This window comes from Eptesicus fuscus, chromosome 1 (genome assembly GCF_027574615.1).
Source record: "Eptesicus fuscus isolate TK198812 chromosome 1, DD_ASM_mEF_20220401, whole genome shotgun sequence".
Classification (NCBI taxonomy): Eukaryota; Metazoa; Chordata; class Mammalia; order Chiroptera; family Vespertilionidae; genus Eptesicus; species Eptesicus fuscus.
The window spans coordinates 56,989,198-57,451,580 of NC_072473.1; the positions used below are offsets into that span (position 1 = coordinate 56,989,198).

Here is a 462,383-nt window from a genome sequence, read left to right on the forward strand (position 1 = left end):
AATGTTGTTTGTCCATGTGGGGAAGTCCCATAAGTAAAGCGGAATGCCTATTAGAGAAAGGTTCTTGATCACTGCACAAAACCCTAGAACTAGAACAAGTGCTCATGAAACCAGTCTTTAAACCACTAGAAATCATTGAAAAGTAGCATGAAACTGTTAAAAACAAATTGGCAGATAAGTGTATATAGCTTCTCAACTTCAGAGAAGAGTGTAGAAGAGTTTCTACTAGGCAGGTACGTCTAGTAGCTACAAAAGAAAGCCAATTGTAGGAAATTGCCAGAAAGACTAGGAACTAAGTGCAAAATAGCAGTTCATTGAACAGAATAGTGAGAGAGCAAGAGGGAAAGAGTTCATAATGCTAGGATGCAGTAATGAAAGCATTTCGTACGAAGCGGGTAATCCTAGAAATACAGCAGAGACCACATTTAAGCAGCCTTAGAAACCAATAGGAACTAAGGGAAAAATAGCAGTACATTGAACAGAATAGTGAGAGAGCTAGGGGAAAAGAGATCACAATGCTAGGATGCAGTAATGAAAGCATTTCGTACCAAGCGGGTAATCCTAGACATAAAGCAGAGACAACATTTAAGCAGCGTTAGAAACCACTAGAATTCATTGCACTGTAGCATTAAACTGTACAACAGTTGAGAGACAAGGGTATTGAGCTTCTCCAGTTCAGAGGACAGGGTACAATGTTGTTTGTACATGTGGGGAAGTCCCTTAGTAAAGCGGAATGCCTATTAGAGAAAGGTTCTTGAACACTGCAGAAAACCCTAGAACTAGAACAAGTGCACATGAAACCAGTCTTAAAACCACTAGAAATCATTGAAAAGTAGCATGAAACTGTAAAACAAATTGGCAGACGAGTGTATATAGCTTCTCAACTTCAGAGAAGAGTGTAGAAGAGTTTCTACCAGGCAAGTAAGTCTGGTAGCTACAGCAGAAAGCCAATTGTAGGAAATTGCAAGAAAGACTAGGAACTAAGTGCAAAATAGCAGTACATTGAACAGAATAGTGAGAGAGCAAGTGGGAAAGAGTTCATAATGCTAGGATGCAGTAATGAAAGCATTTCGTACGAAGCGGGTAATCCTAGAAATACAGCAGAGACCACATTTAAGCAGCCTTAGAAACCAATAGGAACTAAGGGAAAAATAGCAGTACATTGAACAGAATAGTGAGAGAGCTAGGGGAAAAGAGATCACAATGCTAGGATGCAGTAATGAAAGCATTTCGTACGAAGCGGGTAATCCGAGACATAAAGCAGAGACAACATTTAAGCAGCGATAGATACCATTAGAATTCACTGCAATGTAGCATTAAACTGTACAACAGTTGAGAGGCAAGTGTATTGAGCTTCTCCAGTTCCGAGAAGAGGGTACAATGTTGTTTGTACATGTGGTGAATTCCCATAAGTAAAGCAGAATGCCTATTAGAGAAAGGTTCTAGAACACTGCAGAAAATCCTTGCACTAGAGAAAGTGCACATGAAACCAGTCTTGAAACCACTAGAAATCATTGAAAAGTAGCCTGAAACTGTAAAACAAATTGGCAGACAAGTGTATATGTCCTCTCAACTTCAGAGAAGAGTGTAGAAGAGTTTCTACCAGGCAGGTAATTCTGGTAGCTACAGCAGAAAGCCAATTGTAGGAAATTGCAAGAAAGACTAGGAACTAAGTGCAAAATAGCAGTACATTGAACAGAATAGTGAGAGAGCAAGTGGGAAAGAGTTCATAATTTTAGGATGCAGTAATGAAAGCATTTCGTACCAAGCGGGTAATCCAAGATATACAGCAGAGACCACATTTAAGCAGCGTTAGAAACCACTAGAATTCATTGCAGTGTAGCATTAAACTGTACAACAGTTGAGAGGCAAGGGTATTGAGCTTCTCCAGTTCAGAGAAGAGGGTACAATGTTGTTTGTCCATGTGGGGAAGTCCCATAAGTAAAGCGGAATGCCTATTAGAGAAAGGTTCTTGATCACTGCACAAAACCCTAGAACTAGAACAAGTGCTCATGAAACCAGTCTTTAAACCACTAGAAATCATTGAAAAGTAGCATGAAACTGTTAAAAACAAATTGGCAGATAAGTGTATATAGCTTCTCAACTTCAGAGAAGAGTGTAGAAGAGTTTCTACTAGGCAGGTACGTCTAGTAGCTACAAAAGAAAGCCAATTGTAGGAAATTGCAAGAAAGACTAGGAACTAAGTGCAAAATAGCAGTTCATTGAACAGAATAGTGAGAGAGCAAGAGGGAAAGAGTTCATAATGCTAGGATGCAGTAATGAAAGCATTTCGTACGAAGCGGGTATCCTAGAAATACAGCAGAGACCACATTTAAGCAGCCTTAGAAACCAATAGGAACTAAGGGAAAAATAGCAGTACATTCAACAGAATAGTGAGAGAGCAAGTGAGAAAGAGTTCATAATTCTAGGATGCAGGAATGAAAGCATTTCGTACCAAGCGGGTAATCCAAGATATACAGCAGAGACCACATTTAAGCAGCGTTAGAAACCACTAGAATTCATTGCACTGTAGCACTAAACTGTACAACAGTTGAGAGACAAGGGTATTGAGCTTCTCCAGTTCAGAGAAGAGGGTACAATGTTGTTTGTCCATGTGGGGAAGTCCCATAAGTAAAGCAGAATGCCTATTAGAGAAAGGTTCTTGAACACTGCAGAAAATCCTTGCACTAGAGAAAGTGCACATGAAACCAGTCTTGAAACCACTAGAAATCATTGAAAAGTAGCTTGAAACTGTAAAACAAATTGGCAGACAAGTGTATATGTCTTCTCAACTTCAGAGAAGAGTGTAGAAGAGTTTCTACCAGGCAGGTAAGTCTGGTAGCTACAGCAGAAAGCCAATTGTAGGAAATTGCAAGAAAGACTAGGAACTAAGTGCAAAATAGCAGTACATTGAACAGAATAGTGAGAGAGCAAGTGGGAAAGAGTTCATAATTCTAGCATGCAGTAATGAAAGCATTTCGTACCAAGCGGGTAATCCAAGATATACAGCAGAGACCACATTTAAGCAGCGTTAGAAACCACTAGAATTCATTGCAATGTAGCATTAAACTGTACAACAGTTGAGAGGCAAGGGTATTGAGCTTCTCCAGTTCAGAGAAGAGGGTACAATGTTGTTTGTCCATGGGGGGAAGTCCCATAAGTAAAGCGGAATGCCTATTAGAGAAAGGTTCTTGATCACTGCACAAAACCCTAGAACTAGAACAAGTGCACATGAAACCAGTCTTTAAACCACTAGAAATCATTGAAAAGTAGCATGAAACTGTTAAAAACAAATTGGCAGATAAGTGTATATAGCTTCTCAACTTCAGAGAAGAGTGTAGAAGAGTTTCTACTAGGCAGGTACGTCTAGTAGCTACAAAAGAAAGCCAATTGTAGGAAATTGCAAGAAAGACTAGGAACTAAGTGCAAAATAGCAGTTCATTGAACAGAATTGTGAGAGAGCAAGAGGGAAAGAGTTCATAATGCTAGGATGCAGTAATGAAAGCATTTCGTACGAAGCGGGTAATCCTAGAAATACAGCAGAGACCACATTTAAGCAGCCTTAGAAACCAATAGGAACTAAGTGAAAAATAGCAGTACATTGAACAGAATAGTGAGAGAGCTAGGGGAAAAGAGATCACAATGCCAGGATGCAGTAATGAAAGCATTTCGTACCAAGCGGGTAATCCTAGACATAAAGCAGAGACAACATTTAAGCAGCGTTAGAAACCACTAGAATTCATTGCACTGTAGCATTAAACTGTACAACAGTTGAGAGACAAGGGTATTGAGCTTCTCCAGTTCAGAGAAGAGGGTACAATGTTGTTTGTACATGTGGGGAAGTCCCTTAGTAAAGCGGAATGCCTATTAGAGAAAGGTTCTTGAACACTGCAGAAAACCCTAGAACTAGAACAAGTGCACATGAAACCAGTCTTAAAACCACTAGAAATCATTGAAAAGTAGCATGAAACTGTAAAACAAATTGGCAGACGAGTGTATATAGCTTCTCAACTTCAGAGAAGAGTGTAGAAGAGTTTCTACCAGGCAAGTAAGTCTGGTAGCTACAGCAGAAAGCCAATTGTAGGAAATTGCAAGAAAGACTAGGAACTAAGTGCAAAATAGCAGTACATTGAACAGAATAGTGAGAGAGCAAGTGGGAAAGAGTTCATAATGCTAGGATGCAGTAATGAAAGCATTTCGTACGAAGCGGGTAATCCTAGAAATACAGCAGAGACCACATTTAAGCAGCCTTAGAAACCAATAGGAACTAAGGGAAAAATAGCAGTACATTGAACAGAATAGTGAGAGAGCTAGGGGAAAAGAGATCACAATGCTAGGATGCAGTAATGAAAGCATTTCGTACGAAGCGGGTAATCCGAGACATAAAGCAGAGACAACATTTAAGCAGCGATAGATACCATTAGAATTCACTGCAATGTAGCATTAAACTGTACAACAGTTGAGAGGCAAGTGTATTGAGCTTCTCCAGTTCCGAGAAGAGGGTACAATGTTGTTTGTACATGTGGTGAATTCCCATAAGTAAAGCAGAATGCCTATTAGAGAAAGGTTCTAGAACACTGCAGAAAATCCTTGCACTAGAGAAAGTGCACATGAAACCAGTCTTGAAACCACTAGAAATCATTGAAAAGTAGCCTGAAACTGTAAAACAAATTGGCAGACAAGTGTATATGTCCTCTCAACTTCAGAGAAGAGTGTAGAAGAGTTTCTACCAGGCAGGTAATTCTGGTAGCTACAGCAGAAAGCCAATTGTAGGAAATTGCAAGAAAGACTAGGAACTAAGTGCAAAATAGCAGTACATTGAACAGAATAGTGAGAGAGCAAGTGGGAAAGAGTTCATAATTTTAGGATGCAGTAATGAAAGCATTTCGTACCAAGCGGGTAATCCAAGATATACAGCAGAGACCACATTTAAGCAGCGTTAGAAACCACTAGAATTCATTGCAGTGTAGCATTAAACTGTACAACAGTTGAGAGGCAAGGGTATTGAGCTTCTCCAGTTCAGAGAAGAGGGTACAATGTTGTTTGTCCATGTGGGGAAGTCCCATAAGTAAAGCGGAATGCCTATTAGAGAAAGGTTCTTGATCACTGCACAAAACCCTAGAACTAGAACAAGTGCACATGAAACCAGTCTTAAAACCACTAGAAATCATTGAAAAGTAGCATGAAACTGTTAAAAACAAATTGGCAGATAAGTGTATATAGCTTCTCAACTTCAGAGAAGAGTGTAGAAGAGTTTCTACTAGGCAGGTACGTCTAGTAGCTACAAAAGAAAGCCAATTGTAGGAAATTGCAAGAAAGACTAGGAACTAAGTGCAAAATAGCAGTTCATTGAACAGAATAGTGAGAGAGCAAGAGGGAAAGAGTTCATAATGCTAGGATGCAGTAATGAAAGCATTTCGTACGAAGCGGGTAATCCTAGAAATACAGCAGAGACCACATTTAAGCAGCCTTAGAAACCAATAGGAACTAAGGGAAAAATAGCAGTACATTGAACAGAATAGTGAGAGAGCTAGGGGAAAAGAGATCACAATGCTAGGATGCAGTAATGAAAGCATTTCGTACCAAGCGGGTAATCCTAGACATAAAGCAGAGACAACATTTAAGCAGCGTTAGAAACCACTAGAATTCATTGCACTGTAGCATTAAACTGTACAACAGTTGAGAGACAAGGGTATTGAGCTTCTCCAGTTCAGAGGACAGGGTACAATGTTGTTTGTACATGTGGGGAAGTCCCTTAGTAAAGCGGAATGCCTATTAGAGAAAGGTTCTTGAACACTGCAGAAAACCCTAGAACTAGAACAAGTGCACATGAAACCAGTCTTAAAACCACTAGAAATCATTGAAAAGTAGCATGAAACTGTAAAACAAATTGGCAGACGAGTGTATATAGCTTCTCAACTTCAGAGAAGAGTGTAGAAGAGTTTCTACCAGGCAAGTAAGTCTGGTAGCTACAGCAGAAAGCCAATTGTAGGAAATTGCAAGAAAGACTAGGAACTAAGTGGAAAATAGCAGTACATTGAACAGAATAGTGTGAGAGCAAGTGGGAAAGAGTTCATAATGCTAGGATGCAGTAATGAAAGCATTTCGTACGAAGCGGGTAATCCTAGAAATACAGCAGAGACCACATTTAAGCAGCCTTAGAAACCAATAGGAACTAAGGGAAAAATAGCAGTACATTGAACAGAATAGTGAGAGAGCTAGGGGAAAAGAGATCACAATGCTAGGATGCAGTAATGAAAGCATTTCGTACGAAGCGGGTAATCCGAGACATAAAGCAGAGACAACATTTAAGCAGCGATAGATACCATTAGAATTCACTGCAATGTAGCATTAAACTGTACAACAGTTGAGAGGCAAGTGTATTGAGCTTCTCCAGTTCCGAGAAGAGGGTACAATGTTGTTTGTACATGTGGTGAATTCCCATAAGTAAAAAAAACTATACTACACTGAAAAAACAGATAGAGGAAGACATAAACAGATGGAAGAACATACCATGTTCATGGATTGGTAGAATCAACATCATCAAAATGTCCATACTACCCAAAGCAATATGTAATTTCAATGCACTTCCCATTAAAATACCAATGGCATACTTCACAGACCTAGAACGAACTTTCCAAAAATTCATCTGGAATAAAAAAAGACCCCGAATAGCTACAGCAATCCTGAGAAAGAAGAACAAAGTAGGAGGGATCTCAATACCAGATTTCAAGCTGTATTACAAAGCCACTGTTCTCAAAACTGTCTGGTATTGGCGCAAGAACAGACATATAGATCAATGGAATAGAATAGAGAACACAGAAATCGATCCAAATCGCTATGCTCAATTAATATTTGATAAAGGAGGCATGAACATACAATGGATTCAAAACAGTCTCTTCAATAAATGGTGTTGGGAAAATTGGACAGATACATGCAAAAAAATGAAACTAGACCACCAACTTACACCATACACAAAAATAAACTCAAAATGGATCAAGGACTTAAACATAAGACAGGAAACCATAAAAATACTAGAGGAATGTACAGGCAGAAAAATCTCTGACATATGCCAAAAGAACTTCTTCACTGATACTGCTCCTAGGGCAATGGAAGCTAAAGAGAAAATAAACAAATGGGATTACATCAAAATAAAAAGCTTTTGCACAGCAACAAAAACCATCAATAAAACAACAAGAAAGCCCACTGCATGGGAGAACATATTTGCCAATGATGTCAACGATAAGGGTTTCATCTCCAACATTTACAGGGAACTCATTCAGCTTAACAAAAAGAAGATAAACAACCCAATCTAAAAATGGGCAACTGATCTAAATAGACACTTTTTGAAAGAAGACAGAAGGAATGCCAAGAGACATATGAAAACCTGCTCTAAATTACTAATCATCAGAGAGATTCAAATAAAAACAACAATGCGGTACCATCTCACACCTGTCAGAATGGCCATTATCAACAAGTCAATAAATGACAAGTGCTGGAGAGGATGTGGAGAAAAAGGAACCCTCGTGCACTGCTGGTGAGAATGCAGACTGGTGCAGCCACTGTGGAGAACAGTATGGAGTTTCCTTAAAAAACTGAAAATAGAACTCCCATTTGACCCAGTGATCCCTCTTCTAGGAATATATCCTAAGAAACTGGAAACATCAATCAGAAAGGATATATGCACCCCTATGTTCATAGCAGCACAATTCACCATAGCTAAGATTTGGAAACAGCCTAAGTGCCCATCAGCAGATGAGTGGATTACAAAACTGTGGTACATCTACACAATGGAATGCTATGCTGGGGTAAAAAAGAAGGAGCTCTTACCATTTGCAACAATATGGATGGAGATGGAGAACATTATGCTTAGTGAAATAAGCCAGGCAGAGAAAGATAAATATCACATGATCTCACTCATTTGTGGAATATAATGAACAACATAAACTGATGGGTGGAAAAATAGATCCAGAAACAGAGAAACATCAATCAGAACGTCAAACCTCAGGGAAGAAGTTGTGAGGTAACCAGAAACCCAAGAATGCACGAGAACGCCTTTCTAGCCACGCTAGCAATCATCAGATGTAAGGTAATTTTACCTGGGACAAGAGGGTAAGTATTTTGGACTTATGCTCCTGACTCTTCATGGGTAAGACCACTCATGTGGGCTGATCCCCCGACTAATGTAGTTACCAATAATACCAAACACCTTGTTCATCCAGGAGGTCCATGGGTGGGGCAAGAAAGTATAAATACACAGGGGTCTCAACCCAGCTTCCCTTTTGTATGACACAAAATCAAAACAATGCCCCTTTGTGTGTAAAATTAAAGAGAGGTTTCTGGCTTGTGTGGACACCAAAGAAAGGGTGTCACTACTATCACTACTTGGCTGCGGTAGAAGTGCAGAAAATGTAACTAAGACCTTGTCTATACAAAAAGAAATAGACAGCCAGTTTGAAAGGGTATTGCCATGGACTAGAACAAAGAATATCCTTACATGATATTATTCTACACTGTCATTAAAATTTTTTCCCAGATTTGGATCACCCCCATTACTTATAATAGTTCCTCACGCCCATGGAGGGGAGGGAATCATCTGTTTGGTGCTTGGAGACAAACATAACACATCTCTAGATATTTTAGAATTACAACAGCATATTATATAATTACCCCAAACTTACAAACTAATTATTTGAATGTCTGGCAGCAATTTAAAAAGGACATGAAAGGGTTTAATCCCTTCCACTGTGTACAAGGCCCCCTGGGAAGGCACCTGAGCATTCTAAATTGGCCCCTCTTGCCTTTTTGGCCAAGAGGGACCTGCTTCTCACAATCCAATTGTCCACAGCTATTGCCTGAGCTTCTGTTCATGCCAAGGTTGAAACCTCGTGATGGCTGGTACCATGGATCTGTCTCTCGCCTAGTGCGGTGAGCTGGGCCTCCTTGCAGAAGAAACCTGGGTTCCACAAGATATGTGATCAGTGCTGGGACCCTGCCAGCAGGCGAGGGGATCCCAAGGCAGGTGCTAGGCATGAAGGCCATGGGGGCATAGGCGACCAAGGAGACAGAACTAAACCTCACATCACCCTGCTTGGCTCTGGAGGATGGATGGTTAGCCAGAGATGGGTAAGATTCCTCAGGGAACGAACAACCTAAGACAGGCACAGTCGCATAGGGGCCATCAGGAGAGAACTTGGGGGTCAACAGAGGTGGGGCACAGACCTTCACCCCCCCAATTTGCAGGGGCCTGAACCCTCACCCCTGCTGAAGGAGATCTCCTGCCCCCATGGCTGCTCAGCTTCACATGCCCAGCTTAAATCGGGACCCAGGTAACAAAGACTTGGCCGACAGCAGATGCCCTCTCACTGCAACAAGAGTTGATGGAGATGTCTTGCACCCATGATCCGGGGAACTGGGGTCTAGGATATCTAAATCCAGCCTAGCACCAGGAATGCTCAGGGCCTACTCAAGAAGGCAAATAATCCTCTCCACTAATAATTACAGGGTAAAACAAGATGGTTGTTAGAGTATGATATTTGACAGTAAAATAGTAGTCAAGTTTTCAGACTAATTTAAATTGGCCAATCAAAATAAGCAAATACTCTAGAAAAATCAATTATACTGGACAAAAAAGCTGTTACTAAAGTGTTAACTAAAATTTTTATTGGTAGTTCATCTCATGGTAAAATTGCATAACATATAATGAACGTAAAGCAGTCACATTTTAGTGCAAAAAAGTAAAATTTAAAACCTATCAAGATTACAGCATAAAATTTCCAAAAGCCTCCTAATATTTAAACCCAAAAGGGGGGATAGTAGAAGAATATCATGTAAGGAAAAATATCCTGCAAATAAATTACATCTAGAAAATTTTTACTTTAGAAAAGTAACTTTCATTTGTAATGCTAACAGCAAGTCACCCAGGTAAAACATACATGGTGTCAAAACAAGCCAAAGGAAAATCATTTGGGCAAAAATTGAAAAAGGATCGCAAGTCAAATTTATAGAAAATATTCCTTTATTAACTTTTGGTCGAGAATATGTTTGTATATTTTCAGAAAACAACTCTGAGACATGTGGATTCCTGCAACAGAGAGGAATTGACAGGAGTGCTCCAGCCATGAAGTCAGAAGAGAAACAGTCCAGAGATGGAAGACGCTGTCCATGCCTTGCCATACTAGCAGTCAGCAGATGTGCGTCACTGCAGATTGCCCAGGACCAAACCAGAGAGGGTCGGACCTGCAATACCACCATTTGTCCACCATCCAGAATTGAAATATCATTGCTGTTATGAACACATAAACAACTGTTGGACATAGAAACCGGGACTCAAAAGAACTGTTGGCCCAGAAAGAAACTCACTATAGACTGATTCATTTGCCTCTCAGCATAACTATTATTACTTGTCTCATTTTTGGTTCCTATAAGTGTATTCCTAGTATCACATGAGCTCACTTATCTAGGGGAAAAGATGAACAACATAGACTGAAAAACAAGAACAGCATTGATCAGACTGTCACACCTCAGAGGGAAGGTAGGGGAGGGTGCGGACAAGGGAGATAGATCAACCAAAGGACTTGTGTGCTTGCATATGAGCCTAACCAGTGATCACAGACAACAGGGGGAGGGTAGCATGCGTGTGGGGGGGTTTGGGAAGGGAACAGGGGGAGAGGGTTGATGACAAATATGTGATACCTTAATCAATAAAGTAATTTAAAAAAATAAATAAATAAAAATAAATAAATAACTTGCTCTCTTAATAACCATCATGCATTGGGTTCTATTTGCTTTAGGACTATGGAGAGATTAGGAAGAAAAGAGAGAGTCCATGGAGCTCCTTTGATCCCCATTTATACAGAGATTCCATTGGGATTCCAGGAGGAGTACCAAATGAGTTTACTAGTAAGGTTAGAATTCAGATTGCAGAAGGATTTGAATTTTTCCTGTTCTGGTGGTACACTGTAAACAAGAATATGGATTGGATTAATTCTATTTAATACTAAAGGACTGGTGCATGACATTCATGCACTGGTGGATGCCGAGACTTTAGCGGCAGGGGTCAGGATCTGAAGGAGGGGTCAACGCACCAATGAAAATGCTATACAAGAAATATGAATTTAGAAGGCATGGGGGTCCAGGTGGAGACCTTCGTTCTTGATGAGGCACACCAAAACCTGACCTAATGCATCTTTTAGTCAGTTTTTTTAATTGTCTAAAGTTTTACATATAGTCTCCCTTTTCCCCAATTGACCCCCACAGCCATTCCCACCCCAGGCAAGCCCCCACTGCCCCAGTGTCTGTGTCCATTGGCTATGCTAATATGCATGCATACAAGTCCGTTGGTTGATCTCTAAACCTCCTCCCCTGCCATTTGTATGTGGATCTATTCTTGTTCATCAAATTATGTTGATCATTATATCCCACATATGAGTGAGATCATGTGATATTTATCTTTCTCTGACTGGCTTATTTCACTTAGCATAATGCTCTTCAGTCCCATCCATGATGTTGCAAATGGTAAAAGTTCCTTCATTTTTTATAATGGCATAGTATTTCATTGTGTAGATGTACTACAGTTTTTTAATCCACTCATCTGTTGATGGGCACTTAGGCTGTTTCCAAATCTTAGTTATTGTAAATTGTGCTGCTATGAACATAGAGGTGCATATATCCTTTCTGACTGGTGTTTCTGGTTTCTTGGGATATAGTTTTAGAAGTGGGATTACTGGGTCAAATGGGAGTTCCATTTTTAACTTTTTGAGGAAACTCCATACTGTCTTCCACAGTGGCTGCACCAGTCTGCATTCCCACCAGCAGGGCATAAGAGTTCCTTTTTCTCCACATCCTCACCAACAATTGTCATTTGTTGATTTGTTGATGATAGCCATTCTGACAGGTGTGATATGGTATCTCATTGTTTGATTCACATCTCTCACATGATTAGTGACTTTGAACATGTTTTCATATGTCTCCTGGCTTTCTGTATCTCCTCTTTTGAAAAGTGTCTATTTAGATCCTTTGCCCAGTTTTTGATTGGATTGTTTATCTTCCTTTTGTTAAGTTGTATGAGTACTCTGTAAATTTTGGAGATTAAACCCTTATCTGAAATATCATTGGCAAACATGTTCTCCCATGCAGTGGGCTTTCTTGTTGTTTTGTTGATGGTTTCTTTTGCTGTGCAGAAGACTTTCTTTTTGATGTAGTCCCATTTGTTTATTTTCTCCTTAGTCTCATTGGCCTAGGAGCTGTTTCTGTAAAGTTATTTCTAAGACATATGTCTGCTATTTGCTGCCTATGGAGTCTTGTATGATTTTAATGGTTTCCCATCTTACATTCAAGTCCTTTAGCCATTTTGAGTTTGTTTTGGTGTATGGTGTAAGTTGGTGATCTAGTTTCATTTTGCTGCATGTATCGGACCAATTTTCACAGCACTATTTATTGAAGAGACTGTCTTGACTCCATTGTATGATCTTGTTTCCATTGTCAAATATTAATTGAGCATAATAGCTTAGGTCAATTTCTGGGTTCTCTGTTCTGTTCCATTGGTCTATATGTCTGTTCTTGTGCCAGTACCATGCAGTGTTGAGAACAGTGGCTTTGTAATATAGCTTGATATCTGGTATTGTGATCCCGACAACTTTGTTCTTCTTTCTCAGGATTGCTTTGGCTATTTGGGATCTTTTTTATTTCAGATGAATTTTTGGAGAGTTTGTACTAGATCTTTGGTATTTTAATGGGGATTTCATTGAATCTGTAGATTGCTTTGAGTAGTATGGACATTTTAATGATGGTGATTCTGCCAATCCATGAACATGCTATGTTCTTCCATTTGTTTATGTCTTCCTCTACCTCTTTTTTCAATGTCCTGTAGTTTTCTGAGTACAGGTCTTTCACAACCTTAGTTAAGTTTATTCCTAGGTGTCTTAAATTTTTTGGTGCAATGGTAAATGGGATTGTTTTTTTGTTTCTCTTTCTGTGAGTTCATTATTGCTGTATAAAAAGGCCATAGATTTCGGGGTGTTGATTTTGTATCCTGCTACATTGCCAAATTCATTTATTAAGTCTAATAATTTTTTGAAGGAGTCTTTAGGGTTTTCTATGTATAGTATCATGTCATCTGTGAATAAGTACAGTTTTACTTCTTCTTTCCCAATGTGGATGCCTTTAATTTCTTCTTCATGTCTGATCGCTGTGCCTAGCACTTCCATTACTATGTCAAACAGGAGTGGTTAAAGTGGGCCTCCCTGTCTTGTTCCTTAGGGGAAATGAGTTTAATTTTTGCCCTTTGAGTTTGATGTTGGCTGTAGGTTTGTCATATAAGGCTTTTATTATGTTGAGGTATGATCCCTCTATTCCCACTTTGCTGAGTTTTTATCAAGAAAGGATGTTGGATTTTGTCAAATGCTTTTTCTGCATCGATTGATATGATTATGTGATTTTTTTCCTCTCAGTTTGTTTATGTGCTGCCATACTTTGTGTTGGTACATATCCTTTTGCAAGAGTAAAGATATTTGCCTTGTGGCCTGGAAGGGCAGAGGATGCCTGGAGAATGGTAGGATCAAGGAACTGGCCTGGAAAGAGAGGCATGACCCCTTGTCTGAGATGGTCAGGAGGAAGCTGTATACTGCAGCAAAACCATGTCTCTTGGGGACAGGCATAATATCTGAATGTGGAAAGGAAGTCCCCAGAGCTGCTGCTGGCTGTGTAATCTAGATCTAAGTCCACAGCTGTGAGAGGATGGGCCCAGAATGGTGGCCTGAAGAGCTGCCTGACCCATGTGCTGCCAGGGGGAGAGAAATTTGCAGTCATGTGGTTGTTTTGAATTTGTTTTGTCTTTCCTTTTATTCACTAAACTCAGTTCATAGGACCTTTCAATTAATAACACTGACCTGGAGCTGTGGTGGAGGTAGAGGTGCAGATTTGTGGATTCTGGGAGAGGCTGTGGAGGAAAGCAGGACAGGGAGAGGTGACCAAGAATCTGGCACTGAGTTATTCATAACCCTTCAAAACTAAGTGGCCATTTTTCTTCTGAAGAGCCAGTGTTTCCCCGGAGCCTCAGGACACCTAATACTGCCACAGACTACACCTTGAACTTTGCAAAGGAAATGAAGAATCTGAATAGCCCCAAAGAGCCCTCAGGGACTGAGTTGAAGAGGGGCTGTTCAGTCCTGGAAAGCAATATAGCAACACCCTCACCTAAAGCCCTGTCACAAACAGATGCTTGAGTCATTAAGATTGACAGCAGGCAGACAGACAAAGCAGGCAGCTTGGTTCTGCCTGCTCACAGCCAAGGCCTATGGAGACAGACACAAACACAGGAGTTGTGGATCACTTGGAACTTCAACATGGTGCTCACTACCTAAGAGGAAACTGAGAAGTGGTAGACAGCACAAAAGAGTGAGGTCCTAAACCAGTCCCCATGGGGCATTAAAATTTGGCTGAAGCCAACGACACTACACTTTTTTATTTTTCATCTTTATTTATTTTTCTTTCATATTTTTAGTATTATTATTTCTTTATTTTAAAATTTTTATTATTTTATTTTACCTTATTTTTTTTCTTTTTTTCACCTTTTCTCCCTCACTTCTCACGTTTTCATCCCATTTTCTTTTCTCCTGTCCCTGCTTCAGTTTTTTTCTTTCCTTTCATTTTATCCCTTCTAAAATTTGATCTTCTATAACTGCTTTATTGATGTGTTATTATTATTGTAGTCTCTATGGCTAACTCATATATCTAATTTCCTCTCCCCTGCTCCAAGTTCATGCACGCTTCCCTTTTTTCTTTCTTCACTTGTCAATATTCTGCATACTTTTGTTTTTCCCCTCCTCTCTTTGTCTCTGCTTCTTCTAATAGTTTAATTAGTTTCCCTCACTAAACTCAAGCCTATCTGCTCTCTCTTCTATTCTCCTTTTCCAAAAATAAATAGATAAATAAATATTTTTCTTTTATCTTTTTATTTATTAATTTTTCTTTTATTCTTTTCCATTCATTCTATTTGTATCCCCTCTATACTGAATCTTGGTCCTTTCCCTATCCATCCAATTCATTAACCTTTCTTTCTGTATATAATCTCTGCCTCTATAGATTCTGTCCAATCCCTTTCTTCTGGGTATTTGTTATTTTCATCTTTTGGTTTATTTGTTTGTATGTGGGGTTTTCTCCCCATATATATATATTTGTTCTCTTACCTTTTTCACTTTCTCAATATCATTTTTGAACTCTATTATCTCTCCTAATTCTCTTTTCTCTGGTGGTCATGTTTGTTGGGGTTAACAGTGTCATAAGTACATTCATCTTTGTTACCTTTGTTTTGTGTCTTCTCAAGTTGTATTTTGTGCTGTTTGGTAAACCTGGTAAAGAGTGAGCCACATAACAAGACACCCTGAGAGGAGACTCCATCCATGAAAGGGACAATAGACCTCAAAACACAACTATACCAAGAGAACACAAATATCTCAAGTAGGGGGCATCCCTAGAATATTCAGTCAATAAGACCTGAGAGAATGCACCACTGGTTTCCACAAAATATCTACTATATAAGACAAACACAAAAAATATGGGTGGCATAGCAGTTTGAATTAATACACAGAAACCATGACAAAGAACAGCAAATAAGGGGAGACAAAGCAACAACCCCCATACAAAAGAAAAGGAAGAATCATCAGAAAAGAAAATAAATTTAATGGATGCAATTTGTCAGAGAAAGAATTCAGAGCAAAGGTTATAAGGATGCTGAAAAGAATTGAAGACAAATTCACCAGCATGTGTAAAAATCAAGAGGAAATGAAGAACGATATAGCTGCAATAAAGAAATCAATGGAAGTTTTCAACAGTAGACTAGAAGAAGCTGAGGACCACATCAGCAAGTTAGAAGACAAGGTAGGTAAAAAACACCCAAGCAGAGAAGCAACTAGAAAAAAATTCTTAAAAAGCAGGAGGAAAACCTAAGAGAGCTTTGGGACAACATAAAATGAAACAACTTCTGCATAATAGGGGTGCCAGAAGGAGAGGATGCTGAGCTAGGAATAGAAAACCTGTTTGAAGAAATAAATACAGAAAACCTCCTTGATTTTAGAAAGAAAAAGTCACACCAATCCAAAAAGAACAGATTCCCAAATAAGATGAACCAAAAAAGACAGACACCAAGACACATCATAATTAAATTGGCCAATACCACTGACCAATTAAGAATTTTAAAGGCTGCCAGATAGACACAGAAAGTTACCTAAAATGTATCTCCCATTAGACTATCAACTGATTTTTTCCACATAAACATATCAGGCCAGAAGAGAATGTAATAAAATCTAAAAAGTGAGACAAAGCAAAGGACTAAATCCAAGAATACTATACCCAGCAAGATTATCATTCAAAATTCAAGGTGAAATAATGAGCTTCAGAGACAAAAAAGGGTAAGGGAGTTTATTACCACCAAGCCAGCAATACAAGAAATGCTAAAGGGGCTGCTATAAAAATAAGAAATAGAAAGGGAAGAAGGAACACAGGCATAGAGAATAAAAGTGGCAGCAAATAAGTACCTATCAATAACAACCTTAAATGTAAATGGATTAAATGCTCCAATCAAAATATATAGGGTAGCTGAATGGATAAGAAAACAAGATCCGAGGATTGGAAGATGGCTGCCAACAGGAAGGCAGGCTGCAAGATAGTGTGTGAGTGAGAGAATGAAAGGAGAGTGTGTGGACATACGGGGAGTGTTCATTTGTGAATGAGGGACAGTTATATTCCAAGGGACTGTAGGGGACTGCTGGACCAGGCTCCCCTGACAGGGCAGCCTGCACTGCTAGTGAAATCTCTCCTGGAGTGACCAGCTCTGCTGCAGAGACCACACCATCTTGAGGGGGAGAGTGGCTGTGATTGGAAGCCTAGCCTTACCTTCAATCGGGAAGAATCGGATACCTCTCACGGGACCCTACAACCACAACACCCAGGGGCCAGAAGAGAACCCACAAACACCGGGTATCAAGGAGCACGAATACGCAGACTCAGATGAGCTCTGCACCTTCCCATGAAAAGGTCAAATTTCTCCCAGAGAAAGGTAAGGTCTGCAATCCAAGCTGAAGGGAGAAATGTGTGCAGTGGGTTCTACATGTTCAGAGAAAGTCTGAGCCCCACGAAATCCACGGACCTTTGGGGCCAGCGGAGTCTGCGAATATGGAAGGGGGTCCACAGGGCTGCTGACAGAAGGGAACTCTAGAAATCAACCCGTAGCTGGGCTGGGCACAAAAAGGCAGCCTGAAGCTTTACCAGTAAACCGGCTGCACTGTGCCAGGGGAAAAAGACAGGCACAGAGACCTGAGTAGAGTCCTGTGCAGTGCCGGGGCGAAAAAGTCGCGAGTTCACACACTTACTCTGGCTCTTTTTTCACTTTAAATCCTTGCTTTTGATTAGTAAGCCCAATACATAGGATCACCCAATTGGGGACACTCTTAAGAGACTGCAGGGGAATGTTTTGTTTTTTTTTGTGGAACCTTGGGATCAGAGTGGGGAGAAATGATCATAAAACCAGCTCTGGGGCAGTCCATACCCCAAACCAATATTAAGTGCAGCAGGGAAAACAAATTCTAAATACAAGGTAGAGAGGACTTATAGCCCCAGATGTAAATACAGAAACACTGCCACCCAGAGATTGAATCACAAACTGACTCTTGTGTAAATACAACCACAGGCAGGCTGAGTAACAAAGAAACACTGCCAGCTTGAAAATAAGATTGTGGCTTACAACACAGGGGAGCTGTGGAATGCAAAGAACTTCAATACTGCCCTGTCTACCTGACAGGAAACAGGCATGCTAAACAGAACAGTAGAGAAAGTGAATGACCTTCACTATTGCACATTTTTACTTTTTACCTTTTACTTAAAAAACTAAAATACCTAAGAATAAACTTAACTAAGAAGGTAAAAGACCGGCAGTCAGAAAACTATAGGACACTGAAAAAAGAGACAGAGGAAGACATAAACAAATAGAAGAACATACCATGTTCATAGATTGGTAGAATCAACATCATTAAAATGTCCATACTACTCAAAGCAATCTACAGATTCAATGCAATCCCCATTAAAATACCAATGGCATATTTCAAAGATCTAGAACAAGCTCTACAAAAATTCATCTGGAATAAAAAAATACCCCAAATAGCAACAGCTATCCTGAGAAAGAAGAACAAAGTTGGAGGGATCACAAAACCAGACATCAAGCTATATTACAAAGCCACTGTTCTCAAACTGCCTGGTACTGGCAAAAGAACAGACATATAGACCAATGGAACAGAATGGAGAACACAGAAATTGACCAAAGCCATTATACTCAATTAATATTTGATAAAGGAGGCAAGAGCATACAATGGAGTCAAAATAGTCTCTTTAATAAATGGTGGTGGGAAATTTGGTCAGATACATGCAAAAAAATGAAACTAGATCACCAACTTACACCATACACAAAAACAATCTCAAAATGGCTAAAGGACTTGCATGTAAGACAGGAAACCATAACAATCCTACAAGACTCCATAGGTAGAAAAATTGCAGACATATATCATAGCAATATCTTATAGACACAGATCCTTGGGCAGTGGTAGGCAAACTCATTAGTCAACAGAGCCAAATATCAACAGTACAACGATTGAAATTTATTTTGAGAGCCAATTTTTTAAAACTTAAACTTCTTCTAACACCACTTCTTCAAAATAGACTTGCCCAGGCCGTGGTATTTTGTGGAAGAGCCACACTCAAGGGGCCAAAGAGCAGCATGTGGCTTGCGAGCTGCAGTTTGCCAACCATGGTCCTAGGGCAAGAGAGACTAAGGAGAAAATAAACAAATGGGACTACATTGAAAATAAAGTTTTCTGCACAGCAAAAGAGACCATCAACAAAACAACAATAAAGCCCACTGCATGGGAGAACATATTTTCCAGTGTTATGTCTGATAATGGTTTATCTCCAATGTTTACAGGGAACTCATACAACTTAACAAAAGGAAGATAAACAACCCGATCAAAAAATGGGCAACAGACCTAAATAGACACTCTTTGAAAGAGGACATTCAGAAAGCCAAGAGACATATGAAAACTTGCTCAAAGTCACTAATCATCTGAGAGATGCAAATCAAAACAACAATGAGGTAGCATCTCATACCTGTCAGAATGGCTATTATTAACAAATCAACAAATGACTAGTGCTGGAGAGGATGTGGAGAAAAAGGAACCCTCTTTCACTGTTGGTGGGAATGCAGACTGGTGTAGCCATTGTGGAAAACAGTATGGTGTTTCCTCAAAAATTTAAAAAACGGGATTCCCATTTGACCCAGCGATCCCCCTACTAGGAATATATCCCAAGTAACTAGAAACACCAATCAGAAATATATGTGCACCCCTATGTTCATAGCAGCACATTTTACAATAGCTAAGATTTGGAAATAGCCTAAATGCCCACCAGTAGATGAGTGGATTAGAAAACTGTGGTACATCTACACAATGGAATACTATACTGCTATAAAAAAGAAGGAATTCTTACCATTTGCGACAGCATGGATGGAATTGCAGAGCATTATGGTAAGTGAAATAAGCCAGTCAGCGAAAGAAAAATACCACATAATCTCACTCATTTATGGATAATAAAGAACATTAAAACCTGATGAATAAAAAGATAGATACAGAGGCAGAGAAGCATTGAACCGACTGTCAAATTATAGCAGGAAGTCTGGGGAGGGTGGGGGGGTGGTAAAGCAATCAACTGAAGGACTTGTATGGATGCATATAAGCATAACCAATGGATGTAAGACACTGTGGAGGTCGGGTGAGGGCATGTGCTGGGAGGTAGGGGAGGCCAGGGGAAGAAAGTCAATGGGGGGGGGGGGGGGCGGAAAAAGAGACATATGTACTACTATTTAAACAATAAAAAATAAAAAAATAAATGTCCCAAAGATTTGATTAAATAAATTATTGTCTTAGTCAAAAACCAAAAGAAGAAGAAGAAGAAGAAGAAGAAGAAGAAGAAGAAGAAGAAGAAGAAGAAGGAAAAGAAAACAAGATCTATGTATATGCTGTCAACAAGAGACCAACCTCAGAACAAAAGACTCACAAAGACTCATAGTGAAGGGATGGAAGAATATTTTTCAGGCAAATGGAAATGAAAAAAAAAAAAAAAAAAAAACTTGGGGTAGCAATACTTATATCTGACAAAATAAACCTCAAAGTAAAGCCCATGACAAGATATAAGAAGGGCCACTTGATATTACTTAAGGGAGCAATTGAACAAGAGGATATTACTCTGGTGAACATACATGCACCCAATACAGGCACATGCAAATACATAAAAGAAATTCTTGAAGATATCAAGGGAGAGATCAATAGCAATATAATCATAGTAAGGGACTTTAATACCCCATTGACACCACGGCATAAATCCTGTAAACAAAAAATCAGTAAAAACACAGCAATCCTAAATGATTCACTAGATCAGATGGAAATAATTGACATATTCAGAACATTTCACCCAAAAGGTACAAAATATACATTCTTCTCAAGTGCACATGGACATTTTCAAAGATAGACCACATATTGAAACACAGACAAAGTCTCTTCAAATTAAAGAAGATTGAAATCATATCAAGCATCTTCTCAGATCTCAATGAATAAAGTTAGAAATTAACTACAATAAAAACAATAAAAATTTAAACAGTTTAAGGCTAAATATCATGTTATTAACAATGATTGGGTTACAAATGAGATCAAGGAAGAAATAAAAAACATCATGGAAAAAATGACAATAAAAACACAACAATCCAAAATCCATGGTACACAGTGAAAGCAGTCCTGAGAGTGAAGTTCATAGCACTACAGGCCTACCCCCCCCCCAACAAAACAAAACAAAAGAAAAACTGGTATTTAATTACCTAAACCTACAAGCTGCTATAAAAAAGAAGGAATTCTTACCATTTGCAGAAGCATGGATGGAACTGGAGAGCATTATGCTAAGTGAAATAAGCCAGTATCAACCAAAGGACTTGTATGCATGCATATAAGCATAACCAATGGACGCAAGACACTGCGGGGGTGGGGTGAGGGCATGTGCTGGAGGTAGCGGAGGCCGGGGGAAGGTCAATGGAGAAAAAAAGGAGACATATGTACTACTATTTGTAGTACTTTAAACAATAAAATAAAATTTGGAAAGAAAAAAGAATTAGAAATAGAACTATAAGAAAATCCCAGAGTAAGCAGAAGGAAGGAAATAATAAAGATCTGAGCGGAAATAAATGACATAGTGACCAAACAAACAATACAAAATATCAATAAAAACAAGAGCTGGTTCTCTGAGAGGATAAACAAGATTGATGAACATCTATCCAGGCTCACCAAGAGGGAAAGACAGAGGACCCAAATAAAGAAAATCAGAAATGAAAGAGGTGAAGTAACAACCAATGCCACATAAATATAAAGGATTTTAAAAAAATTCTTTGAACAACTCTATTCCAACAAAATGGACAACCTAGAGTAAATGGACATATTCCTAGAAAAATAAAATCTTCCAAAACTCAAACAGGAAGAATAAAAAAAATCTAAATAAACATAACTATGGCGGAAATTTAAGCAGTAATCAAAAAACTTCCAGCATACAAAAGCCCTGGTTGGATGGCTTCACATAGGGACTTTTACTAACATTCAAAGAAGAACTAAAACCTACCCCCCTCAGACTATTCCAGAAAAAATTCAAGAGGAAGGAACACTTCCAAGCTCTTTGTATGAAGCCAGCATTATCCTAATCCTGAAATGAGATAAAGTCACTACAAAGAAAGAGAATTACAGGCCAATATATCTGATGAAGATAGATGCTAAAATCCTCAACAAAATTCAAGCAAATCAGACCCAGCATTACATTAGAAATATCATAGACCATGACCAAGTGGGATTTATTTTGGGGATGCAAGGCTGGTAGAAAGTTCTGAAATCAATAAATTTGATACAGTACATACACAAAATGAGAGACAAAAATCGCATAATCATATAAATGGATGCAGAAAAAGCATTCAACAAAATCCAACACCCTTTCTTGATAAAAACTCTCAGCAAAGTGGGAATAGTGGGATCATACTCAACATAATAAAACACCTATAGGACAAAACCATTGCCACCATCATATTCAATGGGCAAAACTAAAAACATTTCCTCTGAGAACAGGAACAAGACAGGGATGCCCACTTTCACCACTCCTGTTCAACATAGTATTGGAAGTGCTAGCCATAGCGTTCAGGCAAGAAGAAGAAATAAAAGGTATCCAAATTGGAAAAGAAGTAAAACTGTCATTATTCACAGATGACATGATATTGTACATAGAAAATACTAAAGACTCCATAAAAAAACTACTAGATTTAATAAATGAATTGGGCAATGTAGCAGGATGCAAAATTAAGACACAGAAATCTATGGCTTTTTTATACACCAATAATGAACTCACAGAAAGAAAAACTAAAAACAAACAAACAAAAAACAAAACAAAACAAAAATGAAAAAAAAACAAAAACACAACTCCACTTACCATAGCAACAAAAAAGTAAGATAACTAGGAATAAACTTGTTTAAAGAGGTAAAAGACCTGTCCTTGGAAAACTACAGGATGGTGAAAAAAAAGATAGAGGAAGAAATAAACAAATCAAAGAATATAATTTGTTCATGTATTGGTAGAATCAACATCATTAAAATGTCCATACTACCCTAAACAACCTATAGCCTTAATGCAATCCCCATTAAAATACCAATAGCATATTTCACAAACCTAGAATTAACTCTCCAAAAATTCAAATGGAATAAAAAAAGACCAGGAATAGGTGCAGCAATACTGAGAAAGAAGAACAAAGCGGGAGGGATCACAATACCAGATATAAAACTATATTACAAAGCCACTGTTCTCAAAACTGCCTGGTACTGGCACAAGAACAGACATATAAACCAATGGAACAGAATAGACTCTATTCAATAGAGAACCCAGTAATCAACCCAAGCCATTATGCTCAATTAATATTTGACAAAGGAGGAAAGAACACACAAGGGAGTCAAGACAGTCTCTTCAATAAATGGTGGAAAAATTGAACACATTCATGCAAAAAAAAAAATGAAAGTAGACCACCAACTTATACCATGCACAAAAATAAACTCAGAATGGATAAAGAACTTAAACGTAGGAGGGGAAACCATAAAAATCTTAATAGAATCCATAGGCAGCAAAATAGCACACATACGTTGTAACAATATCTTTACTGATACAGCTCCTAGGACAATGGAAACTAAGGAGGAAATAAACAATTGGGACTACATCAAAATAAAAGTTTTTGCACAACAAAAGAAACCATCAACAAAACAAGATATCCCACTGCATGGGAGAACATATTTGCCAATGTTACATGTGATAAGGCTTTAAATTGCAAAATTTATAAGGAACTCATACAACTTAACTGAATGAAGATTAACCATCCAATAAAAAATGAGCTAAGGACCTAGACACTTTTTAAAACTTAACATACAGAAGTCCAAGAGACATATGAAAACATGCTCAAAGTCACTAATTATCCAAGAGATGCAAATCAAAACAACAATGCGGTACCATCTCACACCTGTCAGAATGGCTATCATCAACAAATCAGCAAAGGACACGTGCTGGCACAGATATGGAGAAAAAGGGACCCTTGTGAATTACTGGTGGGAATGCAGACTCATACAGCCACTGTGGAAAACAATATGGAGTTTCCTCAAAAAATTAAAAACGGAACTCCCATTTGACCCAGTAATCCCACTTCTAGGAATATGTCCCAAGAAATCAGAAACACCAATGAGAAAGAATATATGCACCCCTATGTTTATAGAAGCACAATACAATAGCTAAGATTTGGAAACAGCCTATGTGCCCATCAACAGATGTAAGGATTAAAAAACTGTGGTATGTCTACACCCAGCATATCAAACTAGAAGACTAACACAGTCCAAATAAATAAGGTTTAAGTTTATGTGGGCCGCAAAAAAACAAAAGCTTCAATTTTCATAGAAACATAGGTTTATTTCCATAGAGACATGCTGAATACAAAGGGATGAAATGAGTAATCATCAACATAACATAATAGTGAAAAGGAAAATGGGGGTGGGGGGTTGCAGCCTAGTTCAGCATTTGGTTATAACTGTAGTCTTACTTCCCAACTCTGACTGACTTGGGTGGAGCTGTGAAGCATGCCCACAAGGCCCCGCCAAGACTGACTTGGGCAGAGATAAGGAGACCCTCAGGGTCCCGCCACAGGAGGAGCTATATAGGTATCTTAATTTTGTTGGTGTGATGGTAAATGGGATTGCTTTTTTAGTCTCTCTTTCTGTAAGATCATTGCTGGTGTATAGAAATGCCATAGATTTCTTAGCATTTATTTTGTATCCTGCTACTCTGCCTAATTAATTTATTAAGTCTAATAATTTTTTGATGGAGTCTTTAGGGTTTTCTATGTACAGTATCATGTCATCTGCAAATAAGCACAGTTTTACTTGTTCTTTTCTAATTTGGATGCCTTTTATTTCTTCTTCTTGTCTGATTGCAATGGCTAGTATTTCCAACACTGTGTTGAACAGGAGTGGTGAGAGTGGGCATCCCTGTCTTATTCCTGTTCTTAGGGGAAATGGTTTTAGTTTTTGCCCATTGAGTATGATGTTGGCTGTGGGTTTGTCATATATGGCTTTTATTATGTTGAGGTATGATCCTTCTATTCCCACCTTGTTGAGAGTTTTTATCAAGAAAGGGTGTTGGATTTTGTCAAATGCTTTTTCTTCATCAATTGATATGACTATATGGTTTTTATCTCTCAATTTGTTTATGTGATGTATGATGTTTATTGATTTGCGAATATTGTACCATCCTTGCATCCCAGGGATAAATCCTAATTGGTTATGGTGTATGAGCTTTCTGATGTACTGCTGGAGCCAATTTGCTAGAATTTTGTTGAGGATTTTGGCATCTATGTTCATGAGAGATATTGGCCTGTAATTCTCTTTCATTGTGTTATCTTTATCTGGTTTTGGTATTAGGGTGATGCTGGCTTCATAGAATGAGCTTGGGAGTGTTCCTTCTTCTTGAATTTTCTGGAATAGTCTGAGGAGGATAGGTTTTAGCTCTTCTGTGAATGTTTTGTAAAACTCCCCTGTGAACCCGTCTGGCCCTGGACTTTTGTTTGCTGGAAGTTTTATGATGACTGCTTCAATTTCTTCCATAGTTATCAACCTATTGAGATTTTTAGTCTCTTCTTGAGTAAGTTTTGGAAGGTTGTGTTTTTCTAGGAATGTGTCCATTTCCTCCAGGTATTCTAGTTTGTTGGAATAAAGTTCTTCATAGTATTTTTTGACAATCCTTTGTATTTCTGTGGGGTCTGTTGGTATTTCACCTCTTTCATTTCTGATTTTGTTTATTTGGGTCCTCTCTCTTTGTTTCTTGGTGAGCCTGGCTAGAGGTTCATCAATCTTGTTTATCCTTTCAAAGAACCAGCTCTTGGTTTTGTTGATCTTGTGTTTTGTTTTTTTGGTCTCTATGTCATTCATTTCTGCTCTGATCTTTATTATTTCCTTTCTTCTGCTCACTGTGGGCTTTTCTTGTTGCTCCCTTTCTAATTCTTTGAGTTGTTGAGATAGATGATCTATTACCATTTTTTCTTGTTTTTTTGAGGTAGGCCTGTCGAGCTATGCATTTGCCTCTCAGGACTGCTTTCATTGTGTCCCATAGGATTTGCAATGTTGTGTTTTTATTGTCATTAGTCTCCAGGATGTTTTTAATTTCTTCTTTGATCTCATTGATAATCCAATCATTGTTTAGTAGCATGCTATTCAGTTTCCAAGTGTTTGAATTTTTTGGAATGTTTTTATTGCAGTTTATTTCTAATATTATGCCATTGTGGTCTGAGAAAATGCTTGATATGATTTCAATCTTTTTGAATTTGGGGAGACTTTGCTTGTTACCCAAAATGTGGTCTATTTTTGAGAATGTCCCATGTGCACTTGAAAAGAACGTATATTCCATGGCTTTGGGGTGAAATACTCTGAAGATGTCAATTAGGTCCATCTGATCTAGTGTGTCATTTAGAATTGCTGTTTCTTTGCTGATTTTTTGTCCAGAGGATTTATCCATTGATGTCAGTGGTGTATTAAAGTCCCCTACTATGATTGTATTGATGTTGATCTCTCCCTTGATGTCTTCCAGCAGATTTTTTATGTATTTGGGCGCTCCTGCGTTGGGTGCATATACGTTTACCAGAGTTATATCTTCTTGATGGATTGCTCCCTTTAGTATTATGTAGTGGCCTTCCTTATCTCTTATTAAAGCCTTTACTTTGAGGTCTATTTTATCTGATATAAGTATCGCAACTCCAGCTTTTTTCTCCTTTCCATTTGCCTGAAAAATGTTTTTCCATCCCTTCACTCTCAGTCTGTGTGAGTCTTTTGCTCTAAGGTGGGTCTCTTGTAGACAGCAAATATATGGGTCATGTTTTCTTATCCATTCAGCTACCCTATGTCTTTTGATTGGTGCATTTAACCCATTTACATTTAATGTTATTATTGATAAGTACCTGTTTGTTGACATATTTTTCCTTAGTGTTTGTGTTTCTTCTTGCCTTTCTCTATCTTCTTTTTACAGCAGCCCCATTAGCATTTCTTTCATTGCTGGCTTGGTAGTGATGAACTCTCTTAGCCCTTTTTTGTCTGTGAAGCTTCTGATTCCACCTTCAATTTTGAATGATAGCCTTGCTGGGTATAGTATTCTTGGATTCAGTCCCTTGTTTTGCATCACTTTGTATATTTCATTCCATTCCTTTCTGGCCTGGTGTGTTTCTCATGAGAAATCAGTTGATATTCTGATAGGAGATCCCTTGTAGGTAACTTTCTGTCTCTCTCTTGCAGCCTTTAAGATTCTTGCTTTGTCGTTGGTGTTCGTCAATTTAATTATGATGTGTCTTGATGTTGGTCTTTTGGGGTTCAACCTGTTTGGGACTCTGTATGCTAAAGGTTTTTCTTTTGGGTGGTACCTATGGCCTCAGGGAGTATTCAAATCCTATAGTGTTAATCAGAGTGGTATCCGGGTATGGCTATATTGGTTGCCTGGAGACTGGAGGGAGGGGTTATCTTTTAGGAGATAATGGCGACCTGGGATCCGATGTGACTCAGCCCCAGACACGCTTCCACCTCTGCCCACTCTCCCCAGGTTCCACCACTCCTCCCCTTCTCCTGCACCTCAGCCACGGGTAAGTGTCTGTATCCGAAAGGTCCTACGAGCTAGGTTCAGTGGAGAAAGACGCAGGCCCTGGGGCAAAGAGGGACCGCGTCTTTGCAATCTCCTCTCTTGTCGGCACTGCATGGTCGGGCAGTTAGCTCTTCAGGACTGCCTCTGAGCTCAGATCCCAAATCAGACTCCAAGGTCTAAAATCTACTACCTCCTGCAGTCCCGTGGACCCTTTTTCTCACGGTCAGACGCTTTGCCTGTCCTCAGGGATGTGGCTTGGCGCTGTGTAGTTTTCCCCTGACCTTCTGGGTTTAGAGATCCGGCAGATTCTATTGCCCATAACCTTGTTTTACCTTTTTCCAGGAGATCTCTGCCCTTCCCAGCTGCAAACTGTCTCACGAGACGCTTCTCCTTTGCCAATTTGGGCTGGATTCCTCTCGTTTCAGCTGCTCCCTCTATTTCCTCCTGCAGGTGCGGGGCTGCGCGGACCACTCACTCCCTTCCCGCCGCCATGTTTTTTCTGAGCAAGTTATTTATAACCAATGACTTAACTAGGTAAGCATGATCCGATTGTACACATTTCCCACCCACATTGTAAGCCCCTGCAATTTCCCAGAGCCCTAAAGCAAAGAGAACCCAGTACATGATGATTATTAAGACAACTCAAAGTTTTTAGTGTTTATTTCAAGGGCCTATGTCATGATATGGCTGTCCAAGTTGAGGTGTCTCCACCCGGAGAAGCTGATGGTCTCCCCTTAACCTGTGTGATGGGTCAACACTCATTCTGAAGTCCAAACAGAAGCCTCAGTGGTAAACAAGACAAGGTAGGTTCCTTCCCAGGAGGGTTCCAACTTGTTTCTCTTCCAAGTCTTGATTAGTACAAACATGGTCTCCTGGTCAATGGTGATGAACCAGAAGCTGAAGAGGAGGCTTTAGTTCAGGAGGCCTTCTAACCTGAGAGACATTAAAGTAGAAGAGATACCCAGTACATTGTTCTTAAAAAATTGGTCCCCATGGGTGTGGCAAGGAAGTATAATTACACAGGGGTCTCCATCCAGCTTCCCTTTGTATGACACCAAATCAAACCATTGCTCCTTAGTATGTAAAATTAAAGAGAGGTTTTTGGCTTGTGTGGATACCTGCGGGGGGCCTGAAGCGGCGGGGATCTCCCTTTTCCGCGTCCCGCACGGAAAGAGAGATGAACGAACCAGTCCTAAATGGAGGTGGCCAGGGATTGAGAAATAATAGAAATAAAGAAAACAAGACACAAAAATAGATTCATGAAGCTGGGGCTGGGTGGGACGCCATCTTTCCTCTCTGATGGAGAGGCTGCATGACGACGACGACGACGACGACGACGACCCTGAGCCACTCAGCAGGTTTATTTTATATCCCCAAAATCCAGGAAGTAACACCAAAACTTAGGATCAAAGGAGCTTATTTGCATTCTTAACTAGGCCCTAGCATTACTGGATTTACATATCTAGACCCGCCCCTGCTGACACCTGGGCTGCTATGAAGTCAGAACTGATTAACATGTCCAGCCTCATTGGGGAAGCATGTTCCCAGGGCGTGACTTGGCCTAAGCCAAGTTCAGCTGATGATAATTAAGGAAATGCCCAGGTGCCTCCCAGGCAGCCCTCTACAGATACCAAAGAAAGGGACTATTACTACTTGCCCCTGGGAGAGGTGCAGAAAATGTAGCTAAGACCTTGTCTATACAAAAAGAAACTGGCAGCCAGTTTGAAATGGAATTGCCATGGCCTAGAGCAAAGAATATCCTTACATGATATTATTCTACAATGTCATTATAATTTTCCCCAGATTTGTGTTACCCCCATTACCTATAATAGTACCTTGCACCCTTGGGGATCAATAAAAAAAACATCTTTTTGGTGCTTGGAGACAAAGGTAACACATCTCTAGATATTTCAGAATTACAACAGCATAATATGCAATTATCACAAAAAAACTTGCAAACTAATTCTTTGAATGTCTGGCAGATTTAAAAAGGACATGAAAGGGTTTAATCCATTCCACTGTGTACAAGGCCCCCTGGGAAGGCACCTGAGCATTCTAAATTGGACCCTCCTGCCCTTTTGGCCAAGAGGGACCCTCTTCTCACAATCCAGTTGTCCAGAGCTGTTGCCTGAGCTTCTGTTCAAGCCAAGGTTGAAGCCTCGTGATGGCTGGAACCATGGATCTGTCTCTCGCCTAGTGCGGTGAGCTGGGCCTCCTTGGAGAAGAAACCAAGGTTCCACAAGATGTGTGATCAGTGCTGGGACCCTGCCAGCAGGCAAGGGGATCCCAAGGCAGGTGCTGGGTCAGTAGGCCATGGGGACATATGTGACCAAGGAGACAGAACTAAACCTCACATCAACCTGCTTGGCCCCGGAGGATGGTTGGTTAGCCAGAGATGGGTAAGATTCCTCAGGGAAAGAACAACCCAAGACAGGCACAGTCAAAAAGTGGCCATCAGGAGAGAACTTGGGGGTCAACAGAGATGGGGCACAGACTTTCACCCTCCCCCCAAGTTTGCAGGGGACTGAACCCTCACCCCTGGTGAGGGCGGTCTCCTGCCCCCATGGCTACTTTGCTTCCCATGCCCAGCTCAAATCGGGACCCAAGTAACAGAGACTTGGCCGACAGCTGATGCCCTCTCACTGCAACAAGAGTTGATGGAGATGTCTTGCACCCATGATGTGGAGAACTGGGGTCTTTGATATCTAAATCCAGCCTAGCACCAGGAATGCTCAGGGCCTACTCAAGAAGGCAAAGAATCCTCTCCACTAATATTTACAGCAGTGATGGCGAACCTATGACACGCATGTCAGCACTGACACACGTAGCCATTTCTGATGACACGCGGCCACTGAGGCAGCCGCATGCCGAGGATGAAACATTTGCTGCTCCAGAGGATGAAACATTTGCGAAATAATGTTTTATCCTAAAAGTGACACACTACCCGAGTTATGCTCAGTTTTTTGGTGAAGTTTGACACACCAAGCTCAAAAGGTTGTCCATCACTGATTTACATGGTAAAATAAGATGGTTGTTAGAGTATTAAATTTGACAATAAAATAGTAGTCCAGTTTTCAGACTAATTTAAATTGGCCAATCAAAATAAGCAAATATTCCAGAAAAATCAATTGTACTAGACAAAAAAGCTGTTCCTAAAGTGTTAACTAAAATTTTTATTGGTAAAATTGGGTAACATATAATGAACCTAAAGCAGTCACATTTTAGTGCAAAAAAGTAAAATTTAAAACCTATCAAGATTACAGCATAAAATTTCCAAAAGCCTCCTAATATTTAAACCAAAAATGGGGGGATAGTGGAAGAATATCATGTAAGGAAAAATATCCTGTAAATAAATTACATCTAAAATTTTTTACTTTAGAAAATTAACTTTCATTTGTAATGCTAATAGCAAGATACCCAGGTAAAACATACATGTTGTCAAAACAAGCCAAATGAAATCGTTTGGGCAAAAAATGAAAAAGGATCGCAAGTCAAATTTATAGAAAAGATTCCTTTATTAACTTTTGGTCAAGAATATGTTTGTATATTTTCAGAAAACAACTTCAAGATCATGTGGACTCCTGCAACAGAGAGGAATTGACAGCAGTGCTCCAGCCATGAAGACAGAAGAGAAACAATCCAGAGATGGAAGATGCTGATGATGTCTTGCCATACTAGCCGTCAGCAGATGTGCGTCACTGCAGATTGCCCAGTAATGCAGTGAAGACAAATGCAAACCAAAGAGGGTCGGACCTGCATTACCACCATTTGTCCACCATCCAGAACTGAAACATCATTGCTGTTATGTACACATAAAGAACTGTTGGACATAGAAATTGGGACTCAAAAGAACTGTTTGCCCAGAAAGAAACTCACTATAGACTGATTCATTTGCCTCTCAGCATAACCATTATTGCTTGTCTCATTTTCGGTTCCTATAAGTGTATTCCTAGTATCACATGAGCTCACTCATCTAGGGGAAATGAGGAACAACATAGACTGAAGAACAAGAACAGCATTGATCAGACTTTCAGACCTCAGAGGGAAGGTAGGGGAGGGTGAGGATAAGGGAGAAAGATCAACCAAAGGACTTGTGTGCTTGCATATGAGCCTAACCAGTGATAACGGACAACAGGGGGGTGGGGGCATGCATGTGGAGGGGTTTGGGATGGGAATGGGGGGAGGGGGTTGAGGACAAATATGTGTTACCTTAATCAAGTAATAAAAAAAAATTAAAAAATTAAAAAAATAAAAAATAAAAGAAATTGGTCCTCCATTTGTCCTTGGGTGTGGCCAGAAAATGACACTAATTGGATTTATGCTATCTGTCTCCATGACTATGTTGATATAAGCTATTTGCCCTCATGTTAGGAAGACAAATGCAAACCATTTACACTTAAGTGATTTGGGTTTAGGGAAGATGGGATTTACTAGATAGCTCCAAATTGCTGTTTAACCATCTCAGTTTCCCTATTCTACTTATCCAATTAGTTAGAATCAATATTTCTCAGATTAGCAATATATTCACATTTTTTAAAAAATACAAGACTTATTCCTTAACAGATTCAAATCCATCTGCTAGATTCTCCATACCAGGCATACTCAGATTTATATTTCAGTATCCTATTATTTCAAAACTAGTGACCTGGTTCACAGATTCATGCACATTGAAGGGAAATTAATTAGAAGTGTGGGGGCCTGAAGCAGCAGGGGCCAAACATGGTGGGGATCTCCCTTTTCCATGTACCACGCAGAAAGAGAAATGAACAAACCGGTTCTAAATGGAGGCGGCCAGGGACTGAAAAATATCCTATCTAATAATGGACAAATATGCAAATTGACCATACCTCAGACACACCCACCAGCCACGCCCACCAGTCATGCCCACCATCCAATCAGAGTGAGTATGCAAATTAACCCAAACCAAGATGGCTACAGCCACAGAGAGCAAGATTTCCTAGGTAACAGAGGAAGCCAAGCTTTCAGCCTGCCCTTGCCAGGCCTAAGCCTCCACTCAAGCTACAAAGTTTCAATTATAGAAGGTAAACAAATTCAAACAAATAGCGGCAGAATGGAGCTTGAGAGAGCAGGCCAGGGTTGCCGCCGGCAACAGGGGAAGCAAAGCTTTCCGCACACCCTGGCTGGGCCCACCCGCTTAAGGCAACAAAGTTTCAATTATAACCCCAACACAAATGGCTGCCAGCCTCGGAGGGAGTGCCTGGCTTGTCTCCACTCCAGGCTACAAAGTTTCAATTGTAAAAGGAAAATAAATTCCAGATACCAGGGCCTCTGCTTGGGTTGCCAGGGGGCGTGGCCGGCCTGCAAACCACCACAGGCCACTCGCTCAGGCTGCCCTACACCCCAAGGGAACCCCCACGTGATCCAGGATGCCCTTCAGGGCAAACAAGCTGGCCCCCACCCCTGTACCAGGCCTCTATCCTATCTAATAAAAGAGTAATATGCAGATTGATCATCACTGCAACAAACAATATAGCTGCCCCCATGTGGGCACAAGATGGCCACCACAAGACGGCCAGCAGGAGAGGGCAGTTGGGAGGCACCCGGCCTGCAAGGGAGGGCAGTTGAGAGGGACCAAGCCTGCAAGGGAGGGCAGTTGGAGGTGATCAACCCTGCAGGAGAGGGCAGTTAGGGGTGACCAGGCAGGCAGAGGAGGGAAGTTGGGGGCAAACAGGCTGGAAGCAGAGTGGTTAGGGGGTGATCAGGCTGGCAGGCAGAGTGGTTAGGGGCAATCAGGAAGGCAAGCAGGCAAGCAGTTGGGAGCCAGCAGTCCTGGATTGTGAGAGGGATGTCCAACAGCCCGTTTAGGGACACGACTGCCCACTGGGATCAGGCCTAAATGGGCAGCCGGACATCCCTCGAGTGGTCCCATATTGGAGAGGGTACAGGCTGGGCTGAGGGACAACCCCCCTCCGTGCATGAATTTCGTGCACCAGGCCTCTAGTTAGAAATAAAGAAAACAAGATGCAGAAATAGATTCATAAAGCTGGGCGCTGGGTAGATCTTTCTGTGCCTTGCTGAGGCCACAGAACAGATCCAGACTGCAAAGCTGAGGCTTTTTTTATAATCAGGGACAAACAAGACAATTGACAATGTTCTTGTAATTTTCACTTGTTTTGGCAGCACTTGCTGCCCCTCCCACAGCCCACTAGCTACCCAGGAAAGATCTAGGGATCAGTTACAGGATCAAGCTTAATTATGCTTAGAGGACTGTGCCCTTCCAAGCTTGGGACTTGTTTGTGACTTTGCCAGCAGGTCAGTCCAAGGTTTAACCCTATAACCACTTCCTACATCTCACCCTTTCTTTTAAATTTAAGCTACTAATAATGGAAGTAAAATTTAAACATCAAGAACAAATTTCTGACTATTAAAACATTAACAAAGCAATGCCAATGCAAAATCCAGACATGGCTATTAATAAAACAATGCCAATGCAACACAACAATAAAGAAATCAAACTACAGTAACATTTTCCTACTAAATGGAAGTTTCTTTTGCTGATTTACTCAAGAGTCCTCAGATTTGGCTGTGCAAGAGTTCGCAGAAGACTGGTAGCTAGCCAATGCTAGCATGGCCAGAAACATGATTGAAGAAGTAGCTTCAACTTCTTGATTTTCCACAATCTGCTGTGCTTCAGTTGTTTTCTTCAGATGACTCCATGTTGGCACCTCAGTCCCCTGTGTAGCTTAGCTTTCAGTTTTCTTCTTCTTCCATTTTTCTGTCATCAAGGCAGCTCTCAGTCCTTTTGAGTGAAGGAACACAGGAGCTTCTCTGGGTCCATTGTGGTGATGGACGTAACGCTCTGGCACCCAAATTGGCTGCATTGCTCCTTCTGGAAAGATATAAAACACAACCTCTTCCCCACATTATTACTGAATCTGATAAAACTCTTGTCTGGTTTATGCTTCCTTCCACCTAGCTGACTCAGTGGAAGCTATTGTACAGGAGGCCTGATGCCTTTCACCTGCTGTATGATCCTTTGCATTATAATTCAAAATTTTTAAAGTATAAAAAGCATGACTGAGCCTCTTTGAGGTGACACATAACACCTGTTCCCCCCTTTTTGTTTTAATAAATGATTTTAAGAGTACAATTGGCTCTTTCCACTATTGAGTGACATCCATTTTGTCAGATTTGATTAGGTTTAAGTCCTTGGGGATTTACCCCTAAAGTTGGCACAGAAAGGTGGATAACAGACTGAGGACATTGTTTCCAATAAAACATGGAAATTGTCTTTCTTTAATAACATTTTAAAGGCTGAAAATTAAATGAAAAGTTCCTCTGAATTGTGTGCCCTATAGTAGCTGTATCAATAATTTTGGCCATACTTACCACATAAGCACTATTACTATAGGTTGAATGGGCTCCATAGCAAGATCTATTAAGGCATAAATAGGAGCTTGTATTTCTACTGAAATATAAGGGGTTTGAAGGACCTTTGCTCTCCTGCTGCAGTAAATCCAGCCTTTCCAGAACTGGATCCATCTGTAAAAATGAGCTTGGCATGGGAATCATGAAGCAGCCATGGGGCAGGAGACCTCCCTCAGAAGGGGTGAGTGTTTAAGCCCCTGTAATGTTGGGGAGGTGAGGATCTGTGCCCCACCTCTGTTGACCCCCAAATTCTCTCCTGATGGCCCCTCTGTGACTGTGCCTGTCTTAGGTTGTCCCTCCCATGAGGAATATTACCCGTCTTTGACTAACCAGCCATCCACCGGGGCCAAGCAGGGTGATGTGAGGTTCAGTTCTGTATCATTAATAGCCTATACCCCTATTGCCTCCATGCCCAGCACCTGCCTTGGGATCCCCTCCCCTGCTGGCGAGGCCCTGGCATTGATCACATATCTTGTGGAACCCGAGTTTCTTCTCCAGGGAGGGCCCAGCTCACACCATTGTGTGAGATAGATCCATGGTACCAGCCACCATGAGGTTTCAACCTCAGCATGAACAGAAAACTCAGGCAATAGCTGTGGGCAATAGGATTGTGAGAAGAGGGTCCCTCTTGGCAAAAAGGGCAAGAGGGACCAATGTAGAATGCTTAAGTGCCACCCCAGGGGGCCTTCCACACCATGTAAGGGGTTAAATCCTTTCATGTCCTTTTTAAATTGCTGCCAAATATTCAAAGAATTAATTTGTAAGTTTGTTTGGGATAAATGTACAATATTTTGTTGTAAAATATCAAAAATTATAATGAAATTCTAGACTAATATCATGTAAGAATATTCTTTTTTTAAAAATTTCTTTATTGATTAAGGTATCACATATTTGTCCTCGTTCCCCCATTCCCATCCCACCCCCCTCCCCACACATGCCCCCACCCCTCTGTTGTCCTTAACCACCGGTTAGGCTCATATGCCTGCACACAAGTCCTTTGGTTGATCTCCCCCTTTACACTCACCCTTCCCTACCCTCCCCCCGAGGCCCGACAGTCTGATCCATGCCTCCTTGTTTCTGGGTCTGTTCTTGTTCATCACTCTATGTTGTTCATTATTTCCCCTAGATGAGTGAGATCATGTGCTATTAGAAATACACATATAAGAACCGAAAATGAGACAAGCAATAATGATTATGGTGACAGACAAATGAATCAGTGTGTAGTGAGTTTCTTTCTGGGCCAACAGTTCTTTTGAGACCCAATTTCAATGTCCAACAGTTCCCTCTGTGTACGTGTCAGCACTGACATTTCAGTTCTGGATGATGGACAAATGGTGGTAATGCAGGTCCACCATCTGTCTGGTTTGGTCCTGGGCAATCTGCAGTGATGCACAGCTGCTAACTGCTAGTATGGAAAGGCCACATCAGCGTCTTCCATCTCTGGACTGCTTCTCTTCTGTCTTCATGGCTGGAGTAGTCCTGTTGATTCCTCTCTTGCTGGAATCCACATGGTCTCGGAGTTGTTTTCTGAAAATATACAAACATATTCTCGACCAAAAGTTAATAAAGGAATATTTTCTATAAATTTGACTGGGGATCCTTTTTCAATTTTTGCCCAAATGATTTTCCTCTGGCTTGTTTTGTCACCTTGTGTGTTTTTCATTGGTGTCTTGCTTTTAGCCTTACAATTAATTTTTTAAAGTATTAATTTTCTAGATGTAATTTACTTACAAGATATTTTTCCTTACATGATATTCCTCTACTATCCCCTCCTTTTTTGATTTAAATGTTAGGAGGCTTTTGAAAATTTTATAATGTAGTCTCGATGGCTTTTAAATTTTAATTTTTTGCAATATAATATTACTGTTTTAGGTTCATTATATGGTGCACAATTTTATCGTGAGATGAAGTACCAATAAATATTTTAGTTGACACTTTAGGAACACCTTTTTGTAGAGTACAATTAATTTTTCTAGAATATTCACTTGTTTCAACTAGCCAATTTAAATTTGCCTGAAAACTTGACTACTATTTTAAGGTCAAATTTATTACTCTAACAATAATCTTGTTTTACCCTGTAAATATGGGTGGAAGGGATTATTTGCCTTCTTGAGTAGGTCCTGAGCATTCCTGGTGGTAGGCTGTATTTAGATATTGTAAACCCACTTCCCCACACCATGGGTACAAGACAACTCAAACAATTCTTGTTGGAGTGAGAGGGCAGCTGCTGTCGGCCAAGTCTCTGTTGGTCACCTGGGTCCTGATCTGAGCTGGGCATGGGAAGCACAAAGCAGCCATGGGGGCAGGAGACCTCCCTCAGAAGGGACTAGGATTCATGCCCCTGCAATGTTGGGGGGGTGAGGGTCTGTGCCCCACCTCTATTGATCCCCAAATTCTCTCCTGATGGCCCCTCTGCGACTGTGCCTGTATTAGGTTGTTCCTTGCTTGAGGAATCTTACCCGTCTCTGGCTAACCAGCCGTCCTCCGGGGCCAACCAGGGTGACGTGAGGTTCAGTTTTGTCTCCTTGGTAGCCTATGCCCCCATGGCCTCCATGCCCAGCACCTGCCTTGGGATCCCCTCGCCTGCTGGCGGGGCCCCAGCACTGATCACATATCTTTTGGAACCCGGGTTTCTTCTCCAGGGAGGGCTCAGTTCGCCCCACTGGGTGAGAGACAGATCCATGGCACCAGTCATCACGAGACTTCAACCTCGACATGAATAGGTAGCTCATGCAACAGCTGTGAGCAATTGAATTGTGAGAAGAGGGTCTCTCTTGGCCTAAAGGGTAAGAGGGACCAATATAGAATGCTCAGGTGCCCTCCCAGGAGGCCCTCTACACAATGAAAAGGGTTCAATCCTTACATGTCCTTTTTAAATTGCTGCCAGACATTCAAAGAATTAGTTGGTACGTTTGCTTGGGATAATTGTATATTATGCTGTAGTAATTCTAAAGTATCAAGAGATGTGTTAAGTTTGTCTCCAAGCAACAAACAGATGACTTTTTTTTTTATCCCCAAGGGTGCGAGGAACTATTATAAGTAATGGGGGTGATCCAAATCTGGGAATAAATTTTAATGATAGTGTAGAATAATATCATGTAAGGATATTCTTTGCTCTAGTCCATTGGAATTCCCTTTCAAACTGGCTGTCCATTTCTTTTTATGTAGACAAGGTCTTAGTTACATTTTCTGCACCTCTACTGGGGGCACGTAGTGATAGTAGTGACACCCTTTCTTTGGTGTTCACACAAGCCAGAAACCTCTCTTTAATTGTACACACAAAGGGGCATTGTTTGATTTCGTGTCATACAAAAGGGAAGCTGGGTGGAGACCCCTGTGTATTTATACTTTCTTGCCCCACCCATGGACCTCCTAGATGTCCAGGGTGTTTGGTATTATTGGTAACTACATTAGTCAGGAGATCAGCCCACGTAAGGGGTCTTACCCAAGAAGGGTCAGGAGCATAAGATCAAAATACTTACCCTCTTGTCCCAGGTAAAATTACCCTACATCTGATGATTGCTAGCGTGGCTAGAAAGGCATTCTCAGGCATTCTTTGGTTTCTGGTTACCTCACAATTTCTTCCCTGAGGTTTGACGTTCTGATTGATGTTTCTCTGTTTCTGGATCTATTTTTCTCCCCATCAGTTTATGTTGTTCATTATACTTCACAAATGAGTGAGATCATGTGATATTTATCTTTCTCTGCCTGGCTTATTTCACTAAGCATAATGTTCTCCATCTCAATCCATATTGTTGCAAATGGTAAGAGCTCCTTCTTTTTTACCGCAGCGTAGTATTCCATTGTGTAGATGTACCACAGTTTTTTATCCACTCATCGGCTGATGGGCAATTAGGCTGTTTCCAAATCTTAGCTATGGTGAATTGTGCTGCTACGAACATAGGGGTGCATATATCCTTTCTGATTGATGTTTCCAGTTTCTTGGGATATATTCCTAGAAGTGGGATCACTGGGTCAAATGGGAGGTCTATTTTTAGTTTTTTAAGGAAACTCCACACTGTTCTCCACAGTGGCTGCACCAGTCTGCATTCCCACCAGCAGTGCACGAGGGTTCCTTTTTCTCCACATCCTCGCCAGCACTTGTCATTTATTGACTTGTTGATAATGGCCATTCTGACAGGTGTGAGATGGTACCGCATTGTTGTTTTGATTTGCATCTCTCTAATGATTAGTGATTTAGAGCAGGTTTTCATAAGTCTCTTGACCTTCCTTCTGTCTTCTTTCGAAAAGTGTCTATTCAGATCAGTTGCCCATTTTTTGATTGGGTTGTTTATCTTCTTTTTGTTAAGCTGCATGAGTTCCCTGTAAATGTTGGAGATTAAACCCTTATCGTTGACATCATTGGCAAATATGTTCTCCCATGTAGTGGGCTTTCTTGTTGTTTTATTGATGGTTTCCTTTGCTGTGCAAAAGCTTTTTATTTTGATGTAGACCCATTTGTTTATTTTCTCTTTAGCTTCCATTGCTCTAGGAGCAGTATCAGAGAAGAAGTTCTTTTGGCATATGTCAGAGATTTTTCTGCCTGTAGATTCCTCTCGTATTTTTATGGTTTCCTGTCTTATGTTTAAGTCCTTGATCCATTTTGAGTTTATTTTTGTGTATGGTGTAAGTTGGTGGTCTAGTTTCATTTTTTTGCATGTATCTGTCCAATTTTCCCAACACCATTTGTTGAAGAGACTGTCTTGACTCCATTGTATGTTCATGCCTCCTTTGTCAAATATTAATTGAGCATAGTGATTTGGATCTATTTCTGGGTTCTCTATTCTATTCCATTGATCTATATGTCTGTTCTTGTGCCAATACCAGGCAGTTTTGAGAATAGTGGCTTTGTAATACAGCTTGAAATCTGGTATGGAGATCCCACCTACTTTGTTCTTCTTTCTCAGGAATGCTGTAGCTATTCGGGGTCTTTTTTTATTCCAGATGAATTTTTGGAATGTTAGTTCTAGGTCTGTGAAGTATGCCATTGGTATTTTAATGTGGAGTGCATTGAAATTATAGATTGCTTTGGGTAGTATGGACATTTTGATGATGTTGATTCTACCAATCCATGAACATGGTATGTTCTTCCATCTGCTTATGTCTTCCTCTATCTCTTTTTTCAGTGTTGTGTAATTTTCCGCGTATAGGTCTTCTACCTCCTTAGTTAACTTTATTCCTAGGTATCTTAATTTTTTTGGTGTGATGGTAAATGGGATTGCTTTTTTAGTCTCTCTTTCTGTAAGTTCATTATTGGTGTATAGAAATGCCATAGATTTCTTAGCATTTATTTTGTATCCTGCTACTCTGCCGAATTCATTTTAAGTCTAGTAATTTATTGATGGAGTCTTTAGGGTTTTCTATGTACAGTATCATGTCATCAGCAAATAAGCACAGTTTTACTTGTTCTTTTCCAATTTGGATGCCTTTTATTTCTTCTTCTTGTCTGATTGCAATGGCTAGTATTTCCAACACTATGTTGAACAGGAGTGGTGAAAGTGGGTATCCCTGTCTTCTTCCTGTTCTTAGGGGAAATGGTTTTAGTTTTTGCCCATTGAGTATGATGTTGGCTGTGGGTTTGTCATATATGGCTTTTATTATGTTGAGGTATGATCCTTCTATTCCCAGCTTGCTGAGAGTTTTTATCAAGAAAGGGTGTTGGATTTTGTCAAATGCTTTTTCTGCATCAATTGATATGACTATATGGTTTTTATCTCTCAATTTGTTTATGTGTTGTATCACGTTTATTTATTTGCGAATATTGTACCATCCTTGCATCTCAGGGATAAATCCTACTATTCGTGGTGTATGATCTTTCTGATGTATTGCTGGATTCGATTTGCTAGAATTTTGTTGAGGATTTTGGTATCTACGTGCATGAGGGATATTGGCATGTAATTCTCTTTCATTGTGTTATCTTTACCTGGTTTTGATATTAGGGTGATGCTGGCTTCATAGAAGGAGCTTGGAAGTGTTCCTTCTTCTTGAATTTCTGGAATAGTCTGAGGAGGATAGGTTTTAGCTCTTCCTTGAATGTTTTATAAAACTCCCCTGTGAAGCCGTCTGGCCCCGGGCTTTTGTTTACTGGAAGCTTTTTGATAACTGCTTCAATTTCTTCCATAGTTGTCAGCCTATTGAGATTTTTAGTCTCTTCCTGAGTATGTTTTGGAAGGTTGTGTTTTTCTAGGAATGTGTCCATTTCTTCCAGGTTGTCTAGTTTGTTGGAGTAGAGTTGTTCATAGTATTTTTTGACAATCCTTTGTATTTCTGTGGGGTCTGTTGTTATTTAACCTCTTTCATTTCTGATTTTGTTTATTTTGGTCCTCTCTCTTTGTTTCTTGGTGAGCCTGGCTAGAGGTTCATCAATCTTGTTTATCCTTTCAAAGAACCAGCTCTTGATTTTGTTGATCTTGTGTATTGCTTTTTTGGTCTCTATGTCATTCATTTCTGCTCTGATCTTTATTATTTCCTTTCTTCTGCTCACTGTGGGCTTTTCTTGTTGCTCCCTTTCTAATTCTTTGAGTTGTTGAGATAGATGATCTATTACTATTTTTTCTTGTTTTTTGAGGTAGGCCTGTAGAGCTATACATTTGCCTCTCAGGACTGCTTTCATTGTGTCCCATAGGATTTGCAATGTTGTGTTTTTATTGTCATTAGTCTCCAGGATGTTTTTAATTTCTTCTTTGTTCTCATTGATAACCCAGTCATTGTTTAGTAGCATGCTATTCAGTTTCCAAGTGTTTGAATTTTTTGGAATGTTTTTATTGTAGTTTATTTCTAATATTATGCCATTGTGGTCTGAGAATATGCTTGATATGATTTCAATCTTTTTGAATTTGGGGAGACTTTGCTTGTTACCCAATATGTGGTCTATTTTTGAGAATGTCCCATGTGCACTTGAGAAGAATGTATATTTTCTGGCTTTGGGGTGAAATACTCTGAAGATGTCAATTAGGTCCATCTGATCTAGTGTGTCATTTAGAATTGCTGTTTCTTTGCTGATTTTTTGTCCAGAGGATTTATCCATTGATGTCAGTGGTGTATTAAAGTCCCCTACTATGATTGTATTGATGTTGATCTCTCCCTTGATGTCTTCCAGCAGATTTTTTATGTATTTGGGCGCTCCTGCGTTGGGTGCATATACGTTTACCAGAGTTATATCTTCTTGCTGGATTGCTCCCTTTAGTATTATGTAGTGGCCTTCCTTATCTCTTATTAAAGCCTTTACTTTGAGGTCTATTTTATCTGATATAAGTATCGCAACTCCAGCTTTTTTCTCCTTTTCATTTGCCTGAAAAATGTTTTTCCATCCCTTCACTCTCAGTCTGTGTGAGTCTTTTGCTCTAAGGTGGGTCTCTTGTAGACAGCAAATATATGGGTCATGTTTTCTTATCCATTCAGCTACCCTGTCTTTTGATTGGTGCATTTAATCCATTTATGTTTACTGTTATTATTGATAAGTACCTGTTTGTTGACATATTTTTCCTTAGTGTTTGTGTTTCTTCTTGCCTTTCTCTTTCTTCTTTTTACAGCAGCCCCTTTAGAATTTCTTGCATTGCTGGTTTGGTAGTGATGAACTCTCTTAGCCCTTTTTTGTCTGTGAAGCTTCTGATTCCACCTTCAATTTTGAATGACAGCCTTGCTGGGTATAGTATTCTTGGATTCAGTCCCTTGTTTTGCATCACTTTGTATATTTCATTCCATTCCCTTCTGGCCTGTAGTGTTTCTGTTGAGAAATCAGTTGATATTCTGATAGGAGATCTCTTGTAGGTAACTTTCTGTTTCTCTCTGGCAGCCTTTAAGATTCTTACTTTGTCGTTGGTGTTTGTCAATTTAATTATGATGTGTCTTGGTGTCAGTCTTTTGGGGTTCAACTTGTTTGAGACTCTGTGTACTTCTTGCACTTGGATAGTTTTTTTCTTGCCAATATCAGGGATGTTTTTTGTCATTATTTCTTCTAACAGGTTTTCTATTCCTTGATTCTCTTCCTCTCCTTATTTTATCCCTATTATTCGAAGGTTGTTTTATTTTGTGTTGTCCCGAAGCTCCCTTAGGCTCTCCTCTTGCTTTTTAAGTCTTCTTTCCAGTTGCTGCTGTGTTTGTGTGTTTTTTCCTACCTTGTCTTCTAATTCGCTGATGCGGTCCTCAGCCTCTTCTACTCTACTCTTTATGCCTTCCATTATGTTCTTTATTGCAGCTATGTCGTTCTTCATCTCCTCTTGGTTTCTTTTCATGTGGTGACATTTTCATTCAGCTCCTTATTGGTCTCATTGAGTTGTGTGTATTTGTCATCCATTTGTTTAAACATCCTTATAACGAATACTCTGAATTCTTTCTCTGTTAAGCTGCTAGCCTCAAGTTCATTTAACTCCCTTTCTGGTGATTCTTCCTGTTCCTTCCTTTGAGATTTTCCTTTCTGTCTCCCCATGTTTTCATGTAATGTTTTAATTGTAGTTCCAATTGCTTTGCTACCCAGGATCTTTTGGTGATGGTGCTACTGGTATAATCTCTCAGTTCTCCTGGGCTTGGTAATCTAGTGTAGCTCCCTACTTGAGCTACTTGGGTTCTCTCGATGTAGGCCTGCAAGCTTGAGAGGCACAACTCTGGTGTCTAAAAGTCAGCAGCTATGGAGTGGAGTGTCCCAGTTTTTGCTGTCTTGCACCCTTAGTTGAAATCGCGCGTGTCCACTGGCAACTCACAGTGGCACCCAGGAACCATCTGTTGGGAGAGCTCCCAGTGGCTCCCACTAGCACCCTGTGTGTAGATGGGCTCAGGGTGCCTGCCTGTTGTAAATTTCCTTCTGTGGAGGTGTGTTTGCAGGCGCACAGCTCTGATGCACTTTGAGGGACTCTGGCACTGAAGTTAAACAGCTAGGGTGTATGTGGGAAGTTATTCAGGAGAAAGGAGTTCAGATTTTCTGCTGTTGGGCAGTGCGCCCTTGCCTGTACAGAATCACAGCCAGCAGGGGCTCGAAGCAGCTTTTCAGAGGACCCTGTGGATATATGGGCTCAGGGCGCCTTCCCTTGCTGTGGCCGTGAGTTTGCCAGCCCTTGAGTGTGTGCGAACTGGTGGTGCACAGCTCTGAAGCCCCTTGGCACTGAAGTTGCACTGCAGGGGTGTCCATGGGCAGTTATTTAGGAAGAGGCAGTTCAGAGATTCTACTGTAGGGCCGTGCACCCTTAACTGTGCAGAATCACCCCCTCAGGGGCTCTCAGTGGCTCCCAAGCTCTGCCTGGGCAGTGGAGCGCCCGGGTGCCTATGGGCTGGGGATGCGGCTAGTCCTGAGCTCAGGTGCTGGGAAGGGGGAGGTTCCACTTACCGCTTTCAGGGGCGCACTTTTGCAGATGGAGGTCTCAGTGTTTGATCTTCTGCTGCTGGGGTGGCAGGTCTTCTACCAGTGTGGCTGTAGTGACCAGGTTTGCTTCCGAGACCAGACTAGGTGGTGGTAAGGTTAGGATTCTAGTCTCTAGCAGTTCCGTTCTTAAAGATGGCAGGGTCTCTATGCCACTGGTGTCCTCCGTGGAGTGTTTGCAGCGGACGCGGGGTTTTGCCAACCAGGACTGCCTGGATTGGATGCCCCCTGGAAGAACTGCTGGGTCTAACTGTCCCTATTTCATTCACACACACTCTAACACAGGTCCACACACACCTCTGACACTCCTTCACTCGATCACACGCTCACCCTCCCTACCTACCTGCCTGTCACCATCTTTGACTACTCTGTAAGGATATTCTTTGCTCTAGGCCATGGAAATTCAATTTCAAACTAGCTATCAATTTATTTTTGTATAGACCAGGTTTTAACCAGTTAATGTCCCCTAATAATTTCTGAAAGTCATTTAATCTTTTCTTATCTCCACCTTCGAAGGCTTAATGCATTGGTTATCAATTACAATCCTTATGATATTTGAAGGAAACCTCTCTTTATTTTCTTCCAAAATAATTTTTCAGGCTATAGAGAGTTTCATTTAAAAATCTTTGCCACATGAAACAATTTCTCTTAAGGTTATGGTGACCACTAGTATGGATTAGATTTAATAGTTTAATAACAATCCTCAGTTTATCCTGTAATACCAGTGAAAGAGATTTCAAAAATTTCAAATTTCTCCTTTTTATTAAGCAAGAAATTTATTTTTTAAGAGTATTCCCCCCCAAAAAACAAAAAACCAAGATGGCGGCATAGGTAAACACCTAAACTGCAGCCTCACATAACACTTTCAAAAATACAACTAAAAGACAAAATGGACATCATCCAGAACCACAGGAAAGCTGGCTGACTGGAATCCTACAACTAGAAGGAAAGAGAAAACCATAAGGAAAATCAGAGGATATGTAAAAGACTGAAGTACAGAGACACAGGCGTGCGCGTGTGGTGAGGACGTAGCTGGAGAGGATGGGCGGCTGAGTGCCTGGCTGGCATTGTCTAGCAGAAGGAGATAAAAGGTCAAGACTGTGCTGAACCCCAGCTCTGACTGCACTGAACCCCAGTTCTGGGCGAGAATCTGGGATTCCAGATTCATTGGGGGGAGAGACTAGACTGTTTGGCAGTGGACAAAACTCGAGGGCGCCTTTCTCTCAGAGGTGCTTGCAGCGAGTACCGAGGGACACTGAGACCCAGGAACCTCATAGGGTGGGGATTACGGGAAGCCAAGGCTGGAGGCTCCACCCTTAAACTCTGCCCCATCCAAGCTGAGCACAGAGACTTTTACAATTTTGCAAGTCTAGTCGAATAAGGCTGTTTCCCAGCATAGACACAGCTGACCCTAACAGCCAATTGGCCTGGAGGTCAACTTCTCCCACTGATACCAACAACAATCAAGACTTAACTACAACAAGGCTGTACAGACAGCCCACAAAGGGGTGCACTAAGAGTGTCCAACTCAGGTAACTGGGGAGGCCAAGCCACTGGCCCAAATAAGACAACTAACACACAAAGCTACCCTACCAACTCAGGGAAGCAGCGAAAATGGGGAGACAAAGAAACAGATCATAAACCAAAGAAACGGAGGGAAACAAACGACTGGACATAGAGTTCAAAACCACGGTTATAAGGCTTTTCAAGAATTTCCTAGAAAAGGCCGATACATTTAGTGAGACCCTCAAGGATATGCAAGAGACCTTCGAGAATATGGAAAAAGACCAGCTAGAAATTAAACATACACTGACTGAAATAAAAAATATTATAAAGACACCCAACAACAAACTAGAGGAACGCAAGAATCAAGTCAAAGAATTGAAATACAAAGAAGCAAAAATCACTCAACTGGAAAAGCTAAAAGATAATAGAATCCAAAAATTTGAAGATAGTGTAAGAAGTCTCTGAGACAACTTCAAGCATACCAACATCAGAATTATGGGGGTGCCAGAAGAAGAGAGAGAGCAAGATACTGAAAACCTATTTGAAGAAATAATGACTGAAAACTTTCCCCACCTGGTGAAAGAAATATACTTACAAGTCAAGAAGTGCACAGAATCCCAAACAAGAGGACTCCAAAGAGGACCACACCAAGACACAGCATAATTAAAATGCCAAGAGCAAAAGACAAAGAGAGAATATTAAAAGCAGCAAGAGAAAAACAGTTAATTATCTACAAGAGAGCACCCATATGATTGTCAGCTGATTTCTCAACAGAAACTATGCAGGCCAGACGGGAGTGGCAAGAAATAGTCAAAGTGATGAATAGCAAGAACCTACAACCAAGATTACTCTACCCAGCCAAGCTGACATTCAGAATTGAAGGGCAGCTAAAGAGCTTCACAGATAAGAAAAAGCTAAAGGAGTTTATCACCGCCAAACCAGTATTATATGAAATGCTGAAAGGTATTCTCTAAGAGGAAGAAGAAGAAAAAGGTAAAGATAAAAATTATGAACAACAAATACATATCTATCAACAAGTGAATCTAAAAACCAAGTGAATTAAAAATATGATGTACAGAATACACTGGTGAATATAATAGAATCAGGGGCATAGAAAGGGAGTGGACTGACAACTTTTGGGGGTAAAGGGATGTGAGGGGTGTGGGAAGAGACTGGACAAAAATCGTATACCTATGGATGAGGACAGTGGGAGGGAGGTAAGGGAAGAGGGTGGGATGGGAACCAGGTGGAGGGGAGCTATGGGGGGAAAAAAAGGAACAACTGTAATAATCTGAACAATAAAGATTTATTTAAAAAAAGGGTATTCCCATTAGCTAATTTGCATTTACAGAGGGATCATGGGAAGCCTTCAGTAACTTTCTTAGAAGACTTATTTAAATTGTTTACAAAGACATTGGCTTATTTAAAGGAAGGGTGTTGGCTTTTGTCATTTCAAGATGGCGGTCCCCAAGCCACGTGAGTGGTAAGACATGTGGCCATCATGGCGGCTGCTCAATCTGTTCTTTTAAAAGAAAGTAAAAAATCACATTTCAGACAATCACTAGCTATTTTTGGTCTTTATTAGAATTGTTTATAAAATTATTGGCTTTTCATTAAGATGAAAACCTTGATTATAATTTAATAAGCTAATTTATTTAAGTAATTAAAGTAGGTATCTTCATTTTAAAAATAAAGCAAAATTACCTCTGAATTCACAAGCCACAAACGTTGCCCCGCCTCTAGCTTAATGCAGGAGGCTACATAAAGTCAGGCAGTAAATGGTGGCTTCTAATCTGTTCTTAAATATTATTTGGATTCAATTACTTATAAAAGCATTGGCTTCTCATGTAACTTAATTTATATGAGACCTTGATTATATTTTAAAAAGCTAATTTATAAAGTAACTTAAGTAGGTATCTTTAATTTTAAAAAAAGGCAAAGAAACTTATTCAGTAAACTTATAGGTTTGATACTTTATTGGTCTGATCTAAAAGCATAAAAGTGTCCCACTTCCAGCTGATTCAAAAATGCAGGCTGCTTGAGGCTTTTGTCTTTCTTGAAATTCTACTGCTGTTGAAAATTTTGGCTACATTTAAGAAATATATTGTTTTTGCCCATCTTACAGGCAAAAACTTTCATAACATTTAATATATATGTACATAAGTAAAATATATTAATTAATTTTTATTTGATAAAGCTGTCCATGTGATTCCAGGTATCAATCGGTTTAATTAAAAAATATATATTTGTTTTAAGAGAGAACAGACTTTTAAAACATTTCTGGGCCCATGAAATGTCTAAAAGCTACTCTCAAAACCTTGAAATATACTTGGAAAGATCAAATATATATATTTATATATTTATATATGTGATTTAAAGATTATATACTTAAATTATCTCAAAGAATATCAATTACATTTAAACTGGATCATAGAATTAATCCTCTTTTTAAAATCAGACCAAGAAGTAACATATTTTGAATTCCTAATTATTTAATCTTTTGTACTCGGATGTCGAGTGTGACTCGACACAGTTAGCATTAGAATAAAGGAATCGAGAAAAAAGCAAGTGAGTGCAAAGGGTTGAGAGAAAACACATTTTATTTTCTCAAAAACACGTTTTTATATTTTAGGTATTATTACCACATATATATAATTTCTCCCAATTCAATTTGAACCTTAAACTTTCAGAGCTTGCAAGTCAAATATTAGCAGTTCTTAGATTAACAACACTTATATTCTTAAGAATAAATTTTAAAATCTAATAATTAACTTTAAACCAAGTTTTTTCTGCCCGGGGAAACTGAGAAGCAAACTTGTAGGTTAAAGGAGCCACTTTTGCAGGAAAAACCTTTTGGCCTAGAACTTGACCTTTTCTGGGAAGGTTGGCTAGCAAAAGGTGTAGCCATTTAAATGCAAATTTAAAAAGGGAGTAGCTTCAAAACCTCTTTATGGCAAGAAAAGAGACCTTAAATTTTCAGAGCTTTCAATTTTAGGTAGCAAAATTAAATACTTAGCATTTCTCAAATCAATAATACTCTTACATTTTTACAGATATATTTCAAATAAAATATAAGGCACCCTACGTAATAAAATAGTAATATGCAAATTGACCACACCTTCACCACGCCCAAAACCACGCCCATTATCCAAAGCCACGCCCACCAGCCAATCAGGGCGAGTATGCAAATTACCCAATAAAGATGGCGGTTAATTTGCATATGCGGAGTGAGGCAGGAGTGAAGACTGAAGACAACTTAGAAGGAAGACAAAGGAAAAGTGGAAATCAAGATGGCTGCCAGAGGGAAAGCCCGGGCGGGGCAGGGCGGAGTGGGGCGGAGCAGGGTGGGTGGCAGCAGCACACGGGTGCAGGCGCGGCAGCCGCAACAGCGGCGGCAGCAGCAGCGCATGCGGCCGCAGCGGCCGTTGCAGGATTTTTCCTGCAAATGGGCTACTAGTATTTAATTAATAGATTAACTTCTATCCTATAGACTTCATGCAATGCATACTGAGATCAACATTTCAGTATTTTAACAATGCAATACATTTAGATCATTTAAATTTATCATTTGATTTAGTAAACTTCCAAGTTCTTTTAAATTTCCAGCCGATAGGCCTGGCCCAGCCTCTAAATTTCAAAATGGTCACAATTTTCCTGCTGGGGAAGTCAAGAAGCAAACTCTCAGCCATTCATATATAAACTTGACTATTTTCTTCCTGCTATTTACTTGCCTCTGGCGGGAAATTTCAAGAGAGCTGCTTTAGATGCCTTGGGAAACTAGCCTGTATTTCTTTCTCCCGTTCATCTTCGCCATTTTTAAGGCCAAAACACTCTCGCGTTTTTATTCTGTACACAGCAAAGAGTCAAGTTCAGCTCAAAACTATGTGCACTCGTTTTTATTTTATTTATTTTATTTTTTTTCTTGACATTTTTATTGAGGTTTTATATGTGTACATATCTTACCATTACCCCCCCACCCCACACCCATACATGCCCTCACCCCCCAGAGTTTTGCATCCATTGTTTATGCTTACATGCATGCATACAAGTCCTTCGTTTGATTTCTTATCACCCCCACCTCTCCCTAACGTTCCCCCTGTAATTTGAAAGTCTGTTTGATGCTTTACTGTCTCTGTATCTATCTTTTTGTTCATCACTTTATAATGTTCTTTACTATCCATAAATGAGTGAGATCATGTGGTATTTTTCTTTCATTGACTGGCTTATTTCACTTAGCATAATGTTCTCCAATTCCATCCAGGTTGCTGCAAATGATGAGAATTCCTTCATTTTTATGGCAGCATAGTATTCCATTGTGTAGATGTACCACAGTTTTCCGATCCAGTCATCTGCTGATGGGCATCTAGGCTTTTTCCAAATCTTAGCTATTGTAAATTGTGCTGCTATGAACACAGGGGTGCATATATCCTTTCTGATTGGTGTTTCTAGTTTCTTCGGATATATTCCCAGGAGTGGGATTACTGGGTCAAATGGCAGTTCCATTTTCAGTTTTTGAGGAAACTCCATACTGTTCTTCACAGTGGCTGCACCAGTCTGAATTCCCACCAGCAGTGCACGAGGGTTCCTTTTTCTCCGCATCCTCGCCAACACTTGTCGTTTGTTGATTTGTTGATGATAGCCATTCTGACAGGTGTGATATGGTACCTCATTGTTGTTTTGATTTGCATCTCTCGGATAATAAGTGACTTTGAACATGTTTTCATGTGTCTCTTGGCCTTCCTTCTGTCTTCTTTTGAAAATATTCTGTTTAGGTCTGTTGCCCATTTTTTTTATTGGATCATTTATCTTCCTCTTATTAAGTTGCATAAGCTGCCTGTAGATGTTGGAGATTAAACCTTTATCAGTGATAGCATTTGCAAATATGTTCTCCCATGCAGTGGGCTTTCTTGTTGTTTGGTTGATTGTTTCTTTTGCTGTAAAAAAGCTTTTTATTTTGATGTAGTCCCATTTGTTAATTTTCTCTTTAGCTTCCATTGCCCTAGGGGCAGTGTCAGTGAAGAAGTTCTTTTGGCATATGTCTGAGATTTTGTTGCCTGTGGATTCCTGTAGTATTTTTATGGTTTCCCATCTTATGTTTAAGTCCTGTATCCATTTTGAGTTTATTTTTGTGTATGGTGTAAGTTGGTGATCTAGTTTCATTTTTTTTGCATGTATCTTTCCAATTTCCCCAACACCATTTATTGAAGAGACTGTCTTGACTCCATTGTATGTTCATGCCTCCTTTGTCAAATATTAATTGAGCATAGTGGTTTGGGTCGATATCTGGGATCTCTATTGTGTTCCATTGATCAATATGTCTGTTCTTGTGCCAGTACCAGGCTGTTTTGAGAACAGTGGCTTTGTAATACAGCTTGAAATCTGGTATTGAGATCCCACCTACTTTATTCTTCTTTCTCAGGATTGCTGTGGCTATTCGGAGTCTTTTTTTAATTCCAGATGAATTTTTGGAGAGTTCTTTCTAGGTCTGTGAACTATGCTGTTGGTATTTTGATGAGGAATGCATTGAATCTGTAGATTGCTTTGGGTAGTATGGACATTTTAATGATGTTGATTCTACCAATCCATGAACATGGTATGTTCTTCCATCTGTTTACGTCTTCCTCTATCTCTTTTTTCAGTGTCCTGTAGTTTTCTGCGTATAGGTCTTTTACCTCCTTAGTTAAGTTTATTCCTAGGTATCTTAATTTTTTTGGTGCGATGGTAAATGGGATTGCCTTTTTAGTCTCTCTTTCTGTAAGTTCATTATTGGTGTATAGAAAAGCCATAGATTTCTTGGCGTTAATTTTGTATCCTGCTACATTGCCGAATTCATTCATTAAGTCTATTAGTTTTTTGATGGAATCTTTTGGGTTTTTTATGTACAATATCATGACATCTGCAAATAAAGACAGCTTCACTTCTTCTTTTCCAATTTGGATGCCTCTTATTTCTTCTTCTTGCCTAATTGCGATAGCTAATACTTCCAGTACTATGTCAAACAGGAGTGGTGAGAGTGGGCATCCCTGTCTTGTTCCTGCTCTTAGGGGAAATGGTTTTAGTTTTTGCCCATTGAGTATGATGTTCGCTGTGGGTTTATCATATATAGCTTTTATTATGTTGAGGTATGATCCTTCTATTCCCACCTTGTTGAGAGTTTTTATCAAGAAAGGGTGTTGGATTTTGTCAAATGCTTTTTCTGCCTCTATTGATATGACTATGTGATTTTTATCTCTCAGTTTGTTTATGTGATGTATCACGTTTATTGATTTGCGGATATTGTACCATCCTTGCATTCCTGGGATAAATCCTACTTGGTCATGGTGTATGATCTTTCTGATGTACTGCTGGAGCCGATTTGCTAGAATTTTGTTGAGGATTTTGGCATCTATGTTCATGAGGGATATTGGCCTGTAATTCTCTTTCATTGAGTTGTCTTTATCTGGTTTTGGTATTAGGGTGATGCTGGCTTTATAGAAGGAGCCTGGAAGTGTTCCTTCCTCTTGAATTTTTCGGAATAGTCTGAGGAGGATAGGTTTTAGTTCTTCCTTGAAAGTTTGGTAAAACTCTCCTGTGAAGCCGTCTGGCCCCGGGCTTTTGTTTGCCGGAAGCTTTTTGATGACTGCTTCAATTTCTTCCATAGTTACTTGCCTATTGAGCTGTTTAGATTCTTCCTGATTGAGTTTTGGAAGTTTGTATTTTTCTAGGAATATGTCCATTTCTTCCAGGTTGTCCAGTTTGTTGGAATGGAGTTGTTCATAGTATTTTTTAACAATCCTTTGTATTTCGGTGGTGTCTGTTGTTATTTCACCTCTTTCATTTCTGATTTTGTTTATTTGGGTCCTCTCTCTTTGCTTCTTGGTGAGCCTGGCTAGAGGTTCATCAATCTTGTTTATCCTTTCAAAGAACCAGCTCTTTGTTTTGTTGATCTTTTGTATTGTTTCTTTGGTCTCTATGTCGTTTATCTCCGCTCTGATCTTTATTATTTCCTTCCTTCTGCTTACACTGGGCTTATCTTTTTTTTTAATATTTTTATTGAGGTATTATATGTGTACATATCTTACTATTACCCCCCACCCCACACCCACACATGCCCTCCCCCCCCCAGTGTTTTGTGTCCATTGTTTATGCTTATATGCATGCATACAAGTCCTTCATTTGATTTCAAAACTCCCCCACCTTTCCCAAACTTTCCCCTGTAATTTGAAAGTCTGTTTGATGCTTTACTGTCTCTGTGTCTATCTTTTTGTTCACCACTTTATAATGTTCTTTACTATCCCTAAATGAGTGAGATCATGTGGTATTGTTCTTTCATTGACTGGCTTATTTCACTTAGCATAATGTTCTCCAATTCCATCCAGGTTGCTGCAAATGATGAGAATTCCTTCTTTTTTATGGCAGCATAGTATTCCATTGTGTAGATGTCCCACAGTTTTCAGATCCAGTCATCTGCTGATGGGCACCTAGGCTGTTTCCAAATCTTAGCTATTGTAAATTGTGCTGCTATGAACATAGTGGTGCATATATCCTTTCTGATTGGTGTTTCTAGTTTCTTCGGATATATTCCCAGGAGTGGGATTACTGGGTCAAATGGGAGTTCCATTTTCAGTTTGTTGAGGAAACTCCATACTGTTCTCCACAGTGGCTGCACCAGTCTGCATTCCCACCAGCAGTGCACGAGGGTTCCTTTTTCTCCACATCCTCGCCAACACTTGTCGTTTGTTGATATGTTGATGATAGCCATTCTGACAGGTGTGATATGGTACCTCATTGTTGTTTTGATTTGCATCTCTCAGATAATAAGTGACTTTGAACATGTTTTCATGTGTCTCTTGGCCTTTCTTCTGTCTTCTTTTGAAAATATTCTGTTTAGGTCTGTTGCCCATTTTTTTATTGGATCATTTATCTTCCTCTTATTAAGTTGCATAAGCAGCCTGTAGATGTTGGAGATTAAACCTTTATCAGTGATAGCATTTGCAAATATGTTTTCCCATGCAGTGGGCTTTCTTGTTCTTTTGTTGATGGTTTCTTTTGCTGAAAAAAAGCTTTTTATTTTGATGTAGTCCCATTTGTTAATTTTCTCTTTAGCTTCCATTGCCCTAGGGGCAGTGTCAGTGAAGAAGTTCTTGTGGCATACGTCTGAGATTTTGTTGCCTGTGGATTCCTCTAGTATTTTTATGGTTTCCCGTCTTATGTTTAAGTCCTGTATCCATTTTGAGTTTATTTTTGTGTATGGTGTAAGTTGGTGATCTAGTTTCATTTTTTTGCATGTATCTGTCCAGTTTCCCCAACACCATTTATTGAAGAGACTGTCTTGACTCCATTGTATGTTCTTGCCTCCTTTGTCAAATATTAATTGAGCATAGTGGTTTGGGTCGATATATGGGTTCTCTATTGTGTTCCATTGATCAATATGTCTGTTCTTGTGCCAGTACCAGGCTGTTTTGAGAACAGTGGCTTTGTAATACAGCTTGAAATCTGGTATTGAGATCCCACCTACTTTATTCTTCTTTCTGAGGATTGCTGAGGCTAGTCGGGGTCTTTTTTTATTCCAGATGAATTTTTGGAGAGTTCTTTCTAGGTCTGTGAAATATGCTGTTGGTATTTTGATGGGGAGTGCATTGAATCTGTAGATTGCTTTGGGTAGTATGGACATTTTAATGATGTTGATTCTACCAATCCATGAACATGGTATGTTCTTCCATCTGTTTACGTCTTCCTCTATCTCTTTTTTCAGTGTCCTGTAGTTTCTGCGTATAGGTCTTTTACCTCCTTAGTTAAGTTTATTCCTAGGTATCTTAATTTTTTTGGTGTGATGGTAAATGGGATTGCTTTTTTAGTCTCTCTTTCTGTAAGTTCATTATTGGTGTATAGAAAAGCCATAGATTTCTTGGCGTTAATTTTGTATCCCGCTACATTGCCGAATTCATTTATTAAGTCTATTAGTTTTTTGATGGAATCTTTTGGGTTTTTTATGTACAATATCATGTCATCTGCAAATAAGGACAGCTTCACTTCTTCTTTTCCAATTTGGATGCCTCTTATTTCTTCTTCTTGCCTAATTGCGATAGCTAATACTTCCAGTACTATGTCAAACAGGAGTGGTGAGAGTGGGCATCCCTGTCTTGTTCCTGTTCTTAGGGGAAATGGTTTCAGTTTTTGCCCATTGAGTATGATGTTTGCTGTGGGTTTATCATAAATAGCTTTTATTATGTTGAGGTATGAGCCTTCTATTCCCACCTTGTTGAGAGTTTTTATCAAGAAAGGGTGTTGGATTTTGTCAAATGCTTTTTCTGCATCTATTGATATGACTATGTGATTTTTATCTCTCAATTTGTTTATGTGATGTATCACGTTTATTGATTTGCGGATATTGTACCATCCTTGCATTCCTGGGATAAATCCTACTTGGTCATGGTGTATGATCTTTCTGATGTACTGCTGGAGCAGATTTGCTAGAATTTTGTTGAGGATTTTGGCATCAATGTTCATGAGGGATATTGGCCTGTAATTCTCTTTCATTGAGTTGTCTTTATCTGGTTTTGGTATTAGGGTGATGCTGGCTTCATAGAAGGAGCCTGGAAGTGTTCCTTCCTCTTGAATTTTTTGGAGTAGTCTGAGGAGGATAGGTTTTAGTTCTTCCTTGAAAGTTTGATAAAACTCTCCTGTGAAGCCATCTGGCCCTGGGCTTTTGTTTGCCGGAAGCTTTTTGATGACTGCTTCAATTTCTTCCATAGTTACTGGAATGTTGAGCTGTTTAGAATCTTCCTGATTGAGTTTTGGAAGGTTGTATTTTTCTAGGAATATGTCGATTTCCTCTAGGTTGTCCAGTTTGTTGGAGTAGAGTTGTTCGTAGTATTTTGTAACATTCCTTTGTATTTCGGTGGTGTCTGTTGTTATTTCACCTCTTTCATTTCTGATTTTGTTTATTTGGGTCCTCTCTCTTTGCTTCTTGGTGAGCCTGGCTAGAGGTTCATCAATCTTGTTTATCCTTTCAAAGAACCAGCGCTTGGTTTTGTTGATCTTTTTTATTGTTTGTTTGTTTGTTTTTTGGTCTCTATGTCGTTTATCTCCGCTCTGATCTTTATTATTTCTTTCCTTCTGCTTACACTGGGCTTATCTTGTTGCTCTTTCTCTAACTCTTTGAGTTGTTGGGTTAGGTAATTTATTACCATTGTTTCTTTTTTTTGCAGTAGGCTTGTAGAGCTATGAACTTCCCTCTCAGGACTGCTTTCGCTGTGTCCCATACATTTTGGATTGTTGTGTTTTCATTGTCATTTGTTGCCATGATGTTTTTTATTTCTTCCTTGATGTCTTTGGTAACCCAGTCATGGTTTAATAGCATGCTGTTTAGTCTCCAAGTGTTTGATTTCTTTGGGTTGTTTTTATTGTAGTTGATTTCCAGTTTTATGCCACTGTGATCTTAGAAGATACTTGATATGATTTCTATCACCTTGAATTTGGAGAGACTTTGCCTATGTCCTAACATATGGTCTATCTTTGAAAATGACCCATGTGCACTTGAGAAGAATGTATATTCTGTGGCTTTGGGGTGAAATGTTCTGAAGATGTCGATTAATTCCATCTGTTCTAGTGAGTCATTTAGGTTTGATGTTTCTTTGCTGATTTTTTGTTTAGAGGATTTGTCCAATGGTGATAGTGGGGTATTGAAGTCTCCTACTATGATTGTATTACTGTCAATCTCTCCTTTGATATCTTCCAGGAGTTTTTTAATATATCTTGGTGCTCCTGTATTGGGTGCATATATGTTTACCAGAGTTATTTCTTCTTGTTGGATTTCTCCCTTTAGTATTATGAAGTGGCCTTCATTATCTCTTGTTATGTCCTTCACTTTGAGATCTAATTTGTCAGATATAAGTATTGCAACCCACGCTTTTTTTTTTATTTCCATTTGCCTGGAAAACCTTTTTCCATCACTTTACTCTCAGTCTGTATGCATCCTTTTTTTTGAGGTGGGTTTCCTGTAGACAGCAGATATCTGGGTTTTGTTTTCTTATCCAGTCTGTTACCCTGTGTCTTTTGATTGGGGCATTCAATCCATTTACATTTAAAGTTATTATTGATAGGTACTTATTTGACGCCATTTTTATTCTATACCCCTGTGTACCTTCTTTGCTTCCTATTTCTTTCTTTTTTTTTTTTTTACAGCAGACCCTTTAGCATTTCTTTCATCGGTGGTTTGGTGGTGATAAACTCCCTTAGTCCTTTTTTGTCTGTGAAGCTCCTGATTTCACCTTCAATTTTGATTGATAGCCTTGCTGGGTACAGTATTCTTGGATTTAGACCCTTCCTTTGCATGACTTGGTATATTTCATTCCATTCCCTTCTGGCATGATGAGTTTCTGTTGAGAAATCAGTTGCTAGTCTGATGGGGGTTCCTTTGTATGTAACTGTCTGTCTCTCTCTGGCCGCTTGTAAGATTCTTACTTTCTCGTTGGTGTTTGCCAACTTAACTATAATGTGCCTTGGCGTCGGTCTTTTGGGGTTCATTTTGCTTGGAACTCTGTGAGCTTCTTGGATTTGTGTGGGTTTTTTCTTCCCTATATCAGGGAAGTTTTCTGTTATTATTTCTTCAAACAGGTTTTCTATTCCTTGCTCAGTTTCCTTTCCTTCTGGCACCCCTATTATCCTGATGTTGTTTTGTTTTGTATTGTCCTGAAGTTCCCTTAGGCTCTACTCAATCTTTCTAATTTTTGTTTCTAGAAGCTGTTGTAATTGGGTATGTTTTTCCATCTTGTCTTCTAGCTCACTTATGCGGTCCTCTGCTTCATCTAGTCTACTCTTGATGCTTTCTATTGAGTTCTTTACAGCAGCGATGTCATTTTTCATTTCTTCTTGGTTCTTCTTCATTTCCTCTTGGTTCTTACTCATATTGTCGAATTTGTCTTCCATCCTTTTCAGCCACTTTATGACCATTTCTCTGAATTCTTTCTCTGATAGGTTGTTTGCCTCTAAATCGTTTACTTCCTTTTCTGGTGATTCCTGCTTCTCTTTCCTGTGGGGGCTGTTTCTTTGTCTCCTCATGGTCTCTCTTCTCCGGATGTCTGGTTATATAGATTTCTCTCTCTGGCGTTGATTTAAAGGTATAAAATACAACACAACCAGGCACAACAGACAAGGCACTGAACAGAATTGTATTCACGATATTAATAACCTCCAATAAAGGTAACCACCAGAGAAAGACAAATTAGGGAATAGGAGTGGAAGAGGGAGAGTAAAAAGAAAGAACAACAACGAAAAAAAAAAAAAAAAACAAAGAGTGTGAATCTGAACTTGGGAAAAGAGCAGAAATAAAGAAAAGAAAAAGAAATAACAGAAAAGAAAAAGAAAAAAAAAAGTAAGAGAGACAAGAATGATACTAAGAGAGAAAAGGGGAACAAACTATATATATGGGGAGTAAACTCCACTAGAACAACCACTATTCCCAGCAAATTCCAGCAACACAAGCCTGGAGATTAATACAAACTGCAACAGCAGCTAATATCAAGTGAGGCAAGGGAAAGCAAAAGTAAAAAACAAACAAAAACAAAGCAAACAAAAGAACCAACCAAACCAACAAAAAGAATAATCAAAACAATCTCATAAAAAAGCATAAAAAAGCAATCTAATCAACATTCAAGCAAACAACAACAAAAGGCCCGAGAGAAAAATAATTTTTTAAGGTAGCGTAGAGAGAGGTTTGTATGGATTTGGAGCAGGGGGTTGGGAATTAGATATATAAGTAGGGTGAAGTTTTAGCAGGGAGTAAACTGAAAAAGTAGGGAAAATCTAAAGCCAGAAAGGGTTAAGATAAACTGGGGACCAAGGGGGAAAGGTTAGGAGGAGAGTGATGGCATAATGTTAGCTTTGAGATAGGGTAAAGCGATTGTAAGGGAAAGATGCAAATCGAATGTAGGACACTAATCCAAAAATAAAAGAAAGAGAAAATCAAATGACATTAAAAAAAAGTAAAATAATAGTAATAATAGTGCTGATTGAAAATAAAAATGTAATAATTAAAAAGGTGAAAATCGAGTGAGGAAAAAGAAAAAAAATTAGTTTCTTAAGTAAAAGATGCAAAAAATGAAAATAAAAAATATGAGAATAAAAAATTTAAAAAATTTAAAAAAGAATTGAAAATTAAAAAATAGGAAGACTAAAATGTGCAGTAGCGGCTGTCATTCACTTCCTCTATTATTCTGTTTGGTACGCCTTTTTCCCAGTCTGGGCAGTATTTCAGTTCAGCTTCATTCCAGGGCTCCTCAGTGTTGGAATCCAGTCCTGCTTTTTAAGCCATCCATGTCTTAATTTCTCGTATTTATTTTTTATTACACTTGAGACAATTAGCGTTTCAGCCCCTGGGTGGTAGTGTTTCTGAATTGAATTCCGGGCCTCTCTAGCTCTTTTTTTTTTTTTTTCCCCTCTATGGCACTCATTACCGGTTTGTGGAGGTGAGCGCCTCAGAGCTGCCTCTCTGATGGTCACACGCAGCTCTGGTCCCCAGGTTCCGAAAAAACACCTTCCCCCTACAGTCTTTCAGGGCCTCCACCTGGGTTTACCTCTGTATTGGGCTTAGCAATCAGAGTCGGAAAGAGCCCAAGTGTGCGGACCGTGGGTCTGTGCACCAGGCCAAGGAGCCTGCACTCCTTTGAAAACTCTTAATCTGACCCTCCTCGTCAGATTAAAATGAGTTGCTTTCAAGAGGTCACTTCTGTTAGCAGCCCAGAAGACCCCCCTCCTCATTCACGGATCACGGCAGTTCCAACTGCAGCCGATTTTTCTAGGCACAGACCTCCTGGCTCCTGCAGGTCCTGCGGCTGCCGCGCTTCCCTCACCCAGCGCTTCCCTCACCCACCGCGGGGATTAGAAACCGCCCCTCATTTCAGGCGAAATCTGACCTTTCCGTGGTGCAGTGAAGAGTTTCTTTGAATCCGAATGTTTGCGCTGATAGGGGACCGGTGGTCTGGTGCTCCCAGCAGTTCAGTGTTTGCAGTTATCGCGGAAAGTCAGGTTTCCACTAAAATCCTCCTTTCCTTGCAAGATGGCGAGGCGCCCAGCGAGCCCGCAGCTCCAGGAGGGGACCCAGCCCCTGTGGGTGCTGCGCGGTCAGAGGAACACTGCACAGCACTCCCCCGCCTTCTCCTGGAGTTTAGCTGTCCCTTGGCTTGCCCACATACACTCCCTCTGCGAGCCTCTGCTGCTCCGACTCTCTGCCCCAGGAACAGACTCCAAACCCGACTCTATTCCGTCGCCATTTTTTTTCACACTGGGCTTATCTTGTTGCTCTCTCTCTAACTCTTTGAGTTGTTGGGTTAGGTAATTTATTACCATTGTTTCTTGTTTTTTGCAGTAGGCTTGTAGAGCTATGAACTTCCCTCTCAGGACTGCTTTCGCTGTGTCCCATACATTTTGGATTGTTGTGTTTTCATTGTCATTTGTTGCCATGATGTTTTTTATTTCTTCCTTGATGTCTTTGGTAACCCAGTCATGGTTTAATAGCATGCTGTTTAGTCTCCAAGTGTTTGATTTCTTTGGGTTGTTTTTATTGTAGTTGATTTCCAGTTTTATGCCACTGTGATCTGAGAAGATACTTGATATGATTTCTATCTTCTTGAATTTGGAGAGACTTTGCCTATGTCCTAACATATGGTCTATCTTTGAAAATGACCCATGTGCACTTGATAAGAATGTATATTCTGTGGCTTTGGGGTGAAATGTTCTGAAGATGTCGATTAATTCCATCTGTTCTAGTGAGTCATTTAGGATTGATGTTTCTTTGCTGATTTTTTGTTTAGAGGATTTGTCCAATGGTGATAGTGGTGTATTGAAGTCTCCTACTATGATTGTATTGCTGTCAATCTCTCCTTTGATATCTTCCAGGAGTTTTTTAATGTATCTTGGTGCTCCTGTATTGGGTGCATATATGTTTACCAGAGTTATTTTTTCTTGTTGGATTTCTCCCTTTAGTATTATGAAGTGGCCTTCATTATCTCTTGTTATGTCCATCACTTTGAGATCTAATTTGTCAGTTATATGTATTGCTACCCCAGCTTTTTTTTCATTTCCATTCGCTTGGAAAACCTTTTTCCATCCCTTTACTCTCAGTCTGTGTGCATTCTTTTTTTTGAGGTGGGTTTCCTGTAGACAGCAGATATCTGGGTTTTGTTTTCTTATCCAGTCTGTTACCCTGTGTCTTTTGATTGGGGCATTCAATCCATTTACATTTAATGTTATTATTGATAGGTACTTATTTGACGCCATTTTTATTCTATACCCCTGTGTTCCTTCTTTGCTTCCTATTTCTTTCTCTCTCTCTCTCTTTTTTTTTTTTTACAGCAGACCCTTTAACATTTCTTTCATTGGTGGTTTGGTGGTGATAAACTCCCTTAGTCCTTTTTTGTCTGTGAAGCTCCTGATTTCACCTTCAATTTTGATTGATAGCCTTGCTGGGTACAGTATTCTTGGATTTAGACCCTGCCTTTGCATGACTTTGTATATTTCATTCCATTCCCTTCTGGCATGATGAGTTTCTGTTGAGAAATCAGTTGCTAGTCTGATGGGGGTTCCTTTGTATGTAACTGTCTGTCTCTCTCTGGCCGCTTGTAAGATTCTTACTTTGTCGTTGGTGTTTGCCAACTTTATTATAATGTGCCTTGGCGTCGGTCTTTTGGGGTTCATTTTGCTTGGAACTCTGTGAGCTTCTTGGATTTGTGTGGGTTTTTTCTTCCCTATATCAGGGAAGTTTTCTGTTATTATTTCTTCAAACAGGTTTTCTATTCCTTGCTCAGTTTCCTTTCCTTCTGGCACCCCTATTATCCTGATGTTGTTTTGTTTTGTGTTGTCCCGAAGTTCCCTTAGGCTCTCCTCAATCTTTCTAATTTTTGTCTCTAGAAGCTGTTGTAATTGGGTATTTTTTTCCATCTTGTCTTCTAGCTCACTTATGCGGTCCTCTGCTTCGTCTAGTCTACTCTTGATGCTTTCTATTGAGTTCCTTACAGCAGCGATGTCATTTTTCATTTCTTCTTGGTTCTTCTTCATTTCCTCTTGGTTCTTACTCATATTGTCGAATTTGTCTTCCATCCTTTTCAGCCACTTTATGACCATTTCCCTGAATTCTTTCTCTGATAGGTTGTTTGCCTCTAAATCGTTTACTTCCTTTTCTGGTGATTCCTGCTTCTCTTTCCTGTGGGGGCTATTTCTTTGTCTCCTCATGGTCTCTCTTCTCCGGATGTCTGGTTATATAGATCTCTCTCTCTGGTGTTGATTTAAAGGTACAAAATACAACACAACCAGGCACAACAGACAAGGCACTGAACAGAATTGTATTCACGATATTAATAACCTCCAATAAAGGTAACCACCAGAGAAAGACAAATTAGGGAATAGGAGTGGAAGAGGGAGAGTAAAAAGAAAGAACAACAACAAAAAAAACAAAGAGTGTGAATCTGAACTTGGGAAAAGAGCAGAAAGAAGGAAAAGAAAAAAAAAGTAAAGAAAAAAAAGTAAGAGAGACAAGAACGATACTAAGAGAGAAAAGGGGAACAAACTATATATATGGGGAGTAAACTCCACTAGAACTACCACTATTCCCAACAAATTCCAGCAACACGAACCTGGAGATTAATACAAACTGCAACACCAGCTAATATCAAGTGAGGCAAGGGAAAACAAAAGTAAAAAACAAACAAAAACAAAGCAAACAAAAGAACCAACCAAACCAACAAAAAGAATAATCAAAACAATCTCATAAAAAAGCATAAAAATTCAATCTAATCAACATTCAAGCAAACAACCACAAAAGGCCAGAGAGAAAAATAATTTTTTTAAGGTAGCGTAGAGATAGGTTTGTATGGATTTGGAGCAGGGGTTTGGAATTAGATATATAAGTAGGGTGAACTTTTAGCAGAGGATAAACTGAAAAAGTAGGGAAAATCTAAAGCCAGTAAGGGTTAAGATAAACAGGAGACCAAAAGGGGAAAGGTTAGGAGGAGATTGATGGCATAATGTTAGCTTTGAGATCGGGTAAAATGATTGTAAGGGAAAGATGCAAATAGAATGTAGGACACTAATCCCAAAATAAAAGAAAGAGAAAATCAAATGACATTTAAAAAAAGTGAAATAATAGTAATAATAATGCTGATTGAAAATAAAAATGTAATAATTAAAAAGGTGAAAATCGAGTGAGGAAAAAGAAAAAAATTTAGTTTCTTAAGTAAAAGATGCAAAAAATGAAAATAAAAAAATGAGAATAAAAAATTTAAAAAATTGAAAAAGAATTTAAAATTAAGCAATAGGAAGACTAAAATGTGCAGTAGCGGCTGTCATTCACTTCCTCTATTATTCTGTTTGGTACGCCTTTTTCCCAGTCTGGGCGGTATTTCAGTTCAGCTTCATTCCAGGGCTCCTCAGTGTTGTAAGCCAGTCCTGCTTTTTAAGCCATCCATGTCTTAATTTCTCGTATTTATTTTTTATTACACCAGAGACAATTAGCGTTTCAGCCCCTGGGTGGCAGTGTTTCTGAATTGACTTCCGGGCCTCTCTAGCTTTTTTTTTTTTTCCCCCCTCTATGGCACTCACTACCGGTTTGTGGAGGTGTGCGCCTCAGAGCTTGTGGAGGTGTGCGCCTCAGAGCTGCCTCTCCGATGGTCACACCAAGCTCTGCTCCCCAGGTTCTGAAAATACAACTTCCCCCTGCAGTCTTTCAGGGTTTTTCCACCTGGGTTTTCCTATGTATTGTGCTTAGTAATCAGAGTCGGAAAGAGCCCAAATGTGCGGACAGTGGGTCTGTGCGCCAGACTAAGGATCCTGCACTCCTTTGAAAATTCTTAGTCTGACCCTCCTCATCAGATTAAAATGAGTTGCTTTTAAGAGGTCACTTCTGTTAGCAGCTCAGAGGACCCCCTTCCACATTCACGGATCACGGCAGTTCCAACTGCCGCTGATTTTTCTAGGCACAGACCTCCCGGTTCCTGCCGGTCCTGCGGCTGCTGCGCTTCCCTCACCCAGCGCTTCCCTCACCAACCGCGGGGATTAGAAACCACACCTTATTTCAGGTGAAATCTGACCTTTCCGTGGTGCAGTGAAGAGTTCCTTTGAATCCGAATATTTGCGCCGATAGGGGACCGGTGTTCTGGTGCTCGCAGCTGTTCAGTGTTTGCAGTTGTCGCAGAAAGTCAGGTGTCCAATAAAATCCTCCTTTCCTTGCAAGATGGCGAGGTGCCCGGTGAGCCCACAGCTCCGGGAGGGGACCCAGCCACTGTGGGTGCAGCCCGGTCAGAGGAACACTGCCCAGCACTCCCCCGCCTTCTCCTGGAGTTTAGCTGTCCCTTGGCTTGCCAACATACACTCCCCCTGCGAGCCTCTGCTGCTCCTTCTCTCCACCCCAGGATCAGACTCCAAATACGACTCTATTCAGTCACCATTTTTTCTCCTCCTGCAGTTGTTTTTAAACTGGCCTTTTTCCTTTACATGTGCACAGAAACCCCAGATGCATTTATGAATTTGTAAAATCTTTAAGTTATTAGCTGGAAAATAAATAAAGATGGTGAAGATGAGGCTTCTCAAAGTGGTTCTCTTGGGGAGTGGCGTCCATATTGAATCACCACGAGTCTCCTTTCCCCCACCTGCTTGTTTCTTCGGTGGAAGTTTCAGTAATGATCTGGCATCTACTGTTTTTATTTTTTTCCAATTTTATTTTTATTTTTTTATTTTTTAAGGAAAGAAAAAGATTTTTTAAGATAAAGAATTATTGGCAGTTGCTGAGAAGTTCCTTTTATTCTTTTCTACTTGGTTACAAGTGTTTACACGTGGAGGCAGAAGAGATGCAGATGGTATTCTTAGAGACTTGCACCCTTCCACTGCAGACTGTAAGGCCATGGCTGTACCCCACTTAGACATTCTTAAACTCTCCTGTGCTGAATCAAGGCCATCACCAATTAAAATAGGAATTTTCTCTGGACTTTTTCTGAGTATTGGTCACACAACTGCTTTCTAACCTTTTCCCAGGTTTCATCAACAAAACTTAAGAAAGAAATCAAGAATCTGACTATGCTTAACAGAGCATAGTTTAAAGCATTTTTGAAGATTACCCATGTTTTACATCAGGCTATTTCAATTCAGTTCAATACAATACTCTCCCCATTACCTTACATTTCTTAAATCTGTGGTGCGCGCAATTCTTGGGAGTGATCCCTTGACTCTTACCTCTTGTTGCCTTTTTCATGGCCAATGTTGGGCGCCAGAATGCAGGGGACTGAAGCTGATGGGGCCAAACATGGCAGGGATCTCCCTTTTCCACGTCCCGCACAGAAAGAGAGATGAACGAACTGGTTCTAAATGGAGGCGGCCAGGGATTGAGAAATATTAGAAATAAAGAAAACAGGATGCAGAAATAGATTCATAAAGCTGGGCGCTGGGTGGATCTTTCTGTGCCTTGCTGAGGCCACAGAACAGATCCAGACTGCAAAGCTGAGGCTTTATTTATAATCAGGGACAAATAAGGCAATTGACAATGTTCTTGTAATTTTCACTTGTTTTGGCAGCACTTGCTGCCCCTCCCACAGCCCACTAGCTACCCAGGAAAGATCTAGGGATCAGTTACAGGATCAAGCTTAATTATGCTTAGAGGACTGTGCCCTTCTGGGCTTGGGACTTGTTTGTGACTTTGCCAGCAGGTCAGTCCGAGGCTTAACCCAATAACTGCTTCCTACAAGAAGAAATATTTTAATGTTGCTATTCACCCTTTCTCTATAATAGAAGTGTCATCCAAATTCAAGATTGTCAATGACAGATCAAAATACAGGCCTGCAATTGGTGCTAGTGAGAGCTTTATATGTATCACGCATGCACCAGTCAATGTTTATTTTTAAATCACCAGAGCACGTTGGATGTACGGCTGGCCACTTAGCCTTTTATATATAGACTAGAGGCCCGGTGCACGAAATTCGTGCATGGGGGGGCGTGTCCCTCAGCCTAGCCTGCACCCTCTCCAATCTGGGATCCCTCTCACAATCCAGGACTGCTGGCTCTCAACTGCTTGCCAGCCTTCCTTCCTGATTGCTCCAACTGCTTCTACCTGATCACACCCTAACCACTCCCCAGCCAGCCTGATTGATGCTTAAATGCTCCCCTGCCAGCCTGTTTGCCTCTAACTGCCCTCCTCTGCTGGCCTGGTCACCCCTAACTGCCCTCCCCTGCAGGCCTAGTCACCCCTAACTGGCCTCCCCTGCAGGCCAGGTCTCCCCAACTGCTCTCCCCTGCAGGTATGGGTCCCCCTCAACTGCCCTTCCCTACAGGCATGGTCACCCCCAACTTCCCTCCTCTGCCGGCCTGGTCACCCCTAACTGCCCTCCCCTGCAGGCTTCATCGTCCCCAACTGCCCTCCCTTGCAGGCCTGGTCCCTCCCAACTGCCTTCCCCTGCTGACCTGATCGCCCACAACTGTCCTCCCTTGCAGGCCTGGTCCCTCTCAACTGCCCTCCCCTGCTGGCCATTTTGTGGTGGCCATCTTGTGTCCACATGGGGGAAGGATATTTGACCACATGGGGGTAGCTATCTTGTGTGTTGGAGTGATGGTCAATCTGCATATTACTCTTTTATTAGATAGGATAGAGGCCTGGTGCACGGGTGAGGGCCAGCTGGTTTGCCCTGAAGGGAGTCCCGGATCAGGGTGGGGGATCCCCTGGGTTGTGGGTTGGCCTGGGCGAAGGGCCTGTGGTGGTTTTCAGGCTAGCCATGCCCCCAGGCGACCCAAGCGGAGGCCCTGGTATCTGGGATTTATTTATCTTCTACAACTGAAACTTTATAGCCTGGAGTGAAGCCAAGCCTCCTGCTCACTCCGTGGCTGCTGCCATTTCTGTTCGAATTTATTTATCTTCTATAATAGAAACTTTGTAGTCTTGAGTGGAGGCCTGGGCCGGCCAGGGCTGCAGAAACTTTGCTTCCTCCATTGCTGGGGGCAACCCTAGCCTCCTGCTCTCTGCAGCTCCATGGGTGCCGCCATTTCTGTTGGAATTTGTCTTCTATAATTTAAACTTTGTACCCTTGAGTGGAGACCTGGGCCCTGCCAGGGTGTGTGGAAAGCTTGGCTTTCTCCATTGCTAGGGAAACCCAAGCCTCCCTCCTGCTTGCTTCATGGCTGCAGCCATCTTGGTTGGGGTTAATTTACATACTTGCTCTGATTGGCTGGTGGATGTGGCTGGTGGGCATGGCTGGTGGGTGTAGCAAGGTGATGGTTAATTTGCATATTACTCTTTTATTAGATAGGATAAATAGGTAGATGATAGATAGAGAGATAGATAGATAGATAGATAGATAGATAGAGATAGAGAGATGATAGATAGATAGGGGTTCTGGAGTGTGAAAGGGCACTCTGCAAATTGCTATTGTACAGGGTGTGAAACACAAATGCAAGTGTACAGTAAACCAGATTCAGGGCTAACAGTGCCCCAGCAGCAACATAACGCACAGTTGATGGTGGAATTGCACGACCCTACTAGGAATCGAGCTCCCTCTTCTCTGGTTCTGGGGTATGTCACCCGAGAACTGCCACTGCCAAGTCACTGCAGCTCAGCAGTAAACCAGATTTGGGGCCAACAGTGCCCCAGCAACAATACAACCCATGGCCAAAGTTGGAATTGTGTGGCCCCTCAAGGAATTGGGCTCCCTTCTCTCTGGTTCTGGGGTGCATCACCTGAGAACTGCCACTGCCATGTTGCCGGAAGCCAATTCCAGCATTTTATAATTGCAAGAGTTTCATCGAAAGGTTGATGGAACTTGGGGACTCAACAAGGGCTGAGTCACATATGTTATCGCCTGCTGGGAATGGCTAAAGGGATTTCCCCAAACCTGAAAAGGATGATTGCTTGCTGCCAGACAGCTCAGGGCATCTTAATCTACATGTTATTTCCTCCTGTTGGCCAAACACCTGAACAGCCGAAGGCAATTCCCCAATCTGACAATAGATTCTGTACAAAACCCTACACTTTGATGTGTATATCTCCACCTTGCCTTAGGACAAATTGTGTTAATAAAAAGCAAGGGGTCCTGAGATGAGGGGAACTTGGTTTCTTTAGCTAGGCTCCTCTGCCCCCAAAATGCCTTTCAAAATTATGTTTCATCTCTGGACTCCCCTTCTCCAGTTTTTCTGCACCCCCCTTGCAGATGCTGGATCAAGAACCACTGGTGTTAAATGGCACCCAATGTCTGGCATTACCAAGTCACCACAGCTTAGCAGTAAACTGGATTTGGGGCTGACAGTGCCCAGCAACAACGTTACCCACAGCTGAAGGTGGAATTGCATGGCCCCATGAAGAATCGTGCTCCCTTCTCTCTGGTTCTGGGGTGTGTCACTCAAGAATCACCACTATGGCAGCTCCTGCATTGAGCATCTTCCCCCTGGTGGTCAGTGTGCATCATATGTATTGGAAGTCAGACAGTCATATATATATATATATATATATATATATATATATATATATATATACCTAGACACTTTACCACTTAACCCAGGAAACTCAAAGTTTTTAAGTTACATGCCCCTGGGACATAGGAGTCAACTTTGGACCTGTGATTCAACCTTGTAATGTGATCCATTCTCACTCAAGAACCACCCATTATCATGGAAACATTAACCTTGTTGCCCAAACAATGGAGTCCCACTCCATCCCACATTGCTTACTTCCCCATGCCTGTAATAGCTACTTCCCCATGTAATATTTTACCCTAGCAAACTAAGTCCCCCAAAATATAGAAATCAGTAACCAAAATTACATTACAGACACACAGACAAAAAATCTAACTAGCTAAGAGTTTCTGGCAGCTGACACCCTGAGAGGGAAGGTAGAAGAGTCCCCAACATTAAAATTCTTGACAGCTGCTGACACATTACTGCCATCTCTGCCATGTGTTCAGCCTTGCCACAATAGCTGGGCTCCCCCAAGGTGGGACATGCCCCATCTTTAAACAAATTAAACCAAACAACAAAGAGACAAAACATCAATAGAAATACTCTTATATAGGTGCACATGACCCACAGACACCACAAAATGCCCTGCATAAAAACACCACCAAAGTAGAGCAACGTCTCCTGTTCCTTCCCCAGAAACTAAACATTCTCCCAATGGCCTATTTTGGGGATGTATTACCTAGGCCTAGACTCTTTGTTTCTCCACTGAGCCAAACCAGCTAGGGCTAGAGACTTTTTGTTTCTCATCCCCAGAAAGTCCTTTGTGACTATGTGCTCAACCCCGCCCCCTCCCCCCCCGCCCCCCGCCGCCCTGGCCCATAATGGAGATATCTTGCGTTGTGCTTAATTCCCCATATTGAAGATTTCTTGCATTCTCCAAGATCCGCTTTGTCCCTTTCTGTCCACTTCCCTCATGGGAGAGTGGAAGTGCAGATCAGAACTCCACACTTGCTTTATGTCCAAGATGCACCCCAGTCACATATACCCAACCCCCAAGGATACCCTTTCACCAAAGTAGTACTCACTCCAATTCTCACCTTGGCTCATTCATGAGGTTACCTGATTGCCATAGTTCTTGCTTGCTTGGGCCCATCCCGTGTTGCTGGCTGATTCTTGATCCCAAGCTTGTAGTCGGTCCAGGGAGTAACGGCTGTTCCTCCTGACTGAGGCCACCACAACTTGGCAGTGGGACGCACCTCCTCAGGAGAGGGTTGCAATGGCCCTCCGTAGCGACCAACAGAATCCCAGATGAGCTCCCAACTTGTTAGAAATAAGGCAAGCCCCCCAAATCTGGTTTCCTGGTAGAACACAAAGCATACTTGGGAGCCAGACAGCAAGGCAAATATCTTTACCCCTGCAGAAGGGTACATACCAACAGAGTCTGGCAGCATGTACCCTGATTGGGCAGTCCACTCGGACTTTTATTCATGATGCAGATGATCTGTCCCTCATTCCTGATTGGAGGTTAGGCTCACAGTCTTATGTCATTGGCTAATTTAAAAGAAGGGGTTGACCTTTGCTATTTTAAAATGGTGGCCCGCAGGGGAGCTGCAAGTCACATTAGTCAAAATGGTGGTTGCCTAAACTCCCTTCTTTGACAGAAAAGATTACTTGTTTGTTCTCACATTTTGGTCTTAGTTCTGAATTCTTTTCTAGCCAGAACCCAAGTACCGAGGTTGCTGAACCCAGGTTTTGTCTGAACCCTTGTCAGACACCTGGTGCCATTCCTGCTGCCTACAACAGAACTAGTAACCTGAAAAGGAAAAGCCACAGGAAAGGACCTTGTGGGATTTTATAGTGTTTCTGGATGCATGGACATTGTTTTGAAATCAGTGGGGTGCCTATTGCAAACATCCTGTCACATGCTTCTTCTAGTTTCGAGCACCTTAAAGGTTTTTATTTTTATTTATTTTTTATTTTTTAAATTTCTTTATTGATTAAGGTGTCACATATTTGTCCTCATCCCCCAATTCCCATCCCCCACCCCTCCCCATGGATGACCCCACCCCCCTGTTGTCCTTAACCATTGGTTAGGCTTGTATGCATGCAAACAAGTCCTTTGGTTGATCTCGCCCCCATACCCCCACCCTCCCCTACCCTCCCTCTGAGGCCCGACAGTCCGATCGATGCCTCCTTGTTTCTGGGTCTGTTATTGTTCATCAGTCTATGTTGTTCATCATTTCCCCTAGATGAGTGAGATCATGTGTTACTAGAAATATACTTATAAGAACTGAATGTGAGATGAGCAATAATAGTTATGCTGACAGGCAAATGTATCAGTCTGTAGTAAGTTTCTTTCTGGACCAACAGTTCTTTTGAGACCCAATTTCAATGTCCACCAGTTCCTTATGTGCACATGTCGGCACTGACTTTTCAGCTCTGGATGTTGGACAAATGGTGGTAATGCAGGTCCGACTCCTTCTGGTTTGGTCTCGCCCGGACCCAGGGGCACGGCTTCACCCGGACTCAGGAGCGTGTGGCCTCACCTGGACACAGGGGCATGGCCTCACCCGGACCCAGGACCCAGCCCCACCTGGATCCAGGGGCGCACGGCCTCACCCGGACCCGGGATCCAGCTTCACCCGGACCCGGGACCCAGCCTCATCCGGATGCAGGGGAACATGGCCTCACCCGGACCCGGGACCCAGCCTCACCCGGATCCAGGGTCACATGGCCTCACCCGGACCCAGGTGTGCACGGCCTCACCCAGTCCCGGGATCCAGCCTCACCCGGACCCAGAGGCGCATGGCCTCACCTGGACCCAGGGGCGTGTGGCCTCTCCTGGACCCAGGGACACGGCCTTACCCAGACCCGGGACCCAGCCTCACCCGGATCCAGGGGCACACAGCCTCTCCCAGAACCGGGATCCAGCTTGACCCAGACCCAGGGGCGTGCGTCCTCGCCCGGACCCGGGGGCGCGTGGCCTCACCCGGACCCAGGACCCTGCCTCACCTGGATCCAGGGGTGCGCGGCCTCACCCAGACCCAGGATTCAGCTACACCCAGACCCAGGGGTGCATGGCCTCACCCGGACCGAGGGGCGCGGCCTCACCAGGACCCGGGACCCAGCCTCACCCGGATCCAGGGGCGCACGGCCTCACCCAAACCCGGGATCCAGCCTCACCCAAACCCAGGGGCGTGTGGCCTCACCCGGACCCTGGGGCACATGGCCTCTCCCAGACCCAGGGGTGCACAGCCTTGCCTAGACCCAATAGTGCGCGGCCTCACCCGGACCCGGGACCCAGCCTCACCTGGACCCCGGGGCGCATGGCCTCTCCCGGATCCAGGGGCACACGGCCTCACCCGTACCCGGGATCCAGCTACACCCGAACCCAAGGACGTGTGGCCTCACCCGGACCCAGGGGCATGTAGCCTCTCCTGGACCCCGGGGTGCGGCCTCACCCAGACCCGTGACCCAGCCTCACCTGGATCCAGGGGCGCACGGCCTCACCTGGACCCGGGATCCAGCTTCACCTGGACCCAGGGGCGCGTGGCCTCTCTCGGACCCACGGGCGCAAAGCCTTGCCTGGACCCGGGGGCGCACAGCCTCACCTGGACCCAGGACCCAGCCTCACCCGGACCCAGGGTCCAGCTACACCCAGACCCAGGGGTGCGTGGGCTCACCCAGACCCAGGGGCGCGTGGCCTCGCCCGGACCCAGGGCCGCGGCCTCGCCCGGACCCGGGACCCAGCGGGGTTTTGTCTTCTTGAACCCAATTCCTGTCGGTCAATTCCCTCTCAGCAATTTCTTCAGCCATTTTCTCAAAGCTCCGGGGTGGCTGCCGCAGAACTTGCTGGGCGGCGGGCTCGGCGAAGCTCCTGTGCACCCGGTGCGTGGCAGTGGGCTGGTTCGAGGTTGCTGTGGCGGCACTCGGGTATGCAGCGGCGACCAGTAGCCGTGTGAGCGCACCTGGATCTGGGACCCAGCGGGGCCTCGTCTTCCCGATCCCAACTCCCATTGGTCAATTCGTTCTCAGCCATTCCTCCGGCCTTTGTTCTGGATGGTGTCTGCTCTGTTTTCCAGTTGTAGTTTCAAAATTGTTGTGGTAGGCAACAATCAGGCGTCTGCCCTATGCTGCCATCTTGGTCCTCCAGAAGATTCTTAAGTAACCTTATAAATGTGGTTCTGAACACTGTGTCGTCCATTAGTTTACTTTCCTTCATCCCCTCTATTCGTGACCTGCTTCGATGTCTTCACCTTTTGGCTGCCTCCCTCTAGCTCAGCTTCCCCAATCTCCCTAGGTGGTCGCTCTTGATACCCCCCTTTGTGGGCTGAGTGCAAAGTCTTGGTGTTGTTAAGCCTTGATTGCTGTTGGTACACTGGGAGGATTTGACCTCCAGTCCAATTGGCTGTGGGGATCAGCTGTGTCTATGCCGGGAGACAGCCTTATTCAACTAGACTTGCAAAATTGTAAAAGCCTCTGTGCTCAGCTTGGGTGGGGCAGAGTTTCAGGGTGGAGCCTACAGCCTTGGCTTCCCGACAGCCCCGCCCTATGAGGTTCCTGTGTCTCAGTGTCCCTCTGTACTCCCTGCAAACACCTCTGAGAGAAAAGTGCCCTGGCATTTCGCCTGCTGCCAAACAGTCTAGTCTCTCCCCCAATGAATCTGGATTCCCAGATTCTCGCCCGGAACTGGGTTTCAGTGTCGTCGGAACTGGGGCTCAGCACAGTCTGGCGCTTTTGTCTCCTTCCCACCAGGGCAATTCAGCGGCACAGTTAACAGACCATCCTCTGCACACATTCCCGTGCGCGCCTCCGGTGCTCTGCCTTTCGCCGCTTCTCTGCATTTCTGCCTTACAGCCCAGATTTCCCCAGTATGAGCCTGGCTTCCCAGGGTCTTGCCTGGTACTGGGGTTCAGTGCAGTCGGAACTGGGGTTCAGCACTGTCCGGAGCCTCTGTCTCCTCCCCGCCAGGGCAATTCATCGGCACAGGCAACAGTCCGTCCTCTGCACGCATTCACGTGCGCGCCTCCAGAGTTCTGCCTTTCGCCGCTCCTCTGTGTTTCTGCCCCACAGCCCAGATTCCCCCAGCATGAGCCTGGCTTCCTAGGGTTTCGCCCAGAACTGGGGTTCAGTGCAGTCGGAGCTGGGGTTCAGCGCAATCTGGAGCTTTTATCTCCTTCCTGCTAGAATACGCCGGCCAGGCCGTCAGCCGCACCTTCCTCTCTGGCTCCGTCCTCTCTGCACACGTGTGTGCTCGTGTCTCTGCCCGTGTCTCCATACCTCAGGCTTTTACGGCTCCTCTGATTTTCCTTGTGGTTTTCTCTTTCCTTCTAGTTGTGGGCATTTCAGTCAGCAAGCTTTCCTGTGGTTCTGGATGATGTCCATTTTGACTTTTAGTTGTATTTTTGAAATTGTTGTGCCAGGCTGTAGGTTAGGTGTTTAACCTATGCCGCCATCTTGGTTTCTGACCTTGAAGGCTTTTAAATGTTGGACCTGTGCCCACACAGTGTGGCAATCCTCAGAAAGAGATAGAGAGAAAACTCCATAGCCCAAGGAAAACATTCAGGGAGGAAAGAGAACACAGTTATACCTTCAAGCCAAGGTGGTGAGGACTGGCTTACCAGTGATGAAACAATCTGAGTCACAGTAAGAATAATCTGAGTCATAGCACCATATATGTTGTAGGCAGTGGGAATGGCACAGGTGTAAGACCAATCCTGGGTTCAGCAATCTTGGTACTTGATTTCTGGATAGGAAAGAATTCAGAGTGAAGACCCAAACTTTAAGAAAACATTTATTGGATAAATTACAGAGTAAGAAATGGGCTTAGTAAACAAGTTATGGAGGTAAAGGAACGGCCCTTGGACTTTGGGAGTGAGGAAGCTAATGATAAAGATCCTGGGGTAGGGAGTGGGAAGGGAAAGGCATACCAGCATACTCCCTGAAGAGAGAGCTCACTGGGTCCTCTGTCCCCATGTAACTGGACAATTAATGGGTCCATGCTGTCTGTCACTACTTGAGCCAATTAAGCAGAGACAAGGTTGAATATATGAGTGTTTATTCCAATACTTCCAGCAGTATGGGAGAGCAGCAGGTCATCCACAAAAATCTGCTCTGCAGCTCCCCATAAGCCAGCTGCTTATATAGGGTAGGACAAAGATTACATGGGGAAGTAGGGATTACAGGTATGGGAAAGTAGGGATTACAGGCATGGGGAAGTAGGCAATGCAGGCTGGGATGGGACTCCATTGTTTGGGTAACAAGGTTATTAATCTTTCCATGATAATAAGCCATTCTTGAATGAGAATGGACCACATTACAAGGTTGAGTCCCAGGTCCAAGGTTGACTCTCAGGTCCTGGGGGCATGCAACTCCTAGCCAGGTTAGAATGTCTTATTTCTTTTTTTAAAAAAATTAAATATACTAGAGGCCCAGTGCATGAAATTCATGCAGAGGGGGTTCTCAGCCTGGCCTGCACCCTCTACAATCTGGGCCCTTTGGGTAGGGACCCTAGGCCTGGCCAGAGATCAGGGCCTATTGGGGCTTTCCTTCCCCGCGCCCCCCCTCCCCCGGCTGCTGGTAGCTTGCCCTGCCCCCGCCACTGCAACTGTTTGCTATCTGTGCAGCACTGTCCCCCTGCCCTGCCCCTGGTCACCTCCCTCTGCAGGCAAAAGGCATGGGGTGTGATTGCTTGGCTAGCCTGGGCCTCCCTCTGCAGGGCAATCGCTGGCTGACCCTGCACACCTGCCACAGCATCGCTGGCCAGTGGCCTGGGCCTCCCTCTGTGGGACGATCGTGGGGCAATGGCGGGGCTCCCCAACCAATTGCATCACACCCACTTGGCTGGCCTGGCACCAGTGCATGTAATAGCGTGGTTGTCCAGATGGTCGTTCTGCTGTTCAGTCATTTGGTCGATTTGCATATTATGCTTTTATTATTATAGATTTTTATTGATTTCAGAGAAGAGGGGAAAGGGAGAGAGAGAGAGAGAAACATCAATGATGAGAGAGAATCATTGATCAGCTACCTCCTGCATGCCCTTACTGGGGACTGAGCCCACAATCCAGGCATGTGCCTTTGATTAGAATTGAACCTGTGACCCTTCAATCCACAGGCTGATGCTCTATTCACTGAGCAAAACTGACTAGGGAAAGAATGTCTTTTTTTTAACCAACCCAAGGCAATCATGGTTAATAGAGCATGATTAATATTTACCATAATCATAGCTAGTACTTAATATTCTATTTCTGTCCCTAACACTAAGAGTTTCAAGGGTGGAGATTTTAGGGGAGGTCTCAGAGGAAGGGTTCAATAGAATATTAAGCAATTTTCCAGGTGTGTGCTAGGGGAGAAAAAGTCAACCTGGGGTGAGGTCCCACCCTCTAATTGGTTGTCTGTTGCCAGGCACATGGCCCATCACCCTTGCTCTGCTCATGTCTGTCTAACTGCCTACAACAGGGATAATAATGCCACCCCGTCCCAATGTCCATGTGCTAATGCCTAGAACCTATGGAAATATTATGCTACATGGCAAAGGGTAATTAAAATTATAGATGGAATTAGGGTCTCTAATCAGCTTACCTTAAAATAAGAAAATTATTTTGTATTATTTAAATGGGCCCAATGTAATCTCAAGGGTCCTGACATGTGGAGGAGCCCGACAGAATTATCAGTATCACAGTTCTTTAATTACTGGCTTTGAAGATGGAAGGGTACAATGAACCAAGGAAAGTGGGTGGCCTATAGAATGTGGACCAGCCAAGAGAAAGGATTCTGGCAAGAACCAAATGGTTGTGTAAATAAATGCTTCTACTCACTGCCTCCCACAACCACATCAAAATAACATATAAAATATAGAACAACCACCATTCAGCACCACCTGAAATATGGTTGAATGGAAGTATTACAACTAGAGAAGTAAAGAAGAAAGCACATTAAGACTGGTAAGAGGGGCAGAGGTGCAGAAACGGACTGGTCCTACACCCATGTGTGACTTTTTTTTTAATTGGGAGTGAGATTGTCTCTTTGTAGGCCACCTGTGAGGAGAAAGGTGTCCCAGCCCCACACCAAACCCTCATCCCAGGGTTCCAGAGCTGGGAAGAGAAGTCCCTGCAACAACTGGGCTGTAAAAATCCAGCAGGGACTGTGGCTGAGTGACATAGAGGCTACTGGATACCCAGATGTTCCATTTAAATGGCTGGCATACAGCCCGGCCTGCGTGACTCTGTGGTTGAGCATCAACCTATGAACCAAGAGGTCACAGTTCAATTCCCCATCAGGGCATATGCCCAGGTTGCAGGCTTGATTCCAAGTGTGGCACATGCAGGAGGCAGCCAATCAATGATTCTCCCACATTGTTGATATTTCTCCCTCTCTTCCTCTCCCTTCCTCTCTGAAATCAATAAAAATATATTTAAAAAAATAAATAAAAGGCTGGCACACAAACTTACTCAGACTCCCAGTACCAGGTGGCTTTGGGACACCTATACACATATGGGGAGGAACTGGGTTGTCTGGCATCAGGGCAGGACTCAGGTGTGGCTTTCTCCCAGATGGGGGTGCTTGCAGGGGTCATTGTTCCTTTGCTGTGACCTCTCCTGTTGCATCGCTGACTGGCAGCCATATCTGCATCTCCATCAGCCTGGAGCACACTGCTTGCTCCACCCTGAGGATTCCCTGAGACCCAGCCCCATCCAATTTTCAGGCCCACCCAAGCTGTTTGCAGCAGCTTTTCCATATGAATGGTCTGTACTGGCTCAGGCTTCAGACTTTGCTAAAATCTCTCAAACAAGCTGCAGATGTTGACAATGTGCCACAAACCTATCAATAAAAGGCCCAAGACCCAGTTCAGGTGACTGGAGAGGCTGAGCCACAGGGCTCTACAGGACACCTACTACACAAGACCACTCTACCAATTCCAGGAAATATGGCAGCTCTATCTAAAACATTGAAACATACACGGGGCAGCAGCCAAAATGCAGAGACAAAGAAACTTGTCACAAATGAAAGAGATGGAACCAAGCAAACTATCGAATATGGAGTTCAAACCATGGTTATAATGTTACTCAAGGATCTTCATGAGACTTTTAAGGATCTTCATGAGCATGTCAAAGACATGAAAAAGGACCAGTCATAAATTAAGCATACTAACTGAAATAAAGAATAATTTACAGGGATTCAACAGTAGAGTAGAGGATTCAGAGAATCAAATCCATGATTTGGAATATGAGGAAGAAAAAAACCCAAGCAGAAGAACAACAACAACAAAAAGAAGATAGTTTAAGAACACTGTGGGACAATTTCAAGCATACCCACATGTACATTATGGGGGTTCCAGAAAGAGATGAGAAAGAGAGCAAGATATTGAGAACCTATTTGAAGAAATAATGACAAAAAATTTCCCCTACCTGGTGAAAGAAATAGACTTACAAGCCCAGGAAGTGCAGAGAGTTCCAAATAAGAGAAATCCAAAGAGGCAAACACCAAGACACATCATAATTAAAATGCCAAGGGTTAAAGAGACAAAGAGAGAATTTTCAAAGCAGCAAGAGAAAAGCAGTTAGTTACCTACAAGGGAGGGCCCATACTACTGTTAGCTGATATCTTGAGAGCTTGTTTGGAGGTTCTAGCAGGGGAGCGCAGCTACTCGTATACCCTTGACCGAAGACTGGTCCTCTCCTCTGGGGGGAAGGTCGTCCTCTTCGACCGAGCGTGCAGCTTCGGGAGGGACGCACATGGATCGGTGAGGGAGGAGGGGGACACCCGCCTAGCCAGCCAGATCAGCCGAATCAACCCTGGCGATCAATGGGGTGACAGATGTCACAGCCAGATCGCCCACACATCCTGTTAGCTGATATCTTAACAGAAACTTTTCTGGCCAGAAAAGAGTGGCAAGAAATATTCAACATGATTAATAGCAAGGACTTGCAATCATGATTACTCTCCCGAGCAAAGTTATCCTTTAGAATTGAAGGTCAGATAAAGAGCTTCACAGACAAGGAAAAGCTAAGTGAGTTCATCACCAACCAACCAGTATTACATGAAATGTTGAAGGATATTCTTTAAGAGGAGGAGGAGGAAGAGGAGGAAGAGGAGGAAGAGGGGGAGGAATGGATAAAAAAATATGAACAATAAAATGACAACAAATACATACCTATCAACAATTGAATCTAAAAATGAAAATAAACTAACAAGAAATGTAATGAAAAAATAAACTGGTGAATAAAATAGAACCAGAGGCATGGAAGTATGGAACAGTCTGACAAATCACAGAGACAAAGGGGGATGGGGGGCAGGAAGATATTAACCAAAGATTTTACCTATGGCCTGGGGTGGGGTGGGAACCAGGTGAAGGGGGGCAATGGGGAGAAAAAGGGGTACATCTGTAATACTCTGAACAATAAAGATTTTTTTAAAAAGAGGATTCTCTTTTAGAGCATCCGTAAAGGAACTCAACTCTGCTGATACCTTGATTTTAGCTCAGTATGACCCTTTTTAGACTTCTGACCTCTAGAGCTATGATAAATTTGTGTTGTATTAAGCCGCTAAGTTTCTGGCAAATCTTTTTATAGCAGCCACAGAAAACCAATACAGAGACATTATTAAGAAGGCTGGTTAATACTTGAATACAAGAGAGATAAAAGGCAATTCCAATGCTATATTCCTTAAACAGAGGTGTTCCATAGTGAACATTGTGTGTGTGTGTGTGTGTGTGTGTGTGTGTGTGTGTCCAGCACTTTTCTCTTCTTCTGAAAGAGCATCTCCCCTACAACTTGTTTTCATTTAGGAATTTTCTCTCCACCATATTTTTCTCCAACTATGGAGTTCCACTAGTGGTATCATTCTTATGTCACACATGCACTTTTTTCTCGAAAAATGGTTGTTACATAGTCTCACCCAATCTTGCTCTTTATATGGTGGTATAGAAATTGGAACTGAGGGAAGAGATGCACTTTATATCTGTTTACAACTTGGTGTGAGCCCTTTATTTGTTAGAGGTTATGGTTCTAAGCCTGCAGAACATGACATTCAGAGGTTCTGAAAGAATGACCCCACTGGGAAAAGCCAGGTTGAAAGTCTAACCTGGAATTTTAAGCATTCCAGTTACTAGTTCAGTTTATTCCTAAGGCCAATCATAGACTTGTCCTTTTGAAACTTTGGGTTACACAATAACTTTCTCTTTTTGCCTAAGGCACTTCATTTTACTTTTGGTCACTTCAAACAAAATATCCTGATAAACTCAGACGTAAAATAAAAAAATAAACCCAGTAATCACACTTATTAAGAATGCAAAAATTGCCCGTCCGGTGTGGCTCAATGGTTGAGTATTGACTTATGAACCAGGAGGTCATGGTTTGATTCCTAGTCAGGGCACATGCCTGAGTTGTGGGCTTGATCCCCAGTAGGGGGCATGCAAGAAGCATTTGGTCAATGATTCTTTCATTGATATTTCTGTTTTTCTCCCTCTCCCTCTCAGTAATCAATAAAAAATATATATTTTAAAATGAATGCAAAAATTATCTATTAACCCAATGTTTTTTATAGCACTTTCTGTATGCAAAACATTTTATTAGTGAAATGAATAGGACAAGGCCCCACTCCTGACACAGATTGATTTCTTCATCACCCTCCAGAGTCTGTATCTACATTTACCAATATACATTCCTTTTTGCAATCTGTCCTCACTGCAATCCCTTATGATTACTTGACATAATAGAGGCCCAGTGCATAAAATTCATGCATGGGGGGGGGTCCCTCAGCCCAGCCTGCACCCTCTCCAATCCGGCACCCCTTGAGGAATGTCCGACTGCTGGTTTAGGCCCAATCCCGGGAATCGGGCCTAAACTGGCAGTCGGACATCCCTCTCAATCCTGGAACCCTGGCTCCTAATCGCTCATCTGCCTGCCTATCTGGTTGCCCCTAACTGCCTCCTGCTGCTGACCAGGTCACCCAACTGCCCCCTCCCTGCTGGCCTGATTGCTCCTAAATGCCCCCCCCTGCCGGCCTGGTCACCCCTTACTGCCCCCCCCCCCGCTTGCCAGGTCGCCCCACGCAGCCGTCTATTCAGTCGTTTGGTTGTCCCTCACTAACCCCCTGCCGGCTTGGTCGTAGGCAGCCATCTTGTGAGGGCATGAGGGTCAATTTGCATATCACCTCTTTATTATATAGGATGGGAAACAAAAATGAGCTCAAGAAAGTCTGGTTCAGCCCTGGCCAGGTGGCTCAGTTGGTTGGAGTGTCAAGGTCTCCATACACCAAAAGGTTGTAGGTTCAATTCCCAGTGAAGGCATATTCCTAGGTTGCAGATTTGATTCCCCTGTCTGGGCTCATGTGAGAGGCAGCCAATCAATTTCTCTCTCTCTCTCTCTCTCTCTCTCTCTCTCTCTCTCTCTCTCTCTCTCTCTCTCTCTCTCCCAGCAGTGGAAATATCCTTGAGTGAAGATTTGAAAAAAGCCTGGTTCATAAAATATAGAAATGCAAGGACCACAAATGTTTAATGGGAAGAATTTCAAGATATTCACATATTTAATGGTAATTACCAGGATCTTCCCCCCCCACCCCCAAATGCTCCCATCACAGCCAAAATACTTGCTTGGAAGGACTATTGGTGGCAATTCCTTTATTCTTAATAAGCCAAATGTTTCTCAATTTCATCATAACTAAAGTAAAAAGAAGGGAAAATAATTTGGAAGAAATCACTTCAGGCCCACAGGCCAATTCACTTTGGATTCACTCAGGTGTATTTCTTTTAATAGCTGTTCTGAAGGCATGTGAGATCCCACAGCTAACCAGATTCTGAGCATGAAATTATAGAACTTAAAAACTAAGCACACATGCAGCATGGAATAATAATCAAGTTAGACTTCCTAAAATGCTAAATGCCAGAAAACCTGTAACCATTAGGGCAAAGTCCAAACAACAACACAGGCGAAGTATTCTGTTTCTCAGAGGGGCTTTTAGAAGGCTCAAATTCTAAGGTGGCTAACTAAAATACATGGTCAAAGATAGATCTTATTTGACAACCCATGTTCTTCTTCCCAAGATATTCAGATATGTTCAAAACTCTTTTTAAGAGAAAAGCAGATCACTGTCACCACAAGTCCAAAAAGAGCAGCAATATAATTTGTTTTCAGGGTAAGCGCTGAGTTATAACTCTGGGTTGTGGTTGTATGGTCACCAACCAAGTTCTGGGCTCTCATACAGCGAAGACATGTTAACTAGGATGCACTGCACAGGCGATCTGTGGGTGAAAAGTCTCCATGCCCCTCACCTCTGGATGGCTGAGGACTGCCAAAGATAAGGAGAATGCCCTGGGATGGGGTGGATAAGGTGTGGGGAAATAGGCATGCAAAAGAGTGGAAGGCTAGGGAGGATCCAAGGTGGCTCCAGGTGTCTCAACTAAGCCAAGCTTTCTAGACACTCAGTGTGGAGGGAACCTCTTTGACTTCTCTGCCAGTGTTATAAACAGACCTCAAGCCTGACTCTTAGAACCCTTAGTCTTCCACACCAAGACAGCGGAGGCCCCGCCCCTCCGTTTCCCACCCAGTCAGGCCCAGCCCCCCCTCCTAACCCCGCCCTGGCCCCCCCTCCGCCCAGCCCATCAGCTCCCGGCTCTGGACTGCAACTGGGCTGGGAGGCATTGGGAGCGCGCAGGCGCAGCTGGTGATTCGCAGAGCTGGGAGTAGCGGCGCGGGACGCCCTGGTGAGTGAGGTGGCCTTGGGGGCTCGCAGCTGAGGAACAAGGTTCAGGCTGAGCTTCCCGAGAGGGTTTGGGGTGTGTGCGGGTGACTGTTTCGGGAAGCTTGGGTCCTGTAAGGAGAAATCGGCCAGACAGGAGGCAGCAGGGTTGGCTGCGCTGCCTGGGAGTGTCCAGGGGACGGGCCTCTTGGGAAGCGGAGTGCCTGGTGGCGGGAGCGGGTGGTGGTAAGTGTGAGGAGAAAAATTAAAGGAAAGGGCTCCACAGGCTGGAATTGTGTACTCAGGTTTGGCAGGACCTCGAGGCTTGTTAAGGGGGCTGCAGAGTGTCCTAGCTTCAAGTTCAGTACCCCTGCTTGGTGCCCCTGAGCGGTGTCCTGGGCCATCCCTTCCCCCGCTCTGTCGTCTCAGAGTGCAGAGTTACCAGGAACGTTCTTCATCGCTGGGGAGAGGATTTAGGGGACATGGGCTGTCTCTCCAGGCTAGTGCCAAGGAGAGCACAGCGTTCTTGTGACTTTCCTTCTCCCGGTCCCAGAGAATGTGCCCGTATTCTGGTACATTGTGGTAATGGACATTTTAACAAAGGCGATGACTGTTTTCTAAGCTGTGGCGGGTGACAACGGAGGCGGGTCGGTGGATGGGGTTAGAATGAGGTCCTTCTTTGGCCCTGGCCTTTGGGGAGCAGGGGAGCAGGCATGGGGGAAGTGGAAGGAAGGGAAAGACCTTGCCTCAGTCCCCCCCTCCCCCTTCCTGGTCCGCTGAAGTTGATCAGTGGTAGGAACAGTCTTGAGAGGGAGATAGGATTGGGAATTTGTATTCAGACTCAGGCTGCAGCCTCTGGTTTTGTCATTGGGCTGTTGAGGTAGTCTTTAAATGTCCCTTCAGGAGAAAAGCGAAACTAATAGCATTTAAGAGGAAATAATTGAAGGAAAGGGTGAAGAGGTGGTGTTACAACTTAGAGCTAAATTAATGCCTTGTGATAGCCATAATATAAATAAAGCTAGACTTTGAAGGCTATGAAGGTGCTCCAGTCAGGATAAGTGAAAAGTTGATTAGGGTGCTGTTGATTGTTTCAATCAAGAGTGGATTATTTTGTGTGTGTGTGTGTGTGTGTGTGTGTGTGTGTGTGTGTGTGTGTGTAGGTACTGCCAAGTTCTTGGGCAGACTCACTTTTGAACCCTTAAAATGATTTTGGGAATACAAAACACTAGGGCAAATGTTGTAGGTTCTATGGCTTTCATTTTAGGCTTAGCATCGTTATGAAAAATAATATATGTGCTCTCAAGCATGGATGTTGATTTTTTACTCATTTGTTTAACTTAATACAACAAAAATTGAACTTCCTCCTCCTCCACCCCTTTCCCTTGATTGTGAATTCTGTTTTATAAATATATACTTTCAGATCTGAAATGTATTTAAAGGCGCAATTCCCTCCAACCCAAGCGTTAAGTGAACAGGTTTCTGTGCCTGAAAAGCAGAAAACCTATCCTGGCTGTTAGTAACTTCTATTCCCGACCCCCCTCACTTAATTTATCCCTTCTCTACCTAAATGTAAAAGCACTTTTTCTTCATGGAACTTTTTTTTTTTTTAAGTTCTACATTTTCTGTGGTCTTTAGACTCACTGAAAAAAATCCAAACCACTGTGATTATAGTTTACTTCTTAAAACTTTCCTCACCTAGACTTCCTACCCATATTTCTGGGTTTTCCTCAATTCTTTGACTAGTCAACCTCAGTCATTTCTACTGAGTCTTATTCTTAGGGTTCTGTCCAATACTTAATTTCCCACTTTATGCAAGAGACAATAATATGGTGGTCAAGGGCATGGAATTTGAAGGCAACATATTAAACTTCCTTTTCTAAGTGTCAGTTTCTTCATCTATAAAATGTAATTATAATACCTGATAACAGATATCAGGTATATTAACATCTTATCATAATATCAAAGTGTGGCATCATAATACCTAAACAAGTTGCTATTTTTATTTGCTGTTTCTTATAAGAAACAATTTCAGTAGCCATTAACTTCAAAATGTGGATGTATTAACATCTCCCATCCTGTTCAAGTTCCAGTCCTATATTTGTATATTCCTCCCATATATCTTCAACAAGTGATTTAGTACAGTGGTTTTCAAATATCAGTGTGCACAATAATCATAAGAACGTGCAGATCTCTGGGCCACACGCCCAGAGTTTCTGTTGTATGGGATGCTGCCTGAGACTTTTCATTACTAACAAGTTTCCAAATGATAGCTGCTGGCCCCCAGGTCACACTGAGTGTTGCTGATCAAATGACATTCAGACAAGTTGACAGTGAAGAAGGGAGAGGAGACCAAAAGATCAAAAAGTTATCGAAGTTAAGAGAGGAGTGTGCTTAAACCTGATTGTATCAGATATCATGTAAAGCTTGGAAAGGATAGCTCTAAGAGAACACAGCTGGATTTGGTGACCAGGAGCCTTTTTGTTTGTTTTTGGTATGTGTCGGATACAGAGGGTTGATTTAATTATACAATCCAATTGGTGGAACATTGTCATTATTATGACTAGAAAAACATACCTGACAGGTATTTGAGATAATGGTTCTTATTGGGGTGACATTGCTCAACATTAACGTATAGGTTTCAGGTGTGGTCTTCTGTGTTACAAGATCTGTATATTGCACCATGTGCTCATCACCCAAAGTCAAATCTTCTCCTGTCACCATATATTAGGACTCCTCCTACCCCCCCTACACACACCTCCTTCCATCTGACAATCACCACACTGCTGTTTGTGTTCACAAGTTTCAGTTTTATATTCCACATATTAGTGAAATCATATAGTTCTTAGCTTTTTCTGACTGACATTTCACTTGGCATAATATTTTCAAGGTCAATTCATGTTGTTGCAAATGGCCCTATTTTATACTTTCTTATGGCTAAGTACTATTCCATTGTGTATATGTACCACAGCTTCTTTGTCCAGTCCTCTATCATGGAACACTTCGGTTGTTTCCATGTCTTGGCCACTGTGAATAATGCTGCAATGAACATAGGGGCACATATATCTTTGTGAATACATGATTTTGAGTATATACCCAGGAGAGGGATTGCTGGGTTGTGTGGTAGTTCTTTTCTTAATTTTTTGAGGAATTTCCAGACTGCTTTCCATAGTTGCTATACCAGTCTAAATTCCCACCAGCAGTGAATGAGGGTTCCCTTTTTTCCCACAACCTCACCAACACTTGTAATTGCTTGTCTTGTTGATAATGGCCACTCTAACAGGTGTGAGGTGGTATATCATTGTAGTTTTGATTTTCATTTCCCTAATTGCCAGTGAGGCTGAACATCTTTTCATATATCTATTGGCTGTTTATATGTCTTCCTGGGAGAGGTGTATTTTCAGGTCCTCTGCCCACTTATTGGATTATTTGTTTGTTTGGTGTTGAGTTTTATGAGTTCTTTATATATTTTGGAAATTAAACCTTTTTTGGAGCTACTGTTTGCAAATACCTTCTTCCATATGGTTGGTTGCCTCTTTGTTTTGTAGTCAGTTTCTTTTGCTGAGCAAAAGCTTTTTAGTTTGACATAGTACCATTCATTTATTTTGTGTTTTTTTTCAATTTTTAATTTTATTAAATTTATTGGGTTGACATTGGTCAACATGTGTGTTCTTACTTAGATATGTATGGGAGTAACAGACAAGATATAAAGCTTTTTTAAGGGATTTTGACAGGAAATACTAAGTGCAGTGTTTGGTTATCCTGAAAACCTTGGGGACCATAGAAATAATATTGTCAGTGCAGTTGACTTTTTCAAGGAAATGGCTTTATACAATACATGTCAAACTTTAACTCAGCATTTACTGAACGCCTTTGCTGTGTAAAGGGTGTGTATACTAGCTTTACCCTTTTAAAAGTAAAAACATAAATGTTATTGAGCCCAATGAGTTGAGAGTTAAAGTGCCACAAGGCAGGGATAATCAAAGCTCTTAAAAATGCTCAATGGGCCCGGCGGGTGTGGCTCAGTGGTTGAGCATTGATCCATAACCAAGAGTCCCCTGGTTTGATTTCTGGTCAGGGGACACACCCGGGGTGGCAGGCTTGATCCCTAGTAGAGGAAGTCCTTCTCTCTAAAAACCATTTAAAAAAACATATTAAAAATGTTCAATCTACTTTCTCCATTATTGAGTGGTAGTAACTGATATACTTATTTTCTTTTCTTTTTTTTTTTTAATTTTATTTTATTTTATTTTTTTAATTTCTTTATTGATTAAGGTGTCACATATTTGTCCTCATCCCCCCCTTCCCATCCCACCCCGCTCCCCATGCATGCCCCAATCCCCTGTTGAACTTAACCGTTGGATAGGCTTATATGCATGCATACAGGTCCTTTGGTTGAACTCTCCCCCTCCCCCCACCCTCCCCCTACCCTCCCCTATCCTCCCTCTGAGGCCCGATAGTCCGATCGATGCCTCCTTGATTCTGGTTCTGTTCTTGTTCCTCAGTCTATGTTGTTCATCATTTCCTCTAGATGAATGAGATCAAATGTCACTAGATATATACTAATAAGAACTGAATGTGAGACGAGCAATAATATTTATGCTGACAGGCAAATGAATCAATCTGTAGCGAGCTTCCCCCTGGACCAACAGTTCTTTTGAGACCCAATTTCGATGTCCAGTAGTTCCTTATGTGTACATGTCAGCACTGACCCCTCAGCTCTGGATGGTGGACAAATGGTGGTAATGGAGGTCCGACTCCCTCTGGTTTGGTCTCGGCCGAACCCAGGGGCACGGCGTCACCCGGACTAAGGGGCACGTGGCCTCACCCATACCCAAGGGGCGCGTGGTCTCACCCGGGCCTGGGACCCAGCCTCACCCGGATGGATCCAGGGGCGCACGGCCTCACCCGGACCCAGGATCTGGCTTCACCCGTACCCAGGGACGCTTGGCCTCTCCCAGACCCAGGGGCACGTGGCCTCACCCGGGCTTAGTTGCACAAGGCCTCACCCGGATCCAGGGACACATGGTCTCACCCAGACCCAGGAACGTTTGGCCACTCCCAGACCCAGGGCCACTTGGGCTCACCCGGGCCTAGGTGCACGAGGCCTCACCCGGATCCAGGGACACATGGTCTCACCCGGACCCAGGGACGCTTGGCCTCTCCCCGACCCAGGGCCACTTGGGCTCACCCGGGCCTAGGTGCGCGAGGCCTCACCCGGATCCAGGGACACATGGTCTCACCCGGACCCAGGGACGCTTGGCCTCTCCCCGACCCAGGGCCACTTGGGCTCACCCGGGCCTAGGTGCACGAGGCCTCACCCGGATCCAGGGACACATGGTCTCACCCGGACCCAGGGACGCTTGGCCTCTCCCCGACCCAGGGCCATTTGGGCTCACCCGGGCCTAGGTGCACGAGGCCTCACCCGGATCCAGGGACACATGGTCTCACCCGGACCCAGGGATGCTTGGTCTCTCCCAGACCCAGGGCCACTTGGGCTCACCCGGGCCTAGGTGCACGAGGCCTCACCCGGATCCAGGGACACATGGTCTCACCCGGACCCAGGGACGCTTGGCCTCTCCCAGACCCAGGGCCACTTGGGCTCACCCGGGCCTAGGTGCACGAGGCCTCACCCGGATCCAGGGACGCTTGGCCTCTCCCAGACCCAGGGCCACTTGGGCTCACCCGGGCCTAGGTGCACGAGGCCTCACCCGGATCCAGGGACACATGGTCTCACCCGGACCCAGGGACGCTTGGCCTCTCCCAGACCCAGGGCCACTTGGGCTCACCCGGGCCTAGGTGCACGAGGCCTCACCCGGATCCAGGGACACATGGTCTCACCCTGACCCAGGGATGCTTGGCCTCTCCCAGACCCAGGGCCACTTGGGCTCACCCGGGCCTAGGTGCACGAGGCCTCACCCAGATCCTGGGACACATGGTCTCACCCGGACCCAGGGATGCTTGGCCTCTCCCAGACCCAGGGCCACTTGGGCTCACCCGGGCCTAGGTGCACGAGGCCTCACCCGGATCCTGGGACACATGGTCTCACCCGGACCCAGGGATGCTTGGCCTCTCCCAGACCCAGGGCCACTTGGGCTCACCCGGGCCTAGGTGCACGAGGCCTCACCCGGATCCAGGGACACATGGTCTCACCCGGACCCAGGGACGCTTGGCCTCTCCCCGACCCAGGGCCACTTGGGCTCACCTGGGCCTAGGTGCACGAGGCCTCACCCAGATCGTGGGACACATGGTCTCACCCGGACCCAGGGACGCTTGGCCTCTCCCAGACCCAGGGCCACTTGGGCTCACCCGGGCCTAGGTGCACGAGGCCTCATCCGGATCCAGGGACGCATGGTCTCACCCGGACCCAGGGACGCTTGGCCTCTCCCAGACCCAGGGCCACTTGGGCTCACCCGGACCTAGATGCACGAGGCCTCACCCGAATCCAGGGACACATGGTATCACCCGGACCCAGGGACGCTTGGCCTCTCCCAGACCCAGGGCCACTTGGGCTCACCCGGGCCTAGGTGCCCAAGGCCTCACCCGGATCCAGGTACACATGGTCTCATCCGGACCCAGGGACGCTTGGCCTCTCCCAGACCCAGGGCCACTTGGGCTCACCCGGGCCTAGGTGCACGCGGCCTCATCCGGATCCAGGGACGCATGGTCTCGCCCGGACCCAGGGACGCTTGGCCTCTCCCAGACCCAGGGCCACTTGGGCTCACCCGGGCCTAGGTGCACGCGGCCTCACCCGGATTCAGGGACACATGGTCTCCCCTGGACCCAGGGGTGTGTGGGCTCTCCCACACCCAGGGGCGCTTGGCCTCACCCGGGCACGGGATCCAGCGTCATCCGGGTCCAGGGGCACTTGGCCTCACCCGGACCCGGAGTCCGGCCTCACCTGGACCCAGGGGCATGTGGCCTCACCTAGATCCAGGGACGTGAGGCCTCACTTATACCCAGAGGCGTGTGACCACACCCGAGCCCAGAGGCGCGCAACCCCGCCCGCACCCGGGTCTCAGCGGCGCCCCGTCTTCCCGATCCCAATTCCTGCCGGTCAATCCCCCCTCAGCAATTCCCCTGGCCATCCTTCCGGAGCTCCAGTATGGCTGCTGCAGAACTCGTCGGGCGGCGGCTCGGCGAAGCTCCGGTGCACCCGGTGCATGGCGGTGGGCCAGTCTGGCGTCGCTGTGTAGGCCCTTGGGTCTGCATCGGTGGCCGGTCGCCGAGCATGCGCACCTGGCCGCTTCCAGGGCGTTGAGATTCTTGACGGACTCAGAGGTCAGCAAGCGCGGAGTCTCCCACCCCATGTCTCATAGGGGCTCGTCTGTCTGTGCTTGGCTGCCAGTGGAGCCGTCCCCTCAGCCGGAGACCGCCGGGGGAACTGCGCCGAGCACGTTCCAGGCCGCTGTTGTATCGCCTGAGCCATAGTTCTTTTGTGTCGCCTGAGCTGTAGTTCTTAAAGTGTGGTCTTTGGGTCACCGGCATCAGCATCATCCCACATCCCCCTCTTTTATTCTAGTTGTAGAGCATCTACTCAGCCAGCCCTATGGTGGTCTTGGATGGTGTCTGCTCTGCTCTCTTGTCGTAGTCTCAAAGTTGTTGTGGTAGGCAACAATCAGGCTTCCGCCCTATGCCTCCATCTTGGTCCTCCTTTGTATAGTTAAGTCTTGATTGTTGTTGGTGTCACTGGGGGGGCTCTCTTTGTCTATAAAGGAAGAGTTGCTGTGCAGGAGACACGTTTATGGGCCGGGTCTTGGTGCAGCAAAGCTTTGGCGCTCACTGAATATTCCCGTTGAATGTGTCCCTTATGCACGTGGTTGAAATCTGGTGTCATCTCCCACAGACCACTAGATGCCCTCGTTTCTGGGTCTCCAATGGGGTGTAGATCAGCTACTGCCTTAGGCACTCAGCAAGGATTACAGCAAAAACTGTAGTTTCTTCCTCCTGTCTGAGTGGCCCTGGAGCAGTCCGACTAGAACAGCAGATCATCTGGTCCGCTGCCAGAGGGCAGTCCACCCACATGCATAAGCCGTTGCTTGGGGCGCAGGTGTGCCTGCAAGACTTGCGGGGCAGGTCTTCAAGACGTGCGGGGCGGGTCCCAGGGCGGGGCGGGGTCTCAGGGCGCCAACAGGCCATGGTGCTGCGAGCCTCGATGGCTGTGAGTCTGGTCCTTCTGCCTTCCATGTATCTAAGTCCCCTCGTTCCGCACTCCAGCGCAGCAAACACTGATTGCTGGGCGCACCTCTGCAAGAGTCCCGCCTCTCCCCGCAGGCATCTGGGTTTCCCGGGGTTCGCCAGAAGATGGGTTTCAGGGTGATGGAGAGCTAATCTCCCTTAGGTTTGGAACAAAAGCCCCTTTCCCCCGCCACCAGCCAGACCCACGCACCTCCACACCTCATCCCCTCCGATTTCGCTGGGTGCGAGGCAACAGAACAGCCTTTAACCTCCGCCGCCATCTTTTTCAAACTTCTCAATTTGTACTTCTTAATCCCTTCATTTCAGTCAACTTTACTGAAGTCTAGCGCCGCCGGGAGGTGCACGGAAAGGGCGCCCGGGCCTCCGTCCGGTGCGCGGTGCGCGCGTCCCGCGAAACCTGGCGCGCGAGGGCCGCGCGGCTGGGATGGGCGCTGGGCGGCCGCCGAGCTCCAGGCACTGCCATCGCCGTGTTCCGGACGTCGCCGCCGCGGCGTCCCCCCAATTTATACTTCTTAATCCCTTGAATTCAGTCAACTCTACTGAAATCTAGCGCCGCCGGGAGGTGCACGGAGAGGGCGCCCGGGCCTCCGTCCGGTGTGCGGGGCGCGCGGCCCGCGGCACCAGGCGCGCGGGGGCTGCGCGGCGGGGACGGGTGCTGGGAGGCCGCCGGGCTCCGGGCGCCGCCGCTGCGGCGGCGTCCCCAGCGTCCCGGGCCGGGCAGCCTGCGGGGGCGGCGGAGTTGCGAAAGTGAGTGAGTTTCCCAGGGTTTCGCCCGGAATGGGGTTCAGTGCAATCGGAGCCGGTGCTCAGCGCACTCCGGAGCCTTTATCTCCTTCCTGCCAGTGAACTTCGGCCAGGTCATCAGCCGCCCCCTCCTCTCAGGTTCCATCCTCCCCGCAGGCGCGTGTGCTCGTGTCTCCGCCCGTTTCTCCATACCTCAGGCTTTTACGGCTTCCCCGACTGTCCCCGTGGCCTTCTCCTTCCCTCCAGCTGTGGGCATTTCAGTCCGCCAGCTCTCCTGTGGTTCTGGACGATGTCCGTTCTGACCTCTAGTTGTATTTTTGAAATTGTTGTGCCCGGCTGCAGGTTAGGTGTTTAACCTATGCCGCCATCTTGGTTTCTCTCTGATATACTTATTTTCAAGCTCATTCACATACTGATGAAGAATTTGAAAGGTTTGGCAATTAAGTCGGCCAGAATTTAAATAAAGATTTGAACTTCTTAGGTACATTTTTTTTCAGTGCCTTGAAATTTAGAACTTAGGATTTCTTTAGGAAAATCTGTTGTATTTTACATCCCTGACTTGAACTAACTTCCTTGTGTTCTATTTTTCCCCTTCTTTTAAAACTGTGTTTTTAGAAGATATGTGTTATTTTCTAGAGTGCTAGGTAACCAAACTCTTCCATTTGAATGACAAAGTCCTGTTATTCAGAGCACTGTATGTTCTGCTCCAGTCTGTCTCCAATATGTCTGTTCTTTGTGGTTTGGTTTCTAATGTTATGCATTCTAATTATGTAAAAAGAAAATCTATATGACTAACTAGCCACATTAATCTTCTCTGACATGTTTGCTTCAGGGAGAAAGCTTGCAAAGTTAAAAACATATGACTAGTTTTAAAATTTGCTGTAACTGGAAAAAAAAGTTAATGTAATATATTCCTAGTCTTTTACTCTGCGTTAGTATTACTCATGGGACCAGAATAATGATTTTTGCAAGGATATATTTACTTTCCTATGTAATTTTATCATACTTCAGTATCTTATTCATTTTTCCCTAGGATTTATCACAAAAATATTACTACATATAGAAGTAAGAGATTTTTTTCTTAGGTTCATAAGCAGCTAGTCTGAAAATACAAATGTTTTTGTGATAATAATATGAGCTATACTGCAAAAATCAATATGTTCTTTGAATTTTAAAGTTCTTTAAAATGAAAATGTAGGTGTTAATATTTATTATTAACATTTACTTTGTTTCTTTCCCTAAACTATGAATGTTCATCCAGTTTATAGAATTGACCTTTGCAAAGTTTTGAATAGTCAATTCTCACTGCTATTGTCCGAGTTCAAGATTTATTATTTCTTTCTTCACACTATAACCATGTCCTTTTTAATGGTCTCTTCAGTCATTTATTTCTAGTCCTTAGCTCAAATGTGCCCATCCACAGATACTGAAAGCCTCCAACTTGCAGGTACTGCCCTTTACAGTGCTTCTAGAAAGCCCCATCCGCCTCTATAGACCTAACCACTTTCTCAAAGGTTGTTTATGCCTAATCTTTCTAAGTTGGCTTCCACTTTTTCTGTTTGTGTTCCTCATTTGCATTTCAGTTCTTAACCATTTAATTGGGGCTAGTTCTCTGCCGGATTCGCAGCATCATTAGCCAGGAGTCAGAGCATCTATATTATCTTTATCTACTTGGTTTCTGCCTGATTCCCAGCACCAGGAATCAGGATGCTGAATATTCTTGAACTCCTTGCCATTGCAGTGGGTTGACTTTAGCCTACTTCATCAGGACTGATAAGAGGAAGAAGATAGCAGGGCCCTCAGAAGACCAGGAAGGGGACTGTGGAAAATCCTATGTACTTTTGCTTTTTTTCTGAAATCCAAATCCACTCTTGGAAGCTATATTCTTCATAGGAGTATAGTGAATTCCTTATTCAGAAGATTGCCCAAATTATTTTTTCTTCTCATCTATCAAGAAACTATAACACATGGATTATCTATAATAATAATCTATAATAATAAAAGCATAATATGCAAATTGACTGAACGGCCGAACAGCAGAACGACCATCCAAACGACCTTCTGGATGAAGCCGAGGCTGCGAAGGACTACTCTTGCATGAATTTCGTACATCGGGCCTCTAGTAGTAATAATAACAACAACAGCAATGACAATAACCCTGCTAAAATGTACCAGATATTTAACTTTCATTATTTTTATTACCTTGTACAGTACATGACATTTATCCCTATTATATAGGTTGGACACTGTAGATAAGAGAGGTTAAGTGATCCAGTTCACTCTGAGGTATGTGGTGGAGTTGGAATTCTAATCTACATCTATCTGACACTAAATCTTGGAGCTTTTTTCAGGAGACCCCATTGCATGAAGCATGCTTTGGGCTGCCTCTTCCCATTGTCCGTTTTACACAGTAAACACACAGTGAAACTGTGTTTAAGAAGAGAAACACTATGTGTGCATTTCCAGCATCAAACATGGTCTAGCGAGCATTAAGTGCTTAATGAATGTTGAATGAATGAGAGGATACCATGTAAATTAGTTAGAAAGGGTAGTTGCCCTTAGTTTAACACAGTGGTAAGCATATGGTAAATGCTCAAAATATTTGTTGAATTCATGAGCTTATTCATTCAAATGTCATTGAATTAATTAGATTATCAATTGTACTCTTATTAATACAAATGATGGTGAATATAGGTATTTGAGTCATAGATCTAGTCTTTTTGTGAAGAAAAGATGGATTTAAATGGATTCTTTTTCCTTTGCATTCCTCTAAAGAATAATTCATATCATATGATCAACTCTACTTTTAGAAGAAGGCTTCCTTTATGCACTTCATCTTACTAGACCTCTTATTCATTCACTTCCTAAAAATTTTTTTTTTGGCTTCTACCCTTTCCCTATATAGTGCCATCCATTTCCATGACTTTAGTTTCATTCTGTACACTGAATGTTTTAGAACCATAACATTTGACCTGACCTTACTCTATTTGACCAGAAGCAGCAGCATTAATTCCAGGGAGTATTACCAGACCCTTTTCAAGGATCAAAGGTTAGGGAATTCATATAGCTGGTACAGTACTTCCTTCATTGTGCACTACACATACTTCCCACAGATTGGCCTCCTGTATTTGGAGTGGTTAATTCCATTATTCTGTATGGGTAGAAGACAGAGGATTATTCTGTTAAAAACTTCACACTTACCTCACTACACAATCGCTTTCTTTTCATTAATTCAGGGCCCAGCTGAAATACTCAGTGTCACTTATTACTAAGTGCTTCAGAAATTTTGGCATTGAATATCATTCCAGTAATTCTGGTTTGTGGAGAAGCAAGTAAGTTCATTATATTGTAGAAAAACTTCTCTGTGTGGCACCCTGGCAATCTTGCTCATCTTCATTCAGGCCATCCGGCAATGTTTGACTGTAGTCTGACTCAAGTCAAGGCAAACTGCCCTGTAATTCCTCTTAGAGCAAGGGGAGATAAGCAGCCTAGTGAGGAGCTGACATGAAGCAGTTTCTTATAACAGACCTTGTGGGAAACTGCAATAAGGCCATTTCTCATTCATTTCCTATTTTCAGTTGAGTGCAAGACTTTCTACCTTATACTCTGTGGGGTACAACTTCAGGTATCTATAAGTCTATAAAACTCCTTGGGTTTAGTTTAGAGGTGGATCATCAACAGCAGCATGCCACATCCCTTGGGCCATCTGTTATCTGGTCTCTCCTATTGATGTCATCATGTGGGACTAGAGACTTGGTTTACTGACATCATGCTGATTTTGCTTTTGCTGTCTATATAAGTAATAAATTGTCTGAATCCATTTGAGCTCATTATCACCTTACCAACTGAAACTATGGAAGTGTGGAAAGACAATCTAACAGTAAAGCAGTAATACTTGTGGCCCCATTAGCCACTGTGCTGCTGCTTTGGGAATGTTTGTCTCTGTGACACAGAGGGGCTTTCACTGGCCAAACAATCAGCTGCTACTTGTACCATGACATGCTCTTTGAATCTTCTACTTGTCTCTGGGCAGAATGGAGCAAGCCCCCAATTTTCAGGTGAACAGAAGCCAGTGCTTTCTATTAGAATTATCCTTTTCTCACATTGCAAGGTCAGGGAAAATACCAAACCCTGCACATTGGAAAATCTTATTTATACAATTAGGAAGACCACACAAATTCTGAAGCTTCCCTATACACACACCTAAGTGTGATAGGAAACAAAGCCTAATCACAGTGTTTGGGCCTACTCAGAATGATATACTTTATTTATTTAATCCTCACACGAGGATATTTTTCCATTGATTTTTAGAGAGAGTGGAAGAGAGAGGGAAAGACAGAGAGAAATATCGATCGGTTGCCTCCTACAGGAGCCCGACCAGCATGGGGAAGAAACGTGCAACCGAGGTACGTGCTCTTGACCAGAATCAAACCCAGGACCCTTCAGTCTGCAGGCTGATGCTCTATACACTGAGGCAAACCTCCTAGGGCAGAAGGGTGCATTCCTACTCAGGAGGTGGTTTCCTCCTGCTCATAGATAGATACTGTGGTCTCTTCTGTCTGTGGAATTTTGGTTTCCAAAGAAAACAAATGTTTCCCCATACAAGCATCTACAAAACATTCTTATTTTGTTATTAGATCTGGGAAGAATAGAAAACAACATAGTAGGAAAATATATATTACCTTCCATGTTGTTTTCTATTCTTCCCAGATCTAATTATATATATAATAAATTATATAAGTAATAAATTGTCTTATATAAATTACTTATTTAATTACTTATATAAATATATATATAATAACAAAATACACACACACACACTGAGTGGCCATATTATTATGATCTCTGAATGCATAATAATCTGGCCACTCAGTGTATATCCTATATAATAAAAGGCTAATATGCAAATTGTCCCCTCGACCAGGAGTTCAACCAGCAGGCATGCCGGCCAACCGCCCATGTCCCTTCCCCCTGGCCAGGCTGGCCGGACCCCACCCATGCACGAATTCGTGCACCAGGCCTCTAAATATATATATATATTTATATACATATATATATACGCACACACACACACACACACACACACACACATATCTATCTATCTATCTATCTATCTATCTATCTATCTATCTATCTATACTGAGTGGCCAGATTATTATGCGTTCAGAGATCATAATAATCTGGCCACTCAGTGTGTGTGTGTGTGTGTGTGTGTGTGTGTACGTGTATATATATATATATACATATATATATTCATTTCAGAGAGGAAGGGAGAGGGAGAGAGATATAGAAACATCATTGATGAGAGAGAATCATCAATTGGCTGCCTCCTGCATACCCCCTACTGGGGATCAAGCCTGCAATACAGGCGTGTGCCCTTGACCAGAATCGAACCTAGGACCCTTCAGTCTGCAGGCCAACGCTCTATCCACTGAGCCAAACAGCTAGGGCTATTTATATATTTTTTGAAAAATTTTCTATAGTATTTGTTGATTTTATATTATGATCTTTTTAAATTTAGACATTTAAGGTTATACATTTTCTTCTAAGCACTACTTTAACTGCATTTCACAGATTTTAATATTGTGTTTTTATTATCATTTCATTCAAAATATTGTCTAACTTATTTTGTAGTTTATTATTTGATCCAGTGGTTAATATTTATAGTTTTATTGTTTATTTTATAAATATATATGGTTTTCCTGGTTTCCATATTGGTACTAATGGGAAAAATGTTAACCTAGCAGGTGTGGTTGCTTATTCCTTTATTGTCTCTAAGGGAACCTAGAAACACGATTGACTCTTGCTTAACTTCTTGGAATGTAGCCCTCTGAATGCTTTTTTGTTCATGGTTGATTTTAGTTTTGTACACCAGGAGTAATAGACCATGCTGTGCATGTTTGTCAGAATTACTTTGTACAAACATCCAGATTGATGATGTGTACTTGGTTTCATTGCTGTGGTCCTGAGCTTTTAGTTAGTGTAGCTGGTTGCATAGCAGGATATGCCAAGCCCTGGAGCCTTCATGGCTGAGATACAAATGCCCTTTTTGCTCTAATTTGAGATATTTTGTACATGTCCCTGTATTTTTCTACTAGAGAGAAAGCATGTATAAGAAGCCTGTGTCTGACCTGTCTGAACTCCACCCAATGCATATCATTTTCCTGCTGCTTTTACTCTCTACCTTTGCTGTGATAAATGAAACTTAGTCCTGAGAATAATTACCATTGAGTTCTTCTGGTGAACCAGAAAATTGAGGGTTATCCTATGTGTCCTAAAACTGTATTATAATTTAATTCTATTGTGGTCATAGAACATACACTATGATTTCAGTATTTTTTTAAAAAAAGTATTGAGACTTGTTTTACAACCTACAATGTGGTCTCTCCTGCTAAGTGTACCAGGTAAATCTGAAAGGAATGTATATTCTGCTATTATTGGGTATATCCTATCTAATGAAAGAGTAATATGCAAATTAACCATCACTCTGGTACACCCACAAGCCATGCCCACCAGCCAATCAGGAGTGAGCCTGCAAATTAACCCAACCAAGAAGGCTGTGGCCATGGAGTGAGCAGGAGGTTTGGATTTCCCCAGCAATGGAGGAAGCCAAGCTTTCCACACACCCTGGCCAGCCCAGGACTCAACTCAAGGCTACAAAATTTCAATTATAGAAGATACATCCCAACAAAAATGGCAGCATCCATGGAGCTGGAGAGAGCAGGAGGCTTGGGTTGCCCCTGGTGATGGAGGAAGCCAAGCTCCCGCAGCCCTGGATTGCCTTGGCCTCCACCCAAGGCTACAAAGATTCAATTATAGAATATAAATAAATCCCAGATACCAGGGTCTCTGATTGGGTTGCCAGGGGGCGTGGCCGGCCTGCAAACCACCACAGGCCCCTCGCCCAGGCCACCCTATGCACCAAGGGAACCCCCACCCTGATGTGGGACACCCTTCAGGGCAAACCAGCTGGCCCCCACCTGTGCACCAGGCCTCTAGCCTATCTAATAAAAGAGTAATATGCAAATTGACCATCACTCCAACACACAAGATGGCTGCCCCATGTGGTCAAAGATGGCTGCCCCCATATGAACACAAGATGACCACCACAAGATGGCCAGCAGGGGAGGGCAGTTGGGAGGGACCAGGCCTGCAAGGGAGGGCAGTTGTGGATGATCAAGCCTGCAGGGGAGGGCAGTTAAGGGTGACCAGGATGGCAGAGGAGGGAAGTTGGGGGCGACCGGCCCTGCAGGGAAGGGCAGTTGGGGGGGACCCAGGCCTTCAGGGCAGAGCAGTTGGAGGGGACCAGGCCTGCAGGGGAGGGCAGTTAGGGGTGACCAGGGCTGCAGGGGAGGGCAGTTAGGGTGACCAGGCCTGCAGGGGAGGGAAGTTAGGAGTGACCAGGATGGCAGAGGAGGGAAGTTGGGGGCAAATGGGCCTGCAGGGAAGGGCAGTTAGGGGCAAACAGGCTGGCAGGGGAGCAGTTAGGGATCAATCAGGATGGCAGTGGTGTGGTTAGGGGGTGATCAGGCTGGCAGGCAGAAGTGGTTAGGGGCAATCAGGAAGGCAGGCAGGCGAGCATTTGGGAGCCAGCAGTCCTGGATTGTGATAGGGATGTCCGACTGCCCGTTTAGGCCCGATCCTACCAGGATCCCGGTAGGATTGGGCCTAAATGGGCAGTTGGACATCCCTCAAGGGGTCCCAGATTGGAGAGGATGCAGACTGGGCTGAGGGTCCCCCCCCCCCCGTGCATGAATTTCGTGCACCAGGCCTCTAGTTTTTCTATAAATATCAATTATGTAAAGTGGCTGATAATGCTGTTCAGATCTTCTATGTTTCTGCAGATTATTTCCCCTAGTTTAGTCCATTGCTGAGACAGGAGTGTTAAAGTCCCGACCTGTGATTGGGGAATTCTTTTTTTTTCCATTCAATTTTGTCAATTCCTGTTTCATATATTTTAAAACTCTATTGTGGGATACATACACATTTGGGATAATGTCTTCCTCTTGAATTGACCCTTTTATGATTATGAAGAGCCATGCTTTTATCTCTGGTAATGCATTTAGGTTTCAAATTTGTCTTGTGATATTAATGGCCATACCAGTCTTTTGATCACTCTTTTCAAGGTATATATTTTTCATCTGTTCACTTGTAATCTGTCTGTGTACTTCTATTTAAAATGAGTGTCTTTTAAACAGTGTATCCTTGTGTGTGTGTTTGTTTTATTTTTGCCTTCTGACAATCTCTGCTTCTTAATGGGGATATTTTTAGTCCAATAATCTTTAATGTATTAACTGACATGATTGAGCTTAGGCCTATTATTATTTTAGCTGTATGTGTGTTTTACCATTTTAATAGTGGCTGAACTAGGCATAACAATATACAAACATAAGTTTTCACAATCCACTTAATTAGTTAATAATGTACTACTTAGTACATTAGTTAATTGTGTACTACTTCAACTAAAACATGGAAAACTTACAAACTTATCGGCCCACAGGTCTATCCTTTTTTTATTTTTTATTTTTTTTATATTTTTTTATTGAGGTATTATATGTGTACATATCTTACCATTACCCCCCCACCCCACACCCATACATGCCCTCACCCCCCAGAGTTTTGCGTCCATTGTTTATGCTTATATGCATGCATACAAGTCCTTCGTTTGATTTCATAACTCCCCCACCTCTCCCTAACTTTCCCCCTGTAATTTGAAAGTCTGTTTGATGCTTTACTGTCTCTGTATCTATCTTTTTGTTCACCACTTTATAATGTTCTTTACTATCCCTAAATGAGTGAGATCATGTGGTATTTTTCTTTCATTTACTGGCTTATTTCACTTAGCATAATGTTCTCCAATTCCATCCAGGTTGCTGCAAATGATGAGAATTCTTTTTTTTTTATGGCAGCATAGTATTCCATTGTGTAGATGTCCCACAGTTTTCCGATCCAGTCATCTGCTGATGGGCACCTAGGCTGTTTCCAAATCTTAGCTATTGTAAATTGTGCTGCTATGAACATAGTGGTGCATATATCCTTTCTGATTGGTGTTTCTAGTTTCTTCGGATATATTCCCAGGAGTGGGATTACTGGGTCAAATGGCAGTTCCATTTTCAGTTTTTTGAGGAAACTCCATACTGTTCTCCACAGTGGCTGCACCAGTCTGCATTCCCACCAGCAGTGCACGAGGGTTCCTTTTTCTCCGCATCCTCGCCAACACTTGTTGTTTGTTGATTTGTTGATGATAGCCATTCTGACAGGTGTGAGATGGTACCTCATTGTTGTTTTGATTTGCATCTCTCGGATAATAAGTGACTTTGAACATGTTTTCATGTGTCTCTTGGCCTTCCTTCTGTCTTCTTTTGAAAATATTCTGTTTAGGTCTGTTGCCCATTTTTTTTATTGGATCATTTATCTTCCTCTTATTAAGTTGCATAAGCTGCCTAGAGATGTTGGAGATTAAACCTTTATCAGTGATAGCATTTGCAAATATGTTCTCCCATGCAGTGGGCTTTCTTGTAGTTTTGTTGATTGTTTCTTTTGCTGTAAAAAAGCTTTTTATTTTGATGTAGTCCCATTTGTTAATTTTCTCTTTAGCTTCCATTGCCCTAGGGGCAGTGTCAGTGAAGAAGTTCTTTTGGCATATGTCTGAGATTTTGTTGCCTGTGGAGTCCTCTAGTATTTTTATGGTTTCCCGTCTTATGTTTAAGTCCTGTATCCATTTTGAGTTTATTTTTGTGTATGGTGTAAGTTGGTGATCTAGTTTCTTTTTTTTGCATGTATCTGTCCAATTTCCCCAACACCATTTATTGAAGAGACTGTCTTGACTCCATTGTATGTTCATGCCTCCTTTGTCAAATATTAATTGAGCATAGTGGTTTGGGTCGATATCTGGGTTCTCTATTCTGTTCCATTGATTTATATGTCTGTTCTTGTGCCAGTACCAGGCTGTTTTGAGAACAGTGGCTTTGTAATACAGCTTGAAATCTGGTATTGAGATCCCACCTACTTTATTCTTCTTTCTCAGGATTGCTGTGGCTATTCGGAGTCTTTTTTTTATTCCAGATAAATTTTTGGAGAGTTCTTTCTAGGTCTGTGAAATATGCCATTGGTATTTTAATAGGGAGTGCATTGAATCTGTAGATTGCTTTGGGTAGTATGGACATTTTAATGATGTTGATTCTACCAATCCATGAACATGGTATGTTCTTCCATCTGTTTACGTCTTCCTCTATCTCTTTTTTCAGTGTCCTGTAGTTTTCTGCATATAGGTCTTTTACCTCCTTAGTTAAGTTTATTCTTAGGTATCTTAATTTTTTTGGTGCGATGGTAAATGGGATTGCTTTTTTAGTCTCTCTTTCTGTAAGTTCATTATTGGTGTATAGAAAAGCCATAGATTTCTTGGCGTTAATTTTGTATCCTGCTACATTGCCGAATTCATTCATTAAGTCTATTAGTTTTTTTATGGAATCTTTTGGGTTTTTTATGTACAATATCATGACATCTGCAAATAAAGACAGCTTCACTTCTTCTTTTCCAATTTGGATGCCTCTTATTTCTTCTTCTTGCCTAATTGCGATAGCTAATACTTCCAGTACTATGTCAAACAGGAGTGGTGAGAGTGGGCATCCCTGTTTTGTTCCTGTTCTTAGGGGAAAAGGTTTTAGTTTTTGCCCATTGAGTATGATGTTCGCTGTGGGTTTATCATATTTAACTTTTATTATGTTGAGGTATGATCCTTCTATTCCCACCTTGTTGAGAGTTTTTATCAAGAAAGGGTGTTGGATTTTGTCAAATGCTTTTTCTTCATCTATTGATATGACTATGTGATTTTTATCTCTCAGTTTGTTTATGTGATGTATCACGTTTATTGATTTGCGGATATTGTACCATCCTTGCATTCCTGGGATAAATCCTACTTGGTCATGGTGTATGATCTTTCTGATGTACTGCTGGAGCCGATTTGCTAGAATTTTGTTGAGGATTTTGGCATCTATGTTCATGAGGGATATTGGCCTGTAATTCTCTTTCATTGTGTTGTCTTTATCTGGTTATGGTATTAGGGTGATGGGTGGCTTCATAGATGGAGCTTGGAAGTGTTCCTTCCTCTTGAATTTTTTGGAATAGTCTGAGGAGGATAGGTTTTAGTTCTTCCTTGAATGTTTGGTAAAACTCTCCTGTGAAGCCATCTGGCCCCGGGCTTTTGTTTGCCGGAAGCTTTTTGATGACTGCTTCAATTTCGTCCATAGTTACTGTCCTGTGGAGCTGTTTAGATTATTCCTGATTGAGTTTTGGAAGGTTGTATTTTTCCAGGAATATGTCCATTTCCTCCAGGTTGTCCAGTTTGTTGGAATAGAGTTGTTCATAGTATTTTTTAACAATCCTTTGTATTTCGTTGGGGTCTGTTGTTATTTCACCTCTTTCATTTCTGATTTTGTTTATTCAGGTCCTCTCTCTTTGCTTCTTGGTGAGCCTGGCTAGAGGTTCATCAATCTTGTTTATATTTTCAATGAACCAGCTCTTGGGTTTGTTGATCTTTTGTATTGTTTCTTTGGTCTCTATGTCGTTTATCTCCACTCTGATCTTTATTATTTCCTTCCTTCTGTTTACACTGTGCTTTTCTTGTTGCTCTTTTTCTAACTCTTTGAGTTGTAGGATTAGGTAATTTATTACCATTGTTTCTTGTTTTTTTTGCAGTAGTCTTGTAGAGCTATGAACTTCCCTCTCAAGACTGCTTTCGCTGTGTCCCATAGATTTTGGATTGTTGTGTTTTCATTGTCATTTGTTGCCATGATATTTTTTATTTCTTCCTTGATCTCTCTGGTATCCCAGTCATTGTTTAATAACATGCTGTTTAGTCTCCAAGTGTTTGATTTCTTTGGATTGTTTTTATTGTAGTTGATTTCCAGTTTTATGCCACTGTGATCTGAGAAGATGCTTGATATGATTTCTATCTTCTTGAATTTGAAGAGACTTTGCCTGTGACCCATTATAAGGTCTATCTTTAAAAATGACCCATGTGCAGTTGAGAAGAATATATATTCTGTGGCTTTGGGGTGAAATGTTCTGGAGATGTCAATTACTTCCATGTGGTCTAGTGAGTCATTTAGGATTGATGTTTCTTTGCTGATTTTTTGTTTAGAGGATTTGTCCAATGGTGGTAGTGGGGTATTAAATTTTCCTACTATGATTTTATTGTTTTCAATCAATCCCTTGATATTCTCTAGGAGTTTTTTTTAATGTATTTGAGTGCTCCTGTATTGGGTGCCTATATGTTTATCAGGGTTATTTCTTCTTGCTGGACTGCTCCCTTTAGTATTATGAAGTGGCCTTACTTATCTCTTTTTATATCCTTCACTTTGAGATCTAATTTATCAGATATAAGTATTGCTACCCCAGATTTTTTTCCATTTCCATTTGCCTGGAAAACCTTTTCCCATCCCTTCACCCTCAGATTGTGTGCGTCTTTTTTTCTGAGGTGGCTTTCTTGTAGACAGCAGATATATGGGTCATGTTTTCTTATCCAATCCATTACTCTATGTATTTTGATTGGGGCATTTAATTCTCTTATATGTAAAGTTATTATTGTTAGGTAATTCTTTGTCGCCATTTTTATTCTTTACCCCTGTGTTCCTTCTTCACTTCTTATTTATTTATTTATTTATTTATTTATTTATTTATTTTTTTTTTACAGCAGACCCTTTAGCATTTCTTGCATCCTGGTTTGGTGGTAATAAACTCCCTTAGTCTTTTTTTGTATGTGAAGCTCCTGATTTCAAACTCAATTTTGATTGATACCCTTGCTGTGTACAGTATTCTTGTATTCAGACCCTTCCTTTGCATGACTTTGTATATTTCATTCCATTCCCTTTTGGCCCGATGTGTTTCTGTTGAGAAATCAGTCGGTAGTCTGTTGGGGGATCCTTTGTAGGTAATTTTGTCTCTCTCTCTTGTCCCCTTTTAAGATTCTTACTTTGTCATTGGTGTTTTCCAATTTAATTATAATTTGCCTTGGTGTCGGTCTTTCTGGTTCATTTTGCTTGGGAGTCTGTGAGCTTCTTGGATTTGTGTCATTCCCCCCCCTCCCCCATATCAGGGAAGTTTTCTGTCATTATTTCTTCGAATAGGTTTTCTGTTCCTTGCTCAGTTTCCTCTCCTTCTGGATCCCCTATTATGCGGATGTTGTTTTGTTTCCTGTTGTCCCAAATTTCCCTGCTTTTTAATTTTTTTTCTAGAAACTGCTCTACTTTGGTATTTTTTCCTACCTTTTCTTCTAGCTCACTGATGCCGTCCTCAGCTTCTTCTAGTCTACTCTTGATGCTTTATATTGAGTTCTTTACAGCAGCAATATCATTTTTTCATTTCTTCTTTTTTCTTCTTCATTTCCTCTTGGTTCTTACACATATTGTTGAATTTGTCTTCCATTCTTTTCAGCCACCTCATGACCATTTCTCTGAATTCTTTCTCTGATAGGTTGCTTCCCTCCATTTCGTTTACTTCCTTTCTTGGTGATGCCTGCTTTTCTTTCATATACAGGCTCTTTCTTTGTCTCCCCATGATCTCTCTTCTCCGGGTGTCTGGTTATGTGGTTCTCTCTCTCCTGCATTGATTTAAAGCCATAAAATACAACACAACAAGGTACAATGCACAAGGCACTGAACACAAATGTATTAATGATATTAATAACCCCAAATAATGGTGACCACAAGAGAAAGGCAAATTAGAATATAGGAGATAAAGAAGAAGAGAAAAAAAAAAGGAGTTCAAAAATGAAATTGGGAAAAGGGAAAAAAAGTAAGAAAAGAAAGAGAATAAGAAAGAAGAGGGGGGAAAAACTATATATATGGGGAGAAAACTCAAATAGAACAGTTACTATTCCTAACAATGAGAGAACAATTACCTGGAGATGAATCCAAACTGCATACAACAATTAATATCAAGCTAGGTGAGGGAAAACAGAAGCAAAAAACAAACAAAAACAAAACAAAAAAACATAAAGAAAAAACAATCTCACAAACAAGCATAGGAAAATCGATATATTCAACGATCAAGCAAACAACAACAAAAGGACAGAGAAAAAAAATTTGGATAATGAAGAAAGAGAAGACAGAGATATGTATGGACTTGGAGCAGGGGATTGGAATTTAGATATATAAGTAGGGTGAAATTTTAACATGGGGTAAAAAGAAGGAATAGGGAAAATCTAAAACAGGAATAGGGTAAGAGAAACAGGAGAACAACATGGGGAATGTGAAGAAGAGAATGTTGGCATAAAGGTAAAGGTGAGATAGAGTAAAATGATGCTAAAGGAAAGATGAAAATAGAATGTAGAACGCTAATCCCAAAGTAACATAAAGAGAAAATAAAATGATATATTTTTTAAAAAAATAAGGTAAAATAGTAGTAGTAATAATACCGATTGAAAATAAAAATGTAATAATTAAAAAGGTAAAATCAAGTGAGGACAAAAGAAAAAATTAGTTTCTCAAGTAAAAGATGAAAAAATAAAAATAAAAATGTGCATTAGTGAAGGTCATTCACTTCCTTTACTGTTCTGTTTGGCACGCCTGTTTCCTAGTCAGGACAGTATTGAAGTTCCCTGCATTCCACTCTTCCTCAGTGTTGTAAGGCAGTCCTGATTTTTAAGCAGGCAGTGTGTCTTAATTTCTTGTATTCCTTTATTTGTGTTTACACAAGAGTCAATTTGTGATTCAACCCCTGGCTGGCAGTGTTTCTGGACTGACCTCCGGGTCTATAGGTCCTCTCTAGGTAGTGTTTAGATTTGTTTTCTCTGTGGCACTCAATATTGGTTTGGGGTGTTGGTTGCCCCAGAGCTGGTTTTCTGATGGTTATTCCCCACTCTGATCCCCAGGTTCCAGAAAAACAACTTTTCCCTGCAGTCTCTTAGAGTGTCCCCAATTGGGTGACCCTATGTATTGGGCTTAGTAATCAGAAGCAAGGATTTAAAGAGGGAAAAAAAAGAGACAGAGTAAGTTTGCAAACTCCAGGGATGCGTGCAAGTCTGTGCAGTCTTTTTTCCCCTTGGATCTAAGCAGCTGGGACACTTAAAATTTTTAGGCTCTCCTTTTGCGCCCAGATCAAAATGGGTTGCTTTTTAGAGTTCCCTTCTGTTAGCATTTCTGCAGACCCTCTCTTCATTCATGGATCATGCTAGCCCCGGATTTTTCTAGGTGCAGACTTCCCCAGGTCCCCCAGCTCCCACCGTGTGCGTGTCTCTCTCCTCTTAGGACCACAGACCTCACCTTATCCCAGGCAAAATCTGACCTTTCTGTGAGGGAGTGTAGAGCTCCTCTGAATCTGCGTGCTTGGGCCACTTGGGGACTGGTGTTCTTGGGTTCGCAGCTGTTTGGTGGGTGCCATAGTTGTAGATTCTCTGGGCTTTTCAGGCTTCCTATAACATCCACTTTCCCCTTCAAATGGCGTGGTCTCCATGTCCGAGCCGGTCACTCTGATATGGAAACCAGCAGCAGTGGGGGCTGCCTGGTCAGGGGAGCCCTGTCCAGCAGTCCCTCACCGTCTCCTGGAGTATAGCTGTCCCTCAACTCACCAACAAACACTACCCGTGCGACCCCACACTCTCCCTTTGATTTCTCACTCACACACTATCTTGCAGTCTGCCTTCCTGTCATCAGCCATCTTCGTCATGTCCCCTATCCTTTTTGTTATAGCTGTTATAAGTACACACACCACAAGACATTGTTATTATTTTAGTTTTAACCCTTTGCACTAGCTTGCTTTTTTCTCGATTCCTTTATTCTACTTGGGATTTAATTTTTTAAGTATCCCAGATTTTACAAAGCGTGGCAGTAGAATAAAAAACTGGAGTTTCTTTTCATACAAACTTATTTATTTGGATTTTTTTATATTTCAAATTATTGATACATTCAATAACCGTCACACTCGACATCCGAGTGCAAAAGGTTAAACAATTATTGGTTTATAAAGAAATTTAGATGAACAAAGCAAAATATAGTCTTTTGCATTTATTTAGCCATTTACCATTTCTGATGCTCTTTATTTATTTATTAGAGGCCCGGTGCACGAATTCATACTCCAGTGGGGGTCCCTTGGCCTGGCCTGCGAAATCTGGCTGAAACCGGCTCTCTGACATCTCCCAAAAGGTCCTGGATTTTAAGAGAGCAATGGCCAGGCCTAGGGACCCCACAAGCCAGGGAGGGATGCAGGAGTTTGGCCAGCCAGGGAAGTACTGCAGGAAGGCTCCAGGGAGCATCTTCCCCCTGGTGGTCAATACAAGTCATAGCGACTGGTCGACCGGTTGACTGTCTGTCCCCTGGTGGTCAGTGCACATCATAGCGAGTGGTTGAATGGTCTTAGCATATCATTAGCATATTATGCTTTGATTGGTTGAACAGAAGACTGGACACTTAGCATATTAGGCTTTTATTATATAGGATGAGTATACCAATTCCATCTGGTATAATTTCTCTTCCATCTAAATAACTTCTAGCATTTCTTATAGTGCAAGTATGCTGCCAACAAATGCACTTATGTGCAGGTCTGTTAGTGACTAATGCTTTTAGTTTTATTTTATCTGAAAATATCTTTATATTGTTTTCACTCTTCAGTTATATTTTTGCTGACTTTATTTTTTTTATTTTATTTTATTTTTTTGTATTTTATTTTATTTATTTATTTATTTTTTTTTTAATTTCTTTATTGATTAAGGTGTCACATATTTGTCCTCATCCCCCCATTCCCATCCCACCCCTCTCCCCACGCATGCCCCAATCCCCTGTTGAACTTAACCGTTGGATAGGCTTATATGCATGCATACAGGTCCTTTGGTTGAACTCTCCCCCTCCCCCCACCCTCCCCCTACCCTCCCCTATCCTCCCTCTGAGGCCCGATAGTCCGATCGATGCCTCCTTGCTTCTGGTTCTGTTCTTGTTACTCAGTCTATGTTGTTCATCATTTCCCCTAGATGAGCGAGATCATATGTCACTAGATATATACTAATAAGAACTGAATGTGAGACGAGCAATAATAGTTATGCTGACAGGCAAATGAATCAATCTGTAGCGAGCTTCCCCCTGGACCAACAGTTCTTTTGAGACCCAATTTCAATGTCCAGTAGTTCCTTATGTGTACATGTCAGCACTGACCCCTCAGCTCTGGATGGTGGACAAATGGTGGTAATGGAGGTCCGACTCCCTCTGGTTTGGTCTCGGCCGAACCCAGGGGCACGGCGTCACCCGGACTAAGGGGCACGTGGCCTCACCCATACCCAAGGGGCGCGTGGTCTCACCCGGGCCTGGGACCCAGCCTCACCCGGATGGATCCAGGGGCGCACGGCCTCACCCGGACCCAGGATCTGGCTTCACCCGTACCCAGGGACGCTTGGCCTCTCCCAGACCCAGGGCCACTTGGGCTCACCCGGGCCTAGGTGTACGAGGCCTCACCCGGATCCAGGGACACATGGTCTCACCCGGACCCAGGGACGCTTGGCCTCTCCCAGACCCAGGGCCACTTGGGCTCACCCGGGCCTAGGTGCACGCGGCCTCACCCGGATCCAGGGACACATGGTCTCACCCGGACCCAGGGACGTTTGGCCTCTCCCAGACCCAGGGCCACTTGGGCTCACCCGGGCCTAGGTGTACGAGGCCTCACCCGGATCCAGGGACACATGGTCTCACCCGGACCGAGGGACGCTTGGCCTCTCCCAGACCCAGGGCCACTTGGGCTCACCCGGGCCTAGGTGCACGAGGCCTCATCCGGATCCAGGGACACATGGTCGCACCCGGACCCAGGGACGCTTGGCCTCTCCCAGACCCAGGGCCACTTGGGCTCACCCGGGCCTAGGTGCACGAGGCCTCACCCGGATCCAGGGACACATGGTCTCACCCGGACCCAGGGACGCTTGGCCTCTCCCAGACCCAGGGCCACTTGGGCTCACCCGGACCTAGGTGCATGAGGCCTCACCCGGATCCAGGGACACATGGTCTCACCCGGACCGAGGGACGCTTGGCCTCTCCCAGACCCAGGGCCACTTGGGCTCACCCGGGCCTAGGTGCACGAGGCCTCACCCGGATCCAGGGACACATGGTCTCACCCGGACCGAGGGACGCTTGGCCTCTCCCAGACCCAGGGCCACTTGGGCTCACCCGGGCCTAGGTGCACGAGGCCTCACCCGGATCCAGGGACACATGGTCTCACCCGGATCCTGGGACGCTTGGCCTCTCCCAGACCCAGGGCCACTTGGGCTCACCCGGGCCTAGGTGCACGAGGCCTCACCCGGATCCTGGGACACATGGTCTCACCCGGATCCTGGGACGCTTGGCCTCTCCCAGACCCAGGGCCACTTGGGCTCACCCGGGCCTAGGTGCACGAGGCCTCACCCGGATCCTGGGACACATGGTCTCACCCGGACCCAGGGACGCTTGGCCTCTCCCAGACCCAGGGCCACTTGGGCTCACCCGGGCCTAGGTGCACGAGGCCTCACCCGGATCCAGGGACACATGGTCTCACCCGGACCTAGTGACGCTTGGCCTCTTCCAGACCCAGGGCCACTTGGGCTCACCTGGGCCTAGGTGCACGAGGCCTCACCCGGATCCAGGGACACATGGTCTCACCCGGACCCAGGGACGCTTGGCCTCTCCCAGACCCAGGGGCACGTGGCCTCACCCGGGCCTAGGTGCACGAGGCCTCACCCGGCTCCAGGGACACATGGTCGCACCCGGACCCAGGGACGCTTGGCCTCTCCCAGACCCAGGGCCACTTGGGCTCACCCGGGTCTAGGTGCACGCGGCCTCACCCGGATCCAGGGACACATGGTCTCACCCGGACCCAGGGACGCTTGGCCTCTCAGACCCCGGGGCACGTGACCTCACCCATGCCTAGGTGCACGAGGTCTCACCCGGATCCAGGGACACACGGTCTCACCCGGACCCAGGGACGCCTGGCCTCCCCCAGACCCAGGGGCACGTGGCCTCACCCGGGCCTAGGTGCACGAGGCCTCACCCGGATCCAGGGACACACGGTCTCACCCGGACCCAGGGACGCCTGGCCTCCCCCAGACCCAGGGGCACGCGGCCCCACCCGGATCCAGGGACACATGGTCTCGCCCGGACCTAGGGGTGTGTGGCCTCTCTCAGACCCAGGGGCACGTGGCCTCACCTGGACCTAGGTGCACGAAGCCACCCGGACCCAGGGGCGCGTTACCTCTCTCAGACCCCTGGTCGCGTGGTCTCACCCGGATCCAGGGGCTCACGGCCTCACCCGTACTCGGGACCCAGCCTTACCCGGATCCAGGGGCCCACGGCCTCACCCGGACCCAGGGTTCAGATTCGCCCAGACCCAGGGGCACATGGCCTCACCCGAACCCGGAATCCAGCTTCACCTGGACCCAGGGGCGTGTGGCCTCACCCAAACCCAGGGGCGTGAGGCCTCACCTAGACCCAGAGGCGTGTGACCACATCTGAGCCCAGAGGCTCGCAGGCTCGCCTGGACTCGGGTCTCAGCGGGGTTTCGTCTTCTTGATCCCAATTCCTGTTGGTCAATTCCCTCTCAGCAATTCCTTCGGTCATTTTCTCAGAGCTCCAGGGCGGCTGCCGCAGAACTCGTTGGGCGGCGGGCTCGGCAAGGCTCCGGTGTGCCCGGTGCCCGGTGGTGGGCTGGTCTGGTGTCGCTGCGTCGGCCCTTGGGTCTGCAACGGTGGCCAGTCGCTGAGCGTGCGCACCTGGCCACTTCGGGTCATTGAGATTCTTGAAGGACTCGGAGGTCAGCAAGCACGGAGTCTCCCACCCCATGTCTCCCAGGGGCTCGTCTGTCCGTGCTCGGCAGCGAGTGGAGCCGTCCCCTCAGCTGGAGACCGCCGGGGGAACTGCGCCGAGCACGTTCCAGGCCACCATTGTGTCGCCTGAGCCATAGTTCTTAAAGTGTGGACTTTGGGTCACCGGCATCAGCATCATCCTGCGTACCCCTCTCTTTTATTCTAGTTGTAGAGCATCTGCTCAGCCAGCCCCCCGGTCTTTCTGGCTGGTGTCTGCTCTGCTCTCCCGGCGTAGTCTCAATATTGTTGTGGTAGGCAACGATCAGGCTGCCGCCCTATGTCTCCATCTTGGTCCTCCTTTGTACAGTTAAGTCTTGATTGTTGTTGGTGTCACTGGGAGGAATTGTCCTCCAGGCCAATTGGCCGTGAGGACCCTCTTTGTCCATATAGGAAGAGTTGCTGTGCAGGAGACATGTTTGTGGGCCGGGTCTTGATGCAGCAATGCCTTGGCGCTCACTGAGTCTGCCTCTAGAATGCCTCCCTTATGCAAGTGATTGAAATCTGGTGTCATCTTCCACCAACCACTAGATGCCCTCGTTTCTGGGTCTCCAATGCAGTGTGGGTCAGCCACTACCTGAGGCACTCAGCAGGAAAAAGCTTCTGCTCAGCTTGGCTGGGGCGGAGCTACAGGGTGGAGCCTAGAACCTTGGCTTCCTGTCAGCCCCGCCCTATGAGGCTCCTGTGTCTGTGTCCCTCTGTATTCCTTGCAAACACCTCTGAGAGAAACGCGCCCTGGAATTTCGCCCACTGCCAAACAGTCCAGTCCCTCCCCTAATGAATCTGGACTCCCAGATTCTCGCCTGGAACTGGGTTTCAGTGCAGTTGGAACTGGGTCTCAGCGCAGTCTGGCGTCCCTGTCTCCTTCCTAGCAGGGCCACCCAGTGGCGCAGGCAAAAGTCCGTCCTCTGCGCACCTTCCAGTGCACGCGTCTGGAACCGCCGCTTCTCTGTGCCTCTGCCACCACAGCCCAAATTCATTCCCCCAGCGTGCGCCTGGCTTCCCAGGGTTTCTCCCGGAACTGGGGTTCAGTGCAGTCGGAACTGGGGTTCAGCACGGTCCTGAGCTTATGTCTCCCTCCCGCTAGGGACAGTTCAGTGGTGCAGGCAACAGTCCGTCCTTTGCGCCCCTTCCGGTGCGCGCCTCTGGAGCTCTGCCTTCCACCGCTCCTCTGTGCCTGCGCCCCACAGCCCAGATTCATTCCCCCAGCCTGCGCCTGGCTTCCCAGGGTTTCGCCCGGAACTGGCTCAGTGCAGTCGGAGCCGGCGCTTAGCGCACTCCGGAGCCTTTATCTCCTTCCTGCCAGTGAACGCCGGCCAGGCCGTCAGCCTCCCCCTCCTCTCCGGCTCCATCCTCCCCGCAGGCGCGCGCGCTGGTGTCTCCGCCAGTTTCTCCATACCTCAGGCTTTTACGGCTCCCCCGATTGTCCCCGTGGCCCTCTCCTTCCCCCCAGCTGTGGGCATTTCAGTCCGACAGCTCTCCTGTGGTTCTGGACGATGTCCGTTCTGACCTCTAGTTGTGCCTTTGAAATTGTTGTGCCCGGCTGCAGGTTAGGTGTTTCACCTATGCCGCCATCTTGGTTTCCTTTTTTGCTGACTTTAGAATTCTGTTGTTCCAGTCTTTCTGTCCTCCATGGTTTCTGATGAGAAGTTAACCAATTCTCTTGATTGTGATACCTCAAGGTTTGATCTTTATCTTTGTCTTGCAATGGTTTACTATGTCCTTTATCTGGGCTTCTCTGTGTTTATTCTGCTTTGTATTAATTTAGTATTTTGTATCTGTGAATTTCTGTCTTTCATCAATTTTGGGAAATTTTCATCCATTATTTTTTAAAATATTTTCTCTCTCTCCTCTGCATCTGATATTATAATTACACTTATTTATGACTGTTTAATATCACCTAACAGGTCTTTGAGCTTCTGTTCATTTTGTTTCAACTTTTCTATTCTTCACCTTTTTCAATTTCCATTGATTTGTCTTTAAGTTCATTTACTCATTCCTTTGTCATGTCCATTTGGCTGTTAATGAAATCTAGTTTATTTTGTGTGTGTGTGTTTGCCAGAAATTGTAAATTTTATTCTAAAATTTCATTTTTTTTACTAGAGGCCCAATGCACAAAATTGTGCAAGGGGCTCAGCCCTCACAGCTGCATGGCTTGCCTCAGCTCTCACAGCCCGGCTTCATCCAGAAGGTCGACTGGAAGGTTGTTCCATTGTCCCATCTAATTAGTATATTACACTTTTATTATTATAGACTAGAGGCCCAGTGCACAAAATTCGTGCATGGGAGGGAGGTGCCCCCCACCCCGGCCTGCACCCTCTCCAATCTGGGACCCACAGGGATTGGGCTTAAACCAGCAGTTGGACATCCCTCTCACAATCCGGGACTGCTGGCTCCTAACCACCTGCCTGCCTGCCTGATTGCCCCTAACTGCTTCTGCCTGCCAGCCTGATTGCCTCCAACTGCCCTCCCCTGCTGGCCTGATGGCCCCCAACTGCCCTCCCCTGCCAACTGCCCTCCCCCACTGGCCCAATTGCCCCCAACTGCCTTCCCCTGCTGACCTGGTCACCCCCAAGTGCCTTCCTCTGCTGGCCTGGCCACCTCCAACTGCCCTCCCCTGCTGGCCTGATGGCCCCCAACTGCCCTCCCCTGCCAGCCCAATTGCCCCCAACTGCCCTCCCCTGCTGGCCCAATTGCCCCCAGCTGCCCTCCTCTGCTGACCTGGTCACCACCAACTGCCCTCCCCTGCCACCCTGTTCAGCCCAACTGCCCTCCCCTGCAGCCAGATTGCCCCCAACTGCCCTCCCCTGCCAGCCTGATTGCTCACAACTGCCCTCCCCTGCCGGCAATCTTGTGGTGGCCATCTTGTGTTGGCCATCTTGTGACGATGTGAGGGCAGCCATCTTGTGGTGGCCATCTTGTGATGACATGAGGGTATCGTGCGAAAGCGCAAGAACCACCTAAGCTTTTATTAGTATAGATTGTTCCTATTTCTCTGTTGAGATTTTCATGAGTTGTTCATTGTGATATCTCTGCCATAATTGAGTCTGGTTCTGATGCCCATCTGATCACTGTTTCATGAGGGGTCATTTTTATGCTTTGATATTTTTGTTGAAGGCTGGAGATTATGTACTGGATAAAGGGAATTGTGATAAATCAGTCTTTACTGTGAGGTTAGATGTTTATATGGCTAGAGGTTAGGCTGTTTTAATTTTTGCTATAGCTGTAGGTGTCAGAGGATAAAATTTCCTCTGGTGTCTTTATTTGTTAAAAAATATTTTTTTATTTATTTCAGAGAGAAAGGGAGAGGGTGGGAGAGATAGAAACATGAGTGATGAGATAAGATCATTTATTGGCTATTTCCATCATGCCCCCTACTGGGTATCAAGCCCACAACATGGTCATGTGCCCTGACTGGAAATCAAACTGTGACCTCCTGGTTCATAGGTCAACACTCAACCACTGAGCCACACCCTCTGGGCCTGGTATCTTTGTTTTTTACTCTCCTGTTGTTTTTGGGTTTTCCTAGGGCAGTGATGGCGAACCTATGACACGCGTGTCAGCACTGACACGCGTAGCCATTTCTGATGACTTGCAGCCGCTGAGGCGGCCGCATGCCGAGGATGAAACATTTGCTGCTCCTGAGGATGAAACATTTGCGACTAGAGTCTTGGAGTTCTAACTCCCCTATTAGACACTCTGTGCCGGAGGTGTGTAGGCCAAAACAACAGAAGTCCGGCACAGAGCGTCTAGTTCTGGGACTTCCGGTTAAGTGAGGATCTTTGCCCTCACTTCCACGGCAGAGCAGGGAACAGCATAGCACAGCAGGGGACGCATCTCTGGGGGCCCTGCCATTACCAGTAACCAAATAACAGTTAACCACAGCAACCATTATCTACTGTTCTGGGTTGTCATGGATTTCTAATCCATCATTACTGAGATAAGTGAGGGGGAGGCTGGGAGAGGCGAGAGTTTGTGGCATGCTATGGGTGCCGTTTCCCACCATTAGAAATAGCGGCAGCCATTTTAATTCACATAAGGAACACCATCTTGCTCCATAGTGCAAACTCCATTTCACCACTATTACTGTTGTGCATCCTTATTAACCCCTATTTCTGCTTATTAACCCTTCCCTTTCCTAAAAGACAGTTGTATGCACCATTTTGTGGTTAGTTAGGCTAGTTAACCCCTAATTGCCTGCAGGCCTAACAAGCTATCTATAATTCTGTCTTCTGTCACTGCCCTCCTGATGGAGAACCCAAAAAATAAAAACTAAGGTTAAGTAAAGGAAGTGGTAGTAGCAGTGGCCGACCCTTTCAAGAGTCATGGACTGAGATGCATGGCTTTATAGAAAAAAATGGCAGATCATTTTGCGTTCTATGTACTGAAATGGTAGTAAGCAGAATGTGGAATATAAATAGACATTTTGAAACTAATCATTCCCAACTCTTGGAAAAAAGTGAAGATGAAAGGAAGGAATACATTTCCAGGCAGCTACACCTTTATAAGAGCCAATCTAATTCCATCCTTAAATTTATGAAGGGCTCTACAAATTTAACATCTGCAAGTTTGAGCATTGCTCACTCTATAGCTCAGCATGGAAAAGCGCTCAGTGAAGGAGAATTTATTAAAGAAACTCTCCTAAGATGTACACCAGTTCTATTTCATGATATGCAGAATAAAGATGCAATTATTAAGAGAATATCTGAGTTACCACTCAGTAGAAATATCATAAAAGACCGAATAATGAGACTGAACACAAACGTACAACATCAATTAAAGAGAGACATAAGCAAGTGTAAATATTTTTCGATCTCTCTTGATGAAACTACTGATGTCACATCACATGCTCAGTTGGCCATTATTGGTCGATATTCTGATGGTCTCACAATGAGAGAAGAGTTGATAAAGTTAGTATCAGTGTCAACAAGTAAATCAGGAAGTGAAATACGTAAGGTTGTTATACAAACATTTCGTGACCTAAGCATTGATATCTCTAAAGTTGTGTCAGTGACGACAGATGGGGCACGAAATATGGTGGGGAAAAAAGTCAGATTACTCAAATTGTTTACAGAAGCTATTGGACATCCAATTGTGCCTTTTCATTGTATTATCCATCAGGAGACTTTATGTGCCAAGGCAGGATTCACCGACTTAAATGACTTAATGTTAGTTGTTACAAAAATAGTTAATTTAATAGCTGCTCGCCCCCTTCACAAGTGAGAATTTTCGGCACTTATACTGGAGGTTGATTCCACCTACAGTGGACTGCTGATGTACAATAATGTAAGATGGCTGAGCCGAGGCAAAGTTCTTGAGCGCTTTGTGGAGTGTTTTGAAAAAATTAAGGTATTTCTTGACGATAAGGATCTGGGAAACTTTCCTCAGCTTAATGATGATAAGTGGGTCAACACCCTGATGTTTTTTACAGATCTCTTGGTTCATATTAATGAACTGAACTTAAAGTTACAAGGTTTTGGCAAAAGTATTGACGTTATGTTGGGATACATAAAAGCTTTTGAAAGTATAGTTAAAATTTTCAAGCGAGATGTAGAAACTAAAACTTATAAGTATTTTCCTCGAGTAACAAAGTATTTTGAGAAGGCCAGTGCAGCTGTACAAAATGAAATGGAACTCTTGCATATGAAGTACCAGCATGTTTTAGTCTTGTTACTTGACCAGTCTAGTGATAGATTTAGTCAATTTAGAAGTCTAGAACAGACCATGAAAATAATTAAGTACCCTGATGTAGTAGTCTACAGTAGTTTGGAATTAAATGGTTTCCAATGGATGCAAATTGATGATTTGGAGATGCAACTTGCAGAATTTCAAGACAGTATCTGGGCTCAGGTATTTGTCGACTTGAGGTCAAAGCCCGAGAATCTGGAAAGGTGCCGCTTGGAGAATCAAGAGGAGTGCCACTAGGAACAGGAAATTTGGAGTGCCTGGAACTGACTACCAGACACTATTAGCACCCTGAAAAATATAGCAATGGCTTTACTCACAATTTTTCCCTCTACATACTTTTGTGAGGCCTTATTCTCAGCGTTAAATAATATCAAAACCAACAAAAGAAACAGATTGACAGATGAAGTTAGTAGCACTTGCTTGGGCCTGAAGTGTACAAAATACCAACCTTCAATTGAAGATTTAGCCAATGAAATTCAGCAACAAAAAAGTCACTAATAGGCAGGTTAGTTAAAGAATTCCCCCTCCCCCTCACTTATCTTAGTTCACGGCACCCCACACAAGCTAAATAATATCAAGACCAACAAAAGAAACCTACTGACGGATGAACAAAGAAGTCACTAAGCAGGTAAGTTAAATATTTAGTTTTTGGTTTATTAAATACAATTATATATAACAATTATACATTTATGTTATTTAAACTATAAATATCGTGAAATAATGTTTTTTCCTCAAAGTGATACACTACCAGAGTTATGCTCAGTCTTTTGGCGAAGTTTGACACACCAAGCTCAAAAGGTTGCCCATCACTGTCCTAGGGATTTGTTCTTAGGTGATGTCTTAGATTTGCAGTTCTTTCAGTTGTTTTCTCCTATTACTACACAGGAGTCCTATGTGGTAAGGTGAGGGGAGAGAGGAAATGTTCTATAATTCTGTGATTACGTCTCAGTGAGCCTGTGCTTCTGGGCATTGACCTTCACAAGTACTTCTCAGTCTCCTCCCACACTTACATGATGCAAGGAGGCTACATGGGGGCTGGATTTGGGTATTTACCCCATGGGGAAGGCTAGAGGAGAGCTAGAGGAGGGTTAGAACTAACTGGATATTTGGAGATTTTAAGGCAGTTTGGGTATTTCACTTCCCCAAGGTTGGTTAGGCTCTGGTAAGTAGTTTCTCTTGAGGTCAGGCCTTGTGAAGGAGAGAATATTCTGGGCATATTATAAAATGGCTACTTTTTCCCTCCCCCTGCTGAAAGTCTGAGGGAATTTTTCTTTGATCTTCACTGTAGGAACCTGATAGAGTTCATACAGGTAAAACTCCCCAAAGTGTGAAGGTCCCTCTAAGATTGGACTTCCCTGGAGTTTTTAACTCTTAAACTTGTCAACACTGAACCTCCAGCAATCAATGACAGTTTAGGTTTCCCTACTCTGGTATTGATTCTGGAGTTTTCTGTTCCTGGGCTTCTGCTTTGGTAATTTGGATTTTCTGTGACTACCTGTTGTCTACAGGTTTGGGGGCAGTGGTTTGTCCTGTGAGCTTAATCCTCTGCTGAATCGTGGAAGAATTATTGATTTTCAGTTTGTTCACCTTTTTTCTTATTGTAAGAATGGGAATGATGACTTCCAAGGTCCTTGTATGAGAGACCAGAAACCAGAAGTCAGGTTTATATAAATTTAAAACATACCTCCTTGTGTTTCATTGAGGATAGCCTCTTATCTGTTACTTCCAATATCTGGTTCACCTTAGAGTTGGATTAGAAGTACTTCCTTTTCTTCTGATAATGTGCTATATGTTCTTGATTCTTTGTATGTTGGGATCTGTTGTATTATATGTTGGATATTATGAATGTTAAATTGAGAAGATTATGAACTATATTATTTTTACTTAATAAATATTATTTCTTATTTATTTATTTATTATTATTTATTTATTTATTTTTTTAAACTTTATTGTTGAAAGTATTACATATGTTCCCCTTTTCCCCCCAATGACCCTTTATGGCCTGTCTATGCCCCACTCCCCAGGCCTTCACCACACTATTGTCTAAGTCCATGGGTTATGCATATGTGCATACAAGTTCTTTAGTTGATCTCTTCCCACCCACCCACACATCCTCACCTTCCCTGTGAGATTCGACAGTCTGTTCTATGCTTCTATGTCTCTGGATCTATTTTGTTCATTAGATTTCACATGAGTGAGATCATATGATACTTGTCTTTCACTGACTGACTGGCTTATTTCACTTAGCATAATACTCTCCAGGTCCCTCCATGCTGTCTAAAAGGGAAAGAGATCCTTTGCTTTTACTGCTGCATAATATTCCATGGTGTAAAGGTACCACATCATTTTTATCCATTCATGTACTGATGGGCACTTGGGCTGTTTCCACATCTTAGCTGTTGTAAATTATGCTGCTACGAACATAGGGGTGCATACATTCTTTAAGATTGGTGTTTTGGGTTTCTTAGGATATATTCCTAGAAGTGGGATCACTGGGTCACATGGAAGTTCCATATTTAATTTTTTGAGGAAACTCCATACTGTTTTCCATAATGGCTTCACCAGTCTGTATAACCACCAGCAGTGTGCTAGGGTTCCCTTTTCTCGACATCCTCCACAGCACTTGCCATTTGTTGATTTGTTGATGGTAGCCATTATGACAGTTGTGAGGTGATACCTCTTTGTCATTTTAACTTGCATCTCTCTGATGATCAGTGATTTTTGGCATTTTTTCATATGTCTCTTGGCCATCTAAATGTACACTTTGGAGGAGTGTTTATTTAGATCCTTTGTCCATTTTTTAATTGGATTGTTTTCTTTTTGTTAAGTTGTATGAGTTCCTTATATATTTTGGATATTAACCTTTTATCAGATGTGTCATTTCCAAACATAGAGTGGGTTCCCTTTTCATTTTGTTGATGATTTCTTCTGCTTCACAGAAACATTTTATTTTTATGTAGTCCCATTTGTTTATTTTTTGTTAGTTTCCTTTGCCCTAGGAGATGTTTCCGCAAACATATTGCTATGAGAGATGTCTGAGATTTTGCTGCCTATGGTTTCTTCTAGAATTTTTATGTTATTTCTTTCTGGCCTGAAAAAAAAATCAGCTGACAGCCTTATGGAAGGTCCTTTGTAGATAACAAATTCCTTTATTCTTGCTGCTTTTAATTTTTGGCATCTTAATTATGATTTGTCTGGGCTTGGGCCTGTTTGGGTTCTTCTTGCTTGGGCCTCTCTGTGCTTCCTGAACTTGTGTGATGTTTTCCCTCACCAGGTTAAGGAAGTTTTCTGTTATTATTTCTTCAAACATGCTCTCTATCCTTTGTTTCCTTTCTTCCCCTTCTGGAATACCTACTATGTGAATATTGTTATGTTTCATGTTGTCCCACAGCTCCCTTTAGCTGTCCTTCTGTTTTTTAATTTTTTTTTCTTTTTGGTTCTCTGATTGAGTGATTATTTCTACCCTGTCTTCTAATTCACTGATCTGATCCTTTGTTTCCCCTAATCTTCTGTGTATTCCTTCCACTGTGTTCTTTCTTAGTGCTATGTCATGCTTTATAGTTACTATATCTTTTCCCATGCTGTTGAGCATCTTTGCCATAATTATTCTGAGCTATATGTCTGATAAATTTCTTGTCTCCATTTCACTTAGCTCTTCTTCAGGATAATTCTCTTGTTCTTTTGTTTGGAGCTTTTTTTTTTTTTTTGTCTCTCCATTTTGGCTGCCTTTTTGTGTTTGTGTATTAGGTAGATCTGCTACACCTCCCAATCTCTAGTTCAGGTTAATGTCATACGCTATTTCTGACTTGCCTTGAGTACCCTATTTGGAGCTATTTGCAATCCACAGGTGTGGCTCCCTCTGCTGGGGTTGGGTGCCTCTGGAAAGGACCAAGATGTGTACTAAGGTCTACTTTTCCTAGTCCTGGGCCCAAAATTAGATCAGGCAAAGACTCAACTCTTCCAGAGACCTGCCTCTGCCTGAAGTCTGATTGTATTGAGTCTTGATTAGCCTCAGGCTATCAGCATGGGGCAAGAGGTTGTCCAACAGGTTGGAGCAATTTATTCTGCCTATAGGCTGATTGTTATTCTGTCACTTAATGGGCCTCAGAAACTCCACAGGGTGGGGCAAGGCATTTTCCAATAGGGTGGGGCAACTGCCTCCCCATCCCCGACTAAAACTTACTGCATAGCAAAGGTCCACTGGAAAAAGATGTTCTCCACAGTGTGAGGGAATGACTCAGCATAGGAAACCAGTATCTACTTTTTGAGCTCTAACCCCAGAACCCTCAGCCCTGGCTTCTGCTCACATAGCTCTAGTCCATTCTGCCCTCCCTCTGCCAGAGCACAAAATGAGTGGCTGCACATGAAATTAGAGGGTGCCTGCATTTCCAGCTGTCTCTCCCTGGCAGACAGAAACCCTACTGCTTTTCCCAACTAGATGTTATGTGGCACCTTGCTCAGATCTGGTGCTCTGGGCCGGAGAGCCCAGCCTGGGTTTTAGACTCCAGAGTTCTCAGTGGGAATCCCCCATAGCTGAGGATATCCTTCCAGGACTTCAGCTGCTTTGGGAGCCTGTCCATCCCTTTTCACATCTCTGTACTTCCTACCAATCTCTGTGCACTCTCCATTTTCTGTCCTTGGTTATCAGGAGTTTCTCCAGCTAGTCTTAAGTTGATTATTCAGGCTGGTTTTTCTGTATTTAGTTTTAATTCCAGTTTGGTCCTGGGAGCATGTCAGTGTATTTCCTCTTACTCCATTTTCATTTTGGAATCCTTTCTTCCTTTGTTTTAACAGCTAATTTTCTTGGTTGGGCTTGGTCAGCTAACTCTTTCTTGTGTATTAGCTCTTGTCTTTGTTCAGATCTGTTGTTTTTGGATGGGCTGCTAAGAGTCTTATCTGTGCAATCATTGTTCAGAGTTTAGTCAGAGGTGTGGGTAATCAGGGCTTATGCTTGTGCTTTTTGGCTCTTTCTCTTAAATTCTCATAATTTCCTGGATTCTTTGTATCTGATTTTCCAGGCCTGGTTTTCCACATGTGCTGACGTTGCTGTGAGCACTTTGACTGGCACATAGTTCCATATTAAAAGGCACACCATCTCTAAGGTGACTAGACATCCCACTTTTGGCGGGACAGTCCCGATTTTTAACAATTTGTCCCACGTCCCGTGGCGTTTTAAAAAAGTCCCAATTTTTGGAAAGAATGCACAACAAGCTAGGGAATGGTGGGAGAACAGAAAGGGAATATACGGTTTTCGGCAGCCATGTGGCTATTTAGCCAGGATATGAGTTTTATATTATTTTTGTTAATTTTATAATGTTAAACTTTAATAATAACAACAAATAATTGTTGAGAACTGATTATCGAGAACTGCTTATCAAAGTTCGCATTGTTGATCAGTTGTTAGAATTCGACCACCATTGTTTGGACTTAATGAACAATGGCATTTTTTGGGATTGGCAACGACGAAAACATTTTGTAACTGTCTCTCAGACGATACACATCGTACTGCGTGCTAATAAGCTAGTTAAACAAGTGATGTCATTACAAATCAGCTATTCAGATAATTTAGGTAAGTAATTTATTTATTTCATAAATACATAAATTTTCTTGAATTTAGCAGACAGTACTCATATTATTTATATTTTACAGTGGAGGCAAAAAGTCTAGCGCCGGCCTTGAAAGTGAAACTTACGACTTACGTTAACGGCAAATTCATGACCTTTTAAACAAAGACAGCAATCTACTAAAAAAAGTCACTCAAATGAGAAATATGCCAAAGAATAAAATAATACTATACATAATTTTTTTATTTATTATATTTGTAAATTGTACTTATGTTGAAATTTAAAAAAAAATATATTACAATACTATTTTTGCGTTCTATGAAAATTTTTGTTGCTCCATATAGACCAAATTTTTAATCAAGACCCCCCCCCCCCCCAGCTCCAGGTCAATGGTGTCCTGCTTTACCAATGTTAAAATCTGGTCACCTTAACCATCTCCCATATTCCAAGTGAGTGTATACTCTCTGACAATGTCTGTCTGCTTTTCTTTACTCACCAGCATCTTCTGAGGGACAGCTATAGTCTTAATTCAGAATTTGTTCTTTTGCTTTGCATTTGATCTACACCAGTATGGTTCAGGATTCAGTTAGAGATCTGAGTAGACAGTGATTGCGGATTCCCTCTCTAGTTCTCTTCCTTATGAGATTTTCCATCTTCCTTCAGCATTTTATAGCCCAGCCTTTATGGTTCCCTAGGTAATAATAGTGATGGGTGTTGTTGTTGTTGTTGTTGTTTCTGTCCCCTCCTCTCCTAGCTGCTGTTCACCACAAGTGCTGCACTTAGGCCTAGGGTAAAAGCCATGTTGATGAAAACCTATTTGCATAGGTCCCTATCTCTGTTTCTCCCAACAATTTTGAGTTTTAGAGTCTATATGCTATTGTTACCACCCAGTGCCTTAAGTTAATTTCCTTTCCTATTACATCCAGGCTTTGTAGTTGTTTTCTGTTTGTATTTGTATGTATATGGAGGAAGAAGACAGTCCTATAGATTCAGAGTTTATCATACCAGAAATGGAAAATTTTGAGGAATGTTTCCATGAAAACAACAAAAAACAATTTACTGAATAACCTATTAGAAACCAAAACCATATGTTCCTTTAGTGAATGTTGTTGGTAAGGTAGAAGTTTGTGATAGCCTAGCCTCTTGTTTTCCATATATAAGGGAATAGGGGAGACATTTAGTGATAAGCAGGATCTTTGGGGGCTATGAGCAACCTATGATCCCACATCACTAAGTTGTATTGAAAATAGAATAACCTTTCATAAAGCCTGATGATTTTTAAAAACTTATCTATTGCTGTTTTGAGCCAGATGCTAGATTCTACTTTGCTTAGTACAATGCCTGTCATAGTTATTCAGTAAATATTTGAATCCATTAACAATGTATTCACCATAAGAAATTCCTCACCATTAATAAATTAGATAAGAGTGAACATTTTTTAAAATTACTTTATTGATTAAGGTACCACATATTTGTCATCAACCCCCCCATTCCCTTCCCAAACCCCCCCTACAATGTCCCCTCCCCCTGTTGTCCGTGATCACTGGTTAGGCTCATATGCAAGCACACAAGTCCTTTGGTTGATCTATCTCCCTTGTCCGCACCCTCCCCTACCTTCCCTCTGAGGTGTGACAGTCTGATCAATGCTGTTCTTGTTCTTCAGTCTATGTTGTTCATCTTTTCCCCTAGATGAGTGAGCTCATGTGATACTAGGAATACACTTATAGGAACCGAAAATGAGACAAGCAATAATAGTTATGCTGAGAGGCAAATGAATCAGTCTATAGTGAGTTTCTTTCTGGGCCAACAGTTCTTTTGAGTCCCGGTTTCTATGTCCAACAGTTGTTTATGTGTTCATAACAGCAATGATATTTCAGTTCTGGATGGTGGACAAATGGTGGTATTGCAGGTCCGACCCTCTCTGGTTTGGTCCTGGGCAATCTGCAGTGACGCACATCTGCTGACTGCTAGTATGGCAAGGCATGGTCAGCGTCTTCCATCTCTGGACTGTTTCTCTTCTGACTTCATGGCTGGAGTACTCATGTCAATTCCTCTCTGTTGCAGAAATCCACATGGTCTCGGAGTTGTTTTCTGAAAATATACAAACATATTCTCGACCAAAAGTTAATAAAGGAATATTTTCTATAAATTTGACTTGCGATCCTTTTTCATTTTTTTGCCCAAACGATTTTCCTTTGGCTTGTTTTGACACCATGTATGTTTTACCTGGGTGTCTTGCTGTTAGCATTACAAATGAAAGTTACTTTTCTAAAGTAAAAATTTTCTAGATGTAATTTATTTGCAGGATATTTTTCTTTACATGATATTCTTCTACTATCCCCCCTTTTTTGGTTTAAATATTGGGAGGCTTTTGGAAATTTTATGCTGTAATCTTGATAGCTTTTAAATTTAACTTTTTTGCACTAAAATGTGACTGCTTTAGGTTCATTATATGTTATGCAATTTTACCATGAGATGAACTACCTAATAAAAATTTTAGTTAACACTTTAGGAACAGCTTTTTTGTCCAGTACAATTGATTTTTCTAGAGTATTTGCTTATTTTGATTGGCCAATTTAAATTAGTCTGAAAATTTGACTACTATTTTACTGTCAAATTTCATACTCTAACAACCATCTTGTTTTACCCTGTAATTATTAGTGGAGAGGATTATTTGCCTTTTTCAGTAGGCCCTGAGCATTCCTGGTGCTAGGCTGGATTTAGATATCCTAGACCCCAGTTCCCCAGATCATGGGTGCAAGACATCTCCATCAACTCTTGTTGCAGTGAGAGGGCATCTGTTGTCTGCCATGTCTCTGTTACAAGAGTGAACATTTTTAATATCTCAGAAATAAGATGTTTAAAGAAAATATTTGTATATTTTTCTTCTTGAACTCATGTAGATACATAGCTAATACCTTTCAAGCCATTTAAAAAAAGATTAATTTGTTCTTGATATACTTTGTTATATAGTGCTATATAAATGAATTGTTTGTGGGGAAGTTCCTGTAATGGTTATTTCTCTCTCTTTTTTTTTTGGAAAGGAAGAAATAAAACAAGGTAGATATTACAGATGACATGATCACATGTTGACATTACATAAATGACATTATATATATATATATATATATATATATATATATATATATATAATTCTAAAGAATCCACAGCAAAAATTCTAGAATAAATGGCCTCAGAAAGGTTTCAAGATACAAGGTCAATATACAAAAATCAGTTGTGTTTGTATATACTAGAAATGAACAATAAGGAAATGAAATTAACAAAATGCCATTCATAATAGCATCAAACGAATAATATACTTTGGGCTCTCCTGGGAGCAGGCCCATGTCTTTTCCTTTCCCTTTTCCTCCCTCCATGCACATTACCATTATCTTCCTCACTCCCAAGCTCCAAAGGCCCTTCCTTTACCTCTATAACTTGTTTCCTAAACCCATTTCTTCTAGGAATTACTTTTTCTATCACTGTAATTTACCCAATAATGTTCTATCACAAAAAGGAATAGTATACTTTGAGAAAAATTTAACCAAAGAAGTGCAAGGCTTATATATTGAAAACTACATAATACTTAAGAAAATTAAAGAAAATGTAAGTAAATGGAAAGACATCTCATGCTCATAGATTGGAAGATTTAATATTAAAATGGCAATCTCCCTAAATTGATCTATAAATTCAATGCAATCTCTATCAAAATTCTAAATGCCATCTTTGTAGAAATTAACAAGCTGAACCTAAAATTTATATGGAAATGCAAAGGCCCCAGAATAGCCAAAACAATCTTTTTTTTAAAATTTCTTTATTGATTAAGGTATCACATATTTGTCCTCATCCCCCCATTCCCAGCCCACACCCCTCCCCACACATGCCCCCACCCACCTGTTGTTAGCCAAAACAATCTTGAAAAAAAATCCAAGTTGTAAGACTCACACTTCCTGATTTTAAAACTTACTACAAAGCTATAGGAATTAAAACAGTTTGGTACCAGCCCTGGTCTGTAGTTCAGTTGGTTAGAATGTTATCCCCCATAAGTCAAGGTTTTCGGTTGGATCCTGACTCAGGGTACATACAAGAATCAGCCAATAAATGCATAAATAAGTGGAACAAATAGATCTTTCTCTCTCTTTCTCTGTTTTTCTCTCTAAAATCAATTAAATGTTTTAATAAAAACAAACAAACGAAAACAAACTCTGGTGGTGGAGCCCTGCAACAAAGTTTTAACAAACCCTCCAGATAATTCTAAGGCAGGCTAAACTTTGAGAACCAAGGGTCTTAGTGCAGAGATGATTTGCTTAAAAGCACAAGGTTTCCTAGAAGTGGTCATTCCTAAAACTTAGGCTTCCAACCCCCAGTCCAATGTACTTACACTTTACCCCACACTGCCTCTCATAGGCCCTAGTTCTTACTTCTGGGCAATAAAGCTTAAATTGAATTCCTATCCTACCTTATAATAGAGAAACATGCAAATTGACCACACCTCCGCTATGCCCATGATTGGGCCTGCGAGAGGCTGGGGGCGGGACTCCGGGTGGCCTATCCGGCAGTTGAGAAGACCAAGATGGCCGCGCAGAATCCTCTTAGTTCTGGGGGTCCCCGGGGCCGATCGCCACCGGGGGGGCGTGGCCGGGCCGAGCCGGGCGCTCCCCGGGGGTCCCCGGGGCCGATCGCCACCCGGGCGGGCGTGGCCGGGCCGAGCCGGGCACTTCCCGTGGGTCCCCAGGGCTGATCGCCACCCTGGCCTAAATGGCTGGTGCTGAGAGGGATCAATGGGGCCGGCGGAAGGAGCGGGTGGTAGTTGACCACCAAGGGCATCTGCAGCAGCCGGATGCAGAGCTCGGGTCCGAGTTCTCCAGGTTGGCCTCCGTGGGGTCCGCGTCGCACCCATAGTGGCCGAGTGGGGACGCTGGCATTGTAGCCCCAGCAGGAGGCCAGCTTCCCAAGCCAGGCTGCAGAGGGAGGGAGGGCCTCTGGGCTGGGAGCACTCCCCCACCCCAGTGGACAGGGCACAGAGAGCGAGCAGCAGAGAGCTACTAGGGGTGGTGGGTGTGGTGGCCTGGCTTCCAAGAGGCTAGCTTCAGCTGCTGTGGCCTGCGCTGAGGTGGCTGGTGGTGGGGGCAACTGCGTGGGCGCATCCGAGGCTGGGGCACTGGGAGACGTGGGACTGCAGTCCAGAAAGCGAGGCTCCGGAGGATCTGGTCACCGACCCCCGGCATTGAAGCCGCCTCCTACAAGATGTATCCTAGCCTAGGTGTGTGGGAAGCAGGTTCAGGAACCTCTCCCTTTACAGCGCCAGAGCCCAGGCCTGCCAGCGCCCCAGAGGAGACCTCCGCCAGGATCGGGGGCTTGACCAGTCTCGAAACCAGGGCGGCCATTAGCCCAGGCCTACCAGCACCCCAGAGGAGACCCCCACCAGGATCGGGGGCGTGACCGGCCTCCAAACCGCCCGCAGCCCTGGCCCAGGCCTGCCAGAACCCCAGAGGAGACCCCTGCCAGGATTGGGGTCATGGCCAGCCTTCAAACTGTGGCGGCCCCTAGCCCAAGGAGGCCTCCTGGCCGAGGACGCCTGAGTCTGTTCTTGACCTAGGGCCGGGCTCTCCCCGCAAGGGACTCAGAAGCCGCCAGAGTCTAACTGCCAGTCTCTGGGAGTGCATCCACTGTCCACCAAAAAGTAGGGCCATCAAACCATTCAGTCTCAGTGCAGGCACAGGTCCGTGGCTGACGGGGTGGAGGCCAGACCAAAACAAAACAGCAGAAACACCCTGCCCACCTGGGCGGGTACTGCTGTAGTCCACGTGGCCTGGGCAGTGTAGAAAGCGCTACCTTCTCCCAGGTCCTGTGCTGGCACCGCCGCCTCGCTCACCCTCAAGCTCCCCTGAGTCCTGACAGCAAAGTGTGTGGGGCATTCTGCAGGAGTTGTGCCCTTCTGGGTGCTTTTGCCCAAAGACACACTTTGGGATGAATTCAGAGCCACATCTCATTTCCCATGAGACTGGAAGAACCATGTAAAAGGATTTTGACAAAAGCTTTCCACATCTCTGTTTATTCTTTTGAATCCATAAAACGACATTAAAAAAAGCATTCGGGCCACCTAAGAAAGAATGCACTTTCTGGCCAGAGCACGCAGGATTCTTTTGCCCAACAGGTTAAAGGGAGCAGAGCTGGCACAGTGGGAATGGCCCTGGTGCCCTATGAGGAGACCGGGGGAATGGGGTTGCCGAAATTCCATAAGCCTCTTGCCACCTTCTCCTTTGCAAACCACACCATCCAGATCCACCAGGACTGGAGGCAACTGGGAATCACAGCCGTGATTTGGGACATGGTAAGCAAATCTTGAGGGGCCTCTGAAAACATCTGCAATTGATTATAAGACTGGTCTTTATTTAAAAAGAAATAAAAGAACAGCTTTGTTGAGATATAACCCATATACTGTACATGTCACCTAAAGTGTACAATGAACTGGTTTTTTAAAGTAAATTCAGAGTGGTACAACCATTGCCATGCTCAATTTTTAAATATCTTCATGACCCATCCCCTCCAAAAAAAACTTCTACCCACTGGAATCACTTTCATGATCATCTTCCCCGAAATGGATTGCACTTTAAAGGTGGGTAAAGGAAAGTTGAGGGAAGTTAAAACACTGCACAAAGGATATTGTAAGATGACAAAGCCCAAAGTGAAGATCATGTGTTTTCTTTAAAAAATATATATTTTTAAAATTTCAGAAAGGGAGAGGGAGAGAGAGATAGAAACATCAATGATAAGAATCACTGCCGAAACCGGTTTGGCTCAGTGGATAGAGCGTTGGCCTGCGGACTCAAGGGTCCCAGGTTCGATTCCGGTCAAGGGCATGTACCTTGGTTGCGGGCACATCCCCAGTAGGGGGTGTGCAGGAGGCAGCTGATGGATGTTTCTAACTCTCTATCCCTCTCCCTTCCTCTCTGTAAAAAATCAATAAAATATATTAAAAAAAAAAAAAAAAAAAAAAAAAGAATCACTGATCAGCCGAAACCGGTTTGGCTCAGTGGATAGAGCGTCAGTCTGCGGACTGGAAGGTCCCAGGTTCGATTCCGGTTAAGGGCATGTACATTGGTTGCTGGCACATACCCCGGTGGGGGGTGTGCAGGAAGCAGCTGGTCGATGTTTCTCTCTCATCGATGTTTCTAGCTCTCTATCCCTCTCCCTTCCTCTCTGTGAAAAATCAAAAAAATAAAATAAAATAAAATAAAAAAAAGAATCACTGATCAGCTGCCGCCCACAGGCCCCCTACTGGGGATTGAGCCCGAAACCCAGGCATGTGTGCCCCTGATCAGAATCAAACCTGGACTCTTCAGTCCACAGGCCGATGCTCTCTCCATTAAGCCAAACTGACCAGGGCCATGTGTTTTCTTCAAGTTCTGCGTGGTTGTAATGGTCCCCAAATCTATACTAATAAAAGGGTAATATGCTAATTAGAGTGGTTGTCTTCTGGACATCTTTCCAGACAAAGCCACAGTGGCTACAAAGGCCAAGGCTCAGGCAGCCATAACCAGCTGCAGTGGCAGCAGCATTGGGGTTATGGGGGTGTTGCCTCCAGAGGGAGGCCAGACTGGGGGCCAAGGCACAGGCAGTTTGGGGTGATCAGGCTGATAGGGGAGGGCAAGGTAGGGGCAATCAGGCTGGCAGGAGATCAAAGTAGGGGCGAGCAGGCAGGCAGGCAGTGGGGTTAGGGACAATCAGGCAGGCAGGCAGGTGAGTGGTTAGGAGCCAGCGGTTCCGGATTGTGAGAGGGATGTCCGACTGCTAGAAGTTGGACATCCCCTGAGGGGTCCCAGATTGAAGAGGGTGCAGATTGGGCTGAGGGGCACCCCCCCCCCCCCTCCCCCTAGTGCACGAATTTCGTGCACCGGGCCACTAGTCCTAATATATAAAAAGCCAGGGGCTGTCACGACTGAAACAACTGGACAGATTACTGAACACAGGCTGCATGGGGCGATAACGCCGGCAGGGGGGTTAGTGAGGAATGACCAAATGACTGAACAGCAGGCTGTGTGGGGCGACCAGGCCAGCATGGGGGACAGTTGGGGGTGACCAGGCTTGCAGGGGGCGACCAGGCTGGTGGGGGGGCAGTTAGGCGTGGATTCTGTCTTAGAAGATGTGGTGGCTTTCATCTTTGGAGATAAAAACTCTCTGAAAGTTTTATTTATTTCAGTCTTCTTATATTTCTTACATGCCACTTCATTGTTAGAATTCTTATGTAATAAGGATTTGGGGAGCTTAAGTTCATCTGGCTTATAGTCACTGAGTGAAAAGGTGACAAGACACACCTTAGCTGTTTTTTTCTAAAACCGGTCCCTGAGATACATAAGAGATGTTCTGGTTTTCTTTATATTCAATCACCTTTGATCCTGGTGATTTTCATGCTGCTGGTGCCAAGATCTCACTTTGAAAAACACCGGTGCTTTTGCTGAGGAAAAATTACCTTGCCTTGCAATGAGAACCTGGAAAGGATTCAGACTCATTTAGATGCTCTTAGGAATAGAGAAGAAATTGAAATCAACATTCAGCCTTTACTTCAGGCTTACTAGTTTCTTGTTACCCAACCACCAGAATAGTATGCCCTATGGCTGCCATACTATCTTCTTTGAACTTAGAAGGGAAGCATTTTTATTCCCCCACCCCCCCAAAAAAATACTGATAACTTTTAGCTGGTTTAAATTTCACCAGGTCATCTGACCACTAGTTAACTAAGATACTAATGATGACCTTACAGAGCCTAAAGGTTGGGGAAAAGTGAATCAAATAACCTATATATCACAAAATAACATCAGATTTTAGTCCATGGTATTGCTTGTAGATAGACATTATTTTTTTCTTCAATTAGCAATAATTGTGTTTCCAATAAACCTTATTGGCTGTGATACTGCTACTGCACCAAGCTGGATACAGCCATATTTTTTTTTCCTGTTCTCTGGGTTACCATGAGCTAAAACAATTGCTTCCCCAACAAATTACTCCCTCTGAACAGCATAGTTTTGGAGCTGATAAATTCATATTATAAAATTAATTTTCTTTTCTTTCAGCCCAAAACTCTCCCTTGGTTGGTTACTTGGGTCCTCCACCCTTCTCACTGTAGACTTGCCCAATGTTATTTCCCAGCCAGCCCAACTATAAAACACAGGTGAAATAATCCTATTGACAGCACATGCAAGACCCTCCAGGATCTAGTACTTGCCGAACTTTTGTCACTACTTGACTCAAAAATTACTGGTAAAATCAAACTTTTCATAGTGTCCGATACTGTGGTATTTCTGGACTTCAGGATTTTGTTCATGCTGTCCCTGCTCTTTCTACCACAGCAGTTGTAAAATCCATTCTATGATGAAATGTGTTCTTACAATTAGCCAATGATTTTACACAACCCAGCTAGTGAATTGCAGTTGCTTCTGTTATGATTCCACTAGAGGCCCGATGCAGGAAATTCTACTAGATGCCCTTGCAGCCCTACTTCGTCTGGAAGGACATCCAGTCTAATTAGCATATTACGCTTTTATTATTATAGACTAGTAGCCCGTTTGCACGAAGATTCGTGCAATAGACCTTCATTCACCTGGCTGCCTGCACCAGTTTTCTGCCGGCACTAGGGACCCAGGCCTTGGCTGTGGCCACCGTCTTCTGCCTTCTTTCAGGGTTGGGGCTTGGCCCCGGGCGGTGGCCTTGGGCTGGGCCGCACCCAACATCCCTGCTAAGGATCGCAGGAGCCAACCCGCAGTGGTTTCCTGCGATCGGTGCAGGCTCCCCGCTGGTGCCCAAGGCCGGGAAAGCCCCCCGAGGCTTTGGGCTCGGCCGCACCCCAACGTCCCTGCAATGGTTTCCTGGTGGGCGTGGTTGGTGGGCGTGGCTTGGGCATAGCGAAGGTGCGGTCAATTTGCATATTTGTCTATTATAAGGTAAGATAAGCCCTTAAAGACTTCCTGAATAATATTCAAGCTGCTTTTTTTTCATTTTTCATATTTATATTTCTTCTTTATTTTAAAATTCAAGCTTCATGAGAACATGAGGCATTTAACATTCCATATTCCTTACAGATAGCTAAGCATGGTGAACACAGAAAATACTTTATACAAACACTTTACATCCAGGAATCTTTTAATAGGCAGTCTCCAAAAACTTGAATTGGAAAACCTAAAAGTAGAGTGCTCAGATTTCAGGCATCAGGTGATATCAGCAGGATTTCTATCCCAATTAAACTCTAATTCTGAGCTCTCAACAGTCTGGACCAGTGGTTGGCAAACTGTGGCTCATGAGCCACATGTGGCTCTTTGGACCCTTGAATGTGGCTCTTCCACAAAATACCACGGCCTGGGAGAGTCTATTTTGAAGAAGTGGTGTTAGAAGAAGTTTAAGTTTAAAAAAATTTGCTCTCAAAAGAAATTTCAATTGTTGTACTGTTGATATTTGGCTCTGTTGACTAATGAGTTTGCCGACCACTGGTCTGGACAAACTGCCCTTCACTATCTCCAAAGTTTCTTATATGTCACTAACCCATTTTTTTCTACTTCAAGCCAAGCTAACGAAACCTTTAATTCTGACTTTCCTCATCTCAAGGGAACAACAAAACTCAGTTGAAGCAATTTCCCTCCAGAAGTGACCTAATAGTTATTTCTTACTTCTAACTCCTTTTTTTGGTGGTGGTGGGGGGTGTGTTAATACTCACTTGAGGATATTTTTTCCAATGATTTATAGAGAGATTGGAAGGGAGGCAGGGGAGACAGAGAGAGAAACATCAATGTGAGAGAGACACATCAATTGGTTGCCTCCCACATGTACCCTGACCAGGTCCAGGGATTGAGCCTGCAATCCAGGTATGTGCCCTTGACTGGAATCGAATCCATAACCCTTCAATCGAGCTTATGCTCTAACCACTGGACAAAAAAACAACTAGGGCTCTAACTCCTTTGTTGAAGGATTATAGGGAATAGTGAGCAACCTAATTAAATAAAGTTTATTTTTACTTTCTATCTCATATGATAGCCAAAGTAAGTTAGATTATTAACTTAAACACCTTAAGAATGTAGTAATTAGATTTATAGACATCATCAAGGTATTTAGGCTATAGAATAGAAAATGATTAAAGTTTCTTTAATATTGGGGTTAAAGTGTTCTGGAGAGTATATCTACACACAAAGTGTAAAATTAATCAAAATACAATATGCAGCCCTGGCCAGTGTGCTAAGTGGTTAGAGCATCAGCCTTCAAATGTAAGAGTCCTGAGTTCAATTTCTTCCAGTCAAGGCCACATACCTGGGTTGCAGGTTCTTTGCCTCAGTTGGGGGTGTGTGGTGAAGGTAACTGATTGTGGCTCTTTCACATCAATGTTTCTCTTTCTTCTCCCCCTTCCCCTCCATTCCACTCTCTCTAAAATCAATGGAAGAAATATCCTACAGGGAGGATTAACAACAACCAAAAAAAAAAAAAATACACCATAAAAAATACAACGTGCAGCACTTTTGGCTCATTACTCTCTTGTTAATTCACATGTAAGAGGTCACATGGGGCCTTGATATCATTATGGTAAATCATGGGCTATACTATAGGTGCTACTCACTACTGAATGGGACTGAGATCAAAGCGGGCCATGTTTGACACTAACATTAGAGATTTGGCATTGACTCGTCAGTGTGATTCTTGTAAAATATATATGGTATGGAATTATTTCCTGAGATTAATATAAGTATTCAGCATCCTAACATAGAAACTCCTTTAGTTGTCTGTCCTAGGTCTCCATTTACTCATTGCTGCAGGCAGACTGGTGAACCCTGAGAAGGCTTAGGATTTATAAGCTGTGGTAGCTATTTGATGTTGGCTTTAGTGACCCATAACTATGAATACCCCTGTATTCCGCCTCTTTTTTAAGGTAACTTGCATTGAAATCCAGTACCCCAAAACTGCTTTAAGGTCTGAATTGCATCAGTGAGCACTAAAAAATGTGAAAACAATTGTAGACCAGAATAACAAGGGAAAGTAAGGCCAAAGAACGTTTTCATGGATATTCATGCACGTTGCTAGCAGGATTCAGTTTTTTCCCCCCAGATGATTCTGAAAGATACATTTATAATTAAACAAATTTCTATTTGAGTCTTCTGAGCACCCAGTTGCATTCCTGTTGGTTCTGTACCAGACCACATTAATTACTATCCTTTGTCCTACTCTCACATCTCTGAGGTAGATGAATACTTGAATGGGAGGTAAGGAACTGTATTTTCAAGATACCTGTATCATTTTTCACAGGTACTATAAAAAGGACAGAGAGAAAGTCTGTTTCAGAATAAACTGCACAAGGTATTAAAATCCTATAAGGCATATATGAAATTTGGGGAAATGCTTTTCCAAAGAGAATTTTCTCCTCAAATTAGCAACTAAATTGGTATATGGGAGGGGCCTTCCCTAAGACTGACTTTCTTGGTAGCTAAAGCTGCAGCTAGACATTTCAGAAACAGATTCTAAAGAGGTGAATAGATGGTGAGGTAATTTTCTTAAGTACTTGGATCTTGATTGTCTCTGGAGGCTTTGAAGCTATGTTACAAAATAGATTGTTTTGATCTCCTGGGACCTTTGCCAGGTTCATAATTGTGCTGAGATTTTTAATGACCACAAATGACAACATGATGTCCTTCCCTTTACACTAGGAGAGAGGCGATTCCTAGATGATACAGAGTAGGTTTTAGTTTGGAATGTCAGACTTCTTATAGGCCAAACACAGCAATATATCTAAGATACAGTTATGCATCCACTGAGCTGTGACTACTTGTTTTATTACGATAGCCTTGAAAATGTTTATTAGATTGTAAGCAACATGAGGGCAGGTTTTATGCCATTTTAGTAATCATTGAGTCCTGGTACTATGTTTGGTTGTGATAGATCCTTATACACTTTTTTTGGAAGAATGGGAATTATATTGTATTACTATGTCTTAGGTTTTTTTTACTTGTTTTAGAATAGAGGTAGCAGTTGTTGGACAGAAAGCAAGGCAGGATAGTCTTTCTCTTTTGCTCCTGGCAAACAAGTCTCTATATTTCAAATTCTCAATTGTTGCCTTGTCAGTGAAGCCTTCATATCTTTTCTGGGCACAATTTGCCTAAGCGCTTTTCCCTTAATGTATCCTTTACTTCTATTATAACATTATAGCATCTATGACATTTTTATTGCATTTTTATATGTTTCTTTTTCTGCCACAGAGGAGAGCTCAGTTTCTATTTGTCTGTCTATGCCTGACATCTTAGTAGGAATGAATTTGGCTGCAAGTAGCAGGTAATGCAATTCATAGAGGCTTAGACAAGGGTGTAGTTATCTAAATTTGGAGGTAGGTAATTTAGAATGGATGTCTCCAAGGACACATATCTTTCTGTTTGTTTGTTTCCCAATTCACCAAGCTAAGCATGTCATTCTCATGATAGAACAACATTTATATTCCACACCTTACATCTGTATTCCATTCAGGAAGAAAGAGGGAAAATGGCAAAAGGTTTTGCCAGAAGTATGTTCTTCATAAAGACACTTTACTCTTACATCACATTGGCTAGAATTGGATCACATGGCCACCCTTAGTTGCAAGGGAGTCAAAAAACTTTTCTAGCCCTTCTTCTATAGAAAGGCAGGGGGCAAAGGCATTGTGGATGCTATTTGTGTAGGTAATCTACAATGTCATGTTCATTATTGGGGTTTCCCTCAAAAATGTCCTGGTACATGTACAATTAATTAAATCACACATTGAACATATTTAAGCAGTAGGCTTACCATCTTAAGAACCGAGGACAAAATCTGTTTCTTTGTTATTTCTTCAGATTTGTTTTATCTATTTTATTTTAAATATATTTTTATTGATCTCAGAGAAGAAGGGAGAGGGAGAGAGAAATAAAAACATCAATGATGAGAGCGAATCATTGATTGGCTGCCTCCTACACGCCCCCCACTGGGGATGGAGCCTGCAAACTGAACATGTGCCCTTGACTGGAATTGAACCCAGGACCCTTCAGTCCACAGGCTGAGGCTCTATCAACTGAGCCAAACCAGCTAAGGCTCTTTGCATCTATATTAAAAGTGTGGTCTGGATCATGGTTTCAAATTAAACTTACTTTGGCCATTTTTAAGATGTAGGATATGGTCAGAAATGGAAATAAGCAGTTTTACAAGAGAATGTGGTTCTAGGAACTTAACCCCAACAGTATGGAAACCATTTAACTCTAAAGGGATGGACTTCACAAATCACCTGTCTTCTGGAAACCACTAGGATTCTCTAATCTTTACTGTAGCCCCCTACTCTTATAATCCATTGCTTTCTTAGGATTCACCTTCCTGTGATTTTTGAGTTTACGTGTGTCCCTTACAACATTGTTTTATAGTTGTGAATTTAGGGTCTTTTTCTTTATCTGAATACTGTGCATTTGTTTTCGGCCATGAATTCTCTTGTCTTTACTTATCACAACAACAGTAATACCCTACAGTTATATCTATTAGACAAATCCCTTTTCTGAAGGCCTCGCTATTTTTTAACTGCTTTTGGAAATTTATGTGCAATTTGGTAGTGTAGAAACTTTTTCCTTTGAGGGCCACATATATAATAAGAGAGCAAATTTGGACCGCATATGTAAAGATCTTACTTAGAGGATACTTCTTTTGGGTAGGAGTTTTATCTTTGAGAGAAAAATGTTCTTTAATTTTTGCTTCTAAAATTAAAAAAAAAGCAGTGTACGCACGGATAAGGAACAAAGAGCATGAAATTTTAACTGAAAGCTGTAGGTTCATAAAAGAAGAAATACAGCTAGCTCATATGTACATTACATATTATCTATTCAACGTGACATGTGATCAAGGAATTGTAAACTAAAGCAGTGAGATACCATTTTTAAATTATTGAATTCACAATTTGGAAAACAAAATGCTTTGCTTACTGATGAGTATGGGGAATAGACAAGCTTTAAAAGTTTGTTATTAAAGTATTATAACAGATGAAGCATACTGAAACATAGAGAGGCCAATATAATAAAAACTTCTATGCCCACCATTTTTTTCTCGTCTTTTTAAAAAGACATAACCCTATCCAGTTCCCTTCCTTCCCTTCTCTTTCCTTCACTGTTAATTCCCCTAAAGCCAACCTGAGGCAACTACACTCTGTAAACAAGTACTTCTGTACACTGGAAATGAAAATGAAATTGCTTCAAACTTTCTGGAGCACAAGTTAGCAACATGTATCAATTACCCTAGGAATTTAATATCAGAAAAAATGAGATGTGCATAAAAATTTAGTTAGTTATAATTATCAGTTTTATTTATAATAAATAAATGGAACCATCTTAATTGAACACCAAAAGAAGACTGGTAAATAAATGGTAAATATTTATATAATGGACTAGAGGCCCGGTGCACGAAATTCGTGCACGGGTGTGTGTGTGTCCCTCAGCTCAGCGTGCACCCTCTCCAATCTGGGATAGGGCCTAAACAGGCAGTTAGACATCCCTCTCTCAATCCAGGACTGCTTGCTCCCAACTGCTCACCTGCCTGCCTGCCTGACTGCCCCTAACCACTCTGCTGCCAGGCTGATCGACACCTAACTGCTCCCCTGCTGGCCCTATTGCCCCTAACTGCCCTCCACTGCTGGCCTGGTCACCTCTAACTGCCCTGCCCTGCTGGCCTTGTCGCCCCTAACTGTCCTCCCATGCAGGCCTGGTTGCCCCAAACTGCCCTCCCCTGCAGGCCTGGGTCCCCCCCAACTGTCCTCCCCTGCAGGCTTCATCACCCCAAACTGCCCTCCTCTGCCAGCCCAGTCACCCCTAACTTCCCTCCCCTGCTGGCCTGATCACCCCCAACTGCCCTCCCTTTCAGGCCTGGTCCCCCCCAACTACCCTCCTCTGCAGGCCTGATCACCCCTAACTGCCCTCCTCTGCAGACCTGGTCCCCACCAACTGCCCTCCCCTGCAGGCCTGGTCACCCCTAACTGCTCTCCCCTGCAGGCCTGGTTGCCCCCAACTGCCCTCCCCTGCCAACCCAGTCACCCCTAACTGCTCTCCCCTGCAGGCCTTGTCCCTCCCAACTTCCTTCCCCTGCAGGCCTGGTCCCCCCCCCCCCCCCCCCCGCCAACTGCAATCCCCTGCAAGCCTGGTCACCTCCAACTGTCCTCCCCTGCAGGCCTGATCACTCCCAACTGCCCTCCCCTGCAGGCCTGGGTCCCCCCCAACTGTCTTCCCCTGCAGGCCTCATCACCCTAAACTGCCCTCCTCTGCTGGCCCGGTCACCCCTAACTGCCCTCCCCTGCAGACCTGATCACCCCCAACTGTCCTCCCTTTCAGGCCTGGTCCCTCCCAACTGCCCTCCCCTGCTGGCCTGATCACCCACAACTGCCCTCCCCTGTTGGCCATATTGTGGTGGCCATCTTGTGTCCACATGGGGGTGGCCATCTTTGACCACATGGGGCAGCCATCTTTGACCACATGGGGGCAGCCATCTTGTGTGTTGGAGTGATGGGCAATTTGCATATTACCTCTTTATTATATAAGATTATGAAGCAACAATGATCATTTATGCATGCTTCAAGTTGTCTGCCTTAAGTATATATAAGTTCAGTGAAGAGAAAGTATTTCCCATATAAGAATCTGTAGTCAATCCAATGTTAAAACATACAATTTGGTTTTGTGTTATGGACAGTTAACATAGGAAAAGAAAGATAAAGGGGAAATGGGATATTAAAAGATTAGTTGAGTTTAATATCCCATTAAAAAAGAAAGACAGTAAGGTAGATAGCTAATTTTTTTTAATTGTTCAGGTGTCTTGGTGTTTTAGCCATCAGTTAGAGTGTTTTATCTGTGTCAGCTGGGTGCTGGATGCTATCATCAGTGCAGAAAGGCCAAGTGATGGATTCATCCCTCAAGCATTTTGTAATCTTGGGGAGATAATACACACATGGTTGAAAAATTGGTGAACAAACAAGAGAGAGTAATATTTGATAAATGAATGCTACACATTTGAATGTTATAGAAATCCAAAGGACAGAGAAATTATGTCCTGCAGGGCTGATAGAGATATATTTCTAAACAAATGGGGGACTATGCTGTCATTAACAATGGCATTAGGATTCAAAGACACCAAAAGTAAAGGACATCATATTTAAATTAAGGGGAATGGTGTGAGAAAATTCTTGGAAGTGGGAAAATATATAGCATTTGTAGAGAGCTAGCTTGATTTGATGTGTAAGATTCTTGTTGGAGTGCAAAAGCAAATAACGGACCAGAACACAGCCTAGAATGTCAACCTCTGATTCAGGTTTGGAAGCAGTTGTATTTATTGCTTTTAATCGCAAGCTGCAAAAATGGCCATTTTAGTATTAGAAAATCCACTCTAGGACAGGAAATTAAGCTGAGAGGTGAAAATTTTCCATTCTCGGTTTAGTACTGTAGTGGAGATAGTATTAAGAGTGAGACTCTGACCTGGAATATGCTAAGGTTCAACCAAGTAGCCACTCTATAACCAAATAAAAGCCTTGGTTTCCTTGTCTGTAAGACAATTATGATATTATTCACCTTACTGGACTCATGGGGTTTCTACATGAAGATCAAGTAAAGTGATGTAAAGATTCTTCTTGATGCAGTACTTAGGGTAACAAAAAACAATCTATACTAATAAGAGAGAAATATGGTAATTGACCATCACTCTATGACGCCCACAGCTAATCAGGAGGGAATATGCAAATTAGCAGGACAAAGATGGCACTGACCACAGAGCCAGCTGGAGCGGGCAGGAGGCTTGAGTTGCCCCTGGTGACAGAGGAAGCCAAGCTTCCTGCCTGCCTGGGCCAGCCGCCGAAGGAGGGGCCTGTGGGTGACAGCCAAGGAGCAGGCCAGAGGGACCCAAGCTTCCCGCCTGCCCTGGCCAGCCGCTGAAGGAGGGGCCTGTGGGCGGTGGCCACGGAGCCAGCCTGAGCATGCAGGAGGCTTGGGTTGCCTGGGCCGGCCACCGAGGGAGGGGCCTGCAAATGGCCCTCAGCCCCTCACCCAGGCTGGCCACATCCCATGGGGCGAGGGTCCCCACTGGGGGGCGTAGCCAGCCTGCAAACAGCCATCAGCCCCTCACCTAGGCTGGCTAGGCACCCCAGCAGGGACCCCCACCCTGAAGGGGGTGTGGCCAGCCTGAAAATGACCCTCAGCCCCTCATCCAGGCTGGTCAGGCCCCCTAGTGGTGTGTCCTACCCTGAAGGGGGTGTGGCCAGCCTGAAAACAGCCCTCAGCCCCTCATCCAGGCTGGCCAGGCCCCCATGGGGTGAGGGTCCCTGTGCGGGGGGTGGCCAGCCTGCAAACAGCCATTAGCCCCTCACCCAGGGTGGCCATGCCCCCCGAGCAGGGATCCTTACCCCATGGGGGCGTGGCTGGCCTGCAAACTGCCCCAGTCCCTCACCCAGGCTGGCACCATCCCCAGTGGGGAACCCCACCCCAATGGGGATGTAACTGGCCTGAAAACCACCACAGGCCCCTTACCCAGGCCACCCCACCCCACAAGGAAACCCCCACCCTGATCCAGGACACCCTTCAGGTCAAACCAGCCAACCCCCACCTGTGCACCAGGCCTCTATCCATACTAATAAAAGGGTAATATGCTAATTAGACTGGGAGACCTTCCAGGAAACCTTCTGGACATTCTTCTGGACAAAGCCATGGTGGCGGGGCCGAGGTAGAGGCAGTTAGGGGCCAAGAGCGGAGGGCAGTTGTGAGTGATCAGACCAGTGGTGGGAGGCCATTGGGGATGAGCAGGCTGGCAAGGGGGTCCAGTTGGGGGCGAGCAGGTCATCAGTGGGTGTGAGTTGGGGGCAATAAGACCAGCAGGGGGGGCAGTTGGGGGCAAGTAGGCCAGCGGGGAGGGCAGGTGGGAGTGAGCAGGCTGGCAGGGGGGCAGTTGTGGGCGAGCAGGCTGGCAGGGGGCAGTTGGGGGTGATCAGGCTGGTGCGGGGGCAATTGGAGGCAAGAGGCCGGCAAGCAGAGTGGTTAGGGGCAATCAGGGCAGGCACGCAGGTGAGCGGTTAGGAGCCATCAGTCCCAGATTGCGAGAGGGATGTCCCACATTGGAGAGGGTGCAGGCCAGGCTGAGGGACAACCCCACCCCCCATACACGAATTTCGTGCACTGGGCCGCTAGTCCTATATAATAAAAGGGTAACATGCAAATTGACCCTAATGGCAGAACGATCAGAACGACCACTGGACCAGTCACTATGAGGCGCACTGACCACCTCTTGGTCCCTTTCCCCAGCCGGCATGCTCCAATCTCCTGATGGCTACCTGCAATGGGGGTGGGGCCGGCGAGGGGGCGGGAACAGCTGTTTTCTCGGTCCCTTCCACTGGCTGTCAGGCACCGATCACCCAATGGTGAGCAGAGAACTGGGGGTGGGTGGTGGCGGGGGGCAGGGCTGGCTGTGGGAAGCTGGGGAAGATGGCCCTGATTGCAGGACAGGCCTAGGGATTGTACCCACGCATGAATTTCATGTGCCAGGCCTGTAGTCTTCAGATCAAACCCCCTCTGTACCGTCTCTTCTCTTCTACTCTGATGAAAAGGGAAAATAAAGGATTTACAGAGAAATATGAACCCACCTGAAAATTGAGTACTGAAGTGACAAGAGTCCAGAAACATTATCTAACAACCCCCCAGCACATACCAGAATCTTTAGTGCTTTGGGCCCAGACAGCTGGACTCCAGGATAATGTTTTGGGGTTACTTTTTAGCCATCACTATATCATAACAAGCATCCCTTTTGTTTTGGCTGATTGATACCAGGACTATACTGATTTGGTAAATCAACTTGGGAAGCTTTCCACAGTGTACTTCCAGGGAGTAGTAATTCTTAGGAACCTAAAGCTACCCTCTAAAGATAGTTCCTCATCTATAATTATTTAGAATGGAATGTTATTCTGAATTCTTTTGGCCCATGGGATTGCTTATCAGCATTTCTTTCAGGGCTGCTGTTCTTTTTTGGAGAAGGACCAGCAGAGTGAGTCAGATATTTTATATTTTGTTTATAGAGTGGCCATCAGGATATTTTTCTGGATCAACTAGGTGCAATGAATTTCCTTTGGCACAGGCATTCCACTGGGCCTGGTATCTTTTCAATTGTATCTGGGCAGATTTAGGAAGCCGTTTTGGTGAGTCAATTTCTAATTATATTATACAAATACAGGAAACATGGCTTCTGTGCTGTCTTGCCATTGGCCTACTTATAACAAAGAAACTATAAGAAATCCTATATAATAAAGAGCTAACATGCTAATTAGACTGGACAGCGGAACAAACTTCCAGAATAACCAGAGGGCAGGGGATGGAGCTGCGGGGCTGCGAGGTAGCCAAGGCAGCTGGGGCCACAAGGGCCTATCCTTGAGTGAATTTTGTGCATCGGGCCTCTAGTTGTGCTATAAAATGTCTTCTTGTATTTACTAAATGGATGTTAAAGATATTGTTCATTACATTTCTTGTTTTAAGGACACTAGGAATAATTATTTTTTGTATATGTACCACAGCTTTTTAATTTTTTTTTAAATTTCTTTATTGATTAAGGTATCACATATTTGTCCTCATCCCCCCATTCCCATCCCACACCCCTTCCCACGCATGCCCACACCCCCCTGTTGTCCTTGATCACTGGTTAGGCTCAGATGTATGCACACAAGTCCTTTGGTTGATTTCTCCCCTTTATCCCCACCTTCCCCTCCCCACCCTCTGAGGTCCGACAGTCTGATCCATGCCTCCTTGTCTCTGGGTCTGTTCTTGTTCATCAGTCTATGTTGTTCATCATTTCCCCTAGATGAGTGAGATAATGTCCTACTAGAAATACACTTATAAGAACAGAAAATGAGACAAGCAATAATGGTTATGCTGAAAGGCAAATGAAGTGAGTTTCTCACTACAAACTGTAGTGAGTTTCTTTCTGGGCCAACAATTCTTTTGAGACCCAATTTCAATGTCAAACAGTTCATTATGTGTACATGTCACCAATGATATTTCAGTTCTGGATGGTGGACAAATGGTGGTAATGCAGGTCCGACCCTCTCTGGTTTAGTCCTGGGCAACCTGCAGTGACACACAGCTGCTGACTGCTAGTATGGCAAGGCGTCGTCAGCGACTTCCATCTCTGGACTGCTTCATGGCTGGAGTAGTCCTGTCAACTCCTCTCTGTTGCAGGAATCCACATGGTCTCAGAGTTGTTTTCTGAAAATATACAATCATATTCTCGATCAAAAGTTAATAAAGGAATATTTTCTATAAATTTGACTTGGGATCCTATTTCATTTTTTGCCCAAATGATTTTCCTCTGGCTTGTTTTGACACCATGTGTGTTTTTCATGGGTGTCTTGCTGTTAGCATTACAATTGATTTTCTAAAGTACAAATTTTCTAGATGTAATTTACTTACAGGATATTTTTCTACTATCCCACTTTTTTTTATTTAAATATTAGGAGGCTTTTGAAAATTTTAAAATGTAGTCTTGATAGCTTTTAAATTTTTTTCAATATAATATGACTGCTTTAGGTTCATTTCATGTTACACAATTTTATCATGAGATGAACTACCAATAAAAATTTTAGTTATCACTTTAGGAACTGCTTTTTGTTCAGTACAATTAATTTTTTTAGAATATTTGCTTATTTCAATTAGCCAATTTGAATTAGCCTGAAAACTTGACTACTGTTTTACTGTCAAATTTATTACTCTAACAACAATCTTATTTTACCCTGTAAATATTAGTGGAAAGGATTATTTGCCTTCTTGAGTAGGCCCTGAGCATTCCTGGTGGTAGGCTGGATTTAGATATCAAAAACTCACTTCCCCACACCATGGGTACAAGACAACTCAAACAAGTCTTGTTGCAGTGAGAGGGCAGCTGTTGTCGACCAAGTCTCTGTCTGTTACCTGGGTCCCGATTTAAGCCGGGCATGGGAAGTCCCGATTTAAGCAGCCATGAGAGCAGGAGACCGCCCTCAGAAGGGGTGAGTGTTCAGGCCCCTGCAAAGTTGGGGGGTTAGGGTCTGTGCCCCACTTCTGTTGACCCCCAGGTTCTCTTCTGATGGCCCCTCTGTGACTGTGCCTGTCTTAGGTTGTTCCTTCCCTGAGGAATCTTACTGGTCTCTGGCTAACCAGCCATCCTCTGGGGCCAAGCAGGGTAATGTGAGGTTCAGTTCTGTCTCCTTGGTACCCTATGCCCCCATGGCCTCCATGCCTAGCACCTGCCTTGGGATCCCCTCTCCTGCTGGCAGGGCCCCAGCAGTGATCACATATCTTTGGGAACCCGGGTTTCTTCTCCAGGGAGGGCCCAGCTCGCCCCACTGGGCAAGAGAGAGATCCATGGTACCAGTTATCACGAGGCTTCAACCTCGACATGAACAGAAAGCTCAGGCAACAACTGTGAGCAATTGGATTGTGAGAAGAGGGCCCCTCTTGGCCTAAAGGGCTAGAGGGACCAATATAGAATGCTCAGGTGCCTTCCCAGGAGGCATTCTACACAATGGAATGGATTAAATCCTTTCATGTCCTTTTTAAGTTGCTGCCAGACATTCAAAGAATTGGTTTGTAAGTTTGCTTGGGATAATTGTATATTATGCTGTTTTAATTCTAAAATATCAAGAGATGTGTTACCTTTGTCTCCAAGCACATAAAAGATGATTTTTATTGATCCCCAAGGGTGCGAGGTACTATTATAAGTAATGGGGGTAACACAAATCTGGGAAAAGTTTTAATGACATTGTAGAATAATATCATGTAAGGATATTCTTTGCTCTAGGCCATGGCAATTCCATTTCAAACTGGCTGTTCATTTCTTTTTGTATAGACAAGGTCTTAGTTACATTTTCTACACCTCTCCCATGGGCTAGTAGTGATTGTATTGACACCCTTTCTTTGGTGTCCACACAAGCCAGAAATCTCTCTTTAATTTTACACACAAAGGGGCAGTGTTTAGATTTTGTGTCATACATAAGGGAAGGTGGGTGGAGACCCCTGTGTAATTATACTTTCCTCCTGGTTGACCAAGGTGTTTGGTATTATTGGTGACTACATTAGGCTGGGGATCAGCCCGCATAAGTGGTCTTACCCATGAAGGTTCAGGAGCATAAGTCCAAAATACTTCCCCATTTGCCCCAGTTAATATTACCGTACATCTGATGATTGCTAGCATGGCCAGAAAGGTGTTCTCAGGCATTCTTGGGTTTCTGATACTAGGGATAATTTTTATCTCTAGTCTGAAAATCATAAGTAATTGGGCTTCTGGGCAACTTTTTTATTTTTATCTTAGGGACACATGGATCATGTAACCCATGGTGTTTTTCTCTTGGCATTGACTATTAGGAGGTTTATTTGTTTCTTTAACAAAGAAAAGGAACCTTTAAACAAGGTGTTTTTTTGGTATACATATATAAGTCCTCTCTATTCAGGTTATATTATCCTGAAACTTTTCTATTTTTTTATTTTCTCTTTGTCACATTTTCCTCAAATATTTTTTTTTATTTTTTAATTGTATTTTATATTATTGTCTTATTATGTGATTTTTATATTATCCTCACTTCTTTCCAGACCTAAGTACAGTATGAGTAAATAAATTAATTTTATACTGAAATGCTAAGCTTAATGTATTGAATTGGTGTTCATTTTTGTTTGTTTGTTAGTTTATCATGATTTGGTGATGATTAGGGTATCAAATTAGGTGACATCCTAAAATATACAACAATTTAAATGTTAGATAAGGTAGTACGTATGGTAAAGTGACAAATGATCATATGCCTACAATAACTTCTGCAATGAATACTTCAAGGTTATATGTTGGCTCCTTACTCTCGAGCTTTTTCGAGGCTGTTTGTTTCAGTGGGAAGCCTTTTACAGGAGAGCAAGGAAAAGAGGCCCAGCAGTATCTCACAACTAATGAAGCAGTGGAATGAAATATTAGCCCAGTATATATTCCTTGGTCAGGATAAATTTCCCCACACCTACCCTATATGATTCAATTCTTTCACTGCCATACCATTTCTACTTTATGTTTGAAAGTTCTGATTTTTGTAGTCTATTTCAGCTAGGTATTAAGATACAAGCTGATTAAATTAATTTACACATGTGTGAAGAGCTAATAACACCCTCTAATTTTCTCAGTAATATATACTTCTTTCCCCAAAGGGGAAGCATGCTCTCTCTAGGTGTCTAAATACAAGTGTCCCATTTATCTGTCCCTAGAAAATAATCAGACATGTGAATAACACTATATTTTAAAATACATACTGCTACATTATTTATGACAGCAAAAAATAGAATTAATTCTTAATGGTCACGTAATTTTTTATTTTATGGATATAACAAAGTTTATTTCTGAATGGTTGAATATTTAGGGAATGGTTAAGTTATGATACATGAATATAATTCAGCCATTAAGAATCATGTTTATGAAGTATTTAATTTAATAGGAAGATTATTACAGTGTATGAATGAAAAAAAGCAGACATAAAATGGAATATCATATTAATTCAACTTGTTGAAATATAATATTCAATAAATGTTTTATTCAATAAATTTTGCAGGTGTAGTATGAGTCAAGTGTAGTGATGAGTTTGAGGATACAGTAGCAACAAACAAGATATACATGATCCCTTCCAGCATTAAACATAATAGGACATCATTATGAATTTAAATCTCCTTTGAGGGACTGATGATTTATAGTCAGATGTCATTAAGTTCATTTTCTATTTTGTGGACCCTCAAAGATCTTGGTTTCATTTCTTTTTTGTTTGAGAATTCATAGCTCTCCAGTTCCATTATATTGATGAGTAGAGTTTAAAAAACAGTACCAACAGACAATTCAAGCCCAGCATTCCCTATCATTTTTAGATTTTTTTTTTCATTTACCAAAATGCCCTTTATTTTGGATTGTTTGTGTTGCCTCCAGATTAAATTCAGGTTATGCATCCCTGGCTGGACCGTTACATAAGTGACAAAGTTGTGACCTCTCCAGGTAATCACATTAGGAGGCACATGATATCTGAATGTCCTTCATTGGTGATGTTAATCTTGATGACCAGATCAAGGCATTGTCCAGTTTCTCCACTGTATAGGTTCTATTTCCCCATGCAACTATGAAGCAATATGTGGAGAAACACTTTGAGACCATGCAATGATCCTGCTCATCATATAACTTTCCCCTCAAACTTTGCATCCATTGATGATTCTTGACTGAACCAGTCTTTACTATGATGCTTGGAAAATGATGATTTCCAATGCCACTACACCCTTCACATTTATCAGTAGATGCAAGTCATTCACCCATAAGCCATAATTCTCAGTGTACCTCTCCCTCTGTTATTGTGCTCATAAATATTTGTTTTATTCAATAGGTAAATAATCTATTACCGCCTTATTTATTTTGTTGCTCAGATTGTCCTAAATTTGGCCACTGGGATTCCCTTCAAGCTGGCTCCTATGCATTTTTACATATTCCCATGTTTTTATTTTATTTTATTATTATTTTATAATTTTTTTTATTGTTTGAAGTATTACAAATACTGGTACATATGTGTCCCTTTTTCCCCCCATTTACCTCCCCCCAGCCTCTCCTATCCCCTAGTACATGCCCTCACCTGCCCTCTCCCCCAGTGTTTTGTATCCATTGGTTATGCTTACATGCATGCATACAAGTCCTTCGGTTGATCTCTTACAGCCCCCACCCCCAACCTCCCTTTAGATTTTTTAAAAGCTAATGTTGCCCAATAACCTCAGTGTAATAGCCTTTCCTAGGAATCCATCCCTTGTGACTGTTTTTTAATTTTTTTTCCTCAAGGGGTGGGCGGTGAGTCTGAACTGCTTCTGCAGGAGAAAGTACTTCTGCATGGGCCTTTTTATTTAACCTTACAAACAAATTTATATTCATGCTTTTACAGAATGTAATCTTATTGTTCTGTAGTTTATCAACTTAATTTTGTTTTTTTTTAAACTTAATAAATCTCTATTGTTCAGATTATTACAATTGTTCCTCTTTTTCCCCCCATGGCTCCCCTCCACCAGGTTCCTACCCCACCCTCTGCCCTTACCTCCCCCGCACTGTCCTCATCCCATAGGTGTATGCTTTTTGTCCAGTCTCTTCCCGCACCCCACACTCCCCTTTTCCCCCAAGAATTTTCAGTCCACTCCCTTTCTATGTCCCTGATTCTATTATATTCACCAGTTAATACTGTTCATCAGATTTTTTATTCCCTTGGTTTTTAGATTCACTTATTGATAGATATGTATTTGTTCTTCATAATTTTTATCTTTATCTTCTTCTTCTTCTTAAATAATACCTTTCAGCATTTCATATAATTCTGGTTTGGAGGTGATGAACTCCTTTAGCTTATCTGTGAATCTCTTTATCTGACATTCAATTCTGAATGATAGCTTTGCTGGGTAGAGTAATCTTGGTTGTAGTTTCTTGCTATTCATCACTTTGACTATTTCTTGCCACTCCTGTCTGGCCTGCATAGTTTCTGTTGAGAAATCAGCTGACATTAATATGGGTGCTCCCTTGTAGGTAACTAACTGTTTTTCTCTTGCTGCTTTTAATATTCTCTCTTTGTCTTTTGCTCTTGGCATTTTAATTATGATGTGTCTTGGTGTGGTCCTTTTTGGAGTCCTTTTGTTTGGGATTCTGTGTGTTTCCTGGACTTGTAAGTGTATTTCTTTCACCAGGTGGGGGAGTTTTCTGTCAATATTTCTTCAAATAGGTTTTCAGTATTTTGCTCTCTTTCTTCTTCTGGCACCCCCATAATTCTGATGTTGGTATGCTTGAAGTTGTCCCAGAGGCTTCTTACACTATCTTCAACTTTTTGGATTCTTTTTTTCTTTTAGCTTTTCTGGTTGAGTGTTTTTTGCTTCTTTGTATTTCAAATCTTTAACTTGGTTCTTGCAATCCTCTAGTCTGCTTTTAGGTCTATGTATAATATTTTTTATTTCAGTCAGTGTATGCTTAATTTCTAGTTGATCCTTTTTCATATCCTCGAGGGTCTCGTTAAATTTATCAGCCTTTTCTAGGAAATTCTTGATAAACCTTATAACCGTGATTTTGAACTCTATATCCAGTCATTTACTTTCCTCCATTTCCTTCATTTATGACCTGCCTCTTTGTCACCACATTTTGGCTGCTTCCCTGAGTTGATGGAGTGGCTTTGTGTGCTATGTGTCCTAGCAGGGCCCAGTGGTTCAGCCTCCCCAGTTACCTGAGGTGGACATTCTTGGTGTGCCCCTTTGTGGGCTGTGTGTGCAGTCTTGTTGTAGTTAAGCCTAGATTGTTGTTAGTATCACTGGGGGGAGTTGACCTCCAGGCCAATTGGCTGTGAGGATCAGCTGTATCTCCACTGGGAGAGCTTCTGCGCTCAGCTTGGATGGGGCGGAGTCTCAGGGCTGAGCAGACAGCCTTGGTTTCTTGGCAGCCCCACCCTATGAGGCCCCTGTGTCTCAGTGTCCCACGGCAATTTTGGTACTCCTAGTAGCTTTAATGTAATATCCTTGAAACATGTTCACTTCAGTGATATGCTTTGTTAGGTAGTGAAGCAACATTATCATGTCATAGAACTTTTCCTTCTAAAGCCTGAGAGGTGTATCAGTTTTGTTCCTTATACTATACTAGTGACCCAGTACATGAAATTTATGCACAGGGAGGGGGGATGTCCCTCAGCCCGGCCTGCATCCTCTCCAATCTGGGACCCCTCGGGGGATGTCCAACTGCTGGTTCAGACATCCCTCTCACAATCCAGGACCACTGGTTCCTAACCACTCACCTGCCTCCCTGCCTGATCGCCCCTAACCACTCTTGCCTGCCGGCCTTCTTGCCCCCAACTGCCCCCCCACTGGCCTGACCACCCCCAACTGCACTCCCCTCCTGGCCTGATCACCCCTAACCGCCTCTGCCTCAGCCCCGCCACCATGGCTTTGTCTGGAAGGACGTCTAGTAGGTCTCCCAGTCTAATTAGCATATTGCCCTTTTATTAGTATAGATAGAGGTCTGGTACAAGGGTGGGGTCTGGCTGGTCTGTCCTGAAGGGGGGCCCGGGTCAGGGTGGGGTCCCCTTGGGTGGGCGGGGCTGGTCTGGACAAGGGGCCTGGGACAGTTTTCAGGTCGGCCACACTCCCATTGGGGTGAGGGTTGTGGCAGGCCTTGGCAAGGGGCTGAGGGCCATTTGCAGGCTGGCCACACCCCCATCAGGGTGGGGGTTTCTGCTAGGGGCAGGGCGGGCCTGAGCAAAGGGCTCATGGCCATTTGAAGGCTGAACATGCCCCCATTGTGTTGAGGGTCCCTGCTGGGGAGCGTGGTCATCCTGGGCAAGAGGCTGAGGGCCGTTTTCAGGCTGGTCACACCCCCATCGGGGTGAGGGTCCCTGCTCGGGGGTGTGGCCTGCCTGGAGAAGGGGCTGAGGGCCGTTTGGGGGCAGTTTGCAGGCCGGCCAAGCCCCCGGCTTTGTCCAGAAGGACGTCCGGAAGGTCTCCGGAAGGTCTCCCAGTCTAATTAGCATATTACTCTTTTATTAGTATAGATGTGATGAGTTCTCAGTGCCATTTTTGTGATGTACATGCACAATAGGACAATGACAATATTAAAAATTTGAGTCCCTATTTTTTCTGCTTGATTTTTAAGTGTTGAGCTCATGAAGTTATTAGTATATCTGACCTTATTTAATTAATAACATATAATACCTGCCCAGCTGGTGTGGCTTAGTGGTTGAGCATAGACCTATGAACCAGAAGGTCACAGTTCTCGGTCAAGGAACATGCCTGGGTTGCAGACTCAATGTCCAGTAGGGGGTGTGCAGGAAGTAGCCGATCGATGATTGCCTCTCATCATTGATGTTTCTAGCTCTCTCTCCCTCTCACTTCCTTTCTCTGAAATCAATAAAATATATTTTTAAAATATTTATAATAACTGAACTTCTTATACAATCGCATTTAAAGCACCAGTTTGTTACATTTAGGGTTAAAGTTCTGTTCTATATATGTCTAAGAGAATATAACCAAACCCACATGGTTTATTCTAGTTTTTCTCTCACACATGGTGTCCTTTATGCATTAAATATTAACATTCTTTAATAGACTGTCCTGCTTTCTGAAGAAACACATTAAAATTTAATCAATAAACTAAAAATAAGAAGCTAATGCCATAGTGCATTATGGTACCTCATAAAAGAAAAGAGAAGCTAAAGCTTAATTCAGGCTTGTGAGGTTAAAGGAAGGTGAGATATATTTATTGGCTATTCTAGGGTATGTAGAAATTACCATTTTTCCTCTCTTGAGAAGTGTGATGTAATGGCACCATACTTTTAGATGATATACATTTTTTAACTTTTAAAAAACTTTTTATAAGAGTTTATTAGAATTTATTTTAGCTAAACAGGATAGAAGCAAGATATTGGTGATACACATTTTTTATTTGCGGAATATTTACTGTTTTTTCTATTAGCACTAAACTTCCTTGAATTATATAGCATTATATAATAAGTTTATAGCCCATCTGAGCCCCTTGTTTTCTTCAAAAAAGCTTTTCTAGACATTAACTATGCCTATCATGATTCTTGAGCTATATCCTGTGTGTGCTGTACTTCCCATTCATCAAAAAGATGCAAATCCAACCCATGTGCATCATCTTTATAATGACTTCTCCATTTTTTAAGCATTCATTTTATTTATTTTTTAAAATATTTTTTTATTCTTTAAAGTATTGCATGTAGTACTACATATATCTCCTTTTTTCCCCATTGACCTTCCCCCAACTGCCTCTACCCTCTGTCGCATGCCCTCATCCTGCACCCCCCAGTGTCTTGTGTCCATTTGTTGTGCTTATATGCATGCATACAAATTCTTTGGTTGATCTCTTTTCCCCTCTTCCCAACACTCCCCTGCTTTCCCACTGTAATTTGACAGTCTGTTTGGTGCTTTACTGCCTCTGTATTTATCTTGCTGTTTATCAGGTTATAATGTTATTTATTTTCCATAAATGAGTGAGATCATGTGGTATTTTTCTTTCATTGCCTGGCTTATTTCACTTAACATAATGCTCTCCAGGTCCATCCATGCTGCTGCAAATGGTAAGAATTCATTTTTTTTATAGCAGCATAGTATTCCATTGTGCAGATGTACCATATTTTTCTAATCCACTCATCTGCTGATGGGCATTTGGGCTGTTTCCACATCATAGTTATGGTGAATTGTGCTGCTATGAACATAGGGGTGCATATATCCTTTCTGATTGGTGTTTCTAGTTTCTTGGGATATATTCCTACAAGTAGCATTACTGGGTCAAATGGGAGTTCCATTTTTAGTTTTTTTGAGGAAACTCCATACTGTTCTCCACAGTGGCTGCACCAGTCTGCATTCCCACCAGCAGTGCATGAGGGTTCCTTTTTCTCTGCATCCTTGCCAGCACTTGACATTTGTTGATTTGTTGATGATTGCCATTCTGACAGGTTTGAGATGGACCGCATTGTTGTTTTGATTTGCATCACTCGCATAATTATTGACTTTGAGCATGTTTTCATATGCCTCTTGGCCTTCCTTCTGTCTTCTTTCAAAAAGTTTCTATTTAGGTCCGTTGCTCATTTTTTTATTGGATTATTTATCTTAGTTTTATTAAGTTGTATAAGTTCCCTGTAGAATTTGGGTATTATACCTTTATCAGTGATAACACTTGCAAATATATTCTCCCATACAGTGGGCTTTCTTATTGTTTGGTTGATGGTTTCTTTTGCTGTATGAAAGCTTTTTATTTTGATGTAGTCGCATTTGTTTATTTTCTCTTTAGTTTCCATTGCCCTAGGAGCGCAATCGGTGAAGAAAGTGATTCAGCATATGTCTGAGCTTTCATTGTCTGTGGATTCCTCTAGTATTTTTATGGTTTCCTGTCTTATGTTAAAGTCCTATATCCATTTTGAGGTGTTTTTTTTTTATGGTGTAAGTTGGTAGTCTAGTTTCATTTTTTTTGCATGTATCTGTCCAATTTTCCCAACACCATTTATTGAGTAGACTGTCGTGACTCCATTGTATGTTCATGCCTCCTTTGTCAAATATTAATTGGGCATAGTGGTTTGGGTCGATATCTGGGTTCTCTATTCTATTCCATTGGTATCTATGTCTGTTCTTGTGCCAGTACCAGGCTGTTTTGAGAACAGTGGCTTTGTAATACAGCTTGTAATCTGATATTGAGATCCCACCTACTTTGTTCTTCTTTCTCAGGATTGCTGTAGCTATTCGGGTTTCTTTTTTTATTCCAGGTGAATTTTTGGAGAGTTTTCTCTAGATCTGTGAAATATGCTGTTGATATTTTAATGGGGAGTGCATTGAATCTGTAGATTGCTTTGGGTAGTATAGACATTTTAATGATGTTGATTCTACCAATCCATGTACATGGTATATTCTTCCATCTGTTTATGTCTTCCTCTATCTCTTTTTTCAGTGTCCTGTAGTTTTCTACGTATAGGTCTTTTAACTCCTTAGTTAAGTTTATTCCGAGGTATCTTAATTTTTTGGTGTGCTGGTAAATGGGATTGCTTTTTTAGTCTCTCTTTCTGTAAGTTCACTATTGGTGTATAGAAAAGCCATAGATTTCTTGGTGTAAATATTGTATCCTGCTACATTGCTGAATTCATTTATTAAGTCTATTAGTTTTTTGATGGAGTCTTTTGGGTTTTTTATGTACAATATCATGTCATCTGCAAATGAGGACAGCTTTACTTCTTCTCCAATTTGGATGCCTTTTAAGTTCTTCTTCTTGTTAATTGCAATGGCTAATACTTCCAGTACTATGTCAAACAGGAGTGGTGAGAGTGGGCATCCCTGTCTTGTTCCTATTCTTAGAAGAAATTGTTTTAATTTTTGCCCATTCAGTATGATGTTAACTGTGGGTTTATCATATATTGCTTTTTTATGTTGAGGTATGATCCTTCTATTCCCACCTTGTTGAGAGTTTTTATCAAGAAAGGGTGTTGGAATTTTCAAATGCTTTTCTCTGCATCAATTGATATGACTATGTGATTTTTTTCTCTCATTTAGTTTATATGATATATCGTCTTAATTGATTTGTGGATATTGTACCATCCTTGCATTCCTGGGAAAAATCCTACTTCATCATGGTGTATGATCTTTCTGATGTACTGCTGGATCCGATTTGCTAGAATTTTTTTGAGGATTTTGGCATCTATGTTCATGAGGGATATTGGCCTGTAATTATCTTTCATTGTGCTTTCTTTATCTGGTTTTGGTATTAGGGTGATGCTGGCTTCATAAAATGAGCTTGGAAATGTTCCTTCCTCTTGAATTATTTGGAATAGTCTGAGGAGGATAGGTTTTAGTTCTTCCTTGAATGTTTGGTAAAACTCCCCTGTGAATCCATCTGGACCCGGGCATTTGTTTGCTGGAAGCTTTTAGATGACTGCTTCAATTTCTTCCATAGTTATTGCCCTTTTGAGATGTTTAGATTCTTCCTGATTGAGTTTTGGAAGGTTATATTTTTCTAGGAATATGTCCATTTCCTCCAGGTTGTTGAGTTTGTTGGAATAGAGTTGTTCATAGTATTTTTTAACAATCCTTTGTATTTCTGTGGGTTCTGTTGTTATTTCACCTCTTTCATATCTCATTTAGTTTATTGGGGTCTTCTCTCTTTGCTTCTTGGTGAGCCTGGCTAGAGCATCATCAGTCTTGTTTATCCTTTCAAAGAACCAGCTCTTGGTTTTGTTGATTTTTGTATTGTTTTTTTTTTTTTTTTTGGTCTCTATGTTGTTTATCTCCGTTCTGATCTTTATTATTTTGGCCTTTCTGCTTACACTGGGCTTTTCTTGTTGCTCTCTTTCTAACTCTTTGAATGTTAGGATTAGGTAATTTATTACTATTGCTTTGTGTTTTATTGCAGTAGTCTTGTAGAGCTATGGACTTCCCTCTCAAGACTGCTTTCGCTATGTCCCATAGATTTTTTAGCGTTGTGTTTTCATTGTCATTTGTTGCCATGATATTTTTTATTTGTTCTTTGATCTCTCTGGTAATCCAGTCATTGTTTAATAACATGCTGTTTAGTCTACATGTGTTTGATTTCTTTGGATTTTTTTATTGTAGTTGATTTCCAGCTTTATGCCACTGTGATCTGAGAAGATGCTTAATAAGATTTCTATCTTCTTGAATTTGAAGAGACTTTGCCTATGATCCAATATATGGTCTGTCTTTGAAAATGACCCATGTGCACTTGAAAAGAATGTATATTCTGTGGCTTTGGGGTGAAATTTTCTGAAGATGTCAATTAATTCCATCTGGTCTAGTGAGTCATTTAGGATTGATGTTTCTTTGCTGATTTTTTGTTTAGAGGATTTTTCCAATGGTGATAGTGGGGTATTAAAGTCTCCTACTATGATTGTATTGCTGTCAATCTGTCCCTTGATATCCTCCAGGATATTTTTTTATGTATTTGGCTGCTCTTGTATTGGTTGCGTATATGTTTATCAGAGTTATTTCTTCTTGTTGGATTGCTCCCTTTATATTATGAAGTGGCCTTCCTTATCTCTTGTTATGTCCTTCACTTTGAGATCTAATTTGTCAGGTATAGGTATTGCTACCCCAGCCTTTTTTTCATTTCCATTCGCCTGAAAAACTTTTTTCCATCCCTTCACTCTCAGTCTGTGTATTTTTTAACAATGTGTGCGTGTGTCTTTTTAAAAAAAAATTATATTGATTTTATACAGAGAGGAAGGGAGAGGGATAGAGAATTAGAAACATCGATGAGAGAGAAACATTGATCAACTGCCTCCTGCACACCCCCTACTGGGGATTTGCCCTCAACCAAGGTACATGCCCTTGACCAGGATCAAACCCAGGACCCTTGAGTCTGCAGGCCGACGCTCTATCCACTGAGCCAAACTGGTTAGGGCTGTGTGCGTCTTTTTTTCTGAGGTGGGTTTCTTGTAGACAGCAGATATATGGGTCTTATTTTCTATCCAATCTGTTACCCAATTTCTTTTGATTGGGGCATTTAATCCATTTACATTTAAAGTTATTATTGATATGAATGAGCTTGAAACACTGGAAAAAAGTTAATCATACTCTGAAATTTCACAATGGTAACCTATGGTAATATCTAAGAACTAGTGGCCCGGTGCACGAAATTTGTGCACTGGGGGGAGGGGGGGGGGGGGTGGGGGGGTGCCCCTCAGCCCAATCTGCACCCTCTTCAATCTGGGACCCCTCAGGGGATGTCCAACTTCTAGCAGTCGGACATCCCTCTCACAATCCGGAACCGCTGGCTCCTAACCACTCACCTGCCTGCCTGCCTGATTGTCCCTAACCCCACTGCCTGCCTGCCTGCTCGCCCCTACCTTGATCTCCTGCCAGCCTGATTGCCCCTACCTTGCCCTCCCCTATCAGCCTGATCACCCCAAACTGCCTGTGCCTTGGCCCCCAGTCTGGCCTCCCTCTGGAGGCACCACCCCCATAACCCCAATGCTGCTGCCACTGCAGCTGGTTATGGCTGCCTGAGCCTTGGCCTTTGTAGCCACTGTGGCTTTGTCTGGAAAGATGTCCGGAAGACAACCACTCTAATTAGCATATTACCCTTTTATTAGTATAGATTTGGGGACCATTACAACCACGCAGAACTTGAAGAAAACACATGGCCCTGGTCAGTTTGGCTTAATGGAGAGAGCATCGGCCTGTGGACTGAAGAGTCCAGGTTTGATTCTGATCAGGGGCACACATGCCTGGGTTTCGGGCTCAATCCCCAGTAGGGGGCCTGTGGGCGGCAGCTGATCAGTGATTCTTTTTTTTATTTTATTTTATTTTATTTTTTTGATTTTTCACAGAGAGGAAGGGAGAGGGATAGAGAGCTAGAAACATCGATGAGAGAGAAACATCGACCAGCTGCTTCCTGCACACCCCCCACCGGGGTATGTGCCAGCAACCAATGTACATGCCCTTAACCGGAATCGAACCTGGGACCTTCCAGTCCGCAGACTGACGCTCTATCCACTGAGCCAAACCGGTTTCGGCTGATCAGTGATTCTTATCATTGATGTTTCTATCTCTCTCTCCCTCTCCCTTTCTGAAATTTTAAAAATATATATTTTTTAAAGAAAACACATGATCTTCACTTTGGGCTTTGTCATCTTACAATATCCTTTGTGCAGTGTTTTAACTTCCCTCAACTTTCCTTTACCCACCTTTAAAGTGCAATCCATTTCGGGGAAGATGATCAGGAAAGTGATTCCAGTGGGTAGAAGTTTTTTTTGGAGGGGATGGGTCATGAAGATATTTAAAAATTGAGCATGGCAATGGTTGTACCACTCTGAATTTACTTTAAAAAACCAGTTCATTGTACACTTTAGGTGACATGTACAGTATATGGGTTATATCTCAACAAAGCTGTTCTTTTATTTCTTTTTAAATAAAGACCAGTCTTATAATCAATTGCAGATGTTTTCAGAGGCCCCTCAAGATTTGCTTACCATGTCCCAAATCACGGCTGTGATTCCCAGTTGCCTCCAGTCCTGGTGGATCTGGATGGTGTGGTTTGCAAAGGAGAAGGTGGCAAGAGGCTTATGGAATTTCGGCAACCCCATTCCCCCGGTCTCCTCATAGGGCACCAGGGCCATTCCCACTGTGCCAGCTCTGCTCCCTTTAACCTGTTGGGCAAAAGAATCCTGCGTGCTCTGGCCAGAAAGTGCATTCTTTCTTAGGTGGCCCGAATGCTTTTTTTAATGTCGTTTTATGGATTCAAAAGAATAAACAGAGATGTGGAAAGCTTTTGTCAAAATCCTTTTACATGGTTCTTCCAGTCTCATGGGAAATGAGATGTGGCTCTGAATTCATCCCAAAGTGTGCCTTTGGGCAAAAGCATCCAGAACGGCACAACTCCTGCAGAATGCCCCACACACTTTGCTGTCAGGACTCAGGGGAGCTTGAGGGTGAGCGAGGCGGCGGTGCCAGCACAGGACCTGGGAGAAGGTAGCGCTTTCTACACTGCCCAGGCCACGTGGACTACAGCAGTACCCGCCCAGGTGGGCAGGGTGTTTCTGCTGTTTTGTTTTGGTCTGGCCTCCACCCCGTCAGCCACGGACCTGTGCCTGCACTGAGACTGAATGGTTTGATGGCCCTACTTTTTGGTGGACAGTGGATGCACTCCCAGAGACTGGCAGTTAGACTCTGGCGGCTTCTGAGTCCCTTGCGGGGAGAGCCCGGCCCTAGGTCAAGAACAGACTCAGGCGTCCTCGGCCAGGAGGCCTCCTTGGGCTAGGGGCCGCCACAGTTTGAAGGCTGGCCATGACCCCAATCCTGGCAGGGGTCTCCCCTGGGGTTCTGGCAGGCCTGGGCCAGGGCTGCGGGCGGTTTGGAGGCCGGTCACGCCCCCGATCCTGGTGGGGGTCTCCTCTGGGGTGCTGGTAGGCCTGGGCTAATGGCCGCCCTGGTTTCGAGACTGGTCAAGCCCCCGATCCTGGCGGAGGTCTCCTCTGGGGCGCTGGCAGGCCTGGGCTCTGGCGCTGTAAAGGGAGAGGTTCCTGAACCTGCTTCCCACACACCTAGGCTAGGATACATCTTGTAGGAGGCGGCTTCAATGCCGGGGGTCGGTGACCAGATCCTCCGGAGCCTCGCTTTCTGGGCTGCAGTCCCACGTCTCCCAGTGCCCCAGCCTCGGATGCGCCCACGCAGTTGCCCCCACCACCAGCCACCTCAGCGCAGGCCACAGCAGCTGAAGCTAGCCTCTTGGAAGCCAGGCCACCACACCCACCACCCCTAGTAGCTCTCTGCTGCTTGCTCTCTGTGCCCTGTCCACTGGGGTGGGGGAGTGCTCCCAGCCCAGAGGCCCTCCCTCCCTCTGCAGCCTGGCTTGGGAAGCTGGCCTCCTGCTGGGGCTACGATGCCAGCGTCCCCACTCGGCCACTATGGGTGCGACGCGGACCCCACAGAGGCCAACCTGGAGAACGCGGACCCGAGCTCTGCATCCGGCTGCTGCAGATGCCCTTGGTGGTCAACTACCACCCGCTCCTTCCACCGGCCCCATTGATCCCTCTCAGCACCAGCCATTTAGGCCAGGGTGGCGATCAGCCCTGGGGACCCCCGGGAAGCGGCCGGCTCGGCCCGGCCACGCCCCCCAGGGTGGCGAGCACCCGGCTCAGCCCGGCCACGACCCCCGGGTGGCGATCGGCCCCAGGGACCCCCGGGGAACGCCCGGCTCGGCCCGGCCACGCCCCCCCAGGTGGCGAGCACCCGGCTCAGCCCGGCCACGACCCCCGGGTGGCGATCGGCCCCAGGGACCCCCGGGGAACGCCCGGCTCGGCCCGGCCACGCCCCCCCCCGGTGGCGATCGGCCCCGGGGACCCCCAGGGAGCGCCCGGCTTGGCCCGGCCTCGCCCCCCCTGGTGGCGATCGGCCCCGGGGACCCCCGGAACTAAGAGGATTCTGCGCCGCCATCTTGGTCTTCTCAACTGCCAGATAGGCCACCCGGAGTCCCGCCCCCAGCCTCTCGCAGGCCCAATCATGGGCATAGCGGAGTTGCGGTCAATTTGCATGTTTCTCTATTATAAGGTAGGATATGCTTAGAACACTAGGAATATATCAACAAAGAGCCTTAATATTTGAAGCACATTGTTTAATGACAGGAAAATCATGTTCAAAGATCAGAGAACTGAGTTGCATACTGGTTTCATTTATATTTCAGTGCCGATGAGTTGGCGTTTTTGAAAGAAGTTTGTTTAAGCATTTAAACCGGAAGTGCTGATGTCATCAAGGGGGATGGTCGATGTGGACAGGCTCAAGTGCTCAGGTGGTAATGGTTTGGGCCAGGGTACAAGCTGGGAATGTTGATGTCATCAAGGGAAAAGGGCCACGTGGATAGCCAGAAGTGCTCATGTGGTTAATGGTTTGGAGCCATGGGACCTGCCTGAAGTGCTGACATCATCAAGGTTAGGACTAGGGTTAGGGTTAGGATTAGGGTTAGGGTTAAAGTTAGGTTCAGGGTTAGGGTTAGGATTAGGGTTAGGGTTCAGGCTCAGATAGGGTTAGGGTTAGGGCTAGGGTTAGGGTTCAGGCTAGGGTTATGGTGTATTAACATTTGGAATTCACAATGAATGAGCTTCAATCACTGGACAAAAGTGAATGTAACACTGAGTATTCATAACGATAGACTAGGGAAATATTTAGCAATTGCTTCATATACTAGGAATACATGTTCAAATAGATTTAATATCTGAATGACACAATTTTGTCACTGGGAAATTGTGTTCAAAGAGCTGAGAAGTGAGTTCAATACTATTTACATTTATTATTCCCGTCAAAATGAGTTGGTGTTTTTGGAAGAAAGTTGGTGAAAAAGTTAAAAATTCATTTTAATAGAGCTATATAACAGTATGAAAGTACTTAAAACACTAGGAAATCAAAATGGTAGTTATCCTAGTGGTCAGAGTAGTAATAATGCACCTTTAAAGAGCTCGTATAATATGTGTATTAAAATGTTAAAACTCTCAGAGCTTAAAATAACTAGAGCAGGGGAATGTGTAAGAGTGTTTCTAAAACACTTGGAATACATTTTAGAACCTTAAGATCTCTACTGCATTTTGAAATATTGAGAATTTGTATTCAAAGCACTGCGAAAGGTAGGATAGTCTTTCTAATGGTAATAATTCATATTTAAAGTGCTGGTATATATGTAAAAACACTGTTTAAACACTTGGAATTCCTAATGAATGAGCTTGAAACACTGGAAAAAAAGTGAATCAAACTCTGGTAAATTCACAATGATAACCTAGGTTGCTTGAACGTGCTTGAAACACTAGGAATAAATCAACAAAGAGCCTTAATATCTGTAGCACATTATTTAATGACAGGGAAATCCATGTTCAAAGATCAGAGAACCAAGTTGGATTCTGGTTACATTTATATTTCAGTGCCAATGATTTGTCGTTTTTGAAAGAAGTTTGTTTAAGCATTTAAACCAGAAGTGCTTATGTCATCAACAGGGAGGGGCCACGTGGACAAGCTTAAGTGCTCAGGTGGTAATGGTTTGGGCCAGGGGACTTGCTGGGATTACTGACATCATCAAGGGTAAAGGGCCACTTGGACAGCCAGAAGTGCTCAGATGGTTAATGATTTGGAGCCATTTTTATTCTTTACCCCTGTGTTCCTTCTTCGCTTCCTATTTCTTTTTTTTACAGCAGACCCTTTCACATTTTTTGCATTGCTAGTTTGGTGGTAATAAATTCCCTTAGTCCTTTTTTGTATGTGAAGCTCCTGATTTCACCTTCAATTTTGATTGATAGCTTTGCTGGGTACAGTATTCTTGGATTCAGACTGGTCCTTTGCATGACTTTGTATATTTCATTCCATTCCCTTCTGGCCTAATGAGTTTCTGTTGAGAAATCACTCAATAGTCTGATGGGAGTTCCTTTGTAGGTAACTTTCTGTCTCTCTCTGGCTGCTTTTAAGATTCTTTGTTGTTGGTGTTTGCCAATTTAATTATAATGTGCCTTGGTGCCGATCTTTTGGGGTTCATTTTGCTTGGGACTCTTTGAGCTTCTTGGATTTGTGTGTTGTTGTTTTTCTTCTTACCTATATCAGGTAAGTTTTCTGTCATTATTTCTTCAAACAATTTTTCTAGTCCTTGCTCAGTTTCCTCTCCTTCTGGAACCCCTATTATGTGGATGTTGTTTTGTTTCCTGTTGTCCCAAAGTTCCCTTAGGCTCTCCTTCTGCTTTTCAATTTTTTTCTAGAAGCTGCTCTACTTGGGTATTTTTTCCTACCTTGTCTTCCAGCTCACTGATGTGGTCCTCTGCTGCTTCTAGTCTAATCTTGATTATTTCTATTGATTTCTTTACAGCAGCAATGTCATTTTTCATTTCTTCTTGGTTCTTCTTCATTTCCTCTTGCTTCTTACACATATTGTCGAATTTGTCTTCCATTCTTTTCAGCCACCTTATGACCATTTCTCTTAATTCTTTCTCTGACAGGTTGCTTGACTCTATTTCATTTACTTCCTTTCCTGGTGATGCCTCCTTTTCTTTCATATGCGGGCTGTTTCTTTGTCTCCCCATGGTCTCTCTTCTCCAGGTGTCTGGTTATGTAGTTCTCTCTCTCCTGCGTTGATTTGAAGGCACAAAATATAACACAACAAGGTACAAAGCACAAGGCACTGAACACAAATGTATTCACGATATTAATAACCCCAAATAAAGGTGACCACCAGAGAAAGGCATATTAGAGGATAGGAGAGAGAGATGAAGAGAAAAAAGAAAAAAAAAGGAAGGAGTGCAAAAATGAAATTGGGAAAAGAAAAAAATATATATAAGAGAGAAAGTAAAGATAATAAGAAAGAAGAGGGGAAGAAAGTATATATATGGGGACAAAACTCCAATAAAACAGCCACTAATCCCAACAAATGCCAGCACCAAGTACCTAGAGATGAATACAAAGTACAAACAATGACTAATATCAAGCGAGGCGATGGAAAACAGAATAAAAAAAAACAAACACAAACAAAACAAACAAACAAAAAGAATAAGCAAAATAATCTCACAAACAAGCATAATAAATTGATATAATCAACAATGAAGCAAACACCAACAAAAGGATAGAGAGAAAATTTTTTTTGGATAGTGAAGTCAGAGAAGAGAGAGGTGTGTATGGACTTGGAGCAGGAGATTGGAAATTAGATATATAAGTAGGGTGTAATTTTAACAGGGAGTAAAAAGAAGGAATAGGGAAAATCTAAAGCAGGTAAGGGGTAAGAGAAACAGGAAAACAAAAGTGGAAAAGTTAGGAAGAGAGTGATGGCATAAAGGTAAAGTTGAGATAGAGTAAAATGATGCTAAAGGAAAGATGAAAATAGAATGTGGAACATTAATCGCAAAGTAAAATAAAGAGAAAAATAAAATGACACTTTTTAAAAAAACATAAAATAGTAGTAGTAATAATACTGATTGAAAATAAAAGTTTAATACTTAAAAAGGTAAAATCAAGTGATGCAGAAAGAAAAAAATAGTTTCTTAACTAAAAGATGAAAAAAAATGTGCAGTAGTGAAGGTCATTCACTTCCTCTACTGTGCTGTTTGGCACGCCTGTTTCCTAGTTAGGAAAGTGTTGCAGTTCCCTGCATTCCACTGCTCTTCAGTGTTGTAAGACAGTCCTGATTTTTAAGCAGGCAGTGTGTCTTAATTTCTTGTATTCCTTTATTTGTGTTTACACAAGAGTCAATTTGTGATTCAACCCCTGAGTGGCAGTGTTTCTGGATTTACATCCGGGTCAATAGGTCCTCTCTAGCCAGTGCTTAGATCCTGCTTTCCCTGTGGCACTCAATACCAGTTTGTGGGAGTGGGTTGCCTCAGAGCTGGTTCTCTGATGGTTATTCCCCTCTCTGATCCCCAGGTTCCAGAAAAACAACTTTCCCTTGCAGTCTTTTAGGGTGTCCCCAGTTGGGTGATCCTATGTATTGGGCTTAGTAATCAGAAGCAAGATTTAAAGAGGAAAAAGAAAAGGAAAAAAAAAAAGAGCCAGAGTAAGTGTGTGAACTCCGGGGCTGCACGCAAGTCTGTGCAGTCTTTTTTACCCCCTTGGGTCTAAGCAGCCTTCACACTTTTAAATTTTTTAAGCTGTCCTTTTGCACTCAGAACAAAATGGGTTGCTTTTTAGTGTTCCCTTCTGTTAGCAGCTCTGGAGACCCCCTTCCACATTCATCGATCATGCCAGCCCCAACAGCCACGGATTTTTCTAGGCGCAGACTTCCCCTGGTCCTCCAGCTCCTGCAGTGCATGTGTTTCTCTCTCCTGCCCAGACCACAGACCTCACCTTATCCCAGGCAAAATCTGACCTTTTCGTGGTAGAGTGTAGAGCTCCTCTGAATCTGTGTGTTTGCGCCAATTGGGGACCGGTGTTCTGGGGTTCTCAGCTGTTCGGTGGGTGCCGTCGTTGTAGATTTTCCGAGCTTTTCAGGTTCCGGACAACATCCACTTTCCCCTTCAAGATGGCGCAGTCTCCGCATCTGAGCAGGTTGCTCAGGGAGGGAACCCAGCAGCAGGGGGGCTTCCTGGTCATGGGAGCCCCGTCCAGCAGTCTCCCATAGTCTCCTGGAGTATACCTGTCCCTCAACTCACCAACAAACACTCCCCATGTGACCAAACACTCTCCCTTTGTTTTCTCACTCACACGCTATCTTGCAGTCTGCCTTCATGTCGGCAGCCATCTTCCTTTCCCTGAAGCCACCTTCTCCTTCTTTGTCTCATTTCTAAGTTGAGGGTTCTTTCTGCCCTGCTGTTTTTATTGTTTCTCTTCTCAACACCATTCTAGATTTAGAATAGGCATCTAACCATATTCCTGTTATTAGTTCAATCTTTCTTTTTCTTTTTCATAACTCTGTTCTCCTAAGGTACTGTTTTCACAGTACTAGAGAGATCCTATTAATTTATAAAAAGTAAAATTGCTTTAAAATAATAAAAGTAATATTTGCTTAAATGAACAAAGACTTGAAACAGAAACTTCACAAAAATGACCAAATGGCCAATTAACATACAAAAATCAGGAAAATGTACAATGCAATACCACTACCACCCACCAGAATAGCAAAGATGAAAAAGACAATACCAAGAGTCTGCAAGAATGTGGAGCAATTGGATCTCTATATAGCTGCTCAGATACTATATTCGTGCAACCAAATTGGAAAAGTATTTTTCAAATAATTAGTAGAGCTGAATACTACAGGCATGCCTATAATCCAGTAATTCATTCTAGGCCCATACACAACAGAAATAATGTATATAGGTTCATAAAAAGACACATACAAGAATGTTCACATCAGCCGAAAACCAGTTTGGCTCAGTGGATAGAGCGTCGGCCTGCGGACTCAAGGGTCCCGGGTTCGATTCCGGTCAGGGGCATGTACCTTGGTTGCGGGCACATCCCCAGTAGGGGATGTGCAAGAGGTAGCTGATCGATGTTTCTCTCTCATCGATGTTTCTAACTCTCTATCCCTCTCTCTTCCTCTCTGTAAAAAATCAATAAAATATATTTTTAAAAAATTTAAAAAAAAAGAATGTTCACATCATTGTTTGTAATAAATCTAAACTTGAGACAACACAAATATGCATTAGTAGCAAAACAAGTACATTAATGGGGTTATATACCTAACATGTTACCAGTAGTGAGAATGAATGAACTATAACTACATGTAACAATTTGGATTAACCTTATAAACATGATATTGAGCAAAAGAAGCTAGATTCAAATGAATATACACTATGATTCCACTTATATAAAGTTCAAAAACACACAAAACCCATATATGCTTTAAGAAATCAGGCTAGTGGCTACCCTTGTTGTTAGGTAGTAAATGGACAGGGGCACAAGGGGGGATTCTGAGGTGCTAGTAATGTTCTGTTCTTTGTCCTGATGTGGGTACTCATTACATGTGTGTGCTCACTTTATGTATGTATGCTATATTTTAATATTATATATAAAAGTGTAATAAATCTTAATTATCTTTCTACTCCTACATAAAAACTTACCCCTAAAACTAGCAGCTTAAAATAAGAAACATTTATCTTTTTTTTCACACTTATAGATAACTTTATTCCCCCCCCCCATTTTTTTATTAAGGTATTATATGTGTACATATCTTACCATTGCCTCCCCACTCCCATAAATGCCCTCACCCCCCAGTGTTTTGCGTCCATTGGTTATGCTTATATGCATGCATACAAGTTCTTCGGTTGATCTCTTATCTCCCCCATCTCTCCCTAACCTTCCCGCTGTAATTTGAAAGTCTGTTTGATGCTTTACTGTCTCTGTATCTATCTTTTTGTTCATCAGTTTATAATGTTCTTTATTATCCATAAATGAGTGAGATCATGTGGTATTTTTCTTTCATTGACTGGCTTATTTCACTTAGCATAATGTTCTCCAATTCCATCCAGGTTGCTGCAAATGGTAAGAATTTCTTCTTTTTTATGGCAGCATAGTATTCCATTGTGTAGATGTACCATAGTTTTCTGATCCAGTCATCTGCTGATGGGCACCTAGGCTATAAGAAACATCTTGCAGTTTCTGAGAGTCAGCAATCCAGGAGTGGCTAAGGTGGGTGGTTTTGGCTTAGGGTTTTTCATGAGGTTGTTACCAAAATATCAGCTAAAGCATGCAGTTATGTGAAGGCTTAAAGGGGACTGGAGGATTTGCTACAAGGTGGCTCAGTCACCTACCTGTTTACAGAAGCCTCAGTGAAAGCTAAAAAAAACAAAGCCCACAGATTACATTATATGTGTGTGTGTGTGTGTGTACATGTGTGTTTTTACATGTGTTTTTATCTATTTTATCCTGTTTGCATGTAGCTTTATTGAGGTATAGTTGACATACTATTGACATGCACGCATATATTTAAAGTATACAATTGGATAGATTTTTATGTACATGTATACCCATGAAATTGTCATCTCAATCAAGATAACAAGTAATCTATCACTCCAAAATGTTTCCACCTATCTATATACTATAGGCCTGTTGCATGAATTTTGTGCACTGGGGGAGAGGGGTGTCCCTCAGCCCAGCCTTCACCCTCTCCAATCTGGGACCCCTCAGAGGATGTTCAACTGCCAGTTTAGGCCCTATCCCTAAACCAGCAGTCGGACATCCCTCTCACAATCTGGGACTGCTGGCTCCCAACCGCTCACCTGCCTGCCAGCCTGATGAACACCTAACCACTCCCCTACCAGCCTGATCGATGCCTAACTGTTCCCCTGCTGGCCTGATTACCCCCAACTGCTCTCCCCTTCTGGCCTGATTGCCCCCAACTGCCCTCCCCAGCTAGCCTGGTCACCCCCAACTGCCCTCCCCTGCCGGCCCAGCCACCCCAACTGCCCTCCTCTGCCGACCTGGTCACCCCTAACTGCCCTCTCCTGCTGGGCCAGTCACCCCTAACTGCCCTCCCCTGCTGGCCTGGTCGCCTCTAACTGCCCTCCCCTGCTGACCTGGTCACCCCCAACTGCCCTCCCCTGCAGAACTGGTCACCCCCTACTTCCCTCCCCTTCTGGGCTGGTCCCCCCCTAACTGCCCTCCCCTGCCAGCCTGGTTGCCCCCAACTGCCCTCCCCTGCTGGCCTGGTCGCCCCTAAGTGCCCTCCTCTGCAGACCTGGTCTCCCCCAACTGCCCCCCCCCCTGCTGGCCTGGTCACCCCTAACTGCCCTCCCCTGCTGGCCTAATCACCCACAACTACCCTCCCCTGCTGGCCATCTTATGGTGGCCATCTTTGACCACATGAGGGCGGCCATCTTGTGCGAGGGTGTGAAGGTCAATTTGCATATTGCCTCTTTATTATATAGGATATAAAAGGCTAATATGCAAAGTGTACCCTTGGGAGTTCGACTAAGAGACTGGGAGTTCTATCACTCACTATGATGTGCGCTGACCACCAGGGGGTGGTGCAGAATGAAGGAAGGTCGTGGTTGGCAGCCGAAAGTCCCTGATTAGCCCTGATCACTGGCCAGGCCTAGGGACCCTACCCATGCACGAATTTCATGCACTGAGCCTCTGTTCCCTTTATTATAATATTTCCTTTCATCATTGTTAATGGCCAAAAAGCTTTATTTATACATATAAAGTATCTTTAAAATCTGTACTTACATATACTGATGGATAGCTCAATCTAATTTTTGTTTAAATTATAGAACTCTTACCCAATTTGGAAAAATAAGTCTCCATCTCCATGCTACCCCAGTCAAGAATATGAAAGCCATGTGGCCTGGGTTAGAATCTTAGCTCTGTCACTTTACAAACTGTAGGACCTTGAACAAATTGCTTTACTACTCTGCATCAAATTCCTTATCGGTACCTCTAATGATAGTCCTATACCTAACTCATCATAAAATTGCAAAGATTAAAGGAATTAATATATAAGTAATATGCATAATAAAGCTCCATGTTATTGTTTGCTGTTGTTATTCTCCTGGGTTCTTATGCTAAAAGCTTAGGTTCTCTCTCCTGATATTAAAGCTATGAGTTGATAGAGCCCTGTATTTAAGTATCCTACCAGCACATACTTCTTCCTTTCACTCTTACTTCTGTATCACTTCCTTCTGAGCCTCTTGCTTAAGGTGAGGAAAGGTATGTTTTAAACGCTAGGCTCTTTTTTATTTAGATAATATTTTAGGGACATTTCATATTCTGAGAGATACCTAAAATAGGATTCTTTAAAAAAAATCTCAAGCCTTTTAAGTCAAGATGTCAGAGTGCCACTTGCATTTATTTCTACATTGAAAGTTGTTATTGATCACTATGATAGTAGAGATTATACATGTACAATAGCTATTCCTTGTGAAACTGATTATCCAATTGAAGAAATATGATTAAATTTTATAGCAGTGAGTATGGAAAGACTGGGATCAGGTATTACGGATACAGCAAAGGAAGAGTGAGTAGGTTTTACTGACTAAGAATGAGTCCACTGTGGTAAACCCACATAATGGGTGTGTGTAAACAATTCAAATGTCCATCAGTAGTAGAAAGAATAAATACATGGGAATGTACATGGAGTGGCCAGATTATTATGATCTCTGAATGCATAATAATCTGGCCACTCAGTGTATATCCTATATAATAAAAGGCGAATATGCAAATTGTCCCCTCGACCAGCAGGCAGGCCAGCCAACTGCCCATGTCCCCTCCCTCTGGCCAGGCTGGCCAGACCCCACCCATGCACGAATTCATGCACCGAGCCTCTAATATATATATATACTGAGTGGCCAGATAATTATGCACTCAGAGATCATAATAATCTGGCCACTTGGTGTATATCTAATCACAGTCAATATTGGGAATGAATGTACTACAATCACATACAATATAGATAAAGTTCACACACATGAAGTTGAGATGCAGAAGTTAGGTTCAAGATTATACACTATGAGTCCATTTGTATGAAGGTAAAAAAATGGTGTAAGAAATCAGGGTAGTGGTCATTAGTGCCTATCTCCCCTTTCCTCATCTTGCTAATTCCAGTAGAGGGCTTGCCTTCATCACCATCACTTTTCTTTTTTTTTTTTTCTTTTTTTTTAAAAATATATTTTATTGATTTTTTACAGAGAGGAAGGGAGAGGGATAGAGAGCTAGAAACATCGATGAGAGAGAAACATCGACCAGCTGCCTCCTGCACACCCCCTACCGGGGATGTGCCCGCAACCAATGTACATGCCCTTGACCGGAATCGAACCCGGGACCCTTCAGTCCGCAGGCCGACGCTCTATCCACCGAGCCAAACCGGTTTCGGCGACTTTTCTTTTTTATTGTCTAAAGTTTTACATATGTTTCCATTTTCCCCAATTGATCCCCCACCGAGCCATTTCCACCCCAGGCAGTCCCCCACTGCCCCAGTGTCTGTGTACATTGGTTATACTAATATGCATGCATACAAGTCCTTTGGATGCTCTCTAATCCCCCTCCCCTATCATTTGTCTCTGGATCTATTCTTGTTCACCAAATTATGTTGATCATTATATCCCACATATGAGTGGGATCATGTGATATTTATCTTTCTCCAACTGGCTTATTTCACTTAGCATAATGCTCTCCAGTTCCATCTATGCTGTTGCAAATAGTAAAAGTTCCTTCTTTTTTATAGCAGCATAGTATTCCATTGTGTAGATGTACCACAGTTTTTTTACTCCACTCATCTGCTGATGAGCACTTAAGCTGTTTCCAAATTTTAGCTATTGTAAATTGTGCTGCTATGAACATAGGGGTGCATATATCCTTTCTGATTGGTATTTCTGGTTTCCTGGGATATAGTCCTAGAAGTGGGATTACTAGTCAAATGGGAGTTCCATTTTTAACTTACTTGAGGAAACTCCATACTGTTCTCCACAGTGGCTGCACCAGTTCGCATTCCCACCAGCAGAGCAGGAGGGTTCCTTTTTCCCAGCATCCTTACCAGCACTTCTGGTTTGTTGATATGTTGATGATAGCCATTCTGACAGGTGTGAGATAGTACGGCATTGTCATTTTGATTTGCATCTCTGGGATGGTTAGTGACTTTGAGCATGTTTTCACATGTCTTTCAGCCTTCTGTATGTCCAATTTCAAAAAGTGTCTAGAACCTCTGCACATTTTTTTGATTGGATTATTTATCTTCCTTTTACTAAGTTGTATGAGTTCTCTGTAAATTTTGGAGATTAAACCCTTATCAGAAATATCATTGGCAAATATGTTCTCCCATGCTGTGGGCTTTCTTGTTTTGTTGATGGTTTCTTTTGCTGTGCAGAAGCTTTTTATTTTGATGTAGTCCCATTTGGTTATTTTCTCTTTAGTTTACATTGCCCTAGGATCTGTATCGGTGAAGATATTGCATCGGCATATGTCTGAGGTTTAGCTGCCTGTGGATTCCACTAAGGATTTTATAGTTTCCTGTCTTACATTCAAGTCCTTTAGCCATTTGGAGTTTGTTTTTGTGTATGGTGTAAGTTGATCTAGTTTCTTTTTTTTTTTTGCATGTATCTGTCCAAATTTCCCAGCACCATTTTTTAAAGAGACTGTTTTGACTCCATTGTATGCTCTTGCCTCCTTTTTCAAATATTAATTGAGCTTAATCGCTTGGGTCAATTTCTGGGTTCTCTGTTCTGCTCCATTGGTCTATATGTCTGTTCTTGTACCAGTACCATGCAGTGTTGAGAACAGTGGCTTTGTAATATAGCTTAATATCTGGTATTGTGATCCCTCCAACTTTGTTCTTCTTTCTCAGGATTGCTGTGGCTATTCAGTTCTTTTTTTTATTCCTTTTTATTGAATTTTGGGAGAGTTTGTTCTAGATCTTTGAAATATGTTGTTGGTATTTTAATGGGGATTGAATTGAATCTGTAGATTGCTTTGAGTAGTATGGATATTTTAATGATGTTGATTCTACCAATCCATGAACATGCTATCTTCTTCCATTTGTTTATGTCTTCCTCTATCTCATTTTCCAGTGTCTTGTAGTTTTCTGAGTACAGTTCTTTCACGTCCTTAGTTAAGTTTATTCCTAGGTATCTTAAAATTTTTGGTGCAATGGTAAATACGATTTTTTTTTTTGTTTCTCTTTCTGTGAGTTCATTATTGCTGTATAAAAATACCATAGATTTCTGGGTGTTAATTTTGTATCCTAATACATTTATTAGGTCAAATTAATTTATTAGGTCTAGTAGTTTTTTGATGGAGTCTTTGGGGTTTTCTATGTATAGTATCATGTCATCTGTGAATTAGGACAGTTTTACTTCTTCTTTTCCAATATGTATTCCTTTTATTTCTTCTTGTCTGATCAGTATGGCTAGCACTTCCAGTACTATATGGAACAGGAGTTGTGAAAGTGGGCATCCTTGTCTTGTTCCTGTTCTTAGGGGAATAGTGTTTAATTTTTGCGTATGATATCAGCTGTAGGTTTGTCATATAAGGCTTTTATTAGGTTGAGGTATGATTCCCTCCATTCCCACTTTGCTGAGAGTTTTTATAAAAAAAAGGGTGTTGGATTTTGTCAAATGCTTTTTCTTCATCAATTGATATGACTATGTGGTTTTTATCTGGGCTTCTTTATTTAGATTCACCATTGTCTTTAATATTTTACTGTGTACTTGAATGTAAGTTCCACTACCATATGAAATTAATATCTCTAAAGTTATTAGAGAGTTTTCTAGCTGTTATTATTGATAGTGCTGGATCTTTATGTTTCACTAATATGTATCCTAGGCTTACTTATATTTCTTTTGACTGTTGATTTATGAAAAGTCAGTAAGTCATTTCATTGTGTACAGCCACTCTCCGCTTCAAGATGGCGCGGTCTCTGTGGCAGAGCTGGCCTCTCCAGGAGAGATTTCAGCAGCAGTAGATGCTGCCCAGCCAGGGGAGCCAAATTCACCAGTCCCCAACAGTCCCTTGGAATATAACTGTCGCTCACTCACAAATTCAACCACTCCCCATACGTCTACACACTCTCCATTCATTCTCTCACTCACACACTATCTTGCAGGCTGCCATCCTGTCGGCAGCCATCTTGCATCTCCAGCACCATTACTTTCATGGAGTGTGCAGGTCTCTATTGCCTTTCAGTGCTTATGGTACAGGGAAGATGCAAAGAGGGCTGTCTACATGGAGCAAATTGGATGGGGACCACGTAAAGCTTCAGGCTTGGGTAGGCCTCCTTCTAGCAGTGAGATCATCTCCAAGGAACAACTACTGTCCAAGAGAAGACTTCACTATGGACTACCAGGAAAGGTTCTGCTCATGTGTTTACTCTTAAAGTCTGCTGATGCTAAACTCACTCCTAAGGGATTCCTGGGCATTCAGCAATGCTCCTCACTAAAAATGACCCATCATTTTGAATGTATTTGGTCCCTTCAGGTATGGTCCTTCTATCCTTGGTCTCACTGACTTTTCTCTTCCCTTTAATCCAGGGAAGCCTTTCTAGCCTGGGGAGGAGGAATGACTGGATGGGATTGGAGGTGGAACCGTTGCTCTCATTATTTTCTTCAATCCTATTGTCTCTGCTAGAAGACCTCTTATTTTCTCCAAGTTCCTTGGGTGGCAAAGTTAGGACAACTTTTTTTTAAAAATATATTTTATTGATTTTTTACAGAGAGGAAGGGAGAGAGATAGAAAGCTAGAAACATCGATGAGAGAAAAACATCGATCAGCTGCCTCCTGCACACCCCCCACTGGGGATGTGCCCGCAACCAAGGCACATGCCCTTGACTGGAATTGAACCTGAGACCCTTCAGTCCACAGGCTGATGCTCCATCCACTGAGCCAAACCGGTTTCGGCAGGACAACTTTTTTTTCTCTCTTTGTCTGACCCAAGCTTATCTTTCATTTGGACCAATGAGCACAGAATGGCTTAGCTACTTTTTGGAGAAGTGGTAGGTAAGGAGTAAAGAAAGAAGGCAGTGTAGAAAATTGAACTCTTGGAAGAAGTAAAACTGTAAACATTTAAAAATATCATCCCACAACACTTGGGTTGAATGTTATAATGAAGATGTAATTAACATAATTATGAAGTTTGGAGGGGAAACTACATTATATATGTAATGTAGAAAATATTTGGTTTTTAGATCTGTGATGTTTCAGGTAGTGGTACAATATCCAGGTGTAGATTTTGCAGACATTTGGAAATGTGGAAATTAGGGAAAAGATCAAGGCTGTATATATAGCTTTGTGTTTTATTGGGATGGAAGTGATAATTGAAACATCACTATAGATGAAACAATATATTTCCCTTAGGGAATATAGCTGACTTCATCAAGTCATTTTATAGGCCATCTAGATTATTTGTGATGAGTTCTTTTCATTCACAGAGGTAGTTCTATAGTTGTAGCATGATTTATTTAGATTCACCATTGACTTTAATATTTTACTGTGTACTTGAATGGTAAGTTCCACTACCATATGAAATTAATATCTCTAAAGTTATTAGAGAGTTTTCTAGCTGTTATTACTGATAGTGCTGGATCTTTATGTTTCACTGATATGTATCCGAGGCTTACTTATATTTCTTTTGACTGTTGATTTATGAAAAGTCAGTAAGTCATTTCATTGTGTACTCCAGAGATTGGCATATAATGCCTTGCTGTCTTTTTTTTTGGTATAGCCCATGAACTGAGAATCGTTTTTGCATTTATAAATGGTTAAAAACAATTTCAAAGAAAATTTCACGACACTTGAATATTATATACAATTTCAATTTCAGTATCCATAAAGTTTTATTAGAATGAAGGCACTCACAAATTCATTTATGTGGCTGCTGTTGTGCTCCAACAGCAGAGTTGAGTAGTTGTGACAAAGAACAATGGCTTAGAAAGCTAAAAATATGTACTCTCTGGCCCATTACAGAAAGAGTTTGTAGGCCCCTAATGTATACCAACAGATGTGTCATTGATAAACTATTAAAAGGCAAGTATTTATAAAAGTGCTTGCCTTACTGGGCAATCATCATTTAAATAATTCTTCTCCTCCTTTCCTGACTTATTTTTTTCCTTCCTGGTATTGATCATGGTTTAACATGGTAGACATTTTGCTTGTTTACATAAACATGCAAAAGTTAAACATCCATTGTATACATATACCACTGCTTTTTCCCCCATTTTCATTGTAGCTTTCATTATGGCAGAGATTTTTAAAAATTCTTTATTATTCATAGTATTACATATGTCTCCTTCATGCCCCCCATTGACCTCACCCCAGCCACTCCCACCCCCCATCAAATGTCCCCACCTGCCTAGTGTCTGTGTCCATTGGTTATGCTTATATGCATGCATATAAGTCTTTTGGTTGATCTCTTACCCACCCTCTCCTGCTTTCCCTCTGAGGTTTGACGGTCTGTTTCATGCTTCTATGTCTCTGGATCTACTTTTGTTCATCAGTTTATGTTTTGATTATATTCCAGAAATGAGTGAGATCATGTGATATTTACCCTTCTATAACTGGCTTATTTCACATAGCATAATGCTCTCCATGTCCATCCATGCTGCTGCGGATTGTAAGAGTTCTTTCTTTTTTACAGCAGTGCAGTATTGCATTATGTAGATGTACCACAGTCTTTTAATCCACTCATCTGCTGATGGGCACTTAGGCTGTTTCCAAATCTTAGCTATTGTAAATTGTGCTGCTATAAACATAGGGGTGCATATATCCTTTCTGATTGGTGTTTCTGATTTCTTGGGATATATTCCTAGAACTGGTATTACTGGGTCAAATGGGAGTTCCGTTTTTAATTTTTGAGGAAACTCGAAACTGTTTTCCACAGTGGCTGCACCAGTCTGCATTCCCACCAGCAGTGCATGAGGGTTCCTTTTTCTCCCCATTCTCGCCAGCACTTATCATTTGTTGATGATACCCATTCTGACAGGTGTGAGATGGTACCTCATTGTCATTTTGATTTGCATCCCTCAGATGATTAGTGACTTTGAGCATGTTTTCATGTGTCTCTTGGCCTTCTGTATGTCCACTTTTAAAAAGTGTCTATTTAGGTCCTTTGCCCATTTTTTTGTTTACATTGTTTATCTTCCTTTTGTTAAGATGTATGAGTTCCCTCTAAATTTTGGAGATTACACCCTAATCAGATATAACATTGGCAAATATGTTGTTTTCTTGCCGTGGATTTTCTTGTTTTGTTGATGGTTTCTTCTGCTGTGCAGAAGATTTCTATTTTGATGTAGTTCCATTTGTTTTATTTCTCCTTAGTTTCCATTGCCATAGGAGCTGTATCAGTAAACATATTACTATGACATTTGTCTAATATTTTGCTGCCTATGGATTCTTTTAAGATTTTTATGGTTTCCCATCTTACATTTAAGTTCTATATCCATTTTGAGTTTATTTTTGTGTATGGTGTAAGTTGGTGTTCTAGTTTCATTTTTTTTGTATGTATCTGTCCCATTTTACCAACACCATTTATTGAAGAGACAATCTTGAACTCCATTGTATGCTGTTACCTCCTTTGTCACATTTTAACTGAGCATAATGGCTTGGGTCAATTTCTGGGTTCTCTGTTCTATTCCTTTGGTCTTTGTGTCTGTTCTTATGCCAGTACCAGGCAGTTTTGAGAACAGTGGCTTTGTAATATAGCTTGATATCTAGTATTGTGATTCCCTCCAACTTTGTTCTTCTTTCTCAATATTGCTGCAACTATTAAGGGTCTTTTTTATTCCATATTAATTTTAGGAGTATTTACTCTAGTTCTGTGAAATATGCCGTTCGTATTTTAATGGGGATTTCATTGAATCTATAGATGGCTTTGGATAGTATGGATATTTTAATGAAGTTGACTCTACCAATCCATGAACACAGTATATTCTTCCATTTGTTTATGTGTTTCTCTATCTCTTTTTTCAACATCCTGTAGTTTTCCGAGTACAGGTCTTTTATGTCCTTAGTTAAGTTTATCCCTAGGTATCTTAATTTTTTTGTTGCAATGGTAAATCGGATTTTTTTATTTCTCTTTATGTGAGTTAATTACTGGTGTATAAAAAAGCCATAGATTTCTGGGTGTTAATGCAGTATCATGCTACATTGCCAAATTCACTTATTAAGTCCAGTCATTTTCTGATGGAGTCTTTAGGATTTTCTATGTACAATATCATGACATCTGCCATTAATGACAGTTTTACTTCTTCTTTTCCAATTTGGATGCCTTTTATTTCTTCTTGTTGTCTGATTGCTATGGCCAGTACTCCAGTACTATGTTGAACAGGAGTGGTGAGAGTGGGCATTCCTATCTTGTTCTTGTTCTTAGGGGAAATAGTTTTAGTTTTTGCCTATTGAGTATGATGTTGGCTGTTTGTCATATAAGGCTTTTATTATGTTGAGGTATGATCTTTCTATCCCAACTTTGATGAGAGTTTTTATCAAGAAATGGGTTGGATTTTGTCAAATGCATTTTCTGCATCAATTGATATGATTATGTTTTTTGTCTCTCCATTTGTTTATGTGGTATATTGCTTATTGATTTTCATATATTGTACCATCTTTGCATCTCCAGAATAAATCCCACTTGGTCATGGTATATTATCTTTCTAATGTAATACTCATCATATTTGGTACAATTTTGTTGAGGATTTTAGCATCTGTGTTCATCAGTGATATTGGCCTGTAATTCTCCTTCTTTGTGTGTCTTTAACTGGTTTTGGGTTTAGGGTAATTCTGGCTTCATAGAATGAGCTTGGAAGTGTTCCTTCCACTTGAATTTTTTGTTAAAGTCTGAGGAGGGTAGGTTTTGCTTCTTCTTTGAATGTTTGGTTAAAATAGCCTGTGAAGCCATCTGAACCAGAGCTTTTGTTTGATTGAAGTTTTTTTGATTACTGCTTTAATTTGCTCTATAGTTATTGGCCTATTCCATACATATTGGCCTATTCAGATGTTTTGTTTCTTCCTTATTGAGTTTTGGAAGGTCATATTTTTCTAGGAATGCTAGAGAATAAGGACACTAGTTAGCATAATAAATGTGAGAAGTTCACCAGAAGGCTGATGGACATTTTCAGCAGGGCTGAAGATCTGCATATTATTACCTGCTGCCAAACATCTGAGGGCAATTCCCCTAACCTAATAATCCTTTATTGTTTACCAAACCTTTCCTTTGATATGTATATCTGCTTTGCTAAGGGGCAAAATGTGTTAATAAAAAGCCTTGGGTCCAGACATTCAGAGAGCTTAGTCACCAGAGCGAAGTTTCTGTCTGGCTCCCCCAAAATGCCTTCCAAATTTATATTTCTTGTCTAGTATTCGTTTATGCTTAGCTCTTCTCCAGATTTCTGAACCCTTGCTACAGAAAGACGCTAGCATTTATGGTACCTCAATAAGGGACATCTGGAGTAGAAGACTATTCACCTGAATGAAGGAAGAGGACCACCAGTATAGGTGGGGATCACTGGTAAAGGTGGGGTGCACCGAAAATTCCATGGGGAAATTCACTGCACGTAAATCTCATACCAGCTTTGAAATTCGCAATCCAAAGAGATCAAGGACGTCTTTTTCAAGCCAGGCCAAAATGGGGAAGATTTCAGTTAAAAGACAAAGGTATTGAAATGTCAAAAGGTACACTTTCAAATCAGGCTCATGGATAAAGAGTGCTGTTGCCATATTTAACTATGTGGGGTCTTATTCAAATTGCAAAATGCCTAATTCATATTGGGGATCAAAAGTCTGTAATTAGTAAAAATCCACCAGATCCTTTGCCTCTTGTGTGGAAAGTCTAGGCAGATAGAGAGGGTGGAGCCATCAGCTCTCTCACAGGGAGACTCTGATACTTTGTTTAAAAAATTACCATAGGCCGAAACCGGTTTGGCTCAGTGGATAGAGTGTCGGTCTGCGGACTGAAAGGTCCCAGGTTCGATTCCAGTCAAGGGCATGTACATTGGTTGCGGGCTCATCCCCGTTAGGGGGTGTGCAGGAGGCAGCTGGTCGATGTTTCTCTCTCATCGATGTTTCTAGCTCTCTATCCCTCTCCCTTCCTCTCTGTAAAAAATCAATAAAATATTAAAAAAAAGAAAGACTTGGGCCTATGTTCAAAACCCCTCTTTAAAAAAAATTACCATAGGCTGCCTTGGGCAGGCAGTTTTTAGCTAAAATAACTTTAACAGCTAGTCAATACTATGGAGAGAAGAATAGGAAAAGATTCATGAAAAGAACTGATTTATTAAGTCTTGTCTATATGTTTGTTCATCTGTCATTTTTGTTTAGTTTAATGTGTTTATTGTTAGTCTATTAAGCATGCCTTTAGTTTAATAAGAAAAGAAACCACCTGGGTGGCCAGACCAGTTACTGAATTTCCCCAAAGCAAGCAGGATGTGGGGGTGGGGAGACATGTGGTGATCCTGTAAAATGGACACCCACTCCCGAGAGTGCTATTAAAAAGTCTCATTCGCGCCATGTTTTTTCCTGGTCCATCATTTAAAAATTTGGCAGAATTAGGAATGCATCTGGGATTTCTGTACTCATAAGGAGAGAAAGCTATCTTAAAACAAAAGAGTGCTCTGTCCAATTTTGGACAGGTTTTGGGCTAAGCTCAATCTCTTTATGGATGATATAGAATAAACCCCAAGACTGTTTTTCTCAAAAGAAAGATGATAAAAATGACCCAAGGAAAAAAACTACAGGCTGGTTCTAAGCAACGAGATTATTGTTTCCATAATAGAAGGCGGTTTTTGAATAATAATGAACCACATTCCAAAGTTAACTTCAAGACTGGTGAAAGTCAATAAATTATCAATTACAGAATTTGCCAAAGAAAATGCCTTGGATAATAATTGGCTTTAGAATCTCAAAATTGTTGAACATAAATAGATAGATTTAGCTAAAATAAAGAATTTTTAGTAAAGCTTTTCAGTTATAATTATAGGTATATTAATAGTGGGGGTTTGCTCCTTGTTGAAGGAGGGGGCTGGTCGCATTTCTCCCAGCAGAAAGAATGTGGTGGTTTTACATTTATATATCTACAAGCTTGCTTCCTGGCTTCCCCCTCCTTTTGCCAGCCAGAAACATGGTTTTCCAGAGCCTTTGGCAACTTGGAACTTTGGAATTTGCTAAATTAAATGATAACAATTTATTAAATATCTAGGTATTTTGAAATGACAAAATACTGAAATGTTAATCCGAGTTTGCCTCACATGAAAAATCTAGAGGATAGATTTGAATCTATTAATTAAATATGTCTTGTATTTTATTTGAAATATATTCTTAAAAATGTGAAGGGGTTACTAATCTAAGAAATGATAAGTATTTAACTTGCCACCTAAAATTTAAGGCTTCTAAGAGTTTAAAGTTCAAATTAAGTTGGGAGAAATTATATAGTTGTGATAACAAAATGCATAAAGTATAGAAATTTATTTTTGAGAAAATAATTGTATTTTATATGGGCCTAATTAATAAAGAGGATTAATTCTGTGGTCTCAAACAAATATTTAATATAAATACCAGTTTAAATGTAATTGATATGTTTTAGAATAATTTAAAAAAGTATATAATATAATCTTTGGGATATATATATATTTGATGATTTTTCCAACTTAAATTTCAAGACCTTAACTGAGAGATGACTTTGGAACAGTCCAAGGGCCCTGGAGTGATTCAAGGACTTAGTCTCTCTTCTTAAAAGAAATATTTTTAAATTGAATTAGGCCAATCTAATATACTTGAAATCAAATGGAAAGCTTTATCAAATAAAAATTAATAAGTATATTGTATTTATACACATATATTTTAAATGTTATAAAGATTTTAACCTCTAAGGGAGGGCAAGGCAAAGTTGCTGAATATTTCTTCAGCAGTGAAATTTTAAAAACAAAAGCAAACAGGAGCCCTCAGGCAGCCTGCCTTTTGAATGGGCTGGAGGGTAGGGCAACATCTCTATTTATAGATCAGACATATACGTTTGCTTGCTTTGCTTTTCCAATAAATATGCCTACTTTAATTACTTAATAAATTAGGTTTTTATAATATAATCAAGGTCTCATATAATTTCAGTTATATTAGAAGCCAATGTTTTTATAAGCAATTTCTTTAACAAAGGCCAAGGTAAAAATTCCCATAACCCGTCTGTGTATGCAAATGAGCACTAGCCAAAAAAAGAATGCTGTTTAAAAGCAAATTTTAAGCTTAATAAAAAGGAGAAATTTTAAATTTTTAAAATCTCTTCTGCTAATATTTACAGAGTGAACTGAAGGTTATTATTTGAGCATTAAATATGATAATTAATAAAGTCACCATAAATAAAAAGAGAGTCACTTCAAATATAGGGATGGTAGCATTAGCCAGCATCTGAAAAGCAACCAAGTGTGTTGCTTGGTTTAAAAGAAAGAAAAAAAGTTTTTAAAAGAAACTTCCTAAATATGGTCTAGAAATTATTCTGGGAGGAAATAAAGGGAGGTTTCCTTCAAATGTCTGGAAAGCTATACTATAATTAAAAGTCAATGTATTAGGCTTCAAGAAAGAAAAGGAAATAATTTGCATTTTGCCTCCCTAACAAAGCTTGTACTCAAAGACTGATAGTAGATTTCAATTCGTGTAATTTACTATCCACAGCCAAGGACATATAAAGTTAGAAAACAAGCCTTATTTCAGATTAATTTAAATTAGCAACTTGAAATAAGTGAATACAGTATTCAGAGGAATTTAGTTATACTAGGCGGGAATCTATTCCTGGAGCATTAACTCTTTTTTACTGATAGTTCATCTCACCATAAAAGGAATTCAGACCAGTCATACTTCTTCTTTTTTTTTTAAATATATTTTATTGATTTTTTTTACAGAGAAGAAGAGGGAGAGATAGAGAGTTAGAAACATCGATGAGAGAGAAACATCAATCAGCTGCCTCCTGCACACCCCCTACTGGGGATGTGCCCGCAACCAAGGTACATGCCCTTGACCGGAATCGAACCTGGGACCTTTCAGTCACAGGCTGACGCTCTATCCACTGAGCCAAACCGGTTTCGGCCATACTTCTTTACAATAATTTAATTAAAAGCTATCAAGGTTGCATTGCAAGATTTCTAAAAAGCCTCTTGATATTATTTAAAACAAAAAAGGGGGCATAGTGGAGAAATAGCCTCTAAATAAATTACATAAAGCCTTAATTACTTAAATATTTTACTTAAAAAATTTTTTTTCATTTGTAATGCTAATGGCAAGACACCCATGGTGTCAGAATAAGCAAAAGGAAAATGGTTTGACAGAATGAAAAGATACCGAGTTCTTTATTAACCTTTGGTCAAGGTTATGCTTGTATATTTCCAGAAAACTCCTCCAAGCCTGTGTGGATTCCTGCACCAATGGATCCAAGAGAGGAACTGGCCAGACTGCTCCAACCACAGAGAGCAGTGGCCCCAAGCAACCTGTTGATGAGACAGAGGAGAAACAGTCTAGAGATGGGGAATGGTGAAGATGCTTTGCCATGCTAGCAGTCATCAGCTGTGTGTCACTGCAGGTTGCCCTAGACCAAGCCAAAGAAGGTCGGACCTGCATTGCCATTGCACATCATTTGTCCACCATCCAGAACTGGAATATCATTGCTGTCATGTCACAGGTGACAGTGATTGAGAAGGGAACCCATAAAAAAATATTGGACATTGATTGGAAAGGGGACTCAAATAACTGTTGGCCCAGAAAGGAGCTTACTGCAGACTGATCACTTTGATGCCTGGCTGCAATTTAAAAGGACATGAAAGAACTCAATCCTTTCAATTGAATTTAAAAATCTCAAAAGGACCCGAGCTCTGCAAATGGCATACATTCTTGTTGAAGTTATTAAATCAAAAAAAGGGGGACATGCTTGAGGCTAAGGACAGTAGTTAGTGTAATAAATGCAAGAAGTTCATCAGAAGGCTGATGGACATTTTCAGCAGGGCTGAAGATCTGCATATTATTACCTGCTGCCAAACAGCTGAGGACAATTCCCCTAACCTAATAATCCTTTATTGTTTACCAAACCTTACCTTTGATATGTATATCTGCTTTGCTAGAGGGCAAAATGTGTTAATAAAAAGCCGTGGGTCCGGAAATTTGGAGAGCTTAGTCACTAGAACTAAGTTTCCATCTGGCTCCCCCAAAATGCCTTCCAAATTTATATTTCTTGTCTAGTATTCATGTATGCTCAGCCCTTCTTAAGATTCCTGAACCCTTGCTGTGAAAAGACTGTGGCATAGGAATATGTCCATTTCTTCTAGGTTGACGAGTTTATTGTAATAGAGTTGTTCATAGTATTTTTTTACAATCTTTTGTATTTATGTGGGGTTAGTTGTTACTTCACCTCTTTCATTTCTGATTTTTTTTAATATGGGTCCTCTGTCTTTGCTTCTTGGTGAGCCTGGATAGAGTTTCATCAATCTTGTTTATCCTTTCAAAGAGCCAGCTCTTGTTTTATTTTTGTTTTGTATTTGTGTGTTTTTTGTTTGTTTGTTTGTTTTCTTATTTTGGTCTCTATGTAATTTATTTGAGTTCTGATTTTATTATTTCCTTCCTTCTACTCATTCTGGACTTTTCCTGTTGCTCTCATTTTATTTCTTTAAGTTGTAGAGTTAGATAATTTATTACCAGTTTTTCCTGTTTCTTGAGGTAGGCCTGTAATGCTATGAACCTCCCTCTTGGGATTGCTTTCACTGTATCCCATAGATTTTGGATTGCCATGTTTACATTGTCATTTGTTTCCAGGATGTTTTTCATTTCTTCTTTGATCTCTTTGGTAACCCAATCATCCTATATAATAAAAGCCCAATATGCTAAGTGCCCAGTCATTCAGTCGACCATTCAACCAATCAAAGCGTAACATGCTAATGATATGCTATGGCTGCTCCACTGCTTGCTATGGCGTGCACTGACTAACAGGGAGCAGACGCTCCAACCGGTAGATTAGCTTGCTGCTGGGATAAATCCGATCATAACTGGATGAGATGGGCTGGACATGTCCTGGAGCCCTCCTGTGGTCCATCTCTGACTGTCCAACCTCCCATGTCCCTCCCTGGCTCTGATCATGCACTGGTGGTGTCCCTCTACCTGGCCTATGCCCTCTCAAAATCTGGGACACCTCAGGGGATGTTGGAGATATGGTTTTGGCCTGATCCTGCAGGTCAGGCCAAGGCACCCTACTGGTGCACAAAATTGTGCACTAGGCCTCTAGTTGTTTAATAACATGCTATTTAGTTCTCAAGTGTTTGAATTTATTTGATTGTTTTTATTGTAGTTGATTTCTAATATTATGCCATTGTATTCCGAGAAGATGCTTTATATGATTTCAATCTTGAAACTGAATAGACTTTGCTGGTGTCCCAATATGTGGCCTGTCTTTGATAATGTCCCATGTACACTTGAGAAGAATGTATATTGTGTAATTTTGGGTGAAATGTTCTGAAGATGTCAAATAATTCCATCTGATCTAGTGAGTCATTTAGGATTGCTGTTTCTTTGTTGAGTTTTTGTCTAGAGGATTTATCCAGTAATGTCAATGGGGTAATAAAGTTACCTACTATGATTGTATTGCTGTTGATCTCTCCTTTGATATCTTCCAGAAGTTTTTTTTTTTAATGTATTTGGGTGCTCCTGTATTGTGTGCATATATGTTTACCAGACTTATATCCTCTTGTTATATCGATCCCCTTAGTATTATGAAGTGGCCTTCCTTATCGCTTGTTATGGAGTTCATTCTAATGTGTATTTTGTCAGGTACAAGTATTGCTACCCCAACTTTTTTATCATTTCCATTTTCCTGAAAAATATTTTTCCATACCCTTGTTTCTGAGGTAGGTCTGTTGTAGACACCATATATATGGGCCAGGTTTTCTTATCCATTCAGCCAGTGCTTTGATTGGAACATTTAAGTTTACATATAAGTTTATCATTGATGGGTACTTGTTTTTAGCCATTTTTCTTCTTTAGGCTTGTGTTCCTTCTTCCCTTTCTATTCCTTTCTCTTTCTTTTTTTTCAATCTTTATTGTTCAGATTATTACAGATATTCCTCTTTCCCCCTCCCCCCATAGCTCCCCTTCACTCGGTTCCCACCCCACCCCAACCCTCCCCACTGACCTCGTCCATAGGTGTAAGCTCTTTGTCCAATCTCTTCTCACACCCCCCATACCCACCCCCCGACCTGAAAATTGTCAGTCTGTTCCCTTTCCATGCCCCTGATTCTATTATATTCACCAGTCTGTTCTGTTCATCAGGTTTTTTATTCATTTGACTTTTAGGTTCACTTGTTGATAGATATGTATTTGTTTTCACTTTGTTGTACATAATTTTTTTATCTTCACCTTTTTCTTCTTTCTCTTCTTAGAGAATACCCTTCAGCATTTCATATAATACTGGTTTGGTGGTGATGAAATCCTTTAGCTTTTTCTTGTCCGTGAAGCTCTTTATCTGACCTTGAATTCTGAATGATAGCTTTGCTGGTTAGAGTAATCTTGGTTGTAGGTTCTTGCTATTCATCACTTTGAATATTTATTGCCACTCCCTTCTGGCCTTCATAGTTTCTGTTGAGAAATCAGCTGACAATCGTATGGGTACTCCCTTGGAGGTATCTAACTCTTTTTCTCTTGCTGCTTTTAATATTCTCTCTTTGTCTTTTGCCCTTGGCATTTTAATTATGCTGTGTCTTGGTGTGGTCCTCTTTGGATTCCTCTTGTTGGGGGTTCTATGAACTTCCTGGACTTGTAAGTGTATTTCTTTCACAATGTAGGGGAAGTTTTCTGTCATTATTTCTTCAAATAGGTTTTCAATATCTTGCTCTCTCTCTTCTTCTGGCACCCCAATAATTTGGATGTGGGTACGCTTGAAGTTGTCCCAGAGGCTCCTTACACTATCTTCATATTTTTGGATTCTTTTTTTCTTTTTGCTTTTCCAGTTGGGTGTTTTTTGCTTCTTCGTATTTCAAATCTTTGACTTGATTCTTGGGATCCTCTAGTCTGCTGTTGGATCTCTGTATATTATTCTTTCTTTCAGTCAGTGTATGCTTAATTTACTATTGGTCCTTTCCCATATCCTTGAAGGTATCACTAAATTTCTTGGAGGTTTCTAGAAGATTCCTGAATAACCTTTTAACTGTGGTTTTGAACTCTATATCCAGTAGTTTGCTTTCATCCATTTCTTTCATTTGTGACTTGTTTCTTTGTCTCCACATTTTAGCTGCTTCACTGTGTTTGTTTCTATGTACTAGGTAGCTGCTAAGTCTCTTTGAGTTGACAGAGTGGCCTTGTGTGGTAGGTGTCATCTAGGGCCTAGTGGCTCAGCCTCCCCAATACCCTGAAGTGGACCCTCTTGGTGCACCCCTTTGTGAGCTGTTTGCACAGTTTTGTTGTAGTTAAGTCTTGATTGTTGTTGGTATCACTGGGATGAATTGAACTCCAGGCCAATAGACTGTGATGACCAGCTGTGTCTACACTGAAAGATCTGTTGTGCAGGAGAAAACCTTATAGGGCAGGACTTGCTTCAGTGGGGCTTTGGTGCTCATTGAGTATGCCCCTTGAGTTTGTCTCTTATGGATGTGAAGAGTTGTAATCTGGTATCATCTCACTCTGACTACTGGGTTTACTGGCTTTTGGATCTCCAAGGAGGTGCAAGGTCAGCCACTGTCTGGGACTGCCTAGAAGGATCTACAGAGACATCTACAGATTCCTCCTCTTTGTATGTGATTTGGAAGTGCCAAGACAAGGCCCAGCTGTGAAGCAAAGCAGGCTGCTGCTGCTGGGCCTTGGGCCTTTTTTTGGATGCTCTGGGGCTGTCTGACCCAGTTTCAGTTTGACAGGTTTTAGGCAGAGAAAGGACAGGCCATTCATATGCAAAAGCTGCTATGCACAGCTTGGGTGGTGTTGTAAATTGGGTGAGGTGGTGTCTCTAGGAATCACCAGGGCGAAGCAAACAGGATTGTCTGCCAGTCAGCCCTGCACTGGAGAGGTCTCTACATCTCTGTGTCCCATGTTCTTGTGTAGGAACAATGATCGCTTCGAGCATCTCTGAGAGAAAGCTGCCCTCGCATTCCTGTCCCTATGCCCAATAGTCCAGTTTCTCCCTGTATGTGTCTGGGTCTACAAGAGTCTTGCCCAAAACTGGACTTCAGAGCAAGTGGAAGCTTGTATCTCCCTCCTGATTAAAAGAGCAGCACATCCAGGTGGCAGCACTTTCTGTGCCTCCGCACCTCTCACCAATCTCAATACACTTTCTTCACGTCTCTAGTTGTAGAACTTCCACTCAGACAGCTTTCCCGTGGTTCTGGGTGGTAGTTGTTCTGCCTTTAAGTTGTAATTTTGATGTGGTTGTGAGAGGCAGCAAGTATATGTGTTTACATATGCTGCCATTTTGGTTCTGCTCCCCTTTCTATTTCTTCTTTTTACAGCAGTCTTTTTACCATTTCTTGAATTGCTGGCTTGGTAATGATAAACTCCCTTAGCCTTTTTTTTTGTTTTTTTGGTATGTGAAGCTCCTGATTTACCCTTCAATTTTGAATGATAGTCTTGCTGGATGGAGTATTCTTTCATTCAGTCCATTGCTTTTCATCATTTTGTATACTTCATTCCATTGCCTTCTGGCTTGATGTATTTCTGTTGAGAAATTATTTGATAATCTAATGGGATATCCCTTGTAGGTAACTATCTTTCTTGTCTCTCACAACCTTATGATTCTCTCTTTGTTGTTAATGTTTGCCATTGTAGTTACTAGGTGTCTTGGTGTGGGTCTTTTTTGGTTCATCTTGTTTGGGACTCTCTGTGCTTGTGTGACTTTTTTCTTCCACAAACCAGGGAAATTTTTCATCATTATTTCTTCAAATAGGTTTTCTAATCCTTTCTCCTCTTCTGTCCTTCTGGAACCCCTATACTAATATAATTTCATTTCTTGTTGTCCTGAAGTTCCCTTTGGATCTCCTCCTGCTTTCAAATTTTTTTCTCCAATTGCTGTTCAGATTGGGTGTGTTTTTCTGCCCTGTCTTCTCACTTGTTAATTTGGTCCTCCATGTCTTCTAGTCTACTATTGAAACCTTCCATTGTGTTTTGTATTATAGCTATATCATTACTGATTTCTCTTGATTCTTCCATAAGTTCATTTTCTCATCTAGCCAGACTGTATAACCCTTACCCTGAATTCTTTTTCTGATCTATTGCATGCCCCCATTTCATTTAGTTCTTTTCTAGCGATTCCTTGTTTTCTTTCCTTTGGGGTTGTTTATTTGTCTCCCCATTTTTGCTCTCACTGAAATGTCCAGGTGCCGAATCATATGGTCCTGTGGCTGAAATGGTGGGATTTACAGTGCAGGGGGGGGGGAGAGGGGCTTTTGGGAGTGCAGTCATACACTCTGTGACTCACTGAAGGGTCCAGGCATCAAATCAGGTGGGAACTGTGGCTGGATTGGCAGGCTTGGTAGGAGTGTCACACACTCTGAGACTTGCCAGAGGGCCCTGGTGCCTCATAGCGTGGTGCCTCTGACTGAAGTGGCAGGTTTGGTGGGAGGGTTGTGCACTCTAATACTCGCTGGTGTGCCCAGGTGCTGGGTAGCATGGAGCCTGTGGCTGAAGCAATGGGCTTAGCAGGATGTTCTTACACTCCAGTACTCAACGGTAGGCTCAGGCACTGGGTAGCTTGGGGCCTGTGGCTGAATTGGTGGTCTTGGTGGGAGGGTCGTGCACTCTGAGTCTTGCAGGAGGTCCTAGGTGCCAGGTACCGCAGGGTCTGTGGCTGAAGCTATGGGGTTGGTGGAAGGGTCACACACTCTGAGTCTTGCAGGTGGGCTTAGGCACTGGGTAGCATGGGGCCTGTGGCTGAAGTAATGGGCTTGGCGAGAATGTCTCCCACTCCAAGTCTCTTAGGATTGCCTAAATGCTGGGTAGTGTGGGGCCTGTGGATGGAGCGTTGGCCTTGATGGGAGGGGAGTGTACTCTGGAACTCACCAGAGCCTGCAGCTGAGGAAGCTGAAGTCCTGGAGTCAGTGGTCTGAGGATGAGGTAGAAGGTATTTGGCCATTGTGGCTGTAGGAACCAATATGGTGTCTCAGGCTAGTCTGGTTGCTGGTGAATCTGAGTTCCTAGTCACAGCAGCTCTCCCCTTCATGATGGCATGGTTTCTGTGCCAGAGCTGGCCACCCAAGGAGTGCTTGATGGAAGAGATTTTTGCCTCTTCAGTTTGCTGCTGTATCCCCAGAATCTAGGCATGTAGTTGAAACACATTGTGTATTTGAGTAGTCACACAGTAAGTATTTGTTGAATTGAAAAGTTGACTGTGTAGAACAAGCATGTCAAATTCATGGCCCACAGTCCGCATGCCTCATTTATTTGGCCCATGTTAGCCTTTTGAGTTTGACATGCTTGGTATAGAATCTGCTACATATTACTTTAGCTAAAATCTGAGGATAACTGGACAACCAAAGGAAACAAAGTGTACTTTCTTCATTTGCATAACTTGCCTAACTCTATTGTCCATATTCTAAAAGATCAGCATCCAAGAAATTCAATATATGATAACACTTTTTAAAAATTTCAATTATAGTTTATAGTCAATATTATTTTGTAGTAGTTGCAGGTGTGCAGCATAGTGGTTAGACAATCATATACTTTGCAAAGTGGTTCACCCCCCCTAAAATTTCAAGTACCCACCTGGAACCATACATAGTCATTACAATATTATTGACTACTAGAGGCCCAGTGCATGAAAATTTATGCATTGGAGGGGGGTCCCTCAACCCAGCCTGCCCCCAAACACAGTCTGGGAGCCCTCAGGGGCAGGAGGTGCCTGGAGATCATGGGAAGGCAATGTTCCCATCACACCTGTGCTGCTGCCACTGCCAGCAGTGCAAGCCTTGGCTGGCCCTGGTTACCTGGGCTTTGGGCAGCCCTGGGCAGCTGGGCAGCTGCCATCTGAGGCTTGCCTGAGCCTTGGGCCCACCCTAGGCAGCTGGGCAGCCAACATCCGAGGCTTGTCTGCACCTTGGGTGTTGGCTGGGCAGCCGACATCCGAGGCTTACCTGTGCCTCTGGCATCAGCTGGGCAGCTGACATCTGAGGCTGGCCTGCACCTCGGGTGTCAGCTGGGCAGCAGACATCTGAGGCTTGCCTGCACTTTGGGCCAGTCCTAGGCAGCTGGGCAGCCAATATCTGAGGCTTGCCTGCACCTCGGGCTGGCCCTGGGCAACTGGGGGGCTGAGGGGACTCCAGAGGCAGGCGCATGGAGCAGCCAGACCTGCTGGGGGGTGGGCCCGGCCATGCTGCATACCTGCTGCCCTGGCAGGGCTGAGGGGACTGGGAGCCACCATCTTGTAGCTGTGGGCACCACCAACTTTGAGGGTGTGGCAGTCAATTAGTATATTCCCTCCTTATTGGCTGTGGGCACTGTCATCTTTGTGAGGGCATGATGGCCAATTAACATATTCCCTCTTTATTAGATAGGATATTTCCTATACTGTACTTTACATCTCCTTTACTATTTTGTAACTACCAATTTATACTTCTTTTTAAAAATATATTTTTTTGTTGATTTCAGAGAGGGAGAGGCAGAGAGAGACAGAAACATCAGTGATGAAAGAGGATCATTGACCGGCTGCCTCCTACACACACCTCACTGGGGATCAAACCCTCAACCCAGGCATGTAACCTGACCAGAAATTGAACCGGGACCTCCTGGTTCATAGGTCTAGGTTCAATCACTGAGTCACACTGGCTGGGCCCAGTTTGTACTTCTTAATCCCTTCACCTTTTCCACCCATTCCCCCAAATACCTCCCATCTGTCTCCACCAGTCTGTTCTCTGTATCTATGGGTTTCTTTCTGTTTTGTTTCATTGTTTATGTATTTTTTAGATTCCACAGGTAAGTGAAATCATATGATATTTGTCTTTCTATTTCTGACGTTTTTCACTTAACATAATGCCCTCTGGTTTCATCCATGCAGTCACAGATGGCAAGATTTCATTCTTTTTTATTGCCAAGTAATACTCCATTTTATATAAACTGAGTGGCAGATTATTATGATCTCTGAATGCATAATAATCTGGCCACTCAGTGTATATCCTATATAATAAAAGGCTAATATGCAAATTGTCTCCTCCACCAGGAGTTTAACCAGCAGGCAGGCTGGGCAACTGCCCATGTCTCCTCCCCCTGGCCAGGCTGGCCAGACCCCACCCATGCACGAATTCATGCACCGGGCCTCTAATATACATATACATATACATATACATATACATATACATATACATATACATATACATATACATATACATATTTGTATATATATATATATACATATATACATATATGTGTGTGTATGTGTGTGTGTGTGTGTGTGTGTGTGTGTGTTCAGAGATCATAATAATCTGGCCACTCAGTGTTTGTACCATTGCTTTTTTATCCACTCGTTTATTGATGGGCACTTGGGTTTCTTCCATATTTTGGCTATGGTAAATAACTGCAATGAACATAGGGGTACATATATTCTTTTAAATTAGTGTTTTTGGGTTCTTCAGATATATACCCAGAAGTGGAATCACTGGGTCATAAGGTTGTTGTATATTCAATTTTTTGAGGACTTTTCATACCGTTTTCCATAGTGGCTACACCAGTCTGAATCCCCACCAACAGTGTACAGGAGTTCCCTTTTCTCCACATCCTTGTCAACACTGGAATTTGCTGATTTATTGATGATAGCCATTCTGACAGGTGTAAAGCGCTATTTCATTGTGGTTTTAATTTGCATTTCTCTGATGATTAGTAATGGTAAGCATCTTTTCATATGTCTCTTGGCCATCCACTGCCCATTTTTAATTGCATTTTTTTGGGTGTTGAGTGTTGAGTTGTATGTGTACTTTATAAATTTTGGATATTAAACCCTTATCAGATGTATCCTTGGTGAACATGTTATCCTATTTAATATGTTGTCTTTTTGTTTTGTTTTTTGTGGTTTTCATTGCTTTGCAGAACTTTACCTATTTAGTTTTATATAGTCCCATTTATATTTTTTCTTTTGCTTCACATGCCCAAGGAAACATTGCTAAGAAAAATAGAGATTTTACCGCCTATGTTTTCTTCTAGGAGTTTTATGGTTTTAAATCCTCTAAGTCCTTAACCCATTTTGAGATTTTCTTGTATATTGTGTAAAAAGATAGTCTAATTTTATTTTTTGTGTGCATCTGTGCAATTTACCCAGGCCCATATATTAATTTACCCCATTGTATGTTCTTGCCTTTCTTGCCTGCTTATTAAAAAAAATTGTTCACCAGTTTATTTTGTTCGTTAGATTTCTTGTTTGTTTATTTTCATTTTTAGATTCAATTGTTGGTAGTATGTATCTATTGCCATTTTATTTTTCATATATTTGATTCTTTTTTTCCCTCCTTTTTCCTCTTCTTAAAGAATACTCTTCAACATTTTATGTAATACTGGTATGGTGGTGATGAACTTTAGTGTTTTCTTGTCTGTGAAGCTCATTAACTGACTTTAAATTCTAAATGATAGCTATGCTGGGTAGAGTGTTCTTGGTTATATTCTTGCTTTTCATCACCTTGAATATTTCTTGCCACTCCCTTCTGACCTGCAAAGTCTCTGTTGAGAAATCAGTTGACAGCTGTATGGGTGCTCCCTTGTAGGTAACTAACTGATTTTCTCTTGCTGCTTTGAAGATTCTCTCTTTGTCTTTAACCTTTGGCATTTTAATTATGTGTATTGATGTGGGCCTCTTTGGGTGCCTCTTGTTTGGACTCTCTTCACTTCCTGGGCTTATAAGTCTATTTCTTTCAAGAGGTAAGGGAAGTTTTCTGTCATTATTTCTTCAAATTGGTTTTCAATATCTTGCACTCTCTCTTCTCCTTCTGGCACCCCTCTGATGAGAATATTGGTACACTTGAAGTTATTCCAGGGGCTCCTTACACTGTCTTCATATTTTTGGATTCCTTTTTCTTTTTGGTCTTCTGCTTAGGTGTTTTTTGCTTTCGCATATTCCAAGTTGCTGATTTGATTCTCGGAATCCTCTAATCTACTATTGAAATACTGTAAATTATTTTTCATTTCAGTTATTGTATGCTTAATTTCTGGTTAGTCCTTTTTCAAGTCTTTGACATTTTCCCTAAGATTCTTGAAAGTCTCACTAAGTCCTTTGAAGCTCGCATGAAGATTCTTATTTTATTTTATTTTTATATTTTATTGATTTTTCACAGAGAGGAAGGGAGAGGGATAGAGAGCTAGAAACATCGATGAGAGAGAAACATCGACCAGCTGCCTCCTGCACGCCCCCTACCGGGGATGTGCCCGCAACCAATGTACATGCCCTTGACCAGAATCGAACCTGGGACCTTCCAGTCCACAGACCGACGCTCTATCCACTGAGCCAGACCGGTTTCGGCTCGCATGAAGATTCTTGAGTAACCTTATAACCATGGTTTTGAACTCTATCTAGTAGTGTATTTGTTTCCATTTCTTTCATTTGTGACATGTTTCTTTGTCTCCACAGTTTGGTTGCTTCCCTGTGTTTATTTCTATGTAATAAGTAGAGATGCTATCTCTCCTGGATTTGGTAGAGTGGCCTTGTGTATTAGGTGTCCTGTAGGGCCCAGTAGTTCAGCCTCCCCATTCACCTGAGCTAGGCACTTTAGTTGCACCCCTGTGTGGGCTATGTGCTCAGTCTTGTAGTTGAGTCTTGATTGCTGTTGGTCTCACTGGGAGGAATTTACTTCCATGCCAATTGGCTGCGCAGACCAGCTGTCACTACAGTGGAAGAGCTTCTGTGCAGGGAACACTTCTATTAGCAGGGCTTGTGTTAGTGGGGCTTTGGTGCTCACTGAGACTGACTCTTGATTGTGTCTGTTGGGGATGTGTAGCGTTGTAATCTAGTATGATTTGAAGCTGTCCACTGGGTGCACTGACTCGGGGGCCTTCAGGGTGGTGCAAATTTACCCACTGCCTGGGGCCATGCTGCAGGAGCTATGGAGAGATCTGCTGATGGCTACTATTTGTATCAAGCTTGGAAGTACCCAGGGAAGGCCCAGCTGCAAAGCAAGGCAGGCTGGTGCTAGAGCTCAGTCTTGGGCCTCTTATTGATAGGTATTGAATGTTGACCCCAGTTGTTACTTGTTTGAGAGATTGTAGCACAGTCTGAAACCTGAGCCAGAACAGGCCATTCATATGCAAAAGATGCTGCAAATAGCTTGGGTGGAGCTGCATATTGGATGAGGCAGGTTCTCAGGGAATCACCAGGATGGACTATAGAGTGTGAGCCAAGCTGATGGAAAATCAGATATGGCTGTCAGTCAGTTCTGTGATGGGTGAGGTCCCAGCACAGGAACAATGACTCCTGCAAGCACCCCTGTCTGGGAGAAAGCCACCCCTGAGTTCCAGCCCTATACCAGAGAATCCATTCCCTCCTCATATGTGTCTGAGTACTCCAAAGCTGATGGGCACTGGAGCTCAGAGGGATTGAGTCCAAGAAAGTTGGTGCACTGGCTCTTTAATATGAACCCCTGGGTCTTCAACAGCCTCTGACACTCAGCCACAATCTCTACTGGCTTTTACAGCCTGTAGTTATGGGAACTTCTTTTACAAACTCTGGAAACCTGGGTTGGGGGTGTCTGGTGTAGGGCTGGGACCCCTTGCTCCTCACTAGAGGACTCCTCAGAGATGATCTCCCTCATAATTAAAAAAAACAGCACATGTGGGTGTCAAACCAGCCCATTCCACCCTCTGCCCATCCTACCAGTCTCAGTGTGTTTTCTTCTTTTTAAAAAATAATTCTTTATTGTGGAAAGTATTACATATTTCCCCCCTTTCCCCCAATTGACCCCCTCTAGCCCGCCCCCAGGCCCTCACTGCCCCATTGTCTGTGTCCATGGACTATATATATAGTCCATGGACACAGACAATTTGTTGATTTGTTGATGGTAGCCATTCTCAGAGGTGTGAAGTGATACCTAATTGTCATTTTAACTTGCATCTCTTTGATATATATATGAATTCAAGGTCCTTGGTTGATTACCTTTCACCCACCCACCCTCCCCTACCTTCCCTCTGAGATTCTGCACTCTGTTCCATGCTTCTATGTCTCTGGATCCACTCTGTTCATCAGTTTATTTTGTTCATTAGATTCCACATATGAGTGAGCTCATGCGATACTTGTCTTTCACTGACTGGCTTATTTCACTTAGCATAATACTCTCCACGTCCCTTCATGCTGCCTCAAAGGGTAAGAAATTATCCTTTTTTACTGCTACATAGTATTCCATGATGTAAATGTACCACAGCATTTTTATCCACTCAACTACTGATGGGCACTTGGGCTGTTTCCAGATATCAGCTATTGTATATTGTACTGCTATGAACATAGGGGTGCATACATTTTTTATGATTGGTGTTTTGGGTTTCTTAGGATATAATCCTAGAAGTGGAATCACTGGGTCAAATGGCAGTTCCATATTTAATTTTTTGAGGAAACTTAGTATGTTTTTCATGATGGCTGCACCAGTCTGCATTTCTACCATCAGTGTACTAGGATTCCCTTTTCTCCACATCTTTGCCAGCACTTGTCATTTGTTGATTTGTTGATGGTAGCCATTCTCAGAGGTGTGAGGTGATACCTAATTGTCATTTTAACTTGCATCTCTTTGATGATCAGTGATTTTGAGCCTTTTTTCATATGTCTCTTGATCATCTATATGTCCAAAGACACATCTTTGGAGAAGTGTCTATTGAGGTCTTTTGCCCATTTTTAATTGGATTGTTTGTCTTCCTTCTGTTAAGTTGTATGAGTTCCTTACATATTTTGGATATTAACCCTTTATCAGATGTATCATTGCCATATATGTTCTCCCATACAGTGGGTTCCCATTGCATTTTGTTGATGATTTCTTTTGCCATGCAGAAGCTTTTTATTTTCATGTAGTCCAATTTGTTTATTTTCTCCTTAATTTTCTTTGCCCTAGGAGATGTGTCCATAAATATATTGCTATGAGATATTTTTCTGCCTATCATTTCTTCTAGGATTTTTTAAAAATATATTTTATTGATTTTTTTTTTACAGAGAGGAAGAGAGAGGGATAGAGAGTTAGAAACATCGATCAGCTGCCTCTTGCACACCCCCTACTGGGGATGTGCCTGCAACCAAGGTACATGCCCTTGACCGGAATCGAACCTGGGACCCTTGAGTCCGCAGGCCGACGCTCTATCCACTGAGCCAAACCGGTTTCGGCTCTTCTAAGATTTTTATACCTTCATCACTTATATTTAAGTATTTTATACATTTTTAGTTTATTCTTGTGTATGGCGTAAGTTGGTGGTCTAGTTTCATTTTTTTGCACGTATCTGTCCAATTTTTCCAACACTATTTATTGAAGAGAATGTCCTGACTCCATTGTATGTTCATGCCTCCTTTGTCAAATATTAATTGAGCATAATGGCTTGAGTCGATTTCTGGGGTCTCTGTTCTGTTCCATTGATCTATATGCCCATTCTTGTGCCAGTACCAGGCTGTTTGTTTGTTTGTTTGAATCCTCACTTGAGGATATTTTTCCATTTAGTTTTAGAAAGAGTGGTAAGGAGAGGGAGAAGGAGAGAGAGAGAGAAACACCAATGTGAGAGAGACACATCAAATGGTTGACTCCCGTATATCCTCAAACAGGGCTGGTAACCTGCAACCCAGGTACGCCCCCTTGATCAGAATCAAACCCAAGAACCTTCAGTCCACAGGCAAACACTCTATCCATTGAGCCAAACTGGCTAGGGCCAGGCTGTTTTGATTACCATGGGTTTGTACCATAACTTCAAATCTAGCATTTGATTCCTCCAACTGTTCTATCTCAAGATTACTGTGGCTACTTGGTGTCTTTTTTGGTTCCATATAAATTTTTGGAGTATTTATTGTAGATCTGTGAAATATGTTGTTGGTATTTTAATAGGGGTTGCATTGAATCTGTCGATTGCCTTGGGTATTATGAACATTTAAATGATGTTGATTCTACCAATCCATGAACACGGTATATTTTTTACTTATTTGTATCTTCTTCTATCTCTATTCAATGTACTTCAGTTTAGCAAGTACAGATCTTTTGCCTCCTTGGTTAAGTTTATTCCTAAGAATTTTAAATTTTTTTGTTGCCATGGTAAATGGGATTGCTTGTTTAGTTTCTCTTTCTGAGAATTCATTATTTTTCCCATTTTTAAATTAAGGTATTATATGTGTACATATCTTACCATTGCCAACCCCACTTCTATGCATGCCTTCACCCCCAGTGTTTTCCGTCCATTGGTTATGCTTATATGCATGCATACAAGTCCTTTGGTTGATCTCCTATCTCCCCCATCTCATCCTAAACTTCCCGCTGTAATTTGACAATCTGTTTGATGGATTACTGCCTCTGTATCTATCTTTTTGTTCATCAGTATATAATGTTCTTTATTATCCACAAATGAGTGAGATCATGTGGTATTTTTCTTTCATTGACAGGTTTATTTCACTTAGCATAATATTCTCTAGTTCCATCCAGGTTGCTGCAAATGGTAAGAATTCCTTCTTTTTTATGGCAGCATAGTATTGAATTGTGTAGATGTACCAGTTTTCTGATCCAGTCATCTGCTAACGGGCACCTAGGCTGTTTCCAGATCTTAGCTATTGTAAATTGTGCTGCTATGAAGATAGGGGTGCATATATCTTTTCTGATTGGTGTTTCTAGTTTCTTAGGATATATTCCTAGAAGTGGAATTACTGGGTCAAATGGGAGTTCCATTTTCAGTTTTTTGAGGAAACTCCATACTGTTCTCCACAGTGGCTGCACCAGTCTGCATTCCCACCAGCAGTGCACGAGGCTTCCTCTTTTGTCCGCATCCTCGCCAACACTTGTTTGTTGATTTGTTGATGATAACCATTCTGACAGGTGTGGGATGGTACCACATTGTCGTTTTGATTTGCCTCTCTCGGATAATTAGTGAGTTTGAACATTTTTTCACGTGTATCGTGGCCTTCCTTCTGTCTTCTTTCAAAAAGATTCTATTTAGGTCCATTGCCCATTTTTTTTATTGGATAATTTATCTCCCTTTTATTAAGTTGTATAAGCTGCCTGTACATGTTGGAGATGAAAACTTTATCATTGATAACATTTGCAAATATGTTCTCCCATAGAGTGGGCTTTCTTGTTTTGGTGATGGTTTCTTTTGCTGTAAAAAATCTTTTTATTTTGATGTAGTCCCATTTGTTTATCTTCTCTTTAGCTTCCATTGCCCTAGGAGCAGTATCAGTGAAGTTCTTTCGGCATATGTCTGAGATTTTGTTGCCTGTGGATTCCTCTAGTATTTTTATGGTTTCCCGACTTATGTTAAAGTCCTGTATCCATTTTGAGTTTATTTTTATGTATGGTGTAAGTTTGTGATCTAGTTTCATTTCTTGTGCATGTATCTGTCCAATTTTCCCAACACCATTTATTGAAGAGACTGTCTTGACTCCATTGTATATTCATCCCTCCTTTGTCAAATATTAATTGAGCATAGTGGTTTGGGTCAATATCTGGATTCTCTATTCTATTCCATTGATCTATATTTCTGTTCTTGTGTCAATACCAGGCTGTTTTGAGAAGAGTGGCTTTGTAATACAGCTTGAAATCTGGTATTGAGATCCCTCCTACGTTATTCTTCTTTCTCAGGATTGCTGTGGCTATTGGGGTATTTTTTTTTTTAATTCCAGATGAATTTTTGAGAGTTTTTTCTAGTTCTGTGAAATGCCATTGGTATTTTAATGGGGAGTGCATTGAATCTATAGATTGCTTTGGGTAGTATGGATATTTTAATGATGTTGATTCTACCAATCCATGAACATGGTATGTTCTTCCCAGCTTACGTCTTCCTCTATTTCTTTTTTCAGTGTCCTGTAGTTTTCCGCATATAGGTCTTTTACCTCCTTAGTTAAGTTTATTCCTATGTATCTTAATTTTTTTGGTTTGATGGTAAATGGGATTTCTTTTTTAGTCTCTCTTTCTGTAAGTTCACTATTGGTGTATAGAAATGCCAGATTTCTTGGCGTTAGTTTTGTATCCTGCTACATTGCCGAATTCATTTATTAAGTCTAATAATTTTTGATGGAGTCTTTAGGGTTTTCTATGTACAGTATCATGTCATCTGGGAATAAGGACAATTTTACGTCTTGTTTTCCAATTTGGATGCCTTTTATTTCTTCTTGTCTAATTGCAATGGCTAATACTTCCAGTACTATGTCAAACAGGAGTGGTGAGAGTGTCTTGTTCTTATTGTTGTTCAAGGTAGGGGGAGTTTTCTGTCATTTCTTCAAATTGGTTTTCAATATTTTGCTCTCTCTCTTCTTCTGGCACCCCCCGTAATTTGGATGTGGGTACGATTGAAGTTGTCCCAGAGGCCCCTTACACTATCTTCATATTTTTGGATTCTTTTTTCTTTTCTAGTTGGGTGTTTTTTGCTTCTTCGTATTTCACATTTTTGACTTGAATCTTGGGGTCCTCTAGTCTGCTGTTGGATCTCTGTATATTATTCATTATTTCAGTCAGTGTATGCTTAATTTCTAATTGGTCCTTTTGCATATCCTTGAGGGTCTCACTAAATCTCATGGAGGTTTCTAGAAGATTCTTGAGTAACCTTATAACTGTGGTTTTAAACTCTATATCCAGTAGCTTGCTTTCCTCCATTTCTTTAGTTTGTGACATGTTTCTTTGTCCCCACGTTTTGGATGCTTCCCTGTGTTGATAGAGTGGCTTTGTGTGCTAGGAGTCCTATTGGACCCAGTGGCTCAGCCTTCCTAATTACCTGAGGTTGACACTCTCAGTGCACCGCTTTTTGCACTGTGTGAACAGTCTTGTTGTAGTTAAGTCTTGATTACTGTTGGTATCACTGGGAGAAGTTGACCACCAGGCCAATTGGCTGTGAGGACCAGCTGTGTCAACAATGGGAGAACTGCTATGCTGGAGACCCCCTAATGGAGCAGTACTTGCTTCAGTGGGGCTTTGGTGCTCACTGAGTATGCCCCTTGAGTGTGTCACTTATTGATGTGAAGAGTTGTACTCTTGTATGGTCTCACTCTGACCACTGGGTACACTGGCTCTTGGATCTCCAAGGAGGTTCAAAGTCAGCCACTGCCTGAAGCAACCCAGCTGGAGCTACAGAGAGATCTGCAGATTCCTCCTCTTTGTTTGGGGTTTGAAAGTGCCCAAATGATGCCCAGCTGTGAAGCAATGCAGGTTGCTGTCGAGCCTTAGGCCTTCTTTTCGAAGCTTTGGCGCTCTTCGACCCAGCAGCAATTTGTTAAGTTTTAGATTGCAAAAGAACAGGCCATTCATATTCAAAAGCCTCTGCTTACAGCTTGGGTGGGGTTGTAAATTGGGTGGGGTGGTGTCTCAGGGAATCATCAGGGCGGAGATAACTGTAATGTCCGCCAGTCCGTTCAGCCTCGGATAGGTCCTGGGGTCTCTGTGTCCCAAGGACCCATGCAGGAACAATGATTCCTGCAAGCACCTCTGAGAGAATGCTACCCTTGTGTTCTGGCCCAATGCCAGACAGTCCAGTTACTCCCCGTATGAGTCTGGGTCCCCAGAGTCTCGCCTAGAACTGGAGTTCAGAGCAGTCGGGAGCTTGTATCTCCTTTCTGATTGAAAAAGACATCATTGTACCCAGTTGCCAGCCCATTTCCACGCACGCCTCCGTACCTCCACACTTCCACCCCTCCACACCTCCTATCAGTTCAAATATGCTTTTCTCTTTCCTTCTAGTTGTAGAATTTCCACTCTGCCCGCCTTCCCATGGTTCTGGATGATATCCGTTTTGTCTTTTAGTTATAGTTTTGATGTGGTTGTGCGAGGCAGCAAGTACAAGTGTGTACCTATGCCACCATCTTGATGCTCTGCCTTTTGTCCTTTGATTGCAGCCTTTAATCCATTTATATTTGAAGTTATTATTGATAGGTACTTATTTATTGCCATTTTAATTTTGTATGCCAATGTTTTTCTCTCTATTCCTTCTTCTCATTACAGCAGTCCCTTTAGCTTTTCTTGTAGTGCTGGTTTAGTCATGATAAACTCCTTTAGCCTTTCATTGTAAGACACTCTGTATTTCACCATCTATTTAAATGATAACCTTGCTGGATATAATAATCTTGGTTTCAGATCCTTGCTTTTCATTACCTTGAATACTTCATGCCATTTCCTTCTGGCCTTTAGAGTTTGTGATGAGAAAACTGGTGTTAGCCTCATTGGAGCTTCTTCCTAGTAACAATTTGCTTTTCTTTTGCTTTCTTTAAGATTCTCTCTTTGTCTTTAATTTTTGGCATTTTAATTATGATGTGTTTGAGAATGGGCATGCTTCAGTTCTTCTTGCTTGGGACTGTGTCTCCTTTACTTTGTGACTTTTTTCCCCCCACCAGGTTAGGGAAGTTTTCTGCCATTAATTCTTCAAGCATGTTCTATATCTTTTGCTCACTTTCTTCTCCTTCTTGCACACCTATTATGCGAATATTGTTACGTTTCACATTGTCCCACAGATCCCTGAAGCTGTCCTATTTTTTTTTTGTTATTGTTGTTTTGTTTTTTTGGTTCTCTGATTGAGTGATTTTTCTACCCTGTCTTCTAATTCACTGATCTGATCCTCAGGCTCCTATAATCTTCTGTGTATTCCTTCCAATGTGTTCTTTATTAGTGCTCAGGCAAACACTCAAAGCCTCCAGAAATCCAACTCTGCCTACAGACTGATTATATTTAGCCTTGAGTGCCTCAGGCAATCATCCATAGGTGGGGTGAGATGTTTTCCAACAGGGCGGGGGAGTTGCTTCTGAGTATAGGCTGATTGTTATTGTCAATCTCTTAATGGGCCTCAGAAACTCCACATGGTTGGGTAAAGGTTTTTCCATTAGGTTAGAGCAGTGGTCAGCAAACTCATTAGTCAACAGAGCCAAATATCCACAATACAACGATTGAAATTTCTTTAGAGAGTCCAAAACCAACTTCTGTGCATGGGCCATGAAGTTTCGCTCGCACATGGTATTTTGTGGAAGAGCCACACTCAAGGAGCCAAAGAGCCGCATGTGGCTCTCAAGCCGCAGTTTGCCAACAACTGGGTTAGAGTAACTGTCTTCCCCCAAGGAAAAAACAGCCTGAATAGCAAAGGTCTGCCTGAGAAAGATGTTCTCCTCAGGATGAGGGAATGACTTAGCACAGGAAACTAAGGTGTCTGCCTTCTGAGCTCTAACTCCAGAGCCCCCAGCCCTGTTTTCTACTCACACAGTTCTTATCCACTTGCCCTCTTTCTGTCTGGGTCCAAGGTGAATGGTTGCACACTAAATTCTGTGTGTTGGCCCTTTGAGAGTGTGCCTGCATTTCCAGTTGTCTCCTCCTGGCAATTGCACCCCTGCTGCTTTTCACAGCCAGATGTTATGTGGGCACTTTTCTCAGTTCTGTTGCTCTTGGCCGGGGGGAGGGGAGGTTCAACTTGGGATTTAGACCCCAGAGTTTTCAGTGGCAACCCCCCACATCTGAGATATCTCTCCAGAACTTAAGCTACTGTCTTTGGGATCATTGGCAGCCCTTCCAAGCCTCCGCCATTCCTACAAGTCTCTATGCGGTCTCTACTTTCCATCCTTGGTTATCAGGATTCTCTCTAGCTAATCTTCAGATGATTATTCAGATTGGCTTTTTTGTTCTTTGTTTTATTTTATTTTTTATTTGAGTTGTAATTCCAGTTCGGTCTTGGGAGCATGTGTGTAGCATCCACTTATTCCACCACCATTTTTAATCTCCCAGTTATTGTATTTTTTAGCTCTTAAGATTTCTAAGTGGGGTTTTTTATGGTATCTATTTTCTTGTTGAACTAATTTTGTTCATGCATTGTTTTCCTAATATATTTAGTCTTTGTGTTTTGTAGTTCACTGAACTTCTTTAAGAGGATTATTTTGAATTCTTTTTAGATAGTTCTCCATTTCTTTGGGGTCACTTATTCGAGCTATATTAGATTTTTTAAAAAAAATATGTCTGTATTAGAGAGAAGAAGGGAGAGTGGTAGAGAGATAGAAACATCAATGAATGAGAAACATCAATCACTGCCTCCTGCACACCTCCTACTCAGGATAGAGCATGCAACCTGGGCATATGCCTTGACTGAGAATCCAACTGGGGACCTCTTTGTTCATGGGTCAACACTCAATCACTGTGCAAAACCATTCAGGCTATTAGGTTCTTTTGATTGTGTAATGTTTACCTATTTCTTTGTGATTCCTTTTTGTTTGTTTGTTTTTTATTAAATTTTATTGTTCAGATTATTACAGTTGTTCCTCTTTTTCCCCCCATAGCTCCCCTCCACCTGGTTCCCACCCCACCCCATACCCTTACCCCCCCCCCACTGTCCTCATCCATAGGTGTATGATTTTTTGTCCAGTCTCTTCCTGCACCCCTTACACCCCTTTCCATCTGAGGATTGTCAGTCCACTCTCTTTCTATGCCCCTGATACTATTATATTCACCAGATTATTCTGTTCATCAGATTTTTTATTCCCTTGATTTTTAGGTTCACTTGTTGTTAGATATGTATTTGTTGTTCATAATTTTTATCTTTACATTTTTTCTTCTTCCTCTTCTTAAAGAATACCTTTCAGCATTTCATATAATACTGGTTTGGTGGTGATGAACTCCTTTAGCTTTTTCTTATCTGTGAAGCTCTTTATCTGCCCTTCAATTCTGAATGATAGCTTTGCTAGTTAGAGTAATCTTGGTTGTAGGTTCTTGCTATTCATCACTTTGAATATTTCTTGCCACTCCCTTCTGGCCTTCATAGTTTCTGTTGAGAAATCAGCTGACAGTGGTTTGGGTGCTCCCTTGTAGGTAACTAACTGTTTTTCTCTTGCTGCTTTTAATATTCTCTCTTTGTCTTTTGCTCTTGGCATTTTAATTATGCTGTGTCTTGGTGTGGTCCTCTGTGGATTCCTTTTGTTTGGGGTTCTGTGCGCTTCCTGGACTTGTAAGTCTATTTCTTTCACCAGGTGGGGGAAGTTTTCACTCATTATTTTTTCAAGTAGGTTTTCAGTATCTTGCTCTGTCTGTTCTTCTGGCACTTCCATAATTCGGATGTTGGTATACTTGAAGTTGTCCCAGAGGCTCCTTACACTATCTTCATATTTTTGGATTTTTTTCTTTTTGCTTTTCTGGTTGGGTGTTTTTTGCTTCTTTTTATTTCAAATCTTTGACTTGATACTTGCGATCATCTGGTTTGCTGTTGGATCTCTGTATGTTATTCTTTTTTTCAGTCAGTGTATGCTTAATTTCTAGTTGGTCCTTTTTCATATCCTCGAGCATCTCACTAAATTTATCGGCCTTTTCTAGAAAATTCTTGAAAAACCTTATAACTGTGGTTTTGAACTCTATATCCAGTAGTTTGCTTTCCTCCAATTCTTTCATTTGTGACTTGTTTCTTTGTCTTCGCATTTTGGCTGCTTCCCTATGTTGATAGAGTGGCTTTGTGTGCTAGGTGTCCTATAGGACCCAGTGGCTCAGCTTCCCCAGTTACCTGAGGTGGATACTCTTGATGCACCCCTTTTTGGATTGTGTGCAAAGTCTTGTTGTAGTTAAGCCTTGATTGTTGTTGGTATCACAGGGAGGAATTGACCTACAGGCAAATTGGCTGTGAGAATCAGCTGTGTCTACAATGGAGAACTTTTGTGCTGGAGATAACCTTATAAGGCAAGACTTGCTTCAGTGGTTCTTTGTTGCTCACTGTGTCTGCCCCCTGAGTGTGTCCCTTATGGATCTGAGGAGTTGTAGTCTGGATGATCCTACTCTGACTCCTGGGTACACTGGCTCTTGGATCTACAAGGTGGTGCTAATTTAGCCTCTGCCCAAGGCCACCCAGCAGGAGCTACAGAGATATCTACAGATTCCTCTTCTTTGTTTGGGTTTTGGAGGTGCCCAAATGAGGCCCAGCTTTGAAGCAATGCAAGTTGCTGTGGTGCCTTGGGCCTTCTTTTGGGTGTTCTGGGTCTCTCTGACTCAGCTGCAGTTTATTAGGTAAGTTTAGATTTCAAAGAACCAGGCCATTTATATGCTAACGCCTCTGCACATAGCTTGGTTGGGGTGGAGTCTCAGGGCAGAGAAAACAGCAAAGACTTCCCATCAGCCCTGCCCTAAGTTGCCCCCAAGTCTCAATCTTCCTTGGTAATCACTGCAGGCACCTCTGAGAGAAAGTCACCCTCGAGATCTGCCTGCTACCAGTCAGTCCAGTTTCTCCCCATATGAGTCTGGGTCCCCAGAGTCTCTCCTGGAACTGGAGTTCAAAGCAGTCAGGAGCTTGTGTCTCCCTGCAGATTGAAAAAGACAGCTGCGTACTCAGTTGCCAGCCCTCTCCTTGTGCGCGCACCTCCATATCTCTGCACTTTACTTCCGCAGATCCTCTGGGTCTCAGTGTGCTTTTCTCTTCCCTTCTAGTTGTAGAATTTCCACTTAGCCAGCCTTCCTGTGGTTCTGGATGATGTCCGTTTTGTCTTTTAGTTGTAGTTTTGAAGTGGTTGTGTGATGCAGCAAGTTCAAGTGTTTACCTATGCCATCATCTTGGTTTCTCTCTCTTTGTGATTCTTGATTCCTTGTGATGGTATTTGTGCAATTGTTTATGTGTCTTCCTCACCCAGACTTTACATGTTCACTTCTGCAGGGAAAGACCTTCACCAGTCACTGTAGCTAGGGGTACCGGATAGGTCATTTGGTAGCATCTGTTGGCAGGCAGAGTTTGTTAGTATGGTCTGTAGTTGGGTGAGATCAGTACTCATGCTCTGAGATTGGGGGGATGCCTCTGGCTATGACCATATTCAAGCCGGGCCATTGTTTGACCATATCCCTGTTTGGGCTGGTCTATTGATTGTGCTCTGCAAGTCAGGCAGGGACACTAACTGAGCTCTGCAATCACCTCTGGTTGGATCAAGTCCCAGGCTATGTTCACTGGCAGGATGCTACCACTGGTTGAACTCCACAATTGGTTAGGGCTATGGGCTCTGCACTGCAGTTGTCCCGGTTATATGGGATCCTAAAATTTGCTTTCACAACCTGATGGTGCCACTGCCTGAACTCTGTGGGGCTGTAGGCAGGATTTAGTAGTCAGATGTGGCCTCAGGCTATGCTCTGGGATTAAGCAGGGCTACATGAGGTTGAATGGGACTGCATGCTTGTCTTTGTGATCACCTAAGCCATTGTCTGTTCTCTGCCGATAGGCAAGGTCAGTGGCTGGGCTTTTCTGTTGGCTGGGGCAGTAGGTTATGTTGTAGGCAGTGGAAATGGCACCAGATATGAGACCAGTGGGGTCACACTGCACCAGGGTTCAGCATCCTCTATACTTTAGTTCTGGCTAGGAAAGAATTCAGAACCAAGATTCAAACTATAACAGGACATTAATTTATAAAATAACAGAGGTAGAATAAGTAATATGTAGAAGAAATGGGCTTATGAAACAAGTTATAGAGGTATAGGAAGGGCCCTTGGAACTGGGGAATGAGGAAGGTAATGGTAATATGCCTAAGGGTGGAGGAGGAGGAAGGGAAAAGGGTGGGAGGGAAAGTAAGCTGGGTACTCAGTCCTAAGGGTTTTAAGGGTGGAGATCTTAGGGAAGATCCCAGAGGCAAGATCTCAATAGAATATTCAGCAGTTTTACAGGTTTGTCCTTTCAGGGTCTAGGTTTCCACTGATTTATTGGTCGGCACCAGGACAGGGGGTCATTATCCAATGCAGTTGGTCCTGAGGTCAGCTGTGGTGTTGCTTGTCTGGTTTTTCTTCTTTTCTGGACCTGGAGCTTAAATACAACTGAGGCCTAATTGTTATCTCTAGGGAGGAAAGGTCAGGTGGTCCAAACCACAGGACCATGGATATGCTAGGGGAGGAAATTTCACCCTGGGGGCAAGGTCCTACCCTACAATTGTCCTTTGGTAGGCATCTAGGTCTTTCCACCCTGATGACCTTCTGTACCTGGCCCATCATCCTTGCTCTGCCTACCACAGGTTATGCTTCTGATTGGACAGGGTTACTGGCTGAGCTTTCTGCCTGGGGAAACGCTCAGGTCATGTTCAGCAATTAGGCAGAGTTATAGGTTGGCCTTCTCTGCTTATTAAGGTTGTACACTTGGCTCCCAGGCTGGGTGGAATGTGGGCTGGGCTCCTATCTTGCCCAGGGTCACTGTTCAGACTCCTTGGTTAAGCAGGGCCAGAGGCTGTGCTTAAGAGTTGGGCGAGACTGCCAGTTTGCCTCCCTGACCAAGCATGGCTGCTTCAGTTCTCTGGCCAGGCCTCCTGGGTGGCCATAACTGGAGGCTATGCTCAGCACTTGGGTGGTTCTAGGAATTTGCTTCCTTTCCTGGGTGGGGTGGTAGAACAGGCTCCACTTCCCATATGGCCCACTGAATAGGGATCCAAATCAGGGAGAAATGCCAACTGAGGTCCCTAGCCAGAGTGGTCATTGGCTCAGCTCTTCAGATTTCCAGAGCTTCTAGCTTGGATCTCTGCTCAGACACTGCTGCAAGTAAGAATGCTGTCTGCCAAGACCTGAACTCTGGTTGCTGTAAGCCCCACTCCCCTATCCACCTCTGTCAAAGTCCTGCAGATTCCTCCAGTGACTCCCGTGAGGCAAGACCTCAGTGGGCCTCCTGGAAAGCCTTCCATATGCTGGAGGAGCTGGATGTACAGCTCAGGCTATCTTTTCCCACTGTAGAAACCACAGGCTTGAGGTGCCCTCTTGATGTGGCAATGTGGGGGTGGAGTTGTATGGTCAGAACGAATGTAGTCCTTTTACCCTTATATTGTGGGATTTTCACAGTGGTGTCTTTTCTATGGATAGTTACTAATTGGTTTTCCTGTGAGGGAGACTGAAGTTGGCATATGAAGGAGACTTATGTGTCCATCTTGATGACATCACTCTCCCCTATGTGCTTAGCTTTAAGTAGGTTATGTATTCCTAAATGTACTGATAGATTGTGTCTTATAATTTTGCCTCTCTGGTGCTTAGCTCCACATTGGGAATGTGGCAGGTGAGCAGTAAATGTGTGGTGATTCTATGATTGAAACCTATAAGAAAATGAAGCGTTGTGATTATGGAATAGATTCGGTGTGTGTATTTTCATCTTTTCAAAACAGAATTGCTGCTCCTCCATGCATACTTGCATTTTCAATATGTGTTGTTGTTTTTTCCTCCAAAGTTTTGTGGTTAGTAGTTCAGGGTCATTGCTTCAAACTGTTTATGGGTAATAACTCTGTGGGCTGCTTTGCCTCAGGAATAATTTGATTAGAAGTACTGCTGTTTAACACCATTCAGGAAAATGTTACACTATAGAGAGCATTGGATTTGTGACAGAATGACATTGATGAGAAGCCAGGCAAACTAATAATATGATAGCTTCATTATTAAATTGGCCTTTTGGAATTTTTGTCCACTATTTTTATTGATATCATGGTCATCTCCTAAGAGATAAGCATGTGACCAATTTGATGAGTTTTATTTGGTAAGGGCAGAAACTAATGCCAGATAAACAAGGTCATAGTAAGTTCATATAGACCTCATGCTTCCAGGATACTTTGTTTCTTTCCTCTGAAGTTAGATATCTATTTGTGATGGAGAAAACATTTATGTAAAGGGGAAAGATTAGAATGCACTAAAATGAATGCTCATGTTGATATCATCAGTTTTAATGGAACTTATTTGATGTAGTGACTCAGCCTCTGAGAATCTGACAGTGTGTATGTTCTGTTTTTACAGGGAATCATCATCCAGGGACCGCCCAGAGACCACAAGAAAACATGGGGAGGAGTAAGTTTCTCTTCACTTTTAAATTATTTAAATAATTTAGACTCTCTCTATATTAATTCACTGTATCCAGGAAATTAGATTTGCAACTCCAAGGTTTTCATGTGTGTGTGTGTGTGTGTGTGTGTGTGTGTGTGTCTGTGTGTGTGTGTGTGTATGTATGTATGTATGTTTTGGGGTATATTTAAATTATATTTCTGGTTAGTGTTAGAAAGTTTTTGTCTGAAGCAGGCCTATACAGAGACAAACCAACAGACCACATGTTGCTCACTGGCAAGGGTCTTTTTTTTCTTCTCTTTTCTGAACACCTCCCAGCACAAGGAGAGAAGGCTCAAACTTGATACTATATAGACCTGCCCTAATCCCAGCTTCTTTACAACTCTTAGCAAAATATGCTTCTAATTGTTTCTAAACCTTGTTGATAATAACATAAATAAAAACATGCAACCAATGACAGTATTAAAAAGTTAATCTGTGAGGTTGATTTATAAATGGTTTCGATTTCCCCTAAAATGTTAAAGCCTGGCATTAAGAACCATTAGATGAATTCCATTTGTTATTTTTCATTTCTTATAAGGCTATTTAGGGTCAGTGACTAATAGACAAATTTAAGGTCATTTCATTGTTAGTATAAACCCGCTACTAGTGACTTCATAAATAACTCTAATCAATGTAGACTATAAAATCAGATGCTATAAAGGACCTCACAATGAGACTTGGTGGTGTGTAGTATAGTGAGAAAAGTACTAGACACAGATAATCAAAGGCCTGAATTCAAGTCTACCTCTACTACTTTGACCAAATCCTAGAGCTTCCCTAAACTTGTTTGTTTATATCTGAGGGAGAATTAATACATTCTGCACTTCTAGCCTCAGGAAGCTGAGGTTGGCATAATGTGATAATGCATATGAAAAGCATGTTGAGAACTCTATAAAGTACAATCAAAGAGAGCAGTGGTATCTGCTCTTTGCTGTCCTTATTCAATAAGTATATCTTCATTGGTTCTGTCTTTTATTAGTTAAAATGAAGTTATTTTTATCAGCAGGGCTCACTAGAGTTGTCCAAGTGACAGAGAATTCCACCTTATGTTTTGAGCTCTAGGCACTTTATTTGCCCCAGCTTAGTATTGGCCCTGGTAGGCCCTGGATTAATCATGGAAAATATCTTCCTGAACCTATTTAATCAGATTTTGCCTGCTCCCCCCCACCCTGGGGATTTCCTTGGAGATTGATTAACCCCAGAGATTATGATTCTTTACCAAACTCAACAAAAGATACTAACCTCTGATATTTTAGAAATTTTAAAAAATGAATAAATTAAAAAGAAAACTTATCAATTTTCAGACTAATCCATGCCATGTCCTAACACCAAGTCAGTCGTCAACAGAAGTTTCCAGAGTAACTTATCCTGTTTGGTCTTCACCTAATCACAAGCTTTGGTTGGATTTGAAGAGAGCTACACTGAGAAAGGGCAACACATTTTTTCTTATTCTTTTCATTTTTAGAATAATTATCAGGTCATTAGCAAAGAGATCATTAGGTGCTTACTTTAAAGGCGCCTCAGCAAGTATTTATTTAAATAGTCAGGCAATTAATAGAATATTTGATAAAGCACAGGGCATGGTAATATAATCTGCAAGATGGGCATGCTTCCAACCTTGAAATGAGATAAGGGAAGTGCTTCAAAAAGTCTACTTTTACAAACAAACAGAAGCTTGTAAAGTGGTCAACTGTTTGTGTTGACCACTTTATTTTTTGAAATTTCTTTATTGATTAAGGTATTACATATGTGTCCTTATCCCCCCATTATCCCCCCGCCCCACTCATGCCCTCACTCCCCTGTTGTCTGTGTCCATTGGTTAGGCTTATATGCATGCATACAAGTCCTTTGGTTGATCTCTCCCCCTTAACCCCACCATCCCCTACCTTCCCTCTGAAGGTTTGACAGTCTGATTGATGCTTCTATGTCTCTGTTTTTGTTCATCAGTTTATGTTGTTCATTATATTCTATAAATGAGTGAGATTATGTGATATTTATCTTTCTCTGACTGGCTTATTTCGCTTAGCATAATGCTCTCCCCTTCCATCCATGCTGTTGCAAATGGTAACAATTCCTTCTTTTTTAGATATACCATAGTTTTTTAATCCACTCATCTGCTGATGGGCACTTAGACTGTTTCCAAATCTTAGCTATGATGAATTGTGCCACTATGAACATAGGGGTGCATATATCCTTTCTGATTGGTGTTTCTAGTTTCTTGGGATATATTCCTAGAAGTGGGATCAGTGGGTCAAATGGGAGTTCCATTTTTAGTTTTTTTAGGAAACTCCATACTGTTCTCCACAGTGGCTGCACCAGTCTGCATTCCCACCAACAGTGCAGGAGGGTTCCTTTTTCTCTGCATCCTAGCCAGCACTTGTTTGTTGATTTGTTGATGATAGCCATTCTGACAGGTGTGAGATGGTACCGCATTGTCATTTTGATTTGCATCTCTAGGATAATTATTGACTTTGAGCATGTTTTCATAGGTCTTTTGGCCTTCCTTCTGTCTTCTTTTGAAAAGTGTCTATTTAGGTCCAAATGCCCATTTTTTGATTGGGTTGTTTATTTTCCTTTTGTTAAGTTGTATGAGTTCCCTGTAAATGGTGGAGGTTAAACACTTACCAGTGATAACATTGGCAAACCCTTATCGGTGATAGCATATGTTCTCACCATATGCTATCACCGATGGGCTTTCTTGTTGTTTCTTTGATGGTTGTGAATCTCAGAGGCTCTATCCTTTACTCTACAAGCTTTACTTAGTTTGCTTGATTACACTTGTTAATTGATGACACTATTAGTGAAAAGAAAAATGTTACTGGGTGCTCTTTTTGTTTTCTTTTCTGGCAATGTACAATGAAGCTTTTATAAGATTTGGTAAACCTTCTCACAAACATAGCTCATTGTGTCATACAAAGGGACAACAGAGGAAAATATCACAAAGACATGGCACTAGCCTCATTAATTAAGGAGCCATGAAAACAGCACAGCTGGAAAACTATGCAGTGTAGGTGAAAAATTAAAATTGAGGTGAATTTCTTTTTGAATTCTTTGATATTGAATGAAGACATTATAAGTATATGTTAGATGAGTCATTTATGTGACATGAAAAACATTTATAAACAAAGTCTTAAAATGGTGGGGGTTTGGATGAAAACAGACTTGTGTATTTAAGTTCTTATTAGGCCACCATCAGCGTCCATTGTATATTACTTTGAGTTATGGCTTAGTATTTAGGACTCTTACTAGTAAGACTATATAATTATTGCCCTGGACTGTGTGGCTCAGTTGGGCATCATCCTGTGCACCAAAGTGTTGCTGTATTCAATTCTTGGTTGGGGCATATGCAAGGGTTGTGGGAGTCAGGGCCATGCGGGAGGCAGCCATCTGTGTTTTGCTCTTGCATCGATGTTTCTCCCTCTCCTTCTCCCCTCCTCTCACACTAAAAATCAATAAAAATGTTTTTTAAAAAGAATCACTTATATTTTAATTAATTTTTTTACTGATTAAGGTATCACATATTTGTCCTCATCCCCCCATTCACATCCCACACCCCTCCCCCCGCATACCCCCACCCCCTGTTGTCCTTAACCACTGGTTAGGCTCATATGCATGCACACAAGTCCTTTGGTTGATCTCTTCCCTTTACCCCCACCCTCACCTCCCCTCCCTCTGAGGCCCGACAGTCTGATCCATGGCTCCTTGTTTCTGGGTCAGTTCTTGTTCATCAGTCTATGTTGTTCATTATTTCCCCTAGATGAGTGAGATCATGAGCTATTAGAAATACACTTATAAGAACCGAAAATGAGATAAGCAATAATGGTTATGGTGACAGGCAAATGAATCAGTCTGTAGTGAGTTACTTTCTGGGCCAACAGTTCTTTTGAGACCCAATTTCAATGCCCAACAGTTCCTTATGTGTACATGTCAGCACTGACATTACAGTTCTGGATGGTGGACAAATGGTGGTAATGCAGGTCCGACTCTCTGGTTTGGTCCTGGGGAACCTGCAGTGACGCACAGCTGCTAACTGCTAGTATGGCAAGGCGTTGTCAGCATCTTCCATCTCTGGACTGCTTCTCTTCTGTCTTCATGGCTGGAGTAGTCCTGTCGATTCCTCTCTGTTGCTGGAATCCACATGGTCTTGGAGTTATTTTCTGAAAATATACAAACATATTCTCGACCAAAAGTTAATACAGGAATTTTTTCTATAAATTTGACTGGGGATCCTATTTCATTTTTTGCCCAAATGATTTTCCTCTGGCTTGTTTTGACACCTTGTGTGATTTTCATGGGTTTCTTGCTTTTAGCCTTACAATTAATTTTCTAAAGTATTAATTTTCTAGATGTAATTTACTTACAGGATATTTTTCCTTACATGATATTCTTCTACTATCCCCCCCCCCTTTCTTGATTTAAATATTAGGAGGCTTTTGAAAATTTTATAATGTAGTCTTAATGGCTTTTAAATTTTAATTCTTTGCACTATATTACTGTATTAGGTTCATTAAATGGTGAGCAATTTTATCATGAGATGAAGTACCAATAAAAATTTTAGTTAACACTTTAGGAACACCTTTTGGTCCAGTACAATTAATTTTTCTAGAATATTCGCTTGTTTCAACTAGCCAATTTAAATTTGCCTGAAAACTTGACTACTATTTTACTGTCAAATTTATTACTCTAACAACAATCTTATTTTACCCTGTAAATATTATTGGAAAGGATTATTTGCCTTTTTGAGTATGTCCTGAGCATTCCTGGAGGTAAGCTGGATTTAGATATCATAAACCATCTTCCCCACACCATGGGTACAAGACAACTCAAACAATTCTTGTTGGAGTGAGAGGGCAGCTGCTGTTGGCCAAGTCTCTGTCTGTTACCCAGGTCCTGATTTGAGCTGGGCATGGGACGTTAAGCAGCCCTGGGAGCAGGAGACTTCCTTAAGAAGGGGTGAGTGTTCAGGCACCTGCAAAGTTGGGGAGGTAGGGTCTGTGCCCCACCTCTGTTGACCCCCAGGTTCTCTACTGATGGCCCCTCTGTGACTGTGCCTGTCTTAGGTTGTTCCTTCCCTGAGGAATCTTACTAGCTCTGGCTAACCAGCGATCCTCCGGGGCCAAGCAGGGTGATGTGAGGTTCATTTCTGTCTCCTTGGTAGCCTATGCCCCCACGGCCTCCATGCCCAGCACCTGCCTTGGGATCCCCTCGCCTGCTGGTGGGGCCCCAGCACTGATCACATATGTTGGGGAACCCAGGTTTCTTCTCCAGGGAGGGCTCAGTTCGCCCCACTGGGCGAGAGACAGATCCATGTTACCAGTCATCATGAGACTTCAAACTTGACATGAACAGAGAGCTCAGGCAACAGCTGTGAGCAATTGAATTGTGAGAAGAGGGTCTCTCTTGGCCTAAAGGGCAAGAGGGACCAATATAGAATGCTCATGCGCCTTCCCAGGAGGCCCTCTACAAAATGGAAGGGATTAAATCCTTTCATGTCATTTTAAATTGCTGCCAGACATTCAAAGAATTGGTTTGTAAGTTTGTTTGGGATAATTGTACATTATGCTGTTGTAATTCTAAAATATCAAGAGATGTGTTACCTTTGTCTCCAAGCACCAAAAAGATGATTTTTTTTATTTTTTTTATTGAGGTATTATATGTGTACATATCTTACCATTACCCCCCCACCCCACACCCATACATGCCCTCACCCCCCAGAGTTTTGCGTCCATTGTTTATGCTTATATGCATGCATACAAGTCCTTCGTTTGATTTCTTATCCCCCCACCTCTCCCTAACTTTCCCCCTGTAATTTGAAAGTCTGTTTGATGCTTTACTGTCTCTGTATCTATCTTTTTGTTCATCAGTTTATAATGTTCTTTACTATCCATAAATGAGTGAGATCATGTGGTATTTTTCTTTCATTGACTGGTTTATTTCACTTAGCATAATGTTCTCCAATTCCATCCAGGTTGCTGCAAATGATGAGAATTCCTTCTTTTTTATGGCAGCATAGTATTCCATTGTGTAGATGTATTTTTTTTATTGATCCCCAAGGGTGGGTGGTATTATTATAAGTAATGGGAGTAATTTAAATGTGGGAAAAATTTTAATGACAATGTAGAATAATATCATGTAAGGATATTCTTTGCTCTAGGCCATGGCAGTTCCCTTTCAAACTGGCTGTCCATTCCTTTTTGTATAGACAAGGTCTTAGTTACATTTTCTGCACCTCTCCCAGGGGAAAGTAGTGATCGTATTGACACCCTTTCTTTGGTGTCCACACAAGCCAGAAACCTCTCTTTAATTTTACATACAAAGGGGCATTGTTTTGGTGTTGTGTCATACAAAAGGGAAGCTGGGTGGATACCACTATGTATTTATATTTTCTTGCACCACTCATGGACCTCCTGGATGACCAAAGTGTTTGGTATTATTGGTAACTACATTAATCAGGGGATCAACCCCCGTAAGGGGTCTTACCCATGAAGAGTCAGGAGCATAATTCCAAAATACTTCCCCTCTTGTCCCAGGTAAAATTACCGTACCTCTGATGATTGCTACCATGGCTAGAAAGGCATTCTCAGGCATTCTTGGGTTTCTGGTTACCTCACAATTTCTTCCCTGAGGTTTGACATTCTGATTGATTTTTCTCTGTTTCTGGATCAATTTTTTTTCCCCATCAGTTGATGTTGTTCATTACATTCCACAAAAGAATGAGATCATGTGATATTTATCTTTCTCTTCCTGGCTTATTTCACTAAGCATAATGTTCTCCATCTCCATCCATATTGTTGCAAATGGTAAGAGCTCGTTCTTTTTTACCGCAGCGTAGTATTCCATTGTGTAGATGTACCACAGTTTTTTAATCCACTCATCCGCTGATGGACACTTAGGCTGTTTCCAAATCTTAGCTATAGTGAATTGTGCTGCTATGAACATAGGGGTGCATATATCCTTTCTGATTGATGTTTCCAGTTTCTTGGGATATATTCCTAGAAGTGGGATCACTGGGTCAAATGGGAGTTCTATTTTCAGTTTTTTTAGGAAACTCCATACTGTTCTCCACAGTGGCTGCACCAGTCTGCATTCCCACCAGCAGTGCACGAGGGTTCCTCTTTCTCCACATCCTCGCCAGCACTTGTCATTTGTTGACTTGTTGATAATGGCCATTCTGACAGGTGTGAGATGGTACCGCATTATTGTTTTGATTTGCATCTCTCTAATGATTAGTGATTTAGAGCAGGTTTTCATATGTCTCTTGACCTTCCTTCTGTCTTCTTTCAAAAAGTGTCTATTTAGATCAGTTGCCAATTTTTTGATTGGGTTGTTTATCTTCTTTTTGTTAAGCTGCATGAGTTCCCTGTAAATGTTGGAGATTAAACCCTTATTGTTGACATCATTGGCAAATATGTTCTCCCATGCAGTGGGCTTTCTTGTTGTTTTATTGATGGTTTCTGTTGCTTTACAAAAGCTTTTTATTTTGATATAGTCCCATTTGTTTATTTTCTCTTTAGCTTCCATTGCCCTAGGAGCAGTATCAGTGAATAAGTTCTTTTGGCATATGTCAGAGATTTTTCTGCCTGTCGATTCCTCTCGTATTTTTATGGTTTCCTGTCTTATGATTAAGTCCTTGATCCATTTTGAGTTTATTTTTGTGTATGGTGTAAGTTGGTGGTCTATTTTCATTTTTTTGCATGTATCTGTCCAATTTTCCCAACACCATTTATTAAGGATACTGTCTTGACTCCATTGTATGTTCATGCCTCCTTTGTCAAATATTAATTGAGCATAGTGATTTGGATCGATTTCTGGGTTCTCTATTCTATTCCATTGATCTATATGTCTGTTCTTGTGTCAATACCAGGCAGTTTTGAGAACAGTGGCTTTGTAATATAGCTTGAAATCTGGTCTTGAGATCCCTCTTGCTTTGTTCTTCTTTCTGAGGATTGCTGTAGCTATTCGGGGTCTTTTTTTTTATTCCAGATGAATTTTTGGAACGTTTGTTCTAGGTCTGTGAAGTATGTTGTTGGTATTTTAATGGGAAGTGCATTGAAATTATAGATTGCTTTGGGTAGTATGGACATTTTGATGATGTTGATTCTACCAATCCATGAACATGGTATGTTCTTCCATCTGTTTATGTCTTCCTCTATCTCTTTTTTCAGTGTTGTGTAGTTTTCCACATATAGGTCTTTTATCTCCTTAGTTAAGTTTAATCCTAGGTATCTTAATTTTTTTGGTGTGATGATAAATGGGATTGATTTTTAATTTCTCTTTGTGTAAGTTCATTATTGGTGTATAGAAATGCCATAGATATCTTAGCATTTATTTTGTATCCTGCTACTCTGCTGAATTCATTTATTAAGTCTAATAATTTTTTGATGGAGTCTTCAGGGTTTTCTATGTACAGCATCATGTCATCTGCAAATAAGGACAGCTTTATTTCTTCTTTTCCAATTTGGATGCCTTTTATTTCTTCTTCTTGTCTGATTTCAATGGCTAGTATTTCCAACACTATGTTGAAGAGGAGTGATGAGAGTGGGCATCCCTGTCTTGTTCCTGTTCTTAGGGGAAATGGTTTTATTTTTTGCCCATTGAATATGATGTTGGCTGTGGGTTTGTCATATATGGCTTTTATTATTTTGAGTTATGATCCTTGTATTCCCACCTTGCTGAGAGTTTTTATCAACAAAGGGTGTTGAATTTTGTCAAATGCTTTTTCTGCATCAATTGATATGACTATATGGTTTTTATCTCTTAATTTTTTTATGTGATGTATCATGTTTATTGATTTGCTAATATTGTACCATCCTTGCATCGCAGGGATAAATCCTACTTGGTCGTGGTGTATGATCTTTCTGATGTATTGCTGGATTCGATTTGCTAGAATTTGGTTGAGGATTTTGGCATCTATGTTCATGAGGGATATTGGCCTGTAATTCTCTTTCATTGTGTTATCTTTATCTGGTTTTGGTATTAGGGTGATGCTGGCTTCATAGAAGGAGCTTGGAAGTGTTCCTTCATCTTGAATTTTTTGTAATAGTCTGAGGAGAATAGGTTTTAGTTCTTCCTTGAATGTTTTGTGAAACTCCCCTGTGAATCCGAATGGCCCAGGGCTTTTGTTTGCTGGAAGCTTTTTGATGACTGCTTCAATTTCTTCCATAGTTATCAGCCTATTGTGGTTTTTAGTCTCTTCCTGAGTAAGTTTTGGAAGGTTGTATTTTTCTAGGAAAGTGTCCATTTCCTCCAGGTGGTCTAGTTTGTTGGAATAGAGTTGTTCATAGTATTTTTTGACAATCCTTTTTATTTCTGTGGGGTCTGTTGTTATTTCACCTCTTTTATTTCTGATTTTGTTTATTTGGGTCCTCTCTCTTTGCTTCTTGGTGAGCCTGGCTGGAGGTTCATCAATCTTGTTTATTCTTTCAAAGAACTAGCTCTTGGTTTTATTGATCTTGTGTATTGTTTTTTGGTCTCTATGTCATTCATTTCTGCTCTGATCTTTATTATTTCCTTTCTTCTGCTCACTGTGGGCTGTTCTTGTTGCTCCCTTTCTAATTCTTTGAGTTGTTGAGTTAAGTGATCTATTGTCATTTTTTGTTTTTTTTGAGGTAGGCCTGTAGAGCTATACACTTCCCTCTCAGGACTGCTTTCATTGTGTCCCATAGGATTTTCAATGTTGTGTTTTATTGTCATTAGTCTCCAGGATGTTTTTAATTTCTTCTTTGATGTCATTGATAACCCAATTATTGTTTAGTAGCATGCTATTCAGTTTCCAAGTGTTTGAATTTTTTGGAATGTTTTTATTGTAGTTTATTTCTAATATTATGTCATTGTGGTCTGAGAAAATGCTTGATATGATTTCAATCTTTTTGAATTTGGGGAGACTTTGCTTGTTACCCAATATGTGGTCTATTTTTGAGATTGTCCCATGTGCACTTGAGAAGAACGTATATTCCATGGCTTGGGGGTGAAATACTCTGAAGATGTCAATTAGGTCCATCTGATCTAGTGTGTCATTTAGAATTGCTATTTCTTTGCTGATTTTTTGTCCAGAGGACTTATTCATTTATGTCAGTGGTTTATTAAAGTCCCCTACTATGATTGTCTTGATGTCGATCTCTTCCTTGATATCTTCCAGGAGATTTTTTATGTATTTGGGTGCTCCTGCATTGGGTGCATATACATTTACCAGAGTTATATCTTCTTGCTGGATTGCTCCCTTTAGTATTATGTAGTTTCCTTCATTATGTCTTATTATGCCCTTTACTTTGAGGTCTATTTCATCTGATATAAGTATCGCAACCCCAGCTTTTTTCTCATTTCTATTCGACTGGAAAATGTTTTTCCATCCCTTCACTCTCAGTCTGTGTGAATCTTTTGCTCTAAGGTGGGTCTCTTGTTGAGAGCAAATATATGGGTCATGTTTTCTTATCCATTCAGCTACCCTATGTCTTTTGATTGGTGCATTTAATTTATTTACGTTTAATGCTATTATTGATAAGTACCTGTTTGTTGACATATTTTTCCTTAGTGTTTTTGTTTCTTCTTGCCTTTCTCTTTCTTCTTTTTACAGCAGCCCCTTTAACATTTCTTGCATTGCTGGCTTGGTAGTGATGAACTCTCTTAGCCCTTTTTTGTCTGTGAAGCTTCTGATTCCACCTGCAATTTTGAATGATAGCCTTGCTGGGTATAGTATTCTTGGATTCAGTCCCTTGTGTTGCATCACTTTGTATATTTCATTCCATTCCCTTCTGGCCTGGTGTGTTTCTGTTGAGAAATCAGTTGATATTCTGATAGGAGTTCCCTTGTAGGTAACTTTCTGTCTCTCTCTTGCAGGCTTTAAGATTCTTGCTTTCTCGTTGGTGTTTGTCAATTTAATTATGATGTGTCTTGGTGTCAGTCTTTTGGGGTTCAACTTGTTTGGGACTCTGTGTAGTTCTTGGACTTGGATAGTTTTTTTCTTGCCAATATCCGGGAAGTTTTCTGTCATTTCTTCTAACAGGTTTTCTATTCCTTGCTTCTCTTCCTCTCCTACTTTTATCCCTATTATTTGAATGTTGTTTCATTTTGTGTTGTCCCAAAGCTCCCTTAGGCTCTCCTCTTGCTTTTTAAGTCTTCTTTCCAGTTGCTGCTGTGTTTGTGTGTTTTTTCCTACCTTGTCTTCTAATTCGCTGATGCGGTCTTCAGCCTCTTTTACTCTACTCTTTAACCTTTTGCACTCAGATGTCGAGTGTGACTCGACACGGTTAGCATCAGTAGCAGCTCGAGAAAAAAGCAAGCGAGTGCAAAGGGTTAAGCCTTCCATTGTGTTCTTTATTGCAGCTATGTCGTTCTTCATCTCCTCTTGGTTTCTTTTCATGTTGGTGACATTTTCATTCAGCTCCTTATAGTTCTCATTGAGTTATGTGTATTTGTCATCCATCCATTTAGACATCCTTATAACGAATACTCTGAATTCTTTCTCTGTTAAACTGCTAGCCTCAAGTTCATTTAACTCCCTTTCTGGTGATTCCTCTTTTTCTTTCCTTTGGGGATTTCCTTTGTGTCTCCCCATGTTTTCATGTAATGTTGAATTTGGAGATCCGCTTGCTTTGCTACCCAGGTTCTTTTGGGGATGGTGCTACTGGTGTAATATCTCAGTTCTCCTGGGCTTGGTAATCTAGTGTAGCTCCCTACTTGAGCTACTTGGGTTCTCTTGATGTAGGCCTGCAAGCTTGAGAGGCTCAACTGTGGTGTCTAGAAGTCAGCAACTATGGACGGGAGTGTCCCAGTTTTTGCTGTCTTGCACCCTTAGTTGAAATCACACATATCCAGTGGGGACTCATAGTGGCACCCAGGAACCATCTGTTGGGAGAGCTCACAGTGGCTCCCACTAGCACACTGTGTGTAGATGGTTTCAGGGTGCCTGCCTGTTGTAAAATTCGCTTCTGTGGAGGTGTGTTTGCAGGCGCAGAGCTCTGATGCACTCTGAGGGGTCCTGGCACTGAGGTTGAGTATCTAGGGTGGATGTGGGCTGTTATTCAGGAAGAGGGGTTTCGGGATTTCTGCTGCAGGGCAGCGCGACCTTGTCTGTACAGAATCCCACCCAGCTCCCCAGAAGACCCTGTGCATATGGGCTCAGGGTGCCTTCCCTTGTATGTGGCCTTGAGTTTGCTGGCTCTGGAAGTGTGCGCGAACTGGTGGAGCGTTTGCCTGCACAGAATTCTGACGCACTCTGAGGGGCCCTGGCATTGAAGTTAAACAGCTAGGGTTTATGTGGGAAATTTTTCAGGAGAAAGGAGTTCAGAGTTTCTGCTGTGGGTCAGCGCGTCCTAGGCTGTGGAGAATCACACACAGCAGGGGCTCAAAGCAGCTCCCCAGAGTACCCCTTGGATATATGGGCTCAGGGTGCCTTCCCTTGTCTGTGGCCTTGAGTTTGCTGGCTCTGGGAGTGTGCGAGAACTGGTGGCTCACCTGCCCACGCAGAGCTCTGAGGCACTCTGAGGGGCCCTGGCACTGAAGTTAAACAGCTAGGGTGTATGTGGGATGTTATTCAGGAGAAAGGAGTTCAGAATTTCTGCTGTGGGGCAGTGCGTCCTTGGTTGTACAGAATCACACCCAGCAGGGGCTCAAAGCAGCTCCCCAGAGGACCCCTTGGATATATGGGCTCAGGGTGTCTTCCCTTGTCTGTGACCTTGAGTTTGCCGGCTCTAGAAGTATGGGAGAACTGGTGGCGTGCCCGCCCGCGCAGAGCTCTGACACACTCTGAGGTACCCTGGCACTGAAATTGCACAGTGGGGTTGTCTGTGGGCAGTTATTTAGTAATAGGCAGTTCAGAAATTCTACTGCAGGGCTGCGCACCCTTGACTGTGCAGAATCACACCCTTGGGGGCTCTCAGTGGTTCTCAAGCACTGCCTGGGTAGTGGAGTGCCTGGGTGCCTATGGTCTGGGGACGCTGAGAATCCTGAGTTCAGGCGCTGGGGATGGGGAGGTTGTACTTACTGCTTTCAGGGGCACACTTTTGGAGGTGAAGGTCTCTGGGTTCGCGCGTCTGCAGCTGGGGTAGCAGGTCTTCTACCAGAGTGGCTGTAGTGTCCAGGTTTGCTTTCAAGACCAGACGGGGTGGTGGTGAGGCTAGGATTCTAGTCTCTAGCAGTTCTGTTCTTAAAGATGGCAGGGTCCTTGTGCTGCTGGTGTCCTCTCAGGAGTGTTTGCAGTGGCCGCGGGGTTTTGCAAACTAAGACTGCCTGGATTGGAAGCCCCCTGGAAGAACTGCAGGGTCTACCTGTCCCTATTTCACTCACACCCACACACCCACACACGTCCACACCCACCTCTATCACTCCTTCACTTGATCACACACTCTCCCTCCCTACCTTCCTGCTGGTCGCCATCATGCCTCCCCTCCTGTAATGTTTTAATTGTAGATCCAATTGCTTTGCTACCCAGGTTCTTTTGGTGATGGTGCTACTGGTGTAATCTCTCAGTTCTCCAGGGCTTGGTAATCTAGTGTAGTTCCCTACTTGAACTATTTGGGTTCTCTTGATGTAGGCCTGCGAGTTTGAGAGGCACAACTGAGGTGTCTAGAAGTCAGCAGTTGTGGAGGGTAGTATCCCAATTTTTTCTGTCTTGCACCCTAAATTGAAATTACACTTGCCCAGTGGGGACTCCCAGTGGCTCCAAGGAACCTTCTGTCGGGGTGATGTGGCTCAGGGGGCCTGCATTCTGGAAAGGCGTGACTGTGTTGCCCAGAATTCTGTAGTTGTGGGGTGGGCATACTCAGCTTTTGCTGCTGTACCTGTAGTGGATAGGTGCTTACTCCTAGTGGCGGCTCACAGGAGCACCCGTGGTAAATTTGCCAGCGAGGCACACAGAAGAACTCTGAAGAGCCCTGGCAGTGTAACTGCGTAATTGAGGTGCCTAGCTGCTAAAGGTTTTTCTTTTGGGCAGTTCCTATGGCCTCAGGGAGTATTCAGATTCTGTGGTGTTAATTAGGGTGGAATCTGGGTGTGGCTATATTGGTTGCCTGGAGACTAGAGGGAGGGGCTATCTCTCAGGAGAAAATGGAGACCAGGGATCAGATGTGACTCAGCACCAGACATGCTTCCACTTCTCCTGGACCTGTTTGCTGCCTACTCTCCCTAGATTCCACAACTCCACCCCTTGTCCTGCACCTCAGCCACAGGTAAGTGTCTGTATCCGAAAGGTCCTACGAACTAGGTTCAGTGGAGAAAGACGCAGGCCCAGGCGCAGAGAGGGACCGCGTCTTTACAAGCTCCTCTCTTGCCCACACTGCATGGTCGGGAAGTTAGCTCTTCAGGGCTGCCTTTGAGCTCAGATCCCAAATCAGAATCCAAGGTCTAAAATCTACTACCTCCCGCAGTCCCTCTATCCCTCTCTTTTTCTCACAGTCAGACGATTTGCCTGTCCTCAGGGACGTGGCTTGGCGCTGTGTAGTTTTCCCCTGACCTTCTGGGCTTATAGATCCAGTAGATTCTATTGCCCAGATCCTTGTTTTACCTTTTTCCAGGAGATCTCTGCCCTTCCCAGCTGCAAACTGTCTCACCAGCGTTTCTCCTTCCAAGAATCACTTATTTTGATATTAACATTTATAGAGCACTTCATAACTCACAGATATTTCTCATATATTATTTTATTTGAGTTGTAAGATAACACTTTGATGTAAATAGGGATTATTATCTTCATTTTATTTATTACAAAACTGAGGGTTGTGAGAAAAAGTCTTATGTAAAGTCCATAGCCTATAAAAGGAGTGTCAAAATATAAACCTAGGTCTCCTTATGCCATGTCTAGTTTTTATTTTCTTCCAATAAACCATGTTTTGAATATCCTAGCTATCAGTAGTGTATAAAAATAGATTAAAAATTTAGGAACTGTTATAGTGAAAGGTGTGGGAAAAATATTTTCTAAGATCTATGATGATGTTCATAAATTTCTCATAGCATCAGGGACTGGACAGGTAGGCAAAGAGAAATGGCTCAGTGTTCATCACCATTTATAGTAAAAGCTAAAACACATGTGTACCTGTTAGTGTATTACTTCAGATATCAAAATCCTCAGAGCTGTGGAGAAACATGGCTGCAAAGGTGGTTGCAGTGATTGGCAGTCACCAAGGTACATAACAAGATAGTACAACTCAGAAGCTTGCTGTACACAGCCCAGATTGGGGCCAGAGACACTTACCTGGTGCAAGTCACCCTTCTTTATTAATAGGTTTTTACCTTTGTGGTTTTTCTTAACACAAAGAATATAATACACCATGGAACACCAGAATAGTATGAGCCAACAGGGGGAGATCCTGTTACAAAAAAAGAACAGCATTTATAGATTAAATTATGTGTAAGTTTTAGTAGAGAAATAACATTTTCACAAAGGAAAGAATGTGAGAATTTTACAAATGTGTATGTTTAAACTTGAGTATTTATCTTTAGTCATCTTCTGATGGAAATTAAAACTTTAGCCTCTTTTCATTCCTACCCCACCATCCCCCAAGCAACTGGTATATTCATGACAAAATTTGAGTGATCCACAAAGAAATTTCTTGGGAGTTTTCTTGCTAAAAAATTTGGGGATTATTGTTTTTGTTTCAATGTTTGAATAAAATTTGATTTTTAAAAATATTTTTTATTGATTTCAGAGAGGAAGAGAGAGGAAGAGAGAGATAGAAACATCAACATGATGTGAGAGAATAATTGATTGGCTCCCTCCTGCACGCCCCCCACTGGGGATCAAGCCCAAAACTTGAACATGAGCCCTGACTAGGAATCAAACTGTGACCTACTGGTTCATAGGTTGATGCTCTACCACTGAGCCACACCATTGGGCTAGAATTTGATTTTTAAAACATACCTGTTTTCCAGCCGAAACTGGTTTGGCTCAGTGGATAGAGCGTCGGTCTTCGGACTGGAAGGTCCCGGGTTCGATTCCGGTCAAGGGCATGTATGTACATTGGTTGCGGGCACATCCCCGGTAGGGGGCGTGCAGGAGGCAGCTGGTCGATGTTTCTCTCTCATCGATGTTTCTAGCTCTCTATCCCTCTCCCTTCCTCTCTGTGAAAAACAAATAAAATATATTTTTAAAAAAACACACAAAAAAAACATACCTGTTTTCCATCTGAATATTTTTCCATGTCAGAACACACTTCTCTTAGTGCATTTCTTTATTTAATAATGAACAACATAGACTGATGAACAATTTATTTATTAAATAATGAACAACATAGACTGATCAACAAGAACAGACCCAGAAACAAGGAGGCATGGATCAGACTGTCGGGCCTCAGAGGGAGGGTAGGGAAGGGTGGGGGTAAAGGGGAGAGATCAACCAAAGGACTTGTGTGCAAGCATATGAGCCTAACCACCGGTTAAAGACAACAGTGGGGTGGGGGCATGTGTGGGGAGGGGTGTGGGATGGGAATGGGGAGATGCGGACAAATATGTGATACCTTAATCAATAAAGAAATTAAAAACAAAAACAAAAAACAAACAAAAAAAACATACCTGTTTTCCATCTGAATATTTTTCCATGTCAGAACACACTTCTCTTAGTGCATTTCTTTATTTCTTTTTTTTTACCATTTTATTTTATTTTCTTTATTGATTAAGGTATTACATATGTGTCCCTATCCTCCCATTGCCCCCCCGCCCCACTCATGCCCTCACCCCCACTGGTGTCTGTGTTCATTGTTTAGGCTTATATGCATGCATACAAGTCCTTAGGTTGATCTCTCCCTCTTAACCCCACCATCCCCTACCTTTCCTCTGAGGTTTGACAGTCTGATCAATGCTTCTATGTCTCTGTTTTTGTTCATCACTTTATGTTGTTCATTATATTCCATAAATGAGTGAGATTATGTGATATTTATCTTTCTCTGACTGGCTTATTTCACTTAGCATAATGCTCTCCCCTTCCATCCATGCTGTTGCAAATGGTAAGAATTCCTTCTTTTTTACTGCAGCTTAGTATTCCATTGTGTAGAAATACCACAGTTTTTTAATCCACTCATCTGCTGTTGGGCACTGAGGCTATTTCCAAATCTTAGCTATGGTGAATTGTGCTGCTATGAACATAGGGGTGCATATATCCTTTCTGATTGGTGTTTCTAGTTTCTTGGGATATATTACTAGAAGTCGGATTACTGGGTCAAATGGGAGTTCCATTTTTAGTTTTTTGAGGAAACTCCATATTGTTCTCCTCAGTGGCTGCACCAGTCTGTATTTCCACCAGCAGTGCACAAGGGTTCCTTTTTATCTGCATGCTCGCCAGCACTTGTTATTTGTTGATTTGTTGGTGATAACCATTCTGACAGATGTGAGATGGTAGCGTGTTGTCATTTTGATTTGCATCTCTCGGATGATTAGTGACTCTGAGCATGCTTTCATATGTCTCTTGGCCTTCATTATGTTCTCTTTCGAAAAGTATCTATTTAGGTCCATTGCCCATTTTTTTGATTGGGTTGTTTATTTTCCTTTTGTTAAGTTGTATGAGTTCCCTGTAAATGTTGGAGATTAAACCCTTATTGGTGATGACATTGGCAAATATGTTCTCCCATGCAGTGGGCTTTCTTGTTGTTTTGTTGATGGTTTCTTTTGTTGTGCAGAAGCTTTTTATTTTGATCTTAGTGCATTTTCTAAGTGCTATAGCAGTAATTTGTCATATTTACTAGCATATGCAGTTATTAATGGTGAATTTCACTATCTTTAACTTAAGAATACAGCTTCTGGAAGCAATTCATCATGCTGTTTCAGAGTCCAGAGTGCTAACCATTACACCATGGAACCAACTTCATCATGCTGTTTCAATCATAACTAACCACATTATGCTACTACTTTTTTATTTTAGAAAATATGAATAATAATTTAACCATGTATCTTCAAAAGGATGAATTTTACTTTGTTGTACAGAAAATAATATCTGGAAGAGGTGGGTGATAGCAAACTGACAGGATTTGTGGGGAATAATTAAGATAAAAATATGAAGGTAACAGCATTTTTTCTGTTTTTCCTCTGTCCGTATTTAGTCTTTGGAAATAACTTTTACCTAGCCTGTAAAAAAATCTTATGTCTATAAAAATCTTAATCTGAAAAGTCAGTTTCCATTTTCATTTTCTATACTTAATGGTGACATGCTTTTGATGGTCTAGTATGCATGAACATATTGCCATGCTGTAGAGAAACAGTGACAGTGCTGTCAGGCACAGTCTTTGTGTGCGTGTGTGCGTGTGCGTGCATGAATGCGTGCATGCGTGTGTGTGTGTACGTGTGGTATGTGTGTGTGTGTGTGTGTGTGTGTGTGCATTAATTAAAACATAGCAGCATAATTCCTTTGGGTCCCTGGATGTGCCTGGCTCCTTTAGCCCAAGGAACCCAAGCTTGTCCCCCCACTTATCAAGACTTTGTGGAAGAAAAAATGGTTTATAGCTACCACAGTAAATCTCTAAGCTCTTTGATGCACCGCCAAACTACTGTTTAGTTGAGGCCAATCCTAAATTTTAACTCTGAGCATACATCTCTATATTTTCAAATGGCAAATGAATGTTCATACTGATAAGCCTTGTAAAGTGACTATCTCATAATGTAGTGCTTAATTTTATTTGACAGCTCCCTGGTTTATAATTCAAGTGCAGGCACACATTTAAAGAAGATTAATTATTTCATGTTCTGGCCTGTGTTAAATCTGATAATCTCTTTTATTACAGTAGCATATTCATGCATCTGCTGTTTAGATGATGTCACCAATTTATCTTAAATTATTATATTCATAATTTTATAGCAGTAATGTAAAATCTGTTTGGGCCATTCCTCTTCCCTGGCAAGTCTTTCCCATCAGGAAAAAAAGAAGTGAAGTAATTAACTTTTTAACAAATATATATTTTCATTGATTTCAGAGAAGAAGGAAGAGGGAAAGAAAGATAGAAACATCAATGATGAGAGAGAATCTTCGATCAGCTGCCTCCTGCACACCCACTGGGTATCAAGCCCACAATCCAGGCAACCTGACCAGTAATCAAACTGTGGCCTCCTGGTTCACAGGTTGATGCTCAACCATGGAGCTATACCAGCAGGGGAGTAATTAACTCTTTAAGGGTCAGACTCCTTAAAAAGAAAAAACTCATTATAGTGCTTGATGCTTTTTGTCTTTGATGCAGTCCTTCCTGATTTTACCTATTTAAGATGAAAATAACCTTTGGTACATACATTTAGAATGGTTTCTCAACCTCAGCACTACTGACATTTTTTAAATTCAGGCAAACATCACATAACATAGAATTGACCATGTTAAAGTGTATAGTTCAGTGGCATTTAGTACATTCACAATGTTGTGCAAGCATCTAGTTCCAAAACATTTTCATCACCTCCGGAGGAGAACCTGGACCCATTACGGTCAGTCACTATTCCTTCCTCTCCCTGGGCCCTGACACCTTGTAGTCTGCTTTCTGTCTCTATGCATTTACCTATTCTGAATATTTCATATAAATGCAATAATACAATATGTGACCTTTTGTATCTGGCATATTCACTTAGCATATTTTTTAGGTTTATTCATGTTGTATTTAGTACCTTATTCTTTTTTTAAACAACTTTGTGAGGAAGATGGTAATTTCCTTGTTTTAATAGATGAGGAAACTGAGGCACAGAGAGTGATGTTTTTTATTGATTTTAGAAGAAGGGAGAGGGATAGAGAAATAGAAACATCAGTGAGAGAGAAATCATTGCTTGGCTTCCTCCTTACACATCTTCTACTGGGGATCCAGCCTACAACCTAGGCATGTGCCCTAACCTGGAATTGACCCGTGATCTCCTGGTTCATGGGCCGAAGCTCAACTACTAAGAAATACTAGTCCTTATTCATTTTTATGGCTGAAAAATATCCCATTGTATGATTATACTACTGGACGTTTAGGTTATTTCCACCTTCTGGCTATTATAAATAGTGCTGCTGTTAACATTGATGTACAAGTTTTTGTTTGAATATCTGCTTTCAATTGGTTGGGAGATATACCTAGGAATTACTGTTGACATTTTGGGCCAGATAATTTTTTTGTTGTGAGGGGATGTCCTGTGCATTGTAGGATGTTTAGCAGCATTCCTGGCCTCTCCCCACTAGATGCCAGTAGCACCTATCCCTCCAACTTGTGACAACCAAAAATGTGTTTAGACACTGCCAAATGTTTTCTGGAGTGCAAAATAACCCAAGGCTGAGAGCCACTGATTTGGTGTAAAGGAAAGGAAGTCTTTAGAGATAAGCTATATATATAAACCCTAATATGCAAATAGACAGAACAGCGGAACAACCGAACAACCAAACTACTGGTTGCTATGATGCATGCTGACCACAAGCTGGTGCATGCAGAACCTGCCAGGCATCATCAGCAGGTAGTAGAGTGCGAAACGTGGTGGGTGTCAGCTGTGGCGGGATGGTGGAGCAGGTGAGCAGGGTGTCAGACCAAGGCAGGGCACTGGTCGCTGTCATTGGGGTGAGCCTCTGGTGGTTACTGAAAATTCTTTGCCTCCACACACTGTGGTCCCACCCAGTGCTCGCACCTGCTGCTGGTGCTGGCCCCTCTCTCACCCGCTGCCAGTGCTGGAGCCACTGCTCACACCTGGTGCTGGCCCTGATGCTCAGTGCCATCAGCGGGTGTGAGTGGCAGCTGCCCATCCTGATCGCCCCTCAGGGCTTCTCCACCCCCCTCTGCTCCTGAGGGGCAATCAGGGCCGGCAGCTGCCTCTCGCACCTGTTGCTGGCGAAGGCCCTACTCTCACCACTGCAGGCGCCGGAGCCTTCACTCACACCCACTGCCAATGCTGGCCCTTCTCGCACCTGCAGCCACTGCTGGAGCAACAGCTCACACCTGCTGCTGGTTCCCTGTCCCGGTTCCGATTGTTCAGCACTGTCAGTGGGTGTGAGCAGTGGCTGCCGGCCCCGATCGCCCCTGAGGACTTCTCCACCTCCCCCTGTTCCTGAGGGGCGATCAGGGCAGCAGCCACAATTTGCACCCACTACTGGCACTGGCCTTAATCGCTCTACGCTGTCAGCGGGTGGGAGTGGTGGTGGCAGAAGCAGGGCTGCAGGCAGAGAGGGGACTGGGGGGCTGAGACAGGAGGGGCTAGGCGGGGGTGTGGAAGATGGGCTGAGACCCTCCCATTTGCCCACCACAGCCTCGCAGCCCACAGTTCCTTTCAAGGTGCACAAGTTCATGCACTGGGCCCCTAGTATTATAATGTTTTTAATAGAAGTAATTTGAGTCTAAAGAAGAGCATTATATGGTTCTGGAAAACCATATATTCAAGCAGCTATGTTTTTGGATAAGTAACATAACCTTGGAATTTCAGTTTTCTTGTCAGTAAAATGAAGGGATTGAAATAGATCAGTGGTTTCCAGTGTGCTCAGTGAAGGCCAGGTTTTCTAAAGGGAGCCACCATGAAGGAAATGAAAGTGAAGTGCTCCTGGTATATAGCAACTCCCCTCAGGCAGAGCAAGCAAAGTTTGAATTCTTCTATAATTTCTAGAACAAATTCAGGCATAAATAATATTAATTTCACCAGTGAAAGTAGTTTCTAAAATTCGTGTGCTAATTAACAAAGGCATTAATTTGCCAATGAAACTCCATTTGAATCCATTATGTTCTCTGCTGTCGTGGGCAGGAGAGAAAGCTAATGCTATCTTAATAGCAACCTCTAGAATGTGGGTTTTTAATTAAATGTAGTGTGTGCTCTATCAGGATAATTATCCATTTCTAGAATGTAGATTACTGTAAACTATCACATAGATAATATCATAGTGTCTATGTTGACAAGTTGTAAAGCATTCATTATAACATAGTTATGTACTTAAAACCCTATTTCAATTTTGTGAGTTCTCTCTGCTTTTTTCCCATTAAATGATGATTATTATAGTTATTGTTATTTCTAGACAGAACCATAATCAGTGTAGATATGATCCATAAACTAAAAAGAAAGTTTTATGTTTGTAACAAATATGATTGAGGCAATAGTGACAGAAAAAAATACCCATCTTGGGAATTTTCTGGTTTTCATGATTCCACATGATTGCATGTTTAATTTTGTGCAAATTTTACCATTGCTAATTCCATATTTTTTTGTTTATTGTGGATAAGGCATAGCCCCTAGTCCATAAATAATCATGTGTTAGAATACCATACATTTAAATCAGTTGTTGCCATTGCTAGTAGCTTGATTGTTGTCACCTACCATTTAATGAAGAATTATTTTGGATAAATTGTAAGACTCCATCAAAGAAAATGTGGCCTTTCATCTTCCTTTGTGGTAGAAACAATTAGACCATTTTTCTGTATCTCATTATTCCTTATGAAGCATAAAATCATGAGACAAGAGATATCTGAATATATGATCCAAAATTTAGCTTTTAAGAAAACCATATTGAGTTAGTAAGACTCACCCTGGTGGGACATATTTGTTTTTAAAGACTATTGACTTTTTACATTGTCTCTTTTGTTTACTCTTGTACAAAAATCCATTTCTGGCATTTTCTCCACACTTATTCCTGGAAGTCTGCCTGTTCATCTGGCATTTCATTGCATTACCTCCGGTAGCATAAAGATACCCTTTAAAAAAAAAAAAAAAATATATATATATATATATATATATATATATATATATATATTGATTTTTTTTACAGAGAGGAAGGGAGAAGGATAGAGAGTTAGAAACATTGATGGGAGAGTCACATCGATCAGCTGCTTGCTGCACACCTCCTACTGGGGATGTGCCCGCAACCAAGGTACATGACCTTGACCGGAATCAAACCTGGGACCTTTCAGTCCACAGGTTGATGCTCTGTCCACTGAGCCAAACTGGTTAGGGCAAAGATATCCTTTTTAAAAAGTTTTAGGTAGTGATCATAACCACCACATAGTCCTTAAGAAGCAGGTTCAGGATATTAAATATATTAATAACAATTATTTCTTCTCTTAAACCCTGAGACATCTCACTCACACTAGCTCAATCTTGTAACTTAAAATTATTTTTAAGTACCTGAGTTCCTGAATGGGTTTTAGCTCACTAATTGCTGTGAACACATACTACATGCCATTCTAACTAAGCTGTAAGTTTGTGACAACCTGGTTGAGTACATGAGCACCACCATACAACAAATTCTGAATCATAAACCTACTTGGTATGAAAAAAAATTAAGTTTATTTTCCACAAATAGATTACAGTGGTGAAATACAATTGGAAAATATTCTATTTTTTCCAACTTCCTAAGTAATAAGAGGATGATCCAAATAGCATCTTTTTTTTTAAGTGAAATGTCACTTTAGAATGTGAGGCTTTATTTTTATGGGGAAAGTTATTTCCACCAATCTGTGATAAGAAGTACCTATTTTATACTCATTTCAGTTAAAAAAAAAAAAAAAAAAAGAGAAGAAACCCTGATGGCATTGTATGCAGGCACAACTGAGTAAATAATAGTGCCAAAATGGCTTAGAAACAAGAAAACAAGGAATTATGAGTGTGACACTTCATAAGATTTAAAAAATATAAATCTGAGCACAGGGTTGGGTGAGGAGTATGCCTTGTTGATTTTCTCTTGTTTATTTTTTGTTGTTGGTTTACAGGATGGTGGTTGCTTGGCTGGAAAATAGTGTGTTCATATCCCCAAAGAATTTGGATATGATACACTACTCCCACTAAACAAATATCTTTCCAATTACAAAACTTTTCACAGTTATAACTGTAAGGACCTAAAAAGTCATGTACAGCTCCTTAGGTCACAGGCATAGATAAATTAAGCAACAAATGCAGAATCATGCTTTAGTGCCAGAGCTGGAACAGGAATCTGTGTACTCTGAGTACAAATTCAGGACCTTTTTACCATATCACACTCTTCTCTTTTCCTGCTTTTCATTTGTCTCAGTACAGGATTGGTGAAAGTGTGACAGTAGGTTCATGGATATTGGATTTTTTAGATTTTAGTATAAAATTTTTTTAGACTTTTAGATAGTCTCAAAAGGAAATTTTCATGTGAAGTTTCAGTTAAGTGTATAGTTTGCTATGCTCTGCAGTATTTATGAGAAATTCACAACTAAATAAGATAGATACTTTTTCAGGAGAGAAAAACAGCTTCCTGGTTAATGTGTGGATTCATGATAGATTGTCTTATATACCAATATTTACACAATGTCTAGGAATAGACTTTCCATTAAAACAATGCATTTTGCTGAGTGTTCATGCTCACCTGTTAAATAAGTGTTTAAAGCTTTTTAAAAACTATTTTATGCCCGGGTCTGGGTGAGGCCGTGTGCCCCTGGATCCGGGTGAGGCTGGGTCCCGGGTCCGGGTGAGGCCACGCGCCCCTGGGTCTGGGAGAGGCCACGCGCCCCTGGGTCCGGGTGAGGCCACGCGCCCCTGGGTCTGGGAGAGGCCACGCGCACCTAGGTCCAGGTGAGGCCACGCGCCCCTGGGTCTGGGAGAGGCCACGTGCCCCTGGGTCCGGGTGAGGCCATGCGCCCCTGGGTCCGGGTGAAGCTGGATCCCGGGTTCAGGTGAGGCCGTGTGCCCCTGGATCCGGGTCAGGCTGGGTCCCGGGCCTGGGTGAGGCCGTGCACCCCTGGATCTGGGTGAGGCCACGCGACCCTGGGTCTGGGGGAGACCACGCGCCCCTGGGGCCAGGTGAGGCCACGCGCCCCTGGGTCCGGGTGAAGCTAGATCCTGGGTCCGGGAGAGGCCGTGTGCCCCTGGATCTGGATGAGGCTGGGTCCCGGGCCCGGGTGAGGCCACGCACCGCTGGGTCTGGGAGAGGCCACGCACCCCTGGGTCCGGGTGAAGCTGGATCCTGGGTCCGGGTGAGGCCGTGAGCCCCTGGATCCGGGTGAGGCTGGGTCCCGGGTTCGGGTGAGGCCGCGCACACCTGGGTCCGGGTGAGGCCACATAAGATTTAAAAAATATAAATCTGAGCACAGGGTTGGGTGAGGAGTATGCCTTGTTGATTTTCTCTTGTTTATTTTTTGCATCCCTGGGTCCGGGTGAGGCCCCGCGCCCCTGGGGCCGGGTGAAGCCGTGCCCCTGGGTCCGGCCGAGACCAAACCAGAGGGAGTCGGACCTCCATTATCACCATTTGTCCACCATCCAGAGCTGAGGGGTCAGGGCCGACATGTACACATAAGGAACTGGTGGACATTGATATTGGGTCTCAAAAGAACTGTTGGTCCAGAAAGAAACTCACTACAGACTGATTCATTTGCCTGTCAGCATAACTATTATTGCTCGTCTCACATTCAGTTCTTACAAGTATATCTCTAGTGACACATGATCTCGCTCATCTAGGGAAATGATGAACAACATAGACTGATGAACAAGAACAGAACCAGAAACAAGGTTGCATCGATCGGAGGGAGGATAGGGGAGGGGGGGGGGAGGGGGGAGAGATCAACCAAAGGACTTGTGGGCATGCATACGAGCCTAACCAATGGTTAAGTTCAACAGGAGGTTGGGGCATCCGTGGGGAGGAGTGTGGGATGGGAATGGGGGGATGAGGAGAAATATGTGACACCTTAATCAATAAAGAAATTAAAAAAAAACTATTTTATGGAAACACTTCTAAAATAGATCATATAATTTACTGCCTTCCTAAACTATATCCTAAACATCATATGGTCCTTTCTTGGTCACTCATATTTACCATTTGAATATAATCGTTGATGCCTAGAACTTTGGGAACTATGAGGGTGGTTAGAGCCTACTCTAAATAACCCTCAAAGGGCCTCTATCTACCAGTTCCCTTGTCTTCAGATTAATCAGTTTTCACTTCTTAATGCTTTTCTACTTTTCAGCAATAATGTGCAATGAGGCTTCCATGTCTCATAGCCAGGTTTCTGGATGCCGGTTAAATAAATGTATCCTTGATTAGTCTAAGGGAGCTGTAGGTAAAGCATCCTTATATAATAAAACGCTAATATGCAAATCAACCAAACAGCAGAACAACTGGTCGCTATGAAGCACACTGACCACCTGGGGGCAGACGCTCAACGCAGGAGTTGCTGGTGAGCACAGCAATAGTGGCAGGAGCCTCTCCCGCCTCCGTGGCAGCGCTAAGGACCCCAAGGGGGATGTCTGCCTGCTGGCTACGGGGAGTGGGCCTAAGCCTGCAGGCGGACATCCCCTGAGGGGTCCTGGACTGCGAGAGGGCACAGGACGGGCTGAGTGACCCCCCCCCTCAGTGCATGAATGTTGTGAACTGGGTCTCTAGTAAGTATGAGCTTGGTCATTTCTTCTTTCTAAGTTCATGAAACTGGGTTTATTTGAGTTGCTTCTGTATAATGATGTATTACTGTGATTAATATCTACAGTGATTATATAAAATATTAAATAACATAACCTAAAATCAATAGAAAATGATTGTTTAGTGTATTTTGTTGTAGGTACTCATGCTCTCTAAACATATATATCTGTCATATATACAATTTTCATTTCTTAACCTGTCCTTAAGAGCTTCTTTGTGATCTATTGTTAAAATTCTAATGATGATAGCTTATGAACATACATTTGACCAAAATCGAAGCTATTAAAAGTAAGTACATATGGTAGGTTATGGTAAAAGATGTTTCCTTGGAGTTTGTTGTAATTATCAATTAGGTCCTTATAAATAAGAACCAGAAATAGGCCTTAATTTACTTTATGAAGAATTTCTGAAATTTTAAACTCTCATGATATCCCAAAATATTTATGAATCATCAAAGTATATTGTAGCCACTGTACAACATTAGATAATTGAAAAGACCTATGAGGCTCTCATAAGGCTTTAATAATGGCTAAAGGTCCAGTGCAGCAGGAGAAAGATGGCTTCTAAGGCCATTTTTAGTCACAGAGGACATGTTTTGTCTTCTAATTGTGAACCACCAAGGTATGTGTAAGATAATATTGATTTCAGGGGAGCTAAGGCACAGGTTACCTAGAATCTTTGATACCCCACTGGTTATGTAGCTGAAAGTAGGCTGCATGCTCAATTAAGTCAGATGCAAACCACAATCTACACATTTTCAATAAACAGTATAGACAAGCTAGTATAGAGTGTCTCCAAGGGGGTTTAAGACTTTAAAAGCACTTTATAAAGCTCTACTACATTTAATCTCAAACTTGATCAAGGGGAACAAACTCTTAGGCATCCTTGGAGTTAAGCATACAAAGTCAGTGCAAATTAACCTTATCCTTACTAATTTATTCTGTATTTTCTACGTGCATTTTTATTATCAGCTTGGTAAGTCTTGTGTTTTTCCTTTCACTGAATAATTATCATTATAACAGTGGCAGCACGCCTATTAAACATCCATTCTTAGCCAAACCCTGATCAAAGTAATTTATGTACATTACCTCATTTATAATTATGAGATTGGTGCTGTTATTCTAAATTACAGATGAAGAAGGGAAGCTTATGGTTTTTGCTTTCCCCATATAGCTATTTGCTCTAACAACTTTTTTTTTTTTGCTTTTTTTGCTTTTTGTATTACTTATGTGCACCACTTAATAAGCTTGGGATACCAAAGAGATCACATTTGTTACAGATTGCATTTGTTATGCAAATTAAACAACTACAGCCCTTGGTAACTTAAGAATATCATTCTTCCTTCCCTAACCAACGCTGTTCCTATGAGAAATACAAGAAATCTAAGGTTGCATATTATGTCTACAGGAGTGGGCTCTGACTCTTGCATAGAAGAAAAGATAATGAAATGTTAAGTTAATTTATAGAAAGTCCCCATTGTCTCTTGCTCTTGATATTCTTGCACCAGGGAGCCCAGACCAGGCTTTCTGGCACCTAAAATAGTTCAAGGGCACTAAAGGAATCACCACAGTAACTGAAATAAAGGTTTCCCCAGCTGGGCTTGGATAAGAGGAGGGCATCTTTTTACCTAGCATTTCATTCACTTTTGCTCACAACATAGTAGGCCCTATTTTCCAATGTTTCAGCTAATTGGTGGTCCTATTGTTTCAGTTTTAATATTTCTGGCCTCTTCTTCAATCTCATAGAACCAGAAGAGCTAGTTGAGAGTAACCAACAACTGAGTGATCTAATGTAGTGGAGGACTACACTGTATACTTTTCCTGATATTTGTAACTCTTATCAGGACACCAATAACCCATCTGACAGGTTCCGATAACTATGAACTTTCAAATGAGATCTTGGTCTCTTTTCTCAGGGAAGGAATTCCCCAGCCCATTTGAGCTTGGTGTGTCAAATGAACTTGGAAGAGAGTGGCAATAATACACCTGTTTCCAGAACCCCTAGGTCTGAGGTCCTCAAACTTTCTTATTTACAGTGCCCTTAGTTGTCACAGTGATTTTTTTTTTCATAGCAGCTATAGGCCAAAATAAATACTTAATAGTTCTATTTATTAAATAGTTATGTCCAAACAACTTAAGTATTTATATCCTAGGAGCTTAGTAGCCATTTGAAAAATAATCTAAACAAATTACAAGAAAGCAATATTTTTATTTCAACCTTAAATAGCCATGCAGTTACTTACTAATAGGATAGATGTGCCTGATGAGCAGTATACAACTTCCCAAACTTTGGGATCAGATTTGATAGTGGAGGATATTGGATATAGGAGGATACCATCTCCATTTCCTATTCCATATTGATTTTTCACACAACACTTTTTTTTAAAATCAAAGTAAAAAATCTAGCTTCACAAAGGAAATGAATGTAGAATTATCTAATGATAAACTGTTGTCAACTAATTTTTTGACCAAGAACTGCATGGTAAACAAAAGCTTTATTTGGGGGTCTTTTTAAGGAATTGCAATCCAGAGAACATAATTTTGGGTAGAAACCTCAACTATGTTCTAAGGGGGAAAGCGACAGTTTATAAAGACAGAAAAAGGGGGCTTTCAAAAGGATTACATAAGTTGCTTTGAAAGCGCTGATTGATGTTGGCAAGCAGACTAACACTATGCTATACATGCACCTTGTGGGTTTACACTTTGGGGATCAAGGTATTATTAGTTCCTTGCTAAGCCAAAAGGCATCTGGCTATGTCCTCTTTCCAGAATGGTAGGTAGGTATTCAGCTAGCCTACCTCCACACAACTATTAGTGGAAATCAAATGGTTCTTATCGGACAAAAAATGTCTGTTCCAAGGGAAGCACAAATAGAAGTACTAGTATTATACAAATTTCAAAAGGTAGTTTCGTTTGTTAAAAATAGGATATTCAAGTGCTCTCACCCTAGAAATGTTGCTGTGAATGTATTTATTTCAAAATCATACAGTAAGTTTGTCATACTGTTTCATAATTAGAGGCATGGTCCTTGTTTTCCCAGCTTTGAGTAACTCAGCCTTCAAGTTTCTGCCATTCTGCCTTTTAATTTATTCTATACTTATTGAATCTTGTACCAAGTTATTTATTAGGTGTTATGAAAGACATAGATTGGATCAAAAGACATGGGACCTGCCTTTGAGAACCTTAATCTTGAGGGAAAACCAGATAAGCATACCAAACAACATAATATAGTTTAATTAATTGCTGTAATTTAAGTATATGTAAATACTGAGTCTATAGCAGCTCTGTCTAATGAAGTGGGGAGTACACTCTGGGGAAGGTTTATAGAGGATATTATATTTGAACTAGAGGCTCGGTGCATTGATTCATGCACCGGTGGGGTCCCTCGGCCTGGCCTGTGGGGATCAGCCGAAACCAGCAGTCCTACATCCCCCAAGGGATGTAGTAGTGCACAAAGCGGCATGCGGCCAGGGAGGAACCTGAGCCTAGGCCAGACTCTGCACTGCTCCTGCTCTTCCTGGCCCCACTGTGCCTGACACCACCAGTCGGTAGGCTCGCTGCTGGTCCACTGCGGTCTCCGCATGCCTGTCCTAGAATGATACCAGTTTTTTTTTTGACATTTTTTTTATTGAGGTATTATATGTGTACATATCTTACCATAACCCCCCCACCCCACACCCATACATGCCCTCACCCCCCAGAGTTTTGCGTCCATTGTTTATGCTTATATGCAAGCATACAAGTCCTTCGTTTGAATTCTTATCTCCCCCACCTCTCCCTAACTTTCCCCCTGTAATTTGAAAGTCTGTTTGATGCTTTACTGTCTCTGTATCTATTTTTTTGTTCATCAGTTTATAATGTTCTTTACTATCCCTAAATGAGTGAGATCATGTGGTATTTTTCTTTCATTGACTGGCTTATTTCACTTAGCATAATGTTCTCCAATTCCATCCAGGTTGCTGCAAATGATGAGAATTCCTTCTTTTTTATGGCAGCATAGTATTCCGTTGTGTAGATGTACCACAGTTTTCTGATCCAGTCATCTGCTGAAGGGCACCTAGGCTGTTTCCAAACCTTAGCTATTGTAAATTGTGCTGCTATGAACATAGTGGTGCATATATCCTTTCTGATTGGTGTTTCTAGTTTCTTTGGATATATTCCCAGGAGTGGGATTACTGGGTCAAATGGGAGTTCCATTTTCAGTTTGTTGAGGAAACTCCATACTGTTCTCCACAGTGGCTGCACCAGTCTGCATTCCCACCAGCAGTGCACGAGGGTTCCTTTTTCTCCGCATACTCGCCAACACTTGTCATTTGTTGATTTGTTGATGATAGCCATTCTGACAGGTGTGATATGGTACCTCATTGTTGTTTTGATTTGCATCTCTCGGATAATAAGTGACTTTGAACATGTTTTCATGTGTCTCTTGGCCTTCCTTCTGTCTTCTTTTGAAAATATTCTGTTTAGGTCTGTTGCCCATTTTTTTTATTGGATCATTTATCTTCCTCTTATTAAGTTGCATAAGCTGCCTGTAGATGTTGGAGATTAAACCTTTATCAGTGATAGCATGCTGTTTAGTCTCCATGTGTTTGATTTCTTTGGGTTGTTTTTATTGTAGTTGATTTGCAGTTTTATGCCACTGTGATCTGAGAAGATACTTGATATGATTTTCATCTTCTTGAATTTGGAGAGACTTTGCCTATGTCCTAACATATGGTCTATCTTTGAAAATGACCCATGTGCACTTGAGAAGAATGTATATTCTGTGGCTTTGGGGTGAAATGTTCTGAAGATGTCAATTAATTCCATCTGTTCTAGTGAGTCATTTAGGATTGATGTTTCTTTGCTGATTTTTTGTTTAGAGGATTTGTCCAATGGTGATAGCGGGGTATTGAAGTCTCCTACTATGATTGTATTACTGTCAATCTCTCCTTTGATATCTTCCAGGAGTTTTTTAATGTATCTTGGTGCTCCTGTATTGGGTGCATATATGTTTACCAGAGTTATTTCTTCTTGTTGGATTTCTCCCTTTAGTGTTATGAAATGGCCTTCATTATCTCTTGTTATGTCCTTCACTTTGAGATCTCATTTGTCAGATATAAGTATTGCTACCCCAGCTTTTTTTTCATTTCCATTCGCCTGGATAACCTTTTTCCAGCCCTTTACTCTCAGTCTGTATGCGTCCTTTTTTTTGAGGTGGGTTTCCTGTAGACATCAGATATATGGGTTTTGTTTTCTTATCCAATCTGTTACCCTGTGTCTTTTGATTGGGACATTCAATCCATTTACATTTAAAGTTATTATTGATAGGTACTTATTTGTCGACATTTTTATTCTATACCCCTGTGTTCCTTCTTTGCTTCCTATTTCTTTCTTTCTTTTTTTTTTTTTTTTTACAGCAGACCCTTTAACATTTCTTTCATCGGTGGTTTGGTGGTGATAAACTCCCTTAGTCCTTTTTTGTCTGTGAAGCTCCTGATTTCACCTTCAATTTTGATTGATAGCCTTGCTGGGTACAGTATTCTTGGATTTAGACCCTGCCTTTGCATGACTTTGTATATTTCATTCCATTCCCTTCTGGCCTGATGAGTTTCTGTTGAGAAATCAGTTGCTAGTCTGATGGGGGTTCCTTTGTATGTAACTGTCTGTCTCTCTCTGGCCGCTTTTAAGATTCTTACTTTGTTGTTGGTGTTTGCCATCTTAATTATAATGTGCCTTGGCGTCGGTCTTTTGGGGTTCATTTTGCGTGGAACTCTGTGAGCTTCTTGGATTTGTGTGGGTTTTTTCTTCCCTATATCAGGGAAGTTTTCTGTTATTATTTCTTCAAACAGATTTTCTATTCCTTGCTCAGTTTCCTTTCATTCTGGTACCCCTATTATCCTGATGTTGTTTTGTTTTGTATTGTCCCGAAGTTCCCTTAGGCTCTCCTCAAGCTTTCTAATTTTTGTTTCTAGAAGCTGTTGTAATTGGGTATTTTTTTCCATCTTGTCTTCTAGATCACTTATGTGGTCCTCTGCTTCTTCTAGTCTCCTCTTGATGCTTTCTATTGAGTTCTTTACAGCAGCAATGTCATTTTTCATTTCTTCTTGGTTCTTCATTTCCTCTTGGTTCTTACTCATATTGTCGAATTTGTCTTCCATCCTTTTCAGCCACCTTATGAACATTTCTCTGAATTCTTTCTCTGATAGGTTGTTTGCCTCTAAATCGTTTACTTCCTTTTCTGTTGATGCCTGCTTTTCTTTCCTGTGGGGGCTATTTCTTTGTCTCCTCATGGTCTCTCTTCTCCGGATGTCTGGTTATATAGATCTCTCTCTCTCCAGTGTTGATTTAAAGGTACAAAATAGAACACAACCAGGCACAACAGACAAGGCACTGAACAGAATTGTATTCACGATATTAATAACCTCAAATAAAGGTAACCACCAGAGAAAGACAAATTAGGGAATAGGAGTGGAAGAGGGAGAGTGAAAAGAAAGAACAACAACAACAAAAAGAGTGTGAATCTGAACTTGGGAAAAGAGCAGAAAGAAAGAAAGAAAAGAAAAGAAAAAAAGTAAGAGAGACAAGAACGATACTAAGAGAGAAAAGGGGAACAAACTATATATATGGGGAGTAAACTCCACTAGAACAACCACTATTCCAAGCAAATTCCAGCAACACGAGCCTGGAGCTTAATACAAACTGCAACACCAGCTAATATCAAGTGAGGCAAGGGAAAACAAAAGTAAAAAAACAAACAAAAACAAAGCAAACAAAAGAACCAACCAAACAAACAAAAAGAATAATCAAAACAATCTCATAAAAAAGCATAAAAATTCAATCTAATCAACATTCAAGCAAACAACAACAAAAGGCCAGAGAGAAAAATAATTCTTTTAAGGTAGCGTAGAGAGAGGTTTGTATGCATTTGGAGCAGGGGGTTGGGAATTAGATATATAAGTAGGGTGAACTTTTAGCAGAGGGTAAACTGAGAAAGTAGGGAGAATCTAAAGCTAGAAATGGTTAAGATAAACAGGAGACCAAAAGGGGAAAGGTTAGGAGGAGAGTGATGGCATAATGTTAGGTTTGAGATAGGGTAAAACGATTGTAAGGGAAAGATGCAAATAGAATGTAGGACACTAATCCCAAAATAAAAGAAAGAGAAAATCAAATGACATTAAAAAAAAAGTAAAATAATAGTAATAATAATGCTGATTGAAAATAAAAATGTAATAATTAAAAAGGTGAAAATCGAGTGGGGAAAAAGGAAAAAATTTAGTTTCTAAAGTAAAAGATGCAAAAAATGAAAATAAAAAAATGAGAATAAAAAATTTAAAAAAATTGAAAAAAGAATTTAAAATTAAAAAGTAGGAAGACTAAAATGTGCAGTAGCGGCTGTCATTCACTTCCTCTATTATTATGTTTGGTACGCCTGTTTCCCAGTCTGGGCGGTATTTCAGTTCAGCTTCGTTCCAGGGCTCCTCAGTGTTGTAAGCCAGTCCAGCTTTTTAAGCCGGCCGTGTCTTAATTTCTCGTATTTATTTTTTATTACACCAGAGACAATTAGCGTTTCATCCCCTAGGTGGCAGTGTTTCTGAATTGACTTCCGGGCCTCTCTAGCTTTTTTTTTTTTTTTCCCCTCTATGGCACTCACTACCGTTTTGTGGAGGTGTGCGCCTCAGAGCTTGTGGAGGTGTGCACCTCAGAGCTGCCTCTCCGATGGTCACACCAAGCTCTGCTACCCAGGTTCCGAAAAAACAACTTCCCCCTGCAGTCTTTCAGGGTTTTTCCACCTGGGTTTTCCTATGGATTGGGTTTAGTAATCAGGGTCGGAAAGAGCCCAGGTGTGCGGACAGTGGGTCTGTGCGCCAGACTAAGGAGCCTGCACTCCTTTGAAAATTCTTAGTCTGACCCTCCTCGTCAGATTAAAATGAGTTGCTTTTAAGAGGGCACTTCTGTTAGCAGCTCAGAAGACCCCCCTCCACATTCACGGATCACGGCAGTTCCAACTGCCGCCGATTTTTCTAGGCACAGACCTCCCAGTTCCTGCCGGTCCTGTGGCTCGCTGGCTTCCCTCACCCAGCGCTTCCCTCACCCACTGCGGGGATTAGAAACCACACCTTATTTCAGGTGAAATCTGACCTTTCCGTGGTGCAGTGAAGAGTTCCTTTGAATCTGAATGTTTGCGCCGATAGGGGACCGGTGTTCTGGTGCTCGCAGCTGTTCAGTGTTTGCAGTTGTCGCGGAAAGTCAGGTTTCCAATAAAATCCTCCTTTCCTTGCAAGATGGCGAGGCGCCCGGTGAGCCCGCAGCTCCGGGAGGGGACCCAGCCCCTGTGGGTGCTGCCCGGTCAGTGGAACACTGCCCAGCACTCCCCCGCCTTCTCCTGGAGTTTAGCTGTCCCTTGGCTTGCCAACATACACTCCCCCTGCAAGCCTCTGCTGCTCCTTCTCTCCACCCCAGGACCAGACTCCAAACACGACTCTATTCAGTCGCCATTTTTTTCCAGTTTTTTTAAAAATATATATTTTATTGATTTTTGACAGAGAGGAAGGGAGAGGGATAGAGAGTTAGAAACATCGATGAGAGATAAACATCGATCAGCTGCCTCTTGCACACCCCCTACTGGGGATGTGCCCGCAACCAAGGTACATGCCCTTGACCGGAATCGAACCTGGGACCCTTGAGTCCGCAGGCTGACGCTCTATCCACTGAGCCAAACCGGTTTCGGCAGAATGATACCAGTTTACCCATAACCAAGAAGCGGCCGCTGGCTTGTGCCCAGTCAATCCCAATGCCAGTCCCAATCCCGGTCCAGGTCTGGATGGGGGAGGGGCACTCAGGGGGAGTGTCCACAGGAGAGTCTTGCGCATCCACAGCTGCACTCAACAGCCATGACCCCAGTGTCTGGCGCCCGTTGGTCAGCTGAGCGTCGCTTCTGCTGTGGGAGTGCACTGACCACTAGGGGGCAGCTCCTATGTTGAGCGTCTGCCCCCTGGTGGTCAGTGCGCATCATAGCTACCAGTCGAACTTAAACTGTCCCTTAGTCTTTTATATATAGACACTAGAGGCCCAGGGCAGAAAATATGTGCATGGGGGTGTGAGCGGGGGAGCGGGTCCCTCAGCCTGGCATGCACCCTCTCCAATCCGGGACCTCTTGGAGGATGTCCAACTGTCAGTTTAGGCTTAATCCTGGGGATCAGGCTGGGATTGGCAGTCAGACATCCCTCTCACAATCTGGGACTGCTGGCTCCTAATTACTCGCTTGCCTGCCTAATCACCCCTAACTGCTCCCCTGCCTGCCTGATTGCCCCTAACTGCCTCTGCCTAACCTGCCTGGTCACCCCTAATGGCCCTCGCCTGCTGGCCTGGTTGCTCCTAATGTGCATATGGCTGAGATCCCTCTTCCTGGCCTGTGCCCTGTTGCAGTCAGGGAGCCCTCAGGGGATGTCCTTGGGAGAGCGAGCCTAAGCCAGCAGTCATACATCCTTAGCTCTGCTATGGAGACAGGAGAGGCTCCCACCACCGCTGCTGTGCTTGCCAGCCATGAACCCAGCTCATGGCTTCTGGCTGAGTGGCACTCCCCCTGTGGGAGTGCACTGACCACCAGGGGGCAGCTCCTGCATTGAGCTTCTGCCCCCTGGTGATCAGTGTGTGTTATAGAGACTTGCTGTTCCACCATTTGGTCGATTTGCATATTAGCCTTTTATTATATAGGATGGGAGGGACTGACAGAGATCAGAGGGGAGGGGGATGGACATAGACAAAAGTGTGGTGATGGCCAGAGGTGGGGGGGCTGGGTGGAGGAGAGTAAAGGGGGGAGAAATAGGAGACATCTATAATAGTGTCAACAATAGAATAAAAACAACAATGACATACCACTACACTACACACCTATTAGGAAAAAAAAAAAAAGATACATTATGAAGCATGTATTTACTACTTTGATAAAATCTAAAAAGAGCCTAAACCGGTTTGGTTCAGTGAATAGAGCATCGGCCTGCGGACTCAAGGGTCCCAGGTTCGATTCCGGTCAAGGACATGTACTTTGGTTGCGGGCACATCCCCAGTAGGGGGTGTGCAAGAGGCAGCTGATCGATGTTTCTCTCTCATCGATGTTTCTAACTCTCTATCCCTCTCTCTTCCTCTCTGTAAAAAATCAATAAAATATATTTTTTAAAAATCTAAAAAGAAAGAATTTTGTCCAGAAAGGAGTGTTGATAAAATGGTTTTTGTTTGTTTGTTTGTTTGTTTGTTTTATGGTAAAGCTAAGGAAGCTTCAGAGCCCCTGTGAGGGCTGGATTTGTTCTGCGGGAGAGAGCAAGCAAGTTGTAACCAGCAGCATTTTGGATAACCTGCCTGAAATGATTTAAAAAGAGAAAGGGACAGATTCCCCAAGCCTACAATTATTTGTAATTTATTTTCTTATTCCAAATAAAGTCATTTTTGAATCTTATTAAGCCCCCCCCACACACACACACTAAAATTAGTCCTTTAGGTTCAGTAAACTTTAGGCCTCACAAAACCTGTGTTAGTCCCTGAGGGTTGGGGTCCCCAAAGGAGTTCGGATTAATTCATTATATTTATTTGCTCCTTTTAATTCTTGTTCTGGAGGGAGAGTGAGGACAATTTTTTACTCAGTAATTTTTATAAGAATTGTATTGAAACCTGCTCCTTTATGGGTTTACCTTACTGGGAACTCACAAATACTTTAAGCCCTTTGAAGATAGGGACACAGCTGTATTGTGTTTCTATAATACAAGCACAAAGTTAATACAACTTTTATAAATATTTGTTGAAGAAACTGATAAATTTCAGTGTCATGAGGCATTACTTTTCCTTCTGCTCCATCTCTTTATTGAGAGTTTTGGGCAAATCATAAGGCTGAGGGGATGAGCAGGTAGAGTGGAGTAAAGTTGCTTTTTCCAAACCATAGATCCCATACTTTGATTTTACATAGTAGATGCATTTCTGAATGACATTTTGAATTGGCTATATTAGATTATGCTAATATCAACTCCCTTTATGCATAGAGATTATTTTTAATGATTTTTAAACGTTTTGTAGTATGAGGTGCAAAATATTTTGCTTATTTCAAGAATCTTTGTGCATTCTTTCTGTAGTAAAAGTGAATTATCAACATGGTAAGTCTGTTTGGGGGATCTGCTTAAAATGGGGCATACCAGTACTGAATTCAGTTCTAACAATGACTAATTTGCACACCACGTGTGGAGTTAGAGGGCTGTTGTACATAACTATTTTTTTGGTTCCTTTGTTCCCCCAGCACCTGTTTCAACCAGAGGCAGGGCCTTGACCCTCCATGACCTCTTTGTTATGGCGACCACGGGGCATCTTGCAGTCAGCCAGGCATTGACCTTCCCAAGATGGCAGCAACCCTGATGAATGTGCATCAGGGGCAGAGTTCCCTCTGCAGAGGCAGAACAGGGAGGCACACAGGGAGAGCTTTCAGGCAGGCCAGCTGAACCTGACAGAGTCACACCAACAGCTTCCCTCCTCTCCTCTCCTCCCATGCTAGCGGGCTGATGGCTGAGGGGAACAGCAGCCATTGGCGAGGCCAGGTGTGGGCTCAGGAGGGTGGGGAGCCTGAGGTGCTGGTCCTAGCTGGGTGGGTGGACACTTCTTCCCAGGGTTCTGGAGGGTATTGGGGGTTTAGACATGCCACAGCCTCTGCCCAGGGATGGAGCTGGAAAGGAGGGAGGCTGCCCCCTCCCCCACTGCTGGGTGGGATGTTGTGTAGGGAGGGGCTGTGGATATCTAGCTCAGACACACCCTCGCAGGGGCAAGTCATGGGCTCAGGTGCTTCCAAGGCCACCAGACCCTTGGGGATGGGAAGGAGCATCTGGGCCCACCCCACAGCAAGTCCCTGGCTTGGATGTCTGAGCAGCGGGAGGGCAGCAGGTGGCAAGAGTAGGTGGAGAATCTGGCCCTGGTTCAGAGAGGTGAGGCACGCAAAACTTCTTCCTGGGCAGCATTGGGGTCGCAGAGTTGTGGAGGATAACAAAGCATTGGCATCCAAGGCCTCGATGCTGGCGTGAGGGTCTGAGAACCTGGCGGGGTGCGGGATGCGCCTCTCCTGTCTTCACCTGGAACAGGCTCCACTGCGCCACTGTTGGGTGAAGCTAGGGGCTGGCCCAGCACAAGCCGCTTACTGCTTGCCACCTGCCACAGCTCGCCAGTCCCCTATGGGCTGGGGGGAGGTGACTGGTCAGTCCTTTGGTCGTCCTGGTTGTGATGGACACTGCCTTTTTATATATATAGATGGAATAAGAGTTCACTTGACAGAGGAAATATTAAGTACAAAATTATGGTGGTATTAAAGAGCTTGTTTGGAGAATGGTAAGATTTGGTTTTACTGAGGAATAAGGTGCATGGTGAGTGTAGTGGCCAAAGAAATCACCAAATATCTGCATCTTTCAAGTTTGTCCCTTTCTTTCCATTCCTATTTCCACCATTCTAAAGCATAATTTCATTATTTATTAACCAGGTCTATTGTAAATAACTTTTCACGTGGCCTTTTCCCCTCCATTTTGGGGTAGGATGAAGAGAAAGTGGAGGGGGTAAAGGCTAAAGGCCAGGTAAAAGGCTATGTATATATATATTACACATACATTCTCTCTCTCTCTTTCCATATATATATATATATATATATATATATATATATATATATATATATATATATACACACATATACATATACATACACACACACACACACACACACACACACACACACACACACACTGAGTGGCCAGATTATGATGATCTCTGAACGCATAATAATCTGGCCACTCAGTGTATATCCTATATAATAAAAGGCTAATATGCAAATTGTCCCCTCAACCAGGAGTTCGACCAGCAGGCAGGCTGGCCAACCGCCCATGTCCCCTACCCCTGGCCAGGCTGGCCGGACCCCACTCATGCACGAATTCATGCACCGGGACTCTAATATATATATATATATATATATATATATATATATATATATATTTATGTATGTATGTATGTATGTATATATATATTTATGTATGTATGTATGTATATATATATTTATGAATGTATGTATATATATACTGAGTGGCCAGATTATTATGAGTTCAGAGATCATAATAATCTGGCCACTCAGTGTATATTATTGTTTGGTTTATCTTCAAGAAAACTGTCCCAAAAGCCAGGGATATGTTAGACTACATTAACATATCTATTGTGTTTTATTACAAGGAAGCAGATAGTTCTGATCAGTTTTAGACTTCTCAGACTACAGTTAGAGTATTGTACTCAATGTAGGACACTATTTTATGAGATAAATATGATGTAGATACTCCTATATATTTTATATGAGCAATGGATGAAGGAACTAGACATACTTATCCTGGAAAATATAAGACTTAATGGAAATCATTTACTGTCTTTATGTATTAGTTGGCCTTGTTATATAGAGGAGGGTATAAATAAGAACAATGGCTAGGAAGTTGTTAATTCAGTGAAATATCCCCTACAAAAGTGTACCATAATCAAATAAATGACAAATGCATGTGTCATGTTCCTTTTCTGGAGATTTACAAATATATATTAAATATACATTAAGGGCCCTTAAAAGTCATATAGTAAAATATATTTTTAAATATGTAGTGATTCTCAAACTGTGGTAGTAGGACCAGCAGCACCCAGCATTACCTGTGAACTTAGAAATACAACTTCATGGCCCCACCCAGACTTATGGAATCAGAAACTCTGGGACATGGGTCTTGCAATTTCTTTGATAAGGAGACCTTTAGGGGACTGTGATGCTGCCATACTGTGAGAGGCACTACCAGAAAATTTCACTGGTATTCTTTTCATTAAAATTTATTGTTTAAAGTATTACACAGGTCCTCCTTTTCCCCCAAATAACCTCTTATAGCCCACTCCCATCCACTCCTACAGGACCTCACCACGTTGCCTGTGTCCACAGGTTATGCATATATGCATTCAAATTCATTGGTTGATCTCTTCCCACCCACCCTCCCATGCCATCCATCTGAGGTTCAACAGTCTGTTCATGCTTCCATGTCTCTGGGTCTATTTTTGATCATCAGTTTATTTGGTTCATTAGATTCCGCATATGAGTGAGATCATGTGATACTTATCTTTCTCAGACTGGCTTATTTTGCTCAGCATAATACTCTCCAGGTCCATCCATGCTGTTGCAAATGGTAAGAGTTCTTTCATTTTTATTGCTGCGTAGTATTCCATTGTGTAGACGTACCACAGTTTTTTAATCCACTCATCTGTTGATAGCACTCAGGCTATTTCCAAATCTTAGCTATTATAAATTGTGCTGCTATGAACATAGGGGTGCATATATTCTTTTTGATGAGTGTTTTTTTAGTTTCTTGGGATATATTCCTAGAAGTGGTATCACTGAGTCAAATGGGAGTTCCATTTTTAATTTTTTAAGGAAATTCTATACTATTTTCTACAGTGGCTGCACAAGTCTGCATTTCCACCAACAGTGTACTAGGATTCCCTTTTCTCCATAAATCTCACCAATACTTGTCATTTGTTCATGATAGCCATTCTGACAGGTGTGAGGTGATATCTCATTGTCGTTTTGATTTGAATTGCTCAGATGATTAGTGACTTTGAGAAATTTTTCATATGTCCTTTGGTGTTCTGTATGTCCACTTTGGAGAAGTGTCTATATAGGCCTTTTGCCCACTTTTAAATTAGATTATTTATCTTCATTTTGTTAAGTTGTATGAGTTCCCTATATATTTTGGAGATTAAACCCTTATCAGATGTTTCATTAGCCAATATGTTCTCCCATGTAGTGGGCTCTCTTGTTATTTTGTTGATGGTTTCTTTTGCAGTGCAGAAGCTTTTTATTTTAATACTAGAGGCCTGGTGCATGAAATTCATGCACAGGGTGTGGGGGCATTTCCTCACCCCGGCCCGCACCATCTCCAATCTGGGATCCCTGCAGGATAGGTCCTAAACTGGCAGTCGGACATCCCTCTCACAACCCGGGACTGCTGGCTCCTAACTGATTACCTGTCTGCCAGTGTGATCACCACCTAACTGCTCCCCTGCCAGCTTGATGGCCCCCAATTTCCCTCCCCTGCTGGCCTGATGGCCCCAACTGCCCTCCCCTGCCGGCCTGATGGCCCCAACTGCCCTCCCCAGCCCACCTGATCGCCCCTAACTGTCTCTGCCTCTGCTCCACCTCCATGGCTTTGTCTGGAAGGAAGTCGGACATCCAAAAGATGTCTGGTCACCCGGTCTAATTAGCATATTACCCTTCTATTAATATAGATGGTTACTGAGCAGTGCATTCTGGGAAAAATGGGGAAGCGGCCTTATGACTCAGAAACCAGGGACTCCACAGGAAGCTGGAAGGTCCGGTTACACTCAGCAGAGGATGGGCCTGGGATCATGGGCGAAGCCTGGACTGTGTTTAGGTCCAAGGAGCCTTCCTCCTCCAGGCACCACTTGCTCAGTGGCCTCCTTCACACACCCTGACCCGGGTTCAAACCCACAACCTTTCAATGTACAGGATGAAGCTCCAACCAATGGAGCGACCCAGCCAGGGCAGTTATTCTTGGCTTTTATTTACTTTTCTTTTACTTTTTTACTTTATTTTTTACTCTTTTTATTAAATATTGTTGAAAGTTTTACATAGGCCCCCTTCCCCACCCCCCACCCCCCCTTTAACCTTTTCTAGCCTACAACCTCCCTAGGCCCTCACCACCCCATTGTCTGTGTCCAGGGGTGATGCATATATGCACACAGGCCATTGGTTGATCTCTTCCCACCCACCCACCCTCCCCCGCCTTCCCTCTGAGGTTCCACAGTCTATTCATGCATCTGTGTCTCTGGATCTATTTTTGTTCATCAGTGTATTTGCTTCATTAGGTGTTAAAAGTGTTCTACTTGTGATCACTTGGGTTTTCTAAAGATAGAGTCATATCATGTACAAATCTTTTTCTTTTTCCAAATGTACTTATGGACACATTGGGAATATAGATACCAGAAATAGAAGTCTGTGAATAAGTTGGGAATAGGATGCTTTTTCTTTTGTGACGTTTTGTACATGATCCTGTGCTACCGCCGTGTTAAGAACACCGAGTACTGTGGCTGCAGGGAGGCTCTCATTGGCAACTCATCCACATAGAGCCATAGCCTCCCTCTCCATCAGCCTCAGCTCCCAGGACAGATACATGCACCCCTCAGCAGAGGTGGGGGCACTTGGCCACCTCCTGCAGGCTTGCCCCTGTCATCACCTGGTGAGGCCCACCTTCTGCATATCACCCTCTTGTTCCTACTCCCAGGCCTTTCCATGCACTTCCTCTCATCCAGCGCCCTCCCTCCTCCCGTCATGTCCAGAGCCCCAGGTGCTGTCCCTGCGAGGTCTGTGACACTCTCTACTGGACTGTTTCATCTTATTCTTCCATGATGTCCAGTGTTTCTTTTGCCTCGTTAACTTGGTTTGAATCTGAATGGAAATGGCTCCATCTTCTATTCCATTTGTGTCCTTTCCACCCCTAAGTTAATGTCGTGTCCTTAGTATGTGGCTATGAGATGTCTCTGTGACTGAGCTGGGAAACCTTTCATGTTTCTCTTTCCTTTTCTTTCATTTCAGGATAACTGAGCTCTGAGGTTTGTGTGAAACCAAAGGCCCTGGGAATACAATGCTGAGCCCTCTGAACTCATTTTATTCTTTATTGTATTATTTGATTCCTGGGGTTGAATTAAACATGAAAATATACCCTTAGATATAGAATCTGACTTATTACCCAGAGATTTCCACGGGAGTTGACACTGAGACATGAGACACATGTGTTTATTGGTCAGTTTCCTCAATTATGGAATGAAGGTTGAACCTGACCCTCGGATCCTTTGGAGGTTGGATATGATGTATCCAGAGGGATTAACTGGAAGCTTGGAGAGTAAGATTGGAAGTCAGTAGACACTTGTTTCCTTTACCCGGACAGAGTTAGAAAAATACAGCTCTTTTTATCATAACACCAGGAAGGGCTATGCCTGTGGGAGGAGGTGCAGGGAACTGGGGCTTCCTCCTTGCTCTTTCCCCGCCCTCCCTCCCTCCATCCCTGCACTGGCCCAGCTGCCATAGTGGAACTGCTCAACTCAGGATCTGGCCCCGCCCATCTCACAGGGAGGAGCATGCGCAGTTTCTTGCAGATGTGGAAGCAACTGTGGAGTAGGGAGGTGGCAGTTTCCCCACTGAGTAGGCGCTGAAGTCCTTGTTGAAGTCTGGGCTCCGGAGCCTCTCAGAGTGGTGAGTCCGCGTCCTGGGAAGCTGTGCAGTGGAGGCGCCATGTTCCTCTCAGAAGAAACTGAGGATTGATTGGAGCCTGCCGGCTGTGCAGAGGGACCAGGAGGTCTACCTTGTGCCCGCTAGCCAGTCCCCAGTCCCTCTTAGCTGCCACCCAGCCCGGTTCCCTGTGGCTCTCCATTGGCCATCCAGAAGGTCTGCCTTGTGCCCGCTCACCAATCCCCAGTCCCGCTTCGCTGCCACCCAGCCCAGTTCCCCATGGCTCTCCATTGGCCATCCTGGGATGGGAACCTGTGGGCTGAGGGTAGGAGGGGTTGGGGGGGAGGAGGGACCGGTGGTCCCTTTGGTTGTGATGGCACCTAGCTCTTTTATATATTAGCATAATCTCATTTGTTTATTTTCTCCATAGTTCCCATTGTCCTGGGAGATGTATTGGTAAACATATTTCTAGGGATATATGAGATTCTGCTGCCTATGTTTTCTTCTGGGCCTTTTATGGTTTCACGTCTTACATTTAAGTATTTTATCCATTTTGAGTTTATTCTTATGTATCCTGTAAGTAGGTGGTCTAGTTTCATTTTATTGCATGTACCCGCCCAATTGTCCCAACACCATTTATTGAAGAGACTGTCTCTGCTACAATGTATGTTCTTGCCTCCTTTGTCAAATATTAATCGAGTATAATAGTTTGGGTTGATTTCTGGGTTCTCTGTTGTGTTCTATTGATCAATATGCCTGTTCTTGTGCTAGTACTAGGCTGTTCTGACCATACTGGCTTTGTAGCATAACTTGATATCTGGTATTGTGATTCCTCCTACTTTGTTCTTCTTTCTCAAGATTGCTGCAGCTATTCAGGTCTTTTTTTGATTCCATATGAATTTTTGGAGTGTTTGTTCGAGGTCTGTGAAATATGCCCTTGGTATTTTAATAGGTATTGCATTGAAACTGTAGATTGCATTAGGTAATATGGACATTTAGTGATGTTTTTCTACCCATCCATGAACATGGTATATTCTTCCACTTGTTTATTTCATTCCCTATCTCTTTTTTCAATGTCCTGTAGTTTTCCGGGTACAGGTCTTTTACCTCTTAGTTAAGTTTATTCTTAAGTATTCTCATTTTTTTGTTGCAATGGTAAATGGGATTGTTGTGTGTGGTTTTTTGTGTGTTTGTTTGTTTGTTTGTTTGTTTTTAGTTTCTCTTTCTGAGAGTTCACTATTGTTGTATAAAAATGCTATGAATTTTTGGGTGTTAATTTTGTATCTTGCTGTGATTCCAAATTCTTTAATTAAATTCAATAGTTTTCTGATGGAGTCTTTAGGGTTTTCTATATAGTATGTACAGTATTATGTCATCTGTAAGTAATGAGAGTTTTACTTCCTCCTTTCCAATTTGGATGCCTTTTATTTCTTCTTATCTGATCATTATGGTCAGGACTTCTAGAACCATGTCGAACAGGAGTGGTGAAAGAGAACATCCCTGTCTTGTTCCTGTTCCTAGGGGAAATGTTTTTAGTTTTTGCCCATTGAGTATGATGTTGGCTGTAGGATTGTTATAAGGCTTTTATTATATTTAGGTATGATCCCTCTATTCCCACTTTGCTGATAGTTTTTATCAAGAAAGGGTGTTGAATTTTGTCAAGCGCTTTTTCTGCATCAATTGATATGATCATGTGATTTTTGTCCTTCAATCTGTTTATGTGATGTATTACAATTGTTGATTTGTGAATATTGTACCAATCTTGCATCCCCAGAATAAGTCCCACTTGGTCATGATGTATCATCTTTTTCATGTATTGCTAAATCAGATTTGCTAAAATTTTGTTGAGGATTTTAATGTCTACTAGTATGTTCATCAGGGATATTGGCCTGTAGTTCTCTTTTTTTATAGTGTCTTTATCTAGTTTGGAATTATGGTAATGCTGGCTTCATAGAAAGAGTTTGGAAGTATTCCTTCCTCTTGAATTTTTTTCAATCATTTGAGGCATATAGGTGTTAGTACTTCTTTGAGTATTTGGTAAAACTCCCCTTTGAATCCGTCTGGATGAAGGCTTTTGTTTGCTGGGAAATTTTTTATTACTGCTTCAATTTCATCAGTAGTTAATGACCTATTCAGGTTTTCTGATTCTTGCTGATTGAGTTTTGGAAGGTTGTATTTTTCTAGGAATATGTCCATTTCTTCCAGTTGTTCCATTTGTTGCAATTAAGTTGTTCATAGTATTATATAATCCTTTGTATATCTGTGGGGTAGGTTGTTACTTCATCTCTTTCATTTCTGATTTTTTTTTTAATTTGCCTCCTCTATCTTTGTTTCCTGGTGAGTCAGGCTAGAGTTTCATCTATCTTGTTTATCCTTTTAAAGAACCAGCTCTTGGTTTTATTGATCTTTTGTACTGTAATTTTGAGTTTTATTTTTTTATTTTATTTTTATTTTTTGTACTTTTTGTGGGTTTTTTTGTCTCTGTCATTTCTTTTTTTTAATGTTTTTTTTTTTAGATTCACTCCACACTATTTTATTTTATTTTTAATCTTTATTGTTCAGATTATTACAGATGTCCCTCTTTTTTTTCTCCCATAGCTCCCTTCTGGTTCCCAACCCACCCCAGGCCCTCACCACCTGACTGTCTTCATCCATAGGTACTGCATACATGCATATAAGTTCTTTCTCCAATCTTTTCCCACACCCCTCACATCCCCTTCCCCCTGAGAATTGTTAATCTGCTCCCTTTCCATGCTCTTGATTCTATTACATTCACCAGTTTATTCTGTTCGTCAGATTTTTTATTCATTTGATTTTTGGATTCACTTGTTGATAGATATGCATTTGTTGTCACTTTCTTGTTCATAATTTTTTTATATTTACCTTTTTCTTCTTCTTCCTATTCTTAAAGAATACCCTTCAACATTTCATATAATACTGGTTTGGTTGTGATGAACTCCTTTAGCTTTTTCTTGTCTGTGAAGCTCTTTATCTGACCTTCAATTCTAAGTGATAGCTTTGCTGGGTAGAGTTGGTTGTAGGTGCTTGCTATTCATCACTTGGAATATTTCTTGCCACTCCCTTCTGGCCTGCATTGTTTCTGTTGAGAAATAAGCTGACAGTCATATGGGTGCTCCCTTGTAGGTAACTAACTGTTTTTCTCTTGCTGCTTGTAAGATTCTCTCTTTGTCTTTGCCCTTGGCATTTTAATTATGATGTGTCTTGGTGTGGTCCTCTTTGGATTCCTCTTGTTTGGGGTTCTGTGCGCTTCCTGGACTTGTAAGTATATTTCTTTCACCAGGTGGGGGAAGTTTTTGGTCGTTATTTCTTCAAATAGGTTTTCAGTGTCTTGCTCTCTCTCTTCTTCTGGCACTCCCATAATTCTGATGTTTGTACACTTGAAGTTGTCCCAGAAGCTTCTTACACTATCTTCAACTTTCTGGATTCTCTTCTCTTCTTGCTTCTCTGGAGGAGTGTCCTTTACCCCTTTGTATTCCAAATCTTTGTCTTGATTCTTGCGTTCCTCTAGTCTGCAGTTGGGTCTCTGTATAATATTTTTTATTTCAGTCAGTGTATGTTTCATTTCTAGTTGGTCCTTTTTCATATCCTTGAGGGTCTCGCTCATATCCTCAAGGGTCTCATTAAATTTATCGGCCTTTTCTAGGAAATTCTTGAAAAACCTTATAACTCTGGTTTTGAACTCTATGTCCATTCATTTGTTCTCCTCCATTTCTTTCGTTTGTGATCTGTTTCCTTGCCTCCTCATTTTCGCTGCTTCCCTGAGTTGGTAGGCTAGCTTTGTGTGCTAAGTGTCCTATATGGTTCAATGGGTCAGCTTCCCAGTTACCTGCGGTGGACACTCTTGGTGCAACCCTTTGTGGACTGTGTGTAAAGCCTTGTGTAGTTAAGTCTTGATTGTTGTTGGTGTCACTGGGAGGAATTGACCTCCAGGCCAATTGGCTGTGAGGACCCGCTGTGTCTATAACAGAAGAATTGCTGTGCTGGAGACACATTTATGGGGCAGGACATGTTCCAGTAGGGCTTTGGTGCTCACTGAGTCTGCCTCTTGAATGTGTCCCTTATGAGAGTAGTTGAAATCTGGTGTCGTCTCACACTGACCACTAGATACACTAGTTTCTGGATCTCCAATGGTGTACAGGTCAGCTACTGTCTGAGGCCACTCAGCAGGAGCTACAGTAAGAACTACAGTTTTTTCCTCTTTGCATGGGATTTGGCGGTTTTGGAGCAGTCTGACTGGAGCTGCAGTTTATTTGTTTAAGCTGCCACAGGGCAGGCCGTTTATATGCAAAAGCTGCTGTGTGGAGCCTGGGTGGGTTTATAGAATGTGCGGGGCGGGGTCTCAGGGTGGGGTGGGATCTCAGGGCGTCACTAGGCTAGGGTGTGGCAAACAACGATGGCTGCCAGCCAGCCTTCTCTGCCTTTCCGTGTTTCCAGGTCCCCGTGTCCCGCGCTCCAGCGCAGTAAACACTGATTGCTGGGTGCACCTCTGCAAAAAAGTCACCCTCACTTTCAGACCCAATGGCCCACAGTCCAGCTTCTCCCTGTAGGCATCTGGGTCCCCCGCATGTGCCCAGGAACTGGATTTCAGAGTGATTGGGAGCTTGTCTCCCTTCAGATTGAAAAAAAAGCCGTGCGCCCAGTCGCCTGCCACCAGCCCGATTCGCGTGCCTCCGTACCTCAGCTTTTCAGCGTTTGTGCTCCTTTCTCTTTCCTTCTAGTTGTAAAACTTCCACTCAGCCAGCTTTACCGTGGTTCTGGGTGGTAGACGTTTTGTCTTTTAGTTGTAGTTTTGAAATTGTTGTGCGAGGCGGCAGTTAGTTGTTTACCTTTACCGCCATCTTGGTTTCTCCTGTAGTTTTTCTTGTAATATTTTTGTCTGGTTTTGGTATTAGGATAATGCTGGTCTTATAGAACAAGTTAGGATTTATTCCCTTTGCTTCTATCTTATGAAAGAAATTGTAGAGAATTGGTATAATTTATTCCTTAAATGTTTGGTAGAATTAACTAGTGAACTCATTCGGGTCTGGTGCTTTCTGTTTTTGAAGGTTATTGATTCAATTTCCTTAGTAGATATAGGCCTATTAAGATTGTCTATTGCTTCTTTGTGAGTTTTGGCTGCTTATGTCTTTCAAGGAATTGGTCCATTTCATATGGGTTATAAAATTTGTGAGCAGAGTTCTTCATGGGATTCCTTTATTACCCTCTTAGTGTCGGTGGATTTGTAATTATGATCCCTCTTTCATTTATGATATTAGTGATTTGTGGCTTCTCTCTTTTTTTCTTAGTTAGCCTGGCTAGAGGCTTATCAGTTTTAATGATCTGTTCAAAGACTCTGCATTTGTTTTAATTGATTTTCTCTATGGATTTTCTGTTTTCAATTTCATTGATTTCTGCTCTATTCTTATTTCTTTTCTTCTGCTTACTTTGGATTTAATTTGCTCTTTTTCTCTAGTTTCCTAAGGTAGAAATTTATATTATTGATTTTTATATATTTTTTAATTTTCTAATACAGGCATTCAATGCTATAAATTTTTCTCTAAGCATTGTTTTTCCTTCATCCTAAACATTTTGATAAGCTGTGTGTTCATTTTCATTTAGTTCAAAATATTTAAAAATATCTCTTGAGATTTCTTCTTTGACTGATGTATTATTTACAAATGTGTTTTTCAATCTCCACATATTTAGGAATTTTTAGTTATCTTTCTGTTACTGATCTCTAAGAGCAGGCATTGTGTGATATCTATTATTTTAAATTTGTTAAGGTGTGTTTTAAAGCCCATAATATGATCTATGTGAATGTTCCATATGAGCTTGAGAAGAATGTGTATTCTATTATTGTTGGATGAAGTAGTCTGTAGTCTATAGATGTCAATTATGTCCAGCTGATTGGTGGTGCTGTTGAGTTCAACTATGTCCTTACTGATTTTCTGCCTACTGGATCTGTCTATTTCTGATAGAGGGGTATTGAAATCTCCAACTCTAACAGTGAATTAATCTATTCTGTTTTAAAAATATTTTTAATTACAACACAATATTATATTAATTTAAGGGGTACAACATGGTGATTAGACATTTATATAACTTATGAAGTGATCACCCCAATAAGTGACCATATATAGTTATTACAATACTAGAGGCCCAGTGCATGAAATTCGTGCACAGGTGGGATCCTTAGGCCTAGATGGTGATCAGGGCTGATCGGGGCCTTCCAACTGCCAGCTGGGGTCTTCCTTCCCCCAGCTGCCAGCTGCTGCCTGGGGCCTTCCTTCATTCTGTGCCGCCCCTGGTGGTCAGCACACATTATAGCAGGCAGCCAAACTCCTGGTCAGTCAAACTCCTGAGGGGACAATTTGCATATTAGCCTTTTATTATATAGGATTATTGACTATATTCCTTATGCTGTACTTTACATTCCTGTGACTGCTTTTATTTATTTATTTATTTATTTATTTATTTATTTATTTATTGTTTTTTTTTTCTGTAACTGTTTTTATAAATGGCAATTTGCATATTTTAATACTTTCCCCTTTTTCATCTATCCCACAACCACCCTCCCATCTGGCAATCAGTTTGTTCTCTGTATCTATGAGTTTGTTTCCATTTTGTTTATTAATCTTTTTTAGATTCCACATATAAGTCAAATCATATGGTATTTGTCTTTCTCTGACTTATTTCCCTTAGCATAATACCCTCTAGTTCCATCGATGTTGTTGCAAATGGCAAGATTTCACTTTTTTATGGCTAAGTAATATTCCATTGTTTATATGTACTACATTTTCTTTATTCATCCATCAATGGACACTTTGGTTGCTTCCATGTCTTGGATATTGTAAATAAGGCTGCAATGAACAAAGGGATGCATATGTATTTTCCAATTAATGTTTTGGGTTTCTTCGGATAAATACCCATAAGTGAAATTGTTGGGTCCTTCTTTGTCTTTTGTTATAGGCTTTGTTTTAAAGTCTATTTATATAATATAAGTATTGGTACCACCTTTTTGTTTTCATTTTAATGAAATATCTTTTTCTATCCCTTTACTTTCAGTCTGTGTGTGTTTTTTCAATCTGAAGTGAGTCCCTAGTAGGCAGCATATGTATGAGTCTTGTTTTCTTATCCATTCAGCCATCCTGTCTTTTGATTGGATCATTTAATTATTTCACATTTAAAGTAATTATTGATAGGTATATAGTTGTTGCCATTTTATTATTCATCTTTCTTCTTCAAGTTTAACATTTCTAGTAATACTGGTTTGGTGGTAATGAACTATTTTAGCTTTTCTTGTCTGGGAAGCTCTTTATGAAAATATATTTTTATTGATTTTAGAGAGGAAGGGAGAGGGAGAGAGAGATAGAAATATCAATGATGAGAGAGAATCATTGATTGGCTGCCTGCTGTATGCCCCCCCCCCCACTGGGGATTGAGCCCACAACCCAGGCATGTGCCCTGACTGGGAATTGAACCATGACCTCACAGTTCATAGGTCAATGCTCAACCACTGAGTCACACTGGCTGAGCTGGGAAGCTCTTTATCTGTCCTTTGGTTCTAAATGATAGCCTTGGCAGAGTATTCTTGGTTGTAGGTCCTTGCATTTAATCACTGAATATTTTGTGCCAGTCCCTTCTGGCCTGATCTATTTCTTCTTTAAGTTTTATCAGATTTTTGCCTCACATAATGGTAGGAAAGACTTTCTCAAGATAGGGGAGAGTGATTGGACAAGGACAAATAGGGATTTATAATCAACTAGTGGCCCAGTGCATGAAATTCGTGCATGGGGGGGTGTGTCCCTCAGCCAGGCCTGCACCCTCTCCAATCTGAGACCCCTTATGGGATGTTTGGCAGTTGGACATCCCTCTTGCAATCGGGACTGCTGGTTCCTAACTGCTCACCTGCCTGCCTGCCTGATCACCCCTCATCACTTTGCCTGCCAGGCTGCTCATCCCCAACTGCCCCTCCCACTGGCCTTCTAACCCCCAACTGCCTCCCTTTGTTGGCCTGATTGCCCCCAATTGCCCCCCCTGCCAGTCTGCTTGCCCCCTAATGCCCCCCATGCCGGCCTGCTCATCCCCAACTGCCCTCCTACCAGTCTGCTCGCCCCAAACTGCCCCTCCTGCTGGCCTGATCACACCCAACTGCCCCCCCGCCAGCCTGCTTGCCCCCAATTGCCCTCCGCTGCTGGTCTGCTCACCCCCAACTTCCCCCACCACTGGCCTGATCATCCCCAACTGCCCCTCCCACTGGCCTTCTAACCCCCAACTGCCTCCCTTTGCTGGCCTGATTGCTCCCAATTCCCCCCCCTGCCAGTCTCCTTGCCCGCTAATGCCCCCCATGCCAGCCTGCTCACCCCAACTGCCCCCCCTGCTGGTATTCTTGCCCCAAACTGCCCCTCCTGCTGGCCTGATGACGCCCAACTGCCCCCACGCCAGCCTGCTTGCCCCCAATTGCCCTCCGCTGCCGGCCTGCTCACCCCCAACTTCCCCCACCACTGGCCTGATCACCCCCAACGGCCCACCCCTCCTGGCCTGATTGCCCCTAACTGCCTTTGCCTCAGCCCTGCCACTATGGCTTTGTCTGGGAAGCAGCCATGAAGCTGGCTGGGGCGACCACGGAAGCCAAGCCTCCCGCCCGCTCCAGCCAGCTCCGTAGCTTTGGCCGGCACCGCCATCTTTGTCATGTCAATTTGCATATTCCCTCCTTATTGACTGTGGGCACCTCCATCTTTATTGTGAAGTGACAGTGAATTTGCATATTACTCTTTAATTAGATAGGATGAGCAGAGTGAAGGGGTCAGTGGATGGAAAATTACTAAAAGATATCAAGAATTGTGGCTCAGGGAGGAGCCAAGATGGCAGCGGAGGTGAACAGCTGATCTGTTGCCTCGCATGGCAGTTTCAGAAATACAACTAAAAGATGGACTGGTGAGCGCGGCGACTCCTGCTCGGGTCTCCCCAGACCGGGCGGCTGCTCTTCTCATTCAGCACCGCAGCCGGGGCCATGGGCTCATGGGCTCCACGGCAGCTGATGTGGCGGCGGCCGCGGACTTGGCGCAGTGGCGGCAGCCGCGGACTTGGCGCAATGCCTCTCGGTAAAGGAAGAGAACATCTTTCTGCAGGAGGGGCTCATCCGCGTCACCGACCTGGCCGAGCTGCCCAGTGAGATCCTCGGGGCCCCGGAGGCCGCCGACACCGACTTGGAGGATTCTTAGGAATTCCCGTCTTACATTCAAGTCCTTTAGCCATTTTGAGAGAGGAAAACCAAGAAGGCGGCAAAGTTAAACAAATGAACTGCGCCACGCACAGCAATTTCACAAATACAACTGGAGGACAGAGCATCTGCCACCCAGAACCACAGGAGAGCTGGCTGAATGGTGGATTTACAGCTAAGAGGGAAGAGGAAAGAGCGAACTCAGAGGGGATAAGGTGCGGAGGCTCGTGGGTCGGGCTGGTGGCGGGGGAAGGGTCGTGCGGCTTTTTTTCCAACCCTAGGGGAGATTAGCTCCCCATCACCCTGAAATCCACCTTCTGGAGACTCACGGGAGACCCAGACGCCTGCAGGGAGAGGCTGGACTCTTGGCCTTCATGTCGGAGAGTGGGAGTAACTTCCTTTTGGAAGTGCGCCCAGCAATCAGTGTTTGCTGTGCTGGAGTGCGGAACGAGGGGGCTTAGAAACGTGGAAAGCAGAAAAAGCAGACTTGCAGCCATTGCGGTTCGCCACGCCATGACCTGTTGGCGCCCTGAGACCCCGCCCCGCCCTGAGACCCCGCCCCGCCCTGGGACCCGCCCCGCACGTTTTGCAGACCCGCCCCGCAAGTCTTGCAGGCCCACCTGGGCTCCAAGCAGCGGCTTTTGCATGTGGGTGGCCTGCCCTGTGGCAGCTTGATCAGATAAACTGCGGTTCTAGTCAGACTGCTCCAGGGCCGCTCAGACAGGAGGAGGAAACTGCAGTTTTTGCTGTAATCCCTGCTGAGTGGCCTCAGGCAGTAGCTGACCTACACTCCATTGGAGACCCAGAAACGAGGGCATCTAGTGGTCGGTGTGAGATGACACCAGATTTCAACCACTCGCATAAGGGACACACTCAAGAGGCAGACTCAGTGAGCGCCAAAGCCTTGCTGCACCAAGACCCGGCCCGTAAACGTTTCTCCTGCACAACAACTCTTCCTTTATAGACAAAGAGGGTCCTCACAGCCAATTGGCCTGGAGGACAATTCCTCCCAGTGACACCAACAACAATCAAGACTTAACTATACAAAGGAGGACCAAGATGGAGGCATAGGGCGGAAGCCTGATTGTTGCCTACCACAACAATTTTGAGACTACGATGGGAGAGCAGAGCAGACACCATCCAGAACCACCGGAGGGCTGGCTGAGCAGATGCTCTACAACTAGAATAAAAGAGAGGGGTACGCGGGATGATGCTGATGCCGGTGACCCAAAGACCACACTTTAAGAACTACGGCTCAGGCGACACAATGGCGGCCTGGAACGTGCTCGGCACAGTTCCCCGGGCGGTCTCCGGCTGAGGGGACGGCTCCACTCGCTGCCGCACACGGACAGATGAGCCCCTGGGAGGCATGGGGTGGGAGACTCCGCGCTTGCTGACCCCCGAGTCCTTCAAGAATCTCAGCACCCTGGAAGCGGCCAGGTGCGCACGCCCGGCAACCGGCCACAACTGTAGACCCAAGCGCCGATGCAGCGACCCCAGACCAGCCCGCCACCGCGCACTGGGTGCACCGGAGCTTCACCGAGCCCGCTGCCCAGCGAGTTCCGCGACAGCCACCCCGGAGCTTTGAGAAAATGGTCGAAGGAATTGCTGAGAGGGAATTGACCGACAGGAATTGGGATCAAGAAAACGAAGCTCTGCTGGGTCCCGGGTCTGGGTGAGGCCATGTGCCCCTGGGTCCGGATGAAGCTGGGTCCCAGGTCCGGGCAAGGCTGCGTGCCCCTGGGCTCGGGTGAGGCCATACGCCCCTGGATCTAGGTGAGGCCTCACACCCCTGGGTCTGGGTAAGGCTGGGTCCTGGGTCCGGGTGAGGCCGTGCCCCTGGGTCTGGGTGAGGCTGGGTCCTGGGCCAGGGTGAGGCCATGCACCCCTGTGTCTGGGTGAGGTCACGCGCCCCTGGGTCTGGGTGAGGCTGGGTCCCGGGCCCGGGTGAGGCCGCACGCCCCCGGGTCTGGGTGAAGCCGCGCGCCCCCGGGTCCGGGTGAGGCCGTGCGCCCCTGGGACTGGGTGAGGCCACGCGCCCCTGGGTCTGGGTGAGGCCGCATGCCCCTGGGTCTGGGAGAGGCTGCGCGCCCCTGGGTCCGGGCGAGGCCACGCACCCCTGGGTCTGGGTGAGGCCACGTGCCCCTGGGTCCGGATGAGGCTGGGTCCCAGGTCCAGGCAACGCTGCGTGCCCCTGGGCTCGGGTGAGGCCATACGCCCCTGGGTCTGGGTGAGGGCACGTGCCCCTGAGTCTGGGTGAAGCCGTGCCCCTGGGTCTGGGCGAGACCAAACCAGAGGGAGTCGGACCTGCATTACCACCATTTGTCCACCATCCAGAGCTGAAAAGTCAGTGCCGACATGTACACATAAGGAACTGGTGGACATTGAAATTGGGTCTCAAAAGAACTGTTGGTCCAGAAAGAAACTCACTACAGACTGATTCATTTGCCTGTCAGCATAACTATTATTGCTCATCTCACATTCGGTTCTTATAAGTGTATTTCTAATAGCACATGATCTCACTCATCTAGGGGAAATGATGAACAACATAGACTGATGAACAAGAACAGACCCAGAAACAAGGAGGCATCGATCGGACTATCAGGCCTCAGAGGGAGGGTAGAGGAGGGTGGGGGAAGAGGGGAGAGATCAACCAAAGGACTTGTGTGCATGCATACGAGCCTAACCAGTGGTTAAGGACAACAGGGGGGTGGGGGCATCTGTTGGGAGGGGTGTGGGAGTGGAATGGGGGGATGAGGACAAATATGTGACACCTTAATCAATAAAGAAATTTTAAAAATAAAAAAAATAATAAAAGCCAGTTAAAATGAAGAAAAAAGAAAAGAAAAAAAAGAATAAGGATTCTTGTTAAAGTGACCTAACATTCTTGCTTAAGGCAGGCCAAGGACTTAGACATGAAAGGTGGGGGATAAAGAATTTGATCAGACATCAAGGATGATCAGATATCAAGGGTGGGAGGATAGTTCAGCAGGATTCTTTGCTAAGACTAAGCTGGACAGGCCAAAGACAGGATGAGGGTGAAGGTTGAAGCTTAGTTTTAAAAAGTATTCACAGGAGCCTAACTAAAGTTTGGTCAAGGAGACAGTCTTTGCCAGTCTCTCCTCTTTTTCAAGGAAAGAAAAGACATTCTTCTTCCTCTAAACAATTTGAGTCCATTTTTCATCTGATTGCATTTTCTTCATTAAGAACCAGCTGAACCACATGTCGATACTTGGTAGTAGAGGATATTTATTGGCTGGTGTGAGCCACCAGGCATTTAGTGAGGGAAATTTCTATGAAAACAAAAGGAAAACAAAGATTAATGGTTGGAGCAGATCATAAACCCTGTTTACAAGTCTGGAGGGCAGCTAGTCAAGATTTCTATACACTGTACTCAAAGCATCTTTAGATGGTGGAATGAGGACAGCAGTGGCAATCTGTTGGACTTCTTGGTTTGTGGTTTGCATAGTTATTTCCCAGAGCAGAGTATAGAAGATGCAGGTTTTCCAGTGAACTTTCTGAGTGGTCCACACAGCAGCAGGCAGGTTGCCCGTACATGATTTGCTGTGGTGATGATTCTTTTGAAGTTTATATCAAGTTGTGCAGTTTTAGCTTACAGAGCTTATTTAGATACTGGGAGGAAGATTAGCTACAAGACAACTTAGGAACCCAGTAAAGATCTGGGCAGTCAGGTTTTAGTTCTCAGTGACACCAAGTCAGGGAATGGGAATAAAAAATGAAAAGGCCAGTTTGGAAAGTTGTAGCCAGATATTGAAGGAAACTATAAGAATTAAGAAATTGGTAAGGAATGACAAAATGTGCAAGTTGACAGGATCCAGTCCAATTTATGGTAGATAACAAAGTAGAGAATAAAATGTAGTTTACCAAGAAATGAAAAACAGCTCAAAGACGATGAACAGGACTAGATTCTAATAACATACTGAAGCATAGAAACCTCCATCTTGGGTAAAAACTGCTGTTTAAAATTTAACCCTGCTATTCTGGCTTCTGTAAACATTTGCTTGCTTAAATAATAGGGAAAAATAAGACTACTCCCATTCCAGAGAGGCCATAAACTATGCCCCAGACAGAGTTGTCAGTGCTGGTGCCAGGCCAGGCCTTGAGATATGGTCTCACGGCCCTGTCCCAGCACACAGGACTTTTTCTCAGAAGGTATGGAAGTCTCACTCCAAATTTGGAAAAAAAAAAGCTGAAAAACGTATAAATAAGGGAAACTTCCACCATATTGGGCCACAGAATTTGAGAAGTAAGATTTTCCTCTGGGCTTGCTAGTGCTAGCGAAATGAACAGGACTCCAAATAAATTTGGCTTATTGATTAAGGCATCTTCTGGTTTACAATATAACAACACAAAGGTGAGTTATAAGGTCATCAGGATGCAATGTACAGCATGGTGACTATAGTTAATAGTACTGTATTGTATATTTGAAACTTTCTCAGAGAGATCTTAAAAGTTCTCATCCACAAAAGAGAAATTTGTAATTAACTATGGTGACAGATGTTAACTGGACTTATTGTTGTGATCATTTTGCCATATATACAAATATAGATTATTATATTGTATACCTGAAACTAATTTAATGTTATATGTCATTATCTCTCAATAAAACAAAATCTGCTTTTCCTACCTCATATAGTGGTGAAGTTAAATAAAATAATGTGAAAATGCTTTGACATTCTAATGCACCACAAATGTGTTATACAGTATTATCATTACTGTCATAATTATTATTGACCACATAAATAGTTGCTAGCAGAGCTATGAACCTATTCATGTTATCAATAATCTTTTCCTACATATGAAAACATTCTCAAAGTCACTAATTATCTGAGAGATGCAAATCAAAATGACAATTTGGTATCATCTCACACCTGTCAGAATGGCTATCATCAACAAATCAACAAATGACAAGTGCTGGTGAGGATGGGGAGAAAAAGGAACTCTCATGCACTGCTGGTGGGAATGCAGACTTGTGTAGCCACTGTGGAAAACAGTATGGCATTTCCTCAAAAAACTGAAAAATGGAACTCCCATTTGACCCTGCGATCCCACTTCTAGGAATATATCCCAAGAAGCTAGAAACACCAATTAGAAAGGATATATGCAACCCTATGTTCATAGCAGCACAATTCACCATAGCTAAGATTTGGAAACAACCTAAATGCCCATCAGCAGATGAGTGGATTAAAAAACTGTGGTACATCTACACAATGGAATACTATGCTGCAGTAAAAAAGAAGGAATTCTTACCATTTGCAACAGCATGGATGGAACTGGAGAGCATTATGCTAAGTGAAATAAGCCAGTCAGAGAAAGATAAATACCACATGATCTCACTCATTTATGGAATATAATGAACAACATAAACTGATGAACACGGACAGATCCAGAGACAGAGAAGCATCGATAAGACTGTCAAACCTCAGAAGGAAGGTAGGGGAGGGTGGGGGTAAGAGGGAGAGGTCAACCAAAGGACTTGTATGCATGCATATAAGCCTAACCAATGGACACGGACACCAGGGGTGGGAGTTGGGGGGGGTTAATGTGGGGATGAGGACACATATGTAATACCTTAATCAATAAAGAAATTTTAAAAAATCTTTTCTGCTGGGGCTGGTTTGGCTCAGTGGATAGAGCGTCGGCCTGCAGACTCAAGGGTCGAAGGTTCGATTCCAGTCAAGGGCATGTATCTTGGTTGCAGGCACATCCCCAGTAGGGGGTGTGCAAGAGGCAGCTGATCGATGTTTCTCTCTCATCGATGTTTCTAACTCTCTGTCCCTCTCTCTTCCTCTCTGTAAAGGATCAATAAAATATATATTAAAAAAATATTTTCCTATAGGTCTTACAAAACTGAAAGGCTATATTTCTTTTTTTTTTTGAAAGGCTATATTTCTGGTAAGAATGTAGTTGGGATTGTTTACCTGGAGTTTACAAGGTTCTTTTTGCCTCTATTGGGTCTTCAATTTGAACCTAATATTGCTTTTTAGTATCTAGTGTCTGAAGTATTGGGCTCACTAGGATACTACAGGAGGAGAGGAAGTATAGACTGTCTATTGGCTCTGTCCTTAGACTATGTTATGGGTTGAACTGAGTTTCCTGAAAAGAAGTTGAATTCTTAACCCTCAGTACCTGTGAATGTGACCAAAGTCTTTGTAGATGATCAAGTTAAGATGAGGTTATAGGGTTGGCCCTAATCCATTAGGACTGGTGACCTTATAAAAAAGGAAAACATAGCCATATAGACAGACATATACAGAGGGAAGATGACGTGAAGACACAAGGAGCATGGCACCTACAAGCCAAGGAATGCTTGAGGCTACCAGAAGCTAGGAGAATGGCATGGAGCAGATCCTTCCCTCAGAGTTCTCAGAAGTAACTAATCTACCAATATCTTGATTTGAGACTTCTAGCCTCCAGAACTGAGACAATAAATTTCTATTGTGTAAACCAAAAATTAAAACCCCACAAGGGTGTTCTATTGAAACATAAAATTTCTCTCTCCAGTCACCCCTACCTTTTTGATTTATGTTTACAAAATAATTCTGGTGTCATTAGATTTGACATGATTATTTACACAAATACATCAGGAATGATAATTGATCACATAGGCCTTTTAAAGTTTACTTTGCTGGAAGTTTTTATAAGGAAATTCACATTAGACTTTTAAAAGCCTCCTGGAGGCTAAAGAGCCAAGTCAAGATTTCAACTGCAATACTTATAATTTGGGGTGAATTCCTCTCTTATTTTTTATTTTATTTTAAAAAATAATTCTTTATTGTTGAAAGTATTACATATGTCCCCCTTTTCCTGCCATTGACCACCTCCAGCCCATTCCTGCCCCACGCCCCAGGCCCTCACCACCCCATTGTCTGTGTCCATGGGCCATGCATATATGCATACAAGGTCCTTGGTTAATTACCTCCCACCCACCCACACTCCCCTGCCTTCCCTCTGAGATTCTGCACTCTGTTCCATGCTTCCATGTCTCTGGATCCACTCTGTTCATCAGTTTATTTTTTTACTTAGATTCCACATATGAGTGAGAGCATGCTTCTCTTTGAATTCTTCTCTTCTTGACATCCATATAGCCTAAGATTCCTGGGCCTTCCAGAAGTGACCATCCTTATTCATCTGTAAGGCTGGGAGCCCTGTAAGCCAGGTACCAGGCCAGTTTTCTCAAGAGGGCTTTTTGTGCATTGGCTCCATAAAGTCAACTTTAATCCCTTAAAAGTGTCTGGTCATGCCCTAGCCATGTGGCTCAGGTGGTTGAGCTTTGTCCCATGCACCAAGAGGTTGCTGGTTCCATTCCCTGCTCCGATTTCAGGCTTGATCCCAGTGGGGGGCTTGCAGGAGGCATCTGATTGACATTTCTCCATCTCCCTTTCTCCATCTCCCTTCTCTCTCCATCTCCCTTCTTTTTTCTCTAAAAGTCAATAAAAACATGTTTTTTTGTTTTTTTAAAGTATCTGGTCATATCTGATTTTGTTCACATTATTCCCAAATATGATATTCCAATCAGAGTCTTCATTAAATAAGAAATATTTTGAATTATGTTCTGTTGCAACGATGACAGATTATTTTTTAAAAAATATATATATTTTATTGATTTTTTACAGAGAGGAAGGGAGAGGGATAGAGAGCTAGAAACATCAATGAGAGAGAAACATCGACCAGCTGCCTCCTGCACATCCCCTACTGGATGTGCCCACAACCAAGGTACATGCCCTTGACTGGAATCGAACCTGGGACCCTTCAGTCTGCAGGCCGATGCTCTATCCAACCGAGCCAAACCGGTTTCGGCAAGACAGATTCTTATTGAACTTTTGCAAATTGTTATGTTGTCATGGAAATAAGAATAATCAATAAATTTTTCTTGCCATATGCAGGCCATAGTTTCTGTTGAGAAATCAGCTGACAATCGTATGGGTGCTCCATTGTAGGTAACTAACTGTTTTTCTCTTGCTGCTTTTAATATTCTCTCTTTGTCTTTTGTCCTTGGCATTTTAATTATGATGTGTCTTGGTGTGGTCCTCTTTGGATTCCTCTTGTTTGGGGTTCTGTGTGCTTCCTGGACTTGTAAGTCTATTTCTTTCGCCAGGTAGGGAAAGTTTTCTGTCATTATTTCTTTAAATAGGTTTTCAATTTCTTGCTCTCTCTCTTCTTCTGGCACCCCATAATTTGGATGTTGGTACGCTTGAAGTTGTCCCAGAGGCTCCTTACACTATCTTCATATTTTTGGATTCTTTTTTCTTTTTGCTCTTCCAGTTGGACTTTTTTTGCTTCTTCATATTTCAAATCTTTGACCTGATTTTTGGGATCCTCTTGTCTACTGTTGAATCTTTATATAATTATTCTTTATTTCAGTCAGTGCATGCTTAAATTCTGACTGGTCCTTTTCCATTTTTTTATTTATTTCTGCTCTGATCTTTATTATTTCCTTCCTTCTACTTATTCTGGGATTTTCTTGTTCTCTTTCTAATTCTTTAAGTTGTAGTGTTAGATAATTTATTACCAGTTTTTCTTGTTTTTTGAGGTAGGCCTGTAGTGCTATGAACTTCCCTCTCAGGACTGCTTTCACTGTGTCCCATAGATTTTGGATTGTTGTGTATTCATTTTCATTTATTTCTAGGATTTTTAAAAAATTTCTTCTTTGATCTCTTTGGTAGCCCATTCATTGTTTAATAACATGCTATTTAGCTTCCATGTATTTGCTTGTTTTTGAGAGCTTTTAATGTAGCTGATTTCTAATTTTATGTAATTGCGGTCTGAGAAGATGCTTGATATGATTTCAGTCTTTTTGAATTTGTAGAGACTTAGCTTGTGTCCTAACATGTGTTCTATCTTTGAAAATGCCCTATGTGCACTTGAGAAGAATGGATATTCCATAGGTTTAGGATAGAATATTCTGGAGATGTAAATTAGTTCCTTCTGTTCTAGAGTGTCATTTAGGATTGCTGTTTCCTTATTGATTTTTTTTTCTAGAAGATTTATCCAGTGATGTTAGTGGAGTATTAAAGTCCCCTACTATGATCACATTGCTGTCACTCTCTCACTTGATACCCTCCAGAATTTTTTTATATATTTAGATGCTCCTGTATTAGGTGCATATATGTTTATCAGACTTATAGCCTGTTGTTTTATCAATCCCTTTAGTATTATGAAGTGGCCTTCCTTATCTCTTTGTTGTATTTTTTGTTTTGTTTTGTTTTGTTTATTTATTTATTTGTTTTTCTGAGGTCCGCAATGGTGTCTTTTTAATTTAAATTATTTATTGTTGAAAGTATTACATATGTTTCTTTTCCCCCCATTTACTTCTTTCCAGCCCATGACACATGTCCCCACCCCCCTACTGTCTGTGCCCTTTGGTTATGATTATATGTATGCATGCAAGTCCCAGGGACCACACGTGGCCTCACCCGGACCCAGGTGCACGCATCCTCACCCGGACCCGGGACCCAGCTTCACTCAGATCCAGGGGCGCGTGGCCTCACCCGGGCCTGGGACCCAGCCTCATCTGGATACAGGGGCACACGGCCTCACCCGGACCTGGGATCCAGCTTCATTCGGACCCAGGGGCGCGAGGCCTCACCCAGACCCGGGACCCAGCCTCACCCGGATCCAGGGGCTCACGGCCTCACCCGGACCCAGGATCCACCTTCACCCGGACCCAGGGGCACGTGGACTCACCCGGGCCTGGGACCCAGCCTCATCTGGATCCAGGGGCACATGGCCTCATCCGGGCCCGGGACCCAGCCTCACCCAGATCCAGGGGCACACGGCCTCACCCGGACCCGGGATCCAGCCTTACCCGGATCCAGGGGCACACGGCCTCGCCAGGACCCAGGATTCAGCTTCACCCGGACCCAGGGGCGCATGGCCTCACCCAGACCCGGGATCCGGCCTCACCCAGACCCGGGATCCGGCTTCACCCAGACCCAGGGGTGCGTGGCCTCACCCGGACCCAGGGGTGTGTAGCCTCACACGGATCCAGGGGCGCACGGCCTCACCCGGACCCGGGATCCGGCTTCACCCGGACCCAGGGGCGCGTGGCCTTACCCGGACCCCGGGGCGTGTGGCCTCACCCGGATCCAGGGTGCACGGCCTCACCAGGACACGGGATCCGGCTTCTCCCAGAACCAGGGGTGCGTGGCCTCACCTGGACCCAGGGGCATGTGGCCTCACCCGGATCCAGGGGCGCACGGCCTCACCTGGACCCGGGATACAGCTTCACCCAGACCCAGGGGCACGTGGCCTCTCCCGGACCCAGAGGCGCAGCCTCACCCAGACCCGGGACCCAGCCTTACCCAGACCCAAGGGCGTGTGACCACACCCGTGCCCAGGGGTGCGCAGCCTCGCCCGGACCCAGGGGCATATGGCCTCACCTGGACCTGGGATCCAGCATCACCCGGACCCAGGGGCGTGTGGCTTCACCCGGACCTAGGGGTGTGAGGCCTCACCCGGACCCAGGGGCGCGTGGCCTCACCCGGACCCAGGTTCGCGTGGCCTCACCCGGGTCCAGGGGCGCACGGCCCCACCCTGACCCAGGATCCAGCCTCACCCGGACCTAGGGGCGCATAGCCTCACCCGGACCTAGGGGCGCATAGCCTCACCCGGACCCAGGGGGGTGGCCCCACCCAGACCCTGGACCCAGCCTCACCCGGACCCAGGGGGGCGGCCCCACCCGGACCCTGGACCCAGCCTCACCCGGACCCAGGTGCGTGCGGCCTTACCCGGATCCAGGGGCGCGTGGCCTCACCCGGACCCAGGGGCGCTTAGCCTCTCCCAGACCCAGGGTCGCGTGGCCTCACCCGGGTCCAGGGGCGCACGGCCCCACCCGGACCCAGGATCCAGCCTCACCCGGACCTAGGGGCGCATAGCCCCACCCAGACCCTGGACCCAACCTCACCCGGACCCAGGTGCGTGCGGCCTTAACCCGGATCCAGGGGCATGTGGCCTCGCCCGGACCCGGGACCCAGTCTCACCCTGACCTAGTTCCCAGCCACACCCGGACCCAGGGGCGCGCGGCCTCACCCAGACCCGGGACCCAGCGGGGTTTCATCTTCTGGATCCCAATTCCTGTTGGTCAATTCCCTCTCAGCAATTCCTTCGGCCATTTTCTCAGAGCTCCAGGGCGGCTGCCGCAGAACTCATTGGGCGGCGGGCTCGGCGAAGCTTTGGTGTGCCCAGTGCGCGGCAGTGGGCTGATCCGGTGTCGCTGTGTCGGCCCTTGGGTCTGCAGCGGTGGCCGGTCACCGAGCATGCGCATCTGGCCGCTTCCGGGGCGTTGAGATTCTTGAAGGACTCAGAGGTCAGCAAGCGCGGAGTCTCCCACCCCATGTCTCCCAGGGGCTCGTCTGTCCGTGCTCGGCAGCAAGTGGAGCCGTCCCCTCAGCCGGAGACCGCCGGGGGAACTGCGCCAAGCATGTTCCAGGCCGCCATTGTGTCGCCTGAGCCGTAGTTTTTAAAGTGTGGTCTTTGGGTCACCGGCATCAGCATCATCCCGCGTACCCCTCTCTTTTATTCTAGTTGTAGAGCATCTGCTCAGCCAACCCTCCAGTGGTTCTGGATGGTGTCTGCTCTGCTTTCCCGTCGTAGTCTCAAAATAGTTGTGGTAGGCAACAATCAGGCTTCTGCCCTATGCCTCCATCTTGGTCCTCCTTTATATAGTTAAGTCTTGATTGTTGTTGGTGTCACTGGGAGGAATTGTCCTCCAGGCCAATTGGCCGTGAGGACCCTCTGTGTCTATAAAGGAAGGGTTGCTGTGCAGGAGACACGTTTATGGGCCGGGTCTTGGTGCAGCAAGGCTTTGGCGCTCACTGAGTCTGCCTTTTGAATGTGTCCCTTATGCGAGTGGTTGAAATTTGGTGTCATCTCACACCGACCACTAGATGCCCTCGTTTCTGGGTCTCCAATGGAGTGTAGGTCAGCTACTGCCTGAGGCCACTCAGCAGGGATTACAGCAAAAACTGCAGTTTCCTCCTCCTGTCTGAGCGGCCCTGGAGCAGTCTGACTAGAACCGCAGTTTATCTGGTCAAGCTGCCACAGGGCAGGCCACCCACATGCAAAAGCCGCTGCTTGGAGCCCAGGTGGGCCTGCAAGACTTGCGGGGCGGGTCTGCAAAACGTGCGGGGCGGGTCCCAGGGCGGGGCGGGTCTCAGGGCGCCACCAGGCCATGGCGTGGCGAACCGCAATGGCTGCAAGTCTGCTTTTTCTGCTTTCCACGTTTCTAAGCCCCCTCGTTCCGCACTCCAGCACAGCAAACACTGATTGCTGGGCGCACTTCCAAAAGGAAGTTACTCCCACTCTCCGACATGAAGGCCAAGAGTCCAGCCTCTCCCTGCAGGCGTCTGGGTCTCCCGCGAGTCCCCAGAAGGTGGATTTCAGGGTGATGGGGAGCTAATCTCCCCTAGGGTTGGAAAAAAAGCCGCACGACCCTTCCCCCGCCACCAGCCCGACCCACGAGCCTCCGCACCTTATCCCCTCTGAGTTCGCTCTTTCCTCTTCCCTCTTAGCTGTAAATCCACCATTCAGCCAGCTCTCCTGTGGTTCTGGGTGGCAGATGCTCTGTCCTCCAGTTGTATTTGTGAAATTGCTGTGCGTGGCGCAGTTCATTTGCCGCCTTCTTGGTTTTCCTCTCTCAAAATGGCTAAAGGACTTGAATGTAAGACGGGAATTCCTAAGAATCCTCCAAGTCGGTGTCGGCGGCCTCCGGGGCCCCGAGGATCTCACTGGGCAGCTCGGCCAGGTCGGTGACGCGGATGAGCCCCTCCTGCAGAAAGATGGTCTCTCCCTTCACCGAGAGCCACTGCGCCGAGTCCGGACTCGGCTGCCGCCACAGCAGCTTCCGCGGCCACCCACGAGCTCATGGCCCCGGCTGCGGTGCTGACTGAGAGGAGCAGCCGCCCGGCCTGGGGAGACACGAGCAGGAGTCGCCGCGCTCACCAGTCCATCTTTTAGTTGTATTTCCGAAACTGCCATGCGAGGCAACAGATCAGCCGTTCACCTCCGCCGCCATGTTGGCTCCTCCTGATAAGTGTGTATTTTGAATGTTTATATAAAATGCCTCTAAGTCATGCAGAATTTTCTTTTTCTGAAGGACAGTAAAATGGGGTTGAATATATTTAAATGTCTCAATATGTTTAACTTAAGTGAATTTAGAACAAAATTATTATTAGCCTTCCTTGGAATGAATTATGGCTAAATTTACCTTAATTTTTTGATATTGTTTTGTCACGTCTTTTTTTTTTTCATACAAGTAAAGCTCCTCTTGGTTCATATCATTAGGTTAGTTGGAGTTTTATGTTTTTTAGTTAAGGGACAAAGATTGATAGTCTAGAGACTGGATTTTTATTTCCTTACTGCTGTCCAACAGCAGAGTACCTCAAGGTGTCAACTTATAATAATAGGTATAAATGGTGGTATCAGCCCTAACTGGTTTGGCTCAGTGGAGAGAGCGGCGGCCTGTGGACTGAAGGATACCTGGTTCGATTCTGGTCAATGGCATGTACCTTGGTTGTTGGCATATCCCCAGTGGGGGGCGTGCAGGAAGAAGCTAACCAATGTTTATCTCTCATCAATGTTTCTAACTCTATCCTTCTTCCTTCCTCTCTGTAAAAAAGTCAATAAAATGTATTTAAAAATAAATGGTGGTATCGTTGTTACTATATTTAAACACCCATGGTTGGCAAGAACGTGCTAAAGTCTGAATATAACATAGTAAACTATATCACTGTCCCTGTCCAGAGCACCTGCTACTGAAAGGACATACTAACTTGATGAAGAATATGGCAGATGTGATGGTTTGGAGCTAAATGCTACTTCATTGCTGACTCACACAGAAAGAGGTTAAGGATGTTGGCTCTGTATTCTAAAAACTATCTAGCAGTTTTCATCTTGTATATTAACTTTACACATTTTTTATTACAAGTGTATGCTTATTATTGTATCTCTTTTTAGTTTTCCTCACGGGAGGAAAAGCAAATTCGGTACTAAAACGCTACCCAAGAGCTAATGGACTTTTTGAAGAAATAAGACAAGGAAATATTGAGCGTGAATGCAAAGAAGAATTCTGCACATTCGAAGAAGCAAGAGAAGCTTTTGAAAATAATGAAAAAACTGTAAGTATGTTGGTACTTTTAAATTTTTTTGACAGATTTGCCTACCTTTTTGATATATGTTTGAAATCTGCATTCCCAAATGGTATGCATTGCTAGGAATTAAAAGTTACCCTTGTGAAGAACTCTGAAAGTGGCATCTAACTTAAACTACTGTGTGTATAGAAGGCTAGATTCACATCCCTGTATGTTGGCCTGGCTGTGCAGGTCCTATTTCCATAGGACTCTGATGAACTGAGATTTGTCCTCTTAGCAAGGGGAAGCAAATGTTTGTTTCATAGAAGCTTCATTCAGGGAAAGTTATAGTTGACATCATCCCTTTACTCTGCCTAATCAGAGAGAAATTGTGGAGGAAGCTAATAGATACTGACACTAATTTAAAATGGTTTACTTCTCCTACCAAAGAAAATACTTTGGTAAAAGCACAACACAGCAGTATAAATTCTATAGAACTGCTTTGAACTTGTAAATTGCATTGCCAGAGGTACCGATTATACAAAGATGCATTCCTGTGTACCATGAAAATAACACTTGATACTAAACAAGGGATGTCAGATGTGTTAGAGGGACATCAAATTTTATTACAGAAGTAAAATTTTATTGCTGAAGTTTTAAGGATAGGGGATTTTATCTTGATAGATAGAGAGGAACTCAGGAGTAAAAGCTCAAGGTCTAATAGCTCAAGGTTGTTCCTAAGTATTGCTCTGTTACTGATGAGTTTTTAAACCTTATCTATACATATAAAAGCCTAAGCAACCAAACAAGCAAACAACCGGACAGACCAGAATGAACAGCTGCTATGATGCACACTGACCACCAGGGGGAAGACGTTCAACACAGGAGCTGCCCCCAGGTGGTCAGTGCACTCCCTCAGTGGGAGCACCACTCAGCTGACCGACACGCCCTGGTGGCACATCAGCCAGGTGGCAGCCACTCACTCCCTCAGTAGTCCTACAGGTCCAATCTCTGGAGAATGGGCCAGGCACTGATGGACCTGCACCACCAGCACAATCCTGATCCTGACACCACTGCTGGCCTCCTGAAGTTGGCCTCAGGCACTGTGGCCTCTTCCCCTCCCTAGATGCTCCACAAGGAAGAAACAATATAAAAGCAGCTGCAAGATGGCTCCTGAAAACCAGCACGAATGTCAGAATCCAAGGCTGTATTTTTGTTTATTGTTTAAAGTATTACACATAGTAGTACATATATCTCCTTTTTTCCCCCATTGACTTTCCCCCAGCCTCCCCTACCCGCTGTCTCATGCCCTCATACCCCCCACTTCCCCCGCAGTGTCTTGTGTCCATTGGTTGTGCTTATATGCATTCATACAAGTCCTTCGGTTGATCTCTTCCCCCGACTCCCCAACACTCTCCAGCCTTCATGCTGTAATTTGACAGTCTGTTCTATGCTTTACTGCCTCTGTATCTATCTTTTTGTTCATCAGGTTATAATGTTATTTTCCACAAATGAGTGAGATCATGGGGTATTTTTCTTTAATTGCCTGGCTATTTTCACTTAGCATAATGCTCTCCAGTTCCATCCATGCTGCTGCAAATGGTAAGAATTCCTTCTTTTTTATAGCAGTGTAGTATTGCATTGTGTAGATGTACCACAGTTTTCTAATCCACTCATTGGCTGATGGGCATTTAGGCTGTTTCCAAATCTTAGCTATGGTGAATTGTGCTGCTATAAACATAGAGGTGCATATATCCTTTCTGATTGGTATTTCTGGTTTCTTGGGATATATTCATAGAAGTGGGATCACTGGGTAAAATGGGAGTTCCATTTTTAGTTTTTTGAGGAAACTCCATACTGTTCTCCACAGTGGCTGCACCAGTCTGCATTCCCACCAGCAGTGCACGAGGGTTCCTTTATCTCCGCATCCTCGCCAGCACATGTCGTTTATTGATTTGTTGATGATCGCCATTCTGACAGGTGTGAGATGATACCACATTGTCATTTTGATTTGCATTGCTCAGATAATTAGTGACTTTGAGCATGTTTTCATATGTCTCTTGGCCTTCCTTCTGTCTTCTTTCAAAAAGATTCTATTTAGGTCCATTGCCCATTTTTTATTGGATCATTTATCTTCCTTTTATTAAGTTGTATGAGTTCCGTGTAAATGTTGGAGAAGCAAATATGTTCTCCCATACAATGGGCTTTCTTGTTGTTTTGTTGATGGTTTCTTTTGCTGTGCAAAACCTTTTTATTTTGATGTAGTCCCATTTGTTTATTTTCTCTTTAGCTTCCATTGCCCTAGGAGTGGTATCAGTGAAGAAATTACTTCGGCATATGTCTGAGATTTCTCTGCCTGTGGATGCCTCTAGTATTTTTATGGTTTCCCATCTTATGTTTAAGTCTTTTATCCATTTTGAGTTTATTTTTGTGTATGGTGTAAGTTGCTGGACTGGTTTCATTTTTTTTTTGCATGTATCTGTCCAATTTTCCCAACACCATTTATTGAAGAGACTGTCTTAACTCCATTGTGTGTTCATGCCTCCTTTGTCAATTATCAATTGAGCATAGTGGTTTGGGTTGATATCTGAGTTCTCTATTCTATTCCATTGGTCTATATGCCTGTTCTTATGCCAGTACTAGGCTGTTTTGAGAACAGTGGCTTTGTAATACAGCTTGATATCTGATATTGAGATCCCTCCTAGTTTATTCTTCTTTCTCAGGATTGCTGTGGCTATTTGGAGACTTTTTATTCCAGATGAATTTTTGGAGAGTTCTTTCTAGGTCTGTGAATTATGCCATTGGTATTTTACTGGAGAGTGCATTGAATCTATAGATTGCTTTGGGTAGTATGGACATTTTGATGATGTTGATTCTACCAATTCATGAACATGGTATGTTTTTCCGTTTGTTTATGTCTTCCTCTATCTCTTTTTTTCAGTGTCCTGTAGTTTTCCGAATATAGGTCTTTTACCTCCTTAGTTAAGTTTATTCCTAAATATCTTAATTTTTGGGGGGGAGTTTGATTTAAATGGGATTGCTTTTTTAATCTCTCTTTCTGTAAATTCACTATTGGTGTACAGAAATGCCGTAGATTTCTTGACATTAATTTTGTATACTGCTACATTGCCGAATTCATTTATTAAGTCTAATAGTTTTTGGTGGAGTCTTTAGGTTATTCCAGGGTTTGCCGCTATTCAGTGGGTGCCAGTGTTGTAGATTCTCAGTGTTTTCAGGATTCCGATAACATCCACTTTCCCCTTCAAGATGTCGCGGTCTCTGCATCAGAGCTAGTTGCTCCGGGAGGGATCTCAGCAGCAGTGGAAGCTGCCTGTTCAGGGGAACCCCGTCCGGCTGTCCCTCACAGTCCCCTGTAATTATAGCTGTCCCTCAACTCAGAAACAAACATTCCTCGTGTGACTACACACTTTTTTCCTTCTCTCGCTCACACACTATCTTGCAGTCTGACTTCCCATCGGCAGCCATCTTCCTTCCTCTAATTGAATTATAATTGACACTAGGGGCCCAATGCACAAAATTCCCTCAGCCTGGCCTGTGCCCTCTCATAATCCAGGACCACGAGGGGGCCTAAACCAGCAGTCAGACATCCCTCTCGCAATCCGGGACCCCTTGCTCCTAACCACCTCCATGCTTGCTACTAACCACCTGCCTGTTCACTCCTTGCTGCCTGCTTTCTCGCTCTTAACCACCCACCTGCCCGCTCCTTACTGCTTGGTTCGCCGCTCCTTACCACCCACTTGTTCACTCCTTACCCCCCTCCTGCTTGCTCCTTACTGCCCTCCCTGCTTGCTCCTTACTGCCCGCCTGCTTGCTCCTTACTGCTTCGCTCACAGCTCCTTAGCACTGCCACAATAGCAGAAGTGGCTTCCACCACTGCCGCTGTGCTCGCCAGCCATGAGCCCAGCTTGGATGAGCGGCGCTCCCGCTGTGGGAGCTCACTGACCACCAGGGGACAGCTCCTGCGTTGAGCTTCTTTCCCCCTGGTGGTCAGTGAACGTCATAGCAACTGGTCACTCTGGTTGTCCAGTCGTTCCACTGTAAAGGTTGCTGGGCTTTTATATATACAGATACCATTAACCATACATATTTCATCAATTTGGTAAATATATACACATATATACTAGAAGCCCAATGCACGAAATCCGTGCAAGGGGCTTGGCCCTCACAGCCGTGGCAGCTTTGGCTTCATCTGGATGGTTGTCCAGACGGTCATTCTGCTGTTCAGTCTAATTAGCATATTAGCTCTTTATTATACAGGACATATATGAAACCATCACCACAATCAAGATAGTAAACAAATTCATCATCCCCAAAAGTTCCTTCTTTCTCCATATAATTCCTTCTTCTCACTTGTCCCCACAAACAGCACCCCCCAGACAATGATTGATCTGATTTCTGTCACTATTGATTCATTTATATTTTCTAGAATTTTCTATAAATGAAGTCATACATTATGTACTCTTTTTTGTATGACTCCTTTCACTCAGCATAACTATGTTCAGATGCATACATACTACATGTAGCAATAGTTCATTCGTTTTTTTAGAGATTGAGGTTGTTTCCAGTTTGTAGTTATTACAAATAAAGCTGCTATGAACACTTATACACTAGACCATTAATTTTTAATTAAAGAATGATGTATTTATTTTGACTTGAGTTTTAAGAAATATAAAGGTCTAAATTATATTTTCAAGGATGCATTATGTGTTGTTAAACCTTTTATTTAGAGATTATTATAGATCCACAGAAAATACAGAGAGTCTCCTTGTAACCTTTACCCAGTTCTCCCCAATGGTTACATCTTACATAATTATAGTACAACTAGAGGCCCAGCACACGACATTTGTGCACTGGGGTGGAGGGTCCCTCAGCCCATCCTGTGCCCTCTCACAGTCCGGGACCCCTCAGGGGATGTCCGACTGCCACAGAGGCAGGAGAGTCTCCCGCCACAGCTGCTGCACTCGCCAGCTGTAAGCCTGGCTTCTGGCTGAGCGGTGCTTCCCCTGTGGGAGTGCACTGACCACCAAGGGGCAGCTCCTGCTTTGAGTGTCTGACTCCTGATGGTCAGTGCGCATCATAGCGACCAGTTGTTCCGCCGTTCAGTTGATTTGCATATTAGCCTTTTATTATATAGGATATCAAAAACAGGAAACTGACATTGGTACACACTCTATGTATAGTATTATGCCATTTTATCACATGTGTAGATCCTATAATCACAACTAGTAATACAGATACAGAATTTTTTCACTACCACAAAATTCTTTTTTAAAAAAAAATCTTTAAAGTATTACATAAGTCTCCTTTCCCCCCCATTGACCTCTCCCCAGCCACCCCCACCCCCCAGCACCTGCCCCCATCCCCCTATTGTCTGTGTTCATTGGTTATGCTCATATGCATGCATACAAGTTCTTTGGTTGACCTGTTACCCTCTCACCCTCTACCTTCCTTCATATGTTGGACAGTCTGTTCAATGCTTCTATGACTGTGGTTCTATTTTTGTTCATCAGTTTTACAAAATTCTTCCTTAATAGTCATACCTCCCCGTTCCCCATTGGTACACCATCTCTAACTTTTTGTAATCACTAATCTGTTCTCTCACCTCTGTAATTCTTTCATTGCAAGAATGTTTTATAAATGGAATCATATAATATGAAACCTTTTGATATTGGCTTTTTACACTCAGCATTATGCTCTTGAGATTCATATAAGTTGTTGTGTATATCAATAGTTCATTCTTTTTCATTGCTGAGTAGTAATCTATGGTATGGATGTATCACATTTTTTAAAACTATTCACTCCTTCAGGGACATCTGGGTTGTTTCCAGTTTGGGGTTATTACAAATAAAACTGCTATAAATATTTATATACAAGCTTCCATGTGAACATAAATTTTTATTTCTCTGGGAGTGTAAAGTTGTTGGGTTGTATGATAAGTATATATGTACTTCTTTAGAACACTGACAAACTAATTTGTCATTGTACAAATTACCATTTTACATTTCCTCCAGTGTGGTTGAGAGATCCAGCTTCTCTGATTACTCGCCAGCACTTGGTGGTGTTACTATGTTTTCTTTGAGTCATTCTGATAGGTGTGTAGGGATATCACATTTTAATTTCTATTTCCTTAATGACTATTTATGTCAAACAACTTTTTATGTGCTTATTTGATATTTGTATATTCCCTTTTGTGAAATCTCCCTTTATGTCTTTCACCTATTTTCTTTTTTAACATTAATTTTCAAAATTGAGATATATTTAACGTACAATATTATATTAGCTTTAGGTGCACAATGTAATAATTTGACATATGTATATGTTATAAAATTATTGCCTCAATAAGTTTAGTTAACATCCATCATCACACAATTTTTATTCTTTTTTCATGATGAGAAATTTTAAGATCTACTCTCTTAGTAATTTTCAAATATGCAATACAATATTATTAACTATAGTCACTGTCACCATGCTGTATATTATATCTCCATGGTTTATTTATTCTATAATTAAACTAGAGGCCCAGTGCATGAAATTCATGCACTGGAGGGGGCGTGTCCCTTAGCCCAGCCTGCCCCCTCTCACTGTCCGGGAGCCCTAAGGGGGTGTCCTACTGCCAGAACAAGGCCTAAACTGCAGTCTGGCCTCCCTCTGTGGGCTGTTCAGGGGAAGGTTCCACCCCCATCACCCTGCTGCTGCTGCCACTGCCGGCCACCCAAGGTGTTTTCATCAACATGAACTTGAGACCCTTCACCACAAAAAATGACAACTTTCTTTAGGCATTTTCAAGATGTCTCTTTCATAGGATATGATATTTCTTTCTTTCTTTCTTTTTTTATTCTCACCTGAGGATATTTTTCCATTGATTTTTAGAGAGCATGGAAGAGAGAGTGAAAGACAGAGAGAAATATCAATGTGAGAGGGACACTTCGATTGGTTGCCTCCTGCATGAGTCCTGACCTGGGCCCCGGCCAGGGAGGAGCCTGCAACCTAGGTATGTGCCCTTGACCAGAATCAAACCCGGACCTTGCATTCTGCAGGCCAAGGCTCTATCCACTAAGCCAAACTGGCTAGGGCAGGATATGACATTTTTTAGCCCCTCCAGCAGTGGAACTTTGTTTTTTCCTCCACGAGTGAGGTGGAAAAACCCTAAATCACCTTCTTGGATTCTTATTACCCAAGTTATCAAGAACGCTTCAGAGGTGAGAAAAATGGCAGCAAAATAGATGGACATGTCCTGAGCCTTCTCCCGGAGCAAATAGGATGAGCAGCTGAAGCAAAGAACATGCAACCAGAATTGGCAAAGGAGACTCAGCTGGTGAGACAGTTTGCAGCCAGGAAGGGCAGAGGATCTCTGGAGAAAGCCACCCCTGCCAGGGACCTGCTACCTCGGCTGTGGTCCCACGGTCAATGAGTCTCCAGCTACCCCGGGCGCAAGCTCCTGTGAGTTCTGAAGAGCATTCCCCTCTGACTGGCCCAACGACTTAGCCCAGGGCACTGCAACCATGCAAGTAGCAGACATGTGAGTAGCCCAATCCTCTCCAAGGAGCAGGAGCCAACGAGCAGCCCACCCCAGGCCTAAGAGCAGCAGCCTCACGTGGCCTGCCCCTGTCCAAGGAGCAGCAGCTGTGTGAGCAGCCTGCTACCCCGTCCGAGCAGCAGCAACCACACAAGCAGCCTTCCACATTCAAGGAGCAGCAGCCACACAAGCAGCCCACCCACAATTGAGGAGCGGTAGCCCCACGCATCCTGTCCCCATCTGAATTGCAGCAGCTGTGCACAGCCCACACCCTGCGCCTGTCCGAGGAGCAACAGGTGCATGAGCAGCCTACCCCCATCCAAGGAGCAGCAGCTGTGTGAGCAGCCCACCCCCGTATGAGGAAAAGCAGCACCGTGAGCAACCCACCCCATTTCAAGGAGCAGCAGCCTCCCGAGCCACCCATCCCAGACCAAAGAACAGCAGCCACACAAGTAGAATTCCCACATCCAAGGAGCAGCAGCCCTGCACAGCTCGCACTGGTCCAAGGAGCAGCAGCCACATGCAGCCTGTATCTGTCTGACGAGCAGCAGCTGGGTGAGTGGCCCATCCCTGTCCAAGGAGCAGCAGCCGAATGTGCAACTCACTCCACCTGAGGAGCAGCAGCTGCACAAGCAACCCAACCCCGTCCAAGGAACAGTAACCACGCGCAGCACGCCCCCATCCTAGAATCAGCAGCCTCATGATCAACACACCCCAGTCCAAGGAACAGCAGCTGTGTGAGCAGCCTCCCCCACCAAACATAGGAGACACCACTGCTGTGAGCAGCACCCACCAGAGGAGCCACTGCCAACTGAGGAGCAGCCGCTTCTGTAACCACACGAGGAACAATTGCAGCCCGAGGAGCAACCACAGCCCAAAGAACCACTGCCACCCAAGGAGCAGACCCTGCACGACTCAACATCTAGATCAGTCGGTGAGACAAAAAATGGGTAGACAAAGAAACCCCCAAAGGAAAGAAAAGGAGGAATTGCCAGAAAAGCATCTAAGTGAAACAGAAGCATGCAATATGTCAGAAAAATAATTGAGAATAAAGGTCAAACAGTTCATAAACCAGATGGAGGGAAAAAAATCGACAACTTATGCAAGAATCAAGAAGAAATGGACTAAAAAATCAATAACTTATGTAAGAATTAAAATGAAATGAAGAGTGATATAGCTGCAATAAAAAACACCATGGAAAGTTTCAACCGTAGACTAGGAGAAGCAGAAGACCGAATTAGCAAATTAGAAAACAGGGAAGCAAAATACACTCAAACTGAACTGCAATTAGAGAAAAAAATTAAAAGACAGGAGGAGAACCTAAGGGAGCTATGGAACAACATGAAACAAAGCACCATACTAATAATAGGGGTGCCAGAACAACAGAAATAAGAACAAGGATTAGAAAACCTATTTGAAGAAATAATGTCAGAAAACTTCCATGAAGTGGGGAATAAATAAGTCACACAAGCACAGAGAGTCATAAACAAGATGAACCTGAAAAGACCCACACCAACGCTGTGGGATGCGGGACAAATTCTTAAAAATTGGGACTGTCCCGCCAAAAGCAGGACGATCTGGTCACCTTACCTTAGATATACAATCTGAGTTATTACCCGGAGATTTCTCCGGGAGCTGACACTGAGTTATGAGACCCATGTGTTTATTGGTCAGTTTCCTCACCTATGGAATGAAGGTTGAACCTGCACCTCGGATCCTTTGGAGGTTGGATATAATGCATCCAGAGGGATTAACTGGCGGCTCGGAGAGTAAGATCAGAAGTCAACATACACTTGTTTCCTTTACCTGGACAGAGTTAGAAAAACACAACTCTTTATCATAACACCTGGAAGGGCTATGCTTATGGGAGGAGGTGCAGGGAACTGGGGCTTCCCCCATGCTCCTGCCCCGCCCTCCCTCCCTCCATCCCTGCACTGGCCCAGCCGCCATCAGGGAACCGCCCATCTCTCAGGGAGGAGCATGCGCAGTTTCTTGCAGACACTGAAGCAGCTGGGGAGTAGGGAGGTGGTGGTTTTTCCCCCCTGAGGAGGCACTGAAGTCCTTCTTGAAGTCTCTGCTCTGGAGTCTCTCACAGCTGTGAGTCCTCGTCCAGGAAGGCTGTGCAGTGGAGGCTCCACGTGCCTTTCAGAAGAATGTCAGCTGGGGGAGGGTGCAGGAGATCTGACTTGCACCCGCTCGCCAATCTCCAGTCCCATTTTGCTTCCACCCAGCCCGGTTCCCTATGGCTCTCCATTGGCCCTCCAGCCTGATGGGAGCCTGTGGGCCAGGGGTGGGGGGAGTAGATGGGAGGGACCAAGAGGTGCTCCATGCACTTCCTGGTTACCAGTAGGCCTTTCTGGTCGTGATGACCCTAGGGTTTTGGCCTGGTGCACACGCAGACACCCAGCTCCCTGCCTCTGATGGCAGGGAGCCGGGTATCCATGGCAGCCCCTCTCAGTGGCCACGGATCCAGCTGTTTAGAGGCATGGGGGGGTAGGAGTCCCACCCCCCTGTGTGAGTCCCACCCCCGGTGCCTCTCAATGGCCAGATAGGCCACCCCGAGTCCTGCCCGCCAGCCTCCCGCCGCCCAAACGTGGGCGTAGCGGAGTGATGGTTATTTACATATTACTCTATTATTAGATAGGATTATTGGTTAACCAAAGAAATCAAAGAATAAATTAAAAATATCCTGGAAACTAATGACAATAAAAACACAACAATCCAAATTCTATAGGACACAATGAAAGCAGTCCTGAGAGGGAAGTTTATAATTCTATAGGCCTACCTCAAAAAGAAAAAAAAAAGGGAGGTAAATTGGTAATAAATCATCTAACTCTACAACTCAAAGAATTTGAAAGAGAGCAACAAGAAAAGCCCAGACTGAGCAGAAGGAAGGAGATAATAAAGATCAGAGCAGAAATAAATGACATAGAGACAGAAAAAAAAATCAATGAAACCAAGAGCGTGTTCTTTGAAATGATAAGCAAGATTGATGAACCTCTAGCCAGGCTCACCAAGAAGCAAAGAGAGAGGACCCAAATAAACAAAATTAGAAATGAAAGAGGTGAAATAACAAGAGACCACACAGAAATACAAAGCATTGTTAAAAAATACTATGGACAACTCTATTCTAACAAAATAGAGTTGTGGAGGACAATAGACAATAGACAATGTGGAGGAAATGGACATATTCCCGGAAAAATACAACCTTACAAAATTCAATCAGGAAGATTTTAAAAATCTCAATAGGCCAATAGGATGGAAGAAATTGAAGCAGTCATGAAAAAGCTTCCAGCAAAAAAAAGCCCAGTGCCAGATGGCTTCACAGAGAAGTTTTACCAAACATTCAAGGGAGAACTAAAACCTATCCTCCTCAGACTATTCCTAAAATTTCAAGAGGAAGGAACACTTCCAAGCTCATTCTATGAAGCCGGCATCACCCTAATACCAAAACCAGATAAAGACAACGCAATGAAAGAGAAGTACAGGCCAATATCCTTCATGAACATAGATGCCAAAATCCTCAACCAAATTCTAGCAAATCGGATCCAGCATTATATCAGAAAGATCATACACCATGACCAAGTAGGATTTATCCTGGGGATGCAAGGATGTTACAATATCTCCAAATCAATAAATGTGATACATCACATAAACAAATTGAGAGATAAAAATTACATAATTATATCAATTGACGCAGAAAAAGCATTTGACCTAATCCAACACCCTTGATAAAAACTCTCAGCCAGGTGGCAATAGAAGGATCATACCTCAACATAATAAAAGCTGTATATGACAAATCCACAACCAACATCATACTCAATGGGCAAAACTAAAACCATTTCTCCTAAGAACAGGAACAAGACAGGGATGCCCACTCTCACCCTCCTGTTTGACATAGTACTGGAAGTACTAGCCATTGTGATCAGACAAGAAAAAGAAATAAAAGACATACAAATTGGAAAAGAAGAAGTAAAACTTTCCTTATTTACAGATAACATGATACTGTACATAGAAAAATCTAAAGATCCCATCAAAAATTATTAGACTTAATAAATGAATTCAGCAGTGTAGCAGGATACGAAATTAATGCCAGGAAATTTATGGCATTTCTATACACCAATAATGAACTTACAGAAAGAGAGACTAAAAAAGCAATCCCATTTACTATCGCACCAAAAAAATTAAGATACCTAAGAATAAACTTAACTAAGGAGGTAAAAGACCTATTTGTACAAAACTACAGGACACTGAAAAAAAGAGATAGAGGAAGACACAAACAGATGGAAGAACAAACCCTGTTCATAGACTGGTAAAATCAACATCATTAAAATGTCCATACAAGCCAAAGCAATCAACAGATTCAATGCACTCCCCATTAAAATACCAAGAGCATATTTCAGAGACCTAGAACAAACTCTCCAAAAATTCATCTGGAATAAAAAGTCCCCAAATAGCCACAGTAATCCTGATAAAGAAGAACAAAGTAGGAGGGATCTCAATACCAGATGTCAGGCTCTATTACAAAGCCACTGTTATCAAAACAGCCTGGTACTGGCACAAGAACAGTCATATAGATCATGTAGATCAATGGAATAGAATAGAGAACCCAGATATCGACCCAAACCACTATGCTCAATTAATATTTGACAAAAGAGGCATGAACATACAATGGAGTCAAGACAGTCTCTTCAATAAATGGTTTTGGGAAAATTGGACAGATACATGCAAAAAATGAAACCAGTCCAGCAACTTACACCATACACAAAATTAAACTCAAAATGGATAAAGGACTTAAATATAAGATGGAAAACCATAAAAATACTGGAGGAATCCACAGGCAGCAAAATCTCAGTCATATGCCGAAGCAATTTCTTCACTGATACTCCTCCTAAGGCAATGGAAACTAAAAAGAAAATAAACAAATGGGACTACATCAAAATAAAACGTTTTTGCACAGCAAAGGAACCATCAACAAAACATTTATAAGGAACTCATACAACTTAGCATCAGGTAGGCAGTCAAAGTGGTTAGGGGCATCAGGCAGGCAGGTGAGCAGTTAGGGGATCCGATTTGCTGGATCCAATTTGCTGATGATTAGTAACTCCATTTATTTAAATAGATACTTTTCAAAAGAAGACAGAAGGAAGGCCAAGAGACATATGAAAACATGCTCAAAGTCAATAATCATCTGAGAGATGCAAATCAAAATGACAATGCAGTACCATGTCACACCTGTCAGATTGGCTATCATCAACAAATCAACAAAAGACAAGTGCTGGCCAGGATGCAGAGATAAAGGAACCCTCGTGCACTGCTGGTGGGATTGCAGGCTGGTGCAGCCACTGTGGAGAACAGTATGGAGTTTCCTCAAAAAACTAAAAATGGAACTCCTATTTGACCCAGTGATCCCACTTGTAGGAATATATCCCAAGAAACTAGAAACACCAATTAGAAAGGATAAATGCACCCCTATGTTTATAGCAGCATAATTCACCATAGCTAAGATTTGGAAATAGCCTAAGTGCCCATCATCAGATGAGTATATTAAAAACCATGGTACATCTACACAATGGAATACTACACTGTGGTAAAAAAGGAGTTCTTACCATTTCAACAACATGGATGGAACTGATGAGCATTATGCTAAGTGAAATAAGCCAGTCAGAGAAAGGTAAATATTACATGATCTCACTCATTTATGGAATATGATGAACAACATAAAGTGATGAACAAAAACAGATCCAGAGACAAAGAAACATTGATCAGACGGTCAAACCTCAGAGGAAAAATAGGGGAAGGGTGTGTGTAAGTGGAAGAGATCAACCAAAGGGCTTGTATGCAAGCATATAAGCCGAACTAATGGACACAGACAACAGGGGTGTGAGGGCATGAGTTGGGGGATGGGAGATAATAGGGGGATAAGGAAAAAAAACAGTTGAGTGAGCCATGCATGGAGATGACCTTGTTTTGTGAACCATGTCTGTTTCACTTGCTTCATGTCATATTGGCATACCAAGTAGCACGGCAATTGATAGTGTGTGGAGGAGAACCAAATTAGATTATGGGGACTTCTGATTTCTACTTGATAAACATCTTTCTTGTTTGCATTTTGAATTTAAAAAAAAAAAGAATGCTGCAAGTGGCATTCCGGGAGCTTAGGCAATGAGCGGTCAGAAAAGGTGTTTCCTCTGCAGCTCACGTGGAGAGGCACACCTGCTGGGGCTGGGCAGCAGTGACCTGGGCATGCCACCCTGCCTCTTCACTCCCGCTCCATGGCAGCGGCCTGGGCACACCCACCTGCCTCTCTGCTCCTGCTCCTAGGCCTGCTGGACCCAGGTAGTGGTGGCGGTGACCTGTGCATGCCCCCATGCCTCTCTGCTCCTGGGGCTGCACCATCCATGGCTTGCCTCACAGTGCAAGCAGTCCCCTCCCACCCATCTTCGCACGCAACCTCCTCCTGAGCCGGTCGTGACTGTTAGGGCATCCTGGCTAATTTGCATATTACCTCTTTATAAAATTTAATGTTTGTACCTTTTTAAAATTTATTTTTAAAGTATAAGTAGTATATAATAATATATTATTTTCACATGTACAATAGAGTTATTTAACATTTTTATACCTTACAATATGATCACCCCACTAATTCTAGTAATCATCTTTCCCTTTTGACTCCTTTTACCCATTCTCATCCCCACCTCTAGCAACCACTCTTTTTTAAAAAAATTAAATCTTTTTTGTTGGAAGTATTTCATTTGTCCCCTTTATCTCCCATTGACCTCATCTAGCCCACCCCCATCTCCCACCCCAGGCCTTCACCACCCTATTGTTTGTGTCCATGGGTTATGCATATATGCATATGAGTTCTTTGGTTGATTTCTTCCCACCCACCCACCCTCACCTTCCCTCTGAGATTCAATATTCTATTCCATGCTACTATATCTCTGGATCTATTTTGTTCATCAGTTCATTGTGTTCATTACATTCCACATATAAGTGAGATCATGTGATACTGTCTTTCCCTGACTGGCTTATTTCCCTTAGCATAATACTTTCCATGTCCCCCCATGCTGTCTCAATGGGGAAGATATCCTTCTTTTTTACAGCTGCATATTATTCATGGTGTAAATGTACCAGCTTTTTTATCTACTCATCTACTGATGGGCACTTGGGCTGTAAACTCAAAATGGATAAAAGACTTAAATGTAAGTCACAAAACCATAAAAATCCTAGAAGAAACCATAGGAAGCAAATATCTGACATCTCTTGTAGCAATATGTTTGTAGATATCCCTCCAGGACTTTAGTTGCTGTCTGTGGGGGCCTGGCCAGCCCTTTCGCGCCTCTGCACTTCCTATAAATCTCTATGTGGTCTCCACTTTCCATTCTTGGTTATCAGGGTTCTCTCCAGCTAGTCTTCAGTTTATTTTTCAGGGTTTTTCTTCTGTATTTATTTGTGTTTACAGTTGGTCCTGGGAATGTGTCAGTTTACCGTCTACTTACTCCGCTGTCATTTTGAAGTCTCCCTGTCCAAGGATTTTAGATCCAAGCCCAGAGATTTCTTTTTAGATAATACCTCTCATTCCAAGTGCTGCCATTTAATTTTTTTTATTGTGGAAATTGTTTAAAGAGAATTTGAAGAAAGAGATATGCAGTTCCCCTCTATATAAAGCTACATTGGAAATCTCTGAGTTCACATCCCATAGCAGGAACTAGCATGTCAACACCTGTAGGTAGAGATAGTGATTACAAGAGATGCTCAATGTCTTAGGTATTTAAGAGTTGGTCACTAGTTTCCTGAAGATTACTCATTGTTCTTACAGGCAAAAACTCAGATTCTTGAGGATTATTAGGAAAACTCCTATTTCACTTAGCTTCCCATGATCCATTGATGGCACTGTAGTCACTAATTCAGAACTTTGCCCTTTGAGGGATGAGGGAATTCAGTAAGGAAAGGAGGTGAGCATAGACATATGGGGGCAAATATGGGGTGGCCCTGTGGCCATCTCTCAGCCATGCTCAATACATTTCCATCCAAATCTTCCCACACTTTCCCTTTGCTAGACCCATCCCACACCTTCCTGGGGGAGGAGCCAAATATGAAGTTTCCCTTCAGCCACATGAGCGTGGTTTCCTGGCGCTCCCACAGGCTTTCTCTTATATTTCTTTTTGGGATCGCTTGAAAATAAGTTAAATGGGGCCAAAGTATGTTATTTTATGCAGTTGGTATTATGAGCTACTAGAGAGAGGAGGAAGGTCTGACTTCTACAGGCAGGTATCACTTTATATGATAATTTATTTTAATTTTTTATTATATTGTTGGTTTTAAATTATTGGTGAACTTTATTCTGTGTCAGATGGGCTCTTTTTTAGATTATAAGTCCTATGTAATCTCAGTTATTCTTTTCAGGTTATGATAGTAACTTAATTTGGAGAGTTTCAGCCTGTATATTCCCAAAGAAGTGGACTTGGCTCCAGTGTGGGTCTCTCCTGCCCATGCCAGCAATCTGTGAACCTTGACTGTAAGTTACCTCATCAGTTTCCTTTTCCAGTGCCAGTTAATCATTTTCAGACATCCCTCAGAGACTTATGGGTCCTTTTATTTCATTTGTAGAATAATTTGTACCATAGCTTTAATATAAATCTGCATATTATAAACAGCAATGTCTAGTTAGTGATGTTCTGTTTAACCTCCAAGTATGCTGCTGTTGCCCTGACCTGTTTGGCTCAGTGGATAGAGTGTCGGCCTGCGGACTGAAGGGTCCTGGGTTCGATTCCAGTCAAGGGCATGTACCTTGTTTGTGGCACATCCCCAGTAGGAGGTGTGCAGAAGGCAGCTGATCGATGTTTCTCTCATCGATGTTTCTAACTCTCTGTCCCTCTCCCTTCCTCTCTGTAAAAAAATCAATAAAATATATTTAAATTTAAAAAAATATGCTGCTGTTTACCCATGATTGCACTGAAGACACATATAGAATTTCAGAATTAATCAGTGCTCCTTGTTATAATTAATTTGCCAGAGGAGTTCTTCTAATGGACCTGGTAGAATCCCAAGGGTTCCATAGCAATACTGCACCAGAGTTTAAGGTCACATAAAAAATGAGTCCCATATCTAAAAAGACCTTGCCTTATGTAACCACTCTACAGTGACAATCTAAACTTATGTTCCTTAGAGATAGGCAGATCTCTTACCTTTATAGGCACTTTGAGCATAAAAACTCCTATTCACTCTCTTCCATTCAAAACTTTAGTGTTGTATTTGTTTTATGCTCACCTTTTCCTCTAGCTTCTGCTAAAGCTTGACTTTATGATTATGGAGTGAGGAGAGACAAGATTTGCTTTGTCCCTTGCCCCTCCCATTTCTCTTCTCTGGTATTTTGAGGACTTGGCGGGGGGTGGGGGGAAGGAGAGGGAAAAGGAACAGATGTCTTTTACTTAATTGGTATTGTGGTAGCATCTTCTTGGTTGTAATTAATTATTTGGTGTGCTTAATTATAAGTTGGGTGGGAGGTACACCATGTTGAAGGAGTGCTAGAAGGAACCTCCCCACAACATAGTTCCAGGAATAGGAGTTATGACTCATGTGGTCCTCTTTTGCCTTATTCCCCAGCAGGCTCCTATCCTGATATGCACACCTCACCTCCTTGTTTTGGGGGCCTTTTGCCTGGAAAACAGCTTTGTGGGGCAAAGTAGCAGCAACAGGGCTCAAGCTTTCCACAGTATCCACCTCATTTTAATCCTTGGAAAGTATCTGTTTCAGTGTTGACCCCATTCTCTACCTCACTTTTCCTCATGTACCCTGCCCTTCATATGGACACACGGGTCAGGAGTGAGGCACATCAGCCAGTCTAATACTTAACCTTTTGCACTCAGATGTCGAGTGTGACTCGACACGGTTAGCATCGGTAGCAGCTCTTTTTATACTCTTTGAATGTATCAATAATTTGAAATATAAAAAAATCCAAATAAATAAGTTTGTATGAAAAGAAACTCCAGTTTTTTATTCTACTGCCGTGCTTTGTAAAATCTGGGGTATTTAAAAAATTAAATCCCGAGTAGAATAAAGGAATCGAGAAAAAAGCAAGTGAGTGCAAAGGGTTAAGTGGATGTCCACTCAGGAAATGAAATGGCAGTACCCTACATCTGACTTTATTGTAGCTCCCGTCAGTAGTTCAAAGTTTTCGGGATAAACAGTAACTTTGAATCTATGAAAGTGCGACAAGCCAACCTAGCATGTGCATTAGTGATCCTAGTGGCCCTATAAGCTACTGTGCTGATGCTTTGGGAGGTTTGACTACTTGATGGGCAGCACTATCATTGTTAGAAATGCTCATATTACCCAACAGTGAGCAGCAGTTAGTCGGTGGGATTGATGAGAATAAAACTTTCACGTTCAATATGGGATCTGAGTAGGACCTTAGATCAGCAACTTTGCTTGGTAAATGTTTAATGCATCTATTATTTTGTATGAAATAATGACGTCACATGTTTACCATGGCATACTAAGAGGGGGATTAGCTATGAATTCAGAGAACAGGTATTTGTTTACCTGTTAACCCAAGGAATTACATTCCTTAGTCTAATACACTAGACCTCTGCCTCCAAAAAAAGGAATAGAAGGAAGAAAAAAGTCAGAAACCACCCATGCTAGGAAGAGGCTGAAGTGTTGTTAAATGAAATACTGTCCAACAGAAAATGCCCATTTTTCCTTTAGTAATGTTTTCTATCATTGTACATAATACTGTAGACTACTGGGACAAATATTAATAGTAAAAAAGTATCTACTTTGATAAATATATTCAGGTAAGTGGATGACAAAACCCAATAAATATTACAGTATTTCATAGATTCTCTGATCATTTATTCACATTTTAACTTCTCTGAGATACATCACTGTTATGGATTAGTTGGAAGCATATTTTTTCTTCCCTTATTTATTGTATAAAACAGTATGCTATTCAATCTGTGGTATATTGGATAAAATACATCAATCACTCACCACCCCTCCTCAAAGATTCCTATCTGGGACCACTACTTTAAATCAGTTTCTGTTACAGTGGGTAGCTGCTGATTCCTTTAATATTGGGGATTGTCACTGGTTCTTTCCCTTAGTGCTAGGGCACAGTACCTCCAGCGCAAAGCTTCTGACTGTGAATGGCTCTTATGGTTGGAGTATTAGTAACTATATAAATAAGATTCAGTTTACCCACTTCCAAAGTACAATAAAATCAGTGGCAAAGGAAATTGGAACTTTGTGATAGTCAGCCATAGGTCTTGGATGCCATCAATCTGAAATGGGATTAATTTCCCCATTACACATACAGCAACCAGCAGAGTGAAGAAAGCTCTGCCTTTTCTTAAATTGTATGTTCTAGAGCAGTGGTTGGCAAACTCATTAGTCAACAGAGCCAAATATCAACAGTACAACGATTGAAATTTCTTTTGAGAGCCAAATTTTTTAAACTTAAACTTCTTCTAACGCCACTTCTTCAAAATAGACCCACCCAGGCCGTGGTATTTTGTGGAAGAGCCACACTCAAGGGGCCAAAGAGCCGCATGTGGTTCGTGAGCCGCAGTTTGCCGACCATGGTTCTAGAGGGTCACACTAGATAACATAATTCTAATAACATAAAATAGTTATGTTATTAGAATTATGTTATAAATAGCTTTGTAAAATCTATTAGAATTATGTTTACAAATAGCTTTGTAAAATCTGGGGTATTTCGAATTATGTTTACAAATAGCTTTGTAAAATCTGGGGTATTTAAAAATTAAATCCCGAGTAGAATTAGAATTATGTTTACAAATAGCTTTGTAAAATCTGGGGTATTTAAAAAATTAAATCCCGAGTAGAATAAAGGAATCGAGAAAAAAGCAAGTGAGTGCAAAGGGTTAAGTGGATGTCCACTCAGGAAATGAAATGGCAGTACCCTACATCTGACTTTATTGTAGCTCCCCTCAGTAGTTCAAAGTTTTCGGGATAAACAGTAACTTTGAATCTGTTATGTTATTAGATGCCCTAATAACATAATCTTATAACACAAAATAGTATTATTATTTGAATGTTAAGATATTATCTCATTCCCAAAGCTAACATTTGATACCAATCACTGCTTATAATGAATAAACTAAAGGCTGATTCTTCATTTCATTGTTGAAGAAAGACTGATGGGATAGGCTGCAATCATTTTTATAACTGATATGGTTCAGAAAAACCAAACAGGTCAAGCTCTTCATTTCACAAATAACAGCCCCAGAGAAATTTTTCATTTGGTCATTTTCCTATAGCAAGTTACTGATTGGTACAGCAAGAAATGAGATCCAGTCTCCTAATTCCTCCCCTTCCTCTGCATTGAACACAGTTCCCTCTTAATTTAACTTGTGATGGTTATGCCAAAGTTTGTACAATAGATCAATTTACTTCTAGATTTCTTATGCTGATTTTATTAGGCTGTTAATAAAGGCATGTCACGATATACTTATTCAAGCCCAGATATGATTGAAATGAAAAATTGGTTGCTGATACCCACCCACTCATCACTGTATTCTTTTTACTGTTTTAAAATGCTTTATTTTTTATTTTATTTTTTTTTAAATATTTTTATTGAGGTATTATATGTGTACATATCTTACTATTACCCCCCACCCCACACCCACACATGCCCTCCCCCCCCAGAGTTTTGCGTCCATTGTTTATGCTTATATGCATGCATACAAGTCCTTCGTTTGATTTCATAACTCCCCCACCTTTCCCAAACTTTCCCCCTGTAATTTGAAAGTCTGTTTGATGCTTTACTGTCTCTGTATCTATCTTTTTGTTCACCACTTTATAATGTTCTTTACTATCCCTAAATGAGTGAGATCATGTGGTATTTTTCTTTCATTGACTGGCTTATTTCACTTAGCATAATGTTCTCCAATTCCATCCAGGTTGCTGCAAATGATGAGAATTCTTTTTTATTATGGCAGCATAGTATTCCATTGTGTAGATGTACCACAGTTTTCCGATCCAGTCATCTGCTGATGGGCACCTAGGCTGTTTCCAAATCTTAGCTATTGTAAATTGTGCTGCTATGAACATAGTGGTGCATATATCCTTTCTGATTGGTGTTTCTAGTTTCTTCGGATATATTCCCAGGAGTGGGATTACTGGGTCAAATGGGAGTTCCATTTTCAGTTTTTTGAGGAAACTCCATACTGTTCTCCACAGTGGCTGCACCAGTCTGCATTCCCACCAGCAGTGCACCAGGGTTCCTTTTTCTCCGCATCCTCGCCAACACTTGTTGTTTGTTGATTTGTGGATGATAGCCATTCTGACAGGTGTGAGATGGTACCTCATTGTTGTTTTGATTTGCATCTCTCAGATAATAAGTGACTTTGAGCATGTTTTCATGTGTCTCTTGGCCTTCCTTCTGTCTTCTTTTGAAAATATTCTGTTTAGGTCTGTTGCTCATTTTTTTATTGGATCATTTATCTTCCTCTTATTAAGTTGCATAAGCTGCCTGTAGATGTTGGAGATTAAACCTTTATCAGTGATAGCATTTGCAAATATGTTTTCCCATGCAGTGGGCTTTCTTGTTGTTTTGTTGATGGTTTCTTTTGCTGTAAAAAAGCTTTTTATTTTGATGTAGTCCCATTTGTTAATTTTCTCTTTAGCTTCCATTGCCCTAGGGGCAATGTCAGTGAAGAAGTTCTTGTGGCATATGTCTGAGATTTTGTTGCCTGTGGATTCCTCTAGTATTTTTATGGTTTCCCGTCTTATGTTTAAGTCCTGTATCCATTTTGAGTTTATTTTTGTGTATGGTGTAAGTTGGTGATCTAGTTTCATTTTTTTGCATGTATCTGTCCAGTTTTCCCAACACCATTTCTTGAAGAGACTGTCTTGACTCCATTGTATGTTCATGCCTCCTTTGTCAAATATTAATTGAACATAGTGGTTTGGGTCGATATCTGGGTTCTCTATTCTGTTCCATTGATCAATATGTCTGTTCTTGTGCCAGTACCAGGCTGTTTTGAGAACAGTGGCTTTGTAATACAGCTTGAAATCTGGTATTGAGATCCCTCCTACTTTATTCTTCTTTCTGAGGATTGCTGAGGCTAGTCGGGGTCTTTTTTTATTCCAGATGAATTTTTGGAGAGTTCTTTCTAGGTCTGTGAAATATGCTGTTGGTATTTTGATGGGGAGTGCATTGAATCTGTAGATTGCTTTGGGTAGTATGGACATTTTAATGATGTTGATTCTACCAATCCAGGAACATGGTATGTTCTTCCATCTGTTTACGTCTTCCTCTATCTCTTTTTTCAGTGTCCTGTAGTTTTCTGCGTATAGGTCTTTTACCTCCTTAGTTAAGTTTATTCCTAGGTATCTTAATTTTTTGGTGCAATGGTAAATGGGATTGCTTTTTTAGTCTCTCTTTCTGTAAGTTCGTTATTGGTGTATAGAAAAGCCATAGATTTCTTGGCGTTAATTTTGTATCCCGCTACATTGCCGAATTCATTTATTAAGTCTATTAGTTTTTTGATGGAATCTTTTGGGTTTTTTATGTACAATATCATGTCATCTGCAAATAAGGACAGCTTCACTTCTTCTTTTCCAATTTGGATGCCTCTTATTTCTTCTTCTTGCCTAATTGCGATAGTTAATACTTCCAGTACTATGTCAAACAGGAGTGGTGAGAGTGGGCATCCCTGTTTTGTTCCTGTTCTTAGGGGAAATGGTTTTAGTTTTTGCCCATTGAGTATGATGTTTGCTGTGGATTTATCATAAATAGCTTTTATTATGTTGAGGTATGAGCCTTCTATTCCCACCTTGTTGAGAGTTTTTATCAAGAAAGGGTGTTGGATTTTGTCAAATGCTTTTTCTGCATCTATTGATATGACTATGTGATTTTTATCTCTCAATTTGTTTATGTGATGTATCACGTTTATTGATTTGCGGATATTGTACCATCCTTGCATTCCTGGGATAAATCCTACTTGGTCATGGTGTATGATCTTTCTGATGTACTGCTGGAGCCGATTTGCTAGAATTTTGTTGAGGATTTTGGCATCAATGTTCATGAGGGATATTGGCCTGTAATTCTCTTTCATTGAGTTGTCTTTATCTGGTTTTGGTATTAGGGTGATGCTGGCTTCATAGAAGGAGCCTGGAAGTGTTCCTTCCTCTTGAATTTTTTGGAATAGTCTGAGGAGGATAGGTTTTAGTTCTTCCTTGAAAGTTTGGTAAAACTCTCCTGTGAAGCCATCTGGCCCCGGGCTTTTGTTTGTCGGAAGCTTTTTGATGACTGCTTCAATTTCTTCCATAGTTACTGGCATGTTGAGCTGTTTAGAATCTTCCTGATTGAGTTTTGGAAGGTTGTATTTTTCTAGGAATATGTCGATTTCCTCTAGGTTGTCCAGTTTGTTGGAATAGAGTTGTTCGTAGTATTTTGTAACAATCCTTTGTATTTCGTCGGGATCTGTTGTTATTTCACCTCTTTCATTTCTGATTTTGTTTATTTGGGTCCTCTCTCTTTGCTTCTTGGTGAGCCTGGCTAGAGGTCCATCAATCTTGTTTATCCTTTCAAAGAACCAGCTCTTGGTTTTGTTGATCTTTTGTATTGTTTCTTTGGTCTCTATGTCGTTTATCTCCGCTCTGATCTTTATTATTTCTTTCCTTCTGCTTACACTGGGCTTATCTTGTTGCTCTCTCTCTAACTCTTTGAGTTGTTGGGTTAGGTAATTTATTACCATTGTTTCTTGTTTTTTGCAGTAGGCTTGTAGAGCTATGAACTTCCCTCTCAGGACTGCTTTCGCTGTGTCCCATAGATTTTGGATTGTTGTGTTTTCATTGTCATTTGTTGCCATGATGTTTTTTATTTCTTCCTTGATGTCTTTGGTAACCCAGTCATGGTTTAATAGCATGCTGTTTAGTCTCCAAGTGTTTGATTTCTTTGGGTTGTTTTTATTGTAGTTGATTTCCAGTTTTATGCCACTGTGATCTGAGAAGATACTTGATATTATTTCTATCTTCTTGAATTTGGAGAGACTTTGCCTATGTCCTAACATATGGTTTATCTTTGAAAATGACCCATGTGCACTTGAGAAGAATGTATATTCTGTGGCTTTGGGGTGAAATGTTCTGAAGATGTCGATTAATTCCATCTGTTCTAGTGCGTCATTTAGGATTGATGTTTCTTTGCTGATTTTTTGTTTAGAGGATTTGTCCAATGGTGATAGTGGGGTATTGAAGTCTCCTACTATGATTGTATTACTGTCAATCTCTCCTTTGATATCTTCCAGGAGTTTTTTAATGTATCTTGGTGCTCCTGTATTGGGTGCATATATGTTTACCAGAGTTATTTCTTCTTGTTGGATTTCTCCCTTTAGTATTATGAAGTGGCCTTCATTATCTCTTGTTATGTCCTTCACTTTGAGATCTAATTTGTCAGATATAAGTATTGCAACCCCAGCTTTTTTTTCATTTCCATTTGCCTGGAAAACCTTTTTCCATCCCTTTACTCTCAGTCTGTGTGCATCCTTTTTTTTGAGGTGGGTTTCCTGTAGACAGCAGATATCTGGGTTTTGTTTTCTTATCCAGTCTGTTACCCTGTTTCTTTTGATTGGGGCATTCAATCCATTTATATTTAAAGTTATTATTGATAGGTACTTATTTGACGCCATTTTTATTCTATACCCCTGTGTACCTTCGTTGCTTCCTATTTCTTTCTTTTTTTTTTTTTTTTTTACAGCAGACCCTTTAGCATTTCTTTCATTGCTGGTTTGGTGGTGATAAACTCCCTTAGTCCTTTTTTGTCTGTGAAGCTCCTGATTTCACCTTCAATTTTGATTGATAGCCTTGCTGGGTACAGTATTCTTGGATTTAGACCCTTCCTTTGCATGACTCGGTATATTTCATTCCATTCCCTTCTGGCCTGATGAGTTTCTGTTGAGAAATCAGTTTCTAGTCTGATGGGGGTTCCTTTGTATGTAACTGTCTGTCTCTCTCTGGCCGCTTGTAAGATTCTTACTTTCTCGTTGGTGTTTGCCAACGTAACTATAATGTGCCTTGGCGTCGGTCTTTTGGGGTTCATTTTGCTTGGAACTCTGTGAGCTTCTTGGATTTGTGTGGGTTTTTTCTTCCCTATATCAGGGAAGTTTTCTGTTATTATTTCTTCAAACAGGTTTTCTATTCCTTGCTCAGTTTCCTTTCCTTCTGGCACCCCTATTATCCTGATGTTGTTTTGTTTTGTATTGTCCCGAAGTTCCCTTACGCTCTCCTCAATCTTTCTAATTTTTGTTTCTAGAAGCTGTTGTAATTGGGTATTTTTTTCCATCTTGTCTTCTAGCTCACTTATGCGGTCCTCTGCTTCATCTAGTCTACTCTTGATGCTTTCTATTGAGTTCTTTACAGCAGCGATGTCATTTTTCATTTCTTCTTGGTTCTTCTTCATTTCTTCTTGGTTCTTACTCATATTGTCGAATTTGTCTTCCATCCTTTTCAGCCACTTTATGACCATTTCTCTGAATTCTTTCTCTGATAGGTTGTTTGCCTCTAAATCGTTTACTTCCTTTTCTGGTGATGCCTGCTTCTCTTTCCTGTGGGCGCTGTTTCTTTGTCTCCTCATGGTCTCTCTTCTCCGGATGTCTGGTTATATAGATTTCTCTCTCTGGCGTTGATTTAAAGGTATAAAATACAACACAACCAGGCACAACAGACAAGGCACTGAACAGAATTGTATTCACGATATTAATAACCTCCAATAAAGGTGACCACCAGAGAAAGACAAATTAGGGAATAGGAGTGGAAGAGGGAGAGTAAAAAGAAAGAACAACAACGAAAAAAACAAAAAAAACAAAGAGTGTGAATCTGAACTTGGGAAAGGAGCAGAAAGAAAGAAAAGAAAAAGAAAAGAAAAAAAAGAAAGAGAGACAAGAATGATACTAAGAGAGAAAAGGGGAACAAACTATATATATGGGGAGTAAACTCCACTAGAACAACCACTATTCCCAGCAAATTCCAGCAACACGAGCCTGGAGATTAATACAAACTGCAACAGCAGGTAATATCAAGTGAGGCAAGGGAAAACAAAAGTAAAAAACAAACAAAAACAAAGCAAACAAAAGAACCAACCAAACCAACAAAAAGAATAATCAAAACAATCTCATAAAAAAGCATAAAAATTCAATCTAATCAACATTCAAGCAAACAACAACAAAAGGCCCGAGAGAAAAATAATTTTTTTAAGGTAGCGTAGAGAGAGGTTTGTATGGATTTGGAGCAGTGGGTTGGGAATTAGATATATAAGTAGGGTGAAGTTTTAGCAGGGAGTAAACTGAAAAAGTAGGGAAAATCTAAAGCCAGAAAGGGTTAAGATAAACTGGGGACCAAGGGGGAAAGGTTAGGAGGAGAGTGATGGCATAATGTTAGCTTTGAGATAGGGTAAAGCGATTGTAAGGGAAAGATGCAAATCGAATGTAGGACACTAATCCAAAAATAAAAGAAAGAGAAAATCAAATGACAATTTTTTAAAAAAGGTAAAATAATAGTAATAATAATGCTGATTGAAAATAAAAATGTAATAATTAAAAAGGTGAAAATCGAGTGAGGAAAAAGAAAAAAATTAGTTTCTTAAGTAAAAGATGCAAAAAATGAAAATAAAAAATATGAGAATAAAAAATTTAAAAAATTGAAAAAAGAATTGAAACTTAAAAAATAGGAAGACTAAAATGTGCAGTAGCGGCTGTCATTCACTTCCTCTATTATTCTGTTTGGTACGCCTTTTTCCCAGTCTGGGCGGTATTTCAGTTCAGCTTCATTCCAGGGCTCCTCAGTGTTGGAAGCCAGTCCTGCTTCTTAAGCCAGTCGTGTCTTAATTTCTAGTATTTATTTTTTATTACACCAGAGACAATTAGCGTTTCAGCCCCTAGGTGCAGTGTTTCTGAATTTACTTCCGGGCCTCTCTAGCTCTTTTTTTTTTTCCCTCTATGGCCCTCACTACCGGTTTGTGGAGGTGTGCGCCTCAGAGCTTGTGGAGGTGTGCGCCTCAGAGCTGCCTCTCTGATGGTCACACGCAGCCCTGGTCCCCAGGTTCCGAAAAAACACCTTCCCCCTGCAGTCTTTCATGGTTTCCACCTGGGTTTTTCTATGTGTTGGGCTTAGCAATCAGAGTCGGAAAGAGCCCAGGTGTGCGGACCGTGGGTCTGTGCGCCAGACTAAGGAGCCTGCACTCCTTTGAAAATTCTTAGTCTGACCCTCCTCGTCAGATTAAATTGAGTTGCTTTCAAGAGGTCACTTCTGTTAGCAGCTCAGAAGACCCCCCTCCTCATTCACGGATCACGGCAGTTCCAACTGCCGCCGATTTTTCTAGGCACAGACCTCCCGGCTCCTGCAGGTCCTGCGGCTGCCGCGCTTCCCTCACCCAGCGCTTCCCTCACCCACCGCGGGGATTAGAAACCGCACCTCATTTCAGACGAAATCTGACCTTTCCGTGGTGCAGTGAAGAGTTTCTTTGAATCCGAATGTTTGCGCTGATAGGGGACCGGTGGTCTGGTGCTCCCAGCAGTTCAGTGTTTGCAGTTGTCACAGAAAGTCAGGTTTCCACTAAAATCCTCCTTTCCTTGCAAGATGGCGATGCGCCCGGCGAGCCCGCAGCTCCGGGAGGGGACCCAGCCCCTGTGGGTGCTGCGTGGTCAGAGGAACACTGCCCAGCACTCCCCCGCCTTCTCCTGGAGTTTAGCTGTCCCTTGGCTTGCCCACATACACTCCCTCTGCGAGCCTCTGCTGCTCCGACTCTCCGCTCCAGGAACAGACTCCAAACCCGACTCTATTCCGTCGCTATTTTCTCCTTCTCCTTAAAATGATTTAGAACAACAATTAGGACAAGCAGAGTAGGTGATTTTCTTTCCATCTTTAGACCAATATTGTGATTGTAAAGAAGACCAATGATATGACTGATTTCCAAGTGGAATTGAAACTCCTGGTTTTGATTCCTAATCTAGTACTCAAGAGCATCATGCCATGTAGCTGACACACTTAGATATGGCAGGATGTCTTGAACAGAAAAAAACTTATTAGAATTTGTAATATAATTGGGCCAATTAGAAAGAAATATTGAGGTAGGCTGATATTTCTTGTTATTATCTGAGAAGTGGCAATCTGAACTATTAGACACTTTTGAATTTGTTTGGTTTGCTGGTGAAATCATTTTCAAGGAAGCTATCTTTAAGTTAAATAAACTGATGAGGTTTACCATAATTCCAGAGTAATGTCTGAAGAGATAGAGGAGATGATAAAGAATTGGTTCTATAAAAAGTTTTTTTTAAATTCTTTACTGTTGAAAGTATTACGTATGTCTCCATTTTCCCCCATTGACCTCTCCCTACCCGCTACTGACACCCAGCACAGGCCCTCACCCCTCTACTGTCTGTGTTCATTGGTTATGCTTATATGCATGCATACAACTCCTTTGGTTGATCTCTTACCACCACCACCACCACCACCCAGTTCCCTGCCTCCATTCTGAGGTTTGGTGGTCTGTTTGATGCTTCCCTGTCTCTGGATCTATTTTTGTTCATCAGTTTATGTTGTTCATTATATTTCATAAATGAGTGAGATCATATGATATTTATCTTTCTATGACTAGCTTATTTTGCTTAGCATAATGCTCTCCAGGTCAATCCAGGCAGTTGCAAATTATAAGAGTTCTTTCCTTTTTACAGCTGTGTAGTATTTCATTTTATAGATGTACCACCATTTTTTAATCCACTATCTAGTGGTGGGCACTTGGTCTGTTTCCAAATCTTAACTATTGTAAATTGTGCTGCATTAAACATAGGGGAACATATATTCTTTCTAATTGGTGCTTCTGATTTCTTTTTTTTTTCTTTTTGACATTTTTTTATTGAGGTATTATATGTGTACATATCTTACCATTGCCCCCCCACCCCACACTCATACTTGCCCTCACCCCCCAGAGTTTTGCGTCCATTGTTTATGCTTATATGCATGCATACAAGTCCTTCGGTTGATTTCTTATCTCCCCCACCTCTCCCTAACTTTCCCCCTGTAATTTGAAAGTGTGTTTGATGCTTTACTGTCTCTATATCTTTTTATTCATCAGTTTATAATGTTCTTTATTATCCATAGATGAGTGAGATCATGTGGTATTTTTCTTTCATTGACTGGCTTATTTCACTCAGCATAATGTTCTCCAATTCCATCAGGTTGCTGCAAATGATGAGAATTCTTTCTTTTTTATGGCAGCATAGTATTCCATTGTGTAGATGTACCAATTTTCTGACCAGTCATCTGCTGACGGGCACCTAGGCTGTTTCCAAATCTTAGCTATTGTAAATTGTGCTGCTATGAACATAGTGGTGCATATATCCTTTCTGATTGGTGTTTCTAGTTTCTTCGGATATATTCCCAGGAGTGGGATTACTGGGTCAAATGGGAGTTCCATTTTCAGTTTTTTGAGGAAACTCCATACTGTTCTCCACAGTGGCTGCACCAGTCTGCATTCCCACCAGCAGTGCACCAGGGTTCCTTTTTCTCCGCATTCTCGCCAACACTTGTCGTTTGTTGATTTGTTGATGGTAGCCATTCTGACAGGTGTGAGATGGTACCTCATTGTTGTTTTGATTTGCATCTCTCGGATAATTAGTGACTTTGAGCATGTTTTCATGTGTCTCTTGGCCTTCCTTCTGTCTTCTTTTGAAAATATTCTGTTTAGGTCCGTTGCCCATTTTTTATTGGATCATTTATCTTCCTTTTATTAAGTTGCATAAGCTGCCTGTAGATGTTGGAGATTAAACCTTTATCAGTGATAGCATTTGCAAATATGTTCTCCCATGCAGTGGGCTTTCTTGTTGTTTTGTTGATGGTTTCTTTTGCTGTAAAAAAGCTTTTTATTTTGATGTAGTGCCATTTGTTAATTTTCTCTTTAGCTTCCATTGCCCGAGGGGCAGTGTCAGTGAAGAAGTTCTTTTGGCATATGTCTGAGATTTTGTTGCCTGTGGATTCCTCTAGTATTTTTATGGTTTCCCGTCTTATGTTTAAGTCCTGTATCCATTTTGAGTTTATTTTTGTGTATGGTGTAAGTTGGTGATCTAGTTTCATTTTTTTGCATGTATCTGTCCAATTTTCCCAACACCATTTATTGAAGAGACTGTCTTGACTCCATTGTATGTTCATGCCTCCTTTGTCAAATATTAATTGAGCATAGTGGTTTGGGTCGATATCTGGATTCTCTATTCTGTTCCATTGATCAATATGTCTGTTCTTGTGCCAGTAACAGGCTGTTTTGAGACCAGTGGCTTTGTACTACAGCTTGAAATCTGGTATTGAGATCCCTCCTACTTTATTCTTCTTTCTCAGGATTGCTGTGGCTATTCGGGGTCTTTTTTTATTCCAGATGAATTTTTGGAGAGTTCTTTCTAGGTCTGTGAAATATGCTGTTGGTATTTTGATGGGGAGTGCATTGAATCTGTAGATTGCTTTGGGTAGTATGGACATTTTAATGATGTTGATTCTACCAATCCATGAACATGGTATGTTCTTCCATCTGTTTACGTCTTCCTCTATCTCTTTTTTCAGTGTCCTGTAGTTTTCCATGTATAGGTCTTTTACCTCCTTAGTTAAGTTTATTCCTAGGTATCTTAATTGTTTTGGTGCGATGGTAAATGGGATTGCTTTTTTAGTCTCTCTTTCTGTAAGTTCACTATTGGCGTATAGAAATGCCATAGATTTCTTGGCGTTAATTTTGTATCCCGCTACATTGCCAAATTCATTTATTAAGTTTATTAGTTTTTTGATAGAATCTTTTGGGTTTTTTATGTACAATATCATGTCATCTGCAAATAAGGACAGCTTCACTTCTTCTTTTCCAATTTGGATGCCTCTTATTTCTTCCCTAATTGCGATAGCTAATACTTCCAGTACTATGTCAAACAGGAGTGGTGAGAGTGGGCATCCCTGTCTTGTTCCTGTTCTTAGGGGAAATGGTTTTAGTTTTTGCCCATTGAGTATGATGTTTGCTGTGGGTTTATCATATATAGCTTTTATTATGTTGAGGTATGATCCTTCTATTCCCACCTTGTTGAGAGTTTTTATCAAGAAAGGGTGTTGGATTTTGTCAAATGCTTTTTCTACATCTATTGATATGACTATGTGATTTCTATCTCTCAATTTGTTTATGTGATGCATCGCGTTTATTGATTTGTGGATATTGTACCATCCGTGCATTTCTGGGATAAATCCTACTTGGTCATGGTGTATGATCTTTCTGATGTACTGCTGGAGCTGATTTGCTAGGATTTTGTTGAGGATTTTGGCATCTATGTTCATGATAGATATTGGTCTGTAATTCTCTTTCATTGTGTTGTCTTTATCTGGTTTTAGTATTAGGGTGAGGCTGGCTTCATAGAATGAGCTTGGAAGTGTTCCTTCCTCTTGAGTTTTTTGGAGTAGTCTTAGGAGGATAGGTTTTAGTTCTTTCTTGAATGTTTGGTAAAACTCCCCTGTGAAGCCATCTGGCCCCTGGCTTTTGTTTGCTGAAAGCTTTTTGATGACTGCTTCAATTTCTTCCATAGTTATTGGCCTATTGAGATTTTTTTATTCTTCCTGATTGAGTTTTGGAAGGTTGTATTTTTCTAGAAATATGTCCATTTCTTCCAGTTGTTCCATTTGTTACAATTAATTAAATAATAAGGGAAGAAAAGAGCAAGAGAGGAGAGGAAAAAAAAGGAAAAAATTTGAGTAGCGAAGAAAGAGAAAAGAGAAGAAGCAGGGAAGAAGAATTTAGATATATGAATAAGCTAACAGAGACTACAATAATAATACATCAATGAATCATATAAAGAAGATCACTTTTTAAAAAGGGTTAAAATGAAAGGGAAGAGAAAAACTAAATTGGGGAAAGGAGAAGAAAACCAGGATGAAAATTAGAGGAGAGAAGAAGAAAAAGATTTAAAAAAGAGAAAGAAATAAAATAACAATAAAAATAAAAAATAAATATTTTAAAAATTAAATTTTATTTTCTTTATTGATTAAAGTCTTACATATGTCTCCTTTTTCCACCATTGACCTCTTCCCAACCACTTCCCCCACCGCCAGCACATGCCCTCACACCCCTAGTGTTTGTGTTAATTGTTTATGCTTATATGAATGCATATAAGTCCTTTTGTTGATGTCTTACCCACTTACCCACCCTCCCCTGCCTTCCCTCTGAGGTTTGACAGTCTGCTCAGTGCTTCTCTTTCTCTGGATCTGTTTTTGTTCATCAGTTTATGTTGTTCATTTTATTCCACAAATGAGTGAGATCATATATTTATCTTTCTCCAACTGGTTTATTTTGCTTATTATAATGCTCTCTATGTCCATCCATGCTGTTGAGAATGGTAAGAGTTCCTTCTTTTTCACAGTAACATAGTATTCCATTGTGTGGCTGTACTATGATTTTTTAATCCACTCATCTGCTGATGTTCACTTGGTCTGTTTTCAAATCTTAGCTATTTTAAATTATGCTGCTATGAACATAGGGGTGCATATATCCTTTCTGATTAGTGTTCCTGATTTCTTGGAATATATTCCTAGAAGTGGGATTACTGGGTCAAATGGAGTTCCATTTTTAATTTTTTGAGGAAACACCATACTGTTTTCCACAATGACTGCACCCAGTCTGCATTCACACCAGCAGTGCACGGGTTCCTTTTTTTCCACATCCTCGCCATCACTTGTTGTTTGTTGATTTCTTGATAATAGCCATTCTGACAGGTGGGAGAGGGTCCTTTATTGCTGTTTTGATTTGTATCTCTCCGATGATTAGTGACTTTGAGCATTTTTTCATATGCCTCTTGGCCTTCTGTATATCTTCTTTCGAAAAGTGTCTATTTAGGTCCTTTACCCATTTTTTGATTTGATTTTTTACCTTCCTTTTGTTAATGTGTAAGAATTCCCTGTAAATTTTGGAGATTAAACCCTTATCAACGATAATATTTGTAAATATGTTCTCCCATGCAGTGGGATTTTTTTGTTGTTTTGTTGGTGGTTTCTTTTGCTGTGTAGAAGCTTTTTATTTTGATGTAGTCCCATTTGTTTAGTTTCTTCTTATTTTCCATTGTACTAGGAGCTGTATCAGTAAAGATATTGCAATGACAAATGTCTGTATTTTGCTGCCTGTGGATTCCTCTTAGATTTTTATGATTTCCTGGCTTACATTTAAGTCCTTTATCCATTTTGAGTTTATTTTAGTGTATAATGTAAGTTGGTGATCTAGTTTCATTCTTTTTTGCATGCATCTGTCTAATTTTCCCAACACCATTTATTGAAGAGACTCTCTTGACTCCAGTGTATGCTCTTGCCTCCTTTGTCAAGTATTAATTGAGCGTAATGGCTTGGGTTGGTTTCTGGGTTCTCTCTTCTGGTCCATTGGTCTATATGTCTGTTCTTGTGCCAGTATCAGGAAGTTTTGTAATATATTTCAGCGGCTTTGTAATATAGCTTGATATCTGGTATTCAGATCCCTCCTACTTTGTTCTTCCTCAAGATTGCTGTATCTATTGGGGTGTTTTAGTTTTTTATTCCATATGAATTTTTGGAGAGTTTGTTCTAGATCTGTGAAATATGCCATTGGTATTTTAATGGGTATTGTATTGAATCTGTAGATTGCTTTGCATAGTATAGACATTTCAATGATGTTGATTCTACAAATCCATGAACTCGGTATATTCTTCCATTTGTTTATTTCTTCCTTTATCTCTTTTTTTTCTCAATTTCCTGTAGTTTTCTGAATATAGGTCTTTTACCTCCTTAGTTAAGTTTATTCCTATGTATCTTAATTTTTTTGTTGCAATAGTAAGTGGGATTATTTTTTAAATTTCTCTTTCTGTAAGTTCATTCTTGGTGTATAAAAAAGCCATAGACTTCTGGGTGTTAATTTTGTATCCTGCTACATTGCCAAATTCATTTATTAAGACTAGTAGGTTTTTAATGTAATCTTTAGGGTTTTCTATGTATAATATCATGTCATCTGCAAATAATGACAGTTTTTCTTCTTCTTTTCTAATTTGGATGCATTTTATTTCTTCTTCTTGTCTAATCACTATGGCTAGCATGTGCAGTACTATGTTAAACAGGAGTGGTGAGAGTGCGCATCCTTGTCTTGTTCCTGTTCTTAGGGGAAATGTTTTCAGTATTTGCCCATCTATAATAATCCTACCTGATAATCGACAAATATGCAAATTGACCATACCTCTGACACACCCACAAGCCATGCCCACAAGCCACGCCCACCATCCAATCAGAGTGAGTATGCAAATTAACCCAAACCAAGATGGCTACAGCCACAGAGAGCAAGGTTTCCTAGGTAACAGAGGAAGCCAAGCTTTTTGCCTGCCCTTGCCAGGCCTAAGCCTCCATGCAAGCTACAAAGTTTCAGTTATAGAAAGTAAACAAATTCAAACAAATGCCGGCAGGATGGAGCTTGAGAGAGCAGGCCAGGGTTGCCAACGGCAACAGGGGAAGCAAAGCTTTCTGCACACCCTGGCTGGGCCCACCCGCTTAAGGCAATAAAGTTTCAATTATAACCCCAACAGAAATGGCTGCCGGCCGTGGAGGGAGCAGCAGGCTTGGCTCCGCTCCAGGCTACAAAGTTTCATTTGTAGAAGGAAAATAAATTCCAGATACCAGGGCCTCCACTTGGGTTGCCAGGGGGCGTGGCCAGCCTGCAAACCACCAGAGGCCCCTTGCTCAGGCTGCCCCATGCCCCAAGGGAACCCCCACCTGATCCGGGACACCCTTCAGGGCAAACCAGCTGGCCCCCACCCCTGTACCAGGCCTCTATCCTATCTAATAAAAGAGTAATATGCAGATTGATCATCACTGCAACACACAATATAACTGCCCCCATGTGGTAAAGATCCTGCCCCCATGTGGACACAAGATGGCCACCACAAGATGGCCAGCAGGAGAGGGCAGTTGGGAGGCACCCAGCCTGCAAGGGAGGGCAGTTGAGAAGAACCAGGCCTGCAAGGGAGGGCAGTTTGAGGTGATCAACCCTGCAGGAGAGGGCAGTTAGGGGTGACCAGGCTGGCAGAGGAGGGAAGTTGGGGGCAAACAGGCTGGCAACAGAGTGGTTAGGGGGTGATCAGGCTGGCAGGCAGAATTGGTTAGGGGCAATCAGGAAGGCAAGCAGGCAAGCAGTTGGGAGCCAGCAGTCCTGGATTGTGAGAGGGATGTCCGACTTCCCGTTTAGGCTGGATCCCGGTGAGATCGGGCCTAAACGGGCAGTTGGACATCCCTTGAGGGGTCCCCTATTGGAGAGGGTACAGGCTGGGCTGAAGGACAACCCCCCTCCGTGCACAAATTTCGTGCCCCGGGCCTCTAGTCTATAATAATAAAAGCATAATATGCTAATTAGACTGGACAGCTGAACATCCTTCTGGACAACGCCGTGGTGGCTGGGGCTAAGGCAGAAGCAGTTAGGAGTGATGAGGCAGGTAGGCGAGCAGTTAGGGGCATCAGCCAGGCATGCAGAGTGGTTAGGGGCATCAGGCAGACAGGCAGAGTGGTTAGGGGCATCAGGCAGGCAGGCGAATGGTTAGGGGTGAAGAAGCAGGCAAGCAGAATGCTTAGGGGTGATCAGGCAGGCAGGCAGGCAGGTGAGTGGTTAGGAGCCAGCAGTCCCGGATTGCAAGAGGATGTAGGCCAGGCTGAGGGACCCCCACCCATGCATGAATTTCGTGCACCAGGCCTCTAGTTGAATATGATGTTGGCTGTAGGTTTGTCATTTAAGGCTTTTATTATGTTGAGGTCTGATCCCTCTATTCCCACTTTGCTGAGAGTTTTTATCAAGAAAGGGTATTGGATTTTTTTCAAATACATTTTCTACGTCAATTGATACAACTATGTGATTTTTATCTCTCAATTTGTTTATGTGATGTATCCTGTTTATTGATTTGCTTATATTGTACCACCCTTTCATCTCTGGAATAAATCCCACTTGCTCATGTTGTATGATCTTTCTAATGTAATGCTGGATCCGATTAAAAAGTGAAGTGTCATTCACTTCACCCACATTTTAATGCCCCATGAGGACTGATTTAGGACCTCACTCTTCTGTTCTGTCTGCCAATTCTGGGCTTCTTGTTAAGTAGTTAGGTGCTGACCACTGTCAGGCACTTTCTTTGGGTTTTAGCACCTTGTTGAAGCCCAAAGCCATCCACTGCTCCTCTGCTTGTGTCTGTCTCCACAGGCCTTGGCTTCAAGTGGGTGGGACCAATATGCCTGTTTTGCCTGTCTGCCAGTTGTCAATCGTAATTGATCACGTGTCTGTTTCTGACAGGGTTTTAGGTGGGGGTGGTGCTGTTTCACTTTCGGGGAGTCAGAAGGATGTTTTTTCCCTGACCCAGAACTACTCCTCCATGAGTGGCTCAAAACATAACTCTGGCCTTTTATGGTAACAGATCCTTCTATGGATACCAGTGGGGTTGTCTGGAAACCTGGATTTTTTATCAGTCTAGTTCCGAGAATAATGGGGCTGACTGGCCCCTCTTCCAACCCAGTCACTGAGCTCTTTGGGGCTATTCAGAGCCTTTATTTCCTTTATATAGCTCAAAATGCAGGCAGGGTGTGGCAGGCTATATTACCTGTCTTGAGGCTACTGAGTGGGGCTGGCTCTTCAGGAGAGAAATGGCCACTTAGATTTGTAAGTGTCCCAATGCCAGCAGTGTCCTGAGCACATCTCCCTGCCCTGCTTCCCTCTCCAGTCTATCCTTAGGCACTTGAAGTCTGTGCTTCTCCCTGCATTGCAACCTCCTCAGGTGACTGTTTGGAATGGAAAAATGTTAGGGCCAGCCTGACGGGTTGAACTGGGCTGAGGTAGGGAGGTGGGACTGAGAAAAGAAAGAAAGACAGGACAGCGGGAATCGGGAGGACTACAGGTCTTCTTCAAGAGTTTGTAGCAAGTTTATTAACTACGCGATGCCTTTTATACACAAAACACTGAATAGGAGGTCTGTCAAGAGGAATGTCTTTGTTCCTCTTAATCACTAAGGGAGGGACAGAGCAGAAGGACAAATTCTTGGTACAGCAAATCTCAGTAAAATAGTTACAGACTTCTTGATAAACCATGAAAGGCTGTTCTCATTCTACAAAGGTTGCTCTCATTCTACAGATAACCGCCATCCAAACAAGTCTGGGAAAGCTGTGTGGGTAAGGGTCCCAGCCTTGCTAGCCCCTTCAGGTGCAAGGACAGCGTCAGTTTATACCTGGTCTCTAACAGATCCCCCTTTTCAATTTAATTTTAAGATACTAATAATAAAAGTAAAATTTAAATATTAATAATAAAGCTCTAATATTAAAACAATGACAATGTAAAATTAAATTATATACATGTTATCATTTTCAAAACTTGAATGTTAAGAGCAAAACTATGGCTATTAAATAATAATAAAACAATAAGAGAGAAATCAAAACTATGGACATATTAACATTTTTAGCTACTAAATGAAAGAAAGTCTCTTGTGCTGCTGGTGTCCTTGGACTTGGCTGCGTAAGACTTTACAGAAGACTGGCAGCTAACAGATGCTAGCATGAGCAGGAACATGGTTGAAGAAGTAGCTTCAACTTCTTGCTTTTCCATAATCTGCTGCTCTTGAGTCGTTAACTTCTTCAGATGACTCTATGTTGGTACCTTAGTCCCTTGCGTAGTTTTTAGTTTTCTTCTTTTCCTGCTTTGCTATCATTAAGCAGAGGAAGAAGAAAACTAAAAGTCACATTAGGGCAGTCCTTAGTCCTTTTGAGTGAAGGGACACAGGAGCTTGTCGGAGTCCATTGTGGTGACACACGTAACGCTCTGATACCCGAATTGGCTGTATTGCTCCTTCTGGAAAGATATAAAACACAACCTCTTCCCCACATTATTACTGAATCTGATGTAACTCTTTTCTGGTTTATGCTTCCTTCCACCTAGCTGACTCGATGGAGGCTATTGTATAGGAGGCCTGATGTCTTTCACCTGCTGTATAATCCTCTGTATTAAAATTTAAAAATTATACAATTTCGAATTTTGAAAGTCTAAAAGGTATGACTGAGCTTCTCTTGAGGTGACTCATAACATCTGTCTCCCCCTTTTTTGTTTTTTAGTAAATGATTTTAAGAGTACGATTGGCTCTTTCTATAATTGAGTGATATTTATTTTGCTAGATTCAAATAGGTGTAAGTTTTTGGGGATTTACCCCTAAAGTTGGTATAGAAAGATGGATAATATACTGAGAACGTTGCTTCTAATAAAATATGGAAATTGCCATTCTCAAATAACATTTTAAAGACTGAAAATTAAATGGAAAGATCCTCTGAATTAGTGTGCCCTATTGTAGCTGTTTTAATAATTTTTTCTATGCTTACTATATAAATACTATTACTATAGGTTGATGGGCTCTGTAGTAAAATCTGTTAAGGTATAAATAAAAGCTTGTATTTCTACTGAAACATAAGGGGTTTGAAGGACCTGTGTTTTCTGCTGTAGTAGATCTAGCCTTTCTAGAACTGGATCTATCTGTAAAAATGGTTAATTCTTGAGGTAATGATTATTTTAATGTGGTAGTTAATACTATTCCCTATGTTAGAAATAAAGTAAACTGTAAGCCAGGGTTCCCGGAATAATACAAATATTAAATATTTTGACTTTTATGTAGAAGAGTGTGTATACATGATCTGGAAGTACGCATACTGACCTTCCTTGCCTTTGGTCCTGGGCAACCTGTAGCAATGTATAGGTGCTGACAGCTAGTATGGTAAGGTATCTTTACTATATTTATTTCTGGACTATTTTACCTTTGTTCTTGTGGGCCACTGCCTATTCTGTGGCTGGAACAGTTCTATGAGGTCTTCTCTGGGATCCGTTGTCGTAGAAATCTATATGGGCTTTTCTGGAAATATACAAACATATTCTCGACCAAAGGTTAATAAAGAAATCTTTTCTGTAAATTAGATTTGGGATCCTGTTGATTTTTGTCTAAATGATTTTCCTTTGGCTTATTTTGATACTATAAGATTTTATGGGTGTCCTGTTATTAGTATTATAAATGAAAAATTAATTTTTGAGTAAAAATTTTAAAGTAATTAAGGTTTGATATGATTTACTTATAGGATGTTTCTTTTAAGATATTATTCTATTAATTTCTTTTTTGTATTATTATGAGGTTTTTGTAAAAATTTTTTAATGTAGTCTTGATAATCTTTTAGTTTTAATTTTTGTGTAGAAATATGATTGTTTTGGATTCATTGTATGTTAAGTAATTTAATTATGAGATGAACTATTGATAAAGTTTTGTTAATACTTTAGGAATAGTTTTTTGTCTAGTATAATTAAGTTTTTATGAATACTTACTTATTTTAATTAGCCAATTTAAATTAATCTGAAATAAAGCTTAATTTATTTATTAACTTTATTTGTCCTAAATTATGGATAATAAATGATATTAAGTTTTTGCTATTAATCTTTAACTTTATATAAAACTTATTAGAGAGGAAAAATATAAATTATTTACCTTAGTTTAAAAGGCTAAACATATAGACTTTTAATTATAATTCCTATAATATTTGAAGGAAACCTCTTTGTTTTTATTTAAGAATCTTTGTCTTTCTTTTTATAATACGTAACCTGTAGGGCTGTAGTTTGAAGGTTATGCCTATAGGCGACTAGCTAGCTATATTATAAGTACTTTTACAGTAAGGCTGACTACTAATTTACTTTTAAATTTAATATTTTAATAACAATCTTAGTTTACCCTGTAAATATTAATGGAAAGGATTATTTGTATCCCTGAGAAAGCCCTGAGCATTCCTAGTGTTAGGCTGGAATTAAATATAGGGCAGCTGCTGTTAGCCACGTCTCTGTTATCTGGGTGCTGATCTGAGCTGGACCAAGTCTCTGTCTGTCACCTGGGTCCCGATCTGAGCTGGGCGTGGGAAGCACAAAGCAGCCATGGGGCAGGAGACCTCCCTCAGAAGGGGCTAGAGTTCAGGCCCCTACAGTGTTGGGGGGGGTGGGGTTCTGTGCCCCACCTCTGTTGACCCCCAAGTTCTCTCCTGATGGCCCCTCTGCTACTGTGCCTGTCTTAGGTTGTTCCTCCCTTGAGGAATCTTACCCGTCTTTGACTAACCAGCCATCCTCCGGGGCCAAGCAGGGTGATGTGAGGTTTAGTTCTGTCTCCTTGGTAGCCTATGCCCCTATGGCCTCCATGCCCACTACCTGCCTTGGGATCCCCTCACCTGCTGGCGGGGCCCTGGCATTGATCACATATCTTGGGGAACCCAGGTTTCTTCTCTAGAGAGGGCCCAGCTTACGCTATTGGGCGAGAGACAGATCTATGGTACCAGCCACTATGAGGCTTTAACCTCAGTATGAACAGAGAGCTTAGGTAACAGCTGCAGGCAATTGCATTGTGAGAAGAGGGTCCCTCTTGGTAAAAGAGCAAGAAGGGCCAATATAGAATGCTCAAGTGCCCTCTAAGGGGGCCCTCCACACAGTGGAAGGGATTAAATCCTTTTATGTCCTTTTAAATTGCTGCTAAATATTCAAAGAATTAGTTTGTAAGTTTGTTTGGGATAAATGTAAAATATGCTGTTGTAAAATATCAAAAATTACAATGACATTGTAGAATAATATTATGTAAGGATATACTTTGTTCTAGGAATGGAAATTTAATTTTAAACTGGATGTTAATTTCTTTTTGTATAGACAAGGTCTTAGTAACTTTTCTAGAATACTTAATTAAATTGCTTACAAAGACATTGGCTTTTCTTTAAGCTGAAAACCTTGATTATAATTTAATATGCTAATATATTTAAGTAATTAAAGTAGGTATCTTTATTTAAAATAAAGTAAATTACGTCTGATTTTATAAAATGTAAATGTTGCCCGGCCTCTAGCTTAATGTAAGAGGCTACATAAAGTTAGGTAGTAAATGGTGGCTTCTGATCTGTTCCTAGATTTTACTTGTATTTAATTATTTAAACATTAGTTTCTTATGTAACTTTATTTATATGATGTCTTGATTATATGTTAAAAGGCTAATTTATAAAGTAACTTAAGTAGGTATCTTTAATTAAAAAGTAAAAAGACTTATTTAGTAAAATTTATAGGTTTGATACTTTATTGGTCTGATTTAAAAGTATGGCTATATTTAAGAAATATATTGTTTTTTCCCTTCTTATAGGCGAAAACCTTTATAACATTTAATATATATGTATAAGTAAAAAATCTTAATTTTTATTTGATAAAGCTTTCCATGGGATTTCAAGTATCAATTGGTTTAATTAAAAAATATTTCTTTTAAGAGAGAACAGACTTTTGAACATTTTGGGGCCCAATGAAATGCTCAAAAATCACTCAGTCTTGAAATAACTTGGAAAGATTAAATATATATATATATATACATATATATATATTATATATATGCATATATTTTATATATGCTTTAAAATTATATACCTAATTAGGTTAAAGAATGTCAATTATATTTAAACTGGATTATAGAATTAATCCTCTTTTAAAGTCAGACCAATAACTAATATATTTTAAATTTCTAATTATTAGAGAAAGTATAATATTTTATTTTCTCAAAAACGTATTTTTATATTTTAGGTGTTTTATTACCACAATTATATAATTTTTCTTAATTTAATATGTACTTTAAACTTTTAGAGCTTGTAAGTTAAATATTTTTAGTAGTTCTTAGATTGAAAACACTTTATATTTCTAAGAAAAATACAAGATAATCAATTAATAGCTTTAATTCTATCCTCTAGATTTGTCTCATGAGGCATATGTAAACTTTATTTTTTATTTGCCAGTAGTTCTGCTGGGGGAAGGGCATCTACCCCTTCCTCTATTAACAAAGGGCGTAGCCAGTTGTCTGGGCTACTTAGATTTTTATAATTAATACATTATTTATCTACATTGTAACAATTTCTTTGAGATTCTAGAGTTAATTATAATTATTTTAAAGCATTACTTTGGATAAATTCTATGACAGATAAATTTACTTGTTTTCTTGAAGGCTTAAAAAGTTAACTTTTACTGAGGTTCATTAGCATCTTAAAAACTACTCTTTATTATGGAAATGCGAATCCTGCTCCTGGAATTAGCTTGAATTTCTTTCAAGAAGACTTTTTCACCGTTTTTCTTTGGAAAAAGAACTAGCTCTGGGTTTTTCATTTCTGTAGCCCTTGTAAAGAGTTAAGTCTAGTTTAAGACCTATCTAATATCCGAAATCGGACCGTGTGCGCATTTTGCCTTATACCAGCTTTTTCTTTACACGTGTACAGATATCCCAGACGTATTTCTAAATTTTTAAAACATTTTTATGGCAAGAAAGGAAACTTTAATTTTGTATACTGGGAGAGTGGGCATCCATATTGGATTGTCACGTGTCCCTCTCTTCCCCCATATCCTGCTTACTTCAGGGGAAGTATCAGCAACAGATCTAGCCAAATTTCTTTTTATGCTTAAAAGATAGACAGATCTCAAATTTTTTCTTTCTTTTTCGCTTTCTGAAGTAATAACTCACACCCAATTTGGCCAAGATTTGCATTTCTCTGCAAGTTCTCTTATAATTTTTAAATGTAACCTTAAGTAATCTTATTGCAAGTAATCTTATTGTGGGAGAGCAGATAGCCCTGCCCTCTTCTGCCACTCCTGAATCTCTCCACACTAGAGGCGGCTTCAGCAGTGGAGTTCCACTTATTACAGATTTTAAATTCCATAGACACACTAAGATTCTAATTTGAACAAGTAACAACATTATTCTGTGATCACATAGACTTCAACATTTGCCTATAAAGGGCATTTTCTCTAAACTCTACTTGTCCCATGCTTTACTCCCGACTATCAATAAATTGCTCCTCCCTGACCTTATCGAGTGCACTCTTTAATTGGAGGAGGTCCTCACAGTCTGCTTCCCAAGTCCTCAGGTCCCTGTTCGGGCGCCAATTTGTCAGGGCCAGCCTGACGGGTTGAACCGGGCTGAGGTAGGGAGGTGGGACTGAGAAAAGAAAGAAAGACAGGACAGCGGGAATTGGGAGGACTACAGGTCTTCTTTAAGAGTCTGTAGCAAGTTTATTAACTACGCGATGCCTTTTATACACAAAACACTGAATAGGAGGTCTGTCAAGAGGAATGTCTTTGTTCCTCTTAATCACTAAGGGAGGGACAGAGCAGAAGGACAAATTCTTGGTACAGCAAATCTCAGTAAAATAGTTACAGACTTCTTGATAAACCATGAAAGGCTGTTCTCATTCTACAAAGGTTGCTTTCATTCTACAGATAACCGCCATCCAAACAAGTCTGGGAAAGCTGTGTGGGTAAGGGTCCCAGCCTTGTTAGCCCCTTCAGGTGCAAGGATGGTGTCAGTTTATACTTGGTCTCCAACAGAAAAATGCTATGTTCTGGGTTTATCAATAAAAACAAAGACAAAACACAAGCAAATCAACCATAAAACTGTGGGTTTCTCTCCCTCTGGCACTGAACTGCTCGGGCTGCTTTTCAGGCTTCCTTTCAGGGTGCAGCCTTTCACAGCTGTGGTCTTAGTCTCAATTCCCCAGCTGCCAGCAGCCCTGTGGCCTTTCCTTTTCTTAGTTGAGTTTTATGCCTGTCCCCAAGGGATGCGGCTTTGGTGCAACACAGTTTCCTCCTCACCCTCTCAGCCTAGTGGCTGGCTGTCCCTCTCCAGTCCAGATCCCCGTTCCTACTGTCCTCTGCCCTTCCTTGTTGTAAATTGTTTCCTCAGCTGTATTTAATTTGTTAATTATGGGTATATGTTCTCTGATTTAGTTGCTTTTCCAGTCTGGCCCTGGGACCAGTTGCATGACACGTCTGCCTATTCAGCCACCATTTTCTCCCCCCCCTATAAAAAGTTTGAATGAAACTTCAATTATAGAGATTCATTGTTATTACTTAGATTGCATTATAAAGATCTAGGTGCATATTAATAACTGAAATGAGGTAAACTAATAAAAATAATAATTCCCCATAAACTGGACTTTATATTAGTTTTTCATTGAAACTGTTACATTCCACTTTGCTGTTTTTTCCATTTTAAAATATTAAAATTTAGGGCAAACTTTAGACAAAAAAGATAAGTAATTACTAGCTGTTTTAGTATTCCTCGAAATACAAAAATATACTTTGTTCCAGCAGTGAACATTCTATTTGCTTTCTACTCTACTACATTTTGTATTATTTACATTATCCTAGAAATACTGTGTTCCTTGCTATTTGATTATGGATTTCCCTACCACAAATATTCTTGGGGAGAAAAGAAAGTAATTTTTTGAATTATTATAGTCTAATTTGCTAATGAAGAAAATTGTGGCAGACACTGTAGATTACTGATCTAAAAAGCATTTTACCCCCTTCTTGCTAAAAGAACTAAAATTGTAATAATATGCCCAGTTGTAATATACCCAGTTGCTAGAGGTAAATCATTATTACTATATGCCCTGGCCAGATGGCTCAATTGGTTGGAGCATTGTCCCATATACCAAAAGGTAATAGGTTAGATTCCCTCTGGGGGCACATACCCAGGTTGTGGTTCATTCCCTGTCGGGGAATGTGTGGGAGGCAACCAATCATTGTTTCTCTTTCACATCAGTCTCTCTCTCTCTCTCTCTCTCTCTCTCTCTCTCTCTCTCTCTCTTTGTCTCTCTTCCTCTCACTCCTTCTTTTCCTCCCTCCCCCATCCCTTCCTCTCTCTAAATCAATTAAAAATCATTAGTCTAGGTCAGTTATGGCAATATTGTTCCCTTTTCATTATCTGTAGTAATATCTTCTCATCATTGACAGTGGTAGTTTTTATCTTCTCCCTTTATTTTTTAATTAGTGTAGCTGGAGATTTATGTGGGCTTTTTAAAAATATCAAATCTGTGTTTGGTTTTATTTATATTGTCTATTTTTTATTTTCTATTTTACTGAATTCTCTTTTCTTTATTATTTCCTGCCTTCTACTTGATTAAAGCCTGCCGTTATGGGTCTCTTTCATATAAAGACTTAGCACCTCAGTCTGTTGAGTTTTGCTGTGCCCTGGGGGTGGTAGCTGGTTAATAATTTTTTTCTCATTGGTTACAGTCCTGTGGGACCTATGAGCATAAGCCCTATTGGACACCAGAGCCAGGTGACTTCTGGATGATAGTTGCAAAAATCAAGGTGCCAGAGGAGGGTACTAGCTCCTATCTGGGAGAAACCAGTGAGCTGAAAGAAGGCAGAGGGATTACACTGTTGTTCTCTATCCCTAGAAAGTACTTCGCTAGGCCCCTGTATGTGTGTTAAATTAAATGCCTGCCCCTCAGGCTGAATCTTTTTTGTTTATTTGTTTTATTAATCCTCACTGGAGGATATTTTTCCATTGATTTTTAGAAAGAGTGAAAGGGAGGGGGAGACACACAGAGAGAGAAACATCAATGTGAGAGAGACACATTGATTGGTTGTCTCCTGCACTTGCCCCCACCAGCAGAGTCTGCAACCCACATACATGCCTGACATTCTATTCACTGAGCAAAATGGCCTAGGGCTCAGGCAAAATCTTTAAGGTAAGCAAGTAAACCTCTTTAAGGTAAGAAACATTCAAACCTATAAAGAATTTTTGTGAGTTTATTTGAGCCAAACTGTTGACAACTGCCGGAAAGCAGAATCTCAACATATTGAGACAATGCTCTGGAGAATGGCAGTTTTTCACTTTGTTTTATACATTACAATCAAAGGAGGAGACTTAAGTGGGTTACATGAAATACATTGGTGATATATTAGGGAGGTGGGAGAAAGCAAAGCGAGAAATCTCTGGGATTGGATAAAAAGTAAAAGTGATAGACACATGCTTCTTTTATTTAGGTGGGTACAGGATAGTTAACATTCAATAATTAATAAGATAACAATAACTATGAGGGAATTTGTTGTCTCCTTCCTGGTACATTGTGCCCTGATGGGTGTGAATAAAGGGAAGTTACAAGTTACCCTGACATTCCAAAAGTGTATCTAGATGCAAAAAGACAATAGTCTCAGATAAGATGAAAGCTGATCTTTGTCAGGGAATATACCAGCCTAGGACATGACTACCCACCATAGACTGCTTTTTAATAAGTGAAATAAGCCAGTCAGTGAAAGAAAAATGCCACATGATCTCATTCATTTGGAACTCATACAATTTAACAAAAGGAAGATAACCCAATCAAAAAATGCGCAACGGACCTAAATAGATACTTTTTGAAAAAAGACAGAAGGAAGGCCAAGTGGCATATGAAAACATGCTCATTTATAATGAACAAAAAGATAAATACAGAGGCAGAGAAGCATAGAACAGACTGTCAAATTACAGTGGGAAGGCAGGGGAAGGAAGGGAGGTAAGAGATCAACCGAAGGACTTGTATGCATGCATATAAGCATAACCAATGGAAGCAAGACACTGGGGATGGGGTGTGAGAGCATGTGCTGGGGGGTAGGGGAGGCCGGGGGAAGGTCAATAGGGGGAGGAAGGAAACATACTATTTGTAATACTTTAAACAAACAAAAAGTTTAATTTCAGATCATCCTTTGTGGTTACTTTAGACTCTGAGTTTACAAGGCTATTACACAGGCCTTTCCTGAATTAGGCAGGTTAATGTGTGGCCCTTTTTATCCACATTTTTCACACAAAGTCTGGTTGCCTTTCAGTCAGCTTCTAGAGCTAAGCGAGTCTGCTTCACATGAACCATTTAAGAAGCATTTCTCACCGAAACCGGTTTGGGTCAATGGATAGAGCATCGGCCTGTGGACTGAAGGGTCCCAGGTTCAATTCTGGTCAAGGGCATGTAACTTGGTTGCGGGCACATCCCCTGTGGGGGGTGTGCAGGAGGCGGCTGATCGATGTTTCTAGCTCTCTATCCCTCTCCCTTCCTCTCTGTAAAAAAACAATTATATATATTAAAAAGAAGCATTGCTCAGTTTGCTGTAGCTTTGTGGGTCTCCTGGAAGTGAGACCCATTGGATTTCAAAGCTAGTTGTTTTAGGGCTTCATCTCTCCAGTACAGGTCTTAAAAGTTGGGGTGCCTGAGGTGGGGTTCAAATCCTTTGCCCCGCAGGAAGAAGCTCATGGTTTTCAGTTCCTTTCTAATTGTGAGTCACTGAACCAGGGTTTGGCTTTATGGTGAGAACTTGTCTCAGCCTCTTCTACCTGCTTAGATGTGGGTTTTTTCCCCCTTTCACCCAATGTGTAGGAGTTACTCAGGTAATTCTTATGCGTGTTTTTTTTTCCCCCCCACAGGAATTTGTTCCATATGTAGCTGTAGATTTGGTATGTCCATGGGAGTAGTTAAGTTCTGGATCTTTGTATATTGCTGTCTTATACTGGAACCCTGAAAGAATGAATTTTTAGCATTCAATTTTGAATACTGGTCATGAGGTAAGTTTCGGGACTTGAGTTCCCTCCTGCTGCCTCTTACACCAGTATAGATATCAATTCCCCCTCAAGTAGGCTGAATCCAAATCTTAACATTTTCCAAATAATTATATCTAAATTAGTTTAAAAAATTAAATAAATAAATAAACAAATTATAAATGTTTTACTTTATGTAAGCTATGTGCCACCTGGCAAAAACAATAGTTCTCATAATTATTTTTTTAAACAAACAAAACCATTCCTTCTTCATCCCCCAGCTCTATCATTTTAAACTGAATTATAAAATAAACCTAATTCGCACTATACTCAGCATAAATATTACTCCTTATAGCAATTTTTCTATACCCTAGTGGCAGTTTTCAAATAATGCCTTTTTAATTTTTTTAAAAAATATTTTTTTTATTGATTTCAGAGAGGAAAGGAGAGGGAGAAATAGAAACACCAATGGTTAGAATCATTGATTGGCTGCCTCCTGCATGCCCCCTACTGGGGATCAAACCCACAACCCGGGGATGTACCCTTGACCAGAATCAAACCTGGGACCCTTCAGTCTGCAGGCCGACACTATCCACTGAGCTAAACCGGTTAGGGCTGCCTTACTTTTTACATAGTAACTTACACATATTTTATTTTTCAATTTTCTCAGAAATTATATCTACATATTCGTAACCTGTAGACAAAAACACATTAACACAAAGATGTTAAGTGCCTTGTGTCTCTCTAGCCATTTTCCCCAGAAAATCCATCTTGATAAAGATTCTTAAATTTTGTGGACAACTTCTTGCTGGAATGTTCCAACTTGTTCCCAATTAGATAGCTTTTTGAGTTATGATTGTGGGTTTTGTCCCTCATCTCTGATAGTCTTTTCTTCCCTTCCCTGTCATACTTGTTCAAGCAAGCCATGTGAGTGCTGGATATAAATACTGCAGGACCCTCAGCAACACAAACTCACTGGGAACATCATCCACTTCCAAACTGCACAGGGTAGGTTCTGAGCTAATTAATCAAGGAATGTAAAACATTCTTAGCTCTACTCTGAATGATGAGTAGTCCTTTGGGCCTTGAGTCACTCAAATTCTAATAAAGGTCAGTAAGAAAATTCAAAACAGAAAAACACACTTTATAAAAGAGCAACTAATATTGCTTGATAGAAACCTGAACATAGCGAATTTTATTATAAAACTCATCTACTGTGTTGAAACATCTACCTCTTGGGTATTCTCCCCTCACAAATGGTTCAGATCTCTCTGAAACATTCAGATTACATTTATTATATGTATACTTTTAGCCTGATATAAAATTACTGAGGACCTCTTATGAGATTTTTCTTCATTAAACAAAAAATTTCCCTCTAAAACACTGTTTTACCAAGTATTAGAATTAATTGCTCTTTCTGAATATCTTTTGCTACTTTCAGTAAGATAAAGAACTTTTAAAAAATAGCTTACAGAGGCATAAGCTGAGTGTAATTTTTAAATGAAAATTGTATTAGTCTTGATTTCAAGTGAATTTTCATCTGATTCTCTGACTTAAAGAACAAAATAAGTCTAGTTCCCAAAGAAATCTGTCAGTAAGTACCTTTCTATCAGATCAATGTTACTTTAATTGAAAATATTTTATTTATAAACTGAGCAAGCTCACTTTTGACTAAAATTTACCATGATGGATTGAATTTTCTAGGAAAGTAGCCAGATAGGGTCAAAATGTCTTATACATGAAGGCAGATTGCTTTTTGGTTTGCTTGAATGCCAGGCCTCTTGGGTTCAAATTCTAGTCCCAACGTTTTCATGTTTAATGACCTTAGGTATATTATTAGGTAACCTCTCTGAGCCTCGATTTCCTCATCTTCAAGTGAAGATGATAATTATACATTCATTGCTGAGTTTGGATTGAGTTACTATCGATAAAGTAAAAATCTAGGTGTTTTTTTTTAATTTCTTTATTGATTAAGGTGTTACATATGTGTCCTTATTCCCCAATTACTCCCCATCCCCCCCACTCATGCCCTTACCCCCCTGTTGTCTGTGTCCATTGGTTAGTCTTATATGCATGCATACAAGTCCTTTGGTTGATATCCCCCTCTTACCTCCACCCTCCCCTACCTTCCCTCTGAGGTTTGATGGTCTGATCTATGTTTCTATGTCTCTGGATCTGTTTTTGTTCATCAGTTTATGTTGTTCATTATATTCCACAAATGAGTGAGATCATGTGATATTTATCTTTATCTGACTGGCTTATTTCACTTAGCATAATGCTCTCCAGTGTTATAATTTCATTTTTGTCTCGGCTTTCTTTTTAACCATTCAAAATTAAAATCTGGTTATTTTCTTCTTTTAGTCTGTATATATTTTATTTCCAGCATGTCAAAGACACCAGAGAAATTGAATTACAAGCCAACCATAAAAATAATTTTATGCCGAAACCGGTTTGGCTCAGTGGATAGAGCGTCAGCCTGCGGACTCAAGGGTCCCAGGTTTGATTCCGGTCAAGGGCATGTACCTTGGTTTCGAGCACATCCCCAGTAGGGGATGTGCAAGAGGCAGCTGATTGATGTTTCTCTCTCATGATGTTTCTAACTCTCTATCCCTCTCTCTTCCTCTCTGTAAAAAATCAATAAAATATATATATTTTTAAATAATAATTTTATGTGCATTATTGATGATCAATTATCCAAGGTGATGTGGATAATACAAAACAGCCACTTTTTAATGTGTTTATCTACAGTTAGAATTATATAATTATTTTAAATCATATGTACTTGTTCATTTTCTTGGATAAGATTAAATGGAAGAAAAGAGATGGTGATGTGAGAGATTAGGAAATGATAGGGGAAATTTTTATCAGCAGATAAAAGAAAATTGAATACAAATGAAATACTTAGTAGGTCTCTATAAGTACATGATTAAGAATTTTATTTCCCGGAGTGATGTCAGCATCATAGAGAAGTGAGTCATTCCCCTTGTCTCTCCCCTTTTAATTACACCCAATAGGACATCAATAGCATAACATAGGATCCTCTGTACTAAGGATGTCCAAAGATCCATACATCTGAAAATAGGCAGATTGGACCGCCTGGAGGGCATGGAACCAGAGGAATAGCAGTGGCAGAGTCCATGACAGGAGGCTCCAGGAACCATGGTAGCAACCAAAATCCATGCTTCCCTCCACCAGTGGTGGCGACTGCAACTTCAGGCCTTCCTAGCAGCAGGGGCTGCATCTAAGAACCTGGTACCCTTAGCAGCAGCACCTGTTACCTGAGGTTCTAGAAACTGTGGCAGTGCCTGCAACCTCAACTGTCCCAGCAGTAGGAGCTGTACCCAAAACCCCAGTGCCAACAGTAGCAGCCATGCTTATGACCTGATGCTCTAGGAACAGTGGTGTCACCTACAACCCTGCAACACCAACAGCAGCAAGACACCACCAAACTCAGAGCCAAAAGCAGCAACAAGGGCACCAGTGATGGCAAAAGCAGTGGAGGGTGGAAAGTGCTAGCTCTCAAATATAGATAGAGTCAACTCAGAAATGTGTTCACTAATTTATTTGCTAGAGGAAGAACAATTCATCAAGCACCATGAAAAAGTACAGTAATTTGGCACCACCAAAACAAATGGACAATTCTCCAGAAATTAAATTTAACATCATGGAACATTGCAATCTAACTGATAGATAAATCAAAATAGTTGTCATGAAGAAACTCAAAATGCTACAAGAAATTTCAGAAAGACAGTTCAATGAGCTCAAAAATAAAATTAATGAACACAAGAGATTGAAATTCTAAAAAAGAACCAAACAGAAATTATGGAGCTGATGAACCCAGGAAATGAGATGAAGAATGAATTTTAAAAGCAATGGAAATAGAGCTCATTATATGGAAGAGAAAATTGATAAGCTCAAAAGATAGAAATCTATACAATCTAGAAATGATTCAGGTGGAAGAGGAGAGAGAACTAAGATCTTAAAAATATGAAGAAACTATAAGAAACGTATCCAACTCCATTAGGAAAACAAGCATAAGGAAAATGGGTATCCCAGAAAGAAGAGGAGGATGAAGAGGGCAAAGAGCTAATTTAAAGAAATAATAGCTAACAGAACACCTAATTACCTCAGTACAAAAAGACCATCTCTAAGACACATTATGTTAAAATTGTCAAAAGTCAATGATAAAGAATTTTAAAGGGAGCCAAAGATAAAAATTCAGTAACCTACAAAGGTATCCCCATTAGGTTATCAGCATATTTCTCAGCAGAAACTCTACACGCCAGGAGAAAAAGGAATGGCATATTCAAACTACTGAAAGATTAAAACCACCAGCTAAGAATATCCAACAAAGTTATCCTTCAGATATGAAGGAGAAATAAAGTCTTTCTTTGACAAAAAAAGATGAAGTTTTCCACTACTAGGCCTGCCTTATAAGAAATGTTGAAAGTATCTCTTGCAACTGAAATGAAAAAGCAAATGTATACAAAACTTTGAGTAATATAATAGAGAGAATCAGAGAATTGTGAAGCTACTTCAGAATCACTAAAGTGTAACATAAAGGTTTAAGGAAAAAGCACATTAAAATAATTATAGCTACTTCAGTTTGTTAAAAACTCACAACAGAAAAAGGAACAATTTGTGATTTAAAAAATCATAAAAGAGGTTAAAGAAAATGATAGAAGCTGTATAGGCAAATGAAGATAGGATGCTATCAGCAGAAAAATGACTATTTTATCTGTGGGACATTTTATACAAAACATATGGCAACCACAAAACAAAGATCTAGAGCAGAGACAAAAATGAAAAAGGAGAAACAGAAAAAAAATAATAGAAAATCACCAAACTAAAATGACAGACAGAAACACAAGAGAAAATAAACTATGAAGATAAAGAGCAAATAAGAAAAATATAAAATAGCAGTAGTAAGCCCTCATATTAACAACTAGAGGCCCAGTGCACAGATTTGTACACCGGTGGGATCCCTTGGCCTGGCCTGTTGGGAACAGGCCAAAACTGGCTCTCTGACATTCCCTGAGAGGTCCCAGATTGTGAGAGGGCAATTCTCTAGTGATACACCCTGGAATCGGGCTCCCTCCTCTCTGGTTCTGGGTGCATCACCCGAGAACTGCAGCTGCCAAGTCACGACAGCTCCTGCATTGAGCGTCTGTCCCATAGTGGTTAGTGCACATCATAGCTACCAGTCAGTGTGTCTGCCCCCTGGTGGTCATTGCACATCATAGCTACTGGTTGGACAGTCAGACAGTCACTTAGGTTTTTATATATATATAGATTACCCTTGATTCAAGTAGAATGAACTCACCAATTAAAAGTCACAGAGTGGCTGGATGGATTTAAAAATAAGACCCAACTATATGATGCCCCAGGAGACTCATCTGAACTCTAAAGTCAAGCAGAGGCTCAAAACAAAGGGTTGGAAGATAATGCTCCAAGCAAATGGTAGTCAACAGTCAAAACAAACTTCAGCCAAAAAGGGTAACAAGAGCCAGAGAGGTACATTACTGGTATATAATGATAAAGGGACAATCCATCAACAGCACTTAATATTTATCATTATGTGTATACTCAACATAGGAGCAACAAAATATACATAAAGCAACTATTAGCATGCCTAAAGGGAGAAATTAACAGCAACACAATAATAGTAGGGGGACTTTAACACCCAATTTATATCAGAAGATAGATTATCTAGACAGAAAGTCAACAAGCAAACAGTGACCTTAAGTAGCAATTAGAACAAAGTACCTAATAGATGTACAGAGCATTCCTTTCAAAAGCAACAGAATACACATTCTACTCAAGTGCATTCAGAATATTCTCCAGGATAGACCAGATGTTAGGACACAAGACTAGTCTCAACAAATTTAAGAAGAATGATATATCAAGCATATTTTCTGACCACAATGGTATGAAATTAGAAGTCAACTATGAGAAGGAATTTGGAAAGATAAAAAAAAAATATGTGGAAACTAAAGAGGATATTAAGCAGCAATTTATTCGATCAACAAAAAAAGAAGAAATTTTAAAAATATATGGAGACAAATGAAATTATGAAATACCAAAATGCATGAGTTATAGAATAAGCAGTGCCAAGAGGTAAGCTTATAGCAATACAGGACTACCTCATAAAAACAAACACACACACACACAAACAAAAAAGCACACACACACAAGAAAAAATTCAAACAATCTCACCTTACATCTTAAGAAGCTAGAAAAAAAGAACAAACAAAGCTCAAAATCAATAGAAGGTAATAAATAATGAAATCAGAGTAGAAATAAATGAAGTAGACACACACACACAAAAAGAACACAATAGAAAAGATCAATGAAACTAAGAAGTGGTAAAGATAAATGAAGTAGATAAACCTTTACCTAGGCTCACTAAAGAAAAAAAAAGAGAAGGTTCAAATAACTAAAATTTAAAAAAGAGTAGATACCCATAAATGCATAGGATCATAAGAGGCATAAGAACATATATACCAACAAATTACAAATGAAGAGGAAATGGATTTTTAAAACCCTAAAACCTTTCAAAGTTGAAACAGTAATAATAATAATAATAATAATAATAATAATAATAATAATAAAACCAACAGTCCAGTACCACATGGCTTCAATGGTAAATTATACCAGGAATTCAAAGAAGATTTAATACCTATCCTTCTCATACTCTTCCAAAGAACTGAAAAGGGGGGAATGCTTCTTAATTCATTTCAGGAGTGATGCTAAAACCAACCAGAGAAGGACAAAACACACAAAATGAAAAATTCTGGCCAATATCCCTGATGAACACATACATAAATATTCTCAACACAATATTAGCAAACAGCAATATGTTAATCGGATCATATAATATGATCTTGTGGAATTTAGTCCAGGGATGCAAGGATGGTTTAACATCTGCAAATCAATCAATGTGACACACCATTTAACAAAATGAAGTATAAAAAAATCATATTATCATCTCAGAAGATGTAGTAAGAGCATTTGAACAATTCAATGTCAGTTTATGATAAAAAAAATAAATCTCAATAAATGAGTGTAGAGGAAAGTACCTAAACAAAATAAATGCCATATGTGACAAACCCACAGCTAGTATTATACTCAACCGTTGAAAACAAAACTTTTCATCTAATATCAGGAACAAAACAAGGATGCCCACTTTCACCACTATTATTCAATGTAATATTGGAAGTCCTAGATAGAGTAGTCAGGCAGAAATAGAAATAAAACTCATCCAAATTGCATCAGAAGAAGTAAAGCTGTCACTATTTGCAGATGACATGATTTTACCCTAAAGAATCCACCAAAGACACCTGTTAGAAGTAATAAAAAAAAAATACAGTGAAGTTGTTAGGAACCAAGTCAGTATACAAAAATCTGTTGTGTTTCTATACACTAAAGTGAAAAATCAAAAAGACAAATGAAAACAAACCCATTTACAGTTGCATCCAAAAGAATAAAATACCTAGGAATGAATATAACCAAGGAGGTGAAAGACCTGTACACCAAAAACTATAAGAAATTATTGAAAGAAATTGAAAAACATAGAAAAAAATGGAAAGATAATTAGTGCTCATAGATTGAAAGAATTAACATTGTTAAAATGTCCATATTACCTAAAGCAATCTACAGATTCAATGCAATCCCTATTAAATTCCCAATGGCATTTTTCACAGAAATAAAACTAAAAAATTCTAAAATGTCATGAAACTATAAAGGACCTTGAATAGCCAAAGCAACTGATAAATAGAACAAAACCAGAGGTATCATATTCTCTGATTTCAGACTATACTAGTACAAAGCTATAGTAAGCAATATAGTATGGTATTGGCAGAAAAACAGAAAAAATGATCAATCAATGGAACAGAATTGGGACCTCAGAAATAAACCCACACTTATATGGACAACTAATCCTATCTAATAATAGACAAATATGCAAATTGACCGCACCTTCACTACACCCAAGCCACGCCCACCAACCAATCAGGACGAGTATGCAAATTACCCCAACAAAGATGGCGGCTAATTTGCATATCAAGACAGCCTCGAAAGAAGCCAAGAGCTGCAGAAGGGAGTAAAGCTTCGAAGAAGCAAGCAAGCCGGGGGGGGGAGGGGGGAGGAGAAGGGAGGAATGAAGTCAGAGCCGGGGACGAAGGGAAAAGCAGGCAGGCTGGTGGAGAAGGTGGGGCGGGCGACAAGGGAGGAGCAGAGGCGGGGCCGGGGGCGAAGGGAAAAGCAGGCGGGCTGGCGGAGAAGGCGGGGCAGGCAACAAGGGAGGAGCGGAGGCGGGGTAGACTGCAGCAGGAAATCCTATTGCAGGATTTTTCCTGCAACGGGAATGCTAGTCTATAATAATAAAAGTGTAATATGCAAATCAACTGAATGACCCAACAGTAGAACAACTGTCCAGATGACCTTCCAGATGACCACACTATGACACCCGATGGCACCAGGCCAGCCAAGGTGGGTGCAGTGCAATTCGTCAAGGGCCTGGCCATCGCCCCATGATCACCCTGCAGAGGGAGGCCCAGGCCACCGGCCAGCAGGGAAATAGATGAATAGGAGGGCTACATGATTGCCCCCAAGAGGGAGGCCTAGGCTATGGGTGGCTGGTGGCACTGTGGTGGGCAGCCTGGGCCTCCCTCTGCAAGGGCAATTCATCGCAGAGCTCCGGTCGGGTGTGCAGGGCCTACCTCTTTGGAGTGATCAATTGAAGGGCTCCCAGACTGTGAGAGGGCACAGGCCAGGTAGAGGGATTCTGCCCCCCCCTCCCCCCCCCCGCCAGGGGTGCATGAATTTCATGCACTGGGCTTCTAGTTTATAATAAAGGAGTCAAGAACATACAATGGGAAAAGGAAAGTATTTTCAATACATGGTTTTGACTTGAATAGAAGACCCCAAACCATAAAATACATAGAAGATTACATAGTAAGCTTCTTGTTATTGGTCTCAGTGATATTTTTGTGAATTTGACTCCTATAGCAAGAGAAGCAAAAGCAAAAATAAGTGTGACTACATAAAACTGAAAATCTTCTGCATAAGAAAGGAAGCCATCAATAAAATGAAAATGCAAAGATAATTTGCTAATCATACATCCAATAAGGTGTTAATATCTAAAATAAGTAAAGAAGTCATGCATTTCAACAACAAAAATCTTGATTACAAAATAAGCAGAAGAGCGAGCCCTGGCCAGTGTGGCTCAGTTGGTTGGAGTGTCATCTGAACAGTTGGTTCGATTCCCCATCAGGGCACATGACCAGGTTGGGAGTTTGATCCCTGGTTGAGGCACATGTGGGAGGCAACTGATCGATGTTCTCTCTCTCTCTCTCTCTCTCTCTCTCTCTCTCTCTCTCTCTCTCTCTCTCTTTCTCTTTCTCTCTCTCTCCCCCCCTTCATCATTCTAAAATCCATGAAAAATATATCCTAGGGTAAGGATTTTTTTTAGAAATGAGCAGAAGATCTGAATAGCCATTTTTATAAAGAAGACATACACATGGCCAGCAGTCAGGTGAAAAGATAGTCAATATCATCAGTTACTAGGAAATGCAAATTTAAAGTACACTGTGATATCGCCTCACACCTGTTAGAATCTCTCATCAAAATGCCAAGAAATGACAAGTGTTGGAGAGGATAAGGAGAAAGGGAGACCCTCACACACTGGTATGGTGGGAATGTAAATTATTACAGCCATTATAGAAACCATATTGAGAAACCTGAAAGAATTAAGAATAGAATTACTATATGACCTAGCAAATCCACTTCTGGGTATTTATCTGAAGATCTAGAACACTAATTCAATATGATATGTGCACCATGATTTACAATAGCCAAGATATGGAGGCAACCTAAGTGCCCATTGATGGATGAATGGATAAAGAAGAGTTGGTATACATATACAGTGGATATTACTTGGCCATAAAAAAGAAATAAATCTTTCCATTTATGATAGTTTGGATGAACTTACAGGGTATTATAATAAGTGAAATAAGTCTGTGAAAGACAAATACCAGAACAAGACAGGGTGTCCGCTTTCACCACTCTTATTCAACATAGTACTGGAAGTCCTAGCCACAGCAAGAAGAAGAAATAAAAGGCATTAAAATTGGGAAGGAGAAAGTAAAACTCTCATTATTTTCAGATGACATGATATTGTACATAGAAAACCCTAAAGACTCAACCAAAAATCTACTAGATTTAATAAATGAATTTGGCAATGTAACAGGATACAAAATCAACACCCAAAAATTGATGGCTTTTTTTATACAGCAATAATGAATTGTCAGAAAGAAGCACTAAACAATCACGTTTACCATTGCAACAAAACAATTAAGATACTTAGGAATAAACTTAACCAAGGAGGCAAAAGAACTATACTCAGAAAACTACAGGATGTTATAAATAGATAGAAGAAGATATAAACAAGTAGAAGAATATACCATGTTCATGGATTGGTAGAGTCAACATCATTAAAATGTTCATACTACCCAAGGAAATCTACAGATTCAAAGCAATCCCCATTAAAATACCAAGGGCATATTTCACAGAGACAGACCAAATACTCCAAAAATTATATGGAATTAAAAAAAGACCCCGAATAACTGCAGCAATTTTGAGAAAGAAAAAAGTTTGGAGGGATCACAATACCAGATTTCAAAGTATACTACAAAGCCATCATAATCAAAATAGCCTGGTACTGGCACAAGAACAGATATATAGATAAATGGAACAGAACAGAGAACCCAGAAATTGACCCAAGCCATTACGCTCAATTAATATTTGATAAAGGAGGCAAGAGCATACAATGAAGCCAACACAGTCTTCAATAAATGGTGTTGGGAAAATTGGACATATATATATGCAAAAGAATGAAACTAGACCACCAACTTACACCTTATACAAGAATACACTCAAAATGGATAAAAGACTTAAATGTAAGTCTTGAAACCATAAAAATCATAGAAGAAACCATAACCAGCAAAATCTCATACTTCTCTTGCAGCAATATGTTTACTCATATATCTTCTAAGGCAAAGGCAACTAAGGAGAAAATAAACAAATGGGACTACATCAAAATAAAAAGCTTCTTCACAGCAAAAGAAACCACCAACAATGAGAAAAGGGAGTCTACTGTATGCGAGAACATATTTACCAATGATACATCTGATAAAGCATTAATATCCAAAGTATATAAGGAACTCATATAACTTAACAAAAGGAAGACAAACAATCCAATTTAAAAATGGGCATAGGACCTAAATAGAAACTCCTCCAAAGAAGAAATACAGATGGCAAATAAACATATGAAAAAATACTCAAAGTCAATAATCATCCAATAGATGCAAATCAAAACAACAATGAGGTACCATCTCACACCTGTCAGAATGGCTAGCATCAGCAAATCGACAAATAACAAGTGCTAACGAGGATGTAGAGAAACGGGAACCCTAGTGCATCGCAAGTGGGAATACACCTGGTGCAACCATTATGGAAAAGTGTGGAATTTCCTCAAAAAACTATATATGGAACTGCCATTTGACTCAGTGATTCCATTTATAGGAATATATCCTAAGACACCCAAAGCACCAATCAGAAAGAATCTACGGACCCCTATGTTCATAGCAGCACAATTTACAATAACTAAGATCTGGAAACAGCCTAAGTGACCATCAGTAGATGAGTGAATAAAAAAAGCTGTGGTACATTTTTACCATGGAATACTATGCAGCAGTGAAAAAAAGAATATTGGGAGAAGAAGATGGCGACTGGCAAGACGGCAGGGAGAGAGAGAGTGTGTGTGAGAGAGTGAGGGATGAAAGGGGAGTGTGTGGTGAGTGTGTGTGTGAGCTAGAGACAGTTAAATCATGCAGAACTTTTGGGGCCTGGCAGACCAGGCAGTCTTAGACTGCAAGACCCTGCTGCCACTGCAAACACTCCTAGGCGGCCGGCGCTGGCAAAGAAACCATGCCATCTTTAAGGGGAAAACTGCTGTGTCTAGGATTCTAGCTGCACCACCACCTACTGGCCTCAGACACAAATCGGGACCCTACAGCCACTTGGGAGAAAGACCTGCTACCACAGCTGCAGATCCAGGGACAACAAGACTCCAGACATCCCAGTTGCAGATTTCTGTGAATCACAGAGTGCATCCCCCTCCCCTCCAGCCTGCCACAGCTGCATAGGGCCTGCGTGACCCACAGTGTGTGAGCGGGCCTATGGCCGACACAGGGCAGCTGTGCAGCCCTGCACCCTAGCAGGCCAGGGACTCTGATTACTGGCCTGTGTGCATGGACTGACATTTGGCGCATGCGAAAGGTCGCCCTGAGTGCCACTGACTTTCATTCTCAGCGTACATGCGGGGATTCTGTTTCTCATCACAAGCACACAGGGACCCTAATTCTTGTAGCGCACACAAGAATGCACCAAGCGCCAGAGATTCTGATTCTCGATTCTTTGCGTGAGCACATGGGGACTCTGATTCCATGTGCACAATTGGGGGCTCTGATTTTTGGTGCTCACATGTAGGGACTCTGTTTCACAGCACATGTGGGTGGGGACACTGATTCTAGGCACACATACAGATCTGAACTGAGCACCAGTGACTCTGATTCTCAGCACAGGCACATGGGTACTCTGATTCTGGGTGCACGTGGCTCCCACCACAGCCACATGTCTCAGTGTCTGAGCTCTTTAGTGACACTCAGGTGACAACACACTCCCACCACACATGGCTCAGAACCCCACAATTCAGCGCTTTAACCTTCTGGTGATAGCTAGAATGAGGACACAACAAAAATTCCCCAAAGGAAAGAAAAAGAGGAATCACCAAGAAAGAAAATAAATGAAATAGAGGCATGCAATATGTTTGAAAAAGAATTCAGGGTAATGGTCATACAGTTCATATACTGGATGGACAAGAAAATCAATAACTTATACAAAAATCAGGAAGAAATAAAAAGTGATGTATCTATAATCAAAAATGTGATGCACAGTTTCAATAGTAGACTAGGAGAAGCAGAGGACCAAATTAATGAGTTAGAAGATATGGTAGAGAAACAAGCCCATCTGAACAGCAACTGGAGAACAAAATTAAAAAGCAGGAGTAGAGCCTAAGGGAACTTTGGGACAACATGAAACAAAATGACATATGTATAATAGGAGTGCCAGAAGGACAAGAGGAGCAGCAAGAATTAGAGAATCTATATGAAGAAATAATGACAGAAAAGTTCCCTGATATGGGAAAGAAAAACATCACACAAGTACAGAGAATCCCAAGCAAGGTGAATCCCAAAAGACCCACAGCAAGACACATCATAATTACAATGGCAAATGTTAACAACAAAGAGAGAATCTTAAAGGCTGCGAGAGAGACAGAGAGTTACCTACAAAGGATCCCCCATCAGATTATCAAATGATTTCTCAACAGAAACACACCAAGCTAGAAGGGAATGGAATTAAGTATACAAAGTGATGCAAAACAAAGACTGAATCAAAGAATACTCTATCCAGCAAGACTATAAATCAAAATTGAAGGGGAAATCAGGAGCTTTGCAGACAAAAAAAAAAAAATGCTAAGGAAGTTTATCACTACCAAACCAGCAATGCAAGAAATGCTAAATGGAAGGCTGTAAAAAAGAAGAAATATAAAGGGAGTAAGCAACATAGGCATAAAGTACTGAAATGGCTACAAACAAATACCTATCAATAATAACATTAAATGTAAAGGCATTAAATGCTCCAATCAAAAGACATTGAGTGACTGAATGGATAAGAAAACCTGACGCATATACACTGAGTAGCCAGATTATTATGACCACGCCATCAGTACTTTGTTGGGGTGCCTTTTGCCTTCAATACTTAAGCGATTCTTCTTGGCATTGAATCCACAAGATGTTGAAAGGTGATGCAAGGAATCTGACACCATGCCTGATGAATAGCACTGTCCAGTTCTGTGAGATTTGATGGTTGTGGAACCAGCTGCTTGATGGCTCTTTTAACTTCATCCCAGATAGGCTCAATTGGATTCATATCTGGTGATTGTGGGGGCCACCTAAGCAAGATAAAGTCTTCCTCATGCTCTTAAAACCAATCTTGCACAATATGAGCACCGTGGCATGGCCCATTGTCTTATTGGAAGAAGCCATCTCCATTGGGATATGCCATCAACATGATAGGATGAACTTGATCAGCAATGATACTTAGGTATGTTGTGCTTTTCAGACATTGTTCCACATGAATTAAAGGGCCAAAATCATGCCAAGAAAACATGCTCCAAACCATAACACTGCCCCCCACCAGCTTGAAGGGTTGTACTCATGCATGTAGGGTGCATGCTTTCATGCTGTTTCCGCAAAATTCTCACTCTGCCATCTGTATGACGCAACTGAAAATGTGATTCATCGGACCACATGACTTTTATCCAATGCTCGACTGTTCAATCCTTGTGTTCCCGTGCGAATTGGAGAATTTTATCTTGGTAACTGCAGACAGCAAAGGTGTTTGAACAGGCCTTCGGCTTCCATATCCCATACTATGCACTGTACAGCTAATTTGCCTACAAACATCAGGTTGTCATAATAATCTGGTCACTCAGTGTATATGCTGTGTAAAAGAGACCCACGTCAGAACAAGGGACTCACACATACTAAAAGTGAAGGGATGGAAAAATATCTTTCAGACAAGTGGAAATGAAAAAAAGCTGGAGTAGCAATACTTATATCTGACAAAATAGATCTCAAAGTGATGAGCATAACAAGAGACAAGGAAGGCTACTTCATAATTCTAAAGTTATCAATACAACAAGAGGATATAACTCTGGTAAAAACATATGCACCCAAGTACATAACAAAAAACTTCTGGAAGGTATCAGGGGAGAGATTGACAGCAATACAATCATAGTAGGAGACTTAAATATCCCATTAACATCACTGGATAAATCCTCTAGACAAAAAATTAGGAAAGAAACAGCAATTCTAAACGACTCAGTAGATCAGATGGACTTAATCGACATCTTCAGAACATTCACCCCAAAGCTACAGAATATACATACTTCTCAAGGGCACATGCGTCATTTTCAAAGATAGACCACATATTGCGACACAGGCAAAATCTCTTCAAATTCGAGAAGACTGAAATCATATTAAGCATCTTCTCAAATCACAATGGTATAATATTAGAAATAAATGACAATAAAAACAATCACAAAAATTCAAACACTTGGAGGATGAATAGCATGCTACGAAACAATGATTGGGTTACCAAAGAGATCCAAAAAGAAATAAAAAACATCCTGGAAATGAATAACAATCAAAACACAACAATGCCAAATCTATGGGACACAGTGAAAGCAGTCCTGAGGGGGAAGTTTATAGCATTACAGGCCTAAGTTAAAAAAAAAACACACACACAAACAAACAAACAAACAAAAAAAACAAGCAAACAAACAAACAAACAAAAAACACAAGAAAAAACTGGTAATAAACCAGCTAGCACTGCAGCTTGAAGAATTAGAAAGAGAGAAATAAGAAAAGCCCAGAGTGAGCAGAAGGAAGGAAATAATAAGAGTGAGCAGAAGGAAGGAAATAATAATGATCAGAGGGGAAATAAATGACATAGAGACCAAAGGAAAAAAAATAATACAAAAGATCAATGAAACCAAGAGCTGGTTCTTTGAAAGGATAAACAAGATTGATGAACCTCTAGCCAGGCTCACCAAGAATCAAAGAGAGAGGACCCATATAAACAAAATCAGAAATGAAAGAGTCCAAATAAAAACAGAGCTCATAGAAATACAAAGAATCACAAAAAAATACTATGAGCAACTCTATTCCAACAGACTGTTCAACCTAAAAGAAATTGACTTATTCCTAGAAAAATATCAACCTTCCAAAACTGAAACAGGAAGAAAAAAAAATCTAAATAGGCTGATAACAGTGGAGGAAATTGAAGCAGTAATCAAAAAACTTCCAACAAACAAAAGCCCTGGACAAGACAGCTTCACGGGGGAGGTTTATCAAACATTCAAAGAAGAAATAAAACCTATCTTCCTCAAACTATTAAAAATTCAAGAGGAAGGAACACTTCCAAGCTCTTTCTACGAAGCCAGCATTATCCTAATCCCAAAAACAGATAAAGACAATACAAAGAAAGAGAATTACAGGCCAATATCCCTCATAAACATAGATGCCAAAATTCTCAACAAAATTTTAGCAAATTGAATCCAGCATTACATTAGAAAGATCCTATACCATGACCAAGTTGGATTTATTCTGAGGATGCAAGGATGGTTCCATATCTGCAAATCAATAAACATGATACACCACATAAAACAAATTGAGATATAAAAACCATGTAATCATATCCATTGATGCAGAAAAATCATTTTACAAAATCCAACACCCTTTCTTGATAAAAAAGTGGGAATAGGTGGATCATCACTCAAACTAATAAAAGCCATATATTACAAACCTACAGCCAACATAATATTCAATGGGCAAAAACTAAAACCATTTCCCCTAAGAACAGGAACAAGGCAGGGATGCCCACTCTCACTACTCCTGTTTGACATAGTACTGGAAGTAGTAGCCATGGCAATCAGACAAGAGGAAAAAATAAAAGGCATCCAAATTGGAAAAGAAGTAAAATTGTCATTATTTGCAGATGACATGATATTGTACACAGAAAACCCTAAAGACTCCATCAAAAAACTACTAGACTTAATAAATAAATTTGGCCATGTGGCAGGATACAAAATTAACACCCAGAAGTCTATCACTTTTTTACACACCAATAATTAACTCACAGAAAGAGAAACTAAAAAAACAATCCCATTTACCATTCCAACAAAAAATTAAGATAGCTAGGAATAAATTTAACAAAGGAAGTAAAGGATTTGGACTCATAAAATTATAGGATATTGAAAAAAGAGATAGAGGAAGACAGACAAATGGAATAATTTACCATGTTCTTAGATTGGGAGAATCAACATCATTAAAATATGCATACTACCCAAAGCAATCTATAAATTCAATGTAATCCCCATTAAAATTCCAACTGCATACTTCAAAGACCTAGAACATACTCTCCAAAAATTTATCTGGGATAAAATAAAAGACTCCCAAAAGCTGCAGCAATCTTGAGAAAGAAGAACAAAGTTGGAAGGATCACAATACCAGATATCAAGCTAAATTACCAAGCCACGGTTCTCAAAACTGCCTGGTACTGGCACAAGAACAGATATATAGACCAGTGGGACAGAACAGAGAACCCATAAATGAACACAAGCCATTATGCTCAATTAATATTTGAAAATGGAGGCACGAGCATCCACTGGAGTCAAGACAGTTTCTTCAATAAATGGTGTTGGGAAAATTGGACAGACATATGCAAAAAAAATGGAACTAGACCACCAACTTACACCATATATAAAAATAAACTCAAAATGGATAAAGGATTTAAACGTAAGATGGAAAACCATAAAAATCTTAGAAGAAGTCATAGGCAGCAAAATAGCAGACATTTGTTGTAGCAATATCTTTACCAATACAGCACCTAGGGCAATGGAAACTAAGGATAAAATTAACAAATGGGACTATATCAAAATAAAAAGCTGCTTCACAGCAAAAGAAACCATCAACAAACCAAGAAAGTCCACTGCATGGGAGAACATATTTGCCAATGTTATCTCCAATAAGGGTTTAATCTCCAAAATTTAGAGGGAGCTTATACAACTAAACAAAAGGAAGATAAACAATCCAATCAAAAAATGGGCAAGAGACTTAACTAGACACTTTTTGAAAGTGAACATGCAGGAAGCCAAATATGAAAACATGCTCAAATTCACAAATTGTCCATGCAAAGAATAGCTATCATCAAAAAGCAACAAACAACAAGTGCTGGCGAGGATGCAGAGACAAAGGAACCCTCGTGCACCCTGGTGCAGACACTGTGGAAAACAGTATGGCATTTCCTCCAAAAATTAAAAATGGAACTGCCATTTGACCCAGTAATCCCACTTCTAGGACTATATCCCAGGAAACCAGAAACACCAATCAGAAAGGATATATGCACCCCTATGTTCATAGCAGCACAATTTACAATTGCTAATATTTGGAAACAACCTAAATGCCCATCAGCAGATGAGTGGATTAAAATACTGAGGTACATCTACAGAATGAAATACTACACTGCTATAAAAAAGAAGGAATTCTTACCATTTACAACAGCATAGATGAAACTGGAGAGCATTATGCTAAGCAAAATAAGCCAATCAGAGAAAGATAAATATCACATGATCTCACACATTTGTGGAATATAAAGTACATCATAAACTGATGAACAAAAAGAGATACAGAGACAAGGAAGCATCAAACAGACTCTTAAACTACAGAGGGAAGGCAGGGGTGGTTTTGGGGGGGCGGTAAGAGATCAACTGAAGGACTTGTATGCATGCATATAAGCATAACCAAAGGACACAGACACTGGGGGGGAGAGTTGAGGGCATGTGTAGGGGGATAGGGGAGGTCTGGGAGGTCATTGGGGAAAAAGGAAATATATCTACTACTATTTGTAATACTTTATACAATCCTATCCTATGGCTCTATGTGGATTAGTTGCTAATGAGAGCCTCCCTACAGCCATAGTACTCGGTGTTCTCAACACGGCGGTAGCACAGGATCATGTACACAACATCACAAAAGAAAAAGCATCCTATTCCCAACTTATTCACAGACTTCTATTTCTGGTATCTATATTCCCAATGTGTCCACAAGTACATTTGGAAAAAGAAAAAAGATTTGTACATGATATGACTGCATCTTTAGAAAACCCAAGTGATCATAAGCAGAGCACTTTTAACACCTAATGAACCAAATACACTGATGATCAAAAACAGATCCAGAGATACAGATGCATGAACAGACTGTGGATCCTCAGAGGGAAGGCGGGGGAGGGTGGTTGGGAGGGCGGGGAAGGAGCAAGGAGGAAGCCCCAGTTCCCTGCACCTCCTCCCACAGGCATAGCCCTTCCTGGTGTTATGATAAAAAGAGCTGTGTTTTTCTAACTCTGTCCGGGTAAAGGAAACAAGTGTCTGTTGACTTCCAATCTTACTCTCCAAGCTTCCAGTTAATCCCTCTGGATGCATCATATCCACCCTCCAAAGGATCCAAGGGACAGGTTCAACCTTCGTTCCATAGTTGAGGAAACTGACCAATAAACACATGTGTCTCATGTCTCAGTGTCAACTCCCATGGGAATCTCCGGGTAATAACTCAGATTCTATATCTAAGGGTATATTTTCATGTTTAATTCAATCCCAGGAATCAAATAATACAATAAAGGATAAAATGAATTCAGAGGGCTCCGCATTGTATTCCCAGGGCCTTTGGTTTCACACAAACCTCAGAGCTCAGTTATCCTGAGATGAAAGAAAAGGAAAGAAAAATGTGAAAGGTTTCCCAGTTCAGTCACAGAGACATCTCATAGCCACATACTAAGGACACGACATTAACTTAGGGGTGGAAAGGACACAAATGAAATAGAAGATGGATCTATTTCTGTTCAGATTCAAACAAAGTTAATGAGGCAGAAGAAACACTGGACGCCATGGAAAAATAAGATGAAACAGTCCAGTAGAGAGTGTCACAGACCTCGCAGGGACAGCACCTGGGGCTCTGGACATGACGGGAGGAGGGAGGGTGCTGGGTGAGAGGAAGTGCATGGAAAGACCTGGGAGTAGGAACAAGAGGGTGATATGCAGAAGGTGGGCCTCACCAGGTGATGACGGGGGCAAGCCTGCAGGAGGTGGCCAAGTGCCCCCACCTCTGCTGAGGGGTGCATGCATCTGTCCTTGGAGCTGAGGCTGATGGAGAGGGAGGCTATGGCTCTATGTGGATGAGTTGCTAATGAGAGCCTCCCTGCAACCACAGTACTCGGTGTTCTTAACACGGCGGTAGCACAGGATCATGTACACAACATCACAAAAGAAAAAGCATCCTATTCCCAACTTATTCACAGACTTCTATTTCTGGTATCTACATTCCCAATGTGTCCACAAGTACATTTGGAAAAAGAAAAAAGATTTGTACATGATATGACTGCATCTTTAGAAAACCCAAGTGATCACAAGCAGAGCACTTTTAACACCTAATGAACCAAATACACTGGTGATCAAAAATAGATCCATAGATACAGATGCATGAACAGACTGTGGATCCTCAGAGGGAAGGCGGGGGAGGATGGGTGGGTGCACTGAGATCAACCAATGGCCTTATGTGCATATATGCATCACCCCTGGACACAGACAACAGGGTGGTGAGGGCCTGGGGGGGGGTAGTAGGCTGGAAAAGGTTAATGAGGGAAAGGGGACCTAAATGAAATTCATGCTAAATGAAATTAGTCAGTCAGAAAAAGACAAGTATCACATGATCACACTTATATGTGGAATCTAAGTGACAAAATAAACTGATGAACAGAGTGCATCGAGAGGCATGGAAGCATGGAACAGAGTGTGTAATCTTAGAGGGAAAGTGGCAGAGTGTGGGTGGGTGGGAGGTAATCAACCTTGTATGCATAACCCATGGACACAGACAATAGGGTACTGAAGGCCTTGGGGTGCAGGGGGAATGGGGGGTTCAATGGGGGGAAGGAAAAAGGGGACATATGTAATACTTTCAACAATTAAGAATTATTAAAAAGTAGAAAGACAAATACCACATGTTTTCATTTATATGTAGAATCCAAAAAACAAAATAAATGGACAAACAAAACAGAAACAAACTCATGGATACGGAGAAAAAATTGATGATTGCCAGATGGGAGGGGGATTGAGGAGGATGTGTGAAAAAGGTGAAGAGATTAAGAAGTACAAATTGCCAATTATAAAATCAGTTATGGGGATATAAAGTATAGAATAGAGAATATAGCAAATCCTACTTAATAAAAAGGTAATATGCAAATAGACCGTACCATTGACACACCCACAAGCCACGCCCACCAGCCAATCAGAGCAAGTATGCAAATTAACCCAACCAAGATGGCTACAGCCACAGAGAGCAAGTTTTCCCAGGTAACAGAGCAAGCCAAGCTTTCCATGAGCCGTTGCAGGCCTAAGCCTCCACTCAAGCTGCAAAGTTTCAATTATGGAAGGTAAACAAATTCAAACAGAAATGGCTTCAGAACGGAGCTTGAGAGAGCAGGCCAGGGTTTCTGGCGGCAAAAGGGGAAGCAAAGCTTTCTGCACACCCTGGCCGGGCCCACCTGCTTAAGGCTACAAAGTTTCAATTATAGAAAGTGAATTAACTGCAACAGAAATGGCTGCCGGACGGAGGGAGCAGCAGGCTTGGCTCCGCTACAGGCTACAAAGTTTCAATTGTAGAAGGAAAATAAATTCCAGATACCAGGGCCTCCACTTGGGTTGCCAGGGGGCGTGCCTGTCCTGCAAACCACCACAGGCCCCTCGCTCAGGCGGACCCACGCCCCAAGGGAACCCCCATCTTATCCGGGACACCCTTCAGGGCAAACCAGCTGGCCCCCAGCTGTGCACCAGGCCTCTATCCTATCTAATAAAAAAGTAATATGCAGATTGACCATCACTCCAACACACAATATGTCTGCCCCCATGTGGTCAAAGATCCTGCCCCCATGTGGACACAAGATGGCAACTACAAGATGGAGAAGGCAGTTTAGAGGGACCAGTCCTGCAAGGGAGTGCAGTTGAGAGGGACCAGGCTTGCAAGGGAGGGCAGTTGGAGGTGATCAACCCTGCAAGAGAGGGCAGTTAGGGGTGACCAGGCCGGCAGAGGAGAGAAGTTGGGGGCAAACAGGCTGGCAGGGGAACAGTTAAGCATCAACCAGGCTGGCAGCGGAGTGGTTAGGGGGTGATCAGGCTGGCAGGCAGAAGTGGTTAGGGGAAATCAGGAAGGCAGGCAGGGCAGGCAAGCAGTTGGGAGCCAGCAGTACTGGATTGTGAGAGGGATGTCCGACTGCCCGTTTAGGCCCAATCCCACTGGGCCTAAACGGGCAGTCGGACATCCCTCCAGGGGTCCAAGATTGGAGAGGGTACAGGCTGGGCTGAGGGACAACCCCCCTCCGTGCACGATTTCGTGCACCGGGCTTCTAGTATTATTATAATAACTATATATGTTGTCAGGTACTAGAGTTATTGGAGTGATCACTTTGTAAGTTATATAAATGTCTAATACATATGTTGGATACCTGAAACTAATAAAATATTGTATGTTAAATGTAATTGAATGATTTTTTAAAATTCTATAAATGAAAAAAATAAAATGTCATAGCTAAAATTATAAATAACTCCCAAGTCTTGAAGATGACTCATGTTCTATTTTAGGAAGGATCCAGAGTGAGCACTATGATTTATTTGTAATTTCTTGTCATGAAAAATGTAGACTGTAGGTCATTTAAACAAAAAAAGCTGGTTTGTTGTTGTTGTTTTTTCATTATATTACTAGACCCCATACATTTGTTCATTTGATATTTCATATCTTTCGATCATACTGATTTTCAATAATTTTGTCTTTTATTTTCAGAAAGAGTTTTGGAACATCTATACAAAAGCGCAACAAGGTGAGAGTAGCAGAGGAAGTGACTGGTTTCAATTTTACCTCACCTTTCCATTAATCTTTGGCCTCTTTATTATCCTCCTTGTCATTTTCCTAATCTGGAGATGCTTCCTAAAAAACAAAACTCGCAGACAGACAGTGACTGAAGATCACATCCCTTTCCCTCAGCACCTTAATATTATCACTCCACCTCCCCCACCAGACGAAGTGTTTGATAGCAGTGGAATTTCGCCAGGCTTTCTGGAATATGTAGTTGGGCGCTCAGATTCTGTCTCCACTCACTTGTCCAACTGCGATCCTCCACCAACCTATGAGGAAGCCACAGGACAGGTGAACCTTCAGAGGATTGAAACAGAACCTCATTTAGACCCACCCCCGGAGTATGAGGACATCATCAATTCCATCTCATCTAGTGCCATTGCTATGGTGCCTGTGGTCACCACCATCAAATGAAACAGCAAACTTCTTTTTACTATAATCGTTTTTAGAATACTAATAAAACAACTGTCTACCACTTTACCACTACATAAATATGCATTGACTTATTTTATTGGACTCTGACAGCATAGCACTTCACATTTTCTGATTTGATTTTAATTAGTTTTGTTTCCTACTATAAAATCATTATCCATGCTTATTTTAGGTAATAGGAATACATGAAGAGGGGAAAACAGTGGTCTTTATGTGATGTGATGAGTTATACATATGTGTGTATGTGTATTCATGCATATATACATATATGCATATAGTGTGTACATCAGCCCAGCATATGTGCAATGTGTTAAACAACCATTAACTTCTGTCTAAATCACCTGTAAATTACTCACCAAAATTGGAGGGGGGGACCGTCAAGTTGTGTAATAGATAGTGATGTGCAGTTCAATTTTGAAAATAAGATGAACTTAGTATGTTTTCTGTTTCTTACTGGCTTTTGTTAAACTTTTTCTTCAACTACCTTAGTAGAAAAAAATGCATGTAGTCCATCTTGATTTTCAGAACATCCCAGAAAGATTGAGGGAAGGGACAGTAAACAATAACTTGCTTATAGTGTATAGCAAGAAAATTATTGGTAATTAGTTGCATTTGGCTAATTTTATAGGAGGGAATTTTTTTGTTGTTGACTGTCCCGCCTCCCAATTAAACAGTGTTTGCTTACTAGTTTTGAATGTCTCATGCTATTTGTATTAACATCTTGGTGGAGAGGATTTCCTGCAAACAGAATAATTTCTAAAGTACATATATGCATTAATGACAGAGAATAGATAAAGGTTTATCCTTTGGTCTTTGGTGACAACAATTATTTTCTTCTCACTGTTTCATTGCTTTTTACTCTACTTTCTACTCTTCCTACCACCAAGAATCGTCAAGTACCTAAGAATTTAGTTAAAATAAAATTCTTAAAATTATTTTCTTAATGCTTTTTTATAGACTGAAGTCTTTGTGTCAAAATGATTGAGGCAATTTCCCATTAAATTAAGAATTGTGATTTTTATATTGCTCTCCAATTGGTGGAGGAAGATTGCAAAGTCTGTTGTGCCAGGTGCACAATAAATCTAGTTATAACTTAACAAAGATCTTGTTCTTTCATTTTGGGGTTTTTTTTCATCAGTTTTTATTTAACTTCATGATTTTTACTTTTCCTTTGGATCAGAGTGAACAGCTGTGAATGAACTGCCAATATAAACTAGCTCAGAAAGAAAAGTATGACACTGATTTTATACAAAGTTCCATAATTTATGTCACTGGTGGGAAATTCATTTTATTAGTCAGAAAGATGTCTCTGCCACTCTCCCAGGCTTCCTTGGTTTTGGGTAAAATGGTGGATGAAGCAATGGAATGCAGGTTTAGTAAGTATCATACACTGCTGCCTCCATCTCCATCCCCACTGACCTCTCCCTCAATCTTGCCTTGAAACCAAAGGAAGAGGAAATGCTTGGGAGAATCCTGAACTAGGAGTCAGATGACATGAATTCTAATCCCTCTCTGCAATATACTTGCCATGGTACCTCAGGAAAGTCCCATATCTGGCCCTCAAATTCCTTAACTCTGAAATGGCAATAAAATCATTTGCCCTGTCCTTCTCCAGTGACATCAAAAGATCTAATGATATGGTGTGCATGAAAGTAATTTGTAAGACATGAAGAGGTCATAACATTGTTCTTATTGTCCTAAAGAGAGAATTTTCTCCCCGTTCCCCTAAAATTTATCCGAGTTTTTACATAATGAGAAATAGAATAGGCTGCCCCATAAATGGCTGACATGTTCCTGATCTGAGTGTGAAGGCTATTAGTTAAACTCCTGTCATTCTCTGGTCTATACCGAGGCTGTGCCAACTTAAAGATGACAGCCAGTTTAACACAAACAGGATTAAGCAAATGTTAGAAAGAGAAATAGAATGAGTGTGCTTAGTTAATAGGTTTTGTAGCTTTCATGGGCTAAAAATGAAAAATCTTTACCCTGGTCTCAGCAGAAATGACGATGCTGTTTTGAATTTGGCCATGGTGATCTTTGGCTTCTAGTTAAAGCTGAAAGTTGAAGTGTTTGATACTGTGACTTGTGTGTGTATGTGTGGATATTTTGGTTTATTTTAAAATGGAAATTAAGGCTCCTTTTGTATAGATTTTTATGTCATTAATATCAGGCCTTAGATTAACCCTTTGCACTCGCTTGCTTTTTTCTCGATTCCTTTATTCTACTCGGGATTTAATTTTTTAAATACCCCAGATTTTACAAAGCGCGGCAGTAGAATAAAAAACTGGAGTTTCTGGTGGAGAAAGTTAGAATTGGGTGTCTCTTCAAGCTGAGGGGTCACCCACCACCTACCCCATCTTGATAAGGATCCTTGTTCCCACTCCCTGACCCACCCAGGTCTAAAACACCTGCATTTTAAGTGACTTCACATCAGATATCCCTGGGACCTAATTTATATGAACAGTCATGCTCAGTATTTACATACAAATCCCAGCTCTGCTATTGGTGGGTTTGAGGTGTCAGTCAAGTGATTGTACTCCTGAGCCTCAGTCTCAGTTTCTATGTCTAGCATCTGACACAGCATGTCAAGAGCAGAGAGGTTGCCCTCTCATAGTTGGGGGTGGGGGAGGAGTGGAGGCAGGGCATGATATATTCTGCCTTCGAAAGGAAGGGTTGAATAAAATGAACTGCACAGGCTGTGAAAGGAAGAAATATACACAAATTTTTGATTTGGTGGGGGACTAATCAAAATTAGTTTTCAGACTTAGCAGGAGAAAAGAAACAGTGGCTAGCAGTTAATACTGTCACTGGTTTCTGGACTGGATACAGTATATCAGCCAAGTTGAGACGGCTTTCCATGAATCATGCACATATAAACTTAGAGCTAATAAAGTTACCCTTTACTGACCTACAGCTGTTAAAATGCTAGGGCACCATGGCAGGTAGTTCACAAGTGTTTCAAAGACCTAAGTCATAACATGGGCCTGGATACAGGTTACGCAAAGAGAAGCACATGTTCTGGCTGTAGGAGGGCCTTCCCTCTGCTCCCTATTCTCGGGTCTTCCCACACTTGCTGGCAGGCCCTTAAGGGAGGAGAAGCTGCTTTTTGTGGTCAGCTCATGTTTTGGATCATCTCATTGTGAAAAAACAAAAACAAACAAAAAAAACTGGAGTTTCTTTTCATACAAACTTATTTATTTGGATTTTTTAATATTTCAAATTATTGATACATTAAATAACCGTCACACTCGACATCCGAGTGCAAAAGGTTAAACAGTAGTTTCCAAAAGTGCAGCCCATGAGTTCTGGGGTGTCCTTGCGACCCTTTTAGGGGATCAGTGAGATCAAAACTATTATCATAATATTACAAGGCTATTATTTATCTTTTTATTCTAACTCTCTCTCAAAATAGTTAAAATATATAACAATGCCATCTTCCCTCAGATCTTATGTCTGTTTTAGAAAATATAGCTATTTTATTAAAAATGTTATTTATGTTAGCACGTAATGGACTTTTTAATTTTTAAATAAATAAATACTTTTTAAATTTGTATGCATCCTAATATGGAAAATATGGATAGATGTCAACTCCATAAACAAAAGCTCTTTGGCATCCAGATCCCCAATAAAATGTAAGAATATGAAGAGATCTGGAGACCAAAAGTTTCAGAATTACAAGATTATACAAAGGAGCAGAATGTTCTGTTACTAAGTATATTATTCTTGCAACTTTATTTTACATTTCCAACTCCTGATATTGGATTTAATGCTACCTTTTAGTGATACCTGAACTGTAATGTTGATCCTTGAAACAAAAGCCAAATGTTTTAACTGATCAATGACCACAGTTTTTCAGACTATTGGTTAAAGAAAGCATTCTTACTCCATAGTGATAACTGGCATCAGTCACAGGTCTCCTGGCAGCATTGGCATCATAATGACAGGATAAACAAAATACCACTTTCTTCAAGAAGCATTCTCTTAGGTTTGTTTGGTTGGTTTGGTTTGATTTTGCTTTGTTTTGGTTTTACATTTTTAAAAACCCTTTTGCTATGCCACCTGGTTTTATAAACTGAGTTTCTTAATATGTTTTATAATTAAAGGGGCTTGTCTGGAATAAATATATTTTTATGCTTTTGCCTTTCTTACCTGATAGATACTACATTCACCTTTGATCATTTTTAATAAAGGTTTAGTTTTACAGATATATTTAGTGCCTTTCTTAAGCAGTAATTAAACTGAATCAACCAGTTTGCATTTAAATGAAAGAATGGGCTTAATGGGAGTTCTTCCAGTGGAAAGGTTTCCAAACTTCCACATGCAGTAGTTGTGACTAGAATACTAGAACTATCTGCCTCTCTGCTTTGAATATCACAATTAATTGTATCTGTTTAAAGTAAATTATATTTCTCTTTTCATATTGAACAATACAAATACTGATGCTGTGTTTTATTCATTGTTAATTATGACTTCAAGACTGATGATCTGATATGATAACTGGAGGTTGCTTTAACTTGGTTTTGTGTAAATTTCATGTATTTTATTATATTTCACATTTTAAACACTTGGTTTACATTAAATTATGGTATTTAACTATTTTTATGTTTATACTAGGTAATGTTTTTCTTATATCTCTATGTTTTTGTTATGCTAAATAAAGCTGTTTTTAAACCCAAGAGACTTTTTCTACCATGTGTTAATTATATTATGATTAGTTAATAAACATGCTGCATAAATTCTTATTAATTATGGTCTTTTTAACAAGGTAAAAATTATTTTTATTTTTCTTATGAATTTAAGTAATATTACTCCAGAAATAAAAAATATCTGGTGACAACTTCAGGGTGTTCCCAGCAAGAAAGAACTTTCTGTACTACTTTTGAATGATGCTAGCATGACACAAAATGGAAACACTTGCTTCAAAAGGATAGACTGAACTCCCTGCAGTGGTGTAGTTTGTCAAGTACTGGAAATAATGTTATTTAAAGATATCAAGGAGCTGGATTTTTTTCCTCCTTAGCAGAATAGATTGCACTTGATATTTAGAAGATTAGAAAGGAAATCACAAGATGCAAACATCTGTAACCACAGGGAAGCTTCTTAAAGTGTAGTTACCTCAAAAACTAAAAGCTAATGTGATATGTCATTAAACAAACAAATGTAATTATGACTTGATTTTTATGGTATAAAATTTTTAATTATATTTGAGGAGGAATTTTAAGAATATGTTATAAGTCTAAGTATCCATTTTCTAAGCATCAGTCCCCAGAAAGTTGTCCAAAATATCATAACAAGGTACTTTTAAAAACATATAGCAATTTCGCTCTGCCGGCTCCTCACAGGTGCAACCCCTGACGATCCGCTTACATATTTGATGGGAAAACTTTCCCAACAGAAAATTTTGAGTTTAGTGTATTTTATTTTTATAAATACCAGATTAGTTATATTAAACCACTGGTGATTTTGAGGGTGGCAGTTAGAGTTAGAACATTAAGTATTTCAGATGCTCGAGGAGATCTGTAAGGATGCCACTAACTAACTCAGTGTTGCATGTATAGGAGCACAGTGTCAGGATGTGAGTCATAGGGGATACCAGGCGAAGCTACTACTCAGGGATTTTACATTCGACCAATAGTGATATCCATGTGCTACAGGGAGGGAGGGACGCTCCCACCCAGCACTTTATTTAAATTCCTAAGAATGACTTGTGTGGCAATTCAAGCTATTTTTATACTCTAATAGAATTATTTAATTTCCATTTGTTGAATTATTAGTTACCACTGCCATTTCTTCAGCTATGAATATGTGGTTGATATTTGGGAGACGGGCCTCATGCTATTTTATATTCTATGATTTTAAAATGATAAATTACTTTGTGATTATAAACAGATTTTCTATTGACAAAGCCCTGAGGAAGGGTCTGGAAGATTTTTCTGTACGTATTGTTCTCTTACAAATTTGTTTGTTAGGAAAACGCACACACTTCAAATAGAAGGGGGAAGGGCTTCTGACCTGGGAACCACTTGGGTGAGAGTTGTAGGATAAGCCTTTCCAGTGCGAGTGTAAATACGTTCATGGGCCTGGGCTCTGATTGGGAGGTGTGTGTGAGTCAGTAGAGGAGCCTGCTCGGTTATGAAGGATTGCATGGTCTGAGCAGGCTCCTCCTAGGCACCTCGAGACACTGGCAGCCCCACGGGGCAAAGTCCACAGGTTCCTCCAAGAGAGAGATGACATGAGCAAACTGCTGTTCTGTTAATATATAGAAAGGCCCGCACCCACAAGCAAGTGAACTACATGCAAACCCTGCACAGGGGGTTGGCTTGGCCATCCTGGGGAGGTCAGGTGGAGTGGGTGGGGGAGTGCTTTTCATAACTGCAGTACTGCAAATACATCCCAACTGCTGTAGCTTCTATTCTACTGTATTCCATTCCAACTTATTTTTAATAAACTTTACATGTATTTAAAAAAAAACATATAGCAATTTCTAAAACTTATATAAATTACATATTGATTAATACATTCATGAAACACAACACCTAGGTCAAGACATTTCTGACACCCCAAGAAGGCTCCCTCATTCCCCTTCCTTAAAGATAATGCTAGAGAAGAATCAAGATGGAGGCATAGGTAAACACCTGTACTTGCTGCCTTTCACAACCACATCAAAATTACAACAAAAAGACAGTACAACTATCATCCAGAACCGCGGGAAAGCTGGCTGAGTGGCAGTACTACAACCAGAGAGGTAAAGAAGAAAACACATTAAGACTGATAGAAGGTGCAGAGGCCCAGAACAGGCTGGGACCCGGGTGTGCTGCTTTTTTAATTGGGAAGGAGATACAAGTTCCTGTTTGCTCTGAACTCCAGTTCCAGGCGAGACTCTGGGTGACCCAGACACATACAGGGAGAAACTTGACTGTGTGGCATCAGAGCAGGAATGAAAGGGTGGCTTTCTTTCAGATAGAAGGGCTCCCAGCAGTCATTGTTCCTGTGCTGGGGACTCTCCAGAGCAGGGCTGACTGGCAGTCACTGCTGTTTGCTCTACCCTGGAGATTCCCTGAGACCCTGCCACACCCAATTTGCAACCACACCCAAGCTGTGCACAGCAGCTTTTGCATATGAATGGCCTGTCCTTTCTCAGCCTAAAACCTGTCAAATAGGCAGCAGCTGGGTCAGGGAGCCCCAAAATTATCAAAAGAACACCCAATTCCAGCAGCAGCAGCCTGCCTTGCTTCATAGTTGGACCTCGTCTGGGCATTTCCAAACCCAATACAAAGAGGAAGAATCTGCAGATCTATCTGTAGCTCCAGCTGGGTGGCCCCAGACAGTGGCTGACTTTATACATCCCTAGAGATCCAAGAGCCAGTGAACCCAGTGGTCAGTGTGAGACCATACCAGATTACAACTCTTCATATCCATAACTGACACATTCAAGGGGCAGACTCAGTGAGCATCAAAGCCCCACTGAAGCAAGTCCTACCCCATAAGGGTGTCTCCTGCACAGCAGCTCTTCCATTGTAGACACAGCTGGTCCTCACAGCCAATGGGCCTGGAGGTAAATTCCTCCCAGTGATACCAACAGCAATCAAGGCTTAACTACAACAAAACTGTGCACACAGCCCACAAAGGGGTGCACCAAAAGTGTCCACCTCAGGTGATTGGGGAGGCTGAGCCACTGGGCCCTATAGGACAACTACCACACAAGGCCACTCTATCAACTCCAGGAGACTTAGCAGCTACCCAAGTCATAGAAACAAACACAGGGAAGCAGCCAAAATTCAGAGACAAAGAAACATGTCACAAATGAAAGAAATGAAAGAGAGCAAAATACTGGATATAGAGTTCAAAACCATGGTTATAAGGATAATCAAAAATCTTCTAGAAACCTCCAAGGAACTTAGTGAGACCTTCAAGGATCTTAGTGAGAATGTCAAAAAAAAAAAAAAAAAAAGGAAAATGATCAGTCAAAAATTAATCATACACTGACTGAAATAAAGAATAATATACAGAGATTCAACAGTAGACCAGAGGATCCCAAGAATCAAATCAAAGATTTGAAATATGAAGAAGCAAAAAACACCCAACCAAAAGAGCAAAAGGAAAAAAGAATTCAAAAATATGAAGATAGTGTAAGGAGCCTCTGGGACAACTTCAAGTGTACCTACATCCTAATTATGCGGGTGCCAGAAGAAGAGAGAGAGCAAAAAATTGAAAACCTATTTGAAGAAATAATGACAGGAAACTTCCCCCACCTGGTGAAAGAAATAGACTTACAAGTCCAGGAAGCTCAGAAAACCCCAAACAAGAGGAATCCAAAGAGGACCACACCAAGACACATCATAATTAAAATGCCAAGGGCAAAAGACAAAGAGAGAATCTTAAAAGCAGCAAGAGAAAAAGAGATAGATACCTCCAAGGGAGTACCCATACGACTGTCTGCTGATTTCTCAACAGAAACTATGCAGGCCAGACAGTAGTGGCAAGAAATATTCAAAGTGATGAATAACAAGAACCTACAACCAAGAATACTCTACCCAGCAAAGCTATCATTTAGAATTGAAGGTCAGATAAAGAGCTTCACAGGCAAGAAAAAGCTAAAGGAGTTCATCATCACCAAACCAGTATTATATGAAATGCTGAAGGGTCATCTTTAAGAAGAGGAAGAAGAAGAAGAAGTTTAAGATAAAAAATTATGAACAACGAAGTGACAACAAATACATATCTATCAACAAGCGAATATAAAAATCAAATGAATAGGAGGAAAAAAGATGGTGACCAGCAGGAAGGTAGGGAGGGAGAGTATGTGAGAGAGTGAGGGAGTGATAGAGGAGTGTGTGGACGTGTGTGGGTGGGTGTGTGAGTGAAATAGGGACAGTTTGATCCTACATGTCTTCCAAAGGGGCTGCCAATCTGGGCATTCTTAGATGGCAAAACCCCGCTGCCGCCACAAACACTCCGGGAGGACACCTGCAGCACAGAGACCATGCCATCTTGTAGAACAGAACTGCTTGAGACTAGGATCCTAGCCTCGCCACCACCCAGTCTGGTCTCGGTAGCAAACTGGGACCCTAGAGCTGCTCTGGTAGAAGACCTGCAACCACAGCTGCAAACCCAGGGACACCAAGACTCCAGGCACCCAGGCCACAGATTTCTGTGAGTCACAAAGCCAATCCCCCTCCCCCACCACCCCCGTGGCAGCAGCATAGGAACTGCCAGACCCTGGACTCACAATAAAGCTTTCTGCACACACGCAACAGCAGCAGCTCTACCTGATTTGGAACCTTGGTGTTGGACACAGGAAGTTTGTTTCCTGTAACCAGGCTCCCCGCCCAGGCAGAGAGACTGCTGAATTTGACCCTAGGTGCGCATCCTTGAGGAGATTGTTTTCTGTGACCAGATCCCATGCCCATGCAGGGCAGGGAGATAGCACTGAATTTTAGCCTGGACATGCGAACTTGGGGAATTTGTTTCCGGAAAATAGGCTCCACGTCCAGGCAGGGAGACTGGCTGAATTTGAGCATAGGTGCGCGACCTTGAGAAGATTGTTTTCTGCGAACAGACCCTGCACCCATGCAGGGAGACAGAGCTAAATTTGAGCCTGGGGGTGCAAATCCGGGGAGTTGGTTTCTCACAACCAGATCCTGCACCCTAGCAGAGAGGATATGCTGAATTTGAACCTGGACTTGTGAACCCGGGGAGTTTGTTTCCCTTGCCCAGGCTCCGAGCCCAGGCAGGGAGGATGTGCTCAATTTGGGCCTAGCTACGCCACCTTGGGGATATTGTTTTCCACAACCAAATCCTGGACCCACGCAGGGAGACAGTGCTGAATTTGAGCCTTGGGGTGCGAACCCAGGGAATTTGTTTCCCATGACCAGACCCGGCACCCAAGCATGGAGACTGCAATGAATTTGAACCTGAACGAGTTAACTCTGGGAGTTTGCTCCCCACAACCAGACTCCATGCCCACACGGAGGCAGTACTGAATTTGAGCCTGGGTGAATGGACATGGGGAGTTTGTTTCCGCAGTGCACACCTGCGTGACCAGACCCCACAACCACACTGAACGGCAGTGCCACCTGACTTTGATTCAGGGCAAGCACACACAGAAGGCTGTTTTCCGCAGGGCAAGAGTGGAGCTCCTTTCAACACAGTGCGACTGTGCAACCTGGTCTCCCAAGCAGATCAGGTACCCTGAATCTCCACGCAAGAGGCAGCAATGAGCACCAGTGACTAGACTCTGTTTCTCATTCTGTGCACCTGGGATCCCTGATTCCCAGTACATTCACACTAAGAGCCAGCGACTCCAATTCTTGGTGCATGCGCACACAGGAAAACTGATTCTCGGTGTGAGATAGCACCAAGCAACAGAGACTCTGATAAATGATTCTCAGCACGGACACAGGAACCTCTGACTCCTGACACACACTAGGGGACTTTGATTTTTGGCACACCCCAGTGGGTTCTCTGTTTCAACGTGGCACAGGCAGGGCCCCTGATTCTAGGTGCGCACATGAGGCCACACTAAGCACCTGTGACTCTGACCCGGGGCTATTGTGGCTCCCAACAACCCATAGCAGCCCTACGTCTTGGTGTCAGAGCTTTTCAGTGACACTTGCGGGGGGGGGGGTGAAAAACTCCCACTGAACATGGCCCAGGCCCCTGAAACTCCATATTTGAACCTTCTGGTGATAGTCAGAATGGGGAGACAATGAAACAATCCCAGAGGAAAGAAAAGGAGGAATTGGCAAGAAAGGAAATAAGTGAAACAGAAGCATGCAACATGACAAAATAAGAATTCAGAGTAATGGTCATACAGTTCATATGCCAGATGGACGAGAAAATCAACAACCTATTCAAAAATCAGGAAGAAATGAAAAATGACATAGCTACAATCAAAAACACCATGGAGGGCTTCAACAGTAGACTAGAAGAAGTACAGGACCAAATTAGTGAGTTAGAAGATAAAGTACAGAAACAAGCCCAATCTGAACAGCAACTAGAGAAAAAAATTAAAACCAGGAGGAAAACCTAAGGGAGCTTTGGGACAATGCAAAACAAAATAACATACATATAATAGGGCTGCCAGAAGGACAAGAAGGGCAGAAAGGATTAGAAAGTTTATTTGAAGAAATAATGAGAGAAAACTTTCCTGATATGGGGAAGAAAAACGTTACACAAGTACAGAGAATCCCAAGCAAGATGAATCCCAAAAGACCCACACCAAGACACATCATAATTACAATGGCAAAGAGAGATCTTAATGGCTGCAAGAGAGAGACAAAGAGTTACCTACAAAGTATCCCCCATCAGATTATCAAATGATTTATCAACAGAAACACATCAAGCTAGAAGAGAATGGAAGGAGAAATACAAAGTGATGCAAAGCAAGGGACTAAATCCAAGAATACTCTATCCAGCAAGACTATCAATCAAAATTGAAGAGGAAATCAGGAGCTTTCCAGACAAAAAAAGGCTAAAGGAGTTTATCACTACCAAGCCAGCAATGAAAGAAATGCTAAAGGGAATGTAAAAGGTAGAAATAAAAAGGTAAGAAAGAACACAGGCTCAAAAAATAAAAATGGCTACAAACAATCACCTTTCAAAATAACTTTATTTATTTATTTTATTTTATTTTTTAATATTTTTATTGAGGTATTATATGTGTACATATCTTACTATTACCCCCCCACCCCACACCCACACATGCCCTTCCCCCCCAGAGTTTTGCGTCCATTGTTTATGCTTATATGCATGCATACAAGTCCTTCGTTTGATTTCAAAACTCCCCAACCTTTCCCAAACTTTCCCCCTGTAATTTGAAAGTCTGTTTGATGCTTTACTGTCTCTGTATCTATCTTTTTGTTCACCACTTTTTAATGTTCTTTACTATCCCTAAATGAGTGAGATCATGTGGTATTGTTCTTTCATTGACTGGCTTATTTCACTTAGCATAATGTTCTCCAATTCCATCCAGGTTGCTGTAAATGATGAGAATTCCTTCTTTTTTATGGCAGCATAGTATTCCATTGTGTAGATGTACCACAGTTTTCTGATCCAGTCATCTGCTGATGGGCACCTAGGCTGTTTCCAAATCTTAGCTATTGTAAATTGTGCTGCTATGAACATAGTGGTGCATATATCCTTTCTGATTGGTGTTTCTAGTTTCTTCAGATATATTCCCAGGAGTGGGATTACTGGGTCAAATGGGAGTTCCATTTTCAGTTTTTTGAGGAAACTCCATACTGTTCTCCACAGTGGCTGCACCAGTCTGCATTCCCACCAGCAGTGCACGAGGGTTCCTTTTTCTCCGCATCCTCGCCAACACTTGTTGTTTGTTGATTTGTTGATGATAGCCATTCTGACAGGTGTGAGATGGTACCTCATTGTTGTTTTGATTTGCATCTCTCGGATAATAAGTGACTTTGAACATGTTTTCATGTGTCTCTTGGCCTTTCTTCTGTCTTCTTTTGAAAATATTCTGTTTAGGTCTGTTGCCCATTTTTTTATTGGATCATTTATCTTCCTCTTATTAAGTTGCATAAGCTGCCTGTAGATGTTGGAGATTAAACCTTTATCAGTGATAGCATTTGCAAATATGTTTTCCCATGCAGTGGGCTTTCTTGTTGTTTTGTTGATGGTTTCTTTTGCTGTAAAAAAGCTTTTTATTTTGATGTAGTCCCATTTGTTAATTTTCTCTTTAGCTTCCATTGCCCTAGGGGCAGTGTCAGTGAAGAAGTTCTTGTGGCATATGTCTGATATTTTGTTGCCTGTGGATTCCTCTAGTATTTTTATGGTTTCCCGTCTTATGTTTAAGTCCTGTATCCATTTTGAGTTTATTTTTGTGTATGGTGTAAGTTGGTGATCTAGTTTCATTTTTTTGCATGTATCTGTCCAGTTTTCCCAACACCATTTATTGAAGAGACTGTCTTGACTCCATTGTATGTTCTTGCCTCCTTTGTCAAATATTAATTGAGCATAGTGGTTTGGGTCGATATCTGGGTTCTCTATTCTGTTCCATTGATCAATATGTCTGTTCTTGTGCCAGTACCAGGCTGTTTTGAGAACAGTGGCTTTGTAATACAGCTTGAAATCTGGTATTGAGATCCCTCCTACTTTATTCTTCTTTCTGAGGATTGCTGAGGCTAGTCGGGGTCTTTTTTTATTCCAGATGAATTTTTGGAGAGTTCTTTCTAGGTCTGTGAAATATGCTGTTGGTATTTTGATGGGGAGTGCATTGAATCTGTAGATTGCTTTGGGTAGTATGGACATTTTAATGATGTTGATTCTACCAATCCAGGAACATGGTATGTTCTTCCATCTGTTTACGTCTTCCTCTATCTCTTTTTTCAGTGTCCTGTAGTTTTCTGCGTATAGGTCTATTACCTCCTCAGTTAAGTTTATTCCTAGGTATCTTAATTTTTTTGGTGCGATGGTAAATGGGATTGATTTTTTAGTCTCTCTTTCTGTAAGTTCATTATTGGTGTATAGAAAAGCCATAGATTTCTTGGCGTTCATTTTGTATCCCGCTACATTGCCGAATTCATTTATTAAGTCTATTAGTTTTTTGATGGAATTTTTTGGGTTTTTTATGTACAATATCATGTCATCTGCAAATAAGGACAGCTTCACTTCTTCTTTTCCAATTTGGATGCCTCTTATTTCTTCTTCTTGCCTAATTGCGATAGCTAATACTTCCAGTACTATGTCAAACAGGAGTGGTGAGAGTGGGCATCCCTGTCTTGTTCCTGTTCTTAGGGGAAATGGTTTCAGTTTTTGCCCATTGAGTATGATGTTTGCTGTGGGTTTATCATAAATAGCTTTTATTATGTTGAGGTATGAGCCTTCTATTCCCACCTTGTTGAGAGTTTTTTATCAAGAAAGGGTGTTGGATTTTGTCAAATGCTTTTTCTGCATCTATTGATATGACTATGTGATTTTTATCTCTCAATTTGTTTATGTGATGTATCACGTTTATTGATTTGCGGATATTGTACCATCCTTGCATTCCTGGGATAAATCCTACTTGGTCATGGTGTATGATCTTTCTGATGTACTGCTGGAGCCGATTTGCTAGAATTTTGTTGAGGATTTTGGCATCAATGTTCATGAGGGATATTGGCCTGTAATTCTCTTTCATTGAGTTGTCTTTATCTGGTTTTGGTATTAGGGTGATGCGGGCTTCATAGAAGGAGCCTGGAAGTGTTCCTTCCTCTTGAATTTTTTGGAATAGTCTGAGGAGGATAGGTTTTAGTTCTTCCTTGAAAGTTTGATAAAACTCTCCTGTGAAGCCATCTGGCCCCGGGCTTTTGTTTGCCGGAAGCTTTTTGATGACTGCTTCAATTTCTTCCATAGTTACTGGCATGTTGAGCTGTTTAGAATCTTCCTGATTGAGTTTTGGAAGGTTGTATTTTTCTAGGAATATGTCGATTTCCTCTAGGTTGTCCAGTTTGTTGGAGTAGAGTTGTTCGTAGTATTTTGTAACAATCCTTTGTATTTCATCGGGATCTGTTGTTATTTCACCTCTTTCATTTCTGATTTTGTTTATTTGGGTCCTCTCTCTTTGCTTCTTGGTGAGCCTGGCTAGAGGTCCATCAATCTTGTTTATCCTTTCAAAGAACCAGCTCTTGGTTTTGTTGATCTTTTGTATTGTTTCTTTGGTCTCTATGTCGTTTATCTCCGCTCTGATCTTTATTATTTCTTTCCTTCTGCTTACACTGGGCTTATTTTGTTGCTCTCTCTCTAACTCTTTGAGTTGTTGGGTTAGGTAATTTATTACCATTTTTTCTTGTTTTTTGCAGTAGGCTTGTAGAGCTATGAACTTCCCTCTCAGGACTGCTTTCGCTGTGTCCCATAGATTTTGGATTGTTGTGTTTTCATTGTCGTTTGTTGCCATGATGTTTTTTATTTCTTCCTTGATGTCTTTGGTAACCCAGTCATGGTTTAATAGCATGCTGTTTAGTCTCCAAGTGTTTGATTTCTTTGGGTTGTTTTTATTGTAGTTGATTTCCAGTTTCATGCCACTGTGATCTGAGAAGATATTTGATATGATTTCTATCTTCTTGAATTTGGAGAGACTTTGCCTATGTCCTAACATATGGTCTATCTTTGAAAATGACCCATGTGCACTTGAGAAGAATGTATATTCTGTGGCTTTGGGGTGAAATGTTCTGAAGATGTCGATTAATTCCATCTGTTCTAGTGAGTCATTTAGGTTTGATGTTTCTTTGCTGATTTTTTGTTTAGAGGATTTGTCCAATGGTGATAGTGGGGTATTGAAGTCTCCTACTATGATTGTATTACTGTCAATCTCTCCTTTGATATCTTCCAGGAGTTTTTTAATGTATCTTGGTGCTCCTGTTTTGGGTGCATATATGTTTACCAGAGTTATTTCTTCTTGTTGGATTTCTCCCTTTAGTATTATGAAGTGGCCTTCATTATCTCTTGTTATGTCCTTCACTTTGAGATCTAATTTGTCAGATATAAGTATTGCAACCCCCGCTTTTTTTTCATTTCCATTTGCCTGGAAAACCTTTTTCCATCCCTTTACTCTCAGTCTGTATGCATCCTTTTTTTGGAGGTGGGTTTCCTGTAGACAGCAGATATCTGGGTTTTGTTTTCTTATCCAGTCTGTTACCCTGTGTCTTTTGATTGGGGCATTCAATCCACTTACATTTAAAGTTATTATTGATAGGTACTTATTTGACGCCATTTTTATTCTATACCCCTGTGTACCTTCTTTGCTTCCTATTTCTTTCTTTCTTTTTTTTTTTTTTTACAGCAGACCCTTTAGCATTTCTTTCATTGCTGGTTTGGTGGTGATAAACTCCCTTAGTCCTTTTTTGTCTGTGAAGCTCCTGATTTCACCTTCAATTTTGATTGATAGCCTTGCTGGGTACAGTATTCTTGGATTTAGACCCTTCCTTTGCATGACTTGGTATATTTCATTCCATTCCCTTCTGGCCTGATGAGTTTCTGTTGAGAAATCAGTTGCTAGTCTGATGGGGGTTCCTTTGTATGTAACTGTCTGTCTCTCTCTGGCCGCTTGTAAGATTCTTACTTTCTCGTTGGTGTTTGCCAACGTAACTATAATGTGCCTTGGCGTCGGTCTTTTGGGGTTCATTTTGCTTGGAACTCTGTGAGCTTCTTGGATTTGTGTGGGTTTTTTCTTCCCTATATCAGGGAAGTTTTCTGTTATTATTTCTTCAAACAGGTTTTCTATTCCTTGCTCAGTTTCCTTTCCTTCTGGCACCCCTATTATCCTGATGTTGTTTTGTTTTGTATTGTCCTGAAGTTCTCTTACGCTCTCTTCAATCTTTCTAATTTTTGTTTCTAGAAGCTGTTGTAATTGGGTATTTTTTTCCATCTTGTCTTCTAGCTCACTTATGCGGTCCTCTGCTTCATCTAGTCTACTCTTGATGCTTTCTATTGAGTTCTTTACATCAGCGATGTCATTTTTCATTTCTTCTTGGTTCTTCTTCATTTCTTCTTGGTTCTTACTCATATTGTCGAATTTGTCTTCCATCCTTTTCAGCCACTTTATGACCATTTCTCTGAATTCTTTCTCTGATAGGTTGTTTGCCTCTAAATCGTTTACTTCCTTTTCTGGTGATGCCTGCTTCTCTTTCCTGTGGGGGCTGTTTCTTTGTCTCCTCATGGTCTCTCTTCTCCGGATGTCTGGTTATATAGATTTCTCTCTCTGGCGTTGATTTAAAGGTATAAAATACAACACAACCAGGCACAACAGACAAGGCACTGAACAGAATTGTATTCACGATATTAATAACCTCCAATAAAGGTAACCACCAGAGAAAGACAAATTAGGGAAAAGGAGTGGAAGAGGGAGAGTAAAAAGAAAGAACAACAACGAAAAAAAAAAACAAAAAACAAAGAGTGTGAATCTGAACTTGGGAAAAGAGCAGAAAGAAAGAAAAGAAAAAGAAAAGAAAAAAAAAAGTAAGAGAGACAAGAATGATACTAAGAGAGAAAACGGGAACAAACTATATATATGGGGAGTAAACTCCACTAGAACAACCACTATTCCCAGCAAATTCCAGCAACACGAGCCTGGAGATTAATACAAACTGCAACAGCAGCTAATATCAAGTGAGGCAAGGGAAAGCAAAAGTAAAAAACAAACAAAAACAAAGCAAACAAAAGAACCAACCAAACCAACAAAAAGAATAATCAAAACAATCTCATAAAAAAGCATAAAAATTCAATCTAATCAACATTCAAGCAAACAACAACAAAAGGCCCGAGAGAAAAATAATTTTTTTAAGGTAGCGTAGAGAGAGGTTTGTATGGATTTGGAGCAGGGGGTTGGGAATTAGATATATAAGTAGGGTGAAGTTTTAGCAGGGAGTAAACTGAAAAAGTAGGGAAAATCTAAAGCCAGAAAGGGTTAAGATAAACTGGGGACCAAGGGGGAAAGGTTAGGAGGAGAGTGATGGCATAATGTTAGCTTTGAGATAGGGTAAAGCGATTGTAAGTGAAAGATGCAAATCGAATGTAGGACACTAATCCAAAAATAAAAGAAAGAGAAAATCAAATGACATTAAAAAAAAAGTAAAATAATAGTAATAATAGTGCTGATTGAAAATAAAAATGTAATAATTAAAAAGGTGAAAATCGAGTGAGGAAAAAGAAAAAAATTAGTTTCTTAAGTAAAAGATGCAAAAAATGAAAATAAAAAATATGAGAATAAAAAATTTAAAAAATTGAAAAAAGAATTGAAACTTAAAAAATAGGAAGACTAAAATGTGCAGTAGCGGCTGTCATTCACTTCCTCTATTATTCTGTTTGGTACGCCTTTTTCCCAGTCTGGATGGTATTTCAATTCAACTTCATTCCAGGGCTCCTCAGTGTTGGAAGCCAGTCCTGCTTTTTAAGCCAGCCGTGTCTTAATTTCTAGTATTTATTTTTTATTACACCAGAGACAATTAGCGTTTCAGCCCCTGGGTGGCAGTGTTTCTGAATTGACTTCTGGGCCTCTCTAACTCTTTTTTTTTTTTTTCCCTCTATGGCCCTCACTACCGGTTTGTGGAGGTGTGCGCCTCAGAGCTTGTGGAGGTGTGTGCCTCAGAGCTGCCTCTCTGATGGTCACACGCAGCCCTGGTCCCCAGGTTCCGAAAAAACACCTTCCCCCTGCAGTCTTTCAGGGTTTCCACCTGGGTTTACCTCTGTATTGGGCTTAGCAATCAGAGTCGGAAAGAGCCCAAGTGTGCAGACCGTGGGTCTGTGCACCAGGCTAAGGAGCCTGCACTCCTTTGAAAATTATTAGTCTGACCTTCCTCGTCAGATTAAATTGAGTTGCTTTCAAGAGGTCATTTCTGTTAGCAGCTCAGAAGACCCCCCTCCTCATTCACGGATCACGGCAGTTCCAACTGTCGCCGATTTTTCTAGGCACAGACCTCCCGGCTCCTGCAGGTCCTGCGGCTGCCGCGCTTCCCTCACCCAGCGCTTCCCTCACCCACCTCGGGGATTAGAAACCGCACCTCATTTCAGGCGAAATCTGACCTTTCCGTGGTGCAGTGAAGAGTTTCTTTGAATCCGAATGTTTGCGCTGATAGGGGACTGGTGGTCTGGTGCTCCCAGCAGTTCAGTGTTTGCAGTTGTCGCAGAAAGTCAGGTTTCCACTAAAATCCTCCTTTCCTTGCAAGATGGCGAGGCGCCCGGCGAGCCCGCAGCTCCGGGAGGGGACCCAGCCCCTGTGGGTGCTGCCCGGTCAGAGGAACACTGCCCAGCACTCCCCCGCCTTCTCCTGGAGTTTAGCTGTCCCTTGGCTTGCCCACATACACTCCCTCTGCGAGCCTCTGCTGCTCCGACTCTCCGCTCCAGGAACAGACTCCAAACCCGACTCTATTCCGTCGCCTTCAAAATAACTTTAAATGTAAACGAACTAAATGCTCCAATCAAAAGACATTGAGTGGCTGAATGGATAAAAAAACATGACCCATATATATGCTGTCTACATGAGACCCATCTCAGAACAAGGGACTCACACAGACTGAAAGTGAAGGGATAGAAAAATGTCTTTCAGGCAAATGGAAATGAAAAAAAAAGGTGGGGTAACAATACTTATATCAGATAAAATAGACCTCAAAGTGAAGGCCATAAAGAGATAACAAAGGCCACATCATAATACTAAAGGGATCAATACAACAAGAGGATATAACCCTAGTAAACATATATGCACCCAATGCAGAAGCACCCAAATACATTAAAAAAAAAAACTCCTGGAAGATATCAAGGGAGAGATCGACAAACCTACAATGATAGGAGGGGAACTTAATACACCACTGACATCACTGGATAAATCCTCTAGACAAAAAATCAACAAAGAAACAGTAATCCTAAATGGCTCACTAGACCAGATGGATTTAATTGAAATCTTCAGAACATTTCACCCCAAAGCTGTGGAATATATGTTCTTAAGAGTACATGGGACATTTTTAAAAATAGACCACATATTGGGTCACAAGCAAAGTCTCCCCAAATTCAAGAAGATTGAAATCATACCAAGCATCTTCTCAGTCCACAATGGCATAAGATTATTAATAAACTACAATAAAAACAATCCAAAACACTCAAACACTTGGAAGCTGAATAGCATGTTATTAATATTGATTGGGTTACCAATGAGATCAAAGAAGAAATTAAAAACATCCTGGAAACTAATGACAATAAAAACACAACAATCCCAAAACCTATGGGACACAATGAAAGCAGTCCTGAGAAGGAAGTTTATAGCTCTACAGATCTACCTCAAAAAATAAGAAAAAATGGTAGTAAATCATCTAACTCTACAACTCAAAGAATTAGAAAGAGAGCAACAAGAAAAGCCCAGAGTGAGCAGAAGGAAGGAGATAATACAGATTAGAGCAGAAATAAATGGTATAGAGACCAAAGGGGGAAAAAACAATACAAAAGATCAATGAAACCAAGAGTTGGTTATTTGAAAGGATAAACAATATTGATGAACCTCTAGCCATGCTCACCGAGAAGCAAAGAGAGAGACCCCAAATAAACAAAATCAGAAATGATAGAGGTGAAATAACAACAGACCCTACAGAAATACAAAGGATTGTTAAAAAAAATACTATGAACAACTCTATTCCAACAAAATAGACAACCTGGAGGAAAAGGACATATTCCTAGAAAAATACAACCTTCCAAAACTCAATAAAGAAGAGTCTAAGAATCTCAATAGCCTTATAACGATGGAAGAAATTGAAGCAGTCATCAGAAAGCTTCCAGCGAAAAAAAGCCAGGGGCCAGACGGCTTCACATGAGAGATCTATCAAACATTCAAGGAAGAACTAAAACCTATCCTCCTCAGACTATTCCAAAAAATTCAATAGGAAGGAACACTTCCAAGCTCATTCTATGAAGCCAGCATCACCCTAATACCAAAACCAGATAAAGACAACACAATGAAAGAGAATTATAGGCCAATATCCCTCATGAACATAGATGCCAAAATCCTCAACAAAATTCTAGCAAATCGGACCCAGCAGTAGATCAGAAAGATCATACAACATGAAAAAGTAGGATTTATCCCAGGGATGCAAGGATGGTACAATATCCACAAATCAATAAACGTGATACATCACATAAACAAATTGAGGGAGAAAAATCACATAATCATATCAATTTATGCAGAAAAAGCATTTGACAAAATCCAACACCCTTTCTTAATAAAAACTTTCAGCAAGGTGGTAATACAAGCATCATACCTCAACAACATAAAAGCCATATATGATAAACCCACAGCCAACATCACACTCAATGGACAAAAACTAAGACCATTTCCCCTAAAAACAGGAACAAGACAGGGATGCCCACTCTCACCACTCTTGTTCAACATAGTATTGGTAGTACTAGCCATTGCTATCAGAAAAGAAGAAGAAATAAAAGCATCCAAATCAGAAAAGAAGTTAAACTGTCCTTATTCACAGATGACATGACACTATACGTAGAAAACCCTAAAGACTCCATCAAAAAATTGTTAGACTTAATAAATGAATTTGGTAAGGTAACAGGATACAAAATTAATGTCAAGAAATCTATGGCAAGATTACAGCATAAAATTTCCAAAAGCCTCCCAATATTTAAACCAAAAAAGGGGGGATAGTAGAAGAATATCATGTAAGGAAAAATATCCTGCAAATAAATTACATCTAGAAAATTTTTACGTTAGAAAATTAACTTTCATTTGTAATGCTAACAGCAAGTCAGCCAGGTAAAACATACATGGTGTCAAAACAAGCCAAAGGAAAATCATTTGGGCAAAAAAATGAAAAAGGATCGCAAGTCAAATTTATAGAAAATATTCCTTTATTAACTTTTGGTCGAGAATATGCTTGTATATTTTCAGAAAACAACTCCGAGACATGTGGATTCCTGCAACAGAGAGGAATTGACAGGAGTGCTCCAGCCATGAAGTCAGAAGAGAAACAGTCCAGAGATGGAAGACGCTGACAATGCCTTGCCATACTAGCAGTCAGCAGATGTGCTTCCCTGCAGGTTGCCCAGGACCAAACCAGAGAGGGTCGGACCTGCAATACCACCATTTGTCCACCATCCAGAACTGAAATATCATTGCTGTTATGAACACAAACAACTGTTGGACATAGAAACCGGGACTCAAAAGAACTGTTGGCCCAGAAAGAAACTCACTATAGACTGATTCATTTGCCTCTCAGCATAACTATTATTGCTTGTCTCATTTTCGGTTCCTATAAGTGTATTCCTAGTATCACATGAGCTCACTCATCTAGGGGAAAAGATGAACAACATAGACTGAAGAACAAGAACAGCATTGATCAGACTGTCAGATCTCAGAGGGAAGGTAGGGGAGGGTGGGGACAAGAGAGATAGATCAACCAAAAGACTTGTGTGCTTGCATATGAGCCTAACCAGTGATCACGGACAACAGGGGGAGGGGGGCATGCATGTGTGGGGGTTTGGGAAGGGAACGGGGGGAGGGGGTTGATGACAAATATGTGATACCTTAATCAATAAAAGTAATTTAAAAAAATTAATAAAAGGAATCTATGGCATTTCTATACACCAATAATGAACTTACAGAAAGAGAGACTAAAAAAAGCAATCCCATTTACCATTGCATCAAAAAAATTAAGATAACTAGGAATAAACTTAACTAAGGAAGAAAAAGACTTATATGCACAAAACTACAGGACACTGAAAAAAGAGATAGAGGAAGACATAAACAGATGGAAGAACATACCGTGTTAATGGATTGGTAGAATCAACATCATCAAAATATTTATACTACCAAAAGCAATCTATAGATTCAATGCAATCCCCATTAAAATACAAATGGCATATTTCAGAGACCTAGAAAGAACTCTCCAAAATTTCATCTGGAGAAAAAAAGACCCCAAAAGCTGCATCAATCCTGAGAAAGAAGAACAAAGTAGGTCGGATCTCAATACCAGATTTCAAGCCGTATTACAAAGCCACTGTTACCAAATCAGCCTGGTACTGGCACAAAAACAGACATGTAGATCAATGGACTAGAATAGAGAACCCAGAAATAGACCCAAACCACTATGCACAATTAATATTCGACAAAGGAGGCATGAACATACAATGGAGTCAAGACAGTCTCTTCAATAAATGGTGTTGGGAAAATTGGACAGATACATGCAAAAATATGAAACTAGACCACCAATTTACACCATACATAAAAATAAACTCAAAATGTATAAAGGACTTAAATATATGACGAGAAACCATAAAACTACTAGAGGAATCCACAGGCAGCAAAATCTTAGATAAATGCCAAAGGAACGTCTTCACTGATACTGCTCCTAGGGGAATGGAAAATAACGAAAAAATAAACAAATGGGACTACATCAAAATAAAAAGCTTTTGCACAGCAAAAGAAACGATTAACTAAACAACAAGAAAGCCCACTGCATGGGAGAACATATTTGCCATTGTTATATCCGATAAGGGTTTTATCTTCAACATTTACAGGGAACTCATACAACTTAACAAAAGGAAGATAAACAATCCAATAAAAAAAATGGCAACGGACCTAAATAGAAACTTTTCCAAAGAAGACAGAAGGAAGGCCAAGAAACATATGAAAACATGCTCAAAGTCAATAATCACCTGAGAGATGCAAATCAAAACCTGAGACAATGAGGTACCATCTCACAACTGTCAGTATGGCTATCATCAACAAATCAATAAACAAGTGTTGGCGAGGATGCGTAGAAAAAGGAACCCTGGTGCATTGCTGGTGGGAATGCAGACTGGTGCAGCCACTGTGGAAAACAGTATGGAGTTTCCTCAAAAAACTAAAAATGGAACTCCCATTTGACCCAGTGATCCCACTTGTAGGAATATATCCCAAGAAGCTAGAAACATCAATCAGAAAGGACATATGCACCCCTAAGTTCATAACTGCACAATTTACCATAGCTAAGATTTGTAAACAGCTTAAGTGCCCATCAGCAGATGAGTGTATTAAAAAACTGTGGTACATCTACACAATGGAATAATATGCTGCGCTAAAAAGAAGGAATTCCTACCATTTGCAACAGCATGGATGGAACTGGAGAGCATGATGCTAAGCGAAATAAGTCAGTCAGAAAAAGATAAATATCACATGATCTCATTGGAAATAATGGAACAACATAAACTGATGAACAAAAACAGATGCAGGGACAGGGAATCATCGATCAGACTGTCAAACCTCAGAGGGAAAGTAGTGGAGGGTGGGGGTAAAGAGGACAGATCAACCAAAGGACTTGTATGTATGCATATAAGCCTAACCAGTGGACACAGACAACAAGGGGTTGAGGGCATAAGTCGGGGAGGGGGCATGGGAAGGTAATGGAGGGATGAGAACAAATATGTAATACCTTAATCAATAAAGAAATTAAAATGCAAAAAATAAAAAAATAAAAGTAAAATGAATAAAAAATCTGATGAACAGAATAAACTAGTGAATTTTTTATAGAATCAGGGGCATGGAAGGTGAGCAGACTGACAATTCTCAGGGGAAAGTGGGTGTGAGGGTGCTGGAAGAGATGGTCTGATTATTTGAGGACATATAATTTTTCATTAAATCAAAAGTTATGTTAAGCTGAAACTGCCCTATATTGGCACAAACAGGGCAATGTTCAACAGTGGAATACATACATATATAAATATATACATTAACATAATGAAAAACTATCTATGAAAAAAGCCTACAACTAAACCCATAAGTTTGAACAAATCTTATTAACATAATTTTGAGCAAAAGAAGTCAGACTCTGTGATTTCATTTACATAAGATTCAAATATTTGCAAAGTAATCTCTAGTGTTAGAGGTCAAGAGAGCACTTACCCTTTGTGGGTAACAAAGACTAAATCTGTCACCAGGGCCTTCTAGTGTGTTGATTCTGTTCTGTTACTTGATCTCAGTGCTAGTTTCAGAAGTATGTTGACTTTGTTAAAATCCATAATGCTGACTGATAATATGTATTTTTATTGATGTTTGTTATATTTTATATTTTTATAATAATACTAGAGGCCCGGTGCACAAAATTTTTGCATGGGGGGGTTTCCCTCAGTCCAGCCTGCACCCTCTCCAATCTGGGACCCCTAGAGGGATGTCTGACTGCCCTCTCACAAGCCAGGCCTACTGGCTCTCAACCACTTGCCTGCCTGCCTGCCTGCCTGATTGCCCCTAACCACTTCTGCCTGCCAACCTGATCACCCCCTAATCACTCCCCTGCCAGCCTGATCGAAACCTAACTGCTCCTCTGTCTGCCCGATTGCCCCTAACTGCCCTCCCCTGCTGGCCTGGTTACCCCTAATTGCCCTTTCTTGCCAGCCTGGTTGCCCCTAATAGCCCTCCCCTGCAGGCCTGGTCCTCCCCGCCCCCAACTGCCCTCTCCTGTAGACCTGGTTGCTCCAAACTGCCTTCCCCTGCTGGCCTGGTTGCCCCCAACTGCCCTCCATCGCAAGGCCTTGTCCCTCCCAACTGCCCTCCATTGCAGACCTGGTTGCCCCCAGGCCTGGTCATCCCCAACTGCCCTCCCCTGCAGGCCTGGTTGCCCCAACTTCCCTCCCCTGCCGGCCTGATCACCTCCAACTGCCCTCCCTTGCAGGCCTGGTTTCTCCGAGCTGCCCTCCCCTGCTGGCCTGATCACCCACAACTGCCCTCCCCTGCTGGCCATCTTGTGGCAGCCATCTTGTGTCCACATGGGAGTGGCCATCTTTGACCACATGGGGGCGGACATCTCGTGTTGGAGTGATGGTCAATTTGCATATTGCCTCTTTATTATATAGGATAATAATCTCTAGTCTTATATGTGGGCTAATGGTAAGTGGACATATGGCTCTGAAAGAAAAGAAAAATCCACTAACTTTTCTAAATCATTACTTCCAAATTTAAGAAGCAGTCATCAAGCTTGTCATTTAGGAACTAATAAATGCATGTTTGTTTACCTTTAAAAAAAACAATAGATGAAACACGTGACTACCAAAATTTACTCTAGAGACAATTTTATTTTTTAGAAAGAAGGTTAGATGGCATCCAGCCCACACCCAAAATTGACAGAATGAGTTGCGCCTTTCCCTAGAGTTCCACCTTGTGTCCTTCTTGGTTACGTACATTCTTTTTTTTTAATTTCCTGTTCTTCCACAAAGTTTAATTTGCTTATTCGCCTGTTGCATATAATTTAGCTGATTTTTCACATCAAAATACTGTCCCAGTCCTGCCAGCATTTCATAAGTTATTTGAGCATTCAGCCCATGATTTGCGTGGGCTTGCTCCTGACATTTCTCCAAAAATTCTCCCTTTCATAGTAAATAATCTCCTCCATCCAGAGTTGCACGAGCCAGAGAATACCAATAATAAGGAGCTAAGAATGCTTCAGAAATGTTATTCATAATTTCTCCTGTAAAAGGAGCCATTGGACCATTCTAAAGTATGCTTTCTTGTAGGCCTTTATCATTTTAAAGTCAAATATTTCATGCTATCTTATTATATGATTTGGGAGCTGTGGGTCAGCTACCTGTATAATAGGAAAAGAAAGTCTTTCTTCCCCCAACATGTCCTTCAATCCTTCTCTGATAGCTCTTTGCATAGGTGATTCCATTAACAGCAAATTAAATGTTTCAGGATTAGGACATGGATGTGGAGGGGGCCATGAAGGCCATTCCTCCAATTTTTCTTTTTGCTCTTCATTAGGAGTGGAGGGTGCAAGGGGAGGAGGTTTATCCTCCTTAACCTCTTTAAAAGGCTCTAGAAAATGCAATACTGTGTTCCACAAGGAGAAACAGTTTGGAGGCAAATTTTTCCCCTGCTGCTGAGCTTTTTCAAATTTTGACCCAACTCTTTGCCAACATTCAAGATCTAATGTACCTTCTTCAGGAAACCAAGGGTTATGTTCTATAACATCAAGCAAAAACTGTAAGAGAATACCTTCTGAAACTTTAATTCCTTAAGCATGCAAACCAAAGTCTACAATAAAGTTTCTTACTTTTTAACCAAATTCTGCCCCATTAGCCTGGCTAAAAAAAGACGTTCCCACCCTACTTACAGATCATGACTTCAGCAGCTGACCAAGGGCTTTACACACAGTGTATTTCCCTACCTATATGGTGAAATCTTCCCCACCTTCACAGTGAAACTTCGTTCTTCACTCTAGGTCAGTGGTCGGCAAACTGCAGCTCGCGAGCCGCATGTGGCTCTTTGGCCCCTTGAATGTGGCTCTTCCACAAAATACCACATGTGGGCATGCACATACAGTACGATTGAAACTTTGTGGCCCATGCACAGAAGTCGGTTTTTGGCTCTCAAAAGAAATTTCAATCATTGTACTGTTGATATTTTGCTCTGTTGACTAATGAGTTTGCCGACCACTGCTCTAGGTGAAATCTTCTCCTCCAGAGGCACCTCGTTGAGGCGCTGGATGTGATGACCCACGTCCCGCATGGTTCAGGGTTTGGGCTCTGGAGAAGGGCCATGCACAAATGATAGAGATGAGACAAGAAATAATAATTTGAAAATTGGGGGGCCAGGCGGGAGCCCAACGCAAGAGGAAGGACTCCACTTGTGCTCAGGCCTGGCCATCCTTTTGTTCAGTTTGGGATACACCTACAGCCCTTAGCCAGGCAATTCCAGTAACAGAAAGACTGTATTATCAGTAAGGATTTACATGAGACTATCTGGTCGGGAAATTGCTCCAGCTACAATTATCTCAACTAAACAATTGGTGCATAGCTCTGACCCTTGCCAGGGCTCAAGGTTCACCAGTGTTCCGGGCTCCTCGTCCACATCTCTCTGCTAGTGAAGACAATGGGCAGCTTCCAACACCTCCCACTCTCCCCTGCTTTCTTTCTGAGGTTAGATTATCTGTTTGATGCTTCCATGTCTCTGGATCCATTTTTGTTAATCAGTTTATGTTGTTCATTATATTCCACAAATGAGTGAGATCATGTGATATTTACCTTTCTCTACTCGTTTATTTTGCTTAGCATAATGCTCCCCAGGTCCATCCATGCTGTTTCAAATGGTAAGGGTTCATTCTTTTTTTACAGCAGCATAGTATTCCTTTGTGTGGATGTACCTATGTTTTAAATCCACTCATCTGATGTTGGGGACTTAGGCTGTTTCCAAATATTAGCTATTACAAATTGTGCTGCATTGAACATATGGGTGCATGTATTCTTTCTAGTTGGTCTTTCTGATTTCTTGGGATATATTCCTAGAAGTGGGATTACTGGGCAATGGGAGTTCCATTTTTAGATTTTGGAGGAAACTCCATACTGTTCTCCACAGTGGCTGCACCAGTAGTGCATTACCACCAGCAGTGCACCAGGGTTCCTTTTTCTCCACATCCTCTCCAGCACTTGTCATTTGTTGATTTGTTGATGATGGCCATTCTGACAGGTGTGAGATGGTACCTCCTTGTCGTTTTGATTTACATCTCTCATATGATTAGTGACTTTGCGCATGTTTTCATATGTCTCTTGGCCTTATATTTGTCGGCTTTCAGAGAGTGTCCATTTAGGTCATTTGCCTATTTTTTATTGGATTGTTTATTTTCCTTTTGTTAAGTTGTATGAGTTCCCTATAAATTTTGGAGATTAAAACCTTATCGGATATAACATTGGCAAATATGTTCTTCCATGTAGTGGGCTCACTTGCTATTTTGTTGATGGTTTTTTGCTGTGCAGAAGCTTTTTATTTTTATGTAGTCCCATTTGTTTATTTTCTCCTTAGTTTTAATTGTCCTAGGAGCTGTATCAGTAAGATATTGCTATGACATATGTCTGATATTTTGCTGCCTATGGATTTGTCTAATATTTTTATGTTTTCCCCTCTTATGTTTCAGTCCTTTAATCATTTTTAGTTTATTTAGTGTATGGTATAAGTTGGTGGTCTAGTTTCATTTTTTAAAATTTCTTTATTGATTAAGGTATCACATATTTGTCCTCATCCCCCCATTCCCATCCCACACCCCTCCCCACACATGCCCCCACCCTCCTGTTGTCCTTAACTGCTGGTTAGGCTCATATGCTTGCACACAAGTCCTTTGGTTGATCTCTCCCCTTTAGTTTCATTTTTTTTGCATTTATCTGTCCAATTTTCCCAGCACCATTTATTGAAGAGACTGTCTTGAATCCATTTATGTTCTTGCTTCCTTTGTCAAGTATTTATTGAGCATAATGGCTTGGGTCGAATTCTAGGTTCTCTGTTCTGTTCCATTGGTCTATATGTCTGTTCTTGTGCCAGTAAAAGTCTGTTTTGAGAACAGTGGATTTGTAATATAGTTTGATATTTGGTATTGTGATCCCTCCAACTGTTCTTTCTCAGAATCCCTGTGGTTATTTGGGTTATTTTTTTATTCCATATTAAATTTTTAGAGAGTTAGTTCTAGGTTGTGAAATATGCCATTGGTATTTTAATGGGGAGTGCATTGAATCTATAGATTGCTTTGGGTAGTATGGATATTGTAATGATGTTGATTCTACCAATCAAATCTACCAAATAAATTCTTCAATTTGTTTATGTCTCCCTCTATCTCTATCTTCAATGTCCTGTAGTTTTCTGAGTATAGATTTTATACCTCCTTAGTTAAGTTTATTCCTAGGTATCTTACTTTTTTTGTTACAATGAAAAATGGTGATTTTTTTTAAATTTCTCTTTCTATGAATTCATTATTGGTGTATAAAAAAGCCATAGATTTCTGGGTGTTAATTTTGGATCCTGCTATGTTGCCAAATTTATTTATTAAATATAGTGAGCTGTTGTTTTTTTTATTATGAAAACTGTATGGTTTTTTACTTACAGTATCATGTAATCTACAAATAATGATAGTTTTACTTCTTTTCCAATTTGGATATCTTTTATTTATTGTTGTTATCTGATTGCTATACAACAGGAATGGTGAAAGTGTACATCCCTGTCTTGTTCCTGATCTTATGGGAAATGGTTTTAGTATTTGCCCATTGAATGTGATGTTGGCTGTAGATTTGTCATATAAGGTTTTTATTATTTTGAGGTATGATCCCTCTATTTCCACTTTGCTGAGAGTTTTATCAATAAAGGGTGTTGGATTTTGTCAAATGCTTTTTCTGCATCAATTGATATGATAATGTGGTTTTTGTCTCTCAATTTGTTTACGTGATGTATCATGTTTATTGGTTTGCAGATATTGTACCTGGCTTACATCCCTGGAATAAATCCCACTTGGTCATGGTGTATAATCTTTCAAATGTAATGCTGGATCCGATTTGCTGTAATTTTATTGAGGATTTTAGCATCTGTGTTCAACTATGTAATTATCTTTCTTTGTAGTGTCTTTATCTGGGTTTGGATGCAGTGATGGCGAACCTATGACACACGTGTCAGCACTGACACGCATAGCCATTTCTGATGATACGCGGCCGCATGCCGAGGATGAAACATTTGCTGCTCCTGAGGATGAAACATTTGCGACTAGAGTCTTGGAGTTAGTTTTTTCCTCAAAGTGACACACTACCCGAGTTATGCTCAGTTTTTTGGCGAATTTTGACACACCAAGCTCAAAAGGTTGCCCATCACTGGATTAGGGTAACACTGGCTTCATAGAAAGAGCTCAGAAGTGTGCCTTTCTCTTGAATTTTTGGAATAGTCTGAGGAAGGTAGATTTTAGTTCTTCTTTGAATGTTTGGTAAAACTCCTGTGAAACTGTCCAGACCATGGCTTTTGTTTGTTGGAGGTTTTTGGATTACTGCTTCAATTTCCTCCATAGTTATTAGCCTATTCAGATTTTTTTATTCTTCCTGATTGACTTTGCAAAGATTAAGTTTTTCTAGGAATATGTACATTTCCTGTAGGTTGTCCATTTTTTCTGAGATAGAGTGGTTCATAGTATTTTTTTAATAATCCTTTCTATTTCTTTGGGGTCAGTTGTTAATTCACCTCTTTCATTTCGGATTTTATTTATTTGGGTTCTCTCTCTTTGCTTCTTTGTGCACCTGGCTAGAGGTTCATCAATCTTGTTTATCCTTTCAAAGAAATAGATCTTTGTTTTATTGATCTTTTGTATTTTTTTGTCTCTATGTAATTTATTCCCACTCTAATCTTTATTATTTCCTTCCTTCTGCTTACCCCAGGCTTTTCTTGTTGCTCTCTTTCTAATTCTTTAAGTTGTAGGGTTAGATAATTTATTACCAGCTGTTATTGTTTTTTTACTATTTTATTTTATTTTTTAAAAATTTCTTTATTGATTAAGGTGTCACATATTTGTCCTCATCCTCCCCATTCCCATCCCACACCCCTCCCCACGGATGGCCCAACCCCCTGTTGAACTTAACCATTGGTTAGGCTCATATGCATGCACACAAGTCCTTTGGTTGATCTCTCCCCCCTCTCCCCACCCTCCCCTATCCTCCCTCTGAGGCCCGATAGTCCGATCGATGCCTCCTTGTTTCTGGTTCTGTTCTTGTTCATCAGTCTATGTTGTTCATCATTTCCCCTAGATGAGCGAGATCATGTGTCACTAGAGATATACTTATAAGAACTGAATGTGAGACGAGCAATAATAGTTATGCTGACAGGCAAATGAATCAGTCTGTAGTGAGTTTCTTTCTGGACCAACAGTTCTTTTGAGACCCAATATCAATGTCCACCAGTTCCTTATGTGTACATGTCGGCACTGACCCCTCAGCTCTGGATGGTGGACAAATGGTGGTAATGCAGGTCCGACTCCCTCTGGTTTGGTCTCAGCTGGACCCAGGGGCACGGCTTCACCCGGACTCAGGGGCACGTGGCCTCACCCAGACCCAGGGGGCGCGTGGCCTCACCTGGACCCAGGTGCGCGTGGCCTCACCAGGACCCAGGACCCAGCCTCACCCAGATCCAGGGGCACACGGCCTCACCCGGACCCGGGATCTAGCTTCACCCAGACCCAGGGGCACGTGGCCTCACCTGGACCCAGGGGCGCGTGGCCTCTCCAGACCCAGGGTTGCGTGGCCTTACCCAGATCCAGGGGCGCACGGCCTCACCTGGACCCGGGACCCAGCCTTACCCGAATCCAGGGGCACACGACCTCACCCGGACCCAGGATTCAGCTTCACCCGGACCCAGGGACGCATGGCCTCACCCGGACCCGGGATCCGGCTTCACCCAGACCCAGGGGCGTGTGGCCTCACCCAGACCCAGGGGCGTGAGGCCTCACCTAGACCCAGGGGCGTGTGACCACACTCGAGCCCAGAGGCACGCAGCCTCACCCGGACCCGGGTCCCAGCAGGGTTTCATCTTCTTGATCCCAATTCCTGTTGGTCTATTCCCTCTCAGCAATTCCTTCGGCCATTTTCTCAGAGATCCAGGGCGGCTGCCGCAGAACTCGTTGGGCGGCGGGCTCGGCGAAGCTCCGGTGTGTCCGGTGCGCGGCGGCGGGCTGGTCCGGTGTTGCTGCGTCGGCCCTTGGGTCTGCAGCGGTGGCCGGTCGCCGAGCGTGTGCACCTGGCCGCTTCCGGGACGTTGAGATTCTTGAAGGACTCAGAGGTCAGCAAGCGCGGAGTCTCCCACCCCATGTCTACCAGGGGCTCGTCTGTCCGTGCTCGGCAGCGAGTGGAGCCGTCCCCTCAGCCGGAGACCGCCGGGGGAACTGCGCCGAGCACGTTCCAGGCCGCCATTGTGTCGCCAGAGCCGTAGTTCTTAAAATGTGGTCTTTGGGTCACCACATCAGCATCATCCCGCGTACCTCTCTCTTTTATTCTAGTTGTAGAGCATCTGCTCAGCCAGCCCTCCGGTGGTTCTGGATGGTGTCTGCTCTGCTCTCCCGTTGTAGTCTCAAAATTGTTGTGGTAGGCAACAATCAGGCTTCCGCCCTATGCCTCCATCTTGGTCCTCCTTTGTATAGTTAAGTCTTGATTGTTGTTGGTGTCACTGGGAGGAATTGTACTCCAGGCCTAATGGCCGTGAGGACCCTCTTTGTCTATAAAGGAAGAGTTGCTGTGCAGGAGATGCGTTCATGGGCCGGATCCCGGCGCAGCAAGGCCCCGGCGCTCACTGAGTCTGCCTCCCTCATGCGTCCCTCATGCGCGTGGTTGAAATCTGGTGTCATCTCACACCGACCACTAGACGCCCCCGCCTCTGGGTCTCCAATGGAGTGCAGGTCAGCCACTGCCTGAGGCCACCCAGCAGGGACTACAGCAAAAACTGCAGTTTCCTCCTCCTGCCTGAGCGGCCCTGGAGCAGCCCGACCAGAACCGCAGTTCATCTGGTCAAGCTGCCACAGGGCAGGCCACCCACATGCAAAAGCCGCTGCTTGGAGTGCAGGTGCGCCTGCAAGACTTGCGGGGCGGGTCTTCAAAATGTGTGGGGCGGGTCCCAGGGCGGGTCCCAGGGCGGGGCAGGTCTCAGGGCGGGGCGGGGTCTCAGGGCGCTACCAGGCCATGGCGCGGCGAACTGCAATGGCTGCAAGTCTGCTTTTTCTGCTTTCCACGTTTCTAAGCCCCCTCTTTCCGCACTCCACCGCAGCAAACACTGATTGCTGGGTGCACTTCCGAAAGGAAACCACTCCCACTCTCCGACACGAAGGCCAAGAGTCCAGCCTCTCCCTGCAGGCGTCTGGGTCTCCCGCGCGTCCCCAGAAGCTGGATATCAGGGTGATGGGGAGCTAATCTCCCCTAGGGTTGGAACAAAAGCCGCACGTCCCTTCCCCCCCCCGCCATCAGCCCGACCCACGCGCCTCCACACCTCATCCCCTCCGAGTTCGCTCCTTCCTCTTCCCTCATAGCTGTAAATCCACCATTCAGCCAGCTCTCCTGTGGATCTGGGTGGCAGATGCTCTGTCCTCCAGTTGTATTTTTGAAATTGCTGTGCGCGGCGCAGTTCATTTGTTTAACTTTGCCGCCTTCTTGGTTCTCCTCTGTCAAAAAGGCTAAAGGACTTGAATGTAAGATGGGAAATCCTAAGAATCCTCCAAGTTGGTGTCGGCGTCCTCCGGGGCCCCGAGGATCTCACTGGGCAGCTCGGCCAGGTCGGTGAAGCAGATGGGCCCGTCCTGCAGAAAGATGGTCTCTTCCTTCACCGAGAGCCACTGCACAGAGTCCGGGGCCGCCGCCACAGCAGCTGCCGAAGCGCCCATGAGCCCATGGCCCCGGCTGCGGTGCTGACTGAGAGGAGCAGCCGCCCAGCCTGGGGAGACGTGAGCAGGAGTCGCCGCGCTCACCAGTCCATCTTTTAGTTGTATTTCCGAAACTGCCATGCGAGGCAACAGATCAGCTGTTCACCTCCGCCGCCATCTTGGCTCCTCCTTTCAAAACACTTTTTTTTTGTAGGTTGTCTAGGTCTCGCTTACAGTTCAAGACGCGGCAGTAGATGTAATTGTGAAAAAAGACAGACTGGAACAGACAGATCTGTTGTCGGTAGCCATGGCCTCTGATCCTGTCTTGACCGTGGAACAGAAGTGTTCGTTCGACATATACTTGCTAAAAAGCTTAACTTATGAAGATATGTGGGTGGAACAATGGTGGGTTCTTCCTTCAATGTTCTGTTATTGTTTTTTTAGGTAGGCTTGTAGTGCTATGAAATTTCCTCTCAGGACTGCTTTCAAAATCTGTGTCTCATAGATTTTAGATTGTGTTTTTCTTGTCATTTGTCTCCAGGATGTTCTTTTTATTTCTTCTTTGATCTCTTTGTTAACCCAATCATTGTTTAATACCATTCTATTTAGTCTTCAAGTAATTGATGTTTTTGGATGTTTTTTATTGTTGTTGATTTCTCATTTTATGCCATTGTAATCTGAGAAGATACTTGATATGATTTCAATCTTCTTGAATTTGAAGAGACTTTGCCTGTGTCCAATATATGGTCTATCTTTGAAAATGTCTTGTGTACACTTGAGAAGAATGTATATTATGTATCTTTGGGGTGAAATGTTCTGAAGATGTAAATTAGTTCCATCTGATCTAGTGATTCATTTAGAAATGCTGTTTCTTTGCTGATTTTTTGTTTAGAGGATTTATCCAGTGGAATCAATAGGGTATTAAAGTCCCCTACTATGATTGTATTGCTATTGGTCTCTCCCTTCATATAATCCAGAAGTTTTTGTTTGTTTGTTTGATTGTTTTTTGTTTTTTAATGTATTTGGGCACTCATGCATTGGTTGCATATATGTTTAGGAGAATTATATCCTCTTGTTGAATTGTTCTGTTTAGTATTATGAAGTGGTCCTCCTGATCTCTTGTTATGGCCTTCATTTTGAGGTCTATTTAGTCAGATATAAGTATTGCTGCCCCAGCTTTTTTTTTCATTTTCATTTGCCTCAAACTTTTTTTCCCCATCCCTTCATTATCAGTCTGTGTGAGTCATTTGTTCTGAGGTGGGTCTCTTATAAACAGCAAATATATGGGTCATGTTTTCTTATCCATTCAGCTACACTATGTCTTTTGATTAGAGCATTTAATGTCTTTACATTATTATTGATAGGTACTTGCTTGTTTGTAGCCATTTTTCTTCTTTATGCCTGTGTTTCTTCTTCCCTTCCTATTTCTTCTTTTTACAGCAGTCCCTTTAGCATTTCTTGCATTGCTGGTTTGGTGGTAATAAACTACTTTAGCCATATTTTTTTTTTTTTTTGTCTATGAAGCTCCTGATTTCACCCTCAATTTTCAATGATAGCCTTCCTCTGTATAGTGTTCTTGGATTCAGTCCCCTGCTTTGCATCACTTTGTATATTTCATTCCATTCTCTTCTGGCCTGATGTGTTTCTGTTGAGAAATCAATTGATAGTCTAATAGGAGATTCCTTGTAGGTAACGTTCTGTCTCTCTCTGGCAGCCTTTAAGATTCTTACTTTGTTGTTGATGTTTGCCAATTTAATTATGATGTTTCTTGGTGTTGGTCTTTTTGGGTTTATCTTTTTGGGGATTGTGTGTGCTTCCTGTACTTGTGTGATTTTGTTTTCTTTCCTAAATCAGGGAAGTTTTCTGTCATTGTTTCTTCAAACAGGTTTTCTATTCTTACTCAGATTCCTCTCCTTCTGGCCCCCATATTATGTGGATGTTGTTTCATTTCATGTTGTCCCAAAGCTCCCTTGGGCTTTCTTGCTTTCTAAGGTTTTTTTTTTTTCTAGTTGCTGCTCTGCTTGGGTGTTTTTTACTACCCTGTCTTCTAACTCACTGATGTGGTCCCCAGCTTCTTCTAGTCTACTGTTGAAACCTTCCATTGTGTTCTTTATTATAGCTATGTCAGTCTTCATTTCCTCTTGAGTCTTACACATGTTAGTATTATGAAGTGGTCCTCATTCAACATGTTGTTGAATTTCTGGTTCAGCTTTTTCAGCATCCTTATAACCATTGCTCTGAATTTTTCTGTGATAAATTGCTTGCCCCCACCCTTTCATTTATTGGTGATTGCTCATTTTCTTTCATATGCGGGTTGTTTCTTTGTCTTCCCAAGATTAATCAGTTTTAAAGAATCTCTGCATTCTCTCCCCAGTTTGTAACCTTCAGGGCACCCATCAATTTCACAGGCCCATTTCAAGGAGCATTGTAAAAAAACAAACAAAGAATTAAGAAAACCACACAACATCTTTTAGCTTGTTATGTCCTAAGTACTTAGATTAAATAGTTATTGCACCTTAAATTATCACACATTTTTCAGATATTGTTCATCTAGGACCATTTTCCAGAATAGCTCTCTAAAGTGACGGGGTAGGTACTACATAATGTTATCACTTCAGTTGAGGTTACAGTGGTTTCTTGAAAAGAAGTTAATTGCTTTATAGCACCTGTTGCAGAAATGCCCATGGGTCTCCTCTCTGCCTTCTCATATTGAATTTGAGAATTTGATGATCCACTGTCATGGTGGCAGATTTCAGAGTGTTCATTGTTCCTGACCTTGAGCAGGATAAGTGGAAGAAGTAGAGGAGTCACCAAATGCAATGGCAGCAAAGTGACTATATCTTCCAGGCTTTTTTCAGGGCTATAAAATAGCACTTAAAAAGAAAAATAAATCACAACTTTGTGAGCGCAGCCAGAAGTGGAAACTGCATTTGAATTTGTCTACTCAATCAATCAGTCTCACTTTGAAGATCTCTGGAGCTAGAAGTTTCCATGGAAACAGAGGTGCATGTGGGCAAAAATTGCTTTACATGGAAATGAAGGCTAGCAATGCTGTTGGGTTTATATTTTATGGCTCCCCAGGTGATGTGAGTTTGGCTATAAGGAACATAATCAGCAGTGACTTCAAGAAAGGAAATAATTTTTTCTCTCATAACAAGAATCTGGTGATAGGTAATCCTGGTTGTGGTACAGATGTTCAATTATGTCCACAAAACCCAGGATCTTTCTTTCTCCTCCATCATTCTTTGAATCTTTCATCCACATGCTCATTGCCTCAAGATGCAAAATGTTTGCTACAGCTAGCTCCAGGCCTCACATAAACATTCAAGGCACCAAAAGTGGAAAGGTAGGTTACAGCCAAGTTCATCCATTTTATTTCCATTTACCATGAAATAACAGCTTCCCAAGAAGCTCCTACCACAGCGGATTTCCTCTTTGATCAAAATGAGGCCACATAGTCAACCCTAGCTTCAAAGAAGGGTGAGAACTGTTTATCTGGCAAGGGACAATAGGATTGACATGATTAGCTGAGACTACTCACTATTTATCACCTAGAGCTAATTGTCACCCAAACAAAATTAAGATCCAATTAGCAAGGAATAAGGAAAGAATGGATGTTGAGTAGCTAACTAATAGTGTAATCCACAAATATGTTCTCAGAATAGGCCTTGATAAGTAAAAATGTCATTTACTGTCTACTTAATTATACATAATTACTGATCTCTTGATAATTTCTGTACTCTCTGGCACAGTGTCATGCACCCAGCAAGCACCTGAAAAATGTCTATTGAACTGTGGTTTAAGAATATTGCAATGATATATTCATTCAATACTGGCTTAGAGAAGGGTCTGATGTGAAACGGTCAATTATGCATTCAGTCTTAATAACATAGTCATTCAGTTGGGGGCATCAGGAGCCCAAACACTTCAGATATTCAAATAACTAATACCAGGAGGCTAAAACAATTTTCTAGTTTTTTAAAAAAATAAATTTTATTGTTTTTTTACAGAGAGGAAGAGAGAGTGATAGAGAGTTAGAAACATCGATCAGCTGCCTCCTGCACACCTCCTATTAAGGATGTGACCACAACCAAGGTACATGCCCTTGAGCGGAATCGAACCTGGGACCTTTCCGTCTGCAGGCTGATGCTCTATCCACTGAGCCAAACTGGTTAGGGCCAATTTTCTATTTTTTTAAGCTTTCTACTAGGAAGGAAGTATGTAAGAGAAAATATATCTTAATAAAATACAATGACTAGAATAGAGGAAAAATTAAATATGTGCTATAATCTCATTGCAAAGAACTTTTTGCTTAGCCTGGAAGAAATGAAACCACTGCAACAATACCATCACACCTACATCCCAGAATTAGAGCCCAAATAAGTATATGTAGATTTGTAATAGTTGACAAAAAGTGTTGAATCACAAAGTAACAAAATACTATTGCTGAAAGTACATTAAAGACCACCTCAGCTTAACTCTTTGTTTTTGTTAATCCTCACCTGAGTATATTTTTTTCTATTGTTTTTTTTTTTTTTACAGAGTAGAAGGGAAGAAGGGAGTGGAAGAAGAGAAAGAGAGAGAGAGAGAGAAAGAGAGAGAGAGAGAGAGAGAGAGAGAGAGAGAGAGAGAGAGAGAGAGAGAAGAATGTAAGAGAGACACATTAACTGGTTGAGAGGAGTGAACCCTCCACCGAGGAACATGCCCTTGAATGGGAATTGAACTCATGACTGTTCAGTGTGCAGGCTGACGCTTTAACCACTGAGAACCACCTGCCAGGGTTTAACTCCTTTTTTTTTTTTTTCAGATGAGGAAACTGGTCCACAGAGGTTATGTTATTGGGCTCAGGTTACATAGTTAGTGACAAAGACTTGTCTAGAAACCAGGAAAACTTGAAAAGTATTTTGAAAGAGGAAAAAAATGTGGTTTGTGCAACAGAGGACATAAAAGGCTCAAAGTGTGGTGATGAGTATAATAAATACACAGATATGAAGGGCCATGCATTACTAGTTTATGAATTACAAGTTACAACAACTTAGGAATGCAAGCTGACACAAGTTGATCCTTGGTTGGAGGTGGGGGATAGGAGGTGAGCAACAACAGGATTATATTGTGTGAGATTTCCTGAGCACAAGACCTCCAAGGCATATGGTGCTGAATGGTGTTGAGTTGAGTCACTATTGAACTTAGATGTCAGTTTTAACTATAGCTCATATGCATTGCATTTATGCTTTATGCCAGGAATTGTGCTAAGTGTCTTATATGGAATCCTTATAGCAATCCAGTGAGCTAGGTAAGTCTCATTATTGCTGTTTTTTGTAAATGAGTAAACCAAGGTTAGAAAGTATTAAGGAACTTGCCTAAATCCAGACTGCCAGAAAGTGATGAAGCCAAATTTAGAACCCCTGTGTTTTGTTGTTGTTGTAGTTGTTTTTAACACCATGCTATATTCTTTCTTCAGTTTAAGAGCCAGACTTCCAATGCCTTAGAAAACTTTAGAGGTCACCTAGTACAGTGATATTCCCAGCCCAACACCATACACATCACCTTAGAGCCCAGGCCCCATTCCACAGCTATTGAATCAGAATCTCTGAGGGTGAGGCCCCAGAAACTGTGTTTTAGCTAGCTCACTAGGTGATTTGTAGGCACACTAAAATTTAAGAAGCACTGACTTAGTAGGCAGAGTCTAGTCTAGTCCTTTCATATTACAGATGAGGAAACAGAGCTCTGATGACTTAACCATGGGTACTGTGGCAAAATTGGATCTCAAGCCCACATCTCCTAAATCCTAGTCTAGTGCACTGTCTGCTGTGTTCTGTGGTTTCTCCATTACTCTGCCACAAAATGTGCATTGATGCCTGTGTTGGAAACACTGGATGAGGTTCAGTGGACCTCTGGCCTAACGCAGCTTGTCCATTCCTGTGCACAAGGGTTTTTTCTGTTTCAATCTCCCATGACTCAGACCAAAGTTGTTTATACCTGGTACTATCTTTTGCTTGTCTTTCCTATAGCTCTCTTCATTACCATAGTCATCATCATCATCCTAGTATTACTACTTTGCTTTTAAAAATCATTTTTGCATTCATTCAACATTTCATGTCAATGATACTGAAACTTGACCACACTTTGCAATCTCCTGGAGAGCTTTAAAAAATACTGATGCCTAGCCTCACACCGATAGGGTCTGATATAATAGATTTGGAGTGTGGTCAGGGCATCAAGATTTTTAAAAGATCCCTAGATGATCGCAGTGTGTTGTCAAATGTTGGGAACTGCTTTTTCTAAGAGTCTCACCATCATCCTTGGAGGTCTGTGGAACAAGTCATTGTGATCCCTTTTTTGTAGATAAAAAAGCTCAGGCTCTGAGATATTTAGTATCTTACAGGAAACAGAATGAATCATCTACTGACACTTGGTGCACACTGGGTTACCAGGTACTTATAATAAATCTTTAAAGCCAGCAGTCAGCATGCAAGAATGGGGTAAAACCTGTTTTACTTTTCTGGTTTCTAGTATTTATACTTGGCTTGTGTTTCTTGATGTGAGAAGGAAAAAGAGAAAACTTTGATATGTATCTAGGACCAAATGTTTATAACTGAAATTCCCTGCTGAATCCCTTTAATGACTGGAATATAATCATTACTTATTGTATAGAAACCCACCTCTCATTCTTCATCACCCAGCATAATTATGGTCGGGGAGCATCAGGAAAACCGATGGAAGGGGTTTGTTCAGTCTGCACTTGCACACAGGCCCCATTTGGAGACTAATTAAGAAAATAACAAACCTGGCCACATTAGCTAAGAGAGCTCCCCACTGGAAGTTACAAATCTGGGCATGTTTTTCCTATGCATAGTAAATTGCAAGAGAATTTCCCATTGTTGCTGCCTCTGTTTTCTGGGTAATCTAATCATTTAAATGATGGTGTGTGCTGTTCTTACCTGGTACTCCCTTTTGATTCCTTGAATGTCTTTTGGAACTTCCAATAATTCTTTCAGTCTAATTTCTCACCCTTTCCAAGATAAATTCTCTGCCGCAACCAGCCTCTCTGTTTCCATAATCCCTTGCTACTTCAAGTGTGATTCTATGGACCAGCAGCAGCAGCATCACCTGGAAGCTTGTTAGAAATGTAGAATCCTGGCCCCACTCAAGACCTACTGAATCAGAATATGTTACTTGTGTGCACATTGCAGATTCAGAAGCATTGCCCTAATACACAGGGTGTGCTCCATTTTCCCACAACTTAAAATGCTCCCCCCTCTCTCTACTTTCATTTATCTACTTCCCACTTGTCTTAGAAAGCATAGCTCATATCCTTCTCCCTTGGGTGAAGTCCCCAATATTTATTCTCTCTACCTTACACCTGTATGTCATAACTTTTAGAATTTAAACAAATGCTGAATGTTTCATTATTTATATGGTTACATTTTCCCTTAAAGTGCCTAGCACAGGCTTTGCACATAATGTAAATTGTTCAACTCATCGAAATATATTTCCTGCTTGAAAGCTTTCCCTTAGCTCTACTTTGTCTCTTTAAGTTTCTTCTTACTCACAGCAGCTCTCCTGAGTTTTTGTCTTCTCAACGCTTGAAGTAACTCTAGGTCCGATTTCCTGAAGCCTCACCCTTCCCTGTAACCCAGTGGATTCTAACCCACGCACAACCCCAAAGAGGCTTCAAAAGTAAAAATCTAGATCCAAAAAAAAAAAAAAAAAAAAAAAAACACCAAAGAAACAAACAACAAAAAAAAAGTAAAAATCTAATCAATTGTGAAAACTGACTTTGTACAAAAGAGTTTTTAATTTGAAATTATTAGGACTTGGAATTTATAAAACTAATTTACTTGGGGGTATGGGATTTTTTTTTTCCTGGTCCACCAGGGTATCCACAAGAAACTCAGGATCTCTGGCTTTCTTGTGGGACATGTCATGTAGTGATAACTCTTTTACTGGACCCAGACCCTGAGGCAGTAGACACATATCCTCAAGCAGGAGAGGGGCACACATCCTACTAGTAACAACCAGATCCTTAAACATATGGGGAATTACAGGATCTTTTAGGGGGTATAGTAGGAACTCCACACCGACTTTCAGTTTCCTGGTTTATTTTCCATGTCAATTCTTCCCACTGTGAACAGCATTTAGATCCATCCTGACTCTATACATCTTTCAAGTCTATTGGTTTTTAAATTAAATCTATTGGGGTGACATATGTTAATAAAATTATATAGGTTTCAAGTGTACAGTTTATGATACATCATCTGTATATTCCATTGTGTGCTTACCACCCAGAGTCAAATTTCCTTGTCATCACATATTTGATCTCCTTAATCCTATACTACCTTCCTCCCACCCCCTTTCTCATATTGTTGTCTGTGTCTATGAGTTTTTGTTTGTCGTGTTTGTTCGTTACTTTCAGTTTTATATACCACATATGAGTGAGATCATGTGGTTCTTGGCTTTTTCTGTCTGATTTATTTCACTTAGCACAATATTCTCGAGATCCATCCATGTTGTTGCAGATGCCAGTATTACATCTTTTCTTATGACTGAGTAGTATTCCATTGTATATATGTACCACATCTCTTTTATCCAGTCATCTATTGAAGGACACTTTGGTTGTTTCCATGTTTTGGCCAATTTTAATGATGTTGCAATGAACATAGGTGAGCATATATATTTGCAAATAAATGTTTTTAAAATTTTTGTGTAGATATGGTAACTCTATTCTTAATTTTTTGAGGAGCTTCCATACTGTTTTCCGTAGTGGCTGTACCAATTTACATTCCCACCAGCAGTGAATGAGAAAGTTCCTTTTTCAGACACCCAACACTTACTATTACCTGTCTTGTTGTTACGGTATAAACATTAAGTACTAAAATACCCAGGTTCTAACAACTCAAAAGTCTTTATCATCAAAGCTATTTTCCTTAAGTATCAAAAGTCATTTTGATGTTCAGTGGTAGTCAAATGGCATGGAGGTGGTTCAGTAATAACATGACCCTTCAGGTAGGGCCAAGAAACTGAGCATGGGGTTCATTGTTCTCTAATCTCTTCATACTCAGAGCCCAGCCCAACAGGAATATTTCACAACAAACATCTCCAAGGATCAGTGAAAGGAATTGGTTAAACTAATGAAGCTGTTTAAACGAAACTACCACAGACTTACTTTGCAGTTTTGAGATAGCTTAATTTATTTTAATTCAGTACAAAAATTTATTTAGTTTCAGAACATGGTGGCCAGCAGGACTGGAGTGAGGGAAAAACTGTAAGTGAGGGAGTGAGAGGGCGAGTATGTGTGTGTGTGTGTGTGTGTGTGTGTGTGTGTGTGTGTGTGTGTGAAGGACAGTACTATCATGGGGAGCCTGGGTGGCAGGTGGGGTTCGGGGCTCTCCTGGCCAAAAATCCCCTGCTGCAGCCACAGGCACTCCCGGGGATCTGCTCTGGCTTGGAGACCATGCCATTTTGAAGGGTTTACAAAGTCCTCCTTGAGAGGAGGCAGCAGTGGCTGAGCACCCAACCTTGCTATCACCCGGACTAGCTGAGGTCAGGGCCTAAACCCATAGGCACCCCTGTCCTGGATCTGGCACACACATGTGCACCCTAAAGACACAACCCCAAGTCCAAGCACCTAAATAAACAGCGACAGCAGCAAAGAAAGCCCGAGTGTGCCTGCCACAGACAACTCCAGGCTATGCACCTAAGGGAACAGCAGCGGGACTCCATGTTGTCATCTGCAGATGACAGCTGTGGGCACGAAGAGCCTCTGCTATCACCACAGCTACTCCCTAGGCATAGTTCCAACTTGGAGAGTGCACCACCTTGAAAGGTTTGCAAGGTTCTAATTTGGAGGAGGCTGCAGGAAGCAGCAGGGGCTAGGTGCCAAGCTTCACCACCATCGAGACTCACCCCACCCCGGTCCCCATGTGCCCACAGAGGTCACAACTCAGACCTACACACCTGAAAAAGACACCGGCAGGGCCTCTGTGTACCTGGCACACACCCAACCTGAACTTGTGTACCTCTGGGGACCCAGTCTAGACATTGTGTCACTGCCCTGCAACCACAATTAACTGACCCAGCAGGGCTGTTGCCCCTGCCGTGTACTTAACTACTGCCACCACTACTGTGTTGCCACCGTCACCCTAGAGCCCAGCTGCTCCATTCTACTACCAAGTCTCAGGGGCAGGAACTGAGCTGAAGGCTGGGAGAGGTGGATATAGTTTACCCTGTCCTGGACCTATAGAACTGAGGATCTGAGGAGACTGAAAAGGCTGCAGATCTGTAGGCAAGAGGGGAGGGCCTGAGACTGAGAGACAAGGCCTCGAGGGTACTGGCTGTGGAGCCTGGGGATAGATTAGCACTAGCACCCCACCATCATGCAGCCTGGAAAACTTCTCTTTCCAGGGGAAAAGGCCATGCAGTGGAGTTCAGGGCCAGCCTACACTGGAGGGGTCTGAAGGACACACTTAACATTGAATCTGTGGGGCCTTCTATTTCTTGCAGGAACTTGTGAAGGTGAGCTGGAAGGGGGCTGAATAGTAAGTAGGTCCAGGAAGGAGATCAGCCCTGCCCACATGGAATGCAGGGTAGGTCCCCTCTTTATGACAACAAATCAGCTGCTTCTGACCTGACCTGCAGTGACCTGAGGAAAGGGGGGACACTCTGGGGTGACAAATATGTGCCCCTGCAGGTGACAGAGAGGAGGTTCCAGAAAATCAGACAGAGCTGGGGAATTAGAAGGAGAGGAAGGGCTTGCCCCACCCTCCTACAAGCTACTGGAAACACCAGACAACACGAGTTTGATCAAATCATCTTGGCCAAGACCAGAATACCATCACAGAGCCCATTTCTATGGGAAAGGGAGTACAGTTAGAACAGGGACAATCAAAGCATAAGACTAGAAGTAGACGAAGCCTCTGGGCTAAGGAGTCCCTGTCCACTGGACTACTAGGGGCTTCAACCCCTCAGACCTCAATCAGGTTGCCCAGGGCCAGAAAGGGACAGTAATTCACATTGACCTGCACTAGAGAAGCTTCCAGGGGGCCCAGGATAGACACACCAAGGGACCAGATTCACCAACATTAAAGATAAACCAAATGTTAGGACACAAAATGAGTACGTGAATTGAAAAAAATGGATATAATACCAAACACCTTCTCAGATAACAATGGCATGAAGTCAGAAATCAATTACAATGAAAAAACTCGAAAACACTCAAATACATGGAGGCTAAATAGCATGTTATTAAACAATGAATGGGTTATTAATGAGATCAAGCAAGGAATTGAAAATGTCCTGGAAACAAATGAAAATGAACACAAAAACCACACAACACCTATCGGACATGGTGAAAGCAGCCTGGAGAAGGAAGTTCATAGCACTACAGGCCTACCTCAAGAAACAAGAAAAAGTAATAAAACTATTTAATCCTACAACTAAATGAATTAGAAGAGAACAGCAAGAAAAGCCCAGAGAAGGTAGAAGGAAGGAAATAATAAAGATCAGAGCAAAAATAAATGACATAGAGAATTAAGAACAGTATAAAAGATCAATTAATCCAAGAGATGGTTCTTTGAAAACATAAACAATATTGATGAACCCTAGCCAGACTCATCAAGAAACAAGAGAGGACCCAAATAAATCAAACAAGAAATTAAAGAGGAAATATAACAACGGACTCCACAGAAATACAAAGGATTGTAAGCAAATACTGCAAACAACAATACTATGCCAACTGGACAACCTGGCCACAATGGACAAATTTCTAGAAACATACAATCTTCCAAACTCAATAAGAAAGAATGAGAAAACCTGAGGGGGGCCAATAACAACTGATGAAATTGAAGCAGTAATTTTAAAACCCCCCAGCAAACCAAAGTTCTAGACTGGATGGATTTACTAGAAAATTTTACCAAACATTCAAAGAACTAACACCTATCCTCAAACTATTCCAAAAAATTCAAGATGAAGGAACCCTTCCAAGCTCTTTTTATGAGGCCAGCATTACCCTAATTCCAAAACTATATAAAGACACTACAAAGAAACTAAGTTACAGGCCAATATCCCTGATGAGCACAGATGCTAAAATCCTCAAAAATATTACTAAATAGGATCCAGCAATATATTAAAAAGATTATACACAATGATCAAGTGGGATTTATTCCAGGGATGCAAGGCTGGTACAATATTTGCAAATCAATAAATGTGATTCATCACATAAACAAATATATATAAGCTTAATATGCAAATTGCCCCCTTGGGAGTTCAACCGGGAGATTGGGAGTTCAATCACTGCTTGCTATGACATGCCCTGACCACGGGGGGGGGGGGGGGTGCGGAACATGGCAGGCATTGACAATGCAGCGCTGGAAGTTGGCATCAGTGGAGGTGCTGCCAGCCCCAATGGGCCCTGATGAGAGTGGGACTGTGGTGGGATGGTGTAGCAGGTGAGAGGGCAGCACCAGGCCAAGGCAGGGTGCCAGGTGGGGCTGCAGGGCTGCAAGGCTGGGGGCATGAGCTGGGGCTTCTGGGGCAAGATGGGGGCTGGACACACCCTGAAGCCCTTTGCAGTCCCTTCTAAGCAGGCCATTCTCCCATGGTCCCTCCCCATCCAGCCAGCCCCAATTGTACCGCTGCAGCTAAAAGAAGCTGGCATTATCAACAGAATATGTCTGAAGACCAACTATTGGCACAACGTACCTCTGCGTCTAAAAGAAAGTGGCGTCGTCAACAGAATATGTCTGAAAAACTGTCATCAACAAGTACTACCAATACTGGTAGGAACTGCCTTCACAGCGAAAATGAAATAAATGAGGATGCAATTATCGAGCATACTTGTGGTGGAATGACTGTTACCTGTCAATTTTGCCTATCACTAAATTTCTCCAATGAAAAAACATCTGATATAAAATTTACTTGATGTTGCAGAAAAGGTAAAGTTTGTCCAAATGATATAAATTTTCCAGAATACCCGGCATATTTTAAAATATTAATGATAAACGAAGATTTTGACAGTAAAATTTTTATGGAAAATATTTGTTCCATAAATAGTGCTTTTGCTTCAATGGGTACAAATATCACATCACCATCAGGATATGGGCCATACTGTTTTAGAATACATGGTCAAATTTATCACTGTACTGAAATTTTACATCCTTCAGATGGTATTTCTCAGAAGTTTGCTCAACTCTACATTTTAAACACTGCCGAAGTGACGAGTAAAAGATTAGCAAAGTCAGAAAACCAAGGTTGCTCAGAAAGACTCATGATCAACATCAACAACCTCATGCATGAAATAAACAAATTAACAAAATCATACAAGATGCTCCATGAGATAGAAAAGGAAGCCCAATCTGAAGCAGAAGTGAAAGGTATTGCTCCAATGGAAGTAACAATGGCAATTAAATATAATCGTAATAGTGATCTGGGTAGATACAATTATCCCCGTGTAACCAAAGTTGCCATCATATTCAGAAATGAAGATGGAGAACCTCCTTTTGAAAGGAACCTGCTCATTCATTGTAAACCAGATCCCAATAATCCGAATGTCACTAAAATGAAACAAATCAGTATTCTGTTTCCTACATTAGATGCACTAATGCATCCTATTCTTTTTCCACATGGTGAATAAGGCCAGGGAACAGATATTGCATCAAGACTCAGAGACAACAGTGTAATCAACAATAGTACCAGACAAAATGTAAGGACATGAGTCACACAAATGCAATATTATGGATTTAATCTCTGTCTGGGACATGTTCAATCCTATTTTAAATGCAGGAAAATCAACTCAACTGTATACTGTTGATTCATATTCAAAAATGGAAGCCAATTGGATAAATTTCATTAAAGCAAACCAATCTAAGTTGAGAGTTGAAAAATATAGTGGTTTGATGGATTATTTCACATTTAGATCTGAAAATCACAATGTGCCAGTTGGTAAAATGATAATACTTCCATTGTCTTTTGAGGGTAGACCCAGAAATATGCAATAGCGATATCAGGATGTTATGGCAATTGTAATGAAGTATGGCAAGCCCGATTTATTCATAACCATGACGTGCAACCCAAAATGGGCAGATATTACAAATAATTTATACCGCTGGCAAAAAGTTGAAAACAGACCTGACTTGGTAGCCAGGGTTTTTAATATTAAGCTGAATGCTCTTTTAAATTATATATGTAAATTCAATTTATTTGGCAAAGTTACAGCTAAATTTCATGTCATTGAATTTCAGAAACACGGACTCCCTCATGCTCACATATTATTGACATTAGATAGTGAATCCAAATTATGAATGGAACATGACATTGACCATATAGTTAAGGCAGAAACTTCTAATGAATACCAGTGCCCTCTACTTTTTCAAATTGTAAAATCAAATATGGTACATGGAGCATGTGGAATACAAAATCCAATATTAAATATTAAAATATTTCTTCCAATTATTTTCCTTTCGATGTGCACAAATCTGTGCACAAGGCACTAGTTGAAAGATAAAGACCATATGGTCATACTAATAGATTCAGAAAAAACATTCGACAAAATCTAGCACTCTTTTCTGATAAAAACTTTCAGTAAGATGTAATTAGAGGGATCATAGCTCAACATAATAAAAGCCACATATGAAAAACCTATGCCCAGTATCATACTCACTGGGCAAAAACTAAATGTGTTATCCTTAAGAACAGGAACAAGACAAGGATGTTTGCTTTTAGCACTCTTATTCAACATTGTACTGGAAGTCTTTGCCACAGTGATTAGACAAGAAAAAGAAATAAAAGGCATCCAAATTGGAAAGGAGGAAGTAAAACTCTCAATATTTGAAGATGACATGATATTGTACATAGAAAATCCTAAATATTTCACCAGGAAACTACTGAACTTAATAAATTAATTCAGCAAGGTAGCAGGATAAAAAATCAACACCCAAAAATTGATGGCTTTTTATGCACTAATAATGAACTCTGTGAAAGAGAAACTAAAAAAGCAATCCCATTTACCACTGCAACAGTAAAAATATAAGATACCCAGGAATAAACTTAAACAAGGAGGTAAAGGACCTGTACTTGAAAAACTATAGAACATTGAAAAAAGAACTAGAGGAAGATACAAACAAAATAAAATAAAATAAAGGAAATGTACTCCATGTTCATGGGTTGGGGAAATTAACACAATTAAAATGTATATACTACCCAAAGTAATCTATAGATTCAATCCAATTCCCATTAAAATATTAACACATAATTCACAGAACCAGAACAAATAAACCAAAAATTTATATTGGAACAATAAAAGACCCCGAATAGTTGCAGCAATCTTGAGAAAGAAGTACAAAGTTGGAGGGATCACAATACCAGATATCAAACTATACTACAAAGCCATTATAATCCAAACAGCCTGGTACTGGCACAAGAACAGGCATATAGACCAATAGATCAAAGCAGAAACCTCATAAATTGACCCACATCATTATGGTCAATTAATGTTTGACAAAGTAGGCAAGAACATATAATGGTGTAAATACAGCTTCTTCAACAAAAGGAGTTGGGAAAACTAGGAAGACACATGCAAAAAGATGAAAATAGACCACCAGCTTATACCATATACAATAATAAACTAAAAATGGATAAAAGACTTAAATGTAAGACATGAAACCATAAAAATCTTAGAATAAAACATATGCAGTAAAATCTCAGACATCTAAGGTAGCAGAATTTTTACCGATACATCTCCTATGAAAAATGAAATAAAGAAAACAATAAATAAATGGGACTACATCAAAATAAAAAGCTTTTGCACAGGAAAAGAAACCACCATCACAATGCAAAAGGGAGCCCACCATATGGGAGAACATAGTTGCCAATGATACATCTGATAAGGGGTTAATATCCAAAATATATAAAGCACTCATACAACTCAATCAAAGGAAGACAACCCAATTACAAAAATGGTCAGAATACCTGAATAGACACTTCTCCAAGGAGGTCATACAAATGGCCAAGAGACATATGCAAAAATTTTCTAAGTCCCTAATCATCAGAAAAAAATGCAAATTAAAACCACAACGGGATATCACCTCATACCTGTCAGAATAGCTATCATGAAAAAATCAACAAACGTGCTGGTGAGGATGAGGGCAGGGGGAACACTAGTTCATTGCTGGTGGAAATGAAGATTGGTGCAGCCCCTGTGGAAAACAGTAAGGAATTTCCTCAAAAAATTAAAAATGGCAGTTCCATTTGGCCTGCTTCTGGGAATATATCATAAAAAAACACACACACCAATCAGAAAGAATATATGCACCCCTATCTTCATAGCAGTGCTATTTATAATAGCTAAGATCTGGAAATAGCCCAAGTTCCCATCAGTAGATGAATTGATAAAAAATGCTGTGGGACATTTACACAATGGAATACTATGCAGGTGTAAAAAAGAGTCTTACCCTTTGGGATGGCATGGGTGTACTTAGATAATATTATTCTAAGTGAAATAAGCCAATCTGAGAAAGACAAATATTCCATGACTTCACTTGTTTGTGGATCAAATTAATGATCAAAATGAATTGACCAATAAAATAAGACCAGAAGTATGAAGGTGTGGAACAGACAGACATACCTTGATGTGGGGGTTGGGGAACAAGAAGAGATAAACCAAAGAACTTATCCTATATAATAAAGAGGTAATATGCAAATTGACCCTCACACCCTCACAAGATGGCTGCCTACGACCAGGCTGGTAAGGGGATTGGTGAGGGACAACCAAACAACTGAATAAGAAGGCTGCGTGGGGCAACCAGGCCGGCAGGGGGGTTAGTGAGGGATGACCAAACGACTGAACAAGCAGGCTGCATGGAGCAACCAGGCTGGTAGGGGGGGTGCAGTTGGGGGCGACCAGGCCAGCAGGGGTGAAAGTTGGAGGCGACCAGGCTGGCAGAGGGAGGCAGTTAGGGGCAACTAGGCTGGCAGAGGGGGTCAGTTGGGGGTGATTAGGCTGGCAAGGGGAGCAGTGAGGGGCAACTAGGCCGGTGGGGGAGGGGCAGTTGGGGGCAACCAGGCCAGCAGGTGGGGCAGTAAGAGGTAACCAGGTCAGCGGTGGGGGGGAAGGCAGTTAGCAGCAACCAGTCTGGTGGGGGGTGCAGTTGGGGGTGAGCAGGCCAGCAGGGGGGAACAGTTGGGGGCGATTAGACTGGCAAGGGGACAGTGAGGGGTGACTAGGCAAGTGGGGGGAGCAGTTGGGGGCAACCAGGCCAGCAGGGGGGGTAATTAGGGGCAACCAGGCTGGCAGAGGAGGGCAGTTGGGGGCAACCAGGCCTGCAAGTGGGGCAGTAAGAGGCAACCAGGCCAGCGCGGGGGGGGGGGCAGTTAGCAGCAACCAGGCTGGTGGCAGGGTGCAGATGGGGGCGACCAAGCCAGCAGATGGGGCAGTAAGAGGCGATCAGGCCAGCAAGGGGGCAGTTGGGGGCGACATGGCCAGCAGTGGGTGGGGGGCAGTTAGGGGCAACTAGGAAGACAGGCAGGTGAGCAATTAGGAGCCAGCAGTCCAGGATTGTGAGGGATGTCCGACTGCTGGTTTAGGATTGGGCCTAAACCGGCAGTCGGACATCCCCCAAGGGGTCCCAGATTGGAGAGGGTGCAGGCTGGGCTGAGGGGAACCCCGCCCCCATGCACAAATTCCATGCACTGGGCCTCTTGTATACTTATATGCATAGCCCATGGACACAAGCAATAGTGTGGTGAGGAGCTGCGGGGGGATAGGGGCTGAGAGGATGATGTAAAGGGAGGTAAATGGGAGACATCTCTAATACTATAAATAATAAAAATATATATTAATTTTTTTTATTTAAAGAACCAAATCCATCTAAGATATTGACACTTGCACAGGCCTTAAGTGCTCCACATTCAGGGAAGGGGATTTGGGTTTGTTTTGAGAAAGGCTTATGATCAGGAAGCCCCTCTCTGCCATCCCCAGTCACTTTTTCCCCACTGGCATTGACATTTCCTCATTCCCAGGGCCTCAGATTGTTTCAAACGCACAGAGTCCATCTTCTTGGAGAAAGTGTGTGTACTCACATGTGATTCTATGTGCTGGGAGCAGGAAATGGAGGAGTGTCTGGCAAAGCAGACAAATGAGAGAACAAGAGCAGGCCCCTCCCCTCTAATTTCATTTCCTTTCTTCTTTATTGTTTTCTTGTTTGGGAGAGTATAGCACTCTCTTCCTCAATGTTTCCCTCCACACACATTTAATAAGCACTATTTTCACTCTTTTTATTTACTGGCCAGTAAATCCAAGGGTAGGTCTTGTCTGTTCCCAGAGATAAAGTTTTATCAAGCTTAACAAGCACCGTTTCTCTTTGTTTTTCACAGTGTTTCAGGGAGATAAGAGGAAACCACCCAGGCATGATGCATGACTGGGGAGGTTTTGAAATATAAACTCATTCTCTATTCTGAGTTGTGGATTAGGAATAGAAAGAACGGGAGACTGTACCATATATAATGTAAGTCGATTTTGTTTTCTGAGTTGAAAACAAGCAGGTGAAGAGAGAGAGAGAGAGAGAGAGAGAGAGAGAGAGAGAGAGAGAGAGATGAATAATGTTCAACTGAGAAATGAATAAGCCAGTTTTCAATTATTGGCACAGGAGTCAAATAGGGAGAATTTTAGTAATTCAAACGAGAACATACCCCAAAAATTCAGTGACCTTTTCCTATCACAAAAACTGCCTCTGTCACATAGATTCAAGACCAATATTGGCAGATAGGACCAAAGTTCAGTTGAAGATCCAGATATATTCCCAGGAAAATATGGGATAGAACCAGGTTAGACTCCTATTAAGTTTATGTCCTTCAGGGTTTAGCAGGTTTCTGTGAGTGAGCCAGGATAAAGAAGTTGATATGAGACTGGTGATGACAGATATTAAGTTGAGTAAGACTAAACCCAAGATCAATTGATACTGATAAAGGCCTAAAGAGTAAGACGTTTTTAATAGCAAATGAAAATTTTAGTAGTAATTTGAAAAGATGCAGAGTAGGAAATAATTTAGAAGAAATTTGTTTTTCAGCTAAGAAAAGACCTGAGATTGAACCCTGAAATGATACTGGGAATGCATGGGAAGGTAAGGTGTTTGGGAATTTTTGGCAGAAAGGAGGGGTAAATCCAAGAGACAAAATTGGTAGCTAATAAAAGGAAAATTTAGGTAAAGAAAACCACAAAAAATTGTTTCTGAGCAACCAGTTGGAAAACAAGCAGACATTAAAATACTAGTCAAGCTGAGTAGTGCTTCATTGTCTGCATGCTATACTCTGCATTACTGTTTCTCTCAATCACTAGGCTCATGAACTTTAATTGCTCTATTTTTCCTCTCCAGTGCTGATTAGTATGTTCCCTGTAAGGAAAAAAATTTGTCCTAAGCTTTCTAGAATTTCCCCCACAATACCTAGCACAGGGCCTTACAGGAATAGTAGCTCAGTAAATGTTAATTGGAAGAATTAATTAATGAACAGCTTTCACTTTATGTAATTACTTTTCCAAATTAAATACTAGATTTCAGGAAGCCCAAACCTAGATTATATTTTACCCTTCTAATGTTGGGTAAATCAGAGGAGAAAGTTATGAATTAAGAAGTAATTAGTATTTCATTTCAAAGGGAATTAGTGAGTCTAATGGCAGAAAGCAGGTAGGAAAATAAAATTTGATGTCTTAGGAGAGAGGTAAAAAATCCAATACAGAGGAACCAAGATGGTGGCATAGGTAAACACCTGAACTTGCTGTCTCGCACAACCACATCAAAACTACAACTAAAAGAAAAACAGATATCATCCAGAACCATGAGAAAGCTGGCTGAGTGGAAGTTCTACAACAAGAAGGAAAGAGAAAAGCACATCTAGACTGGTAGGAGGTGCAGAGGAGAGGAAGAGTGAGGGTATGGAGGCGCTGTGGAAACGGGCTGGCAACTGGGTATACTGTCTTTTTCAATCTGGAGGGAGATACAAACTCCCGACTGCTCTGAATTCCAGGTGAGACTCTGGGGACTTAGACTCATACAGGGAGAAACTGGACTGTCTGGCATCAGGCCAGAACACAAGGGTGGCTTTCTCTCAGAGGTGGTCGCAGCGTTCATTGTTTCTGCACAGGGCCGCAGGACAGAGACCCAGGGACCTATCTGGGACAGGGTCAACAGGCAACCATTGCTGTTTGCACTGCCCTGTGATTCTCTGAAACCATGCTCCACCCAATTTACAACGCCACCCAGGCTGTGTGCAGAGGTGTTTGCATATGAATGGCCTGGCCTTTTGCAACCTAACCTAACAAACCGCAGCTGGGTCAAAGAACCCCAGAGCTTCCAAAAGAAGGCCTAAGGCTCATCAGCAGCCTGCATTGCTTCACAGCTGTGCCTCATCTGGGCACCTCCAAACCCCAGACTAAGAGGAGGAATCTGCAGATATCTCTGTAGCTCCTGCTGGGTGGCCTCAGGCAGTGGTTGACTTTGCACCTCCTTGGAGATCCAAGAGCCAGTGCACCCAGTGGTCAAAGTGAGACCACATCAGATTACAATTCTTCAGATCCATAAGAGACACACTCAGGGGGCAGACTCAGTGAGCACCAAAGCCCCACTGAAGCAAGTCCTGCCCCATAAGGGTGTTTCCAGCACAGCAGTTCTCCCATTGTAGATAAAACTGGTCCTCACAGCCAATTGGTCTGGAGGTCAATTCCACCCAGTGAAACCAACAGCAATCAAGGCTTAACTACAACAAGACTCTGCACACAGCCCACGAAGGGGTGCACCAAGAGAGTCCACCTCAGGTAACTGCAGAGGCTGAGCCACTGTGCCCTATAGGACACCTAGCACACAAAGCCACTCTATCAACTCAGGGAAGCAGCCAAAATGCGGAGACAAGGAAACAGGTCACAAATGAATGAAATAGAGGAAAGCAAACTACAGGATACAGAGTTCAAAACCACAGTTATAAGGTTACTCAAGAATTTTCTAGAAAACCTCCAAGAAATTTAGTGAGACCCTCAAGGATATGAAAAAGGACCAATTAGAAATTAAGCATACACTGACTGAAATAAAAAATAATATACAGAGATCCAACAGCAGACTAGAGAATACCAAGAATCAAGTCAAAAATTTGAAATACGAAGAAGTAAAAAACACCCAACTGGAAGAGCAAAAAGAAAAAAAAGAATCCAAAAATATGAAGATAGTGTAAGGAGCCTCTGGGACAACTTCAAGTGTACCAACATCAGAATTATGGGGGTGCCAGAAGAAGAAAGAGAGCAAGATACAGAAAATCTATTTGAAGAAATAATGACATAAAACTTTCCTTACCTGGTGAAAGAAATAGGCTTACAAGTCCAGGAAGCGCACAGAACCCCAAACAAAAGTAATCCAAAGAGGACCACACCAAGAAACATCATAATTAAAATGCCAAGGGCAAAAGACAAAGAGAGAATATTAAAAGCAGAAAGAGGAGAGGAGATCCAAGATGGCGGCATAGGTAAACATCTGGGCTGCTGCCGTCCACAACAATTTCCAAAACTACAACTAAAAGACAGAATGTCTATCACCCAGAACCACTGGAAAGCTGGCTGAGCGGAAACTCTACAACTAGACCGAAAGAGAGGGGAGCAAGCAGGGCACAAACGCTGAAAAACTGAGGTACAGGGGAGAGCGCGCAACACGGGCTGGCAGGGGAACCCAGCTGGTGGCAGGTGTTGCTTTCTTCAATCCAAAGGGAGACAAGCTCCCAATCTCTCTGAAATCCAGTTTCTGGGGAGAGACTGGGCTGTCTTCCATTGGGTTGGAGAGTGAGGGTGGCTTGCTAGCAGAGCTGCATGGAGGTACAATTGTTGGCTGCACTGGGGCACAAGATGCGGGGATGCGATTGGAGGCAGCTCACTGCCAGTCATCGCTGCTTGTCACGCCCTAGCCTAGTGACGCCCTGAGACTCCACCCCACATGATCTACAAACACACCCAAGCTCCTAGCATCAGCTTTTTCATATGAATGGCCTTCTCTATTGCAGTTTAAGCTAGTAAACTTGCAACCCAGTGCAGACAGCTCCAAAGCCTCCAAGCTCCAAGCAGGGAGGAGAGGACGGCAGTTCTAGCTGTAGCTCTTGCAGGGTGGCCTCAGAAAGTAGCTGAACTGCACCCCATTGGAGATCCAGAAGCCAGCATACCTAGTGGTCAGTGTGAGAAACCAGATTTCAACTCCTTACATCCATAAGTGTCACATTCGGGAGGTGGATTCAGTGAGCACCAAAGCCTCACTGAAACAAGGCCTGTACCATAAGCGTGTCTCCAGTGCAACAGTGCTTCCATTATAGACACAGCGGGTCCTCACAGCCAATTGGCCTGGAGGTCAATTCCTCCCAGTGTACCAACAGCAATCAAGGCTTAACTACACCACGACTTTCCACACAGCCCACAAAGGGATGTACCAAGAGCGACCATCTAGGGTGATTGGGGAAGCTGAGCTACCTGCCCCTATAGGTCACTGACCACACAAAGCCACTCCATCAACACAGGGAGGCAGCTAAAATGCGGAGACACCAAATCATGTCACGAATAGGAGAGATGGAGGAAAGTAAACTACTGGATGACACAGTATTCAGAACCATATTTATAAGGTACTCAAGAATCTTCTCAAAACCACTGAGAAACTTGAAGAGACCTCCGAGGAACATAGTGAGACCTTCAAGGATCTTAATAAGAATGCCAAAAAAATGGAAAAGGACCAGTCAGAAATTAAGCATACACTGTCTGAAATAAAGAATATACAGAAACTCAACTGTAGATCACCGTGCCCCAAGAGTCAAACCAAAGATCTGGAATATGAGGAAGAAAAAAACACCCAACCAGAGAGGCAGAAAGAAAGAAGAATCCAAAAGTGTGAGGATAGCATAAGGAGCCTGTGGGATGGCTTTAAGCATACCAACATCCGAATTTTTGGGGTGCCAGAAGAAGAGAGAGAGCAAGATGCTGAAAACCTATTTGAAGAAATAATGACAGAAAATTTCTCCCACCTGAAAGAAATAGACTTACAAGTTCAGGAAACACACAGAACCCCAAACAAGAGAAATCCAAAGAAGACAACACCAAGACACATCATAATTAAAATGCCAAGGGCAAAAGACAAAGAGAGAATCTTGAAAGCAGCAAGAGAAAAACAGTTAGTTACCTACAAAGGAGTACCCATACGACTGTCAGCTGATTTCTCAACAGCAACTATGCAGGCCAGAAGGGAGTGGCTAGAAATATTCAAAGTAATGAACAGCAAGAACCTACAACCAAGATTACTCTACCCAGCAAAGCTATCATTCAGAATTGAAGGTCAGATGAAGTGCTTCACAGACAAGAAAAAGCTAAAGGAGTTCATCACCACCAAACCAGGATTACATGAAATGCTGAGGGTATTCTTTAAGAAGAGGAAGAAGAAGAGAAAGGTAAAGGTAAAAATTATGAACAACAAAAAGACATCAAATACCTACCTACCAACAAGTGAATCTAAAAATCAAGTGAATAAAAAATCTGAAGAACAGAAAGGACTGGTGAATATAATAGAATCAGGGACATAGAAAGGGAGAGGACAGACAATTCTCAGGGGGAAGGGGGTCTGAGAGGGGCAGGAAGAGTTTGGACAAAAATCTTACACCTATGGATGAAGACAGTGGCGGGGGGTAAGGGCATGGGGTGGAGTGGGGAATCAGGTGGAGGGGAGCTATGGGGGGAAAAAAGAGAAACACCTGCAATAATCTGAACAATAAAGATTTATTATTAAAAAATATAATAGCCGAAACCGGTTTGGCTCAGTGGATAGAGCGTTGGCCTGCAGACTGAAGGGGTCCCAGGTTCGATTCCAGTCAAGGGCATGTACCTTGGTTGCGGGCACATCCCCAGTGTGGGGTGTGCAGGAGGCAGCTGATCGATGTTTCTCTCTCATCGATGTTTCTAACTCTCTATCCCTCTCTCTTCCTCTCTGTAAAAAATCAATAAAATATATTTTAAAAAAATATAAAATAAATAAAAAATAAAATAAAAATAAAAGCAGCAAGAGAAAAACAGTTAATTACCTACAAAGGAGCACCCATACGACTGTCAGCTGATTCTCAACAGAAACTATGCAGACCAGAAGGGAGTGGCAAGAGATATTCAAAGTGATGAATAGCAAGAACCTACAACCAAGATTACTCTACCCAGTAAAGCTGTCATTTAGAATTAAAGGTCAGATAAAGAGCTTCACAGACAAGAAAAAGCTAAAGGAGTTAATCACTGCCAAACCAGTATTATATGAAATGCTGAAAGGTATTCTTTAAGAAGAGGAAGAAGAAAAGGTAAAGATAAAAATTATGAAGAACAAAGTGACAACAAATACATATGTATCAACAAGTGAATCTAAAAATCGAGTGAAAAAAATATGATCATCAAGAGAAACCAAGATGGCAGCATAAGATAAACACCTAATTGTTCCCTACCACAAAAATTTTGAAACTACAACTGGAAAACAGAACGCACACCATCCAGAACCATCGGAAAGTTGGAAGATTGGAAAACCTACAACTAGAGAAAAAAAGAGAGGGGGACGCTGAGACTCAGGAGCTGTGGAGGTGCGGAGATCTGTGAGCACGGAAAGGGCGGGTGGCTGAATACATGGCAGGCTTGCTCACAGCGCGGAGAGGGAGGGCAGCAGACACTGCGTGGCTAGCTTTCTCGTTTGGGAGAAAAACAAAACCTCCTGACTGCACTGAAATCCAGCTGCTGGTCTGTTTGGCAGCAGGCGAGCTCAAAAGCTGCCTTCTCTCAGAGGCGCGCAGCCATTGATTAGGGAATGGAGAAACCGGCCCTCTTAGGGCAGTGTGGATGGAAACCAACTTTGTCTGGGCCATTCTGAGACTCTGCCCCATCCATGCTGAGCACAGCCCTCCCAGTGACTGGATTTCTCATTCGGGAGAAAAACAAAACCTCAGGTCTGCACTGAAATCCAGCCCCAGCTGGGGAGAAACTGGTCTGTTAGGCAGCGGGAGAGGCTCGAAAGCTGCCTTCTCTCAGAGGCGCACAGCCATTAATTCGGGCACGGAGAAACCGCCCCTCTTAGGGCGGAGCAGACGGGAAACCAAAGCTTGGCTGCGCCACCCTGAGACTCCGCCCCATCCAAGCCGAGCACAGAAGCTCTCCCAGCAGAGACACTGCTGATCCTCACAGCCAACTGGCTTGGAGATCAATTCCCGCCAGTGATACCAAAAATCCCAACCACTCATAACTCCAGTTTCTGGGGACACGCGGGGGACCCAGATGCCTACGGGACTCTCGGCCATCGGTCAGAGAGTGAGAGTGACTTTTCTGTTGGTGTGGACGACACCAGATTTCAACCACTCTCATAAGGGATACATTCAAGAGGCAGACTCAGTGAGCACCAAAGCCCTACTGTGTCTCCAGCACAGCAATTCTTCCGTTATAGACACAGCAGGCCCTCACAACCAATAGGACCGGAGGTCAATTCCTCCCAGTGTACCAACAGCAATCAGGGCTTTTAACTACACCAAGACTTTCCACACAGCCCACAAAGGGGAGTACCAAGAGCGACCACCTAGGGTGATTGGGGAAGCTGAGCTACCAGCCCCTATAGGTCACCGACCACATAAAGCCACTCCATCAACACAGGGAGGCAGCCAAAATGTGGAGACATAGAAGTATGTCACAAGTAGGAGAGATAGATGAAAGCAAAGAAGTGGACGATACAGTGTTGAGAACCATATTTATAAGGTTAACTCAAGAATCTTCTAAAAACCGCTGAGAAACTTGAAGAGACTTTCAAGGACCTAAATGAGAATACCAAAAAAATGGAAAAGGACCAGTCAGAAATTATGCATACACTGTCTGAAATAAAGAATATACAGAGTAGACCACCGCACCCAAAGAGTCAAACCAAAGATCTGGAATATGAGGAAGAAAAAAACACCCAACCAGGGAGGCAGAAAGAAAGAAGAATCCAAAAGTGTGAGGATAGCATAAGGAGACTCCGGGATGGCTTTAAGCGTACCAATATCCGAATTTTTGGGGTGCCAGAAGAGAGAGAGCAAGATACTGAAAACCTATTTGAAGAAATAATGACAGAAAACTTCCCCCACCTGGTGAAAGAAATAGACTTACAAGTTCAGGAAGCACACAGAACCCCAAACAAGAGGAATCCAAAGAGGACCACACCAAGACACATCATAATTAAAATGCCAAGGGCAAAAGACAAAGAGAGACTCTTACAAGCAGCAAGAGAAAAACAGTTAGTTACCTACAAGGGAGCACCCATACGACTGTCAGCTGATTTCTCAACAGAAACTATGTAGGCCAGATGGGAATGGCAAGAAATATTCAAAGTGATGAATAGCAAGAACCTATAACCAAGACTACTCTACCCAGCAAAGTTATTATTCAGAATTGAAGGGCAGATAAAGAGCTTCACAGATAAGAAAAAGCTAAAGGAGTTCATCACCACCAAACCAGTATTATATGAAATGCTGAAAGGTATTCTTTAAAAAGAGGAAAAAGAAGAAAAAAGTAAAGATAAAAATTATGGACAACAAATATATATCTATCAACAAGTGATTCGAAAAATCAAGTGAGTTAAAAATCTGAGGAACAGAATAAACTGGTGAACATAATAGAATCAGAGGCATAGAATGGGAGTGGATTGATAATTCTCAAGGGGAAAGGGGTGTCTGTGGGGGGGTATGGGAAGAGACTGGACAAAAAATCATACACCTATGAATAAGGACAACGGGGGAGAGGGAACCATGTAATGGGGAGATATGGGGGGGGGATGGAGAAACAATTGTAATAATCTGAACAATAAAGATTTATTAAAATAAAATAAAAATATGATGATCAGAATAAACTGGTGAATATAATAGAATCAGTGTCATAGAAAGGGAGTGAACTGACAATTCTTGGGGGAAAGAGGTGTGGGGGGTGCAGGGAGAGACTGGGCTAAAATCGAACACTTATCAACAAGGGCAATGGGGGGGGGTAAGGGCATGGGGTGGGGTGGGAACCAGGTGGAGGGGAACTATGAGGAGAAAAAAGAGGAACAACTGTAATAATCTGAACAATAAAGACTTATTTAAAAAAAAATTAAAGGTGGAAAAAAATCCAATGCACTCTTTTTTCCTTGATCCCAGATTCAATCAAACAGGCCAAGGCCAAACTTCAAAAAATTTAGGTAATGTTGGTGTGTGTGTGTATGAGTGTGTGTGTGTGTGTGTGTGTGTGTGTGTGTGTGTGTGTGTGTTTTAACTCTGACTGGTACTTTTCTTGTGCAGGTCTGCCTTTTGGGGAGATTGACTTTAGGAAAGCAGAGGTCTTGTCTATTTTGTTCATTGTTGTATCTCTAGCATTTAGAGTAGGTTTTTCTGTCTTATAGTAAGGGTTTAAGAAATAATTGTGGAAGGAAGGGAAGAAAGGATGGACTGGTGAGGTTAGAGAGGGAATAAAGAAAAGAGGGGAGGGAGGGCTCTGTCTATCATGCCAGTAAACATGGCAGTTACTCATCAGTTACCAAAGACCCTTCTCAGTTTCTGTGTTAGGAAACCAAAACAATGAGATGCCATAGTCTTTGCCCTCAAATAACTGATTGTTTAGTAGAGAGAGACATAATACACCAGGTGGTAAGTGCTACACCAAAGAGTTGTGGTGATACAGGATTGTGCCAAAGGGAGCATCTGATCTGCCCAGAGGAAGAGTGGGAGGCAGAAAACATTGCAAACCTGAGTATCTATAATAATAAAAGCATAATATGCAAATCGACCAAATGGCCAAACTACAGAATGATGGTCTGGACGACCACGCTATGACACGCACTGGCGCCAGGCCAGCCAAGGCAGGTACGATGCGATTGGTTGGGGGTCCCTGCCATTGCCCCATGATCGCCCCACAGAGGAAGGCCCAGGCCACCAGCCAGCAGGGAGATCAATCGGGGGCTCCTTGATCACCCCAAAGAGGGAGACCCAGATCACCCTCTCCAGGGCAAATTGGGGGGCTCCACGGAACTGTGGAACCAGGGGTGTGTGGTGGCAGATGCAGGCAGCACCAGGCCAAGGTGGATGTGGGCGGGGGGCAAGGCCGTAAAGCTGTGAAGCCAGTAGTCAGGAAGGAAGGCCTACCCTTGCATGAATTTCGTGCATTGGACCTCTAGTAATCCTAATAAACTCACTGGTGCTTTGTAGGCTTAAGAACATTTTAATCTCTATAGTCCTAAAAATGACTGTGGTTAGATTAAATAAAATAATGACAACTGCAAATCATTGCATTTTAACTATAATCGATAAAGAATCATTTTGATATTAAAAGTTATTTTGCATCCTAGGAGCTTGGCTCAGTGGATAGAGTGTCAGCCTGCGGACTGAAAGGTCCCAGGTTCGATTCCGGCCAAGGGCACATGCCTGGGTTGCAGGCTCTATCCCCAGTAGGGAGTGTGGAGGAGGCAGCGATCAATGATTCTCTCTCATCATTGATGTTTCTATCTCTCTCTCTTTCTCCCTTCCTCTTTGAAATCAATAAAGAAATATATTTTAAAAAGTTATTTTGCTTTGGTACTTATTGGACTTTGGTTTCATTTAGGAATGCCAAAGGCCACAAGTGAGTCTGTCAGGCAGCAGCTTATTATAGAATTGTGGCTTTATGAGCACTGTCTAAATGACACAAATTGAAGGCCCATTGTCTGAGCCAGACCCGCACCGTGCACCAGGAGTAAAAGCTCAATCAGTTAGGACCAGTCTTTGTTCTTTTCTGAGCAAATTTTCTCAAGAGGGTAGATAAATGACAAGGATAGAATCAATGGTTTAAAAAAAAGTTATGATTGGCAAAGCTTATATACACCTAGAAAAAGATATTTGGGGGATATGCTCATTGATTTTTTAAGCAAAAAAATCCAGTGTCTAAGGAAAAAAGATACTGATTTGACTTCTGCTTCTTGATTTCCTTACACAGGTGCTGACCCCAGCAGAGATCAAATCAATTTGCCAAGCAATTCTCGACTCTGGAAAGCAATATGCCATGAAAAAGAGGAAACCATTTCCTCTGATGTATTCTTACTATGGATCTGAATACTTGGGTGAGTGAAGGTGCTGGCAAAAGATGGAGTGTCTAATATCAGCATTGACTAAAGACTGGAAAATCTGTTTTTGAAGTAGCTCTTCATTATTCATTTAAGTAGAAATATATTAAAATGCCATTAAAAACAAATAGTGATCAATTTTACAAATTAAAATTGAATATTTGTTTCCACACTCTACCCGATGTAAATGTAGCTATTTTAACAATTGCTTTCCTTATTCTAAATTGTGAGTTCATTGGCCTAATTTTGCTGAGTTTGTGAACAGTTTACACACCTATTGCAAATAGTGCCTCTACACAGGGAAATAGGATTCAGCCATTAACATTCTCAAGTTTTAATATTAGTGGATTACTAAAAGACTGCTGAATAACAATGGTGACTTTTGAGCTATGGAGCATGTAACTGAAAATTAGTTACTCTCCTTACCTCTGAGCATAACTTGGAAGGCCTTTTGTAGATCACCTGTCTCCTTCTCCAAACTCAGACTTTATCTCTTCCCCTTGCTAGTTCTGTCCAGCATAGTCTACTATAAGCAAAATCTTCTCATATCTTAACCTTTGTGCCTGCTTCTTTTGCCTAGAATGTCTGACTTCCTCTAACCCCTTCATCTATCTGTAATACTTATACCCAGACTTCAAGACTCTGTTCAAACATCATTAGATCTGTTGAGAAACTTTGTGCTTTGGGAAAATGGATTTATTGAACCCTCTCTAAAGAAATGTTCACCAGTTCAGGTTTTGCGGTGAAGCAAAATTGGCTCGTATCATGTTATCCTGCCACATTTCTATTGGAGCCCTTATCACATGGACTGTACAATTAGTGGCTTACCTGTTCAACTGCCTTAATGGGCTCTGTGCACCTTCAGGATAAGGGCTTTCTTTTGTTTATCTTTGTGACCTTTACCAAAAGCCTGTACAAAATGAAGGTACCCAAATTAATGAATAAATGGCTGATAAACTATGAGCTATAGATCAGCAGTTCTCTGAGGGTTTTCTAAAAGAATCTTTAAATTCCTGTGCAACTTTCCTTAGAATCAGACCTTGAGACAAGATGTAAATGGTTTAATTGGGAGGTGATCAGAGAAAGTGTTGGTAGAAGAATGAGGCAGTGAGACAGGGTAGACAAATAAGTTAAGAGAGTATGTAGTAATGAGCAATTGTGGATAACTGAGACTCAGTGCCACTGGGGATTCTTAGAGATTTTATAGAACATGCATCAGAATTGTCCCAGCCAAAGCTGGGGTATTCATCTATCAACTCCCTACTTTGATAAATAAAGAAGGGAATTAGTCTGTTTTGTTCACTGATTCATTCAGCCCCATAAACAGTATCTGGCACATAGTAGATGCTTAATTCTTATGTGTTGAATGAATAATAAATGAAGGAAGGAAGGAATATTTAGGATACCAAGAACAAATTATTTTCAAGCACTTTAAGAGCATTTTCATAAAAACTATTAATATGTTAATTACAATTTTAAAATATTTTCTCTAAAATGGGTTGATTACTGAACTATTTATTTATTTATTTATTTATTTATTTATTATTTTGTTAATACTCATCTAAAGATATTTTTCCATTGATTTTTTTAGAGAGAGTGGAAGGAAGGGGGAGAGACAGGGAGAGAAATAGGGATGTGAGAGAGACACGTCGATTGGTTGCAGGGCCGGGGATCAAGCCTACAACCAAGGAAAGTGTCCTGGACCAGAATCGGACCCAGAACCCCTCAGTCCTCAGGAAACACTCTATCCACTGAGCCAAACCAGCTAGGGCTGAACTGTTTTTTTAAAGAATAAATAATATGTATTTTAGGCTTTTGGGGCTCTATGGTCTCTTTCACAAATACAACTCTGCCATTGTAGCACAAAAGCAGCCATAGACAATAGATCAATGAATGAGCATGGTGTGTTTCAATAAAACTTTATTTACAGCTCTATTCAGTTTTGCTCAGTGGTTAGAGTACTGGCCCTCAGACTGAAGAAGGATCATGGGTTCAATTCCGTTCATGGGCCATACCTTTGTCGCAGGCTCAATCCTGGCCCCAGTCGGGGCATGTGTGGAAGGCAGCCAATCGATGTGTATCTCTCACATCAATGTTTCTCTCTCTGTCTCTACCCTTCCATTCTACTCTCTCTAAAATGAAATGGAAAAAAATATCCTTGGGTGAATATTAATTTTTAAAAAGTTTAAAAAGAACTTTATTTACAAAAACAGGCAGTGAGCCAGATTTGGCCTGCAAGTTGTAGTTTGCTGACCCCTGCTCTAACCCATGTTTCCCAGAAGCCTAGTTTTTTGGCAACTCAACTATTATATCACTATGTGTGCTTGGAAGTAATTTGTCATTCTTTTTATTTATACTACTAGAGGCCTGGTACACAGATTTGTGCACTGGTGGGGTCCCTCAGCCTGGCCTGCACCCTCTCGCAATCCGGAACCCCTCTTGCGATGTCGAAGAGCAGATTTAGGCCCAATCCCCCCAGGCCAAGCTGAGGGACCCCACCAGTGCATGGCACCAGGCCTCTAGTATGCATATAAGATCTTTGGTTAATATCTTTCCGCCCTCCCCACTCCCCACTTCCCTCTGAGATTCATCAGTCTATTCCATGTTTCCATGCCTGTGGTTTCTGCTCCTGTATTGAGCATCTGCCATCTGATGGTCAGTGCACATCATACTGGCCATCAGCTGGTCAGGCAGTTGCTTAGGCTTTTATATATATAGACTAGAAGCCCGTTGCACGAAGTTTCGTGCAATAGACTTTCCTTCACCTGGCTGCCAGCACCAGTTTTCCGCCAGCACCAGTTTTCGTCTGGCCACCCCTGATCGAAGCGCCTCCTGAAGGCTGAGGGCGGGACTCGGGAGGCACTCTGATGGGGGGCAGTGGCCAGAGGAAAACTGGTGCTGGCGGAAAACTGGTTCCGGCAGCCACGCAATCGGCCACCGGCGTCTTCCGCGGGCCCCATGGGTCCTCCCGCAGCGCCAGCCATTTAGGCCTGTGGGAGGAGCAGGGAATGGGGACTCGCAAGTCCCCGCCCCCCGCTCCTACTGCCAGCCAATCGGCCACCCTGAGTCCCTACCCCTGCGCCTCCAGCCGGCCCAATCGTGGGCATAGCGGAGTGATGCAATTTGCATATTGCCTTTTTATTATGTAGGATGATTGTCTTTACACTAAATTAAACTGTGTATTAATTATGCTTTGTTTGTCAATATAGGAACAGCTCGTAACCTATCATCGATTCTCCAGATGCTTCTTTCTTACTATGAACACATCAAGCCCTCAGATCAGGAGCTGGTATGGCAGAGTGTGGACTTCCTCATGGAGCGGGAACAGAACTGCAACTGGCCACCTGAGCTTGGCAAGGCCATTGAGAGAGAGAACGAGCTGGTGCACTGGTGCCATGGCGCCCCAGAGCCTGTTATGTAAGTGTTAATCATAGGGAGTGTTAAAGGATAGATTTTAAAAGAGAATAAAGTCATGAGTCTCAGACAAATATAAAATAAACATGTGAATGATTTTATTTGCTCATTAATTTATAAGGCAACCAGAAAGGTGTTACAACTGATTCAAAGGAAAATCCAAAAAGCAGATATATTTATAGGCCATTTGGAATGCTGACATGAATTTGCTTAGTAGATGCAAAACTTGCTACTTCCACAAAGGCTGCGGAAAGTCAATCCAACCTCTATCAGGCAGAATTTGAGTTTCTAGGGACAGGATTTCTTTATATATTGCTACCAGTTTTCTACACAGTAATCCTATTTCTGCAGAATTGTAAAGAGCCCAGTCAAAGAAAATGAAAGGCAAAAAGAATCTTGATGAGTAAGTAAAATACTTCCAGTCTTTTCTATTTTATATAGGAATAAGGAAGGCCATGCAGGAGAGAGAGTGTGATCTTGGGTAACTAATCTCCTTTATGAATATGAGCAACAAAAACTTAAGTGACATGTCTCTATTAATAGTTGTCACTTCTCTTATTTCTGTTCCTGCCTGTATAATTGAGATTGCCTCTGTTGAGAAGTTTTAAAGGAAAATGTCTTTCCTTGGAAGAATCAAGTTGAGAATAACTAATTTCATAGCTGCAGTAGAAGTCTTGGCTAAGTCATTTGGGATCATTATTATTTTTGTCAGGACTACCAGTTTTGCTCTTCAAAGGTGTATAGTTATAAGTACTTTAACATTACAAATTCTGAACCTTGGAGGAGGAGAAGAATGAGCAAACCATAAATATTTAGCCATTCCAAATAGCCAAATATGCATAATACTTACCAGAATATGCATTATTAAATATTTATAAACTAGAGTGCACAAAATTCATGCAGGCAGGGTACCCTCAGGGCAGCCTGCACCCTCTCCAATCTGGGACCCATCAGGGGATGTCCGACTGCCAGTTTAGGCCTGATCCCTCGCAAAATCCTGGACTGCTGGCTCCTAAATGCTCACCTGCCTGCCTGCCTGGTTGCTCCTAATTACCCCCCCTGCTGGCCTGGTCACCCCTTAATGCCCCCCTGCCAGCATGGTCACCCCCAACAGCGCCCCCCTGCTGGCCTAGTCTCCCCTCACTTCCCCCCCTGTCAGCCTAATTGCCCCCAACTGCTCCCCCTGCCAGCCTGGTCTCCCCTCACAGCCCCACTGGCAGCCTGGTCGCCCCACACAGCCTGCTGTTCAGTTGTTTGATCGTCCCTCACTAACCCCCCTGCCAGCCTGGTCACCCCATGCAGCCTGCTTGTTCAGTCGTTTAGTCATACCTCACTAACTCCCCCTTATGGCCTGGTTGTAGGCAGCCATCTTGTGACAGCATGATGGTCAATTTGCATATTACCTCTTTATTCTATAGGATTATGAATTTTTATCAATCCATGTAATTTTTTTTTCTCCATGGATCAACACCACAATATAATTCAAACAACTTAAAATAAATTTCACAGGTAAAATAAGACTCCCTTATAGGAAATTCTATAGCCTTGCTATTTAAATGTGGTCTCCAGCACTATACACTTGTTAGAAATGCAGTATCTCAGGTCCCATCTCAGAACTAGAAGAAAATAGATATTTTACCAATACCCTGGGGATTTGTGAGCCTTTTACAGTTTGAGAAGTTCTGCTCTATAGTATTAAAAACTGAAATTAACTGCTGAAACCGGTTTGGCTCAGTGGATAGAGTGTCGGTCTGCGGACTGAAGGGTCCCATGTTCGATTCCAGTCAGGGGCATGTACATTGATTGCAGGCACATCCCCGGTGGGGGGTGTGCAGGAGGCAGCTGGTCGATGTTTCTCTCTCATCCATGTTTCTAGCTCTCTATCCCTCTCCCTTCCTCTCTGTAAAAAATCAATAAAATATATATTTTAAAAAAAAACACCTGAAAGTAACCTCTAATGTCTTGGATATTTTCACAGGCATTGCCTATCTGTTTGCAAAGCTTATCTGGTTTCCAAGAAACCACAGTACCTGGACACATGTATCCAGTGTGGGGAACTCACATGACAGAAGGGCCTACTAAAGAAGGGGCCAGGAATTTGCCACGGTGTAGCTGGCAGTGCCTTTGTCTTCCTGTTGCTTTATCAGCTCACAGGAAACTCTAAATATATCTACCGAGCTCAAAGGTCAGCCATTCTTCACATGTATTTTTTGCAGATGTTAATCTAACTAACATTCTGAATAGGTAATAGAGTTATATAGTTTAAAAATGTAAAAATAATACATCAACTATGCACTCTAAACAAATGCTTAACAGTATTATGTATACTGTTTTGCAACCTAAGTTTAAGGGATCCCTTTTCAGTTTGTAAAGATCTATCTCATAATTTTAATGACTATATAGTTACTAACTAAAGATGTATCATAATTAATTTAACCAATCTTTAAGTGGTGGACATTAGTACATATTCAGTCTTCATTAATACAAACTAAATTGTCCCAAATATTCAGTACATACTAGTACATTTCTATGCACTTGTGAAAGCATCTCTTTTTTTTTTTGCAAGCATTACTTGTAAGAGAAATTTTATTTAATTTTTTTTAAATTTCTTTATTGATTAAGGTATCACATATTTGTCCTCATCCCCCCATTTCCATCCCACCCCCCTCCCCACACATACCCCCACCCCCCTGTTGTCCTTAACCGCTGGTTGGGCTCATATGTCTGCACACAAGTCCTTTGGTTGATCTCTCCCTTTATCCCCACCCTTCCCTACCCTCCCCCCGAGGCCCGACAGTCTGATCCATGCCTCCTTGTTTCTGGGTCTGTTCTTGTTCATCACTCTATGTTGTTCATTATTTCCCCTAGATGAGTGAGATCATGTGCTACAAGAAATACACTTATAAGAACCGAAAATAAGACAAGCAATAATGGTTATGCTGACAGGCAAATGAATCAGTCTGTAGTGAGTTTCTTTCTGGGCCAACAGTTCTTTTGAGACCCAATTTCAATGTCAAACAGTTCCTTATGTGTACATGTCAGCACTGACATTTCAGTTCTGGATGGTGGATAAGTGGTGGTAATGCAGGTCCGACTCTGTCTGGTTTGGTCCTGGGCAATCTGCAGTGATGCACAGCTGCTAACTGCTAGTATGGGAAGGCCACATCAGCGTCTTCTGTCTCTGGACTGCTTCTCTTCTGTCTTCATGGCTGGAGTAGTCCTGTCGATTCTTCTCTTGCTAGAATCCACATGGTCTCGGAGTTGTTTTCTGAAAATATACAAACATATTCTCGACCAAAAGTTAATAAAAGAATATTTTCTATAAATTTGACTGGGGATCCTTTTTCAATTTTTGCCCAAATGATTTTCCTCTGGCTTGTTTTATCACCTTGTGTGTTTTTCATGGGTGTCTTGCTTTTAGCCTTACAATTAATTTTCTAAAGTATTAATTTTATAGATGTAATTTACTTACAGGATATTTTTCCTTACATGATATTCCTCTACTATCCCCTCCTTTTTTGATTTAAATGTTAGGAGGCTTTTGAAAATTTTATAATGTAGTCTTGATGGCTTTTAAATTTTAATTTTTTGTACTATAATATTACTGTTTTAGGTTCATTACATGGTGCACAATTTTATCGTGAGATGAAGTACCAATAAAAATTTTAGTTGACACTTTAGGAACACCTTTTTGTCCAGTACAATTATTTTTTCTAGAATATTCACTTGTTTCAACTGGCCAATTTAAATTTGCCTGAAAACTTGACTACTATTTTACTGTCAAATTTATTACTCTAACAATAATCTTGTTTTACCCTGTAAATATTGGTGGAAGGGATTATTTGCCTTCTTGAGTAGGTCCTGAGCATTCCTGGTGGTAGGCTGGATTTAGATATCATAAACCCACTTCCCCACAACATGGGTACAAGACAACTCAAACAATTCTTGTTGGAGTGAGAGGGCAGCTGCTGTCGGCCAAGTCTCTGTCGATCACCTGGGTCCTGATCTGAGCTGGGCATGGGAAGCACGAAGCAGCCATGGGGGCAGGAGACCTCCCTCAGAAGGGGCTAGGATTCAGGCCCCTGCAATGTTGGGGGGGTGAGGGTCTGTGCCCCACCTCTGTTGACCCCCAGGTTCTCTCCTGATGGCCCCTCTGCGACTGTGCCTGTCTTAGGTTGTTCCTTCCTTGAGGAATCTTACCCGTCTCTGGCTAAACAGCCATCCTCCGGGGCCAAGCAGGGTGACGTGAGGTTCAATTTTGTCTCCTTGGTAGCCTATGCCCCCATGGCCTCCATGCCCAGCTCCTGTCTTGGGATCCCCTCGCCTGCTGGCGGGGCCCCAGCACTGATCACATATCTTTTGGAACCCGGGTTTCTTCTCCAGGGGGGGCTCAGTTCGCCCTACTGGTGAGAGACAGATCCATGGCACCAGCCATAACAAGACTTCAACCTCGACATGAACAGAGAGCTCATGCAACAGCTGTGAGCAATTGAATTGTGAGAAGAGGGTCTCTCTTGGCCTAAAGGGTAAGAGGGACCAATATAGAATGCTCAGGTGCCCTCCCAGGAGGCCCTCCACACAACGAAAAGGGTTAAATCCTTACATGTCCTTTTTAAATTGCTGCCAGACATTCCAAGAATTAGTTTGTACGTTTGCTTGGGATAATTGTATATTATGCTGTAGTAATTCTAAAGTATCAAGAGATGTGTTAAGTTTGTCTCCAAGCACCAAACAGATGACTTTTTTTTTTTTTATTCCCAAGGGTGCGAGGAACTATTATAAGTATTGGGGGTGATCCAAATCTGGGAATAAATTTTAATGATAGTGTAGAATAATATCATGTAAGGATATTCTTTGTTCTCATCCATGGGAATTCCCTTTCAAACTGGCTGTCCATTTCTTTTTATGTAGACAAGATCTTAGTTACATTTTTTGCACCTCTACCGGGGGCATGTAGTGATAGTAGTGACACCCTTTCTTTGGTATCCACACAAGCCAGAAACCTCTCTTTAATTGTACACACAAAGGGGCATTGTTTTGATTTTGTGTCATATAAAAGGGAAGCTGGGTGGAGACCCCTGTGTATTTATACTTTCTTGCCCCACCCATGGACCTCCTATATGTCCAGGGTGTTTGGTATTATTGGTAACTACATTAGTCAGGGAATCAGCCCACGTAAGGGGTCTTACTCATGAAGGGTCAGGAACATAAGATCAAAATACTTACCCTCTTGTTCCAGGTAAAATTACCGTACATCTGATGATTGCTAGTGTGGCTAGAAAGGCGTTCTCAGGCATTATTGGTTTCTGGTTATCTCACAATTTCTTCCCTGAGGTTTGACGTTCTGATTGATGTTTCTCTGTTTCTGGATCTATTTTCTCCCCATCAGTTTATGTTGTTCATTATATTCCACAAATGAGTGAGATCATGTGATATTTATCTTTCTCTGCCTGGCTTATTTCACTAAGCATAATGTTCTCCATCTCCATCCATATTGTTGTAAATGGTAAGAGCTCCTTCTTTTTTACCGCAGCGTAGTATTCCATTGTGTAGATGTACCACAGTTTTTTAATCCACTCATCTGCTGATGGGCACTTAGGCTGTTTCCAAATCATAGCTATGGTGAATTGTGCTGCTATGAACATAGGGGTGCATATATCCTTTCTGATTGATGTTTCCAGTTTCTTGGGATATATTCCTAGAAGTGGGATCACTGGGTCAAATGGGAGTTCTATTTTTAGTTTTTTAAGGAAACTCCATACTGTTCTCCACAGTGGCTGCACCAGTCTGCATTCCCACCAGCAGTGCACGAGGGTTCCTTTTTCTCCACATCCTCTCCAGCACTTGTCATTTGTTGACTTGTTGATAATGGCCATTCTGACAGGTGTGAGGTGGTACCGCATTGTTGTTTTGATTTGCATCTCTCTAATGATTAGTGATTTAGAGCAGGTTTTCATATGTCTCTTGGCCTTCCTTCTGTCTTCATTCGAAAAGTGTCTATTTAGATCAGTTGCCCATTTTTTGATTGGGTTGTTTATCTTCTTTTTGTTAAGCTGCATGAGTTCCCTGTAAATGTTGGAGATTAAACCCTTATCGTTGATATCATTGGCAAATATGTTCTCCCATGTAGTGGGCTTTCTTGTTGTTTTATTGATGGTTTCCCTTGCTGTGAAAAAGCTTTTTATTTTGATGTAGTCGCATTTGTTTATTTTCTCTTTAGCTTCCACTGCCCTAGGAGCAGTATCAGCGAAGAAGTTCTTTTGGCATATGTCAGAGATTTTTCTGCCTGTAGATTCCTCTAGTATTTTTATGGTTTCCTGTCTTATGTTTAAGTCCTGTATCCATTTTGAGTTTATTTTTGTGTATGGTGTAAGTTGGTGGTCTAGTTTCATTTTTTTTGCATGTATCTGTCCAATTTTCCCAACACCATTTGTTGAAGAGACTGTCTTGACTCCATTATATGTTCATGCCTCCTTTGTCAAATATTAATTGAGAATAGTGATTTGAATCTATTTCTGGGTTCTCTATTCTATTCCATTGATCTATATGTCTGTTTTTGTGCCAATACCAGGCAGTTTTGAGAACAGTGGCTTTGTAATACAGCTTGAAATCTGGTATGGATATCCCACCTACTTTGTTCTTCTTTCTCAGGATTGCTGTGGCTATTCGGGGTCTTTTTTTATTCCAGATGAATTTTTGGAAAGTTCGTTCTAGGTCTGTGAAGTACGCCGTTGGTATTTTCATGGGCAGTGCATTGAAATTATAGATTGCTTTGGGTAGTATGGACATTTTGATGATGTTGATTCTACCAATCCATGAACATGGTATGTTCTTCCATCTGTTTATGTCTTCTTCTATCTCTTTTTTCAGTGTTGTGTAGTTTTCCGCGTATAGGTCTTTTACCTCTTTAGTTAAGTTTATTCCTAGGTATCTTAATTTTTTTGGTGTGATGGTAAATGGGATTGCTTTTATAGTCTCTCTTTCTGTAAGTTCATTATTGGTGTATAGAAATGCCATAGATTTCTTAGCATTTATTTTGTATCCTGCTACTCTGCCGAATTCATTTATTAAGTCTAGTAATTTTTTGATCGAGTCTTTAGGGTTTTCTATGTACAGTATCATGTCTTCTGCAAATAAGGACAGTTTTACTTCTTATTTTCCAATTTGGATGCCTTTTATTTCTTCTTCTTGTCTGATTGCAATGGCTAGTATTTCCAACACTATGTTGAACAGGAGTGGTGAGAGTGGGCATCCCTGTCTTGTTCCTGTTCTTAGGGGAAATGTTTTTAGTTTTTGCCCATTGAGTATGATGTTTGCTGTGGGTTTTTCATATATGGCTTTTATTATGTTGAGGTATGATCCTTCTATTCCCAGCTTGCTGAGAGTTTTTATCAAGAAAGGGTGTTGGATTTTGTCAAATGCTTTTTCTGCATCAATTGACATGACTATATGGTTTTTATCTCTCAATTTGTTTATGTGATGGATCACGTTTATTGATTTGCAAATATTGTACCATCCTTGCATCCCAGGGATAAATCCTACTTGGTCGTGGTGTATGATCTTTCTGATGTATTGCTGGATTCGATTTGCTAGAATTTTGTTGAGGATTTTGGCATCTATGTTCATGAGGGATATTGGCCTGTAATTCTCCTTCATTGTGTTATCTTTACCTGGTTTTGGTATTAGGGTGATGCTGGCTTCATAGAAGGAGCTTGGAAGTGTTCCTTCCTCTTGAATTTTCTGGAATAGTCTGAGGAGGATAGGTTTTAGCTCTTCCTTAAATGTTTTATAAAACTCCCCTGTGAAGCCGTCTGGCTCCGGGCTTTTGTTCGCTGTTAGCTTTTTGATAACTGCTTCAATTTCTTCCATAGTTATCAGCCTATTGAGATTTTTAGTCTCTTCCTGAGTAAGTTTTGGAAGGTTGTGTTTTTCTAGGAATTTGTCCATTTCCTCCAGGTTGTCTAGTTTGTTGGAGTAGAGTTGTTTGTAGTATTTTTTGACAATCCTTTGTATTTCTGTGGGGTCTGTTGTTATTTCACCTCTTTCATTTCTGATTTTGTTTATTTGGGTCCTCTCTCTTTGTTTCTTGGTGAGCCTTGCTAGAGGTTCATCAATCTTGTTTATCCTTTCAAAGAACCAGCTCTTGGTTTTATTGATCTTGTGTATTGTTTTTTTGGTCTCTATGTCATTCATTTCTGCTCTGATCTTTATTATTTCCTTTCTTCTGCTCACTGTGGGCTTTTCTTGTTGCTCCCTTTCTAATTCTTTGAGTTGTTGAGATAGATGATCTATTAACATTTTTTCTTGTTTTTTGAGGTAGGCCTGTAGAGCTATACATTTGCCTCTCAGGACTGCTTTCATTGTGTCCCATAGGATTTGCAATGTTGTATTTTTATTGTCATTAGTTTCCAGGATGTTTTTAATTTCTTCTTTGATCTCATTGATAACCCAATCATTGTTTAGTAGCATGCTATTCAGTTTCCAAGTGTTTGAATATTTTGGAATGTTTTTATTGTAGTTTATTTCTAATATTATGCCATTGTGGTCTGAGAAAATGCTTGATATGATTTCAATCTTTTTGAATTTGGGGACACTTTGCTTGTTACCCAATATGTGGTCTATTTTTGAGAATGTCCCATGTGCACTTGAGAAGAACGTATATTCCCTGGCTTTGGGGTGAAATACTCTGAAGATGTCAATTAGGTCCATCTGATCTAGTGTGTCATTTAGAATTGCTGTTTCTTTGCTGATTTTTTGTCCAGAGGATTTATCCATTGATGTCAGTGGTGTAGTAAAGTCCCCTACTATGATTGTATTGATGTTGATCTCTCCCTTGATGTCTTCCAGCAGATTTTTTATGTATTTGGGCGCTCCTGCGTTGGGTGCATATACGTTTACCAGAGTTATATCTTCTTGCTGGATTGCTCCCTTTAGTATTATGTAGTGGCCTTCCTTATCTCTTATTAAAGCCTTTACTTTGAGGTCTATTTTATCTGATATAAGTATCGCAACTCCAGCTTTTTTCTCCTTTCCATTTGCCTGAAAAATGTTTTTCCATCCCTTCACTCTCAGTCTGTGTGAGTCTTTTGCTCTAAGGTGGGTCTCTTGTAGACAGCAAATATATGGGTCATGTTTTCTTATCCATTCAGCTACCCTATGTCTTTTGATTGGTGCATTTAATCCATTTACGTTTACTGTTATTATTGATAAGTACCTGTTCGTTGACATATTTTTCCTTAGTGTTTGTGTTTCTTCTTGCCTTTCTCTATCTTCTTTTTACAGCAGCCCCTTTAGCATTTCTTGCATTGCTGGTTTGGTAGTGATGAACTCTCTTAGCCCTTTTTTGTCTGTGAAGCTTCTGATTCCACCTTCAATTTTGAATGATAGCCTTGCTGGGTATAGTATTCTTGGATTCAGTCCCTTGCTTTGCATCATTTTGTATATTTCATTCCATTCCCTTCTGGCCTGGTGTGTTTCTTTTGAGAAATCAGTTGATATTCTGATAGGAGATGCCTTGTAGGTAACTTTCTGTTTCTCTCTGGCAGCCTTTAAGATTCTTGCTTTGTCGTTGGTGTTTGTCAATTTAATTATGATGTGTCTTGGTGTCGGTCTTTTGGGGTTCAACTTGTTTGGGACTCTGTGTACTTCTTGGACTTGGATAGTTTTTTTCTTGCCAATATCAGGGAAGTTTTCTGTCATTATTTCTTCAAACAGGTTTTCTATTCCTTGCTTCTCTTCCTCTCCTTCTTTTATCCCTATTATTCGAAGGTTGTTTCGTTTTGTGTTGTCCCGAAGCTCCCTTAGGCTCTCCTCTTGCTTTCTAAGTCTTCTTTCCAATTGCTGCTGTGTTTGTGTGTTTTTTCCTACCTTGTCTTCTAATTCGCTGATGCGGTCCTCAGCCTCTTCTACTCTACTCTTTAAGCCTTCCATTGTGTTCTTTATTGCAGCTATGTCGTTCTTCATCTCCTCTTGGTTTCTTTTCATGTTGGTGACATTTTCATTCAGCTCCTTATAGCTCTCATTGAGTTGTGTGTATTTGTCATCCATTCGTTTAAACATCCTTATAACGAATACTCTGAATTCTTTCTCTGTTAAGCTGCTAGCCTCAAGTTCATTTAACTCCCTTTCTGGTGATTCTTCCTGTTCCTTCCTTTGAGAATTTCCTTTCTGTCTCCCCATGTTTTCCTGTAATGTTTTAATTGTAGTTCCAATTGCTTTGCTACCCAGGATCTTTTGGTGATGGTGCTACTGGTATATTCTCTCAGTTCTCCTGGGCTTGGTAATCTAGTGTAGCTCCCTACTTGAGCTACTTGGGTTCTCTTGATGTAGGCCTGGAAGCTTGAGAGGCACAACTGTGGTGTCTAAAAGTCAGCAGCTTTGGAGTGGAGTGTCCCAGTTTTTGCTGTCTTGCACCCTTAGTTGAAATCGCACGTGTCCAGTGGGAACTCAGTGGCATCCAGGAACCGTCTGTTGGGAGATCTCCCAGTGGCTCCCACTAGCACCCTGTGTGTAGATGGGCTCAGGGTGCCTGCCTGTTGTATATTCCCTTCTGTGGAGGTGTGTTTGCAGGCGCACTGCTCTGACACACTTTGAGGGACTCTGGCACTGAAGTTAGACAGCTAGGGTGTATGTGGGAAGTTATTCAGGAGAAAGGAGTTCAGAGTTTTTGCTGTGGGGCAGTGAGCCCTTGCCTGTACAGAATCACACCCAGCAGGGGCTCAAAGCAGCTCCTCAGAGGACCCTGTGGATATATGGGCTCAGGGTGCCTTCCCCTGCTGTGGGCCTGAGTTTGCCAGCCCTGGAGTGTGCTGGAACTGGTGGCGCGCCCGCTGGCACACACCTCTGATGCAATTTGAGAGACTCTGGCACTGAAGTTGAACAGCTAGGGTGTATGTGGGAAGTTATTCAGGAGAAAGGAGTTCAGATTTTCTGCTGTTGGGCAGCGCGCCCTTGTCTGTACAGAATCACACCCAGCAGGGGCTCAAAGCAGCTCCTCAGAGGACCCTGTGGATATATGGGCTCAGGGTGCCTTCCCCTGCTGTGGGCCTGAGTTTGCCAGCCCTGGAGTGTGCTGGAACTGGTGGCGCGCCCACTGGCACACACCTCTGATGCAATTTGAGAGACTCTGGCACTGAAGTTGAACAGCTAGGGTGTATGTGGGAAGTTATTCAGGAGAAAGGAGTTCAGATTTTCTGCTGTTGGGCAGCGCGCCCTTGCCTGTACAGAATCACACCCAGCAGGGGCCCCAAGCAGCTTTCCAGAGGACCCTGTGGATATATGGGCTCAGGGTGCCTTCCCCTGCTGTGGCCCTGAGTTTGCCAGCCCTGGAGTGTGCACGAACTGGTGGCACGCCCGCCGGCGCAAAGCTCTGAAGCCCCCTGGCACTGAAGTTGCACCGCAGGGGTGTCCCTGGGCAGTTATTTAGGAAGAGGCAGTTCAGAGATTCCACTGTAGGGCCGCGCACCCTTGACTGTGCAGAATCACCCCCTCAGGGGCTCTCAGTGGTTCCCCAGCACAGCCTGGGCAGTGGAGTGCCCGGGTGCCTATGGGCTGGGGACTCGGGGAGTCCTGAGCTCAGGCACTGGGGAGGGGGAGGTTGCACTTACCGCTTTCAGCGGCGCACTTTTGCAGATGGAGGTCTCAGGGTTCGCGCTTCTGCTGCTGGGATGGCAGGTCTTCTACCAGAGTGGCTGTAGTGACCAGGTTTGCTTCCAAGACCAGACTAGGTGGTGGTAAGGTTAGGATTCTAGTCTCTAGCAGTTCCGTTCTTAAAATGGCGGGGTCTCTGTGCCACTGGTGTCCTCCCTGGAGTGTTTGCAGCAGCCACGGGGTTTTGCCAACCAGGACTGCCTGGATTGGATGCCCCCTGGAAGAACTGCAGGGTCCAACTGTCCCTATTTCATTCACACACACACACACACACACACACACGTCCACACACACCTCTGTCACTCCTTCACTCGATCGCACGCTCACCCTCCCTACCTACCTGCTGGTCGCCATCTTTCGCAAATAACCTGTAAGAGAAATTTTAGAATTGAAGTCATTAGACCCACTTTATTTCTATCCCACTTTTTGCCCATTTTTCCTATTATGATGTTTACATTAAAGATTGTAACTCTTTGTGAATATACTCTGTAAATACTTTCCTACTTTGTTATTTATCTTTCAATTTGGTTCATGGACCAAAATTTTAAGAACTTTTCTTGTCAGAATTGTCAAAGTTACAAGATTTCTGGATTTTGTGTTTTTCCTTAAAAAGACCTTTCCCACTCTAAGATTATAAAAAGGGGGAAAATATTAATTTACATTGATATATGGGTTTGTTTCTGGAATTCCTATATTTTATCTCATTTATTTCTAATTTTTCTTAGCTACTCTCTCATTCTTCCAATTGTACTTTAGAATCCATTTTTCAAGTTGAAATAAATCCTATGACAATTTGATTGGAATTTAAATGAAAAAAAAGTTACCTTAGTGAGAATTAACATTTTTTGAATACTGACTTTTTCCATCCATGAATCTGGTATGTTGTATTTTTATTTCAATTTTTTAAAATGTCATTTGGAAAAGTTTTGATCTTATAAAGATCATGTCTATTTCTTGTTAATTTTATTCCTAGTGTTTTATTTCCAAGTTTGTTATGAGAATCATTTCCTCTACTATATTTTCATGTCATTTATTACTGGTATTTATGAAAGCATTTTAAAACATACATATTATTGCAGTTTAGCAATCTAAGAGGCATTTCTTTCACATACATCTACATTTCAGCTTATAACCACCTTAGCTTTGATAAATATCGTAATGATACATCTGCCCTTCTTACTGAACTACATTACTGTTTCTATGAGATTAACATTATATTTCACTGGGTTTTCTAAATAAACACTCATATTATCTGCAAATCATTAAAATTTTATTACTTCCTTTCTCATATATATACTCTTTTTATAAAAAAATTTTATTGCAGAGAAACCAAGATGGCGGCATAGGTAAACACCTGAACTTGCAGCCTCGTACAACCACTTCAAAACTACAACTAAAAGACAAAACGGACATCATCCAAAGCCACAGGAAGGTAGGCTAAATAGAAATTCTACAACTAGAAGGGAAGAGAAAAGCACACTGAGACTCAGAGAGGGCTGGCAACTGAGTACATGGCTGGCTTTTTCAATCCGCAGGGAGATACAAGCTCCCAAGTGCTCTGAACTCCAGTTCCAGGCAAAACTCGGGGGACCCAGACTCATACGGGGAGAAACTGGACTGTTTGGCAGCGGGCAGAACACAAGGGCGGCTTTCTCTCAGAGGTGCTTGCAGTGATTACTGCGGGACACTGAGACCCAGAGGCCTCTTAGGGCAGGGCTGACAGGAAGCCATTGCTGTTTGCTCCACCCTAAGACTCTGCCCCATCCAAGCTGTGTGCAGAGGCTTTTTGCATATGAATGGCTTGGTCCTTTGAAATCTAAACTTACCTAACAAACTGAAGCTGAGTCAGAAAGATGCAGAACATCCAAAGAAGGACCAAGGCCCCAGAGCAGCTTGCATTGCTTCACAGCTGGGCCTCATCTGGGCACCTACAAAACCCAAACAAAAAAGAGGAATCTGCAGATCTCTCTGTAGCTCTGGCTGGGTGGCCTCAGGCAGAGGCTAAATTAGCACCTCCTTGGAGAGCCAAGAGCCAGTGTACCCAGGGGTCAGAGTGGGACCATCCAGATTACAACTCCTCAGATCCATAAGGGACACACTCAGGGGGCAGACTCAGTGAGCACCAAAGCCCCACTGAAGCAAATCTTGCCTCATAAGGGTGTCTCCAGCACAGAAGTTCTCCCAGCATAGACACAGCTGATCCTCACAGCCAATTGGCCTGGAGGTCAATTCCTCCCAGTGATACCAACAGCAATCAAGGGTTAACTACAACAAGACTGTGTACACAGATCACAAAGGGGTGTACCAAGAGTGTCCACCTCAGGTAACTGGGGAGGCTGAGCCACTGGGCCCTAGAGGACACCTAGCACACAAAGCCACTCTATCAACTCAGGGAAGCAGCCAAAATGTGGAGACAAAGAAACAGGTCACAAATGAAAGAAATTGAGGAAATCAAACTATGAGATATAGAATTCAAAGGCACAATACCTGGGCACATGTATCCGGTTATAAGGTTTTTCAAGAATTTTCTAGAAAAGGCTGATAAATTTAGTGAGACCCTCGAGGATATGAAAAAGGACCAATTAGAAATTAAGCATACACTGACTGAAATAAAGAATAATTTATAGAGATCCAACAGCAGACTAGAAGATTGCAAGAATCAAGTCAAAGATTTGAAATACAAAGAAGCAAAAAACACCCAACCGGAAAAGCAAAAAGAAAAAAGAATTCAGGAGGAGAAACCAAGATGACGGCATAGGTAAACACCTAAACTGCTGCCTCGCACAACAATTTCAAAACTACAACTAAAAGACAGAACGGACATCATCCAGAACCACAGGAAAGCTGGCTGAGTGGAAATTCTACAACTAGAAGTAAGGAGGAAAGCATGCGGAGAGTCAGAAAAGCTGCAGAGGACTGAGGTACGGAGACACGCATGCAGAGAGGAAGGGCGGCTGAGTGCCTGGCTGTCTTTCTCTGGCGGGAAAGGGAAGAAAGCCCCAGACTGCACTGAACCCCAGTTATGACTGCACTGAACCCCAGTTCCGGGTGAAACCCCATGGACCCAGGCTCATACGGGGTGAGTCTGGACTGTCAGGTAGAGAGAAAGGCAAACGGAGACTCGGAGACTCGGGGAAGCCGTGGTGAGCAGAGGTCTGGAGGCTCACGCGCACGCAGAGAAGACTGACTGCTGAGGTTGCCACTAGCTCTCCCTAGTGGAAGGGAATCGGAAGCTCCTGACTGCACTGAACCCCAATTCGACTGCACTGAACCCAAGTTCCGGGAGAGCCTGGGGGAATCTGGACTGTCAGGTGGAAACTCAGAGGAGCCACGGAAGGCAGAGGTCTAGAGGCATGAGTGCAAGGGCAGGGCTGACGGGAAGCCAAGACTCTCTGCTCAGCCCTGAGACTCCACACTATCCAAGCTGAGCACAGAGGCTTTTGCAATTTTGCAAGTCTGGTCCTATAAGGCTGTCTCCAGCACAGGTCTCCCAGCATAGACACAGCTGATACACATAGCCAATTGGCCTGGAGGTCAATTCCTCCCAGTAATACCAACAACAATCAACACGTAACAACAACAAGGCTGTAAACACAGACCACAAAGGGGTGCACCAAGAGTGTCCACCTTAGGTGACTGGGGAGGCTGACCCACTGGGCCATCTAGGAAACCTAGCACACAAAGCTATCCCACAAACTCAGAGAAGCAGTGAAAATGGGGAGACAAAGTAACAGACCACAAACGAAAGAAATGGAGGAAAACAAACGTCTGGATATAAAAGTCAAAACCATGGTTATAAGGTTTTTCAAGAATTTCCTAGAAAATGTTGATAAATTTAGCCAGACCCTCTAGGATATGAAAAAGGACCAACTAAAAATTAAATATACACTGACTAAAATAAAAAATATTATACAGAGACCCAAAAGCAGACTAGAGGAACGCAAAAATCAAGTCAAAGATTTGAAATTCAAAGAAGCAAAAAACACTCAACCAGAAAAGAAAAAAGAAAAAAGAATCCAAAAAGTTGAAGATAGTGTAAGAAGCCTCTGGGACAACTTCAAGTGTATCAACATCAGAATAATGGGGGTGCCAGAAGAAGAGAGAGAGCAAGATACTGAAAACCTATTTGAAGAAATAATGACCCAAAACTTCCCCTACCTGGTGAAAGAAATAAACTTACAAGTCCAGGAAGCACAGAGAACCCCAAACAAAAGGAATCCAAAGAGGACCACACCAAGACACATAATAATTAAAATGCGAAGAGCAAAAGACAAAGAGAGATTATTAAAAGCAGCAAGAGAAAAACAGTTAGTAACCTACAAGGGAGTACCCATATGATTGTCAGCTGATTTCTCAACAGAAACTAGACAGGAGTGGCAAGAAATATTCAAAGTGATGAATAGCAAGAACCTACAACCAAGATTACTCTACCCAGAAAATTTATCATTCAGAATTGAAGGGCAGATAAAGAGCTTCATAGACAAGAAAAAGCTAAAGGAGTTCATCACCACCAAACCAGTATTATATGAAATGCTGAAAGGTATTCTTTAAGAAGAGGAAAAAGAAGAAAAATGTAAAGATAACAATTATGAACAACAAATACATATCTATCAACAAGTGAATCTAAAAATCAAGTGAATGAAAAATCTGATGAACAGAATAATCTGGTGAGTATAATAGAATCAGGGACATAGAAGGGTAAAGGGGTGTAGAGGGTGCAGGAAGAGACTGGACAAAAATCATACACCTATGGATGAGGAGAGTAGAGGGGGCAGATAAGGGCAGGTGGTGGGGTGGGAACCTGGTGGAGAGGAGCGATGGAGGGGGGGAAGAGGAACAACTGTAATAATCTGAACAATAAATATTTAATTTAAAAAATAATAACATTCAAAAAAAATTTTTTATTGCATGGGTCAGAATCTCTAAAACAGTGTTCAATAATAAGAGGGATAGTAAATGGCCTTGTCTTTATACTGATTTAATTATGAATGCTTTTCTGTATCACCGAGATCTTTTAAATTTGCTTCTTATGATGTACTAGAGGCCTGGCACACAAAATTCATACGTGGGTACGGTCCCTAGGCCTGGCCTGTGATCTGAGCCATCTTCCCCAGATGCCTGAACCGGCCCCGCCCCTGCCACCACCCACCCCTGGCTCCCCATTTTCCATCAGGTAATCGGTGCTTGACGGCCAGGGGAAGGGACCAAGATGTGGTTAGTGTGCCTCATAGTGACTGTTCCAGCAGTTGTTCTGATTGTTCTGCTGTTAGTGTCAATTTGCATATTACCCTTTTATTATATAGGATATTCATGTCAGATTATGATATGCCTCTTTTCATGATAACTCAGTGGCTTTCCATTTGACTCAGAGTAAAAGCCAAAGTCTATCCTTTGAGCAAAATGCCCTACAGGATTTGCCTCCCTTTGCCTCTCTGATACCATGCCCTATTTATTCTTCTTCTTGGTTGTTTCTACCATAGTAGCTTCCTGGTGATTTTGTTAGGATGCCAGGTACAATCTACCTCAAAGCTTTTGAAATTTGGTTAATTTGACCTGTAATACTCACTTTCTACATATATCTTCCAGTGCCATCACTTCATTCAGAACTTCACTCAAAAATAATTTTCTCTGAGAGGCCTTCCTAAGCCAACTTATCTAATATTCAGTGTTAAATATAAAATATCCTTTATGATATTTGTGTGTATGCACTGAAGAAAAAAATACTAACTTATGTAAGTCCTCTGTTTGAAGCTCCATTTTTAGGAATTCTGTTAACATAGTATTATTCATGACTCCCTAATCTGTTCAGGTTGCAGCCTGACCCTTAATTTCCCATATGTAGAAAAAGAAAGTCATTTTGGATCTTATCTAGGTTAATGCTATATCACCTTTGGGATAAATTTCATCAGAGGTTGTCAAGCCCTAGAAAGCCTATTTAAAAAGTCAGAACAACCCTTTATTTTTCTGGCAGACCAGTTCTAGCTTACTGAGTCTTAGTTATAAGGTTCTGGAGTCTAGGCCTCTTTTGGCAACTTAAATTTCTCATAGTCATAGAATGAAAATTGTCAGGTAATACCTGAATATTATATGAACATTATATTTAATTGCACAGAATACTAACATTTCCACTTTATTGTAATTCAAAGTTAAATATGGTTTGGCCCAAAATGGGGAGACTTCTTTCATTTTGGCAGTTCCTAAGACAGTAAAACAATATGTATATCTGAATAAATATTACTTGGTCATCACCTATTACTCTTAACCTACAGTTGGAATTGATGGCCACAGAAAAATATTTAACAACCTTTCCGTCTCTTCTATGAATATTTATTTTTTCAGGTTTACCATCTCCTCTTGAATTCATTTTTGGAAGTAAATATATTCCCCTAGAAACATCTAGTTCATATAGATTTTCAAATGTTTGAGGTAAAGGTCTAACAATATAGTTCTATGATATTTTAAATCTTCCATATTATTGTTTATATGCCCCTTTGAATTCCTAATCCTTTTTTCTTTTTCGTCAGACACACCAGCATTTTGTCTATGTTGTTCATGCATTCAAAGAACTGGCTTTGATTTTGTTTATTATTTTTTTGTTTTTCTCTTTTGCTTTCCAATTCATTATTTTCTGCCTATGTTTTGACTTTCTAGTGTTCCTTTCCTTTAATTTGTTATTTTCAAGAGTTTAAAAAAAATCTTAACTAGAATAATTCCATCTTTCTAATTAAAAACTCAGATCAATGAATTTTCCTCTGGATTTAGTTTTGGTCATAATCATCAGGTTTTGATATGTCATGATCTCAGTGTTTACATTTTTTTAGTTATATATTACCATTCTAACTTCTGTTTTGACATAATTTTTTAGTAAAAGGAATTTGCTAGTTTGAATTCTGCACTATTCTGTAGATTGTGTGGAAACAATCATTTCCACTTTATTTTTTAATTTAATACATCTTTGTTGTTCAGGTTATTACAATTGTTTCTTCTTTCCCCCCCCCCATAGGTCCCCTCCACCTGGTTCCCACCCCACCCTCTTCCCTTACCGCCCCCCGCACTGTCCTCATCCATAGGTGTACGATTTTTGTCCAGTCTCTTCCCACACACCCCACACCCCTTTCCCTGTGAGAATTATCAATCCACTCCCTTTCTATGCCCCTGATTCTATTATATTTACCAGTTTATTCTGTTCATCAGATTTTTAATTCACTTGATTTTTAGATTCACTTGTTAATAGATATGTATTTGTTGTTCATAATTTTTATCTTTACTTTTTTCTTCTTCTTCCTCTTCTTAAAGAATACCCTTCAGCATTTCATATAAAACTGGTTTGGTGGTGATGAACTCCTTTAGCTTTTTCTTATCTGTGAAGCTCTTTATCTGACCTTCAATTCTGAATCATAACTTTGCTGGGTAGAGTAATCTTGGTTGTAGGTTCTTGCTATTCATCACTTTAAATATTTCTTGCCACTCCTGTCTGGCCTGCATAGTTTCTGTTGAGAAATCAGCTGATAATCATATGGGTACTCCCTTGTTGATAACTAACTGTTTTCTCTTGCTGTTTTTAATATTTTCTCTTTGTCTTTTGCTCTTGGCATTTTAATTATGATGTGTCTTGGTGTGGTCTTCTTTGGATCCCTTTTGTTTGGGGTTCTGTGCGCTTCCTGGACTTCCAAGTCTATTTCTTTCACCAGGTGGGGGAAGTTTTCAGTCATTATTTCTTCAAATAGGTTTTCAGTATCTTGCTCTCTCTCTTCTTCTGGTACCCCCATTCTTCTGATGTTGATATGCTTGAAGTTGTCCCAGAGGCTTCTTACACTATCTTCAACTTTTTGGATTCTTTTTTCTTTTTGCTTTTCCGGTTGAGTGTTTTTTGCTTCTTTGTATTCCAAATCTTTGACTTGATTTTTGCGTTCCTCTAGTCTGCTTTTGGGTCTCTGTATAATATTTTTTTTTTATTTTAGTCAGTGTATGTTTAATTTCTAGTTGGTCCTTTTTCATATCCTCAAGGGTCTCGTTAAATTTATTGGCCTTTTCTAGGAAATTCTTGAAAAACCTTATAACCATGGTTTTGAACTCTACATCTAGTTGTTTGTTTTTCTCCATTTCTTTCGTTTGTGATCTGTTTCTTTGCCTCCACATTTTTGCTGCTTCCATGAGTTGGTATGGTGGCTTTGTGTGCTAGGTGTCCTATATGGCCCAGTGGGTCATCCTCCCAGTTACCTGAGGTGGACAATCTTGGTGCACTCCTTTGTGGACTCTGTGTACAGCCTTGTTACAGTTAAGTCTTGATTGTTGTTGGTGTTACTGGGAGGAATTGACCTCCAGGCCAATTGGCTGTGAGGACCCGCTGTTTCTATAATGGAAGAACTGCTGTGCTGGAGACACGCTTATGGGGCAGGCCTTGTTTCAGTGGGGCTTTGGTGTTCACTGAGTCTGCCTCTTGAATGTGTCACTTATGGATGTGAGTAGTTGAAATCTGGTGTCATCTCACACTGATCACTAGATACACTAGCTTCTGGATCTCCAATGGGGTGCAGGTCAGCTACTGTCTGAGGCCACCCAGCAGGAGCTAAAGCGAGAACTACAGTTTTATCCTCTTTGCTTGGCGTTTGGAGGTTTTGGACCTGTTTGTCCAGAGCTGCAGTTTGTTAGATTAAGCTGAGATAGGGAGGGCATTTATATGCAAAAGCCACTGCTTGGAGCTTAGGTGGGTTTGTAGATTGTGCGGGGCTGGGTCTCAGGGAGTCACTAGGCTAGGGCGTGGCAAACAGTGATGGCTTCCAGTCAGCTGTCTCTGTGTTTCCACGTTTCCAAGTCCCCTCGTCCCGCACCTCAGCACAGTAAACAATGATTGCTGGGCGCACCTCTACAAGAATGTCACCCTCACTTTCAGACCCGATGGCAGACAGTCCAGCTTCTCCCCGTAGGAGTTTGGGTCCCCAGCGTCTCCTTAGAAACTGGAGTTCAGAGTAATAGGGAGCTGGTCTCCCTTCGAGTTGAAAAGAAGCACTGCACCCAGTCACCTGCCACCAGCCTGATTCACATGCCTCCATACCTCAGCTTTTAAGTGCTTGTGCATCTCTCAATTACAATTACAAATTTTTAATTAACTCATGAGGAGGTATCATTATTCTACTATTTAAATATTTTAATTTTATTTATAAATTGTTGCATATATAGGAAACAGTTGATAGAAAACTTACACTAAACAGAATTGCAATAGGTGTTCTGCTGATTTATTTTAATCTGCCATCAATAATTCCAAGAACCTTTAAAAGATACAATAAGTAATTACTCTCATAAGATCCCCTATGTAGTAGCAATTATCTAAATTTATGGCAATATCATCTGTCCAGCCTTACCACCCCATGAGCTCCAGCCTCTGAATTGGTGGTTATTTTTGTTGTTGATGGGAATAATAACAAGTCAGTAAAAAGATGGCATAAATAACAGCACTTTAAATGCTGTTAACTACTAAAAATGTTACTCATTCTGCTAAGTGAAATAAGCCAGGCAATGAAAGAAAAATACCACATGATCTCACTCCTTTATGGGAAATAAAGAACATTATACCTGATGAACAAAAAGATAGATACAGAGGCAGTGAAGCATCGAACAGACTGTCAAATTACAGGGGGAAGGCTGGGGAGTGTTGGCGAATGGGGGACAGAGATCAACTGAAGGACTTGTATGCATGCATATAAGCACATCAGTGGACACAAGACACTGGGGGTGGGTGGGATGAGGGCATGTGCCAGGGGGGTAGGGGAGGCTGGGGGAAGGTCAATGGGGAAAAAAGGAGATATATGTATTACTATTTGTAATACTTTAAACAAAGAAATAAAATTTTAAAAATTTTACTCATTCTAAATAATTTCAATAGGATTTGTTATAAATATCAGAAAAAGATAAAGCTTTTTCATAGAGAATTTAGATGCCAGTGAAAAGCAGATGTCATAAAAGCAATCTGGAGAAGAGTGTAGACGTGTGTGGTGTGTGTGTGTATAAGCTAGGGTCAGTTAGATTCTGCACGTCTTCCAAGGGGCTGCCTAACCGGGCAGTCCTAGACAGCGGAGCCCCGCGCACAAAGCGGACACATCTCCTCGGCTGTTGCGGACGCGGAGACCACGCCATCTTGAGAAACAGAGCTGCCTGAGACTCGGATCCTGGCTTCTGACACAAACCAGGACCCTGCAGCCACTGGGGACAGAGAACTGCTATCACAGCTTCAGACCAACAAACAACAAGAATCCAGACTTCCCGGCAGAATTCCGTGAGTCAAAGAGCCTACCCCTTCCCCGCAGGCGCGCAGACAGCGCCATTTTAACTGATAGATCCGCCTCTCGCCCAAGCCACAGAGCTTTGCGCAGGGACTAGCTCCCCCTCAGGGAATTTGGCGCTCTAGCGCGCACGCACACAGGAGAGAATCAGCTCCCTGTTGGGGAAATCTGTCAGTGCGCACAGAGGGCACCCCTTCGGAGAATTTGGGGGAATTTGGCTTGCGGGTCACAGCTCTCCCTTCAGGGAATCTTAGTGCTTGCACAGAGGGGCTTTCCCTTTGGGGAATTTGGCGCGCAGGACAGACTCCGCCCCCCTTCCGGGACTCCGGTAGAGTGCACAGAGCCAGCTCACCTTCAGGAAATCAAGAGTGTGCGCCCTAGCCGGTTTGGCTCAGTAGAGAGAGCACACACAGGTCGCAGCTCCACTTCAGGGAATTTGGCACGCCGGACACAGCTGCCTGGGATCCCTGACTCACAGCGCATTCACACTAAGAGCCAGCGACCCCAATTGTTGGTGCATGCACACATAGGGACCCTGAGTCTCAACGAGAAACCGCACAAGGCAACAGAGACTCTGACACTTTAGTGTTGGTGCAGACACAGGGAAACTCTGACTCCTGGCACATGCTAAGGATCTCATTTTCGGCACATACCAACAGTGTGGTGCAGACAGGGCCCCTGAATCTAAGTGTGCACACGAGACCACACGGAACACTGGGGACACTGACCCTGGGCAAGTCTGGTTCCCACCAACCAAAGGCAGCCACATGTCCTAGTGTCAGAGCACTTCAGTGAAACTCGGGTGGAGTGAAGTCCCCACAGCACACGGCCCAGGTCCACGCAAACGGAAGCTTGAGCTTTCTGGTGATAGCCAGAATGGGGAAACGAAATAAGTCACAGAGGAAAGAAAATGTGGAGTCGCCAAGAAAGGAAATCAGTGAAACTGAAGCTTGCAACATGACCGAAAAGGAGTTTAGAGTAATGGTCGTGGAATTTATACATCGGATGGATGAGAAAATAAACAACTTATGCAAGAATCAGGAAGAAATGAAAAGTGATATAGCTACAATCAAAAACACCATGGAAAGTTTCAACAGTAGACTACAAGAAGCAGAGGACCGAATTAGTGAGTTAGAAGATCAGGTACAGAAACAAGCTCAATCTCAACAGCAATTGGAGAAAAAAATTAAAAAGCAGGAGGAAAGCCTAAGGGAGCTTCGGAACAACATGAAACGAAGTAACATGCGTATAATAGGGCTGCCAGAAGGACAAGAAGAGCAGGGATTAGAAAATCTATTTGAAGAAATAATGACAGAAAACTTCCCGGATATGGGAAAGATAAAAGTTACGCAAGTACAGAGAGTCCCAAGCAGGATCAACCCCAAAAGACCCACACCAAGACATGTCATAATTTCAATGGCAAATATAAATGATAAAGAGAGAATCTTAAAGGCGGCAAGAGAGAGATAGAGAGTTACCTACAAAGGAACACCCATCAGATTGTCAAATGATTACTCAACAGAAACAGAACAAGCTAGAAGTGAATGGACAGAGGTATACAAAGTGTTGCAAAGCAAAGGACTGAATCCAAGAATACTATATCCAGCAAGGCTATCAATCAAAATTGAAGGGGAAATCAGGAGCTTTGCAGATAAAAAAAAGGCTTAAGGAGTTTATCACCACCAAACCAGCAATGCAAGAATTGCTAAAGGGAATACTGTAAAAAGAAGAAATAAACAGGTAAGAAGGAATATAGACACAAAAATAGATATGACCACAAACAAATACCTTTCAGTAATATCTTTAAATGTAAATGGACTAAATGCTCCAATCAAAAGATATCGAGTAGCTGAATGGATAAAAAAACACGACCCATATATATGCTGTCTACAAGAGACCCACCTCAGAACAAGAGACTCACACAGATTGAAAGTGAAGGGATGGAAAAATATCTTTCAGGCAAATGGAAATGAAAAAAAAGCTGGGGTAGCAATACTTATATCTGACAAAATAGACCTCAAAGTAAATGCCATAACAAGAGATAAAGAAGGCCACTTCATAATACTAAAGGGAGAAATCCAACAAGAAGAAATAATTCTGGTAAACATATACGCTCCCAATATAGGAGCACCCAAATACATAAAAAAACTCCTGGAAGATTTCAAGGGAGAGATTAATAGCAATACAATCATAGTAGGAGACTTTAATACCCCACTAACACCACTGGACAAATCCTCTAAACAAAAAATCAGCAAAGAAACAGCAATCCTAAATGAATCACTAGACCAGATGGAATTAATTGACATCTTTAGAACATTTCACCCCAAAGCCACAGAATATACATTCTTCTCAAGTGCACATGGGTCATTTTCAAAGATAGACCATATGCTGTGTCACAGGCAAAGTCTCTTCAAATTCAAGAAGATAGAAATTATATCAAGCATCTTCTCAGATCACAGTGGCATAAAACTGGAAATCAACTACAATAAATACAATCCAAAGAAATCAAACACTTGGAGACTAAACAGCATGCTATTAAACCATGACTGGCTCACCAGAGAGATCAAGGAAGAAATAAAAAACATCATGGCAACAAATGATAATGAAAACACAACAATCCAAAATCTATGGGACACAGTGAAAGCAGTCTTGAGAGGGAAGTTCATAGCTCTACAAGCCTATTGCAAAAAACAAGAATCAATGGTAATAAATTACTTAACCCTACAACTCAAAGAGCTAGAAAAAGAGCAGCAAGAAAAGCCCAGTGTAACCAGAAAGAAGGAAATAACAAAGATCAGAGTGGAGATAAATAACATAGAGACCAAAGAAACAATACAAAAGATCAACAAAACCAAGAGCTGGTTCTTTGAAAGGATAAACAAGATTGATGGACCTCTAGCCAGGCTCACCAAGAAGCAAAGAAAGAGGACCCAAATAAACAAAATCAGAAATGAAAGAGGTGAAATAACAACAGACCCCGCTGAGATACAAAGGATTGTTACAAAATACTACGAACAACTCTATTCCAACAAACTGGACAAACTGGAGGAAATGGACATATTCCTAGAAAAATATAACCTTCCAAAAATCAATCAAGAAGAATCTAAAGAGCTCAATAGGCCAATAACTATGGACGAAATTGAAGCAGTCATCAAGAAGCTTCCGGCAAACAAAAGCTCGGGGCCTGATGGCTTCACAGGAGAGTTTTACCAAACATTCAAGGAAGAACTAAAACCTATCCTCCTCAGACTATTCCAAAAAATTCAAGAGGAAGGAACACTTCCAAGCTCCTTCTATGAAGCCAGCATCACCCTAATACCAAAACCAGATAAAGACAACACAATGAAAGAGAATTACAGACCAATATCCCTCATGAACATAGATGCCAAAATCCTCAACAAAATTCTAGCAAATCGGCTCCAGCAGTACATCAGAAAGATCATACACCATGACCAAGTAGGATTTATCCCAGGAATGCAAGGATGGTACAATATCCGCAAATCAATAAACGTGATACATCACATAAACAAATTGAGAGATAAAAATCACATAGTCATATCAATTGATGCAGAAAAAGCATTTGACAAAATCCAACACCCTTTCTTGATAAAAACTCTCAACAAGGTGGGAATAGAAGGCTCATACCTCAACATAATAAAAGCTATAAATGATAAACCCACAGCAAACATCATACTCAATGGACAAAAACTAAAAACATTTCACCTAAGAACAGGAACAAGACAGGGATGCCCACTCTCACCACTCCTGTTTGACATAGTACTGGAAGTATTAGCCATTGCAATTAGACAAGAAGAAGAAATAAAAAGCATCCAAATTGGAAAAGAACAAGTAAAGCTGTCTTTATTTGAAGACGACATGATATTGTACATAAAAAATCCGAAAGACTCCGTCAAAAAACTAATAGACTTAATAAATGAATTTGTCAATGTAGCAGGATACAAAATTAACGCCAAGAAATCTATGGCCTTTCTATACACCAATAGTGAACTTACAGAAAGAGAGACTAAAAAGGCAATTCCATTTACCATCGCACCAAAAAAATTAAGATACCTAGGAATAAACTTAACTAAGGAGGTAAAAGACCTATACACTGAAAACTACAGGACACTGAAAAAAGAGATAGAGGAAGACGTAAACAGATGGAAGAACATACCATGTTCATGGATTGGTAGAATCAACATCATTAAAATGTCCATACTACCCAAAGCAATCTATAGATTCAATGCACTCCCCATTAAAATACCAATGGCATATTTCACAGACCTTGAAAGAACTCTCCAAAAATTCATCTGGAATAAAAAAAGACCCCGAATAGCCACAGCAATCCTGCGAAAGAAGAATAAAGTAGGAGGGATCTCAATACCAGATTTCAAGCTGTATTACAAAGCCACTGTTCTCAAAACAGCCTGGTACTGGCACAAGAACAGACATATAGATCAGTGGAACAGAATAGAGAATCCAGATATTGACCCAAACCACTATGCTCAATTAATATTTGACAAAGGAGGCATGAACATACAATGGAGTCAAGACAGTCTCTTCAATAAATGGTGTTGGGAAAATTGGACAGATACATGCAAAAAAATGAAGCTTGATCACCAACTTACGCCATACACAAAAATAAACTCAAAATGGATACAGGACTTAAACATAAGACGGGAAACCATAAAAATACTAGAGCAATCCACAGGTAGCAAAATCTCAGACATATGCCAAAAGAAATTCTTCACTGACACTGCACCTAGGGCAATGGAAGCTAAAGAGAAAATTAACAAATGGCACTACATCAAAATAAAAAGCTTTTTCACAGCAAAAGAAACCATTAACAAAACAACAAGAAGGCCTACTGCATGGGAGAACATATTTGCAAATGGCATCACTGATAAAGGTTTGATCTCCAACATCTACATGCAGCTTATACAACTTAATAAAAGGAAGATAAATGATCCAATAAAGAAATGGGCAACAGAACTAAATAGAAGCTTTTCAAAAGAAGACAGAAGGAAGGCCAAGAGACACATGAAAACATGCTCAACGTCACTAATTATCCGAGAGATGCAAATCAAAACAACAATGCGGTACCATCTTACACCTGTCAGAATGGCTATCATCAACAAATCAACAAACGACAAGTGTTGGCGAGGATGCGGAGAAAAAGGAACCCTCGTGCACTGCTGGTGGGAATGCAGACTGGTGCAGCCACTGTGGAGAACAGTATGGAGTTTCCTCAAAAAACTGAAAATGGAACTCCCATTTGACCCAGTAATCCCACTCCTGGGAATATATCCGAAGAAACTAGAAACACCAATCAGAAAGGATATATGCACCCCTATGTTCATAGCAGCACAATTCACCATAGCTAAGATTTGGAAACAGCCTAGGTGCCCGTCAGCAGATGACTGGATCAGAAAACTGTGGTACATCTACACAATGGAATACTATGCTGCCATAAAAAAGAAGGAATTCTCATCATTTGCAGCAACCTGGATGGAATTGGAGAACATTATGTTAAGTGAAATAAGTCAGTCAATGAAAGAAAAATATCACATGATCTCACTCATTTATGGGTAATAAAGAACATTATAAACTTGAACAAAAGATAGATACAGAGACAGTAAAGCATCAAACAGACTGTCAAATTACAGGGGGAAAGTTAGGGAGAGGTGGGGGAGATAAGAGATCAATCAAAGGACTTGTATGCATGCATATAAGCATAACCAATGGATGCAAAACTCTGGGGGATGAGGGCATATATGGGAGTGGGGTGGGGGGTGGCAATGGTAAAATATGTACACATATAATACCTTAATAAAAAAATTGGGAAAAAAAATAAAAGCAATCTGTCTTATAGCTGAGTTTGCTATTTGATGCCACGACTATAAAATGTGGTTTGCTTATTCTCATTTATCTTATCCCTTTGTTTACCCAAAGCACATATTGTATAAAATCTTGCCCATGTAGTTTTACAGTCTCTGCTGTCTGTCACATATAAATGAAACCTAGCTCAGAAATAATATTCCTGCAGAAAAACAGCATATTCATTTTTAAAAGGAACATTCTTAAAATATTGTACAATTCTGGAAATAAAATGATGCTAAAATTTTAACTTAGCAGAGAGGAGGAAGAAGCAACCCAAAGCCAATTATGTGGAAACACTAATGTTAAAACTCTTCATATTTTCTTCTTCTTTTAGGTTTGCTGAGTTTTTATTTATTGAGGAATTCAAGGCCAGTTCTCACGTCCTTGAAAGTATATACAGCTTGTATGAAGGCTTCTCTGGGATGGTGTGCTTTCTGATTGGTCTGCTGCAGCCCAGTCAGGCTGAATTCCCTCTCTTCAGAGTCTTTGTTTAGAAGGCTCCATCTCCCACTGTGGCCCTGTAGAAGGTCCCTGAGATTTCCAGAGCTACCCAAGGTAGTTTCCACACAAGCCACATTCAATGGTATCACAACCATGAGCCTTAACATTGCCACAGGAAGAAGGAAAGAAAGAAAGGGAGGCAGGCCGGTGAAGGCAACATACCAGACTTCAGGAAGAAGAGTCTGAGAACCTGCAAAATGAAGACACCATAGCTCTTCTAAATCATAGAAATTCAATATTTCAGAGATTAGGAGTGAAACTAGTGATTAGAGGAGAAAGGAAAAAATAAATTATTTGTTTTTTAGTTAGGACATAAAAAACTGAAATGTGGACAAAGGCAATAAAATGTCAATATCTTTGTAATTGGAAAGAGAAGTTGACTATTTTTGGGTGCTCTCCACCCCTAAATTCAGAAATGAAATTGGGATGAGTTGGGGAATAATCTAAAACTAAAATAATTGCCCAGATGAAAGCTTCTAGGAGGGGTGCGGTGTCAGGTTGCTGAAGGACAAAAAAGGAAACTTAGTTTTCCTATGCCTTTACCTATTGAAATTTATGCTTTTTACTGAATAGAGATATTTTCATATGAATCTCTACTTTTTATCAATATCCTGGGCACATATCAAAACGTTGCTTAAACCCCGAAATTTGAAGTTTCTTTAGCCATCTTTTCCTGGTTCCCCCCTTCCCCCAATTAGAATAGTAAAATTCATAGACTAGCAAATACTGTAGCAACTGTTACTGTCAAATATTTTTCTGTTTGAAGTGTGAGCTGTTATTGTCTACTGCAACTTTTAAATGTAATTCCTATGAAGCTATTAGCTGAACTGTAAAATATACTCATGATAAAAATCACTCATTCAGGGTAACCACTACAAAAGTGTTTCATTTCTGCCTTTGATGGAATACTGTGTCCCCTAACACAGGCAGAGAAAGGAACTAGTGATGTGAAAAGAATGTTGCTCAACTTTATACTGTTAGAATAAGAGATGAGTGAACTCCTTATCTCCCAAGACACAAGCTCCACAGGAAATTGTGTACAATACCCCCCAAGCCAAGTTGTCATATTGAATTCAACCCTGCTATAAACACATAGAAGTTGTAAAACAACTTCAAGAAAATAGTGCTTTTCAGAACACTATAGGAGCATTTGTCACTTCAATACTCAGAATACTGGTTTACTGCTTTCCTAGAACTTGGTCACTGACAATTTCATATCGAAGTGGAGGAGGGAGTTTTATACCATATAAGATTTAACAATTATTAAATGGTCATTAAATATTTACATATGTAAAATATGTACATACAGTATATCCTCATGTATACTCAAACATTTACTTAATTCAGTAGTTTTTTAATTCTTGATTCATAAATGAACTTTGGGAGGAGTGGGGAATGCTCTGTTGCCTAAAAATATCTGTGTGTGTATGTGTGTGTGCATGCTCATTTTGGTGGGGGGGGGATCTCTAGCATTCCTGAGATTCTCAAAGAAATCTGTAGCTGAAAAAAATGGAAGAACCACCTTTGTATATTTTATGTTTTCATCCATCAGAACAAAGTAGGACAAAATGGTTTTGAAAGCATGCACATTTTTAGCTGCTTGTTTCATTTTCACATCCTTAGATATGAATATATAAAATTTGCCTTAGTTTTTCATCTTTGAAAGTACTCAGGTTGTGGCAATACTCCCAAAGTTGGGATCTAGAAGTTCTTTCAAAAATAGTCAAGGACCTTTCTGAAATCTTTAAGGCAAAAAATGCCTTCTACAAAATAGTCTCTTTTTGAAACAATAGTGATACCTGCTTTTCAAGCCCAGGGTTTCACTTCCCAAGTGTATTTATTCAGTAACCTAGACTAGATGCTAGGGATACAGCAATGAACAAAACATCTCTACAAGTCACCTTCTGTTTCTGTTTTTTGATCCTTCCACAATTCATCCTTGAGACCAAAAACCTAAAGCACTAAGAAGTGATAATATATCTCAACATATCAGTTCCATTTCTAGGAACATTCAGAAAAACTAGACTCTTTCTTGACCATCTGTGCTTTCAAGGTCCAGTAGGGTAACTCATGTTGCTATGCTGATCATTGTGAAAAGGTAACCCTTTCGCATGTCAAATCCAGCAAAGGCCATGTTTGAGTGTCATTATAAATTGACACGTCAGTAAATTAGAAATAAGGGTAAGCTTGTTTAGCATGTAAACATGTGGTAAGTTTTAATTTTCCTGAAATAATTATAGGTTTGGGAAGGTCTTCTTCTATCTTTTCATTTTCTCAAGAAGTGGGAAAATAGCCAAAACTGGTTTGGCTCAATGGATAGAGTGTTGGCCTGCGGACTCAAGGGTCCCGGGTTCGATTCCGGTCAAGGGCATGTGCCTTGGTTGCAGGCACATCCCCAGTAGGGGGTGTGCAAGAGGCAGCTGATCGATGTTTCTCTCTCATCGATGTTTCTGACTCTCTATCCCTCTCTCTTCCTCTCTGTAAAAAATCAATAAAATATATTTAAAAAAAAAAGAAGTGGGAAAATACCCCTAAGTGTTGCTATAGAAAAATGTGGCATGTCACTTCTTATTTAATTAACCAACTTGATTCCTTCTATGTAGTAACATTATTGCTTGAATAGTGATTAATTAAGCATTTTGCCTCTTGAAGACTATGGGGCAGTTTTACCACCAGTATAACTATAATATTATTTAGTGTACTAGTAGCCCTGCACATGAATCTGTGTGCCAGTAGCTCGCCAGTAGCTCACTACTACCCTTCTGTAGCTCTCCGCCCACTGCCCCACCCTCCTGTTGCTCCCTCCGCTCCCCCTGCCACCTCATAGCTTGCTGCCCTGCTCCCTCCTGTAGTTCTCTACCACCTGCGTATAGCTCACTGTCCCACCCTCCTGTTGATCCATGATCCAGTCGTTACTCGGTCGGTCATTACGTTTCACAGCATAACGACATATATAAGATGTGATATGAACAATTATAAACCCTGAAAATATGAGAGGATAGATTAAAATAATCTCTCAACAATGGGGAGACTGCATTATTCTTTAAGAACAGAATTTTTTTCTTACTATTTTTCATATATTTTTACTGTTGATAGTATTACATGTCTCCCATTTTCCCCTCATTTCCTCCCTCCTCTCAGCCCCTACCCCCCCCTAAGACCTGAATAGCCTATTGCCTGAGTCCATGGGCTATGACTATCTTATCTAATAAAGAGGGAATATGCTAATTGACCCCCACACCATCACAAAGATGGCAGTGCCCACAGCCAATAGGAGGGAATATGCTAATTGACTGTCACACCCTCAAAGATGGTGGCACCCACAGCCACAAGATGGTGGCACCCAGTCCCCTCAGCCCCACTGGGGCAGCAGGGATGTGGCAAGGCCGGGCCTACCCCCAGGCAGGTCCAGCTGCTCCACATGCCTGCCTCCGGAGTGCCCCAGTCCCATCAACCCCCCAGCCGCCCAGGGCCAGCCCAAGGCACAGGCAAGCCTTGGATGGCAGCTTCCCAGCCACCCAGGGCCGCCTGAGGCTCAGGTAACCTGGGCCAGCCAAGGCTTGCATTGCCGGCAGTGACAGCAGCAGAGGTGTGATGGGGTGTCACCTTCCCCTGATCGCCGGGTTGTCTCCTGCCCCTGAGGGCTCCCGGACTGTGAGAGGGGGCAAGCGAGGCTGAGGGACCCCCCTCCAGTGCATGAATTTTCATGCACTGGGCCTCTAGTAAGTATATATGTTCTTTGGTTTATCTCTTCTCATCTGCCCAACCCCACATCAAGATATGTCAGTCTGTTCCACACCTCCATGCTTCGGATCTTTTTTTCTCTTTATTGATTAAGGTATTACATATGTGTCCTTATCCCCCAATTGGTCCCCCACCTCCTCTCATGCCCTCAGCTCCCTGGTGTCTGTGTCCATTGGTTAGGCTTATATGCATGCATACAAGTCCTTTGGTTGATCTCTCCCCGTTACCCCCACCCTCCCCTACTTTCCCTCTGAGGTTTGACAGTCTGATTGATGCTTCTCTGTCTCTGGGTCTGTTTTTGTTCATCAGTTTATGTTTTGTTGGTTAATTTCTTTTGTTCATTATATTCCACAAATAAGTGAAATCATGTGATATTTGTCTTTCTAAGTTTGGCTTATTTCACTTAGCATAATATTTTCCAGGTCCATCCATGCTGTCCCAAAGGATAAGTGATCCCTCTTTTTTACAGCTGCATAGTATTCCATAGAGTAAATGTTCCACACAATTTTTATCCATTAATCTACTAATGGGCACTTGGGCTATTTCCAAATCTTAGCTATTGTAAATAAAGTTGCTATGAACATAAGGGTGTATATATATTATTTCTGATTGGTGTTTGGAATTTTTCATGATAGAGTATCAGAAATGGGATCACTGGGTCAAACAGAAGTTCAATTTTTAATTTTTTAGGAAACTCCATACTATTTGCTATAGAGGCTGCACCAATCTGCATTCCCACCAGCAGTGAACTAGAGTTCTTTTTCTCCACATCCTGGCCAGAACTTGATTTTTTTTTATGATAGCCATTCTGAGAGGTGTGAGGTGATATGTCATTGTGGTTTTAATTTGCATTTCCTTGATGGTTAGTGACATTGAGCACTTTTTCATATGTCACTTGGACTTTTGTATGTCCTATTTGGAGAAATGTCTATTCAAGTATTCTGGCCATTTGTAAATTGAATTATTTGTCTTCCTTTATTGAATTGTATGACTATTTTATATATTTTGGATATTAACCCTTTATCAGATGTATCATTAGCAAATATGTTCTCCCATACAGTGGGCTTCCATTTCATTTTGATAGTGGTTTCTTTTTTTATGTAGTACCATTTGTTTATCTTCTCCCTAGTTCCCTTTGCCCTAGAAGATGTATCTGTAAACATATTGCTACGTGAGATGTCTGAGATTTTACTGCCTATGTTATCCTCTAAGATTTATTGGTTACATGCCTTACATTTAAGTCTTTTATCCATTTTGAATTTATTCTTGTGTATGGTGTAAATTAGTGGTCTAGTTTCATCTTTTTGCATGTGTCTGTCCAGTTTTTCCAGCACCATTTGTTGAAGAGACTGTCTTTACTCCATTGTATGTTCTTGCCTCTTTTGTCAAATATTAATTGACATCCACGATGTGGGTCAATTTCTGGGGTCTCTGTTCTGATCCATTGGTCTATATGCCTATTTTTGTGCCAGGACCAGGCTGTTTTGGCTATAATGGCTTTGTAGTATAGTTTGAGATCTGGTATTGTGATCCCTCCCACTTTGTTCTTCTTTCTCAAGATAGCTGCAGCTGTTCAGTTACTTTTATGGTTTCATATAAATTTTGGGGGTATATTTTCTAGTTCTGTGAAGTATGCCATTGGTATTTTAATAGGGATTGTGTTGAATCTATAGATTATTTTAGGCAGTATAGACATTTTAAAGATGTTAATTATTCCAATCCATGAACATGGCATAGGTTTCCACTTCTTTGTAGTGTCCTCTATATCTTTTATCAATGCCCTATAGTTTTCCAAGTGCAGGTCTTTTACCTCCTTGGTTAAGTTTATTCCTAGGTATCTTATTTTGTTGTTGTTGTTGAAATGATAAATGGGAGTGCTTTTTATAAAATTCACTTTCTGAGCAGAAAATGGCGGCAGAATAGACAGACGTGTTCCGAACCTTGTCCTGGAGCAGAAAGAAAGAACAGCTGAGGGTCGCACGAGAAGTGTTTGTTAGCAAGCTAAGGGACAGCTAAACTCCAGGAGAAGGTGGGGGGTTGCTGGACGGGGTTCCCCTGATCTGGCAGTCTCCCCTGTGGCTGGGTCCCTCCCGGAAATACGGGCTCGGATGCAGAAACCACAACATCTTAAAAGGGAAAGTGGATCTTATCAGAAGCCTGAAAATCCACAACTGCAGCAACAACCAAACAACTGGGAGACCCAGAACACCGGTTCCCAATTGGTGCAAACACCCAGATTCAAAGGAGCTCTTCACTCCACCACGGAAAGGTCAGATTTCCCTGGGGATAAGGTGGGGTCTCTGGTCCCGGCGGGAGAGAGAAACGCGTGCTTTGCGGGAGCTGGAGGACCAGGGAAGGTCTGTGCCTAGAAAAATCTGTGGCTGTTGGGGCTGACATGATCCGTGAATGTGGAAGGGGGTCCTCAGAGCTGCTAACAGAAGGGATCTCTAAAAAGCAACCCATTTAAATCTGACGTGGAGGGACAGCCTAAGAATTTCAAAGGTGTGCAGGCTGCTTAGACTTGCACGCAGACCCATTGTCCGCACATTTGGGCTTTTTCCTCTTCAAATCCTTGATCACCCAGTTGGGGACACCCTGGGAGACTGCAGGGGGAAGTTGTTTTTCTGGAACATGGGGATCGGAGCAGGGAGTGACCATCGAAGAGCCAGCTCTAAGGCAGCCCTCCTCCACAAACTGGTGTTGAGTGCCACAGGGGAAGAAGGCTAGAGAGGCCAAAGCAACCCAGAAGTAAATCCAGAAACACTGCCACCCAGGGGCTGAATCATAAATTTATTCTTGTGGTAATCAAAAATAAAGGAATACGAGAAATTAAGACACCACCTGCTTAAAAATAAGGACTGGCTTACAACACTGATGAGCAGTGGAACGCAGGGAACTGCAATACTGTCCGGACTGGGAAACAGGCATGCCAAACAGAACAATAGAGGAAGTGAATGACTTTCACTACTACACATTCTATTTTTTATTTTTACTTTTTAAATTTTTTAAATTATTTGCATCTTTTACTTAAGAAACTAATTTTTTTCTTTTTTCCTCACTTGATTTTACCTTTTGAATTATCACATTTTTATATTCAATCAGTATTATTACTACTACTATTTTACCTTTTATTTTTAGTGTAATTTTATTTTCTCTTTATTTTACTTTGGGAGTAGTGTTCTACATTCTATTTTCATCTTTCTTTAGCATCATTTTACCCTATTTCAACTCTACCTTTATGCCATAACTCTCTTCCTAAACTTTCCCCTTTTGGTGTCCTGTTTACGTTGACCCTTTCCTGTTTAGATTTTCTCTATTCTTTTGTTTACCACCTGCTAAAATTTCACCCTACTTATATATCTAATTTCCAATCCCCTGCTCCAAGTCCATACGCACCTCTCTCTTCGCTGTCTTAACTATCCAAAAAATTGTTTTTCTCTCTGTCCTTTTGTTGTTGTTGGCTTGAATGTTGATTATATCGAATTTTTATGCTTTTTTATGAGATTGTTTTGCTTATTTTTTTTTGTTTGGCATTTTTGTTTGCTTTGTTTTTGTTTTGTTTTTTACTTCTGTTTTCCCTTGCCTCACAGATATTAGTTGGTGTTGTAGTTTGTATTAATCTCCCGGTACTTGTTGCTGGCATTTACTGGGATTAGTGGTTGTTCTATTGGAGTTTTCTCCCCATATATATAGTTTGTTCCCCTTTTCTCTCTTAGTCTCATTCTTGTCTCTCTTACTTATTTTTCCTTTTCCCAATTTCATTTTGAAACTCCTTTTTTTAATTTCTTTTTACTCTTCTTCTTTCTCTTCTATCCCCTAATTGCCTTTCTCTGGTGGTCACCTTTATTGGAAGCTATTAATATCGTGAATACATTTCTGTTCAGTGCCTTGTGTGTTGTACATCGTTGTGTTGTATTTTGTGCCTTTAAATCAACGCAGGAGAGAGAGAGAACTACATAACCAGAAATCCGGAGAAGAGAGACCATGGGGAGACAAAAAAAACAACCCGCATATGAAAGAAAAGCAGGCATCACCAGAAAAGGAAGTACAAGAAATAGAGGCAAACAACCTATCAGAAAAAGAATTCAGAGAAATGGTCATAAGGTGGATGAAAAGAATGGAAGACAAATTCGACAATATGAGTAAGAACCAAGAGGAAATGAAGAAGAACCAAGAAGAAATGAAAAATGACATCACTGTTGTAAAGAACTCAATAGAAAGCATCAAGAGTAGACTAGAAGAAGCAGAGGATTGTATCAGTGAGCTAGAAGACAAGATGGAAAAAAATACTCAAGTAGAGCAGCTTCTAGAAAAAAAATTAAAAAGCAGGAGGAGAGCCTAAGGGAACTTTGGGACAACATGAAACAAAACAACATCCACATAATAGGGGTTCCAGAAGTAAAGGAAACTGAGCAAGGAATAGAAAACCTGTGTGAAGAAATAATGACAGAAAACTTCCCTGATATAGGGAAGAAAAAAAACCACACAAATCCAAGAAGCTCACAGAGTCCCAAGGAAAATGAACCCCAAAAGACCGATGCCAAGGCACATTATAATTAAATTGGCAAACACCCATGACAAAGTAAGAATCTTAAAAGCGGCTAGAGAGAGACAGAAAGTTACATACAAAAGAACCCCCATCAGACTAGCAACTCATTTCTCAACAGAAACTCATCAGGCCAGAAAGGAATGGAATGAAATATACAAAGTCATGCAAAGGAAGGGTCTGAATCCAAGAATACTGTACCCAGCAAGGCTATCAATCAAACTTGAAGGTGAAATCAGGAGCTTCACAGACAAAAAGAGGACTAAGGCCATTTATCACCACCAGACCAGAATTGCAAGAAATGCTATAGGGTCTGCTGTAAAAAAAAAAAAAAAAAAGAAATAGGAAACAAAGAAGGAACACAGGGGTAAAGAATAAAAATGGTGACAAATGAACACCTATCAATAATAACTTTAAGTGTAAAAGGATTAAATGCCCCAATCAAAAAACATAGGGTAATGGATTGGATAAGAAAACAAGACCCATATATCTGCTGTCAACAAGAAACCCACCTCAGAAAAAAGACGCATACAGACTGAGGGTGAAGGGATGGAAAAAGGTTTTCCAGGCGAATGGAAATGAAAAAAAAACAACAACAACTGTGGTAGCAATACTAATATCTGAAAAATTAGATCTCAAAGTGAAGGACATAATAAGAGATAAGGAAGGCCACTTCATAATAGTAAAGGAAGCAATCCAACAAGAAGAAATAACTCTGGTAAACATATATGCACCCAATAGAGGAGCACCCACGTACATAAAAAAACTCCCAGAGGACATCAAGGGAGAGATTAACAGCAATAAAATCATAGTAGGAGACTTTAAATCCTCACTATCACCATTGGACAAATCCTCTGAACAAAAAATCAGCAAAGAAACACCAATCCTAAATGACTCACTGGACCAGATGGAATTAATTGACAACTTCAGAACATTTCACCCCAAACCCACAGAATATACATTCTTCTCAAGTGCACATGGGTCATTTTCAAAGACATACTATATGTCGGAACATAGGGAAAGTCTCTTGAAATTCAAGAAGATTGAAATCATATCAAGCATCTTCTGAGATCACAGTGGCATAAAACTGGAAATCAACTACAATAAAAACAATCCAAAGAAGTCAAACACATGGAGACTAAACAGCATGCTGTTAAACAATGACTGGGTTACCAAAGAGATAAAGGAAGAAATAAAAAAAATCATGGCAACAAATGACAATGAAAACACAACAATCCAAAATCTATGGGACACTGCAAAAGCAGTCTTGAGACGGAAGTTCATAGCTCTATAAGCCTACTGCAAAAACAAGAAACAATGGTAATAAATTACCAAACCCCACAACTCAAAGAGTTAGAAAAAGAACAACAAAAAAGCCCAGTGTAAGCAGAAGGAAGGAAATAATAAAGATCAGAGTGGAGATAAACGACATAGAGACCAAAGAAACAATCCAAAAGATCAACAAAACCAAGAGCTGGTTCTTTGAAAGGATAAACAAGATTGATGAACCTCTAGCCAGGCTCACCAAGAAGCAAAGAGAGAGGACCCTAATAAACAAAATCAGAAATGAAAGAGGTGAAATAACAGCAGACCCCACCGAAATACAAAGGATTGTTAAAAAATACTATGAACAACTCTATTCCAACAAACTGGACAACCTGGAGGAAATGGACATATTCTTAGAAAAATACAACCTTCCTAAACTCAACCACAAAGAATCTAAACAGGTCAATAGGCCAGTAACTATGGAAGAAATTGAAGCAGTCATCAAAAAGCTTCCGGCAAACAAAAGCCCGGGGCCTGAAGGCTTCACAGCAGAGTTTTACCAAACATTCAAGGAAGAACTAAAACCTATCCTCCTCAGACTATTCCAAAAAATTCAAGAGGAAGGAACATTTCCTAGCTCATTCTATGAAGCCAGCTTCACCCTAATACCAAAACCAGATAAAGACAACATTATGAAAGAGAATTACAGGCCAATATCCCTCATGAACATAGATGCCAAAATCCTCAACAAAATTCTAGCAAATCGGATTCAGCAGTACTTCATAAAGATCATACACCATGACCAAGTAGGATTTATCCCAGGAATGCAAGGATGGTACAATATCTGCAAATCAATAAACGTGATACATCACATAAACAAATTGAGAGTTAAAAATCACATAGTCATATCAATAGATGCAGAAAAAGCATTTGACAAAATCCAACACCCTTTCATGATAAAAACTCTCAACAAGTTGGGAATAGAAGGAGCATACCTGAACATAATAAAAGCTATATATGATAAACACAGAGAAAACATCATACTCAATAAGCAAAAACTAAAACTATTTCCCCTAAGAACAGGAATAAGACAGGGATGCCCACTCTCACCACTCCTGTTTGACATAGTACTGGAAGTATTAGCCATTGAAATTAGACAAGAAGAAGAAATCAAAGGCATCCAATTTGGAAAAGAAGAAGTAAAGCTGTCCTTATTTGCAGATGACATTATATTGTACATAAAAAACATGAAAGACTCAATCAAAAAATTATTAGACTTAATAAATGAATTCTACAATGTAGCAGGATACAAAATTAATGCCAAGAAATCTATGGCATTTGTATACATCAATAGTGAACTAACATAAAAAGAGACTAAAAAGGCAATCCCATTTACCATTACACCAAAAAAGTTAAGATACCTAGGAATAAACTTAACTAAGTAGGTAAAAGACCTATACGCGGAAAACTACAGGACACTGAAAAAAGAGATAGACCAAGATGTATACAAGATGGAAGAACATACCATGTTCATGGATTGGTAGAATCAACACCATTAAAATGTCCATACTACCCAAAGCAATCTATAGATTCAATTCACTCCCCATTAAAATACCAACGGCATATTTCACAGACCTAGAAAGAACTCTACAAAAATTCATCTGGAATAAAAAAAGACCCTGAATAGCCACAGAAATCCTGAGAAAGAAGAATAAAGTAGGAGGGATCTCAATACAATATTTCAAGCTGCATTACAAAGCCACTGTTCTCAAAACAACCTGGTACTGGCACAAGAACAGAAATATAGATCAATGGAATAGAACAGAGAACCCAGATATTGACCCAAACCACTATGCTCAATTAATATTTGACAAAGGAGGCATGAACATACAATGGAGTCAAGACAGTCTCTTCAATAAATGGTGTTGGGAAAATTGGACAGATACATGCAAAAAAATGAAACTAGATCACCAACTTACACCATACACAAAAATAAACTCAAAATGGATTCAGGACTTAAACATAAGATGGGAAACCATAAAAATACTAGAGGAATCCACAGGCAGCAAAATCTCAGACATATGCCAAAAGAACTTCATCACTGATACTGCCCCTAGGGCAATAGAAGCTAAAGAAAAAATAAACAAATAGGACTACATCAAAATAAAAAGCTTTTTCACAGCAACAGAAACCATCAATAAAACAACAAGAAAACCCACTGCATGGGAGAACATATTTGCAAATGTTATCACTGATAAAAGGTTTAATCTCCAACATCTACAGGCAGCTGATACAACTTAACAAAAGGAAGATAAATGATCCAATAAAAAATGGGCAACGGACCTAAATAGAATCTTTTCGAAATAAGACAGAAGGAAGGCCAAGACACACATGAAAACATGCTCAAAGTTACTAATTATCCGAGAGATGCAAATCAAAACAACAATGAGGTACCATCTCACACCTGTCAGAATGGCTATCAGCAACAAATGACAAGTGTTGGCGAGTATGCGGAGAAAAAGGAACCCTCGTGCACTGCTGGTGGGAATGCAGACTGGTGCAGCCACTGTGGAGAACAGTATGGAGTTTCCTCAAAAAACTGAAAATGGAACTCCCATTTGACCCAGTAATCCCACGCCTAGGAATATATCCTAAGAAACTAGAAACACCAATCAGAAAGGATATATGCACCCCTATGTTTATGGCAGCACAATTTACAATAGCTAAGATTTGGAAACAGCTTAGGTGGTCGTCAGCAGATGACTGGATCAGAAAACTATGGTATATCTACACAATGGAATAGTATACTGCCATAAAAAAGAAGGAATTCTTACCATTTGCAGCAACCTGGATGGAATTGGAGAACATTATGCTAAGTGTAATAACCCAGTCAATGAAAGAAAAATACCACATGATCTCACTCATTTATGGATAATAAAGAACATTATAAACTGATGAACAAAAAGATAGATACAGAGACAGTAAAGCATCAAACAGACTGTCAAATTACAGCGAGAAGGTTAGGGAGAGATGGGGGAGATAGGAGATCAACCAAAGGACTTGTATGCATGCATACTAGCATAACCAATGGACGCAAAACACTGGGGGGTGAGGGCATGTATGGGAGTGGGGTGGGGTGGGGGCAATGGTAAGATATGTACACATATAATACCTTAATATATAATGGGAAAAAAATAAAATTCACTTTCTGAGAGTTCATTATTTTTGTATAAAAAATTCCATCGATTTCTGGATGTCAATATTATATCCTGCTACCTTGCTGAATTCATTTATTAAGCCTAAAAGTTTCCTGGTGGAGTCTTAAGGGTTTTCTATGTACAATATGATGTCCTTTGAGAATAATGAATGTTTTATTTCCTCTTTTCCAATTAGGTTTATCTTAATTGTGACTCTCTGTGCCTCCTGAACTTGTGTAACAATTTTCCTTTAACAGGTTGGGGAAGTTATCTGTCATTATTTCTTTAAACAGGTTCTCTGTTCCTTGCTCACCCCTTTCCTCTTCTGGTATTCTTATAGTGCTGATGTTATTACGTTTCATGTTGTCCCAGAGCTCCCTTAAGCTATCTTCCTGCATTTTCCTTCTTTTTTCTATTTGCTGCTCTAATTGAGTATTTATTTCTACCTTGTGTTCCAAATCGCTGACTCAATTCTCTGCTTCATGCAATCTACTTTTAACACCTCCTAGTGTGTTCTTGATGTCAGATATATCATTCTTCATTTCTGTCTCGTTCTTATTCATAGCCTCTATTACCCTTTTCATGCTGTTGTAATTTCCACTAAGTTCCTTAAGCATTTTATAACCAGTGCTTTAAACTCTACGTCTGATAGGTTACTTGTGTCTATCTCATTTAGTTCTTTTTCTGGAGATCACTCTTTTCTCTCATTTGGGGGTTGTTTCTTTGTATCCCTATTTTAGCTGTCTCTTTTTATTTGTTTATATGTGCTAGATAGAACTGTTATGCCTCCCAGTCTTTGTGGGATTGCTTTATGCAGAAAGTGTCTTGAGAGGTCCAGTGATGCAGTCTCTTTGTTCATCTGAGCTGGATGCTCTAGGAATGTCCCTTGTTTGCATTATTTGGGCTGTCCTGTTATAATTGGGAGTTGATTGTTGATGCCCCGTTTGTGGGAGGGGACTCCCCTCCAACTTGCTGAAAGTGAGGTTTACTCCCAATGTTGCTGTGCCAGCTGTTATATAGGTGCATTGGGTCTGCTATTTGTGCAGCTCCATGGATTTTGCTCTGATGTTGTTGAATGTTGTTCCTTGGTGTGTCTATATGGGGCCTCCTGGGAGCTTCTCTAATGTAGGTGAATGTGAGTCATTCTCCCATTCTGGCCCTGGGCAACCTGATTGAGGTCTGAGAGGTTGAAACCCCTAGTATTTCAGTGTTTTGGGACCCCTTAGCTCAGAAGCTGGGTATGCCTTTATTATCCCTGTTCTGAGCTGTACTCCCTTTACCCATGGAGTTGGTCCCACAAGTTTCATATGCAATCACTTGGGGTCTTACAATCTTTGGTTCACTGAGTGGTCCAAAGGATTGTGTGTGGGGCCAGGGGGTGGAGGGGTGAGCACATGCTAGGTCCTGCTTGTGATTGCCTTCCACTGCTGTCTAGGGGAGTGTCTGCAGCAGGGAATCAAATGTTGTTTCTGACTAATTAGATCAGAAATTCTCCAGACACCAGCCTCAGCCTACACACTTATTGGAATCAGGATTCAGTAGCCTCCATCAATCATCCACAGGTCCCGTGACAGGTTTTCCAAAAGGGTGGGGCAAGTACTTCTGCCTGGAGACTAATTATTTTTTTATTTCTTTATTGATTATGGTGTTACATATGTGTCCTTATTCCCCCACTACCACCCCTATTCCCCCAACTCATGCCATCACCCTCCTGTTATCTTTGTCCATTGGATAGGCTTGTATGCATGCCTACAAGTCCTTTGTTTGATCCCTCCCCCTTACCTCCACCCTCCCCTACCTTCCCTCTGAGGTTTAATGGTCTGATTCATGTTTCTCTGTCTCTGGATCTATTTTTGTTCATCAGTTTATGTTGTTCATTATATTTCATAAATGAGTGAGATCATGTGATATTTATCTTATTCTGCTTGGCTTATTTCACTTAGCATAATGCTCTCCAATTCCATCCATGCTGTTGCAAATGGTAAGAACTCCTTCTTTTTTTTACTGCAGCACAGTATTCCATTGTGTAGATGTACCACAGTTTTTTAATCCAGTAATCTGCTGATGGGCACTTAGGCTGTTTCCAAATCTTAGCTACTGTAAATTGTGCTGCTATGTACATAGTGGTGCATATGTCCTTTCTGATTGGTGTTTCTAGTTTCTTTTTAAAAAAATATATTTTGTTGAATTTTTAGAGAGAGGAAGAGAGAAGGATAGAGAGTTAAAAACATCAATTAGCTGCCTCCTGCACACCTCCTATTGGGTATGTGCCTGCAACCAAGGTACATGCCCTTGACCAGAATCGAACATGGGACCTTTCAGTCCACAGGCTGATGCTCTATCCACTGAGCCAAATCAGTTAGGGCTGTTTCTAGTTTCTTGGGATATATTCTTAGAATTGGGATCACTGGGTCCAACGGGAGTTACATTTTTAGTTTTTTGAGGAAACTCCATATTGTTCTCCACAGTGGCTGCACCAGTCTGCAATCCCACCAGCAGTGTACAAGGGTTCCTTTTTCTCTGCATCCTCGCCAGCACTTGTGATTTGTTGATTTGGTGATGATAGCCATTCTGAAAGGTGTGAGATAGTACTGCATTGTTGTTTTGTTTGCATATCTCAGATAATTAGTGACTTTGAGCATGTTTTCATATGTCTCTTGGCCTTCCTTCTGTCTTCTTTTGAAAAGTATCTACTATTTAGGTCCATTGCCCATTTTTTTATTGCATTGTTTATCTCCCTTTTGTTAAGTTGTATGAGTTCCCTGTAAATGTTGGAGATTAAACGCTTATCTGAGATAACATTGGCAAATATGTTCTCCCATGCAGTGGGCTTTCTTGTTGTTTTGTTGATGGTTTCTATTGCTGTGAAAAAGCTTTTTATTTTGATGTAGTCCCATTTGTTTATTTTTTTCTTTAGTTTCCATTGCCCTAGAAGCAGTATCAGTGAAGAAATTGCTTTGGCATATGTCTGAGATTTTGTTGCCAATGGATTCCTCTAGTATTTTTATTGTTTCCTGTCTTATGTTTAAGTACTTTATCCATTTTGAGTTTGTTTTTGTGTATGGTGCAAGTTGGTGGTCTACTTTCATTTTTTAACATGTATCTGTCCAATTTTCCCAACACCATTTATTGAAGAGACTGTCTTGACTCCATTGTATGTTCATGCCTCCTTTGTCAAATATTAATTGAGCATAGTGGCTTGGGTCGATATCTGTATTCTCTATGCTATTCCATTGGTCTATATGTCTGTTCTTGTGCCAGTACCAGGCCGTTTTGAGAACAGTGGCTTTGTAATACAGCTTGAAATCTGGTATTGAGATTCCGTCTACTATTTTCTTCTTTCTCGGGACTGCTGTTGCTATTCAGGGTCTTTTTTTATTCCAGATGAATTTTTGGAAAGTTCGTTCTAGGTCTGTGAAATATGCCGTTGGTATTTTAATGGGGAGTGCATTGAATCTATAGATTGCTTTGGCTAGTATGGACATTTTAATGATGTTGATTCTACCAATCCATGAACACGGTGTGTTCTTCCATCTGTTTATGTCTTCCTCTATCACTTTTTTCAGTGTCCTGTAAGTTTCTGTGTATAGGTCGTTCACCTCCTTAGTTAAGTTTATTCCTAGGTATCTTAAATTTTGTGTGTGTGATGGTAAATGTGATTGCTTTTCCAGTCCCTTTTTCTGTAAATTCATTAATGGTGTATAGAAATGCCATAGATTTCTTGGCGTTAATTTTGTATCCTGCTACATTGCTGAATTCATTTGTTAAGTCTAATAATTTTTTGATGGAGTCTTTAGGGTTTTCTATGTACAGTATCATGTCATCTGCAAATAAGGACAGTTTTACTTCTTCTTTTCCAATTTGGATGCCTTTTATTTCTTCTTCTTGTCTGTTCACAATGGCTAGTACTTCCAGTAGTATGTTTAACAGGAGTGGTGAGAGTGGGCATCCCTGTCTTGTTCCTGTTCTTAGGGGAAATGGTTTTAGTTTTTGCCCATTGAGTATGATGTTAGCTGTGGGTTTCATATATGGCTTTTATTATGTTCAGGTATGATCCTTCTATTCCCACCTTGAGAGTTTTTATCAAGAAAGGGTGTTGATTTTTGTCAAATGCTTTTCCTGCATCAATTGATATGATGATGTGATTTTTATCTCTCAATTTGTTTATGTGATGTATCACGTTTATTGATTTGCGAATATTGTACCATCCTTGCATCCCTGGGATAAATCCTACTTGGTCTTGGTGTATGATCTTTCTGATGTACTGCTGGAGCCAATTTGCTAGAATTTTGTTGAGGATTTTGGCATCTATGTTCATGAGGGATATTGGCCTGTAATTCTCTTTTTTGTGTTGTCTTTATCTGGCTTTAGTATTAGGGTGATGCTGGCTTCGAAGAAGGAACTTGGAAGTGTTCCTTCCTCTTGAATGTTTTGAAATAGTCTGAGGAGGATAGGTTTTAATTCTTCCTTGAATGTTTTGTAAAACTCCCCTGTGAAGCAGTCTGGCCCCGGGCTTTTGTTTGCTGGAAGCTTTTTGATGACTGCTTTAATTTCTTCCATAGTTATTGGCCTATTGAGATTTTTAGAATCTTCCTGATTGCATTTTGGAAGGTTGTATTTTTCTAGGAACATGTCCATTTCCTTCATGTTGTCTAGTTTGTTATAATAGAGTTGTTAATAGTATTTTTTAACAATATTTGTATTTCTGTGTGGTCTGTTGTTATTTTGCCTCTTTCATTTCTGATTTCGTTTATTTGGGTCCTCTCTCTTTGCTTCTTGGTGAGCCTGTCTAGAGGTTCATCAATCTTGTTTATCCTTTTAAAGAACCACCTCTTGGTTTCATTGATCTTTTGTATTGTTTTTTTTGGTCTCTATGTCATTTATTTCTCCTCTGATCTTTATTATCTCCTTCCTTCTTCTCACTCTGTACTTTTCTTGCTCTCTTTCTAATTCTTTGAGTTGTATAGTTAGGTGATTCATTACCATTTTTTCTTGTTTTTTGAGATAGCCCTGTAGCGCTATAAACTTTCCTCTCAGGACTGCTTTCATTGTGTCCCATAGATTTTGGATTGTTGTGTTTTCATTGTCATTAGTTTCCAGGATGTTTTTAATTTCTTCTTTGATCTCTTTGGTAACCCAATCACTGTTTAATAGTATGCTATTCAGCTTCCAAGTGTCTGAATTTTGGGGGCTGTTTTTATTGTAGTTTATTTCTAATATTATGCCATTGTGGTCTGAGAAAATGCTTGATATGATTTCAATCTTCTTGAATTTGGGGAGACTTTGCTTGCGACCCAATATGTGGTATATTTTTGAAAATGTCCCATGTGCACTTGAGAAGAACATATATTCCGGGCTTTGGTGTGAAATGTTTTGAAGATGTCAACTAAGTCCATCTGATGTAGTCAGTCATATAGGATTGCTGTTTCTTTGCTGGTTTTTTGTCTAGAGGATTTATCCGGTGATGTCAGTGGTGTCTTAAAGTCCCCTACTATGATTGTATTGTGGTTGACCCTTATTCTGAATTCTTTTTCTTACATATTCTTGCCTCTGTTTCGCTTAGCCTCTTTTCTGGTGATTCCCTGGAGGATAATTGGTATTCTCAGTCTCTTAATAGGCCTCAAAAACTCCACAGGATGGGGCAATGGGTTTTCCAATATGGTAGGTCAACTGTCTTCCCCCAGGCAAAAACTGCCTGTATAGCAAAGGTCTGCCTCAGAAAGATGACCTCCGCAGTGTGAGGGAGTGAAAGCTTCAAGGTGGCTGCCTTCCCAGCTCTAATCCCAGAGTGGTGGTGGTGGTGGGACATCCGATGAGGGCTCCCAGACTGCAAGAAGGTGCAGTCCAGACTGAGGGCCCCCCCTTTCCAAGTGCATGTATTTTGTGCACCCAGCCTCTAGTTTATAACATAATAAGTTGCAACAGAGATTTTACAGCATATATTCCCCTGTAATTCTTCAGGTAACTGATTGCACTATTTTTTAAAAATAAATCTTTATTGTTCAGATTATTACAATTGTTCCTCTTTTTTCCCCTCATAACTCCCCTGTACCCGGTTCCCACCCCACACTCTGCCCTTACCCCACCTCACTGTCCTCATCCATAGGTATACGATTTTTGTCCAATCTCTTCCCGTACCCACACACTCCTTTTCCCCCCAAGAATTGTCAGTCCACTCCCTTTCTATGGCCCTGATTCTATTATATTCACCAGTTTATTCTGTTCATCAGATTTTTTATTCACTTGATTTTAGATTCACTTGTTGATAGATATGTATTTGTTGTTCATCATTTTTATCTTTACTTTTTCTTCTTTTTCCTCTTCTTAAAGAATACCTTTCAGCATTTCATATAATAGTGGTTTGGCAGTGATGAACTCCTTTAGCTTTTTCTTATCTGTGAAGCTCTTTATCTGACCTTCAATTCTGAGTGATAGCTTTTCTGGGTAGAGGAATCTTGGTTGTAGGTTCTTGCTATTCATCACTTTGAATATTTCTTGCCACTCCCATCTGGCCTGCATAGTTTCTGTTGAGAAAACAGCTGACAATCATAGGTGTGCTCCCTTGTAGGTAATTAACGTTTTTTCTCTTGCTGCTTTTAATATTCTCTCTTTGTCTTTTGCTCTTGGCATTTTAATTATGATGTGTCTTGGTGTGGTCCTCTTTGGATTCCTTTTGTTTTGGGTTCTGTGTGCTTCCTGGACTTGTAAATCTATTTCTTTCACCAGGTGGGGGAAGTTTTCAGTCATTATTTCTTCAAATAGGTTTTCAGTATCTTGCTCTCTCTCTTCTTCTGGCACCCCCATAATTCTGATGTTGGTACGCTTGAAGTTGTCCCAGAGGCTTCTTACACTATCTTCAACTTTTTGGATTCTTTTTTCTTTTTTCTTTTCTGGTTGGATGTGTTTTGCTTCTTTGTATTTCAAATCTTTGACTTGATTCTTGTGTTCCTCTAGTCTGCTGTTGGGTCTCTGTATAATATTTTTTATTTCAGTCAGTGTATGTTTAATTTCTAGTTGGTTCTTTTTAGTATTCTCGAGGGTCTCATTAAATTTATTGGCCTTTTCTAGAAAATTTTTGAAAAACCTTATAACCGTGATTTTGAACTCTATATCCAGTCGTTTGTTTTCCTCCATTTCTTTCGTTTGTAATCTGTTTCTTTGTCTCCACATTTTCACTGCTTCCCTGAGTTGGTATGGTGGCTTTGTGTGCTAGGTGTCCTATATGGCCCAGTGGCTTGGCCTCCCCAGTTACCTGAAGTGGACACTTTTTGTGCACCCCTTTTTGGACTGTGTGTACAGCCTTGTTACAGTTAAGTCTTGATTTTTGTTGGTATCACTGGGAGGAATTGACCTCCAGGCCAATTGGCTGTGAGGATCAGCTGTGTGTATGCCAGGAGAACTTCTGTGATGGAGACAGCCTTATGAGAGAAGACTTGCAAAATTGCAAAAGCCTCTGTGCTCATCTTGGATGGGGCCGAGTCTCAGGGCTGAGCAGACAGTCTTGGCTTCCCATCTGCCCTGCCCTATGATGCCCCTGGTTTTCAGTGTCCCTCAGTAACCGCTGCAAGCACCTTTAAAAGTAAGTCACCCTTGAGTTTCGCCTGCTGCCAGACAGTCCAGTTTCTCCCCCAATGAATCTGGATTCCCAGATTCTTGCCCAGAACTGGAGTTCAGTGTAGTGGGGGAGCTTCCGTTTCCCACCCGCTAGAGAGAGCCAGCGGCATTCAGCAGTCAGTCCTCTCTTCGCACACTCGTGAGCGTGCCTCCAGACCTCTGTCTTTCATGGCTCTCCTGAGTTTCCACCTGACAGTCCAGATTCCCCTCGTATAAGCCTGGGTCTCCAGGCTCTCGCCCGGAACTGAGGTTCAGGGCAGTCTGATGGGGTTCATCGCAGTCAGGAGCTTTTGTCTCCTTCCTGCTAGAGAAAGCCAGCCAGGCACTCAGCCGCCCACGAGCTTGTCTCCATACCTCAGCTTTTTGCAGGTCCTCTGATTCTCCGTGTGCTTTCCTCTTTCCTTCTAGTTGTAGAATTTCCACTCAGCCAGCTTTCCTGTGGTTCTGGATGATGTTCATTTTTTCTTTTAGTTGTAGTTTTGAAATTTTTGTGTGAGGCAGCAGTTTAGGTGTTTACCTATACCGCCATCTTGGTTTCTCATCTAGAAAATTCTTGAAAAACCTTATAACTGTGGTTTTGAACTCTATATCCAGTCGTTTGATTTCCTCCATTTTGTTCATTTGTGACCTGTTTCTTTGTTTCTGCATTTTGGCTGCTTTCCTGAGTTGATAGAGTGGCTTTGTGTACTAGGTGTCCTATAGGGCCCAGTGGCTAAGCCTTCCCAGTTACCCGAGGTTGACACCCTTGGTGCACCCCTTTGTGGGCTATGTGCACACAGTCTTGTTGTAGTTAACCCTTGATTGTTGTTGGTATCACTGGGAGGAAATGACTTCCAGGCCAATTGGCTGTGAGGATCAGCTGTGTCTATGCTGGGAGAACTTCTGTGCTGGAGACACCCTTATGAGACAAGACTTGAAAAAGCCTCTGTGCTCAGCTTGGATGGGGCGAAGTCTCAGGGCGGAGCCAACAGCAATGGTTTCCCATCAGCCCTAACTTAAGAGGACCCTGGGTCTCAGTGTCCCACATTAATTGCTGCAAGCACCTCTGAGAGAAAGCTGCCCTAGAGTTTCACCCGCTGCCAGACAGTGCACTTTCTCCATGAATGAGTCTGGGTCCCCAGAGTCTTGCCCGGCACTGGAGTTCAGAGCAGTCGGAGCTTTTGTCTCCCTCCTGATTGAGAAAGCCAGCCACGTACTCAGTTGCTGGCTCTCTCCACGCACGCACCTCCATACCTCTGCCTTCTGCAGTTCCTTTGTGTCTCAGTGTGTTTTCTCTTCCCTTCTAGTTGTAGAATTTCCACTTAGCCAGCCTTCCTGTGGTTCTGGATGATGTACGTTTTGTCTTTTAGCTGTAGTTTTGAAATTCTTGTGCGAGGCAACAGTTTAGGTGTTTACCTATGCCGCCATCTTGGTTTCATCCTCCTGAATACACTATTAAGATAATCATTTTCACTTTCTGATCATTCAAAAAACAAAGTCATATTTTTTGGTCTATTGTAAATTTCAACTATTCCATGGCAATTTATATCTTTAAATTTCTTTGACACATTAAGACTTTAATCAATGTAGTACTCAAATTGTTTCAATTTCTGGAGAGAGGAAATATCAATCATTTCAATACAAGAAAATGTAACTTTGTGATTTATAACCATATTAAGCAAACACATAAGTAAAAGAAAAAATATTAGTAAGGCAAAAAACCCTGTATTGAACATATTAAATCCTTTTTCTGCCACTATAAAAATATTTATAATCACCCTCTTCACCACACAGGGTTATCATGAGGGTTGTCAATGGATGAGAGCTTGGTAATATGCAGCTTATTTATATATTTAAAAGGGGAAGCTGCAATTTAACTACCTATTAAATATAACATTATACTAAATTAGGACTTCAGATAAATTTTTTAGCCAAATGGAATATCCATGTGTGGATGCCATGCATTCTGGATCACTTGATTGGTGAAAACAAAGTGTATATATATTTTTAAATTTATTTTTTCTTTATTATTTAAGGTATTACATATGTGTCCTTTTCCCCCCATTGCCCCCCACACACCCACCCTCAGGCCCTCACACTTCTGGTGTCTGTGTCCATTAGTTAGGCTTATATGTGAGCATACAAGTCCTTCAGTTGATCTCTCCCTCTTACCCCCACCCTCCCATACTTTTCCTCTTAGGTTTGAGGGTCTGATTGATGCTTCTCTGTCTCTGGATCTATTTTTGTTCATCAGTTTATATTGTTCATTATATTCCACAAATGAGTGAGATCATGTGATAAATATCTTTCTCTGCCTGACTTATTTCACTTAGCATAATGCTCTCCATTTCCATCCATGCTGTTGCAAGTGTTAAGAACTCCTTTTTTTTACCGCAGCATAGTATTCCATTGTGTAGATGTACCACAGTTTTTTAATCTGCTCATCTGCTGATGGGCACATAGGCTGTTTCCAAATCTTAGCTATGGTAAATTGTACTGCTATGAACATAGGGGTGCATATACCCTTTCTGATTGGTGTTTCTAGTTTCTTGGGATATATTCCTAGAAGTGGGATTACTGGGTCAAATGGAAGTTCCATTTTTATTTTTTTGAGGAAACTCCATACTGTTCTACTCAGTGGCTGTACCAGTCTGCATTCCCACCTGCAGTGCACGAGGTTTCCTTTTTCTCTGCATCCTCACCAGCACTTGTCATTTGTTGATTTGTTGATGATAGCCATTCTGACAGGTGAGAGTTGATACCTCACTGTCATTTTGATTTGCATCTCTCGGATGATTAGTGACTTTGAGCATGCTTTCTTATGTCTCTTGGCCTTCCTTATGTCCCTTTCAAAAAGTATCTATTTAGGTCCGTTGCCCATTTTTTTATTGCATTGTTTATCTCCATTTTGTTAAGTTGTATGAGTTCCCTGTAAATCTTGGAGATTAAACCCTTATCAGTGATAACATTGGCAAATATATTCTCCCATGCAGTGGGCTTTCTTGTTGTTTTGTTGATGGTTTCTGTTGCTGTGGAAAAAGCTTTTTACTTTGATGAAGTCCCATTTGGTTATTTTTTCTTTAGTTTCCCTTGCCCTATGAGCTGTATCGGGGAAGATATTGCTTTGGCATATGTCTGAGTTAAAAATCCTCTAATATTTTTATTGTTTCCCATCTTATGTTTAAGTCCTTTATCCATTTCGAGTTTATTTTTGTGTATGGTGTAAGTTGGTGGTCTAGTTTCATTTTTTTGCATGTATCTGTCCAATTTTTCCAACACCATTTATTGAAGAAACTGTCTTGACTCCATTGTATGTTCTTGCCTCCTTTGTGAAATATTAATTGAGCATACTGTTTTGGGTTGATTTCTGGGTTCTCTATTCTAATCTATTGGTCTCTGAGTTTTTCATGTTGCCCTCTTTCT

The 462,383-nt window shown here is 41.7% G+C and overlaps 2 protein-coding genes across 2 annotated transcripts; both read left to right on the forward strand.

Moving 5' to 3' along the window:
* Positions 1 to 81,586: 81,586 nt before the first annotated feature.
* Positions 81,587 to 344,395, forward strand: PRRG1 (proline rich and Gla domain 1). Its single transcript, XM_028136435.2, has 4 exons — positions 81,587 to 81,620; positions 207,279 to 207,329; positions 274,079 to 274,239; positions 343,686 to 344,395. The coding sequence occupies exons 2-4, from the start codon at positions 207,320 to 207,322 to the stop codon at positions 344,169 to 344,171; spliced, it is 657 nt and encodes a 218-aa protein (XP_027992236.1). The 5' UTR covers positions 81,587 to 81,620; positions 207,279 to 207,319; the 3' UTR covers positions 344,172 to 344,395.
* A 45,923-nt stretch (positions 344,396 to 390,318) lies between these two features.
* On the forward strand, positions 390,319 to 438,607 carry LANCL3 (LanC like family member 3). Its single transcript, XM_054718991.1, is given in 5 exon segments — positions 390,319 to 390,477; positions 406,764 to 406,887; positions 410,100 to 410,298; positions 412,283 to 412,489; positions 438,448 to 438,607. Coding segments are annotated over 5 exon segments (849 nt in total).
* Positions 438,608 to 462,383: the final 23,776 nt, after the last annotated feature.

Bases quoted from the DNA above. Each gene is read 5' to 3' on its own strand.
- PRRG1 (XM_028136435.2), top strand. The intron at 274,240-343,685 runs GTAAGTATGTTG...TTTTATTTTCAG, and splicing joins TTGAAAATAATGAAAAAACT to AAAGAGTTTTGGAACATCTA.